The sequence below is a fragment of the Hemitrygon akajei genome, chromosome 31 (genome assembly GCF_048418815.1).
Source record: "Hemitrygon akajei chromosome 31, sHemAka1.3, whole genome shotgun sequence".
NCBI classification, from domain to species: domain Eukaryota; kingdom Metazoa; phylum Chordata; class Chondrichthyes; order Myliobatiformes; family Dasyatidae; genus Hemitrygon; species Hemitrygon akajei.
In genome coordinates, this window is record NC_133154.1 from 26,496,683 (window position 1) to 27,073,398 (window position 576,716).

The window sequence follows — 576,716 nt, forward strand, 5'->3', positions numbered from 1 at the left end:
GGGTGGACGTTACAGTGCAGAAACTCAGTGTTGGGTACATGGGGTGGTGTTACCTGCCCGGTGGGGCAGGGGCATTCTTTGATCGCTCATTCCCCGCTTCGCTGTCTGCCCGATCGGTTTTTGTGCGATTGCCACAAACGCGTTCATTCGCCTCATTTCCACTGAGCGGACAGGACTCGGTTCAGTCATCCGAAAGAAGGCCGGAGGGGGAAGTAATCACGGGGGGGATCTCCGCACCGTCCAATCTGAAGTATCCGTACTGCCCAACCTGTTGGAGCCTTACCAGCCCATCACACTGGTGTGGTCGCTTTAATCTCCCGGGACAGGGCTCCCTTCGCGTTTCCCCCGATCCTGGGAATAACCAAACCAATGGAATGTAGTCATCTTTTCCCCGGTATCAGAAGGGGCGGATTTGTGACACGTCATCGGCAACTAACAACTCGCTCTTCGGTTCCCACAAGTTCTCTTTTGCAAGGAAACGCTCCGCTTGTGTGTGTGAGTGTGTGGTTGTTTTTTTTTCGCCCCCGTTTCCAAGTTTTTTTTTTAGGTTTTTAATTCTTAATTCTGGAAAGAAGTCTGTGTAGAACTCGATGGTTTTTCTGGGGTGTTAAACATGCATTGGAGTTCAGGCTTGGAGGCTTTGGTTCAAGACAGGACAACTCCGAGCACCGCAAGGGATGGCAGTGAGGCGACCGCTCACCTGGAGTATTTCATCCCACGGGGCTGACGGGGAAACGGGGGCGACTCTCACCGGAGATTCGGGGCTCCGGGACTTCCGACACTCCGCTGTGTGTGTGAAGCTTCCCCCAGGGCCGGCCTGAAAACAAAGCAGCACCCCCTCCGCCCTGCCCCTGACGGTAAGAATCAATTAATAATTTTACTTAACATTAATAAACGGGGCTGAATCGGCGTGTGCAGCTCTGTGTGTTGTTAGACTGCAATCTGATAGACCACGTTAATAAGTGATGAGTGCATTAATTTAATTGCATTCCTTTATATTAAAAAAAAACAGACCCAGGATGGTTACAAAAGACATCAATACCTTCACCAACTGAGACTTGTTAAATATATGAGGGATATTATCGCCATTAATAATATATTTTCCCTGTCGAATGTCACAAAGAAAAAGAAACATTTCTCAGATGGACATCTTACAAACTCCCTCCTCTCTGCCTCCCCGCCAACATCTCGTTCAAATAAAATGAATTATCTCATTTTTGTCAACATTCTCTCTAGAGGAGACAAGAAGTTTTTAAAAAGAACTTTAGTGCGTTACTAGCCCCCGCGAGTTAATTGTTGGTTGGATCCAAATCCTTTGCAGACTCGATTTTTAAAAAAAGTTTGTTGAGATCGATGGATTTTTCAGTAACTATTTTAAGTTAGTGGGAGATTTCTCTTCTGCGTTGAGTTTTTAAACGTTACTTGATGCCCCTGTGTGCTTTAGGAGGTCCTGCGTGACTCTGATCTCTGTAAGAACCCACTGAGTGTAAAGATTATATAGGAAATTTGAGCCGTCCTGTCATTTTTTTTTCCCATTTTGGGTCCCTGCCCCAGTTCAAACTTCCACCTATGTGGGAACACCTCACAACATGATCCCGTCCCTTTTCGCCAGAATCTGGTCGCAGTAAACATGTCGTGAAGTCGGAGGGCTCACCATCCCGAGGAGAATCGCTTCCTATCCACAGCTACCGGCGATGTGGAGGGAAACGTAACTTCTGAGAGGAGGCGGACTAACCTCAGCTCGGTCAACGGGACATCAAACACCCGGGGTCTTGCAGGGCACGTTGATGCAGATTGTCAAAGCTAAGAGGTTAGAAGGCTTTACCCACTTTGAGCTGATTAATTTAAACTGTAAATTCGCGTGTCTGGGAGTCGCTAGCGTGAAGAATTCCCCGCAGGGTCCGTTTGTAATGATTTGTGTTTAATAGGTTGATCTTTGATCCAAATCCTCGAAGTTAAAATGTTTTTCTGTTGTCCACAGATTACTGTTTACAAGTTGTTCCGGGAATTGTGTTTTAGGGAATCAATTTGCTCGGCAATTATTTTAGGGCTTGAGGTTCACGCGTGGGCAGACTTTTTTGTCCTTTATTGTGAGTTGTGTCTCTGGCGTTCAGCACCCCTTCAGTGAGGGTCCGTGGTAAAACGTATCCCCCCGAAGCTTAAGCTGGAGTATGCGGATCGGAAACACTTCCCTGCGAAGGTTCGGGTTGTGGGGGGACTTAGAGCGGGCAGGGGGAGCGCCGGCCTGCGCAGATTCGGCCGCGCTCGCATCGTGCTCTCCGCTGAGACCGCGGCAGGTAGTCCATCTGACCTGCGGGGAGAATCGCTCTGGGGACCCATTTACACCGAGGTTACCCTCACTCTTCAGTTCTACGCGAATCTAAATTCAAAGCCTGCACCCTTTTGTAAACGTACAAAGGAATAGTTTGTATTTATATAGTGGCCTTCGCCGTCTTGCATTCAATTGAGTACTACTTTTCAACCATAGTCTTACATAGAAAATGTCGCAGGAACAGCATAACGACCAAAGGCAGGTGTGAGGTTGAGGGGTCCGGAACTCCGCCACTCCTCGCTGTTTGTGGGGTCTTTGGGAGCTGCTCACGTTGGTAGATCAGCAGCACCTCTGACCGACCACAATCCGTCGTACGGCCGTTCAGATACCGGCCGGGAAAATCGGGGTTCCCACCGCCGAGGTCCGTGGTCGAGACCTTCTGCGCTGTGTATTGCTGGCGGTGTTAGGTTTAAGCCAGTGTTTACGGTTCAGTGTCGGTGACCCGACAGTGCCAACTGTTTCTCTGACCCGTCACACTTCAAGGGGCTGGGAGTTCGGTCTGAGTCCCAACCCGCTTCGTGTCACTCCCATAAGGGAGACGGGCCCACTCTAATCCAAGTTATTAACCTCCACCAATACCCTCCGTCCACCTTCCCGAGCAGCTGTCCCAGTTACAACCTCTTCCCCCCCACCCGCTTCGTGTCACTCCCATAAGGGAGACGGGCCCACTCTAATCCAAGTTATTAACCTCCACCAATACCCTCCGTCCACCTTCCCGAGCAGCTGTCCCAGTTACAACCTCTTCCCCCCCACCCCCACTATCGTCCCACGTCCCTTCCCGAGAAGCCACCATTTGCTGGAGCTGTTTTCCGGTGAGCTTTTGTGGAGCACCCCTTGTAGAGTCTAAACTATCCCCCCCACCCGGCCCTACCTGTGTGTACTCTGTCTCCTACACTGTCCCAAGGCAGCCACGGTAAACTCCGGACACATCCCTCCACTCAGGACGGACGGTTGCGCTTTCCAAGGCATTCCTTCCACTGGGACCTTCAAACAGTTCACCCCTCCTCTCGGCTTAAATGATCCCCTTTGTCTTTTCATCACCCCCCCAATTACACACCTCCTAATAGAGACGGTCCTCCTCCAGAGCCTGCTGCCCCCCTCACATTCAAGTTGCCTCTGTATCCAACCTAATCCCATTTAGCAACATGTCTGCGTGTTGTGAGAGTCTCTGCCTCCACCATCCCCTCAGGTTTCAGCCACTCGCTGGGAGAAAATATCTCCTAGATCTCTGCTATGGGGAGAGATTTCCTGCCACCTTGGTCTTTCACCCTTTTTTCCTCACCTTCCCTTCCCCCCCTTCCTCTGCACCTTAAAGCCTATCCCACTTGTGACTGTTCCTAGTCCTGGAGAAGGATCTTCAACCGGAAGCATCAACTGTGCTTCTCTCTCCCCAGATGCTGTCTGACTGTCTGAGTACTTCCATGCTTTTGGTCCTGTTGGCCCTTTGCATGTTGTGTGTTGGAGATGGTGGGAAAGGCGTACCTGATTTACGTTTTCACAGGATGTGAGGGCAAAGAGTCTGAGCTTCTGTGCCTGGTGGAAGGTCACAGAGTCCATAAGTAGAAAGATTTTTTGGAGATGTGCTCACTTGTTCTGTGGAACAATGCGCCAGCCATTCTGACACAGACAGACACAGATGACGGCTCGGTTCACCTCGTCTGTGTGAAGACTGTGAGCCACAATCTCCTCTTGCGCTTTTCTTATTAAGCGTGTGGAGTAAGAAACTGGACTGGTGGGGGGGGGGGGGGGGGGGGTAAGTGAAAAGGAGAAAAAGGAGGCTATTCAGCCCTTGTCCTGCCCCACCATACAGTAAGATCCAGGCTGAGCTTTGACCTCAGCGCCACTCCCCTGCACCAACCCGCTTAGGTTCCTCAATTCCCTAAATATCTATAAACATGTTGCTCGCTGTCTGGTATATTCTCAGTGACACATTTTTTTCCATTTATGTACCATGTGCCACCTCCTCACCCATTCACTAAGCCCGGCACCTTTAAGCCAATCTGAATCCTTTATGCATCCCAGGTATCATTAATCAAACCCAGACACATTGCTCTCGATTGTGAATAGTGAACCCACCTTCCCAGTCGCTTGTACTCACATTAACTCATCCTCGATTCCTGACAGTACCTTACCCAAATCCCACATTCAATAACATCTTCTGTGGCATCTCCATGTTTAGTAACTTTCTCCTTTGTCGGTACACTTTAAGGTAGGCTTCTGCATATCCAGATAGCCCCCAAGTACTGCTCACTAACAGATCATTAACCTTACCGATTTGTCAAGCAATTTTTCCCTTTTGTATTGTCTCTGCCCAGTCCTATGGTTATTTCCTGAATGCCTCATCACCATTTTCTCTTGATTTTTGCGTTTTGCTTACTGCTGATATCAGGTAGTGTTTCGGTAGTCCCGACTTTCACACTCACTCATTTTCCTAGATGCTGCATTCATATTTGCCACCTTCCCAGTGGTGACAATCATTATGGAGATTTGAAAGGTGACCTCTGTCTCCATCAAACTCCTGGAACACAGGTCATCGGACGGTGCGAGTCTGTAGGCCATCAGCCCAGTGATAATTTCTTTCAGCTTCTCATTTGTTCCAAGCTGTCTGTCTTCTTCCATAAAGACAGACACTAAATATTTGTTTAATTTCTTTGCCATTTTCTTATTCTACAATGTAATAAACTGATTAGAAAGGATTGCTGATATAAAAGTCAAACTGGACACATTGGAGGCTGTGATAGAACAAAGGGCCCCATGGAAAGTCCTGGCAATTCTGAACAATGTTTCTCACCCTCTGCATGACACCTTGGCTGAACAGAGGAGCACTTTTAGTTATAGACTAAGACAACTGTGCTGTTCCAAAGAGCGCAATATGAGGTCATTCTTACCCTCAGCCATTAATTCTATAATGAGTCAACCTATAGCCGGGGAAGTGATGACCCCCTCCTGTTAGACTGTTTGAAGTAACATTTTTTATTCTTTCTTACTTCTCTTCTAACATTTATATCTGTGACACTGTAATTTCCTTTGGGACCAATAAAGTATTTATCTAATTTCTTCCATTTTGCTCTGTAATCTTTTCCTATTTATAAATCATAGGAGGGAGCTTTCATTGTTTGAACTTTGTTTCTCAGTACTTTGCCCTTGTGTTCCGTTCACACCTTCCTGATCGGGATTTGGTGTTCAATGTCCTGTTTCTTTTTGAAACTGGCTTATTATTGTCATGTGTACTAAGATGCGATGAGAATTTTTCTGTTTATGCACCATCCAGGCAAATCATTCCATACAAAAGTACAAAGAAAACAATGCAGAATATCATGTAGTAACTACAGAATAAGTTCAGTGCAGGTAGACAAATTAAGTTGAGTGATTTTAATGGGAAACACAAACTCAGGAGATCCTGCAGATGCTGGAAATCCAGAGCAACACACAAAGCACAAAGTGCAGGAGGAACTCAGCAGGGCAGGCAAAGCTGAGCTGAACTCTGCCCGGCCTGCTGCGTTCCACCAGCAGTTTGTGTGTGTTGCTTGGATTTCCAGCATCTGCAAATTTTCTGTTGTTTGTAGAGTGTGCGCACTCAAAATGCTGGGGCAGCTCAGCTGGTCAGGTAGCATCTACGGAGGGGGATAAATAGTCGACATTTTGGGCCAAGACCCCTTATCGGGATGAGGATAAGAAAGAAGCAATTTCACATTTGGCAAAGAGCTTTTGATTAATTGGGCCAAAGGGCACTCTGAGCCATAACAGTACCACATACAGTAAACGCAAGCTGTTGTCATTGTGGACCAGACAGTGGTACAGAGCTTGAATTTTTCCATCCTTTCCCGAGGTGTTCCACAATCACGAGACCAACCCCGAAGGAACAAGAGTGTGGTGGGTAGCAGAGTCAGGGTCACAGGGAGATACGGTGCTGAGGTGGCAAGCCAGGAAAGGAAGGGACTAATGTACTGCCACAGAGTGAGACAGCACGAAACAGGCCCTTCAGCCCACAGAATCCATGCTGTTGACCATCTGTTTACACTGATCCCCTTTTATTTTCTTCACATTCCCATTAATACTCCCCCACTAAATTCTAAAACACACACACACACTCACAGTGCTGGAGGAACAGAAGATCGAGCAGCAGGTACAGAGAGGAATAAACAGTCGATGCTCTGAGGAAGGTTCTCAGCCCAAAATGTCAACTATTTCTTCCGCTCCATAGATACTGCCTGAGTTCCTCCAGCATTTTGTGCGGGTTTGTGTGTTGGCGCGTGGCCAAGTGGTTAAGCCTTTGGCCTAATGATCTGAAGGGCGCTAGTTCGAGCCTCAGCTAAGGCAGTGTGTGATATCCTTGAGCAAGGCACTTAACCACACACACATTGCTCTGCAATGACACTGCCAAGGGGAGACTTGCAGCTTGGGCAACTGCCGGTCTCCCATACAACCCTGCCCAGGCCCGCGCCCTAGAAACCTTCCAAGGCACAAATCCATGGTCTCTCGAGACTACCGGATGCCCATTGTACATTTTAGTGTAAACGAGCATTAATGGCCAGTTAGGATTGTGCCTCAGGGGTCTGTTTTCTAACTCTGTCTCTGATACACTTCTCTGCTACTCTCCCAAAGTGTGGGATAAAAATACCTCCTCCTTCATGTACCTCGCCAAAGGCAATGCTCCTGCCACTTCTATTAACAGCAAACCGAGGCTGCTGTTCTGCCAGAGGGGATGTTGCAGTCAAACCCAATTCAATCCCCTCTCCTTTGTATGTACCCTGTACAATAGGTGTCATTGGATACTGATTAACAATATCATCTGACTGATTAGCAGAGGTAAAGTGAGTTTAGTCTGGAGCAGAATTTAACCATTTCACTGCCTCATTACTGTAGGGACCTGGAGTGTGAGCCCCAGGATTTGTGGCTGGATTTGAACTGTGAATCTGTTCATCAATGTAACGCCACTAAGTTGGAAGGCGGCGTGATGCCTGTGGTGAAAACCTGACATTGGCAGTGCCATCTCTCTCGTGACCAAGCTCTCGTCTTCCCTTCAGGTGCCCACGGGGCCATGTCCCAACTTTAAGGCCAGTTGAGGACATCCTGCCGGCCTCCACTCTCCCTGCCCATAAATACTTGTTTGTAAAGAGTCACACAACACAGGAACGGGCTCTCCGGCCCAGTGTCCACACCACCCACTGACCACCCAGAGTGACATGACCCAGAAACAGGCCTTCTGGCCCAGTGTCCACTTGCCACTAACTTCCCATCTACACTCCCCTACACCAATCTCATTTTATTGCCCCCTCAGATTCTACCCCTCCCCTACATACTAGGGACAACCAACAACTGTCCGTCGCCTTGTTGGCCTGGAATCCGGACCGCATCACTCAGAGGAAGCCTGTGCACACTCTGCACAGATACGGACGGAGGTCAAGATCGAACCTGGGCCGACGGTGTTTCGAGACAGTGGCCGCACCAGCTTTGCCGCCGACTGCCCGTCGTTAAAATCTGTGCATTGGTGGGATCTTGCCGTGCACTCGACTGGGCTGCGTCTGGGAAACACCGAGTCCTCCTTTCATTCAGAACCACTTCTCCCAAATGCTAGTCGGCACCGTGGCCGAGGGAGAAGGGATTTATTGTGCAGGAGCTTTGGAATGTTACAGCAGTGCGCCAGAACTCTCCGAGAACACCTGCCAGAGTCTGGTGGGAACCCAGCAGACAGCCACATCAAACACTGAGTCTCTCTTGCACAGTGTTTGTAGAACATTGCTTTTTTTTTCAAACTTTGTGGTTTCATTAATGAGGTAACCACAATAATAAGTTCCATTAGTTTGCTCTACACAAGAGGGTAATTAATCACAAAGGAACTGTACTGCAGGCTTGTGCTTCTCTTGTGCAGAGCTTTGGCCATATTATAGTACATTAGAAAGGATTTATACCTGGGAGTGTGACCATGCAGATTTATTGCAGTGGTAGAGCTTAGCTATGAAAACATTTTGTATTATCTGGACACACATAATCCCTTGGAGTATTGAAGATGGGATTGTGATCTCAAGCCGGTCTTTTTAAAGATTTACAGGCTGGATATGGAGAAATCTTTTCCTCTCAAATCCGTTCGGCAAACTCTTCAGGTTAGACAAAGTTGTGGAATCAGGAAGTATTTTGCACTGTGACAGAAATCAAGAACTTGCTCCACAGAAGGTCCGCAGAGGTTTACTCCAGTGTCAGTTAAAAGGTAACATCACCAGGGCCTAATTTAAGACCATTAAGATGTATTGTTTGATTTCCAGCCTAATGCAAAGGCAGCGTGTGTGGCCCGGCTCTTGTGTGGAACTAAGGTGTTGAGAGAGAACAGACATTCTTTACCTGAACGTCTGGGCAGGCTCCATTAGCCTGGATGTTCTTTGTCTGAATGTCTGCATTCAAGTCAAGTGCCTGGACAGTAACCAGGGATTGCACTGGTGCACTGGGGAGAGCCACTGGTTTATAAATCCATCAACCCGGGCTTGATCTTTGGGTGCTGTCTGCGTGGAGTTTGCACACTCTCCAAGTAACGGTGCGGGTTTCCCTCGGGTGCTCCGGTTTTCTCCCAAGTCTGAAAGACATGTGGCATTGATGGGTTAATTGGCTGCTGCGTATTGAAGTAAGTAAGTGTGTGTGTGTGTGTGTGTGTGTGTGTGTGTGTGTGTGTGTGTGTGTGTGTGTGTGTGTGTGTGTGTGTGTGTGTGTGTGTGTGTGTGTGTGTGTGTGTGTGTGTGTTTTAGAATTTAGTGGGGGAGTGTTAATGGGAACGTGAAGAAAATAAAAGGGGATCAGTTTAAACAGATGGTCAACAGCATGGATTCTGTGGGCTGAAGGGCCTGTTTCGTGCTGTCTCACTCTGTGGCAGTACATTAGTCCCTTCCTTTCCTGGCTTGCCACCTCAGCGCCGTATCTCCCTGTGACCCTGACTCTGCTACCCACCACACTCTTGTTCCTTCGGGGTTGGTCTCGGGATTGTGGAACACCTCGGGAAAGGATGGAAAAATTCAAGCTCTGTACCACTGTCTGGTCCACAATGACAACAGCTTGCGTTTACTGTATGTGGTACTGTTATGGCTCAGAGTGCCCTTTGGCCCAATTAATCAAAAGCTCTTTGCCAAATGTGAAATCGCATCTTTCTTATCCTCATCCCGATAAAGGGTCTTGGCCCAAAATGTCGACTATTTATCCCCCTCCGTAGATGCTACCTGACCAGCTGTGTTCCTCCAGCATTTTGAGTGTGTTGCTCTGGATTTCCAGCATCTGCAGAATCTCTTGTGTTTAGCAGTTTTCCTAAATAGCCGCAGGAGCATTAAGGGTATTGACAGTTATACAGATGTTAGGACAGATGGTATAGGAGCTTTGTTCCAGGAAGTATGGTAAAGATTGAAAGTGAAAGACTGAGGCAGGGGCTCCCAGACCTGGGGTGTTTGGTATCTGAAGGCATCAACGAGAAATGGGAGATTGCAAGGACCAACACTGGAAGATCTCACACGGATCTTAGCTGATTCTGGAACAGGCTGCAACACGAACCAGTTGGGGTGCAAGGGGGCAGTGGCAGTGGTAAGGAGAGGGCATGCAAAATAGTAAAATTATAAATTATTTAAAACTGAGAGTGAGAAGTTGGAATCAGTTGGAAACAATGAGGATCCCCATGGTGTCCCGACTGATGTTCAAGGAATGGCCTTTTGTTTCCCTGTTACTAGATGCAGTTGAGAATTATTCTCCCTCTATATTTGCCACCGACTGCCCTGCTCATTTCAGTAGGTGATTAGAATTCCAAACCAGTGAGTCTGGAGTCACATATCTACTTACTTCTATGAAGAACATAGTGGGCCAGCTGCATTTTATGACAATCGGTCTTTAATGGTTACCATCAGTGATTTTTATTCCAGATGTGGGTCATTATTTGAATCGGAATTCCCTAGCTGCTGTGGTGGGATTTGAACTCTTGGCCCCTGGATCAACACAGCTCTGGCATCTGGTTAGGCCCAGTAATTGAACCAGTTTACTATTGTACCCAGGATGAAGTACTGAGGAAATGCCTGCACCACTCATCGGGGATGGGGATCGTCGTGGGGAGTGTTAAAACATTAATGAAATTAGAAGTGAATTTAGTGTAAGTTTTCATCATCGTCCTCTCTATTAGGAACATAGAACAGTGCAGCACAATATTGTGCTAACCTTGTAACCTACTCTAAGATCAATATAGCCCTTCCCTCCTACCTAACTCCCCCTTTCCTATCATCCATGTGCCTATCTAAGAGTTTCTTATCCCTAAAGTATCTGTCTCTGCACCACCTCTGGCAGCATGTTCCATGCTCCTACCACTCTCTGATCAGAGGTAAAAAATCTTACCCCCCCCCATACGTTCCTCCAAATACCTGAAAATTGCTGCTGTATCTCCCTGTGACCCTGACTCTGCTACTGAGAGATGATTCCAACCCACCACACTCTTGTTCCCTCGGATCTTGAGGTTGTGGAACAGCTCGGGAAAGGATGGAACAATTCAAGCTCTGCGTTACTGTTTGGTCCACCACAACAGCATTTGACGTTAGACATTTGTGCCCTGGGAAAAAAAGTCTCTGACTGTCCATTCTTTTGATGACTAAACCTGTTGTATACCTTATATATCTTGTATTAAGTACATGTAGTGAGTACAACTATGGTGTCACAGAAATCTCTCCCTTCTGTGGACTCTCTCCACACTTCTCAGTAAAGTAGCCACAGAGAAAGATTACACCCACTGCAGAGTTCTCTCTTCTTCCCTCTTCCATTGGGCAGAAGTTACAAAAACCTGAAATGTGAAAATCCTTCGGACTTCTACCCTGCTGTTATATGACTATCGAAAGGCTCCCTTGCACAATAAGATGGGCGTTTGACCTCACGATTGTTCTGATCTTGCACTTTATTGTTTAGCTGCACTGCACTTTCGCAGTATGTTTACACTTTATTCTGCATTTTTATCCTTTTACCTTAATCTAGCTCTATACACTGTGCAATGATTTGATCCATGTAAACGGTATGCAAGACGAGCTTTTCACTGTGCTTGGCACAGATAACAATGATAAGCCAATACCAATAATCAAAATGCTGGGACAGCTTCCAAGTTTGCTTGGACTCCTAGAAGGGGACCCAGAACAACTGGACCCCAATGAGCCAGGCAGTGAAGCACAGGGGGTAGAAATTCTGCCCTGACTTCATCTGCCTGTGTGAAATTTGCTTGTGTTTCCTCCGGTATTGACCCCATTCCCAAAGTGGGGTAAGTACATAGGACCTGCATGAATGTCGTGAATGTTAGAATCTGGGGCAGGGGTGGGGGTGTTGGAGCTGATGGTAGTGAAGGGAGAACTAATGGGGAATAAGAGTTCTCTGTCTGTATTCCCACTGACATTAATCCAGCTCCCTCACACCACCCCTCAGTATTCCCTCTCCCCCAGCACCAGGTCACTGACTGTATCCCCACCGACATTAATCTAGATCCCTCACACCATCCCTCGGTGACATCTCTCCCCCAGCATCAGGTTACTGTCTGTATCCCCTCTAGCATTAAACCAGCTCCCTCATACCTACCCTTAGTGACTCCTCTACCCCAGTGCCCTGTGTCACTGACTGCATCTCTACAGACATTAATCTAGCTCCCCCACACTATCTCTCAGTACCTCATCTCCCCCAGCACCCTGTGTCACTGACTGCATCTCTACAGACATTAATCTAGCTCCCCCACACTATCTCTCAGTACCTCATCTCCTCCAGCACCCTGTGTCACAGACTGTATCCCCACTGATGTTAATCCAACTCCCTCACACCATCCCTCAGTACTCCATCTCCCCAGCTCCCTGTCTCACTGACTGTATCTCCATTGGCCTGGTGAATGCTTTCAATGACGGCATGACACTAGTGTTGTTTATTGAGTGTTCTGCTGGCTTCAAGAAGCATTTAGTCTCAATGTGACCATAAGACTATAAAATATAGGAGCAGAAGTAGGCCATTCAGCCCATCGAGTTTGCGCCACTATTCAATCATGGACTGATCCAATTCTTCCAGTCATCCTCACTCCCCTGCCTTCTCCCCATACCCTTTGGTGCCCCGGCTAATCAAGACCCTATCTATCTCTGCCTTAAATACAGCCAATGACTTGGCCTCCACAGCCACTCGTGGCAACAAATTCCACAGATTTACCACCCTCTGACTAAAGTAATTTCTCTGCTTCTCAGTTCTAAAAGGATCGCCTTGTGTCCTCTTGTCCTAGAGTCCCCTGCCGTGGGAAATAACTTTGCCATATCTAATCTGTTCAGACCTTTTAACATTCGGAATGTTTCTATGAGATCCCCCCTCATTCCCCTGAACTCCAGGGAATACAGCCCAAAAGCCGCCAGACATTCCTCATATGGTAATCCTTTCATTTCTGGAATTGTTCTTGTGAATCTTCTCTGAACTCTCTCCAATGCCAGTACATCCTTTCTAAAATAAGGAGACCAAAACTACACACAATACTTCAAGTGTGGTCTCATGAGAGCCTCAACATCACATCCCTGCTCTTATATTCTATATCTCTAGAAATGAATGCCAACATTGCATTCACCTTCTTCACAACAGACTCAACCTGGAGGTTAACCTTTAGGGTTTCTTGCACAAGGACTTCCATGTCCTTTTGTACCTCTGCATTTTGAATTCTCTCCCCATCTAAATAATTGTCTGCTTGTTTATTTCTTCCACCAAAGTGCATGACCATACATTTTCCAACATTGTATTTCATTTGCCACTTCTTTGCCCATTCCCCTAAACTATCTAAGACTCTCTGCAGGCTCTCTGTTTCCTTAACATTACCCGCTCCTCCACCTATCTTTGTATCATCGGCAAATTTAGCCACAAATCCATTAATACCATAGTCCAAATCATTGATATACACTGTAAAAAGCAGCAGTCCCAACACCAACCCCAGTGGAACTCTACTAATAACTGGCAACCAGCCAGAATAGGATCTCTTTATTCCCAATCTCTGTTTTTTGCCAACCAGCCAATGCTCCACCTATCCTAGTAACATCCCTGTAATTTCATGGGTTCTTATCTTGCTAAGCAGCCTCATGTGCAGCACCTTGTCAAAGGCCTTCTGAAAATCCAAGTACACCACATCTACTGTATCTCCTTTGTCTACCCTGCTTATAACTTCCTCAAAGAATTGCAGTAGGTTTGTCAGGCAAGATTTTCCTTACAGGAAACCGTGCTGGCTTTGGCCTAGCTTATCATGTGCCTCCAGGTACTCAGTAATCTCATCCCTAACGATCAATTCCAGCAACTTCCCAACCGGTGATGTCAGGCTAACAGGTCTATAGTTTCCTTTCTGCTGCCTCCCACCCTCCTTAAATAGTGGAGTAACATTTGCAGTTTTCTAGTCATCCGGTACAATGCCAGAATCTTATCGATTCTTGAACGATCATCGTTAATGCCTCCGCAATCTCTCCAGCTACTTCCTTTAGAACCCAAGAGCCCATTCCATCAGGTCCAGGAGATTTATCCACCCTCAGACCATTAAGCTTCCTGAGCACCTTCTCAGTCGGAATTTTCACTGCACACTTCCCTGACACTGTCCAGTATGCTGCAGAAGTTTATGAAATAATGCAAGGCAAAGATGGAGTAGGCAGCCCATTATCATTTCCCCAGGTTGAAATGTCTAATACCATAGGGCATCTATTAAAGGTGAGAGGGTTCCATTAGGCATAGGTGCAGAATTCAGCTATTCGACCCATTGAGTTGGCTCTGCCATTTCATCGTGGCTAACCCACTTCCCTCTCAACCCCATTCTCCAGCCTTCTTCCCGTAACCTTTCACGTCCTGACTAATCAAGAACCTAGCAACTTTCGCCTTAAATTCACCCAATGACCTGGCTTCCAGAGCCACCTGTTGCAATGAATTCGACAGATTCACCACTCTCTGGCTAAAGAAATTCATTCTCATCTCTGTTCTAAATGGATGTCCCTCTATTCTGAAGCTGTACCCTCTAGTCCTAGACTCCCCCACCATAGCAAACACCCTCTCCACAACCCCTCTATGTAGACCTTTCAACATACAATGTTTGAATAAGATCACTCCCCCACTGTTTTTCTAAATTTCAGCGAGTAAAGGCCCAGAGCCATTAATTGCTCCTGATACAGTAAGCCTTTCATTTCCAGAATCACTCTCATGAACCTCCTCTGAACTCTCTCACATGTAAGCACATCCGTTCTTAAATAAGGAGCCCAAAACTGCTCATAAAACTCCAAGTGAGGCTTCACCAGTTCCTTATAAAACCTCAGTATTACATCCTTGATTTTATATTCTAGTTCTTTTGAAATAAATGCTAACATTGTATTTGCCTTCCTCACCACTGACTCAACCTGAAAATTAAACTTCAAGGAATATTCTCCACATTTAGAAAATAGTCTATGCTTTTATTTCTTCTACCAAAGTGCATGAACACACACTTCCTGACACTGTATTCCATCTGCCACTTCTTCGCCCATTCTCCTAATCTGTCTAATCCGTCTGTAGTCTCCCTGCTTCCTCAACACTTCCTGCCCCCCCCCGCCAATCTTTGTATCATACACAAACAAAGCCATCAATTTTGTCATCCAAATCATTGGCATATAACATAAAATGACAACACAGACTCCTGCGGAACACAAGTCACCAGCAACCAATCAGAAAAGGCTCCCTTTACTCCTACTCTTTGCCTCCTGCCAATCAGCCATTGCTTAATCATGCTCATATATTTCCCGTAATACCCTGGGCTCTTGATAAGGAGCTTCACGTGAGGCACCTTATCAAAAACCTTCTGAAAATTCACGTAAACAACATCCACCGATTCTCCTTTGACTATCATGCTTGTTATTTCCTCAAAGAATTCCAACAGCTTTGTCGGGCAAGATTTCCCTTAAGGAAATCATGCTGACTATGGCCTATTTTATCATGTGCCTCCAAGTACCTTGAAATCATATCCTTAATAACCAACTCCAGTACCTTCCCAACCACTGAAGTCAGTCTAACTGGCCTTTAATTTCCTTTCCTCTGCCTCTATACCTTCTTGAAGAATGGAGTGGTATTTGCAATTTTCCAATCCTCCAGAACCATGCCAGAATCTATTGATTCCTGAAAATTCATTATTAATGCTTCCACAATCTCCTCAGTCACCTCTTTCAGAATCTTGAGGTGCAAATCATCTGGTCCAGGTCTAACTGTAGACCTTTCAGTTTCCCAAGCACCTTCTCCTTAGTAATAGCAACTATGCTTAACTCAGCACCCTAACAGTCTTGAAATTTCTGGCATTCTTTTACCGTCTTCCACAGTGAAGACTGACGCATACTACTTAATGAGTTTGTCTACTATTTTTTTTACCCCATGACTACCTCTACAGTGTCATTTCCAGCGGTTCAATATCTATCCCCGACTCTCTTTTACTCTGTGAATCTGATAAAATCTTTTATTATCCATTTTGGTAATATTGGCTAGCTTATCTTTTATCTTACCCCTCACATCTCCTTTCAAATTATCCCCTCTCACTTTAAATGAATGCCCTCTGGTATTAGACATTTCAACCCTGGGGAAGAGATACTGTCTCAAGTTTGTCCAGCCTCTCATTATAGCACACACCCTCTAAACCAGGCAACATGCTGGTAAACCTCTTCTGCACATGATCCAAATGATCTCCAAATGATCGACATCCCTCCTATAATGGGGTGACCAGAAAAATTTATGTCAGTACTCCAAATGTGGCATAACTGTAGTTTTATAAAGCTGTAACATAACTTCCTGACTTTTGAAAACTTTTAAATAAAAGCAAGCATGCTATGTGATTTATTAACCACTTTATCAACCTGTGAAGCCACTCTCAGATAGCAGTGAACTTGAACCCCAAGATCCCGCTGCTCATCAACACCGTTAAGGGTCTTGTCCTTAATAGTGTACTGTCTCCTTGCAATTACTTTACCAAGTTGCAACACTTCACATTCAGCCAGGTTAAACTCCATCTGTCATTTCTCTGCCCATATCTGCAACTGATCTATATTCCACTGTATTCTTTGCCAGTCTTCTACAATGTCCAAGGTAATCTTACTATTACCTGCAAACCTACTAACCCACCCACCTACATTTTCATCCAGGTTACATCACGAACAGCTGAGTCCCAGCACAAATGCCTACAGAACACCACGAATCACAGATCTCCAGCTAGAATAAGTCTCTTTGACCACTACCACCTGTCTTCTATGGACCAGCTAGGTCTGAATCCAAACAGCCAATTCACCATGGATTTCCAAATGCTCATAAATCCTACCCCTAAGAATTCTCTGCAGTAACTTCCCTACCAGTGACTTGAGACTGACTGGACGAAAGTTTCCAGGATTATCCCTCATTCCCTTCTTGAATAATGGGACATTAGCTACTCGTCGGTCCTCCAGGACCTTTCCGGTGACTAAAGAGGACACGAAGATATTGGTCATTCTCTCACCTCTCTCAATAATTGGGGTTATATCCCATCAATCCCTGGTGACATCCACATTCATTCTCTTGAAGAGTCCCAACACGACTTCCTCCCTTGTCTCAAACTGCCCTAGCATATCAATACACTCAGCACTGATCTCCCTATCCTCCACATCCTTCTCCTTGGTAAATACTGATGTAAAGCACTCAATAAGGGCCTCGCCCACATCCTCCACCTCTACACAAATGCTTCCCCCTTTAACTTTGGGTGGTCCTACCCTCTCTGTTATCCTTTTGCTCTCGATGTATGTACAGAATGCCTTGGGATTCTCTATAATGTGATTTGCCAAGGATATTTCATGGCCTATCCTGGCTTTCCTAATTCCATTGCTGAGCTTTTCTCCGGGGTTTTTTTTTTACACAATCCTCAAGGGCTCTGCTTGATTCTAGCTTCCTGAGCTTTGCATACTCTCCCTTTTCCTTCTTAACTAAATTAATCACCTCTCTCCACATCCCAGGTGCTCTTACTTTGCCACCCTATTCTTTCCTTCCTTCCTTCTATTGGTTGATGTCCAAGGGTAAAAAACATAATCTGGAATAACACACACAAAATGCTGGAGGAACTCAGCAGGTCAGACATTAAAGAGTTGATACTTCGGGCCAAGCCCCTTCATTTCTGGCCAGTCCTGCTGAAGAGCCTCGGCCCAAAATGCCACCTCTTTGGTCCGGTCCATTAGATAGATGCTGCCTGACCCGCTGAGATCCTCCAGCATTTTGTGTGCTGCTCTTGTTTTCCAGCATCTGCAGAACCTCTTGTGTTTATGGGTGTAATCTGGCAGGAGTGAGGTACAAAGAGGGAAAGAGGAAAGTATGGCTTTGATCTCTGGAAGCTTCCTGGTTGTGAAGCTAGTAGAAAGTGTTGGTGAACTCAGTGCAGGCATTACTGAGAGAATGTGCCCTTGAGGGGTATTTGCAGGGCCTCAGAGTGAGAATACGGGATGGACCAGATTGTTCGATCGAGGGCCCACCTTGGAGTGCTGTCCAAAATGGCCTCTGCCTGCCAACGTCAAACTGTGATTGGCCAGTCCTGATGCAATCACCCTCAATATTCCTTAACCCAGAGAGACCCATTCCTGTTGGCAGGTTTAGTGGTGATTCAGCACCATGCTCCGAACAGCTAAGTTTTAACTGAGCAGGTAAGTAGAAGTTGTCTGCTGTACCGGTGAATCACGAATGGTCAACAGAAGAGTCAGAGGTGGGGGTTAAGGGGGAGAATTTTATTCTGCACGGTGAGCTGTTGAGATCTGGTGAAAGGCTGTCGGAGAAAAATAATCCGGCAAGAACCTTCAAAGAGGGATTTGACCAATACCTGGAAGTGGTTTAGTGTGCGTGACGTTCTGAGGAGATAAAATGGTTTCTGCATTCACCACCACCACTGTCTATAAGGAGTTCGTACAATTCCCCCCGTGACTGCGTGGGTTTCTTTCAGGTGCTCCGGTTTCCACCCACAGTCCGAAGACGTACCAGTTGGAAGGTTAATTGGTCATTGTAAAATGCCCCTTGATTAACTGCCGGTTAACTGTCGGCTAACTATTACTTGGATTGCACTACCTGTATGTATAATCTATATTTTCATTTATGTTTATCAATTATTATTGTTATGAGCAGAGAGACAACAACTGCCGGAAGTAAATTCCTTGTATGTGCATAGGTACTTGGCGATTAAAGTCTGATTCTGATTCTGATTAGGCTAGGGTTAAATGGGGGGATTGCTGGGCAGCGCGGCTTGAAGGGCCAGAGGGGCCTATTACAGGTTGAAGTGTAAAACCTCTTAGTTTTTGCTGGTGTAAACAAATTCACACACAGGTACCTTGCATGCTTGATCCTTGATCACAAGGGACTGCCCTACAAGTTATAACCTGTCAACACCTCCCAGTGTGGACTGGCTGACTGACAAAAAACAGAGAATTAAGATTAAGAAGGCCTTTTGACGATGGCTACCAATGACTAATGGAGTTCCTCAGGGGTCCCTGTTGGGACCATAACCTTTCATATTATATGCTAATGATCTGGCTGCCAGAATTGATGGCTTTGTGGCCAAATTTGTGGATAATACGAAGATAATTGAAGGAGCAGGTAGTGTTGAGGAAGCAGGGAGCCTGCAGAAGGTCTTGGACAAAGAAATGGCAGATGAAATAGAATATCGGGAAATGTATGGTCATTTTTTAAATTCATTGACAGGATGTGGGTGTCGCCAGCATTTATTGCCCAACTCTAGTTGCCATTGAGAAGCTGATGATGATCTGCCTTCTCGAACTGCTTCAGTCCCTGAAATGTAGGTACACCCACAGTGTTGTTAGGGAGGGAATTCCATGATTTTGACCCAGTGACAATGAATGTTTCCAGGTCCGGATAGTGAGTGACTTGGATGGGATTTCCAAGTGGTGGTGTTTCCAGGTATCTGCTGTTCTTGTCCTTCTAGATGGTAGTGGTTGTGGGTCTGGAAGTTGCTGCCTTGGGAACTTTGATGTGTTATTGCGTGCATCTAGTAGCTAGTACACAACTGGTGCAACTATTCTTCAATGGTGGAATGATTGGATGCTTGTGGAAGGGGTACCAATCAAGTTGGCTGCCTTGCACTTTGGTGGAAGGAATAAAAGTTTAGACTATTTTGAAATGGGGAGACAATTCACAAATGGCAAGTGTAGGAAGATTTCAGAGTCCTGGTTCAAGATTCATTTAGCATTCATTACTAGACTATTAAAAGCAAGGATGAAATGCTGAGTCTTTGTGGAGCATTCATCAAACTCTATTTGGAGTATTGAGAGCAGTTTTCAAAGTTCAAAGTAAATTTATTATTACTTGCATCTCTAGAGTTCCCTGTTGAGGTAAATGTTGCCTCTGGCCAGGAGCAGATGTCGACAGGTGGTGCCCAACCTTCACAGAGTGTTTCAACCCTTAACCACCACACTCTCAGTCGGTGGGTCAGCAGTGGTGGCCAAGTCAGGAGGGAGGTTGAAAATTTGGCTGAGTGCTGCCTCACTCCCCCCATCACTGAACTGAACTCACTTTCAAGGACTCTTGATGTTTAATGCTTATCTATTTATTATTATTTTTTATTTTATCTCAACTCAAGCTGGTAGAACTTGAGGTACAAGCTTAGCCAAGCATGCTTACTTCTCAATTGTGAGGAACTTTCGGACTTTTCTAGTGGTGTTTAGTATTGTGGCTTTCTGAAGATTTACATAGATATTACTCTGAAGTCCTAATTATTTAATGCTATTGTGTGGTGTATTTGGGATGATACCATTTGCAGATATTACTATTGGGACAAATATATACCTTGTTCAGATTCCAAAGTCTTTCAATTTCCTCTTTATTATTGTTATTATTATTTCTACTTTTTGTATTTGTACAGTCTGTTGTTTTTTTTTGTACGTTGGTTGTTGTCTGCCCTGTTGGGGTGCAGATCTTCATTGGTTCTGTTGTGTTTTTTGTATTTACTCTGAATGCCCACAAAAAAATGAGTCTCAGAGTTGTATATGGTGACATATATATACTTTGGAGCAGGAGAGAGCAGTTGAGCTGGAAGCATTAAGTATCAAGAACATGTGATGAAGAGTCCTTGAAAGTGAGTTCAGTTCAGTGGGAACAGTTCAGTGATGAGGCGAGTGAAGTTAAGTGAAGTTATCCCCCGGTTCAGGAGCCTGATGGTGGAGGGGTATTAACTATTCCTGTACCTGGTGGTGTGGGTCATGAAGTTCCTGTACCTTCTTACTAATGGCAGCAGTGAGAAGAAAGCATGGCCTGGATAGTGGTGGTCCTTGTTAATGGATGCTACTTTCTTGCGACAGCTCAACAGTGGGGAGGTCTTTGCCCATAATGGACGGGACTTTATTCATTACTTATTGTAGACTTTTCCATGCAAGGGCATTGGTGTTTCCATACCAGGTTGTGATGCAACCAGTCAATATACTCTCCAGCGCACACCAACAGTATAGAAGTTAGTCAAAACTTTAGATGACATGCTGAATCTTCACAAACTTCTAAGAAAGTAAAGGTATTGACATGCTTTCTTTGCAATGTGTGATGGACCCAGAATAGGTCCTCTGAAATGTTAACACTGAAGAATTTAAAGTTGCTGATCCTTTCCACCTCTGATCCTCTGATGAGGATTGGTTCATGGACATCTGATTTCCTTATCCTGATGTCAATAATCAACTCCTTGGTCTTGCTGACATTGAGTAAGAGGTTGTTATTATGGCACCACACAGTCAGATTTTCAACCTCCCTCCTGTATGCTGATTCATCACCACCCTTGACTCAGCCTACGCCAGTGGTGTCGTCAGCAATCTTAAATGTGGCTTCGGGGCTGTGCTTAGCCACACAGTCATAAGCGTAAAGCGAGTAGAGCAGGGGGCTAAGCACACAGCCTTGTGGTGCAACTGTGCTAATGGAGATTGTGGAGCAGATGTTGTTGCCAGTCCAAACTGACTGTGATCTGCAAGTGAGGAAATCGAGGACCTAATTGCACGAGGAGGTATTGAAGCCTCGGATTTGGAATGTTGATTAGTTTTGAAGGAATGATGGTATTGAATGCTGAGCTGTAGTCGATAAAGAGCATCCTGATGTATGCACCTTCGCTGTCTAGATCTTCCAGGATTGAGCAAAGAGCCAATGAAATGACATCTGCTGTTTACCTGTGGTGGCGGTGGGAAAATTGGAATGGATCCAGGTCACTTCTCAGGCAAGAGTTTTGGGCCCCGTATCTAGGGAAAGATGTACTGACTCTGGAGAGCGAACAGATGAGATTTATAAGTATGATCCCAGGAATGAAGGGCCTTACGTCCGAAGATGTCTCTGGGCCTGAATTGATGGAGTTCAGAAGAATGAGGGGAGATCTCATTAAAACATAGCCGATATTGATATGGCTGGATAGAGAGAATGTGAAAAGGATATCTCCATTAGCGGGAGAGTCTATGATCTGCAGTCCAGGGGCACAGCCTCAGAACAAAAGGGTCTTCCCTTTAGAACAGAGAAGAGGAGGAATTTCTTCAGCCAGAGGATGGTGAATTTGTGGAATTCATTGCCACAGAGGCCTGTGGAGGGCAAGTCATTGGGTGTATTTATGGCATAGGTTTCTTGATTAGTAAAGGGGTTAAGGGTCATGGGGAGAAGGCAGGAGAATAATAATCAGCCATGATTGAATGGCTGACCAGACTTGATGGGCTGAATGGCCTAATTCTGCTTCTATGTCTTCTGGACTAAAGGGCAGAATCTCCTGTTTGAAAGAGGCAGTTGCCTGGGCAGGCTTTGTCCTTGGCATTTGTATTATGGTAAGTGCCTCACAGCATTGAACATTGTAATGAGCTCCGTACACCACACAGAACAGGTGGAGAACTGAGGGAGATTCTGGGGCCGTGCCCTGGAGATCTGTCAGTGAGGTCAAACGTTAAGCAGTGCCACAGAGGAGGAGTGGCAGAGAGACCCAAGGAGTGAATTCCAGAGGCTGCCACTCGGGTGGGCAAAGGCACGGTCTGTGATGACGGAGTGGGTTGGAACACCAGTGGGAGGCTGGAGGAGTTAGAGCAGACAAGGGTAATTGAGGGGACTGTGGGAACTCCTCCCAATGACAACCTGGTTTCCAGGGACACAGGGTGGCGCAGCAGGGAGAGCCACTTCTCCAGGTTCAACCTTGACTTCTACCACTGTTTGTGTGGAGTTTGCATGCTCCCCCTGTGACCGTGTGTGGCTTTCACCCAGCTGCTCCCACATCCCAAAGGTGTGTGGGTTTGGTGGGTCAAATGGCCGCCATAGATTGCCCCGATGTGTGGCTGAGGGGGTACAATCTAAGGCCAACCGATGGAAACATGGGGAGAATAGAACAGGATTAACATGGGGGCCAGAGTATTGATCAGCATGAACTTGATGGGCTGAAGGGCCTGCCCCTCTTTCTCTCTCTCTCTCTCTGGTGATTTAGCAGGATCCAGACTCTCAGTCAGGAATCTTGGAGCGAGAGAATTTGACCAACCAGAGATTCCTGGGAGGGACAGTGGTCCTGAAATGAAAACTGACCTGCTGGGAGTGCCTGCAAATCAAGGTTAGAAGGAGGAGCTGCCTTTGATTAGTACCCAGAGTCTGGACAGATGCTTTCCCCTTTTATCTGCCCGTTTTGTTGTTGCTGCTGCATGTATTTTTTTCCTCTGAAGTTGTTCAGCACAAGGAGAGGGTCAGCTGATGGATCAAATCAGTACACTGGGGTTGAGAGCAGCTGTAAATTTTCCAGCTCCCTGCTCCCATCAGATCTCAGGGTTCTTGTTCGGTGTGAAGCAGAGAGTATCCACGGGCACCCACCTGGTTTGTGCGGCATGCTGAGATTGTGAGGCCTTTGCGGGGGACAGAGACAGCGTGTGCCCAAGTGCGGCAGACAACAGCGGATCTGCCTTGTGGACAGGAAGGTCACCTAGTGGGGGGGGGGGACGGTTTACCTGGGCTACTGCACTCACCCCCCCCGTATGGCAAGGGTAGGGTTAATCTGGTCTGTGATGCCTCCAGTGGTGGATCAGCCCACTGAAAGTTCTTAACACTAGCACAAGAAAATAGGGGCAAGTGCTGGCCACTCTGCCTTAGCGGTCTACACCGCTGTTGGTACGTGGGTGGGGGAATCCATCGGTGAGAACGGGAATTGAATTGACTTTATTTCTTACGTCCTTCACGTACATAAGGAGTAAAGATCTTTGCGTTATGTATCCATCTGAATTTGTAACGTGCATATTATAGTAATTTGTAATAAATACTAGGTACAGAAAGATATACAACAGGACAGTCAATATAGCTTAGAAATACAATTGTGTCAGTCTGATGGCCTGGTGGAAGAAGCTGTCCCGGAGCTTATTAGTCCTGGCTTTAATGCTGCGGTATTACTTCCCAGAAATAGCAGCTGGAACCGTTTGTGGTTGGGGTGACTCGGGTCCCCAGTGATATTTCAGGCCCTTTTTATGCACCTGTCGCTGTAAGTGTCCTGAGTAGTGGGAAGTTCACATCTACAGATGTGCTGGGCTGTCCGTGCCCCTCTCTGCAGAGTCCTGCGATTGAGGGAAGTACAGCTCCCATACCAGGCAGTGAAACAGCCAGTCAGGATGCTCTCAATTGTGCCGCTGTAGAAAGTTCTTAGGGTTTGTGGACTCATGCCAAACTTCCTCAGCTGCCTGAGGTGGAAGAGGCACTGTTGTGTTTTTATTGTCACAGACCAGGTGAGATCCTTGGTGACGTTTATACTGAGGAGCTTAAAGCTGTTCACCCTCTCAAACCCAGATCCATTAATGGCAATAGGGGTGAGCCCGTCTCTGTTCCCCCGTAGTCCACAACCATTTTCTTTGTTTTTGCAACATTGAGGGAGAGGTTGTTTTGTTTAAACCACTGTGTCAGGGTGATGACTTCTTCTCTGTCGGCTGCCTCGTTACTATTTGAGATAAGGCCAATCGATGTCATATCATCTGCAAAGAAGGTGGAAATCACAGCCTCACTCACTGATCTGCTCCCAGCCTCACCTCCTCCATGTGGACTTCAGTTCCCCAATCTCCCTCCACTGCAGATACTCCACGGGGTATCTGCTAACCTCTGCGGGAGAATCCTGCCACCTCACGTTTAAATAACCAGGCATCTCATCTCCCTCTTCTTAGCGAGGGGCAGCTTTAAACATCCAAGATGGAAGGTGAAAGCCAGTTAAAGATGGTTTCATGTTAGAAATTGATTAACGTAAAACTCCAATAACCTGGCATTCAGTTGTTTGGGAATCTTGATGTGTCAGTGTGTCTCACTCTGGAAGGTGAGCTGGGAGCGGGGTGTGCAGTCAGATCAAGGGTTGGGGTCTGGAGCACAAGGGGTTAGGAATTTGGGAAGGTTTGTGATCGGAACTGGGATTGGAAATATTTACATTTTCCCCCTTTTCTCTCACCAGGATCATTTGAAATTCATTATATCACTGTACAACCTGTAAAAACAGAGAAACAAATGTGTGTTTGAGTATTAATAGGAATAACCTCCTCACGTCTGGAAAGTCTGCTTGTCTGGCACCACTACAGTCTCGTGGATGGTGGATTATAGGAGGTTTTTTAAAGGCATAGGAGCAGATTGAGGCCATTTGGCCCATTGAATCTGTTCTGCCATTCCATCATGGCTGATTCATTATCCCTCTCAACCCCATTTTCCCCTACCTTCTCCCTGTAACCTTTGACATCCTTACTAATCAAGAACCTATCAACCTCCGTTTTAAATATACCCAATGACTGCTTTAAGTAACTCGCTGGCTAAATGAATTCCTCCTCATCTCGGTTCTAAGGGGACATGCATCTATTCTGAGGTTGTGAGTTGTCCTGTACACGGCCAGTGGCTGGACCAGCACAGGAGACACTGCATTTTTGAAACACCTTTTCTAAAGGTCCCAAGCACTTTGCCACCAGGTAAAAACTTGTCGGATCACAGTCAGTGTTGTCGTGAAGGAAATGTATCCAATATGTGTGAGGCAAGCTCCCAGAGATCAGATTCACGTGTCGTGGGTAACAGAGGAGAACAAGCACCAGTACTTAAGGAGTCTCTTCCCTCTGATCCAACACCCGTTTCCTGGGTTGTCAGCTCCTCACATTGTCACTCAGCCTATCACGCTCCATGGTAAAGGGCTTCAGAAAGCTGACACTCACCTTGGCCAACTCCACATCTACTGGAGGAGTGCATAAGCCATAATAAATAGGGCTAGAGTTAGGCGGTCTGCTCCACTATTCCAGCATGGCTGATTCCAAGCCCATTCTCCTGCCTTCTCCCCATAACCTTAGACACCCTGACTAATCAAGAATCTCTCAATCTCCACCTTAAGTATTCTCAGTGACTTGGCCACCACAATGAATTCCACCGATTCACCGCTCTCTGGCTAAAGAAATTCCTCCTCATCTCTCTTCTAAAGGGATGTCCTTGTATTCTGAGTCTGTATCCTCTGGTCTTAGACTCCCCGCTATAGGAAATATCCTCTCCACGTCCACTCTATCGAGGCCTTTTAATATTTGATGAGGTTTCAACAAGATTCCCCCACAATCTTCTAAACTCCAGTGAGTACAGGTCCAAAGCCATCAAGTGCTCCTCATACGTTAACTCTTTCATTCCTGGGATTGTTTTTGTGAACCTCTCCAACGCCAGAATACCCTTTCCTAGATAAGGGGTCCAAAACTGCACTCAGTTGCTGTCAATGCAGTGATCTGACACAGAACCATGATGATGAGCAGAAGACTCATTATTTTGAAAATGTGGATTGTAGGATAAACACAGCACTACCATGGACTAGGTAGGCCCAAGGCCCCGTTTCTGTGCTGTAGTGTTCAATGACCATCTGAAGCCACTTAGCAGATCTGAGCCTTGGTATGAGTGCACGTGTTTGCTGGGAATGAAGGAAACCAAGGCCAGAGAATTAACACTTGCTCCAGTCCCACTGGACTGAACAGAGGTCCAGCATTTCCATCGTTGTCCAAGTTGGAGTTTGTCACCACTTCTGACTGCCCCTCGTTGAGCCGTTTCAGGTGGTAACTCAGAATCAGCCTCCATCAGCCGTGTGAATGGAGCCTCCCGTGGGTAAGGATGAGGGGGAATGGGACCAGTGCAGATGGTTGAGACCGGTCTGCACGGACCACACTTGGAACAGTGTGTTCAGTTCTCATTGACTCATTAGAGGAAGGATGTGGAAGCTTTAGCGAGAGTGCACAGGAGATTTACCAGGATGCTGCCTGGATTAAAGAGCACGTCTTATGAGAATAGGTTGGGAAGAAGTCTCTGACTATCCACTCAGTCTGCGCCTCTTACCATGGTGCACACCTCCATCAAGTCACCTCTAATCCTTCTTCATTTCAAAGAGAAAAGCCCTGTGGATGGTCAGAGATCTTTTCCCAGGGTTGAAATGGCTAATACAAGGGGGTATAACTTTAAAGAGGTGGGCAGAAAGTGGGGGTGGGGGGGGGGGATGTCGGAGGCAGGTTTCTTTAACTCAGAGAGTGGAACATGCTGCCGGAGAAAGTGGTAGAGGCAGATACATTAGGGAACATTAAAGAAATGTTTAGATAGGCACGTAGATGATAGAAAAATGAAGGACTACGTAGAAGGGAAGGTTGATCTTGGATGCCAGCTCGGTGTCGTAGGGCAAAGGGTCTGGAAAGTGCTGCAACGTTCTGTTTTCTATATTGAGGACTGGAAGACCAGTTTCTGTGTGGTATTACTCCGTGCTCTGTGACAGCAGATTTCCTTCCTCAGAGGACCTGGAAGGAATTTTGTGGGTTGTTATAATAATTCACCGCTGACATCAGTTTTACTCTGAATTTATTTGACTGAGCAAGTTGAAATTCCCACACCTTCACCCTGGGGATGCTGGTTCACAAACATGGCTGTTGTGGGACACACGAAGTCGAGGCAGGCCCGCGGTGTGAACCTGTTTGAGATCAAGCGCCTCCGGTCCCCGCGGAGGCAGCAGACGTGCTCTGCAAAGCCGTTGCTGGCCTGGCCTTTCATCCGGAAGAGGCGTGTCCCGGTTCAGCTGGCCGAGCCGGATCTCCTGGCAGGGAAATAAAGAGTCTGGGAAAGCTGCAGTGGCCATGCGTGGGGCAAGACTGCAGTTCCCTGCAGACGCACGATCATGATCCAGGAAATCGTAATGATTTGCCAGTGCATTTTTCAACCTCGCTACGTCCCAAAACACTTTCCGACAACAAAGTGTATGTGAAGCTGTAACGAGTGGTCCTCTGCAGTCATTGTGAGTGTAGCAAATGCCTTGTCCTATTCACCTCATTTCTGAAGCAATAAGATCTCTTCTGAAAGAGCAGGTGGGAAAATTTCACGGGATGCCACACATTCCTGGTGGCCCCCTCGTGATTAAACCGCACGGCTATGCTCCTGCATTTCAATTCCTTGGTAGCGATACAAATCAGCCTTGCGATCAGATTCTGTTCCTGACACCGTCACCGGGTCAATCACATTGTGCTCCGTGTCTACAGAGACCGGAGACAGCTGGCCTGGCTCAGATCACGAAGCTTTTGATGGGAGAGCCATTCTTGGGGTGTTTGGTTCTGGGCCTGTCGGTGTCCAATACTGAGTCACTTTATCCTGTCACAAGCAGCACATGCATGTTCTTTCATGTCACGAGCAGCACACACGTGTTCAGGACGTCTCTTCCCTCTGTCGTCTGGTTCGAGTCCCCCTTTTGTGAACTGAGCACAAAGATCTCGCATCTGGCCCTCCCAGCAAGGAAGGACGGCAACGACAGTGTTGTTAGGCTGACAGGACCCAGCCCGAACTACAAACCCACTAGCCGATCCATAGAGCAGCTGGTCACTTTTAATGCCCCTGCCTTAACCACAGTCACTGAATGTGCAGATCGTTATCACAAGAGGTACTACAGATGCTGGAAGTCTTGAGCAAAACGCAAAGTGCCAGAGGAACTCAGCAGATCAGGCAGCATCTATGGAGAGGAATAAACAGAATAAGAATCAGGTTTTTTATCACTCACATATGTCATGAAATATGCTTTGTGGCAGCAGTTCAGTGCTATTTATAAGTATACTATAAAATATACGTGGTATATATATATATATATATATATATATATATATATATACACACACACACACCACACACACACACACCACATATATTTTATACAGATACAGTGGCATGCAAAAGTTTGGGCACCCTGGTCAAAATTTCTGTTACTGTGAATAGCTAAGCGAGTAAAAGATGACCTGATTTCCAAAAGGCATAAAGTTAAAGATGACACATTTCTTTAATATTTTAAGCAAGATTACTTTTTTATTTCCATCTTTTACAGTTTCAAAATAACAAAAAAAGAAAAGGGCCCCAAGCAAACGTTTGGGCACCCTGCATGGTCAGTACTTAGTAACACCCCCTTGGCAAGTATCACAGCTTGTAATCACTTTCTGTAGCCAGCTAAGAGTCTTTCAATTCTTGTTTGGGGGATTTTCGCCCATTCTTCCTTGCAAAAGGCTTCTAGTTCTGTGAGATTCTTTGGCCATCTTGCATGCACTGCTCTTTTGAGGTCTATCCACAGATTTTCGATGATGTTTAGGTCGGAGGACTGTGAGGGCCATGGCAAAACCTTTAGCTTGCGCCTCTTGAGGTAGTCCATTGTGGATTTTGAGGTGTGTTTAGGATCACACTGTTGTAGAAGCCATCCTCTTTTTATCTTCAGCATTTTTACAGACGGTGTGATGCTTGCTTCCAGAATTTGCTGTTATTTAATTCAATTAATTCTTCCCTCTACCAGTGCAATGTTCCCCGTGCCACTGGCTGCAGCACAAGCCCAAAGCATGATCGATCCACCCCCATGCTTAACAGTTGGAGAGATGTTCTTTTCATGAAATTCTGCACCCTTTTTTCTCCAAACATACCTTTGCGCATTGCGGCCAAAAAGTTCTATTTTAACTTCATCAGTCCACAGGACTTGTTTCCGAAATGTATTAGGCTTGTTTAGATGTTCCTTTGCAAACTTCTGATGCTGAATTTTGTGGCGAGGACGCAGGAAAGGTTTTCTTCTGGTGACTCTTCCATGAAGGTCAGATTTCTGCACAGTAGAACAGTGCACCACCACTCCAGAGTCTGCTAAATCTTCCTGAAGGTCTTTTGCAGTCATACGGGCATTTTGATTTGCCTTTCTAGCAATCCTGCGAGCAGTTCTCTCGGAAAGTTTTCTTGGTCTTCCAGACCTCGACTTGACCTCCACTGTTCCTGTTCACTGTCATTTCTTAATTACATTACGAACTGAGGAAACAGCTACCTGAAAACGCTTTGCTATCTTCTTATATCCTTCTCCTGCTTTGTGGGCATCATTTATTTTAATTTTCAGAGTGCTAGGCAGCTGCTTAGAGGAGCCCATGGCCGCTAATTGTTGGGACAAGGTTTGAGGAGTCGGGGTATTTATAAAACTTTGAAATTTGCATCACCTGGCCTTTCCTAACGATGATTGTGAACAAGCCATAGCCCTAACAAGCTAATTAAGGTCTGAGACCTTGGTAAAAATTATCTGAGAGCTCAAATCTCTTGGGGTGCCCAAACTTTTGCATGGTGCTCCTTTCCTTTTTTACACTCTAAGGTTGTACAAAACAAAAATAATACACTAATCTTGCTCAAAATGTTGAAAAGAATGCTTCACCTTTAACTTTATGACATTTGGAGATCAGTTCATCTTTTACTCACTTAACTATTCACAGTAACAGAAATTTTCACCAGGGATGCCCAAACTTGTGTGTGTGTGTGTGTGTGTGTGTGTGTGTGTGTGTGTGTGTGTGTGTGTGTGTGTGTGTGTGTGTGTGTGTGTGTGTGTGTGTGTGTGTGTGTGTGTGTGTGTGTGTGTGTGTGTGTGTGTGTGTGTGTGTGTACGCACATATACATGTATATATATAGTTTAAGGATTTATGTACATATATATAAGCAGTGCAAAAAGAAAGCAAAAACATATAGTGAGGCAGTGTTCATGAGTTTATGGACTATTTAGAATCTGATGGCAAAGGGGAAGAAGCTGTTTGCAAAATATTAGTTATGTGTCTTTAATCTCCTGTCCCTCCTCTCTGATGGTAACAAAGAGTAGAGGCCCATCCTGGGTGGTGGATGGCCTTAATGATGGACGCGGTCTTTTTGAGGCACTGCCTTTTGGAGGTGTCCTCAACAGTGGGGGAGCTCGTGCCCATGTTGGAGCCGGCTGAGTCTCCAAACCCCGACCCTTCGCCAGGCCTGGAAAGGAAAGAGGGGACTGTTCATTCCTCGCCCGAGATGCTGCCTGGCCTGCTGCGTTCCTCCAGCATTTTGTGTGTGTCACGCAGATCTTTTCCTCGTTCTGGGATTTTCTGTACTGTGACACTTCAGTGCATTTTGCACTCCCAGTACACCCCGGCGCACCTAGCGGCAAAGAACTAAACGTGCGGCTGCACTTTCCGCTTGAGTCATTAACAATTCTGTCCCTGGCTGTAAAAGTCTCCTCACAAAGGGTGAACCCATACTGAAATCGCAGGACTGGAGAGATTAAGGATTGAGATAAAGGAATTAGTTATGGTTTGGATGAGTGGCAATGCGGAGTTGCATGACCTGCCCCTGATCTGAAACCTTCCTTCTGGTTATCAACACACTAATCAACATCAAATGTCCCAGTGAGGAGGGCTCACTGGTGTGGCAGCGAGGTACTTAACGTGGTGTGATGTAATGTATGCACGTGTGAGAGTGTTTAATCTGCTGAACTACAGCCGTGGAACGCCAGGAGAAACGTCAGCGCCTTCGGGAGTGCAGTGTGTAATAATCCAGAAAACGTGTGTTCGCCTCACTGATGGAGAACTTAACCAGTTTAAAGTTGAAAATCTGGTGTTGCTGAAGGGGGCCAGAAGCTGATGAACTCATTAATGCTCTTAAGGGCGAGAACCCTCTGCTATAGCCACAGGAAAATACACAATTAAATTTAATTTTTGGAGCTTTTTGTGATGACAGAAGCCCCACATTCTGACTGGCTTGTCCTGGGGGGTTCTGAGGGAGGTGGGTGAACCGCTTGTCCCCCTCAGACACTGGGTGGGCATGGGCAGTATTTGCTGGGTGTTCAGATTTCCAATGGCTGAAAAATTTTACTTTGGACTCGGGTGAGTGTGGCAGGGGTGGAGGGCAGAAGAGATGGGGAGGGTGGAGCAGGAGGGAGGAAGGGCAAGGTAGGTGGGGGAGCAGGAGAGTGGGGCAGGAGGGAAGGAAAGGAGAATTGGAGGGAGCAGGAGGGTGAAGAGTGGAGCAGATAGGAGGGACAGGAGAAATGGAGGGAGCAGGAATGGAGGACTGTGGGGCAGGTGGGAAGGGAAGGAGAAATGGAGGGAGAAAAGAATGGGGCAGAGGTTTAAGAGAGGGAGGGAGCGGGAGAGGAAAGAGAATATGGGAGGGAAGTCTCTGACCCCTTAGATGTTGATGAGGTTCTCCTACACGTGTTAAGGTCATCCTGTGACCATCCTTGACAGAGCAGCCAGATTTCACATAAATGTCGCATTCTCCCAGGGCAACATGAACACACATTTTCTGGACTGGTAGGCCACTCCCAGCACACTGGCACGTTGTGACACAGCAGACGAGCAGAAGGGAGGGACTGGGACCAGAGGGAACTCAGCTGTTGTCCGTGATTCAGCCCTGGTAGAAAGCGGGGTGAAACTTCTGCAAATCGCGAACACCTCAGCGATTCCCCCCTGAGGAACCAGGGCGTGCAACGTGCTTTCTCCAGGGCCATGCACAGAAGTTGGACTTTAGCACTGAAGAAACCAGTCGGTAAGGAAAGTGCTGTCTTTGCACTGCTGGTGTAACACCGCGCTGGGCCAGCAAGGTAGCATTTAGTACAACGTTATTAAGACCCCAGCGACCCGGGTTCAGTTCCTGCCGCTGTCTGTAAGGAGTCTGCATGTTCAACCTGTGACTGCATGGGTTTCCTCCAGGTGCTCTGGTTTCCTCCCACAGTCCAAAGACGTACGGGTTAGTCGGTTAATTGGTCACATGGGCTGGGAGGGCCTGTTCCCATGCCGTATCTCTAAATAAATTTTTTTTTAAATTCTGCACTCCAATAGAAATGCTCACAAGGGAAAGCACTATCTGGGTATTTCCCGTGTTATGGCCTCTGGGTAATGGGAATTCACAGAGCACCTCCCAAGAATTTGAGATGCAGAACAAAATTCCAGGATTTGTGTGAAAAGAAAGTAAATAAATAAGCAAAAAAAAAACTGTTTTCAGCACGTTTTTCTTAACACGTGCACAGAGGATGTGGTTTTGTGTTACGGGAAATCACGATACGGTCCATTCTGCAGGAATGCAAGCCCCTGTCACACGGGGGGGGGGGGGGTGGAATCACTTGTGACTGCTCCAGTCCAGGTACCAAAATGTCCCGAAGCACTCCAGGGTCATAATTTCAAACACAGTCAACGCACGTACAAAATGCCGGCGGAACTTAGCGACGCGCACTCTGGATTTCCAGCACCTGCAGAACCTCTTGCGTTCAAGCACGGTCGGCTGTGATGTGAGAAACATGGCGGCTCACTCGCACACCGAAAGCTCCCACGAGCGGGGGCGTTGTCGGAATGACCTGCTCTGCTCTTTGAGGTGGGCGACGGGGATCTCCAGTGTGCACCACCCACACCAGAGTCTCAGGCTCAGGCCTGTGTTCCCTCTGTGCAGTTTTGGTCACCTTGTTATGGGAAGATGCTTCTAAGCTGGAGAGAGTGCAGAGAAGATGTATGAGAATGTTGCCAGAACTCAAAGGCCTGGGTTACAGAGAGAGTTTCAGCTGACTGGGGCTTTATTCCTTGGAATGGAGGAGACTGAGTTTGTATAGATGTATAAAATCAACCCTCTAAGGTCGAGAGAAGGTTCACGAGAATGATCCAAAAAAAAAGAACAGGGTTAGCTTATGAGGAACATTTGATGTTCTGGGCCTGTACTCACTGAAGTTCAGAAGAATGAGGAGGGACCTCATTGAAACCTACCACAAATATTGAAAGGCCTAGATAGAGTGGACATTGGGAGGATGTTTCCTTCAGTGGGACAGTTTAGGACCAGAGGGCACAGCCTCAGAATAGAAGGATGTGCCTTTAGAACAGAGATGAAGAGGAATTTCTCTAGTCAGAGGGTGGTAAATCTGTGGAATTTGTTGCTGTTTGTAGCTTTGGTCATTGAGTATATTTGATCAGTAAGGGCATCAAAGTTTACAGTGAGAAGGCAAGAGAATGAGGTTGAGAGGGATAATAAATTAGCCATGATGGAATGGTAGAGCAGACTCGATGGGCCGAATAGCCTAAATCTGCTCCTTGGGTCTTAAGGTCACAAACAATTTTCTATGATCAGAAAGAGCAAGGAGCTGTGTGTAAAGAACAATAGGAGAACTGAGAGGCCTGGAGACTGGACTGACCTGTTTGAAAGTGAAGATTAGGAGAGGGAGAGATTCTGACACATCCGGTTCCGTCTCTAGTACGTCTTTCCCAGGGACCGGTGGGAATATGGACACTGGGAGTGGGTGAGCTGAAGAACAGAGAGGGGAAGCTGGATATCCAGTCACTGCCCAAAAAATCCCAAACAGCTGTTTGCTCAACGTGGATCTGGGATTCTCATGGAATATATCCCGATGGTTTTTTTTTGCCAAAACAGAGGAGTGGTTATCAGTAGTTTAATGACGTCTCTCAGCAGAGATGTGACTTGCCCCTGTTGCAAAGATTTCCCCAGGAACTCTTTCCTGCCCCCCCTCCCACCCCACTTGGTGCAAAAATCTCTGCCTCGAGCCCCCTTCAGTCGCCTCCGCCCAGACACTGCTGGGAGTGTGATCTGTGCTTCCCCTTGCAAAGAATGTCCGCTTTATTGCCACCATGGGAACTCCACAATAAAATGCTTCAGATGACTCGCAAACAAATGTTCGATCTGAGAAGCGGGAGTACCGGCAGGCACAGAATCCTGCTGTTGGTTCACACGTGGAGACTGCAATCTGTTGCTGTAATCGCTGGGGTTTCCTGCATGGTCGAAGCTAAGGACTTCCTTATGTGCGTCTCGGCGCCTCGCACCGCCCGCAGCTGCCAAGCCGAGATGGAGGCAAAGGGCCTGCATTTGTGTAGCGCCATGTTCGGGGCACCCCTGGACCACTGACCGTGGACAACAGAGCAGGCGGGATCCCAGGGTGCTCCTCCCGGGGGTGGACTGAACCTTTAAAAAAAAGAGCGTGTGAAATGCTGGGAAGACTCGGCAGAGCCACTGATCTTTTCAAACGAATTCTGCACGAGTTGATTTTACTCTTGGCCGCTGATTTCGGAGCTCTGTGTGAGAGTGAATCCCCGTAACACGGGAGGGGGGTACCCAGGTGAGGGTCCCCCCCCCCCCAGCCCCGAGGGCTTCTGTTGGACCGCAGGGCTGCGGAATGGGGAGTGGGCTGAACGGTGCTGACTGGGGAGAGAGGGGATGGCGGCGGGGTGGGGACGGAGCGGAGAGTGGGGCACCGTATAAAATAAGATTAGCTTTACTTGTCAGAAGTACATCGGATCATCAGAATCAGATTTAATATCACTGGCAGATGGGAAATTCGTTGCTTTGTGGATACGGTACATTGCAAGACGTGATTATTAAAAAAGCTGTAAATTACAACAAGAAACATATATTTTAAAAAAAGTCGTACAAAAAAAGGAAATAAAATAGCGAGGTAGTGGCCATGGGTTCATTGTCCATTCAGAAATCTGATGGCAGAGGGGAAGAAGCTGTCACTAAAATGAAGCTTGTGTGTCTTCAGGCTCCTGTACCCCCTCCCTGATGAGAAGAGGGCATGTCCTGGGTGACGGAGGTGAGGGTGGGGGTCCTTAATGATGGGTGCCGCCGTTTTGAGCATCGGCTTTGGAAGGTGTCCTCGCCGCAGGGAGCCGAGTGCCCATGATGGAGCTGGCTTTTCCCGATCCTGTGAAGTGCCTCCTCCCACCAGACCGTGATGCAACCAGTTAGATTGCTCCCGTCTGTACTCCTTTATAAATTTGCGAGAATCTTTGGTGTCATACCAAGTCACCTCAAACTCCTAATGAAATATGCTATCATTGCCTTTATTTTGTAATTGCATCATATGTTGGGTCCAGGACAGATCTTCGGAGATGATTACACCCAGGAACTTGCAACTGCTGATCTTTTCCACTGCTAATCCCTCGATGAGGACTGGTGTGTGTTCCCTTGACTTCCCCTTCCTGAAGTCTGCAATCAGTTCCTTGGTCCTATGGACACTGAGTGCAAGGTTGTTGCCGCGACACCTCTCAACCAGCAGATCCATCCCACCCCTGTACGCCCCCTCATCACCGTATGAAATTCTGCCAGCAATACTGGAGTCGCTGGCAAATTTATAGATGGCATTTGAGATGTGCCTAGCCACACAGTCATGGGTGTAGAGAGAGTAGAGCAGTGGGCGAAGCACAGGTCCTTAAGGCGCAAAACGTACGGTGAAATGCGTCATTTGCGTCAATGACGAAAAGAATCCAAGGATATGCTGCGGGCAGCCCACAACTGTCGTCATGCTTCCAATGCTGACATAGCACGTCCGCCCAGGACCGCTGATGAAGTGTGTCAGCCCGAAACGTCAAATGTTTATTCCTATCCATAGATGCTGCCTGACTTGCTGAGTCCCTCCAGCATTTTGTGTGTTGCTCTACTAAATTCCAGTTTAGCTGACGGTGACCACAGGTGTAAAGTCCTGCCTGGTTCACTAACGCTCTGGCCTCTGTCAGATTCTGGTGAGAGGGAACTTTTCCTTATTCGCTCTCTGAGACATACCACCTTTCAACTATGGTGAATGAATTCTCGACAGTCAAACCAGAATAGGACCTATACAGTGAGAGGCAGAGCATTGACAACTGTTGTGGAGCAACAGGGAGGACACGTGTACAGTTCACACAAGTAAACAGAGTGGTGAAGGAGGTGTTTAGCATGCTGGCCTTCATCAGTCAGGGCAACGAGTTTCGGAGGAGGAACATTGTGTTGCTGATCGTTGTTTAGACCATACTTGGAGGACTGTGTACATTTTTGCTCAGTTATAGGAAAGACATTGCCAAGCTGGAGACGGTGTAGAAGAGATTTACAAAGGTGCTGCCTGTACTTGAGGGCTAGAGTTATAGGCAGAGGTTGGCCACACTGGATCTTTATTCTCTAGATGCAGGAGAATGAGGATGTCCTCATCATCATCATTATGTGCCATGTTGTACGATGACATCATCATTATGTGCCATGTTGTATGACGTAGGTGATCTTGGTCTTTCCATGACCATGATTGTTCCTGCCAAATGTTTCTGCGGAAATTCTTTGTCATTGCCTTCTTCTGGGCTGTGTCATTACAAGATGGGTGACCGCGGCCATTATCTGCCTGGCGTCAGTGGTGGCCTAACCAGGACTTGTGATCCACCACCTGTTCCCATGGCTTCACGTGATCCTGATCGGGGTGGGGAGGGTTAAGCAGGGCCAAGGGTGACCTGCAGGCTAGCAGAGGGAAGGAGCTTCCTTCGGTAGAGACGCATCTCCACCCCGCCACTCTGGTGACCTCAAAGAAGTTTGTAAAATCATGAGGGATATGAATAAGGTGGATAGTCTTAGCTTTTGTTTCCCAGGGTGGGGAGCCCAAAACTAGAAGCCGCAGATAAAAGGTAAGAAGGGAGAGATTTTAAAAAAAAATCTGATAGTTAACTTCTTTACACAGATGGCAGCGAGTACCTGGAAGTATCTGGTCGAAGAGAGTACAGTTTAAGACACATTTGGATAGGAACATGGAGGGAAGAGGCTTGGAGAATCATGGGCCAAATGCAGGCAACTGGAACTAGCAGGGATAATGTTGTGTTTAGCATGGACTAGTTGGGCTGAAGGGCCTCTTTCTGTGCTGTACTCTGTGACTCTTAGTTGTGTCAGACGTTAGAGAGACCTAGTTTGGAGCATTGTGTACAGTTCTGATCACATACCTACAGGGAAGATATCAACAAGATTGAAAGAGTGCAGAGAAAGATGCTGCCAGGACTCGCGGACCTGAGTTATGGGGAAAGGTTGAATAGGTTAGGACTTTATTCTCTAGAGGTAGGAGAACGAGGGGAGATTAGATGCAGGGATACAAAATCATGAGGGGTTCGGATAGGGTGAGTGCAAGCACCCTCTTTTCCCCTGAAGTTGGGTGAGACTAGACTAGAGGTCATGGGTTAAGGATGAAAGGTGAAATGTTTAAAGGAAATACAAGGGGGAACTTCTTCACTCAGAGGGTGGTGAGAGTGTGGAACGAGCTGCCAGTCCAAGCAGTGTCAATTGCAGCATTTAAAAGAAGTTTGGGTAGGTACATGGATGGGAGGGGTATGGAGGGATATGGTCTGGGTGTGGGTGTGATGGGACTGAGCTGCATTACAGTTCATCCTACACCAGTTGGGCCATCGGGCTTGTTTCCATGCTGGATTACTCAAGAGCTCGATGACTCCATGACTCCCCCCACCACCACCATCATCTCTCCCAGAGCTGGCGCAAAAACGCCAGCATTGTCAACTAAAATAATCCTCAGCAGATCAGTCAGTATCTGTGAGGAGAGAAGTTCCAGGTGACTGGCTTTCCATCCAATGCCCACGACCTAGTTTATCCCTGCCTGCCGACCCACAGGGCTACTGAGTATTTCCAGCATTTTCTATCTTTGTTCCAGGTTTTGTGCTTCAGTTCTTTGTTAAGACAGTCCAAGTGCACAGAGTGTTGACCGGGAAAGCAGATTCCAAGGAAACCCTAGATTAGATCTGGTTTCTGATAGGCTGAGTAATCTGGTTCACCTTGCCGATCGTTCACCCTCCCAGGTTCCACCTGCACAAGGGGGCTAGTAAAGAGGCTGCTGGGATGACTCTTGCCATAGTGTCCTTTGTGAGGAGTTAGTGTGGGAAAGTGAGGCTGAGGGAGAAGAGGAACAGACAGACAGACAGACATACTCTATTGACCCCGAGGGAAGTTGGGTTTCGTTACAGTTGCACCAACCAAGAATAGAGTTAAAATATTGCAAAATAAAACCAGAAATAATTAAATGATAATAAGTAAATTGTACCAAGTGGAAATAAGTCCAGGACCAGCCTATTGGCTCAGAGTGTCTGACACTCCGAGGGAGACTCTGCTCTTCTAGAATAGTATGGCAGATATGAGAGGAACAAGGCCTCTACCTGCTTTTCTTCCCTGTGTGTTTCTGAATGTCTGCCGAAGGTGTCACACATTTTCCTGCAAAGGGAGATCTGCCTTTTGTCAGGAGTTTTTTGTCACCAGATCTAATCTAGGGTTTCCTTGGAATCTGATTTCCCGGTCAACACTCTGTGCACTTGGACTGTCTTAACAAAGAACTGAAGCACAAAACCTAGACTAGTGGGGTACCGCAAGGCTCAGTGCTGGGACCCCAGTTGTTTACAATATATATTAATAATTTAGACGAGAGAATTAAATGCAGCATCTCCAAGTTTGCGGATGACACGAAGCTGGGCGGCGGTGTTAGCTGTGAGGAGGATGCTAAGAGGATGCAGGATGACTTGGATAGGTTAGGTGAGTGGGCAAATTCATGGCAGATGCAATTTAATGTGGATAAATGTGAGGTTATCCACATTGGTTGCAAGAACAGGAAAACAGATTACTATCTGAACGGTGGCCGATTAGGAAAAGGGGAGATGCAACTGGTGTCATTGTACACCAGTCATTGAAGGTGGGCATGCAGGTACAGCAGGTGGTGAAAAAGGCAAATGGTATGTTGGCATTCATAGCAAAAGGATTTGAGTACAGGAGCAGGGAGGTTCTACTGCAGTTGTACAAGGCCTTAGTGAGACCGCACCTAGAATATTGTGTGCAGTTTTGGTCCCCTAATCTGAGGAAAGACATTCTTGCCATAGAGGGAGTACAGAGAAGGTTCACCAGATTGATTCCTGGGATGGCAGGACTTTCATATGAAGAAAGACTGGATTGTCTAGGCTTATACTCACTGGAACTTAGAAGATTGAGGGGGGATCTTATTGAAACGTATAAAATTCTAAAGGGATTGGACAGGCTAGATGCAGGAAGATTGTTTCCGATGTTGGGGAAGTCCAGAACGAGGGGTCACAGTTTAAGGATAAAGGGGAAGCCTTTTAGGACCGAGATGAGGAAAAACTTCTTCACACAGAGAGTGGTGAATCTGTGGAATTCTCTGCCACAGGAAACAGTTGAGGCTGGTTCATTGGCTATATTTAAGAGGAAGTTAGATATGGCCCTTGTGGGTAAAGGGATCGGGGGTATGGAGAGAAAGCAGGTACAGGGTTCTGAGTTGGATGATCAGCCATGATCATACTGAATGGCGGTGCAGGCTCGAAGGGCCAAATGGCCTACTCCTGCACCTATTTTCTATGTTTATGTTTCTATGTTTACAGCTCAGGGACAGGCCCATCGAGTTGGTGCTGACCACCGGCAGCTCATTTACATTCAAGACAAGTGACTCTGCGAATGCTGGAAATCCAAATCAACCCTCACAAAATGCCGCAGGGACTCAGCAGGTCAGGAGAGGAATAAACAGCCGACATTTTAGGCTGAGACCCTTCATCAGAACTGAAGGTGCTTCTTTCTACATTTTGTGTGTGAAGGCGTCATTTGGGAAAGCAATGGCTGTTTCCCCCCATCTCCATGGCAACATGTCTTATTCTACATAAAAGAATTCACTCTCCCCAAAGTGAAGCCCCCCTGGGAAACTCTTGACAACAAAAGTTTTCCAATCACCTCAGAAGGAGATAACTGATGTTATATGACAGGAATTCAAGTGCATTGTGTCCCTGAACTGACAAGGCATCTATCCTGTGTTTTGTACACATTTCAGGGTGTCAGTCACTGCTTTTCAGAGTTTCCAAGAACTGGCACATTAAAATATTTGCAACAGGGTGTGGGTTCTGTAAATAATTCTGTAACTCTCTGCCTGTATATGGTTTACATTCCAGCCGGGTACTCTGTCGTCACTTCTCTCTGCTGGGAAACCTTCAGATTTGTCTCCCCACCGTCTTTTCAGAAAGACCAACACTTCCCTAACTGGCCTTCCGAGGGTGAAGGTCCATAAGAGGTCCACTAGAATGATACCAGGGTCGAAAGGGTTAACCAGTGAGGAGTGTTTGATGCCTCTGGGCCTGTACTCACTGGAGTTCAGAAGAATGAGGGGGGGATTTCATTGAAGCCTATTGAATATTGAAAGAGCGGATGTGGAGAGGATGGTTCCTATCGTGGGGGAGTCTAGGACCAGGGGGCACAGCCTCAGAGTCGAAGACATCACTTTAGAAGGGAAATGAGGAGGAATTTCTTTAGCTAAAGGGTAATGAATCTGTTGAATTTAGTGCCATAGACAGCTCTGGAGGCCATGTCATTGAGTAAATTTAAAGTGGAGGTAAGGGCATCAAAAGTACAGGGGAAGGCAGGACAATGGCTATGAGGTAAATCAGCTCTCATCGAATGGCAGGACAGACTCGATGGGCCAAATGTCCTGGTTCTGCTCCTGTATCTTATGGGGCAGGGTGAGCCACAGTCCATGTGGCTTTGGTGCTGTTGTGGAGAGTCCCCCTGCCCAACGATGAGGGGGGGGTGCCAGTATAATTCATGGGTGAGGGCTGGAGGGAGATCTGCTGGAGGCAGTGTTCCCATGTGCCTCTGGCCCGGGTGGTAGAGGAATGGGAGGGAGGGGCATGTTGTCCGAATGGACCGGGCAAGTTGGAGGAACTCAGTGTGTCCGTGGGTGGGGGGGGGGGGGGGGAAGGGGGGAAATCTGTCGACGTTTCGGGTTGAGGATGGAGAGGGAGATGGCCGATATGGAGTAGAGCGTAGACAGCACCTTCTGATTTCCAGACCTTCCTTTGCCCCGCTTCCTCCCTGCTCCACTCTGCTGACTGGCCTTTGGAACTTAAGTCGGTGTGGTGCTCCTAACTCCCGGCCTGCTTCTCCCCTCCTGGTCTGCCTCTCCCCTCCCGGCCTGCTTCTCCCCTCCCGGTCTGCCTCTCCCCTCCCGGCCTGCTTCTCCCCTCCCGGTCTGCCTCTCCCCTCCCGGCCTGCTTCTCCCCTCCCGGTCTGCCTCTCCCCTCCCGGCCTGCCTCTCCCCTCCCGGTCTGCTTCTCCCCTCCCGGCCTGCCTCTCCCCTCCCGGCCTGCTTCTCCCCTCCCGGTCTGCCTCTCCCCTCCCGGCCTGCTTCTCCCCTCCCGGCCTGCATCTTCCCTCCCGGTCTGCTTCTCCCCTCCCGGTCTGCCTCTCCACTCCCGGTCTGCCTCTCCCCTCCCGGCCTGCTGCTCCCCTCCCGGTCTGCCTCTCCCCGCCCGGCCTGCTTCTCCCCTCCCGGCCTGCATCTTCCCTCCCGGCCTGCTTCTCCCCTCCCGGTCTGCCTCTCCACTCCCGGTCTGCCTCTCCCCTCCCGGCCTGCTGCTCCCCTCCCGGTCTGCCTCTCCCCGCCCGGCCTGCTTCTCCCCTCCCGGCCTGCATCTTCCCTCCCGGCCTGCTTCTCCCCTCCCGGTCTGCCTCTCCCCTCCCGGTCTGCTTCTCCCCTCCCGGCCTGCCTCTCCCCTCCCGGCCTGCTTCTCCCCTCCCGGCCTGCCTCTCCCCTTCCAGCCTGCCTCTCCCCTCCCGGCCTGCCTCTCCCCTCCCGGTCTGCTTCTCCCCTCCCGGCCTGCCTCTCCCCTCCCGGCCTGCTTCTCCCCTCCCGGCCTGCTTCTCCCCTCCCGGCCTGCCTCTCCCCTCCCGGCCTGCTTCTCCCCTCCCGGCCTGCCTCTCCCCTCCTGGCCTGCTTCTCCCCTCCCGGCCTGCTTCTCCCCTCCCGGTCTGCTTCTCCCCTCCCGGCCTGCCTCTCCCCTCCCGGCCGAGCTACACTCTTCCTTCATTTTCTCATTTGCTACGTCTACAGATCTCTCACGCACCTGTCCCACCGCTGCTGACCTCACCCCCTCCCACGCCTCATCCCCCCCTTTCCAATTCTCACTGTGGTGGGTGTCAGAACCAATGCGAACAGCCTGCGTTTATTGCCCTCGCACAAGTGTTGTGGCTATTAAGGGATTGTTTTACGCAGGTAACCAGGAACAGTGGAGGTCTGTGACTGATCCTCACTGAATTCCTCAGCCACACAGTGCGCCATCTGTGCTGGAATCAAACTACGGCAGAAACATCTGTGGGAGAAACAGGGAGATTGTTTCAGGTTTCAGATCAGAAACTCATCTGACAAAGGTCCTGCAGCCTGGAAAGTTAACTTACGCATCTGCTGCCTAACCTTTCAGAGTTTCCAGAATTCTCTGCTCTTACCCCTCTTATAGGGCTGACGGGCAACTGTCGGAGGCAAATGAAGGTCTCCCTTCACCGTGTCCTCACTAGTTCTGTAATTCCCATGGATGCCCCGACCGCGCCAGTGAAGACCTGTTAAATTGGGTGCATTGCACCAGCCATTACCGATATTGAGTTGGTCTTGGGGGTCGTAGATATTGAAAGCTCCGGTTTCCTCCGACTTTCCAAAGACATACGGGTTAGGGTTAGTGAGTTGTGTTGGCACCAGAAGCATAGCCATGCTTGCGGGCGGCCCAGTACGACCCCCACTGTTTTGACTTGACGCAAACAACGCGTTTCACTGTAGGTTTCGGTGTGCTAATCTCTAATCCTTAGAATTTTATTGCTAGATAATGTTTAACGCAACACTTATTTTCTGAGATGAGGTAGTTATGATGGGAGAACGAGAATTTGAGCTTGGTGGGAAAGAACCAATTGGCACTGGAAACACTGGGTGGATCGGTGGCGCATCGGGCAGAGCCGGTTCCTCACAGCTCGGGTGTTCCCGGTTCAATCCTGACCTTGGACGTTGTCGCTGTGGAGTAAGCACGTCCTCATTGTGACCATGTGGACCAGAAACGTGTGGATCGGTGGGTTAATTTGTAGATCACTCCTCGTGTGTAGGTGAGTGCCAGATCTTGGGGGGGGGGCGGTGTGGTGGGAGGAGGAGTTGCTGGAAATGCGGTGTAATCAGTGTAACTAGGCGGTCAGCACGGACTTGATGGGCGGAATGGCCTGATACCTTGTTCTATGACAATGACTGAAATAATTTGCAGGGCCCAGGGAAAGAGATGGACATGGGAATTGATGCATTGTTCTGTGAAGGAGTAGGTGTCAGAGGAGGCCATTTGGCCCCTCGCTTCTATTCCACCATCAATGAGATCATGTTGATGTTTAACCTCAGCATCACTTTCGTACAATAACCTCACATCTCTTCATTCCCTTAATATCAAACTTCCTCTCCCCTCCCCCCATACTCGGTGACTCAGCCTTTCAGATCGATGGTTCCATAGGTTCACCACCCCCTGGAGAAAGGAATTTATTACCCCCCCCCCCCCCCCCCGCCCTGACTGACCAACCCCTTATCTCGATCTCTCGTTTCAGACGCTTCAGCCAGGGGAAATGTCAGCTCTATATCTACCCAGTGAGAGTTGGTGGATCAATAGGCAAAGCCTCTATCTTATAACGATTCTGTGTCTAGTTCCTGGAAGAGAACGAAGTTCAGCCCGTTGAGCCTGTTCCAGCATTCAGTCTTAATGAATTCAATATTCCTTCTCTGACCCTGGGGGAGTGTGTGACAGGACCGTGCTGAGGGAGATTTAATCCGTGTTGTAAACAAGTTCTGGGAGGAGTCAGAGGGAAGGCCGGCCTCCTCTCACAAGACCCATCTCCACACATCCCAGTTGTTTCTGGGTGCAGTCAGACACCAGGATAAACTCCTCACGGCCCGGCAGATAGTGATGCAATTTTGTTCTGTGCAGGCTTTTGAGACCTCGGGGCTTCTGGGAATATCCGACAGCCCATGAGGTTCCCTTGGGGTGTTGGAGGAGGCCCATACGATGCACAGTAAGATCCCACCAGTCACTGGAGAGGAATCTCCTCCTCCCGAAGCCTCAGTCCGCCAGTCCTGGGTCTGGAGTCAAAGCAATGGCAGCTTCGCTTCGGGTACTCGAGCAGGGAGCACGGACTCAGAAAGTAATCTCCCGGGCTCCTCTTCCGTGCCGTCTCAATGTAGTATCCTTCGAATGAAACCCCTTCCCCGCTCACATCTGCACTGTGACCAGCAGAACGAGGTGCAGGGGCCAGACGTGTGCGGAGGGGTTGGGATTGAAGTTAAGGGATTCACGCCTGCAGTTAGATGATGAAACCTCAGGCTTTACTTCTGGGTTAAGAATGTTCAGAGTTCCCTCCAGGCCATGCTCTCTTCTCCCTACTATCATCGGGTGTGAGCTATGGAAGCCTGACCTGCATTTTACCCTACAACTATCAGGCTTCTGAACTGGCGTGGAAAACTTCACTCGCCTCAACTCTGAACTGATTCCACTACCAACAGACTCACTTTCAAGGCCTCGACAACTCATGTTCTCAGTATTGCGTACATTTGCACAATTTGCCTTCTTTTTTCATGCTGGTAATTTGTCGGTCTTTATTTATGTAGAGTTTTCCGTAGTAATAATAATAGGCATCTGTTACACTCATGAGCCCATGGATTTACTCCTTGGAAGGTTTCCAGGGCGCAGGCCTGGGCAGGGTTGTATGGGAGACTGGCAGTTGCCCAGGCTGCAGGCCTTCCCCTCTCCACGCCACCGATGTTGTCCAAGGGAAGGGCACTAGGACCCAAGCAGCTTGGCACCGGTGTCGTCGCAGAGCAATGTGTTGTTAAGTGCCTCGCTCAAGGACACAAATGACACATTTCATTGTAGGTTTGTGAGAATGGAGCTGATCTCTTCTTTCCTCAATCCAGCAGCGTTTCACCAGCCCCTGAGGGCACAGGACACCCCCACCTAGCGTGGAATAGGCTCTTCTGGCCCTTCGAGCTGTGCTACCTAATCTAACCCTAGCCTAATCACGGGACAATTTACAATGACCAATTACCCTACCAACCACCTTTGGATTGTGGGAGGAAACCGGAGCACGAGGAGGAAACCCACGCGGTCACGGGGAGAACGGGCAGCGGCGGGAACTGAACGCACTGTGAAGCGCTGGCTAGCCACTACGCTACCACGGGGTTGAGATGCTGAGGTTATCACCCGGGGATGGAGAGCAAGCTGTTTCTGGTTCGGATTTGCGGGAAGGCAGGGAGGGAGTCGGTCGGGAGGTCTCACCCCTTTTACCCGCACAGGACACGATTCAAGTCTTCAGTGCCTTTCCAACGATCTTCCTCTGCTCTGTGCAAAAGTGGGCAGGGATGTTACGTGCCCCCGGGTCTATTCATCGCTCCACCTGGAATCTCTTCTACTGACAGAACTACACTCTTTGTTTTGTTTTTCTTGTGATTATTTCTCTTACACTCTGCTCCGTTGATGCTGCTGCAAGCAAGTTTTTCATTGCACCTGTGCGTACATGTACTCGTGTGTGTGTGTGTGTGTGTGTGTGTGTGTGTGTGTGTGTGTGTGTGTGTGTGTGTGTGACAATAAACTCAAAGTTGACTTTAACCCTAAAGCTGTTTATGAGAATGGATGGAAAAGTTTCTTCCTTAACAACTCTGCAAAAGTCCCAGGCACGTCTATATACGGCAGCCAGGGTGCCTAAGACTTTTGCACAGTACTGAATTTGTCAACGTGGATCGGAGAGCGAGTCTGGTGGGAGGAAAGGATGTTGGGAGTGGTGAGGGTGGAGTGCCACGGGAGAGGTGTGGGACAGGTGGCAGAGAAGGGATGCCAGGGATAGGTGCAGACACACCCAGTCCGGAGACACCTGGCAAGGTCATCTGGTTCCAAATAATTGGTTTATTGATGACTACAGAATGTCTCTCCAGTGCTTCCTGCTCCCTTCCCTCTCCCAACCATGATTCCCCTCTCCCTGTCCCCTTCCCACTCTCAGTCCACAATAGAGACCCAGATCAGAATCAGGTTTGTCATCACTGATGTGTCATGAAATTTGCTTTTTTTAGTGGTAGCAATACAGTGCAATATGTAAAATTACTATGGTAGTGTGCAAAAGTACAGTATTGTAGATCAGCCCTTCTCATTGCATCCTACTCACCTCCAGTCCTCGCCTTCTTCAGCCTTTCCCTCTCCTATCCATGAAGCCCGGTGCTCTCACCCTCCCTTGTCAGTCCCACACCGTCCACAACCAGGCACAGATAACGAGACCCTTCCCCTCCCCCAGCTCTATCACATCCCCCGCTGGCTGGGACATCCTCCCACATAAGCAGCTCCATGCACATAACGCGTCAGAGGGGAGTGCTGGCTGAGGGCTGGTCAGCTCCTCCCGATTTAATAGACGGTGACAGAAGGAAGTCCTTTCCGCACGTTCCCCGTGGTCGTAACACCAGGAACAGCGAGGTATGATTAGGGTGTTCTGTTCCGGTGACACTGGCAGGGTAGATAAGGCAGATTACAGAGTAAATGGTGAGACCCTTAGCAGTGTGGAGCAACAGAGAGATCTCGGGCCTCACATCCATAGATCCTCAAAGTTGCAGCACAAGTTGATAGGCACATGGTGCGTTGACCTTCGTTAGTGGGGAACTGGGTTCAAGAGCAGTGAGGTAATGTTGCAACTCTATAAAACCCTGGTTGGACCCTCACTTGGAATGCTGTGTTCATTTCCGGTGGCCTCGTTACAGGAAGGATGTGGAAGCATTGGAGAGGGTGCAGGGGAGACTTACCAGGATGCTGCCTGTATTAGAGAGCACATCTGATGAGGAAAGGTTGAGTGAGCTAGGACTTCTCTCTGTGGAGCAAAGGAGGATGAGAGGTGACTTGATAGAAGTGTACAAGATGATAGCAGGCATAGTGTGGGCAGCCAGAGCCTTTTTCCCAGTGCAGAAATGGTTAGTATGACAGGGCATGATTTTAAAGTGTTGAAAAGCATGTATGGGGGGGGGGGGATATTAGAGGTTTTTTACACAGAGAGTGGGGGGTGCATGGAACACCTTGTCAGGGATGGTAAAGGCAGATAAATTAGGGGCATTTACGAGTCTCTTAGTTAGGCTCATGGATGATGGAAAACTAGAGGGCTATTGGAGTAGGTTAAACGGTTAGTAGCGCACCGTGGGCTGAAGGGCTGGTACTGTGTTCTACGCTCTATAAGTGCCCCCTCTGAGTAGTATTTACACCCTGCGGAGATGCTAATGAGACTCTTTCAGCACTTTGTGGGAAAGGCGGTGCACATCTCTCATCCTCGGACCGGTGTCCGTCAGAGAGCAGTACGGATACCGGTTCTTTGGCCCATCTAGCTCATGCCATAACCGGAGAGGGGAGGCACCCGGAGAACTCAGGGTCCAGAACATTCTGACCGTGTTGTCTATTTCTCAGTCGGAGGGAGGTCGTGTCGCTGCCTCCAGCTCCAGAGGCGTGGGCTCGATCCCGACCTCCAGCGCTGTCCGTGTGGAGTTTGCACGTCCTCTCTGTGACCACGTGGGTCTCCTCCAGATGTCCTGGTTTCCTCCCACATCCCGACTGTGGGGTCAGCGTGTTCATTGGTCAGCTGAGTGGGATTGAGGTGGCCAGAACAACAGGGTCTGCCTGTGTTGGACACTGAGCAAGGGGCTGACAATACCCACACTTCCTCCTCGGCTTTGAGTAACCTCAAAGGCAGGTTCATGCCCTGTTCCCCCCACCCACTATACACTCACCCTCTGTACAAACCCCACCCACTGAGGGTGAATCCTGTTGCCCCCACCCCCACTCCCAAGGGGAGTCCGTCGCCCAGTCACAGGGAGAGAAAGAGTGGGCGTATGTCCGTCCCCTCAACGGGGTAGGGGGTCGAGGAGGCGGCTGAAGGTTTGGATCAGGGTGTGGAGGTGGGGAGGAAAGTGTGCGATTGTGGTGGGTGGAGAGGGGCTGGGGGGGGGGTAGTTGTGAGAGGGAGGGCGGAGGAGGGTGAGGTGGGCGTGAGAGGTGAGCGGAGCCGCAGTTTTGCGGAGAGCACTGCCACCTAGTGGGCAGTACCGTCTGCTGCAGGCTAGGATCGAGTCAGAATCCGCTTTATCGTCCCCGACATACGGCATGAGGTGAAGTTTCTTGTTTCGTAGCAGCAGGACGGTACAAATACTACATGTGGCAAAAAAACCCCACAAATTAATACATTGTGCGAAAAACCAAAAACAAGGTAGTATTCATGAATTCATGGACCGTTCTGATTGCGGAGGGGAAGAAGCTGTTCCTAAAACACAGAGTGTATGGCTTCAGGCTCCTGTACCTCCTCTCTGATGGTAGGAATGAGGAAAGGGCAAGTCCCAGGAGATGAATTACTTAATGATGGATGGCTCCTTCTTGAGGCGTCTCCTTTTTGAGGATGTTCTCGATGGTGGGAAGGGTAGTGGCCTGTGATGGTGCTGGCGGAGCTTTCTCTTCCTGCAGCCCACAATCAATTCCTTGGTCTTGCTGACGCTGAGTGTAAGGTTTTTCTTGTGACACCACTCCAAGTGCCTCGTGCATCGCACTGGAGTCTGCAGACCAGGAACTTGAAGCTGCTCACCCCGCTGGCTCCTCGATGGGGACCTGGTGCGTGTTTCCCCGACTCCCCCTTCCTGAAGCAAGTCCACAATCAACCCCTTGGACTTGCTGACATTGAGTGCAAGGCTGTTGTCGTGACACCGCTCAACCAGCCAATTTGTCTCACTCCTGTAGGCAGAATCTGAGATCCTGCCAATAACACTGGTCTCACTGGCGAATTTATAGATGGTGTTTGAGCCGTGCCCAGCCACACAGTCGTAGAGAGAGTCGAGCAATAGGCTGACCCACAGCATTGGGGACCTCAGACCAGAAAGGAAACTATGACCTGTGGCAGGCGTGGAGACCAATGGAGATTGTTTGCTGTAAGATCAGATGGCTTCTGAAATACACTTTCCTTGCACTCTCTCCAACTGAGAAGGACATAGATTCAAATCTGACCTCAGGTGCAAGCAGAGAGGTCATAATGTGACACACAGTTGGAGGGGCTGTTGTCTGACGACGTGCCCTCTCCACTGTTGCCGGAACACTGCCCTGGAGAAAGGATGAGAAGGTGATTCTGGGGTTGCTCTGGTTGGTTGCGGAATCTTTTTGTCCACTTCTAACTTGTAACCGAGACTTGAGCTGGAAAAGTCGACTCGTCAAGATCTGTGTGACTAAAGGGCAATAGTGTGATCAATACAGGGTCCTCGTCTCACCTCTGGGCTTCGAGAGATCCTGCAATTAACCGCAATTTAATTTGATGTCTGAGCATTTGAGGCAGAAGTGGGCACAGTGGCTGAGTGGCTCACTTGAGGCATTATTTTCCTGTGATTCGCTGTCACTGTTGCCTCATTATTGAAGGATCTAAATCCCGGATCTCCCCACAACAGCACCACTGAGAGAGGGAATACATGGAGAGTGGACATGGAGGGAAGATACAGAAGAGAGGGGAACACAGGGAGATACAGCACAGAACCAGGCCCTTCGGCCCAACTGGATCCATACTAGCCCCCATTTACACTAATCCCACCTTAACATATTTCATTCTCCCCACATCCCCGTCAATACCCCGCAGATTCTCCCACTCACCTACACACTGGGAGCAACACACCGATCCGCTGCCCCGCCTTACCGTCTTTGGGATGTGCAAGGACTCTGGAACAGCAGGGGGAAACCCAAATGGTCAAAGGGAGAGCATACAAGCTCCACATGGACAGCACCCAAGGTCAGGATTGAATTGGGGTCTCTAGAGCTGAGCCATGCAGAGCGGCTATGGTTTGGAAACCTCGTGTCCCTGATATAAAGTGTTAATGCACGCAAGCCCAATGACTTCTTTCTTTGAGGCAGAGTTCTGTTTTCCTGGATGTCTGTGAAGAAAAAGAATTTCAGGATGTATATTGTATACATTACTCTGATACTAAATGAAATTACTGAACTATTGTCAGTCAACCTCGTTCACAAGTATGAGGGGTGGGCGCAGCAGGAGATTGATCAATTGAGAGTGCCTTGACCCTTGAACAGGAATCAGGTGCAGAGACCTCTGACTAAATAGCTGCAAACTGTTGTGACTATGATTGAAGTCACCAAAGAGACACTTAAGCTGGTGATATAGAAACCTTTATTCATCACAATAAGCAGGCTCACAAACCCAAAAGTATGCCACATCTTTACACTCTTAAGATCAAAGGGGGAGGGAGGATTCAATACAATTTCAATAGCTCCAATGACATTATTTACTTCAACAGTAGTGCGCAGGAGCTTTTGGAAAGGATCAAGTTGGATAAGTCACCGGGACCAGACGAGATGTACCCCAGGCTACTGTGGGAGGCGAGGGAGGAGATTGCTGAGCCTCTGGCGATGATCTTTGCATCATCAATAAGGAGGGGAGAGGTTCCAGAGGATTGGAGGGGTTGCAGATGTTGTTCCCTTATTCAAGAAAGGGAGTGGGGATAGCCCAGGAAATTGTAGGCCAATGAGTCTTACTTCAGTGATTGGTAAGTTAATGGAGAAGATCTTGAGAAGCAGGATTTATGAACATTTGGAGAAGCATAATATGATTAGGAATAGTCAGCATGTCTTTGTCAAAGGCAGGTTGTGCCTTACGAGCCTGATTGAATTTTTTGAGGATGTGACTAAACATATTGATGAAGGTAGAGCTGTCGATGTAGTGCATATGGATTTTAACCAGGCATTTGACGAGGTACCCCATGCAAGGCTTATTGATAAAGTAAGGAGGCATGGGATCCAACGGGACATTGCTTTGTGGATCCAGAACTGGCTTGCCCACAGAATGCAATGAGTGGTTGTAGATGGGTCATATTCTGCATGGAGGCCAGTGACCAGCGGTGTGCCTCAGGGATCTGTTCTGGGACCACTACTCTTTGTGATTTCTATAAATGACCTGGATGAGCAAGTGGAGGGATGGGTTAGTAAATTTGCTGATGACACAAAGGTTGGGGGTGTTGTGGATAGTGTGGAGGGCTGTCAGAGGTTACAACAGGACATTGATAGGATGCAAAACTGGGCTGAGAAGTGTGAGGTGGTTCATTTTGGTAGGTCAAATATGATGGCCGAATACAACATTAATGGTAAGACTCTTGGCAGTGTGGAGGATCAGAGGGACCTTGGGGTCCAAGTCCATAGGACACTCGAAGCTGCTACACAGGTTGACTCTATGGTTAAGAAGGCATACGGTGCACTGGCCTTCATTAAACATGGGACTGAGTTTAAGAGCCGAGAGGTAATGTTGCAGCTATATAGGACCCTGGTCAGACCCCACTTGGAGTACTGTGCTTGATCCTAGTCGCCGCACTACAGGAAGGACATGGAAACCATAGAAAGGGTGCAGAGGAGATTTACAAGGATGTTGCCTGGATTGGGGAGCATGTCTTATGAGAATAGGTTGAGTGAACTCGGCCTTCTCTCCTTGGAGCGACGGAAGATGAGAGTAGAAGATAGTGAGAGGCATTGATCATGTGGATAGTCAGGGGCTTTTCCGCAGGGCTGAAATGGCTAGCATGAGAGGGCATAGTTTTAAGGTGCTTGGAAGTAGGTACAGAGGAGATGTCGGGGTAAGTTTTTTTATTCAGGGAGTGGTGAGTGCGTGGAATGGGCTGCCGGCGGCGATGGTGGAGGCGGAAATGATAGGGTCTTTTAAGAGGCTCCTGGATGGCTACATGGAGCTTAGAAAAATGGAGGGCTATGGGTAAAGCCTAGGTATTTCTAAGGTAGGGACATGTTCGGCACAGCTTTGTGGGCCGAAGGGCCTGTATTGTGTTGTAGGTTTTCTATGTTTCTAACACTTTGGGTTGACAAATGGTTCCTTTGAGATTCATATTGGAAGCAGATTATAATTGATAAGACACCTCTGAAAGTCCAAACACCTTTGGGGGAGACCAATGAACACAAATATTCGAAAAGCTTCTGACGATAGAGAGCCAAATTCCCTAAATTAATGTCTGTTGATTGCATACACCCATGACCATGTTTAATATGCTGAGAAACATCATCGGTCTGGTCTGCCAGCTTGCACTCAAGTTACAAAGGTGCAAATAATTTAGCCCCTGCTGCCTGGTTTGATGCAGGCCAATTAATGCAACCCCATTGTCTTAATCTTTGGCTCATCAATATGCAATCCCTTAGTCTGTGGGGCAGTTTAATTTCAATGTACTGTTTGCAATTTTCACTGAGGGCTAATTGCAAGCTTCCTGAACTTACTTACATTTACAATGAGAACTGAAGATTGCTTCGTGCTCCAATTAATAATGGCTAAGTTCACACAACTCCAGAATACTCCCCAGCACAAACTTCTGAGGAATTTGGAGCATTTTCCTTCTCCTGTTTCTCTATGTGTTCTCATGTGGGCTGTGAGATTTCCCCCTTGCTGGTATGTGGGATAATTGTAAAGAAAGGAAGATGCTTGCTTTTACGGAGGGGACCAGAGTAAACGCCCATCAGTACAATAGGGTGGGGGCTCTCAGATACCCAGTTCAGACGCATCTTTACTTGAAGAGTTGGAAACATGATGACCTCACCCTTAAAGGGTTAATTGATGCAAGGAAATTAAATGAGGGAGAAAGGATGCAGAGATAGAGTTACAGAAATGTGTAGCACAGAAACAGGCCCTTCTGCCCATCTAGTCCTTCCCAAACCATTTAAACTGCCTAGACCTGTCAACCTGCACTGGGACCATAGCCCTCCATACCCCTCCTATCCATGTACAAATCCAAACTTTTCTCAAACATTGAAATCAAGCTCACATACACCACTTGCACTGACAGCTCATCTCACACTGTCACAACCACGAGTGAAGAAGTTTCCCCTCATTTCCACTTAAGCATTTCACATTTCACCCTTAACCCATGACCTCTAGTTGTAGTCCCAGCCAGCCATAGTGTTACACAAGCGTGGCAGTGGACAAACCCAAGTGCAGAGCACGGGCACGGAGGCAGAGTTGGGAGGCGTTATTAACATAGTGAGCGTGGAGTCAGTATCCAGGAGCGATGCTTCACCTCGAACTGGTAGTCCTAAGGACCTTGAAACAAGGTTACTCACACCCGAGTCGACCAACGAGCTGGCAGCTCCTTGTTGTGATCACAGGGCTTTTATACTGCATTTGCTGATGGAAGGCAGGTGTTTGTAGTTAGTGGAACCTGGGAATGATTGGAAACTAAACGAGGTGATCGAGGCCCAATTCCTGAGGTAAATAGCCAGGTGGGCGATTGCCAGAAGGGACCGTGACACATAGTGAAAAATGCCTGCTTGCATTTATCCTATCTATACCCTTCATAATTTAGTATACCTCTATCAAATCGCCCCTCAATCTTAGAACATAGAAAACCTACAGCACAATACAGGTCCTTCAGCCCACATTGCTGTGCTGAACATGTACTTACTTTAGAAATTACCTCGGGTTACCCATAGCCCTCTATTTTTCTAAGCTCCATGTACCTATCCCGGAGTATCTTAAAAGACCCTATAGTATCTGCCTCCACCACTGTCGCCGGAAGCCTATTCCATGCACTCACTCTCTGCGTAAAAAACTTACCCGACATCTCCTCTGTACCTACTTCCAAGCACCTTAAAACTGTGCCTTCATCTTCCACATTCTAAGGAATAAAGTCCAACCCTATTCTATTTTCCCTTTTAACTTGGGTCCTCCAGTCCTGGCAACATCCTTGTAAAGTTTCTCTTGCACTCTTTCAACTTTATTTCCATCTTTCCCGGAGGTAGGTGACCAAAACTGCACACCATGCTCCAAGTTAGGCCTAACCAATGTCTTATACAACATCAGTATATAATCCCACCTGCTGTACGCAGTACTTTGATTTATGAAGACCAATGTGCCAAAAGCTTTCTTTATGACCCTGTCTCCCCGTGGTGCATTTTCAATGAATTATGTATCTGTATTCCAAGATCCCTTTGTTCTACCACATTCCTCAGTGCCCGACTGTTTATTGTAGGAACAACTAAGAGCTACTTTAGTTGGTGCTACTGAAGTGCAACACCTCGCCTGCATTAAATTCCATCTGCCTGTTTCTCCAGCTGTTCTGGATCCCATTGCAAGCTCTGAAAGTCCTTGCGGTTCACTGCACTGCCAGTTTTGGTGTCATTTTCAAATACGCTGATCCAGTTTACCATGTTGATATAGATGACAAACAACAACGGACCCAACACTGACCCCTGCGGCACTCCACTAGTCACAGGCCTCCAGTCAGAGAGGCAACCAGTTACTACCGCTCTCTGGCTTCTCCCACAAAGCCAATGTCTAATCCAGTTTACTACCTCCTCTTGAATACTGAGTGACTGAACCTTCCCGACCAAGCTCCATGCTTGACCTTGTCAAAGGATCCGATACACTGGGAGGAAGCAGGGGGATTAGTCAGTCCTCAACACCAGAAGTTCTGCAGATGCTGGAAATCCAAAGCAACGCGCACAAAATGCTGGAGGAACTCAGCAGGTCAGGCTGCATCCCTGGAAATGAATAAACGGTCGACCCTTCTCGGGACGGGAAAGGAAGGGGGGGGGTGGGGAACGCACCAGAATAAGACGGTGGAGGGAGGGGAAGGAAGTGATAGTTGAAGCCAGGTGGATGGGAAAGGTAAAAGGCTAGAGAGGAAAGAATCTGATAGGAGAGGAGAGTGGACCAAAAGAGAAAGGGAAGAAGAAAAGGGAAAAGAGAAAGGGAAGAAGATGATAGGTAGGTGAGAAGAGGTAAGAGGCCAGCATGGGGAATAGAAGAAGAGGGCAGGGAAAGGAAAAATATTTTACTGGAAGGAGAAATTCATGCCATCAGTTGGAGGCTACCCAGACAGAATATAAGGTGTTTCTCCTCCACCCTGAGGGTGGCTTCATCACAGCACATGTTGAAACGGGAATGTGAATGGGAATTAAAATGCTTGGTCTTTGGGAAGTTCCACTTTTGGCCCACTAATTTACGATGGTACTCACCAACGCAGAGGAGGCCGCATCACATTAGTAAGTTAACTTGGTCGCATGGGTGTATTTGGGTGGTGAAAGCTCGTTGGGCCGGAAGGGCCTATCTTTAAGTAGGCCTGAGAAACCTCTTGTTCTCAGGTCTGACAGCAAACCAATTCGAGTTCCCTACCTGGTGTCTGAGGGATTAAAACTTGGCTGTAACCTTCACTGGGTAGGATGTGAACAGGGGTACTGGGAGCAGCAATGGGAAACTCGGCTACTAATTCCAATCTACCTTCAGTAACCTTCCACCCCTTCTTACCAGGAATCCCTCTGTCTTTATAACTTACAAAGATCTTCCTTCCAATCGACTCACCGCCTTCATGAAAAGTTGTTTCACCTTATCTCTACCTTAAGTGAGCGACCCCCTTTATTTTTAAACGGTGACTTCCCCAGTGTGAAATTCTCAGAAGAGGAGGGATCACTCTCTCCGCACCGGTCAATCTTGTATGTTTCAATCAAGTCAAAAACGTGCAGAAACCTTACCCACCTCTCCACACAAGACTGTCCACCAATTCCAGTTATTCAACAAGAGGAGTGTTTCTGAACTGTTTCCAATGCACTGACTTCCTGATGCTCCACACAAACCTGCTTCTTCTCAGGCTGTCAGAACCCTCTATCCTCTCTCCCTCACGTGCCTAAAATGGAGACCTTTACTGTAATCAGTACTCTATGCGTGCTGTCACCTACACACCAAATTCAGTGCCTGTACACGGCTGAGGCTTTGTTATGAGGTGATTGAAAATTTTCACTTTGGTCAGAGACACAAATTCAATCCCAGGCTGATGCAGAAGGTCTTTCCCTCAGCAGCCAAGGGCCCCATCCTCAGTTTTGGGCACCTTATCTAAGAAAATATGTGCTGGCTTAGGAGAGGGTCCAGAGGAAGTTTACAATCCTGTGAATGATAGAGTCATGGAAAAGTACAGCATAAAAACAGGCCCTTCAAGCCCATCTAGTCCATGCTGAACCATTTAAACCGCCTAGTTCCATCGACCTGCACCAGGACCATTGCCCTCCATACCCCTCCAATCCATGTATCCACCCAAACTTCTCTTAAATGTTGAAATCGAGCTCACATGCACCACTTGCGCTGGGAGCTCATTCCACACTCTCACGACTCCTCTGGGGTGAAGAAGCTCCCCCCTCGTGTTCCCCTTAAACTTCTAAGGGTTAATATATGAGGAGCGTTTGATGAGTCCACACCTGTACTCGCTGGAGTTTAGAAGAATGAGGGGGAGGTCTCATTGAAACCTACCAAATATTGAACGGCTGGGAGAGAGCGGACGTGGAGAGGATGCTTCCAGTAGTGGGAGAGTCTAGGACCAGAGGGCACAGAGTCAGAATACAAGGGCATCCCCTTTGAATAGAAATGAGGAGGAATTTCTCTAGCCAGAGGGTGGTGAATCCCTGGAATTCATTCCTGTGGAGGCTGTCATTCGGTACACTTAAAGCGGAAGTTGACAGGTTTTTGATTACTGAGGGTGTCAAAGGTTACGGGGAGAAGACAGGAGAATGGGATTGAGAGGGAAAATAAATCAGCCATGATCAAATGGCAGAGCAGACTTGATGGGCTGAATGGCCTAATTCTGCTCCTATGTCTTATGGTTTTACGGACAAAAGGTCTCTCCCTCCAAAGGCAGGAAGCCAGGAAATATCGCCAACATGGTTGTTGGAATTGTGATTCACAGCTTGTTATCCCAGTCACTGTCTGACCCGGACTCGATTCCCGAGGCTAAGCAAAGAAACCTCAATATCACAGAGTTGTGCAGCACTGAAATAGAAGACTCAGCCCATCGTGTCCATGACAACCATTGAGTACTTTCCCACACTGGTCCCTTTCACCCTTTCTCTAAATGTCCTTGTGATAGGTAGGTCCTCAGGGCCAGACAGGACATACCCCAGACTATTACGGGAAGTGAGGGAAGAGATTGCTGTGCATTTGGTGATGATATTAACTTCCTCACTGGAGTAGTGTCAGATGATTGGAAGGTGGCAAATTTGTTCAAGAAAGGCAGTAGGGATAATTCTGAGAATTTTAGACCACTGAGTGGTGGGCAAATTATTGGATTCTTACAAACAGGATTAATGAGCATTTGGAGAGGAATAGTCTGGTTAGAGAAGTCAGTGTGTCTTTGAGAGGGGAAAATCATGGCTTATGAACCTGCTTATTTTTCTTGTGACAAAACACACGGATGAAGGTAGAGCAGTTGGAGATTTATGTGGATCCTACTAAGGCGTTTGACGAGGTTCCCTGTGCTGGGCTCATTCAGAATGTCAGGAGGCAGGGGATCCAGGGAAACCTGGTTGTGTTCATTCTGAATTATCTTGCCCACAGATGGCAGAGGGTGGTTGCAGATGGAGCATATTCTGCCTGGTTGTCGGTGACCAGTGGCGTTCCTCTGGAACCCCTGAACTTTCTGATTTTTATAAACGAACGGATGAGGAAGTGGAAGAACGGATTTAGTAAATTTGAAGACGACATGAAGGTTGGAGTACGTGGATGGTGTACCAGGCTGTTGTAGGTTACAACGGGACATTGATAGGATGCAGAGATGGGCTGAGAAGTGGCAGGTGGAGTTTAGACTAGAAAAGTGTGAATTGATACACTTTGGAAGGTCAAGCTTGAAGGCAAAGTACAGGGTTAATGTCAGGATTCTCAGCAGTGTGGAGAAGCAGAGAGATCTTGGGGTCCAGCTCCATAAATCCATCAAAGTTGATAGAGTTGTTGAGAAGGCATATGGTATGTTGGCCTTTTAGTCATGAGATAATGTTTCAGCTCCTTTCTACTGTTAATTTAACTGAAGAACTTCTTGAGATTATCTTTATGCCTACTTACAAATCCATCTCATATCCTTTTTTAACCCGCCTGATTTCACTCTTAAGCCTGGTCTTAAACTTTTTACATTTGTCGAGAGATGTATTCGTACACAGCTGCCTAAACATGATGTACACTTCCTTCTTTTTCCTGACCAGTGGCTCGATAGCTCTCATCAGTCAGCATTCCCTGCATTTGATATGTCAACCCTTCACCCTAACAGAAAGATGCTGCCCTTGCACTCTTGATATGACTCTTTTAAAGCCTCCCACTTGCCAACTGTTCCATTGCCTGTAACTAGAGTCACCAGTTGACTCCAGCTAGGTGGGCTGCCTAAAGCCCCCAAAGTTAGCCCTGCTCCAGTTCGGGGCTTTAACCTGTGGATCTGCTCTATCCTTTTCCACAATTATTTTAAAACTAACAGAATTGTGGTTATTGGACCCAAAGTGCTCACCGACTGGCACCTGTTACTTGTCCCGCCTTGTTCCCTAAGATGAAGTCTGGTATTGCCTCTTCCTGAGCAGGTTCCTCTATGAATTGCGTGAGGAAACTGTCTTGGATGCACTTCACCAATTCCGCCCGTCCAGGCCTGTGTGATCCGGGTGACCAAGTCAATACTGGGAAAATTGAAACCTCGAACTATCACTACGCCACTGCTCTCACAACTCTGTGTAATTTCTCGACACATCTGCTCCTTAAGTTCCCACTGACTGTTGGAGGGTCTATAATACAAGGTGATCATCCCCTTCTTATTTCGAAGTTTTATCCAAACTTTAGACGATCCCTCAAGAATTTCCCCTCCAGGCACTGCTGTCATTCCTCTTATCAAAAAGGCAACACCCCCTTCCCCATTACCTGTTCCTCTGTCAAGCCTAAAGTTTTGGTATGCCAGAACACTGAGCCACCAGTCCTGCCCTTCTCTCATAAACACAAGAGATTCTGCAGATGCTGGAAATCTACAGCACTCACACAAAATACCGGAGGAACTCAGCAGGCCAGGCAGCATCAATGGAGTCCTAATGAAGAGTCTGACCCGAAATGTCAACTTTGATGCTGCCAGACCTGCTGAGTTCCTCCAACACCTCGAGTAGCCTGCCCTTCCCTCAGCCACAGTATCCCAGTCGGTGGAGGCAATCCACGCCTTTAGTCCGGTGATGTGCGATCACAGGAACAAAACTCCACACCGATAGCCACAGAGGTCAGGGTCGAACCCGTGTCACTGCAGCTGTATGGGTTGTTCCCACTTCCCCTCCGCGCTCTGGTCTGACCTAAACTCGTCCGTCTGCTCGCACCTCGAGCTACCAACTGGCACGCTGTAGGCTGCAGGAGTAAATGCTGAGGCGTTGGTGCAGCCATTGCAAGGGTTCAGTGGGGAAGCACCACAGTATAGGGTTCTCCCGCTACCAGACAGGAAGGAGCCAGCTTGGGTAAGGAAACCCCTCAAATACTGTGATGGTGTACCACCCTCGGGGGCCAAATGAGTGGCACCAGTCCTTTCAGTTTTAAGAAATGTAATAGAACACAACTTTACACATTGACTATGGATATACCAGTGAAAAGTTATTGCATGGTCTATTCTTGTAAAAATGTTTTTTATTATGAATAAAGTTTTTTTTGATTTTAAAAAGTTCTCGCTTCCTGTCGTGGTGTACTGCTTTGATCCTGCGCCTTGTCTGGGTCCGTGTTTAACCACAGGTCTTCTCTCTCCACAGGTCAGTGAGGGAGCAGAGTGATGGTCATCCTCCTTTACACCATGGTCATTTTGTATCTTGGCAACATCCAGGCTGCTCCCCTACAATCAAACAGCGGCTCCCAAGACCGTGGCTCTGACTGGGTCAGACAGGGGCTGCCGGCCCTGTTGACGGACGGCGAGCTGGACGGAGAGATGACCGGGGAGAGCCCACCAGACGAGGCGATGCTGGACATGCAAGGGCTTGACTCCGAGGTCTCGGGCCGGGAGTGGGACCTCTACTCCCCGAGGGTTATCCTGGCCAGCCGACCCCCCGGCGACCCGCCCTTGCTTTTCATCATGGAGGAGTCGCTGAGCCAGACGGAGATGGCCAACAGGACTTCACGGGCGAAGAGGCAGACCCCGAATGTGGGCGTGGACCCTTCCCGCCGAGGTGACCTCTCCGTCTGTGACAGCAGCAGCGAGTGGGTGACCAGCCGGAGGGTGGCGGTGGACGTCCTGGGCAAGACGGTCACCATCCTGACCGAGGTGCCCACCTCCACCGGCCCCCTAAAGCAGTACTTCTATGAGACCAAGTGTAACGCTCGCTCCTCCACCGCGCAGGGTGGGTGCAGGGGCGTCGACAAGAGGCACTGGATATCCGAGTGCAAGACCAAACAGTCATACGTGCGAGCCCTGACCATGGACGCCCAGAAGCGGATGGGCTGGCGGTGGATACGGATAGACACTTCCTGTGTTTGCACACTGATCAACCGGACAGGGAGACTGTGACCCCTCTCCTTCCCTGGGTCCAAATCCAAAACCACCCCCTCCTTTCTATTTGATGTTATCTATATTGTTGTAAATATATAAAATATATAAATTATTTCACTAAGTTTTATGGATTGCATGTAAAAAGTTATGTTTATACTTTGAACTGTTGTATTTATTCCTGAATTTACATATTGGTACTGTTTGTATTAACTTATTGTATTTTGAAATATACTATTCTTTACTTGACACTGTGTCTTGCTACAGATGAGGGGACATTCTCAGTGTCATTCTCGGCCAGAAGTTAATGGGAGTAAAGAACTGATTTTACTTTGCAGGGCTCGGTCACTTTGGGTTGGGGAAGGGTGGAGACTGTTGCCTTAACTTTACTCAGGAACTTTGGTGCACCACCACAGGCTGGGATGTATAACTGCAGCGTGACTGTTTACATGGAAAATGTGACTGTAACATGACTGGTTTCATTGCAAGTGTAGCTACCGTGTGACTGTTTACATAGCACTGTAGAAAAGGGAATAAGAAGAGAAGCGTTGGCACAGGTCAGATATTTGTGTATGACAGAGGGCCAGATGGATTTATTTTACAGGCAGGGGAAGGGGTTCTCTGCTCTAATCAGTAATCCAGCACCCTTGGGGCCTGCCAGATCCACAGGTTTTCTGGACTGTTGGATGTCAGACCCACTTATAGCCAAACACATTGCGACATTACACTTGTTACTCGCTGGTGTGAAAGATTTCCAAGTGAAACAGGTGAGATTACCAGGAGCAGGAAATATGCAAGACTCCAGTCTCAATCTTCCCGAGTTCCTGGAGTACCGTGTGCAGTTCTGGTCTCTATTCTGAAGGGTATACTGGTTTGGAGGCAGTGCAGAGGAGGTTCACCAGGTTGATTCCAGGGATGAAGGGGTTAACCTATGAGGAGCGATTGAGTCGCCTGGGACTATACTCTCTGGAATTCAGAAGAATCAGAGGGGATCTTATAGAAACATACAAAAGTTTGAAAGGGATAGATAAGATAGAAGTAGGAAAGTTGCTTTCATTGGTAGGTGAGACTAGAACTAGGGGACATTGCCTCAAGATTCAGGGGAGAAGATTTAGGATGGAGATGAGGAGAAACTGCTTTTCCCAGAGAGTGGTGAATCTGTGGAATTCTCTGCCCAGGGAAGCAGTTGAGGCTTCTTCACTAAATATATCTAAGAAACAGTTAGATAGGTTTTTACATAGTAAGGGAATTAAGGGTTATGGGGAAAAGACAAGTAGATGGAGTTGAGTTTATGGACAGATCAGCCATGATCTTATTGAATGGCAGGGCAGGCTCGATGGGCCGGATGGCCTACTCCTGCCCGTTTCTTATGTTCCACCCCTAGCACCCGGTCCACAGCCTTAGCCCCGTTTCTGGTCACGCATTCCACTTACACTCCGGAGCCCATCTGGCAAACCCAGCCCACAGAGCGACTGGCAGTCAGACAAGCGGGTTGTGTGGGTTTTACTGACAGCAGAGTGACCACAGCACACAGCCATTGGTGGGAGAGTGACCCTGCAGCAAAATACCCTCACAGACAGTTTTCACTGGAAGCACAGAGAGTTTGCCCAATACTCACTCAGCACCTCTTGATGTTGCTTTGCAGACTGGAGTGGACCTGTTGAATCAGGCCATGTGCTTTTCCAATATATATCTGTGAGGGGTGGGGAGCATCCTTTCTTTAACATTGTAAACCTCCAGGGAAAATATCTGTGTGGTGTACAGAAGGGATCACTTATTTGGGCTGTTATGATGTCACGTTTGGAGGGTAGTGATTAGCGCTGTGGAGAAACAGACTCACTGGCCAAGTGGACACACCTTCGGGGTACATTGAACACTATGGGGATAACACTCTGTTATCTGAGGAATTCTGCCTGGGGAAGGATTATCAGGGAAAAAGGGGAGGAACTGTGCTGTACAGTCCAGGCATTGAACTTACCACAAGGTGTGACTCGGAAGCATCTTGCATTGTGTTGTGAGTTAATGATCTCACTTTCTGCAGCTTCTCAAGCTGGAAACCAGCCACGACCCTCAAACAGCTGATCTGTAGTGAGATACTGTCAATTCACCTACAACCTCACCAGGTCCATGGAGAGTTACCGTCGCTTCAACCCTGCCAGGCGCTGCAGTGAGTTCCTGTCACTTCACCTTCAACCCCACCAGTTTCCGTAGCAACCTACCGTCAGTTTGACACTTCGCCTTCAACCCCGCCAGAGTGACATGCAGGTTTCTCTCTGTGGTCGATGGACTGAATGTCTGAGCATGGAAAAGTAAGCCCTCCATTTCCCTGCCATCTCTAAACCGGTCGGAATTATTCTGGTGAGCTTGTATGGAAAATTGAGGCCAGCGTCGACCCAGTCTGTTACTCAGGACTCAGCCAGATTCAAATCCAGCTTCTCAGGGTGGAAAGTTCACCTTATAATGGAGGACCTCTTGTGGTTCAGCAGAGAGCCTGGAGCTGAATCTTATGCATTCAAGGCCTTCCCCAGACTTGAGGACAACTCTCCTGAACCAACAGTCCGAAAGATATGCTCTCCTTTGGAGGTGAAGTTAATTCCCTCAGGTCAATGTGAAAATAACTCATTTTTTGAATGTGTGCAGGGAGAATTGTCTGATGTATCCTGGACAACTCTAGCCCTCAGCCAAGGTTGTTAATATGGTTTTGATCCAGATTCTGTTTACGGCACCTTGCTGTGTGTGAATTCCCCACTGCGTTCTCTCCTTCGCACCTCACTACCAGTTGTGGAGTGACCAAAGAGTAAAAATAACACTTCGTGCTTTTATTTTGTTTCATCAGATTACTTACTCATTCAAAGTTTCATGGCTGTGGCTACGGCACTAGTTCAGGAGTTAAACCTTAATGTCCTGCACACTTGGGAAAATGAATAAATCAGAAACATTAAAGCTAATCATTTTCTTTAACTATTTCTGTTTATGGGTGGTGAAAAGTGGTCAGGATGGAGACAGAGACAGTTGTTTGACCAGGTGGGAAGTTACACATGAAGCCTCCGGAACTTCTTCCACCTTCAAAAACACCCTCAGATATTCACAACGATGTTACAGGACCATTGGACCTCTCCAATCTATGCCAGAGTTTCTAGTTCTCTTTAACCCTGGCCCACTCTCTTTATCCTTTTCTTCCTCAGGCTGAATCACTGGGGGCATTTGAAGAGGAAGTAGAACTTGTTTTGAAGGATATTAAAGGACTTTGGAGGGGGTTCTGCCATGAAGCTGCTAAGCAAGATTAAAAACCCACTGTCTACAGGAAAAATGCTGGCATGGATAGAGGATTGGCTGATTGGCAGGAGGCAAAGAGTAGGAATAAAGGAGGCCTTTTCTGGTTGGCTGCCAGTGATGAGTGGTGTTCTGCAGGGGTCAGTGTTGGGATCGTTTCGTTTCATGTTATATGTCAATGACTTGGATGACAAAATTGATGGCTTCGGGGCCAAGTAGGTGGAAAGGCAGGTAGTGTTGAGGAAGCAGGGAGTCTGCAGAAGGACTTGGACAGATTAAGAGAATCAGCAAAGAAATGGCAGGTGGAAGACTGTAAAGCTATGCATTTAATAAAATAATGAAATAATAAAGGCATAGACTATTTTCTAAATGGGGAACAAAGTTTCAGAAATCAGAGATTGCATAAGGACCTGGGAGACCTTGTGCAGGATTCCCTAAAGGTGGTAAGGAAGGCATATGCCATATTAGCATTCATTTTAAGAGGACTAGAAAATAAAAGCAAAGATGTAATGCTAAGGCTGTGTTAGTCAGACTGCACTTGGAGTATTGTGACCAGATTTGGACTCTCTGCCTATGAAAGGATGCGCTGGCATTGAAGAGGGTCCAGAGGAGGTTCATGAGAATGATCTTGAGAATGAAAATGTTGTTATTTGAAGAGCATTTGGTGATTCTGGGCTTGTACTTCCTGCAGTTTAGAAGAATGAGGGGGAATCTCATTAAAACTTATTGAATATTGAAAAGCCCAGTGCATGTGGAGAGGATGTTTCCTACAGTGGGGGAGCTCAGGACCAGAGGGCACAGTCTCAGATTAGAAGATCGTTCCTTTAGAACAGAAATTAAGAGAAATTAAATGCCAGAGGGTGGTGAGGTACAGATGGATGTAGAGGCCATGTCATTTAAAGCTGAAGTTGACAGGTTCTTGATTATTATCTTTTATTTTATTTCATTTTATTTGTTCAGAAATACACGAAGGAACAGGCCTGGCCAGCCCGCTGACCTGTGCCAGTCAGCAACCCACCAGTTTAACCCTTGCCTTATCAGAGGAGAAGGGGAGCTTGCTACACGGGCAACAGCTTGCTTTCCATATCGTACTGCCCGGGCTGGCATATCTAGGCAGCTCGGATGCAATATCCACAGTCAACTCTGACTGACAGAAGCCCTCGACTTGACTCAATCAGAGGACAATTTACAAAGACCAGTCAACCTACTAACCGGTCGGGTGATCTCGAACCCCAAACTCTGACTCCCCAGGCTGTAGTATTAGCAAGGGTGTCAAAGCGTTACAAGAATCACCCCTTGTAATAATGATCAGTGAGGCACAGAGAATCTATATTTACCGACAAGTAACTTTAGTTTCAACTAAAAAGTATGTGGGTTCACAGACTACCTACCTGTGTGAACCCTATTGGCATCCCTGACCCTCCCTGAACCAGACAGTGAAGGGAAAAGGCATTCCTTGTGGTCCCGATCTCAACGTGTCCATGGAATCCTCCCTATCCACGATGGCTGGTCTCTGATTGCCGGAGAGTTGTCACCCCTGTGTATTTGGAGCTCCTGAGTCTTTTACTGTTCCTCATCAATTGAACTGCTGGATCTCCATCCCTATTGGCTCAAGGTCACCTGACCTACCTGGGTCACCTTCTTACTGGTCATTTTACAGGGCTACAACCAACATTGTTTCATGGCTCTGCCCGCTCCAGCCTTGTGTATTTGAGTCTTTCAACTCTGACTGGTCAAAACCAGTTAAACGAGGCAACCCAGACAGAGTCTAACGAGATTACAGATTGCTTCTTTGAGAGCTCTGGCATTTTGCATAATAAGTAGCTACTCCTCCGAGAATGGTCTCAAATTTACCTGAAGTTCCTTGTGTCCACATTCAATTGCTCTGATTAGATTGTCCCAGAGCAAGGATCAGTTCAGAGTCCACAAAATAGGAGAAAGCAAAGACAATTGGTCTGTCTGCCTCCCCTGTCCTTGAGTAGACTAGAGTTTCTCCTGTTGAACAAAGTTTATGGGGAGAAGACAAGAGAAGGAGGTTGAGAGGCATGATGGAATGGAGGAGCAGACTTAATAGGCCAAATGGCTTAATTCTGCTGCTATGTCTTATGATGTTCTGGTCGTATGGATTGAGGGAGATGTTCTACTGGAGGGGATGAGGTCTAGGGCTGATCAGCCATGATTATAGTAAATAGTAGGACAGGCTTTGTGAGCCAAGTTACCTCTTCTGTTTTCTTATCTTCATGGCTTTAGAACATTGAACAAGACAGAACAGAACAGGCCCTTTGGCCCACAATGTTGTGCCAACCCTTTAAACTACTCCAAGATCAACCCAACCCTCCCGTCCCACATAGCCCTCCATTTTCTGTCATTCATGTGCCTACATAAGTGTCTCTTAGAAGTCCAGAATGTATCTGTCTCTCCCACCACCCCTGACAGCATTTCATTTGATGGGTAAAAAAAACTTAACTCTGATTCCCCCTGCCCCCCCCCCAAACCGATTGGGCCAAAGGGCCTGTACTGTGTTGTACTGTTCCATTGTTAGTGACATATGTATGTACAGTACTTGGAGAATGTAGTCTTTTTGAATATCAGCATTTCCTTTTAAATATTTAATATTTCTGTTTCTTCTGAATGAAAAATGTTATATTTTTCACACTGTATTCCATCTGCCAAGCAGCAGCTACTCACTCAGACCCTGCTATCCTCTTTGTATCCATATAACTTTGATGCCTCCCTGGATATTGAGGGAGGCCGGGCAGAAGATTCCATCCCCTTCTCTCAACTCCTCCATCTCCATCACAGCTGCTCTTCATTCTAGAATGAAGGAGATGTCCTCCTTCTTCAAAGAAAGGGGCTCCCCTTCCTCCACCATCAATGCTGCCCTCAACCGCATCTCTTCCATTTCACGCACGTCTGCCCTCACCCCGTCCTCCCGCTACCGCACCAGGGATAGGGTTTCTCTTGTCCTCACCTACCACACCATCAGCCTCTGCGTCCAGCACGTATTCCTGCGGAACTTCCACCCGCCTCCAACAGGATCCCACCACCATATCCCCTCCCCCACTTTCTGCTTTCCGCATCACTCCTGACGCAACTCCCTTGTCCATTCGTCCCTCTGCTCCCTCCCGGCACTTTTTCTTGCAAGCAGAACAAGTGCTACACCTGCCCTTACACCTCCTCCCTCACTACCATTCAGGGCCCCAGACAGTCCTTCCAGGTGAGGCGACACTTCACCTGTGAGTCTGTTGTCATCACCTGTTGCATCCAGTGCTCCCGGTGCGTCCTCCTGTATATCGCTGAGACCTGACACGGATTGGGAGACCACTCCATCTGCCAGAAAAAGCGGGATCTCCCATTGGTCAGGCCACCCAATAATTCCACTTCCTATTCCAACATGTCCATCCATGGCCTCCTCTACTGTCGCAATGAGGCCACACTCAGGTTGGAGGAGTAAAACTTTTTATTCCGTCTGGGTAGCCTCTCACCTGATAGCATGAACATTCATTTCTCGAATTTCTGGTAATGCCAACCCCCCTGCTTTATTCCGCATTCCTATTTCTCTCTCTCTTTGCCTGCCCATCACCTCCCTCTGGTGCTCCTCCCCACCTTTTCTTTCTTCCATGGCCCCATGGACTCACCTATCAGATCTTCCCTTCTCCAGCCCTGTTTCTCTTTCACCAATCAACTTCCCAACTCTTAACCTCACCCTTCCCTCCCTCCCTCCCAGTTTCACCTATCAGCTTGTGTTCCTCCCACCCTCTCACTCTGACTCCTCACCTTTTTTGCTTCAGTCCCGCTGAAGGGTCTCGGCCCGAAACGTCGACTGTTTACTCTTTTCTGTAGATGTTGCCTGGCCTGCTGAGTTCCTCCAGCATTTTGTGTGTGTTGCTTGGATTTCCAGCATCTGCAGATTTTCTCTTGTTTGTGAGAAGATTGCTGGGGCTGTTGCAGAGACCTTTGAGACCTCTTTAGCCACAGAAATAGCCAACGTTGTTCTTATAAGAAGGCCAATTGGAATAATCTAGTCAATTACATTAGTAGTAGGGGAATTATTAGAGAAGATTCTTAGGGACAGGTTTGACTCACCTTTAGAAGAGATGGATTTGTTGCAGAGAGTCAGCATGTCATTGTATGGGCAGATCATGTCTCACAAATTTGACTGAGTTCTTTTAAGAAGGTGAAGATAATTAAGGGAAGAGCAATGGATGGTGTCTGCATGGATTTTAGTAAGGCATTTGACTAGATCCTTCATAGTAGAGCAATCCAAAAGTCTCCTGGGATTAGATTCAAAGTTGGCTTGGTCATGGAGGACAGATAGCAACATTTAAGAGGCATTTAAACAAACACATGCACAGGCTGAGGGAGATTCAAGAGTCTGAAGAGGTGCTGAAGGAAATCAATGGGTCAGACAGCATCCGTGGAGAGAAATGGATTGTCAGTGTTTTGGGTCAGGACCCTTCATCTGGACTGCGAAGGATCATTGCTAGGAGATAGAGGAATATGGATCATGTGCAGGCAGATGGAATTAGTTCAGATTGGCATGGTGGTCAGTGCAGACAATGTGGGTTGAAGGTCCTGTCTTTGCCATGTGTTTTATGTTCTATCACCCTTTAAGCTGGTCTGCAGACATTGTGTAATATTCTCAACCCTGGCACCAGGGGAGCTACATAGCATCCTGGAGTTACGTCCACGTCCTATCCAACTGAGCCATACATGATGCTTCTTTCCTGAGGATCCTACCCCCTCACTAATGTTCATGGGGAAAATCTGTTAATGGACCAGTGGGAGTCAGTGGGAAGTGACAATTCTTTCAATGGGAGAATAGTAGGAGGTAACAACTTATAACCAATAGAAACAGGTAATGCGTGTCGTTGGGAGGCAGTTGATTGGAGCACATGGGAAAACAGGCAAACGGAGATGGGAGCATATTGATGGGATGATAGGATCCAGTCAAAAGGAGCCAGGTTTCATAAACCAAGGGGGCACTGACAAAGTATCAATGGGAGGCAGGTATTGAAGTCAATGAGGTCCAACAGGAGGCAACAGGAGGGGGGAAAGGGTGAATGGGAGGCCAGCTCCAAGAACCAATAAGAAGTTGGCAGGAGGGGGTATTAACTGCTCCTGAACCTGGTGCTATGGGTCCTGAAGTTCCTGTACCTTCTTCCTGATGGCAGCAGCAAGAAGAGAGTATGGCCTGGCTAGTGGTAATCCTTCAAAGTTCAAAGTTCATTTATTATCAAAGTACATCTATATCAGCATACACAACCCAGAGATTAATTTTCTTGTGGGCATACTCATGAGGGATGCTGCTTTCCTCCGACAGCACCATGCAGATGTGCTCGATGGTGGGGAGGACTTTAGCTGTGACGGACTAGGCCATATCCACTACTTCTTGTAGGCTTTTCCATACAAGTGTTTCCATACCAGGCAGTGCTACTCTCCACCACATATCTGTAGAGGTTGGTCAAAGTTTCAGATGACTTGCCGAATCTTCGCAAACTTCTAAGAAAGTAGAGGCACTGCTGAGCTTTCTTCATAAAGACATTTACATGCTTGACCCAGGACAGATCCTCTAGAATGATAACACGGAATCATTTAAAGTTGCTGATCCTCTCCACCTCTAACTCCCCCAATGAGAACTGATTCTTGGACTTCCAGTTTCCTCCTCAATAATCAGCCCCTTGGTCTTGCTGACACTCTGTGAGAGGTGGTTGTTGTGGTTCCATTCAGCCAGATTTTCAATCTTCCTCCTTTATGCTGATTCATCACCACATTGATTCAGCCATGGACAATGGTGTCATCAGCGAATTTCATTATGGCATTGGAGCTGTGCTTAGCCTTACAATCATAAGTATATGAGTTGAGAGTTAGGGGGCAGAAGTTTAGGGGTAACATGAGGGGGAACTTCTTTACTCAGAGAGTGATAGCTGTGTGAAACGAGCTTCCAGTAGAAGTGGTAGAGGCAGGTTCGGCATTGTCATTTAAAGTAAAACTGGATAGGTATATGGACAGGAAAGGAATGGAGGGTTATGGGCTGAGTGCAGGTCGGTGGGACTAGGTGAGAGTAAGTGTTCGGCACGGAATAGAAGGGCCGAGATGGCCTGTTTCCGTGCTGTGATTGGTATATGGTTATAAAGTGAGTAGAGCAGGGGTTAAATGCACAGCTTTGAGGGGCATCTGTGCTGATAGAGACTGTGGAGATGTTGTTGCCAATCTGAACTGACTGGGATCTGCAAATAAGAAAATTGAGGATCCAGTTACAAAAGGAGTTATTGAGACCAAGGTCTTGAAATCTTAGTTTTGAGGGGATGACAGTATTGAATGTCAACCTGCAGTTATTGAAGAGCCAGAAGTATGCACCTTCACTATCTAGATGTTCCATGGCTGAGTGGAGAGCCAGTGAAATGACACGTACAATGCAATGACATCTGTTGTTGTACCTGTTGTAACGGTAGGCAAATTGGAGCAGTTCTAAGTCATTTCTAAGGCAGGAGTTGATATGTTTCATCACCAGCCTCTGAAGACACTTTATCTCAGAGCTACTGGATGATAGTTGAAGCTGGTCGCCGCGTTCATCTTAGGCACCGATGGGATTGAAGCCTGCCTGAAGCTGATGGGTACCTCAGAGTGCCGAAGCACCGGGTTAAAGATATCAGTAAACACTCCAGTCAGTTGACAGCGCAGATCTTTAATACCTGTCCAGGTACCCTGTCAGAGCTGTATGCTTACTGTGGGTTCACCCCCATGAAGGATGTTCTCACATCGAAGATTGAACTCATAGCGACATCGGGGGCTGTGGGAGTTTGTAAAGGTGCCTCCATGCATTTGACGATCAGCTGGGAGCAAAGCCTCATTGTCACCTCTGTCACTTGGTTTCAATTTGTAGGAGAAAATGACATTCGAGCTCCGCCACAGCTGTTGAGAATTCTTCTGGGATTCAATTTTTCCAGATTTGCCACTTTGCATGCGAGATGGCTTTCTCGACATTATACCTGAACCTCGTGTGATGAAATAGAGGCTAGATTATGAACCAATAGAAAGTTGGGAGGATGGACCAATAGGAGTCAGGCAGTGAGAGCCTATGAGAGGCCAGCAACAGACTCCGCCCTCTATGCGATGCAGCGACGCCAGCGGCTGAAGACATTCATTGCAACGCGCGGGGTAGGGGGCGGGGCCGAGTGCCCGTGAGGGGCGGTGCGTTGTCAGGGAGGGTCACGTGCCCCTACATGGTTGCTGATCAGGTGACGCCGGCTTGACGATGGCGGCGTTGGCGGAGTCTCTATCGCTGGAGAGAGGTGAGGGGACGAAGCGGGACAGAAAGGGCGACGAGAGCGGGAGACCGGGCAGCTGCGCCCGCCGCGTCCGTTCTGTCAGTACTCTGCGGGCGGACACGGGCGGCGCTCTGCGTCCTCGATGCCTATTTATTTTGTGAATGATCTGTTATTCCACTGACCAATCGTCTGTCCAGAATCTGATTGGCATTTGGGCGGACTAATCGATCGGCGCGACATGATGTCAGATTAATATGCATAAGGTGATAAAGGTGTTAAAGCCAATAGGTGCGGGAGGCGGAGCCCTAGTAGTAGTAGGTTAGGTTGCACACTGGTACTTGTTTGGAGCTGCAGGCATCATTCTAATTCCCCTATTGAGGAGGGGTTGGGCACATGTCTTTGGGTTGTTAGCACCCTTCACGTAGGTGGATCGGTGTCAGAAATGTTTCTGGGTGTTCAATGGAGTTGTCTCTTTTCTTCAAAGTATCTACTCAAGAAAGATTTTATTCCCACCACCTGTCACCACCCTGAAGCAGCTTGCCTCATCATCAGCTATCGTCAGCTTTCAACAGCCTACATCCTAAAACAATCCTGGCACCCAGTCACAGAGGAGTGGACAGTTAGTTCCAGTTAGAGATTAGGGAGATGCTAGGAAATCATTTTGTTATGTAAAAGCTATCCAAATCTGGAGAGCGTGGTTTCAAGATTGCTTAATGTCATTTCCAAGTGTAAGGAGAATTAAATAATTGTTGCTTTGGATCCTTTGCAGTTCAAAAACCAAAAGATAAAGAACACAGTAACAACAATAATAATAGTAATACACAATATATACATATATATAAGATACATAGATTGATTGTATGTCCATAAAATGACGCCAGGCTGACATAAGGTTACTGACAGGAAATAATAAAGTACGTAATGACAGAGTTGGTGGGTGGATGTGTTGATCAGCCTTACTGCTTGGGGTAAGTAAGTGTTTTGAGTCTGGGAGTCCTGTCATGGATCTGATTGGAGTGGGACAAACACTCCATGAGCAGGTTATGTGGGACCATTCATGATGTTACTGGTGTCTTTCCTTATATATGTCCTTGTTGGTGGGTAGGCTGGTGCCAGTGATGTCTTGACTGGCCATTGTAGAGCCTTCTTGATAAAGGAAGAAGTTTTAGACGGAATCTGAGATAGAATTCTTTCACACAGGAGTATTTGGAATTGGGAACATGCATGTGTAGTGGAGAAAGAAGCATTACAAGCTTGAAGTATGGAGATAAGCACTTGAATTATTGTAGTACACTACAGACCAAGTACTGATAAGTTGGATTAGCACAGGTGGGTTTTTGATGGCTGACATGCGGGTGATGGGCAGAAAGGCCTGTTTATGTGCCAGATGACTCAGTGACTGTTCTCCCTATTGGAGGATTGAAGCTGATGCTGTCATCCCATTATAAAGTGATTTTTTTCCCAATCTCTCTTCCCCTCTCGTCAACTAAAATTGAATGAGATTGTTGGACTTTATTTGTCATGGACTGTATTAAAACAGTCCTAGACGACTGTGTCCCCACAAAATCATCCAGAGTCTTCCCCAACAAGAAGCCCTGGATGAGCCATGAGACCCCCAATCTGCTGAGGGACTGATCAGAGGCATTCAAGTCTGGTAGCTAAGAAAGCTACAAGAGGTCCATGTATGATCTCTGCAAAGCCATTTCACGGGCGATGTGGCAAGTCCAGAGTAAAATAGAATTAACAAAGGATGCTCGACAGTTGTGGCAGGGCTGGAATACCATCTCCTCTATAAGAGTTAAATCAAGTGACATGGGTGACAACAGGGCTTTGCTTCCAGAGGAGCTCAATGCCTTCAATGCCTGCTTTGACCATAAAAGCATGGAGGAACCATCACAAACTCCCACAGCCCCCGATGATCCTGTGGTTTCAGTCTGTGAGGCCAATGTGGGAGCAACCTTCAGGCGGGTGGACCACAGAAAGCATCCGGCCCAGGTGGGGATACCTGGCCAGATTCTAAAGACCTGTGTAGATCAGCTGGTTGGAGTATTCACTGAGATCTTTAACCTCTCACTTCGGCAGTCTGGAGTACCTACTGGCTTCAGTCAGAATCAGGTTTAATATCACCAACATACGTTGTGAAATTTGTTAACTTAGCGGCAGCAGTACAAAGCAATACATAATGATATTGGAAAAAAGTAAATCAATTACAGTAAGTGTATATACATATATTAAATAGTTAAATTAAAAATAGTGCAAAAACAAATAATATAAAAGCAGTATTCATGGGTTCCATGTCCATTTAGGAATCGGATGCAGAGGGGACGAAGCTGTTCCTGATTGCTGAGTGTGTGCCTTCAGGCTTCTGTACCTTCTTCCTGATGGTAACAATGGGAAAAGAGTATGCTCTGGGTGATGGGGGTCCTTAATGATGGATATTGCCTTTCTGAGGCACTGCTCCTTGAAGATGTCTTGGATACTGTGGAGGATAGTACCCAAGATGGGGCTGACTAATTTTACAACTTTCTGTAGCTTCTTTCGGTCCTTTGCAGTAGCTCCCCATACCAGATATGATTCAGCCTGTCAGAATGCTCTCCACGGTACATCTATAGAAGTTTTCAAGTGCTTTGGGTAACAAACCAAATCTTTTCAAATTTCTAATGAAATATCGCTGCTGTCTTGCCCTCTTGATTGCTGCATTGATTTATTGGGGCCAGCTTAGATCCTCAGAGATCTTGACACAGAGGAACTTGAAATTGTTCACTCTTTCCACTTCTGATCCCTCTCTGAGGACTGGTGTGTTTTCCCTTGTCTTACCCGTCTAAAGTCCACAATCAGTTCTTTGGTCATACTGACATTGAGTGCAAGGTTGTTGCTGCAACACCACTCAACTAGCTGGTATATCTCACTCCTGTATGCCCTCTCGTCACCACCTGAGATTCTACCAACAATGGTTGTATCATCAGTAAATTTATAGGTGACATTTGAGCTATGCCTAGCCACACGGTCATGTGTACATGTGAGAGTAGAGCAGAGGGCTAAGCACACACCCCTGAGGCGTACCAGTATTGATCATCAGCGAGGTGGAGATATTATTACAAATCTGCACAGATTGTGGTCTGCTGGTTAAGAAGTCGAGGATCCAATTGCAGAGGGAGGTACAGAGTCCCAGGTTCTGTAGCTTATCGATCAGGACTGTAGGAGTGATGGTATTAAATGCTGAGCTATAGTCAACGAACAGCACCCTGACGTAGGTGTTTGTATTGTCCAGGTGATCTAGGGCCGTGTGAAGAGCCATTGAGATTGCGTCTGCCGTAGACCTATTGTGGCAATAGGCAAATTGCAGTGGGTCCAGGTCCTTGCTGAGACAAGGAGTCTAGCCATGACCAACCTCTGAAAGCATTTTATCACAGTAGATGTAAGTGCTACTGGATGGTAGTCATTAAGGCAGCTCCCACTAGTCTTCTTGAGCTCTGGTGTAATTGTTGCCCTTTTGAAGTAGGTGGGAATGTACTACTGTTGCAGTGAGAGGTTGAAAATGTCCTTGAGTACTCCAGCCAGTTGGTTGGAACATGTTTTCAGAGTCTTTCCAGCCTTTCGGGGCCTGCCACCTTGTGAGTGTTCACCCTCCTGAAAGACAGCCTGACATCGGCTACCGAGACAGAGATCACAGGGTCATCAGGTGCAGCAGGGACTTTCACAGCTGAAGTTATATTCTGCCTTTCAAAGCGGGTTTAGAAAGCATTGAGCTCATCTGGTAGTGAAGCATCACTGCCGTTCATGCTGTTGGGTTTCACTTCGTAGGAAGTAATGGCCTGCAAACCCACCAGAGTTGACCTGCATCCGATGTCACCTCCAATCTTGCTCAAAATTGTTTCTTTGCTGTTGAAATAGCTTTCCGCAATCATACCTAGTTTTCTTGCGCAGACCTGGGTCACCATACTTAAGTGCCACAGAATTAGTTCTCAGCAGACAACGAACCTCCTGGTTCATCCGTGGCTTTTGGTTTGGGAATGTGCAGCAAGTTTTTGTAGGCATACATTCATCCACATAGGTTTTAATAAAGTCAGTGACAACTGCAGCATACTCATCCAGATTCAGACGAATCCCTGAATATAGTCCAGACCACCGATTCAAAGCAGTCCTGTAAGCGCTCCTGTGCTTCCCTTATTCAAACCTTCTTGGTCCCCATTATTGCTGCTGCAATAGGTCAATGGCAGACGCAATCTCAATGGCTCTGCACACGGCTTTAGACTACCTGGACAACACAAACACCTACGTCAGGATGCTGTTCATCGACTATAGCTCAGCATTTAATACCATCATTCCCACAATCCTGATTGAGAAGTTGCAGAACCTGGTCCTCTGTACTTCCCTCTGTAATTGGATCCTTGACTTCCTAACCAGTGTGGATTGGTGATAACATATCCTCCTCGTTGACGATCAAAACTGGCGCACCTCAGGGGTGTGTGCTTAGCCCACTGCTCTACTCTCTGTATACACATGACTGAGTGGCTAGGCATAGCTCAAATACCTTATACAAATTTGCTGACGATACAACCATTGTTGGTAGAATCTCAGGTGGTGACAAGAGGGCATACAGGGTGAGATATGCCAATTAGTGGAATGGTGCTGCAGCAACAACCTGGCACTCAACGTCAGTAAGACGAAAGTGCAGATTGTAGACTTCAGGAAGGGTAAGACGAAAGAACACATACCAATCCTCATAAAGGGATCAGAAGTGGAGAGAGTGAGCAACTTCAAGTTCCTGGATGTCAAGATCTGTGAGGATCTAACCTGGTCCCAACATATTGATGTAGTCATAAAGACAGTAAAACAGCGGCTGTACTTTATTAGGAGTTTGAAGAGATTTGGCATGTCACAAATACACTCAAAAACTTCTATAGTTGTACCATGGAGAGCATTCTGACAGGCTGCATCACTGTCTGGTATGGAGGAGCTACTGCACAGGACTGAAAGAAGCTGCAGAAGGTTGTAAATGTAGTCAGCTCCATCTTGGGCACTAGCCTACAAAGTACCCAGGACAGCTTTAAGAGAGGGGTGTCTCAGAAAGGCAGCATCCATTATTAAGGACCTCCAGCACCCAGAGCATGCCCTTTTCTCATTTTACCATCAGGTAGGAGATACAGAAGCCTGAAGGCACACACTCAGCGATTCAGAAACAGCTTCTTCCCCTCTGCCATCTGATTCCTAAATGGACATTGAAGCTTTGGACACTGCCTCACTTTTTTTTAATATGTAGTATTTCTGTTTTTGCACATTTAAAAAACATCTATTCAATACACGTAATTGATTTACTTATTATTTTTTCTCTCTCTGCTAGATTATGTATTGCATTGAACTGCTGCTGCTAAGTTAACAAATTTCACGTCACATGCTGGTGATAATAAACCTGATTCTGATTCTTCAGTCTCTGCCTGTGCTTAGGGAGAGTAGAAGTACAGCTAGGTGATCAGACTTTCCAAAGTGTGAGTGTGCAATAGCACGGTAAGCACTCTTAATAGTGGTGTAACAGTGGTCCAGTCTGTTGTTTGCTCTGGTACTACAAATGATTTGTTGACGACAATTATTTAGTGACCTTTTCAAGCCTTCACCCCCAAAATGATGGTGAAGGCGTCAGGGTGTGCTATTTCGTGCGTGTTGATTCCATTGCTCAGATAATCTGGAACCTGTTTGACACTGGCCTGAAGTGGAATGTACACCACTACCAAAATGATCGCTGAAATCTCCCATGGCAGGTAAAATGACTGACACTTCATTGCCTGGTACTCCAGGTCTGGTGAGCAGAATTGGAACATCACTGACACACTTGCGCACCAAGAGGAATTGATCATGAGGCATACACCTCCATCTTTGCTTTTGAGAGACTCAGCAATAATTTCCACTGCCTAAAAAGAGCATGGTAACCTGCCTGAATCACTATCATCCAGCAGCACCTACATCCACAATGCTGAAGTGCTTTGAGAGGTTGGCGATGAACCATATCAACTCCTACCAGAGAAGCAATTTGTATCCACTCCAGTTTGCCTACCAACACACCAGGTCCACAGGAGATGCCATTAAGCATATCTCCACCATTAAGCACATCTACACAAAGCATTGTCGCAGGAAAGCAGCTTTCATCGTCGGGGAGCCCCTGCCACCCAGAACATGCTCTCTTCTTGCTGCCGCCATCAGGTAGAAGGTACAGGAGCCACAGGACTCACACCACCAGGTTCAGGAACAGTTATTACCCCTCAACCATCAGGCTGTTGAAACAAAGGGGATAACTTCACTCAATTTCATTTTCCCCATCATTGAGATGCTCCCACAACCAAAGGACTCTTCGTCTCATGTTCTCTATTGTTTATCTATTTATTATTATTTCTTTCATTTGTATTTGCACAGTTTGTTGTCTTTTGCACACTGGTTGAATGCCCAAGTTGGTGCGGACTTTCATTGATTCTATTATAGTTATTATTCTATTAAGGATTTATTGAATATGCCAGCAAGAAAATGAATCTCAGGGTTGTATACAGTAACATATACAGTACTGTGCAAAAGTCTTGGGCATATGGTGCCTAAGATTTTTGCACAGTTCTGTATTTGGCAATGTGGGACAGAGAATGAGTTTGAAAATCAGACGGGAGCAAAGGATGTAAGGAATGGCGAGGGTGGGGCGCGTAGGAGGGGTGCGGGATAGGTGGCAGAAACGGAGTACCAGGGGTGAGGGGTGGTGTGGGTACAGACAAACCCAGCTCTGAGACACCAGGCAAGGTTATTTGATTCCAAACAAATGCTTAATTGATCATTGGAATGGCAGGCTGTGACCAGTGGGGTACCGCAAGGTTCGGTGCTGGGACCGCAGCTGTTTACAATATACATTAATAATTTAGATGAAGAGATTAAAAGTAACATTAGCAAATTTGCCGATGACACAAAGCTGGGTGGCAGTGTGAAATGTCAGGAGGATGTTATGAGAATGCAGGGTGACTTGGACAGGCGAGGTGAGTGGGCGAATGTATAGCAGGTGCAGTTTAATGTGGATAAATGTGAGGTTATCCACTTTGGTGGCAAGAACAGGAAGGCAGATTATTATCTAAATGGAGTCAAGTTAGGAAAAGGGGAAGTACAACGAGATCTAGGTGTTCTTGTACATCAGTCAATGAAAGCAAGCTTGCAGGTACAGCAGGCAGTGAAGAAAGCTAATGGCATGCTGCCCTTTATAACAAGAGGAATTGAGTATAGGAGTAAAGAGGAGTGATCAGAACATCAAGTTAAAGATGTTAAATACAAGGTAACATCGGCTTGAGTTACGACATGGGTAGAACTTTGAATGACTTCACGATGTATTTGAGTGATGATAAACCTGATTCTGATATGGGTCTCTATTGTGGACTGAGAGTGGGACAGAGGCAGGGAGCAGGAAGTACCAGAGAGACATTCTGTAATAGACAATATAGACAATAGACAGTAGGTGCAGGAGTAGGCCATTTGGCCCTTCTAGCCAGCACCGCCATTCACTGTGATCATGGCTGATCATACACAATCAGTACCCCGTTCCTCCCCTCTCCCCATATCCCTTGACCCCGCTATCTATAAGAGCTCTATCTAACTCTCTCTTGAAAGCATCTAGAGACTTGGCCTCCACTGCCTTCTGGGGTAGAGCATTCCACATATCCACCACTCTCTGGGTGAAAAAGTTTTTCCTCAACTCTGTTCTAAATGGCTTACCCCTTATTCTTAAACTGTGGCCTCTAGTTCTGGACTCACCCAACAGGATGGACAAACAACCAATGTACAACAAAAAACAAACAGTAAATGCAAAAAGAAGAGAAAGATAATAAATAAGCAATAAATATCGAGAACATGAGATGAAGAGTTGTTCAGCGTTCAGTGGGAACAGTTCAGTGATGGGGTGAGTGAAGCTATCCCGTTTGGTTCAGAAGTTTGATGGTTCTCCCCTTTACGATAAATGGTCTGGTTTTCTTTAGTTTTCTCATAGAGTCATCTAGTATGAAAATGGACCTTCGGCCCATCATTATCCATACTAGTCATCACATACCTATCCGTAGTAGACCCATTTACCGGCATGTGGCCCATAACCTATTGTCTTGGTGATTCAAGTGTTTGTTCAGAAACTTAAGTCATGGAAGTACCTCATTCCACCACCCCCCTCAGACAGCATGTTTTAGATTTCAAACACCCTCCTCATATCCCCTCTAACCCTCTTAAGCCTTACCCTACACCTATGCCTTTATTTACAGCCACCTCCTCTCTGGGGAACAGTTTCCCATCGAAGCCCCACAGAAACATATGTGCCAGGTCTCCCCACTCTGCAGCTTCCTCCATTCCAAGGAGGAAAAACCTAGAAAACTGCCTTCTGAAGGAACTCGGACAGTGTCTACGGAGGGACACTTGACATTTCTGATTGAAACCCTTCGCCCAGACTCAATGATTGTCCATTTTGCCCCATGGACACTGCCTGACCCACTGAGTTCCTCCAGCAGTTTGTTTTATTTTCACTTTGGATTACAGCATCTGCCATTTGTAGCCCCTATTTCTCTAGTAAAACACTCCATCCCAGACATCTCCACAGCATCTTCTCCCGTAGTCATGTCTATAATCCAGCTGACTGGTTCCTTCATTTTCTGGTTTGATTACAACTGAATCTTGACATCGCTCATGTCATCTGCAGAATCTCTTGTGTGTGTGTACACGTTGCTCATTCCAATAATTTTTTTTTGCACCCTCCCTACGTGTGGTGACCGGTGACAATATGCAGTTGTCCATTTGTGGTCTTGGAGAGCAAAACAATTGTAGATGCTTTAAAAACAGAAAGTGCTAAAAATATTCAGCAGGTCAGACAGCATCTTGGACAGGGAAATGGCATAAAGAGAAATACAGAAACAAGCCAACCAAGTCTACTGATTTAGCAGCTGATTACACTAATCCTATGTTGATTCTCCTGCATTCCTGCCAACTCTATCACTCACAGTACACGAGCGGTAGCTTACAGTGGTCAGTTAACCTACCAGACACGTACCTTTGGGTCGTGGGAGAAAACCGCAGCACCTGGGGAAAAGCCGTGCAGTCACAGGGAGAACATGGAAACCCTACTCAGACAGCCCGAGGTCGGGATTGAACCTGAGTCTGGAGCCTCTACCAACTGTGTCTTCGTGTTTCAAGTGGCTAATTGTAGGGAAGGGGGAGAGATGGAGAGAAAAAGGAAAGTCGGTGTAAGACTGGAGACCAAGAGAGACGGGTTAACAAAAGCAGTGGTGAGTGGGGTGGGGGGGAGTAACTAATGAATAACTGAAAGTTCTTCGGAGGTGAATGGAATCTGAACTGTCTAGATGAGAAAGTGAGAATGCTGAATGTCCGAATTGTCGGATTAATTATTTATTCTGGAAGGTCATAGCGTGGTTTGCTGACAGATGAGGTGCTTTGTTGGTCTTCACTGGAAATGTGTAGGAGTCAAAGATAAAGAGTTGAGAATAAAAGGGAGAATTAATGAAAGAGGCATGCAAGCTGGATGAAGGGCAAAGCAGTCAGACAAACTATATTTGGTTTTCCCAAGTAGAGGAGACAGTATTGTGAGCCCTGAATGCCTTGGCAGTCTATTACCTTTCTCACTGTTTATTACATGGCTTAGTTTGGTATTATCTGCAAATTTTGAAATTTTACCCGACACAAGTCATTTAAAAAATCTTCCAATTGTGGAATCTTAGGAACTGCACCATTTATCAATCTCCTACTACCAACTGTTATCAGGTTAATATTTTGTTCATATGACATAAACCCCTTTATTTCATGGGTCACAATTATTCCCTCCAGTCCCTTTGTTGGACATTATAAGAAGAAGGTGGAATCGGTTTACTTAACAGCTTTCTTGGCCTCAGAACACACAAAGGGCAGTGCAGTGGTACAACTAGCAGACCTGCTGTTTACCGTTCCAGAGTTCTGGGTTCAATCCTCATCTTTCCTACTACCTGCGTGGAGTTTGTATGTTCTCCCTGTGACTGAATGGGGATTTCTCCAACATCCCAATGACATGTGAGGAATTGATTGGCTGCTGTAATCGTCGCTGCTGCGTTAGTGAGTGGTAAAACCTGGAGCTGTTGATGAGATGATGGGGAGAATGAAATGGGATTAGCATAAATGATTGCTTGGTGGGCTGAATAGTTTGTTCCTGTGTTGTATGATTCTATAATTTGCCTCCATATTGTCTGAGTGAAATGTCCTCTCTTCCCCTTTAATGCTTCAGCCAATGACCTAAAGTCTACATTCCCCATTTATCAATGTCCCTGCCAAGAGAAATGGTTCACCCTAAATATTTTCTTATTTATTAAGATACAGCGCAGAATACGCCCCTCCAGATCTTTGAGTCGTGCCACCCAGCAACTCCTGATATAGCCCTAGCCTGATCACGGGTCAACTTACAATGACTAATTAACCTACCAGCCCCCAATTTCTAATGCAGTGTCGAAATCCCTCACTGCCGGGGGGCCTGCCCATTCCTGACCTTTCATCGTCCTCTCCTGTTTTCCCATTTCTCGGTGCCCTGTCCTTTCCCCAGGACCTAATGCTCTGTCCTAATTGCCCATTTGCTAAGATTGAGGGAATGTTACATGCAACGTGTAGGAAAGGGATTGCTCTGAAAACTGGCACTGACTGGATGGGCTGAATGGAATATGAAAAGTGTTCTCCTCGTGACTGTGTGGATTTCCTCTGGGTGCTCCAGTTTCCTCCCTCATTCCAAAGATTAAGCCTACAAACCCATTCTATACCCTCATCTTGGCCTCTCTGACCACATCTCCAGAATGTTAATCCTAGTGTACTGACCGCTGCTGAAAACGCAGAAACCAGTCATGAGGACCATCACTGTACGGTCTAATGAGGCAATCTCTGTACCTCAGGACTGTTTTTGATAACAGTCTGTCAATTGACAGACGTCCAAGGAGCCACAACAAAACAGAGTAGACACAGAGCTTGAGGAATGTGGCCCCTCTGTCATCCGTAAGTGTATAAATGATGTTGGTACCTCAAGAACGGCCATCTCACAGCCCTACCAGAAGCCCTGGCTGGACACGGAGGTGCAAGCCCTACTAAAAGCCCAGGACACTGCTTTCAAGTCTGGTGACAGAACAGCTCTCAGAGCAACCAGAAGAAATCTCATCTTCGGCATGAAGAAGGCAAAGACTGCCTTCACACAAGAAATTCAGGAGTACCTGTCTGCTGATGATGTGGCTGGGCATCAAGGCCATTACTGACTACACACAGAAAAACGGTGTCGACTGTACCAGTGACAGCCCCTCTCCCTGATGCTCTAAACAACTTATGCACGCGTCGTGGCATGCAACGTAACACTGGCTGGAAAGCTACCCCACTCCCAGGTGAACAGCCACTGTCTGTAACAGCGGCAGGCGTGAGAAGGACTCTGCAGAGAGTCTGCCCCTGTAAGGCGACTGGGTCAGACGACATCCCAGGCCGAGTACACAAGCTCACTGACGTCTTATCGGACATCGTCAACTCTTCACTCCTTCATGCTGCTGTCCCCACATGCTTCAAATCAGTCACCAACATCCCTGTACCAAGGAACTCTACACTTGCAGAACTAAATAACTGGTGTCCAGTGACACTGATGCTAATCATCATGAAGTGCTTTGAATGGCTGATAATGGCACCTATAAAAACTTCATTCCTGCCATATTGGAAACTCACCGAAATAACTCTCTAACAGATGCCATAGCATCTTCCATGCACCTGACCCCAACAGACTCAGAAAACACGGACACGTGTGTCAGAATGCTGCTTCTGGATTTCATTTCGGCATTCAGCACTATCGTCTCACTGACTTTGGAGAACAAACTACTACTCGTCAGTCTAAATACACCATTGTGCAACGGGGTGTTGAACTTCCTAACCAATAGACCTCAGATAGTCAGGACCCACAGCTGTTCCTTCCTCTCCATCGCCCTCAACTTTGTGTCGTTTCCCCCCCCCCCACCCCCCCAGGGCTGTAGTGGGGCTCATCACCAACAACGATGTGATGGCCTACAGAGAGGAGGTAGAAGAGCCCGAGGCCCGGTTCCAGGCAAATAACCTCTTCTTTAATGTCAGTAAGGCAAAGCAGATGCTTATTGACTTCAGGAAAGCTCGCACTACTCACTCTACATTGGTGGCACAGCATTGGAAGCTGCGAGCAGCTTCAAACTCCTGGGAGAGCACATCTTATAAACCTCTCACGGTCCCAGAACACATCCTACACCGTCTAGAAAACTCAGCAATGCCTCTACTTTCTGCAGAGACAGAAGAGGTTAGACTTTGCACATCCATACTCTATGTCAATCTACATATGTGCAGTAGAGAGTGTCCTAACAAGCTGCATCACTGCATGATACAGAAACTAAACTGTGACAGACGGGAAGGCTTTACAATAAGTACCGTAGTCAAAACTGCCAACACTTCGCTGGCACCAGCCTACCCACCATCAAGGACATGTATACAGAAAGGTGCCTGAAAAGGGCCAGTAACATCATGAATAATGTGACACACCCTGGTCATGGGCTGTTTGTCCAACTCTTGTTGGGGAGAAGGCTATGTAGCATCCACACCAGGACCACCAGACTTAAAAACAGTTAACTTTCCTCAAGTAATAAGTCTGATCAACACCTCCACCCACTAACTCCTCTACTACTTTATTATTTTCCGTCAGTCACCTTGTGTGCAGCCTAGTGTCACTTTATTGACATACAATCAATCTACGTATATAAGCTATTCCATGTATATATATTTTATTATTATTGTGTTCTTGACCTTTTGTGTTTTTTTTAATGTTGCATTGGATCCAAAGTAACAATTATTTTGTGTTCAATCGTGTAAGTTGTGGCCATGCTATGTTTGAGCTGGAAGCACTTAGATTACCCAGCTGATTTGATTTGTTTGACACAAAAAGATGTACTTTGCTGAGTGTTTCGATGTGCATCATGTGCAGCTAATCTTTATCTTTAAGAGTTTCACCACCAGTGTACTAACTGTGTAGTTATGTTTGTCATATAGAAATCTCTGCAACCAGGAATCTCCCACAAGCAGCAACGTGTAATGAGCTGAAGATTTAATGCTCTTCATTCAGGAATTAATAGTTTGACCAGGCTGCCTCTTGTGCTAATTTTCAAACTAGTTTGTGAGACCTAGTGCAGTTCTATGAAGACGGGTGTTGTGTGGTACACTGAAAGCTGCTGTAGCTACCTGAGGGGCCTGGGCTGTCCTCTGGAGTTGGGAGGAAGTTGAAGGAGAGATAGTGAGGGAGGAAAGTCATGTTAATAGATGAGGGAAGAGCAAAAGATGGGCCTCATGCCGAGTGTTGAGGGAAAGAGTTGGAGCGGAAAGGAAGAACCATGGAATTTGAGGGACTTTGGGCCCGGGTGCTCTGGAGAACTGGCTGACTCTTGATGCCTCCTCTTGTGTGTTCCAGATGTTGCTAGGGCTGTCGAGCTCCTGGAGAAGTTACAGCGGAGTGGCAATGTCCCGCCTCAGAAACTGCAGACATTGCAGCGGGTTCTTCAGAGCAAGTTCTGCTCTGCTATTCGAGAGGTCAGTGTCCAGTTCCTGACTCCCCCTTCTGCGCTCGTGATGTGAATATCATCCCATAACCCTCCCCTTTTGCTGGTGCCCTCCCCCAGTTCCCATTTCCTTCCCTGAAGCTCTGCTATCTGAGAGGTCAGTTCCCAGTTGCTCCACTGTGCTCGTGACATGAATACCATCCTGTATCCCCGATTCCTGAGCGCCCTCCGCCAATTCTCCTTTCCTTTCCCGAAGCTCATTTGCAGATTTTACTTTGAGGTCCAATTAACAATGAAAATAGGTTATGAAGCTTTAAAATTTTACACAGTACATGGTTATAATGTGGAATGTTGTGCCCCAGGAATAGTTGAGAGAAGTGTGAATGTTTTTATCGAGATTAAGTTGAATTGGAAAGTTGTACTGATGATACCGGGTTGGGAAAAGAATTATAGATCTGGCACAGACAGGTTAATTGGAAATTTTTGTTGTATGGTCTGTCTAATTTATCACGTCACATTGCGGAAAATGTTAATAATCTTCCAGTTTCACTATTTATGTTTGGAGTGGAATGGTGTTGGAACTCACTCTGTCATCAGTGGTGACGCATTGAGCCTAGGTCTCTGTTTCTCCTGCTCATTTCATACCACCACAGCCTCACCATCCAAAAAACCTGATCAGTTTCCTGTTTACATTTCTGATATGAGTCCACCGTTCATAGCTTCCTCTTCTGTCTTCAAAATCCTGCATTGAGATGGGATCTGTCATGCTGCAGTGCATCCCTCCATCCAGTAGGGGCACTGCCGGGCCACCCCTCGTGCACAATGCATCTGTACGTTCATAACATCATTTATAAATGCTAGAGCTTATAATGAAAGAAACAACTCTAGATAAGGACAGGCTTTCAGTGACTATTTCTCATCCAACACTGCTTCATCTAAACTCTAAATCCAATCTTCATTCCGCGTGCACCTCCATGGGAGATCTACTAGTAATTTTTTGTTGAGTCTTGGAAGGCATTTGTGAAGCTAACTCTTGATTAGTAGTCCTGTTGTTATAATTATACCATGACGATGCCACAAGAGATATGTTGGTATTAGCTTATAACCCACTAGTGAACATCCATTGTTCTTGGGTGATTATAGTTATTAGTCTATTCCGTTAATTTCTGAAGAGCAGAGTGCAGTTCACTGATGATAGAGGGTAATATGTGATTGCTTTATTACAGAGGCATCTGGATTACTGTAGTTTCCCGTTTGCTGCTGGAATCCACAGACACTCGAACGGCATAAGGAAGGGGACTGGAGTGTCTGGTTGCATGGGTGGGCTTGAAATAGTTTTTTGACAAACCCAGGATTAGCATCAGCCCATGTGCTTGGGGAATTTTCTCTGGCTGCCGTTTCTCTTTCGTTTCTTCCTTTAGTTTTGCTTTGTCCCAGGTTTTGACATTTGGTTAGGTCCAGAGGGGCGTAAAGCCAGGGACAAGCGCAGGTAATAGGCTGCATGTTTCTCATTCCAGGTGTATGAACAGCTTTACGAGACGCTCGACATCAGTGGCAGCCCTGAGATAAGAGCTCACGCAACAGCCAAGGTAACGATTAGTTGATGAATAAGTTATAGCTGCTTGTACATATCCCAAGGGAAACGTGTATTTCTGTAGCACATTGCGGCTTCTGGTCATATCTGAGTTGCTTTTGGGATCTCTCTGTGCACAAGTTATAATTGCAAGTTTGTCTTTCTTGTCAGAGAAAAATCTTCCAGCCGTAATGATTACCTTCCTCCCCCCCTTCCCCCGAATGCAGGCAACAGTGGCGGCTTTTGCAGCCAGCGAGGGGCACGCACACCCTCGGGTTGTGGAACTTCCGAAGACAGAAGAGGGACTTGGCTTCAACATAATGGGTGGGAAGGAACAGAACTCCCCCATCTACATATCCCGAATTATTCCCGGCGGAGTGGCAGATAGACACGGAGGACTTAAACGTGGCGATCAGCTTCTCTCAGTGAACGGAGTGGTGGGTGCTAATGTCGTAGAGCTTAGACTGATATATGTGAGTGGGCGATATGTTTTGAAGCACCGGCTTTTCCACTGTTTCTCAGAAAAATGCTTGAATGTTATAGGGTGCCATGAAATTTTTTGGAGGCTGATCTGTCATTCAACAGAGACATGAGAGACCTCAGATGCTGGAGTGTGGAGCGACACACAAAATGCTGGAGCACCTCACAGCAAGTTGGGCAGCGTCGGTAGAAGGAAATAGGCAGTTCCGATGAAGGGTCTTGACATCTGTCCAGTTCCCTCCAGAGATGCTGCCTGAGTTCCTGCAGCATCTTGTGTGTTGATCCTGTAGTCCAATCAGGTGTGCATTCTCAACCCCTTCTCCCATATTCATTAACCCATTGCTAAACAGAATTCTATCAATCTGCGGTCAAAGTTTTCAGATCACCCCCAGCCTCATCAACCTTTAGCGATTGAGAGTTGTAGATTCCCACCCATCTCTATCCAACAAAGTTCTTCCTCAGCCAACTCTGAGCAATCTGGCTTTTCTATTAAACTTTGTCCTCCACTCCAGTGAAAATCATTCCTCTCAATCACCCAATTACACACCTTCAAACATCAATCAGCTTACCCTTACCCCAGAGGAAATAAAACTGTGGCTATGTAACTTGCCCGCAGAATTCTGTCTTCTTTTTAGCTTAGACACTAGTAAAGTTCTTGTGTTCACTAGATCTAGCTTAGTGAATCTACAGTGCACCTTTTCCTTTTGAGGTGAAGTGCTCAGAAGTGCACGAAGTTACTCCCAAGTGGAGCTTGTTACAGCTCGAAGACTGCCGAGGTGGTTGCCCAACCAGAGGTTAAAGATTATCTTTATTTGTCACATGTACATTGAAAAATGGAAACATTGAGAGGGAAAATGGATCAGCAGCGATGAAATGGCAGAGATGATTCGATGGGCCAAGTAGCCTAATTCTGACTCTATCTCTTATGGCCATACAGTGAAATGCATAATCTGTGCCAGTGGACAACGTGGTCCAAGGATGTGCTGGGGACATCCTGCAAGTGTCACCTAGCATGCCCATAACTTAGTAACCCTAACAATTTGTCTTGGGAATGTGAGAGAAACTGGAGCACCTGAAGGAAACCCACGCAGTCGCAGGGAAAAACTCCTTATGAACCTCCTACAGATAGTGGCCGGAATTGAACCCCAGTTGCTGGCACTGTAACACATTGTGCTAGCCATTACACTGCCGTGCCACCTGATTAGAATTAGTCGTATCACAAACGAGAAAACCTTCAGATGCTGGAAATCGAAGCAACACACACAAAATACAGGGGGAACTCAGCAGGCCAGGCAGCATCCATGGAAAAGAGTAAACAGTCAACGTTACAGGCTAAACATTGACTCTTTACTCTTTTTCATAGGGTTAGTCTTGTTTAATTGGGCTTACTCTGCCTGGTCATATGGACCCAGTTATAGACCCACACACCAGGAATGGCCGTCTCTCACCCTTTACAAAGGTTGGTATAAATCCTGTTCATATCTTTGTCTGTTGGGTTTCAGAGTGATGGGCCTCCTCTCAATTGGGAATCTGGTGGAAACAAAAGATACAGGAGCAGGACTTTACCTCAGTGAGACCCAATTCCAGCCTCCACCATCCTAGTCTCTCTCCATAGCCTTGACTGTCCACAAGTCTATCACTCTACACCCTGCATACTGTACACCCGCTGCTCCTTTGGGGAGAAGATATTGTCCCTCGTCATGAGTCTTTATGTAAACAGTCGCTTCTCTTTTGGGCACCACCAGTGTTTAATACTCTGTTGTTACGCACCAGCAGCAATAGATATGAAATTGAGTCGGGTTTTTATAAATAAGCAACAAAATTTATGAACCTCTACTCAAAAACATCGAAAAGTAACCAAACGACTAACTTAAACGGAAGTTAACAGTGCTATGTGTCTATAGTTATCAAATAGTCAAACTTAGAGACAGTTCTTAACAAATCTTGCTCAAGGACAGGTTTAAGGTGGTAGTTTAATAAGTGCATATGATTCATAAAGTAAGTGAGAGGAGAGACTTCCCGAACCAGCGATGAGCGGTTCAAAGGCAAAACTGTTAACGCAGATCCCAGCCGAGAAATGCCTTTTCCAAAGAGTTCCCAAAGAATAAGATTTCTCAAAGTAACTGACCTTTCGCTGGAGGTGGTCAGCACACACCCGAGACCATGCAGGGGTTAACCAAAAGTGTGTGCCACAATTCACATCAATCACTTCGAGACACACGGAACGCCGTTGATTTCTACCCAATTCTTTGGCTTCGCATGAAGCTGGTAATTCTTCACGTTCTCCCCTACGATTACATAATCACCGACTGTGACTCCCCAACAAAACAACGATGCAACTAACTACGGTCTCCCCTTTTATACCGACTGGAACATGCCATCACGTGACATCACATCACCCACTATCAGGAAACAATTACATCATACCAATATCATGAGACAATTATATCATGCTCACGAGAAACTCATGGGACAGGTAACACTGTGTTTAGTATTTAAATACTTGATTTGGTGACCTGAGTTGGTAATTTGGACATGCTAAGCCACAGGGTACAGGTTATGCTTACCTTTATAATTAACTTTTTAAAAGCATGCCATTTAAATATTTGTGTTTGCTATGTCCACATTTTACCATTTTAGTTATTTTTCCAACATTGAGGTCATGGCTAAAGAGCAAAACTGTGATAACACTTGTCTGCTGCCCCACTAATACCACCAGGAGGCAGACACCTTGCTCACCAATTGCATAAATGGGATGGATGGGGATCAATGGTCCCTTTTCACAGTAAATCTGCATTTTACTAACACTCTGATCTTTATTCTACTTTGCATTTTTCGTAAAATATACTGTAGATAAAGTGGTGCTGTAGATTAGCTCTGCAGAGGGTCCCGATGGAATGTTTTACTGGATCTACAGCTAAGGAATTTAACAAACTTTTAAACTTTTACTCACCCCCCCCCCCCCACACCTTTTATTCTGGCTTCACCCCCTTCCTTTCCTGTCCTGAAGAAGGGTCTTGGCCCGAAACATCGACTGATTATTCATTTCCAGAGATGCTGCCCGAGTGCTGAGTTCCTCCAGCATTTTAGTGTGTGTTACTACAGGTTAGTTTACTAGCCAGGTTTAAATGAGGGAAGTGTGGTGTATAAATGTCAGCATGAACTGAATGGCTGGTTTCGGTCAGTATACGTCATGTATTCCCTTGCCTAGTCTCACTATGTGAATGTGGACCATCAGAAGGAGTGTGGTGAAGAGAAACAATGTAGGAGTAGGGGCATTACTGTTTCATTCTGCATATTACTGACTTTGCCCAGTTGTCTAGTTGTCCCTCCATACCCAGAGCATGGAGGGGGAATGTACGTTTCATTCTGTTGTATTACTGACACTTACCTGTTACTTCTGTCTGTCTCGTTGCGTCTCTGTACCTTAGAGTGTGGAAGGGGAGCAGCATGAGAAGGCTGTGGAGTTGTTGAAAGCAGCCCAAGGCACGGTGAAGTTGGTGGTGCGGTACACGCCCAAAGTGCTGGAGGAAATGGAGGCTCGCTTTGAGAAGATGAGGACTGCCCGGCGTAGGCAGCAGCACACCAGCTACTCGTAGGTCTCAGGATGGCAGAAGGCTTTGGTCAGAAGTTCACCGGGTAATGTTGGCCTCGTGACATGTGAGGCACGATCACAAAAAAGTCGGTGTAAATCTTCGTATAAACATACAGAAACGGTGGGCAGGTAGGGAGCTGGTCCATCAACACTGCCCAACAGTGGACTGCTAGGACTAGATGCTTCCTCTCTCCTCCACCACCACCTCTCTCTCCAAACATCTCTGCACCCATGTAGTCCAGTGACAGGCAAAAAGCACAGATTGAAACCCATCCAGGCGAACCAACTAGCTCAGCACATTATGGTGGGCCAAGTGGGTTGTTCCCGTGCTGTACTGTTCTCTGTTCTGATTTGCTAATATCCGTATGGAAGTCAGTGCTCAGGTCTTGGTCTCTGACCTCTGTTCCTGCCAGGAACTCCACCGGCTCCTCCTAGCAGCCATGCTGAGAGTCACCAGTCTCAAGGCTCACGGCTCTATGGGAAACGCCCAGTGTTTGGTTCACAGTTTAATTCACATCCTCTTACAGGAGAGGAGTGGAGGTGGCGTTTCAGGTCCGAGGCCCCTCGTAAGCTCTGCTTCTCTCCTCGGAAGCTGTCTGATTTAGAACAGAGGACATAGAACTAGGCGCATAGAACATGGCAGCACAGTCCAGCCCTTCAGCCCAAGATGTTAATTTGATCATTTAACCTACTCTAAGGTCAATCTAACCCTTCCCTCTCACATAGCCCTCTATTTTTTTATCATCCGTATCCCTATCTAGGAGCATCTTAAATGTCCCTTATGTATCTGCCTCTATGACCATGCTGGTCATTCCACATACTCGCCACACTGTGTAAAAATCTTACCTTTCGCCCCCCACCATACTCCTCCTCCAGTCACCTTAAAATTATGCCCTTCGTATTAGTGATGTCTACCCTGGGAAAAACTTGCTGGCCATCCACTCTATACCTCTTATCATCTTGTATACCTCTGTCAAGTTACCTCTCATTCTCCTTTGCTCCAAAGATGAATAAAACATAGCTCACTCAGACTGTCCTCATAAGGCACGCTCTCTAATCCAGGCAGCATCCTGGTAAAGCTTCCACATCCTTCCTTTAATGAGGCAGGCGGAACTGAACACAATACTCCCAAGTGTGTTTGCTCAGTGTTTCCGGCATTTTCTTTCTTCATCTTAATTCTGCAGATGACGTGTTTGAGATTGAAACTTTGATCAAGAATAGAGGACAGGTGTTAATACTAAATAAGTCACCCTGACCTGAGAAAAGTACCTGAACCGATATCAGAAACAAATTGACAGGAAACAAAGCCGATTTGTCTAGTCTGCCCCGAGGGCTGGGGTCAGGTACCGAGCTCCGTTATGAACAATAACCACTTTTGTGATGCTTGTAAACTGGGATTGAACTCTGGTGAGAAGTACCATTCATATAATGTGTAGAATAATATTGATGTACGGGGCAGTGACTTATTTTTAAATTATAATATCCTAAATCTATAGAGTGGAATGCGTTTATACTTTTCTGGTTATAGATGTAATTTTTGAAGGGTAAAAGTGTTATCCCAAGTTACAGTGCACAGTTTTTTTTACTTTTCATTCTCTGTACCAGGTCCTTGGAGTCCAGAGGATAGCTGTTCGGATCTCCTGTTTCCAGAGGTGGGCATGGTACAAGCATGTGATACAGCTGTTGTGCGTATAGCCAAGTGCCAAGAGACCCCACACTGTAGGTCTGACCACGAAAAACAATGTGCTTAACCAAACTCTGCAAGGGTATCATCTTTTCACGATTAACCGTCAGCACGTATTGGGGGAAGCTGGTGGGATTGAGGGCACCTAGAGGTGTAATTGGCCAAACATGAAGGACAATTCTCATTGAAGGCGATACCTCTTTAAATTTCATGAGTTTATAAAGATCTAAAATCTCCCGCTGTGAAAAAATGTACCCATTAATTGACCAATATGATTTTGATCATCTCCCACTTTACCATGATGAATAGGTTCTTTCATATTGAGGCCTGAAGTATCACCCCGACTCCATAACTTATTCACCCATCTATAGGAATTCCACTAGCAAAGGTATTTAGCTGGATTAAAGATTTGTTTAGGAATAGGATTGAACGTTTACTTTTAACGTCTATATTTTAAGGACAGTTCTACTTAACAAGCAAGCGGTTCATCTATGTTTATGCAGCTTGAGGTTTCATGTTCTCAGTCTAAAACTGGCAGTGCTTACTTAGATCGTGTCAGGAAAATCTGAATGAGACCTAGTTATCCAAAATGTGTTTCCTATTGAAATTGCAGTGGCATTATTGTAATAATTAGGAATTCTGAAGGGAATTACAACTATTTGTGGAAAGCTTTAAATGCCAAGACAACTGGAGTTGATTATAAATCATGTCCTATTGGGAATGGACCGGTACATTATAGAATCCAGTCTCCCCCCCCACCCTTTCCTCGCATTCCCCATCCCCCACCACTTCCGGGAAGAAATATCTAGTGAGGAGTTGTACAATAGCACGGATTATTTTTGGCTCTGTGTGCACAATTGACTGCAGTTTACCTGAAAACGAATTGTGCTGATGAGAACCCAGCTCCTTCTGAGCAGTTGGTGACCGAAAAGTGACGCCTTCATAGCTTGTCTCAGAGCTTTGGATTTGACCTAGTTTTGCAGACAGGGTTCTGGTTACTGGTTACACATATTGAAGTCTTTAGCTAACCGTAGCTATTTTTGATGGTGTTTAGCACCCCTCCCCCACTGTATTGCTTGATTTTCTATGTTATGGCAAAGACATGAACCGCCTCGTTTTGTTTGTGCATCCTTCGGGGGTGTAGTATTTAAAGCTCCCACCAGTACTGTGTGTAAATTCCTTACTGGTACAGTCACGTCACAAAAGCAGTATTGGCCACTTTCTTACAGGCCCTTTTGACTGACTGCCATTTGAGGTGATTACTGAAAGCTCAGTAGTACTACAGCAGTAATGCCTCTCACCTGGCTGCTGACTGTAACACTCAGTGTTTCAGTTCAGTGGTTGATATCCTTATAGCCGTTGGGCCAGCTCAGGGGACGGCAACAGATTTGACCTGTAATTAGTGACAAGTTTGTTTGATTAAATGTAGGGAGTAATACCACTTAAGGTAGAAGAGGGTGATTTTTCAGCTTTTTTTTTCCAAATTTCTTCAGCTTTCTCAGGAAGTGGCTGGTGGGCCTTCTTGGCGTATACTATTCAAGTGAGAATGTGGAGCGTTACAGCAGAATACAGGCGCTTCGGCTCCCGATATTGTGCCGACTTTTAACTCACTTTAAGATCAATCTATCCCTTCTCTCCTACTTAGCCCTCTATCTTTCTATCATCCATGTGCCCGTCTAAGTTTCTTAAATGCCCTGATGTATCTGCCTCTGCCACCACCCCTGCAGAGCTTTCTACACATCCACCACTCTCTGTAAAAAAAATTACCTCTGACATTGCCCCCGATACTTCCCTCCATTTATCTTAAAATTATGCTCCCTTGTGAAAATGTGTCTGACTATTCACTCGGTCTTACCTTCTCGGTGAAGTCCCTCTTTTATTTCCTATTTGAAAACTTACGGCTTTCTGGCTTGATCAATATATAAGTTAAGCCATCATTAAAATCCTTCATAATCTTTCCTGTAATTTCCTCCTTTCGAGAGGAAGGAGCCCCAGCTGCTGAACTTTCCCACTAGGCATAATCTCCCTGTACTGATTGCATAATTTTCACTCCTGTCTCCGGTCTTGTTCACCGCCTTCATTAATTGGATTCTACTCTGTGCTAGCTAGTTGCCGTGGAATGGGAATGAGAGATTTGATCAGCATTCTTACACCCCTGCTGGTGGGAACAGTGTCCTTGTAAAAACACATGCTGACTTGTGAAACTCTAGAAATGACCCGACCAATTCTTCAACACGCCGTATTCTTAGATCAAACTACCTTTTGGATTCTAACTTCATTACTGACACTTTTAAAGAGCTGTTTAATTTAGTTCTCAATTTGAGCAGCCTGAATTAATCTTAACCTTGTTATATAAATTAATTGGATATCAAAAATCAGAAATATGTGAAACGTGGTTTTAATAGGAGCACAATTTTAACTTACCGTTCTCCATTTCCCTCCTATTCTCTTTGTCTGCCCTATTTACTATAAACTTAGTTTGTTCATTGTTCTCAGTATTTTTTCCAATGTTAAGATGTTTTTAATTGTATTTCTCTGTCATATAGCCTAGTCTTTTTTAATTTGGTCTCTGGGATATGGGTGTTGCGACCATGGTCTGCATTTATTGATTATCCCTCCGTGCCCATGGCTAGTTAGGGCTTTCACTTTACATGTTTAGTCCAAACTGGCCATGGAAGGCAGATGTCCAGTCATGGTTATGGTCATGTGATTTTAGTAGTCACTATCTTTACTTCTTTCAGATTTACAGTATTTAAATTAACTGAACTCCGATGTATGAAGTGTCATGATGGGATAATAAGTTATGTCTGTGTTGTTCGCTCGGGCCTCAAAATGACCAGTCCAGTAGCACAACCCCTAGGTACCATATTGGAGATGGGGCCAACTGATAGTGAGGTGGGCTATTTTGTAACAGAAGACTGAAAGCCTCAGATCCGCCCCCTAGTCACTCATGACATGACGTTCATATCATGTCTGAACCTCATTGTCATTACAGATCTGTGACGAGATGAGGTTAAACAAAGTTTATTGTCATCTGCAATGAGAAGCTGATTAGTAGCAACACCACAAGCACATAGCATCAAAGAAGCAGCGTTCGCAAGGAAACATAAATATAAATTATTCAGTTTTTACAAGAAAGAACACAATGAAAACAAAAAAAGTGTATTTTAGACAGGACTCTGCAATGGTTATCTTTCACTTCAAAAACACTGAAGTCTTCCATAGGTTTGCACTTGCCATGGGAGATGCCTCTTCACGTTCTCATAGGACTTTAGTTTTTGAAACTTGTGAGTTTGTATTAAGGATGGGCAGGAGATCCCACTTGATTTGTCAAGACTGTGGTCTCTTTCAAAATTCCGCCCCCCCCCCCCCCCCAGGCACTCTGCAGCCTTTCCCTCTCATCCCGAATGTGATTTAGTGCTGTCCCACTCACCCCTCCGATACTTCACCCAAGCGGTTGTTTACACAGGGCACAGCTTTTGACTGGAAGCATACTATAACTGAGCCCAATCAGTATCTTTGCATTGCACGCCTCCAGTAGATGACAGTGTCACAAGAATCCAGGGAATGCTCCCGACTGATCCATGGCTATAAGCAGTTTGCTTGGCACAGACTACTGACCACCGCCCAGAACCTTCAGCTCTCTGTGCTTCAGTGCTACACCGAGTTGTGCCTTGGCTCCATTGGCCATTAAGCAACCCTAGGAACATACATCCACAGATATTCTTTACCTGGATCTAGAAGGTGTTGAGCCAGTAACTTAAAAGTTAACAAAGAGGAAACATGTAGAACTAATTTCTGTAAAATGCTTGATGGAAAGACAACCAGAGGAGGTCCATGACTCACTGGCTGTCCAACACTTGTAGATTGCTGTTTGTGCAATTTATAACCCTAACCTTAGTTATTGGTAACCAAAACTGACAAAAGACAGGCAGCAATGGTACCAGCAGAGATGGTTCTTCACACAAGTGTACCTCCATCAGGAGGAAATAAATACAAGTATTTATATAGGGGAAAGAATTATCAAAGCATGTAGTGGGTGGAAGCCATTTGTCTCATTGCATCCCTCCGTTCTTGATGAGACTAATCCCACTCCTGGCTTTCAGACTGTAGATTATAATCTTCATGTGCTCACTTTGATACTTGGTGAATGTTGTGAGGGTGTTTGACTCCGTCACCCTTTCAGTTCTTGATCCACGTTCCACTTTGGATTGTCTGTTAGCTTCCTCAGTTATACTCTGATCCTCCCCAATACCCTAAATCTATGCCTGCTGGTTACTGACTGCTCATGTAAGTGAAATAGGTTCTTGCCGTTCCCTGTCAAAACCTCACATGATTTTATATACCTCAGTTAAATCTCCCTTCAGCATCTCCTGTTCCAAAGCACACAACCCAAGGCTACTCAGTCCTTTCTCGTAACTAAACAGAACAACGTGCTCATAAGTCTCTGAAAGCTCTCCGTTGCCCGCTGGCGTGGATCCCTGAGTGCAAGGAGCTAAACAGTATGCTTGTTGCAGAACATCTTGTTGTTTGTTCCTCTTCCCACAAGGTAAGTGGGATCAGTCATAAATAAACAAAACTCCTCGGCAGGCCAAGCATCAAGTCTGTGAAAGGTTTCATTGCTTGGTGACTTTGAGCATTAACTTTTTCTGTCTCCACTAACTGTCTGACCGGAATGTTTCAGTTTTACGGAGGGCTTTCAGCTTCTACGGTTCTTCATTTGGGATGAGTGGGATTAATTGTCAGGTACTCCTGAACATAAGTAACTTCTCAAAAAAGAGCAAATAAATGTGCTCAGCAGTGCTGGGCGATCACAGTGTCCGATCAGTGTGGAATCTTTAAATTAGCTGATATTTGGCAAACCATTTGTCTCTACTGACAATAGTCCTTGTACAGTGTGTGCAACACCTTCCCCTCCCTCCACCCCTATAGAAACACATGTTATATGTCACCAGTATTTCGGCTGAAAGCCAGCTAGATACGGGGTCATTCCTAACACAACCTTGTGGAATATTGTTGTATACCTTGAACATATCGTGTGTGCTAACTGGAAACGAGGGATGTCTGTAAATCTTAAATGTACTGTAACCTTACTACTGTACTGACATAATATGCACTGATGTATATTATACGCAGCTGAAGTCTTAAATGTTTCCATAATCGTTTCATATAGCTGCAGTCTAATTTATTGCCTAATAAAGTAATATATTATTTAAACAGTGAAAAAGGCACTAGTGTTTCTTTTGTGTAAGGCCAAGTATTGTACAGAGACAGTACATCAAATCCTGTTTAAAAGAATGCATTTTGTGACCGTACTTTAGCCTGTTAGACTGAAGATGTTTGCGTAATTTCCTGTCAATCGAACTTAGTGACACTCTGCTTTAAGTGACTGAAACTGAATTTACACATAATTTATGTGTAAATAACCTCCACTCACTGCATTTTCCAGGAGAAGTTACCATGCCTTTACCAGGAGTTGATGTGTGTTGTTTCCTCCACCTTTTAAGCAGTGTTTCCTGAGTAAGTTAGTGTGGTGTACAATAGACTGTTGGCTGTGGCCGTGCGTCCCTCCCCAGCTCATTGACCGACGCAGGGCTGCCAATGAACACTGTACTTATTTTTCAGTCCTCTTCCGTAAGTGTTTCTGGAACAGGAGTTAAAAGTTATTTCCCTCAGTGTAATCTGTCAATGACAATCGTTTGTGTGAAGTGCTGGTGAGCGCCTGCCTGTGCCTCAGACGTAGCACATCAGTGCCTCAGCTCTCCGTCCGCTCCTGCAACTGATGAGGCATTGTTCCCAGATTCTCAAGTGCAGCCACTGAAAACTGGGTGCAAGTTCCATCTAGTTGCTAATGAATGCATCATGAATCAGAACCATTGCATGCAATTGTCTGGAAGCTTGCTGCAACCTAGATTCAAACATCTTTGAGCCAATTAAACAATTAAAGAGATGCATATTTTCACTCCAAGCCAGTAGAGGGCAGTAAAGACCAAACGAAAGCCAAAAAAATTCTGTTCCATGACTAGGAAAAATAATTAGATCTATTTTTGTTTCTCTTATGCTCAATACTGTAAGTATTATGGGTCTATAGGACAGTACTGGGGCACTGCAGTGTGAAACAGCATAGTTCCAAATCTCTCAACAGGTCTTTTCTTGTGCCTGCCTGATCCAAGGACAGAGATTCTCACTTGGTGTTTCTGTCAGCTCAGGCAGGGTTTATCAGGGAAGTTAAGAGGCACCTGAGTGAGCAGGGCATTGAAGGGTATATAGTTAATGCAATCAAGTGGAATTGGTACAGAAGACACAATGATCAGCATCGATGTGATGGGCCGAAGAGCCCGTGTCTATGCTGCACAGGTCTTCGACACAGAGGAACAGGAAGTAGTCATTCAGCCTCCCAATGTGTTCCTCCATTAATTAGATCCTGACTTCACCTTCTTGCTTTGGCTCTGCAACTCTTTGTGATGTGCGAAATAAATCACCGCCATCCCAGTTTTACTGTGACCGCATCCTTGGCTTAGCTGCTGTGTGGACGGAGCCGTTTCCTCCGCCGGGTGGGATGGGGTGTGGCTGTGTTGGTGTCGTGGGGAGAACAGGCACACATTACACACGTTGACACTTCACGATTAAACATTAGCTTTTATTTGTCACCTCTACATCAAAACTGAAATGCCTCGTTTTGCCTCGACAGCCGACACAGTCCGAGGATTCTGCTGAGTGTCCCCATGTTTCCTGTCCACAACTCACTAACTCTAATCTGCAGGTCTTTTTGGAATGTGGGAGGACACAGGAGCAACGAGAGGAAACCCATGGGGCCACAGAGAAAAGATTAAAAGCTACTTGCAGGCAGTGGCAGGAATTGAACCCATTTTTCAGTCCTCACACCCACCCGTGTACAGAGCCCTGCTGGGATTCTGCCTGCTGCTGTTACCTTCTTAAAGGGCAGCTTCTAATTGTAAGCTCCACTTGTACTTCCAGGAATCTCTCCATCCATCCTGTCAAATCCAGCGATCACTTTAAACATCCCATTCACTCTTGTCACATAAGATCAGTGATGCAGTATATCTATTACCTCACCAGGTAATCTGTGCTCTTACCAGGAAGGTGGTCATGATACTTTATACTGGATCCTTCTCTGGAACATGTTCATCATGGGCAAACCTATCATTTATTGCCCTTATTTGGTGCCGAATCAACATATAGACCCACTGCAAGTCCCTCCACAGTGATACTGAGCCATGAGTTTTAAGACCAAGGGGCAACAAACGGAGCCTACAGGTGTCCTTGCATACCTACTGTCCTCGACCTTACCATCTGCAAAGTGGTATCGAAGATGTGGTGTGCACCATCTACAATGACCTTCCTGTAGACATTATTGTACACAAGTATTGTACAGCAGTAATGGGGTGAAAAGTGTTCAGACTGTCGATGGGATAGAAGCAAGCAATGATTTCCTCATGGGTTGTTCCCTTGAGGTCCCCACGTACGTTTCCTGAGCAGCAGTTGAGAGGAGATTTTGTTGTTGGAAAGGATTCTTCCTGTCTATTCCGGCCTGACATGGGAACACCAAAGGCCAGGAACGGAAAAGCGTGCAAAAAGAGGTGGACGCAGCCCAGTCCATCACAGGCAAAGTTCCTCCCACCATTGAGCACATCTACAAGGAGTGCTGTCACAAGAAAGCAGCACCCGTCGTCAAGGACCCCCACCATCCAGGCCATCCTCTCCTCTTGCAGCTGCCATCATGAAGGAGGCACGGGAGCTTTAGGTCCCACACCAGCAGGTTTAGGAATAGTTATTACCCTTCAACCATCCAGTTCCTGAAACGCACAGATAACTTCCCTCACCTCAAAGATTCTACAACTCATGTTCTCGGTATTATTTATTCATTTATTTCTCTTTTGAGCCATTTGTATCCTTTTGCACATTGCTGTTTGTCAGCCTTTGTATGTAGTTTTTTTGTATTCTATTTCTGTTCTACTGTGAACTCCGTAAGAAAGTGAATCTCAAGGAAGCGTATGGTGGTGTATTCATATTTTGATAATAGATTTACAGTACTTTGAACTTTGTAGCCATTGCCCTTTTGTGAGCGGGGACTAGAAGAAATTAATCAGAAAAGGGGCAAAGATAATGGAGACTGAAAATGATGCTATAAAACAGAGTATTTATGTATTTACTTATTGGGTTGCAATGAGGAATAGACCCATCCAACCCTTCGAGCCGCACTGCCCGGCCGTGTGTAATAGTCTAAGGAAAACCTCCAAACAATGCCAGCAAAAGCGGATCCCTTTCAAACCATTTACAATCTGAGGAATAAGCAGTGCATTAGCGTTCGATTCAAAAAGACAAGCTGCCCCTGCACTGTGATGTGTTTTGGTAAGCCACAGAAGAGAAGCTCTATTTCATCACAACCGAAGATTCTCCACTTTTGAGTATAGCCAGTTTGTTTGAAAAGCAATACCTGAATAAGCAAGTTTAGCATCCATTTATGCAATCAAGTCCCCCTCCAGTGGAGAGTCTTTATGGCAGAAATGGGACTGAGCAACCTGCATTGGAGAGAGGCAGCCTTCTTCTCTCATTGCACATGCACCTGTTCACTAAGAGAAAGACCAGAATTCTTACCAGAGTTTCATCAATTATACATTTCAATAAATTTAAAAACCCTTTGCTCAGCACTCGCTGATTTTTAGAAGTCGAACATAAAAGTCGCGTGCTTGTAAGTTGCAGCCTGGAGGCTTGATGAATACGTTCAGTCCAGAAACCACACAAACCGAAGGTTAAACACAAAATAACAAGAAAAAAACTAGCAATGCTGGAGATCTGAAATACAAATGCTGCAAACACTCTGAAGGTCAGGCAGCATCTGTGAAGGGTCTTGAAATGCTGAGGCCGTTTGTCTTTTCACAGTTGCGGAGTGTTTCTGGAAATAAACACTGCTTACCTGTAACGAAATTACTTAATGAAGAAATAATTTGCCTTGATGTGGGTGTTTTACTGTGTTACAGAAGTCTCTTCCTCTGCAGGCTTTCTCCCTTCCACCCCAGAGACCAAGTGGGACCTTGGCTTAACCCCTCACCTTCTGACTACCTTGTTCCAGTTTACATGCATGAGGAGCTGTACATCTACCATTACAAGCAGCTTGTAGAGCGAGCAAGCAGACTAGAGAGCCCTGTGACATCTTGATTCCGTCTCTCTTCAGCCCTCGCCCTGGCTGTCAATTCTCTTGTTATCCATTACCCCTCCACCTTCTTCCTAACGTTGGAATGTGCCAAAGTTTAACAGTAGGTGGAGCATGTCATTGTTGTAACACAGCAGTCCGTTTGGGCACAGCAAGCTCCCACAAGCATAATTTGGTTGGATGATGGATAAATATTGGCTAAGACATTGTGAAGAAGTCTCTTTCTCTGCAGGCTCTCTCCCTTCCACCCCAGAGAACAGGTGGGACCTTGACTTAACACCTCACCATCTGACTACCTTGTTCTAGAAATTTGCACTTCATTTTAATTAAAAATAACTTTTGTATAAGAGAACTGGAAAACAGACAAATCATTGAATTGCACATATTTTTGATCAATCTTCACAATTCACCCTACCAGGTGAGAAACTTACGAAGTCAAGCTTTCAAGTGAGAGGAGGGACATTTAAAGGGGGTCTGCAGGTTAAGTGTTCTTTTCCCACACAGAGAGTGGCTGATACCAGGACGTGTTGTCAGAGGAGGTGTTGGACACAGTTACAGCATTTAAGAGATATTTGGACAGCAGTGGGGAAGGCATATGATCCAAATCCAGACACATGGCTTTGGTGTAGATGGGTGGAAAAGGTCAGATCGATGAGGTGGGCTGTAGGGAGTGCTTTTGCACTGTATAGTAAATCCATGACTGATCCTGATGCGGGGTTTTGACAGGAAACGTTGAGTTCCTCCAGCAGGTTGTTGTTTGCTCCTGATCCCAGCATCTGCAGTCTCCTGTGTCTCCATGACTCTATAATTAAAAGCAACATGGCCGAGGCTCAGTGGGCTGATTGGCCTCATTGTCCATGATCATCCCTCTGTAGGGAATTAGCTCCACCTCATGCCCAAACTATCCTCCTAGCCCTGTGTTTATCCCCCTCGAACACCCACCCATCCCTCTGAAGTCTCCAACCACAACATCCCATTCGGGACAACCCCCTCGCCCCTACCTGTGCACAAAGCCTCACATTTCCGCCTCCTGCTCTTTGCCTTGTTTAAATGGAGTGCTGAAACAGAGATGGAGGGGCATGTCTTTGTCACCCCCTGAAAAACCGCGAAGGGTGCTATCACCAGCAACATACGTAAATCTGAACATCCCAGTTCCCCAGATCTACTTGTGGGCACAACATCATGGGCTGAAGAGCATGTGCAGTGCTGTAGTGTTCAATCTTCTATGTTCTAAACAGCAGCCGGTGGCCTTATTCTGTACGTTTCCAGAAATGGAATGTTTCCAGTGTTCCTTGGAGACCAAGCTGTTACATAATTCCACTCAGATATTCTCAGCCCTGTGCACTATTAATTTGTTAATCAAACACTCAGATTACTTTCTTGATCCCCCATAATAAGTAGACAAATTAGTGCTCGGTAATGTATCCAGACATTTCAATATATAAAAAAAAATCTTGCATTCTTATACCTCCTTTTTGTTCAGGACTTTTTAAAGTGCTTCATAGCTGATGAAGTAATTAGGCTCGTAGACACTCTTGTGAAGTTGGAAACGTGCATTTCTGAATAGCAAGCTCCTATAAACAACCGTCTGCAGGTAGCTGGTGAAGCAGTTTCCAGAGAAAGAGGCTATTAGGACCATCAGAACATTCCCGTCAGTCCCATTCCACATATTTCCCTGTAATCTCTCCCATGTCCATTGGAACATCAGGTGTCCATTTTACTTTACAAATTCTGCCTGACCTGTTGAGTTCCTCCAGCAGCCTTTTTTTTTACTCATCTATGATAACCCAGGTACTGGCATTTGGTCCCGGTCTTTCACGTCTTTATGACTCGAGTGCTTGTCTTACTTCCTAAACATTGCACTCTCTGCTCGCCCACCATACTCTCTAGGCAGCTTCCAGTCACAGAGTGAAACTGCCCTTACCCAGATCCCCTTTTGATCCTTCCTCTTCCTAAACCCCTCATCATAATTTTCGAAACATCTTCCATGAACAGAATGCTAACTAATTTCATCTACCTCCTCCTGTTGAGAATCCAGCATGCTGATGATCTTAATGAGAGGGAGCTGTGCCCACACAAGGTCCACCTGAAAGGGGCATTGAGATCTCAGACTGACTTCAGGAATGGCTATTCACATACAACAATGGTAGGCAGCTGCCTTCCCATGAGGTCCACTGTTGAAAGGGACACACAGCAGTGCAGCTAGTAAAGCCGCTGTCTCAACTCATGAAGACTAGGCTCTTGGGTGCTGTCTGTGTGGAGTTTGCATGCTCTCCCACTGACCATGCAGGTTTCCCCTGAGTGCTCCAGTTTCCTCCCACGTCCCAAAGATGTGCGGGTCGGTGAGTTAGTTGGCTGTAGTAAATGGCCCCTGTGGGTGATGGGGTGGAGATGCATCTCTACCAAAGGGAGGCATAAGGTGCTCCTTCCCTCCACTAGCCTGCAAGTGCAGCACCTGCCTAGCTCCCAATCAGGGTCATGTGAAGCCATGGGAGCAGGTGGTGGATGGTCGTACGAGCAGCCGGTGCATATCACAAGTCCTGGTTATGTGACCACTGACACCAGGCAGACAATCTCTGAAGAGTATTGATAATGGCTAGGGTCACCTGTCTTGATGGACAGAATGGAATCAGTAGCCAGAGGGGCCTGTTTCCGTCCTGTATAACTCTGACTATTTCGGCTATGAGATTCAACATATCTGGGGCAGGTCACGGTTGACTTTAGTGAAGCTTTCAGCAAAGTCCTTCACGGTCTCCTGATCCAGAAGATTGTTACATGGAATACGTAGCGACTTCAGAGGCTGGAATCAAAGCTGGCTTGGCCATGGAAGGCAGAGAGTGGTGGTGGAGGGGTGTGATTCTGTGCTGGGACCTCTGTTGTTTGTGATATCTGTAAATCATTTGCACAAAAATATAGAGGGGCTCATTAGTAAGTTTGCAGATAACACAAAAATTGGCAAAGTTATGGAAAGAGTGCAAAGTTGCCAAAGGATACACCGGGATACCAATGTTAGAAACGTTGGCAGAAAAATGGAAGATAGAATTTAATTCAGACGCATTTGAGGGGTTGCACTTCGGGATGTCAAATGAAAGAGGGAAGTTGCAGAAGCCTTTCGGAGCATTAATGTACGGAGGGATCTTGGGGTACAAGTGGCAACACAGGTAGATAATGTAAAAAAAGGCAGACAATATATGTGTCTTTATCAGTTGGGGTGTTGAGTATATAATTCGGGAAGTTGTGCTGCAGGTGTACAAAATTTTGTTTCGGACACATTTGGAATATTGTGTGTAGGTTGGATCACCACATTACAGGAACAATGTGGAGTCTTTGTAGAGGGTGCAGAAGAGGCTCATCGTGATGTTATCTGGATTAGAGAGCATTAGCTGCAAAGAGAGGCTGGATAAACTTGGATTATTTTCTCGAGCGTCAGAGACTGAGGTAGCAACCCTATGGAAATGCGTAATACTTTGAGAGGTATAGATAGGGTAGACGGTCAAAGCCGTTTACCCAGGGTGGAAATTGGAATTGCTTTATTATTGTCAAGTATCAAGATACAATGGAAAGCTTTTTTTGTTCTTGATTCTTGATCATTCCATTCATCAAGATTGTAAAAAGGAAAACAGAAGGTAGAATATAGTGTTACCGTTGCAGAGAAAGAACAGTGTGGGCAGTGCCAGGGGCACGATGAGGTAAACTGGGAGATCAACAATTTATCTTTTAGCGTATGAGAAGTGTGTTCAAGAGTCTGATAAAGGTTAGCTTTGTTCATCACATGTGCATCAAATCAAATTAGCGTGATTTGTGCTGGGCGGCTCGAAACAGTCTCCACATTTCCAGTACCGACATAGCATGCCCATAATTCACCGAACGTTCCTAACCCTGCAACCCTAATGTCTTTGGAAGGTGGGAGGAAACCGGAGCACCCGGAGAAATCAAGCCCATGTGGTCGCGGGGAGAATGTACAAACTCCTTACAGGCAGCAGCGGGGATCGGACTCCAATCTTTGAGCCGGTGCTGTAAAACGCTGTGCAACTGGACCAGGTAAGAGTGGGATAGAAGCCGTCCTTGAGCCTGAAGGTGCTCTGAAGCTTCTGTATCCTGTGCCTGACGGGAGAGGGGAGAAGCGAGAATGCCTGGAGTGGGCGGGCTCCTTGATTATGTTGGCCGCTCTCTCCAAGCAGTGGCACATGTAGACCAAATGTATAGGGGGGAGGCCAGTGTCATAAACTAGAAGAGATAATGAGTGGGGTGGGGGGGGTGGGGGCAAGTTTAAAGGGTATTTACAGTCAGGATTTTGTAGGTGCAGAACAAAAGTGGAGATGGTAGAATCAGATGCAACAGCAATGTTTAAAGCAACACACACAAAATGCTGGAAGACCTCAGCAGGCCAGATAGCATCTATGGAAAAAAGTTTCCTCCAACTCCGGGTCTGGCCTTGACCTCCAGGACAGGACTTTACACACTGCCTGCCGCTGGAACCCCTGTTGCCCTTTCGCCCGACTGCCGTTCTGCAATCCCATCTCCCTCAGGTCCCACTGCCAGCTCTTGGGTTCTTGGAGACTCCATCTTCTTCTCACCCCACCATCTCTGAGCACCCCAAACCTCCTTTCTCCTCAGACACTACCAACCTTCTTCCCCCTCCAATTCCAGCTCTCATCTGTTCTGGGTCTTCATCATTCCCTCCGACCTTCCCCTCTGTGAGGCAGGATGTTCTGTCCTCAGTAAGGGCCTAACCTTTGTCCCCCTCCACCCACACCTCAGTGAGTTCCGTGCACGCTTTTCCTTAGCTGCCTCACTGTCTGAGTTGCCTTCTTTGGCAAGGACTCCCCACCTCGCACTGATGACCCCTTCTCTCTTCTTCAACCCTCCTCCTCTTCCTGGACACCTCGCCCTGGTATTCCACCTGCTCTGGACCTTTTCATTACCAACAGCAGACAGGGAATCAACTGTCTCGACTTCAACACTCCTCTCTCCAAATGCCTTACCCCTTCCAAATGCTCTGCTCTCCACTCCCTCCACACTAATCCTAACACCCCGCACCTTCTGTTTTTACCTCCTACCCAAGATACACAAACCCGCTTGTCCAGGTAGACCCATTATTTCTGCTTGTTCCTGCCCCACTGAACTCATATCTGATACCTCGACTCTGGTTCAGTTCCCTCCTACCTACATCCATGACACCTCACACACTCTGGATCTTTTCAATGATTTCAGGTTCCCTGGACCCCATCATCTCATTTTTACTATGGATGTCCAGACTCTATACTCTAGACACCTTCCTCCCCTTTCTCGATCTCACTGTTTCTGTCTCTGAAGACAGCTTATCTACTGAGGTCTGTTATAAACCCACAGACTCTCACAACTTCCTGGGCTATACCTCTTCCACCCTGTTACTTGTAAAAATGCCGTCGCCTGCTCTCAATTTCTCCATCACCTCTGCATCTGCTCTCAAGATGGAGCTTTTCATTCTAGAATGAAAGAGATGTCCACCTTTTTCAAAGAAAGGGGTTTCCTTTCCTCCACCTTCGACACTGCCCTCAACCGCACCTCTTCCATTTCATGCACGTCTACTCTACCCCATCCTCCCGCCACCCTACCAGGCAGGGGTAGGGTACCTCTTGCCCTCACCAGCCTCCACGCCCAGTACGTAATTCTCCAGAACTTCCCCCATCTCCAACCGGATTCCACCACCAAGCATGTCTTTCCCTTCCCCCAACTTACTGCTTCCTGCCAGGATCGCTCCTGTGTCCATTCGCCCCTCCCCATTGATCCCCCTCCGGCACTTATCCTCGCAAGCGCAACAAGTGCCACACTTGCCCCTGCACCTCCTCCCTCACTACCATTCAAGGTGAGGCGACGTGCTTGTGAGTCTGTTAGAATCATATACTGTGTCCATTGCTCCCGGTGTGGTCTCCTGTATATCGGTGAGACCTGAGGTAGATTGGGAGACCGTTTCACGGAGCGCCTACGCTCCATCAGCCAGAAGAAGCAGGATCTCCCAGTGGCCACTCATTTTAATTCCACTTCCCATTCTACTGTCGCGAGGAGGCCACACGCAGGTTGGAGGAACAACACCTCATATTCCGTCTGGGTAGTCTCCAACCTGATGGCATGAACGTTGATTTCTCGAACTTCCAGTAATCCCCTCCCCCTTCACCAGTCCCATCCCCTTTTTCCCTCTCTCACCTGCCCGTCGCCTCCCTCTGGTGCTCCTCCCCCCTTACATGGCCTTCAGTTCCCTCCTATCAGACACCCCCCTTCTCCAGCCCTGTATCTCTTTCACCAATCAACTTCCCAGCTCTTTACTTCATCCCTCCCCCTCCCGGTTTCACCTATCACCTTATGCTTCTCCCTCCCCTCCCCCTCACCTTTTAAACCTACTCCTTTTTCACCAGTCCTGCTGAAGGGTCTCGGCCTGAAACGTCGACTGTCCCTTTTTACCATAGATGCTGCCTGGCCTGCTGACTTCCTCCAGCATCTTGTGTGTGCTTGGAATTCCAGCATCTGCAGATTTTCTCGTTAACTACAGTTTGTTTAAAGAGTGTTTAGACAGACATACAAGATGGACTGGCAAGGAAATGAGGGATAAGGACAAAGTACGGGAAGGTGGGATTTGTGGTTTGCACAGACAGGGTGAACTGAAGGGGCTGTTCCCCAGCCGTACTGTTCTGCGGAGAACCGACAATTGTTCTCCAGGAGTGAGGAGGAGGTTGGACAGGAAGGTTCGGTAGATAGAGTCAAGTTGTTCACATTGGACAATGGTTCAAAAGCGTAGATACAAAGAAATGGTCAAACAATTCTGTGAGAATTTTTTTAAATATATATATGCAGAATTCTCATGATTCAGTCAGGAGGGGTGGTGAAATAGAGACAGGGATTTGGTTTGGCGTTTGGAGCCTTTGGGGAAAGACATGGGAATGGGATTGCTCATTAGAAATCAGGATAAGCAGCCTCCCTCTATTATCCTCCTCTACATTTTAATTTATTTCTGCCTTTGCTTATCACGTAGATGACACGGGCGGGGAAATATAGTTCTGACCCTGAAGATTTTGACCACACTCCAAGTTGTTTCCTCTGCCCAGTTCACACATTGTTTCATCTGTGGGAGGAGCCGATTGCTATTTTAGATCCATTCTTTGGACAATCTGGTATTTTTTTTCTGTTCAGGCAACACCTAAATTTATGACATAGTGTGCACAGCATTCTGACCACCTAATCTGTCTAATCCCTTTTTCCAGAGTTTGTCACCCTCTCTGCCTTGGTGATTCAAGTGTTGGTTCAGATATTTATTAAACATTGTGAGCGTCTCTGACCCCTTCACCCCCTCAAGTTCTGTGTTCCAGATTCCAACATCCCCTCCCCAGGGGAGAAAATCCCTCTCAGAACCCCTTTAAAATCCTGACCCCAAACCTCTGCCCTCTCCTCAGTTTCTGGGTAGAAGCTAGCTGTTCTGAACCCCTCTGGCCCTTGTACCTCTGCTGTGGGGAAATGTTTCTGATGAAGACCCAATGTCTGCCCCTCATAAGATATAGGCTCAGAATTAGGCCGTTCGGCCCATCGAGACCGCTCCGCATTTCGATCACGGCTGATTTATTATCCCTCTCGAACCCCAGTCTCCAGCCTTCTCCCCATAACCTTTGACACCCTGATTAATCAAGAACTTATCAACCTCCACTTTAAATATACGCAATGACTTGGCCTCCACAGCCATCTGTGTCAATGAGTTCCACAGATACACCACCCTCTGGCGAAAGAAATTCTTCCTCGTCCCTGTTCTAAAGGGATGTCCTGTTCTAAGGCTCACACTGATGGAAACATACCCTGCATGTCTGCTCTGTGTAGGCCTTTCAATATTGAGTAGATTTCCAGGAGATTCAAGGAATGGAAGGGATGCTTCCCTCCCAGATGAGCTCAATGCCTTTTAAGCATTCACCGAAAGGAAGAGTAGAACTACAGCATCCAGACCCTGTTATCTTTCTCAGAGGCCAATGTCAGAACGTCTTTCAAGAGGGCGAACCCTCGCAAGGTGGCATGGCGTACGTGGGTAGGGCTCTGGAAACCTGTGCCAACCAACTGGCAGGTGTGTTCAAAGACAATTTCAGTTTCTCATTGCTACTGTCAGAAGTTTTCACCCGCTCCTAAAGGGCGACTATCTTTCCAGTGTCCAGGAAATGCGGGGTGAGCTGCCTTACTGACTATTGTCCGGTGGGCCTCACACCTACGGCGATGAAGTACTTTGAGAGTTTGGTTATGGCCAGAAACAACTCCTGCAAGGACCTGGACTCAGTGCAATTTGTCTATCACCAAATTAGATCTACAGTGGATGCGATCTTATTGGCTCTTCGCCTGGCCTTGGACAATACTAATACTTAGGTCAGGCTGCTGTTTATTAACTACAGCTCAGTGTTTAACACAATTATTCCTACAGTTCTGATCAAAAATCTCCAAAACCTGGGCCTCTGTACCTCCTTCTGCAACTGAATCCTTGACTTTCTCGGTGGGTGACCACAGTCTGCGTGGATTGGAGATAACATCTCCACCTTGCTGATAATGAACACTGGGGTACCTCAAGGCTGGTGTGTTTAGCTCACTGCCCTACTCTCTCCACACCCATGACTGTGTGGCCAGGGACAGCTCAAATGCCATCTATAATTTTGCTGATGACACAAGAATTGTTGGCAGAATTTCAGATGGTGACGAGAGGTTGTTCAGGAGCGAGATATACCAGTTAGTTGAGTGGTGTCACAGCAACAACCTTGCACTCAACGTCAGTAAGACCAAAGAATTGATTATGGACCAGAAAGAATAACACGAGGACGCACCCATCAGTCCTCATCGAGGGCTCTTAAGTGGAAAGGATGAGTAATTTCAAGTTCCTGGATGTCAACATCTCTGAGGCCCAGCATATTAATGCAGTTACAAAGAAGGCAGGAGAGCAGCTATATTCCAATAGGAGTTCGAAAAGATTTGGTATGTCACCAAAGATACTCGAAGATTTCTACAGATATACCTTGGACTGCATCTTGATGGCTGCATCGCTCTCTGGTATGGAGGGGCCACTGCAGAAGATCAGAAAGAGCTGCTGAAAGTTGTAAGTTCAGTCAGATCCATCATGGGCGCTAGCCTCTCCGATGGCCAGGTCATCTTCAAGGTGATGCCTCAGAGAGGTGGCATTTATCATTAAGTACCCCATCACCCAGGACATGCCCTCTTCTCATTGTTACCATCAGGAAGGAGGTACAGGAGCCTGAAGGCACACACTCAACAATTCAGGAACAGCTTCTTCCCCTCTGCCACCAGATTTCTGAATGGACATGAAACCATGAAAACTGCTTTCCTTTCCCTTTTTGCACAACTTATTAATTTAACTTTTAAAATATGCAGTCTAGATACTCCCTGTAATTTCCACATTTTTACTGTTATGTATTGCAACGTACTGCTGCCACATAACAAATTTCGCAACATACGCTGGTGATATTAAACCTGATTCCGATTCTGACCCCCCCCCCCCCCCGGTCATTCTTCTAAACTCCTCTAAATAGGCCCAGAGCCATCGAAAGCTCTTCATGCATTAACCCTTTCATTCCCAGGATCATTCTCATAAACCCCATCTGGGCTCGCTCCTGTGCCAGCACATACTTCCATAGTTAGGGGCCAAAGCTGCTCACAAAACTCCAAGTACGATCTGACCAACGCCTCAAGAAACCTCAGCGTCACATCCTTGCTTTTATATTTTAGCTCGCTCACAAAACGAATGCGTTCGCCTTCCTCACTACCGACTCAACCTGCAAGTTTACCTTCGGAGAATCCTGCACGAGGACTCTCAGGGCCATTTGCAGATCCAGTTTCTGAGTTCTGTTTAGAAAATACAGAACTTTATTCCTTCTAACAAAGTGCAAAACCTTACTCTTCCCTCCACCGTCTTCCATCTGCCACTTCTTTGCCCGTTCTCCTAACCTGTCCAAGTCTTTCTACAGACTCCCTGCTTCCTTAATACTACCTGTGCCCGCACCTGCCTTCATATCATCTGCAAAGCCAACAATTCCGTCGTCTAAACCCTTGGCATTTACTGTGAAAAGAAGTGGTCCCAACAACTACCCCTGTGGAACGCCATTAGTCACCCCGCCGGCAGCCAAACAGAAAAGGCCCCCTTTATTCCAGTTCTTTGCCTCCTGCCTGTAAGCCAACCTTCTAACCAGGCTGGCATATTTCCTGTAATACCACGGGCACTTATCTTGTTTGGCAACTTCATGTGTGGCAAAGTAAAAATCCGAGTAAACATGGCTCTATCCCGACAGCTGCTCGTCTCTTCATTGTTCGGGGTGACTTCTTGCATCACTAATTACAACAAAACAAACCGCCCAGCTTCAGTTTAAAGAAGGCTTTGTGTGAAATATGAGCCCCCCCTGCGTGAACCTGGTGACAGTGATGTTGGAGTGACAGGGGAGCCTTAGTAATATGTTTGAACATGTTTTTGTTCCTATGTTACCTCAGTGTTTTCATTCCAACAGACTCTGAGTTACACTGGGGCCTCGGGCGAGGCTGTAGCATGCGTGTGCCCCTCCCGCGAACATGCATTAACTTGTCAGACTATGTGTGCCGTGGTGACATATTCAAGGAAGTAACCTTCAAAGTTATTATAAATAATTTTTGTATTCCTGGAAATGATTAACCCTGGAGATACTGGCTCCATTTACTGTGGCTATTGTGTCGACAGGTTGACTGTAGTATGGAAGCCCATAAGGTATAGGAGCAGAATTAGGCCATTTGGCCCATTGAGTCTGCTCCACCATTTTGTCATGGCTGACGCATTTTTCCTCAGCCTCAATCTCTGCCTTCTTCCCGTATCCGTTCATGCCCTGACCAATCAAGAATCTATCAGCCTCTGCCTTAAATATACCTAAAGACTTGGGCCTCCACAGCTGCAGCATATTCCACAGACTCACCACGGGAAAGAGGCCATTTGGCCCGTTGAGTCTGAGGGCAGCGCGGTAGTGTAGTGGTTAACGCATCACCACACAGCGCCGGAGGTTCCCAATCACATTTAATTCCTGTCACTCTCTAGGAGTTAACACATTCCCCCCATGGCCGTGTGGGTTTCCTCTGGGTGCTCCAGTTTCCTCCCACATTCCTACGATGTACGGGTTAGGGTTAGTAAGCTGCGGGCATACTCTGTTGCCGCTGGAGACTTGGCGACACTGGTGGGCACATCCTCGCTAATTTGATTTGATACAAATGACGCTTTTCACTGTACGTTTCCATGTATTTGTGAGAAATAGTGTTTATGGAAAAGGATCTAGTGTTTTCCCGGCGTATATGACAAATAAGCTCTTCTTTACTTGTAATAAAGCTAATCTTTATCTCCATCTGTATCTGCTCTGGCTCCATGTGAGAGCTGCTCAGTTGATCCCCACTCCTCTGCTCTCCGTGCATTTTAATAAATTCTTGCTTTTCAGATACTTATCCGACTCTTGTTAGAATGTGCCAGATAAATCTGTCACCACACGCTTCGGCAGAAGTTCACTCCGGACGCCAAACCCTCACCGGGAAAGGCAGCTGTCCTCTGAAGAGCAGTGCTATATCGCCGCTGGCTGACAGCTCCAGAGACCCTAGTCCGATGACGGCCTTCAGCGTTCCCTCTGCAGTGTTTGGACAGTCTCCATGTCACTGGTCTCCCGGTGCACCGCTTTCCTCTCACACCCCAGCAACATGTGGGTCGGTCAATTAATGAGTCCGCTGGTAAATTGTCCCATAGGTGGAGGGATCTGAGGGGAGTTGAAGGGAATGTGTGTGTGTGTGTGTGTGTGGGGGGGGGGGGGGGGGGGAAAAATGCATTCAGCGTGGGATTGGTGTAAATGGGAATTTGATGGTCGGCGTGGATTTGTGGGGTCAAAGGGCTTGCTCTTCCCTGCAGGATTTCCATGACCTCACGTCACGTTTAGGTCAATCGGTTTTCCGTTACTTCTCCAGCTTTCTGTCCGTCTGCTACAAGCCTCCTTTATTCCATGGTCCCCCACCACAGCAATACTACAAAGGGGTGCCTTTAGGAAGTCCATATCTGGAAAGTCACTCAAACTTCTGCCAGTATCCCCTTCTGCGACTTCATCGAAAGTTAGTTTGTGCTGGTTTTCACTAATCAATCCACATTCGACATTCAGCACAACGCCGGCTACCCGCCTCCCAGCACCTCCCCCCCTCTGCGGAGAGTCACCCTCCGTAAGGCGGCAGGGCTGGGTACACAGGGTGCGTGCCCACCAGCTCGATAACGTCTTCTCGGACATCTTCAACAATTCGCCCCTCCGGCCGGCTGTCCCCGCCTGCTTCGAATCAGCCACCATCATCTCTGTACCAAAGAACCCCGCAGCTTCAGAGCTCCCGTCTGGCGGCACTGACCTCAAGTGCGAAGTGCTTTGAATTCCCAGCCACCAGGCCTCAGATAGTCAGGGGGCACGGCTGCTCCACCTCCCCATCACCCGCAACACGAGTGGGGCCCAGGGCCGTGCGCCGAGCCCACCGCTGCATACTCTGCTCACCCAGGAACGCACGGCCATGACGCCCGAGTAATCACATTGTCAAGTCACCGATGATATGACAGTGGTGGGGCTCATCACTGGCAACGATGCGATGGGGGTAGAAGAGCTCAAGGCCTGCTTCCAAGCAAATAACCCTTCCTTAATGTCAATGAGGCAAAGGAGATGTTTATCGATTTCTGGAGAACACACGTGACTCACACCCCTCTTTACATCAGAGGCGCGGCAGTGGAAATTGCAGATAGCTTGAAGCTCCTGGGAGTGCGCATCACACACGACCTCCCACGGTCCCAGAACACATCCTATCAACTCTCTGCTTTCTGAGGAGGCTGGAGAGAGCTGGTCCAGGCACATCCTTGCTCACGTCATTCTGCAGATGCACAGTACAGAGCGACCTGCCGAGTTCCTCCGGCGTGTTGCACGTGTTGATTTGACCACAGCATCCGCAGTGTACTTTGTGTTTACTATTCGTTACTCCGCTGCGAAGTCTCTTCGAGGTATGCCGGAAGTTTAAACGGGAGTTCAGCGAGACCCTTTCTCTCTGCTCACCCTCTGTGATATCCGCCTCTCTCCGACTCTTTGATCATGTCCTGACCCAGACACGGTACCACAGCCACGTATTGTTTTTGGGGACGTGTATCCGCTGCCATCTCATACCGCAGGGGTTCCAGGCCTCCGAGCTCGGGCCCAGCGAGGATCCCTGGTACCTCCATTTTATTTGCAAGCTGCATCGTTGCTTGGTATGGAAACTGTGGCGGACTGGAAGGGTCTACAATGGGCAGTCAGAACTGCCCAGCGCATCACTGGCACTAGACTACCTGCCGTCAAGGACATAAATATAGAAAGGTGCCAGAACAGGGCCGGTAACATCTTGAAGGTCCCACGTGGCCTGCTCATGGACTGTTTGCCCCACTCGCAACGAGGGGGAGGCTACACTGCATTAGCACCAGAAACACCTACTTTCCCCAAGCAGTAAGGCCGATCAATATCTGCACCCACTAACTCCACTACTGCTTTATTATCTTTTGTCAGTAACCTTGTGTCACTTTATGGACATACAATCAATCTAAAATCAGAATGCTCAGGACAAGACGTTAATATCTTTCGTGCCAGTGGGTCGTGAGCACTTGCTCGAGACTGCCTTGATATTGGGAGTGGCACAAGGTTAACATGTGGGGGTTTTCAAGTGGGCACCCTCCTTCCTCGACGTTTCATCGATTAGTCCACTACTTCCCCGGAGGGCTCGACGAAGACGTCTGGCATCCCAGAGTCACTCCCCTTGTGTCCTCCCACTCTCTTGATGCTGGCTTGGAGCCTAGGAGAGATCTTTACACTCGATCCAAAGCCAGTGACCGCTCCTTTCCGCCACCTCTGATGTGGCTCTGATGGTTTGCCATAGTGTCTGACCACAGATCTCTAGCTCCTTCAACAAATCAATGGTGGACGTGGCTATAAAGCCCCTTCCACAGGACAAACGTTGGTTCTCCAGCCCCGTTGCTGAGCTTTAGCCGCTCGATCTGCACAGTGTAGCCTCTTGTGCTCACCTGCTTCGGCCACTGAAACCTCCCACCGGACATGTTCCACGATGTAGACAACCTGTAATGAATTACACCAGAGAACCAAGTCTGGCCTAGGGCCGGTGTGGCAGCAATTTCCTGTGAAATGGTGGATTGTTTATTGACACCCACCAGCATTTTCCGGTCGTGGGTCACGTTCATCTGCCCTGTTTCTGGCTTGTGGGGGGGAGATTAGTTGGTCTTTTCCCTCCCTCCCGGATGAATGCTGCTGGTGTCAGAGCGTTGGTCGTTCCAGGGGGAAAGGAGCTGGTTGCTATCTTGGTCTCGATTGCCGCTGCCAGACTCTGCAAGACCTGGTTGGGACGCCACGTGTATCTGCCTTGTGTGAGGCTGCTTTTGCAGCTTGCCAGGATATTCCTGAGGGCTGCCAGATTTGGGCGCAGTGGACAGGCTGGGTCTTCACCAAAACACTGGTGGAAGATTTTTTTGTGAGGGAAGCACATCATTAGTAGCTCTGATGAGAAAGCTAACTCTGTTTGCTTCCATCTCTCAGATGTCCTTCCAGATGATTTTCCACCGCTTCCATTGCCCCTGCTCAGCCAGAGAGACAGCCTTTGCTCTTCCCCTTCCTGTTGCCGCCCTTCCTCGACAACCACCTTCCTTTGTCCCGGAATTGTGGCCTTGTGCCAGGTGGGCCCACCTGCTGCCAGACCAGAGCCGGCCCTGCCCTGTTGGACTTGCTCCCCGGTGTCTCTGTGCCCAAGGCCTGCCGTTGCTTGCCGCACTGCACCAGCTGGGGTCCATTTCTGCCCAGCTGATAAGGTCTGTGCAGCGTTACTGATGGTCTTGTCATGAGAGTCTTTGACTGTCACCTGTAGGTGCACCTCAGAACACTTGAATGCCTCTGTAAGGCCAGTGAAAGGTAGTTCAAGGACTCCTTTACCATAGAGACTGATGTTACTGATGCACCCTGGGACACCAAGCCACTTCTTTGTGAACCACGTGATGGTTTGCTCGAGTTGTTTATAAGTGTAATGCCCTGGTTTTAATTTTTACTGTTACGCTGTATTATTTCATTTCGTGCTGCTCTGTGAGAGCTGCCTGTTTCCAGCTCATGTTTGGGTTACCGCTGAAGGTAAGAGAGGGGAGAAACGTGCGCCATCCAACCAGGATGGTCGGATTAAGGGGAGGCTTCTGTGGTGAGGGACACTAAGGTTGGGCCTGGGGCTTTTGTTCGAGGGGAGATGAAGAGAGGAGACGCTGGGGGGAACCGGTTGTAACGTACGATCCGGTGGGAGACCCGCTTGTTCAGGATGGATTGCGAGCGACGTTCGGAGGGTGGTGTGTGTGTGCTTTCACGTTGACCGAGGGCCCAGCGGGTGAGTGACAGAGAAGCTCAAGATGAGCTCCAACTGGTGCACATTTGACTGTTTAATTAGAATGGGCCCTTTTTGTTATTCTTTACTAACCCTTTAGTTAAGATTCATAAATATAATCCCTTTGATTGTATGCAGTGTACTGTCTGTTATTTCGTGGCATTAATTTATAACAGAGTAGCAAACCCACACAAACTGGGGTTTTGGGTGGGATCGAGCGCACCTCAATCTCATGCGTTTGGCGTCCAGAGGTTGTCGTCCCTAGACTTACGTGGCCAAGGAAACCAGGGTGTTCCATAAGCTATCTCATGTGTTTATATTTATTGGGTTTTTTTAAATTATTCTTTTCTTTATCTTTGGTATTGTTTTGTGCTGCATTGGATCCGGAATAACAATTACTTCATTCTCCTTTACACTTGTGCACAGGAAATGACATTAAACAATCTTGAATGTTCAAATCGCTGAGAGTGCTTTGGAAGCATTTCAAAGAAGGTTTATTGGATTAATACCTGGAGCTGGCAGGTTGTCAACAGAGGAAGTGTTGAATGGGCTCAGCTCATAATCCAGTGGGAATGTCGACCCTGAAGGGTCTTTCCGGGGTGGAATGTGGAGGAGAGGTTTTCTCCTGCAGGAGAATCTACAAGTTCAACTTCAGCTTTCTTGTCATGTATACAAGGGGTGATTGATAAATTCGTGGCCTAAGGTGGAAGGAGTCAATTTTAGAAAACCTAGCACATTTATTTTTCAACATAGTCCCCTCCTACATTTACACACTTAGTCCAGCAGTCGTGGAGATCTTGGACCTCCAGAAAGTGTCCACAGATGGGTGATTGATAAGTTTGTGGCCTAAGGTGGAAGGAGATGAGTTATACAGCTCTCGCTACATGTGCGTGCAGGTCAACTCTTTGAGTGATTATGCAGAAAGTTTGAAGTTAATAACTCATCAGGGGTGATTCAAACAAGAATCACCATTCAAACAAGAGGACATGAGTTGAGAGTTAGGGGGCAAAAGTTTAAGGGTAACACGAGGGGGAATTTCTTTACTCAGAGAGTGGTAGCTGTGTGGAACAAGCTTCCAGTAGAAGTGGTAGAAGTAGGTTCGGTATTGTCATTTAAAGTAAAATTGGATAGGTATATGGACAGGAAAGGAATGGAGGGTTATGGGCTGAGTGCGGGTCGGTGGGACTAGGTGAGAGTAAGCGTTGGTACGGACTAGAAGGGCCGAGATGGCCTGTTTCTGTGCTGTAATTGTTATATGGTTATATAACTGATAAGTTCATGGCCTAAGGTAGAAGGAGATGAGTTATTAACTTCAAACTTTCTGCATCGTCACTCAGAGTTGAACTGCACATGCATGTAACGAGAGCTGTATAACTCAACTCCTTCTACCTTAGGCCATGAACTTATCAATCACCCCTCGTACAACCAAATGAAACGATGTCCCTCCAGACCACGGTGCACCCACAAAGTACATAAAACAAAGCATTACCACAAATAAGTTGATAAAATATAAAATATAACTCAAAGTGTATGTAGTGCACAACGCAGGTAAACAGTAACCGGCTCCTAGTGACCAGACCTCGGTTGTGCCAGGATATTCATTAGCCTCACAGCCTGGGGGTTGCCCAGTCTTGTAGTCCTGGTCTTGATGTTTCCACACAAACTTCCTGAGAGCAGTGGGTCAAAGAGACTGTGGGATGGGTGGTAGGGATCCTCAACAATGCTTTAGGCCCTTTGTGTACAACACAAATAGGGAGGAGGGAGTCCCAGATGATCTTCTTGGCTGTTTTCACTATCTTCCATAGGGTCTTGCAGTCCAACGCCCTGCAGCTTCCATCCTACACAATATTGCAGCCAGCTCTTGATGGTGCTCCTGCAGAAAGTTGTTAGAAAGGGGCCCGGGAGCCTTGCCACTCGTAGGCCACCAGCTCGATTCAGACCTGAAATACTCCCCCTCGAAGAGTCGGGGCTCTCTAAGACTCTGCTCCTCAACGGCGGCGGAAGCAAAGTCTTCGAAGAGTTGCCCCAAAGTCTCTGAATACTTTTAAAGCAGAGCTATCTCTTAATAAACGCGCAAGTGAAAGATCACAGCGGGTGGCAGGAAGGCCAAGTCAAGGTCACACTCAGGTGAAGGGTCACGGCCCTTAACGTTGACTGTCCACCTCCCTCCACTGAGTCCCTTGTAGTTGCTCCAGATTCTGCAAACTCTTGTGGTCTCCTCATTGACCTTCAAAATGACAGAGCACACCTGAGAGGTGACTCCTACTCCGAATTTTTAAGTTAATTTGCCTCTTCTGGCTCTGATTATTGTTTCTAGGTCTCTCTCCATCGTTGAGGTTAGACATCTCTGTTCTTAATGAGTTCATCTTTACTCCCTTCCTTGAAGAAAGGTGTAACATGGCTGAGAAGGCACAAAATCTGTGCTAACACCTTCCTCCAAGCCTGCCCTACATCCACCTAAAACATTACAGATGGCACTCCCATGTAATACTTTATTTCTGTCACCTTCCTACTTGACATCTGCTCCTCCTCTCCACTTGTTTGGGAGTGACTGTTCACCACAATAATTACATCTCCAAGGCATATCTGGAACATATAACACAGTGACGTGGTTGATCCCGGCCCATGGTCTGAAGACAGAACAACGTGATGTATCGTCGGCTGGAGGTGGGCCAACTTCAGTGGAATGAGAAAGATCCGGCTCAGGTAAACTGTAGTCAAAACTTGGCAGGTTGTAACAGAGCTGTTGACTGATTGGCATTTAAAGTGGAATCTCAGTCCGTTCCCTTGAGGGAGAAGGACAGGGAAATTAATGCCAGAAATCTATCCAGTGTAGAGAGCAGAGCAGAGCGGGAAGTGAAGGAGCAATTGGCGGGAGATTAGTACCGAAGAGTCAGGCAGATCAGAGAAAGTTCTTCCTGGTGGTAATGCGACCCCACATCGTCAAGAGGGGACTGGGGGAGGCATTCCTAGAAAATGGTCTGCATTGTGGATTTTCTTGGAACACAAAACCATGCCATCTGTTCATGCATGAAGAAATTCGAATTAAAGAAGGAAGATCGTGTTGCTGCATTTGCTTCAGTTTTCACACAGATTCCATGCGAGCGAATTTTATTGTGCGTCTCAGATGTTCGGGTAGTGGACGGCCGCAGTGGGGGAGTGGGCCATACAGGAGGAACTGGACGGGGTGATGAGCCGAGTATCATTGAGCCTGACCGTACAGAAACGATACACATCGGATGTCGCCCTTTGGCTACAGAACTTACGGATCAGAAGCGGGAATGGACTATTTGGAATTTAATGGGTTCACAATCAATCCAGTTGTAAGACATTGCTACATTTCTATGAGTAATGTCTCAACCTCCCCCCTCCCCAACCCTCTGCCTACTCAGCCACGTCCCTCTGCCTTAAAGACTGTATTCACTGCTTCCACCTTACAGGAGGAGGAGGAGGAGCATGACTTCTGAGAGAAGAGAATTTTACCTCTTCTCCATCTTAAGCAGGTGGCCCCTGGTTCTAGCTTCTCCCACTGGAGGAAGCATCAATCCTGCCAGGAACACTCAGGATCAATGACATCTCATGGATGCTGAACTCGCACTGTCAAACTGGCCCGATCAAAGTTCAAGGTAAACTTATTATCAAATTATGCATATTCTTCCTTGAGATTTTCTTGCGGGCATTGGCCGGAAAAGAAAGAAATAAAGTTTATGAAAAGCTGTACATAAACAAAGATTGACATACGACCAACTTGTAAGTTGTGCAAATAGAAAAATAAATAATACTGAGAACCTGAGTCCTTGGAAGTGAGACTGAAGGTTGTGGGGTCAGACCCATTCTCTCTAAAGTCAGCCCTGGAACCTCTGGAGAAGAGGGCAGAGAGGTCAACTGTGTGTCCAGTGCCAACTGGTGGCAGACACCAACAGAATCAACAAACTCATTCGTAAGGCCAGTGATGTTGTGGGGGTGGAACTGGACTCTCTGACGGTGGTGTCTGAAAAGAGGATGCCGTCCAAGTTGCATGCCATCTTGGACAATGTCTCCCATCCACTCCATAATGTACTGGTTAGGCACAGGAGTACATTCAGCCAGAGACTCATTCCACCGAGATGCAACACTGAGCATCATAGGAAGTCATTCCTGCCTGTGGCCATCAAACTTTACAACTCCTCCCTCGGAGTGTCAGACACCCTGAGCCAATAGGCTGGTCCTGGACTTATTTCCACTTGGCATGATTAACTTATTATTATTTCATCATTTATGGTTTTATATTGCTATATTTCATCACTATTCGTGGTTGGTGCGGCTGTAATGAAACCCAATTTCCCTCGGGATCAATAAAGCATGCCAGTCTGTCTGAATCTGTTCTCTGAGCACCCTGAGACAGTCTACGTGCCTGCGATAGAGGAAGTGGATGTTGTCGACAATCCAGGCCCACTGGGACCCTAATCCCAGAATTGCATCAGCAATTTGTCTTGAATTCATGCTTGACCATGAATGAATACAGACTCCACACCCCCCAGCAACTTCAGCGGCCCCGGGAAACGTGAAGGGGCAGGTTAGGAGAGGTGGAGCCAAAAAAATAACCGTGTCCCAGGAAATAATGGCGGAGAAGTTCTGTGTTGAATGGAACGCCGGACCGGGCTGATGTGTTGGTTGGAATGGCTTCAAGTTGAACGTCTTGGATAGGTCACTAGTCTGTCAGCTGATACAGAGTATTGTTTAACTGCAAGTCCCATGCCAGCTATCACACCTTGGCATCAATTAAAAAGCTGGTAACAGTGAAGTGTTCTTAACTCCATGGATTCTGTGTGGTTCCATAATGCTGTGGCCAGTGAAGTTGTAAAGTTCGAGACCCCAGCTCATTTGCCCCAATACCTTTCTGCTTGGGATGGACAAGAACAACAAGAATTCCATGAACGAATCGAGACTGCTCTTCCATATCCCATATATCCTAGCTTTTCCACCAGGAGCGAAAATTACTCAGATGAAACAGGTTATTTGTGATCCTGTCTCCTTCATTAGTAATCTATTAATTACCAATTTACACATTAGAGACCTGCTAACTTGTTCTCCTGTACCTAGGAAGGCCATTCCTGTGGATCTGACCAACTGACTTGAAAGGTGCTTCACTGTCCTTTCTCTACGTTTCCCAGCTGCGCTCCATCCCTGACCCCGCTCAGCCGTCAGAATCTCTGAGCGGACTCGCTGCCGGGTCAGCTTTCAAAAAGGCTCTCTCGGAGTGAACGGGGGTGAGTGCGGCAGTGAGCCAGGAATGAATGAGTCCATCGTTCATCCCTCAGTTCAAAAGATGCGAGAGGCACGAGTTCCTAAACCGAGCTGGAAACCCGTCCAATACATCTGTGGTTGTGGGCTTATCGTAAAGCAGCGATCTTGCACAGTCTTGCATGTGTTTACAAGTTCAACCTGTCTTCCTTTGACTTTGAAGAGCCCACAACCTCCAGCTTATTTGGATAGAGGCTTCCTTGTGAAATACATAAAACAAACTGTCACCCGGGAGTTCTGCATACTGCTTGTGATACAAGAGAGCAGCGCAGTGACTTTCTTTTACATCCCATTGTCTGAAGATCAAAGTGGCAATGAAGTTTTGATAAATGACAGTGGTGCCGATCTCCTGTCGGAATGGAGTCTCATCAACATGTAGAACAGTACAGCTCAGTACAGGCCCTTCGGCCCACAGTGTTGTGCTATTCCTTTTAACCTAATCCAAGATCAATCTAGCTCTTCCCTCCTACGTAGCCCTCCATTTTCTTTTGTCCATGTACCTAAGAGTTTCTTAAACGCTCCTGCTGCACCTGCTTCCACCACTATGCATTCCATGTACCACCACTATGTAAAAAATTTACCTTCGTTATCCCCCTTATTTTCTCCTCCAATCACCATAAAATTAAGCCCTCTCCTATAAGCCAGTTCTGCCCTGGGAAAATGTCATTAGCTGTCCACACAATTTGTGCTTCTTAACATTTTTTATACTTCTATCAATTATCTCTCATCCTCCTTCACTCCAAAGAGAAAATCTCCTGCTTGCGAAAATCTGAAAATCAATAGCATCTCCTATTGAGATGCTGCTGAGGAGGGAAACACACTCAAGCCAGAACTGTGGCTTAGTTTTAACTCCTTTAGGTTCAAATTCTGAACACCAAAACCTTTCCCGATGCAGGGCTTCGACTAAAAACGTCAACGTTTCCTTTGCCCCCAAGGTTGCTGTCCGATCTGCTGAGTTCCTCCAGCAGATTGTCCATCACTGCCACCTTTGTTCTGAACTTACCTGCACCAAACTTTATAACATCTTCCAGCCAAGCTCCACTGTGAGGGCTCAGAGCCCTTCCTTTTTCAGCTTCTTGTAGGTTTCAGACGCTAACTCACCTCTAGAAGCTATGAAACACGTTCTAACTCTCCCTTCTCCAACTATAAGATGAGCCTAAAACTGATTTCTTTAACCTAAACTTTGCCTATTTGCCCTAATGTCCCCTTCTAGCTTGCATTCCTTGAAAGCATTACCCCCGGAATGCCGGGCATCTGTTTTGTGACGTTAATAACAGCAACAATGCGTTTATGGTTGGCATCGAAGGACAGCGGGTGACCGTCCTCATCCTCACAAGCCTGGGCGGAAGGTACTGAGTTTCTGAGATACCCAGCCGTCGAGTGTGGTCCAGAGGAAAACTTATGAAGCGCCACGTTTGGCACCACGTTAATAATGCATCTTTAAATGTAGTAAATCACCCTAAGAGCTTTGTGAGAATGTTTCAAATAGAAAAAGCTAACTACAATGGGAGACATTGGGACAGCCAGCCAAAAGCCTAGTTAAGAACTTAGAACACAGAACGCTACGGCCTTTCTGCCCACAGAGTTGTACTGATCTTTTGACCGTCTGTAAAATCAATCAGTCTAACCCTTCTTCCCCTCATAGCCCTCCCTCCATTTTTCTAGCGTGCCTGTGCGTATCTATGAGTCTACTGAGTGCTCCTAGTGTATCTGTCTCTACCATCACCCCCGGCAGGGCGTTCCACACACCCAATCCTGACATCCCCCGTTGCTTTCCTCCAATCACTTTACAATTACGTTAAAGTGGTCCATTTTAAGTTGTGTCTTCAAGGAAGAAAGGGATATAAAAACACTGTTTCAGGGAGGGAAGAAGTGGGGGGGCGGGTGGGGTTTGGAATTCCAGAGCTGAGGTGAAGGCCACTGAAGTTAGACCGGTGAGATGAGTAGGTGTGTGCTGTTCTGGTCACCACACGACAAGTAGGGTGTGACAACATGAGCAAGAGTGCAAAAAAAAATTAAAGATTAACAGGGATGGAGGGCTTGAGTTACGACTGGACAGGGTGGGGTTGTTTTCCCTGGAGTGCAGGAGGCTTGAGGGATGGACGGAGGTTCGTACGATCATGAGAGACATAGATAAGGTGGATGATCACAGGGTAAAGGAGTATAAAACTAGAGGTCATAGAGGTGAGAGGGGAAACGTTTAAAATGGGCCTGAGGGGGCACATTTTTCCACACAGGGGGCAGTTGGGTATATGGAATGAGCTGCTAAAGGAAGTGGTAGAGGTGGGTACGATTACACTTAAAGAGCAGTATGTGGTTAGAAAAGGGTTAATTGATATGGTAAATGGAACTAGAATAGTCTTTGATTGGCACGGATGACCGGAGAAGCTAAATTCTTTATGTGGATGCATGGAAGGGCTGGAAACAGAGGAAGGCAGAGGTCCTGGAGCACAGACAAGCTGTGGGGATATTTAAAAACGAGTAGCTTTTTGAAATCTGTCCATAAAATCCAACTTGCAGTAACACTGAGAACATGAATACCCCTGAGATAAAGTTTGCAGAAGGAGTCACCACCAGGGTGCGGGCCGATGCAGTCAGATCACCCAGGAAATCGTTAAAGGGCGCAGCACGTGAGGGGCCGAGTGGCCTCTTTCTGTTCCTAACTTATGTGTGTGAATCCACGTTGCGGAACCTCACACTCTGGGGAGCGTGGTCACCTCCCTCAGTGCTGCTGGAAAGCTTCGAGTGATTAATATTCCATTTCAAATCTAAAATCTTGTTCAGAAAGCCTTGTTCTGTCCAGGGGAGTTTCTAGGCCAATTGCTTAAATCATTGCAAGGAACAGATTCTGTCTTTAATTAAGCTTCCTTGCACGTTAATTAATTCTGTGGTCTAATTTTTTTAAAACAAGTACCTAGAAGACAATTCAACGTAGAATTGTTCACATTTAAATTCCTTTAGAACAAATCTCTTGCAGCTTACCTTTTGCTGCTTTTCAGGAGAAGTGCACGTTTCCAACTTTCACAGATCTTCTTGTTAGGTTAAGAATTTAAGCTGTTCCTGTCCTTGAGCACGTTACCGGTAAGTCCTCCCTCTCTGTCACCTCACCAGTCGGCAGCTGTCAGTGACCCCTCACTCCCTAAACTCGCTCATCTCTGTTTCAATCTACAGACGACCTGCTATCGTCACCCCTCCTAACTTCCTTTGTTCCAGCCCTCACTTCTTGATTGGTAGCCCCCAACATTAAACGTCACATGACAGAGTCCCAGAGCTCTCCACTGGCACCAGATGGGCAGCCACATATTCACCTCAAATAATTTCATTATCCTTTGAAACATTGCACCAACAGTTCCCTTGTAAGGTGTTAAACTTGCTAAAGCTGTGAATTTTCTACATGTTTTTATGCACTGACGCATTGCGCACCCCCCTCCCCCGTTCTCTGGCAGAGATTGCGTTCCCTTTTGCCACAATAGCTGCCAGACATTCAGAGAAAGATGGGTGTGAGGTGAAGAGGCATTACAGAGGACCCAGAGGCATCTCAACAGGTTCATTGTATGGGCAAAGGGTTTTCTCACTTTGAGTGGAAAATAAAAACCCAGGTATTGTTTAAATACTGACAGACGGAGCAGATTGGTGTTCAGGTGGACTGGATGTCCTTATAGGTGAATCACTGGAAGTGAAGGAGGAATGACAGGCAGTTAGGAAGGGAACAGTACTATAGACAATAGACAATAGGAGCAGGAGTAGGCCATTTGGCCCTTCGAGCCAGCACCGCTATTCAATGTGATCACGGCTGATCGTCCACAATCAGTACCCCGTTCCTGCCTTCTCCCCATATCCCTTCACTCCGCTATCTTTAAGAGCTCTATCTAACTCTTTCTTGAAAGCATCCAGAGAATTGGCCTCCACTGCCTTCTGAGGTAGAGCATTCCACAGATCCACAACTCTCTGGGTGAAAAAGTTTTTCTTCAACTCCGTTCTAAATGGCCTACCCCTTATTCTTAAACTGCGGCCTCTGGTTCTGGACTCGCCCAACATCGGGAACATGTTTCCTGCCTCTAGCGTGTCCAATCCCTTAATAATCTTATATGTACTGTAGATGTTATTTTGCATAAGAAGCTGACTAAGAGGAGAGATGGCCTCCACTTTGTATGGGGCCCCGGCGATACCACATGTGGAATATTAAAGATGAAAGATTAGCTTTATTTGTGAAATGTACATACAGGCACAGAGTACAATGCATTGCAGCGAGGATCGTGCAAGTGTTGGCGCAGTTGCAGAATTGAACCCTGGTCATCGATTGCTAGCGCTGTTCCAAACACCACGGGGTCACGGGGGGTGTGTAAAAAATTCCTTACGGTCAATGGCAGGAATTGAACCCTGGTCATCGATTGCTAGCGCTGTTCCAAACACCACGGAGTCACGGGGGGTGTGTAAAAAATTCCTTACAGTCAATGGCAGGAATTGAACGCTGATCTTACAGCTGGCGTTGTAAAGTGTTGTGCTAACCACTTCACTATTGTGCCCCCCCCCCACTCCCCACAGGGAATTTTGTGGTCAGGTCTGGTCTCCTTGCTTGGGAAGGAAAAACTTGTGACAGAGGGAGAGGATAGCAGATCACTGATTGATGGGCGGATGGGAGGGGGGGGAGCATGGTTGTCACGTGCGCATTAAACCCTTACCGTTAAAAAAAAATGAGAGGTTATCTCATTGAAATTTACATCGGCAACATGGGGCCTGATGAGGTAAACATTATTCCCCTGGCTGGGCAGTCTGTTACCGGCAGAACACAGTAAGGAACTGGCAACTCAGGACAGAGCTGCAAATTACATTTTTTAGACGGAGGGGAGTGAGTGCTTGGAACCCTCCCCCCACCAGGGAAGCAGAGGGTTTAAAGGAGAGATAGGAGTAGATTCTTGGATGAGAAGAGAACAGAGGGAGATGTTAATCGTGCGGGGTGCTGAGGGTAAAGATCAGTCTTGGTGGAGCTGTTATCAGTGTCTGAAAGCCCACTGCTTCTGCTAACGTCCTTCTGTTCTACAGTCTGCGGGAAAAGTCGTTCAAATTTCCTTTAAATTCACCAAGAGAAGTACTCTGAGTAGAGCATGGCATTTTTATTCCTTAACCAACATTACTAAAAACTAACTACTTTTGCTTCCTCATTGTCGATGTTGGGATCTTGCTACCGCAGTTATCACAGAGTATGCTTCACGGAAGTGACCCCAGGATGTGAACAGCAACGTAGACACAAAGCTCTTTCTCTCTCCGAACTTCCCTGTCTATACTTCCAGCCTGGAGTTCCCTGGTGAATGTAGACATCTAGTTCCTACAAATTGTGCTGGTTGAAGTTTGGAACCCTTCTACCGAAGGCAACTGGGCAGGATATTTTGATCTGAGATTGCTAATAGTTTTTATTAACCGAGGAGCAAACCAAGCCAGTCCTTGTCAGTGACAGTAGCAGTGTGATTACTCAAGTTGAATATGATGTGCTTCCAAGCAGATATTCCCTTAACGGAGAATGCCTGTGCCTGACTCTATTTAAGATGGGCAGTCCTTGACAGATCAGGGTCAGAGTCTTCTTTGGAAGGAGTGCAAGATGACAAGGGAGCCTTCACTGCTGCAGCCTTCCTCCTCAGCCATTGCGATGCATCATCATCGTCCGCCATCGCCACCGTTGAGGTCTTGGTTGGATCGCTCTTTGGAACATCCCCCTTGACCCTTCCACCAAGGGGTGACCCTCCCGAGAGCTAAGCTCCAGGCCACGTTGATCTCAGGATCACAGGAACTCACAGGCTTCCCCACCACGAAAATCCGACGAGCTTCAGGGAAGTCGGAGTTAGAACCAGCTCAATGGACTGAATGGCCTCCTCCTGTTCCAATTATCCTGCGTGACACAGAGAGCAGGCAAAGTGACTGATGAGATTAGTTACTGGAATCTTAGGGAACAAGGTGGATCTTTAACTCAGTATGTTTAGCGGTGCCGCGGAGTATCAATAGGGTCCGGCATGATAGCACAGTAGCAAAACGGGAATGTGAGGATATACACTAATGTGCACATATATATAGCTAGGGTGCCTAAGACATTTGCACAGTACTGTATTTGTCAACGTGGAGCAGAGAGCCAGTTTGTAAATCTGTGCTGGAGCAAAGGATGTTGGGAATGGCGAGGGTGGAGCGCCGGGGGAGGGGTGAGGTTCAGGTGGCAGAGAAGGTATCAGGAGTGGGGGGGGGGGGGAGGCGGTGTGGGTGCAGACACATCAAACCTTGAGACACCAGGAAAGGTCATTTGGTTCCAAACGATTGATTCATTGTTCATTACAGAATGTCTCTCTGGTGCTTCCCGCTCCCTCCCCTCTCCCTTCCCCTTTTCCCAACCATGATTCCCTGCTCCCTGTCTCCTTCCCACTCTCAGTCCACAATAGAGACCCATATCAGAATCAGGTTTATCATCACTCACATATGCCATGAATTTTTTTCCTGCGGCAGCAGTACAGTGCAAAACGTAAGATCACTACAGTACTGTGCAAAAGTCTTGGGCGCGCCAGCCATATATATGTGCCTTAGACTTTGGCAGAGTACTGTAAATATTTAGAAGGGAACAGCTTTGAAGTGCCATGTCAGGGTGAAGAATAGGAGAGTGGGAATAGCTAAGGCCAGCAAAGAACTAGCATGGATCCAATTATTCCGAATAGCGGTATTCCTAACAGTGTGGAAGGATAGAACTGCTGATGATGAGGTAGCTGGTTTACAAATGTGTAGAAAGGAGAGGCTGCTGATGGGGCGGAATTGCAGACAACAGGATGAATTGCAGCGTAGAAGGGGGAACAGAAGTGAAGACAGCGAATGCTGGGCAGGAGGTGCCATATTTGAATGTGCGCAGTATACGGAATAAGGTAGATGAACTCGTACCACAGTTGCAAATTGGTATGTATGATGTTGTAGGGATCACTGTATCATGGCTGGAAGAAGATTATACCTGGGATTTTAACGTCCAAGGATACACATTGTATCGAAAGAACAGGTAGGTAGGCAGAGGGGGCAGCCTTGTTCTGTTGGTAAAAAATGAAATCATACCATAAGAAAGAGGTGACATAGTGTTGGAAGGTTTTGAATCATTGTGGATAGAGCTAAGCTTCTGCAAGGGTAAAAAAAAGCCCTGGTGGAAGTTGTATACAGACCCCCCCCCCCCAAACAGTAGTTTAGGATTTCAGGAGGGGGAGTTTCTGGAGTGCCTACGAGATGGCTTTTTACAGCAGCTTGCGGTTGAACCCACTAGGGGATCAGCTGTTCCGGATTGGGTGTCGTGCAATGAACCAGAATTGATTAGAGAGCTGAAGGTAAAAGAACTCTCAGAGGCAAGTGATCATAATATGACTGAATTCACCCTGCAATTTGAGAAGGAGAAGCTAAAGTCAGATGTATCAGTATTACAGTGGAGCAAAGGGAATTACAGAGGCATGAGAGAGGAGTTAATTTTCAGGTTGAGTCTGTGGTGAGGAAGGTAAATGCAACGTTAGCATTCACTTGAAGAGGTCTAGAATATAAAAGCAAGGAAGTAATGTTCGGGCTTTATAAAGCACTGGTGAAGCCTGACTTGAAGTACTGTGAGCAGTTTTGGGCCTCTTAACTTAGAAAGGATGTGCTGAAATCGGAGAAGGTTCAAAGGAGGTTCATAAAAATTATTCCTGGGTTGAATGACTTGTTGTATGAAGAGCATTTGATGGCTCTGGGCCTCTATTCACTGGAGTTCAGGAGTATGAAGGGTGACCTCAGTGAAACCTGTCAAATGATGGCATGGATGTGGAGAGGACGTTTCCTGTGGTGGGAGAGTCTAATACCAGAGGACATTGCGTCAGAATAGAGGGGCAACCTTTTAGAATGGAGGTGAGGAGGAACTTCTTTAGCCAGACAGTGGTGAATCTGTGGAATTCTTTGCCGCAGACAGCTGTGGAGGACAGGTCCTTACGTACATTTAAGGCTGAAGTTGATAGATTCCTGATTGGTCTGGGCACGAAGGGATACAGGGAGAAGGAAGGAGATTGGGGCTGAGAGGAAAATTGGATCAGCCATGATGCAATGGTGGAACAGACTCGATGGACCTAATGGACTAATTCTGTTCCTATATCTTATGGTCTTATGGTGAAGGGACAGAGACGTCCATGTTTATTGATCCCTGCAAATTGAAATGTAGGTTAAGAAGGTGTGTTGGCCATCGTTCGTCAGGGGATTTGAGTTCAAGAGCCATGAAGTAATGTTGCATCTCTATAAAATCCTGGTTAGACCACACTTCATTTCTGGTCACCTCATTATAGGAAGGATATGGAAGCTTTAGAGTGGATGCAGAGGAAATTTACCAGGATACTGCTGGGATTAGAGTGCATGTCTTATGATGATAAGTTGAGCAAGCTAGGGCCTTTCTCTTTGGAGCGAAGGAGGATAAACAGTGCCTTGATAGAAATGTACAAGATAATAAGAAGCATTGACCGAGTGGATAGCCGGAGTCTTTTCCCAGGGCAGGAAAGGCTAATGTCAGGAGGATCCTTTTAAGGTGATGGGAGGAAAGTATGGGGGGAGGGGGAAATGTCAGAGGTAGGTACTTTTGTACAGAGAGTGATGTGTATGTGAATGCACTGCTGGGGTGGAGGTAGAGGCAGATACATTAGAGAATTCAAGATAGGCACATGGATGATACAAAAATAGAGGGCTATGTAGGAAGGAAGCGTTAGATTGATCTTAGAGTGGGTTAAAAGGTCGGCACAACATTAGGGGCCGAAGGGCCTGTACTGTGCTGTACTGTAATTTCTATATCCTAAGGATTCTGTCAAGAGACTCCATTCGTACAGGAGACCTACGCCACTGCCTCTTGTCTGCACTTCTCTATACTGTTCCATGCTCCATAATGGACTGAATGGCTTTGCTGCACTGTGCTGATTCCAGCACAGAAAAGTCATTGTGCTACTTGACAGGAGCGGTAATTAACAGTGGCATTGTGCCAAAAGAGAGACGGTTGAGCCCTAAAGCTCGTCAAAAGCGATGCTTTCTGCAGGCCTACCTGGAAATGGTTTACACCGTGCAGAGAGGACCACAACAATGAAGGCAGTATGGGTCGCTGGACGTATGGAAGTGTCGAGGGACTGGGTTGATGTTAGAAAAACTCGCACACAGAGAGAGGATTATAAAGTGAAAGCCTCAGTTACACAACTACCTCATTACTCAATGCCATCCATGCATTATATCTTTACAAAAATATTATGGTCTAATTAATGAAAAGCATGTTAATGATAGGGAGCATGGGCCGTAATCATAGGGAAACAGTGTGGAAAGTCACCACAACAGAATGATGTGCCTTCTGATTCATGTGGAGGTAGAATAAACAAAGTAGAACACGGCTTAGACACACCGTCTCCCTCTCTCTCTCGTAAACAGAGGACCCTTTATAAAATGATACACATCACGTTATCGCTACCTGGTCGTACCTCCGTTACGTCTTACAGAAAAGGGCAACGGTGAAGAAGGAAGGAAGGGATCTTGGCTATCCTAGTTTAGTTCGTTCATGTTTTGCTAATGAGCTCACTGGGCAGCGGAGTCGGCAGGGACCGGCTGGGCCAAAGGGTCTTCTTCCGTGCCGTTTGGCTCGATGGCAGTCTGCAAACTGTAGGGAGCGACTTGCGGTCGTTCGCTGGCTCGGCGTCAGGCGGGGTGAGGGGAGCCCCTCCTCGCCAGCCGGGCAAAGTTGAGTGCGTACTCGAACGTTCTGGTGGCAAGGCTTGCCCGAATGGCCTCGCACGCCTGCTCAGGAAACGCTTGCCAATGGGATCCTTCATTCCCTTTCCCAGCAGGATTTCAATGGCATTCCGCACAGAGCACAGCCAGCTGACCAGGGGTCAAGGTGCTCTGCACAAGCCTCTTGGGGGTGGTTGAGATGTGGTCTGACCAAACGGGCGGCATGGTAGCATGGAGTAAGTGTATTACTATTACACCATTCGGCCCATCGAGTTTGCTAGACCATTCCATCATGGCTGATTTACTATCCCTCTTAACCCCTTTCTCCTGTCTTCTCCCTGTAACCTTTAATGCCCTGACTAATCAAGAACCGCTGTTTTAAATATAACCAATGACTTGGCCTCTAAGGCCATGTGTACAAATGAATTTTGCAGATTCACCACCCCACTGGCTAAAGAAATTTCTCTTCATCGCTGTTCTAAATGGATGCCCCTCTATTCTGAGGTTGTGGCCTCTGGTCCTAGACTTCCCAACTATAGGAAACATCCTCTTTACATCCACTTTATGTAGGCCTTTCAATATTCAATAGGTTTCAATGAAATCACCCCCCCCCCCTCAATTTTCAGGCCCAGAGCTATTAAACGTTAGCACTTTCATTCCCCGAATCATTGACGTGAATCTCCTCTGGACCCTCTCCAATGCCAGCATATCCTTTCTTAGATAAGGGGCCCAAAAATGCTCAGAATACTCCAAGAGCAGTCAGATCAATGCCTTATAAAGCTTCAGCATTGCAGCCTTGATTTTATATTCTAGTCCTCTCTGAAATGATTGCTATCATTGCATTTGCCTTCCTCACCAGAGGCTCAATCTGCCAGTTAACCTTTAGGGAATCCTGCACGGGGATTCCCAAGGCCCTTTGCACCTCTGACTTTTGAACTTTCTCCCCACTTAGAAAATAATCCACACCTTCATTCCTTCTATCAAACTGCACGGCCATTTACTTCCCTGCACTTTTCCATCTGCCACTTCTTTGCCCATTCTCCCAATCTGTCCAAGTCCTCCTGCAGGCTCCCTGCTTCCTCAACTCTACCAGCCCCAACGGGGTACGGGGTTAGTAGGTTAGTTGGTGACATGGGTGTAATTGGACGGCAGGGGCTCTTTGGGCTGAAGTGGCCTGTTACTATGCTGTATCTCTGAATGATGGAATAGTCTGTAACAACGTGGGCCGACCAGCACTGGGCATTGGACACAGTGAAACTTGCTGCTTGCTTACCTGGATACAGGCAAACACTCAGACAAAGGAGTGGTCAGCATTGGGGACATTTCTCCCCACTCTCACTGGAGATGTGCGCTCTTTGTGTCAGCAGACCTGACCTATTTCCAGTCTCTAGAGGAAATGGAGCACGTCTCGGATAAGCACTGTGACACGGCAAGAGGTGAGGTCCATGGGAAGGTGTGCTTGGAACATCTGCACGTGACATCCAGGTTCCTTCCCAGATCCTGCTTTTCTTGGATCACTGGAACATCAGTAAGGCAGGTGACTATCGGCCTGCTTGGGCTTTAAGGGAGGGAATTCCTGACCCTAAACTGCAGGATCACCGTTGTTGTTATACGGGGTCATTGGAAGTTTGTTTACTGCGAGAAGTCTTGTTCTTCACCCACTATTCGGCCCAGTGCTCCACCTTTCACATCTCCCACTTTCTTTCTGTCTGTGGACCAGCTGTATATTGGTGAGAGCTCACCTGGGAATCCTGAGTGCAGTGGGATAGAAAGGAGGTGAAAGGACACAGAAAAGATCTGGCTGGGGCCAGACAGCTTGAGTTATCCAAGCAGAGGCTGGAGCAAATGAGTGACCTTGTAGAGGTTTATAAAGTCATGGGGTCTTAGCCCTTTCCTGTATGTGTGTGTGACACTCAACCCACGGGTGGAGAACGTGCAAGGGAGCCAGCCAGATTCGAACTCGGGACCTCTCGCCCCAAAGTCCAACGCTGAAGCCATTACGCCACTGGTATATTCCAAAGGGCAGGGAGATTTAAAATTGGAGAGCAGAGGTTTAAAGTGAGGAGGAAAGGATTTAAAGCAAACCTGAGATGTAAGTTTTTCACACAGAGGATGGTGAATATGTGGAGCAAGCTTCCAGAGGAAATATTAGTGGGGGCTGCGGGGGGTTCCAATTACAATGTTTAAAAGATGTTTGAGTAAGTACATGGCTCGGAAACCTGGCTTCACCTATCACCTTTTAGCTAGCCTCCTTCCCCTCCGCCCACTTTTTATTCCGGTGCCTTCCCCCTTGCCTTCCAGCCCTGAAGAAAGGTTTTGACCCAAAATTTTGACTGTTTATTCATTTCCATTGATGCTGCCCGACCTGCTGAGTTCATTCAGCATTGCTTTGGATTGCCAGCGCCTGTAGAACTCCTCGTGTTTATGGATAGGAAAGGTGTAGAAGGATATGGGACACATGCAGGTAATGGGACCAGCTCAGAAAGGGAGCTGATTTGGCTTGAAAGATTTGGGATGAAGGGCTTGTTTAAGTACAGTATGAGCCAATCTTGCTGCTCTGGTTTGGTGACTGAGTCTCAATGATCTGGAGATCAAAAACCGATCACGTCTGCAGCGACAAAGTTACAAACCACCAGGGACAACAGTGCGCTCCCACTCACTCCTTGGCCCCGTTCACATCTCCTCCCCAAAGGTTCACCCCAGTTTTATATGATCAATCATCCCTCCCTTGCCTTCTCTGCACCTTAACAGTCCCTTCCTCTCATTCCACTTCTGACCGAGGTTTCCCACCTGAAATGTTCTGTTTCTCTTCCCGCAGATGCTGCCTGGCCGTAGTTTCTGTGTTTATTTTAGGTTTTCAGCATCTGCAGGTTTTTATTTTTACTCTTCTACCACACTTGACTGGATTGGCTCTTGTTTAAGCTCTCCAACATAGGCCCTGTGTCCTGCTTTCAAAATTCATTCAGTCTTCCCTTAAAAACTACACTCTTGCAAAGACTGTGCTGGTCTATATTTCAGTTACTTTCCGTGACAAACCATCCAATTATCCGACTACTATATAAAGAAATTCTTTAGTTCTCTCTCACCGTAGAATTTTGTAGGACACGGACTTGCCAACCAGCACGACTCATTGTTCCCCAAGGATTACATCAAATCCTTCAGAGTTTCCTATTCTAATCCATCTAAACCTACCATAATCTGTAATAACGCTTTATAATTCAATTATAGCTAATCCATTTTACCCGTGTTTAGTCTGTGATAACCCTAAACAACCTACTTTAGCCTATCCTACTACACTGCAAGCCATTGTGTGCATTTAGAGAGACAGCTGAGTTGTGTGGTGCCTGGGTTGTGTTTATGTCGCAGTTTATTGGGTACAACTGAATGTGGCAACACGGTCAGCCATGTACCCAGAACTACAACAGCACGGATTTAAAAAACAGATGCATCATTGGACTTGGCTGATTCTTGGTACTTTTTAAAATTTGCCTGTTACACTTTTAAGAGTTTGTAGAGGCTTGAAGGAATCTAGATTGCGGCCTTAACACAGGAATCTCAAAGCTAAGCTGAATAATAAGGAGCGTACGGCCAGGACAATGTGCCCTTGTGAACTGAGGTACTGTCCCAACCTTGTGGGCATAAGGCATGGTAAAATAACCTTTGGCCCAACATATCCATGCTGAACTTTTAACCCTTCTCCACCAAGCCCTTTAATCACATTAGGTCCATCCACTCCTCTGCCTTGTCTATTCAAGTGTCTGTCTAAATGTCTCTTAAACACAGTAACTGTACGTGATTTCACTACCTCTGGCCCCGATATTAACCCTTCTGTGTGAAAACTTTCCTCTCAAATCATCTTTAAAATAGTTTCCTCGCACTTTAAAACTATGCCCTTTCGGTATCCCTGCCACGACTATCGCCCCTATCTGTGCCTCCTATAACTTTATGTCCCCCTATCACGTCTCCCCTCAGCCTCTTTGCTGCAAGGAAAACAAGCCTATCCTCTCTGATCTCTCCCCATCACTGAAGCCCTCCAGTCCAGCCAACATCCTGGTGGATCTCCTCTACGCCCTCCCCAGTGCATCCATATTCTTCACCTTTGAGCAACAGCTACACTGGTGTCGAAAGGACGGTGTTCACGTTGGAGGCCTGTGACCTGTACTGCTTCAAAGGAATCAGCGCTGGGACCTCTGTTGTTTCTCATATATATTTGGATGAGATTTGAAGGTGGCATCGTGAGTAAATTTGTGGATGATAAACTTAGTCATTGGCGGTGTAGTAGAAGTGAAGAAAGTTATTTAGGGTTACAACAGGCCAAGAGTTGGCAGATGGAATTCAACTTGGACGGTGTAAGGTGTAGGATTTTGGTAAATTAACCTTGGGCAGGACTTGCACGTGATAGGAACAGAGACGTGTGTAGAAATAGAGTGCGCTGAAAGTGGCAGCACAGCTGGACAGGGTGATGAAGGTGGTGTTTGGCACGCTGGTCTTTACCAGTCAGGACACTGAGTATGGGAGTTGGGGTGTCATGTTACAACTGTATAAGATGTTGGTAAAGTACTGTGTGCAATTCCAGTCGCCCAGCGGTAGGAAGGATGTTATGAAGCTAGAAAGGATGAAGAAGAGAATCACGAGGATGTTATTGGGACTGGAGGGCCAGAGCCTTAGGGAGAGACTGGAGAGCACAGGGGTGACCCAGCATAAAAGTTGAAGAAATAAAAAGATGGTCACAATCTGTTTTCCGAGGGTAAGGGAGTCTGAAACTAGAGCAGATAGATTTAAGGTGAGAGGGGAAAGCTTTAAAGGGGACCAGAGGGGATATTATTTTCACAATGAGGGTGGTGTGTATATGGAATGAACTGCTGGGAAGCTACAGAGGCAGAGCCATTATAATACTGATACATCCGACTTTAGCTTCTCCCTCTCAATTTTCAGGGAGAATTGGATCATATTATAATCACTTCCCTTGAGAGTTCCTTTACCTTAAGCTCTCGAATCAATTCAAGTTCACTGCACGACACCCAGTCCAGAATAACAGATCAACCATGAGCTGCTCTAAAAAGTCATCTCATAGGCATTATAGAAATTCCCTCTCTTGGGATTCAGCACCAACCTGAATTTCCCAAACTACCTGCATTTTGAACCCCCCCCCCCCCATGACTATTGAAATATTGCCCTTTAGGCGTGCATTTTCTGTCTCCCATTGTAATTTGTATAACACACCCTTACCACTGATTGAGGGTCTGTACAAAACTCCCATCAGGGTCTTTTTATTCTTGTAGTTCCTCAGCTCTATCCACAATGAATCAACACCTCCCGACCATACCAGACTGTCTGAGCAATGATAACAATCCCAGACGGTCTGAGCAATGATAACCATCCCAGACTGTCTGAGCAATGATAACCATCCCAGACTGGGCAATGATAACAATCCCAGACTGTCTGAGCAATGATAACCATCCCAGACTGTCTGAGCAATGATAACCATCCCAGACTGAGCAATGATAACCATACCAGACTGTCTGAGAAATGATAGCCATACCAGACTGTTATAGGAATGATAGCCATACCAGACTGTTACAGGAATGATAGCCATACCAGACTGTCTGAGAAATGATAGCCATACCAGACTGTTATAGGAATGATAGCCATACCAGACTGTTACAGGAATGATAGCCATACCAGACTGTTACAGGAATGATGGACAGGCTCCCATGGTGAGACCTGAATAGATGCAATGAGCATATCGGCCTGTATGTTGTGCCATTGTCTCAGCTGAGCTTTCTTGTCACAGTGCCTCAGATGACATTATATGCAGGCAGGATTACGCCAAGCTGGGATTGCTATGGAGTAATACAACTGTTAGCGATGATGGATTATCAGTTTCCTTTGCTTTGGAGGCAAGAGTAGAAAAATTCCATCTGCCTGGCTCCATGTCAACCCTTCCGTTTGACTCAAGCGTCAATGAACAGATTAATTCTTTGGCTGCTAGCTGATAGAGTGGACCACCAGGGCTTCTATGGCACATTTCCCAACTTCCCAATATGTATAACTTCCCAATAAAGCCAATGAGGAATAGTGGATGTTATCTGTAGGAACTGCAGTGGCTAATTTGAAATGCACACCAAACTCCCACAAACAACAAGCTGATAAATTGGTAAATTGGTCCAGTGAAAAATTAGTCTTGCATACTGTCCCTGCAGATCAATTCATTACAACATTATATTGAACTGGTAAAGGAGGAAAACAATAACAGAGTGCAGAATAAGATGTTACAGTACAGAGAAAGTGCACTGCGAGTAGACAGTAAGGTGTAAGATCATAAGGAGATAGATTGTAAGGTCAAGAATACATATTATTATATTAGTGAACTGTCCAATAGACTTAGAACAACAGGGTAGAAGCTGTATTTGAGCCTGGTGGAATGTGCTTTCAGGCTTTTGTATCTTCTGCCTAATGGGAGACGATGGAAGATGATCGTGGTGAGTGGGGTCTTTGGCTGTCCTGGCTGCTTTACTGAAGCGTAGACGGAGAGTATGGAGGGGAGGCTTGCTTCTGTGAAATGCTGAAGCGCATCCACAATTCTTTGCTGCTTCTTGTAGTCATGAGCAGAGCAGTTGCCATACCAAGCCACGATGGTTTCTCTGTGCGACGGTTAAAAACTGGTGAGGGTCAAAGGAAACGTGACAGATTTCCTTAGCCTCCTGAGGAAGTAGAGGTGTTAGTGAGCTTTTTTTGGCCAGGGTGTCAATGTGATTGGACCAGGACGGGCTTTTGGTGACGTTCACACCTTGAGACTTGAAGCTTTCAACCCTGTCAACATGAACATCATTCCTGTAGACAGTAGCTTGCACAGAATCCCCACCCCCTCCTTTTTGAAGTCAGTGAACTTCACAAACAAGACAGAATCTGCGGATGCTGGAAGTCCATGCAAAATGCTGGAAGAACTCGGCACAAAGGGTCTCGGCCCAAAACGTTGACTGTACCCTTTTCCATAGCTGCTGCCTGGCCTGCTGAGGTCCTCCAACATTTTGTGTGTGTTGCTCTTTTGTTTCATTGACATTGAGGGAAAGGTTATTATCATGACAACATGTCAGTCGACTCTCTATCTCCTCCCTGTACTCTAATTTACATTTGAGATATGGCCCACTAAGACGCAAACTTCTAGACTGTGTTAGAGCAGAATATGGCCATGCAGACGTGAGTGCAGAGGGAGTAGAGTAGGGGCTAAGGATGTAACCTTGTGGACCATCAGTGTTTAGAATAATCGTAGCAGATGTGTTGCTGCCTATTGGTCCATCGGCCAGGAAGTCAAGAGTCCGATTGCAGTGACTCTCAGGATCCGGAGGTTAGAGATGAGTTTGTTTGGAAGTATAGTGTTGAAAGTGGATCTGTAGTCAATAACCAATAGTCCAAAACAGGTGTCCAGATGCTCCAGAGGTGAATGTAGGGCCAGGGAGATGGCGACCACCATAGAACTGTTTTGGCGATTGGTGAATTACAGTGGGTTGAGGTTATCAGGAAGGCCGCGGTTAATGTGCACCTTGACCATCCTTCCAATGCACTTCATGACGGCAGAAATCAGAGCCACTGGCCAGTGGTCATTAAAGCACGTTACCTAGTTTTTCTTCGGGACTGGGATGACACTGATCTTACAGCAGGTGGAACCACAGATTGAAACATGGAGAGTTTAACAATGTCTGCAAATGGCCTCACCAGCTGACTTTCACAGGAGCTAAGGACTCGGCCAGGACTCCATCTGGGACCAATGCTTTCCAGAGGTTCAATCTCATCTTACATCCATGACATTGACAGTGGGTTCTGGCGTGCTGCAGGCTGTTGGGATGGGTGGTGACATACCCATTCCATTCTGTTTAAAAGGCATTAAGCTTATTGGGAAGGGATGTACATTTGGCTATGCTACCTGACTTTTGATTTGTAGCCCGTTATAGTATAAAGCCCAGCCAAAGCTAATGGCTGATTCCCACCTTAATTTAGGACTGATGCTGTCCATGCCTTACTGATAGCTTTATGGTGTCTTTTCTTTACAATGTTTTTGTAAAGGTCAGGTCTAACTGACTTGGATGCCACGGACCTGGACTTCAGTTCATCCATGGTTCTTGGTTTGAGAACACCCAGATTGTCCTCTCCGGTACATAGTCATCAATGCCCTTGCTGATAAAGTCCATGATTGTGATGACATGTTCATCTAGGCCGAGTCCTGAGTTTTTGAACATGGACCAAATCAGCTCATCTTTAAGCTAGATTAAGTTCAAAGTAAATTTTATTTTCAAACTACATATATGTCATCATATAAACCCCAAGATTCATTTTCTTGTGGGCATATTTAACAAATCTATGTAGAATAGTAACTAACAGAATCAATGAGCAACTGCCCAACTAGAGTTCAAGTAGAGTGTAAAGTGAGTAGAGCGGGGGCTGAGCACACAGCCTTGTGCTGCACCTGTGCTGATGGAGATTGTGGAGGAGATGTTGTTGCCAATCTGAGCCGACTAGGGTCTACAAGTGAGGAAATCTAGCATCCAATTGCACAAGGAAGTATTGAGGCCAAGGACTTGGAGCTTATCAATGAGTTTTGAGGGGATGATGGTATTGAATAGTGAGCTGTAGTCCATAAAGAGCATCTTGGTGTATGCATCTTTGCTGTTCCAGGGTTGAATGAAGAGCCGGTGAGATGGCATCTGCTGTGGACCTGTGCTCTGGTTGGCGAATTGGAGCAGGTCTACATCACTTCTCAGGCAGGAGTTGATACGTTTCATCAGCAACCTCTCAAAACACTGTGGGTGTGATAGTCATTGAGGTAAGTCACCGTGCTCTTCCTGAGCTCCGGTATAATTGAAGCCTGATTGAAGCAGGTGGGTACTACCCAGAGCCAAAGCAAGAGGTTAACGATCTCAGTGAACACACCAGCCAGTTAATTAGCTCAGGTCTTTCCTACTTGACCAGGTACTCCGTCACGGCTGGTTACTTTATGTGAGTTTGCTCTCTTGCATTGGGCTTCAGAGACTGAAATCATAGGATTATCGGGAATGAGGGAGTTTGTGATGGTTCCTCCATATTTTGACAGTCAAAGCGAGCATAGAGGACATTAAGCCCATCTGGAAGCGAAGCCCTGCTGTCTCCCATGTTGTTTAAGTTAACTTTATAAGAGGTGATAGTATTCGAGCCCTGCCACAACCACAATTAATTAAAGAATAAACATTTATCTCACTCTGGGTTAAATGCCATGGTTTTCACTGAAATTGTGGAATCCTTAGCTCCACATTTTACACTGTATCTAAAAGACTGCTTTTCTGACACTGCAGAGGTACCTCTGTACCACACTGGGTGTGTTAGTCTGGATTATAGACCCAGTGTTCTGATTCAGAAGCAAGACCACCTTGAGCTGGGCTACATTCCTGGGCTGACTTTCAAAAGAGAAGTAGAAAATTGGCTTGGAAAATAATTCTTTAATACTTGATAAAAATTACAATCACACTGAAAGCAGAGTGCCAAAAATAAATTGAACGGAACTTTCATGGTGGCTGTTGAAGCCTGTCTCTCCACGGTGCCTTTTGAAGACTCCCCCCTGTGTTCTGGGAAAGTGGAACAGCAGCCAAGCATCTCTGCTTCGGTTGAGGAAGTCAGGAAGTGAACATAAGGCATATCCTTTCATAAATACACCCAGTGCTCAAAGTTGAAAGTTCAAATTTCATAGTCAATTTATTGTCAAAGTAAATACACAGTGTGCCATTCATTTTCTTGAGGGCATTCCCAGTAAATACAAGAAACACAATAGAATCAATTGAAGACCACGCTGCACATGACGGACAAGCAACCGGTGTGCAAAAGGCAACAAACTCTGCAAATACAAAAAGTAAGGAATCATAATAATAATAATAAATAAGCAATGAATATCAAGAACATGAGATGAAGAGTCCTTGAAAGCAAGTCCACAGGTTGAGGAAGCAGTTCAGAGTTGGGGTGAGTGAAGTTATCCCCTCCAGTTCAAGAGCCTCATGGTTGAGGCATAATAACTGTTCCAGAACCAGGTGGTATTGGTTCTGAGTCTCCTATAACTCCTTCCTGAAGGCAGCAGCAAGAAGAGAGTATGACCTGGATGACTGGGGGTCCTTGATGCTAGATGCAGACACCCACTACCTTTTGTAGGCTTTTCTGTTCGAGGGTATTGGAGTTTCCATCCAGGCCACAATGCAAGTAGTCAGTGTCCTCTCCGCCACACATCTATAGAAGTTAGCCAGTGTTTGAGACGACACACCGAATCTTAATAAAATTTAAGAACGCAGAGGTGCTGCCATAGAAACTCTTGGCACAACTCACTCCAACCCCTCTTTAACCAAATCAAATGACGAGCAGTGGTCAATGAAGAGCATCCTGATGTATGCATCTTCACTGCTCAGATATTCCAGGATTGAGTGAAGAGCCAATGCCATGGCATCTGCTGTGGACCTGATGTGACGTTAGGCAAATGGGAGCAGATCGGTTGTTTCTCAGGCAGGAGCTAATATGTTTCATCACTAACCTCTCAAAGCACAGTGGATGTAAGTGCTCTTGGGCAATAGTCATTGAGGCAGGTTACCTCACTCTTTTTAGGCATGGGTATAACTGAAGCCTTCTTAAGCAGGTGGGTACCTCGGACTACTTAAGCAAGAAGTTAAAGATATCGGTGAACACTGCAGCCAGTTGAACAACTCAGGTCTATAATACTTGGCCAGGTACCCTGTCTGAGCCATATGATTACCATGAGTTCACATTCCTGAAGGATGCTCTTACATCTGCCTCACAGTCTGAAATCACAGGGTCATCAAGGGCTGTGGGAGTTCATGAAGGTGCCTCCATGCTTTGACAGTCAAAGTGAGCATAAAAGGTATTGAGCTCATCTGGTAGTAATACCTGTTGCCTACGTCATTTGGATTCACTTTGTTGGTTGTTGAAAGCATTCAAGCCCTGCCACAGCTGTTGAGCATCCTAAGTGTGAGGTGGTTCATTCTGTTGGGTCAAATATGATGGCAGAATATAGTATTAATAGTAAGACTCTTGGCAGTGTGGAGGATCAGAGGGCTCTTGGGGTCCAGGTCCATAGGACACTCAAAGCTGCTGCGCAGGTTAACTCTTTGGTTAAGAAGTAATCAATTGTGGGATTGAGTTTAAGAGCTGAGCAGTAATGTTACAGCCACATTGGATCCTGGTCAGACCCCACTTGGAGTACTGTGCTCAGTTCTGGTCACCTCACTATAGGAAGGATGTGGAAACAATAGAAAGGGTGCAGACGAGATTTACAAGGATGTTGCCTGGATTGGGGAGCATGCCTTATGAGAATAGGTTGAGTGAACTCGGCCTTTTCTCCTTGGAGCAACGGAAGATGAGAGGTGTACAAGATGATGATCATGTGGATAGTCAGAGGCTTTTTCCCAGGGCTGAAATGGCTAGCATGAGAGGGCACAATTTTATGGTGCTTGGAAGTAGGTACAGAGGAGATGTCAGGGGTAAGTTTTTTATGCAGAAAGTGGTGAGTGCATGGAATGGGCTGCCGGCAACAGGTGGTGGAGGTGGATACGATAGGGTCTTTTAAGAGACTCCTGGATAGGTACATGGAGCTTAGAAAAATAGACAATAGAAAATAGACAATAGACAGTAGGTGCAGGAGTAGGCCATTCGGCCCTTAAAAATAGAGGGCTATGGGTAACCCTAGGTAATTTCTAAGGTAAGGACATGTTTGGCACAGCTTTGTGGGCCAAAGGGCCTGTATTGTGCTGTAGGTTTTCTATGTTTCAATGATTCAAACTTAATTTAGAATTACCACTTTGTATGTGAAATGGTTTTCCTGAGATTGTACCTGGAACTCTTGTATTTTACTTGGTCAGCAGACTTTAATGCCACTTATCTGGCCCTCAGCAGATTGGTTCATGCAGGGCCTCTGGTTGGGAGACACTCTAAATGATTTTTGAGGGGACACACTTGTCTACAACTGTTTTTATAAGGTCCTTGACAACTGTGGAGTATACCTTGATGAGTCCCTGAACGCGATCCAGTCCACCTACTCGAAGCAATCCCATAGCCTCTCCCCTACCTCCTGCGACCACTTCTTCACTGACCTTGCTCTTTAGCCTCTGCCTGTGTGCAGATAGGAGTAGGTTAGGCAAATGATCAAATTTCTGAAGGTGCAGTCTAGGGATTGAACAGTAGGCATTCCTTATGGTATAGCAATGGTCGAGTGTGTTGGGACCCTGGTGCTGAAAATGATATGTTGATGACAATTGATCAGAGATTTCTTTGAACAAGCCTGGTTGAAATCCCCGACAATGATTTGAAATGTGTTGGTGTAGGATGTTTCTTGTTTGCTGATGGCAGCACTCAGTACCTCGAGTGCCTACTTAACATTGGCCTTTGGCGTTATGTAAACTGTGGTCAGGATCACAGAGGAGAACTCTCTTGGCAAGTAGAACGGTCCAGGTTGGGTTCCAGACCTCTGCATCCGAGCGCCACAGAGAGTTTACGTGAAACACAAAACCCCATCTTTTGCCTTCTCCAAATCAGCAGTCCATTCCATTTGGGTCTTGCGAGACCCTCAGTTCTGATCGTTGAATCCAGTATGTCTTGAGTTAGCCATGTCTCCGTGAGACACAGAATGCAGCAATCCCTCATTTCCCTCTGATACAGCAATCTTGCCCTGAGCTTCTCAGTCTTGTACTCCAGTGACTGTATATTTGCTAACACAATACTGGGAAGAGGGTGTTTCATATCTCGCTGTTTTATTCTGGCTTAGAGATCTCCCTTCCTCCCTCTCTTCTGCTGTTCTGTAGTCAGACCCCCAGCCTGCTGCCAAATCCTATAGGAGCATGCAATGCAACACCAACTTGGATTTATAAAGTCCTTCAGATATGAGACTTCTCATCCTTCTCCAATCTGCCAATATGTGACTCCAGCCCACTGTTGATTCAGACTTATTTAGCATATGTACATATGTGAAAACTTCTCTTTGCATTAACAACCAACACAACCGAGGATGTGGAGGGGGCAGCCCACAAGTGTGGCCATTGAATTGCCCAGTGAACCTGTTGGGCTGGGGATAGCAATAAACACCAGCATTCCAGCAGCACCCTGAACCTATGACTAAGTATTTCAGAAAAGGGCTGAAGATTAAGACAAGGTTGAAGGGTGCGCGAGACAAAGAGAAGTGGAGAGGACTGAAGAACTCACAATTCAGGCCAGTTAAGCATGGTATTATAGCAACTGGTGCTGCAATAAAACTCAAAAAGGTGCAAGAGACCGGGATCAGAGGAGCAAAGAAATCGAGAAGATTGAAAGGACAGAATGACATTGGGGTGCGGAATACAGGTCTATGGAGGGACATTAGTTCGCAAGGCCACTCAGCCCCTGAAAGCTCAGCCATTCAATATCATGGCTGGTTATCACCCCTCCACTCCTTTTCTGTGCTCTCTACATACCCCCAACATGGCAATAAATGGTTGCGTTAGAGTCCAACGTTCTAACTCAGGCGCAAAATTCAACTTGCCAGTAACGAGGGGGTGCTGCCCTAAGGGAGGTCCCATCTTCCTGATAGGAGTTAAGCCCATTACTGCTGCTGTTGCGCCACCCCAAAACAGGTCGCAGTTTCTCACCGTTACTGTTCCAAAAGCAACCCCCAAATGCACATGCAAGGATAGGGATTTTAAAACTGAGGTGCCAGGAGCTCGGAGTGGCCGAATGAGACCTGGAGAGAGTTAAAACAGCAGAGTTTTGGATTAGCACAGATTTTGTAGGTAGGAGATGGGAGACTGGCCAGGCAAGCATTGTCAATACAGAAAACAGTATTTTTTTTTTCACTTTGCATTCAGTACTCTGCAGTGCGAGATAATTGTGGTAATGATGAAGGGGAGCACTTAGTAAAACGTTTGCAGAAAATGGTGAGGGGAAAAAAAACACTCCAAGAGAATAAACTGACCGATACAGTATAAATAGAAACAGGGCATCTAAGAATAAAATTAAATATGGGTGATTAATGGAAATAATAGACTGCAAAGTGTCAGGTGCCTTCACAGTAGGGTGACAGAGTCCTGACCAATCACGGGACCGGAGTGCGGAAGGAGGAAAAAAAGAGGGACAATATACCGGACCTGATTGTGTTGCGGTGTAAAGCTGGCCATCTGAAATTAAATTAATCTTGCAAGGACTGTGCACGGCAGAATCATCCTCAGGTTAAGTGCGATGTATTTTTTTTAAAGGTTGCTAATGCTTGAAATGGAAAATGCTGGAAATGCAGAGGTCTGCCAAGCCTTAAAAAGGGAAACGACCAGGTTGAAATGCCATGTATTAACCCTTAGAGGAGCACATTCAGCGGTCTTCTCTCTGTTTACACCCAGACAAAGCTGTCACTGTATTCCCATGAGATTTTTGTCCTCATTTTTAGCCGAATGTTAAGATGTTTATCTTGACACATGTTGCGTGGAATTAGCATGCCTGTTTGGCAATAAAATAAAATTTACTGAGTGGTTCCACTCCGAATTGTTAATTAAATCATTTGTTTAGAATGAAAAATTCAAGTTAGGAAAATGGTTATTATTATTAACATATTATGTCCATCCTTCAGAATATTGATAAATCCTATCATATCTGTGATTTATTTGCAAGGTATCAAGGCAATGAAAGACTGCAGGAATCTGAGTTTTAATTTACCCCAGGTTACCGCACCTGGCCCAACCCTGGAATGACATCACACACTTTAGCATGACATCATCCCTATAGAAGTCCCTTCCCCATCTTAGTTCTCAATGGCTGGAGGCGCCCGTTCCCACCCACTCCATAGGTTTACATTGTCGTCAATCAGTCTCGTCCCCGCCCTCTGGCTCTCCTGCCTCTGCAGTGCTGGCCGGGGAATAGCAGCAACTCCAGTCACGATTGGATGATTCTACCGTCAATCGGTGTGATTGACAGCCGGGTATTCGAGTCTGAGCAGAAATGGCTCCAACTAATTTTCCTTTGGAGTGAAAGTGGGCGGGAGTTGCAGGGACGGATTCTGGGAACCTTGGCTCCCTTTTTTTCAATGGGAAGTAGTGGATGAGTGAGAGGCATTTCATTCTTTTTTTGGGGAGGGGAGTTTAATTTTAGCTGCTTTTGCATCCCCCTTTCCTTTAAAGTGAAAGGACCTTTGGAGAGGAATGCAGAGGTAAAGTGAAAACGGGGGGAATCAGGAGAGGGCGAGAAGCTGGGAGCCCGGCTTGCAAATGTGAGTATGTGTTATATACAATTAAAATAAGCTTTGCGCTGTAAACGTTTACCGATTTAATTGGAATGTATTGCAAACACTATCAGCTGTGGTTATTTAGCTTGCATTCGTTTGGTACTGAGATCTCCACGGTGTGCCCATCATGAGCACGACTGCATTTCAACCCCTCTATCTGCATGAAATAAAAGAGAAACGTGTAAGAAAGTGCGAGGAGTTTCTGGAAAATGTGGGGTTGTGTATGCTTTTCAATTTGTTTCAGTGTTTCCCTCCCTCCGCCAGTCCGTTTCTGGGGTGATGCGTTCATCGTGATATGAAGGGGGGGGGGGTGTTACAGTGATTTGTGGGGCTGGGGACCGGATGCCTGCTTCTTCCATAGGAGGGCGAGGAGAGAGCATCACTATCAAACGCATTTTGTATTTTATCAAGCTCAACTATAGCCAACAGAATCTTTGTGCCTTTTAGAAATTTATTGATGGTCTTGGGTTATATATATATATTTTAAAAATGATGCGAGTCTCATTCTCTCCATCTGTGTGTTTTACACATGACGGCTACAAATAACCTAATTTTTACCCCCCCAAAAAATGTGCGGGGTGCAATAAAATGCTGTTGCATTTTTCTTTTAGAACATACACCCTGTAATTTTTCCAGCCGAATTTCTGTCATTGTGAGGATGGACTGGGCTGTGGGTTCCTGTGTGATCTGTGCACCAAAATAAAATTAGTCCAGTCCTTATAGAGGGATGCCGGGTTTCACTGACGAGGGGAGGTTTGTGGGGAAAGGTGTCTGTCTTTGCCTCTCTACTTAAAATATTTAAATGTACAGCGTTAATTCTATAATACCTGCGTTTCCTGATCCGCCTTGGCCACCTCAGTGATTTATACACGTTTCCCTGAGACGGACTTGTCTCCATTACTGGCTTGTGACACGGCTCCGTTCTCTTAAAAATGCAGCGTTTATGCAAAATAGAATCGATTCTCTATTTCCGAATACATGTCTTTGCATTCATCTCGGCGGCTGCGGCGAGCCCGTGTCAATGATCGCCGCTAATCACCGCGATTGTGGGACCGGCAGAAACCCCTGCGCTGTGCAGCGCGCTGGCTTGCCTGAATGGTGCTTCGGGAACATCTCTGCAGTGAGGAAACCGGCAGATTGTGATCGGTTAGTCTGTGGTCCGGTGGGCGGTGTGCCCCGTGTATTCCGTCGGCTGACCTATGCCAGACCTCGTGCCCCGTCACTCTCGGAGGCGAGCACTTGTAACGTAATGGAAACATGCGTTAATACATGTGCACGTATCATGTGCGCTCGGAGTTACACCCCAATGGACTGTTACTTTATGACAAATGTCATTCCGCAAAAAAAAGGATTATTTAAATTTATCAGTGGCTGCTTAATTACTTTTAATTAACATCTTGTATAGAAAACGGGAAGACTGTTTCCAGTGGGAGGGTGTTCCCGTGCATCACGACCCCAAGGCTGCTGTCTCAGCAGGAAGCTTGTTGTGCTCCCACTCGGGGACACTATAATGAGATGGATGTGGGGGAATGACCTGGCATTATTCAGCTCACTCGTGTGGACTCCAGATGACCCCCGAACCTGTAGGGGATGTCCTCCAGAGAACTTGAACGTGTCTCCTAGCCAGCAGTTCAGTACAATGCCATCATAGCTGATGGTTTGTTTCTCATCAGCACCAGAGATCCCGCAGATGCCGAAAACCCAGAGCAAAGCGCACAAAATGCCGGAGGAACTCAGCAGGTCGGGCGGCAGCTCTGGAAAGGAACAGAGCCAAAATTCCAGGTTGAGACCCTTCATCAGTACGCCTCAACCCCAAATGTCCACTCTGTTCCTTCCCAGAGATGCTGCGGGAGCTGCTGAGTTCCTCCAGGATTTTGTGTGCCTCACTCTGCCTTCTCTGTTAATGATTAATCCGTTCATCTTGAATGAAGGAATACATAGACAGTACACTCCTAGTCTTTAACTCTAGGGAGTGGTGGGGTGGTAGAACCGCCAACTCCACTTCTAGCTCTTGGCAAAGGTACATCTGTGTTACTTGTTGGAATCTGCCTATTGACCTGACTAGGTTAGATCTTGATCTGATGTTCCTCCACTGATGTGTTTACTCCCTATTAGACCTTGACCTGGCATTCCTCACAGGTTCATCATTGAGCACTAGTGATGTTAACTAGGTATTGAATTATGATTCCGACGATAACTAGCGGTGGTGCCTCCTGCAGAAGCTAAGTTGTTGCTCTGGATTGGCTGGGGTGAAATGTTAGGACTGCTGCTGCACACCTTGTACGTGGCTACCCCTGTGACTCGCGTGTCCAGGGAAGCTGGCACGTTCCGGATTTGACGCGGCTACCTCGGGCATTCATCTGACTCCTTGCGTTGGGAGGGAGGGAGCACACTAGACGCAGGAGACGGGGCAGCAGTCTCTCCTGCGGTCAACCCTTTCTCACTCCAACGAGGCGGTGCTGACGTGTCCCCGGCACCCACCCACGGAGCAGCAGGTTGCCGGTGCCGTAGTCATTCTCTTCTGAGACTTGGCCCAGCGGATGCTGGACCCAGCAGACACAAAGAGAAAAATGCTGGCCAGGCCACATGGATAGAAGATTCAATCTGAAGACTCGCCCTTGGAACTGGGTGGCCTTGAACGTGAACTCTGTTTCCCTTCCAGATGTTGCCTGACCTGCAGAGTGTTTCCAGCATCTTGATTTCTTTCCCCCCCATTAAACACAGAATCACACCCACACCCGCCCTCCACGCGACAATAGAAACAAGGTTAAACATTGCTGCACCTTCCGACGGGGCAGGAGACCAGCTCACCATGGGCAGGACTATATGTTGATGGGCCGCTTGTGAACCTCCACGCATTTGGCTGTATTACATGTGACCTACCCTGCACAGCCTCCCCACCCCCTCCATGAACTTGTCCTTCCCCCTGCAACAGGGAGTGAGGCCAGATCTGTCCTGGTAGCTCATTGGGAGAGCAGCCGGATCTTCGTGTTTCACTCTTGCGCTGTGGACAACACGTTTATTTTTATGTATAACCTCCCACTTGTATCTGCCCTCCGCTTGGATGCCAGCACTGCAATTGCTGTGGTAACAATGTTGCCTATAGACAACAATTCCTATTTATTTCCAGGGAGCGGCACCAACTTAATTTCTGCAGCCTTGCATTTGTGAAGCATGATGCAGTCCTGGGTAGCTTCATTCATCAAGTATTTCGTGTTACTTAGCTTTGGGGTAGTACTGTGGCATAGCTGGTAGAACCACTACCTCTCAGCGCTAGAGGCACAGGTTCAATGCCAAATTCGTCTGCCGAAGGTGTGGAGTTGACATGTTCTCCCTATGACCTTTTGGGTTTCCTCTGGCTGCTGTGGACTCCTCCCGCATCCCAAATGTGTGAATGTTGGTGGGTTAATTGGTGGCTGCAAACTGTCCCCAGTGTGTAGGTGAGGGGTAGGATCCAGGAGAGCTGATCGTATGTGAGCGTGGTTCACAGTCTGCACTTACTGGGTGGGGCAAAGGGCAGTTCCTGCACTGATGGCTATAATTTGGTTTAGGGCATCTTGTGACGTGTAAGTAAGACAATAATATATATGAGCAGGATATATATCGAGTCTGATCCGCTATTTCATCATGGCTGATCCTTTCTCCATCTCAGCCCCATATTCCTACCTTCTCCCTGTATCCCTTCACACCCTGACTAATCAAGAACTTTTCTACCTCTGCCTTCAGTACACCCAATGACTTGGCTGCTGCAACTGCCCGTGGCAACGAATTCCACAGATTCAGCACTCTCTGGCTAAAGGAATTCCTTCTCACCTTTGTTCTAAAAGGATGTCCCTCTATTCTGAATCTCTGTCCTCTGGTCTTAGACTCGATAGGTTTCAATGAGGTCACCGCTCATTCTTCTGAATTCCAGTGAGTACAGGGCCAGAACATCAAATGCTTCTCATATGAAAAGCCTGGAATCATTTTCCTGAACCTCCTTTGAACCCTCTCCAATATCAGCACGTCCTTTATGAAATAAGGGGCCCAACGCTGCTCACAGTACTCCGAGTGAGGCCTCGCCACTGCTTTATAAAGCCTCAGCATTACATCCTTGCTTTTATACTCTACTCTTCTCGAAACAAATGCTAACATCGCATTTGCCTTCCTCAGCACCAGCTCAACCGCAAATTAACCCTTAGGGAATCATGCATGAGGACTCCCAAGTCCCTTTGCACCTCGGATTTTTGGATTTTCTCTCCATTTAGAAAACAGTCTATGCTGTTGTTTCTGTTACCTAAGCACATGACCATGCACTTCCTGACACTTTCATCTGCTGTTTCCTTACCCATCCTCCTAATCTAAGTCCTTCTGTAGCCTCTCTGATTTCTCAACGCTACCTGCTCCTCCGCTGATCTTTATATCATCCACAAATCTGGATACAAAGCCATCAATTCTGTTGTTGAACTCATTGACGTATAACATAAAAAGCAGCAGTCCCAATACAGACCCTTGCGGAACACCACTAGTCACTGGCAGCCAACCGGAAAAGGCTCTCTTTATTCCAACTCTTTGCCTCCTGCCAATCAGCCAATGCTGTATCCATTGTGGTATCTTTCCTGTAATCCCATGGAGTCTTGTTAAGCAGCCTCATGTATGTCACACCTTTTCAAAGGCCTTCTGAGAATCCAAGTACACAACATCAACTGATTCTCCTGCTTGTTATTTCTTCAAAGAATTCCAACAGATTTGTCAGGCAAGATTTTCCTTTAAGGAAACCATGGTGACTTTGGCCTATTTTATCATGTGCCTCGAAGACCTTGCAATTTTCCAGTCCTCAGGAACCATGCCAGAATCAATTGATTCTTGAAAGATCGTTACTAATGCCTCCACAATCTTTTCAGCTACCTCTTTTAGAACCCTGAGTGTATACCATCTTGTCCAGGTAGTGTGACTATCTTTAGACATTTCAGTTTCCCAAGAACCTTCTCCCTAGTAATAGCAACTTCACACACACTTCTGCCCCTGACTTCTAGCATGTAACTAGTGTCTTCCACATTGAAGATTGATATAAAATACTTATTCAGTTCATCCGTCATTTCTACCTCTCCAGCATCATTTTCCAGTGGTCTGATACCAACACTCGCCTCCCTTTTACGCTTTGTATACCTGAAGAAATGACAGTTCATTGATAAAATAAGGGCAGCTGAAAGTATAACAGAGATGGTTTTCTCAGATGCTGGGAGATGCAGGAGTTGGAGTTGGCAGAACTGTTTCTACTGACAGGAGAAGGGACAAAGGGAGGTTACTGGTGCCTTAAAACCAGATTGAGCTCATCAGCCATGATTGCAGCTCATCTAGGGGAAGGAAAACTGTGATGTCAAACTTCCGCTGCTTTGCAACTATACCCACTCCTGGAGAAGACATCGGGAGTAAACCCTAAGGGGAAAATTTGGAGCTGAATCCCTAAGACAGTCCTACATTGAGTTCAATGCTGACTGGCAACTCCTGCGACATTGCTGGTGCCAAACTGTATCGGTATCTGCTGTTCCTTTAAATTTATCAGCTGTGTGGAGAGGGAGGAGCCTGAAAAATGGGTAACAGCTTGTTCTCAATGTCACACTGCCCAGGCTTGCGTATCACGTGGGCAGCTAGGACGCAATATCCGTGGTCCACCCTGACCAATGGAGGGTCTCAAGGAAGGTGCAAAAAGCTTGAATTCTGCCCTGCATGGGGGAGGATGGCTGAACATTCAAATGAGTTCAGGAGAATGAAGGGGGGAATCTCATAGAAACATTCTGAATGTTAAAGGGCCTGAACAAATAGGATACGGCAAAGTTATTGGTAGGGGAGTCTAGGACAAGAGAGGATTGAAGGACGTCCATTTGGAACAAGGATGCAGAGAAATTACTTTAGTCAGAGGGTGGTAAATCTGTGGAATTTGTTGCCACGAGCGGCTGTGGAGGCCAAGTCATTGGGTGTATTTAAGGCAGAGATAGATTGGTTCTTGATTAGCCAGGGCATCAAACGGTATGGGGAGAAGGCAAAGGAGTGGGGATGACTCGAAGAATTGGATCAGCCCACGATTGAATGGCTGAGCAGACTAGGTGGGCCGAATGGCCTGTATCTTATAGTCCCGGGGCAAGGGGATGTTTACCACCAGAAAGCACAGGTAAGAGGGAAAAGACTTAAAGGCTACTTTGAGAGGCAACAGTGTTACATAGAGGGTGGTGAGTATTTGCAACGAGTGGCCAGAGGAGGTGCTAAAATTACAAAGTTCAAAAGACACTAGGATAGGAAAGGCTTAGAGCAGGATTTCCCAACCTGGGTCCACAGACCCCTAAATGGTATTGGTCCATGGCCTAAAAAAGTTTGGGGACCCCTGGTTTAGAGGTGGGGGCCAAATGCAGGCAAATGGAAGTAGCTCAGATTGATGCTTTGGTTGTCATAGACCAGTTGGACCAAAGGATCTGTTTCCATGCTGTCTGACTCTGACTCAACCGAGAGTTGGAGAGAAGTTGAGGAGAAACTTCACCTACCAAGCAGCTGGGAAAGATAAATGCCCTCTGTCAGCACATCTCATGAGGCTAGCTGAAAATGGCCTGGCCAGGAGCACCGAAGGGTGTGGAAGCTTGGGATCAGTCTTTGGCATGCACATTGCTGTGTTACATTATCACTTTCCAACCAAGGTGCCAAATGAGTTTGGAACTGTTTGCTGGTGACCAGCCCTTTCTGCTCACCACTGTGTGTGCCAGGTGGTCCGTTAACATCTCCATCGCTGGTTCTCCCATCACTGGCTGCGTTTTCCCTTTCCTCCATTTCTTCTACCTTTCTGTTTCTTATTGAACTTTACTGAACCTGGTCACTGTAAAACCTGGCAGATGTTAGGATACAGTGCTGTTATCCTGCTTTTGTTCGGGTTTAGCGGGATGGGTATGAACTAGGTGCTATGAAGCTCCCTCTCCCCAGATAAGGCTGAAGAAACCTCTTGTGCCAGAGAGAGGAAAGTTAATGACTGGGTATCTGCAATGGACTTGTGTGAAGATGTCCCCTCCCCAGCTGGAGGTGCACGAACGGGGCTGTCTTCCAAGGACTCCATGAAACACCATGGTTTCCTGCTGTAGCCTTGGCCTTCCTCTCTCTTTTCCATGTTTGCCCCATATCTCCATTCCTCATTTATTTGTTCAAACACAGGTGGTCTTGGCAGGTATCTGGCCCATTATCTCTGGTGCTATTGTTCCTGTGCAGCTGTGGAGGTTCCTATGGCCCAATCATCATTACTCAGAGTTATACCCACCCTAACTTTGTGCATCATCCACACAATGCAGCAACCTGAAACCAAAGGATTGTTGTGCTCATTTGGTGGTGGAGTTGAGGAGATGGAGGGCCTGGGATGCTTGGAATCGCTGTTCCAATTCCAGAGCCTTCACACGGAATGCCCTCTGCCGAGTTCTCGCCCTCTTCCCAGTGACCAACATTAGTGCCTGCACAGAATGTACCTCCGTTCAGTCAGCTGCTCTTAACTCCATCCTGGTCCCCCAGCTTCCGTGACCAATCGATCCCTTGCACTGGTGATGGGCAGTGGGTTGGGATCTCCCCCCTCCATCGCAATTGGCCCAGTGGATGACCTTGGTGGCCCTGAGCCTCCCTCTAGAAGTGTCACAACTGCCTCCTCCCCAATTCCCAAATGTAACAGCAAATATCAAAGATGGATGCATTATACAGCTCTTTCTGAGGCAAGACCAGAGACGGGTAGGTTGAGTCCGTTTAAAAATGATTTGATATTAAATTTTGCATCCACCGATGTTTAAGTTTGTGTTTATTTTTAATGTTTTGCCTTGTCAAACTCCCAAAGGATAGATTTGTTAAAAGTTCCCAATGGGGCTAATTTGCTGAACTGCTACATAAAGGGTAAACAGCACAGGAAAGGAGAATAGCTCTTGCTTTTCTTCCACGCTCACATCACACTTGGTCTTGAGTATCTGACACGGGGGGAGAAAATTGGGCAGATTCCGAACAGCCCTCTCCTCATCCAGTACTCAAGCTGATAGCAAATTTCTCCGAGAATATTTCCCCATCCACTTTCTGTACCACAATCCTCAGGCCAGGGTTCTGTTGGCAATCTCTCCTAGCCTTGATGGTCAGTCTGCTACTCCCCCACCCCCAGGCCCAGTGACGTGATTTGTATATGTGACTTCTGCCTGATGTTGCATTTGGTCCTTGGATATGAGTAGACTGGGCCACATCAACAAATTCATAGCTGTTGGGCTAAAATCTTTCCAAACTTCACAACTCTTCTTGGTTCCACAGCACTTTGCAAACTTCATGCATCTCAGTTAGATATCCTCTTCTAAGCATGACTGAATTCAGGCTCCTTGCAACCTAAGTTCTCTTTTCTAGAGCTCAACTGTCTGAGTTTTAATTTCAAAGATAAACTTTATTCAGTAAGAGGAAAAGTGTGCAGGGCAAAATATTTTGAGTTCTTGGAGTCGTTCTGTTAATACATTTTGAAGTGAACTGTCAGCGTTACATCCAATGTCAGAACGTCGCCCCTTAAAGATACGAAACTGATGCAGAGTACTCCAGTGGTAGTCTCACCACTGCTCTGTACTGTGGTAGCAAGACTGTTCCTGAGCTTTGTAATCAAGGGGATCCTGGTGCGTGTGTGGTTGAGTCTCTGGTTGTACTGTGGCTGTTTGTGGTTGGATTGTATTAGACTGTGGGTTTTGTGTAACGAAGTATAATTCTGTGGCCTGCACATGACAGCTTTGTGGGATGTGTGTGCTTCCGGTGAACGTTGCATAACCTGGAGTTTTTTCAAAACTGTCCTCACTTGCAGGCTCACTGCAGAGGCTTGTGGAGAATTTTGCAAAGAAACCGAGCAGCGATTTGGAAAATATCTGGGCAGAAATCCCCTTCTCCCTTGCTGCCCTGTTTTAGAAGCAGGAGTTGTTAGTTTGAAAACCCTAAACTCCTCAGAACAGGGTGTCAGTCTGGAGTGGACATGAGCATCTTCTCTTCCTTGCAGGCTGTGCGTTTAGTAGGACGAGTAAGCAGGTCCCAGAATCCTAGAGAGAAAAATATTTCTCTTGAGGAAGAGGATCAAAACATTTAGGAATACAGATCCATATATCACTCAAGGGAGCTGTGCTTAATAACCCTGTTGAAAAGAACATTTAAGGAAAACACCATGGGGACTGCATGTCAATGAGAAAAAGGACATCAATTGTACCTTGCCTTCTGACTGGACCACACTGAAATGTGTCCCCCCGCCACCACCACCCTTTGATTGGACCACACTGAAATGTGTCCCCCCCCACCACCATCTGATTGGACCACACTGAAATGTGTCCCCCCCCACCACCATCTGATTGGACCACACTGAAATGTGTCCCACCCACCACCCTCTGATTAGACCACACTGAAATGTGTCCCTCCCCCACCACCCTCTGATTAGACCACACTGAAATGTGTCTCCCCCCCCACCCCCACCCTCTGACTGGACGACACTGAAATATATTGCTCTCCACCACCCTCTGATTGGACCACACTGAAATGTGTTTTCCTCCCCCCTCCACTCCCCACCACCTTGAGAGGGAGAGGGAGAGAGAGAGAGAATAGGCTTTCTTGCTGTTGATGTTTCTGTAACAGGCAATCTTGTTTTTTACGAAGTCGAGTTGCTAGCTTGAGACTCAACCCAGCATGGAAGGAAAGCATGCACGGGAGCTGGCTGGATCGAACTCGGGACCTTCCGCCCCAGAGTCCAGCACTGATGCCACTACGCCACCAGCCAGCACGCCTTCTGATTGGACCACACTAAAATATGTTCCCCTCCCACCCTCTGATTGGACGACACTGGAAAACTGTGCCCCATTCTCTGAAAGGATTGTGGGAGTACAAGATAAAACTAAGTTGATTTATAAATCAGATAACCCATTGCAAAAGAATAAACCATCTGGATCGCTCTCCTCAGCCTTGACTACTGTTGCTTTTGATGGAATCACTCGCTCTACCTCGCCGTAAACCATTTCAGTAAGTGATCAGAGAAGCAATCCCTCTGGCCCATCCCATCAATGCCAAACTGACCTTCCACCTGGTCCCATTCGCCTGCTCCTGGGACATAACCCCTCCCATCCAAACACCTTTCCAAACTTAACACTAAGCGCACTGCAGACGCTGTGGTCAAATCAAGACGTACAAAAAAAAGCTGGATGAACTCAGCAGGTCGGGCAGCATCCGTTGAAAGGAGCAGTCAACGTTTTGGGTCGAAACCCTTCGTCAGGACTAAAGGAGGAGAGGGCAGGGGCCCTATAAAGAAGGTGGGGAGAGGGTGGAAAACCAATCAGAGGAAAGATCAAGGGGTGGGGGAGGGGGACGGGAGTTCAGTGTCCATGAAGAAATCTTCTCTTCGACGGGAATTCAATGAGACCCTTTCTCACAGCTCACCCTCTGTGATCTCCGCCTCTCTTCGAATCCCCTCCCTGCTTCCCCTCCCCCACCCCTTGATCTTTCCTCTGATTGGTTTTTCACCTGGCACCTTCCACCCTCCCCCCCACCTTCTTTATAGGGCCCCTGCCCCCCTCCTTCTTCAGTCCTGACAAAGGGTCTCGGCCCGAAACGTTGACTGCTCCTTTCAGCGGATGCTGCCCGACCTGCTGAGTCTTTCCAAATTTCTCTTGAATGTTACAATCAAACTTGCATTCCACCACTTCCAGTGACGGCTCAATCTACACTCTGAGTGAAGACGATTCCCTCGTTCCTCTTAAATATTTCACCTTTCACCCTAAACCAATGACCTGTAGTTTTAGTTCCACCCAACCAGAGAGGGATAATGCCTGCTTACACTTAGCCTTTCTGTACCCCTCAAATTTGTATACCCATATAGGTTCCCCTTTATCTTTCTACACTCAATGACATAAAGTCCTAACCTATTCAACTTTTCCCTGTAAAACTCAGGTCCACTAGTCCCAGCAGCATCCTTGTATATTTTTTCCTCATGCTTTTGAGGTGGGGGGGGGGGGGGAGTGTGGAAGAGGAATAAATGCTGGTTGCACCAGTGATCCCTGCATCCTGAGGGTGATGCTTTATTCCAAGGGACATTGAGGGATTATTCCAAGGGACCCCACCAATGTAATTGGTGCCATAAACTCTTCACTCTGAACTCTAGCAGCTGAGGGAGTTGCCTCACAAACTTCTCAAAGGTAATATTAATGGCCTTGCCAATGACGGAAAGCCCCTGTGGGGGGGAAAGAAGAAATCCTGAGGACCTTCCTGGATGCTCTAGGTGTAGAGAAGCTGAAAAACAGTGGGCCTGAGTAGGAAGCACAACTGTCGGCCAGTTGCATCCAGAGCCATTTCTCTGTTTGTACGCGGCTACAGTGGTAGAACATCAGTTAGATGTTCTGAAGCTTGATGAGTTTCTTGAGCACCCTGTTAACTGAAGACTTCCTTCATCTCTTATGACAAAAGCTGAAAATGCTGGAAGCACTTAGTAGGTCAAGTGGAATCTGTGGAGAGAGAAACTCTCTTAGAACTAGATGGGGTATTGACGGGCAGAAGAAAGGCAATATCATTGATGGGGTGAAAGTGGCATCACAGGGAGACAGTGGTAGAAAAGGAGTTTAGCACACTGGCCTTCATAGTTAGTACCAAGTATACGAGTTGGGACATTATTCATTAGCATTCATTTGAAGAGGTCTTGAATACAGGAGCACGGATGTGATGCTGAGGCTTTATAAGGCACTGGTGAGGCTGCACCTCAAGTCTTGTGAACAGTTTTGGGCCCCTCATCTAAGAAAAGATGTGCTGGCATTGGAGAGGGTCCAGGAGCAGGTCACGAGGATAATTCCAGTAATGAAAGGGTTATCATACGAGGGACGTTTGATGGCTCTGGGTCTGTAGTCGCTGGAATTTAGAAGGATGAGGGGGGGATTTCATTGAAACCTTTTGAACGTTGAAAGGCCTAGACAGAGAAGATGTGGAAAGGTTGTTTCCATTGGTGGGGGAGTCTAGGACAAGAGGACCTTCAGTCCATCCAGGTTCTTGATTGGACATGACATCAAGGTTTACAGGGAGAAAGCTGGGAGTGGGGCAGAGGAGGGGTAAAAGGATCAGCCATGATTGAAAGGTGGAGCAGACTCGATGGGCCAAATAACTAATTCTGCTCTTATGTCTTACGGTCTTATTAAGCTGCCGAAAAGATTTATGATGATGTTGCCAGGACTAGAGGGCTTGAGTGATATGGAGACATTAGCCGGTCTAGGTTCTTATTCCAAGGAACATGGAGTATTGAGGGGCAACCTCGAGAAGTATTTCCAGTTATGAGGAGTATTGATAAAGTGGATGGTAACTGGGACAACACACACACAATGCTGGAGGAGATCAGCAGGCCAGGCAGCATCTATGGGGTGGGGGGGGAGAAAAAGTACAGTCGACATTTTGGGCCAAAACCCTTTTACAGGACTGGAGGAAAAAAAATGCTGAGGAGTAGATTTAAAAGGTGGAGGGAGACGAGAGGGAAAAGCAGGGTGATGGGTGAAACCTGGAGGGGGAGGGATGAAGTAACGAGCTGGGAGATTGATTGGTGAGATGAGGTGAGAGAGGGAAAAGGGGATGGGAAGTGGAGGGGGGGAGGTTGGGGGTCATTACTGGAGGTTAGAGAAATCGATGTTCATGCCGTCAGGTTGGAGGCTACCCAAACGGAATATAAGGTGTTGTCCCTCCAACCTGAGTGTGGCTTCATCATGACAGTGGAGGAGGTAATGGATGGACATATCAGAATGGGAAGTGGAATTAAGATGGGTGGCCACTGGGAGATCCAGATTTTCTCTTGTTTGTGGTAACTATCTTTTCCCCAAGGTAGGGGAATCCAAACTAGGGGTACATGTGCTTGGGGTGAGAGTGGAAAAATTGAAAAGGGGCCTGAGGTACAACTTTTTACATGCAGAGGGAGGTGAGTATATGGAAATGAGCTGCCAGAGGAAGTGGTTGGGGCAGGCACAATAGTATCATTTAAAAGTTAGACAAGTACGGTACTTGGAGGAGAGAGGCTTAGAGGGATATGGGTCAAATGTAGAAAGTTGGGACTAGCTGGGTTAACACCATAGTTAACATGGACTAGATGGGCTGAAGGGCCGATATCTATGCTGTATTGTTCTGTGACCAAGTGGGCAGTCATCTGTATTGCTCATGGCAGAGCTGTGGGTGGGCCGGTTGTGTTAACTGCAAGGCTCTAATTTCTCGTCGCCTCTGTCTGCAGCCCACCATCTTGACCTGAGGAGCTGCCCGCGAGCCTCCTGCTGCCGGTCGCCGTCCTGCTGTCTCTCGAGGTTTCCAATGGTCTAACTCGGACAAGATGATGTGCGAGGTGATGCCCACCATAAACGAGGACAATCGCCGGGGCTCCCAGTATGGGTCGGACGACGCCAACTTCGAGCAGCTGATGGTGAACATGCTGAACGAGCGTGAGCGCCTGCTGGAAAGTCTGAGAGAAACCCAGGAGAGCTTGTCCGGTGCTCAGCTCCGTCTGCGCGAGCTGGGCCACGAAAAGGAGTCTCTGCAGAGGCAGCTCAGCATCGCCTTGCCCCAGGTAGGATGCACCCATTAGCAACTTGACACAAACCTAATCAGGGCTGACCATCGTTGGCCTCAGCTCTTGCGTGCTTACTCCTCAACCATCTATTTCTCCACATTTCAAAGATTTATCCACCTCCACATTAAATAATCAGAACACCACCACTCCCACGGGCAGATAATTCAAGATTTCCTTCACTCTGAGATGAGAAGTTTCTGCACATCTCAATCTTAAATGACCAGCCCCTTATCCTGTGACCAAAGCTCCCTCTCTCTAAGATGTACGAGGGTGCATGCGCTCATGTCTTTTGTTACTGGTGCACAAAGGATCTTAGACTGTGCAGAAAAGGTTGTCACCCTCTACCTCATTGGCATGTTAAGAATATTTCACAATCGTCAACAATCACGTTTCCTTTTCCGGTTTCTGACGCAGACAGTGTTGACAACATGGAGTTTGTGACGATTTGTCTGCAGATTTTAGAGCTGGCTTATTTATTCTGCTTTTATTGGAAAAAAAATGATTGATTCACTATGTTGAATTCCAAAGAAGCAAAGGGCGTGAAGCACAAAAGAACTGCTAGTTCATTTAAAGCGGAATGGCTTAATGAAACAGTGGAAGCTCTTACACCGAAAGCTCATGAGGTCAGGAATGTGCAGCTGCGAGAAACATTTGTGCACAATGCAGAAACTGGTGTTACCTGCATATACTGTCACGATGCAAAAGTTGCTGGAGAATTTGCAGGTGGGATGAAGTGGAGTGATCACGAGGAAATCTGCAGATGCTGGAAATTCAAACAACAACACACACAAAATGCTGGTGGAACACAGCAGGTCAGGCAGCATCTACAAGGAGAAGCACCGTCGACGTTTCGGGCCGAGACCCCTGACGAAGGGTCACGGCCCGAAACGTCGACAGTGCTTCTCCTTGTAGATGCTGCCTGGCCTGCTGCGTTCCACCAGCATTTTGTGTGTGTGTTGCTTGAAGTGGAGTGATATTTGGAAACTTGACTTTTTAAAGCGTCATTTAGAAAGCAAATCACAAAAGCTCCAGTGAGAAAATCCTTCATTACCCGCTATAGGCCAGCTACGTGCATTTTATGAGAGTGCAGATAAATGAGAGCGAGAACAATCAAATCCAGAGATCAAAGTTCTGATTGACAGTGTTTTGCCAGCTGTTAAAATGAATACCTCTATCTATATGTATGTATGTATATATATATTCAGTGCACACATGTCACTGGGATAAAAATTGAACAGGACAAGATTTTTGCACACACTGGTCAGTACAAGTAAGAGGGAACATTGCCTGTAACTGCTTTTCCACAGTACTGATTCAGACACTAGTGAAAATATCACAATATCTGTAAGGTCAGTCTCCCTTCCCATCTTAGTATCTTGTACGCTTGAATAAGATCACCACTCGTTCTTCTAAACTTAAAGGAAAACAGACCCAAATGGCCTAGCCTCTCTTGACAGGACAGCCCTGTCATGCCAGGAATTAGCCTGGTGAATCTCCTTTAGACTGCCCCTGTATTACTATTCCATCCCCTCTCTCCCTCTACCCCTTTAATTTGGCTTCTTCTCCGTTATTTTCCATTCCTGATGAAGCGTCTCCCATCGTAGATACTGTCTGACCTGTTGAGTTCCTCCGGTTTTTTGTGTGTGTGTGTGTGGATAGAAGCCATCTTGGAGCCTCTTGGTGTGTGCCTTCAGGCTTCTGTATCTTCTGCCCAATGCGAGGGGGAAGAAGTGAGAATGTGGGTGGGGCCTTTGATTTTTCTGGCTGCTCTACCGAGGCAGCAGGAAGTATCCATGGAGGGGAGGCTAATTTCTGTGATGTATGGTCATGGTTACGTGCAGCACAGTTGCCATTATCAAGTTGTGATGCATCTAGGGTACATACATTTTTCAAAAAAAATTGGTAAGGGTGAACAGGGATGTGCCAGATATTTTATTTTAACCTCCTGAGGAAGTAGAGGTGTAGGGGAGCTTTCTTGGGCGTGGCATCTGCATGAATGGACCAGGACTCCCAGGAACTTGAAGCACCGAACCCTCTCAACACTGTTGACGTAGACAGGAGCCTGTACACCGTCCCCATTCCTGAAGTCAATGATCAACTCGTTTATTTTGTTAGCATCGAGGAGAGGGTTGTTGCCATGACTACCACCATTTGACTCCGTCTCCTTCCTGTACTCCGGCTCATCGTTATTTGGGATACGGCCGACTATCGCCTGTAGACGGAATTGGGTCAGAATCTGGCTGCGTAGTCAGGAGTGCAGAGTCAGCAAGTTGAGTGCTCGTCGATGAAAATTGACTGTTAAAGAATTGGGCACCAAACTGATGTCAAAGTGGAAGCAGCAACTTTCAGAGAGGAAGTTTCCCCATAAATTCCTGCAAGAAAAAGAATCTCAAGGTGGTATATGGTGACGTGCACTCAGTGGCCACTTCATAGCGGACACCTGCCCTTTAACGCAAATATCTAATCAGCCAATTGTACGACAGCAACTCAATTCATAAAGGCATGCAGATTTGGTCAAGAGATTTGGTTGTAGTTCAGACCAAACATCAGAATGGGGAAGAAACGTGAACTAAGTGACTTTGGCCGTGGAACAACTGCCAGACGGAGTATTTGGTCAGAGTATTTTGCATCTCCTGGGATTTTCACATGCACAACAGTCTCAAGAGTTTACAGAGAATGGTGCGATTAAAATAAAGGCCTCCAGTCAGCAGCCGTTCTGTGAGTGAAAGCTTCTTGTTAATGAGAGGGGTTGGAGGAGAATGACCAGACTGGTTCAAGCTGACAGGTAGGTGACAGCAATTATGGGAACAATGCAATTATGGGAACAACAGTGGTGCGCAGAAGAGCATCTCTGAGTAAGCACACCGTGTTGAGGCTTGAAGTGGACGGGCTGCAGCAGCAGAAAATCACAAACGTACACTCAGTGGCCACGTTATTAGCTGCCTCCTGTATCTAACAGAGAGGCCGTTGAGTGCAAGTACTTTGATAATCAAGTTCCTTTTGACTTTGAAAACAGAAGTTGGTAAATGCATTGAAAAGGCAAAAAATAATGTTCAAGGCTGGAAGGAAAGAAGAGAATGTGCTTTAAGGAGGATTATTGGTACAGCTTGTTTCTAAGGTGCCCGTCAAGGCAAAAAAAAAAGGCCTAATCAGAGTGGTATCACGCACAAACCACTGAAGGAACTCAAAGTCAGGCAACACCTATGGAGAGGAGCAAACATTGTTTCCACGTTCAGAAAGATAGTTCTGAAGTTTTTAAAAATTCAACATTTAAGAATCATCTGGACAAGAATTTGAATTGCCAAGGCAGAGGTGACAATTGGCCAAGGGCTGGCCAATAGTATCGTGTGGATGGTCAGCAACATTGTGCTGGGCTGAAGGGCCTGTATAACCCCCCAGGGCACGGGTTCCCAACCTGCGGTCCGCAGACCCCTCGGTTAATGGTAGGGGGCCATGGCATAAAAAAAGTTCGGGGACCCCTGCTCTCAGAGAGGGAATTGGAGGTTGGGGGTGTCGGTGGAACCAGAGGCCAGGGTGTGGGGCATCGTCTCTGGTTGGTGGAGTGGCTGAGAATCGAGGCTGAAATGAGGCAGTGACTGCAGGTTGCAGGGGCTGGAGGAGGACGAAGGTGCAAGGATTAGGAATGGATTAGCTCAGCAGATGGGTTAAGAAATGGCAGATGGATTTTAATGTAGTAACGGCTGTGAGGCTATGCATATTAAAGCAGGGATCCTGACGTGCAAGTGTTTGATTTGGCAACGACGGCTCGATCGGTTTGTCATTTGGGGGTGTCTTCTCGAAGTCTGCACAGGCTCGGCTCTGGTGTGGGCCCAGCACATCTGGATCTGGTTACAGCTGTTGCAGTTTGGTTCTTGTATCTCTTTCTCCCATCATAATCCCGCGCAGTTTGAACAAGCTTTATCTCAAAGTGGAATTGTCTTGGTGAATGGCATCCAGCCAGCTGAGAGTCTCTGCAACAAGCTGTTGCCCAGCTTCCTGCCACTTTCTCTGTCCTTGCTTTGACTTCGGGATTGTCCTGTGGAGCGATCGAGGAGAGTGGACTGTGTTCTCCCAACTGCAAGGAATGGGAGGTCAACTGGTTGACAGGGAGGCATCCTGAGAGGGTAGGAGCCTCTTCCCTGTTCAGGGGCAACGTCCCCTCGAATATGTTATTTACAGCTCTGTCGAGCAACCTTGACTCTGAGCAGGAATAATTGCGTGGCACTTTCAATTAAAATTCTACAAAAGGAAATTCCATCAGCGCGGCATAAAGGCTATTTGCACGGGAGCATTTCAGTTGCTGTGTGGCCGTGCACCAATGCAGCTTAGAAGGATCAGTGCTGGGGAGGGAGGGGTTGGTGTGATCCAGAACTAGTGATTAAGATTAAATTTTCCTCTTGGGATTGTGAAACCTTGCATTCTGTTCCAGGGAGGACTGGGTCCCCTATTGATAGGATATTCAAGGCTGCAATCATTACTTTTGGATAGAATCAGGGATAAAAGGTTCGGTTAGAAAGTTCGGAATATGGTAGAAACAGGACCTTCAGCCCTCTGAGTTGTGTTAAGTACTGAGTCCTACACTAACCCCATTTTAGCCTCTAATTACCCTGAGGAGGGTTAGAGGGCAATTCGTACGAGGATAGTTGAGGAAGGCAGAGCTTTTCTCTTTGGAGCAAAGGAGTATAAGAGGTGACTTAACAAAGGTGTAGAAGATGATAAGAGGCATAGATCGAGTGGATAGTCTGACTTTTTCCCAGGGAAGAAGTGGCTAACACAAAGGAGTATAATTTTAAGGTGATTGGAGGGGATGTCAAAGTAAGTTTTTTGTTTTTTTTTGTTGTTGCACAAGTTGGTGGGTGTGTGGAAAGCCTCACGTGTGGCACCTTGTCAAGGGTCTTCTGAAAGTCCAAATGAAGAACATCCACTGATTCTCCTTTGTCTATCCTGCTTGTTATTTCCTCAAAGAATTCCAACAGATTTGTCAGGCAAAATATGCTTACTATATTATGTGTCTCCAAGTACCCTGAAAGGTCATTCTTAATAATGGACCTCAGCATCTTTCCAACCACTGGAGTCAGGCTAACTGGCCTATAATTTCCTTTCTTCTGCCTCCTTCCCTTCTTGTAGAGTGGAGTGACATTTGCAATTATCCAGCCCTCTGGAACCACTGCAGGATCTATAATTTATTATCAAACTTCATGTGTCACCTTATACAACTCTGAGATTTGTTTTCTTATGGAAATGCTCAGTAAATCCAAGAACCATAATGGAATCAATGAAAGACGACGGCCAACAGGCCATGCAAACTCTGCAAATGCAAGAGGTGACAAACCGCAAATGCAAAAGAGGAAAAAAGTAATATCAATATTAGGAACATGAGGTGAAGAGTTCATAGGTTGTGGGGCAGTTCAAGTGAAGTTGAATGAAGTTATCCCCACTGGTTCAAGAGCCTGATGGTTGAGGGGTAATAACTGTTTATGAACCTGGTGGTGAGTCCTGAGGCTCCTCTACCTGATGAGGACTGGCTTATGGGCCACTGGTTTCTTCCTCCTGAAGTCAATAAGCAGGTCTTTGGTCTTGCTGACGTTATTCTGGCACCACTCAGCCATATTTTCAATCTCCTTCCAATATGCTGATTCGTCTCCACCTTTGGTTAGGCCAATGACCGTGGTGTCACCAACAAGCTTAGAAGATCATTCTTGAATGATTATTACTAATGTTTCCACAATTTCTTCAGCTAGCTCTTTCAAAAGCCTGGGGTGAAGTCCATTTGATCCAGGTGACTTTTCTGCCTTTAGACCTTTTCAGCGTCCCAAGCACCTTCTCCCTAGTAATAGCAACTGGACTCTCTTCTGCCCCGACACTCTCGAATTTTTGGCATACAGCTAGTGTTCTCCACAGTGAAAACTGATGCAAAATACTTATTAAGTTCATCCATCATTTCTGTGTTCTGTGACTCCTGACACCTGGAACTTCCCCCATACTGCCAGTGGACGCAAAATACTTGGTCAGTTCATCCCCCATTACTACCTCTACAGTACTGTTTTCCAGTGATCTAATATCCACTCACCTCTTTTACACTTTGTGTATCTGCAGAAACTTTTGGTCTCCTCTTTAATATTACTGGCTGGCTTACTTTTGTATTCTATCTTTAGCTCAATAACTTTTCAGTTGCTTTCTGTTGGTTTTGAAATGCTTCCCAATCCTCTAACATTCCCACTAATTTCCACTCTATTATATGCCCTCTCTTTGGCTTTTATGTTGGCTTTGACTTCTCTTGTGTCATCTTTCCTTTGGAATACTTCTTCCTCTTTGGGATGTATATATCCTGTGCCATCCAACCATTGCTGCTCTGCCATCATCCCTGCCAGTGTTCTTTTCCGAGCAATGCTGGCCAATTCCTCCCTCATGCCTCTGTAATTCCCTTTACTCCTCTGTAATACTGACACATTTAGTTTTAGCTTTTCCTTCTCAAATTTCAGGGTGAATTCATTCATATTAAGATCACTTTCCCCGAAGGTTCTTTTACCTTAAGCTCTCTAATCAATTCTGGTTCTTTGCACAACACCCAGTCCAGAATAGTAAACACAAAGTACACTGCAGATGCTGTGGTCCAATCAACATGTACAAACAAGCTGGATGAACTCAGCAGGTCGGGCAGCATCCGTTGAAATGAGCAGTCAGCATTTCGGGTCGTCAGTCCTGACGAAGGGTCTCGGCCCTAAACGTTGATCAACGGATGCTGCCCGACCTGCTGAGTTCATCCAGCTTGTCTGTACATGTTGACCCAGTTCAGAATAGTTGATCCCCTAATGGGCTCAACCACAAGATGCTCTAAAAAGCCATCTTGCAGAGAAATTGACCCTCCTGTAATCAGCACCAACCTGATTTTTTTTTCCCTATCTACCTGCATCTTGAAATCCCCCATGAGTGTTGTAACATTACCCTTATGCCATTCATTTTCTATCTCCTTGTATTCTTGGACATGAAGCTCTCACTTATAATCTTCTTTCAGCCATGATACAGTGATGCCTACAACATCATACCTGCCAATCTGCAACTGTGCTTATTCTTTATCACACAAGATCACAAGCCAAAGGAGAAGTAGGCCATTCGGCCCATCGAGTCTGCTCCGCCACTCCACCCTGAGCTAAACTATTCTCCCATCTAGTTCCAATTTCCGGCTTTTTCCCCTTATCCCTTGATACCCTGACTAATTAGATACCTATCAATCTCCTCCTTAAACCTCTCAATGATCGGGTCTCCACACCTGTATGTGGCGACGAATTCCATAAATCCACGACCCTCTGGCTAAAAAAATTTCTCTTCATCTCTGTTTTAAATGAGTACCCTCTAATTCTAAGACTGGGACATTCAGCTATAACACCTTCCTGTATTCACCCTTTTCGATTTTGCTTGCCTTTTACGTTGCAATTCATCCTGTTGACTGCAGTTTCAGCCTATCAACAGCCTCTCCTCACATCTGCCTTTGATGTAATTGAACATCCCAACCCATATCATTGTTATCTGAATGCAAACCATAGGAGGACATATGGGGACCCAGAGCCAGAGAGGTTGTGAAAGGTGTGTCTGGGAGATTTCGGGAAGGACGTTGGGAGTGTCGGGTCTTGGCTGCCAGTAGTAGAGAGTTACTTAAAGAGCCAGAATTCCAGATATTTAACTGGGGTGTGGGGGTGAGTGTTGGGAGGGATTTGAGGCACTGGTGTTGAGGGGCCAGGAGGGACTTGATTACTGAGGGTGGTGATTGGAAGGGATCTGAGGTGCGGAGTGTGGAAATGGCTATAGGAACAAGAAGATGTGAGACGGAGGTACGCGGGGATGGGGGTGGGTGTGGATGATGGGTGTCATTTTGGACAGAGAGCAGGTCTGTGGTTGAATTGAACTTTCTGGATGAACAGGCCAGCCGTTGGCTGGAGTACCTCAAAGGGCAAGCACGGGCCGTCACGCTGGAGAGCCTCATCCAGTGGCCTGAGACAACCCAAGATTTTGAAAACCGCAGCATCAGTGCCAGTCAAAGACAGACGTAATCCTGTCAATAGTAGCTGTTCACTGAAGCTGCTCACTCAGGGTGAATTTGTACACGATATCTCAATGAACTGTGGAGTACTTCACAGTACTTTGTGGCACGTTTTTGATAGTTAGAAGCCGCTAATTGAGATCCTGTGTGTAAACTGAAGCCCCTGGCTGTGTCAGGGGCTCTTGGCAGCGTTCTGATCTTGATCCTGGATGAAAGAGCAGATTTCCTTCTGCTTGTTGCTTGCCACAGCACCCACATGTTCGTGTGTAGATAACATCACACACAGGATGAAAGTGGAGGAATTTCTGCAATGAGATCGGGCCTCTTTTTGACTCCTAACTATTTTAAACCTTTTATTGACTGGCTTTTAGTGAAAATGCACAATGAATTGAGCCTCAGTGAGGTGGGAATAAAAAAATATTTAGAGCTAGGAAGTTGCTTTGAGAGTGGAAATCCTGGACTTGCTGAGATAGTGGATAACTATTATTCATGAGAACTATTTGAAATGTAGAGAGCTTCAGATATTGTCGGAGATCCAGCAGCTCTCTTGAGAGCAATGTGTGTTAGTTCTTCAGCGTTGTCAAGACCAAGCATGACCTGTGAGATCCATACTGGAACCTCTGCAGTTTGTGCTAGATACACTGTGTATAACCTGGATGAAAATGTAGATGGGTTAGTAAGCTTGCAGATGATACAAGGAGAGGTGGCGTTGTGGGTTGTTTAGAAGACTGGCAAAGGGTACCAGTGGATATAGGTCAGTTGCGGCTATGGGTGGAGTTTAACCTGGCCACAGCGAATGATCTGGCTCTTCTGACAGCAACAGGCCGGGATGTTGCGGGTAGGGGCTTTGGTAACAGAGTGGTAACCCTCTTTCCTGTGTCTGGTACAAGGAGGATGTGCCAGGGGCTCTCGGCTGCTGCGGTCAGAATCATTTTCAGCTCGTTTCCTTTGTCAGAGATGATGAGGGTGTGTGAGGTCATTAGGAGCATCTTCAAGAAGATGAACTGGATTCTGGCGACCCCAGGGGGGTCTCTGCCGCAGACTCTGTAAATGCTGGCTTGCCGTGGTCACTCACAACACTGCAGTGTGGATTCTGTGCATTTGGAAACAGACAGACGTGATCTTCACCACTGGGAGAAACCCCAGGAGAAGAACAATCCTCGTCCTCATTCTACAAAAACCTTTAACTCCACCAATTAAGAGGGAGCGTGGCATGTACTCCTCAAATATAGCTGCCTGCAGAAACTTGCCTTTGCTGCGTGAGGGCGAGAAACTGGCCTTTGCTGCGTGAGGGCGTACAAGTTGTGACCAACTTGCGAGAGCATCCGTGGCTGACTCAGTGTCCACGTAGACTGAGCGAGGCTGCACCATAAACCGAGGAATCATTCAAGACTGCTCACAGTGATGTTACAACTCTCCTCCATTGAGTTTCCTGCTGCAGTGGGGCGCACCCGGAGGACACGGGGAGACTGGTTCCTCGTCTCCACCTCCCAGAACCAGTCATCGCAGTCTCAGTTCTCTACGTGCAGTACACAGACTACACTTACCAACAAGCGTGTTCGGGGGAAGAACATCTTTTTCCCTGACGGTGATCTGTATTGGAACACACTGCCTGTGGAGGCAGGTACCCACTGCGTTTTAGCATCTGGACGAATACCTGAGCCCCAGGCTCTGGACTGAGTGCGGGTAAGTAGGATTGGGGTAGAGATGTGGTTGATGGTGGGCTGGCTACTCATCCAGGACTTGTTCCCTGAAACAGGAGTGGGTGGGCCCTGCACTCAACATCTGGAAAGTTCCTCCACTGGCATGCCTCTGCTTACTAAACCATCCTCCAGTGAGAGAGGCCCACAAGTAGGCCGGAAGCCATGGCCAATTCTCAAATCTCTGGAGCCTCCGCTGGATGAGGCAGATGTTAATGAAGTGTCTGAGGAGAAGCATCTGATGCTCTGGAGGCCATATTCTCCCTGTGATGGCCCCCAGGACTCCCCCACCCCACCCCCAGCTCCTCCGTTTTCCTCCCACATCCCAAAGACGTGCCGTTACGGGGCGTTGTTGACTGTGACTAGTGTGTAAGTGAGCCACAGCGCTCGCAGGAGTAGTTTGGTTGCAGGATTGGAGGAACATGTTACCAGGGAAATCGGGGAATGTGATTGTGAGGAAGGTTCTGAGAGCTGGCATGCACCTAATGGGCCAAATGGTTGTATGCAACTATGAGAAAGCTCTAGATCAAAGCTTCAAACATAACTAGAAAGTTTATGGTGTATCAGACATGGTTGACTCCAATTTCAGAGAACATGGACAAATATGTCTTAGGGTGTGGATGTGGTGGTAAATGTGGATTAGGTGGTATCTCCTAATCCACTGGCAGGATCTCCAAACTCACTTGCTGGGCTGACGACATAATGCTGGAGGAGCTCAGCAAGTCAGGCACCATCTATGGAGAGGAATAAACAGCTGATATTCTGGGCCATACCCTTCACTGGGACACCAGGACACTCCTCGTTGACACCGGGCTCTCAAAGTGAGCCCTCTAGTTGGAGATCCTGTCGTGGAGTTGGATCCTGTTTTGAAAGTTTCGAGGAATACCCAGAGGCTTTCAGGACATTTTCCCCCCTCAGCGGCCGAGTCCTGCTGCCCCACAACATCTCAGTGGAGAAGGAATGTTCAGGTTCCCTGGCATGGGGTTTTGGTCTGAAACGTTGACGGCTCCTCTCTTCCCGCAGAGGCTGCTTGACTCACTGAGTTCATCCGGTAGATTGTCAATGGTTCAGGTTGGTGACTGGGAGGAGAAGCTCCATTTTTGAGATGACTGGGAGGGATCCAGGCAGGAAAGGTGGTTTTTGTATAGAGAGCTCACAGGAGCCGTGGGAAGTTGGGGCAAAGGTGTGAGACAGACTTGATAGTCCATCTACCCAGTCCACACTCTGTTGCTGTGGGACCAGGCAACAAAGCATGTGTGATGTGCTTCTGAGGCTGTGGAAACGAGTGTGAAATCAATTTGGGCTAATTTATCAGCCATTGAAATTTGCAGTATATGAGGAGGTCATTTGGCCCCTCGTGTCTGGGCTAGGTGGAAGTAGAGCTGCAGCCCCAGTAGGTCACTTCTGTTCAGGTGCTTTCTGCCATATGCAGGCTGGTGCCTCTACTGCTCCTCCAGGCAGAGTTTTCCCCATCCCACTGTTGATATGGGGGAATCCCTCCATTTTCCCCCTCCAGCAGCTAACAAGCAGTATAAACCCTCGATCCAGCTGCTCCAGGCTGACCAGGATGCCCACCCAAGAGAAGTTTGGGTAGGTGCTGAATGGGAAGGGGTATGAAGGGTTTTGGTCCGGATGCAGATCATTGGGATAGCAGATAGGTTTGTGCTATGTGGGCCAAAGGGCCTTTTCTATGAATCCACTTTGCCAAGGGAGAGTGGGTCCTTGTTCAGCTCACATTTGAAGACTGCATCTAAATCTTTCCCCTTTACCATATTGAAAGTGAATCTGTCTTCTCCAATTCTCCTAGGAGAGAATGTATCGCATTGTCCCAGGAACCAATGCTGCCCACTTGGCCCTCTGCTAACCCTGCTGAAGTTACCCAGCTTGCACTGCCTATCCAAACAATTGATCACAAAATCTGTGGAATTTGAATTCCATAATTCTGAGTAATTTTAACAGAGCTCATTATGAACTCCACCCGGTTGTTCTAATTCACTGGTAAAGATTTAGATGTCTGCTTTATTGTCACTCGTACATCAAACCATACCGTGAAATGTGTCAGCAAGGATTATGCTAGGGGCCAGCCCATAACCGTTGCTGGTCTCACATCTTTTGTAACGTGGGAGGAAACTGTAACAGCACTCTAATAACTCTACTCTAGCCTTTCAACCCCTACTGTAGTGTAGGATTGAAGAAAATTTGCCACCTTCACCCGGTTTGAACTGTAATTGATTTTTTTTCCCCCACAATGCCTTCTTCAATAACCTCACCTCTTGATTCTTACTGCCTTCTCAAGGGGCAGTTGAGCCCAGGCATTAAACACCGGTCCTGTCAGCGAAGTCCACACCCTGCAAAGTAAGGAAGTAAAATGGTCAAGTTCTGTCGTTCCCTGTCCAAAATACATCCCCTTGGTTGACCCTTATCCACCTGAGCTGTGATGAGGGAGATTGAGACACTGAGGTGAATGTGTAAGGCGGCCGAGAGTTCAGCGCCGACTGTCTTCCTTTCGATCGCTGCCAGATAAGGAACCTGTGAGCGGCCTATCATTGTGAGGCTCGCTGTGGCAGGCGGGAGGGCCTCACTTTCGATGAATGTCTGTGATATCGTAGGATGGTATCATGTTTCTGCATTTATAGAATGTGGATTTTTACAGACTTGTAGTTTTTGTTTTTTTTATTGCCTGTTCCTTCAGTTTTGTTGTGTGAGGGGAGGGTGTTTGGGGGATGATATTTTGTCAATTTTTTTTTGTGCCAGCAAGGGGTTTTTTTGGGTGTTGATGGTTGGGATGTCGTTCTTTCTCTGTGCAGGGGGAGTGTGGGTTTGATGTTTCTATCTGAAAGACTTTTATGTTTTTTCTTTGTTTCGTGGCAATCTGGAGAAGACAGATTTCGGAGTTGTATGGGGATACATGCTTTGATAATAAATGAACCTTTGAGGATGCGCAGTGCCCAGGAAGGGCCACACTGCCCTGGGGAATCCTGTTCCGCTGGGACTGTGAGAGAGGGAAGAGAGCATGCCTGTAGTTGCCTGGGGAGTGTTGATGCTTCCCGATTCATTGCTCCCAGAGTTTATCCAGCTCTTTCCTTCGGAGTTGGAATTTGAATTCAGGACATTATCCTTGCAACCTTTCCCCAACACAGGTCGATAGGTCAAAGTGGGTTTGGTTCCACATTGTCCTTCAGCATAACCTCACTACTCATCTATTCAAGACGAGAACAACTTGCTTCAACTTGAAGTTGAGTTGTCGGTGTTTTTGATGAAGTCTTCATGTTGACGAACTCTCCATAATGTCAGCTATTTTCCTTCTACCTGGCAACAAACCAGGCCCCACGGCCTCTTTCAAAATTGTTGTGTCTTTCAAATTAAAATTGGTATTCGTGGACATAAGCCAACTTTCTGTCTGTTCAGGCTCGGGATTTAGGTTCCTAAAAAAAGGGTGCACTTTGTGCAAGAGTGTGAGGAGTCATTCTGAAAGAGCCACACCATACAGCAGGCCCCAGGCCTCTTTGAGCCACAGAGTTCAGCCTGCCATCGAACACCTGCTTGTAATAATCCTATATAATCATCCCTCTGATGCACCATCAATAACTCACTCTGAGACGTAAAAGCGAGGTATCGGCTTTTATTGACTGGAAGAAGGAACGAGCAGTGAGTGACCACCGTACTACATCCTGGAGACTGAGAGACCAGGCTCAGACCTCCATCACCTTTATACAGGGGTGTGTGGGAGGAGCCACAGGAGCAGTCAGCAGGGGACGTGTCCAGACAGGTATATGTAGTTCACCGCACCCTCACTCCACTCACCACAGATTCCACCACTGATCTACACGGAAGGCAACCTGCAGGATCACCATATACAAAATTATGAGGGGGTATAAGAAATGCTAGTAGGTCTTTCCACTGAGGTTGGGCCAGACCAGAATTGGAAGTTATGGGTTAAGGGTGAAAGTGGAAATGTTTCAGATGAACATTGGGGTGGGGGAGGGGGGTGGAATTCACTCAGAAGAGAGTGAGTCTGAGTGAATTTCACTCAGTGAGAGTGTGGAACAAGCTGTCAGTGGAAGTGGTGGACGTGGGTTCGATTTCAATATCTAGGAGAAATATGGATAGAATGGGAGGGGAATGGAGGTCCGTGGTCTGGGTGCAGGTCCATTGGACTAGACAGAATAATAGTTTGGCATCAACTAAGTGGGCTGAATGACCTGCTTCTGAGCTCTAGTGTTCTGTGACTTTATAAATTTACACGTATTAGGAATTTGCCACAACATGCAACAAAAACAAAATTCAGCAGTTATAAAGAATAACAAATTATATAAAAACAAGAGGTTAAAGTACAGAAATTGAATAAAATGTGCATAAATGCATTAACACCAGCATGTACTTACAATGTAAGCAGGATTGTTAAAAAATGGTCTGAAGTGTTTGCAGTGCAGTGATGGGGATGATAGAACGGTTGATCAGATTAACTGTCTGGGGGAGGAAACTTTTAACGGGGCATGGTTGTTTTCATATTTCAAAGGCTCATTTGTTACTAAAGAATACAACTGTGAAATTCTTCACCAGATAGCCGCAAAACCAAGAAAGAAAAGAACAGCAGCACGATAATCAACCCCCAAATCCCTCCCTCGCTGCGCAAAAGAAGAATGAGCAGAACAGGAATGTCGACCACCCCCCCCCCCCCCCCATCTCCCTTCCCTGCGCACAAAAGATGAGAAAGATTGGGCAAAAAATGCAGAATACAAAAAAACCATAAGACTGGGGGGGACGGGGGACTGGGTGGAATCCACAGTCTAAGTCCACATCCAAAACACAGAAAACCTGGGCAATGTTCTCCCTCTCCGAAGCGGAGCAATCTCACGACCAGTTAGAAAAGGCAGTCTCCCTTCTCCATAGCAGAGCGATCTCACCGGCGATTTTAAAATCTTTTTGCTCCCTACTGCACTTTATGTGTGGGGGGGGGGGAATTAATTTATCAACCCACGGTAGTGCAGTGGTTAGCAAGGCAATCGTAGAGCTCAGGACATCAGAATCTGTAGTGCAATTCTGTATGTTCTCCCTGTGCTCTAGCTTCCTCCCACAGTCCAAAGACCTACTGGTCAGTAGGTTAATTGGTCACTACAAATGGTCCTTCGATTAGGCTAGGGTTAAATCGGGGGTTGCTGGGCAGCACAGTTCAAGGGTGCAGAAGGTGCCAATTCTGCACTGTATCTCTACGTTTTTCAAAACAAACGTAAGTCTTTGGGATGTGGGAGGAAAGCAGAGCACTTTGGGGAAACCATAGCAATCACAGGGAGAACGTGCACAGACAGCATCAGAAGTAGGATTGAACATGGGTTGCTGGAGCCATGAGAGATGAGCCCCCACTGATGACGGACAAGCCTACTGTCAACCCCCATTCCTGTGGACCTTTGCCTGTTTGACTCTAGAGCAGTGGACGAGGTGAGGGGGTATGACAGTAGCGTCCTAGCCCGTGGCTCTAGCAGTCCCGAGACAGTTACCCATTCCTGGCAGCGGGGGGACGTTTAAATCAAATAGAGAATACTTTAGTCGGGGGGGGGGGTAAAATATGATAAAAGCACTTCTGGGTTAAGATAAAACCCATCATTTCATTGGTGGAAAGTGCTCAGAAGGGCAAGCAGCATCTGTGGAGGGAGAAACACGCAATATTGATGATGCACATGGAGACCATTCACCCCTTTGGGTACCTGCTGGTTCTGAGCTGAAATACTTTGTCCCATGTCCCGCCCTCACCTTAGTTTCCTGCATTGCTGCACCTTTCTCTCTCCTGAACGTCCAGTGACGTCTCTTTGATTATATCTGGGGTGACAGCCCCCGGGGTAATTTACAGGTTGATGGCACGTTGGAAGATGTGGAATAGAAGCCCACGTGGTCATGGAGGACAGACAAACTCCACATGGAGTTGGGGATGGATGGCCGTGAGGCAGTCGTTTCATATTAACCTGAAATGATAATTCCCTCTCCACAGATTTGTGTAATGGCTAAATATTCCAGTATTTTCTAAAATTACCTCAGACTTACATTTGTTGATTTTTATCATGAAATCTTGACTATCTTCCTTAGATAGAGGCCACGGGTGACTGAAGGAGGAGCATTAAATGCTGACTTTGTTGGCAATGTTCATGTCATTGATTCTGTGAATAACCTAGCAAAGATCTCAGAGCGGTGCAGAGATTGGCCAAGACGTGCACAGACTGTGCTGTGATGTTCCCCAGTGTGGGCTCGCTCTGGACCTCTAAAGGGGGCATTTGGCCCCATTCCATCGACGTTTCGTTCCGTGTTGGAACGGTGACGTCGCTGTCACCACCTCAAGGGCTGTTGGGAGAGGGGCTGCAGACGCTGCCGACGACGATTGCATCCCACGAGCGAACCAAACCTCCTTTTCCGCCACACTGATCGCCACCCGGTGGTGCGGGCGACTTCTGATTGGCATGGATGCTAATTACTGCTGGGAGCAGATTGTCACCCAGCCTGGGAGATCTGATTATAGCAACGGCTCCGAGTGGTTTAATCTGTCCGCACAGTCGCTCTCTTTGGCCCTGCACGCCACATGCTGCTGGAGAGAGCTGACGGTGCCAATTGTGATGGTGGATATCGGGGAAAATCCACTCTCACTGCGTCCTCGCAAATTGCAGGAGTGGGGGGAAGAGCCGTGTTATCGGGGAAGCAGGAAGGGCACTGGGGATTTTGGAGTGCGGCCGCGGGGTACAGGGGTAAGGGGTCCAGGCAGTGCGGAGGGAAAACTGAGCTGGTGACTTCCAGGCCTGATCTCGCAGGTGATCGTTTCAAAGTCACAGGTCCACAGGCATTGAGCTTGGTGATGTGGTCCGAATCTTAACCCCCACCCCCAAAGAAACTGTTGTTACTGAGGGAGGATTAGGTACATCTGGGTTCCCGTGGAACAGAGGAGTGCTGAGAGAGTTAAAGTACCAAGATCCTGGAGGGAGCGGACATTAACTGAAGGGGTCAAAAACCAAGTGAGTTTAGATTGCAAGTAGTCTGAAGAAAGATCAGAGAGGAGATGGAATTTTTTTTTAAATCTTTTAAAACGTATGCGTAATCAGATCTGAGTCTGGGTCTCTAGCGAAGGAAGTGTAAGGTGCTCCTTGCCTCCACTAGCCTGCAGGTCACCCTTGAGCAAGGTGTAGCACCTGCATAGCTCCCCACACCCCCCCTCCAACCAGGGTCACATGAAGCCATGGGAGCAGTCGGTGGGTGGTCATACGAGCAACTGGTGCACGCCACAAATCCTGGTTCGGTGACCACTGACGCCAGGCAGGCAATCTCTGAAGAGTATTGATAATGGTTGGAGTCACCCGTCCTGAAAAGACACTGCCCAGACGAGCGCAATGGCAAACCATTTCTGTAGAAAATTTTGCCAAGAACAGTCATGGCCGTGGAAAGACCATGATCGCCCACATCGTACGACATTGCATATGACTTACGAATAAAGATAACGAGAGGGCTTGGGCCTGTACCGCACTGCCTGAAGGCAAGAGGAGACAGGCTCCACACTCGAGTGGACATGCAGTGGAAGAGCCAAAGCCTGCAGAGGCACGATGGGTTGAGTGCCTTGCTCCAATGTTTTGTTCTTCAGATTTTTTTTCACATTCCATTTTGTGGGCTCTTGCTGTGCAGGAGCTGTGGGCTGGTTCCACCGTAACGACAGAACACCTGACCGGTGGTCGCACTCGTGAATGAAATGACCCCATCAGCACCGGTGCCCGTTTGCAGGCCGCTTCACGGCCCTTCGCTCCTCAGTCTGGTTCTGTCCGTCGGGAGTGTGTCTGACAGTCGTGCGTGAGCAACGTTGAATTGTTGGTTGTCCTCCAGCTCTCTCCCCTCTGCCGTCAGTACTCCGCGTCTGCAGTGTGTGCCGCCTGCACCTCCCGACAGGCTGAACAGCCATTCCCAACATTGACCGCTGAGGCAGGGGTGAAAGTAATTTAAACTCCTTACATTCCTACAGCACGGGAAGAGGCCTTTCAGCCCATCAGTTCTGTGACAACCATCAAGCAGCCATTTTATTCTCCACATACTCACTGGCTGCCCCAGGTTCTGCTATTCACCTACACATGGGTTAATTTACACTAGCCAATTAACCAGCTTGCTGGCCTTTAATCCTAACACCAACCCTGATGAGGAAGGAAACTGGATAACCCGCGTGGTCACAGGGAGAACCTGCAAACTCCGCACGGATACTGCCAGAGGTCGGGATTGAGCCTGCGTCACTCCTGCCTTGAGGCGACGGCTGTACCCACTGCACCACTGGGTGGTGGGAAGTGAGTGTGAACACTGACCGTGTGGCGGGATCAGATAGGCAAAGTCAACGTCAGGGAAAAGATCCTAGCGTGGATAAAGAAGGGGCTGATTGACAGGAGGCAAAGAGTTGGGGGTAAAGAAGGGAGGCTTTTCTGTCTGGTAGTGGTGACTAGTGGTGTTCCGCAGGGGTCTGTGTTGGGACCGATCCTTCTTGAGTCGTATGCCAGTAATTTGGATGACGGAATTGATGACAAAGTTTTTATTGCAAAGTTTGCAGACGATATGAGGATGGGTGGAGGGGCAGGTAGTTCTGAGGAAGTAAGGAGGCTACAGAAGGACTTGGCCATATTAGGAGAATGGGTAAAGAAATGGCAGATGGAATACAGTGTTGGGAAGTGTATGGCCAAGCACTTTGGTAGAAGAAATGAAAGGGTTGACTATTTTCTAAATGGAGAAAAAAAATACAAAATCTGAGGTAACAAAGGGACTTGGGAGTCCTTGTGCAAGACTCCCTAAATGTTAATTTTCAGGTCAAGTCAGTGGTGAGGAAGGCAAATGCAATGTTAGCATTCATTTTAGAGGACTGGAATATAAAAGCAAGGATGTATCGCTGGGGCTTTATAAAGGACTGGTGAGGCCTCACTTGGAGTATTGTGAACAGTTTTGGGCCCTTATCTTAGAAAGGAGGTGCTTAAACTGGAGAGAGTTTAAAGGAGGTTCACAAAAATGATTCCAGGAGTGAATGGCTTGTCATATGAGGAGAGTTTGATGGCTCTAGGCCTGTATTCACTAGAATACAGAAGAATAAGGGGTGATCTTATTAATACCCATTGAATATCGAAAGGCCTTGATAGAATGGATGTGGGTAGGATGTTTCCTATGGTGGGAGAGTCTAAGACCAGAGGACATTGCCTCAGAATAGAGGGGGTGTCCTTTTAGAACGGAGATAAGGAAGAATTTCTTTAGCCAGAAAATAGTGAATCTGTGGAATTCTTTGCCACAGGCATCTGTGGAGTCCACGTCTTTAATGTATATTTAAGGCAGAGGTTGATAGATCCTTGATTGGTCAGGGCATGAAGGGATACGGGGAGTAGGCAGGAGACTGGGGCTGAGAGGCAAAATGGATCAGCCACTCGGTGGGCCAAATGGCTTAATTCTGCTCCCATACCTCATGGAACCTGGAGGTAAAAGTGTTTACTGTCAAACGCTAGCAAAGTGAGTTCGCAGCCTGAGCAGCAGAGGTATTTTGTAAATCATCGGCATTGCACTAGGTGTAAGGGGGTGAAAAACCTCACATTTAATTACTGACTCCCCTTGAGGTGTTTTACATCCGAGCGGAGTCACTACCTCACAGCACCAGTGACCCCGGCTTGCTCTGCGGTCTGTGTGGAGTTTGCACGTTCTCCCTGTGACGGGGTTTCCCTCTGGGTGATCCTGTTTCCTTCCATATTCCAAAGATATACCAGTGGGTAGCTTAATTGCCCACTGTAAGTTGTCCCTGGCGAAGGGGTGAGGGGTAAAATGTGTGAAGAATAAAATGAGGACAATATCTGATTTAGTATATCAATGAGTGCTTAACGGTCAGCACTGACTTGATGGGCTGACTAAGCGGCCTGGGTCTAAACCCTTGCAGATGCTGCAAACATGGCAGCTAATGTGCACACAGCAAGATCCCACAAGCTGTGTCGGGTATTTGGCTGCGCTGAACGAGGATGGCCATTGGAGGGTTTGTGGGGGGGGGGGGGGGAGCTTTGGAAGAACAGCGGCTTCAGCGCTCCGACTCGGCCGTAGAGTGGTGCCTGGGGCAGGGCAGCTCTCTCTCAGCGGCGGTCCTTTGCTGCGTCTTCCTGGAGCTGGGGATTCTGACGGAGCTGCCGCTGCGCCATCTGTTAAATTGCGGGAGCCATGGGGCTCTTGTGAATGAGTCATCAAACCAAAGCCCGGTGATTTTTGCAAGTGCTCAGCACTGTTTCCTGTACCATCCTGGGAAGTGCCCGTGCGTGGAATCGGTACACAGCCTCAGCCCGCACCTTTTGCCACCTCGGGTACTGCTCAGGCTTCTGGCCTCTTCCAGGGCGCTATTCTCTTTCGAGATCCCAGCTTCTGCGGCCGCTTTTGTCTTCAGCACTCTGAAGCCAGAAGGGAAACTGCCAATAGTGAGTATTCTGCCTCGGAGAGGGGAGCAGCATTAACGTCTGCAGATGATGGACCAGCAGCCGGAACTGTTGTCTGTTCCTCTCTCCACAGCAAGAGCCCGACCTTCTCGAGAACAACGTAATCAGTTTAATCTGCACCCTGACTCTCTCTCAATCTGTCCCCGTCCTTGCTGACTGCTCACAGTCACACCTCTGTTCCTGTGGAATTGAGCCAGGCGGTTCTGACGTGCTTGCAGCCTCTCGGTCCTGCCTCCTCTTCATGCCCCAAATGCCAGCAGTGCAGAGACGCGAGTTTCTGCCTAGTTAATACTCGGATCTCCCAGCTAACTCGTACACAAGTAGGTCGGTCCCAGCCGGTGAGATCTGCTCCTTCCCGGAGCCAGTGAGTTCACCTGTAGGTTTTTGTGAGGTAACGTTTTTGGAATTGATCTTTTCCCTACAGGATTTGGTGTCGGCTCTGATTTATTGAATTCAGTTTCCTTTCATGGATTTGAATCTGGATCATGGTCTCATTGAGGCCATTTGGCCCTTTGAATGTGTGCCCTCCGATGACCATCTAACTCCTTCCTCCCTCATTTGAGACGCGGCCCTCTGGTCCCAGCTGCCCTGTATAAACCTGATGTGCCAGGCAGAGGGGTCCAGACCATCACCATCCTCTGGCCGATAAACATTTCCCTTGTCCTTCACCACTGTCTGTGTGGAGTTTGTATGTTTTCCCTGTTACTGTGTGAGCTTCCCCCCTCTACCTCCAGGCACTCCTCTATCCTCCTACATCCCAATGTCATGAGATCAGTGAGTTAATTGGCCACTTTAAATTGCCTACTCTGTGTGTGTGTGTGTGTGTGACTGGGAGAGGGTAGAATCTAGGGTGAGGTGCTGGGAATGTTGGGGGGCATGGAGGCAAAATGGGATTAGTGTAAGTTTAGTGTAAATAGGTGATCGATGGCCGGCATCATCTCATTGGCGTGACGGCTTGTTTTTGTGCTGTGTTAACAAGTGAACAGTGCTTAGTTCCAATGAAAGAGAATTATTTTTATTTTAGAGACGCAGTGTTTTTTAAAAAATTTTAAAGATACAGGCCCTTGCAAACCACAAAGCTTTGATGACCAGCAACCCACTGATTTAACACTAGCCTAATCACAGGAAAGTTTACAATGACCAATTAACCTACTAACCAGTACATCTTTGGACTTGGGAGAAAGCCCATGCGCACGCAGTAGGAACGTGCAAACTTTCTTACAGAGGACACTGGAATTGAACCCTGAACTCCAATGCCCTGAGCGGTAATAGCATCGCGCTACCTGTCACACCTAGCTTCGACCTAGTGATGCTGTAACAAGTCCAGGGAATCTCCATTAACCAGAACCTGAAGTGGACCAGCCACGTACACACCTCATCTGCAAGAGGTCGGAGGCTGGTATCCCGTCAGCTCCCACAGCCTTCAGCCATCCATTAGGCAAGGGGGTCTCGTGCGCACTCCAGGACAAAGTCTGCTTGACTGGCCCCCAGTACACCCATCCTAAATATTTCCTCTAGCATGGTCCATGCTGGCTGCAGAGTGAAATAACAACAAAAGAGACTGCAGTTACTTCAATAGCACTGCCAAAACCTGAAACCTCAACCACTAAGGACCAAAGCCCCAAATGCTTGGGGACAACTCTGCCTACAGGCTCCCTTCCAAGTTGTACACAATGATACGGAGATCTCTGGTACTTCATCACTGTGTGTATATGGGGACACCTCTGCCTGCAGGCACCTTTCCACATTGTACACAATGATACGGAGATTTATTGCCAGTAGTTCTGTATCAGTCTGGAATTCTCTGCTCAATATCACTGTGAGGGTATCTTCAACTGAAGGACTGCTGTCATTCACGATGGCAGTTCCGCCTCCCAAGGGCAATTAAAGACTGTCTGCTCCGAGGACCCCAGGCATGAATGTAACCTGGAAGAAGGCTCAGGCAGAACCCTCGACTGCCCACCACCTGGACCTCTCAATAGCCATCTTGGCCAGGCCTAGGACAAGCATACCACTAGATCTCCCATTCCACCTACCCACTCCTGACTGGGAGCCCATATCTGGTGTAGCCCCTTGTTTTCCCTACCTTGCCTGACAAAAGGAAAGTACTCCATGCTCACTGCTCCACCTAGGAAGTGCAGACAGTGTCCACCAGACTGTCGTAGGAATAATAAACAACTGTATTGCTCTGCACTGGACTTCAGAAGACTGACCTACGGTTTCATTGAAGCATCAACATTCTGCTGGGACTCAACAGTGTCTAGAAAGAGCTCAGTAACTGGGTCACAATCTCAGAATACTGGCTGCGTTATTCAGAACTCTGGTGAGAAGAATTTTTTCCGTTCAGAGTGCGGTGAATTCCTTCCCCAAGTGTACTTTATAGATTCATTTCTGGACAAGGATGGTAGCCACAGGTTCATCAAAAGATGTGAGGGGCTGAATGGCCTCCTCCTGTTATGTGGACCTGATCTTTATGGAGCTGTGCACTTACACCAGGGTGCTGCTGAGCTTTCACACCACTCAGTGCCCACCCATTTACGATATGTTCTCTTCCCTTACTGCAGCTTGCTCAGAACACCGTCAGCTGCTGGAATGACCCTCTATGTCCTGTCAATATCTGCACATCTGAAGCTCTATCAGTTCTTCGCTGAGACCGTGCTTTTGAACGGGGGTCCGAGAGCTTCACATGAATATTGGACCCGGTCTCTGGCAGTGATCTCTCACCATCTACCTTCACCTTCTGGGAATGGCAGTTGTGCCCGATTCTGAGCCTTTTGAGGTGGCTAGGTACAAGAGGCTAAACTTGTGTAGCACCTCCAATGTGGTAGCGCATCTCCATAGACAAGACTCTGCGTGATTATATGTGAGATTGTGGTGGGTCGGTTTTTGAGGAAACTGAAGGAGGAGAGGGATTTGCGGCGTTCAGCAGCTGTTGCTATTGGAGCAGTTACCAAGGCTACTCAAGCAACCAGATGAGGAAAGCAAAGATCTGGATGAACCAGAAAGAAGTATAGGTGAGGTGTTAAACACTCCAGAGGCTGGAAAACAATGGCGATATTATTTAAATATCTCACATTGTACGAGGGCTTGAGAAGGTAGATATCTAAGTATTTGGAAAGACGTGGACTAGTTAAAGAAAGTCAGCATGGCAAGCCAATCTTTTATAAGTGGTAAGTTAGTCAAACCAATCTTGTAGAGCTTTTCGAGGAAGTTACCAGGAAAGTGGGTGAAGGTAAGACAGTGGATGTTCTCTACATGGACTTCAAGGCATTTGCCAAGGTCCCTTATGGAGGTTGGTCAAGAAGGTTCAGTCGCTCAGCATTCAAGATGAGGTTGTAAATTGGATTAGACATTGGCTTTGTGGAAGAAGCCAGCGAGTGGTAGTAGAGGGTTCCCTCTCTGACTGGAGGCCTGTGACGAGTGATGTGCCACAGAGATCGGTGCTGGGTCCATAGCTGCTTGGCATCCATATCAGCAATCTGGATAATAATGTGGTTAATTGGATCAGCAAATTTGAGTATGATATCAAGATTGGGGGCGCAGTGGATGGTGAGGAAAGTTGTCATGGCTTGCAGAGGGATCTGCATCAGCTGGAAAAAGGTGCTGAAAAGTGGCAGATGGAATTTAACGCAGACAAGTGTGAGGCATTGCACTTCAGTAGGACAAACCAGAGTAGGTCTTACACAGTGAGTGGCGGAGCACTGAGGAGTGTGGTAGAACAAAGGGATCTGGGAATACAGGTCCATAAATTATTGAAAGTGGCATCACGGGTAGATAGGATCATAAAGAAAACTTTTGGCATATTGGTCTTCATGAATTAATGTATTGAGTGCAGATGATGGGATGTTATGTTGAAGTTGTATAAGATGTTGGTGAGGCCTAATTTGGAGCAGTGTGTGCAGTTTTACCTACAGGAAAGATGTAAATAAGGTTGAAAGGACGGAGGAAATTTACAAAGATGTTGCCAGCTCCAGGATCTAAGTTATAAGGAAAGACTGAATACATTAGGACTGTATTCTTTAGAACATAGAAGATTGAGAGGAGATTTGATAGAGGTGTACAAAATTATGAGGGGTATAGATGGGGTAAATGTAGGCAGGGTTTTTCTGTTGAGGTTGGGAGGGACTACAACCAGAAGTCATGACTTAAGAGTGAAAGGTGGGAAGTTAAAGGGAAACATGAGGAGAATCATCATCACTGAAGAGGGTTGGAAGATTGTGGAATAAGCTGCGAGAGCAGGTGGTGCATGCAAGCTTGATTTCAACGTTTAAGTGAAGTTTGGATCGGTACGTGGATGGTAGGGATATGGAGGGCTATGGTCCCGGTCCAGGTCAATGGGAGTCAGCAGTTTAGATGGTTTTGGCATGAACAAGATGGACCAAAAGGCCTGTTTCTGTGCTGTATTTCTCTATGATGGTAAATTAACAAAATCATCACAGCCACCTAGTGTAGGTAATGGACTATCTTCATTGACTTCCTGCTTTGGAGCAAGAAGGCTGCGAGTGAATGGCTGATTGCCGGAGCGAAAGCATTTTATTACTCGAGGTAAAAGAGAGGCAAGACTGCGCAGGTGCGTGGCGACAGCCAGTAGAGTGCGAAAGGTTTAAAAAGAAGAACGCCATAACCAGCGGGCAGCGGAGTGAGAGGCAGCAGAGTGGTAGGGCTTTGGCTCGATGGGCTTAGGCGGTAACGGGATGAGGCGAGGTAGGTTTACCTGTGTTATTTGTGGAAAGGAGGAAGTATGTGTGTGAGGCCAGTTTTCTGTGCTCGGTGTCAGATGTGGGAGGTCCTAGAGTCTCCCAGCCTCCTGGACGGCCACATCTGCAGCAGGTATGTCGAGCTGCAGCTCCTAAGGGACCAATTCAGGGAACTGGAGCTGCAGCTCGATGACCTTCGCCTGGTCAGGGAGAGCGAGGAGGTGACAGAAAGGAGTTATAGACAGGTGGTCACACAGGAGCCATGGGAGACAGACAAGTGGGTCACAGTCAGGAGAGGAAAGGGGAAAAGTCAGGTACTAGAGAATACCCCTGTGGCTGTACCCCTTGACAATAAGTACTCCTGTTTGAGTGCTGTTGGGGGGGGGGGGGGCTGAGAACAGCCTACCTGGGGGAAGCAACAGTGGCCGTGCCTCTGGCACAGAGTCCGGCCCTGTGGCTCAGAAGGGTAGGGAAAGGAAGAGGAAGGCAGTAGTGATAGGGGACTCTATAGTTAGGGGGTGAGACAAGCGATTCTGTGGACGCAAGAAAGAAACTCGGATGGTAGTTTGCCTCCCAGGTGCCAGGGTCCAGGATGGTTCTGATTGCATCACGATATCAAACAGCCAGAGGTCGTGGTACATATTGGTACCAATGACAGTGATAGGAAAAGGGAAAAGGTCCTGAAAATAGACTACAGGGAGTTAGGAAGGAAGTTGAGAAGCAGGACCGCAAAGGTAGTAATTTTGGGGTTATTACCTGTGCCACGCGACTGTGAGTATAGGAATAGAATGAGGTGGAGGATAAATGAGTGGCTGAGGGATTGGAGCAGGAGGCAGGGATTCTGATTTCTGGATCATTGGGGCCTCTTTTGGGGCAGATGTGACCCGTACAAAAAGGACGGGTTGCACTTGAATCCCAGGTGGACCAATATCCTGGCGGGGAGGTTTGCTAAGACTACTGGGGAGAGTTTAAACTAGAATTGTTGGGAGGTGGGAACCAAACTGAAGAGGCTGGGGAAGAGGAGGAAGTCTCAGAAACTCCTTACATTCCTATAACAGGGGAAGAGGCCTTTCAGCCCATCAATTCTGTGACAACCATCAAGCAGCCGTTTTATTCTCCACACACTCACTGGCTGCCCCAGGTTCTGCTATTCACCTACACCTGGGTTAATTTACACTAGCCAATTAACCAGCTTGCTGGCCTTTAATCCTAACACCAACCCTGATGAGGAAGACAACTGGATAACCTGCGTGGTCACAGGGAGAACCTGCAAACTCCGCACGGATAGCGCCAGAGGTCGGGATTGAACCTGCGTCACTTCTGCTCCGAGGCAGTGGCTGTACCCACTGCACCACTGGGTGGTGGGAAGTGGGTGTGAACACTGACCGTGTGGCGGGATCAGATAGGCAAAGTCAACGTCAGGGAAAAGACCATGGATAAAGAAGGGGCTAATTGGCAGGAGGCAAAGAGTGGGGGTAAATAGGGAGCCTTTTCTGTCTGGCAGCATTGACTAGTGGACTAGTGGATCAGAGGGATCTTGTGGTCTGAGTCCATAGGACACTCAAAGCTGCTGTGCAAGTTAACTCTTTGGTTAAGAAGGAATCAGTTGTGGGATTGAGTTTAAGAGCCGAGCGGTAATGTTACAGCTACAATGGATCCTGGTCAGACCCCACTTGGAGTACTGTGCTCAGTTCTGATCACCTCACTACAGGAAAGATGTGGAAACAAATAGAAAGGGTGCAGGGGAGATTTACAAGGATGTTGCCTGGATTGGGGAGCATGCCTTATGAGAATAGGTTGAGTGAACTTGGCCTTTTCTCCTTGGAGCGATGGCAGGTGAGAGGTGTCCTGATAGTGGTGTATAAGATGATGAGAGGCATTGATCGTGTGGGTAGCCAGAGGCTTTTTCTCAGGGCTGAAATGGTTGCCACAAGAGGACACAGGTTTAAGGTGCTGGAGAGTAGGTACAGAGGAGATGTCAGGGGTAAGTTTTTACTCAGAGAATGGTGAGTGCGTGGAATGGGCTGCCGGCAACAAAGTGGATACAATAGGGTCTTTTAAGAGACTTTTGGATAGGTACATAGAACTTAGAAAATTAGAAGGCTATAGGTAAGCCTAGTAATTTCTAAGGTAGGGGCATGTTTGGCACAACTTTGTGGGCCGAAGGGCCTGTATTGTGCTGTAGGTTTTCTACGTTTCTATATTCTTATGAAGTAGTGTCGTAATACAACAATACACTTTCTGGCATCCTGTGTGGTCACTAGGTCAGATTCAGTTGTGTCATCCTCATCACTTTCCTCATCTTCAGATTCTTCGCCTTGGTGATTTTTTGATACAATGCTTTCAATGATTTCATGCTCCAAATCTTCATTTTTATCATAACATTCAAGATGATTGTCAATACCTTCAAGTTCTCGGCCACACACACAAAATGCTGGAGGAACTCAGCAGGCCAGGCAGGATCTATGGAAAAAAAAGTAAACAGTCGACATTTCAGGCCAAGACCCTTCTTCAGTTCCTAACTTGTTGAAGTAGCGAAATTGTTTCATTTTCACTCCTGGCTCTTTACTGCATCTGCAAGCCAGAATGTTCGAAACCACAGTGATCAAAATAGTTATGAATTATCTTGCTGCTTATTCCTTGCCAGCTATCACTGCCAACTTGTGCCACCTGTAAAAGATTAACCCTTGCACTCACTCCCTTGGCTTTTGAAAATGCTAGTGGATTTTCGTCAACTGCTTTGAAAGTGTAGTTCACCAACTTTCTGTGATATAATATTTTTTAAAGATTTTTATGGTTTCCTTATCTGTTGGCTGCACCAAGGATTTTGTATTGACAGGCAAAAATTCCAGCTGGATGTCTCTCAAACATTCTCCTTTAGAGTGTACTGCACAATTGGCAACAAGCAGAGCTTTCCTTGATTTCTGCTGCAGCTCAATATCCCAACTTATCGGCCATTTCTTAAAAATTCTGGAAGTCATCCACGCATTCGATTAGCATAGTGCTCGATTGGTAAACTATCCATTTTTAGTCTCTTTGAAGCATCGAGGTTTAACACTTCCCAGTAACCAACTATTTTGTTTTATCCGTTCTTGACCTACTTGAACACAACACTGTTGTGCGATCCGTGGCTTTCTTTGAACCTGATAGTGCTGCATGTTTGTAGCAAAGGGAACTATTTGGCATGGCATGATTTTTTTTCCAAAAAAAAAGGCTTGTTTCTTCGAGGTTCTTATATCATCTGCTCAAAAGTTGGAAACATTTTTAGATTTCCATGTTTCTGCATTTCTAGCATCAGTGCTACCTTTCTTGCAATGTGCTTTCTTGAATTTAATGTGGTTTCTACATTTCCAATGAGACTTCCAACCATCTGCTGCTTTAAAATCATCATGACCAGCGTCTTAGCTAGTTCCTGATGTTTTTTTTAAAAACATTTGATCCACTGACACACACCTCGCCAGGTTACAATGGAAAGCCATTGACTGAGGGCCTCCTCAACATGAGGTGGCACGTTAACTTAGTGGGTAGCACGCACTTTACGGTCTAAGTAACCTGGGTTCAATTCCCATTGCTGCCAGTAAGGTTGCTCATTCTCCCTGTGACCATATACGTTTCCCCCTTCAGTCCAAAGACATACCGATTGCTAGCGTAACGTGCTGTAAGGTTTCACTGCTAATGTAACGGTTTTTTGTAATGTTCACTGCTTTCTTTTTACAGTATTTTTATTCAGAAGAAAAAAACAAGATTTACAGAGTGCAACACATAGATACATCTCAACGTAAATTGTGTACATTCATATATTGTAATAAAATTGATCAAAATGTTCTAGCATATCACATAAAGGTATACCACTCTGTAATCAAAAATTTAAAGACAGGTCATACATCATAAAATAAATTTTTTATATAAAAATAAGTCAACCCCCTACCAACTACCAAAGAAAAAAGCTGATGGATGATAATGGATAATTAGAGAGAAAAAAAAATTCGCTTAAGAAGAGAAGGTAGAAATATACATAAAAGTCTGTGCACTGTTAAACTTTATAAATTGGAAAAGTAATTTAGGAGAGGTCTCCAGATATCACAAAAAAGATTGAAAAGCCATCTTCAATGGCTACATGATATTATGTCTTATTTAAATTTAGAGAAGATCCGCTGCGCAATCTTAAATTCGAAACAATCTTTTTATGATATCTGGGTAATGTTCACTGCTGAAGTAATGGTGTCTCTGTAGCAGCAATGTTTGGGTTATGGCTGGAGATAACAGGACTGTGGTATGCATGTTAGCCAATCAGGATTTTGTTTCCCTGTCTTGTGAATCTGGAAGCAGTTGATTTTGTGAGCTTTTGCTGGGCGGGGGAGCTGGGGGGAGAGGGAGAGAGGGAGAGAGAGATATTTGGTAGACTGCCGGAATGGGTGGACTCGGAACAAGGGTTCAAAGGGCAGCGATAATCAAAGGAGGTCACTGAGACTGATCAGCCTATGTGTGAGCTCCAACTTTGTACAGACTGTTCACGAAGATTTGAGCCCTTTTTTTAATATATATATTTCATTTCTCCACTAACCATATAATCAAATTAAGAGTTATAAACTTTAATCGCATATTGTGTACTGTTTGTTATTTTGTGGTACTGATTTGTCACAGGACACATTGCGCAGCATCCACCCAAACAAGATTTCTTAAGTTTGGCTGGGAAGGGAGTTATCTATATCCCCGTTATATTAAGCCGCTAGGCGAAGCAAGTGTTTCACTAGGTTAATTGGTTATTGTAGATTGTCCCTGGGATTAAATTTGTGGATTGCTGGCCAGCATGGCTCAAAGGGCCAGATGGGCTTCTTCTGCATTGCATCTGAATTAAAACTCTGGATCCTTACCTTCACACTTTTGTTCCCTGCTGTCCCTTGCCTGGAGCCCAATCTTCTCTCCGTTCATCTTGCTGATGTACAAAGTGTGCAATTGTAGGTTCTTGCCACTCCTGTCATCTCTGCCAGTTGATGACGAGCGGTGTTAGGCTTTTAATTCGGTCCACTTTGGTAACTTCCAGCTAGTGTCAAATCTTTTCATGGCCTATGGGCAACGGTCAAAATAATTTATTAAAAAAAAAGAACAAAATGATCAAAAATCACTGCTTTTTGAATTGGCGTCTGTTGGCCCAAATGGATAAAATAACACAAGCACATGCAACTGTTTGCTCTAAGCATGGTGTAGTGTCTGATGCGTATATGTGACTGACGCTAGTTAGAAACTGTTCAGCAGCAGTCTCCTGATGCAATTCGGCTGCATAGTGTCCCAAACAAACAAAGGTATCCTGACTACTTTCTCAATTAGTTCTTGTTCTTCAAGAGTTGTCCCAAATAAGCAGCTGCCCCAGTTAACCAATGACCCAATTCACCAGAATCCACATTAAGTAGTGCAAAAAGGAAGTGGAAAAAATAGTAAGATAATGCGCATGGGTTCATTGTCCATTCAGAAATCTGACGCCAGAGGGGAAGAAGCTGTTCCTGAAAAGTTGAGTGTGCATCTTCAGGCTCCTGTACCACGTCCTTGACAGTAGCAATGAAAGGATGGCATGACCTGGGTGATGTGGGTCCTTAATGACGGATGCTGCCTTTTGGAGGTGTTCCCAGTGCTGGGATGTTAGTGCCCACGATGGAACTGGCTGAGTTTACAACTTTCTGCAGCTTTTATTGATCCTGTGCAGTGATCAGACGGTAATGCAATCAGTTAGAATGCGGTCCAACGTACATCTGTAGAAATTTGTAAAAGTCTTTGGTGACTTACTATATTCCTAATGAAATATAGCCACTGTTGTGCCTTATTTGTAGTTGCGTCACTATGTTGGACCCAGGATAGATCCTCAGAGATATTGACACTCAGGAACCTGAAACTGCTCACATTTTCTACTGCTGATCCCTCAATGAGGACTGGTGTGTGTCCCCTCGACTTCCCCTTCCTGAAGTTCACAATTAATTTCTTGGTCCTACTGACGTTGAGTGCAAGGTTATTGCTGTTTTACTACTCAACCAGCTGATTTATCTCGCTCCTGTATGCCTCATCACCACCTGAAATTCTGCCAACAGTACTTGTGTCATCGGCAAACTTACAGATGGTGTTTGAGCTGCGCCTAGCCACACAGTCGTGGGTGTGGAGAGAGTAGAGCACTGGGCTAAGCACGCAGCCTGGAGGTGTGCCAGTGTTGATCGTCAGCAAGGGGGGGTGGGGAAGGATGATATTTCCGATGTAGGGTCCTTGAAAGTGAGTCCATAGCTCGTGAGATCAGTTCAGTGTTGGGGTGAGTGAAGTTCTCCCCTATGATTCAAGAGCCTGATGGCTGAGGGGAAATAACTGTTCCTGAACTTGGTGGTGTGGGACTTGAGGCTCCGATACATCCTCCCTGATGGCAGCAGCAAGAAGAAAGCATGGCCTTGGGTGGGCGTCCTTGACGACGGGTGCTGCTTTCCTGTGATAGCGCTCCTTGTAGATGTGCTCAGTGGTGAGGAAGGCTTTACCCGTGATGGACTGGACTGTATCCGCTACTTTTTTTTTAACAGGCTTTTGCTTTCCAGGCCAGTGGTGTTTCCATACCAGGCAGTGATGCAACCAGTCAAAATACTTTCCACCACACATCTATAGAAGTTTGTCAAAGTTTTAAATGACTTGCTGAATCTTCACAAACTCCTAAGGAAATAGCAGCACAGCTGTGCCTTTGAAATTATGCATCCTGGACCCAGGACAGGTCCTCTCCTCTGAAGAATTTAAAGTTGCTGCCCCTCTCCACCTCTGATGCCCCGATTTGAACTGGCTCACGGACCCCTGATTTCCTCTTCCTCCGGTCAATAACCAGCTCCTTGGTTTTGCTGACATCGAGTGAGAGGTTGTTGTGGCACCATGTAGCCTGACTTTTCTTCCTTTCTTTCTTTTTTTGTAATTTATTTTTTATTGAAGCTCATCATCAAACAAACATTTCCATAAGATGTATTTCAGATACTATACATATATATCATGTAGTCATATTTGCCACAAATCTCCACTTAATATTTATCTGAGGTTTACACTTGTAGAAAGAGAGGAAAGAAAGAACAAGTGAAAGGAGAAAACTATGTACAAGTAGGGAGTGATCCTTTTTTTTTACAATGTATTCATTGACTTGTGAGATTAAAATCAGGCCTATGAGGCATTATGTAGGTAAACCATTTTCCCCAGTATGAATCAAATTTTTCCAACTTATGATTAACAGATGCTGTTATCTTCCCCGTTTTGTAAATGTCCATTGTAACTTCCATCCATGCATTTAAAGTTGGGCTCTCCTGTGATAGCCATTTCCTGGTAAGAGTCTTTTTACCAGCCACCAACAGTATATTCATTAAATATTTATCTCTTTTCAACCATCCTTGAGGTATATATCCAAAATATATGGTCTTACTTTCTAAGGGTATTTCACATTTAAAGATGTACTATCATGAAAGAAGGAACACTGTTCAGTTTTGAAATGCTTAAAGAGAAACACATTAAAAAAACAAGACTTTTATCGGTATTTACAGATGCGACAGTATGTTAATAAGAGGGTTAAAAATGTAACCAAGGCAAGTACATGTTTGATAGTTATTTAGAAAAGCATATAATTCAGATTAACGGTAGTAGAGTCATTTCAAGCGTGTATAAGGATTTGTCAAATCTTAAAACACATTCGACCATACATTAAAACAAAATGAGAGAAGGAAGGAGGGATAATTATATCTGAGGAAGAATGGACAATAATATGGAGATATCAATGGAAGAGTACCAGTTCACAGAAATGGAGGGAGTTTGGATGGAAAAACTTGATAAGATATTGTATTACACCCTCTCAGAAATCCCATTTATGATAGTATTCTCCCTGTTTGCTGGAGAAATTGTGGAAGTCAAAATGCAAACCATTATCATATTTTCCGGGAATGCCCCGTTACCAAAGACTATTGGAGAGGGATACATTAGCCTGATTTGTCAATCTCTTTCCTATATGTTGGTTATATATTGAGGGCAATGAAGAAATGATGAGGAGGGTGAGGTTCATGCTGTTTAGTCAGGCCAGGCAGCCTGCACCTGGTCCTCTTTCTCGGTATGTAAGGGTTTGAAGGCCAGAGCAGAGTCGTGATTGTCAGGATCCAGTGCTGGTTGAGTATCTGAGCTGAACAGGCAGCAGAGTTTATGAGAAGTGTGGTGTGGGAGCAGCCAGGAAAGCTGAACAAAGGGTTTCTAAATTAATGTTTCAACACAGGAGCAACATAAGCGCTAGTTAGGCAGTGCCCAGGATACCTGCCGCCTCCATCTCCCCCTCTCTGCCGGCTCCGGGCACAAAGCCTAGGCTGACAGGCTCCTGCTGTCGACTCCGGCTCCACACCAGACAGCAGCCCAGCGTGGCCAGCTCTTGCGCAGATATCCGGGCTACACCAAACGCCACCGGACCCATTCCCGGAGCTCCCGTTCGAAAGGAGTCCGAGACCATTACCAGGCAGGAAGGTCGACTCTCCCTGTGCGGCCGCAGCTTTAATCAGTACAATGCAGGCCGTCTACCTCCAGCCTTTACCTCCGCGGAGCGCTGCGTGCGGGTGCGTTCCTGTTGCCTGCCGTTAGTTCGTCATGATGCGTGGACAGCCGGCAGTCTGCATAACTCTGGAGGTTCACAGCCAGATGTTCTTCGGCACGTGTGGAGAGACCCTTTTCGGCACATCTATGGAGGTAGGCGTTTGTGGCCCGGCTTTCTCCTTGGACAGACTTGCGCCCACTTTTGTGCCCTGGTTACTTCCGCGGGACTTGTCGCGTTCAGCACTGTAGGGTGGGCACAGTCCTGGCAGCAGACTGCCCATCTCTCACAGTGGTTCAATCTGTCACGGCTCAGCTTCACTGGGGGTGGGGGAGTGGGAAGGAACTTGGCGCGCCCCCAGTGACCCTCACCAATTTTTATCGATGCACCATAGGCGGCATTCTGTCTGGATGCAAAATGTATTGCTACTGCGCTACAGAGAGCTGTGAACGCTGCTCAGCATATCGCAGAAACCAGCCTCCCCTCCGTGGACTCTGTCTGCATTTCTTGCTGCCTCAGGAAAGCAGCCAACAAAATCAAATACCCCTCCCACCCTGGACATTCTCACCTCACCCCCCCCACCCACCCACCGCCATCAGGCAGAAGATACTAAAGCACGAAGGCAGATACCAACAGGCTCAAAGACGACTTCTATCCCAACACCAAAGATGCTGGAGGAACTCAGCAGGTCAGACGGTACCTACGATGGAAGACCCTTCATCAGGAATGGAAAGGAGCAGGGTAGAAGCCAGAGTACGGTGGTAGAGGGAGGGGGAGGAACATGAGTTGTCAGATGGTAGGTGAGTGCAGGAGAAGGGGGATGAAAAGCAATGGTATGAGAGGCGGGGAGATAATAGAACAGTACAACATGGGAAACAGTACGAAAGAATACAGATTTATGATAGAGTGAATGCAAGCAGGCTTTTTCCACTGAGGTTAGGGGAGAAAAAAAACCAGAGGACATGGGTTAAGGGTGAAGGGGGAAAAGTTTAAGGGAACATTGGGGGGCGGCTTCTTCAAACAGAGAGTGGTGAGAGTGTGGAATGAGCTGCAGGATGAAGTGGTGAATGTGGACTCACTTTTAACATTTAAGAAAAACTTGGACAGGTATATGGATGAGAGGGGTTTGAAGGGCTATGGGCCAGGTGCAGGTCAGTGGGACTAGGCAGAAAAATGGTTCGGCACAGCCAAGAAGGGCCAAAAGGCCTGTTTCTGTGCTGGAATGTTCTATGGTTCTAGGAACAGGCCCTTCGGTCCACATCTAGACAGGAGAGGAGCACAGGATGCAGTAACTTGTTTTATCTAGCACCTCCCACTCCTGGTGCAGCCTCCTCTATGTCGGTGAGACCCAACGCAGAGCGGGGGGGTTGCCCTGTTGAGTACTTCACTCCATCTGCGTCAGCGTCTCCCAGTAACCACCCTTTTCACTTGCATTTCCCGTTCCCTCACTGGCGCGTTTGTCCGCAGCCTCCTCTGCTGTCACAGGCTGGAGGAGCAAGGCCTTGTATTCCATCTGAGTAGCCTCCCGTCCGACGACACCAACATCGATTTGTGGCAACCACTCTCTTCTGTTCCTCCCCCCCACCCCACACAACTATGGTTTGTCCGTATTCCTGCAGCCTCATTACTCCGTCTACTTCCCCTCCTCACCTGCCTATCGTTCCCTTTATTCCGTCGTCCACTGTCCTCTCCTATCTGATTCCGTTGTTGTTCAACCCTTTTCCTCTTCCATCTGTCGCCTCCCAGCATCTCTCATTATCCCTTAACCCAACATCCTCACCCTCACCTGGACTCACCTACCAACTCGTGCCCCTTCCCCTCCCCACCTCCCCCCCACCCCCTTCCTTTCTGGTCCCAACAAAGGGTCTCAAAGCAAAACGACAATTGTTTAGTCCCCTTCCACAGATGCTGCCTAACCTTCGGAGTTCCTCTGGTATTTTGTCGTGTTGCTCCAGATTTCCAGCATTTGCAGAATCTCTGGTGCTTCAACTTCATTCCTGCCATTATGAGACTTTTGAATGCTTCCCTGGGCTCTTGACATCACAATCTACCTTCCTGTGACCTTATTGGTACCTCATGGTTTGACTGAACTGCACCTTGTCTGTCCTGTATTCTTCGCTATTATCATTGTTTAACCCTCAGTGTATCGTTGTAATGAATTGATCAGAATGAACAGCATGCAAGATGAGCGTCTTGCTACTTCACTACATGTGATAATAACAAACCGATCATTGTGCACAGGTATTCATTCTCCAGCCTCTGCGCAGAAAGTTCCCTAAATTACAAGTGAGCTTCTGTTTTGCGAGATACAGGTTGAGAGAGGGGTTTTCCAATCCTTGCTCTAACCCCTCAGCCAGCGACGGCAACGCGGCACTAACCCTCTACTCGCACGCGAGCAGCGGCCTAGCTTTGCTCTGTTCGCCATTTCTTCCGGCTTGTAGAATGTTGTGCTCGAGCCCACAATCTTCTGAGGCCATGGCGAGTTCTTCCTGCGTTCGTTCACTGAACTTCTGGATCGTTCCTCCGGGTAGTTGGTGAAAGGTTTGGTGGGCTCGTCGGTCGGGAGGTCGCAGATCAGAGGAGAGATGCAGACGTTCCTTCTACACGCGTCTAAGGCATGTGATACAGGGCAGGTACATTTAACATGAGTAATCTCCTCATCCATTCACTCTGCTGGAGCTGGACCCACAACTGAGAGGGTGTCCTGCAACTTGTGTAGTGTCCTCCACATCCCTTTCAGGACGTCCCAGTGTGGAGCAAGTCTGTTGTAGCAGCCAGGGGTGCAGATGTGTGGGCAAGTGTGGAGCAGCAAGGTTTGTTCTCTCTGGACGACAGAAGGCTGAGGGGCGCTTTTAAAGAGGTGGACATTGTTATCAGTTGAATGGGTTAATAGGTTAGCAGATTCGACAAGGGACACAAGGGGGGATGTGGGATCTTGAATTCACTACTTGGTGGGGGCAGAGAATTCCGACTCGGATGTCTGATTTATTTATCACGTGTAAAAGTTTGTTCAGAAGTACAGACTGTATTTGTCAATGTGGAGCGGAGAGCGAGTTTGTAAATCTGGCGGGAGCAAAGGATGTTTGGAATGGTGAGGTTGGGGCACCAAGCGAGGGGCGTGGGACAGGTGTTAGCGATAAGGGGTTGGCGTGGCTGCAGGCACACCCAGCCCTGAGACACCAGGCGAGGTCATTTGAATCCAAGCAATTGGTTACTGATCACTACAGAGTGTCTGGTGCTTCCCCTCTTCCTTCACCTTTTCCCAACCATTATTACCCTCACTCTGCCCCCTTCCCACTCTCAGTCCACAATGGAGATCCATATCAGAATCAGGTTTATCATCACTGTCATGTCATTATTTTTTTTTGTGTGGCAGCAGTACATGAAATTACTATGGTACTGTACAAAGGTCTTGGGCATCCTAGCTATGTATATGTGCAAAGACTTTTGCACAGTACTGTATATGGAGGCATACTGTACAGTTAAATGTGTCATTTACATTAACAACCAGACACCTAAGGATATGCTGGGGATGGTCTTCAAATGTCACCACACATTCTGGTGCTAACATAACATGGCCAGTGTGTCCAGCAGAGCCTTGTGGGCTTAGACGGGCATGGGGGAGGGAACGATTTGCAGTGGGATTGGAGGCTTAGCGCTGTGAGTAGCTCCAGATCCGGGACTTCATTGTGGATGTTGCAGCCTCAATATTTGTGCCAGGTCTGTAGCGTGGGCCTGGAGTTCACGTTCCTGATTCCGAGGTGAGATGGCCTCTAAGCCGCAGCGGAAACCCCAGCTGCTGTCATTGCAAGTACAGAACACGGCAGGAAAATATTTCTTAAAACGTATGAACTGGCCTCTGTGAGGCCACTTTCAGAGTTGTGTGATAAGAGAATTCACAGAGTCCTGGATTTATCGGCGTTTGTGTCATGAACAGAAATGTTTCTGCTCTTTTAGAGTTTGCTAAACCTTCTCACAAAACGGGTTTCTTAAAGACACACAGTTGCAATGGCAATCAGCTGTGTTGGCTTTGACCCAAGGGTACCAAGAGGAAATATTGGAGTGGAGATGGACTGGATTGGCACCAAGGGGTTTGAGTGGACAGATCACAGAAAGTTGAGGAAAAACTGTAAGGAACTTTCTCCTTGCTTGTGGCTGGAGGCGCATTCAAGCTGCATTTTGGAAGTTTCATTCAAAGATATCTTCGTCAACTCTGGACGAGATGACGTGGTCCATTGTTTGATCTGGGTTATGCTGGTCGGGAAGAAGTTGGTTGTTTTGTGCAGAGTTTGCGGTGCTGGGTTGACAAGGTGAGGCTGGGTGGGGGGGGGGGGGGGGGCCAGAGGTTTTGAGAGAGGGCGAGGGTTGTTGATGGACCGTGGTGTGCTGATTGCCGGTGGTCAGACGTCTGTCTGTGTTGTGGCTTTGGAATGACAGCAGGAAGTAGTTTCCATTGGCTTCTATTTCAGGCTGTTGGTTTAATACGACTGGGATGGGGAGCTGCACAGAGAACGCTGCAGTCTGCAATGCGCCACATCAGTTCTGTGATGGAAGCAGTTTCAATCGTGGCTTTCAGAGAAAGAATGGGGACTAAAATGGAGGGGGGCAACCAGAGGGGAAAGTGGACTCGCGGGGCATGCTGGGGAAAGGGTGGGCAACGACGTCAGTGCGAGGGGTTTTGATCGGCAAAGATGGCAGTAAGAGACTATATCAGTAAAGTGTGAAGTGATTTTTAAATATCGCTTCTAAGGAGCTGGGCCTGCTTCGATGGGCCAAATAGCCTCCTCCCTCAATCCAGCACTGGCAGCTGTGCTGGCTGACTCGTACACTTCAGGCCCTCCTCCTGTGAGCCCGGGTTGGTGTGATCCTGGCACGGGGCCAGTGTACCAATGATTTGCCTGCAGCGCTCTGCTCTTTTGCTGTGGAATTTGACTGAGCAATATTCCGGGGCCATGACTTGTTTCATGTTTGTTCATTCCTCTAATTAATAGGCCAAATGGTTTTGTTCTTGGAGGCACTGGATCGGCGGCTCCCTTGGTCTTGGACCATTTTTCTGCAGAGTCAGTGCTGATTATTGAAGTATGGTTCTCTCTAAAATCAGATTTTTTTTCCCCCGCCAGCTCCTGAGGTAGGGGGCTGGGAGCCCCACTGTCCGTCCAGCCCCTGCGAACCGCAGTGCTCCCTCCGCCCGTCCTGCCAGGGTCTCCTACCTGGTGAAGAGCAGTGGCCAGAATTAATCCCTCATCCGTAGCCCCAGCCACCGCTGTGAAAGTTCCCGTTACCGACTTTGTTTGGACCTCTACCTGGAGGCTTTGTTATGCCTGGCGCAGTAACGCGGCGGTTAGCAGAACGCTGTTACAGCGCCAGCCACCCGGGTTCAAACCCACCGTTGTCTCGAAGGATGGATTTCCTCCGGCTGATCCGGATTCCTCTCGCATTCCAAAGATCTGCAGGTTGGTCGTAGGATTTTGTGATTGAAACATGCGAGAGCCATTTTGTCGGCTTCACAAAAAAATCGCAGCTCTTTACTTCCATTACGAGCAAACCAGAAGCGGTTGCCTTACACTGATGTCATTGCTCTTAGAGTGAACCCAGTAACTCGATGAAGGTGTTTGTGAGTCATGTAGAATAGTTTCTATTACGTTTAATTTGTTGTCTGTCATCCATTACATCACCCTACATAGTGAACACCAACTGCCCTGACCCCCACACCCCCACCATTGACCACCAACTGCCCTGACCCCCACACACCCACCATTGACCACCAACTACCCTGACCCCCACACCCCCACCATTGACCACTCGACCTGCCCTGACCCCCACACCCCCACCATTGACCACCAACTACCCTGACCCCCACACTCCCACCATTGACCACTCGACCTGCCCTGACCCCCACACTCCCACCATTGACCACTCGACCTGCCCTGACCCCCACACTCCCACCATTGACCACCAACTACCCTGACCCCCACACTCCCACCATTGACCACTCGACCTGCCCTGACCCCCACACTCCCACCATTGACCACTCGACCTGCCCTGACCCCCACACCCCCACCATTGACCACCAACTACCCTGACCTCCACACCCCCACCATTGACCACCAACTGCCCTGACCCCCACACTCCCACCATTGACCACTCGACCTGCCCTGACCCCCACACCCCCACCACCCCCACCACCCTGACCCCCACACCTCCACCATTGACCACTCGACCTGCCCTGACCCGCACACACCCACCATTGACCACCAACTACCCTGACCCCCACACTCCCACCATTGACCCCCACCACCCTGACCCCCACACCTCCACCATTGACCACTCGACCTGCCCTGACCCCCACACCCCCACCATTGACCACTCGACCTGCCCTGACCCCCACACCCCCACCATTGACCACCAACTGCCCTGACCCCCACACTCCCACCATTGACCACCAACTACCCTGACCCCCACACCCCCACCATTGACCACTCGACCTGCCCTGACCCCCACACTCCCACCATTGACCACTCGACCTGCCCTGACCCCCACACTCCCACCATTGACCACTCGACCTGCCCTGACCCCCACACCCCCACCATTGACCACCAACTACCCTGACCCCCACACTCCCATCATTGACCCCCACCACCCTGACCCCCACACTCCCACCATTGACCACCAACTACCCTGACCCCCACACTCCCACCATTGACCACCAACTACCCTGACCCCCACACTCCCACCATTGACCACCAACTACCCTGACCCCCACACTCCCACCATTGACCACTCGACCTGCCCTGACCCCCACACCCCCACCATTGACCACTCGACCTGCCCTGACCCCCACACCCCCACCATTGACCACCAACTGCCCTGACCCCCACACTCCCACCATTGACCACCAACTACCCTGACCCCCACACCCCCACCATTGACCACTCGACCTGCCCTGACCCCCACACTCCCACCATTGACCACTCGACCTGCCCTGACCCCCACACTCCCACCATTGACCACTCGACCTGCCCTGACCCCCACACCCCCACCATTGACCACCAACTACCCTGACCCCCACACTCCCATCATTGACCCCCACCACCCTGACCCCCACACTCCCACCATTGACCACTCGACCTGCCCTGACCCCCACACTCCCACCATTGACCACTCGACCTGCCCTGACCCCCACACTCCCACCATTGACCCCCACCACCCTGACCCCCACACTCCCACCATTGACCACTCGACCTGCCCTGACCCCCACACCCCCACCATTGACCACTCGACCTGCCCTGACCCCCCACACTCCCACCATTGACCACCAACTACCCTGACCCTTCACTCCCACCATTGACCCCCACACCCCCACCATTGACCACTCGACCTGCCCTGACCCCCACACCCCCACCATTGACCACTCGACCTGCCCTGACCCCCACACCCCCACCATTGACCACTCGACCTGCCCTGACACCCACACTCCCACCATTGACCACCAACTACCCTGACCCCCACACCCCCACCATTGACCACCAACTACCCTGACCCCCACACCCCCACCACCCCCACCACCCTGACCCCCACACCTCCACCATTGACCACCAACTACCCTGACCCTTCACTCCCACCATTGACCACCAACTGCCCTGACCCCCACACCCACACCACCCTGACCCCCACACCCCCACCATTGACCACTAACTACCCTGATCCCCACACCCACACCACCCTGACCCCCACACCCCCACCATTGACCACCAACTACCCTGACCCTTCACTCCCACCATTGACCACTCGACCTGCCCTGACCCCCACACCCCCACCATTGACCACCAACTACCCTGACCTCCACCCCCCACCATTGACCACCAACTGCCCTGACCCCCACACCCCCACCACCCTGACCCCCACACCCCCACCATTGACCACTCGACCTGCCCTGACCCGCACACATCCACCATTGACCACCAACTACCCTGACCTCCACACCCCCACCACCCTGAACCCCACACCTCCACCATTGACCACCAACTACCCTGACCCCCACACTCCCACCATTGACCCCCAGACCACCAACTGCCCTGACCCCCACACCCCCACCATTGACCACTCGACCTGCCCTGACACCCACACCCACACCACCCTGACCCCCACACCCCCACCATTGACCACCAACTACCCTGACCATTCACTCCCACCATTGACCCCCACACCCCCACCATTGACCACTCGACCTGCCCTGACCCCCACACCCCCACCATTGACCACCAACTGCCCTGACCCCCACACTCCCACCATTGACCACCAACTGCCTGACCCCCACACCCCTACCATTGACCACCAACTGCCCTGACCCCCACACCCCCACCATTGACCACTCGACCTGCCCTGACCCCCACACCCCCACCACCCCCACCACCCTGACCCCCACACCCCCACCATTGACCACTCGACCTGCCCTGACCCCCACACCCCCACCACCCCCACCACCCTGAACCCCACACCTCCACCATTGACCACCAACTGCCCTGACCCCCACACCCCCACCATTGACCACTCGACCTGCCCTGACCCCCACACCCCCACCATTGACCACTCAACCTGCCCTGACCCCCACACCCCCACCATTGACCACTCGACCTGCCCTGACCCCCACACCCCCACCATTGACCACTCGACCTGCCCTGACCCCCACACCCCCACCATTGACCACCAACTACCCTGACCTCCACACACCCACCATTGACCACCAACTACCCTGACCCCCACACTCCCACCATTGACCACTCGACCTGCCCTGACCCCCACACCCCCACCATTGACCACCAACTGCCCTGACCCCCACACCCCCACCATTGACCACCAACTGCCCTGACCCCCACACCCCCACCATTGACCACTCAACCTGCCCTGACCCCCACACCCCACCATTGACCACTCGACCTGCCCTGACCCCCACACCCCCACCATTGACCACCAACTACCCTGACCTCCACACACCCACCATTGACCACCAACTACCCTGACCCCCACACCCCCACCACCCTGACCTCCACACCCCCACCATTGACCACCAACTATCCTGACCCTTCACTCCCACCATTGACCCCCACACCCCCACCACCCTGACCCCCACACCCCCACCATTGACCACCAACTACCCTGACCCTTCACTCCCACCATTGACCACCAACTGCCCTGACCCCCACACCCACACCACCCTGACCCCCACACCCCCACCATTGACCACCAACTACCCTGACCCCCACACCCCCACCATTGACCACCAACTGTCCTGACCCCCACACCCCCACCATTGACCACTCGACCTGCCCTGACCCCCACACCCCCACCATTGACCACTCGACCTGCCCTGACCCGCACACACCCACCATTGACCACCAACTACCCTGACCCCCACACCCCCACCACCCCCACCACCCTGACCCCCACACCCCCACCATTGACCACCAACTACCCTGACCCTTCACTCCCACCATTGACCACCAACTGCCCTGACCCCCACACCCACACCACCCTGACCCCCACACCCCCACCATTGACCACCAACTACCCTGACCCTTCACTCCCACCATTGACCACCAACTACCCTGACCCTTCACTCCCACCATTGACCCCCACACCCCCACCACCCTGACCTCCACACCTCCACCATTGACCACCAACTACCCTGACCCTTCACTCCCACCATTGACCACCAACTGCCCTGACCCCCACACCCACACCACCCTGACCCCCACACCCCCACCATTGACCACCAACTACCCTGACCCTTCACTCCCACCATTGACCACCAACTGCCCTGACCCCCACGCTCCCACCATTGACCACTCGACCTACCCTGACCCCCACACCCCTACCATTGACCACCAACTACCCTGACCCCCACCCCCCACCATTGACCACTCGACCTGCCCTGACCCCCACGCTCCCACCATTGACCACTCGACCTGCCCTGACCCCCACACCCCCACCATTGACCACCAACTACCCTGACCTCCACACCCCCACCATTGACCACCAACTGCCCTGACCCCCACGCTCCCACCATTGACCACTCGACCTATCCTGACCCCACGCTCCCACCACCCTGACCCCCACACCCCCCACCATTGACCACTCGACCTACCCTGACCCCACGCTCCCACCACTGACCACTCGACCTGCCTATCCTTAGTGCACCAGTTACCTGACCAATTGGAAATTGATGGTGTTCCTCATTCGCAGGTTGGATGATTCTTCTTGCTCTTTCTCCACCAACTGTGACGTTTGTCGCTTTCAGCAATATGTACTTCTTTTTAATGTCCCGGGGTTTCACTTTGCTCACGAAGTATTTGTAGCAGGATTCCTTCTCTCCTTCAGTTCCTTTTCCCCCTTGTACCTGAGGGTATTGGTCAAAGTGTTTGAGGTGTGACCAGCCTCACTGGGGTCTGTGGTGCTACCGGCTTCTTAAACCTCTTGCAGTCGTGTTTGTAAGCCTGTTTCAAACCTGGATTATACTGGTGGTGGGTGGGAGAGGGTTGTGGAGGCAGGATGGGGGTGAGAGGTAGTTGTGAGGGGAAGTGGGAGATAGGTGGAGTGGGTGTTCCCTCTCAGCTGTGTTGGTGTACGACTGTGCAGTAACTGAAATGCTGATGTGCACGTAGCCTTTGTTACTGCGCAGCTGGAATTTTCTTTCATATAATGCTAATATAATTTTGAAATTATGCTAATATTGAAAAATACCCTGTAATTAGTCATGTTAATGAATATAATCCATTAATTTTTCTAAATAATAAACATATCGCAACCTTCACTTTGAAACATTTTGGAGCTTCGGTGTATTTTGACAGTGTTTCAAGTAGCAACACTGTTACAAATTGCAACAATAAACACAGAATGGAAGCCAATACCTCATTGGTCGTAAACCACCAGCCCCTTGAACACCAACTGCTTCTAAGTTTAAATGTTCGTGAAATGTGAAAGATGATGTACTGCATTTCATTATACCCTTCATTAAAAAATTCTAAAGTATATGATTCTTCAATTCTTATTCTAAATATTCATAATATACATGTTACAAAAAAAGACCATTTCTAGTGCCGTGCAGTTTTCAGGTCATGTTAAATAAATAATCAAATAAATAGATGGATAGATAGAATTTCCGGCTCAGAGAAATGGTTGGTCCACATAGATGTAAGAAAAAATTAAGAGGGAGAGTTGAGTGAGAGGTATTTGTGATGGAGGGGGTAGTTTAGGATGGAGTGGGATGGAGGGGTTAGTTGTGGGGAGGGGTGGAGGAGGTAGGAGTGAGGTGTGGGGAGGGGTGATTGTGAGAGTCATTTTGCATAGAGGTGGAGTGGGGGCAGAGTGTGGGGTCTAAGGAAGATGTGGAGTGACAGTGGTAATGGAAGTATGTTGGGGCAAGAACCACAGAATTGGAAAAGAGTACTGGAAACGAGTGGAATTAGCAGGGCTGTGGGATAAGGTGGAGGGAGGCATTGATGGGCTGAACAGCTTCCTCCTGCGCTACAGTGCTTTCAGATTCTGACAAATCCCACTTATCGCTGCCTTGGCTTTTGAGTAAATATGTTGCCAAGTACAACAACAACTGCCATTTACATAGCACCATTAATACTGCACTATCCCAAACAGCTTTTCAGGAAACACAAGGAGCTATTAGGCCAGATTAACCTGAGAGCTTGCTGTAAGAGGTGTCTACCTTTACACCAACTACTCCATTATCCCCACGGTTGCATAACACCATTATAGTTCAGGCAGATAGATTTTGACGTCAATTGCAACACCCTCCGTAAGGAGTCTCTGTGCGTCCTCCCTGTGGTATGTGTGGGTTTGCTCTGGGTCCTCCGGTTTCCTCCCACAGTCCAAAGATGTACCAGGTAGTTTAATTGGGTTTGTTGGGCTCAAGGGGCAAGAATTGCCTATTCCACGCTATATCGTGAGATAAATAATTATCTGACCTCTCACGCCAGTTCCAGTTCTGCTTCAAACCTACTTCAGACTTTTTCCGACAGCTCGATCAAATGTGTCTGCTAGGACATTGGTTCCCCCCTTCCAGTTCAGGAGCATTGCCCGATTTGGGATAGTCACCCTGGCTTTGTGAGGGGCAGCTCATGCCCCGTGAGCCTGAGACACAACATCGTGTAACACACGCAAAATGCTGGAGGAACTCGGCAGGCCAGGCAACAGCTATGGAGAGGAGTAAACAGTCGACGTTTCGGACAGAGAACCTTCGGCAGGACTGGAGAAAAAAGATGAGGAGTCGGAGTAAGAGGGTGGGGGGGAGGGGAGGGAGAAACACGAGGTGATGGGTGAAACCGGAAGGGGGAGGGGTGGAGTAAAGGGCTGGGAAGTTTTGGTGAAAGAGATACAGGGCTGGAGAAGGAGTCTATAGTAATGGACAGAATGCCATGGAAGGAAGAAAAAGGGGGTGGAGCATCGGAAGGAGGTGATTGGCGGGCAAGAAGATAAGGTGAGAGAGGGAAATGTTGAAGGAGAGGGGTGGTAGGGGGCATCACCGGAAGTTCGAGAAATCGATGTTCATGCTATCAGGTTGGAGGCTATCCAGATGGAATGCAAGGTGTTGCTCCTTCAACCCGAGTATGGGTCTCATCAACAGGAGAGGAGGCCATAAGCTGGCATGTTGGAATGGGAAGTGAAATTAAAATGGATGGCCACTGGGAGATCCTGCTTGTTCTGGCGGACAGAGCGTAGATGCTCAGCAAAGTGGTCTCCCAATCTACGTCAGGTCTCACCGGTGTACAAGAGGCCACACGCCGGGAGGAAAAGATACAATCGATGACCCCAACAGACTCACAGGTGAAGTGCTGCCTCACCTGGAAGGACTATTTGGGGCCCTGAAGAGTAGTGAGGGAGGTGGTGTAGGGGCCGGTGTAGCACTTGCTCCGCTTTCAGGGATAACTGCCAGGAAGGAAATTAAAGGAGAGGGATGAGCAGACAAGGGGGTAAAGGAGGGACAATCCCTGTGGAAAGAGGAGAGTAGGGGGGGAGGCAAAGATGTGTTTGGTGGTAGGGTCCCATTGAAGATGGCAGAAGTTGCGGAGAATGGTGTGTTGGTTGCGGAGACTCCTGGGTGGTAGAGGAAGATGAAAAGGACTCTATCGCTTGTAAGGCAGCAGGAAAATGGGGTGAGCGAATTTCTCAGGGTTGTCTGTTATATCCGGTGTTCCCGATGCAGTCTCCTCTACATTGAAGAGACCTGATTTAGACTGGGGGATTGTTTTGTTGAGCACCTCCACTCCGTCTGCAAAAGCAGGATCTCCTGCTAGCCTGTCCCTGTTCCCGTTCTGACGTGTTGTCCATCTCCTGCTCTTCTGCCTTGATGAGCCCAACACCTCATATTCCAGCTAGGTAGCATCCAACCTGATGGCATGAACATCGATTTCTCCAACTTCCAGTGATTTTCCCCTCACCCTTTCCTCTTTAATTCCCCACTCTGGCCTCTTACCTCTTTTCCCCTGCCTATCACCTCCCCCTGGTGTTCCCCCTCCTTCCCTTTCTCCCATGGTCCACTGTCCTCTCCTATTAGATTCTTGCTTCTTCAGCCCCTCATCTATCACGTCCCAACTTCTTTCTTTGTTCACACCCCACTCCTCCCCCACCCACCTGTCTTTGCCTGTCACCTTCTAACCTGCACTCCTTCCCCTTCCCCCACCACCTTATTCGGGCATCTTCCCCCTTCCTTTCCAGTCCTGATGAAGGGTCTCGGTCCAAAATGTCAACTGTTCATTCATTTCCATAGATTAGTGCTTGCCGACCCGTCGATCGTGATCGACTGGTCGGTCTTTGAGACTTTTCCAGTAGATCCTGGGAAAAAAAAGAAAAATAAATACACAAATACTGTTGAGAGATTGTTTCCGGTTTGCAGGGTTTTAGTTCCGTTCTTTCTGCCCAGCGCGCATGCGTGTAGCTTCCCCACCGCGCACTACACAGTGTACTTCAGTGGTCCCCAACCACCGGGCCACGAGGAAATGATATGAGTCAGTTGCACCTTTCCTCAATCGCTGTCACGCTCACTGTTGAACTTGAACGCACGCGAGGTCATCAGTCGCCTAAACGCAGTGATACTCTTGTGCGGCCGGCGGGAAGTGTCGTTGCTACCGGCCTGGAGCGCGGACAGACGGACGCCACCTCTGAACCTGTTTAGCGCACCGAATGTTCGTGGGGAACCCGGTGCTAAAATATTTGTGGACGACCTAATTCGGGCTCGAGGTTTCGTAAGCAGCAGAGCAGCTACCGCACTGCGATCTACTGAAACAAACTTTTGTCGGCCGATAGATCCTACAAGGGGGCGCAGGCGCGCGTCCTGTCACTCTCCTCGCTCGGTCGGTCGCTCTCTCCGGACTGTGACCGCCACGGCCCCGGCACGGGGACCTCCGGCCCTCACCTTCCTCTCACCCGACCCACGACTAGCCACACCTGGCCAGGGCGTCTGGCGGCGGGCAGGCAGGAAGCTGGAGTTCAGGCCCGGAGGCTGTCTAATGAGGCAATGAAGCCCTCAAAACTGCTTCGGCACCTTGAGTCCAAGCACCCTGCACTTAAAGACAAACCTGTTGAATTTTTTCAGCAGAAAAAACATGAGCAGCACGGGACAGCAGCTAAGTGCCGTGAAAACTAAATTGCAGAATAGACTGGACATAAGGAACCTGCTTTGAGTATCGCTGTATTCCCGTCGTGTTTAACACCTCCCCCACCCCGGGTCGACCAGTCCACAAGAATATTGTCGATATTAAACCGGTCCGCGGTGCAAAAAAGGGTGGGGACCCCTGGTGTTCATACATTATTTCTACTTCCGGGTTGCGGGGTTTTACTTCCGGTCTTTTCTGCCCCAGTGCGCATGCGTGTAACTAATCGATCTGGGGTCGATCTCGCCTTTTACTAGGGCCGAGGTAGGGGATCTTGGGCTTAAAAAGGTTGGTGAGCACTACCATAGATCCTGCCTGACCTGCTGAGTCCCACCAGCATTTTGTGTGTGTCGCTCTCAACTTCCATCATCTGCAGAATCTCTTGTGTTTAGAATGGGGAAGAAATATGATCTTGGTGACTTTGACCCTGAATGATTAGTGGGAGGGGGTGGTTGGAGTATGGCAGAAACTCTTTGGATTTTCATGCACAGCAGCCTCTGGAGTTTACAGAGAATGGTGCAAAAATGCATCCAGTGAGTGGCAGTTCTGTGGGTGAAAAGACTTTGTTGATGAGAGAGGTCAAAAGAGAATGGCCAGACTGGTTCAAGATGACAGGAAGGCGACAGTAACCCGAATAAGCACAGTGCTCTATGGGGCACTGGTGAGACCCCATTTGGAATACTGTCTGCAGTTTTGGGCCCCCTATCTTAGAAAGGATGTGCTGATGTTGGAGAGAGTTTAGAGAAGATTCACTGGGATGATTCCTGGAATGCAGGGGCTAACATATGAGGAGTGTTTATCGGCTCTTGGACTGTATTCGTTAGAGTATAGAAGAATGAGAGGGGATCTCATAGAAATATTTCGAATGTTGAAAGGACTGGACAGAGTAGATGTGGAAAGGCTGTTTCCCTTGGTAGGTGAGCCCAGGACAAGAGGTCACAGTCTTAGAATTAGAGGGTACCCATTTAAAACAGAGATGAGGAGAAATTTTTTTAGCCAGAGGGTTGTGGATTTATGGAATTCGTTGCCACATACAGCTGTGGAGGCCTGATCATCGAGGGTGTTTAAGGAGGAGATTGATAGGTATCTAATTAGTCAGGGTATCAAGGGATATGGGGAAAAAGCTGGAAATTGGAACTAGGTGGGAGAATAGTTTAGCTCATGGTGGAGTGGTGGAGCAGACTCGATGGGCCGAATGGCCTACTTCTGCTCCTTTGTCTTGTGATCTTGTGAGTTACGACAGTGGTGTGCGGAAGAGCATCTCTGAACGCTCAAGATGTTGAACCTTGAAGAGGATGGGCTACAGCAGCAGAAGTCAACGACAGTGATCACTTTACTGGCCACAGGAGGTACTTAATGAGTGGCCTCTGAGCGTAATTGAGTGAAGTGGAGGGTGGGTTCGTAAGTTTGCGGATGACATGAAGATTGGTGGCATTGTGGAAAGCTGCCATAGGTTATAATGGAACGTTGACAGGATGTAGACTGGGCTGAGAAGTGGCAGAGAGAGCTCAATCCTGGAAAGTGAGGTTGTACTTTAAAGCAGGGTACAGAGTTAATGGCAGGATTCGTAGCAGTGTGGAGGAACAAAGAGATCTTGGGGTCCAGCACCATCTGCGTTCATCTCTTTCCAACTAACATCACTAAAACAGCTTAAGTGATCACTGTCAAGTTGATAACGGTGTCAGGTAATCTGGCTGCGATCGCTGTGCTGTTTGTGAGATCTTGCTGTGCACAGATTGCTGCCCACAGTAGCGACTCTGTTTAGCGCTCGCTGTGTGAGAGGAGCCATGGTCCTTGGCGTTCCTCAGCTGCAGAACGATGTGAATTGGTGGAGGAGATGGAGGCTTACTTCCCCAAGCTGGGATTGTGCTCTGGGTCACAGCTGAGTCTTTGTAAATGTCAGAAGAGGAATTTACATACACATTGCAGCTCATCAAACCCACAGAATAATCCAAATGACTTCTGTGAACGTTTTCTGAGGTGCTGTTGCCAATGGAAATGATTTGGCATTTCTCCTTCAGCTGGAAATCTGAAGCAAGAAGTGTTTAAACCCCAGAGCCTGAGGCTGGAATGTTGGCCAGGGCTGGGATACCAGGGTCTTCTTTCCTGCTAGACCTTTGCATTCCCTGCAGGACCCTGATTCAAGCCACAGCACAGTGGGGTTAGCTCCAAGAGCCTCTGCTCACAGCTCCCGAGTCCTTGGGTTCAACGCTGACTGTGTGGAGATTCCAGAATCGGATTTACCTATCACATCTACATTGAACAATGGAGTGCAATGCATCATTTCTACAAAAAACCGACATGTCCAAAGCTGTACCGGAGGCAGCCCGCAAGCGTGGCCATGTGTTCTGGCGCCAACGGGTCCTACCCACAATGCTCGGCAGAACAAGCCCGTGCACTCTCTCTGTCTCTGGATTTCCCCTGTGCTCTGGTCCCTCCCACATCCTGGACATGGGTGGGTTAGTACGTTAGTTGGCTGCCAAATTCCCCCTCGTTTTTAGGTCAGCAATAGAATCTGGAGGGAAGTGATGGGAATATGGAGAGACTAAAATTAGATTAGTGTAGGATTAACGTGAATGGGTGGTTGATGGTCAGCAAGACCATTGGTGGCTTATAGGGCCTGACTCTTTGACCCAACGACCTGTCCAACCACTTCCAAAAGATGACACTCCCACAGTTTGGCACTTCCCACTGCTGCCTAGAGTGCCAGACTTGAATGAGTACTTTGCCTCCCACAACCTCCTGCCTGACAGGTGACAATATTATTATTCTGTACAGGGAAGGGCCAGGGTGGTTGGATATTAGAAAGCAGCAAATAAAGGAGAAATCTCTGAGCTAAGAGTGGGATCTGGTTTCCAAAGAGCCAGCATGCACACAGTGGGGCGAGTGGCTGCAGCTGTGCCATGACAATGCTAGAACAGGATTCAGAGGAAGCAGCATCAGTGACTTGTTTTTTTAAAATCCCATTCTCTGTGTGTTGGTCGAATCTGGGTTTCTCCAGGACCGTGTGTTGGTCCAACCTGGTCTTGTCCAGGGCTGTGTGTTGGGTCCAACCTGGTCTTGTCCAGGGCCGTGTGTTGGTCCAACCTGGTCTTGTCCAGGGCCGTGTGTTGGGTCCAACCTGGTCTTGTCCAGGACCGTGTGTTGGGTCCAACCTGGTCTTGTCCAGGGCCGTGTGTTGGTCCAACCTGGTCTTGTCCAGGGCCGTGTGTTGGTCCAACCTGGTCTTGTCCAGGGCCGTGTGTTGGTCCAACTTGGTCTTGTCCAGGGCCGTGTGTTGGGTCTAACCTGGTCTTGTCCAGGGCCGTGTGTTGGTCCAACCTGGTCTTGTCCAGGACCCTGTGTTGGTCCAACCTGGTCTTGTCCAGGGCCGTGTGTTGGTCCAACCTGGTCTTGTCCAGGGCCGTGTGTTGGTCCAACCTGGTCTTGTCCAGGGCCGTGTGTTGGGTCCAACCTGATCTTGTCCAGGGCCGTGTGTTGGGTCCAACCTGGTCTTGTCCAGGGCCGTGTGTTGGTCCAACCTGGTCTTGTCCAGGACCCTGTGTTGGTCCAACCTGGTCTTGTCCAGGGCCGTGTGTTGGTCCAACCTGGTCTTGTCCAGGGCCGTGTGTTGGTCCAACCTGGTCTTGTCCAGGGCCGTGTGTTGGGTCCAACCTGATCTTGTCCAGGGCCGTGTGTTGGGTCCAACCTGGTCTTGTCCAGGGCCGTGTGTTGGGTCCAACCTGGTCTTGTCCAGGGCCGTGTGTTGGTCCAACCTGGTCTTGTCCAGGACCCTGTGTTGGTCCAACCTGGTCTTGTCCAGGGCCGTGTGTTGGGTCCAACCTGATCTTGTCCAGGGCCGTGTGTTGGGTCCAACCTGGTCTTGTCCAGGGCCGTGTGTTGGGTCCAACCTGGTCTTGTCCAGGGCCGTGTGTTGGGTCCAACCTGGTCTTGTCCAGGACCCTGTGTTGGGTCCAACCTGGTCTTGTCCAGGACCCTGTGTTGGGTCCAACCTGGTCTTGTCCAGGACCCTGTGTTGGGTCCAACCTGGTCTTGTCCAGGACCCTGTGTTGGGTCCAACCTGGTCTTGTCCAGGACCCTGTGTTGGGTCCAACCTGGTCTTGTCCAGGACCCTGTGTTGGGTCCAACCTGGTCTTGTCCAGGACCCTGTGTTGGTCCAACCTGGTCTTGTCCAGGGCCGTGTGTTGGGTCCAACCTGATCTTGTCCAGGGCCGTGTGTTGGGTCCAACCTGGTCTTGTCCAGGGCCGTGTGTTGGGTCCAACCTGGTCTTGTCCAGGGCCGTGTGTTGGGTCCAACCTGGTCTTGTCCAGGACCCTGTGTTGGGTCCAACCTGGTCTTGTCCAGGACCCTGTGTTGGGTCCAACCTGGTCTTGTCCTTTCTGCTGTGAGGGTCTTGTGGTACTTTCTGCAGCCCGAGATCAGAGCCAGTGACAGATCCCCACCCCCTCACCTCTTTCCCAGAGTCCTGGAGTAAATGTTGCTACAGCCGGAGAAGTTTTTCCCTGCCCTGGTCTCACAGACACTGGGAGGGTGTATAACTATCTTAATGAATCATTGATTTAATCTCAATTGAAAAACTCCGAAGATGCGGCCCTGGGGTCCCATAATCAGCTTATCAATATTGGTGATTCTCTTCTCGCTGCTATCATCAGGAAGGAAGGTATAGGGTCCTCAGGACTCACACCAGGTTCAGGAACACATTATCACTCAACCATCAGGCTCTTGAACCAAAGGGGATAACTCCACTTGCCCCAACATGGAAACATTCCCACAACCTAGGACTCAATTTCAAGGACTCTTCATCTCATGTTCTCAATATTTATTGCTTGTTTATTTATTTATTACTATTGTTTTTTTCTTTTTGTATTTGTCGCCTTTTGCACACTGATGGAGCACCCAAGTTGAGCGGTCTTTCATTAATTCTGTTATGGTTATTATTCTATGGATTTGTTGAATATGCTCACAAGAAAGTGAATATCAGGGTTGTATACGGTGATCTTTACTTTGAACTTTGATTCCTCCTGTGTCCTGTGTCTATCGATGTGGTCCGCAGAGATTCATTCTCAGTCTTGTATCTGTGGAAAAAGCTGCCAATTTAATGCCACTGTTCATATATTTGTTGCTGGGATTGTGTGCCCAGTAGGGCTCTCATTTCATGCCATCCCTGACTATCCTCTGGACCATCTTCAGGTAGGGTGGCAGTATTGCATCATAACTCCCTTGACCTGGGTTCAGCCTTGACCTCGGGCGCTGCCTGTGAGGAGTTTTCATGTCCTCTCTGATGAAGAGTCCCAGCCTGAAGCGTTGACGGTTCATTCCACTCCAGAGGTGAGGAGTGTCCCTAGCATTTTGTGTGTGTTGCTTTGGATTTCCAACATCTGCACCATCTCTTGTATTTGCACAGGGTGTTGTCTTTTGCACACTGAATGTCTAAGTTGATGTGGTCTTTCATTGCTTCTATTATGGTTATTATTCTGCTTTTGATTGAGTATGCCCATAAGAAAATCAATCTCAGGGTAGTATACGGTGACATAGAACATTACAGCACAGAAACAGGCCTTTTGGCCCTTCTTGGCTGTGCTGAACCATTTTTCTGCCTAGTCCCACTGACCTGCACCTGGCCCATATCCCTCCATACCCCTCTCATCCATGTACCTGTCCAAGTTTTTCTTGAATGTTAAAAGTGAGCCCGCATTTACCACTTCATCTGGCAGCTCATTCCGCACTCCCACCACTCTCTGTGTGAAGAAGCCCCCCCTAATGTTCCCTTTAAACTTTCCCCCTTCACCCTTAACCCATGTCCTCCTTTTTTTTCTCCCCTAGCCTCAGTGGAAAAAGCCCATTTGCATTCACTCTATCTATACCCATCATAATTTTATACACCTCCATCAAATCTCCCCTCATTCTTCTACGCTCCAGGGAATAAAGTCCTAACCTATTCAACGTTTCTCTGTAAATCAGTTTCTCAAGTCCCGGCAACATCCTTGTGAACCTTCTCTGCACTCTTTTCAACATGAATATCCTTCCTGTAATGTACTTGGATAATAAATTTACTCTGAAGATACCCAGATGGTTAATGGTCAGCAGAGACTCAATGGGCTGAAAGGTCTGTTTCCTGTGATTCAGTGAGTTAGGAGTCAGCCACGTTGGTGGATTTGCATTTGGACAGAGTGTAGACCAGGAAGAGTTATTGTGTTTCCTTCAAAGAGGCTTTGTCAGCTGATAGATTCCGGATCAGCATTACTACCACTGACCTTTTCCCCCCAATTTATTTCAGGGTCTCTGCTGACCGGCAGCCTCCTGTTTACCTTTAAAGTTCAAAGCTCAAAGTAAATTTATTATCCAATTATATATATGTCACCGTATACAACAGCTCTGAATTTAGGTTCCATTATTGCCACAGAAGGAGGGGGTTTGCAGCACACATCTCCGGATCAATGCCTTAGGTCCCCGCAGACCTGTCTGTGATGGCACTATTCCCATTATGAGCGGTAAGAATTTGCTATTAAGTATTACTAGTCCATGCTCATCAAAGCGGATTTTATTGTGTGCACAGTGCAATGGAGAACGTGCTTTTCAGCAGCATCACAGGCACCCAGCAGCTTCACGAGGAAAACAGAAGTGGCACACATTTTTGACAAGAAATAACACAATTTTCTCATTGTGCAAAATGGCCGCAGCGTTGCTATAGCGACATGGTGTTTAGGCTGTGCCGGTTGGTTCAAGTACTGAATGGTTGAAGGGAAGAAGCTGTTTTTGAACCCGGTGGTGTGGAACTTCAGACTCCTGTACCTCCTGCAAGAAGATAGCATGGCCCAGATGATGGGGGTCTTTGGTAATGGATCTTGCCCTCTTGACGCAAAAGATACTTGCGAAGGTAGGGATGAATGTGCCATGATGTACTGGGTTGAACCCACTAGATATGTAATATTCTCATGCTTAATGGCCCACCCTCTAACTCCAAGGTCTCCTTCCCACTCACCACCTCTTTATCCTTTCCTCGCCCCCTCTGCATTGACTCTACCCTCGCAGGCAGTGGAAACCTGTCACCCGTCATTTACCCGATACCCTTTTTCCCCTGCAGGAGTTTGCCGTCCTCACGAAGGAGCTGAACTTGTGCCGGGAGCAACTTCTGGAGAGGGAGGAGGAGATCGCAGAGCTGAAGGCGGAGAGGAACAACACGCGGGTGAGTTCTGTACCCCAGCCCAAAGATGTGCTCCTATCAGCTCACCCCACCCCCCATGAGAAATTCCCAAATGCCACCCCCAAATCTTCCCCCACCCTGGACAACAGCCATGGGAAAGGAACAACAGAAATAGTTTGCCAAAGTAATTAGCAGTGAGCCGATGAAAGTAGTTCAGTGGTCTACTTCTCCATTAACTCTCATGGAGCAGGACGTGAAGATCAGATTCACATCTGGCGTCTCTTCCTCAGCTATAGCCTTGTCCTAAATGTTGACAGCAGGAACTATTACCACTGAGTTGCCAACCAATTATTCCCCGTAGATGCAGAGAAAATACTTACGAGAGCAAACTTCCCCTCCAGTTGTGCCCCTGTTCTCCTGGGCCTGCTGGCCTGGACTGTGCCCATCACCAGCACTGCTGTGACTTAAATTTTCTCTTTGTTTCCACAGCCCTCCTCCTACCTTCTTCCAATCTCCTCCATCTGCAGAACCCTCTGAGATCATTTCAGTCTATCCTTCTCTTTCACTATCCGGCTCCAAGACCGTGAGTTTCTCCCTGAGTCTCTCCCACACCTCTCCTCGTCCTTTCGGGTGCCTTTCTGGTAGTCCTGCCCTGATCCCCCTTGTGTGGCCGGCTGTGAATGTTTTAATTGATAACTCCTCCTTTGGGCCGCTTTCATCCATCACAGGTGCTATACAAATCCAGCAGCATCTGAGGTGCTGGCCAGTGGGGCAAAAGAAGATTTAGCACTGGGAGAAGCTGGAGATTTGATGAAGAGTTAAGAAAATGAGGAAAGAAGCAGATAGAATGGTGGACAAGGGAGAGTAGACAGAAGTGGGTGGGGGGGGGTGAAGTGAAGGGAGAGTCAAAGGCAAATGTGATGTTAATGGATAAAATAAACTAGATAGAACTAGAACCCTGAGAAATTGGTAGTTCTGGTAAAATTTGAGACTCTTCCGAATAAGGTGTAGCCACCGGATTGTGAAGTTGTTTCTCTCCAGGTACCAGGGTGCTGTGCTCCTCATCTCTGCCTTGCTGTGCGACGGACTGCGCTGTTGGGTTCCGGGGTGGCTGCGTTGCTCCGGGCAGGTTAGATCTGTGGCTGTGGCTCAGGATTTGTTGTCGCTCCCCGCAGCTGCTGCTGGAGCACCTGGAGTGCCTGGTGTCGCGGCACGAACGCTCCCTCAGGATGACGGTGGTGAAGCGCCAGGCCCAGTCTCCCGCCGGCGTCTCCAGCGAGGTCGAGGTGCTCAAGGCCCTGAAGTCTCTCTTCGAACATCACAAAGCTTTGGATGAGAAGGTGCCACTTCGCGTTGTGCCATCTCTGCTCGTGCTCCCGCTCGCGGGGAAAGCAGTGGGGGTGGCGGCCACTCGGCCCATCTCGTGCTGTTCCGTCTCTGCTCTTGTTCCTGTTGGCGGGGAAGCAGTGGAGGTGAAGGCCACGCTCGTCCCGCCACACCCGTGCTGGCTCCTTGCCAGAGCAGGCAGCTCCTCTCCCTGCTCGTTCCCCGTCTCGTGTATGTATCAAAACCCACAAGAACGTAGACCACAAGATATAACAGCAGAAGTTGGCCATTTGACCCTTCGAGTCTGCTCCACCGTTTCATCGTGGCTGATCTCAGCCCCAATCTCCAGCCTCCTCACCGTAACCCTTCGTGCCTTGTATATCAAATTTCTATCAACCTCTGCCTTAAATTTAGCCAATGACTTGGCCTGCACAGCCGCCTGTGACAAATTCCACAGATTCACCACTCTCTGGCTGAAATCCCTTTTCAAAGATGCTGTGAAATCTGCTTCCACAAGTGGAGCCTTTTAATTCAGTAACACGTCTGTGTAAAAATATTCCCCCTCACCACCTGTTCTTCCGTTGTTTCCTCTGGTTACCTGCCTCCCCTGCCACCAGAAATCCTTTCTTCTTCTCTAATCTACCAAACCCTTAATGCGTTCAGAAATCACGATCTACCCTCCCTTTTAAGCTCCTCTGCTCCAAGACCGATTCCGCCTTCTTCAGCTGTCAACAGAGCAAATTCCATCGCTCCAAAACTATTATGGAATCATGAAAAGATACAGAATTCATACAGGCCCTTCAGCCCATCAAATTCATGTCCGCCATCAGGCACCCACTTGTATGAATCCTACAGATCCATTCTCCCTTTCTCATATTCTCATCAATTTCACATCCCTCCCCAAGATCCTACCCCTCACCAAACGTTGGAGAAACTCACAGCCACCATCTGACACGTGACCTTTGTTTCTTTGAGATGTGGGATGTGGGAGGGAACCAAAGTACCGGGGGGAAACCTGTGTAAATCCCCACAGCGCAGAGACTGGAATGGGCCATCATGTCCTCTACACGAGTCTCCAGGTTAGAGTCGCCTGGATTACTCTTCGTGCATGCTTGCTCTCTTAGTCCTGGGGATACTGAGCATTAATCCTGTGCTGTTTTGATTGGCAGGTTCGGGAGAGACTGCGAGTGGCTCTGGAAAGGGTCTCAATTCTGGAAGAGGAGTTGGAATCGACAGCCCAGGATGTAAGTGTATGTGGTGCCTTCTGCAAAATGACAGCAGCCAGCACCGTGTGGGAGGTTATCCTGCCTTTACAGTCGCAGTCCTACGGCGCAGAGGCCCTTCAGCCCATCATGTCCATTCCAGCCATCCAACCCCATTTACCAGCACTTGGTCCATAACCCTGGTCATTCAATGGTCTTCAGTGGTGAGAATAAACTCTCCCCCCCCTCCCCTCCCCCCGCCAAGTTCAGGTTCATTTTTACAAACTCTTCATATTCTTGTAGAGACAGAGAAGAATCTGAGGTTGAGCAGCTTTCCATTCCATGTTTTCCACAATAAAACGGGCAGGAAATTGGCAATTTATCCATTCCGTCATGCAACGCTGATGCAAGATTATGTTAAAATCTCCCTTAAATTTGCTTGTTAATGAAATTTAATTTTTAATTTATTGGTAGTGAATTGGACAAGTCCTTCCTATGATCGTGAAGCATGAGAGTGAAGGTTGGTGACTCTCTGCCTTCATTACTCCCTCCCCCTGGGCACCTTGTGCCAGTGACTGATGGGAGGTTGTGGCAGCAACGGTCTGGCATCAGTGACTTCCATTGTGTAGTCCTTTTTAGTCAGGGCCAAGCAATTGCAGACAGACACCCCACCTGGGCTAAACGGGGATCAGGACCCATTCCACACAGTCTCAGGCCACCCTGGAGGTTCTAGCAGGGACTTCCCGGTATGACATGCCCACAGTTCCAATATGATTTCCTCAGAAAACGCACTCATCCTGCGCTACAGGAACACTCATAAAATGTTAGAGGAGTTCAGATGGCCGGGCAGCATCTATGGAGAAGAATAAACAGTCTACATTTTGGGCTGAGACCCTTCAGGACTCAATGCACCTACTGTGGATCACACTGCCATTGAGTACTGAGGGAAATTAGTGCAGGAGTGAGAGTGTTGGTCAGGCCCAAATCAACTGTGCTTGTGTTGTGGACCACACCTTGCTCACCTCCCTAACCAAAGAACCATGACCCCAACTTCTACACACTTCACCCACTGCCCTCCCATCATCACTTCTGCCTGACCTGCAATTTCTCACTCAAAGCCATCCCCTCTCCCCAGTTACAGCTCTAACCCCACATCCCAAAGCGCGGGAATACCCCTCCTCCACCCTCGCCCAGAGCCAGCCTCGGTGTCATGAGTAGCTGGTCATCTGCACTGAACCTTTGAACGGCCACAGGAGATGTCTGTGGATATTCCTGAGTACTCCCTGGCTTGGATACATTGTGCATCCGGTCCGAGGGCGGTTCTGCCACGTGGTGGGGGTTGTCCACACTAATGCAAGGTCCCCCTCCGTATCCCGCTCCCCAGAGGCTGGCGAACGGTACGGCGCTGTCCGGCGACGGTGACTCAGAGTGCCATGACCTGATCGAGAGGCAGAGCACAGAGCTGCTGCAGATGAGGGAGCGGCTGGCCGCCCTCTGCCGGAAAGTGGCCGAGGTGGAGGATGAGCTCAGCACCGCGCGCAAGGATCTCATCAAGTCGGAGGAGGCCAACACCAAACTCCAGCGGGATTTGAAAGAGGTACCTGCTCCCACCCATGAATGGCAAGGGGGGTTTGCCACATAGCAGTGAAGCAGTAGATGTTCTGGAGCATTGACCCAAAGACTTAAGTTCTATTCTCACCGTGGTAATGGGGGAATTTAAATTTAAACCCTAAACCTAACCCTAATGCATGGTGTAATAAAACTGTGTTAAAAATAGAGACAGTAAGATCCAATAGGCAGGCAGATGTCTGCAGAGAGAGAGAGAGAAAAGGTTAACGTTTCCACCTGATGACATTTCATCAGAACTCTGATGAAACAGTGTGAATGGCAAAATGTTGGACCTGAAATGTTAACTCTTTTTTTTCTCTCTCCATAACTTCAGCCTGTCCAGCAGACTATTCCCAGTACTTCCTGCTGTCTTTTCACATTTCCTTTGTGGTTTCTTTACTGACTGAGTTTTGGAATTAAGGTTGGTCTCATCCGTGGGATCCAGGTGGTAAAACCCCATTGCTTCGGGAAGGAGAGCTTCCATTGTTACCTTCTGTTGTCTAAATGTGACTCCATGCCATGTATGTGCCTCCTCAGATAGGGATGAGCAATAAACTCTGGCCTTCCAAGTGATATCCATGTCCTGGAAGGAGGAGAAGTCTGATCTAGCAGAGGGCTGCCCTTCCTTGGACACTCAGACTTTACACAATGGGTGATACAAAGCTCTGCCCCTCGGTGTGGGGGCACTTTATTGCCTGTGGTGCTGCTGAGTGACGGGGAGTTGAATAGATAGTTCTTGCTGATGCGGAGACTGCAGTTATTTGACAGGGAATGTTTGCATGTGCTGTGTTTGCCCCGTGCTCCCCGACACTCCCCACAGCTTTTGTCTCCTTGCACAGAATGTGCCCAGCTCCTTCCAGAACACCAAATGAATTTACCTCCACCGCAACTCCGACATCCCAGATTTCAACCTCCCCGAGGGAGGCTTGGTCACCTTGTGAGCAGAGCTGTTGACTCTCAACACCAGAGACCCTGGTTCAGTCCCGACCTCGGCTGCTGTCTGTGTGGAGTTTGCACGTTCTCCCCGTGACCACGTAAAATGTTGCACAGATTTCACAAGTGCAGGCCCACCAACGGCAACAGTAAGGCACTGAAGATCACAAAGGGATCTGCCGGGTTTTGACAGGGGGAGCCCAAGGCAGAAGGATGGAGAACTTTGAGACATAAAAGGCAGAAGAACCAAAATCGAAACATAGGAAACATATTTAGATGTTCCGCTTTGCATTCCATATTTGACAACACAGGAGGTTATTTGGGCCATTTAGTTTTTGCCAGCTGTCAGAGCAATCCCATTATCCATGGGTTCCAGGTCCAGCTCCCAGTTCTTAGTTCTCCCAGGTGAATGTCAGGAAAAACCTTGGAGACTACTCTAATGAGTGGTGGGGGATGGAGGTGTAAGGCACTCCTTCCCTCCACTAGCCTGCAGGTCACCCTTGGGCAAGGTGTAGCACCTGCTTAGACCCTGATCAGGGTCACATAAAGCCAGGGAGTAGGTGGTGGATGTTCATATGAGCAGCTGGTGCATATCACAAGTCCTGGTTATGCGACCACTGACGCCAGGCAGACAATCTCTGAAGGGTATTGATAATGGCTGGGATCACCTGTCTTGTAAAGACACTGCCCAGAAGAAGGCAATGGAAAATCACTTCTGTAGAAATATTTGTACAAAACAATCATGGTCAGATAACACGATCACTTACACCATACAAAATGGCACATAATGATGATGTCATATGACAGGACACAATGATGATATCGTATGACACAGCACATAATGATAATGATAAGTGATGTTGGATACTGTCTGTGTGGAGTTTGCATGCTCACCTTGGGGCCACGTGGTGACCTCCACATCACAAAGATGTGCTGTTATATTAGTTGACCATGTAAGCTACCACATTCATGTAGATAGTTGCAGAAAGATTTGAAGAGCAGTTGTTGAGAGAGAATAGGTTGCAGGAGGACAGCTGAGGCTTAATATGACTGAGGGTGTTACTCCTAATAATTAGTTCAGGGTGCTATATAACTGTAAGTTGTTGCTTCTTGTGAAGGTTGGTACCCCTGTGCTCAGAGACCTGTGTACCTCTGTGTTGACCCTGTGTCCCTGTCCCAGGCCTTAGCACAACGGGAGGACATGGAAGAGAGAATAACAACCCTGGAAAAACGTTACCTCAGCGCCCAGCGGGAAGCGACATCTCTGCACGATGCTAACGACAAGCTGGAGAACGAGCTAGCGAGCAAGGAGTCCCTCTACAAACAGGTAACTGTCCCACGGTCATCGAGTCACGCCTGGTCCTGATGTAGGGTCTTGACCCCAACCATCAACAATCCATTTCCTTCCGCAGATGCTGCTCGGCTACTGAGGTTCTCCAGCAAAATGTTGGTTGCTATAGGAACAGGTCCTTCGGCCCTCTGTGTTCACATCCCCATTGTACTGATCTACACTGATCCCATTTACCAATAAGTCTGTAGGCTTCTCTGCCTTTATAGTTCAAGTTATTCTCGATAGTGCATATCCTTTAGGTAGTGTGTTTTAAACTCTAAACACCTTCCCCCCCCCCCCGACTCTCTGTACAAAAACTCCCCATCAGATCCCTCCTGTTGCATAAAACCAATAAAACGCTTCACCACAACCATTTGCAACTACCTCTCCAGTTGTTTTCTGGGTCAAGACAAAAAAACCCATAAATTAACGCTTCACCAAGTATCCATAGATCACAAAGCAGTTCTAGAATTCTTTACAGGAGGAGTAATTCAGGTTCTTGTGTGCTAATTGGATCAAAGCCAGTCTATAACTGTCCCTGTGGTACCTGTATATATCTGAAGAGTGCGGTCACACCAACATTTTACTCAGCTGAGTCCAGCATAGAGAATCCACTCATATTTCTTATTATCATTTTTTAAACGTTTCACATAATTTAAGCGACCTTTTGGCCCATCGAGTCCATACTGGCTCTCAAATCATTCCCATTAGTCTCACATTCTCCCCCCCCCCCCCCCCCTCAGTTTCCCAGATTCCTCTAATGACCTTTCCCTACTCCTGCCCCTTACTTGCACTGGGGGTAACAGTGGCCAACTAACCCACCAGCCCCCATGCCTTATGGACTTGGGAGGAAACTCGCCCAGTCACGGGAGGGCCCGAGCTTGGGATCGAACCCAGCTCAGTGGAGCTGGAGGACAGCGCCATCAGCTGTGCCACCTTCACACTGTTTGTGAGTGAGTGCTCCTGCTGTCTCCCATGTAGACCCTGGCTGTTAGAAAGTGAACTGTTCACCCCCTTCTCTTATCCCAATGTGAGGTCATCCAGTTCGTGGGACACCCCCTTCCCCCTCGCCATGTGAGTGCCCTCTTATGATTCAGACAGTGCGCGGCACGGAGACTGTGCCCATGCCAACCATCGAGTACCTGCCTACACCAATCTCCTTTTGTTACTACCTGCTCTATCTATGCCCCTCAACCTCCTCCACTCCAGGGAAAGGAAACCCATCCAACGCAGCCTGTCCTACCTAAGCCCCGCTTCGCTTTACCCTTCCCCATGCCCATCTCCATTGGTACCTGTGCCCAACAACTGCATTCAGCGCCATCTTCATTACCTGCCTGACTTGGCATAACCTCAGTTACCTACCCATGGCACTTTGAACTCTGCTCTCTCCACCATATCCATCAGGGGCATCACCACTTCCTTGCCCAGCCTTCCCTTAACTCCTGGTTACTGACACTCTCCCACCCCAGTCCCTAGGGATGGCTCACAACCACCCCCCCCCACCCCACCCCTATCAGAAACATTGTTGTCAAGGCAAGGAAAGTGGACATTCCAAGTTGAGTTCATGCCAGCTCTTGCCCCTTGGCCTTTTCAGATGCTTACCGAGCTCTGTTCTGAAGATGGGCCGAAGGGCCTCTGTGCTGTACTGTTCTATGACTGTAGTTGCCTCCATCATCATCCATGTCCTAACCATAGATTATGTAAAAAGAAATCTTCCTCGTATAACTTTTGGGCCTTTTGCCAATACTTCATTCTGTTTCCTTGGTCCTTGGCCCCTGGGTGCATTTTCTCCCGTCTGTATTTCCCATATTCTTCATGACGTTAACTATCTGGTGTTCACCTCTGCACCCTCTCCAAGGTATTGGGACACCTTCCTTAAAGTATGGCCCTCATAACTGAACACACTATCTGAGTGGTGGCCAGTGTTACATTTTGGCTCCTTACTTCAGGCTGCCCGGTAACGTGGCGGCCAGCGTAACACTATTCCGGCGCCTATTCAACTCCACCGCCGTCTGAAGAATTTGTTATGTTCGCATTGTGGCCACGTGAGTTTTTGTCTCGGTGCTCTGGTTTCCTCCCATGTCCCAAAGATGTAAGGGTTAGTGAGTTGTAAGAATGCAAACTCAGTGTTAGAGGCGTGGTGATACCTGTGGGCTGTTCTGGCACATCCTCGCACTGTTGGTCGCTGATGCAAGCGACGCATCTCATTGTGCGTTTCGACGTAGACGTAACAAATAAAGCCACTTCTTTTTTATCTTGTGAGCCTGTGAGCAGACAGCCCATGAGGGAGGGGCAGCGTCCCTGGGCATGCTGGGAATTGCTGACCCTTGTCACACCCTCACTGGAGATGCGCTCACCTTTCAGAGCGAAGACAAGAACCGCCAGCTCCAGGAGTGGCTCGACTCCTCCAAGCAGAAGCTTCAGCAGACCCTGCGGAAGGCAGAGACCCTCCCCGAGGTGGAGGCAGAACTGGCTCAGCGTGTGGCCGCCCTCAACAAGGTAGGGTTCCTGCGGCGGGCTGGATGGTTGCAACCTATCGGATGTTGAAAGACCGAGATAGAGTGCATGTGGAGAGGATGTTTCCTGTGGTGGCGGAGTCCAGGACCAGAGGCCTCAGCCTCAGAACAGAGGGAGGTCCATTTAGAATGGAGGTGAGGAGGAATATCTTTAGCCAGAGAGTGGCAAATCTGTGAAACTCTTTGCTACAGGTGGCTGTGGAGGCCAAGCCATTGGGTGTATTTAAGGTAGGCCCCCCCTCTTTCTGTTTTTCGCAGGGATCGCTCCCTACGCGACTCCCTTGTCCACTCGTCGCCCCCATCCCTTCCCACCGATCTCCCTCCTGGCACTTATCCTTGTAAACGGAACAAGTGCTACACCTGCCCTTACACTTCCTCCCTCACCACCATTCAGGGCCCCAGACAGTCCTTCCAGGTGAGGCGACACTTCACCTGTGAGTCGGCTGGTGTGGTATACTGCATCCGGTGCTCCTGGTGCTGCCTTTTATATATTGGTGAGACCCGACGCAGACTGGGAGACCGTTTCACTGAACACCTACGCTCGGTCCGCCAGAAAAAGCAAGATCTCCCAGTGGCCACACATTTTAATTCCACATCCCATTCCCATTCTGATATGTCTATCCATGGCCTCCTCTACTGTCAAAATGAATCCACACTCAGGGTGGAGGAACAACACCTTATATACCAGCTGGGTACCCTCCATCCTGATGGCATGAACATTGACTTCTCTAACTTCCGTTAATGCCCCTCCTCCCCTTCTTACCCCATCCCTGATATATTTAGTTGTTTGCCTGTTCTCCATCTCCCTCTGGTGCTCCCCCCCCCCTTTCTCCCGAGGCCTCCCGTCCCATGATCCTTTCCCTTCTCCAGCTCGGTATCACTTTCACCAATCACCTTTCCAGCTCTTAGCTTCATCCCACCCCCTCCGGTCTTCTCCTATCATTTCGCATTTCCCCCTTCCCCCCCACTACTTTCAAATCTCTTACTATCTTTCCTTTCGGTTAGTCCTGACGAAGGGTCTCGGCCCGAAACGTCGACAGCGCTTCTCCTTATAGATGCTGCCTGGCCTGCTGTGTTCCACCAGCATTTTGTGTGTGTTGTTGGGTGTATTTAAGGTGCAGGTTGGTAAGTTCTTGGTTAGTCAGGGTGTGAAAGATTATGAGGAGAATGGGGTTGAGAGGGAAATTGATCAGCCATGGTGAAATGGTAGAGCAGACTCGATGGGTTGAATGGCCTAATTCTGCTCCTTCATCTTGTGGCCTTATAGGTCACTGACACTGCTGCACAGAGTAAAGTAGCATTGTGATCTCCACCGCACACTGCATGGTGAGGGACTCTAGTAGCAGCCATATCCTACACAGCAAGATCCCACAAGGTACTGGTGCTCATGAAGCCTCTTCGCTGGGTGTAATCGGGGGAATCTGTTGGCCCTGGTGCAGTGAAGGACGCGGTTATGTGGAATAAGAGATCGTTAGGTTGACTGAGAGGTGATGTCTCATTTCTGATGGCACCTCCCTTCTGTCCCTCACCGAGGTGGAGTCTAAACCTCGGGGCGAGAGTCAAGGGATTAGAATGACAAGCTGTGGGTGCTTTGGGGGCACAGAGAGATCCCATAAACCCTACCTCAACGGCTCTAAGGTGAGATTGCACTAATCCAAAGTGTTTCCTTCTTCCCAGGCCGAGGAGAGGCATGGGAACATAGAGGAGCGGCTGTGCCAACTGGAAGCAGAGCTGGAGGAGAAGAACCAGGAGCTGCAAAGGGTAAAGTCTCCAGATGAGAAAGGGTCTAGTGCTTTTGCAGCATATATAAGCTCTTCTCGGTCTTCTACCCAGGTACAGTTATAGATTATAATCGACGTTTCAATGAAAAACTGTGCCATCTTCATCAGGGACGATGCCTGGGTATGTCTAGTCCAGTGGTATTTAAAGCCCCGTCATCCATCCTTCCTGATTGGTTAGTCCTCATCCAGTCAGGTTTCCACTGTCCCACTTGTTGACTATCAAATTCCAGTTCTTAGAACGAGACCTTTGGCTTTGTTAAAATTCATTTCCTCTAGTTTTATTTCAATAGCTTCCTTCACCGGGCATTCTCGAAAGCCACTGGGGAGGCTCAGTGGTTTGTGCTATCGAAGTCAATCCTTTGGCCATTGCGAATACAATGTTCTGCTACCTTCAATTTCCTAGGTAGCCCAAACAAATACACCTCCTGTGCCCCTCGATGTGGTTTTCTGCCGTGTGCCCCTTCTGGCTGACATACGCCACTCTGCATTCACAGGGAATCCTGTAAATACCGGCCATCCTGCCCCAGGTCATCTTTGATCCGTATTAGCTGAGATTTAAGCTTCCTTATGGGTTTCCTACAGGATGGCCTCAAGGTGAAGGAAATCATTGGGGCCCTTGAGAGGGCCAACGGATAAACCACGAAACCTAATAAGGATGAGGAACCTGTCACTACCGCCTGTCTTCCCTACAGATCCACGATCAGACGTGTGGTGGAAACCCGCATCAAGGAGCTCGGGAGGTGTATCTGTTTGGGTTATCCAGAGAAATCAGCGGTAGCAGAACATTGCGTTTGAAATGGTCGTAGGATTGACTTCGGTACAAAACTACTGTGCCGCGCCAATGGCTTTTGTGACCGCCTGGTGAAGACAGCCATTGAAATACAACTAGAGGAAAAGAATTTTAACAAAGACAAAGGTCTCACTCTAAGTAAGAACTGGAATTTGATTGGGAGAGCTGAAACCTGATTGGATGAGGACTAACCAATCAGGAGGGATGGACGATGGGGGCATAAATACCACCGGACTAGACATGCTCAGGCACTGTCCCTGATGAAGATGGCGGAGTTTGTCATAAAAACATCGGTTAAATTGATACCTGTACCTGGATGGAAGCCCAGGAAGAGTTTATTCATCATATATGCCGGGAGAGCACGCAATCTTTTTTTTTGGATGTATGAAGATTGTACACTCTCCCAGTGACTGTGGGTTTCCTCCTGGTGTGTGGGTGAGGGGTAGGATCTGCGGGGATGTGACGAGAATCTGGGAAGAATAATGAAAATGGGATTAATGTCGGATGGGTAGCCAATCAGCATGGTCTCAAGGAGCCAAAGAGCCTATTTTGTACTGGCCTTTCCAGTAATGCCCACTCCCCGTGAAGAAATAAAATAAAGAAATTAACGTTCTGTTGCAGGCAACATTTGCTTTACTGAGCAAGATCATGTTTAAAAGTGGAAGTGCAGACTATTTTTGAATCTTTTCTCCTCGACATCCGGTTCAAGGTTGGTTATTGTCACTCTTCAGTGCACAAGTGTAGAGGAGATCAAGATTATTATTTCTCCAGGTCCAATGCAACATAAAAAAATACAATAAGTTAAAGAACACGATTTAAAAAAAGACACAATAAATATAAAAGCAATCATATAAAAGCACAATGTGCAAGTAACTTGTATACTTTGACTGAATGTACGCACCTAAAATGACACTAGGTGATGTGTAAGTTGTATACCTCAATCCAGCAAATAAAGCTTCATGCATTCTCCGTTTCAGATCTGTTTTTATATTTTAATGTTTCACCTTTTGAAAAGAAGATTTAAAAACAAATTTACCCATGGACAGAACTGCCGGAACGGAACACACAGGGTGACTGAGTCACGTAGCACAGAATCAGGGCCATTGGCTCAACTCATCCCTGCCAACCCTAGTGCCATCCTAATCTGGCCCACATCCCCCAATCTTTATTATCCATGTGCCAGTCCAAATGTCTTTTAAATGTTGTAATTGTTTTCCTCCCCCAATCTTGGTCCTTGTATCCACCACCCTCTGTGTGTGTGTGGGGGAGTGGGGGAAGAAAACACTTGCTCTTCAGGTCCCATTTAAATCTTTCTCCTCGTACCTTAAACCTCATCCGCTAGTTTTAGCCTTCCCTACACCACACGTCTCCAGGACCTCTTACAGAACAAATAAATCGGTCGGTCCTCAGCAAGATCAAACCAAGCCTCTCTCTAGAAGCTCAAGTGACAAGACTCCGCCTATCACTCTTTGGGCCCATCATACGAAGAAACAGCTCTCTGGAAAAGGATATCACGCTCGGCAAAGTGGGAGGACAACGGAAGAGAGGAAGGCCGCCAATCAGATGGACATAATAAGGACAGCTATGAATGCAACGTTATCTACATTGAGCCGCCTTTGCGAGGATCAAAACTTATTTAGGGCAACTATCCGTGAGTCCACCATGATTCAATGGCATTTTACAAACAAAAGACCCTGGGGGAAAAAGACAGGAACCACCCTCCTTGTCTGTATTTCTTGTGACTGCATGAATTGCTCCAGTGTCACTTCTCAGCCTCTTTCGCTACAGGGGAAACGGTCCCAGTGCGTCCAGTCTCTGCTTTTAACTCTAGCCCCCCAGTCCGAGTGACGTCCTTGTGAATCTTTTTGGTGCCCTCTCTAGTTTAATCGCACCCTTCGGCAATTCAGAATAATCTCTTTATGTCTGGGGGGGAAAAATCCAAACATTCCACGTGCATTAAATTAGGGAGGGGGGTGGTGGCGGTGTGAGGTGGTTCCTCTGCTCACTGTCACACCAGAGGGATGTTCACCCTTTCGGTGTAAGCGACAGATCAGACACTTCCTTCTCTGAAAGGCTTTGGAAAGCTAGGTAAACTTTTTCAATACTCCAGTCACAACCACTTAATAGCAGTCCTATTTAAGAAAAATATTTCAGATCATGTAATTAATTGAATGTAAGTATTCCACATGGTGTGCTGGGATTTGAATTTACACCTCCTGCTCTTCAAGCCTGAAGAATAATATCCCAGTAGCATAGCTGTAATTCATCTAATGAACTGAAGGCAGATTTAATGCGCAGATCCACTGAAAGTTTACGCTCAAGGCTGCTGATTGAGTGAGGCTTGATGGGGAGCAGGTGCCCTGGTGTGGGGGTGGGTTTTTTCAAGCTGGAGGTTGCTATTAGCCCGCTCTGGCCTGCTGTCTGCCGTCGGGCGGTGGGAGAACGTGTGGCCGCATTACTGGCGGGTGAGGTTTGCGTTTCCATTAACGGCACCTCGGTTGCCATGGAAACCGTCGGAGGTGTTTCCCAGGAGAGCTGTGAAGCAGTACGGTGTGACTGACGTACTGGGGATATTCTGGCAGACAGCTGGAAGATAGTGTCTGAAAGATCCCACGCCGTGCCCACCCTGCAACGTTCCCTCTGAGCGGGAAATTTTTTACACGGCTTGAAAACTGGGTGGCGCTTTCAATGGTGTATTTTGTAATGTACACGCTAGGAATATTTGGAATGAAAATTGGAAAAGCACAAGCTTTTGATTTTATTTATTTATTGAAAGGTATAATGAAATAAAATACAGCAAAGGAAATCTTTCACGTTTCGTAAACTTTTTCTAGCTGTGTCCGATTCCAGCTCTGCGGCTACGTGGGCAGGAGAACGCCGAGCACCTGCGCAGCTTTAAGGGAGCAGTGCCACCCCGTCCCTCCCTACTCCGGGTGTCCACCCTCTCCCTCCCCCCCACCCTGTCCCGTGCTGGTTACTCTGCCCGTCTAACACCTGTGTTTTTTTTTACCCCAGGCTCGGCAGAGGGAGAAAATGAACGACGAGCACAACAAGCGTCTGTCCGAGACGGTCGACAAGCTGCTCTCTGAGTCCAATGAGCGGCTGCAGCTGCATCTGAAGGAGAGGATGGCCGCGCTGGAGGAGAAGGTGGGACCGGGCAGCAGTGCCAGGGTGGGCAGTGATTGTTGGCGAGGGGGGGGGGTTGGGGGAGGGAAATCCCATAGAGGTTAAACTGTGTCCAATCCATACTGAACACCCTTTCTTTGATAAATGTTACCTCCCCAATCCATCAATCCCCCAGTCAGTGCATCAACCTCCCCCTTCCAATCCATCAACACCCCTTCCAATCCATCGACCCCCATTCCGATCTGTCAAACTCCTCTTTCCAATCTGTCAAGCCCCCCTTTCCAATCCGTCGACCCCCCCAATCTGTTGACCCCCCTTCCAATCTGTCAACCCCCCATTTCCGATCCGTCGACCCACCGCCTTCTGATCCATTGACCCCCTGCCTTCAGATCCGTTGGCACCCCATTCTGATCCATTGACCCCCCCCGCCTTCTGATCCGTCGACACCCCCATTCCGATCCATCAACCCCCCGCCTTCTGATCCATTGACCCCCCCGCCTTCTGATCCGTCGACCTCCCCGCCTTCTGATCCATCGACCTCCCCGCATTCCGATCCGTCGACACCCCCCTTCCAATCCATCAACACCTCTTCCAATCCATCGAGCCCCCCTTCCGATCTGTCGACCCCTCCTTTCTGATCTGTCAAACTCCTCTTTCCAATCTGTCAAACCCCCCTTTCCAATCCGTCGACCCCCCAATCTGTTGACCCCCTTCCAATCTGTCAAACCCCATTTCAGATCCATCGACCCCCCCACCTTCTGATCCGTCGACCCCCCCGCCTTCTGATCCGTCGACCCCCCCGCCTTCTGATCCGTCGACCCCCCCCGCCTTCTGATCCGTCGACCCCCCCGCCTTCTGATCCGTCAACCTCCCCGCCTTCTGATCCGTCGACCCCCCATTCCGATCCGTCGACCCCCCCGCCTTCTGATCCGTCGACCTCCCCGCCTTCTGATCCGTCAACCTCCCCTCCTTCTGATCTGTCGACCCCCCATTCCAATCCGTCGACCCCCCTTTCCGATCCGTCGACCCCCCCTTTCCGATCCGTCGACCCCCCTTTCCGATCCGTCGACCCCCCATTCTGATCCGTCGACCCCCATTCCGATCCGTCGACCCCCCCCTTCCAATCCATCAACACCCCTTCCAATCCATCGAGCCCCCCTTCCGATCTGTCGACCCCTCCTTTCCGATCTGTCAAACTCCTCTTTCCAATCTGTCAAACCCCCCTTTCCAATCCGTCGACCCCCCCAATCTGTTGACCCCCCTTCCAATCTGTCAAACCCCATTTCAGATCCATCGACCCCCCCACCTTCTGATCCGTCAACCCCCCCGCCTTCTGATCCGTCGACCCCCCCGCCTTCTGATCCGTCGACCCCCCCGCCTTCTGATCCGTCGACCCCCCCGCCTTCTGATCCGTCGACCCCCCCGCCTTCTGATCCGTCGACCCCCCCGCCTTCTGATCCGTCGACCCCCCCGCCTTCTGATCCGTCGACCCCCCCGCCTTCTGATCCGTCGACCCCCCCGCCTTCTGATCCGTCGACCCCCCCGCCTTCTGATCCATTGACCCCCCCGCCTTCTGATCCGTCGACCTCCCCGCCTTCTGATCCATCGACCTCCCCGCATTCCGATCCGTCGACACCCCCCTTCCAATCCATCGAGCCCCCCTTCCGATCTGTCGACCCCTCCTTTCTGATCTGTCAAACTCCTCTTTCCAATCTGTCAAACCCCCCTTTCCAATCCGTCGACCCCCTTCCAATCTGTCAAACCCCACTTCAGATCCATCGACCCCCCCACCTTCTGATCCGTCGACCCCCCCGCCTTCTGATCCGTCGACCCCCCCGCCTTCTGATCCGTCAACCTTCCCGCCTTCTGATCCGTCGACCCCCCATTCCGATCCGTCGACCCCCCCGCCTTCTGATCCGTCGACCTCCCCGCCTTCTGATCCGTCAACCTCCCCATCTTCTGATCTGTCGACCCCCCATTCCGATCCGTCGACACCCCATTCCGATCCGTCGACCCCCCCTTCCGATCCGTCGACCCCCATTCCGATCCGTCGATCCCCCCATTCCGATCTGTCGACCCCCCCAATCTGTTGACCCCCCTTCCAATCTGTCAAACCCCATTTCAGATCCATCGACCCCCCCCACCTTCTGATCCGTCAACCCCCCCGCCTTCTGATCCGTCGACCCCCCCCGCCTTCTGATCCGTCGACCCCCCCCGCCTTCTGATCCGTCGACCCCCCCGCCTTCTGATCCGTCGACCCCCCCCCGCCTTCTGATCCATTGACCCCCCCGCCTTCTGATCCGTCGACCTCCCCGCCTTCTGATCCATCGACCTCCCCGCATTCCGATCCGTCGACACCCCCCCTTCCAATCCATCAACACCCCTTCCAATCCATCGAGCCCCCCTTCCGATCCGTCGACCCCTCCTTTCTGATCTGTCAAACTCCTCTTTCCAATCTGTCAAACCCCCCTTTCCAATCCGTCGACCCCCTTCCAATCTGTCAAACCCCATTTCAGATCCATCGACCCCCCCACCTTCTGATCCGTCGACCCCCCCCGCCTTCTGATCCGTCGACCCCCCCCGCCTTCTGATCCGTCAACCTTCCCGCCTTCTGATCCGTCGACCCCCCATTCCGATCCGTCGACCCCCCCGCCTTCTGATCCGTCGACCTCCCCGCCTTCTGATCCGTCAACCTCCCCACCTTCTGATCTGTCGACCCCCCATTCCGATCCGTCGACCCCCCCTTCCGATCCGTCGACCCCCATTCCGATCCGTCGACCCTCCTTTCCGATCCGTCGACCCCCCTTTCCGATCCGTCGATCCCCCCATTCCGATCCGTCGACCTCCCTTTCCGATCTGTCGATCCCCCCCTTCAGCTCATCAAGCCTCCTCTTCCGATTCATCACGTCCCTGCCGCTGCGTCAATCCCCCTCACTTCCAGTCCTCCTCTCCAGTCCATCAACTGCCATTCCAATCCATCAATCCCCCCCTCCAATACATGAACCCCTCCATTTCATCAATTTCTTCCAATCCAAAGCCCCTTGCATTTCATCATTGCCCTTCCTTTCGCTCACCTCCTGCCTTCCTCTGCTCCCTACTGCCCACTTTTGCTCAGAACCCTCTCTCCTGTCTGATGCCTCGCCCTTCCGTGGGGCAGAAGAACCACTCCAGTGAAAGATAACACTGGAAATCAGAAAGCTAGTTCCAACACAGTGGGCTGAATGGCCTTCTGTGCTTTTTAAGACATTGTGACCAGCTACCCAATGGAGCCTAGGTGCCTTGCTAAAACATCCTTGACCTGGTGGGCTGTGATGGAGCAGGGCGCCCGCGGTTTCTGCATGGTGGTTGTGTACGACTGCAGCGATTCACTCAGGAAATGGCGCTCTCCTACATTGTGTATGCTGGCTGAGATGACACGCGTCTCTAGTGCTGTGTCACATCCAGCAGCCACTATATGAAGCACTGTGGCCATGTGGCCTTCAGAGAAGGCCTTCCAGCCATCAAGTCTTTGTTGGTCACAATAGCCCAGTTGTCGACTTCACTCCCTCACTACGATGGGCTTAATGCCCCAGGTCTCCCAGTGGCCAGCAGGAGATTGAGAAACAAGTCTGTGAACCTTGGATGGCGAGAGATGTTGCGAATTTAGTCTAAAAAAATAAGGAATCATATGCAAGATTTAGGAAGCTGAAATCGGACTGGGCCTTTGAGGAGTGTGTAAGAAGCAGGAAAGTACTTTAGCAAGGAATTAGGAAGTTAAAATTAACAATGAAATGTCCTTGACTGGTTGGATTATAAAGAACCCCAAAGTATTTCATACATCATTATAAACAAGAAGGTAGCTCAGGACCACTCAGGGGGAATGGAGTGAATTTCCGCCTGGAGCCGGAGTTAGTAGGGAAGATAGTAAATAAGTACTTCGCATTGGTGTTTGCTGAGGTGAAAGACGCGGAAGACGGTGGGATCCGGGAGGGGTATACTGATATTCTAGAGCAGAGGAGGTGTAGGATCTCCTGACGAACATTGCGGAGGATGTCCACAGGTCTTGATGGGGTCGATCTCAGGTTCTGGAGGAAGACAAGCAAGGAGATGTCTGGGACCTTGATAGAGATCTTTGTGTCCTCTCTAGTCACAGATCAGGTCCCAGAGGCCTAGACTGTTACAGGGACAAACCAGGAACTTGCAGACTTTGCATCTGTGGTAGGGAAATTATTGGAGAGGATCTTTAGGAAAGGCTGAAGGAAGAAGCCCAAAGGTATCATGAGCACCCGGGTCACAGGTCCAAGCAAGTCTGGAAGTCAAGGCCTGAAGGTCAAGTCTGTGAATGGCATCTTGGGGTGAAGTTCGAAGATGGAGGCTCGATGCCTCGGAGTCCGAGAATCCAGAGACAAGGACTGGGGTTAGAGGTCTCTCTGGGTGTGTGAGTCTGCTGCTCTGCTTTTGTTGCCATGTTTTGTTCTGTCATTGTTATCGTTGCTTGTGTTATTCTGCGGAACACTGTGGGCACGCTGTGTTGGCACCGGAACCTGTGGTGGCACTTGCGGGCTGCCCCTAACGCATCCTCTGGTGTGCTTGCTGTTAATGCAAGCAATGCATTTTGCTGGATGCTTTGCGATGAATAAATCTGGATCTGGTCCGTAAGCGGCGGGGTCTTTTAACAGCTCTGGTATTCAGTGCGATCTTGGGACGCAGGTCCATAGCTGCTTGAAAGTGGCACCATAAGCAGAAGGGGAAGTGGAACAAATGTACGGAATTTATCTTCATTGCTCAGGGTGCTGAGTATAAAAAATGTCAGTCGTGTTTGCAGTTGTATAACTCTTTGGCTAGGCCACACTTGGAGTAATGTCTTCACCGGGATGTTGTGAGGTGTTAGCTACAAGGAGGGGGTCAGGGTTAGGTTAGATTGTTTCTCTGCAGGGGCTGGCAAAAGTTTATAAAATTATGGGAGGCATAGTTTGAGGAGACAGTCTTTACCCCTAGGAGGAAATGTCAAATTCTAGAGAGCTTCGTTTTAAGTTTAAAGATTTTTTTTAGCAGAGAGTGGCCTGGAATGGGTTCACAGGGGTGATGGCGGGAGGAGGTTTGGTAGTGATGTTTAGGAAAGGGATTGGAGGGATATGGATCATCTGCAGGCAGATGGGATTATGATTGGGATAGTCATTGTGGGCTGAAGGGCCTGTTCCTGTCCTCTATTGTTCCAAGTTTTTGACTAAGCCTCATTCAGGTGTTCTTTAAATGCAGTGAGGGCTCAGTGTCCATCATCCTCTGGTGAGATGTGTCGCAGACACTCACAATGTTGGCTGCTTCTCTCTCTACGCAAATCCAGTGTCCGCTGAATACTCTACGTGAATTCAGGACTCAGTGAATACTGACGCTGTTGCTAATTCCCATTTTGCCTGAGGGGTTGGCATGAGGCTGGAGGCACTGAACATTTAGGACGTTGAATGCTTTGCTACCACACCTTTTCATGTACAGCCAGTAATGAGGCACAGATCTATGAGTGGGAAGGCACATTTCATCCACAAAGGTACCAGGGAGAGACCTGTTCCTTCAAGAAAGGGTAGAAGACTGGCTCTGCCGCGTGAGGGAAATGCCACTGGGTTCTGTAAGGGGAACCTTCAAGTCTTGTCATATGGGGATGAACAAGGCATGGTTGGAAGCTTACACCCAGCAGTGCTTGTGCCCGCTTTCTTCCACTGGACAGGGAGCTGAGATGATTCGGTTCAGGTCCTTGGCATGCAGCCTGCGGTGTGGGCATGGCCACAGGGGAAGCTCCTGGCTCTTTATACTAGTCCGGCTCCTGATTTCACTTCTCCACCAAAGACGGTCCAGGTCACAGCTCTCTGCCCAGTTAACCCTTCTTTTAGAAACTACCGCTGGTGGAGAAGGTACCAGCAAAGTAATATGACAACTGCTGGAGGATTGTTCAGTGAAGAGGTACCGTGGCATGAACTGGTAATTGCTGTCCACACGCTGAAAGAGACACAACGATCTGTAACTCTTCTGTTTGGCAAACTTTCAAACCCTTCTGCTATGCTGTCTGACTGGCTTGCTCTAATACCTCTCCTTCTCTCTGTCTCTCTCCTCCCCTCCTCCCCTTTCTTTCTACTCCTTGCCTGCGTAGAATACACTCAGTCAGGAGCTGTCTAACGTCAAAAAAGCCCATGAAGAGGTGCTGATGAACAAGGTATTTCCTCTCTGGTTTTCTCTACTGACAGTGACTGTGGTCAATGAGAATATTTCAAGGTGGCAGGCAAGTGGCCAGCAGAGCAGCTGTGGTTCTGGTGGGACAGACCATCCACGTTGACCCTGTTTCTAATTAGTGTCATGTAGTGGGATCTAGCTGCCTGGTACTGAGGTTGTATCTGCTCCTAATCTGGGTGAAGTATCACCACCACCAAGGGTGGGCAGGGATAGGAATTAATGCCATCACATGACCTGTAGACTTCAACCAATCCCGCCTCTCCTTTCCTGGCATTGGTCCGTCTTATAGAGCCCCACCTCCTCACAGCCTTCCAAAATGGCAGAGTTCATTACTCCATCAGTGTTGCTAGTGTGGTGAACTACATATACCTGTCTAGACACGCCCCCTGCTGACTGCTCCTGTGGCTCCTCCCACAGACCCTTGTATAAAGGCGATTGAGGTCTGAGCCCGGCCTCTCTGTCTCCAGGATGTAGTATGGTGGTCGACCACTGCTTGTTCCTTCTTCCAGTCAATAAAAGCCAATATCTCGCCTTTACGTCTCAGAGAGAGTTACTGATGGTGCATCAGCCAGGCAGGCAACACTGCCCCCACTCCTCTTCTCCACCTCCAGTACAAATGTTAGCACTCCTGAAGGACGAACTCTCCCTCCGGTTGGAACCCCTGCCTCATGCCCACTGTGGGTGCTATCACTTAGGCACTGATGTTCACGAGGGCATTAGGGGCTCTGTTCACCACCAGCCACTCTCCCACTGCACCAGTGCAAGGAGATGACCATGAGTGGTGACTATGATGGGCTGGGAAATACCCCGCTGTGCAATGCTCCTCCCCTGTACTTTTACAAATATTCCAGGGGCATTCAACGCTGACCAATGACGGCACAGCACAGAGACCCTTTGGCCCACCATGACTGGCCTAGCAACCTCTACTATCCCTTCAAGCTGCTGCTCGACTAAACACTCAGGTTGACTTACGGTCTCCAATGAGCCACCACTAATGTGGTTAGAAGCCGGAGCACACGGTCACAGGGAGAACGTGGAAACTCCACATAGACAGCACCAGAGGTCGGGATTGAACCCAAGTCTCTGGACTTGAGGCTACTGCTCCAATATCTGAGAGCCTGCTCTGTCCTCTCCTGTTCTGCAGCTGGGGAAGAGCTCGTACAAATGCTTCCACATCACAGCACGGGACCTGTCTTTTCTCATTATACAACATTACTTTATTACAAATCCGGTGCTATATATATAAAACAGTGACTAACACAATTACTTCACTACAAGCAGACAAAACACATTAAAACAAAATGTTTCCATCTCTATCAATGATGGCAATTACACACCGCGGAGCCCAACGGTCCCAGAACGCCTGTAAGGTTGCCGTGTTCCTTTTCAATGTTTACCCGGGCACGAACGTACCCCTTAAACATTGCCAGGCAGTCTACCCGTTTCCAAGACCCACCGGATGGCTGGGACCTGTCAGGTCTATCGAGTTAAACAGGAAAGAGGCGATGTGATGCGGTTAGGGTTGGACCCAGGTCTCTGGATGTGAGCAGGCAGCTCCACCAGCTGGGAGTCGACACGGCCCTCTCCTGTTCTCCGGTGGGTCAACAGCTGACACAGGCTGGTTGAGTGTTTTCACATCACCCCTGAGCTGGGCAGGAGAGTGGAGATGTGATGTGCTCGGTGCAGTTCAGGGAATGCTGGGTCTATAGCAGAGTGCCCGAAGGAGGCTCGGACTGATAACAAGTCACGCCACAGAGCCGGGCGCCGAGTCGACTGTCGGGGTTTGCCCAGGTACTCCAGCTGGACAGGAGAGTGGCGATCGATACAGCTCTGTAGCAGAGTGCCCGAAGGAGGCTCGGACTGTCACACCACAGAGCTGGGTGTGGTTGAGTGTAAGCATGGACACAATGAACCCGATGCATTGCTGTAAAAGTCTGTCCGCTTTCCTGCCGACAAGCCCCTCGCACCTTCCTCAGCAGGCCCCCACATGCACACCTCCTCACACCAATACTTCCCACAGATCCTCACCACAAACACATCTTCCCCACACACTGATACACCCTCATACAACCTCTTTAAACACGCCGCTCCATATAGCCTCCGCTCACAGCAACACCAGCCCACACCAATACCACCATCACACACCCCTCTCCCCCCCCACTCCAGCCCCTTCCCTTTCCCCTCCCCCCCTCTCCTGGGGTGGACCTCGAGCTTCTAACTCGGGCTTGGGCAGTTCTCTCAAAATTATATTGACTATTCCAAGAGTATATCACAGTAGAATTACCAAAACTGACTGCATAAGGGAATGTTAGGGCCAAAGGTTTGTTTAAAGGGAAGTATCTTAGAGAAGTAGTTAATGGAATGGCATTTCCTGGGACCCAGGGAGCATCATTACAGTCCATCTTAGGTGTTCCACAGTGGGAGGGATGCAGAGACTGGGAATGGGTGAGACCAGGCAAGAATTTGCTGTCTTCAGCCCTGCCCTAAGTGTCTGTGCCAAGACTCAGGGTCCTGGCTGAAGATTCTCTTACTGTTGGCTATGGAATTGAAGTCGTCACCGTGTGGTTGGGAAAAGAGCCGTGGTTATGGGAGTCTCGGGCTGCTGTCACTAACCCACATTCCCCCTCAGGAGCAGCTGATGACAGAGGTGGAGAGGATGCAGACGGAGCTGGAACAGCTACGGACGAAGGCTGGGGTCCGCGATGCTTATTCCAGGTAAACTGACTGTAACCCGAAAGGCAGCAAGGGGCCTCTACCCACCCCCCTCCGCTTCCCTTCTCCCTCACCTCTCTGCCTCCTTCCCCCTCTACTCCCTCCCCTCTCTTCCTCCCACTGCCCCATCCCATCTGCCTCTCTCACCCTCCGCCCTCTCTCACCCTCACCCCCTCGCCCTCACCCTCACCCCCTCTCCCTTGCCCTCACCCCCATCATCCTCCCCCTCTTTCGCCCTCAGATCCACCTCAAGACCCCTCCTCCCCTCCCTACACACACCTGCTCCTCCCTTCCTTCCCTTACACCTCCCTCCCTTCCTCCCCTCCGCCTCCTGGGGGGGGGGGGGGGTAACAGGAACACGTCCCGGTTGTGGCTGCGGGTAACACTTTAACAGCAGTTACTCATGCTGGGTTTCTGGACCAGAAACTGTGAATGATTACTCACTTTGTGAGAGATTTTTGAGCAGAGTCCACTTCCTCCTGCACGATTAGAGCTGGCGTTCCAGGGAAAGGGAATGGACGCTCCTGAACTGTAACTCGGTATTGGTTTGCAGGGGCTTTGTACTGACTTCTTACCCTTCCCTCTGATTGACAGGTCCCTCCCGGGCAGTGCGTCAGAGCTACGCTATTCCCACAGCTCTGGAGTTTCGATGAGCAGTCACGTGGACATCTATAGCACGACTGGGGTCCTTCGCAGGCCCCACAAAGGCCGCTGGGCAGCTCTGAAGGATGATCCTTCCAAGGTAGGCCGGAAGTCTGGAAGTTGATGGGATCTAGACCCTCTGGTACAAGCTGAGCACTGAGTGCAGACGTCATCTCCCCCAGTGGGCTGACTTTTGGCAGACGCTAAGGACAAACACGATTAAAACTCATAATTCTCGGGAGCTTTGATGGAATAAACAAGGGGGAGCTAACTTCAGGTACAGTACTGTGCAAACGCCTTAGGCACACATACATAGCCACGTGCCCCCAAGACTTCTGCACGGTTCTGCATTTGTCAGTGTGGAGCGGAGAGCAAGTCTGTAGATCTGGTGGGAGCAAAGGATATTAGGAATGGCAATGGTGGAGTCCTAGGGGAGGGGTGTGGGACAGGTGGCAGAGAAGGAGTGCCGGGGGTGGGGGGTGCAGCCAGCCCTGAGACACCAGGCAAGGTCACTCGATTCCAAACAACTGGCTTATTGATCATTACAGAATGTCCTCCCCCCCCACCCCCAGTGCTTCCCACTGCCTTCCCCTCTCCCTTTCCCCTTTTCCAACCACAATTCCTCTCTCCTTTCCCCTTCCCACTCTCAGTCCACAATATAGACCCCTATCAGAATCTGGTTTATCATCACCCACACACGTCATGAACTTTGTTTTCTGTGTGGCAGCAGTACAGTGCAATACATGAAATTACTGCAGAACCGTGCAAAAGTCTTAGGCACCCTGGCTATATACATGTACCTGAGTCTGTGCACAGAACCGCAAGCATTTCGGTAACCAGAAAACAGAGACCCAAAGCAGGTAACTGCAGACGGAGACTGTGATCTGGAGACCCAACATTTTAGGAACAGCTTCTTCCCCTCCGCCATCAGATTTCTGAACAGCACATGAACGCTTCCTCATCATTTTGCTCTTGTTCTACACTACTTATTTTTTTTAAATATTTCTATTGTAACTTGTATGGTACTATTTATGTATTGCAATGTACTGCCGTCACATGTATGTCAGTGATAATAAGCCTGATTCTGACTGTGTTTAAGTAAATCCATCAGTCACTTCTGCAAATATTTCAGAATCAGGCTTATCATCACTAACATGTGGCACAAAATTTGTTGTTTTATATTACAAAAATATAAAAATAGTGGAAAAAATTTGGGCTGATGCTGAACACCATTCCAGGGTGATGGGGAGCCTGTAGGGTTAGTGGGATTATTGGATCAGCCTTCCAAAGGGCAGGCACAGAAGGCTGAATGGCCTCGTCCTTCAGTGAAGGATGGCTGAGTGTCACGTGCAACACCGACATCCTCATTCTAAAGCTTTTAAGACCATAATGCATAGGAGCAGAATTAGTCCATTCAGCCCATTGTGTCTGAGTTCAATCACGGCTGATTTATTTCCCCTCTCATCCCCGTTTTCTTGCTTTCTCCCCGTAACCCTTGATGCCCTTACTAATCAAGAACCTGTCAGCCTCCTCTTTCAATATACCCGATGACTTGGCCTTCACAGTTATCTGTGGCAATGTTTTTAACAGATTCTTTGTCCTGTGGAATCTTTTGGCTAAATTATGTGTAGGCAACACGGTGTCCATTTGGTCCGCCTTTAATCTCTCAGCTAAACGTTCAAGTTATTCCTTTGCAAATCTCTATCCATTCCCCTTTACACATGCCTGTTCCAACCCCACGCCCTGCAGCCCCTTGGGGGAACGTTGTCCAGACACCATCTCACCAGAGCCCTTCCCGTCCTAGGTTTCCCTCACCTGTGCTCAAAAGCACCTAGACCAGTGCAGGAGGAGGCCATTTGACCCATCGGGTCACTTCTTGCTTACAGGAGCAATTGTGGTGACCCTACTCTCATTTTCCTGTACCGTCATCACCTCCCCTGTGTCCCTACATGAATGGCCCAGGTTAGGAATGACCTGATTGTCAGAAATCTGACTTTATTAAAGTTCAAAGTAAATACCTTATCAAAGTACTTACCTGTCACCATATATAACCCTGAGATTCGTTGTCTTTTGGACATACCTGGTAAATCAATAATAGAATAATAACCATAATAGAATCAGTGAAAGACCACACCAACTTGGGCGTTCAATCAGAGTGCAAAAGACAACAAACTGTGTAAATACAAAAAGAAAGAAATAATGACAATAAATATTGAGAACATGAGATGAAGAGGCCTTGAAAGCGAATGAATAGGTTGAGGAAGCACTTCAATGATGGGGCAAGTGAAGTTATCCCCTTTGGTTCAAGGGCCTGATGGCTGAACGGGCAGCTTGCCAATTCCCCTATATTTTCAAAACATTTTCCAAGAACGTTTTACAGGTCTTTTTACCTTAGATTCAAGATCAATCTAGCCCCTCCATCACACATGGTCTTCCAAGTCAAGAGAGTCAAAGGTTACACAAAGAAGGCAGGGGAATAGGGATGGGAGAGATAATAAATCAGCCATGATGGAGTTGCAGGGCAGACTCGATACCCTAATTCTGCTCCCATGTGTGCTGGTCTTGTGGTCCAAGCTAGGAATAATAATAAAAATAAATTGTTTCACAGTACCAGGACTGGGGAACTGATGGTAGGCCTTCCTCCTGTTGCACCATTACCACTGTGTCATTTCTTACTTGTGCTTCACTCTGGCTCTTCCGGACTTCCAAGGGTTTCCCGACAAACCGCAGGCGCCGGGACTCGGAGCTGCCCGGACCCGAGCCGGTCTCTACGTTGGTTCATCCAGTACGGCCGCTTGTGGGCAGCACGTGGTGCTTGCTGTTCCGCGACTGCCCCAGGGTCTGGCACCCGTTGAACTGAGGGAAGTGGTGGTGACTGATCAAAGTCTCTGATGTGTTAGGCACGTTGATCAGAGGAGCTTTTACCAGCCTGTCTCCTTTGGTATTGGAATTGAGAATGGGGGGTTCGGATTCAAATCAAAACTAAATGGAACTTTCTCTGCACAGGAGATCCTTTCTCCCTGTGGATATAAGACTCTACAGCTCCTTCTCCTTAAGTACAGAAGTTCATAGTTTCATTGCACATCTGTGTTTTGCACTATTACTTTTTAATTTTTTTGTACCTCAGTGCTTCCATTTTTTATTTTAAAGTATATATTTCTGACTGAACAACCTTGCAACAATAACTTCCTTCAGGATAAATAAAGTTTTATCTTATCAAGTTCTTCTGCACCCTTTCCCTGCCACGCTGTCTGTTGGGTGAGTGTTGGCCCCTTTAAGAATTTCTGCAGGTGCTGAAAATCCAAATTAACACTCAGAACATGCCGGAGGATTTCAGCAGGTCATGAGACATCTATGGAAGGGAATAAAGAGTCCATGTTTCGGGCCGGGACTTTAACTCTTTGTTGCTTTCCTTAGATGCTGCCTCCAGCATTTTGTGTGTGTTGCCCTTTAAGAGAGAGATGCACAGTTTTTGTTGAGAAACAAGACTGAGGGATGTGGAGCCAAGGTTTGAATCGGGGTTTATCGAGTAGAAAAACAGGGCAGGAGCACCCTCGTCCTGCTCACCGTGTATATACCCCGCTAAACGTCGTGCTTGCCTCTCACTCTCACTCTCTCAACCCTCTTTCCTGCTTCCATTCGGACTCTGCAGCACGTAAGTAGTTTCTGTGTAAGCCTGTTAATGAGAAGCAGACTGCTGTCGGGGAATGCAAGTAACCTCCAGCATAGTACAATGGGGCAGTTTGCAATCACCTGGAGTGGAGCAGTGAGATTCTGGCGCAGTTACCCATCCAGAGTCTGGATTTTAAACCTTCCCCCCCCCCCCCCCTTAAAGATATTCTGAGCCTTCTCTGGCTTTACAACCTGTGCACCACAAACTATGTTTGCAAATTAAAAACTCCTTTCTCACTTTCAACGTTTTTATTTGTCGGTTTTGTCGAGCTCCGGGTCCTGCAGCTTTTATTGTTCCTGAAGTTTGTGGCTTGCTGGGCCATGTCAGAAGTAACTGAAAGCAGATGTAGGTAATGGGCTGTGTGCTCTACCCGGAGCTCCCTGCCTTCCTGACCACCGTCTTTGGCAGCCCATGGCAGTTCAGCTCTCGGCCCAGAACCCCGACTTCCCCTCTGCCTCCACGGACGCTGCCTGACCCACCGAGTTCCTCCGGGTTCCAGGATCAGCAGACTCGCGTGTTGCACGTCACTATCTCCCCCCCCCCCTACCCCGCCACATTCCTGTTCACTCCCCCACCACCCCGCACACGTACACATACACTCTCCGTCTCATTATTAGTTGGCCACCACAAGGGAACTTTGCAGGGGCCAATTAACCTACTGACCCAATGTGGGAATAAACCTGAGCTTCCAGGGAAACCTACGCGGTCACAGGGAGAACGTGAAAACTCCACAAAGACAGTGCGGAGATCGGGATTGACGCCAGGTCTCTACCCACTGCGTCACTGCCTCACGGAGCTCTTTTGCCAAAAGGTGCTGATGCTCCGTATCCTCTGAAAGAGCTTTGTGCACTGTCTCTTGCTGCCTCAGTAAAGGGCAAGACCATAGAACAGTACAGGCCCTTAGGCCCAGGGTGTCGTGCTGACCTTTTAACCTGTTCTAACCCTATCCTCAACGCAGCCCTCCATTTTTCTTTCATTCACATGCCTGTCTGAGAGTCTCTGAAATGTCCCTAATGTAACTACATCTGCCCTTGGAAGGGCATTCCACGCACCCACTGCTCTCTGTGTGTAAACAAAAACTTAACTCTGATATCCCCTTCCCCCACACTCTCGTCCAATCACCTCAGACGGATATCCTCTGGTGTTGGCCATTGCTGCCCTGGGAGAACGTTACTGACTGTCCACTCTATCTAGATATACACCTCTGTCGAGTTACCTCACACCCTCCTTCTCTCCAAAGACAAAAGCCCTAGCTCGGTCAACCTATCCTCGTAAGACAAGTATGAGACACGACTGGATGGTTGGTAGGTTCACATCAGACTCTGTCCTCCTCGTGCTCCATCCTCTATGTGACTCCAGCCCACTTCGCTGTGGTGAGTGTGACTCCCTCTGAACTGGCGCAGAAAGCCATGTGCCCTTTGGCGTGGGCGTGGGGCGGACTGTGTGGCATCACAGCTCTGTGTTTGCTGGCTAAATCATCGCCTCTGTTTGTGGAGGGTACGGTTTCTGTGGAGGCAGGCCTGATGATGTGCAGTTCCCCCCCCCACAACCCCCTTCCACTCACTGGGCAAATTCAACGGCAATCACTCTCCTGGCTCCCGCCGTTCCTGTTACACCTGCGGCTGCTCTCATTTCAGGGCTGCGCGTGAGTCACGGCCCAGCCCGGCCCACTGAGGCCCAGCTGGGCCCTGGTTGTGTTCTGTACAGCTTAGCCCTGGGCCGAGATTTACCTGCAAACCAGGTGGCAGAGAGCGGGGCAAATGCAGTTCATCATGGGGTGCCTGTGGGGATGGGTATCGCCTTGGGGGTTAATGTCTGTGAGGCGATTGGAGGGTGTTCAAGGGTGTGTCAGATGTGGCAGTGTTGGGGGTTTAAATGGGGGGTGGTGTGAGTTGGTAAAATACGAGTGTGGTGTGAAGCCAGTGTGGGCCTGGGGAGAGTGTTTGGGGCAGATGTGGGGGGGGTGGTGGAGGGGAGAGGGGAATGTGATGTTGGAAGATGTAGGGACTGTGGAGGTTGGGTGAGGTGGGTTTAATTGTGTGAGGAGGGTTGGGGTTATGAGTAAATGGGTGAGTTTGTTGAATTGTGAGGGTTGAAGGATTGCATTGGGGTGAGGGAGGTGCGATTAGGGGTGTGGAAACCGGGCTGAGGCGGTTATGTATGGGGACTGGGAGTGTGAGGGGTTAGGGTAAGAGGACTGTGTTTGTGGGGTGAGTGAGATGGGTTTAGGGGTCCCAGGGGATGTGATCTGAGTGGGGTGAGTGGTGTTGGTTTGGGAGGTGTGACGGGGTTGAGTTTTGGGGGGTGTGCGGTGTCAGGATGGGGGAGTTTGGGGTCTATGGGGGGTATGTGAGGGCTGTGGGGACAGGGGAATCATGTTCCTTCTCTGACCGCTCACCCTGACCGGACAGGTGCAGACTCTGAACGAACAGGAGTGGGAACGAGCCCAACAGGCCAACGTCCTGGCAAACGTGACCCAGGCCTTTGAGAGCGACGTTGATGGTTCGGACATCGACGATGACGATAGGGAGACGATATTCAGCTCTGCTGACATCCTGTCTCCCAGTGGCCAGACAGATGTTCAGACACTCGCTCTGATGCTCCAGGAACAGCTGGAAGCCATCAACAAGGAAATCCGGTGAGGAGAAGGGGAGAGGGATGTGTTGGTGGGGAGTTTCCCTCAGTTACCAGTTGAAAGTTACACTGCAAATGGTGGGGAACGAGGGGGGAGGGGGCGGCAGGTTACACCCAGAAAAGGAGGCCAAGTTACACCAGGAATGGGGACAGAATTGAACTGCGGACAGTGGCTGGGTTACACTGAGAACAGGAGGGGGTATTCTGCTCCCATGTAGTGTCCCTCACTCACTGTCCTTATCACCGTTCTCCTTACCCCTCCCACTACTCCCTCTCCCTTCTCCCCCTCTGCCCCTCCTCGATTTCTCCCCTTCCCTATACTCTCCACCCTTCCCCACACGCCCTCCACCCTTCCCCACACGCCCTCCACCCTTCCCCACACACCCTCCACCCTTCCCCACGCACCCTCCACCCTTCCACACACACCCTCCACCCTTCCCCACACACCCTACACCCTTCCACACACCCTCCACCCTTCCCCACACACCCTCTACCCTTTTCCACACACACCCTCCACCCTTCCACACACCCTTTACCCTACCCCACGCCCTCCACCCTTCCACACACACCCTACACCCTTCCACACACGCCCTCCACCCTTCCACACACACACCCTCCACCCTTCCCCACACACCCTCCAACCTTCCCCACACACCCTCCACCCTTCCCCACACACCCTCCACCCTTCCACACATACCCTCCACCCTTCCACACACACCCCAACCCTTCCACACACACCCTCCACCCTTCCACACACACCCTCCACCCTTCCACACACCATCCACCCTTCCACACACACCCTCCACCCTTCCACACACCCTCCACCCTTCCCCACGCCCTCCACCCTTCCACACACATCCTCCACCCTTCCACACACACCCTCCACCCTCCCCCACACGCCCTCCACCCTTCCACACACACACCCTCCACCTTCCACACACACCCCTCCACCCTTCCCCACATACCCTCCAACCTTCCCCACATACCCTCCAACCTTCCCCACACACCCTCCACCCTTCCCCACACACCCTCTACCCTTCCACACACACCCTCCACCCTTCCACACACACCCCAACCCTTCCACACACACCCTCCACCCTTCCACACACACCCTCCACCCTTCCACACACACCCTCCACCCTTCCACACACCCTCCACCCTTCCACACACACACTCCACCCTTCCACACACCCTCCACCCTTCCACACACACCCTCCACCCTTCCACACACCCTCCACCCTTCCACACGCACCCTCCACCCTTCCACACGCACCCTCCACCCTTCCACACACACGATCCATCATTCTACACACCATCCACCCTTCCACACCCACCCTCCACCTTCCACACATACCCTCCACCCTTCCACACACACCCTCCACCCTTCCCCACACACCCTCTACCCTTCCACACATACCCTCCACCCTTCCACACACCCCCCACCCTTCCACACACACCCTCCACCCTTCCACACGCACCCTCCACCCTTCCACACACACGATCCACCATTCTACACACCATCCACCCTTCCACACGCACCCTCCACCCTTCCACACACACCCCGCACCCGTCCCCACACACCCCACACCCTTACCCACACAACCCCACCCTTCCCCACACACCCTCGACCCTTCCACACACCCTCCACCCTTCACACACACGCCCTCCACCCTTCCCCACACCCTCCACCCTTCCACACACGCCCTCCACCCTTCCACACAGCCTCCACCCTTCCACACACACCCTCCACCCTTCCACATACGCCCTCCACCCTTCCACACACCCTCCACCCTTCCCCACACCCTCCACCCTTCCACACACACCCCTCCACCCTTCCACACACCCTCCACCCTTCCACACACACACTCCACCCTTCCACACACCCTCCACCCTTCCACACACACCCTCCACCCTTCCACACACCCTCCACCCTTCCACACACACCCTCCACCCTTCCACACGCACCCTCCACCCTTCCACACACACGATCCATCATTCTACACACCATCCACCCTTCCACACCCACCCTCCACCTTCCACACATACCCTCCACCCTTCCACACACACCCTCCACCCTTCCCCACACACCCTCCACCCTTCCACACACAGGATCCACCATTCTACACACCATCCACCCTTCCACACGCACCCTCCACCCTTCCACACACACCCCGCACCCGTCCCCACACACCCCACACCCTTACCCACACAACCCCACCCTTCCCCACACACCCTCGACCCTTCCACACACCCTCCACCCTTCACACACACGCCCTCCACCCTTCCCCACACCCTCCACCCTTCCACACACGCCCCTCCACCCTTCCACACAGCCTCCACCCTTCCACACACACCCTCCACCCTTCCACATACGCCCTCCACCCTTCCACACACCCTCCACCCTTCCCCACACCCTCCACCCTTCCACACACACCCTCCACCCTTCCACACACACACCCCACCCTTCCACACACACACCCCACCCTTCCACACACACTCCACCCTTCCACACATCCTCCACCCTTCCACACACGCCCTCCACCCTTCCACACACCGCCCACCCTTCCACACACACCCTCCACCCTTCCACACACACCCTCCACCCTTCCCCACACACACTCCACCCTTCCACACACGCCCTCCACCCTTCCCCACACGCCCTCCACCCTTCCACACACACCCTCCACCCTTCCACACACACCCTCCACCCTTCCACACGCACCCTCCACCCTTCCACGTGCACGCTCCACCCTTCCACACGCACCCACACCCTTCCACACACCCCCCACCCTTACCCACGCACCCTCCAACCTTCCACACACGCCCTCCACCCTTCCCCACACGCCCTCCACCCATCCCCACACGCACCCCAACCCTTCCACGCGCACCCTCCACCCTTCCACACACCCTCCACCCTTCCCCACGCACCCTCCAACCTTCCACACACGCCCACCACTCTTCCCCACACGCCCACCACTCTTCCCCACACGCCCTCCACTCTTCCCCACATGCCCTCCACCCATCCCCACACACACCCCACCCTTCCGCACACACACCACACCCTTCCGCACACACACCACACCCTTCCCCACACACCCTCCACCCTTCCCCACACACCCTCCACCCTTCCACACACACCCTCCACCCTTCCACGCGCACCCTCCACCCTTCCATACCCACCCCCACCCTTCCACACACCACCCACCCTTCCCCACGCACCCTCCAACCTTCCACAGACACCCTCCACCCTTCCACACACACCCCACGCTTCCCCACACACCCTCCACCCTTCCATACACACCACCACCCTTCCACACACCACCCACCCTTCCCCACGCACCCTCCAACCTTCCACAGACACCCTCCACCCTTCCCCACACGCCCTCCACCCATCCCCACACACACCCCACCCTTCCCAACACACACCCCACCCTTCCCCACACGCCCTCCACCCTTCCATACGCCCTCCAACCTTCCACACTTCCCCACACACGCCCTCCAACCTTCCACACACGCCCTCCATCTTTCCACACACACCCTCCACCCTTATACACGCTCTCCACCCTTCCCCACACGCACTCCACCCTTCCACACGCGCCCTCCACCCTTCCACACGCGCCCTCCACCCTTCCACACGCGCCCTCCACCCTTCCACACGCGCCCTCCACCCTTCCACACGCGCCCTCCACCCTTCCACACGCGCCCTGCACACTTCCACACGCCCCCTCCACCTTTCCACACACACCCTCCACCCTTCCACACGCCCTCCACCCTTCCACATGCGCCCTCCACCCTTCCACACACACCCTCCACACTTCCACACGGTCTACACCCTTCCACACGCTCTCCACCCTTCCACACACACACTCCACCCTTCCACACGCTCTCCACCCTTCCACACACCCTCCACCCTTCCCCACACACCCTCCACCCTTCCACACCCCCTCCACACTTCCAAACACACCCTCCACCCTTCCACACACACCGTCCACCCTTCCACACACAACCTCCACACTTCCCCACACACACCCTCCACCCTTCCACACACCCTCCACCCTTCCACACACACCCTCCACCCTTCCACACGCTCTCCACCGTTCCACACGCTCTCCACCGTTCCACACGCTCTCCACCGTTCCACACACCCTCCATCCTTCCCCACATACCCTCCAAACTTCCACACGCCCTCCACCCTTCCACACACCCTCCACCCTTCCACACGCCCTCCACCCTTCCACACACGCTCTCCACCCTTCCACCCACACCCTCCACCCTTCCACACGCTCTCCACCCTTCCACACACCACCCACCCTTCCCCACGCACCCTCCAACCTTCCACAGACACCCTCCACCCTTCCACACACACACCCCCACCCTTCCCCACACATCCTCCACCCTTCCATACACACCCCCACCCTTCCACACACCACCCACCCTTCCCCACGCAGCCTCCAACCTTCCACAGACACCCTCCACCCTTCCCCACACGCCCTCCACCCATCCCCACACACACCCCACCCTTCCCAACACACACCCCACACTTCCCCACACGCCCTCCACCCTTCCATACACCCTCCACCCTTCCACACTTCCCCACACACACCCTCCACAGTTCCACACGCTCTCCACCCTTCCACACACACCCTCCACCCTTCCACACGCTCTCCACCGTTCCACACACCCTCCACCCTTCCACACGCCCTCCACCCTTCCACACGCCCTCCACCCTTCCACACACACCCTCCACCCACACGCCCTCCACCCTTCCACACGCCCTCCACCCTTCCACACACACACCCTCCACCTTCCACACACACCCTCCACCCTTCCCCACATACCCTCCAACCTTCCCCACACACCCTCCACCCTTCCCCACACACCCTCTACCCTTCCACACACACCCTCCACCCTTCCACACACACCCTCCACCCTTCCACACACACCCTCCACCCTTCCACACACCCTCCACCCTTCCACACACACACTCCACCCTTCCACACACCCTCCACCCTTCCACACACACCCTCCACCCTTCCACACACCCTCCACCCTTCCACACACCCCCTCCACCCTTCCACACGCACCCTCCACCCTTCCACACACACGATCCATCATTCTACACACCATCCACCCTTCCACACCCACCCTCCACCTTCCACACACACCCTCCACCCTCCTCCCCACATACCCTCCAACCTTCCCCACGCACCCTCCACCCTTCCCCACACACCCTCTACCCTTCCACACACCCCCCACCCTTCCACACACACCCTCCACCCTTCCACACGCACCCTCCACCCTTCCACACACACGATCCACCATTCTACACACCATCCACCCTTCCACACCCACCCTCCACCCTTCCACACACACCCCGCACCCGTCCCCACACACCCCCCACCCTTCCCCACACAACCCCACCCTTCCCCACACAACCCCACCCTTCCCCACACACCCTCGACCCTTCCACACACCCTCCACCCTTCACACACACGCCCTCCACCCTTCCCCACACCCTCCACCCTTCCACACACGCCCTCCACCCTTCCACACACCCTCCACCCTTCCACACACACCCTCCACCCTTCCACATACGCCCTCCACCCTTCCACACACCCTCCACACTTCCCCACACCCTCCACCCTTCCACACACACCCTCCACCCTTCCACACACACACCCCCACCCTTCCACACACACACCCCACCCTTCCACACACACTCCACCCTTCCACACATCCTCCACCCTTCCACACACGCCCTCCACCCTTCCACACACCGCCCACCCTTCCACTCACACCCTCCACCCTTCCACACACACCCTCCACCCTTCCCCACACGCCCTCCACCCTTCCACACACACCCTCCACCCTTCCACACACACCCTCCACCCTTCCACACGCACCCTCCACCCTTCCACGTGCACGCTCCACCCTTCCACACGCACCCACACCCTTCCACACACCCCCCACCCTTACCCACGCACCCTCCAACCTTCCACACACGCCCTCCACCCTTCCCCACACGCCCTCCACCCATCCCCACACGCACCCCAACCCTTCCACGCGCACCCTCCACCCTTCCACACACCCTCCACCCTTCCCCACGCACCCTCCAACCTTCCACACACGCCCACCACTCTTCCGCACACGCCCACCACTCTTCCCCACACGCCCTCCACTCTTCCCCACACGCCCTCCACCCATCCCCACACACACCCCACCCTTCCGCACACACACCACACCCTTCCGCACACACACCACACCCTTCCCCACACACCCTCCACCCTTCCCCACACACCCTCCACCCTTCCACACACACCCTCCACCCTTCCACGCGCACCCTCCACCCTTCCATACCCACCCCCACCCTTCCACACACCACCCACCCTTCCACACACCACCCACCCTTCCCCACGCACCCTCCAACCTTCCACAGACACCCTCCACCCTTCCACACACACCCCACCCTTCCCCACACACCCTCCACCCTTCCATACACACCACCACCCTTCCACACACCACCCACCCTTCCCCACGCACCCTCCAACCTTCCACAGACACCCTCCACCCTTCCCCACACGCCCTCCACCCATCCCCACACACACCCCACCCTTCCCAACACACACCCCACCCTTCCCCACACGCCCTCCACCCTTCCCCACACCCTCCACCCTTCCCCACACCCTCCACCCTTCCACACACGCCCTCCACCCTTCCACACACCCTCCACCCTTCCACACACACCCTCCACCATTCCACATACACCCTCCACCCTTCCACACACCCTCCACCCTTCCCCACACCCTCCACCCTTCCACACACACCCTCCACCCTTCCACACACACACCCCACCCTTCCACACACACACCCCACCCTTCCACACACACTCCACCCTTCCACACATCCTCCACCCTTCCACACACGCCCTCCACCCTTCCACACACCGCCCACCCTTCCACTCACACCCTCCACCCTTCCACACACACCCTCCACCCTTCCCCACACGCCCTCCACCCTTCCCCACACGCCCTCCACCCTTCCACACACACCCTCCACCCTTCCACACACACCCTCCACCCTTCCACACGCACCCTCCACCCTTCCACGTGCACGCTCCACCCTTCCACACGCACCCACACCCTTCCACACACCCCCCACCCTTACCCACGCACCCTCCAACCTTCCACACACGCCCTCCACCCTTCCCCACACGCCCTCCACCCATCCCCACACGCACCCCAACCCTTCCACGCGCACCCTCCACCCTTCCACACACCCTCCACCCTTCCCCACGCACCCTCCAACCTTCCACACACGCCCACCACTCTTCCCCACACGCCCACCACTCTTCCCCACACGCCCTCCACTCTTCCCCACATGCCCTCCACCCTTCCACACACACACCCCACCCTTCCCCACACACACCCCACCCTTCCGCACACACACCACACCCTTCCGCACACACACCACACCCTTCCCCACACACCCTCCACCCTTCCCCACACACCCTCCACCCTTCCACACACACCCTCCACCCTTCCACGCGCACCCTCCACCCTTCCATACCCACCCCCACCCTTCCACACACCACCCACCCTTCCCCACGCACCCTCCAACCTTCCACAGACACCCTCCACCCTTCCACACACACCCCACCCTTCCCCCACACACCCTCCACCCTTCCATACACACCACCACCCTTCCACACACCACCCACCCTTCCCCACGCACCCTCCAACCTTCCACAGACACCCTCCACCCTTCCCCACACGCCCTCCACCCATCCCCACACACACCCCACCCTTCCCAACACACACCCCACCCTTCCCCACACGCCCTCCACCCTTCCATACGCCCTCCAACCTTCCACACTTCCCCACACACGCCCTCCAACCTTCCACACACGCCCTCCATCTTTCCACACACACCCTCCACCCTTATACACGCTCTCCACCCTTCCCCACACGCACTCCACCCTTCCACACGCGCCCTCCACCCTTCCACACGCGCCCTCCACCCTTCCACACGCGCCCTCCACCCTTCCACACGCGCCCTGCACACTTCCACACGCCCCCTCCACCTTTCCACACACACCCTCCACCCTTCCACACGCCCTCCACCCTTCCACATGCGCCCTCCACCCTTCCACACACACCCTCCACACTTCCACACGCTCTACACCCTTCCACACGCTCTCCACCCTTCCCCACACACCCTCCACCCTTCCACACCCCCTCCACACTTCCAAACACACCCTCCACCCTTCCACACACACCCTCCACCCTTCCACACACAACCTCCACACTTCCCCACACACACCCTCCACCCTTCCACACACCCTCCACCCTTCCACACACACCCTCCACCCTTCCACACGCTCTCCACCGTTCCACACGCTCTCCACCGTTCCACACGCCCTCCACCGTTGCACACACCCTCCATCCTTCCCCACATACCCTCCAACCTTCCACATGCCCTCCACCCTTCCACACACCCTCCACCCTTCCACACGCCCTCCACCCTTCCACACGCCCTCCACCCTTCCACACACGCTCTCCACCCTTCCACCCACACCCTCCACCCTTCCACACACCACCCACCCTTCCCCACGCACCCTCCAACCTTCCACAGACACCCTCCACCCTTCCACACACACACCCCACCCTTCCCCACACATCCTCCACCCTTCCATACACACCCCCACCCTTCCACACACCACCCACCCTTCCCCACGCACCCTCCAACCTTCCACAGACACCCTCCACCCTTCCCCACACGCCCTCCACCCATCCCCACACACACCCCACCCTTCCCAACACACACCCCACACTTCCCCACACGCCCTCCACCCTTCCATACACCCTCCACCCTTCCACACTTCCCCACACACACCCTCCACAGTTCCACACGCTCTCCACCCTTCCACACACACCCTCCACCCTTCCACACGCTCTCCACCGTTCCACACACCCTCCACCCTTCCACACGCCCTCCACCCTTCCACACGCACCCTCCACCCTTCCACACACCCTCCACCCTTCCACACGCACCCTCCACCCTTCCACGTGCACCCTCCGCCCTTCCACACACACCCCCACCCTTCCCCACACACACCCTCCACCCTTCCACACACCCTCCACCCTTCCACACGCACCCTCCACCCTTCCACGTGCACCCTCCGCCCTTCCACACACCCCCTCCACCCTTCCGCACACACCCTCCGCACTTCCCACACACCCTCCACCCGCTCCACCCTTCCACACACCCTCCACCCTTCCACACGCACCCTCCACCCTTCCACACACCCTCCACCCTTCCACACGCACCCTCCACCCTTCCACGTGCACCCTCCGCCCTTCCACACACACCCCCACCCTTCCCCACACACACCCTCCACCCTTCCACACACATCCTCCACCCATCCACACACCCTCCACACTTCCCCACCCATCCTCCACCCATCCACACACATCCTCCACCCATCCACACACATCCTCCACACTTCCCCACACCCTCCACCCTTCCCCACACACACCCTCCACCCTTCCCCACACACACCGTCCACCCTTCCACACACATCCTCCACCCATCCACACACATCCTCCACACTTCCCCACACCCTCCACCCTTCCCCACACACACCCTCCACCCTTCCCCACACATCCTCCACCCATCCACACACATCCTCCACACTTCCCCACACCCTCCACCCTTCCCCACACACACCCTCCACCCTTCCCCACACACACCGTCCACCCTTCCCCACACACACCCTCCACCCTTCCACACGCCCTCCACCCTTCCACACGCCCTCCACCCTTCCACACGCCCTCCACACTTCCACACGCCCTCCACCCTTGAACACCCACCCTCCACCCTTCCACACACCCCCCACCCTTCCACACGCACCCTCCACCCTTCCACACGCACCCTCCACCCTTCCACACACACGATCCACCATTCTACACACCATCCACCCTTCCACACCCACCCTCCACCCTTCCACACACACCCCGCACCCGTCCCCACACACCCCCCACCCTTCCCCACACAACCCCACCCTTCCCCACACACCCTCGACCCTTCCACACACCCTCCACCCTTCACACACACGCCCTCCACCCTTCCCCACAACCCTCCACCCTTCCACACACGCCCTCCACCCTTCCACACACCCTCCACCCTTCCACACACACCCTCCACCCTTCCACATACGCCCTCCACCCTTCCACACGCCCTCCACCCTTCCACACACCCTCCACCCTTCCCCACACCCTCCACCCTTCCACACACACCCTCCACCCTTCCACACACACACCCCACCCTTCCACACACACACCCCACCCTTCCACACACACTCCACCCTTCCACACATCCTCCACCCATCCACACACCCTCCACACTTCCCCACCCATCCTCCACCCATCCACACACATCCTCCACCCATCCACACACATCCTCCACACTTCCCCACACCCTCCACCCTTCCCCACACACACCCTCCACCCTTCCCCACACACACCGTCCACCCTTCCACACACATCCTCCACCCATCCACACACATCCTCCACACTTCCCCACACCCTCCACCCTTCCCCACACACACCCTCCACCCTTCCCCACACATCCTCCACCCATCCACACACATCCTCCACACTTCCCCACACCCTCCACCCTTCCCCACACACACCCTCCACCCTTCCCCACACACACCGTCCACCCTTCCCCACACACACCCTCCACCCTTCCACACGCCCTCCACCCTCCACACGCCCTCCACCCTTCCACACGCCCTCCACACTTCCACACGCCCTCCACCCTTGAACACCCACCCTCCACCCTTCCACACACCCCCACCCTTCCACACGCACCCTCCACCCTTCCACACGCACCCTCCACCCTTCCACACACACGATCCACCATTCTACACACCATCCACCCTTCCACACCCACCCTCCACCCTTCCACACACACCCCGCACCCGTCCCCACACACCCCCCACCCTTCCCCACACAACCCCACCCTTCCCCACACACCCTCGACCCTTCCACACACCCTCCACCCTTCACACACACGCCCTCCACCCTTCCACACACATCCTCCACACTTCCCCACACCCTCCACCCTTCCCCACACACACCCTCCACCCTTCCCCACACACACCGTCCACCCTTCCCCACACACACCCTCCACCCTTCCACACGCCCTCCACCCTTCCACACGCCCTCCACCCTTCCACACGCCCTCCACACTTCCACACGCCCTCCACCCTTGAACACCCACCCTCCACCCTTCCACACACCCCCCACCCTTCCACACGCACCCTCCACCCTTCCACACGCACCCTCCACCCTTCCACACACACGATCCACCATTCTACACACCATCCACCCTTCCACACCCACCCTCCACCCTTCCACACACACCCCGCACCCGTCCCCACACACCCCCCACCCTTCCCCACACAACCCCACCCTTCCCCACACACCCTCGACCCTTCCACACACCCTCCACCCTTCACACACACGCCCTCCACCCTTCCACACACATCCTCCACACTTCCCCACACCCTCCACCCTTCCCCACACACACCCTCCACCCTTCCCCACACACACCGTCCACCCTTCCCCACACACACCCTCCACCCTTCCACACGCCCTCCACCCTTCCACACGCCCTCCACCCTTCCACACGCCCTCCACACTTCCACACGCCCTCCACCCTTGAACACCCACCCTCCACCCTTCCACACACCCCCCACCCTTCCACACGCACCCTCCACCCTTCCACACGCACCCTCCACCCTTCCACACACACGATCCACCATTCTACACACCATCCACCCTTCCACACCCACCCTCCACCCTTCCACACACACCCCGCACCCGTCCCCACACACCCCCCACCCTTCCCCACACAACCCCACCCTTCCCCACACACCCTCGACCCTTCCACACACCCTCCACCCTTCACACACACGCCCTCCACCCTTCCCCACACCCTCCACCCTTCCACACACGCCCTCCACCCTTCCACACACCCTCCACCCTTCCACACACACCCTCCACCCTTCCACATACGCCCTCCACCCTTCCACACGCCCTCCACCCTTCCACACACCCTCCACCCTTCCCCACACCCTCCACCCTTCCACACACACCCTCCACCCTTCCACACACACACCCCACCCTTCCACACACACACCCCACCCTTCCACACACACTCCACCCTTCCACACATCCTCCACCCTTCCACACACGCCCTCCACCCTTCCACACACCGCCCACCTTTCCACTCACACCCTCCACCCCTTCCACACACACCCTCCACCCTTCCCCACACACACTCCACCCTTCCACACACGCCCTCCACCCTTCCCCACACGCCCTCCACCCTTCCACACACACCCTCCACCCTTCCACACACACCCTCCACCCTTCCACACGCACCCTCCACCCTTCCACGTGCACGCTCCACCCTTCCACACGCACCCACACCCTTCCACACACCCCCCACCCTTACCCACGCACCCTCCAACCTTCCACACACGCCCTCCACCCTTCCCCACACACACTCCACCCTTCCACACACGCCCTCCACCCTTCCCCACACGCCCTCCACCCTTCCACACACACCCTCCACCCTTCCACACACACCCTCCACCCTTCCACACGCACCCTCCACCCTTCCACGTGCACGCTCCACCCTTCCACACGCACCCACACCCTTCCACACACCCCCCACCCTTACCCACGCACCCTCCACCCTTCCACACACCCTCCACCCTTCACACACACGCCCTCCACCCTTCCCCACACCCTCCACCCTTCCACACACGCCCTCCACCCTTCCACACACCCTCCACCCTTCCACACACACCCTCCACCCTTCCACATACGCCCTCCACCCTTCCACACGCCCTCCACCCTTCCACACACCCTCCACCCTTCCCCACACCCTCCACCCTTCCACACACACCCTCCACCCTTCCACACACACACCCCACCCTTCCACACACACACCCCACCCTTCCACACACACTCCACCCTTCCACACATCCTCCACCCATCCACACACCCTCCACACTTCCCCACCCATCCTCCACCCATCCACACACATCCTCCACCCATCCACACACATCCTCCACACTTCCCCACACCCTCCACCCTTCCCCACACACACCCTCCACCCTTCCCCACACACACCGTCCACCCTTCCACACACATCCTCCACCCATCCACACACATCCTCCACACTTCCCCACACCCTCCACCCTTCCCCACACACACCCTCCACCCTTCCCCACACATCCTCCACCCATCCACACACATCCTCCACACTTCCCCACACCCTCCACCCTTCCCCACACACACCCTCCACCCTTCCCCACACACACCGTCCACCCTTCCCCACACACACCCTCCACCCTTCCACACGCCCTCCACCCTTCCACACGCCCTCCACCCTTCCACACGCCCCTCCACACTTCCACACGCCCTCCACCCTTGAACACCCACCCTCCACCCTTCCACACACCCCCCACCCTTCCACACGCACCCTCCACCCTTCCACACGCACCCTCCACCCTTCCACACACACGATCCACCATTCTACACACCATCCACCCTTCCACACCCACCCTCCACCCTTCCACACACACCCCGCACCCGTCCCCACACACCCCCCACCCTTCCCCACACAACCCCACCCTTCCCCACACACCCTCGACCCTTCCACACACCCTCCACCCTTCACACACACGCCCTCCACCCTTCCCCACACCCTCCACCCTTCCACACACGCCCTCCACCCTTCCACACACCCTCCACCCTTCCACACACACCCTCCACCCTTCCACATACGCCCTCCACCCTTCCACACGCCCTCCACCCTTCCACACACCCTCCACCCTTCCCCACACCCTCCACCCTTCCACACACACCCCTCCACCCTTCCACACACACACCCCACCCTTCCACACACACACCCCACCCTTCCACACACACTCCACCCTTCCACACATCCTCCACCCTTCCACACACGCCCTCCACCCTTCCACACACCGCCCACCTTTCCACTCACACCCTCCACCCTTCCACACACACCCTCCACCCTTCCCCACACACACTCCACCCTTCCACACACGCCCTCCACCCTTCCCCACACGCCCTCCACCCTTCCACACACACCCTCCACCCTTCCACACACACCCTCCACCCTTCCACACGCACCCTCCACCCTTCCACGTGCACGCTCCACCCTTCCACACGCACCCACACCCTTCCACACACCCCCCACCCTTACCCACGCACCCTCCAACCTTCCACACACGCCCTCCACCCTTCCCCACACGCCCTCCACCCATCCCCACACGCACCCCAACCCTTCCACGCGCACCCTCCACCCTTCCACACACCCTCCACCCTTCCCCACGCACCCTCCAACCTTCCACACACGCCCACCACTCTTCCCCACACGCCCACCACTCTTCCCCACACGCCCTCCACTCTTCCCCACATGCCCTCCACCCATCCCCACACACACCCCACCCTTCCGCACACACACCACACCCTTCCGCACACACACCACACCCTTCCCCACACACCCTCCACCCTTCCCCACACACCCTCCACCCTTCCACACACACCCTCCACCCTTCCACGCGCACCCTCCACCCTTCCATACCCACCCCCACCCTTCCACACACCACCCACCCTTCCCCACGCACCCTCCAACCTTCCACAGACACCCTCCACCCTTCCACACACACCCCACGCTTCCCCACACACCCTCCACCCTTCCATACACACCACCACCCTTCCACACACAACCCACCCTTCCCCACGCACCCTCCAACCTTCCACAGACACCCTCCACCCTTCCCCACACGCCCTCCACCCATCCCCACACACACCCCACCCTTCCCAACACACACCCCACCCTTCCCCACACGCCCTCCACCCTTCCATACGCCCTCCAACCTTCCACACTTCCCCACACACGCCCTCCAACCTTCCACACACGCCCTCCATCTTTCCACACACACCCTCCACCCTTATACACGCTCTCCACCCTTCCCCACACGCACTCCACCCTTCCACACCCCCTCCACACTTCCAAACACACCCTCCACCCTTCCACACACACCCTCCACCCTTCCACACACAACCTCCACACTTCCCCACACACACCCTCCACCCTTCCACACACCCTCCACCCTTCCACACACACCCTCCACCCTTCCACACGCTCTCCACCCTTCCACACGCTCTCCACCGTTCCACACGCCCTCCACCGTTCCACACACCCTCCATCCTTCCCCACATACCCTCCAACCTTCCACACGCCCTCCACCCTTCCACACACCCTCCACCCTTCCACACGCCCTCCACCCTTCCACACGCCCTCCACCCTTCCACACACGCTCTCCACCCTTCCACCCACACCCTCCACCCTTCCACACACCACCCACCCTTCCCCACGCACCCTCCAACCTTCCACAGACACCCTCCACCCTTCCACACACACACCCCACCCTTCCCCACACATCCTCCACCCTTCCATACACACCCCCACCCTTCCACACACCACCCACCCTTCCCCACGCACCCTCCAACCTTCCACAGACACCCTCCACCCTTCCCCACACGCCCTCCACCCATCCCCACACACACCCCACCCTTCCCAACACACACCCCACACTTCCCCACACGCCCTCCACCCTTCCATACACCCTCCACCCTTCCACACTTCCCCACACACACCCTCCACAGTTCCACACGCTCTCCACCCTTCCACACACACCCTCCACCCTTCCACACGCTCTCCACCGTTCCACACACCCTCCACCCTTCCACACGCCCTCCACCCTTCCACACGCCCTCCACCCTTCCACACACGCTCTCCACCCTTCCACCCACACCCTCCACCCTTCCACACACCACCCACCCTTCCCCACGCACCCTCCAACCTTCCACAGACACCCTCCACCCTTCCACACACACACCCCACCCTTCCCCACACATCCTCCACCCTTCCATACACACCCCCACCCTTCCACACACCACCCACCCTTCCCCACGCACCCTCCAACCTTCCACAGACACCCTCCACCCTTCCCCACACGCCCTCCACCCATCCCCACACACACCCCACCCTTCCCAACACACACCCCACACTTCCCCACACGCCCTCCACCCTTCCATACACCCTCCACCCTTCCACACTTCCCCACACACACCCTCCACAGTTCCACACGCTCTCCACCCTTCCACACACACCCTCCACCCTTCCACACGCTCTCCACCGTTCCACACACCCTCCACCCTTCCACACGCCCTCCACCCTTCCACACGCCCTCCACCCTTCCACACACACCCTCCACCCTTCCACACGCCCTCCACCCTTCCACACGCCCTCCACCCTTCCACACACGCTCTCCACCCTTCCACCCAAACCCTCCACCCTTCCACCCACACCCTCCACCCTTCCACACACCCCCTCCACCCTTCCGCACACACCCTCCGCACTTCCCACACACCCTCCACCCGCTCCACCCTTCCACACACCCCTCCACCCTTCCACACACCCTCCACCCTTCCACACGCACCCTCCACCCTTCCACGTGCACCCTCCGCCCTTCCACACACACCCCCACCCTTCCCCACACACACCCTCCACCCTTCCACACACGCTCCACACTTCCCCACACCCTCCACCCTTCCCCACACACACCCTCCACCCTTCCCCACACACACCGTCCACCCTTCCCCACACACACCCTCCACCCTTCCACACGCCCTCCACCCTTCCACACGCCCTCCACCCTTCCACACGCCCTCCACACTTCCACACGCCCTCCACCCTTGAACACCCACCCTCCACCCTTCCACACACTCTCCACACTTCCCCACACACCCTCCACCCTTCCCCACACACCCTCCACCCTTCCACACACACCCTCCACCCTTCCCCACACACCCTCCACCCTTCCCCACACACCCTCCACCCTTCCACACACACGCTCCACCCTTCACCCACACGTTCTCCACCCTTCCCCACACGCTCTCCACCCTTCCACACACACCCTACACCCTTCCACACGCCCTCCACCCTTCCCCACGCACCCTCCAACCTTCCACACACGCCCACCACTCTTCCCCACACGCCCTCCACTCTTCCCCACATGCCCTCCACCCATCCCCACACACACCCCACCCTTCCGCACACACACCACACCCTTCCCCACACACACTCCACCCTTCCCCACACACCCTCCACCCTTCCACACACACCCTCCACCCTTCCACGCGCACCCTCCACCCTTCCGTACCCACCCCCACCCTTCCACACACCACCCACCCTTCCCCACGCACCCTCCAACATTCCACAGACACCCTCCACCGTTCCACACACCCTCCACCCTTCCACACACACCCTCCACCCTTCCACACACACCATCCACCCTTCCACACACACTCTCCACCCTTCCACACACGCTCCACACTTCCCCACACACCCTCCACCCTTCCCCACACACCCTCCACCCTTCCCCACACACACCCTCCACCCTTCCCCACACACACCCTCCACCCTTCCACACACCCTCCACCCTTCCCCACACACACCCTCCACCCGTCCACACGCTCCTCACCCGTCCACACACACCCTCCACCCTTTTACACACACAACCTCCACCCTTCCTCACACGCTCTCCACCCTTCCACACACCCCCTCTACCCTTCCACACACCCTCCACCGTTCCACACACCCTCCACCCTTCCACACACACCCTCCACCCTTCCACACACACCCTCCACCCTTCCACACACACACCCTCCACCCTTCCCCACACACCCTCCACCCTTCCAAACACCCTCCACCCTTCCCCACACACACCCTCCACCCATCCACACGCTCTCCACCCGTCCACACACACCCTCCACCCTTCCACACACACCCTCCACCCTTTTCCACACACATCCTCCACCCTTCCTCACACGCTCTCCACCCTTCCCCACACGCTCTCCAACCTTCCCCACACGCTCTCCACCCTTGCCCACACGCTCTCCACCCTTCCACACGCCCTCCACCCTTCCACACACGCCCTCCACCCTTCCACACGCTCTCCACCCTTCCACACGCTCTCCACCCTTCCACACACACCCCACCCCTTCTACACACTCCCCCCACCTTCTACGCACACCCTCCACCTTTCCACACACCCTCCACACTTCCCACACTCCCTCCACCCGCTCCACCCTTCCACACACCCTCCACCCTTCCACACGCCATCCACCCTTCCTCACACACCCTCCACCCTTCCACATGCACCCCAACCCTTCCACGCGTACCCTCCACCCTTCCACACACGTTCCACCCTTTTCCACACACACCCTCCACCCTTCCACACACACCGTCCACCCTTCCCCACACGCTCTCCACCCTTCCACACACTCCCTCTACCCTTCCACACACCCTCCACCTTTCCACACACCCTCCACCCTTCCACACACACACCCTCCACCCTTCCACACACACATCCCACCCTTCCCCACATGCCCTCCACCCTTCCCCGCATGCTCTCCACCCTTCCACACAGACCGTCCACCCTTCCCCACACACCCTCCACCCTTCCACACACACCCTCCACCCTTCCCCACACCCTCCACCCTTCCACACAAACACCCTCCACCCTTCCCCACACACATCCCACCCTTCCCCACACACCCTCCACCCTTCCACACACACCATCCACCCTTCCACACAAACACCCTCCACCCTTCCCCACACACATCCCACCCTTCCCCACACACCCTCCACCTTTCCCCACACGCTCTCCACCCTTCCCCACACGCTCTCCACCCTTCCACACGCTCTCCACCCTTCCCCACACGCTCTCCACCCTTCCCCACACGCTCTCCACCCTTCCCCACACGCTCTCCACCCTTCCACACGCTCTCCACCCTTCCACACACCCCCACCCCTTCGACACACTCCCCCCACCTTCTATACACACCCTCCACCTTTCCACACACCCTCCACACTTCCCACACTCCCTCCACCCGCTCCACCCTTCCACACACCCTCCACCCTTCCACACGCCATCCACCCTTCCTCACACACCCTCCACCCTTCCACATGCACCCCAAACCTTCCACGCGTACCCTCCACCCTTCCACACACGCTCCACCCTTTTCCACACACACCCTCCACACTTCCACACACACCGTCCACCCTTCCCCACACGCTCTCCACCCTTCCACACACACCCTCCACCTTTCCACACACCCTCCACCTTTCCACACACCCTCCACCTTTCCACACACCCTCCACCCTTCCACACACACACCCTCCACCCTTCCACACACACCCTCCACACTTCCCCACACACCCGCCACCCTTCCACACACACCGTCCACCCTTCCCCACACACACCCTCCACACTTCCCCACACACACCCTCCACCTTTCCCCACACACCCTCCACCCTTCCACACACACCCTCCACCCTTCCACACACATCCTCCACCCTTCCACACACCCCCCACCCTTCCACACCCCCTCCAACCTTCCGCACACGCCCTCCACTCTTCCACACGCCCTCCACCCTTCCATACACACCCCCCACCCGCTCCACCATTCCACACACACCCTCCACCCTTCCACGTGCACCCTCCACCCTTCCATGTGCACCCTCCACCCTTCCACGTGCACCCTCCACCCTTCCACACACACCCCCACCCTTCCACACACACCCCCACCCTTCCACACACATCCTCCACCCTTCCACACACATCCTCCACCTTTCCACACACCCTCCACACTTCCCACACTCCCTCCACCCGCTCCACCCTTCCACACACCCTCCACCCTTCCACACGCCATCCACCCTTCCTCACACACCCTCCACCCTTCCACACTCCCTCCACCCGCTCCACCCTTCCACACACCCTCCACCCTTTTCCACACACACCCTCCACTCTTCCACACACACCGTCCACCCTTCCCCACACGCTCTCCATCCTTCCACACACTCCCTCTGCCCTTCCACACACCCTCCACCTTTCCACACACCCTCCACACTTCCCACACTCCCTCCACCCGCTCCACCCTTCCACACACCCTCCACCCTTCCACACGCCATCCACCTTTCCACACACCCTCCACACTTCCCACACTCCCTCCACCCGCTCCACCCTTCCACACACCCTCCACCCTTCCACACGCCATCCACCCTTCCACACACACCCTCCACCCTTCCACACACACCGTCCACCCTTCCCCACACGCTCTCCATCCTTCCACACACTCCCTCTGCCCTTCCACACACCCTCCACCCTTCCACACACTCTCCACCCTTCCACACACACTCCACCCTTCCACACACACCCTCCACCCTTCCACATGCCCTCCACCCTTCCAGACACACACTCCACCCTTCCACACACCCTCCACCCTTCCACACACACCCTCCACCCTTCCACACACACCCTCCAACCTTCCACACACATCCTCCACCCTTCCACACACCCTCCACCCTTCCACACACAACCTCCACACTTCCCCACACACACACTCCACCCTTCCTCACGCCCTCCACCCTTCCACACACACCCTCCACCCTTCCACACACCCTCCACCCTTCCACACACGCCCTCCACCCTTCCACACACAACCTCCACCCTTCCACACGCTCTCCACACTTCCACGCACACCCTCCACCCTTCCACACGCCCTCCACCCTTCCCCACACACCCTCCACCCTTTTCCACACACCCTCCACCCTTCCCCACACGCTCTCCACCCTTCCCCACACGCTCTCCACACTTCCCCACACACCCTTCACCCTTCCACACACCCTCCACCCTTCCACACTCCCTCCACCCTTCCACATGCTCTCCACCCTTCCACACAAACACCCTCCACCCTTCCCCACACACACCATCCACCCTTCCACACAAACACCCTCCACCCTTCCCCACACACATCCCACCCTTCCCCACACACCCTCCACCCTTCCACACACACCCTCCACCCTTCCCCACACACATCCCACCCTTCCCCACACACCCTCCACCCTTCCCCACACACCCTCCACCCTTCCGCACACGCCCTCCACTCTTCCACACGCCCTCCACCCTTCCATACACACCCCCCACCCGCTCCACCATTCCACACACACCCTCCACCCTTCCACGTGCACCCTCCACCCTTCCACGTGCACCCTCCACCCTTCCACACACACCCCCACCCTTCCACACACACCCCCACCCTTCCACACACACCCCCACCCTTCCACACACATCCTCCACCCTTCCACACACCCTCCACCCGCTCCACCCTTCCACACACCCTCCACCCTTCCACACACCCTCCACCCTTCCACACGCACCCTCCACCCTTCCACGTGCACCCTCCGCCCTTCCACACACACCCCCACCCTTCCCCACACACACCCTCCACCCTTCCACACGCCCTCCACCCTTCCACACGCCCTCCACACTTCCACGCACACCCTCCACCCTTCCACACGCCCTCCACCCTTCCCCACACACCCTCCACCCTTTTCCACACACCCCCACCCTTCCACACGCCCTCCACCCTTCCCCACACACCCTCCACCCTTTTCCACACACACCCCCACCCTTCCACACACATCCTCCACCCTTCCACACACACCCCCACCCTTCCCCACACACACCCTCCACCCTTCCACACGCCCTCCACCCTTCCACACGCCCTCCACCCTTCCACACGCCCTCCACCCTTCCACACGCCCTCCACCCTTGAACACCCACCCTCCACCCTTCCACACACTCTCCACACTTCCCCACACACCCTCCACCCTTCCCCACGCACCCTCCACCCTTCCACACACACCCTCCACCCTTCCCCACACACCCTCCACCCTTCCCCACACACCCTCCACCCTTCCCCACACACCCTCCACCCTTCCACACACACCCTCCACCCTTCCCCACACACCCTCCACCCTTCCACACAAACACCCTCCACCCTTCCACACACACCCTCCACCCTTCCCCACACGTTCTCCACCCTTCCCCACACGCTCTCCACCCTTCCACACACACCCTACACCCTTCCACACGCCCTCCACCCTTCCCCACGCACCCTCCAACCTTCCACACACGCCCACCACTCTTCCCCACACGCCCTCCACTCTTCCCCACATGCCCTCCACCCATCCCCACACACACCCCACCCTTCCGCACACACACCACACCCTTCCGCACACACACCACACCCTTCCCCACACACCCTCCACCCTTCCCCACACACCCTCCACCCTTCCACACACACCCTCCACCCTTCCACGCGCACCCTCCACCCTTCCATACCCACCCCCACCCTTCCACACACCACCCACCCTTCCCCACGCACCCTCCAACATTCCACAGACACCCTCCACCGTTCCACACACCCTCCACCCTTCCACACACACCCTCCACCCTTCCACACACACCATCCACCCTTCCACACACACTCTCCACCCTTCCACACACGCTCCACACTTCCCCACACACCCTCCACCCTTCCCCACACACCCTCCACCCTTCCCCACACACACCCTCCACCCTTCCCCACACACACCCTCCACCCTTCCACACACCCTCCACCCTTCCCCACACACACCCTCCACCCGTCCACACGCTCCTCACCCGTCCACACACACCCTCCACCCTTTTACACACACAACCTCCACCCTTCCTCACACGCTCTCCACCCTTCCACACACCCCCTCTACCCTTCCACACACCCTCCACCCTTCCACACACACCCTCCACCCTTCCACACACACCATCCACCCTTCCACACACACTCTCCACCCTTCCACACACGCTCCACACTTCCCCACACACCCTCCACCCTTCCCCACACACCCTCCACCCTTCCCCACACACACCCTCCACCCTTCCCCACACACACCCTCCACCCTTCCACACACCCTCCACCCTTCCCCACACACACCCTCCACCCGTCCACACGCTCCTCACCCGTCCACACACACCCTCCACCCTTTTACACACACAACCTCCACCCTTCCTCACACGCTCTCCACCCTTCCACACACCCCCTCTACCCTTCCACACACCCTCCACCGTTCCACACACCCTCCACCCTTCCACACACACCCTCCACCCTTCCACACACACCCTCCACCCTTCCACACACACACCCTCCACCCTTCCCCACACACCCTCCACCCTTCCAAACACCCTCCACCCTTCCCCACACACACCCTCCACCCTTCCTCACACGCTCTCCACCCGTCCACACGCTCTCCACCCGTCCACACGCTCTCCACCCGTCCACACACACCCTCCACCCTTCCACACACACCCTCCACCCTTTTCCACACACATCCTCCACCCTTCCTCACACGCTCTCCACCCTTCCCCACACGCTCTCCACCCTTCCCCACACGCTCTCCACCCTTCCCCACACGCTCTCCACCCTTCCACACGCCCTCCACCCTTCCACACACCCTCCACCCTTCCACACACATCCTCCACCCTTTTCCACACACATCCTCCACCCTTCCTCACACGGTCTCCACCCTTCCCCACACGCTCTCCACCCTTCCCCACACGCTCTCCACCCTTCCCCACACGCTCTCCACCCTTCCACACGCTCTCCACCCTTCCACACGCTCTCCACCCTTCCACACGCCCTCCACCCTTCCACACACACCCTCCACCCTTCCACACACACCCTCCACCCTTTTCCACACACATCCTCCACCCTTCCTCACACGCTCTCCACCCTTCCCCACATGCTCTACACCCTTCCCCACACGCTCTCCACCCTTCCCCACACGCTCTCCACCCTTCCACACGCCCTCCACCCTTCCACACGCCCTCCACCCTTCCACACACACCCTCCACCCTTTTCCACACACATCCTCTACCCTTCCTCACACGCTCTCCACCCTTCCCCACACGCTCTCCACCCTTCCCCACACGCTCTCCACCCTTCCCCACACGCTCTCCACCCTTCCACACGCTCTCCACCCTTCCACACGCTCTCCACCCTTCCACACGCCCTCCACCCTTCCACACACGCCCTCCACCCTTCCACACGCTCTCCACCCTTCCACACACGCCCTCCACCCTTCCACACGCCCTCCACCCTTCCACACACGCCCTCCTCCCTTCCACACGCTCTCCACCCTTCCACACACACCCCACCCCTTCTACACACTCCCCCCACCTTCTACGCACACCCTCCACCTTTCCACACACCCTCCACACTTCCCACACTCCCTCCACCCGCTCCACCCTTCCACACACCCTCCACCCTTCCACACGCCATCCACCCTTCCTCACACACCCTCCACCCTTCCACACATGCTCCACCCTTTTCCACACACATCCTCCACCCTTCCACACACCCTCCACCCTTCCCCACACACACCCTCCACCCTTCCACACACCCTCCACCCTTCCCCACACACACCCTCCACCCTTCCCCACACACACCCTCCACCCTTCCACACACACCGTCCACCCTTCCACACACACACCCTCCACCCTTCCACACACGCTCCACCCTTTTCCACACACACCCTCCACCCTTCCACACACACCGTCCACCCTTCCACACACACACCCTCCACCCTTCCACACACACACCCTCCACCCTTCCACACACACATCCCACCCTTCCCCACATGCCCTCCACCCTTCCACACACACCGTCCACCCTTCCCCACACACCCTCCACCCTTCCACACACACCCTCCACCCTTCCCCACACCCTCCACCCTTCCACACAAACACCCTCCACCCTTCCCCACGCCATCCACCCTTCCACACACACCCTCCACCCTTCCACACACACCGTCCACCCTTCCCCACACGCTCTCCATCCTTCCACACACTCCCTCTGCCCTTCCACACACCCTCCACCCTTCCACACACTCTCCACCCTTCCACACACACTCCACCCTTCCACACACACCCTCCACCCTTCCACATGCCCTCCACCCTTCCAGACACACACTCCACCCTTCCACACACCCTCCACCCTTCCACACACACCCTCCACCCTTCCACACACACCCTCCACCCTTCCACACACACCCTCCAACCTTCCACACACATCCTCCACCCTTCCACACACCCTCCACCCTTCCACACACAACCTCCACACTTCCCCACACACACACTCCACCCTTCCTCACGCCCTCCACCCTTCCACACACACCCTCCACCCTTCCACACACCCTCCACCCTTCCACACACGCCCTCCACCCTTCCACACACAACCTCCACCCTTCCACACGCTCTCCACACTTCCACACACACCCTCCACCCTTCCACACGCCCTCCACCCTTCCCCACACACCCTCCACCCTTTTCCACACACCCTCCACCCTTCCCCACACGCTCTCCACCCTTCCCCACACGCTCTCCACACTTCCCCACACACCCTTCACCCTTCCACACACCCTCCACCCTTCCACACTCCCTCCACCCTTCCACATGCTCTCCACCCTTCCACACAAACACCCTCCACCCTTCCCCACACACACCATCCACCCTTCCACACAAACACCCTCCACCCTTCCCCACACACATCCCACCCTTCCCCACACACCCTCCACCCTTCCACACACACCCTCCACCCTTCCCCACACACATCCCACCCTTCCCCACACACCCTCCACCCTTCCCCACACACCCTCCACCCTTCCGCACACGCCCTCCACTCTTCCACACGCCCTCCACCCTTCCATACACACCCCCCACCCGCTCCACCATTCCACACACACCCTCCACCCTTCCACGTGCACCCTCCACCCTTCCACGTGCACCCTCCACCCTTCCACACACACCCCCACCCTTCCACACACACCCCCACCCTTCCACACACACCCCCACCCTTCCACACACATCCTCCACCCTTCCACACACCCTCCACCCGCTCCACCCTTCCACACACCCTCCACCCTTCCACACACCCTCCACCCTTCCACACACCCTCCACCCTTCCACACGCACCCTCCACCCTTCCACGTGCACCCTCCGCCCTTCCACACACACCCCCACCCTTCCCCACACACACCCTCCACCCTTCCACACACGCTCCACACTTCCCCACACCCTCCACCCTTCCCCACACACACCCTCCACCCTTCCCCACACACACCGTCCACCCTTCCCCACACACACCCTCCACCCTTCCACACGCCCTCCACCCTTCCACACGCCCTCCACCCTTCCACACGCCCTCCACACTTCCACACGCCCTCCACCCTTGAACACCCACCCTCCACCCTTCCACACACTCTCCACACTTCCCCACACACCCTCCACCCTTCCCCACACACTCTCCACCCTTCCACACACACCCTCCACCCTTCCCCACACACCCTCCACCCTTCCCCACACACCCTCCACCCTTCCACACACACCCTCCACCCTTCCCCACACACCCTCCACCCTTCCACACAAACACCCTCCACCCTTCCACACACACCCTCCACCCTTCCCCACACGTTCTCCACCCTTCCCCACACGCTCTCCACCCTTCCACACACACCCTACACCCTTCCACACGCCCTCCACCCTTCCCCACGCACCCTCCAACCTTCCACACACGCCCACCACTCTTCCCCACACGCCCTCCACTCTTCCCCACATGCCCTCCACCCATCCCCACACACACCCCACCCTTCCGCACACACACCACACCCTTCCGCACACACACCACACCCTTCCCCACACACCCTCCACCCTTCCCCACACACCCTCCACCCTTCCACACACACCCTCCACCCTTCCACGCGCACCCTCCACCCTTCCATACCCACCCCCACCCTTCCACACACCACCCACCCTTCCCCACGCACCCTCCAACATTCCACAGACACCCTCCACCGTTCCACACACCCTCCACCCTTCCACACACACCCTCCACCCTTCCACACACACCATCCACCCTTCCACACACACTCTCCACCCTTCCACACACGCTCCACACTTCCCCACACACCCTCCACCCTTCCCCACACACCCTCCACCCTTCCCCACACACACCCTCCACCCTTCCCCACACACACCCTCCACCCTTCCACACACCCTCCACCCTTCCCCACACACACCCTCCACCCGTCCACACGCTCCTCACCCGTCCACACACACCCTCCACCCTTTTACACACACAACCTCCACCCTTCCTCACACGCTCTCCACCCTTCCACACACCCCCTCTACCCTTCCACACACCCTCCACCCTTCCACACACACCCTCCACCCTTCCACACACACCATCCACCCTTCCACACACACTCTCCACCCTTCCACACACGCTCCACACTTCCCCACACACCCTCCACCCTTCCCCACACACCCTCCACCCTTCCCCACACACACCCTCCACCCTTCCCCACACACACCCTCCACCCTTCCACACACCCTCCACCCTTCCCCACACACACCCTCCACCCGTCCACACGCTCCTCACCCGTCCACACACACCCTCCACCCTTTTACACACACAACCTCCACCCTTCCTCACACGCTCTCCACCCTTCCACACACCCCCTCTACCCTTCCACACACCCTCCACCGTTCCACACACCCTCCACCCTTCCACACACACCCTCCACCCTTCCACACACACCCTCCACCCTTCCACACACACACCCTCCACCCTTCCCCACACACCCTCCACCCTTCCAAACACCCTCCACCCTTCCCCACACACACCCTCCACCCTTCCTCACACGCTCTCCACCCGTCCACACGCTCTCCACCCGTCCACACGCTCTCCACCCGTCCACACACACCCTCCACCCTTCCACACACACCCTCCACCCTTTTCCACACACATCCTCCACCCTTCCTCACACGCTCTCCACCCTTCCCCACACGCTCTCCACCCTTCCCCACACGCTCTCCACCCTTCCCCACACGCTCTCCACCCTTCCACACGCCCTCCACCCTTCCACACACGCCCTCCACCCTTCCACACACACCCTCCACCCTTCCACACACACCCTCCACCCTTCCACACACATCCTCCACCCTTTTCCACACACATCCTCCACCCTTCCTCACACGCTCTCCACCCTTCCCCACACGCTCTCCACCCTTCCCCACACGCTCTCCACCCTTCCCCACACGCTCTCCACCCTTCCACACGCCCTCCACCCTTCCACACACGCCCTCCACCCTTCCACACACACCCTCCACCCTTCCACACACACCCTCCACCCTTCCACACACATCCTCCACCCTTTTCCACACACATCCTCCACCCTTCCTCACACGGTCTCCACCCTTCCCCACACGCTCTCCACCCTTCCCCACACGCTCTCCACCCTTCCCCACACGCTCTCCACCCTTCCACACGCCCTCCACCCTTCCCCACACGCTCTCCACCCTTCCACACGCCCTCCACCCTTCCACACACACCCTCCACCCTTCCACACACACCCTCCACCCTTCCACACACACCCTCCACCCTTTTCCACACACATCCTCCACCCTTCCTCACACGCTCTCCACCCTTCCCCACATGCTCTACACCCTTCCCCACACGCTCTCCACCCTTCCCCACACGCTCTCCACCCTTCCACACGCCCTCCACCCTTCCACACGCCCTCCACCCTTCCACACACACCCTCCACCCTTCCTCACACGGTCTCCACCCTTCCCCACACGCTCTCCACCCTTCCCCACACGCTCTCCACCCTTCCCCACACGCTCTCCACCCTTCCACACGCCCTCCACCCTTCCCCACACGCTCTCCACCCTTCCACACGCCCTCCACCCTTCCACACACACCCTCCACCCTTCCACACACACCCTCCACCCTTTTCCACACACATCCTCCACCCTTCCTCACACGCTCTCCACCCTTCCCCACACGCTCTCCACCCTTCCCCACACGCTCTCCACCCTTCCCCACACGCTCTCCACCCTTCCACACGCTCTCCACCCTTCCACACGCCCTCCACCCTTCCACACACGCCCTCCACCCTTCCACACGCTCTCCACCCTTCCACACACGCCCTCCACCCTTCCACACGCCCTCCACCCTTCCACACACGCCCTCCTCCCTTCCACACGCTCTCCACCCTTCCACACACACCCCACCCCTTCTACACACTCCCCCCACCTTCTACGCACACCCTCCACCTTTCCACACACCCTCCACACTTCCCACACTCCCTCCACCCGCTCCACCCTTCCACACACCCTCCACCCTTCCACACGCCATCCACCCTTCCTCACACACCCTCCACCCTTCCACACACGCTCCACCCTTTTCCACACACACCCTCCACCCTTCCACACACACCGTCCACCCTTCCACACACACACCCTCCACCCTTCCCCACACGCTCTCCACCCTTCCACACACTCCCTCTACCCTTCCACACACCCTCCACCTTTCCACACACCCTCCACCCTTCCACACACACACCCTCCACCCTTCCACACACACATCCCACCCTTCCCCACATGCCCTCCACCCTTCCACACACACCGTCCACCCTTCCCCACACACCCTCCACCCTTCCACACACACCCTCCACCCTTCCCCACACCCTCCACCCTTCCACACAAACACCCTCCACCCTTCCCCACACACATCCCACCCTTCCCCACACACCCTCCACCCTTCCACACACACCATCCACCCTTCCACACAAACACCCTCCACCCTTCCCCACACACATCCCACCCTTCCCCACACACCCTCCACCTTTCCCCACACGCTCTCCACCCTTCCCCACACGCTCTCCACCCTTCCCCACACGCTCTCCACCCTTCCACATGCCCTCCACCCTTCCACACACACCCTCCACCCTTCCAGACACACCCTCCACCCTTCCACACACGCCCTCCACCCTTCCACACGCTCTCCACCCTTCCACACACCCCCACCCCTTCGACACACTCCCCCCACCTTCTACACACCCTCCACACTTCCCACACTCCCTCCACCCGCTCCACCCTTCCACACACCCTCCACCCTTCCACACGCCATCCACCCTTCCTCACAGACCCTCCACCCTTCCACATGCACCCCAAACCTTCCACGCGTACCCTCCACCCTTCCACACACGCTCCACCCTTTTCCACACACACCCTCCACACTTGCACACACACCGTCCACACTTCCCCACACGCTCTCCATCCTTCCACACACTCCCTCTGCCCTTCCACACACCCTCCACCCTTCCACACACTCTCCACCCTTCCACACACACTCCACCCTTCCACACACACCCTCCACCCTTCCACATGCCCTCCACCCTTCCAGACACACACTCCACCCTTCCACACACCCTCCACCCTTCCACACACACCCTCCACCCTTCCACACACACCCTCCAACCTTCCACACACATCCTCCACCCTTCCACACACCCTCCACCCTTCCACACACACCCTCCACCCTTCCACACAGACCGTCCACCCTTGCCCACACGCTCTCCACCCTTCCCCACACCCTCCACCCTTCCACACACACCCTACACCCTTTTCCACACACACGCTCCACTCTTCCACACACACCGTCCACCCTTCCACACACGCTCTCCATCCTTCCACACACTCCCTCTGCCCTTCCACACACCCTCCACCCTTCCACACACCCTCCACCCTTCCACATGCACCCCAAACCTTCCACGCGTACCCTCCACCCTTCCACACACGCTCCACCCTTTTCCACACACACCCTCCACACTTCCACACACACCGTCCACACTTCCCCACACGCTCTCCACCCTTCCACACACACCCTCCACCTTTCCACACACCCTCCACCTTTCCACACACCCTCCACCTTTCCACACACCCTCCACCCTTCCACACACACACCCTCCACCCTTCCACACACACCCTCCACACTTCCCCACACACCCGCCACCCTTCCACACACACCGTCCACCCTTCCCCACACACACCCTCCACACTTCCCCACACACACCCTCCACCTTTCCCCACACACCCTCCACCCTTCCACACACGCCCTCCACCCTTCCACACACACCCTCCACCCTTCCACACACATCCTCCACCCTTCCACACACATCCTCCACCCTTCCACACACCCCCCACCCTTCCACACCCCCTCCAACCTTCTGCACACGCCCTCCACTCTTCCACACGCCCTCCACCCTTCCATACACACCCCCCACCCACTCCACCATTCCACACACACCCTCCACCCTTCCACGTGCACCCTCCACCCTTCCACGTGCACCCTCCACCCTTCCACACACACCCCCACCCTTCCACACACACCCCCACCCTTCCACACACATCCTCCACCCTTCCACACACATCCTCCACCTTTCCACACACCCTCCACACTTCCCACACTCCCTCCACCCGCTCCACCCTTCCACACACCCTCCACCCTTCCACACGCCATCCACCCTTCCTCACACACCCTCCACCCTTCCACACAGACCGTCCACCCTTCCCCACACGCTCTCCACCCTTCCCCACACCCTCCACCCTTCCCCACACACCCTCCACCCTTCCACACACCCTCCACCCTTTTCCACACACACCCTCCACTCTTCCACACACACCGTCCACCCTTCCCCACACGCTCTCCATCCTTCCACACACTCCCTCTGCCCTTCCACACACCCTCCACCTTTCCACACACCCTCCACACTTCCCACACTCCCTCCACCCGCTCCACCCTTCCACACACCCTCCACCCTTCCACACGCCATCCACCCTTCCACACACCCTCCACCCTTCCACACACCCTCCACCCTTCCACACACACCCTCCACCCTTCCACACACGCCCTCCACCCTTCCACACACCCTGCACCCTTCCACACACCCTGCACCCTTCCACACACCCTCCACCCTTCCACACACGCCCTCCACCCTTCCACACACCCTGCACCCTTCCACACACCCTCCACCCTTCCACACACCCTCCACCCTTCCACACACACTCCACCCTTCCATACACACCCCCCACCCGCTCCACCATTCCACACACACCCTCCACCCTTCCACGTGCACCCTCCACCCTTCCACGTGCACCCTCCACCCTTCCACACACACCCCCACCCTTCCACACACACCCCCACCCTTCCACACACATCCTCCACCCTTCCACACACATCCTCCACCTTTCCACACACCCTCCACACTTCCCACACTCCCTCCACCCGCTCCACCCTTCCACACACCCTCCACCCTTCCACACGCCATCCACCCTTCCTCACACACCCTCCACCCTTCCACACAGACCGTCCACCCTTCCCCACACGCTCTCCACCCTTCCACACACTCCCTCCACCCTTCCACACACACCCTCCACCCTTTTCCACACACACCCTCCACTCTTCCACACACACCGTCCACCCTTCCCCACACGCTCTCCATCCTTCCACACACTCCCTCTGCCCTTCCACACACCCTCCACCTTTCCACACACCCTCCACACTTCCCACACTCCCTCCACCCGCTCCACCCTTCCACACACCCTCCACCCTTCCACACGCCATCCACCCTTCCACACACATCCTCCACCCTTCCACACAGACCGTCCACCCTTGCCCACACGCTCTCCACCCTTCCCCACTCCCTCCACCCTTCCACACACACCCTACACCCTTTTCCACACACACGCTCCACTCTTCCACACACACGCTCCACTCTTCCACACACACCGTCCACCCTTCCCCACACGCTCTCCATCCTTCCACACACTCCCTCTGCCCTTCCACACACCCTCCACCCTTCCACACACTCTCCACCCTTCCACACACACTCCACCCTTCCACACACACCCTCCACCCTTCCACATGCCCTCCACCCTTCCAGACACACACTCCACCCTTCCACACACCCTCCACCCTTCCACACACACCCTCCACCCTTCCAAACACACCCTCCAACCTTCCACACACATCCTCCACCCTTCCACACACCCTCCACCCTTCCACACACAACCTCCACACTTCCCCACACACACACTCCACCCTTCCTCACGCCCTCCACCCTTCCACACACACCCTCCACCCTTCCACACACCCTCCACCCTTCCACACACGCCCTCCGCCCTTCCACACACAACCTCCACCCTTCCACACACCCTCCACCCTTCCACACACGCCCTCCACCCTTCCACACACGCCCTCCACCCTTCCCCACACACCCTCCACCCTTCCACACACGCCCTCCACCCTTCCACACACACCCTCCACCCTTCCACACGCTCTCCACACTTCCACGCACACCCTCCACCCTTCCACACGCCCTCCACCCTTCCCCACACACCCTCCACCCTTTACCACACACCCTCCACCCTTCCCCACACGCTCTCCACCCTTCCCCACACGCTCTCCACACTTCCCCACACACCCTTCACCCTTCCACACACCCTCCACCCTTCCACACTCCCTCCACCCTTCCACATGCTCTCCACCCTTCCACATAAACACCCTCCACCCTTCCCCACACACACCATCCACCCTTCCACACAAACACCCTCCACCCTTCCCCACACACATCCCACCCTTCCCCACACACCCTCCACCCTTCCACACACACCCTCCACCCTTCCCCACACACATCCCACCCTTCCCCACACACCCTCCACCCTTCCCCACACACCCTCCACCCTTCCGCACACGCCCTCCACTCTTCCACACGCCCTCCACCCTTCCATACACACCCCCCACCCGCTCCACCATTCCACACACACCCTCCACCCTTCCACGTGCACCCTCCACCCTTCCACGTGCACCCTCCACCCTTCCACACACACCCCCACCCTTCCACACACACCCCCACCCTTCCACACACATCCTCCACCCTTCCACACACATCCTCCACTTTTCCACACACCCTCCACACTTCCCACACTCCCTCCACCCGCTCCACCCTTCCACACGCCATCCACCCTTCCTCACACACCCTCCACCCTTCCACATGCACCCCAACCCTTCCACGCGCACCCTCCACCCTTCCTCACACACCCTCCACCCTTCCACATGCACCCCAACCCTTCCACGCGTACCCTCCACCCTTCCACACAGGCTCCACCCTTCCACGCGTACCCTCCACCCTTCCACACAGGCTCCACCCTTCCACACACCCTCCACCCTTTTCCACACACACCCTCCACCCTTCCACGCACACCGTCCACCCTTCCCCACACGCTCTCCATCCTTCCACACACTCCCTCTGCCCTTCCACACACCCTCCACCTTTCCACACACCCTCCACCTTTCCACACACCCTCCACCCTTCCACACACTCTCCACCCTTCCACACACACTCCACCCTTCCACACACACCCTCCACCCTTCCACATGCCCTCCACCCTTCCAGACACACACTCCACCCTTCCACACACACCCTCCACCCTTCCACACACATCCTCCACCCTTCCACACACCCTCCACCCTTCCACACACAACCTCCACACTTCCCCACACACACCCTCCACCCTTCCTCACGCCCTCCACCCTTCCACACACACCCTCCACCCTTCCACACACCCTCCACCCTTCCACACACGCCCTCCACCCTTCCACACACAACCTCCATCCTTCCACACACTCCCTCTGCCCTTCCACACACCCTCCACCTTTCCACACACCCTCCACCTTTCCACACACCCTCCACCCTTCCACACACTCTCCACCCTTCCACACACACTCCACCCTTCCACACAGGCTCCACCCTTCCACACACCCTCCACCCTTTTCCACACACACCCTCCACCCTTCCACGCACACCGTCCACCCTTCCCCACACGCTCTCCATCCTTCCACACACTCCCTCTGCCCTTCCACACACCCTCCACCTTTCCACACACCCTCCACCTTTCCACACACCCTCCACCCTTCCACACACTCTCCACCCTTCCACACACACTCCACCCTTCCACACACACCCTCCACCCTTCCACATGCCCTCCACCCTTCCAGACACACACTCCACCCTTCCACACACACCCTCCACCCTTCCACACACATCCTCCACCCTTCCACACACCCTCCACCCTTCCACACACAACCTCCACACTTCCCCACACACACCCTCCACCCTTCCTCACGCCCTCCACCCTTCCACACACACCCTCCACCCTTCCACACACCCTCCACCCTTCCACACACGCCCTCCACCCTTCCACACACAACCTCCACCCTTCCACACACCCTCCACCCTTCCAGACACGCCCTCCACCCTTCCACACACGCCCTCCACCCTTCCCCACACACCCTCCACCCTTCCACACACGCCCTCCACCCTTCCACACACACCCTCCACCCTTCCAAACGCTCTCCACACTTCCACGCACACCCTCCACCCTTCCACACGCCCTCCACCCTTCCACACACACCCCGAACCCTTCCACACACCATCCACCGTTCTACACACCCTCAACCCTTCCACACACACCATCCACCCTTCCACACACGCTCCGCACTTCCCCACACACACTCCAACCTTCCCCACACACCCTCCACCCTTTTCCACACACCCTCCACCCTTTTCCACACACCCTCCACCCTTCCCCACACGCTCTCCACCCTTCCCCACACACCCTTCACCCTTCCACACACCCTCCACCCTTCCACACTCCCTCCACCCTTCCACAGGCTCTCCACCCTTCCACACAAACACCCTCCACCCTTCCCCACACACACCATCCACCCTTCCACACACGCTCCACACTTCCCCACACACCCTCCACCCTTCCCCACACGCTCTCCACCCTTCCCCACACGCTCTCCACCCTTCCCCACACACCCTCCACCTTTCCACACACCCTCCACCTTTCCACACACCCTCCACCTTTCCACACACCCTCCACCCTTCCACACACACTCCACACTTCCACACACACCCTCCACCCTTCTACACAAACACCCTCCACCCTTCCCCACACACATCCCACCCTTCCCCACACACCCTCCACACTTCCACACACACCCTCCACCCTTCCCCACACACATCCCACCCTTCCCCACACACCCTCCACCCTTCCCCACACACCCTCCACCCTTCCCCACACGCTCTCCACCCTTCCCCACAAGCTCTCCACCCTTCCACACGCCCTCCAACCTTCCACACACACCCTCCGCCCTTCCACACACACCTTCCACCCTTCCACACACACCCTCCACCCTTCCAGACACACCCTCCACCCTTCCACACGCCCTCCACCCTTCCACACACCCTCCACCCTTCCACAAGCCCTCCACCCTTCCACACGCCTTCCACCCTTCCACACGCCTTCCACCCTTCCACACGCCCTCCACCCTTCCCCACAAACCCTCCACCGTTCCACACATACCCTCCACCCTTCCACACGCTCTCCACCCTTCCACACCCCCTCCACCCTTCCACACATGCCCTCCACTCTTCCACACGCCCTCCACCCTTCCATACACACCCCCCACCTTCTACACACACCCTCCACCCTTCCCCACACTCCCTCCACCCGCTCCACCATTCCACACACACCCTCCACCCTTCCCCACACTCCCTCCACCCGCTCCACCATTCCACGTGCACCCTCCACCCCTCCACGTGCACCCTCCACCCTTCCACGTGCACCCTCCACCCTTCCACGTGCACCCTCCACCCTTCCACACTCACCCCCACCCTTCCACACACCCCCCACCCTTCCGCACGCACCCTCCAACCTTCCACACACACCCTCCACCCTTCCCCACACGCCCTCCACCCTTCCGCACACACACCACACCCTTCCCCACACACCCTCCACACTTCCCCACACACCCTCCACCCTTTTCCACACACGCCCTCCACCCTTCCCCACACGCCCTCCACCCTTCCCCACACGCCCTCCACCCTTCCCCACACGCCCTCCATACTTCCACACACATACTCCACCCTTCCACACGCCCTCCACCCTTCCACACGCCATCCACCCTTCCACACACACCCTCCACCCTTCCACACACACCGTCCACCCTTCTCCACACACACCCTCCACACTTCCCCACACACACCCTCCACCGTTCCACACACCCTCCACCGTTCCACACACACCCTCCACCGTTCCACACGCTCTCCACCCTTCCACACACACCCTCCACATTTCCACACACCCTCCACCCTTCCACACACATCCTCCACCCTTCCACACACATCCTCCACCATTCCACACACGCCCCACCCTTCCACACCCCCTCCACCCTTCCGCACACACCCTCCACTCTTCCACACGCCCTCCACCCTTCCATACACACCCCCCACCCGCTCCACCATTCCACACACACCCTCCACCCTTCCACGTGCACCCTCCACCCTTCCACACACACCCCCACCCTTCCACACACCCCCCACCCTTCCACGTGCACCCTCCACCCTTCCACGTGCACACTCCACCCTTCCACACACCCTCCAACCTTCCACACACACCCTCCACCCTTCCACACACACCCTCCACCCATCCCCACACACGCCCCACCCTTCCGCACACACACCCCACCCTTCCCCACACAACCTCCACACTTCCCCACACACCCCCCACCTTCTACACACACCCTCCACCCTTCCCCACACGCCCTCCACCCTTCCCCACACACACCACACCCTTCCCCACACACCCTCCACCCTTCCACACACACCCTCCACCCTTCCACACACGCCCTCCACCCTTCCCCACACACCCTCCACCTTTCCACACACCCTCCACCTTTCCACACACCCTCCACCTTTCCACACACCCTCCACCCTTCCACACACACTCCACCCTTCCATACACACCCCCCACCCGCTCCACCATTCCACACACACCCTCCACCCTTCCACGTGCACCCTCCACCCTTCCACGTGCACCCTCCACCCTTCCACACACACCCCCACCCTTCCACACACACCCCCACCCTTCCACACACATCCTCCACCCTTCCACACACATCCTCCACCTTTCCACACACCCTCCACACTTCCCACACTCCCTCCACCCGCTCCACCCTTCCACACACCCTCCACCCTTCCACACGCCATCCACCCTTCCTCACACACCCTCCACCCTTCCACACAGACCGTCCACCCTTCCCCACACGCTCTCCACCCTTCCACACACTCCCTCCACCCTTCCACACACCCTCCACCCTTTTCCACACACACCCTCCACTCTTCCACACACACCGTCCACCCTTCCCCACACGCTCTCCACCCTTCCCCACACCCTCCACCCTTCCACACACACCCTACACCCTTTTCCACACACACGCTCCACTCTTCCACACACACGCTCCACTCTTCCACACACACCGTCCACCCTTCCCCACACGCTCTCCATCCTTCCACACACTCCCTCTGCCCTTCCACACTCCCTCTGCCCTTCCACACACCCTCCACCCTTCCACACACTCTCCACCCTTCCACACACACTCCACCCTTCCACACACACCCTCCACCCTTCCACATGCCCTCCACCCTTCCAGACACACACTCCACCCTTCCACACACCCTCCACCCTTCCACACACACCCTCCACCCTTCCACACACACCCTCCAACCTTCCACACACATCCTCCACCCTTCCACACACCCTCCACCCTTCCACACACAACCTCCACACTTCCCCACACACACACTCCACCCTTCCTCACGCCCTCCACCCTTCCACACACACCCTCCACCCTTCCACACACCCTCCACCCTTCCACACACGCCCTCCGCCCTTCCACACACAACCTCCACCCTTCCACACACCCTCCACCCTTCCACACACGCCCTCCACCCTTCCACACACGCCCTCCACCCTTCCCCACACACCCTCCACCCTTCCACACACGCCCTCCACCCTTCCACACACACCCTCCACCCTTCCACACGCTCTCCACACTTCCACGCACACCCTCCACCCTTCCACACGCCCTCCACCCTTCCCCACACACCCTCCACCCTTTACCACACACCCTCCACCCTTCCCCACACGCTCTCCACCCTTCCCCACACGCTCTCCACACTTCCCCACACACCCTTCACCCTTCCACACACCCTCCACCCTTCCACACTCCCTCCACCCTTCCACATGCTCTCCACCCTTCCACACAAACACCCTCCACCCTTCCCCACACACACCATCCACCCTTCCACACAAACACCCTCCACCCTTCCCCACACACATCCCACCCTTCCCCACACACCCTCCACCCTTCCACACACACCCTCCACCCTTCCCCACACACATCCCACCCTTCCCCACACACCCTCCACCCTTCCCCACACACCCTCCACCCTTCCGCACACGCCCTCCACTCTTCCACACGCCCTCCACCCTTCCATACACACCCCCCACCCGCTCCACCATTCCACACACACCCTCCACCCTTCCACGTGCACCCTCCACCCTTCCACGTGCACCCTCCACCCTTCCACACACACCCCCACCCTTCCACACACACCCCCACCCTTCCACACACATCCTCCACCCTTCCACACACATCCTCCACTTTTCCACACACCCTCCACACTTCCCACACTCCCTCCACCCGCTCCACCCTTCCACACGCCATCCACCCTTCCTCACACACCCTCCACCCTTCCACATGCACCCCAACCCTTCCACGCGCACCCTCCACCCTTCCTCACACACCCTCCACCCTTCCACATGCACCCCAACCCTTCCACGCGTACCCTCCACCCTTCCACACAGGCTCCACCCTTCCACGCGTACCCTCCACCCTTCCACACAGGCTCCACCCTTCCACACACCCTCCACCCTTTTCCACACACACCCTCCACCCTTCCACGCACACCGTCCACCCTTCCCCACACGCTCTCCATCCTTCCACACACTCCCTCTGCTCTTCCACACACCCTCCACCTTTCCACACACCCTCCACCTTTCCACACACCCTCCACCCTTCCACACACTCTCCACCCTTCCACACACACTCCACCCTTCCACACACACCCTCCACCCTTCCACATGCCCTCCACCCTTCCAGACACACACTCCACCCTTCCACACACACCCTCCACCCTTCCACACACATCCTCCACCCTTCCACACACCCTCCACCCTTCCACACACAACCTCCACACTTCCCCACACACACCCTCCACCCTTCCTCACGCCCTCCACCCTTCCACACACACCCTCCACCCTTCCACACACCCTCCACCCTTCCACACACGCCCTCCACCCTTCCACACACAACCTCCATCCTTCCACACACTCCCTCTGCCCTTCCACACACCCTCCACCTTTCCACACACCCTCCACCTTTCCACACACCCTCCACCCTTCCACACACTCTCCACCCTTCCACACACACTCCACCCTTCCACACAGGCTCCACCCTTCCACACACCCTCCACCCTTTTCCACACACACCCTCCACCCTTCCACGCACACCGTCCACCCTTCCCCACACGCTCTCCATCCTTCCACACACTCCCTCTGCCCTTCCACACACCCTCCACCTTTCCACACACCCTCCACCTTTCCACACACCCTCCACCCTTCCACACACTCTCCACCCTTCCACACACACTCCACCCTTCCACACACACCCTCCACCCTTCCACATGCCCTCCACCCTTCCAGACACACACTCCACCCTTCCACACACACCCTCCACCCTTCCACACACATCCTCCACCCTTCCACACACCCTCCACCCTTCCACACACAACCTCCACACTTCCCCACACACACCCTCCACCCTTCCTCACGCCCTCCACCCTTCCACACACACCCTCCACCCTTCCACACACCCTCCACCCTTCCACACACGCCCTCCACCCTTCCACACACAACCTCCACCCTTCCACACACCCTCCACCCTTCCAGACACGCCCTCCACCCTTCCACACACGCCCTCCACCCTTCCCCACACACCCTCCACCCTTCCACACACGCCCTCCACCCTTCCACACACACCCTCCACCCTTCCACACGCTCTCCACACTTCCACGCACACCCTCCACCCTTCCACACGCCCTCCACCCTTCCACACACACCCCGAACCCTTCCACACACCATCCACCGTTCTACACACCCTCAACCCTTCCACACACACCATCCACCCTTCCACACACGCTCCGCACTTCCCCACACACACTCCAACCTTCCCCACACACCCTCCACCCTTTTCCACACACCCTCCACCCTTTTCCACACACCCTCCACCCTTCCCCATACGCTCTCCACCCTTCCCCACACACCCTTCACCCTTCCACACACCCTCCACCCTTCCACACTCCCTCCACCCTTCCACAGGCTCTCCACCCTTCCACACAAACACCCTCCACCCTTCCCCACACACACCATCCACCCTTCCACACACGCTCCACACTTCCCCACACACCCTCCACCCTTCCCCACACGCTCTCCACCCTTCCCCACACGCTCTCCACCCTTCCCCACACACCCTCCACCTTTCCACACACCCTCCACCTTTCCACACACCCTCCACCCTTCCACACACACTCCACACTTCCACACACACCCTCCACCCTTCTACACAAACACCCTCCACCCTTCCCCACACACATCCCACCCTTCCCCACACACCCTCCACACTTCCACACACACCCTCCACCCTTCCCCACACACATCCCACCCTTCCCCACACACCCTCCACCCTTCCCCACACACCCTCCACCCTTCCCCACACGCTCTCCACCCTTCCCCACAAGCTCTCCACCCTTCCACACGCCCTCCAACCTTCCACACACACCCTCCGCCCTTCCACACACACCTTCCACCCTTCCACACACACCCTCCACCCTTCCAGACACACCCTCCACCCTTCCACACGCCCTCCACCCTTCCACACACCCTCCACCCTTCCACAAGCCCTCCACCCTTCCACACGCCTTCCACCCTTCCACACGCCTTCCACCCTTCCACACGCCCTCCACCCTTCCCCACAAACCCTCCACCGTTCCACACATACCCTCCACCCTTCCACACGCTCTCCACCCTTCCACACCCCCTCCACCCTTCCACACATGCCCTCCACTCTTCCACACGCCCTCCACCCTTCCATACACACCCCCCACCTTCTACACACACCCTCCACCCTTCCCCACACTCCCTCCACCCGCTCCACCATTCCACACACACCCTCCACCCTTCCCCTCACTCCCTCCACCCGCTCCACCATTCCACGTGCACCCTCCACCCCTCCACGTGCACCCTCCACCCTTCCACGTGCACCCTCCACCCTTCCACGTGCACCCTCCACCCTTCCACACTCACCCCCACCCTTCCACACACCCCCCACCCTTCCGCACGCACCCTCCAACCTTCCACACACACCCTCCACCCTTCCCCACACGCCCTCCACCCTTCCGCACACACACCACACCCTTCCCCACACACCCTCCACACTTCCCCACACACCCTCCACCCTTTTCCACACACGCCCTCCACCCTTCCCCACACGCCCTCCACCCTTCCCCACACGCCCTCCACCCTTCCCCACACGCCCTCCATACTTCCACACACATACTCCACCCTTCCACACGCCCTCCACCCTTCCACACGCCATCCACCCTTCCACACACACCCTCCACCCTTCCACACACACCGTCCACCCTTCTCCACACACACCCTCCACACTTCCCCACACACACCCTCCACCGTTCCACACACCCTCCACCGTTCCACACACACCCTCCACCGTTCCACACGCTCTCCACCCTTCCACACACACCCTCCACATTTCCACACACCCTCCACCCTTCCACACACATCCTCCACCCTTCCACACACATCCTCCACCCTTCCACACACGCCCCACCCTTCCACACCCCCTCCACCCTTCCGCACACACCCTCCACTCTTCCACACGCCCTCCACCCTTCCATACACACCCCCCACCCGCTCCACCATTCCACACACACCCTCCACCCTTCCACGTGCACCCTCCACCCTTCCACACACACCCCCACCCTTCCACACACCCCCCACCCTTCCACGTGCACCCTCCACCCTTCCACGTGCACACTCCACCCTTCCACACACCCTCCAACCTTCCACACACACCCTCCACCCTTCCACACACTACCTCCACCCATCCCCACACACGCCCCACCCTTCCGCACACACACCCCACCCTTCCCCACACAACCTCCACACTTCCCCACACACCCCCCACCTTCTACACACACCCTCCACCCTTCCCCACACGCCCTCCACCCTTCCCCACACACACCACACCCTTCCCCACACACCCTCCACCCTTCCACACACACCCTCCAACCTTCCACACACATTCTCCACCCTTCCACACACATTCTCCACCCTTCCACACGCCCTCCACCCTTCCACACACAACCTCCACACTTCCCCACACACACCCTCCACCCTTCCTCACGCCCTCCACCCTTCCCCACACACCCTCCACCTTTCCCCACACACCCTCCACCCTTCCACACACGCCCTACACCCTTCCACACACACCCTCCACCCTTCCACTCGCTCTCCACCCTTCCACACGCTCTCCACACTTCCACACACACCCTCCACCCTTCCACACGCCCTCCACCCTTCCACACACACCCTCCACCCTTCCACACACACCCCGAACCCTTCCACACACCCTCCACCGTTCCACACACCCTCAACCCTTCCACACACACCATCCACCTTTCCACACACACACCACACTTCCCCACACACACCCTCCACCCTTCCCCACACACCCTCCACCCTTTTCCACACACCCTCCACCCTTCCCCACACGCTCTCCACCCTTCCCCACACACACAACACCCTTTTCCACACACCCTCCACCCTTCCCCACACGCTCTCCACCCTTCCCCACACGCTCTCCACCCTTCCCCACACGCTCTCCACCCTTCTCCACACGCTCTTCACCCTTCCCCACACACCCTTCACCCTTCCACACACCCTCCACGCTTCCACACTCCCTCCACCCTTCCACACTCCCTCCACCCTTCCACACGCCCTCCACCCTTCCACACGCCCTCCACCCTTCCACACGCACCCTCCACCCTTCCACACACCCTCCACCCTTCCCCACACACACCCCACCCTTCCCGACACACCCTCCACCCTTCCGCACGCCCTCCACCCTTCCGCACGCTCTCCACCCTTCCACACACGACCTCCACCCTTCCACACAAACACCCTCCACCCTTCCCCACACACATCCCACCCTTCCCCACACACCCTCCACCCTTCCACACACACCCTCCACCCTTCCCCACACACATCCCACCCTTCCCCACACACCCTCCACCCTTCCCCACACACCCTCCACCCTTCCGCACACGCCCTACACTCTTCCACACGCCCTCCACCCTTCCATACACACCCCCCACCCGCTCCACCATTCCACACACACCCTCCACCCTTCCATGTGCACCCTCCACCCTTCCACGTGCACCCTCCACCCTTCCACACACACCCCCACCCTTCCACACACACCCCCACCCTTCCACACACATCCTCCACCCTTCCACACACATCCTCCACCTTTCCACACACCCTCCACACTTCCCACACTCCCTCCACCCGCTCCACCCATCCACACACCCTCCACCCTTCCACACGCCATCCACCCTTCCTCACACACCCTCCACCCTTCCACATGCACCCCAACCCTTCCACGCGTACCCTCCACCCTTCCACACACGCTCCACCCTTTTCCACACACACCCTCCACCCTTCCACACACACCGTCCACCCTTCCCCACACGCTCTCCACCCTTCCACACACTCCCTCTACCCTTCCACACACCCTCCACCTTTCCACACACCCTCCACCCTTCCACACACACACCCTCCACCTTTCCCCTCACACCCTCCACCCTTCCACACACGCCCTCCACCCTTCCACACACGCCCTCCACCCTTCCACACACACCCTCCACCCTTCCACAAGCTCTCCACACTTCCACACACACCCTCCACCCTTCCACACGCCCTCCACCCTTCCACACACACCCTCCACCCTTCCACACACACCCCGAACCCTTCCACACACCCTCCACCGTTCTACACACCCTCAACCCTTCCACACACACCATCCACCTTTCCACACACACACCACACTTCCCCACACACACTCCACCCTTCCCCACACACCCTCCACCCTTTTCCACACACCCTCCACCCTTCCCCACACGCTCTCCACCCTTCCCCACACGCTCTCCACCCTTCTCCACACGCTCTTCACCCTTCCCCACACACCCTTCACCCTTCCACACACCCTCCACCCTTCCACACTCCCTCCACCCTTACACACTCCCTCCACCCTTCCACACGCCCTCCACCCTTCCACACGCACCCTCCACCCTTCCACACACCCTCCACCCTTCCCCACACACACCCCACCCTTCCCGACACACCCTCCACCCTTCCGCACACCCTCCACCCTTCCGCACGCTCTCCACCCTTCCACACACGACCTCCACCCTTCCACACAAACACCCTCCACCCTTCCCCACACACATCCCACCCTTCCCCACACACCCTCCACCCTTCCACACACACCCTCCACCCTTCCCCACACACATCCCACCATTCCCCACACACCCTCCACCCTTCCCCACACACCCTCCACCCTTCCGCACACGCCCTACACTCTTCCACACGCCCTCCACCCTTCCATACACACCCCCCACCCGCTCCACCATTCCACACACACCCTCCACCCTTCCACGTGCACCCTCCACACTTCCACGTGCACCCTCCACCCTTCCACACACACACCCACCCTTTTCCACACACGCTCTCCACCCTTCCACACACTCCCTCTACCCTTCCACACACCCTCCACCTTTCCACACACCCTCCACCCTTCCACACACACACCCTCCACCTTTCCCCTCACACCCTCCACCCTTCCACACACGCCCTCCACCCTTCCACACACGCCCTCCACCCTTCCACACACACCCTCCACCCTTCCACAAGCTCTCCACACTTCCACACACACCCTCCACCCTTCCACACGCCCTCCACCCTTCCACACACACCCTCCACCCTTCCACACACACCCCGAACCCTTCCACACACCCTCCACCGTTCTACACACCCTCAACCCTTCCACACACACCATCCAGCTTTCCACACACACACCACACTTCCCCACACACACTCCACCCTTCCCCACACACACTCCACCCTTTTCCACACACCCTCCACCCTTCCCCACACGCTCTCCACCCTTCCCCACACGCTCTCCACCCTTCTCCACACGCTCTCCACCCTTCCCCACACACCCTTCACCCTTCCACACACCCTCCACCCTTCCACACTCCCTCCACCCTTCCACACGCCCTCCACCCTTCCACACGCACCCTCCACCCTTCCACACACCCTCCACCCTTCCCCACACACACCCCACCCTTCGCGACACACCCTCCACCCTTCCGCACGCCCTCCACCCTTCCGCACGCTCTCCACCCTTCCACACACGACCTCCACCCTTCCACACAAACACCCTCCACCCTTCCCCACACACATCCCACCCTTCCCCACACACCCTCCACCCTTCCACACACACCCTCCACCCTTCCCCACACACATCCCACCCTTCCCCACACACCCTCCACCCTTCCCCACACACCCTCCACCCTTCCACACGCCATCCACCCTTCCTCACACACCCTCCACCCTTCCACATGCACCCCAACCCTTCCACGCGTACCCTCCACCCTTCCACACACGCTCCACCCTTTTCCACACACACCGTCCACCCTTCCCCACATGCTCTCCACCCTTCCACACACTCCCTCTACCCTTCCACACACCCTCCACCTTTCCACACACCCTCCACCCTTCCACACACACACCCTCCACCTTTCCCCACACACCCTCCACCCTTCCACACACGCCCTCCACCCTTCCACACACACCCTCCACCCTTCCACAAGCTCTCCACACTTCCACACACACCCTCCACCCTTCCACACGCCCTCCACCCTTCCACACACACCCTCCACCCTTCCACACACACCCCGAACCCTTCCACACACCCTCCACCGTTCTACACACCCTCAACCCTTCCACACACACCATCCACCTTTCCACACACACACCACACTTCCCCACACACACTCCACCCTTCCCCGCACACCCTCCACCCTTTTCCACACACCCTCCACCCTTCCCCACACGCTCTCCACCCTTCCCCACACGCTCTCCACCCTTCTCCACACGCTCTTCACCCTTCCCCACACACCCTTCACCCTTCCACACACCCTCCACCCTTCCACACTCCCTCCACCCTTCCACACGCCCTCCACCCTTCCACACGCACCCTCCACCCTTCCACACACCCTCCACCCTTCCCCACACACACCCCACCCTTCCCGACACACCCTCCACCCTTCCGCACGCCCTCCACCCTTCCGCACGCTCTCCACCCTTCCACACACGACCTCCACCCTTCCACACAAACACCCTCCACCCTTCCCCACACACATCCCACCCTTCCCCACACACCCTCCACCCTTCCACACACACCCTCCAACCTTCCCCACACACATCCCACCCTTCCCCACACACCCTCCACCCTTCCCCACACACCCTCCACCCTTCCGCACACGCCCTACACTCTTCCACACGCACTCCACCCTTCCATACACACCCCCCACCCGCTCCACCATTCCACACACACTCTCCACCCTTCCACGTGCACCCTCCACCCTTCCACGTGCACCCTCCACCCTTCCACACACACCCCCACCCTTCCACACACACCCCCACCCTTCCACACACATCCTCCACCCTTCCACACACATCCTCCACCTTTCCACACACCCTCCACACTTCCCACACTCCCTCCACCCGCTCCACCCTTCCACACACCCTCCACCCTTCCACACGCCATCCACCCTTCCTCACACACCCTCCACCCTTCCACATGCACCCCAACCCTTCCACGCGCACCCTCCACCCTTCCTCACACACCCTCCACCCTTCCACACAGGCTCCACCCTTTTCCACACACACCCTCCACCCTTCCACGCACACGGTCCACCCTTCCCCACACACTCTCCATCCTTCCACACACTCCCTCTGCCCTTCCACACACCCTCCACCTTTCCACACACCCTCCACCTTTCCACACACCCTCCACCCTTCCACACACTCTCCACCCTTCCACACACACTCCACCCTTCCACACACACCCTCCACCCTTCCACATGCCCTCCACCCTTCCAGACACACACTCCACCCTTCCACACATGCCCTCCACCCTTCCACACACACCCTCCACCCTTTCACACACACCCTCCAACCTTCCACACACATCCTCCACCCTTCCACACACCCTCCACCCTTCCACACACAACCTCCACACTTCCCCACACACACCCTCCACCCTTCCTCACGCCCTCCACCCTTCCACACACACCCTCCACCCTTCCACACACCCTCCACCCTTCCACACACGCCCTCCACCCTTCCACACACAACCTCCACCCATCCACACACCCTCCACCCTTCCAGACACGCCCTCCACCCTTCCACACACGCCCTCCACCCTTCCCCACAGACCCTCCACCCTTCCACACACGCCCTCCACCCTTCCACACACACCCTCCACCCTTCCACACGCTCTCCACACTTCCACGCACACCCTCCACCCTTCCACACGCCCTCCACCCTTCCACACACCATCCACCGTTCTACACACCCTCAACCGTTCCACACACACCCTCCACCCTTCCCCACACTCCCTCCACCCGCTCCACCATTCCACACACACCCTCCACCCTTCCCCACACTCCCTCCACCCGCTCCACCATTCCACGTGCACCCTCCACCCCTCCACGTGCACCCTCCACCCTTCCACATGCACCCTCCACCCTTCCACGTGCACCCTCCACCCTTCCACACTCACCCCCACCCTTCCACACACCCCCCACCCGTCCGCACGCACCCTCCAACCTTCCACACACACCCTCCACCCTTCCCCACACGCCCTCCACCCATCCCCACACGCCCTCCACCCATCCCCACACACACTCCACCCTTCCCCACACACCCTCCACCCTTCCCCACACACCCTCCACCCTTTTCCACACACGCCCTCCACCCTTCCCCACACGCCCTCCACCCTTCCCCACACGCCCTCCACCCTTCCCCACACGCCCTCCATACTTCCACACACATACTCCACCCTTCCACACGCCCTCCTCCCTTCCACACGCCATCCACCCTTCCACACACACCCTCAACCCTTCCACACACACCCTCCACCCTTCCACACACACCGTCCACCCTTCTCCACACACACCCTCCACACTTCCCCACACACACCCTCCACCGTTCCACACACCCTCCACCGTTCCACACACACCCTCCACCGTTCCACACGCTCTCCACCCTTCCACACACACCCTCCACCTTTCCACACACCCTCTACCCTTCCACAGACATCCTCCACCCTTCCACACACATCCTCCACCCTTCCACACACGCCCCACCCTTCCACACCCCCTCCACCCTTCCGCACACACCCTCCACTCTTCCACACACCCTCCACCCTTCCACGTGCACCCTCCACCCTTCCACACACACCCCCACCCTTCCACGTGCACCCCCCACCCTTCCACGTGCACCCTCCACCCTTCCACGTGCACACTCCACCCTTCCACACACCCTCCAACCTTCCACACACACCCTCCACCCTTCCACACACCCTCCGCCCTTCCACACACACCCTCCACCCATCCCCACACACGCCCCACCCTTCCGCACACACACCCCACCCTTCCCCACACACCCTCCACACTTCCCCACACACCCTCCACCCTTCCCCACACGCCCTCCACCCTTCCCCACACACCCTCCACCCTTCCACACACACCCTCCAACCTTCCACACACACCCTCCACCCTTCCACACACACCCTCCACCCATCCCCACACACGCCCCACCCTTCCGCACACACACCCCACCCTTCCCCACACACCCTCCACACTTCCCCACACACCCTCCACCCTTCCCCACACACCCTCCACCCTTCCACACACACCCTCCAACCTTCCACACACATTCTCCACCCTTCCACACACATTCTCCACCCTTCCACACGCCCTCCACCCTTCCACACACAACCTCCACACTTCCCCACACACACCCTCCACCCTTCCTCACGCCCTCCACCCTTCCCCACACACCCTCCACACTTCCCCACACACCCTCCACCCTTCCACTCGCTCTCCACCCTTCCACACGCTCTCCACACTTCCACACACACCCTCCACCCTTCCACACGCCCTCCACCCTTCCACACACCCTCCACCCTTCCACACACACCTCGAACCCTTCCACACACCCTCCACCGTTCTACACACCCTCAACCCTTCCACACACACCATCCACCTTTCCACACACACACCACACTTCCCCACACACACTCCACCCTTCCCCACACACCCTCCACCCTTTTCCACACACCCTCCACCCTTCCCCACACGCTCTCCACCCTTCCCCACACGCTCTCCACCCTTCCCCACACACCCTCCACCCTTCTCCACACGCTCTTCACCCTTCCCCACACACCCTTCACCCTTCCACACACCCTCCACCCTTCCACACTCCCTCCACCCTTCCACACTCCCTCCACCCTTCCACACGCCCTCCACCCTTCCACACGCACCCTCCACCCTTCCACACACCCTCCACCCTTCCCCACACACACCCCACCCTTCCCGACACACCCTCCACCCTTCCGCACGCCCTCCACCCTTCCGCACGCTCTCCACCCTTCCACACACGACCTCCACCCTTCCACAGGCACACACCACCCTTCCACACACCCTCCACCCTTCCACACACACCCTCCACCCTTCCGCACGCCCTCCACCCTTCCGCACGCTCTCCACCCTTCCACACACGACCACCACCCTTCCACAGGCACACACCACCCTTCCACACACCCTCCACCCTTCCACACACCCTCCACCCTTCCACACACCCTCCACCCTTACACACTCCCTCCACCCTTCCACACTCCCTCCACCCTTCCACACACCCTCCACCCTTCCACACTCCCTCCACCCTTCCACACTCCCTCCACCCTTCCACACGCCCTCCACCCTTCCACACGCACCCTCCACCCTTCCACACACCCTCCACCCTTCCCCACACACACCCCACCCTTCCCGACACACCCTCCACCCTTCCGCACGCCCTCCACCCTTCCGCACGCTCTCCACCCTTCCACACACGACCTCCACCCTTCCACAGGCACACACCACCCTTCCACACACCCTCCACCCTTCCACACACACCCTCCACCCTTCCGCACGCCCTCCACCCTTCCGCACGCTCTCCACCCTTCCACACACGACCACCACCCTTCCACAGGCACACACCACCCTTCCACACACCCTCCACCCTTCCACACACCCTCCACCCTTCCACACACAACCTCCACACTTCCCCACACACACCCTCCACCCTTCCTCACGCCCTCCACACTTCCCCACACACCCTCCACACTTCCCCACACGCCCTCCACCCTTCCACACACGCCCTCCACCCTTCCACACACACCCTCCACCCTTCCACTCGCTCTCCACCCTTCCACACGCTCTCCACACTTCCACACACACCCTCCACCCTTCCACACGCCCTCCACCCTTCCACACACACCCTCCACCCTTCCACACACACCCCGAACCCTTCCACACACCCTCCACCGTTCTACACACCCTCAACCCTTCCACACACACCATCCACCTTTCCACACACACACCACACTTCCCCACACACACTCCACGCTTCCCCACACACCCTCCACCCTTTTCCACACACCCTCCACCCTTCCCCACACGCTCTCCACCCTTCCCCACACGCTCTCCACCCTTCTCCACACGCTCTTCACCCTTCCCCACACACCCTTCACCCTTCCACACACCCTCCACCCTTCCACACTCCCTCCACCCTTCCACACTCCCTCCACCCTTCCACACACCCTCCACCCTTCCACACCCACCCTCCACCCTTCCACACGCCCTCCACCCTTCCACACGCACCCTCCACCCTTCCACACGCCCTCCACCCTTCCACACGCCCTCCACCCTTCCACACACCCTCCACCCTTCCCCACACACACCCCACCCTTCCCGACACACCCTCCACCCTTCCGCACGCCCTCCACCCTTCCGCACGCTCTCCACCCTTCCACACACCCTCCACCCTACCACACACACCCTCCACCCTTCCACACACCCTCCACCCTTCCCCACACACCCCCCACCTTCTACACACACCCCCCACCTTCTACACACACGCTCCACCCTTCCACACACGCTCCACCCTTCCACACACACCATCCACCCTTCCACACAGCCCCCACCCTTCCACACAGCCCCCACCCTTCCACACAGCCCACACCCTTCCAAACACACCCTCCACCCTTCCGCACGCCCTCCACCCTTCCGCACGCCCTCCACCATTCCACACGCCCTCCACCCTTCCCCACACGCCCTCCACCGTTCCACACACCCTCCACCGTTCCACACACACCCTCCACCCTTCCACACACACCCTCCACCCTTCCACACACAGCCCCCACCCTTCCACACAACCCCCACCCTTACACACACACCCTCCACCCTTCCACACACACCCTCCACCCTTCCACACACCCTCCCCCCTTCCACACACCCCCCACCCTTCCGCACGCCCTCCACCCTTCCGCACGCCCTCCACCCTTCCGCACGCCCTCCACCGTTCCACACACCCTCCACCGTTCCACACACACCCTCCACCCTTCCACACACACCCTCCACCCTTCCACACACCCTCCCCCTTCCACACACACCCTCCACCTTTCCACACACCCTCCACCCTTCCACACACACTCCACCCTTCCACACAAACACCCTCCGCCCTTCCCCACACACATCCCACCATTCCCCACACTCCCTCTACCCTTCCACACACCCTCCACCTTTCCACACACACTCCACCCTTCCACACACACTCCACCCTTCCACACACACACTCCACCCTTCCACACACACCCTCCACCCTTCCACAGACGCTCCACACTTCCACACACCCTCCACCCTTCCACACACACCCTCCACCCTTCCACACACACCCTCCACCCTTCCACACAAACACCCTCCACCCTTCCCCACACACATCCCACCCTTCCCCACATGCCCCCCACCCTTCCCCACATGCCCTCCACCCTTCCACACGCCCTCCACCCTTCCACACGCCCTCCACCCTTCCACACACAAACTCCACCCTTCCCCACACACGCTCTCCACCCTTCCACACACCCTCCACCCTTCCACACACACCCTCCAGCCTTCCACACGCTCTCCACCCTTCCACACGCTCTCCACCCTTCCACACGCTCTCCATCCTTCCACACACACCCTCCACCCTTCCACACACACCCTCCACCCTTCCACACGCTCTACACCCTTCCACACGCTCTACACCCTTCCACACATACCCTCCACCCTTCGACACGCCCTCCACCCTTCCACACACGCCCTCCACCCTTCCACCCACACGCTCTCCACCCTTCCACACGCTCTCCACCCTTCCACACGCTCTCCACCCTTCCACACACACCCCACCCCTTCTACACACTCCCCCCACCTTCTACACACACCCTCCACCTTTCCACACTCCCTCCACCCTTCCACACACCCTCCACCCTTCCACACGCCATCCACCCTTTTCCACACACACCCTCCACCCTTTTCCACACACACCCTCCACCCTTCCACACAGACCGTCCACCCTTCCCCACACGCTCTCCACCCTTCCACACACTCCCTCTGCCCTTCCACACACCCTCCACCTTTCCACACACCCTCCACCTTTCCACACACCCTCCACCCTTCCACACACCCTCCACCCTTCCACACACACCCTCCACCCTTCCACATGCCCTCCACCCTTCCAGACACACACTCCACCCTTCCACACACGCCCTCCACCCTTCCACACACACCCTCCACCCTTCCACACACACCCTCCAACCTTCCACACACATCCTCCACCCTTCCACACACCCTCCACCCTTCCACACACAACCTCCACACTTCCCCACACACACCCTCCACCCTTCCTCACGCCCTCCACCCTTCCACACCCACCCTCCACCCTTCCACACACCCTCCACCCTTCCACACACGCCCTCCACCCTTCCACACACGCCCTCCACCCATCCACACACAACCTCCACCCTTCCACACACCCTCCACCCTTCCACACACGCCCTCCACCCTTCCACACACGCCCTGCACCCTTCCCCACACACCCTCCACCCTTCCACACACGCCCTCCACCCTTCCACACGCTCTCCACACTTCCACGCACACCCTCCACCCTTCCACACGCCCTCCACCCTTCCACACACACCCTCCACCCTTCCACACACACCCTCCACCCTTCCACACACACACTCCACCCTTTCCCACACACCCTCCACCCTTTTCCACACACCCTCCACCCTTCCCCACACGCTCTCCACCCTTCCCCACACGCTCTCCACCCTTCCCCACACACCCTTCACCCTTCCACACACCCTCCACTCTTCCACACTCCCTCCACCCTTCCACACGCTCTCCACCCTTCCCCACACACCCTTCACCCTTCCACACGCTCTCCACCCTTCCACACGCTCTCCACCCTTCCACACGCTCTCCACCCTTCCACACACCCTCCACCCTTCCACACGCCATCCACCCTTCCTCACACACCCTCCACCCTTCCACATGCACCTTAACCCTTCCACACACACCCTCCACCCTTCCACACACGCTCCACCCTTTTCCACACACCCTCCACCCTTCCACACAGACCGTCCACCCTTCCCCACACGCTCTCCACCCTTCCACACACTCCCTCTGCCCTTCCACACACCCTCCACCTTTCCACACACCCTCCACCTTTCCACACACCCTCCACCCTTCCACACACCCTCCACCCTTCCACACACACTCCACCCTTCCACACACACCCTCCACCTTTCCACATGCCCTCCACCCTTCCAGACACACACTCCACCCTTCCACACAGCCCCCACCCTTCCACACAGCCCACACCCTTCCACACACCCCCCACACTTCCAAACACACCCTCCACCCTTCCGCACGCCCTCCACCATTCCACACGTCCTCCACCCTTCCACACACACCCTCCACCCTTCCACACGCTCTCCACCCTTCCACACACACCCTCCATCCTTCCACACACAGCCCCCACCCTTCCACACAACCCTCACCCTTCCACACACACCCTCCACCCTTCCACACACCCTCCCCCCTTCCACACACCCGCACCCTTCCACACGCCCTCCACCCTTCCGCACGCCCTCCACCCTTCCGCACGCCCTCCACCCTTCCGCACGCCCTCCACCCTTCCCAACACGCCCTCCACCCTTCCCAACACGCCCTCCACCCTTCCACACACCCTACACCGTTCCACACACCCTCCACCGTTCCACAAACACCCTCCACCCTTCCACACGCTCTCCACCCTTCCATACACACCCTCCACCTTTCCACACACCCTCCACCTTTCCACACACCCTCCACCCTTCCACACACACTCCACCCTTCCACACAAACACCCTCCACCCTTCCCCACACACATCCCACCATTCCCCACACTCCCTCTACCCTTCCACACACCCTCCACCTTTCCCCACAACCTCCACCTTTCCACACACCCTCCACCCTTCCACACACACTCCACCCTTCCACACACACCCTCCACCCTTCCACACAAACACCCTCCACCCTTCCCCACACACATCCCACCCTTCCCCACATGCCCCCCACCCTTCCCCACATGCCCTCCACCCTTCCACACGCCCTCCACCCTTCCACACGCCCTCCACCCTTCCACACACAAACTCCACCCTTCCCCACACACGCTCTCCACCCTTCCACACACCCTCCATCCTTCCACACACACCCTCCAGCCTTCCACACGCTCTCCATCCTTCCACACGCTCTCCACCCTTCCACACGCTCTCCACCCTTCCACACACACCCTCCACACTTCCACACACACCCTCCACCCTTCCACACGGTCTACACCCTTCCACACGCTCTACACCCTTCCACACGGCCTCCACCCTTCCACACACGCCCTCCACCCTTCCACCCACACGCTCTCCACCCTTCCACACACATCCCACCCTTCCCCACATGCCCCCCACCCTTCCCCACATGCCCTCCACCCTTTCACACGCCCTCCACCCTTCCACACGCCCTCCACCCTTCCACACGCCCTCCACCCTTCCACACACACCCTCCAGCCTTCCACACGCTCTCCACCCTTCCACACGCTCTCCACCCTTCCACACACACCCTCCACCCTTCCACACACACCCTCCACCCTTCCACACACTCTACACCCTTCCACACGCTCTCCACCCTTCCACACGCTCTCCACCCTTCCACACACACCCCACCCCTTCTACACACACCCTCCACCCTTCCACATGCCCTCCACCCTTCCAGACACACACTCCACCCTTCCACACACCCTCCACCCTTCCACACACACCCTCCACCCTTCCACACACACCCTCCAACCTTCCACACACATCCTCCACCCTTCCACACACCCTCCACCCTTCCACACACAACCTCCACACTTCCCCACACACACACTCCACCCTTCCTCACGCCCTCCACCCTTCCACACACACCCTCCACCCTTCCACACACCCTCCACCCTTCCACACACGCCCTCCACCCTTCCACACACAACCTCCACCCTTCCACACACCCTCCACCCTTCCACACACGCTCTCCACCCTTCCACACACGACCTCCACCCTTCCCCACACACCCTCCACCCTTCCACACACGCCCTCCACCCTTCCACACACACCCTCCACCCTTCCACACGCTCTCCACACTTCCACGCACACCCTCCACCCTTCCACACGCCCTCCACCCTTCCCCACACACCCTCCACCCTTTACCACACACCCTCCACCCTTCCCCACACGCTCTCCACCCTTCCCCACACGCTCTCCACACTTCCCCACACACCCTTCACCCTTCCACACACCCTCCACCCTTCCACACTCCCTCCACCCTTCCACATGCTCTCCACCCTTCCACACAAACACCCTCCACCCTTCCCCACACACACCATCCACCCTTCCACACAAACACCCTCCACCCTTCCCCACACACATCCCACCCTTCCCCACACACCCTCCACCCTTCCACACACACCCTCCACCCTTCCCCACACACATCCCACCCTTCCCCACACACCCTCCACCCTTCCCCACACACCCTCCACCCTTCCGCACACGCCCTCCACTCTTCCTCACGCCCTCCACCCTTCCATACACACCCCCCACCCGCTCCACCATTCCACACACACCCTCCACCCTTCCATGTGCACCCTCCACCCTTCCACGTGCACCCTCCACCCTTCCACACACACCCCCACCCTTCCACACACACCCCCACCCTTCCACACACATCCTCCACCCTTCCACACACATCCTCCACTTTTCCACACACCCTCCACACTTCCCACACTCCCTCCACCCGCTCCACCCTTCCACACGCCATCCACCCTTCCTCACACACCCTCCACCCTTCCACATGCACCCCAACCCTTCCACGCGCACCCTCCACCCTTCCTCACACACCCTCCACCCTTCCACATGCACCCCAACCCTTCCACGCGTACCCTCCACCCTTCCACACAGGCTCCACCCTTCCACGCGTACCCTCCACCCTTCCACACAGGCTCCACCCTTCCACACACCCTCCACCCTTTTCCACACACACCCTCCACCCTTCCACGCACACCGTCCACCCTTCCCCACACGCTCTCCATCCTTCCACACACTCCCTCTGCCCTTCCACACACCCTCCACCTTTCCACACACCCTCCACCTTTCCACACACCCTCCACCCTTCCACACACTCTCCACCCTTCCACACACACTCCACCCTTCCACACACACCCTCCACCCTTCCACATGCCCTCCACCCTTCCAGACACACACTCCACCCTTCCACACACACCCTCCACCCTTCCACACACATCCTCCACCCTTCCACACACCCTCCACCCTTCCACACACCCTCCACCCTTCCACACACAACCTCCACACTTCCCCACACACACCCTCCACCCTTCCTCACGCCCTCCACCCTTCCACACACACCCTCCACCCTTCCACACACCCTCCACCCTTCCACACACGCCCTCCACCCTTCCACACACAACCTCCATCCTTCCACACACTCCCTCTGCCCTTCCACACACCCTCCACCTTTCCACACACCCTCCACCTTTCCACACACCCTCCACCCTTCCACACACTCTCCACCCTTCCACACACACTCCACCCTTCCACACAGGCTCCACCCTTCCACACACCCTCCACCCTTTTCCACACACACCCTCCACCCTTCCACGCACACCGTCCACCCTTCCCCACACGCTCTCCATCCTTCCACACACTCCCTCTGCCTTTCCACACACCCTCCACCTTTCCACACACCCTCCACCTTTCCACACACCCTCCACCCTTCCACACACTCTCCACCCTTCCACACACTCTCCACCCTTCCACACACACTCCACCCTTCCACACACACCCTCCACCCTTCCACATGCCCTCCACCCTTCCAGACACACACTCCACCCTTCCACACACACCCTCCACCCTTCCACACACATCCTCCACCCTTCCACACACCCTCCACCCTTCCACACACAACCTCCACACTTCCCCACACACACCCTCCACCCTTCCTCACGCCCTCCACCCTTCCACACACACCCTCCACCCTTCCACACACCCTCCACCCTTCCACACACGCCCTCCACCCTTCCACACACAACCTCCACCCTTCCACACACCCTCCACCCTTCCAGACACGCCCTCCACCCTTCCACACACGCCCTCCACCCTTCCCCACACACCCTCCACCCTTCCACACACGCCCTCCACCCTTCCACACACACCCTCCACCCTTCCACACGCTCTCCACACTTCCACGCACACCCTCCACCCTTCCACACGCCCTCCACCCTTCCACACACACCCCGAACCCTTCCACACACCATCCACCGTTCTACACACCCTCAACCCTTCCACACACACCATCCACCCTTCCACACACGCTCCGCACTTCCCCACACACACTCCAACCTTCCCCACACACCCTCCACCCTTTTCCACACACCCTCCACCCTTTTCCACACACCCTCCACCCTTCCCCACACGCTCTCCACCCTTCCCCACACACCCTTCACCCTTCCACACACCCTCCACCCTTCCACACTCCCTCCACCCTTCCACAGGCTCTCCACCCTTCCACACAAACACCCTCCACCCTTCCCCACACACACCATCCACCCTTCCACACACGCTCCACACTTCCCCACACACCCTCCACCCTTCCCCACACGCTCTCCACCCTTCCCCACACGCTCTCCACCCTTCCCCACACACCCTCCACCTTTCCACACACCCTCCACCTTTCCACACACCCTCCACCCTTCCACACACACTCCACACTTCCACACACACCCTCCACCCTTCTACACAAACACCCTCCACCCTTCCCCACACACATCCCACCCTTCCCCACACACCCTCCACACTTCCACACACACCCTCCACCCTTCCCCACACACATCCCACCCTTCCCCACACACCCTCCACCCTTCCCCACACACCCACCACCCTTCCCCACACGCTCTCCACCCTTCCCCACAAGCTCTCCACCCTTCCACACGCCCTCCAACCTTCCACACACACCCTCTGCCCTTCCACACACACCTTCCACCCTTCCACACACACCCTCCACCCTTCCAGACACACCCTCCACCCTTCCACACGCCCTCCACCCTTCCACACACCCTCCACCCTTCCACACGCCCTCCACCCTTCCACACGCCTTCCACCCTTCCACACGCCTTCCACCCTTCCACACGCCCTCCACCCTTCCCCACAAACCCTCCACCGTTCCACACATACCCTCCACCCTTCCACACGCTCTCCACCCTTCCACACCCCCTCCATCCTTCCACACATGCCCTCCACTCTTCCACACGCCCTCCACCCTTCCATACACACCCCCCACCTTCTACACACACCCTCCACCCTTCCCCACACTCCCTCCACCCGCTCCACCATTCCACACACACCCTCCACCCTTCCCCACACTCCCTCCACCCGCTCCACCATTCCACGTGCACCCTCCACCCCTCCACGTGCACCCTCCACCCTTCCACGTGCACCCTCCACCCTTCCACGTGCACCCTCCACCCTTCCACACTCACCCCCACCCTTCCACACACCCCCCACCCTTCCGCACGCACCCTCCAACCTTCCACACACACCCTCCACCCTTCCCCACACGCCCTCCACCCTTCCGCACACACACCACACCCTTCCCCACACACCCTCCACACTTCCCCACACACCCTCCACCCTTTTCCACACACGCCCTCCACCCTTCCTCACACGCCCTCCACCCTTCCCCACACGCCCTCCACCCTTCCCCACACGCCCTCCATACTTCCACACACATACTCCACCCTTCCACACGCCCTCCACCCTTCCACACGCCATCCACCCTTCCACACACACCCTCCACCCTTCCACACACACCGTCCACCCTTCTCCACACACACCCTCCACACTTCCCCACACACACCCTCCACCGTTCCACACACCCTCCACCGTTCCACACACACCCTCCACCGTTCCACACGCTCTCCACCCTTCCACACACACCCTCCACATTTCCACACACACTCCACCCTTCCACACACATCCTCCACCCTTCCACACACATCCTCCACCCTTCCACACACGCCCCACCCTTCCACACCCCCTCCACCCTTCCGCACACACCCTCCACTCTTCCACACGCCCTCCACCCTTCCATACACACCCCCCACCCGCTCCACCATTCCACACACACCCTCCACCCTTCCACGTGCACCCTCCACCCTTCCACACACACCCCCACCCTTCCACACACCCCCCACCCTTCCACGTGCACCCTCCACCCTTCCACATGCACACTCCACCCTTCCACACACCCTCCAACCTTCCACACACACCCTCCACCCTTCCACACACACCCTCCACCCATCCCCACACACGCCCCACCCTTCCGCACACACGCCCCACCCTTCCCCACACAACCTCCACACTTCCCCACACACCCCCCACCTTCTACACACACCCTCCACCCTTCCCCACACGCCCTCCACCCTTCCCCACACACACCACACCCTTCCCCACACACCCTCCACCCTTCCACACACACCCTCCAACCTTCCACACACATTCTCCACCCTTCCACACACATTCTCCACCCTTCCACACGGCCTCCACCCTTCCACACACAACCTCCACACTTCCCCACACACACCCTCCACCCTTCCTCACGCCCTCCACCCTTCCCCACACACCCTCCACCTTTCCCCACACACCCTCCACCCTTCCACACACGCCCTCCACCCTTCCACACACACCCTCCACCCTTCCACTCGCTCTCCACCCTTCCACACGCTCTCCACACTTCCACACACACCCTCCACCCTTCCACACGCCCTCCACCCTTCCACACACACCCTCCACCCTTCCACACACACCCCGAACCCTTCCACACACCCTCCACCGTTCTACACACCCTCAACCCTTCCACACACACCATCCACCTTTCCACACACACACCACACTTCCCCACACACACTCCACCCTTCCCCACACACACAACACCCTTTTCCACACACCCTCCACCCTTCCCCACACGCTCTCCACCCTTCCCCACACGCTCTTCACCCTTCCCCACACCCCCTTCACCCTTCCACACACCCTCCACGCTTCCACACTCCCTCCACCCTTCCACACTCCCTCCACCCTTCCACACGCCCTCCACCCTTCCACACGCACCCTCCACCCTTCCACACACCCTCCACCCTTCCCCACACACACCCCACCCTTCCCGACACACCCTCCACCCTTCCGCACGCCCTCCACCCTTCCGCACGCTCTCCACCCTTCCACACACGACCTCCACCCTTCCACACAAACACCCTCCACCCTTCCCCACACACATCCCACCCTTCCCCACACACCCTCCACCCTTCCACACACACCCTCCACCCTTCCCCACACACATCTCACCCTTCCCCACACACCCTCCACCCTTCCCCACACACCCTCCACCCTTCCGCACACGCCCTACACTCTTCCACACGCCCTCCACCCTTCCATACACACCCCCCACCCGCTCCACCATTCCACACACACCCTCCACCCTTCCACGTGCACCCTCCACCCTTCCACGTGCACCCTCCACCCTTCCACACACACCCCCACTCTTCCACACACACCCCCACCCTTCCACACACATCCTCCACCCTTCCACACACATCCTCCACCTTTCCACACACCCTCCACACTTCCCACACTCCCTCCACCCGCTCCACCCTTCCACACACCCTCCACCCTTCCACACGCCATCCACCCTTCCTCACACACCCTCCACCCTTCCACATGCACCCCAACCCTTCCACGCGTACCCTCCACCCTTCCACACACGCTCCACCCTTTTCCACACACACCCTCCACCCTTCCACACACACCGTCCACCCTTCCCCACACGCTCTCCACCCTTCCACACACTCCCTCTACCCTTCCACACACCCTCCACCTTTCCACACACCCTCCACCCTTCCACACACACACCCTCCACCTTTCCCCACACACCCTCCACCCTTCCACACACGCCCTCCACCCTTCCACACACACCCTCCACCCTTCCACAAGCTCTCCACACTTCCACACACACCCTCCACCCTTCCACACGCCCTCCACCCTTCCACACACACCCTCCACCCTTCCACACACACCCCGAACCCTTCCACACACCCTCCACCGTTCTACACACCCTCAACCCTTCCACACACACCATCCACCTTTCCACACACACACCACACTTCCCCACACACACTCCACCCTTCCCCACACACCCTCCACCCTTTTCCACACACCCTCCACCCTTCCCCACACGCTCTCCACCCTTCCCCACACGCTCTCCACCCTTCTCCACACGCTCTTCACCCTTCCCCACACGCTCTTCACCCTTCCCCACACACCCTTCACCCTTCCACACACCCTCCACCCTTCCACACTCCCTCCACCCTTACACACTCCCTCCACCCTTCCACACGCCCTCCACCCTTCCACACGCACCCTCCACCCTTCCACACACCCTCCACCCTTCCCCACACACACCCCACCCTTCCCGACACACCCTCCACCCTTCCGCACGCCCTCCACCCTTCCGCACGCTCTCCACCCTTCCACACACGACCTCCACCCTTCCACACACAACCTCCACACTTCCCCACACACACCCTCCACCCTTCCTCACGCCCTCCACCCTTCCCCACACACCCTCCACCTTTCCCCACACACCCTCCACCCTTCCACACACGCCCTCCACCCTTCCACACACACCCTCCACCCTTCCACTCGCTCTCCACCCTTCCACACGCTCTCCACACTTCCACACACACCCTCCACCCTTCCACACGCCCTCCACCCTTCCACACACACCCTCCACCCTTCCACACACACCCCGAACCCTTCCACACACCCTCCACCGTTCTACACACCCTCAACCCTTCCACACACACCATCCACCTTTCCACACACACACCACACTTCCCCACACACACTCCACCCTTCCCCACACACACAACACCCTTTTCCACACACCCTCCACCCTTCCCCACACGCTCTCCACCCTTCCCCACACGCTCTTCACCCTTCCCCACACACCCTTCACCCTTCCACACACCCTCCACGCTTCCACACTCCCTCCACCCTTCCACACTCCCTCCACCCTTCCACACGCCCTCCACCCTTCCACACGCACCCTCCACCCTTCCACACACCCTCCACCCTTCCCCACACACACCCCACCCTTCCCGACACACCCTCCACCCTTCCGCACGCCCTCCACCCTTCCGCACGCTCTCCACCCTTCCACACACGACCTCCACCCTTCCACACAAACACCCTCCACCCTTCCCCACACACATCCCACCCTTCCCCACACACCCTCCACCCTTCCACACACACCCTCCACCCTTCCCCACACACATCCCACCCTTCCCCACACACCCTCCACCCTTCCCCACACACCCTCCACCCTTCCGCACACGCCCTACACTCTTCCACACGCCCTCCACCCTTCCATACACACCCCCCACCCGCTCCACCATTCCACACACACCCTCCACCCTTCCACGTGCACCCTCCACCCTTCCACGTGCACCCTCCACCCTTCCACACACACCCCCACTCTTCCACACACACCCCCACCCTTCCACACACATCCTCCACCCTTCCACACACATCCTCCACCTTTCCACACACCCTCCACACTTCCCACACTCCCTCCACCCGCTCCACCCTTCCACACACCCTCCACCCTTCCACACGCCATCCACCCTTCCTCACACACCCTCCACCCTTCCACATGCACCCCAACCCTTCCACGCGTACCCTCCACCCTTCCACACACGCTCCACCCTTTTCCACACACACCCTCCACCCTTCCACACACACCGTCCACCCTTCCCCACACGCTCTCCACCCTTCCACACACTCCCTCTACCCTTCCACACACCCTCCACCTTTCCACACACCCTCCACCCTTCCACACACACACCCTCCACCTTTCCCCACACACCCTCCACCCTTCCACACACGCCCTCCACCCTTCCACACACACCCTCCACCCTTCCACAAGCTCTCCACACTTCCACACACACCCTCCACCCTTCCACACGCCCTCCACCCTTCCACACACACCCTCCACCCTTCCACACACACCCCGAACCCTTCCACACACCCTCCACCGTTCTACACACCCTCAACCCTTCCACACACACCATCCACCTTTCCACACACACACCACACTTCCCCACACACACTCCACCCTTCCCCACACACCCTCCACCCTTTTCCACACACCCTCCACCCTTCCCCACACGCTCTCCACCCTTCCCCACACGCTCTCCACCCTTCTCCACACGCTCTTCACCCTTCCCCACACACCCTTCACCCTTCCACACACCCTCCACCCTTCCACACTCCCTCCACCCTTACACACTCCCTCCACCCTTCCACACGCCCTCCACCCTTCCACACACACCCTCCACCCTTCCACACGCTCTCCACACTTCCACGCACACCCTCCACCCTTCCACACGCCCTCCACCCTTCCACACACCATCCACCGTTCTACACACCCTCAACCGTTCCACACACACCATCCACCCTTCCACACACGCTCCGCACTTCCCCACACACACTCCACCCTTCCCCACACACCCTCCACCCTTTTCCACACACCCTCCACCCTTCCCCACACGCTCTCCACCCTTCCCCACACGCTCTCCACCCTTCCCCACACACCCTTCACCCTTCCACACACCCTCCACCCTTCCACACTCCCTCCACCCTTCCACACGCTCTCCACCCTTCCACACAAACACCCTCCACCCTTCCCCACACACACCATCCACCCTTCCACACACGCTCCACACTTCCCCACACACCCTCCACCCTTCCCCACACGCTCTCCACCCTTCCCCACACGCTCTCCACCCTTCCCCACACACCCTCCACCTTTCCACACACCCTCCACCTTTCCACACACCCTCCACCTTTCCACACACCCTCCACCCTTCCACACACACTCCACACTTCCACACACACCCTCCACCCTTCTACACAAACACCCTCCACCCTTCCCCACACACATCCCACCCTTCCCCACACACCCTCCACCCTTCCACACACACCCTCCACCCTTCCCCACACACATCCCACCCTTCCCCACACACCCTCCACCCTTCCCCACACACCCTCCACCCTTCCCCACACGCTCTCCACCCTTCCCCACAAGCTCTCCACCCTTCCCCACAAGCTCTCCACCCTTCCACACGCCCTCCACCCTTCCACACACACCCTCCGCCCTTCCACACACACCTTCCACCCTTCCACACACACCCTCCACCCTTCCAGACACACCCTCCACCCTTCCACACGCCCTCCACCCTTCCACACACCCTCCACCCTTCCACACGCCCTCCACCCTTCCACACGCCTTCCACCCTTCCACACGCCTTCCACCCTTCCACACGCCTTCCACCCTTCCACACGCCCTCTACCCTTCCCCACACACCATCCACCGTTCCACACATACCCTCCACCCTTCCACACGCTCTCCACCCTTCCACACCCCCTCCACCCTTCCACACATGCCCTCCACTCTTCCACACGCCCTCCACCCTTCCATACACACCCCCCACCTTCTACACACACCCTCCACCCTTCCCCACACTCCCTCCACCCGCTCCACCATTCCACACACACCCTCCACCCTTCCCCACACTCCCTCCACCCGCTCCACCATTCCACGTGCACCCTCCACCCCTCCACGTGCACCCTCCACCCTTCCACGTGCACCCTCCACCCTTCCACGTGCACCCTCCACCCTTCCACACTCACCCCCACCCTTCCACACACCCCCCACCCGTCCGCACGCACCCTCCAACCTTCCACACACACCCTCCACCCTTCCCCACACGCCCTCCACCCATCCCCACACGCCCTCCACCCATCCCCACACACACTCCACCCTTCCCCACACACCCTCCACCCTTTTCCACACACGCCCTCCACCCTTCCCCACACGCCCTCCACCCTTCCCCACACGCCCTCCACCCTTCCCCACACGCCCTCCATACTTCCACACACATACTCCACCCTTCCACACGCCCTCCTCCCTTCCACACGCCATCCACCCTTCCACACACACCCTCCACCCTTCCACACACACCGTCCACCCTTCTCCACACACACCCTCCACACTTCCCCACACACACCCTCCACCGTTCCACACACCCTCCACCGTTCCACACACACCCTCCACCGTTCCACACGCTCTCCACCCTTCCACACACACCCTCCACCTTTCCACACACCCTCTACCCTTCCACAGACATCCTCCACCCTTCCACACACATCCTCCACCCTTCCACACACGCCCCACCCTTCCACACCCCCTCCACCCTTCCGCACACACCCTCCACTCTTCCACACGCCCTCCACCCTTCCATACACACCCCCCACCCGCTCCACCATTCCACACACACCCTCCACCCTTCCACGTGCACCCTCCACCCTTCCACACACACCCCCACCCTTCCACACACCCCCCACCCTTCCACACACCCCCCACCCCTCCACGTGCACCCCCCACCCTTCCACGTGCACCCTCCACCTTTCCACACACCCTCCACCCTTCCACACACACACCCTCCACCTTTCCCCACACACCCTCCACCCTTCCACACACGCCCTCCACCCTTCCACACACACCCTCCACCCTTCCACAAGCTCTCCACACTTCCACACACACCCTCCACCCTTCCACACGCCCTCCACCCTTCCACACACACCCTCCACCCTTCCACACACACCCCGAACCCTTCCACACACCCTCCACCGTTCTACACACCCTCAACCCTTCCACACACACCATCCACCTTTCCACACACACACCACACTTCCCCACACACACTCCACCCTTCCCCACACACCCTCCACCCTTTTCCACACACCCTCCACCCTTCCCCACACGCTCTCCACCCTTCCCCACACGCTCTCCACCCTTCTCCACACGCTCTTCACCCTTCCCCACACACCCTTCACCCTTCCACACACCCTCCACCCTTCCACACTCCCTCCACCCTTACACACTCCCTCCACCCTTCCACACGCCCTCCACCCTTCCACACGCACCCTCCACCCTTCCACACACCCTCCACCCTTCCCCACACACACCCCACCCTTCCCGACACACCCTCCACCCTTCCGCACGCCCTCCACCCTTCCGCACGCTCTCCACCCTTCCACACACGACCTCCACCCTTCCACACAAACACCCTCCACCCTTCCCCACACACATCCCACCCTTCCCCACACACCCTCCACCCTTCCACACACACCCTCCACCCTTCCCCACACACATCCCACCATTCCCCACACGCCCTCCACCCTTCCCCACACACCCTCCACCCTTCCGCACACGCTCTACACTCTTCCACACGCCCTCCACCCTTCCATACACACCCCCCACCCGCTCCACCATTCCACACACACCCTCCACCCTTCCACGTGCACCCTCCACACTTCCACGTGCACCCTCCACCCTTCCACACACACCCCCACCCTTCCACACACACCCCCACCCTTCCACACACATCCTCCACCCTTCCACACACATCCTCCACCTTTCCACACACCCTCCACACTTCCCACACTCCCTCCACCCGCTCCACCCTTCCACACACCCTCCACCCTTCCACACGCCATCCACCCTTCCTCACACACCCTCCACCCTTCCACATGCACCCCAACCCTTCCACGCGTACCCTCCACCCTTCCACACACGCTCCACCCTTTTCCACACACACCCTCCACCCTTCCACACACACCGTCCACCCTTCCCCACACGCTCTCCACCCTTCCACACACTCCCTCTACCCTTCCACACACCCTCCACCTTTCCACACACCCTCCACCCTTCCACACACACACCCTCCACCTTTCCCCTCACACCCTCCACCCTTCCACACACGCCCTCCACCCTTCCACACACGCCCTCCACCCTTCCACACACACCCTCCACCCTTCCACAAGCTCTCCACACTTCCACACACACCCTCCACCCTTCCACACGCCCTCCACCCTTCCACACACACCCTCCACCCTTCCACACACACCCCGAACCCTTCCACACACCCTCCACCGTTCTACACACCCTCAACCCTTCCACACACACCATCCACCTTTCCACACACACACCACACTTCCCCACACACACTCCACCCTTCCCCACACACCCTCCACCCTTTTCCACACACCCTCCACCCTTCCCCACACGCTCTCCACCCATCCCCACACGCTCTCCACCCTTCTCCACACGCTCTCCACCCTTCCCCACACACCCTTCACCCTTCCACACACCCTCCACCCTTCCACACTCCCTCCACCCTTCCACACGCCCTCCACCCTTCCACACGCACCCTCCACCCTTCCACACACCCTCCACACTTCCCCACACACACCCCACCCTTCCCGACACACCCTCCACCCTTCCGCACGCCCTCCACCCTTCCGCACGCTCTCCACCCTTCCACACAAACACCCTCCACCCTTCCCCACAAACATCCCACCCTTCCCCACACACCCTCCACCCTTCCACACACACCCTCCACCCTTCCCCACACACATCCCACCCTTCCCCACACACCCTCCACCCTTCCCCACACACCCTCCACCCTTCCACACGCCATCCACCCTTCCTCACACACCCTCCACCCTTCCACATGCACCCCAACCCTTCCACGCGTACCCTCCACCCTTCCACACACGCTCCACCCTTTTCCACACACACCGTCCACCCTTCCCCACATGCTCTCCACCCTTCCACACACTCCCTCTACCCTTCCACACACCCTCCACCTTTCCACACACCCTCCACCCTTCCACACACACACCCTCCACCTTTCCCCACACACCCTCCACCCTTCCACACACGCCCTCCACCCTTCCACACACACCCTCCACCCTTCCACAAGCTCTCCACACTTCCACACACACCCTCCACCCTTCCACACGCCCTCCACCCTTCCACACACACCCTCCACCCTTCCACACACACCCCGAACCCTTCCACACACCCTCCACCGTTCTACACACCCTCAACCCTTCCACACACACCATCCACCTTTCCACACACACACCACACTTCCCCACACACACTCCACCCTTCCCCGCACACCCTCCACCCTTTTCCACACACCCTCCACCCTTCCCCACACGCTCTCCACCCTTCCCCACACGCTCTCCACCCTTCTCCACACGCTCTTCACCCTTCCCCACACACCCTTCACCCTTCCACACACCCTCCACCCTTCCACACTCCCTCCACCCTTCCACACGCCCTCCACCCTTCCACACGCACCCTCCACCCTTCCACACACCCTCCACCCTTCCCCACACACACCCCACCCTTCCCGACACACCCTCCACCCTTCCGCACGCCCTCCACCCTTCCGCACGCTCTCCACCCTTCCACACACGACCTCCACCCTTCCACACAAACTCCCTCCACCCTTCCCCACACACATCCCACCCTTCCCCACACACCCTCCACCCTTCCACACACACCCTCCAACCTTCCCCACACACATCCCACCCTTCCCCACACACCCTCCACCCTTCCCCACACACCCTCCACCCTTCCGCACACGCCCTACACTCTTCCACACGCACTCCACCCTTCCATACACACCCCCCACCCGCTCCACCATTCCACACACACCCTCCACCCTTCCACGTGCACCCTCCACCCTTCCACGTGCACCCTCCACCCTTCCACACACACCCCCACCCTTCCACACACACCCCCACCCTTCCACACACATCCTCCACCCTTCCACACACATCCTCCACCTTTCCACACACCCTCCACACTTCCCACACTCCCTCCACCCGCTCCACCCTTCCACACACCCTCCACCCTTCCACACGCCATCCACCCTTCCTCACACACCCTCCACCCTTCCACATGCACCCCAACCCTTCCACGCGCACCCTCCACCCTTCCTCACACACCCTCCACCCTTCCACACAGGCTCCACCCTGTTCCACACACACCCTCCACCCTTCCACGCACACCGTCCACCCTTCCCCACACACTCTCCATCCTTCCACACACTCCCTCTGCCCTTCCACACACCCTCCACCTTTCCACACACCCTCCACCTTTCCACACACCCTCCACCCTTCCACACACTCTCCACCCTTCCACACACACTCCACCCTTCCACACACACCCTCCACCCTTCCACATGCCCTCCACCCTTCCAGACACACACTCCACCCTTCCACACACGCCCTCCACCCTTCCACACACACCCTCCACCCTTTCACACACACCCTCCAACCTTCCACACACATCCTCCACCCTTCCACACACCCTCCACCCTTCCACACACAACCTCCACACTTCCCCACACACACCCTCCACCCTTCCTCACGCCCTCCACCCTTCCACACACACCCTCCACCCTTCCACACACCCTCCACCCTTCCACACACGCCCTCCACCCTTCCACACACAACCTCCACCCTTCCACACACCCTCCACCCTTCCAGACACGCCCTCCACCCTTCCACACACGCCCTCCACCCTTCCCCACAGACCCTCCACCCTTCCACACACGCCCTCCACCCTTCCACACACACCCTCCACCCTTCCACACGCTCTCCACACTTCCACGCACACCCTCCACCCTTCCACACGCCCTCCACCCTTCCACACACCATCCACCGTTCTACACACCCTCAACCGTTCCACACACACCATCCACCCTTCCACACACAGTCCGCACTTCCCAACACACACTCCACCCTTCCCCACACACCCTCCACCCTTTTCCACACACCCTCCACCCTTCCCCACACGCTCTCCACCCTTCCCCACACGCTCTCCACCCTTCCCCACACACCCTTCACCCTTCCACACACCCTCCACCCTTCCACACTCCCTCCACCCTTCCACACGCTCTCCACCCTTCCACACAAACACCCTCCACCCTTCCCCACACACACCATCCACCCTTCCACACACGCTCCACACTTCCCCACACACCCTCCACCCTTCCCCACACGCTCTCCACCCTTCCCCACACGCTCTCCACCCTTCCCCACACACCCTCCACCTTTCCACACACCCTCCACCTTTCCACACACCCTCCACCTTTCCACACACCCTCCACCCTTCCACACACACTCCACCCTTCCACACACACCCTCCACCCTTCTACACAAACACCCTCCACCCTTCCCCACACACATCCCACCCTTCCCCACACACCCTCCACCCTTCCACACACACCCTCCACCCTTCCCCACACACATCCCACCCTTCCCCACACACCCTCCACCCTTCCCCACACACCCTCCACCCTTCCCCACACGCTCTCCACCCTTCCCCACAAGCTCTCCACCCTTCCCCACAAGCTCTCCACCCTTCCACACGCCCTCCACCCTTCCACACACACCCTCCGCCCTTCCAACACACACCTTCCACCCTTCCACACACACCCTCCACCCTTCCAGACACACCCTCCACCCTTCCACACGCCCTCCACCCTTCCACACACCCTCCACCCTTCCACACGCCCTCCACCCTTCCACACGCCTTCCACCCTTCCACACGCCTTCCACCCTTCCACACGCCTTCCACCCTTCCACACGCCCTCTACCCTTCCCCACACACCATCCACCGTTCCACACATACCCTCCACCCTTCCACACGCTCTCCACCCTTCCACACCCCCTCCACCCTTCCACACATGCCCTCCACTCTTCCACACGCCCTCCACCCTTCCATACACACCCCCCACCTTCTACACACACCCTCCACCCTTCCCCACACTCCCTCCACCCGCTCCACCATTCCACACACACCCTCCACCCTTCCCCACACTCCCTCCACCCGCTCCACCATTCCACGTGCACCCTCCACCCCTCCACGTGCACCCTCCACCCTTCCACATGCACCCTCCACCCTTCCACGTGCACCCTCCACCCTTCCACACTCACCCCCACCCTTCCACACACCCCCCACCCGTCCGCACGCACCCTCCAACCTTCCACACACACCCTCCACCCTTCCCCACACGCCCTCCACCCATCCCCACACGCCCTCCACCCATCCCCACACACACTCCACCCTTCCCCACACACCCTCCACCCTTTTCCACACACGCCCTCCACCCTTCCCCACACGCCCTCCACCCTTCCCCACACGCCCTCCACCCTTCCCCACACGCCCTCCATACTTCCACACACATACTCCACCCTTCCACACGCCCTCCTCCCTTCCACACGCCATCCACCCTTCCACACACACCCTCCACCCTTCCACACACACCGTCCACCCTTCTCCACACACACCCTCCACACTTCCCCACACACACCCTCCACCGTTCCACACACCCTCCACCGTTCCACACACACCCTCCACCGTTCCACACGCTCTCCACCCTTCCACACACACCCTCCACCTTTCCACACACCCTCTACCCTTCCACAGACATCCTCCACCCTTCCACACACATCCTCCACCCTTCCACACACGCCCCACCCTTCCACACCCCCTCCACCCTTCCGCACACACCCTCCACTCTTCCACACGCCCTCCACCCTTCCATACACACCCCCCACCCGCTCCACCATTCCACACACACCCTCCACCCTTCCACGTGCACCCTCCACCCTTCCACACACACCCCCACCCTTCCACACACCCCCCACCCTTCCACACACCCCCCACCCCTCCACGTGCACCCCCCACCCTTCCACGTGCACCCTCCACCCTTCCACGTGCACATTCCACCCTTCCACACACCCTCCGCCCTTCCACACACACCCTCCACCCATCCCCACACACGCCCCACCCTTCCGCACACACACCCCACCCTTCCCCACACACCCTCCACACTTCCCCACACACCCTCCACCCTTCCCCACACGCCCTCCACCCTTCCCCACACACCCTCCACCCTTCCACACACACCCTCCAACCTTCCACACACACCCTCCACCCTTCCACACACACCCTCCACCCATCCCCACACACGCCCCACCCTTCCGCACACACACCCCACCCTTCCCCACACACCCTCCACACTTCCCCACACACCCTCCACCCTTCCCCACACGCCCTCCACCCTTCCCCACACCCTCCACCCTTCCACACACACCCTCCAACCTTCCACACACATTCTCCACCCTTCCACACACATTCTCCACCCTTCCACACGCCCTCCACCCTTCCACACACAACCTCCACACTTCCCCACACACACCCTCCACCCTTCCTCACGCCCTCCACCCTTCCCCACACACCCTCCACACTTCCCCACACACCCTCCACCCTTCCACACACACCCTCCACCCTTCCACTCGCTCTCCACCCTTCCACACGCTCTCCACACTTCCACACACACCCTCCACCCTTCCACACGCCCTCCACCCTTCCACACACCCTCCACCCTTCCACACACACCTCGAACCCTTCCACACACCCTCCACCGTTCTACACACCCTCAACCCTTCCACACACACCATCCACCTTTCCACACACACACCACACTTCCCCACACACACTCCACCCTTCCCCACACACCCTCCACCCTTTTCCACACACCCTCCACCCTTCCCCACACGCTCTCCACCCTTCCCCACACGCTCTCCACCCTTCCCCACACACCCTCCACCCTTCTCCACACGCTCTTCAACCTTCCCCACACACCCTTCACCCTTCCACACTCCCTCCACCCTTCCACACTCCCTCCACCCTTCCACACGCCCTCCACCCTTCCACACGCACCCTCCACCCTTCCACACACCCTCCACCCTTCCCCACACACACCCCACCCTTCCCGACACACCCTCCACCCTTCCGCACGCCCTCCACCCTTCCGCACGCTCTCCACCCTTCCACACACGACCTCCACCCTTCCACAGGCACACACCACCCTTCCACACACCCTCCACCCTTCCACACACACCCTCCACCCTTCCGCACGCCCTCCACCCTTCCGCACGCTCTCCACCCTTCCACACACGACCACCACCCTTCCACAGGCACACACCACCCTTCCACACACCCTCCACCCTTCCACACACCCTCCACCCTTCCACACACCCTCCACCCTTCCACACTCCCTCCACCCTTCCACACACCCTCCACCCTTCCACACTCCCTCCACCCTTCCACACGCCCTCCACCCTTCCACACGCACCCTCCACCCTTCCACACACCCTCCACCCTTCCCCACACACACCCCACCCTTCCCGACACACCCTCCACCCTTCCGCACGCCCTCCACCCTTCCGCACGCTCTCCACCCTTCCACACACGACCTCCACCCTTCCACAGGCACACACCACCCTTCCACACACCCTCCACCCTTCCACACACACCCTCCACCCTTCCGCACGCCCTCCACCCTTCCGCACGCTCTCCACCCTTCCACACACGACCACCACCCTTCCACAGGCACACACCACCCTTCCGCACACCCTCCACCCTTCCGCACACCCTCCACCCTTCCTCACACCCTCCACCCTTCCACACACAACCTCCACACTTCCCCACACACACCCTCCACCCTTCCTCACGCCCTCCACCCTTCCCCACACACCCTCCACACTTCCCCACACACCCTCCACCCTTCCACACACGCCCTCCACCCTTCCACACACACCCTCCACCCTTCCACTCGCTCTCCACCCTTCCACACGCTCTCCACACTTCCACACACACCCTCCACCCTTCCACACGCCCTCCACCCTTCCACACACACCCTCCACCCTTCCACACACACCCCGAACCCTTCCACACACCCTCCACCGTTCTACACACCCTCAACCCTTCCACACACACCATCCACCTTTCCACACACACACCACACTTCCCCACACACACTCCACGCTTCCCCACACACCCTCCATCCTTTTCCACACACCCTCCACCCTTCCCCACACGCTCTCCACCCTTCCCCACACGCTCTCCACCCTTCTCCACACGCTCTTCACCCTTCCCCACACACCCTTCACCCTTCCACACACCCTCCACCCTTCCACACTCCCTCCACCCTTCCACACTCCCTCCACCCTTCCACACACCCTCCACCCTTCCACACCCACCCTCCACCCTTCCACACGCCCTCCACCCTTCCACACGCACCCTCCACCCTTCCACACGCCCTCCACCCTTCCACACACCCTCCACCCTTCCCCACACACACCCCACCCTTCCCGACACACCCTCCACCCTTCCGCACGCCCTCCACCCTTCCGCACGCTCTCCACCCTTCCACACACCCTCCACCCTACCACACACACCCTCCACCCTTCCACACACCCTCCACCCTTCCCCACACACCCCCCACCTTCTACACACACCCCCCACCTTCTACACACACGCTCCACCCTTCCACACACACCATCCACCCTTCCACACAGCCCCCACCCTTCCACACACACCCTCCACCCTTCCACACAGCCCCCACACTTCCACACAGCCCACACCCTTCCAAACACACCCTCCACCCTTCCGCACGCCCTCCACCCTTCCGCACGCCCTCCACCATTCCACACGCCCTCCACCCTTCCCCACACGCCCTCCACCGTTCCACACACCCTCCACCGTTCCACACACACCCTCCACCCTTCCACACACACCCTCCACCCTTCCACACACAGCCCCCACCCTTCCACACAACCCCCACCCTTCCACACACACCCTCCACCCTTCCACACACCCTCCCCCCTTCCACACACCCCCCACCCTTCCGCACGCCCTCCACCCTTCCGCACGCCCTCCACCCTTCCGCACGCCCTCCACCCTTCCCAACACGCCCTCCACCCTTCCACACACCCTCCACCGTTCCACACACCCTCCACCGTTCCACACACACCCTCCACCCTTCCACACGCTCTCCACCCTTCCACACACACCCTCCACCTTTCCACACACCCTCCACCCTTCCACACACACTCCACCCTTCCACACAAACACCCTCCGCCCTTCCCCACACACATCCCACCATTCCCCACACTCCCTCTACCCTTCCACACACCCTCCACCTTTCCACACACACTCCACCCTTCCACACACACTCCACCCTTCCACACACACACTCCACCCTTCCACACACACCCTCCACCCTTCCACAGACGCTCCACACTTCCACACACCCTCCACCCTTCCACACACACCCTCCACCCTTCCACACACACCCTCCACCCTTCCACACAAACACCCTCCACCCTTCCCCACACACATCCCACCCTTCCCCACATGCCCCCCACCCTTCCCCACATGCCCTCCACCCTTCCACACGCCCTCCACCCTTCCACACGCCCTCCACCCTTCCACACGCCCTCCACCCTTCCACACACAAACTCCACCCTTCCCCACACACGCTCTCCACCCTTCCACACACCCTCCACCCTTCCACACACACCCTCCAGCCTTCCACACGCTCTCCACCCTTCCACACGCTCTCCACCCTTCCACACGCTCTACACCCTTCCACACAGCCTCCACCCTTCCACACGCTCTACACCCTTCCACACATACCCTCCACCCTTCCACACGCCCTCCACCCTTCCACACACGCCCTCCACCCTTCCACACGCTCTCCACCCTTCCACACACTCTCCACCCTTCCACACACACCCCACCCCTTCTACACACTCCCCCCACCTTCTACACACACCCTCCACCTTTCCACACTCCCTCCACCCTTCCACACACCCTCCACCCTTCCACACGCCATCCACCCTTTTCCACACACACCCTCCACCCTTTTCCACACACACCCTCCACCCTTCCACACAGACCGTCCACCCTTCCCCACACGCTCTCCACCCTTCCACACACTCCCTCTGCCCTTCCACACACCCTCCACCTTTCCACACACCCTCCACCTTTCCACACACCCTCCACCCTTCCACACACCCTCCACCCTTCCACACACACCCTCCACCCTTCCACATGCCCTCCACCCTTCCAGACACACACTCCACCCTTCCACACACGCCCTCCACCCTTCCACACACACCCTCCACCCTTCCACACACACCCTCCAACCTTCCACACACATCCTCCACCCTTCCACACACCCTCCACCCTTCCACACACAACCTCCACACTTCCCCACACACACCCTCCACCCTTCCTCACGCCCTCCACCCTTCCACACCCACCCTCCACCCTTCCACACACCCTCCACCCTTCCACACACGCCCTCCACCCTTCCACACACGCCCTCCACCCATCCACACACAACCTCCACCCTTCCACACACCCTCCACCCTTCCACACACGCCCTCCACCCTTCCACACACGCCCTGCACCCTTCCCCACACACCCTCCACCCTTCCACACACGCCCTCCACCCTTCCACACGCTCTCCACACTTCCACGCACACCCTCCACCCTTCCACACGCCCTCCACCCTTCCACACACACCCTCCACCCTTCCACACACACCCTCCACCCTTCCACACACACACTCCACCCTTCCCCACACACCCTCCACCCTTTTCCACACACCCTCCACCCTTCCCCACACGCTCTCCACCCTTCCCCACACGCTCTCCACCCTTCCCCACACACCCTTCACCCTTCCACACACCCTCCACTCTTCCACACTCCCTCCACCCTTCCACACGCTCTCCACCCTTCCACACGCACCCTCCACCCTTCCACACGCTCTCCACCCTTCCACACGCTCTCCACCCTTCCACACGCACCCTCCACCCTTCCCCACACACCCTTCACCCTTCCACACGCTCTCCACCCTTCCACACGCTCTCCACCCTTCCACACGCTCGCCACCCTTCCACACACACCCCACCCCTTCTACACACTCCCCCCACCTTCTACACACACCCTCCACCTTTCCACACACCCTCCACACTTCCCACACTCCCTCCACCCTTCCACACACCCTCCACCCTTCCACACGCCATCCACCCTTCCTCACACACCCTCCACCCTTCCACATGCACCTTAACCCTTCCACACACACCCTCCACCCTTCCACACACGCTCCACCCTTTTCCACACACCCTCCACCCTTCCACACAGACCGTCCACCCTTCCCCACACGCTCTCCACCCTTCCACACACTCCCTCTGCCCTTCCACACACCCTCCACCTTTCCACACACCCTCCACCTTTCCACACACCCTCCACCCTTCCACACACACTCCACCGTTCTACACACCCTCAACCCTTCCACACACACCATCCACCTTTCCACACACACACCACACTTCCCCACACACACTCCACCCTTCCCCACACACCCTCCACCCTTTTCCACACACCCTCCACCCTTCCCCACACGCTCTCCACCCTTCCCCACACGCTCTCCACCCTTCCCCACACACCCTCCACCCTTCTCCACACGCTCTTCACCCTTCCCCACACACCCTTCACCCTTCCACACACCCTCCACCCTTCCACACTCCCTCCACCCTTCCACACTCCCTCCACCCTTCCACACGCCCTCCACCCTTCCACACGCACCCTCCACCCTTCCACACACCCTCCACCCTTCCCCACACACCCTCCACCCTTCTCCACACGCTCTTCACCCTTCCCCACACACCCTTCACCCTTCCACACACCCTCCACCCTTCCACACTCCCTCCACCCTTCCACACGCCCTCCACCCTTCCACACACGACCTCCACCCTTCCACAGGCACACACCACCCTTCCACACACCCTCCACCCTTCCACACACACCCTCCACCCTTCCGCACGCCCTCCACCCTTCCGCACGCTCTCCACCCTTCCACACACGACCACCACCGTTCCACAGGCACACACCACCCTTCCACACACCCTCCACCCTTCCACACACCCTCCACCCTTCCACACACCCTCCACCCTTCCACACGCCCTCCACCCTTCCACACACGACCTCCACCCTTCCACAGGCACACACCACCCTTCCACACACCCTCCACCCTTCCACACACACCCTCCACCCTTCCGCACGCCCTCCACCCTTCCGCACGCTCTCCACCCTTCCACACACGACCACCACCGTTCCACAGGCACACACCACCCTTCCACACACCCTCCACCCTTCCACACACCCTCCACCCTTCCACACACCCTCCACCCTTCCACACTCCCTCCACCCTTCCACACTCCCTCCACCCTTCCACACACCCTCCACCCTTCCACACTCCCTCCACCCTTCCACACGCCCTCCACCCTTCCACACGCACCCTCCACCCTTCCACACACCCTCCACGCTTCCCCACACACACCCCACCCTTCCCGACACACCCTCCACCCTTCCGCACGCCCTCCAACCTTCCGCACGCTCTCCACCCTTCCACAAGCGACCTCCACCCTTCCACAGGCACACACCACCCTTCCACACACCCTCCACCCTTCCACACACACCCTCCACCCTTCCGCACGCCCTCCACCCTTCCGCACGCTCTCCACCCTTCCACACACGACCACCACCCTTCCACAGGCACACACCACCCTTCCGCACACCCTCCACCCTTCCGCACACCCTCCACCCTTCCACACACCCTCCACCCTTCCACACACAACCTCCACACTTCCCCACACACACCCTCCACCCTTCCTCACGCCCTCCACCCTTCCCCACACACCCTCCACACTTCCCCACACACCCTCCACCCTTCCACACACGCCCTCCACCCTTCCACACACACCCTCCACCCTTCCGCACACCCTCCACCCTTCCACACACCCTCCACCCTTCCACACACAACCTCCACACTTCCCCACACACACCCTCCACCCTTCCTCACGCCCTCCACCCTTCCCCACACACCCTCCACACTTCCCCACACACCCTCCACCCTTCCACACACGCCCTCCACCCTTCCACACACACCCCTCCACCCTTCCACTCGCTCTCCACCCTTCCACACGCTCTCCACACTTCCACACACACCCTCCACCCTTCCACACGCCCTCCACCCTTCCACACACACCCCCCACCCTTCCACACACACCCCGAACCCTTCCACACACCCTCCACCGTTCTACACACCCTCAACCCTTCCACACACACCATCCACCTTTCCACACACACACCACACTTCCCCACACACACTCCACGCTTCCCCACACACCCTCCACCCTTTTCCACACACCCTCCACCCTTCCCCACACGCTCTCCACCCTTCCCCACACGCTCTCCACCCTTCTCCACACGCTCTTCACCCTTCCCCACACACCCTTCACCCTTCCACACACCCTCCACCCTTCCACACACGCTCTCCACCCTTCTCCACACGCTCTTCACCCTTCCCCACACACCCTTCACCCTTCCACACACCCTCCACCCTTCCCCACACGCTCTCCACCCTTCTCCACACGCTCTTCACCCTTCCCCACACACCCTTCACCCTTCCACACACCCTCCACCCTTCCCCACACGCTCTCCACCCTTCTCCACACGCTCTTCACCCTTCCCCACACACCCTTCACCCTTCCACACACCCTCCACCCTTCCCACACGCTCTCCACCCTTCCCCACACGCTCTCCACCCTTCTCCACACGCTCTTCACCCTTCCCCACACACCCTTCACCCTTCCACACACCCTCCACCCTTCCACACTCCCTCCACCCTTCCACACTCCCTCCACCCTTCCACACTCCCTCCACCCTTCCACACACCCTCCACCCTTCCACACTCCCTCCACCCTTCCACACACCCTCCACCCTTCCACACCCACCCTCCACCCTTCCACACGCCCTCCACCCTTCCACACGCACCCTCCACCCTTCCACACGCCCTCCACCCTTCCACACACCCTCCACCCTTCCCCACACACACCCCACCCTTCCCGACACACCCTCCACCCTTCCGCACGCCCTCCACCCTTCCGCACGCTCTCCACCCTTCCACACACCCTCCACCCTACCACACACACCCTCCACCCTTCCACACACCCTCCACCCTTCCCCACACACCCCCCACCTTCTACACACACCCCCCACCTTCTACACACACGCTCCACCCTTCCACACACGCTCCACCCTTCCACACACACCATCCACCCTTCCACACAGCCCCCACCCTTCCACACACACCCTCCACCCTTCCACACAGCCCCCACACTTCCACACAGCCCACACCCTTCCAAACACACCCTCCACCCTTCCGCACGCCCTCCACCCTTCCGCACGCCCTCCACCATTCCACACGCCCTCCACCCTTCCCCACACGCCCTCCACCGTTCCACAAACCCTCCACCGTTCCACACACACCCTCCACCCTTCCACACACACCCTCCACCCTTCCACACACAGCCCCCACCCTTCCACACAACCCCCACCCTTCCACACACACCCTCCACCCTTCCACACACCCTCCCCCCTTCCACACACCCCCCACCCTTCCGCACGCCCTCCACCCTTCCGCACGCCCTCCACCCTTCCGCACGCCCTCCACCCTTCCCAACACGCCCTCCACCCTTCCACACACCCTCCACCGTTCCACACACCCTCCACCGTTCCACACACACCCTCCACCCTTCCACACGCTCTCCACCCTTCCACACACACCCTCCACCTTTCCACACACCCTCCACCCTTCCACACACACTCCACCCTTCCACACAAACACCCTCCGCCCTTCCCCACACACATCCCACCATTCCCCACACTCCCTCTACCCTTCCACACACCCTCCACCTTTCCACACACACTCCACCCTTCCACACACACTCCACCCTTCCACACACACACTCCACCCTTCCACACACACCCTCCACCCTTCCACAGACGCTCCACACTTCCACACACCCTCCACCCTTCCACACACACCCTCCACCCTTCCACACACACCCTCCACCCTTCCACACAAACACCCTCCACCCTTCCCCACACACATCCCACCCTTCCCCACATGCCCCCCACCCTTCCCCACATGCCCTCCACCCTTCCACACGCCCTCCACCCTTCCACACGCCCTCCACCCTTCCACACACAAACTCCACCCTTCCCCACACACGCTCTCCACCCTTCCACACACCCTCCAGCCTTCCACACGCTCTCCACCCTTCCACACGCTCTCCACCCTTCCACACGCTCTCCACCCTTCCACACACACCCTCCACCCTTCCACACGCTCTACACCCTTCCACACATCCTCCACCCTTCCCCGCACACACCTTCCACCCGTCCACACGCTCTCCACCCTTCCACACGCTCTCCACCCTTCCCCACGCACCCTCCACCCTTCCCCACACACCTTCCACCCTTCACCACAGACCCCCCACCCTTCCCCACACACCCTCCACCCTTCCACACACATCCTCCACCCTTCCACACACACCCCCACCCCTTCTACACACTCCCCCCACCTTCTACACACACGCTCCACCTTTCCACACACCCTCCACACTTCCCACACACACCATCCACCCTTCCACACGCCCTCCACACTTCCACACACAACGTCCACCCTTCCACACACACCCTCCACCCTTCCCCACACACCCTCCACCCTTCCTCACACCCTCCACCCTTCCTCACACCCTCCACCCTTCCACACACACCCTCCACCCTTCCACACGCCCTCCACCCTTCCACACACACACCCTCCACCCTTCCACACACCCTCCACCCTTCCCCACACGCTCTCCACCCTTCCACACAGACCGTCCACCCTTCCCCACACGCTCTCCACCCTTCCACACACTCCCTCTGCCCTTCCACACAACCTCCACCCTTCCACACACCCTCCACCCTTCCACACACGCCCTCCACCCTTCCACACACGCCCTGCACCCTTCCCCACACACCCTCCACCCTTCCACACACGCCCTCCACCCTTCCACACGCTCTCCACCCTTCCACACGCTCTCCACCCTTCCACACACACCCTCCACCCTTCCACACACACCCTCCACCCTTCCACACGCTCTACACCCTTCCACACGCTCTACACCCTTCCACAGGCTCTACACCCTTCCACACATACCCTCCACCCTTCCACACGCCCTCCACCCTTCCACACACGCCCTCTACCCTTCCACCCACACGCTCTCCACCCTTCCACACGCTCTCCACCCTTCCACACACTCTCCACCCTTCCACAAACACCCCACCCCTTCTACACACTCCCCCCACCTTCTACACACACGCTCCACCTTTCCACACTCCCTCCACCCTTCCACACACCCTCCACCCTTCCACACGCCATCCACCCTTTTCCACACACACCCTCCACCCTTTTCCACACACACCCTCCACCCTTCCACACAGACCGTCCACCCTTCCCCACACGCTCTCCACCCTTCCACACACTCCCTCTGCCCTTCCACACACCCTCCACCTTTCCACACACCCTCCACCTTTCCACACACCCTCCACCCTTCCACACACCCTCCACCCTTCCACACACACCCTCCACCCTTCCACATGCCCTCCACCCTTCCAGACACACACTCCACCCTTCCACACACGCCCTCCACCCTTCCACACACACCCTCCACCCTTCCACACACACCCTCCAACCTTCCACACACATCCTCCACCCTTCCACACACCCTCCACCCTTCCACACACAACCTCCACACTTCCCCACACACACCCTCCACCCTTCCTCACGCCCTCCACCCTTCCACACCCACCCTCCACCCTTCCACACACCCTCCACCCTTCCACACACGCCCTCCACCCTTCCACACACGCCCTCCACCCATCCACACACAACCTCCACCCTTCCACACACCCTCCACCCTTCCACACACGCCCTCCACCCTTCCACACACGCCCTGCACCCTTCCCCACACACCCTCCACCCTTCCACACACGCCCTCCACCCTTCCACACGCTCTCCACACTTCCACGCACACCCTCCACCCTTCCACACACGCCCTCCACCCTTCCACACACGCCCTCCACCCATCCACACACAACCTCCACCCTTCCACACACCCTCCACCCTTCCACACACGCCCTCCACCCTTCCACACACGCCCTGCACCCTTCCCCACACACCCTCCACCCTTCCACACACGCCCTCCACCCTTCCACACGCTCTCCACCCTTCCACACACGCCCTCCACCCTTCCACCCACACGCTCTCCACCCTTCCACACGCTCTCCACCCTTCCACACACTCTCCACCCTTCCACACACACCCCACCCCTTCTACACACTCCCCCCACCTTCTACACACACCCTCCACCTTTCCACACTCCCTCCACCCTTCCACACACCCTCCACCCTTCCACACGCCATCCACCCTTTTCCACACACACCCTCCACCCTTTTCCACACACACCCTCCACCCTTCCACAGACGCTCCACACTTCCACACACCCTCCACCCTTCCACACACACCCTCCACCCTTCCACACGCTCTCCACACTTCCACGCACACCCTCCACCCTTCCACACGCCCTCCACCCTTCCCCACACACCCTCCACCCTTTTCCACACACCCTCCACCCTTCCCCACACGCTCTCCACCCTTCCACACACACCCTCCACCCTTCCACACAAACACCCTCCACCCTTCCCCACACACATCCCACCCTTCCCCACATGCCCCCCACCCTTCCCCACATGCCCTCCACCCTTCCACACGCCCTCCACCCTTCCACACGCCCTCCACCCTTCCACACACAAACTCCACCCTTCCCCACACACGCTCTCCACCCTTCCACACACCCTCCACCCTTCCACACACACCCTCCAGCCTTCCACACGCTCTCCACCCTTCCACACGCTCTCCACCCTTCCACACGCTCTCCACCCTTCCACACACACCCTCCACCCTTCCACACACACCCTCCACCCTTCCACACGCTCTACACCCTTCCACACGCTCTACACCCTTCCACAGGCTCTACACCCTTCCACACATACCCTCCACCCTTCCACACGCCCTCCACCCTTCCACACACGCCCTCTACCCTTCCACCCACACGCTCTCCACCCTTCCACACGCTCTCCACCCTTCCACACACTCTCCACCCTTCCACAAACACCCCACCCCTTCTACACACTCCCCCCACCTTCTACACACACTCTCCACCTTTCCACACTCCCTCCACCCTTCCACACACCCTCCACCCTTCCACACGCCATCCACCCTTTTCCACACACACCCTCCACCCTTTTCCACACACACCCTCCACCCTTCCACACAGACCGTCCACCCTTCCCCACACGCTCTCCACCCTTCCACACACTCCCTCTGCCCTTCCACACACCCTCCACCTTTCCACACACCCTCCACCTTTCCACACACCCTCCACCCTTCCACACACCCTCCACCCTTCCACACACACCCTCCACCCTTCCACATGCCCTCCACCCTTCCAGACACACACTCCACCCTTCCACACACGCCCTCCACCCTTCCACACACACCCTCCACCCTTCCACACACACCCTCCAACCTTCCACACACATCCTCCACCCTTCCACACACCCTCCACCCTTCCACACACAACCTCCACACTTCCCCACACACACCCTCCACCCTTCCTCACGCCCTCCACCCTTCCACACCCACCCTCCACCCTTCCACACACCCTCCACCCTTCCACACACGCCCTCCACCCTTCCACACACGCCCTCCACCCATCCACACACAACCTCCACCCTTCCACACACCCTCCACCCTTCCACACACGCCCTCCACCCTTCCACACACGCCCTGCACCCTTCCCCACACACCCTCCACCCTTCCACACACGCCCTCCACCCTTCCACACGCTCTCCACACTTCCACGCACACCCTCCACCCTTCCACACGCCCTCCACCCTTCCACACACACCCTCCACCCTTCCACACACACCCTCCACCCTTCCACACACACACTCCACCCTTCCCCACACACCCTCCACCCTTTTCCACACACCCTCCACCCTTCCCCACACGCTCTCCACCCTTCCCCACACACCCTTCACCCTTCCACACACCCTCCACTCTTCCACACTCCCTCCACCCTTCCACACGCTCTCCACCCTTCCCCACACACCCTTCACCCTTCCACACGCTCTCCACCCTTCCACACGCTCTCCACCCTTCCACACACACCCCACCCCTTCTACACACTCCCCCCACCTTCTACACACACCCTCCACCTTTCCACACACCCTCCACACTTCCCACACTCCCTCCACCCTTCCACACACCCTCCACCCTTCCACACGCCATCCACCCTTCCTCACACACCCTCCACCCTTCCACATGCACCTTAACCCTTCCACACACACCCTCCACCCTTCCACACACGCTCCACCCTTTTCCACACACCCTCCACCCTTCCACACAGACCGTCCACCCTTCCCCACACGCTCTCCACCCTTCCACACACTCCCTCTGCCCTTCCACACACCCTCCACCTTTCCACACACCCTCCACCTTTCCACACACCCTCCACCCTTCCACACACCCTCCACCCTTCCACACACACTCCACCCTTCCACACACACCCTCCACCTTTCCACATGCCCTCCACCCTTCCAGACACACACTCCACCCTTCCACACAGCCCCCACCCTTCCACACAGCCCACACCCTTCCACACACCCCCCACACTTCCAAACACACCCTCCACCCTTCCGCACGCCCTCCACCATTCCACACGTCCTCCACCCTTCCCCACACGCCCTCCACCCTTCCACACACTCTCCACCGTTCTACACACCCTCCACCGTTCCACACACACCCTCCACCCTTCCACACGCTCTCCACCCTTCCACCCACACCCTCCACCCTTCCACACACAGCCCCCACCCTTCCACACAACCCCCACCCTTCCACACACACCCTCCACCCTTCCACACACCCTCCCCCCTTCCACACACCCCCCACCCTTCCACACGCCCTCCACCCTTCCGCACGCCCTCCACCCTTCCGCACGCCCTCCACCCTTCCCAACACGCCCTCCACCCTTCCCAACACGCCCTCCACCCTTCCACACACCCTACACCGTTCCACACACCCTCCACCGTTCCACAAACACCCTCCACCCTTCCACACGCTCTCCACCCTTCCACACACACCCTCCACCTTTCCACACACCCTCCACCTTTCCACACACCCTCCACCCTTCCACACACACTCCACCCTTCCACACAAACACCCTCCACCCTTCCCCACACACATCCCACCATTCCCCACACTCCCTCTACCCTTCCACACACCCTCCACCTTTCCACACACCCTCCACCTTTCCACACACCCTCCACCCTTCCACACACACTCCACCCTTCCACACACACCCTCCACCCTTCCACACAAACACCCTCCACCCTTCCCCACACACATCCCACCCTTCCCCACATGCCCCCCACCCTTCCCCACATGCCCTCCACCCTTCCACACGCCCTCCACCCTTCCACACGCCCTCCACCCTTCCACACGCCCTCCACCCTTCCACACACAAACTCCACCCTTCCCCACACACGCTCTCCACCCTTCCACACACCCTCCACCCTTCCACACACACCCTCCAGCCTTCCACACGCTCTCCACCCTTCCACACGCTCTCCACCCTTCCACACGCTCTCCACCCTTCCACACACACCCTCCACACTTCCACACACCCTCCACCCTTCCACACACACCCTCCACACTTCCACACACCCTCCACCCTTCCACACACCCTCCACCCTTCCACACACACCCTCCAGCCTTCCACACGCTCTCCACCCTTCCACACGCTCTCCACCCTTCCACACACACCCTCCACACTTCCACACACCCTCCACCCTTCCACACACACGCTCTCCACCCTTCCACACGGTCTACACCCTTCCACACGCTCTACACCCTTCCACACGCCCTCCACCCTTCCACACACGCCCTCCACCCTTCCACCCACACGCTCTCCACCCTTCCACACACATCCCACCCTTCCCCACATGCCCCCCACCCTTCCCCACATGCCCTCCACCCTTTCACACGCCCTCCACCCTTCCACACGCCCTCCACCCTTCCACACGCCCTCCACCCTTCCACACACACCCTCCACCCTTCCACATAAACACCCTCCACCCTTCCCCACACACATCCCACCCTTCCACACACACCCTCCACCCTTCCACACACACCCTCCACCCTTCCACACACACCCTCCACCCTTCCACACACACCCTCCACCCTTCCACACGCTCTCCACCGTTCCACACGCTCTCCACCCTTCCACACGCCCTCCACCCTTGAACACCCACCCTCCACCCTTCCACACGCTCTCCACCCTTCCACACACTCTACACCCTTCCACACGCTCTCCACCCTTCCACACACTCTACACCCTTCCACACACACCCTCCACCCTTCCACACACCCTCCACCCTTTTCCACACACACCCTCCACCCTTCCACACACATCCTCCACCCTTCCACCCACACGCTCTCCACCCTTCCACCCACACGCTCTCCACCCTTCCACACGCTCTCCACCCTTCCACACGCTCTCCACCCTTCCACTCGCTCTCCACCCTTCCACACACACCCCACCCCTTCTACACACTCCCCCCACCTTCTACACACACCCTCCACCTTTCCACACACCCTCCACACTTCCCACACTCCCTCCACCCTTCCACACACCCTCCACCCTTCCACACGCCATCCACCCTTCCTCACACACCCTCCACCCTTCCACATGCACCTTAACCCTTCCACGCGTACCCTCCACCCTTCCACACACGCTCCACCCTTTTCCACACACCCTCCACCCTTTTCCACACACACCCTCCACCCTTCCACACAGACCGTCCACCCTTCCCCACACGCTCTCCACCCTTCCACACACTCCCTCTGCCCTTCCACACACCCTCCACCTTTCCACACACACTCCACCTTTCCACACACCCTCCACCCTTCCACACACCCTCCACCCTTCCACACACCCTCCACCCTTCCAGACACACACTCCACCCTTCCACACACGCCCTCCACCCTTCCACACACACCCTCCACCCTTCCACACACACCCTCCAACCTTCCACACACATCCTCCACCCTTCCACACACCCTCCACCCTTCCACACACAACCTCCACACTTCCCCACACACACCCTCCACCCTTCCTCTCGCCCTCCACCCTTCCACACCCACCCTCCACCCTTCCACACACCCTTCACCCTTCCACACACGCCCTCCACCCTTCCACACACGCCCTCCACCCATCCACACACAACCTCCACCCTTCCACACACCCTCCACCCTTCCACACACGCCCTCCACCCTTCCACACACGCCCTCCACCCTTCCCCACACACCCTCCACCCTTCCACACACGCCCTCCACCCATCCACACGCTCTCCACACTTCCACGCACACCCTCCACCCTTCCACACGCCCTCCACCCTTCCACACACACCCTCCACCCTTCCACACACACCCTCCACCCTTCCACACACACCCCGAACGCTTCCACACACCATCCACCGTTCTACACACCCTCAACCCTTCCACACACACCATCCACCCTTCCACACACGCTCCGCACTTCCCCACACACACTCCACCCTTCCCCACACACCCTCCACCCTTTTCCACACACCCTCCACCCTTCCCCACACGCTCTCCACCCTTCCCCACACGCTCTCCACCCTTCCCCACACACCCTTCACCCTTACACACACCCTCCACCCTTCCACACTCCCTCCACCCTTCCACACTCCCTCCACCCTTCCACACGCTCTCCACCCTTCCCCACACACCCTTCACCCTTCCACACGCCCTCCACCCTTCCACACACGCTCTCCACCCTTCCACCCACACGCTCTCCACCCTTCCACACGCTCTCCACCCTTCCACACACACCCTCCACCCTTCCTCACACACCCTCCACCCTTTTCCACACACACCCTCCACCCTTCCACACAGACCGTCCACCCTTCCCCACACGCTCTCCACCCTTCCACACACTCCCTCTGCCCTTCCACACACCCTCCACCTTTCCACACACCCTCCACCTTTCCACACACCCTCCACCCTTCTACACACCCTCCACCCTTCCACATGCCCTCCACCCTTCCAGACACACACTCCACCCTTCCACACACGCCCTCCACCCTTCCACACACACCCTCCACCCTTCCACACACACCCTCCAACCTTCCACACACATCCTCCACCCTTCCACACACCCTCCACCCTTCCACACACAACCTCCACCCTTCCACACACACCCTCCACCCTTCCACACACACACTCCACCCTTCCCCACACACCCTCCACCCTTTTCCACACACCCTCCACCCTTCCCCACACGCTCTCCACCCTTCCCCACACGCTCTCCACCCTTCCCCACACACCCTTCACCCTTCCACACAGCCTCCACTCTTCCACACTCCCTCCACCCTTCCACACGCTCTCCACCCTTCCCCACACACCCTTCACCCTTCCACACGCTCTCCACCCTTCCACACGCTCTCCACCCTTCCACACGCTCTCCACCCTTCCACACACACCCCACCCCTTCTACACACTCCCCCCACCTTCTACACACACCCTCCACCTTTCCACACACCCTCCACACTTCCCACACTCCCTCCACCCTTCCACACACCCTCCACCCTTCCACACGCCATCCACCCTTCCTCACACACCCTCCACCCTTCCACATGCACCTTAACCCTTCCACACACACCCTCCACCCTTCCACACACGCTCCACCCTTTTCCACACACCCTCCACCCTTCCACACAGACCGTCCACCCTTCCCCACACGCTCTCCACCCTTCCACACACTCCCTCTGCCCTTCCACACACCCTCCACCTTTCCACACACCCTCCACCTTTCCACACACCCTCCACCCTTCCACACACCCTCCACCCTTCCACACACACTCCACCCTTCCACACACACCCTCCACCTTTCCACATGCCCTCCACCCTTCCAGACACACTCTCCACCCTTCCACACAGCCCCCACCCTTCCACACAGCCCACACCCTTCCACACACCCCCCACACTTCCAAACACACCCTCCACCCTTCCGCACGCCCTCCACCATTCTACACGTCCTCCACCCTTCCCCACACGCCCTCCACCCTTCCACACACTCTCCACCGTTCCACACACCCTCCACCGTTCCACACACACCCTCCACCCTTCCACACGCTCTCCACCCTTCCACACACACCCTCCACCCTTCCACACACAGCCCCCACCCTTCCACACAACCCCCACCCTTCCACACACACCCTCCACCCTTCCACACACCCTCCACCCTTCCACACACCCTCCCCCCTTCCACACACCCCCCACCCTTCCACACGCCCTCCACCCTTCCGCACGCCCTCCACCCTTCCGCACGCCCTCCACCCTTCCCAACACGCCCTCCACCCTTCCACACACCCTACACCGTTCCACACACCCTCCACCGTTCCACAAACACCCTCCACCCTTCCACACGCTCTCCACCCTTCCACACACACCCTCCACCTTTCCACACACCCTCCACCTTTCCACACACCCTCCACCCTTCCACACACACTCCACCCTTCCACACAAACACCCTCCACCCTTCCCCACACACATCCCACCATTCCCCACACTCCCTCTACCCTTCCACACACCCTCCACCTTTCCACACACCCTCCACCTTTCCACACACCCTCCACCCTTCCACACACACTCCACCCTTCCACACACACCCTCCACCCTTCCACACAAACACCCTCCACCCTTCCCCACACACATCCCACCCTTCCCCACATGCCCCCCACCCTTCCCCACATGCCCTCCACCCTTCCACACGCCCTCCACCCTTCCACACGCCCTCCACCCTTCCACACGCCCTCCACCCTTCCACACACAAACTCCACCCTTCCCCACACACGCTCTCCACCCTTCCACACACCCTCCACCCTTCCACACACACCCTCCAGCCTTCCACACGCTCTCCACCCTTCCACACGCTCTCCACCCTTCCACAAGCTCTCCACCCTTCCACACGCTCTCCACCCTTCCACACACACCCTCCACACTTCCACACACACCCTCCACCCTTCCACACGCCCTCCTCCCTTCCACACGCCCTCCACCCTTCCACACACACCCTCCAGCCTTCCACACGCTCTCCACCCTTCCACACGCTCTCCACCCTTCCACACGCTCTCCACCCTTCCACACGCCCTCCACCCTTCCACACGCCCTCCACCCTTCCACACACACCCTCCAGCCTTCCACACGCTCTCCACCCTTCCACACGCTCTCCACCCTTCCACACGCTCTCCACCCTTCCACACGCCCTCCACCCTTCCACACGCTCTCCACACTTCCACACACACCCTCCACCCTTCCACACACACCCTCCACCCTTCCACACGCTCTACACACTTCCACACGCTCTACACCCTTCCACACTCCCTCCACCCTTCCACACACACCCTCCACCTTTCCACACACACCCTCCACCCTTCCACACGCCCTCCACCCTTCCACACGCTCTCCACACTTCCACACACACCCTCCACCCTTCCACACACACCCTCCACCCTTCCCCACACACCCTCCACCCTTCCACACGCTCTACACACTTCCACACGCTCTACACCCTTCCACACTCCCTCCACCCTTCCACCCACACGCTCTCCACCCTTCCACACGCTCTCCACCCTTCCACACGCTCTCCACCCTTCCACACACACCCCACCCCTTCTACACACTCCCCCCACCTTCTACACACACCCTCCACCTTTCCACACACCCTCCACACTTCCCACACTCCCTCCACCCTTCCACACACCCTCCACCCTTCCACACGCCATCCACCCTTCCTCACACACCCTCCACCCTTCCACATGCACCTTAACCCTTCCACGCGTACCCTCCACCCTTCCACACACGCTCCACCCTTTTCCACACACCCTCCACCCTTTTCCACACACACCCTCCACCCTTCCACACAGACCGTCCTCCCTTCCCCACACGCTCTCCAACCTTCCATACACTCCCTCTGCCCTTCCACACACCCTCCACCTTTCCACACACCCTCCACCTTTCCACACACCCTCCACCCTTCCACACACACCCTCCAACCTTCCACACACATCCTCCACCCTTCCACACATCCTCCACCCTTCCACACACACCCTCCACCCTTCCACACACACCCTCCAACCTTCCACACACATCCTCCACCCTTCCACACATCCTCCACCCTTCCACACACCCTCCACCCTTCCACACACAACCTCCACACTTCCCCACACACACCCTCCACCCTTCCTCTCGCCCTCCACCCTTCCACACACAACCTCCACCCTTCCACACACCCTCCACCCTTCCACACACGCCCTCCACCCTTCCACACACGCCCTCCACCCTTCCCCACACACCCTCCACCCTTCCACACACGCCCTCCACCCATCCACACGCTCTCCACACTTCCACGCACACCCTCCACCCTTCCACACGCCCTCCACCCTTCCACACACACCCTCCACCCTTCCACACACACCCTCCACCCTTCCACACACACCCCGAACGCTTCCACACACCATCCACCGTTCTACACACCCTCAACCCTTCCACACACACCATCCACCCTTCCCCACACGCTCTCCACCCTTCCCCACACGCTCTCCACCCTTCCCCACACACCCTTCACCCTTACACACACCCTCCACCCTTCCACACTCCCTCCACCCTTCCACACGCTCTCCACCCTTCCCCACACACCCTTCACCCTTCCACACGCCCTCCACCCTTCCACACACGCTCTCCACCCTTCCACCCACACGCTCTCCACCCTTCCACACGCTCTCCACCCTTCCACACACACCCTCCACCCTTCCTCACACACCCTCCACCCTTTTCCACACACACCCTCCACCCTTCCACACAGACCGTCCACCCTTCCCCACACGCTCTCCACCCTTCCACACACTCCCTCTGCCCTTCCACACACCCTCCACCTTTCCACACACCCTCCACCTTTCCACACACCCTCCACCCTTCTACACACCCTCCACCCTTCCACATGCCCTCCACCCTTCCAGACACACACTCCACCCTTCCAAACACGCCCTCCACCCTTCCACACACACCCTCCACCCTTCCACACACACCCTCCAACCTTCCACACACATCCTCCACCCTTCCACACACCCTCCACCCTTCCACACACAACCTCCACACTTCCCCACACACACCCTCCACCCTTCCTCACGCCCTCCACCCTTCCACACCCACCCTCCACCCTTCCACACACCCTCCACCCTTCCACACACGCCCTCCACCCATCCACACACAACCTCCACCCTTCCACACACCCTCCACCCTTCCACACACGCCCTCCACCCTTCCACACACGCCCTCCACCCTTCCCCACACACCCTCCACCCTTCCACACACGCCCTCCACCCTTCCACACGCTCTCCACACTTCCACGCACACCCTCCACCCTTCCACACGCCCTCCACCCTTCCACACACACCCTCCACCCTTCCACACACACCCTCCACCCTTCCACACACACCCCGAACCCTTCCACACACCATCCAACGTTCTACACACCCTCAACCCTTCCACACACACCATCCACCCTTCCACACACGCTCCGCACTTCCCCACACACACTCCACCCTTCCCCACACACCCTCCACCCTTCCCCACACACCCTCCACCCTTCCCCACACGCTCTCCACCCTTCCCCACACGCTCTCCACCCTTCCCCACACACCCTTCACCCTTCCACACTCCCTCCACCCTTCCACACGCTCTCCACCCTTCCCCACACACCCTTCACCCTTCCACACGCCCTCCACCATTCCACACACGCTCTCCACCCTTCCACCCACACGCTCTCCACCCTTCCACACGCTCTCCACCCTTCCACACGCTCTCCACCCTTCCACACGCTCTCCACCCTTCCCCACACACCCTTCACCCTTCCACACGCCCTCCACCATTCCACACACGCTCTCCACCCTTCCACCCACACGCTCTCCACCCTTCCACACGCTCTCCACCCTTCCACACGCTCTCCACCCTTCCACACACACCCCACCCCTTCTACACACTCCCCCTCCTTCTACACACACCCTCCACCTTTCCACACACCCTCCACACTTCCCACACTCCCTCCACCCTTCCACACACCCTCCACCCTTCCACATGCCATCCACCCTTCCTCACACACCCTCCACCCTTCCACATGCACCTTAACCCTTCCACACACGCTCCACCCTTTTCCACACACCCTCCACCCTTTTCCACACACACCCTCCACCCTTCCACACACACCCTCCACCCTTCCCCACACGCTCTCCACCCTTCCACACACTCCCTCTGCCCTTCCACACACCCTCCACCTTTCCACACACCCTCCACCTTTCCACACACCCTCCACCTTTCCACACACCCTCCACCCTTCCACACACCCTCCACCCTTCCACACACACTCCACCCTTCCACACACCCTCCACCCTTCCACACACACCCTCCACCCTTCCACATGCCCTCCACCCTTCCAGACACACACTCCACCCTTCCACACACGCCCTCCACCCTTCCACACACACCCTCCACCCTTCCACACACACCCTCCAACCTTCCACACACATCCTCCACCCTTCCACACACCCTCCACCCTTCCACACACAACCTCCACACTTCCCCACACACACCCTCCACCCTTCCTCACGCCCTCCACCATTCCCCACACACCCTCCACCTTTCCCCACACACCCTCCACCATTCCACACACGCCCTCCACCCTTCCACACACACCCTCCACCCTTCCACTCGCTCTCCACACTTCCACACACACCCTCCACCCTTCCACACGCCCTCCACCCTTCCACACACATCCTCCACCCTTCCACACACACCCCGAACCCTTCCACACACCCTCCACCGTTCTACACACCCTCCACCCTTCCACACACCCTCCACCCTTCCACACACGCCCTCCACCCTTCCACACACGCCCTCCACCCTTCCACACGCTCTCCACACTTCCACGCACACCCTCCACCCTTCCACACGCCCTCCACCCTTCCACACACACCCTCCACCCTTCCACACACACCCCGAACCCTTCCACACACCATCCAACGTTCTACACACCCTCAACCCTTCCACACACACCATCCACCCTTCCACACACGCTCCGCACTTCCCCACACACACTCCACCCTTCCCCACACACCCTCCACCCTTCCCCACACACCCTCCACCCTTCCCCACACGCTCTCCACCCTTCCCCACACGCTCTCCACCCTTCCCCACACACCCTTCACCCTTCCACACACCCTCCACCCTTCCACACTCCCTCCACCCTTCCCCACACACCCTCCACCCTTCCACACTCCCTCCACCCTTCCACACGCTCTCCACCCTTCCCCACACACCCTTCACCCTTCCACACGCCCTCCACCATTCCACACACGCTCTCCACCCTTCCACCCACACGCTCTCCACCCTTCCACACGCTCTCCACCCTTCCACACGCTCTCCACCCTTCCACACACACCCCACCCCTTCTACACACTCCCCCTCCTTCTACACACACCCTCCACCTTTCCACACACCCTCCACACTTCCCACACTCCCTCCACCCTTCCACACACCCTCCACCCTTCCACATGCCATCCACCCTTCCTCACACACCCTCCACCCTTCCACATGCACCTTAACCCTTCCACACACGCTCCACCCTTTTCCACACACCCTCCACCCTTTTCCACACACACCCTCCACCCTTCCACACACACCCTCCACCCTTCCCCACACGCTCTCCACCCTTCCACACACTCCCTCTGCCCTTCCACACACCCTCCACCTTTCCACACACCCTCCACCTTTCCACACACCCTCCACCTTTCCACACACCCTCCACCCTTCCACACACCCTCCACCCTTCCACACACACTCCACCCTTCCACACACCCTCCACCCTTCCACACACACCCTCCACCCTTCCACATGCCCTCCACCCTTCCAGACACACACTCCACCCTTCCACACACGCCCTCCACCCTTCCACACACACCCTCCACCCTTCCACACACACCCTCCAACCTTCCACACACATCCTCCACCCTTCCACACACCCTCCACCCTTCCACACACAACCTCCACACTTCCCCACACACACCCTCCACCCTTCCTCACGCCCTCCACCATTCCCCACACACCCTCCACCTTTCCCCACACACCCTCCACCATTCCACACACGCCCTCCACCCTTCCACACACACCCTCCACCCTTCCACTCGCTCTCCACACTTCCACACACACCCTCCACCCTTCCACACGCCCTCCACCCTTCCACACACATCCTCCACCCTTCCACACACACCCCGAACCCTTCCACACACCCTCCACCGTTCTACACACCCTCCACCCTTCCACACACCCTCCACCCTTCCACACACGCCCTCCACCCTTCCACACACGCCCTCCACCCATCCACACACAACCTCCACCCTTCCACACACCCTCCACCCTTCCACACACGCCCTCCACCCTTCCACACACGCCCTCCACCCTTCCCCACACACCCTCCACCATTCCACACACGCCCTCCACCCTTCCACACGCTCTCCACACTTCCACACACACCCTCCACCCTTCCACACGCCCTCCACCCTTCCACACACACCCTCCACCCTTCCACACACACCCCGAACCCTTCCACACACCATCCACCGTTCTACACACCCTCAACCCTTCCACACACACCATCCACCCTTCCACACACGCTCCGCACTTCCCCACACACACTCCACCCTTCCCCACACATCCTCCACCCTTTTCCACACACCCTCCACCCTTCCCCACACGCTCTCCACCCTTCACCACACGCTCTCCACCCTTCCCCACACACCCTTCACCCTTCCACACACCCTCCACCCTTCCACACTCCCTCCACCCTTCTACACGCTCTCCACCCTTCCACACAAACACCCTCCACCCTTCCCCACACACACCATCCACCCTTCCACACACGCTCCATACTTCCCCACACACCCTCCACCCTTCCCCACACGGTCTCCACCCTTCCCCACACGCTCTCCACCCTTCCCCACACGGTCTCCACCCTTCCCCACACACCCTCCACCTTTCCACACACCCTCCACCTTTCCACACACCCTCCACCTTTCAACACACCCTCCACCCTTCCCCACACACATCCCACCCTTCCCCACACACCCTCCACCCTTCCCCACACCCTCCACCCTTCCACACACACCCTCCACCCTTCCCCACACACATCCCACCCTTCCCCACACACCCTCCACCCTTCCACACACACCCTCCATCCTTCCCCACACACCCTACACCCTTCCACACGCCCTCCACCCTTCCACACGCCCTCCACCCTTCCACACGCCCTCCACCCTTCCACACACACCCTCCACCCTTCCACACACACCTGCCACCCTTCCACACACACCCTCCACCCTTCCACACGCCCTCCACCCTTCCACACGCCCTCCACCCTTCCACACGCCTTCCACCCTTCCACACGCCCTCCACCCTTCCCCACACACCCTCCACCCTTCCACACACGCCTCCACCATTACACACACATCCTCCACCCTTCCACACACCCCCCACCCTTCCACACCCCCTCCACCCTTCCGCACATGCCCTCCACTCTTCCACACGCCCTCCACCCTTCCATACACAACCCCCACCTTCTACACACACCCTCCACCCTTCCCCACACTCCCTCCACCCGCTCCACCATTCCACACACACCCTCCACCCTTCCCCACACACCCTCCACCCGCTCCACCATTCCACACACACCCTCCACCCTTCCCCACTCTCCCTCCACCCGCTCCACCATTCCACGTGCACCCTCCACCCTTCCACGTGCACCCTCCACCCTTCCACGCGCACCCTCCACCCTTCCACACTCACCCCCACCCTTCCACACACCCCCCACCCTTCCGCACGCACCCTCCAACCTTCCACACACACCCTCCACCCTTCCCCACACGCCCTCCACCCATCCCCACACACACCCCACCCTTCCGCACACACACCACACCCTTCCCCACACACACCCTCCACACTTCCCCACACACACCCTCCACCTTTCCCCACACACCCTCCACCCTTCCACACACGCCCTCCACCCTTCCACACACGCCCTCCACTCTTACACACGCCCTCCACCCTTCCATACACACCCCCCACCCGCTCCACCATTCCATACACACCCTCCACTCTTCCACGTGCACCCTCCACCCTTCCACGTGCACCCTCCACCCTTCCACACACACCCCCACCCTTCCACACACATCCTCCACCCTTCCACACACATCCTCCACCCTTCCGCACACGCCCTCCACTCTTCCACACGCCCTCCACCCTTCCATACACACCCCCCACCCGCTCCACCATTCCACACACACCCTCCACCCTTCCACGTGCACCCTCCACCCTTCCACACACACCCCCACCCTTCCACACACCCCCCACCCTTCCGCACACACCCCCCACCCTTCCACGTGCACCCTCCACCCTTCCACGTGCACCCTCCACCCTTCCACGTGCACCCTCCACCCTTCCACACACACCCCCACCCTTCCACACACCCTCCAACCTTCCACACACACCCTCCACCCTTTCCCACACGCCCCTCCACCCATCCCCACACACACCCCACCCTTCCGCACACACACCCACACCCTTCCCCACACACCCTCCACACTTCCCCACACACCCCCCACCTTCTACACACACCCTCCACCCTTCCCCACACACACCACACCCTTCCCCACACACCCTCCACCCTTCCACACACACCCTCCAACCTTCCACACACATTCTCCACCCTTCCACACACATTCTCCACCCTTCCACACGCCCTCCACCCTTCCACACACAACCTCCACACTTCCCCACACACACCCTCCACCCTTCCTCACGCCCTCCACCCTTCCCCACACACCCTCCACCTTTCCCCACACACACACCCTCCACCCTTCCACTCGCTCTCCACACTTCCACACACACCCTCCACCCTTCCACACGCCCTCCACCCTTCCACACACATCCTCCACCCTTCCACACACACCCCGAAACCTTCCACACACCCTCCACCGTTCTACACACCCTCAACCCTTCCACACACACCATCCACCTTTCCACACACACACCACCCTTCCTCACACACCCTCCACCCTTCCACACGCCATCCACCCTTCCTCACACACCCTCCACCCTTCCACACACACCCTCCACCCTTCCCCACACACACCCCACCCTTTTCCACACACCCTCCACCCTTTTCCACACACACCCTCCACCCTTCCACACAGACCGTCCACCCTTCCCCACACGCTCTCCACCCTTCCACACACTCCCTCTACCCTTCCACACACCCTCCACCTTTCCACACACCCTCCACCCTTCCACACGCTCTCCACCCTTCTCCACACGCTCTCCACCCTTCCACACACCCTCCACCCTTCCACACACACTCCACCCTTCCACACACCCTCCACCCTTCCACACACACCCTCCACCCTTCCACATGCCCTCCACCCTTCCAGACACAAACTCCACCCTTCCACACACGCCCTCCACCCTTCCACACACACCCTCCAACCTTCCACACACATCCTCCACCCTTCCACACACCCTCCACCCTTCCACACACGCCCTCCACCCTTCCACACACGCCCTCCACCCTTCCACACACACCCTCCACCCTTCCACACACACCCCGAACCCTTCCACACACCATCCACCGTTCTACACACCCTCAACCCTTCCACACACGCCCTCCACCCTTCCACACACGCCCTCCACCCTTCCACACGCTCTCCACACTTCCACGCACACCCTCCACCCTTCCACACGCCCTCCACCCTTCCACACACACCCTCCACCCTTCCACACACACCCTCCACCCTTCCACACACACCCCGATCCCTTCCACACACCATCCACCGTTCTACACACCCTCAACCCTTCCACACACACCATCCACCCTTCCACACACGCTCCGCACTTCCCCACACACACTCCACCCTTCCCCACACACCCTCCACCCTTTTCCACACACCCTCCACCCTTCCCCACACACCCTCCACCCTTTTCCACACACCCTCCACCCTTCCCCACACGCTCTCCACCCTTCCCCACACACCCTTCACCCTTCCACACACCCTCCACCCTTCCACACAAACACCCTCCACCCTTCCCCACACACACCATCCACCCATCCACACAAGCTCCATACTTCCCCACACACCCTCCACCCTTCCCCACACGGTCTCCACCCTTCCCCACACGCTCTCCACCCTTCCCCACACACCCTCTACCTTTCCACACACCCTCCACCTTTCCACACACCCTCCACTCTTCCACACACCCCCACACCTTCCCCACACACCCTCCACCCTTCCACACACTCTCCACCCTTCCCCACACACCCCCCACCTTCTACACACACCCCCCCACCTTCTACACACACGCTCCACCCTTCCACACCCGCTCGACCCTTCCACACACGCTCCACCCTTCCACACACACCATCCACCCTTCCACACAGCCCCCACCCTTCCACACAGCCCACACCCTTCCACACAACCCCCACCCTTCCAAACACACCCTCCACCCTTCCGCACGCCCTCCACCCTTCCGCACGCCCTCCACCATTCCACACGCCCTCCACCCTTCCCCACACGCCCTCCACCCTTCCACACACTCTCCACCGTTCCACACACACCCTCCACCCTTCCACACGCTCTCCACCCTTCCACACACACCCTCCCCCCTTCCACACACAGCCCCCACCCTTCCACACAACCCCCACCCTTCCACACACACCCTCCACCCTTCCACACACCCTCCCCCCCTTCCACACACCCCCCACCCTTCCACACGCCCTCCACCCTTCCACACGCCCTCCACCCTTCCGCACGCCCTCCACCCTTCCGCAAGCTCTCCACCCTTCCCAACACGCCCTCCACCCTTCCACACACCCTCCACCGTTCCACACACCCTCCACCGTTCCACACACACCCTCCACCCTTCCACACGCTCTCCACCCTTCCACACACACCCTCCACCTTTCCACACACCCTCCACCTTTCCACACACCCTCCACCCTTCCACACACACTCCACCCTTCCACACAAACACCCTCCACCCTTCCCCACACACATCCCACCATTCCCCACACTCCCTCTACCCTTCCACACACCCTCCACCTTTCCACACACCCTCCACCTTTCCACACACCCTCCACCTTTCCACACACACTCCACCCTTCCACACACACCCTCCACCCTTCCACACAAACACCGTCCACCCTTCCCCACACACATCCCACCCTTCCCCACATGCCCCCCACCCTTCCCCACATGCCCTCCACCCTTCCACACGCCCTCCACCCTTCCACACGCCCTCCACCCTTCCACACGCCCTCCACCATTCCACACACAAACTCCACCCTTCCCCACACACGATCTCCACCCTTCCACACACCCTACACCCTTCCACACACACCCTCCAGCCTTCCACACGCTCTCCACCCTTCCACACGCTCTCCACCCTTCCACACGCTCTCCACCCTTCCACACACCCTCCACCCTTCCACACGCCCTCCACCCTTCCACACACACCCTCCACCCTTCCACACACACCCTCCACCCTTCCACACACACCCTCCACCCTTCCACACGCCCTCCACCCTTCCACACACACCCTCCACCCTTCCACACACACCCTCCACCCTTCCACACGCTCTACACCCTTCCACACGCTCTACACCCTTCCACACATACCCTCCACCCTTCCACACGCCCTCCACCCTTCCACACACGATCTCCACCCTTCCACCCACACGCTCTCCACCCTTCCACATGCTCTCCACCCTTCCACACGCTCTCCACCCTTCCACACACACCCCACCCCTTCTACACACTCCCCCCACCTTCTACACACACCCTCCACCTTTCCACACACCCTCCACACTTCCCACACTCCCTCCACCCTTCCACACACACCCTCCACCCTTCCACACAGACCGTCCACCCTTCCCCACACGCTCTCCACCCTTCCACACACTCCCTCCGCCCTTCCACACACCCTCCACCTTTCCACACACCCTCCACCTTTCCACACACCCTCCACACTTCCCCACACACACCCTCCACCCTTCCACACGCACTCCACCCGTCCACACCCACACTCCACACTTCCCCACACACGCCCTCCACCCTTCCACACACCCTCCACCCTTCCACACACGCCCTCCACCCTTCCACACACGCCCTCCACCCTTCCCCACACGCCCTCCACCCTTCCACACACGCCCTCCACCCTTCCACACACGCCCTCCACCCTTCCACACGCCCTCCACCCTTCCACACACGCCCTCCACCCTTCCACACACACCCTCCACCCTTCCACACACACCCCGAACCCTTCCACACACCATCCACCGTTCTACACACCCTCAACCCTTCCACACACACCATCCACCCTTCCACACACGCTCCGCACTTCCCCACACACACTCCACCCTTCCCCACACACCCTCCACCCTTTTCCACACACCCTCCACCCTTCCCCACACGCTCTCCACCCTTCCCCACACGCTCTCCACCCTTCCCCACACACCCTTCACCCTTCTACACACCCTCCACCCTTCCACACTCCCTCCACCCTTCCACACGCTCTCCACCCTTCCCCACACACACCATCCACCCTTCCACACACGCTCCATACTTCCCCACACACCCTCCACCCTTCCCCACACGGTCTCCACCCTTCCCCCACACGCTCTCCACCCTTCCCCACACACCCTCCACCCTTCCCCACACACCCTCCACCTTTCCACACACCCTCCACCTTTCCACACACCCTCCACCCTTCCACACACAACCTCCACACTTCCCCACACACACCCTCCACCCTTCCACACGCACTCCACCCGTCCACACCCACACTCCACACTTCCCCACACACGCCCTCCACCCTTCCACACACCCTCCACCCTTCCACACACGCCCTCCACCCTTCCACACACGCCCTCCACCCTTCCCCACACGCCCTCCACCCTTCCACACACGCCCTCCACCCTTCCACACACGCCCTCCACCCTTCCCCACACGCCCTCCACCCTTCCACACACGCCCTCCACCCTTCCACACGCTCTCCACCCTTCCACACACACCCTCCACCCTTCCACACACACCCCGAACCCTTCCACACACCATCCACCGTTCTACACACCCTCAACCCTTCCACACACACCATCCACCCTTCCACACACGCTCCGCACTTCCCCACACACACTCCACCCTTCCCCACACACCCTCCACCCTTTTCCACACACCCTCCACCCTTCCCCACACACCCTCCACCCTTTTCCACACACCCTCCACCCTTCCCCACACGCTCTCCACCCTTCCCCACACGCTCTCCACCCTTCCCCACACACCCTTCACCCTTCCACACACCCTCCACCCTTCCACACTCCCTCCACCCTTCCACACGCTCTCCACCCTTCCACACAAACACCCTCCACCCTTCCCCACACACACCATCCACCCTTCCACACAAGCTCCATACTTCCCCACACACCCTCCACCCTTCCCCACACGGTCTCCACCCTTCCCCACACGCTCTCCACCCTTCCCCACACACCCTCTACCTTTCCACACACCCTCCACCCTTCCACACACCCCCCACCTTTCCACACACCCTCCACCCTTCCACACACCCCCCACCCTTCCACACACCCTCCACCCTTCCACACACTCTCCACCCTTCCCCACACACCCCCCACCTTCTACACACACCCCCCACCTTCTACACACACGCTCCACCCTTCCACACCCGCTCGACCCTTCCACACACGCTCCACCCTTCCACACACACCATCCACCCTTCCACACAGCCCCCACCCTTCCACACAGCCCACACCCTTCCACACACCCCCCACCCTTCCAAACACACCCCCCACCCTTCCAAACACACCCTCCACCCTTCCGCACGCCCTCCACCCTTCCGCACGCCCTCCACCATTCCACACGCCCTCCACCCTTCCCCACACGCCCTCCACCCTTCCACACACTCTCCACCGTTCCACACACACCCTCCACCCTTCCACACGCTCTCCACCCTTCCACACACACCCTCCACCCTTCCACACACAGCCCCCACCCTTCCACACAACCCCCACCCTTCCACACACACCCTCCACCCTTCCACACACCCCCCACCCTTCCACACGCCCTCCACCCTTCCGCACGCCCCCCACCCTTCCACACGCCCTCCACCCTTCCGCACGCCCTCCACCCTTCCGCACGCCCTCCACCCTTCCGCAAGCTCTCCACCCTTCCCAACACGCCCTCCACCCTTCCACACACCCTCCACCGTTCCACACACCCTCCACCGTTCCACACACACCCTCCACCCTTCCACACGCTCTCCACCCTTCCACACACACCCTCCACCTTTCCACACACCCTCCACCTTTCCACACACCCTCCACCCTTCCACACACACTCCACCCTTCCACACAAACACCCTCCACCCTTCCCCACACACATCCCACCATTCCCCACACTCCCTCTACCCTTCCACACACCCTCCACCTTTCCACACACCCTCCACCTTTCCACACACCCTCCACCTTTCCACACACACTCCACCCTTCCACACACACCCTCCACCCTTCCACACAAACACCGTCCACCCTTCCCCACTCACATCCCACCCTTCCCCACATGCCCCCCACCCTTCCCCACATGCCCTCCACCCTTCCACATGCCCTCCACCCTTCCACACGCCCTCCACCCTTCCACACACAAACTCCACCCTTCCCCACACACGATCTCCACCCTTCCACACACCCTACACCCTTCCACACACACCCTCCAGCCTTCCACACGCTCTCCACCCTTCCACACGCTCTCCACCCTTCCACACACACCCTCCACCCTTCCACACACACCCTCCACCCTTCCACACACACCCTCCACCCTTCCACACGCTCTAATCCCTTCCACACGCTCTACACCCTTCCACACATACCCTCCACCCTTCCACACGCCCTCCACCCTTCCACACACGCTCTCCACCCTTCCACCCACACGCTCTCCACCCTTCCACACGCTCTCCACCCTTCCACACGCTCTCCACCCTTCCACACACACCCCACCCCTTCTACACACTCCCCCCACCTTCTACACACACCCTCCACCTTTCCACACACCCTCCACACTTCCCACACTCCCTCCACCCTTCCACACACACCCTCCACCCTTCCACACAGACCGTCCACCCTTCCCCACACGCTCTCCACCCTTCCACACACAGCCCCCACCCTTCCACACACCCTCCCCCCCTTCCACACACCCCCCACCCTTCCACACGCCCTCCACCCTTCCACACGCCCTCCACCCTTCCGCACGCCCTCCACCCTTCCGCAAGCTCTCCACCCTTCCCAACACGCCCTCCACCCTTCCACACACCCTCCACCGTTCCACACACCCTCCACCGTTCCACACACACCCTCCACCCTTCCACACGCTCTCCACCCTTCCACACACACCCTCCACCTTTCCACACACCCTCCACCTTTCCACACACCCTCCACCCTTCCACACACACTCCACCCTTCCACACAAACACCCTCCACCCTTCCCCACACACATCCCACCATTCCCCACACTCCCTCTACCCTTCCACACACCCTCCACCTTTCCACACACCCTCCACCTTTCCACACACCCTCCACCTTTCCACACACACTCCACCCTTCCACACACACCCTCCACCCTTCCACACAAACACCGTCCACCCTTCCCCACACACATCCCACCCTTCCCCACATGCCCCCCACCCTTCCCCACATGCCCCCCACCCTTCCCCACATGCCCTCCACCCTTCCACACGCCCTCCACCCTTCCACACGCCCTCCACCCTTCCACACGCCCTCCACCATTCCACACACAAACTCCACCCTTCCCCACACACGATCTCCACCCTTCCACACACCCTACACCCTTCCACACACACCCTCCAGCCTTCCACACGCTCTCCACCCTTCCACACGCTCTCCACCCTTCCACACGCTCTCCACCCTTCCACACACCCTCCACCCTTCCACACGCCCTCCACCCTTCCACACACACCCTCCACCCTTCCACACACACCCTCCACCATTCCACACACAAACTCCACCCTTCCCCACACACGATCTCCACCCTTCCACACACCCTACACCCTTCCACACACACCCTCCAGCCTTCCACACGCTCTCCACCCTTCCACACGCTCTCCACCCTTCCACACGCTCTCCACCCTTCCACACACCCTCCACCCTTCCACACGCCCTCCACCCTTCCACACACACCCTCCACCCTTCCACACACACCCTCCACCCTTCCACACACACCCTCCACCCTTCCACACGCCCTCCACCCTTCCACACACACCCTCCACCCTTCCACACACACCCTCCACCCTTCCACACGCTCTACACCCTTCCACACGCTCTACACCCTTCCACACATACCCTCCACCCTTCCACACGCCCTCCACCCTTCCACACACGATCTCCACCCTTCCACCCACACGCTCTCCACCCTTCCACATGCTCTCCACCCTTCCACACGCTCTCCACCCTTCCACACACACCCCACCCCTTCTACACACTCCCCCCACCTTCTACACACACCCTCCACCTTTCCACACACCCTCCACACTTCCCACACTCCCTCCACCCTTCCACACACACCCTCCACCCTTCCACACAGACCGTCCACCCTTCCCCACACGCTCTCCACCCTTCCACACACTCCCTCCGCCCTTCCACACACCCTCCACCTTTCCACACACCCTCCACCTTTCCACACACCCTCCACACTTCCCCACACACACCCTCCACCCTTCCACACGCACTCCACCCGTCCACACCCACACTCCACACTTCCCCACACACGCCCTCCACCCTTCCACACACCCTCCACCCTTCCACACACGCCCTCCACCCTTCCACACACGCCCTCCACCCTTCCCCACACGCCCTCCACCCTTCCACACACGCCCTCCACCCTTCCACACACGCCCTCCACCCTTCCACACGCCCTCCACCCTTCCACACACGCCCTCCACCCTTCCACACACACCCTCCACCCTTCCACACACACCCCGAACCCTTCCACACACCATCCACCGTTCTACACACCCTCAACCCTTCCCCACACACCCTCCACCCTTTTCCACACACCCTCCACCCTTCCCCACACGCTCTCCACCCTTCCCCACACGCTCTCCACCCTTCCCCACACACCCTTCACCCTTCTACACACCCTCCACCCTTCCACACTCCCTCCACCCTTCCACACGCTCTCCACCCTTCCCCACACACACCATCCACCCTTCCACACACGCTCCATACTTCCCCACACACCCTCCACCCTTCCCCACACGGTCTCCACCCTTCCCCACACGCTCTCCACCCTTCCCCACACACCCTCCACCCTTCCCCACACACCCTCCACCTTTCCACACACCCTCCACCTTTCCACACACCCTCCACCCTTCCACACACAACCTCCACACTTCCCCACACACACCCTCCACCCTTCCACACGCACTCCACCCGTCCACACCCACACTCCACACTTCCCCACACACGCCCTCCACCCTTCCACACACCCTCCACCCTTCCACACACGCCCTCCACCCTTCCACACACGCCCTCCACCCTTCCCCACACGCCCTCCACCCTTCCACACACGCCCTCCACCCTTCCACACACGCCCTCCACCCTTCCCCACACGCCCTCCACCCTTCCACACACGCCCTCCACCCTTCCACACGCTCTCCACCCTTCCACACACACCCTCCACCCTTCCACACACACCCCGAACCCTTCCACACACCATCCACCGTTCTACACACCCTCAACCCTTCCACACACACCATCCACCCTTCCACACACGCTCCGCACTTCCCCACACACACTCCACCCTTCCCCACACACCCTCCACCCTTTTCCACACACCCTCCACCCTTCCCCACACACCCTCCACCCTTTTCCACACACCCTCCACCCTTCCCCACACGCTCTCCACCCTTCCCCACACGCTCTCCACCCTTCCCCACACACCCTTCACCCTTCCACACACCCTCCACCCTTCCACACTCCCTCCACCCTTCCACACGCTCTCCACCCTTCCACACAAACACCCTCCACCCTTCCCCACACACACCATCCACCCTTCCACACAAGCTCCATACTTCCCCACACACCCTCCACCCTTCCCCACACGGTCTCCACCCTTCCCCACACGCTCTCCACCCTTCCCCACACACCCTCTACCTTTCCACACACCCTCCACCCTTCCACACACCCCCCCACCTTTCCACACACCCTCCACCCTTCCACACACCCCCCACCCTTCCACACACCCTCCACCCTTCCACACACTCTCCACCCTTCCCCACACACCCCCCACCTTCTACACACACCCCCCACCTTCTACACACACGCTCCACCCTTCCACACCCGCTCGACCCTTCCACACACGCTCCACCCTTCCACACACACCATCCACCCTTCCACACAGCCCCCACCCTTCCACACAGCCCACACCCTTCCACACACCCCCCACCCTTCCAAACACACCCCCCACCCTTCCAAACACACCCTCCACCCTTCCGCACGCCCTCCACCCTTCCGCACGCCCTCCACTATTCCACACGCCCTCCACCCTTCCCCACACGCCCTCCACCCTTCCACACACTCTCCACCGTTCCACACACACCCTCCACCCTTCCACACGCTCTCCACCCTTCCACACACACCCTCCACCCTTCCACACACAGCCCCCACCCTTCCACACAACCCCCACCCTTCCACACACACCCTCCACCCTTCCACACACCCCCCACCCTTCCACACGCCCTCCACCCTTCCGCACGCCCTCCACCCTTCCGCACGCCCTCCACCCTTCCGCAAGCTCTCCACCCTTCCCAACACGCCCTCCACCCTTCCACACACCCTCCACCGTTCCACACACCCTCCACCGTTCCACACACACCCTCCACCCTTCCACACGCTCTCCACCCTTCCACACACACCCTCCACCTTTCCACACACCCTCCACCTTTCCACACACCCTCCACCCTTCCACACACACTCCACCCTTCCACACAAACACCCTCCACCCTTCCCCACACACATCCCACCATTCCCCACACTCCCTCTACCCTTCCACACACCCTCCACCTTTCCACACACCCTCCACCTTTCCACACACCCTCCACCTTTCCACACACACTCCACCCTTCCACACACACCCTCCACCCTTCCACACAAACACCGTCCACCCTTCCCCACTCACATCCCACCCTTCCCCACATGCCCCCCACCCTTCCCCACATGCCCTCCACCCTTCCACACGCCCTCCACCCTTCCACACGCCCTCCACCCTTCCACACACAAACTCCACCCTTCCCCACACACGATCTCCACCCTTCCACACACCCTACACCCTTCCACACACACCCTCCAGCCTTCCACACGCTCTCCACCCTTCCACACGCTCTCCACCCTTCCACACACACCCTCCACCCTTCCACACACACCCTCCACCCTTCCACACACACCCTCCACCCTTCCACACGCTCTAATCCCTTCCACACGCTCTACACCCTTCCACACATACCCTCCACCCTTCCACACGCCCTCCACCCTTCCACACACGCTCTCCACCCTTCCACCCACACGCTCTCCACCCTTCCACACGCTCTCCACCCTTCCACACGCTCTCCACCCTTCCACACACACCCCACCCCTTCTACACACTCCCCCCACCTTCTACACACACCCTCCACCTTTCCACACACCCTCCACACTTCCCACACTCCCTCCACCCTTCCACACACACCCTCCACCCTTCCACACAGACCGTCCACCCTTCCCCACACGCTCTCCACCCTTCCACACACAGCCCCCACCCTTCCACACACCCTCCCCCCCTTCCACACACCCCCCACCCTTCCACACGCCCTCCACCCTTCCACACGCCCTCCACCCTTCCGCACGCCCTCCACCCTTCCGCAAGCTCTCCACCCTTCCCAACACGCCCTCCACCCTTCCACACACACCCTCCAACCTTCCACACACATCCTCCACCCTTCCACACACCCTCCACCCTTCCACACACAACCTCCACACTTCCCCACACACACCCTCCACCCTTCCACACGCACTCCACCCGTCCACACCCACACTCCACACTTCCCCACACACGCCCTCCACCCTTCCACACACCCTCCACCCTTCCACACACGCCCTCCACCCTTCCACACACGCCCTCCACCCTTCCCCACACGCCCTCCACCCTTCCACACACGCCCTCCACCCTTCCACACACGCCCTCCACCCTTCCACACGCTCTCCACCCTTCCACACACGCCCTCCACCCTTCCACACACACCCTCCACCCTTCCACACACACCCCGAACCCTTCCACACACCATCCACCGTTCTACACACCCTCAACCCTTCCACACACACCATCCACCCTTCCACACACGCTCCGCACTTCCCCACACACACTCCACCCTTCCCCACACACCCTCCACCCTTTTCCACACACCCTCCACCCTTCCCCACACGCTCTCCACCCTTCCCCACACGCTCTCCACCCTTCCCCACACACCCTTCACCCTTCCACACACCCTCCACCCTTCCACACTCCCTCCACCCTTCCACACGCTCTCCACCCTTCCCCACACACACCATCCACCCTTCCACACACGCTCCATACTTCCCCACACACCCTCCACCCTTCCCCACACGGTCTCCACCCTTCCCCACACGCTCTCCACCCTTCCCCACACACCCTCCACCCTTCCCCACACACCCTCCACCTTTCCACACACCCTCCACCTTTCCACACACCCTCCACCTTTCCACACACCCCCCACCCTTCCGCACGCCCTCCCACGCTCTCCACCCTTCCCCACACACCCTCCACCCTTCCCCACACACCCTCCACACTTCCACCACCCTTCCGCACGCCCTCCACCCTTCCGCACGCCCTCCACCCTTCCGCACGCCCTCCACCCTTCCGCAAGCTCTCCACCCTTCCCAACACGCCCTCCACCCTTCCACACACCCTCCACCGTTCCACACACACCCTCCACCCTTCCACACACGCCCTCCACCCTTCCACACACACCCTCCACCCTTCCACACACACCCCGAACCCTTCCACACACCATCCACCGTTCTACACACCCTCAACCCTTCCACACACACCATCCACCCTTCCACACACTCTCCGCACTTCCCCACACACACTCCACCCTTCCCCACACACCCTCCACCCTTTTCCACACACCCTCCACCCTTCCCCACACGCTCTCCACCCTTCCCCACACGCTCTCCACCCTTCCCCACACACCCTTCACCCTTCCACACACCCTCCACCCTTCCACACTCCCTCCACCCTTCCACACGCTCTCCACCCTTCCCCACACACACCATCCACCCTTCCACACACGCTCCATACTTCCCCACACACCCTCCACCCTTCCCCACACGGTCTCCACCCTTCCCCACACGCTCTCCACCCTTCCCCACACACCCTCCACCCTTCCCCACACACCCTCCACCTTTCCACACACCCTCCACCTTTCCACACACCCTCCACCTTTCCACACACCCTCCACCCTTCCACACACACCCTCCACCTTTCCACACACCCTCCACCTTTCCACACACCCTCCACCCTTCCACAAACCCCCACCCTTCCCCACACACCCTCCACCTTTCCACACACCCTCCACCTTTCCACACACCCTCCACCTTTCCACACACCCTCCACCTTTCAACACACCCTCCACCCTTCCCCACACACATCCCACCCTTCCCCACACACCCTCCACCCTTCCCCACACCCTCCACCCTTCCACACACACCCTCCACCCTTCCCCACACACATCCCACCCTTCCCCACACACTCTCCACCCTTCCCCACACGCTCTCCACCCTTCCCCACACGGTCTCCACCCTTCCCCACACACCCTCCACCTTTCCACACACCCTCCACCTTTCAACACACCCTCCACCCTTCCCCACACACATCCCACCCTTCCCCACACCCTCCACCCTTCCCCACACCCTCCACCCTTCCCCACACCCTCCACCCTTCCACACACACCCTCCACCCTTCCCCACACACATCCCACCCTTCCCCACACACCCTCCACCCTTCCACACACACCCTCCACCCTTCCCCACACACCCTACACCCTTCCCCACACGCTCTCCACCCTTCCCCACAAGCTCTCCACCCTTCCACACGCCCTCCACCCTTCCACACACACCCTCAACCCTTCCACACACACCATCCACCCTTCCACACACGCTCCGCACTTCCCCACACACACTCCACCCTTCCCCACACACCCTCCACCCTTTTCCACACACCCTCCACCCTTCCCCACACACCCTCCACCCTTTTCCACACACCCTCCACCCTTCCCCACACGCTCTCCACCCTTCCCCACACACCCTTCACCCTTCCACACACCCTCCACCCTTCCACACAAACACCCTCCACCCTTCCCCACACACACCATCCACCCATCCACACAAGCTCCATACTTCCCCACACACCCTCCACCCTTCCCCACACGGTCTCCACCCTTCCCCACACGCTCTCCACCCTTCCCCACACACCCTCTACCTTTCCACACACCCTCCACCTTTCCACACACCCTCCACCCTTCCACACACCCCCACACCTTCCCCACACACCCTCCACCCTTCCACACACTCTCCACCCTTCCCCACACACCCCCCACCTTCTACACACACCCCCCACCTTCTACACACACGCTCCACCCTTCCACACCCGCTCGACCCTTCCACACACGCTCCACCCTTCCACACACACCATCCACCCTTCCACACAGCCCCCACCCTTCCACACAGCCCACACCCTTCCACACAACCCCCACCCTTCCAAACACACCCTCCACCCTTCCGCACGCCCTCCACCCTTCCGCACGCCCTCCACCATTCCACACGCCCTCCACCCTTCCCCACACGCCCTCCACCCTTCCACACACTCTCCACCGTTCCACACACACCCTCCACCCTTCCACACGCTCTCCACCCTTCCACACACACCCTCCCCCCTTCCACACACAGCCCCCACCCTTCCACACAACCCCCACCCTTCCACACACACCCTCCACCCTTCCACACACCCTCCCCCCCTTCCACACACCCCCCACCCTTCCACACGCCCTCCACCCTTCCACACGCCCTCCACCCTTCCGCACGCCCTCCACCCTTCCGCACGCCCTCCACCCTTCCGCAAGCTCTCCACCCTTCCCAACACGCCCTCCACCCTTCCACACACCCTCCACCGTTCCACACACCCTCCACCGTTCCACACACACCCTCCACCCTTCCACACGCTCTCCACCCTTCCACACACACCCTCCACCTTTCCACACACCCTCCACCTTTCCACACACCCTCCACCCTTCCACACACACTCCACCCTTCCACACAAACACCCTCCACCCTTCCCCACACACATCCCACCATTCCCCACACTCCCTCTACCCTTCCACACACCCTCCACCTTTCCACACACCCTCCACCTTTCCACACACCCTCCACCTTTCCACACACACTCCACCCTTCCACACACACCCTCCACCCTTCCACACAAACACCGTCCACCCTTCCCCACACACATCCCACCCTTCCCCACATGCCCCCCACCCTTCCCCACATGCCCTCCACCCTTCCACACGCCCTCCACCCTTCCACACGCCCTCCACCCTTCCACACGCCCTCCACCATTCCACACACAAACTCCACCCTTCCCCACACACGATCTCCACCCTTCCACACACCCTACACCCTTCCACACACACCCTCCAGCCTTCCACACGCTCTCCACCCTTCCACACGCTCTCCACCCTTCCACACGCTCTCCACCCTTCCACACACCCTCCACCCTTCCACACGCCCTCCACCCTTCCACACACACCCTCCACCCTTCCACACACACCCTCCACCCTTCCACACACACCCTCCACCCTTCCACACGCCCTCCACCCTTCCACACACACCCTCCACCCTTCCACACACACCCTCCACCCTTCCACACGCTCTACACCCTTCCACACGCTCTACACCCTTCCACACATACCCTCCACCCTTCCACACGCCCTCCACCCTTCCACACACGATCTCCACCCTTCCACCCACACGCTCTCCACCCTTCCACATGCTCTCCACCCTTCCACACGCTCTCCACCCTTCCACACACACCCCACCCCTTCTACACACTCCCCCCACCTTCTACACACACCCTCCACCTTTCCACACACCCTCCACACTTCCCACACTCCCTCCACCCTTCCACACACACCCTCCACCCTTCCACACAGACCGTCCACCCTTCCCCACACGCTCTCCACCCTTCCACACACTCCCTCCGCCCTTCCACACACCCTCCACCTTTCCACACACCCTCCACCTTTCCACACACCCTCCACACTTCCCCACACACACCCTCCACCCTTCCACACGCACTCCACCCGTCCACACCCACACTCCACACTTCCCCACACACGCCCTCCACCCTTCCACACACCCTCCACCCTTCCACACACGCCCTCCACCCTTCCACACACGCCCTCCACCCTTCCCCACACGCCCTCCACCCTTCCACACACGCCCTCCACCCTTCCACACACGCCCTCCACCCTTCCACACGCCCTCCACCCTTCCACACACGCCCTCCACCCTTCCACACACACCCTCCACCCTTCCACACACACCCCGAACCCTTCCACACACCATCCACCGTTCTACACACCCTCAACCCTTCCACACACACCATCCACCCTTCCACACACGCTCCGCACTTCCCCACACACACTCCACCCTTCCCCACACACCCTCCACCCTTTTCCACACACCCTCCACCCTTCCCCACACGCTCTCCACCCTTCCCCACACGCTCTCCACCCTTCCCCACACACCCTTCACCCTTCTACACACCCTCCACCCTTCCACACTCCCTCCACCCTTCCACACGCTCTCCACCCTTCCCCACACACACCATCCACCCTTCCACACACGCTCCATACTTCCCCACACACCCTCCACCCTTCCCCACACGGTCTCCACCCTTCCCCACACGCTCTCCACCCTTCCCCACACACCCTCCACCCTTCCCCACACACCCTCCACCTTTCCACACACCCTCCACCTTTCCACACACCCTCCACCCTTCCACACACAACCTCCACACTTCCCCACACACACCCTCCACCCTTCCACACGCACTCCACCCGTCCACACCCACACTCCACACTTCCCCACACACGCCCTCCACCCTTCCACACACCCTCCACCCTTCCACACACGCCCTCCACCCTTCCACACACGCCCTCCACCCTTCCCCACACGCCCTCCACCCTTCCACACACGCCCTCCACCCTTCCACACACGCCCTCCACCCTTCCCCACACGCCCTCCACCCTTCCACACACGCCCTCCACCCTTCCACACGCTCTCCACCCTTCCACACACACCCTCCACCCTTCCACACACACCCCGAACCCTTCCACACACCATCCACCGTTCTACACACCCTCAACCCTTCCACACACACCATCCACCCTTCCACACACGCTCCGCACTTCCCCACACACACTCCACCCTTCCCCACACACCCTCCACCCTTTTCCACACACCCTCCACCCTTCCCCACACACCCTCCACCCTTTTCCACACACCCTCCACCCTTCCCCACACGCTCTCCACCCTTCCCCACACGCTCTCCACCCTTCCCCACACACCCTTCACCCTTCCACACACCCTCCACCCTTCCACACTCCCTCCACCCTTCCACACGCTCTCCACCCTTCCACACAAACACCCTCCACCCTTCCCCACACACACCATCCACCCTTCCACACAAGCTCCATACTTCCCCACACACCCTCCACCCTTCCCCACACGGTCTCCACCCTTCCCCACACGCTCTCCACCCTTCCCCACACACCCTCTACCTTTCCACACACCCTCCACCCTTCCACACACCCCCCACCTTTCCACACACCCTCCACCCTTCCACACACCCCCCACCCTTCCACACACCCTCCACCCTTCCACACACTCTCCACCCTTCCCCACACACCCCCCACCTTCTACACACACCCCCCACCTTCTACACACACGCTCCACCCTTCCACACCCGCTCGACCCTTCCACACACGCTCCACCCTTCCACACACACCATCCACCCTTCCACACAGCCCCCACCCTTCCACACAGCCCACACCCTTCCACACACCCCCCACCCTTCCAAACACACCCCCCACCCTTCCAAACACACCCTCCACCCTTCCGCACGCCCTCCACCCTTCCGCACGCCCTCCACCATTCCACACGCCCTCCACCCTTCCCCACACGCCCTCCACCCTTCCACACACTCTCCACCGTTCCACACACACCCTCCACCCTTCCACACGCTCTCCACCCTTCCACACACACCCTCCACCCTTCCACACACAGCCCCCACCCTTCCACACAACCCCCACCCTTCCACACACACCCTCCACCCTTCCACACACCCCCCACCCTTCCACACGCCCTCCACCCTTCCGCACGCCCTCCACCCTTCCGCACGCCCTCCACCCTTCCGCAAGCTCTCCACCCTTCCCAACACGCCCTCCACCCTTCCACACACCCTCCACCGTTCCACACACCCTCCACCGTTCCACACACACCCTCCACCCTTCCACACGCTCTCCACCCTTCCACACACACCCTCCACCTTTCCACACACCCTCCACCTTTCCACACACCCTCCACCCTTCCACACACACTCCACCCTTCCACACAAACACCCTCCACCCTTCCCCACACACATCCCACCATTCCCCACACTCCCTCTACCCTTCCACACACCCTCCACCTTTCCACACACCCTCCACCTTTCCACACACCCTCCACCTTTCCACACACACTCCACCCTTCCACACACACCCTCCACCCTTCCACACAAACACCGTCCACCCTTCCCCACTCACATCCCACCCTTCCCCACATGCCCCCCACCCTTCCCCACATGCCCTCCACCCTTCCACACGCCCTCCACCCTTCCACACGCCCTCCACCCTTCCACACACAAACTCCACCCTTCCCCACACACGATCTCCACCCTTCCACACACCCTACACCCTTCCACACACACCCTCCAGCCTTCCACACGCTCTCCACCCTTCCACACGCTCTCCACCCTTCCACACACACCCTCCACCCTTCCACACACACCCTCCACCCTTCCACACACACCCTCCACCCTTCCACACGCTCTAATCCCTTCCACACGCTCTACACCCTTCCACACATACCCTCCACCCTTCCCACCCTTCCACACACGCTCTCCACCCTTCCACCCACACGCTCTCCACCCTTCCACACGCTCTCCACCCTTCCACACGCTCTCCACCCTTCCACACACACCCCACCCCTTCTACACACTCCCCCCACCTTCTACACACACCCTCCACCTTTCCACACACCCTCCACACTTCCCACACTCCCTCCACCCTTCCACACACACCCTCCACCCTTCCACACAGACCGTCCACCCTTCCCCACACGCTCTCCACCCTTCCACACACTCCCTCCGCCCTTCACACACCCTCCACCTTTCCACACACCCTCCACCTTTCCACACACCCTCCACCCTTCCACACACCCTCCACCCTTCCACACCACCCTCCACCCTTCCACACACACTCCACCCTTCCACACACCCTCCACCCTTCCACACACACCCTCCAACCTTCCACACACATCCCCCCTCCCCCCCCACCCTTCCACACACCCTCCACCCTTCCACACACGCCCTCCACCCTTCCACACACGCCCTCCACCCTTCCACACGCTCTCCACCCTTCCACACACGCCCTCCACCCTTCCACACACACCCTCCACCCTTCCACACACACCCTCCACCCTTCCACACAGACCGTCCACCCTTCCCCACACGCTCTCCACCCTTCCACACACTCCCTCCGCCCTTCCACACACCCTCCACCCTTCCACACACAACCTCCACACTTCCCCACACACACCCTCCACCCTTCCACACGCACTCCACCCGTCCACACCCACACTCCACACTTCCCCACACACGCCCTCCACCCTTCCACACACCCTCCACCCTTCCACACACGCCCTCCACCCTTCCACACACGCCCTCCACCCTTCCCCACACGCCCTCCACCCTTCCACACACGCCCTCCACCCTTCCACACACGCCCTCCACCCTTCCACACGCTCTCCACCCTTCCACACACGCCCTCCACCCTTCCACACACACCCTCCACCCTTCCACACACACCCCGAACCCTTCCACACACCATCCACCGTTCTACACACCCTCAACCCTTCCACACACACCATCCACCCTTCCACACACGCTCCGCACTTCCCCACACACACTCCACCCTTCCCCACACACCCTCCACCCTTTTCCACACACCCTCCACCCTTCCCCACACGCTCTCCACCCTTCCCCACACGCTCTCCACCCTTCCCCACACACCCTTCACCCTTCCACACACCCTCCACCCTTCCACACTCCCTCCACCCTTCCACACGCTCTCCACCCTTCCCCACACACACCATCCACCCTTCCACACACGCTCCATACTTCCCCACACACCCTCCACCCTTCCCCACACGGTCTCCACCCTTCCCCACACGCTCTCCACCCTTCCCCACACACCCTCCACCCTTCCCCACACACCCTCCACCTTTCCACACACCCTCCACCTTTCCACACACCCTCCACCTTTCCACACACCCCCCACCCTTCCGCACGCCCTCCACCCTTCCGCACGCCCTCCACCCTTCCGCACGCCCTCCACCCTTCCGCAAGCTCTCCACCCTTCCCAACACGCCCTCCACCCTTCCACACACCCTCCACCGTTCCACACACACCCTCCACCCTTCCACACACGCCCTCCACCCTTCCACACACGCCCTCCACCCTTCCACACACGCCCTCCACCCTTCCACACGCTCTCCACCCTTCCACACACGCCCTCCACCCTTCCACACACACCCTCCACCCTTCCACACACACCCCGAACCCTTCCACACACCATCCACCGTTCTACACACCCTCAACCCTTCCACACACACCATCCACCCTTCCACACACTCTCCGCACTTCCCCACACACACTCCACCCTTCCCCACACACCCTCCACCCTTTTCCACACACCCTCCACCCTTCCCCACACGCTCTCCACCCTTCCCCACACGCTCTCCACCCTTCCCCACACGCTCTCCACCCTTCCCCACACACCCTTCACCCTTCCACACACCCTCCACCCTTCCACACTCCCTCCACCCTTCCACACGCTCTCCACCCTTCCCCACACACACCATCCACCCTTCCACACACGCTCCATACTTCCCCACACACCCTCCACCCTTCCCCACACGGTCTCCACCCTTCCCCACACGCTCTCCACCCCTTCCCCACACACCCTCCACCCTTCCCCACACACCCTCCACCTTTCCACACACCCTCCACCTTTCCACACACCCTCCACCTTTCCACACACCCTCCACCCTTCCACACACACCCTCCACCTTTCCACACACCCTCCACCTTTCCACACACCCTCCACCCTTCCACACACCCCCACCCTTCCCCACACACCCTCCACCTTTCCACACACCCTCCACCTTTCCACACACCCTCCACCTTTCAACACACCCTCCACCCTTCCCCACACACATCCCACCCTTCCCCACACACCCTCCACCCTTCCCCACACCCTCCACCCTTCCACACACACCCTCCACCCTTCCCCACACACATCCCACCCTTCCCCACACACTCTCCACCCTTCCCCACACGCTCTCCACCCTTCCCCACACGGTCTCCACCCTTCCCCACACACCCTCCACCTTTCCACACACCCTCCACCTTTCAACACACCCTCCACCCTTCCCCACACACATCCCACCCTTCCCCACACACCCTCCACCCTTCCACACACACCCTCCACCCTTCCCCCACACACCCTACACCCTTCCCCACACGCTCTCCACCCTTCCCCACAAGCTCTCCACCCTTCCACACGCCCTCCACCCTTCCACACACACCCTCCACCCTTCCACACACACCTGCCACCCTTCCACACACACCCTCCACCCTTCCAGACACACCCTCCACCCTTCCACACGCCCTCCACCCTTCCACACGCCCTCCACCCTTCCACACGCCTTCCACCCTTCCCCACACACACCATCCACCCTTCCACACACGCTCCATACTTCCCCACACACCCTCCACCCTTCCCCACAAGCTCTCCACCCTTCCCCACACACCCTCCACCCTTCCACACGCTCTCCACCCTTCCCCACACACCCTCCACTCTTCCACACACCCTCCACCCTTCCACACACCCTCCACCCTTCCACACACTCTCCACCCTTCCCCACACACCCCCCACCTTCTACACACACCCCCCCACCTTCTACACACACGCTCCACCCTTCCACACACGCTCGACCCTTCCACACACGCTCCACCCTTCCACACACACCATCCACCCTTCCACACAGCCCCCACCCTTCCACACAGCCCCCACCCTTCCACACACCCCCCACCCTTCCAAACACACCCTCCACCCTTCCGCACACCCTCCACCCTTCCGCACGCCCTCCACCATTCCACACGCCCTCCACCCTTCCCCACACGCCCTCCACCCTTCCACACACTCTCCACCGTTCCACACACCCTCCACCGTTCCACACACACCCTCCACCCTTCCACACGCTCTCCACCCTTCCACACACACCCTCCACCCTTCCACACACAGCCCCCACCCTTCCACACAACCCCCAACCTTCCACACACACCCTCCACCCTTCCACACACCCTCCCCCCTTCCACACACCCCCCACCCTTCCGCACGCCCTCCACCCTTCCGCACGCCCTCCACCCTTCCGCACGCCCTCCACCCTTCCCAACACGCCCTCCACCCTTCCACACACCCTCCACCGTTCCACACACCCTCCACCCTTCCACACACACCCTCCACCCTTCCACACGCTCTCCACCCTTCCACACACACCCTCCACCTTTCCACACACCCTCCACCTTTCAACACACCCTCCACCCTTCCCCACACACATCCCACCCTTCCCCACACCCTCCACCCTTCCCCACACCCTCCACCCTTCCCCACACACCTCCACCCTTCCACACACACCCTCCACCCTTCCCCACACACATCCCACCCTTCCCCACACACCCTCCACCCTTCCACACACACCCTCCACCCTTCCCCACACACCCTACACCCTTCCCCACACGCTCTCCACCCTTCCCCACAAGCTCTCCACCCTTCCACACGCCCTCCACCCTTCCACACACACCCTCCACCCTTCCACACACACCTGCCACCCTTCCACACACACCCTCCACCCTTCCAGACACACCCTCCACCCTTCCACACGCCCTCCACCCTTCCACACGCCCTCCACCCTTCCACACGCCTTCCACCCTTCCCCACACACACCATCCACCCTTCCACACACGCTCCATACTTCCCCACACACCCTCCACCCTTCCCCACAAGCTCTCCACCCTTCCCCACACACCCTCCACCCTTCCACACGCTCTCCACCCTTCCCCACACACCCTCCACTCTTCCACACACCCGTCCACCCTTCCACACACCCTCCACCCTTCCACACACTCTCCACGCTTCCCCACACACCCCCCACCTTCTACACACACCACCCCCCACCTTCTACACACACGCTCCACCCTTCCACACACGCTCGACCCTTCCACACACGCTCCACCCTTCCACACACACCATCCACCCTTCCACACAGCCCCCACCCTTCCACACAGCCCCCACCCTTCCACACACCCCCCCACCCTTCCAAACACACCCTCCACCCTTCCGCACACCCTCCACCCTTCCGCACGCCCTCCACCATTCCACACGCCCTCCACCCTTCCCCACACGCCCTCCACCCTTCCACACACTCTCCACCGTTCCACACACCGTCCACCGTTCCACACACACCCTCCACCCTTCCACACGCTCTCCACCCTTCCACACACACCCTCCACCCTTCCACACACAGCCCCCACCCTTCCACACAACCCCCAACCTTCCACACACACCCTCCACCCTTCCACACACCCTCCCCCCTTCCACACACCCCCCACCCTTCCGCACGCCCTCCACCCTTCCGCACGCCCTCCACCCTTCCGCACGCCCTCCACCCTTCCCAACACGCCCTCCACCCTTCCACACACCCTCCACCGTTCCACACACCCTCCACCCTTCCACACACACCCTCCACCCTTCCACACGCTCTCCACCCTTCCACACACACCCTCCACCTTTCCACACACCCTCCACCTTTCCACACACCCTCCACCCTTCCACACACACTCCACCCTTCCACACAAACACCCTCCACCCTTCCCCACACACATCCCACCATTCCCCACACTCCCTCTACCCTTCCACACACCCTCCACCTTTCCACACACCCTCCACCTTTCCACACACCCTCCACCCTTCCACACACACTCCACCCTTCCACACACACCCTCCACCCTTCCACACAAACACCCTCCACCCTTCCCCACACACATCCCACCCTTCCCCACATGCCCCCCACCCTTCCCCACATGCCCTCCACCCTTCCACACGCCCTCCACCCTTCCACACGCCCTCCACCCTTCCACACACAAACTCCACCCTTCCCCACACACGCTCTCCACCCTTCCACACACCCTCCACCCTTCCACACACACCCTCCACCCTTCCACACGCTCTACACCCTTCCACACGCTCTACAACCTTCCACACACCCTCCACCCTTCCACACGCCCTCCACCCTTCCACACACGCTCTCCACCCTTCCACCCACACGCTCTCCACCCTTCCACACGCTCTCCACCCTTCCACACGCTCTCCACCCTTCCACACACACCCCACCCCTTCTACACACTCCCCCCACCTTCTACACACACCCTCCACCTTTCCACACACCCTCCACACTTCCCACAATCCCTCCACCCTTCCACACACCCTCCACCCTTTTCCACACACCCTCCACCCTTTTCCACACACACCCTCCACCCTTCCCCACACGCTCTCCACCCTTCCACACACTCCCTCTGCCCTTCCACACACCCTCCACCTTTCCACACACCCTCCACCTTTCCACACACCCTCCACCCTTCCACACACCCTCCACCCTTCCACACACACTCCACCCTTCCACACACCCTCCACCTTTCCACACACCCTCCACCTTTCCACACACCCTCCACCCTTCCACACACACTCCACCCTTCCACACACACTCCACCCTTCCACACACCCTCCACCCTTCCACACACACCCTCCACCCTTCCACATGCCCTCCACCCTTCCAGACACACACTCCACCCTTCCACACACGCCCTCCACCCTTCCACACACACCCTCCACCCTTCCACACACACCCTCCAACCTTCCACACACACCCTCCACCCTTCCACATGCCCTCCACCCTTCCAGACACACACTCCACCCTTCCACACACGCCCTCCACCCTTCCACACACGCCCTCCACCCTTCCACACACACCCTCCACCCTTCCACACACACCCTCCAACCTTCCACACACATCCTCCACCCTTCCACACACCCTCCACCCTTCCACACACAACCTCCACACTTCCCCACACACACCCTCCACCCTTCCTCACGCCCTCTACCCTTCCACACCCACCCTCCACCCTTCCACACACCCTCCACCCTTCCACACACACCCTCCACCCTTCCACACACGCCCTCCACCCTTCCACACACGCCCTCCACCCATCCACACACAACCTCCACTCTTCCACACACCCTCCACCCTTCCACACACCCTCCACCCTTCCACACACCCTCCACCCTTCCACACACGCCCTCCACCCTTCCACACACGCCCTCCACCCTTCCCCACACACCCTCCACCCTTCCACACACGCCCTCCACCCTTCCACACACGCCCTCCACCCTTCCACACGCTCTCCACACTTCCACGCACACCCTCCACCCTTCCACACGCCCTCCACCCTTCCACGCACACCCTCCACCCTTCCACACGCCCTCCACCCTTCCACACACACTCCACACTTCCACACACACCCTCCACCCTTCCACACAAACACCCTCCACCCTTCCCCACACACATCCCACCCTTCCCCACACACCCTCCACCCTTCCCCACACCCTCAACCCTTCCACACACACCCTCCACCCTTCCCCACACACATCCCACCCTTCCCCACACACCCTCCACCCTTCCACACACACCCTCCACCCTTCCCCACACACCCTCCACCCTTCCCCACACGCTCTCCACCCTTCCCCACAAGCTCTCCACCCTTCCACACACCCTCCACCCTTCCACACACACCTTCCACCCTTCCACACACACCCTCCACCCTTCCTCACGCCCTCCACCCTTCCACACCCACCCTCCACCCTTCCACACACCCTCCACCCTTCCACACACACCCTCCACCCTTCCACACACGCCCGCCACCCTTCCACACACGCCCTCCACCCATCCACACACAACCTCCACCCTTCCACACACCCTCCACCCTTCCACACACGCCCTCCACCCTTCCACACACGCCCTCCACCCTTCCCCACACACCCTCCACTCTTCCACACACGCCCTCCACCCTTCCACACACGCCCTCCACCCTTCCACACGCTCTCCACACTTCCACGCACACCCTCCACCCTTCCACACGCCCTCCACCCTTCCACGCACACCCTCCACCCTTCCACACGCCCTCCACCCTTCCACACACACTCCACACTTCCACACACACCCTCCACCCTTCCACACAAACACCCTCCACCCTTCCCCACACACATCCCACCCTTCCCCACACACCCTCCACCCTTCCCCACACCCTCAACCCTTCCACACACACCCTCCACCCTTCCCCACACACATCCCACCCTTCCCCACACACCCTCCACCCTTCCACACACACCCTCCACCCTTCCCCACACACCCTCCACCCTTCCCCACACACCCTCCACCCTTCCCCACACGCTCTCCACCCTTCCCCACAAGCTCTCCACCCTTCCACACACCCTCCACCCTTCCACACACACCTTCCACCCTTCCACACACACCCTCCACCCTTCCAGACACACCCTCCACCCTTCCACACGCCCTCCACCCTTCCACACGCCTTCCACCCTTCCACACGCCTTCTACCCTTCCACACGCCCTCCACCCTTCCACACACACCCCACCCCTTCTACACACTCCCCCCACCTTCTACACACACCCTCCACCTTTCCACACACCCTCCACACTTCCCACAATCCCTCCACCCTTCCACACACCCTCCACCCTTCCACACGCCATCCACCCTTCCTCACACACCCTCCACCCTTCCACATGCACCTTAACCCTTCCACGCGTACCCTCCACCCTTCCACATGCACCTTAACCCTTCCACACACGCTCCACCCTTTTCCACACACCCTCCACCCTTTTCCACACACACCCTCCACCCTTCCCCACACGCTCTCCACCCTTCCACACACTCCCTCTGCCCTTCCACACACCCTCCACCTTTCCACACACCCTCCACCTTTCCACACACCCTCCACCCTTCCACACACCCTCCACCCTTCCACACACACTCCACCCTTCCACACACCCTCCACCTTTCCACACACCCTCCACCTTTCCACACACCCTCCACCCTTCCACACACCCTCCACCCTTCCACACACACTCCACCCTTCCACACACCCTCCACCCTTCCACACACACCCTCCACCCTTCCACATGCCCTCCACCCTTCCAGACACACACTCCACCCTTCCACACACGCCCTCCACCCTTCCACACACACCCTCCACCCTTCCACACACACCCTCCAACCTTCCACACACACCCTCCACCCTTCCACATGCCCTCCACCCTTCCAGACACACACTCCACCCTTCCACACACGCCCTCCACCCTTCCACACACGCCCTCCACCCTTCCACACACACCCTCCACCCTTCCACACACACCCTCCAACCTTCCACACACATCCTCCACCCTTCCACACACCCTCCACCCTTCCACACACAACCTCCACACTTCCCCACACACACCCTCCACCCTTCCTCACGCCCTCTACCCTTCCACACCCACCCTCCACCCTTCCACACACCCTCCACCCTTCCACACACACCCTCCACCCTTCCACACACGCCCTCCACCCTTCCACACACGCCCTCCACCCATCCACACACAACCTCCACCCTTCCACACACCCTCCACCCTTCCACACACCCTCCACCCTTCCACACACCCTCCACCCTTCCACACACGCCCTCCACCCTTCCACACACGCCCTCCACCCTTCCCCACACACCCTCCACCCTTCCACACACGCCCTCCACCCTTCCACACACGCCCTCCACCCTTCCACACGCTCTCCACACTTCCACGCACACCCTCCACCCTTCCACACGCCCTCCACCCTTCCACGCACACCCTCCACCCTTCCACACGCCCTCCACCCTTCCACACACACTCCACACTTCCACACACACCCTCCACCCTTCCACACAAACACCCTCCACCCTTCCCCACACACATCCCACCCTTCCCCACACACCCTCCACCCTTCCCCACACCCTCAACCCTTCCACACACACCCTCCACCCTTCCCCACACACATCCCACCCTTCCCCACACACCCTCCACCCTTCCACACACACCCTCCACCCTTCCCCACACACCCTCCACCCTTCCCCACACGCTCTCCACCCTTCCCCACAAGCTCTCCACCCTTCCACACACCCTCCACCCTTCCACACACACCTTCCACCCTTCCACACACACCCTCCACCCTTCCTCACGCCCTCCACCCTTCCACACCCACCCTCCACCCTTCCACACACCCTCCACACTTCCACACACACCCTCCACCCTTCCACACAAACACCCTCCACCCTTCCCCACACACATCCCACCCTTCCCCACACACCCTCCACCCTTCCCCACACCCTCAACCCTTCCACACACACCCTCCACCCTTCCCCACACACATCCCACCCTTCCCCACACACCCTCCACCCTTCCACACACACCCTCCACCCTTCCCCACACACCCTCCACCCTTCCCCACACACCCTCCACCCTTCCCCACACGCTCTCCACCCTTCCCCACAAGCTCTCCACCCTTCCACACACCCTCCACCCTTCCAGACACACCTTCCACCCTTCCACACACACCCTCCACCCTTCCAGACACACCCTCCACCCTTCCACACGCCCTCCACCCTTCCACACGCCTTCCACCCTTCCACACGCCTTCTACCCTTCCACACGCCCTCCACCCTTCCCCACACACCCTCCACCCTTCCACACACGCCTCCACCATTACACACACATCCTCCACCCTTCCACACACCCCCCACTCTTCCACACGCCCTCCACCCTTCCATACACACCCCCCACCTTCTACACACACCCTCCACCCTTCCCCACACTCCCTCCACCCGCTCCACCATTCCACACACACCCTCCACCCTTCCCCACACACCCTCCACCCGCTCCACCATTCCACACACACCCTCCACCCTTCCCCACACTCCCTCCACCCGCTCCACCATTCCACGTGCACCCTCCACCCTTCCTCACGCCCTCCACCCTTCCACGCGCACCCTCCACCCTTCCACACTCACCCTCCACCCTTCCACACACGCCTCCACCATTACACACACATCCTCCACCCTTCCACTCGCTCTCCACACTTCCACACACACCCTCCACCCTTCCACACGCCCTCCACCCTTCCACACACACCCTCCACCCTTCCACACACACCCCGAACCCTTCCACACACCCTCCACCGTTCTACACACCCTCAACCCTTCCACACACACCATCCACCTTTCCACACACACACAACACTTCCCCACACACTCTCCACCCTTCCCCACACACCCTCCACCCTTTTCCACACACCCTCCACCCTTCCCCACACGCTCTCCACCCTTCCCCACACGCTCTCCACCCTTCTCCAAACGCTCTTCACCCTTCCCCACACTCCCTCCACCCTTCCACACACCCTCCACCCTTCCACACCCACCCTCCACCCTTCCACACACCATCCACCCTTCCACACAGCCCCCACCCTTCCACACAGCCCCCACCCTTCCACACACCCCCCACCCTTCTAAACACACCCTCCACCCTTCCACACGCCCTCCACCCTTCCGCACGCCCTCCACCCTTCCACATGCCCTCCACCCTTCCACACACCCTCCACCCGTCCACACACGCACTCCACCCTTCCACACACGCCCTCCACCCTTCCACACACACCCTCCACCCTTCCCCACACACACCCCACCCTTCCCCACACGCCCCCCACCCTTCCACACACACCCTCCACCCGTCCACACACCCTCCACCCTTCCCCACACACCCTCCATCCTTCCACACCCCCTCCACACTTCCAAACACACCGTCCATCCTTCCACACACCCTCCACCCTTCCACACACACCCCCCACCCTTCCCCACACCCTCCACCCTTCCCCACACACCCTCCATCCTTCCACACCCCCTCCACACTTCCAAACACACCGTCCATCCTTCCACACACGCCCTCCACCCTTCCACACACGCCTTCCACCCTTCCACACGCAACCTCCACACTTCCCCACAAACGCCCTCCACCCTTCCACACACCCTCCACCCTTCCCCACACACCCCCCACCTTCTACACACACCCCCACCCTTCCACACACCCTCCACCCTTCCACACACCCTCCACCCTTCCACACACACCCCCCACCTTCTACACACACGCTCCACCCTTCCACACACGCTCCACCCTTCCACACACACCCTCCACCCTTCCACACACCATTCACCCTTCCACACAGCCCCCACCCTTCCACACAGCCCCCACCCTTCCACACACCCCCCACCCTTCCAAACACACCCTCCACCCTTCCACACGCCCTCCACCCTTCCGCACGCCCTCCACCCTTCCACACGCCCTCCACCCTTCCCCACACGCCCTCCACCCTTCCACACACCCTCCACCCGTCCACACGCTCTCCACCCTTCCACACACACCCTCCACCCTTCCACACACAGCCCCCACCCTTCCACACAACCCCCACCCTTCCACACACACCCTCCACCCTTCCACACACCCTCCCCCCTTCCACACACCACCCACCCTTCCGCACGCCCTCCACCCTTCCGCACGCCCTCCACCCTTCCGCACGCCCTCCACCCTTCCCCACACGCCCTCCACCCTTCCCCACACGCCCTCCACCCTTCCACACACCCTCCACCGTTCCACACACCCTCCACCGTTCCACACACACCCTCAACCCTTCCACACGCTCTCCACCCTTCCACACACACCCTCCACCCTTTTCCACACACATCCTCTACCCTTCCACACACCCTCCACCCTTCCACACACCCTCCACCCTTCCACACACGCACTCCACCCTTCCACACACGCCCTCCACCCTTCCACACACATCCTCCACAATTCCCCACACACACCCTCCACCCTTCCCCACACACCCTCCACCCTTCCACACGCCCTCCACCCTTCCACACACACCCTCCACCCTTCCACACGCCCTCCACCCTTCCGCACAAACCCTCCACCCTTCCACACAAAATCCACCCTTCCACACAAACACCCTCCACCCTTCCCCACACACACCCCACCCTTCCCCACACGCCCCCCACCCTTCCACACACACCCTCCACCCGTCCACACACCCTCCACCCTTCCCCACACACCCTCCATCCTTCCACACCCCCTCCACACTTCCAAACACACCGTCCATCCTTCCACACACCCTCCACCCTTCCACACACACCCCCCACCCTTCCCCACACCCTCCACCCTTCCCCACACACCCTCCATCCTTCCACACCCCCTCCACACTTCCAAACACACCGTCCATCCTTCCACACACCCTCCACCCTTCCACACACACCCCCCACCCTTCCCCACACCCTCCACCCTTCCCCACACACCCTCCATCCTTCCACACCCCCTCCACACTTCCAAACACACCGTCCATCCTTCCACACACGCCCTCCACCCTTCCACACACGCCTTCCACCCTTCCACACGCAACCTCCACACTTCCCCACAAACGCCCTCCACCCTTCCACACACCCTCCACCCTTCCCCACACACCCCCCACCTTCTACACACACCCCCACCCTTCCACACACCCTCCACCCTTCCACACACCCTCCACCCTTCCACACACACCCCCCACCTTCTACACACACGCTCCACCCTTCCACACACGCTCCACCCTTCCACACACACCCTCCACCCTTCCACACACCATTCACCCTTCCACACAGCCCCCACCCTTCCACACAGCCCCCACCCTTCCACACACCCCCCACCCTTCCAAACACACCCTCCACCCTTCCACACGCCCTCCACCCTTCCGCACGCCCTCCACCCTTCCACACGCCCTCCACCCTTCCCCACACGCCCTCCACCCTTCCACACACCCTCCACCCGTCCACACGCTCTCCACCCTTCCACACACACCCTCCACCCTTCCACACACAGCCCCCACCCTTCCACACAACCCCCACCCTTCCACACACACCCTCCACCCTTCCACACACCCTCCCCCCTTCCACACACCACCCACCCTTCCGCACGCCCTCCACCCTTCCGCACGCCCTCCACCCTTCCGCACGCCCTCCACCCTTCCCCACACGCCCTCCACCCTTCCCCACACGCCCTCCACCCTTCCACACACCCTCCACCGTTCCACACACCCTCCACCGTTCCACACACACCCTCAACCCTTCCACACGCTCTCCACCCTTCCACACACACCCTCCACCCTTTTCCACACACATCCTCTACCCTTCCACACACCCTCCACCCTTCCACACACCCTCCACCCTTCCACACACGCACTCCACCCTTCCACACACGCCCTCCACCCTTCCACACACATCCTCCACAATTCCCCACACACACCCTCCACCCTTCCCCACACACCCTCCACCCTTCCACACGCCCTCCACCCTTCCACACACACCCTCCACCCTTCCACACGCCCTCCACCCTTCCGCACAAACCCTCCACCCTTCCACACAAAATCCACCCTTCCACACAAACACCCTCCACCCTTCCCCACACACACCCCACCCTTCCCCACACGCCCCCCACCCTTCCACACACACCCTCCACCCGTCCACACACCCTCCACCCTTCCCCACACACCCTCCATCCTTCCACACCCCCTCCACACTTCCAAACACACCGTCCATCCTTCCACACACCCTCCACCCTTCCACACACACCCCCCACCCTTCCCCACACCCTCCACCCTTCCCCACACACCCTCCATCCTTCCACACCCCCTCCACACTTCCAAACACACCGTCCATCCTTCCACACACGCCCTCCACCCTTCCACACACGCCTTCCACCCTTCCACACGCAACCTCCACACTTCCCCACAAACGCCCTCCACCCTTCCCCACACACCCTCCACCCATCCACACACACCCTCCACCCTTCCACACGCCCTCCACCCTTCCACACACACCCTCCACCCTTCCACACGCCCTCCACCCTTCCACACAAACACCCTCCACCCTTCCCCACACACACCCCACCCTTCCCCACACGCCCCTCACCCTTCCACACACACCCTCCACCCGTCCACACAAACACTCCACCCTTCCACACGCCCTCCACCCTTCCCCACACACCCCCCACCTTCTACAAACAGCCTCCACCCATCGCCACACGCCCTCCACCCTTCCCCACACACACCCCACCCGTCCACACACACCCTCCACCCTTCCACACACCCCCTCCACCCTTCCACACACAACCTCCACCCTGCCACACGCCCTCGCCCCTTCCTCACGCCCTCCTCCCTTCCCCACACGCCCTCCACCCTTCCCCACACACCCTCCACCATTCCCCACACACCCTCCACAGTTCCACACGGTCTCCACCCTTCCACACAACCTCCACCCTTCCACACGCCCTCCACACTTCCCCACACACACCCTTCACCCTTCCTCACGCCCTCCACCCTTCCTCACGCCCTCCACCCTTCCCCACGCCCTCCACCCTTCCCCACGCCCTCCACCCTTCCCCACACAACCTCCACCCTTCCCCACACACACCCTCCACCCTTCCATACACGCACTCCACCTTTCCACACACACCCTCCACCATTCCCCACACACACCCTCTACCCTTCCACACACCCTCCACCCTTCCACACACCCTCCACCCTTCCACACACCCTCCACCCTTCCACACACGCCCTCCACCCTTCCACACACGCCTTCCACACACACCCTCCACCCTTCCACACGCCCTCCACCCTTCCACACACAACCTCCACACTTCCCCACACACACCCTCCACCCTTCCACATGCCCTCCACCCTTCCAGACACACACTCCACCCTTCCACACACCCTCCACCCTTCCACACACACCCTCCACCCTTCCACACACACCCTCCAACCTTCCACACACATCCTCCACCCTTCCACACACCCTCCACCCTTCCACACACAACCTCCACACTTCCCCACACACACACTCCACCCTTCCTCACGCCCTCCACCCTTCCACACACACCCTCCACCCTTCCACACACCCTCCACCCTTCCACACACGCCCTCCACCCTTCCACACACAACCTCCACCCTTCCACACACCCTCCACCCTTCCACACACGCCCTCCAACCTTCCACACACGCCCTCCACCCTTCCACACACGCCCTCCACCCTTCCACACACACCCTCCACCCTTCCACACGCTCTCCACACTTCCACGCACACCCTCCACCCTTCCACACGCCCTCCACCCTTCCCCACACACCCTCCACCCTTTTCCACACACCCTCCACCCTTCCCCACACGCTCTCCACCCTTCCCCACACGCTCTCCACACTTCCCCACACACCCTTCACCCTTCCACACACCCTCCACCCTTCCACACTCCCTCCACCCTTCCACATGCTCTCCACCCTTCCACACAAACACCCTCCACCCTTCCCCACACACATCCCACCCTTCCCCACACACCCTCCACCCTTCCACACACACCATCCACCCTTCCACACACGCTCCACACTTCCCCACACGCTCTCCACCCTTCCCCACACACCCTCCACCTTTCCACACACCCTCCACCTTTCCACACACCCTCCACCCTTCCACACACACTCCACACTTCCACACACACCCTCCACCCTTCCACACAAACACCCTCCACCCTTCCCCACACACATCCCACCCTTCCCCACACACCCTCCACCCTTCCACACACACCCTCCACCCTTCCCCACACACATCCCACCCTTCCCCACACACCCTCCACCCTTCCCCACACACCCTCCACCCTTCCGCACACGCCCTCCACTCATCCACACGCCCTCCACCCTTCCATACACACCCCCCCACCCGCTCCACCATTCCACACACACCCTCCACCCTTCCACGTGCACCCTCCACCCTTCCACGTGCACCCTCCACCCTTCCACACACACCCCCACCCTTCCACACACACCCCCACCCTTCCACACACATCCTCCACCCTTCCACACACATCCTCCACCTTTCCACACACCCTCCACACTTCCCACACTCCCTCCACCCGCTCCACCCTTCCACACACCCTCCACCCTTCCACACGCCATCCACCCTTCCTCACACACCCTCCACCCTTCCACATGCACCCCAACCCTTCCACGCGCACCCTCCACCCTTCCTCACACACCCTCCACCCTTCCACATGCACCCCAACCCTTCCACGCGTACCCTCCACCCTTCCACACAGGCTCCACCCTTCCACGCGTACCCTCCACCCTTCCACACAGGCTCCACCCTTCCACACACCCTCCACCCTTTTCCACACACACCCTCCACCCTTCCACGCACACCGTCCACCCTTCCCCACACGCTCTCCATCCTTCCACACACTCCCTCTGCCCTTCCACACACCCTCCACCTTTCCACACACCCTCCACCTTTCCACACACCCTCCACCCTTCCACACACCCTCCACCCTTCCACACACTCTCCACCCTTCCACACACACTCCACCCTTCCACACACACCCTCCACCCTTCCACACACACCCTCCACCCTTCCACATGCCCTCCACCCTTCCAGACACACACTCCACCCTTCCCCACACACCCTCCACCCTTCCACACACACCCTCCACCCTTCCACACGCCCTCCACCCTTCCACACACAACCTCCACACTTCCCCACACACACCCTCCACCCTTCCACACGCCCTCCACCCTTCCGCACAAACCCTCCACCCTTCCACACGCCCTCCACCCTTCCACACACACTCCACCCTTCCACACAAACACCCTCCACCCTTCCCCACACACACCCCACCCTTCCCCACACGCCCCCCACCCTTCCACACAAACACCCTCCACCCTTCCCCACACACACCCCACCCTTCCCCACACGCCCCCACCCTTCCACGCACACCGTCCACCCTTCCCCACACGCTCTCCATCCTTCCACACACTCCCTCTGCCCTTCCACACACCCTCCACCTTTCCACACACCCTCCACCTTTCCACACACCCTCCACCCTTCCACACACTCTCCACCCTTCCACACACACTCCACCCTTCCACACACACCCTCCACCCTTCCACATGCCCTCCACCCTTCCAGACACACACTCCACCCTTCCCCACACACCCTCCACCCGTCCACACACAGCCTCCACCCTTTTCCACACACCCTCCACCCTTCCACACACACACTCCACCCTTCCACACACCCTCCACCCTTCCACACACACCCTCAACCCTTCCACACGCCCTCCACCCTTCCACACACAACCTCCACCCTTCCACACGCCCTCCACCCTTCCACACACACCCTCCACCCTTCCACACGCCCTCCACCCTTCCAGACACACACTCCACCCTTCCCCACACACCCTCCACCCTTCCACACGCCCTCCACCCTTCCACACACAACCTCCACACTTCCCCACACACACCCTCCACCCTTCCCCACACACCCTCCACCCTCCCACACACACCCTCCACCCTTCCACACACAGCCCCCACCCTTCCACACAACCCCCACCCTTCCACACACACCCTCCACCCTTCCACACACCCTCCCCCCCTTCCACACACCACCCACCCTTCCGCACGCCCTCCACCCTTCCGCACGCCCTCCACCCTTCCGCACGCCCTCCACCCTTCCCCACACGCCCTCCACCCTTCCCCACACGCCCTCCACCCTTCCACACACCCTCCACCGTTCCACACACCCTCCACCGTTCCACACACACCCTCAACCCTTCCACACGCTCTCCACCCTTCCACACACACCCTCCACCCTTTTCCACACACATCCTCTACCCTTCCACACACCCTCCACCCTTCCACACACCCTCCACCCTTCCACACACGCCCTCCACCCTTCCACACACATCCTCCACAATTCCCCACACACACCCTCCACCCTTCCCCACACACCCTCCACCCTTCCACACGCCCTCCACCCTTCCACACACACCCTCCACCCTTCCACACGCCCTCCACCCTTCCGCACAAACCCTCCACCCTTCCACACAAAATCCACCCTTCCACACAAACACCCTCCACCCTTCCCCACACACACCCCACCCTTCCCCACACGCCCCCCACCCTTCCACACACACCCTCCACCCGTCCACACACCCTCCACCCTTCCCCACACACCCTCCATCCTTCCACACCCCCTCCACACTTCCAAACACACCGTCCATCCTTCCACACACCCTCCACCCTTCCACACACACCCCCCACCCTTCCCCACACCCTCCACCCTTCCCCACACACCCTCCATCCTTCCACACCCCCTCCACACTTCCAAACACACCGTCCATCCTTCCACACACGCCCTCCACCCTTCCACACACGCCTTCCACCCTTCCACACGCAACCTCCACACTTCCCCACAAACGCCCTCCACCCTTCCCCACACACCCTCCACCCATCCACACACACCCTCCACCCTTCCACACGCCCTCCACCCTTCCACACACACCCTCCACCCTTCCACACGCCCTCCACCCTTCCACACAAACACCCTCCACCCTTCCCCACACACACCCCACCCTTCCCCACACGCCCCTCACCCTTCCACACACACCCTCCACCCGTCCACACAAACACTCCACCCTTCCACACGCCCTCCACCCTTCCCCACACACCCCCCACCTTCTACACACAGCCTCCACCCATCGCCACACGCCCTCCACCCTTCCCCACACACACCCCACCCGTCCACACACACCCTCCACCCTTCCACACACCCCCTCCACCCTTCCACACACAACCTCCACCCTGCCACACGCCCTCGCCCCTTCCTCACGCCCTCCTCCCTTCCCCACACGCCCTCCACCCTTCCCCACACACCCTCCACCATTCCCCACACACCCTCCACAGTTCCACACGGTCTCCACCCTTCCACACAACCTCCACCCTTCCACACGCCCTCCACACTTCCCCACACACACCCTTCACCCTTCCTCACGCCCTCCACCCTTCCTCACGCCCTCCACCCTTCCCCACGCCCTCCACCCTTCCCCACACAACCTCCACCCTTCCCCACACACACCCTCCACCCTTCCATACACGCACTCCACCTTTCCACACACACCCTCCACCATTCCCCACACACCCTCTACCCTTCCACACACCCTCCACCCTTCCACACACCCTCCACCCTTCCACACACGCCCTCCACCCTTCCACACACGCCTTCCACACACACCCTCCACCCTTCCACACGCCCTCCACCCTTCCACACACAACTTCCACACTTCCCCACACACACCCTCCACCCTTCCACATGCCCTCCACCCTTCCAGACACACACTCCACCCTTCCACACACCCTCCACCCTTCCACACACACCCTCCACCCTTCCACACACACCCTCCAACCTTCCACACACATCCTCCACCCTTCCACACACCCTCCACCCTTCCACACACAACCTCCACACTTCCCCACACACACACTCCACCCTTCCTCACGCCCTCCACCCTTCCACACACACCCTCCACCCTTCCACACACCCTCCACCCTTCCACACACGCCCTCCACCCTTCCACACACAACCTCCACCCTTCCACACACCCTCCACCCTTCCACACACGCCCTCCAACCTTCCACACACGCCCTCCACCCTTCCACACACGCCCTCCACCCTTCCACACACACCCTCCACCCTTCCACACGCTCTCCACACTTCCACGCACACCCTCCACCCTTCCACACGCCCTCCACCCTTCCCCACACACCCTCCACCCTTTTCCACACACCCTCCACCCTTCCCCACACGCTCTCCACCCTTCCCCACACGCTCTCCACACTTCCCCACACACCCTTCACCCTTCCACACACCCTCCACCCTTCCACACTCCCTCCACCCTTCCACATGCTCTCCACCCTTCCACACAAACACCCTCCACCCTTCCCCACACACATCCCACCCTTCCCCACACACCCTCCACCCTTCCACACACACCATCCACCCTTCCACACACGCTCCACACTTCCCCACACGCTCTCCACCCTTCCCCACACACCCTCCACCTTTCCACACACCCTCCACCTTTCCACACACCCTCCACCCTTCCACACACACTCCACACTTCCACACACACCCTCCACCCTTCCACACAAACACCCTCCACCCTTCCCCACACACATCCCACCCTTCCCCACACACCCTCCACCCTTCCACACACACCCTCCACCCTTCCCCACACACATCCCACCCTTCCCCACACACCCTCCACCCTTCCCCACACACCCTCCACCCTTCCGCACACGCCCTCCACTCTTCCACACGCCCTCCACCCTTCCATACACACCCCCCCACCCCGCTCCACCATTCCACACACACCCTCCACCCTTCCACGTGCACCCTCCACCCTTCCACGTGCACCCTCCACCCTTCCACACACACCCCCACCCTTCCACACACACCCCCACCCTTCCACACACATCCTCCACCCTTCCACACACATCCTCCACCTTTCCACACACCCTCCACACTTCCCACACTCCCTCCACCCGCTCCACCCTTCCACACACCCTCCACCCTTCCACACGCCATCCACCCTTCCTCACACACCCTCCACCCTTCCACATGCACCCCAACCCTTCCACGCGCACCCTCCACCCTTCCTCACACACCCTCCACCCTTCCACATGCACCCCAACCCTTCCACGCGTACCCTCCACCCTTCCACACAGGCTCCACCCTTCCACGCGTACCCTCCACCCTTCCACACAGGCTCCACCCTTCCACACACCCTCCACCCTTTTCCACACACACCCTCCACCCTTCCACGCACACCGTCCACCCCTTCCCCACACGCTCTCCATCCTTCCACACACTCCCTCTGCCCTTCCACACACCCTCCACCTTTCCACACACCCTCCACCTTTCCACACACCCTCCACCCTTCCACACACCCTCCACCCTTCCACACACTCTCCACCCTTCCACACACACTCCACCCTTCCACACACACCCTCCACCCTTCCACACACACCCTCCACCCTTCCACATGCCCTCCACCCTTCCAGACACACACTCCACCCTTCCCCACACACCCTCCACCCTTCCACACACACCCTCCACCCTTCCACACGCCCTCCACCCTTCCACACACAACCTCCACACTTCCCCACACACACCCTCCACCCTTCCCCACACACCCTCCACCCTCCCACACACACCTTCCACCCTTCCACACGCCCTCCACCCTTCCGCACAAACCCTCCACCCTTCCACACGCCCTCCACCCTTCCACACACACTCCACCCTTCCACACAAACACCCTCCACCCTTCCCCACACACACCCCACCCTTCCACACACGCCCCCCACCCTTCCACACAAACACCCTCCACCCTTCCCCACACACACCCCACCCTTCCCCACACGCCCCCACCCTTCCACGCACACCGTCCACCCTTCCCCACACGCTCTCCATCCTTCCACACACTCCCTCTGCCCTTCCACACACCCTCCACCTTTCCACACACCCTCCACCTTTCCACACACCCTCCACCCTTCCACACACTCTCCACCCTTCCACACACACTCCACCCTTCCACACACACCCTCCACCCTTCCACATGCCCTCCACCCTTCCAGACACACACTCCACCCTTCCCCACACACCCTCCACCCGTCCACACACAGCCTCCACCCTTTTCCACACACCCTCCACCCTTCCACACACACACTCCACCCTTCCACACACCCTCCACCCTTCCACACACACCCTCAACCCTTCCACACGCCCTCCACCCTTCCACACACAACCTCCACCCTTCCACACGCCCTCCACCCTTCCACACACACCCTCCACCCTTCCACACGCCCTCCACCCTTCCAGACACACACTCCACCCTTCCCCACACACCCTCCACCCTTCCACACGCCCTCCACCCTTCCACACACAACCTCCACACTTCCCCACACACACCCTGCACCCTTCCCCACACACCCTCCACCCTCCCACACACACCCTCCACCCTTCCACACGCCCTCAACCCTTCCGCACAAACCCTCCACCCTTCCACACGCCCTCCACCCTTCCACACGCCCTCCACCCTTCCACACAAACACCCTCCACCCTTCCCCACACACACCCCACCCTTCCCCACACGCCCCCCACCCTTCCACACACACCCTCCACCCTTCCCCACACAGCCTCCACCCTTCCCCACACGCTCTCCACCCTTCCACACACCCTCCACCCTTCCACACACACCCTCCAACCTTCCACACACATCCTCCACCCTTCCACACACCCTCCACCCTTCCACACACAACCTCCACCCTTCCCCACACGCTCTCCACCCTTCTCCACACACCCTCCACCCTTCCACACACACCCTCCACCCTTCCACACACACCCTCCAACCTTCCACACACATCCTCCACCCTTCCACACACCCTCCACCCTTCCACACACAACCTCCACCCTTCCCCACACACACACTCCACCCTTCCTCACGCCCTCCACCCTTCCACACACACCCTCCACCCTTCCACACACCCTCCACCCTTCCACACACGCCCTCCACCCTTCCACACACAACCTCCACCCTTCCACACACCCTCCACCCTTCCACACACGCCCTCCAACCTTCCACACACAACCTCCACACTTCCCCACACACACACTCCACCCTTCCTCACGCCCTCCACCCTTCCACACACACCCTCCACCCTTCCACACACCCTCCACCCTTCCACACACGCCCTCCACCCTTCCACACACAACCTCCACCCTTCCACACACCCTCCACCCTTCCACACACGACCTCCAACCTTCCACACACGCCCTCCACCCTTCCCCACACACCCTCCACCCTTCCACACACGCCCTCCACCCTTCCACACACACCCTCCACCCTTCCACACGCTCTCCACACTTCCACGCACACCCTCCACCCTTCCACACGCCCTCCACCCTTCCCCACACACCCTCCACCCTTTTCCACACACCCTCCACCCTTCCCCACACGCTCTCCACCCTTCCCCACACGCTCTCCACACTTCCCCACACACCCTTCACCCTTCCACACACCCTCCACCCTTCCACACTCCCTCCACCCTTCCACATGCTCTCCACCCTTCCACACAAACACCCTCCACCCTTCCCCACACACACCATCCACCCTTCCACACACATCCTCCACCCTTCCACACACATCCTCCACCCTTCCACACACACCCTCCACCCTTCCCCTCACACATCCCACCCTTCCCCACACACCCTCCACCCTTCCACACACACCCTCCACCCTTCCCCACACACATCCCACCCTTCCCCACACGCCCTCCACCCTTCCACACACACCCTCCACCCTTCCACACGCTCTCCACACTTCCACGCACGCCCTCCACCCTTCCCCACACGCCCTCCACCCTTCCCCACACACCCTCCACCCTTTTCCACACACCCTTCACCCTTCCCCACACGCTCTCCACCCTTCCCCACACGCTCTCCACACTTCCCCACACACCCTTCACCCTTCCACACACCCTCCACCCTTCCACACTCCCTCCACCCTTCCACATGCTCTCCACCCTTCCACACAAACACCCTCCACCCTTCCCCACACACACCATCCACCCTTCCACACACGCTCCACACTTCCCCACACGCTCTCCACCCTTCCCCACACACCCTCCACCTTTCCACACACCCTCCACCTTTCCACACACCCTCCACCCTTCCACACACACTCCACACTTCCACACACACCCTCCACCCTTCCACACAAACACCCTCCACCCTTCCCCACACACATCCCACCCTTCCCCACACACCCTCCACCCTTCCACACACACCCTCCACCCTTCCCCACACACATCCCACCCTTCCCCACACACCCTCCACCCTTCCCCACACACCCTCCACCCTTCCGCACACGCCCTCCACTCTTCCACACGCCCTCCACCCTTCCATACACAACCCCCACCCGCTCCACCATTCCACACACACCCTCCACCCTTCCACGTGCACCCTCCACCCTTCCACGTGCACCCTCCACCCTTCCACACACACCCCCACCCTTCCACACACACCCCCACCCTTCCACACACATCCTCCACCTTTCCACACACCCTCCACACTTCCCACACTCCCTCCACCCGCTCCACCCTTCCACACACCCTCCACCCTTCCACACGCCATCCACCCTTCCTCACACACCCTCCACCCTTCCACACGCCATCCACACTTCCCCACACACACCATCCACCCTTCCACACACGCTCCACACTTCCCCACACGCTCTCCACCCTTCCCCACACACCCTCCACCTTTCCACACACCCTCCACCTTTCCACACACCCTCCACCCTTCCACACACACTCCACACTTCCACACACACCCTCCACCCTTCCACACAAACACCCTCCACCCTTCCCCACACACATCCCACCCTTCCCCACACACCCTCCACCCTTCCACACACACCCTCCACCCTTCCCCACACACATCCCACCCTTCCCCACACACCCTCCACCCTTCCCCACACACCCTCCACCCTTCCGCACACGCCCTCCACTCTTCCACACGCCCTCCACCCTTCCATACACACCCCCCACCCGCTCCACCATTCCACACACACCCTCCACCCTTCCACGTGCACCCTCCACCCTTCCACGTGCACCCTCCACCCTTCCACACACACCCCCACCCTTCCACACACACCCCCACCCTTCCACACACATCCTCCACCCTTCCACACACATCCTCCACCTTTCCACACACCCTCCACACTTCCCACACTCCCTCCACCCGCTCCACCCTTCCACACACCCTCCACCCTTCCACACGCCATCCACCCTTCCTCACACACCCTCCACCCTTCCACATGCACCCCAACCCTTCCACGCGCACCCTCCACCCTTCCTCACACACCCTCCACCCTTCCACATGCACCCCAACCCTTCCACGCGTACCCTCCACCCTTCCACACAGGCTCCACCCTTCCACGCGTACCCTCCACCCTTCCACACAGGCTCCACCCTTCCACACACCCTCCACCCTTTTCCACACACACCCTCCACCCTTCCACGCACACCGTCCACCCTTCCCCACACGCTCTCCATCCTTCCACACACTCCCTCTGCCCTTCCACACACCCTCCACCTTTCCACACACCCTCCACCTTTCCACACACCCTCCACCCTTCCACACACCCTCCACCCTTCCACACACTCTCCACCCTTCCACACACACTCCACCCTTCCACACACACCCTCCACCCTTCCACATGCCCTCCACCCTTCCAGACACACACTCCACCCTTCCCCACACACCCTCCACCCTTCCACACACACCCTCCACCCTTCCACACGCCCTCCACCCTTCCACACACAACCTCCACACTTCCCCACACACACCCTCCACCCTTCCCCACACACCCTCCACCCTCCCACACACACCTTCCACCCTTCCACACGCCCTCCACCCTTCCGCACAAACCCTCCACCCTTCCACACGCCCTCCACCCTTCCACACACACTCCACCCTTCCACACAAACACCCTCCACCCTTCCCCACACACACCCCACCCTTCCCCACACGCCCCCCACCCTTCCACACAAACACCCTCCACCCTTCCCCACACACACCCCACCCTTCCCCACACACCCTCCACCCTTCCACACGCCCTCCACCCTTCCACACAAACACCCTCCACCCTTCCCCACACACACCCCACCCTTCCCCACACGCCCCTCACCCTTCCACACACACCCTCCACCCGTCCACACAAACACTCCACCCTTCCACACGCCCTCCACCCTTCCCCACACACCCCCCACCTTCTACACACAGCCTCCACCCATCGCCACACGCCCTCCACCCTTCCCCACACACACCCCACCCGTCCACACACACCCTCCACCCTTCCACACACCCCCTCCACCCTTCCACACACAACCTCCACCCTGCCACACGCCCTCGCCCCTTCCTCACGCCCTCCTCCCTTCCCCACACGCCCTCCACCCTTCCCCACACACCCTCCACCATTCCCCACACACCCTCCACAGTTCCACACGGTCTCCACCCTTCCACACAACCTCCACCCTTCCACACGCCCTCCACACTTCCCCACACACACCCTTCACCCTTCCTCACGCCCTCCACCCTTCCTCACGCCCTCCACCCTTCCCCACGCCCTCCACCCTTCCCCACACAACCTCCACCCTTCCCCACACACACCCTCCACCCTTCCATACACGCACTCCACCTTTCCACACACACCCTCCACCATTCCCCACACACACCCTCTACCCTTCCACACACCCTCCACCCTTCCACACACCCTCCACCCTTCCACACACGCCCTCCACCCTTCCACACACGCCTTCCACACACACCCTCCACCCTTCCACACGCCCTCCACCCTTCCACACACAACTTCCACACTTCCCCACACACACCCTCCACCCTTCCACATGCCCTCCACCCTTCCAGACACACACTCCACCCTTCCACACACCCTCCACCCTTCCACACACACCCTCCACCCTTCCACACACACCCTCCAACCTTCCACACACATCCTCCACCCTTCCACACACCCTCCACCCTTCCACACACAACCTCCACACTTCCCCACACACACACTCCACCCTTCCTCACGCCCTCCACCCTTCCACACACACCCTCCACCCTTCCACACACCCTCCACCCTTCCACACACGCCCTCCACCCTTCCACACACAACCTCCACCCTTCCACACACCCTCCACCCTTCCACACACGCCCTCCAACCTTCCACACACGCCCTCCACCCTTCCACACACGCCCTCCACCCTTCCACACACACCCTCCACCCTTCCACACGCTCTCCACACTTCCACGCACACCCTCCACCCTTCCACACGCCCTCCACCCTTCCCCACACACCCTCCACCCTTTTCCACACACCCTCCACCCTTCCCCACACGCTCTCCACCCTTCCCCACACGCTCTCCACACTTCCCCACACACCCTTCACCCTTCCACACACCCTCCACCCTTCCACACTCCCTCCACCCTTCCACATGCTCTCCACCCTTCCACACAAACACCCTCCACCCTTCCCCACACACATCCCACCCTTCCCCACACACCCTCCACCCTTCCACACACACCATCCACCCTTCCACACACGCTCCACACTTCCCCACACGCTCTCCACCCTTCCCCACACACCCTCCACCTTTCCACACACCCTCCACCTTTCCACACACCCTCCACCCTTCCACACACACTCCACACTTCCACACACACCCTCCACCCTTCCACACAAACACCCTCCACCCTTCCCCACACACATCCCACCCTTCCCCACACACCCTCCACCCTTCCACACACACCCTCCACCCTTCCCCACACACATCCCACCCTTCCCCACACACCCTCCACCCTTCCCCACACACCCTCCACCCTTCCGCACACGCCCTCCACTCTTCCACACGCCCTCCACCCTTCCATACACACCCCCCACCCGCTCCACCATTCCACACACACCCTCCACCCTTCCACGTGCACCCTCCACCCTTCCACGTGCACCCTCCACCCTTCCACACACACCCCCACCCTTCCACACACACCCCCACCCTTCCACACACATCCTCCACCCTTCCACACACATCCTCCACCTTTCCACACACCCTCCACACTTCCCACACTCCCTCCACCCGCTCCACCCTTCCACACACCCTCCACCCTTCCACACGCCATCCACCCTTCCTCACACACCCTCCACCCTTCCACATGCACCCCAACCCTTCCACGCGCACCCTCCACCCTTCCTCACACACCCTCCACCCTTCCACATGCACCCCAACCCTTCCACGCGTACCCTCCACCCTTCCACACAGGCTCCACCCTTCCACGCGTACCCTCCACCCTTCCACACAGGCTCCACCCTTCCACACACCCTCCACCCTTTTCCACACACACCCTCCACCCTTCCACGCACACCGTCCACCCTTCCCCACACGCTCTCCATCCTTCCACACACTCCCTCTGCCCTTCCACACACCCTCCACCTTTCCACACACCCTCCACCTTTCCACACACCCTCCACCCTTCCACACACCCTCCACCCTTCCACACACTCTCCACCCTTCCACACACACTCCACCCTTCCACACACACCCTCCACCCTTCCACACACACCCTCCACCCTTCCACATGCCCTCCACCCTTCCAGACACACACTCCACCCTTCCCCACACACCCTCCACCCTTCCACACACACCCTCCACCCTTCCACACGCCCTCCACCCTTCCACACACAACCTCCACACTTCCCCACACACACCCTCCACCCTTCCCCACACACCCTCCACCCTCCCACACACACCTTCCACCCTTCCACACGCCCTCCACCCTTCCGCACAAACCCTCCACCCTTCCACACGCCCTCCACCCTTCCACACACACTCCACCCTTCCACACAAACACCCTCCACCCTTCCACACGCCCTCCACCCTTCCCCACACACACCCCACCCTTCCACACACGCCCCCCACCCTTCCACACAAACACCCTCCACCCTTCCCCACACACACCCCACCCTTCCCCACACGCCCCCACCCTTCCACGCACACCGTCCACCCTTCCCCACACGCTCTCCATCCTTCCACACACTCCCTCTGCCCTTCCACACACCCTCCACCTTTCCACACACCCTCCACCTTTCCACACACCCTCCACCCTTCCACACACTCTCCACCCTTCCACACACACTCCACCCTTCCACACACACCCTCCACCCTTCCACATGCCCTCCACCCTTCCAGACACACACTCCACCCTTCCCCACACACCCTCCACCCGTCCACACACAGCCTCCACCCTTTTCCACACACCCTCCACCCTTCCACACACACACTCCACCCTTCCACACACCCTCCACCCTTCCACACACACCCTCAACCCTTCCACACGCCCTCCACCCTTCCACACACAACCTCCACCCTTCCACACGCCCTCCACCCTTCCACACACACCCTCCACCCTTCCACACGCCCTCCACCCTTCCAGACACACACTCCACCCTTCCCCACACACCCTCCACCCTTCCACACGCCCTCCACCCTTCCACACACAACCTCCACACTTCCCCACACACACCCTGCACCCTTCCCCACACACCCTCCACCCTCCCACACACACCCTCCACCCTTCCACACGCCCTCAACCCTTCCGCACAAACCCTCCACCCTTCCACACGCCCTCCACCCTTCCACACGCCCTCCACCCTTCCACACAAACACCCTCCACCCTTCCCCACACACACCCCACCCTTCCCCACACGCCCCCCACCCTTCCACACACACCCTCCACCCTTCCCCACACAGCCTCCACCCTTCCCCACACGCTCTCCACCCTTCCACACACCCTCCACCCTTCCACACACACCCTCCAACCTTCCACACACATCCTCCACCCTTCCACACACCCTCCACCCTTCCACACACAACCTCCACCCTTCCCCACACGCTCTCCACCCTTCTCCACACACCCTCCACCCTTCCACACACACCCTCCACCCTTCCACACACACCCTCCAACCTTCCACACACATCCTCCACCCTTCCACACACCCTCCACCCTTCCACACACAACCTCCACCCTTCCCCACACACACACTCCACCCTTCCTCACGCCCTCCACCCTTCCACACACACCCTCCACCCTTCCACACACCCTCCACCCTTCCACACACGCCCTCCACCCTTCCACACACAACCTCCACCCTTCCACACACCCTCCACCCTTCCACACACGCCCTCCAACCTTCCACACACAACCTCCACACTTCCCCACACACACACTCCACCCTTCCTCACGCCCTCCACCCTTCCACACACACCCTCCACCCTTCCACACACCCTCCACCCTTCCACACACGCCCTCCACCCTTCCACACACAACCTCCACCCTTCCACACACCCTCCACCCTTCCACACACGACCTCCAACCTTCCACACACGCCCTCCACCCTTCCCCACACACCCTCCACCCTTCCACACACGCCCTCCACCCTTCCACACACACCCTCCACCCTTCCACACGCTCTCCACACTTCCACGCACACCCTCCACCCTTCCACACGCCCTCCACCCTTCCCCACACACCCTCCACCCTTTTCCACACACCCTCCACCCTTCCCCACACGCTCTCCACCCTTCCCCACACGCTCTCCACACTTCCCCACACACCCTTCACCCTTCCACACACCCTCCACCCTTCCACACTCCCTCCACCCTTCCACATGCTCTCCACCCTTCCACACAAACACCCTCCACCCTTCCCCACACACACCATCCACCCTTCCACACACATCCTCCACCCTTCCACACACATCCTCCACCCTTCCACACACACCCTCCACCCTTCCCCTCACACATCCCACCCTTCCCCACACACCCTCCACCCTTCCACACACACCCTCCACCCTTCCCCACACACATCCCACCCTTCCCCACACGCCCTCCACCCTTCCACACACACCCTCCACCCTTCCACACGCTCTCCACACTTCCACGCACGCCCTCCACCCTTCCCCACACGCCCTCCACCCTTCCCCACACACCCTCCACCCTTTTCCACACACCCTTCACCCTTCCCCACACGCTCTCCACCCTTCCCCACACGCTCTCCACACTTCCCCACACACCCTTCACCCTTCCACACACCCTCCACCCTTCCACACTCCCTCCACCCTTCCACATGCTCTCCACCCTTCCACACAAACACCCTCCACCCTTCCCCACACACACCATCCACCCTTCCACACACGCTCCACACTTCCCCACACGCTCTCCACCCTTCCCCACACACCCTCCACCTTTCCACACACCCTCCACCTTTCCACACACCCTCCACCCTTCCACACACACTCCACACTTCCACACACACCCTCCACCCTTCCACACAAACACCCTCCACCCTTCCCCACACACATCCCACCCTTCCCCACACACCCTCCACCCTTCCACACACACCCTCCACCCTTCCCCACACACATCCCACCCTTCCCCACACACCCTCCACCCTTCCCCACACACCCTCCACCCTTCCGCACACGCCCTCCACTCTTCCACACGCCCTCCACCCTTCCATACACAACCCCCACCCGCTCCACCATTCCACACACACCCTCCACCCTTCCACGTGCACCCTCCACCCTTCCACGTGCACCCTCCACCCTTCCACACACACCCCCCACCCTTCCACACACACCCCCACCCTTCCACACACATCCTCCACCTTTCCACACACCCTCCACACTTCCCACACTCCCTCCACCCGCTCCACCCTTCCACACACCCTCCACCCTTCCACACGCCATCCACCCTTCCTCACACACCCTCCACCCTTCCACACGCCATCCACACTTCCCCACACACACCATCCACCCTTCCACACACGCTCCACACTTCCCCACACGCTCTCCACCCTTCCCCACACACCCTCCACCTTTCCACACACCCTCCACCTTTCCACACACCCTCCACCCTTCCACACACACTCCACACTTCCACACACACCCTCCACCCTTCCACACAAACACCCTCCACCCTTCCCCACACACATCCCACCCTTCCCCACACACCCTCCACCCTTCCACACACACCCTCCACCCTTCCCCACACACATCCCACCCTTCCCCACACACCCTCCACCCTTCCCCACACACCCTCCACCCTTCCGCACACGCCCTCCACTCTTCCACACGCCCTCCACCCTTCCATACACACCCCCCACCCGCTCCACCATTCCACACACACCCTCCACCCTTCCACGTGCACCCTCCACCCTTCCACGTGCACCCTCCACCCTTCCACACACACCCCCACCCTTCCACACACACCCCCACCCTTCCACACACATCCTCCACCCTTCCACACACATCCTCCACCTTTCCACACACCCTCCACACTTCCCACACTCCCTCCACCCGCTCCACCCTTCCACACACCCTCCACCCTTCCACACGCCATCCACCCTTCCTCACACACCCTCCACCCTTCCACATGCACCCCAACCCTTCCACGCGCACCCTCCACCCTTCCTCACACACCCTCCACCCTTCCACATGCACCCCAACCCTTCCACGCGTACCCTCCACCCTTCCACACAGGCTCCACCCTTCCACGCGTACCCTCCACCCTTCCACACAGGCTCCACCCTTCCACACACCCTCCACCCTTTTCCACACACACCCTCCACCCTTCCACGCACACCGTCCACCCTTCCCCACACGCTCTCCATCCTTCCACACACTCCCTCTGCCCTTCCACACACCCTCCACCTTTCCACACACCCTCCACCTTTCCACACACCCTCCACCCTTCCACACACCCTCCACCCTTCCACACACTCTCCACCCTTCCACACACACTCCACCCTTCCACACACACCCTCCACCCTTCCACATGCCCTCCACCCTTCCAGACACACACTCCACCCTTCCCCACACACCCTCCACCCTTCCACACACACCCTCCACCCTTCCACACGCCCTCCACCCTTCCACACACAACCTCCACACTTCCCCACACACACCCTCCACCCTTCCCCACACACCCTCCACCCTCCCACACACACCTTCCACCCTTCCACACGCCCTCCACCCTTCCGCACAAACCCTCCACCCTTCCACACGCCCTCCACCCTTCCACACACACTCCACCCTTCCACACAAACACCCTCCACCCTTCCCCACACACACCCCACCCTTCCCCACACGCCCCCCACCCTTCCACACAAACACCCTCCACCCTTCCCCACACACACCCCACCCTTCCCCACACGCCCCCCACCCTTCCACGCACACCGTCCACCCTTCCCCACACGCTCTCCATCCTTCCACACACTCCCTCTGCCCTTCCACACACCCTCCACCTTTCCACACACCCTCCACCTTTCCACACACCCTCCACCCTTCCACACACTCTCCACCCTTCCACACACACTCCACCCTTCCACACACACCCTCCACCCTTCCACATGCCCTCCACCCTTCCAGACACACACTCCACCCTTCCCCACACACCCTCCACCCGTCCACACACAGCCTCCACCCTTTTCCACACACCCTCCACCCTTCCACACACACACTCCACCCTTCCACACACCCTCCACCCTTCCACACACACCCTCAACCCTTCCACACGCCCTCCACCCTTCCACACACAACCTCCACCCTTCCACACGCCCTCCACCCTTCCACACACACCCTCCACCCTTCCACACGCCCTCCACCCTTCCACACGCCCTCCACCCTTCCAGACACACACTCCACCCTTCCCCACACACCCTCCACCCTTCCACACGCCCACCACCCTTCCACACACAACCTCCACACTTCCCCACACACACCCTCCACCCTTCCCCACACACCCTCCACCCTCCCACACACACCCTCCACCCTTCCACACGCCCTCAACCCTTCCGCACAAACCCTCCACCCTTCCACACGCCCCCCACCCTTCCACACGCCCTCCACCCTTCCACACAAACACCCTCCACCCTTCCCCACACACACCCCACCCTTCCCCACACGCCCCCCACCCTTCCACACACACCCTCCACCCTTCCCCACACAGCCTCCACCCTTCCCCACACGCTCTCCACCCTTCCACACACCCTCCACCCTTCCACACACACCCTCCAACCTTCCACACACATCCTCCACCCTTCCACACACCATCCACCCTTCCACACACAACCTCCACCCTTCCCCACACGCTCTCCACCCTTCTCCACACACCCTCCACCCTTCCACACACACCCTCCACCCTTCCACACACACCCTCCAACCTTCCACACACATCCTCCACCCTTCCACACACCCTCCACCCTTCCACACACAACCTCCACCCTTCCCCACACACACACTCCACCCTTCCTCACGCCCTCCACCCTTCCACACACACCCTCCACCCTTCCACACACCCTCCACCCTTCCACACACGCCCTCCACCCTTCCACACACAACCTCCACCCTTCCACACACCCTCCACCCTTCCACACACGCCCTCCAACCTTCCACACACGCCCTCCACCCTTCCCCACACACCCTCCACCCTTCCACACAAACACCCTCCACCCTTCCCCACACACATCCCACCCTTCCCCACACACCCTCCACCCTTCCACACACACCCTCCACCCTTCCCCACACACATCCCACCCTTCCCCACACACCCTCCACCCTTCCACACACACCCTCCACCCTTCCCCACACACATCCCACCCTTCCCCACACGCCCTCCACCCTTCCACACACACCCTCCACCCTTCCACACGCTCTCCACACTTCCACGCACGCCCTCCACCCTTCCCCACACGCCCTCCACCCTTCCCCACACACCCTCCACCCTTTTCCACACACCCTCCACCCTTCCCCACACGCTCTCCACCCTTCCCCACACGCTCTCCCACACTTCCCCACACACCCTTCACCCTTCCACACACCCTCCACCCTTCCACACTCCCTCCACCCTTCCACATGCTCTCCACCCTTCCACACAAACACCCTCCACCCTTCCCCACACACACCATCCACCCTTCCACACACGCTCCACACTTCCCCACACGCTCTCCACCCTTCCCCACACACCCTCCACCTTTCCACACACCCTCCACCTTTCCACACACCCTCCACCCTTCCACACACACTCCACACTTCCACACACACCCTCCACCCTTCCACACAAACACCCTCCACCCTTCCCCACACACATCCCACCCTTCCCCACACACCCTCCACCCTTCCACACACACCGTCCACCCTTCCCCACACACATCCCACCCTTCCCCACACACCCTCCACCCTTCCCCACACACCCTCCACCCTTCCGCACACGCACTCCACTCTTCCACACGCCCTCCACCCTTCCATACACAACCCCCACCCGCTCCACCATTCCACACACACCCTCCACCCTTCCACGTCCACCCTCCACCCTTCCACGTGCACCCTCCACCCTTCCACACACACCCCCACCCTTCCACACACACCCCCACCCTTCCACACACACCCCCACCCTTCCACACACATCCTCCACCCTTCCACACACATCCTCCACCTTTCCACACACCCTCCACACTTCCCACACTCCCTCCACCCGCTCCACCCTTCCACACACCCTCCACCCTTCCACACGCCATCCACCCTTCCTCACACACCCTCCACCCTTCCACATGCACCCCAACCCTTCCACGCGCACCCTCCACCCTTCCTCACACACCCTCCACCCTTCCACATGCACCCCAACCCTTCCACGCGTACCCTCCACCCTTCCACACACACCCTCCACCCTTCAACACACACACCCCACCCGTCCACACACACCCCCACCCGTCCACACACACCATCCACCCTTCCCCACACACCCTCCACCCTTCCACACACACCCTCCACCCTTCCCCACACACCCTCCACCCTTCCACACACCCCCTCCACCCTTCCACACACAACCTCCACCCTTCCACACGCCCTCCTCCCTTCCTCACACCCTCCTCCCTTCCCCACACGCCCTCCACCCTTCCCGACACACCCCTCCACCATTCCCCACACACCCTCCACCCTTCCACACGGTCTCCACCCTTCCACACAACCTCCACCCTTCCACACGCCCTCCACACTTCCCCACACACACCCTCCACCCTTCCTCACGCCTTCCACCCTTCCCCACGCCCTCCACCCTTCCCCACACAACCTCCACCCTTCCCCTCACACACTCTACCCTTCCCCACACACCCTCCACCCTTCGACACACACCCTCCACCCTTCGACACACACCCTCCACCCTTCCCCACACACCCTCCACCCTTCCCCACACACCCTCCACCCTTCCACACACCCTCCACCCTTCCACACACCCTCCACCCTTCCACACACCCTCCACCCTTCCACACACACCCTCCACCCTTCCCCACACGTTCTCCACCAGTCCACACGCTCTCCACCCGTCCACACGCTCTCCACCCTTCCACACACACCCTCCACCCTCCACACACCCCCCACCTTCTACACACCCCCCCACCTTCTACACACACCCCCCCACCTTCTACACACACCCCCAACCTTCCCCACGCCCTCCACCCTTCCCCACACACCCTCCACCTTTCCCCACACACCCTCCACCTTTCCCCACACACCCTCCACCCTTCCACACACATCCTCCACCCTTCCACACGGTCTCCACCCTTCCACACGCTCTCCACCCGTCCACACGCTCTCCACCCTTCCACACACACCCTCCACCCTTCCACACACCCCCCACCTTCTACACACCCCCCCACCTTCTACACACACCCCCCACCTTCTACACACACCCCCAACCTTCCCAACGCCCTCCACCCTTCCCCACACACCCTCCACCTTTCCCCACACACCCTCCACCCTTCCACACACACCCTCCACCCTTCCACGCGCATCCCAACCCTTCCACGCGCATCCTCCACCCTTCCATACACACTCCCACCCTTCCGCACACCACCCACCCTTCCCCACGCACCCTCCACCCTTCCATACACACTCCCACCCTTCCGCACACCACCCACCCTTCCCCACGCACCCTCCACCCTTCCCCACACGCCCTCCACCCTTCCCCACACACACCCCACCCGTCCACACACACCCTCCACCCTTCCACACACCCCCTGCACCCTTCCACACACACCCTCCACCCTTCCACACGCTCTCCACCCTTCCACACGCTCTCCACCCTTCCACACACACCCTCCACCCTTTCGCACACTCTCCACCGTTCTACACACCCTCCACCCTTCCACACACACCATCCACCCTTCCACACACGCTCCACACTTCCCCACACACCCTCCACCCTTCCCCACACACCCTCCACCCTTCCACACGCCCTCCACCCTTCCACACACCCCCTCCACCCTTCCACACGCCCTCCACCCTTCCACACGCCCTCCACCCTTCCACACACACACCTTCCACCCGTCCACACGCTCTCCACACTTCCACACGCTCTCCACCCTTCCCCACACACCCTCCACCCTTCCCCACACACCCTCCACCCTTCACCACAGACCCCCCACCCTTCCCCACACACCCTCCACACTTCCCCACACAGCCTCCACCTTTCCACACACACCCCCCACCTTCTACACACACCCTCCACCTTTCCACACACACCCTCCACACTTCCCACACTCCCTCTACCCGCTCCACCCTTCCACACTCCCTCCACCCTTCCACACGCCATCCACCCTTCCACACACACCCTCCACCCTTCCACACACAGACTCCACTCTTTTCCACACACACCCTCCACCCTTCCCCACACGCCCTCCACCCTTCCACACGCCCTCCACCCTTCCACACACCCTCCAGCCTTCCACATGCCCTCCACCCTTCCACACGCCCTCCACCCTTCCACACACACCCTCCACCCTTCCACACGCCCTCCGCCCTTCCACACACACCCTCCACCCTTCCACACACACCCTCCACTCTTCCACACACACCCTCCACCCTTCCACACGCTCTCCACCCTTCCACACACACAATCCACCCTTCCACACACACCCTCCACCCTTCCACACACACCCTCCACCCTTCCGCACGCTCTCCACCCTTCCGCACGCCCTCCACCCTTCCACACGCTCTCCACCCTTCCACACGCTCTCCACCCTTCCACACGCCCTCCACCCTTCCCCACACACCCTCCACCCTTCCACACGCTCCCCACCATTCCACATGCCCTCCACCCTTCCACACACACCCTCCACCCTTCCACACACAACCTCCACACTTCCCCACACACACCCTCCACCCTTCCACACGCTCTCCACCCTTCCACACGCTCTCCACCCTTCCACACGCTCTCCTCCCTTCCACACACACCCTCCACTCTTCCCCACACACCTTCCACCCTTCCACTCACCCTCCACCCTTCCACACACCCTCCACCCTTCCACACACCCTCCACCCTTCCACACACACCCTCCACCCGTCCACACGCTCTCCACCCTTCCACACGCTCTCCACCCTTCCACACGCCCTCCACCCTTCCCCACACACCCTCCACCCTTCCCCACGCTCCCCACCATTCCACATGCCCTCCACCCTTCCAAACACACCCTCCACCCTTCCAAACACACCCTCCACCCTTCCACACACACCCTCCACCCTTCCACACACAACCTCCACACTTCCCCACACACACCCTCCACCCTTCCACACGCTCTCCACCCTTCCACACGCTCTCCACCCTTCCACACACGCCCTCCACCCTTCCACACACTCTCCACCCTTCCACACACCCTCCACCCTTCCACACACAACCTCCACACTTCCCCACACACACCCTCCACCCTTCCACACGCTCTCCACCCTTCCACACACCCTCCACCCTTCCACCCACACCCTCCACCCTTCCACACGCCCTCCCCCCTTCCACACAGCCTCCACCCTTCCCCACACACACCTTCCACCTGTCCACACGTTCTCCACCCTTCCACACGCTCTCCACCCTTCCCCCACGCTCTCCACCCGTCCCCACACACCCTCCACCCTTCCCCACATACCCTCCACCCTTCACCACAGACCCCCCACCCTTCCCCACACACCCTCCACCCTTCCACACACATCCTCCACCCTTCCACACACACCCCACCCCTTCTACACACTCCCCCCACCTTCTACACACACCCCCCACCTTCTACACACACCCTCCACCTTTCCACACACCCTCCACACTTCCCACACTCCCTCCACCCGCTCCACCCTTCCACACACCCTCCATTCTTCCACTCGCCATCCACCCTTCCTCACACCCTCCACCCTTCTACACACACCATCCACCCTTCCACACACCCTCCACCCTTCCACACACACCCTCCACCCTTCCCCACACACCCTCCACCCTTCCACACACACCCTCTACCCTTCCTCACGCCCTCCACCCTTCCACACACACACCCTCCACCCTTCCACACACACCCTCCACTCTTCCCCACACACCTTCCACCCTTCCACTCACCCTCCACCCTTCCACACACCCTCCACCCTTCCACACACACCCTCCACCCTTCCACACACACCCTCTACCCTTCCACACAAACCCTCCACCCTTCCACACACCCTCCACCCTTCCACACACACCCTCCACCCTTCCACACACGCCCTCCACCCTTCCACACGCCCTCCACCCTTCCACACGCCCTCCACCCTTCCACACACGCCCTCCACCCTTCCACACACGCCCTCCACCCTTCCACACACACCCTCCACCCTTCCACACACAGCCTCCACCCTTCCACACCCCCCACCCTTCCACACACCCCCCCACCCTTCCACACACACCCTCCACCCTTCCACACACACCCTCTACCCTTCCACACGCCCTCCACCCTTCCACACACACACCCTCCACCCTTCCACACACACCCTCCACTCTTCCCCACACACCTTCCACCCTTCCATTCACCCTCCACCCTTCCACACACCCTCCACCCTTCCACACACCCTCCACCCTTCCACACACACCCTCCACCCTTCCACACACACCCTCTACCCTTCCACACAAACCCTCCACCCTTCCACACACCCTCCACCCTTCCAAACACACCCTCCACCCTTCCACACACACCCTCCACCCTTCCACACACAGACTCCACTCTTTTCCACACACACCCTCCACCCTTCCCCACACGCCCTCCACCCTTCCACACGCCCTCCACCCTTCCACACACCCTCCAGCCTTCCACATGCCCTCCACCCTTCCACACGCCCTCCACCCTTCCACACACACCCTCCACCCTTCCACACGCCCCTCCGCCCTTCCACACACACCCTCCACCCTTCCACACACACCCTCCACTCTTCCACACACACCCTCCACCCTTCCACACGCTCTCCACCCTTCCACACACACAATCCACCCTTCCACACACACCCTCCACCCTTCCACACACACCCTCCACCCTTCCGCACGCTCTCCACCCTTCCGCACGCCCTCCACCCTTCCACACGCCCTCCACCCTTCCACACACACACCTTCCACCCGTCCACACGCTCTCCACACTTCCACACGCTCTCCACCCTTCCCCACACACCCTCCACCCTTCCCCACACACCCTCCACCCTTCACCACAGACCCCCCACCCTTCCCCACACACCCTCCACACTTCCCCACACACCCTCCACCTTTCCACACACACCCCCCACCTTCTACACACACCCTCCACCTTTCCACACACACCCTCCACACTTCCCACACTCCCTCTACCCGCTCCACCCTTCCACACTCCCTCCACCCTTCCACACGCCATCCACCCTTCCACACACACCCTCCACCCTTCCACACACAGACTCCACTCTTTTCCACACACACCCTCCACCCTTCCCCACACGCCCTCCACCCTTCCACACGCCCTCCACCCTTCCACACACCCTCCAGCCTTCCACATGCCCTCCACCCTTCCACACGCCCTCCACCCTTCCACACACACCCTCCACCCTTCCACACGCCCTCCGCCCTTCCACACACACCCTCCACCCTTCCACACACACCCTCCACTCTTCCACACACACCCTCCACCCTTCCACACGCTCTCCACCCTTCCACACACACAATCCACCCTTCCACACACACCCTCCACCCTTCCACACACACCCTCCACCCTTCCGCACGCTCTCCACCCTTCCGCACGCCCTCCACCCTTCCACACGCTCACCACCCTTCCACACGCTCTCCACCCTTCCACACGCCCTCCACCCTTCCCCACACACCCTCCACCCTTCCACACGCTCCCCACCATTCCACATGCCCTCCACCCTTCCACACACACCCTCCACCCTTCCACACACAACCTCCACACTTCCCCACACACCCTCCACCCTTCCACACACAACCTCCACACTTCCCCACACACCCTCCACCCTTCCACACGCTCTCCACCCTTCCACACGCTCTCCACCCTTCCACACGCTCTCCACCCTTCCACACACACCCTCCACTCTTCCCCACACACCTTCCACCCTTCCACTCACCCTCCACCCTTCCACACACCCTCCACCCTTCCACACACCCTCCACCCTTCCACACACACCCTCCACCCGTCCACACGCTCTCCACCCTTCCACACGCTCTCCACCCTTCCACACGCTCTCCACCCTTCCACACGCCCTCCACCCTTCCCCACACACCCTCCACCCTTCCCCACGCTCCCCACCATTCCACATGCCCTCCACCCTTCCAAACACACCCTCCACCCTTCCAAACACACCCTCCACCCTTCCACACACACCCTCCACCCTTCCACACACAACCTCCACACTTCCCCACACACACCCTCCACCCTTCCACACGCTCTCCACCCTTCCACACGCTCTCCACCCTTCCACACGCTCTCCACCCTTCCACACACACCCTCCACTCTTCCCCACACACCTTCCACCCTTCCACTCACCCTCCACCCTTCCACACACCCTCCACCCGTCCACACACACCCTCCACCCGTCCACACGCTCTCCACCCTTCCACACGCTCTCCACCCTTCCACACGCCCTCCACCCTTCCCCACACACCCTCCACCCTTCCCCACCCTCTCCACCATTCCACACGCCCTCCACCCTTCCAAACACACCCTCCACCCTTCCAAACACACCCTCCACCCTTCCACACACACCCTCCACCCTTCCACACACAACCTCCACACTTCCCCACACACACCCTCCACCCTTCCACACGCTCTCCACCCTTCCACACGCTCTCCACCCTTCCACACGCTCTCCACCCTTCCACACACACCCTCCACTCTTCCCCACACACCTTCCACCCTTCCACTCACCCTCCACCCTTCCACACACCCTCCACCCTTCCACACACACCCTCCACCCGTCCACACGCTCTCCACCCTTCCACACGCTCTCCACCCTTCCACACACTCCCCACCTTCTACACACACCCCCCACCTTCTACACACACCCCCAACCTTCCCCACACATCCCACCCTTCCCCACACACCCTCCACCCTTCCCCACACACCCTCCACCCTTCCACACACACCCTCCACCCTTCCACGCGCATCCCAACCCTTCCACGCGCATCCTCCACCCTTCCACACGCTCTCCACCCTTCCACACGCTCTCCATCCTTCCACACACACCCTCCACCCTTCCACACACACCCCGAACCCTTTCACACACCCTCCACCGTTCTACACACCCTCCACCCTTCCACACACGCTCCACACTTCCCCACACACCCTCCACCCTTCCCCACACACCCTCCACCCTTTTCCACACATCCTCCATCCTTCCACACACGCACTCCACCTTTCCACACACGCCCTCCACCCTTCCCCACACGCTCTCCACCCTTCCCCACACCCCCTCCACCCTTCCACATGCCCTCCACCCTTCCACACGCCCTCCACCCTTCCACACACACACTCCACCCTTCCACACACACCCTCCACCCTTCCGCACGCTCTCCACCCTTCCGCACGCTCTCCACCCTTCCACTCACCCTCCACCCTTCCACACGCTCTCCAACCTTCCACACGCCCTCCACCCTTCCCTACACACCCTCCACCCTTCCACACGCTCTCCACCCTTCCACACGCCCTCCACCCTTCCAAACACACCCTCCACCCTTCCACACACTCCCTCCACCCTTCCACACACAACCTCCACACTTCCCCACACACACCCTCCACCCTTCCACACGCTCTCCACCCTTCCACACACCCTCCACCCTTCCACCCACACCCTCCACCCTTCCACACGCCCTCCCCCCTTCCACACAGCCTCCACCCTTCCCCACACACACCTTCCACCTGTCCACACGCTCTCCACCCTTCCACACGCTCTCCACCCTTCCCCACGCTCTCCACCCTTCCCCACACACCCTCCACCCTTCCCCACATACCCTCCACCCTTCACCACAGACCCCCCACCCTTCCCCACACACCCTCCACCCTTCCACACACATCCTCCACCCTTCCACACACACCCCACCCCTTCTACACACTCCCCCCACCTTCTACACACACCCCCCACCTTCTACACACACCCTCCACCTTTCCACACACCCTCCACACTTCCCACACTCCCTCCACCCGCTCCACCCTTCCACACACCCTCCATCCTTCCACTCGCCATCCACCCTTCCTCACACCCTCCACCCTTCCACACACACCATCCACCCTTCCACACACCCTCCACCCTTCCACACACACCCTCCACCCTTCCCCACACACCCTCCACCCTTCCACACACACCCTCTACCCTTCCACACGCCCTCCACCCTTCCACACACACACCCTCCACCCTTCCACACACACCCTCCACTCTTCCCCACACACCTTCCACCCTTCCACTCACCCTCCACCCTTCCACACACCCTCCACCCTTCCACACACACCCTCCACCCTTCCACACACACCCTCTACCCTTCCACACAAACCCTCCACCCTTCCACACACCCTCCACCCTTCCACACACACCCTCCACCCTTCCACACACGCCCTCCACCCTTCCACACGCCCTCCACCCTTCCACACGCCCTCCACCCTTCCACACACGCCCTCCACCCTTCCACACACGCCCTCCACCCTTCCACACACACCCTCCACCCTTCCACACACAGCCTCCACCCTTCCACACCCCCCACCCTTCCACACACCCCCCCCACCCTTCCACACACACCCTCCACCCTTCCACACACACCCTCTACCCTTCCACACGCCCTCCACCCTTCCACACACACACCCTCCACCCTTCCACACACACCCTCCACTCTTCCCCACACACCTTCCACCCTTCCATTCACCCTCCACCCTTCCACACACCCTCCACCCTTCCACACACCCTCCACCCTTCCACACACACCCTCCACCCTTCCACACACACCCTCTACCCTTCCACACAAACCCTCCACCCTTCCACACACCCTCCACCCTTCCACACACGCCCTCCACCCTTCCACACACCCTCCACCCTTCCACACACGCCCTCCACCCTTCCACACACGCCCTCCACCCTTCCACACGCCCTCCACCCTTCCACACGCCCTCCACCCTTCCACACACGCCCTCCACCCTTCCACACACGCCCTCCACCCTTCCACACACACCCTCCACCCTTCCACACACAGCCTCCACCCTTCCACACCCCCCACCCTTCCACACACACCCCCCACCCTTCCACACACACCCTCCACCCTTCCACACACAGCCTCCACCCTTCCACACCCCTCACCCTTCCACACACGCCCTCCACCCTTCCACACACCCTCCACCCTTCCACACACATCCTCCACACATCCCCTTATACACAACCACTCCACACACACATGCACCTCCCCTCCCCATCCCCCCTCCTTCCCCACCTTCACCCTCACCACTCTCCATGTTCTCCGTGAGAGGAGCCGTTCCCTCGATGACCGTGTACTCCGTGGCAGGAGCCGTTCCCTCGATGACCGTGTACTCCGTGACAGGAGCCATTCCCTCGATGACCGTGTGCTCCGTGAGTGGAGCCGTTTTCTCGATGACCGTGTACTCCGTGACAGGAGCCGTTCCCTCGCTGACCGTGTACTCCGTGACAGGAGGTGTTCCCTCGCTGACCGTGTACTCCGTGAGAGGAGCCGTTCCCTCGATGACCGTGTACTCCGTGAGAGGAGCTGTTCCCTTTGCACTCAGATCCATCGTTTGTTTGCAGGATGATTCAGGAGGAGAAGGAGACCACGGAACTGCGGGCAGAAGAGATCGAGAGTCGGGTGGGCAGCGGGACCCTGGAGGGACAGCAGTCTAGCCGCTATCGCACAGCCACTACCCCTCCCGCACTCGGTCACTGCCTCCACCCTCGCCAGCCCCTCGCCGCCCAACAGTGGACACTCCACCCCCAGGATGACTCCGCACAGCCCAGCCCGAGAGTGTGACCGGCTCAGTATCGGGAACGCGGTAAGTGCCGCAGTCAGCCCGGCTCCCCGAGGGAGGGGGTTCAAACCCAACAGTCGATCAAATCCAGTGCCAGTGGGGGAAGCTGTGGGGTGGGGGGGGGTGGGTGTGTGATTGCAAGATACGAGGCAGCTCATCACCATCTTCCCAGGGGTAGTTAGTGATGTCTGCATTCACTGAAAGGAATTTTGCAGGAAAAGGCAGGACTTTGCTTAGCTGACCCTTTCCTTGACCTTGACTACTCAGGCGGACAGTTGTAGGGACCAATCCTGCGCACTCCAGACCCCACAATGAGCCTCTGTGGGCTGTGCCTTCCTGTTGTCTCTGTGTTCAGGTATCGGTTGAAAACAAACTCTATTTCCATCAGTGGTAGAATCACAGTGAATGACTTCTGGAATTCCTGGTGCCCCACCCAGTAGAGTGGCATTTCATCTGTTTGTTTGAAATTGTGAGAAGGTAAATGTATGGGCAACAATTTGAGGCCCCACAGCCAGGTCCTTCCATCTTTTCCCCATTCAGTAAGGTGGCTGAACCCATGGGCCACCTCACCCTCCTAACAATTCCCCAAACTCTCTCCTTGCCTTACTCAGAAACTGTTTGGCTTTGAGCGCGCGGAGAGCTCTGGGGAGAACTGTCGGGGTTCCCAGCTCCGTGTGGAGAAAGGCCACCCTTTCAGATTCCCTTCTCAATGCGTCTGAGCAGCCGCCCACGTCCCGCAACTCGTTGCTGAGGTGGGGAAGCTTCGCCCGGTGCTAACTGCTACGCTGTTCAGCAAAAGCTGAACTCGGGAGGAATCCTGCAGATCGGGGTGGGTGACGTCGCTTGTTGAGACCTTGCATCGGGATTGGGGTTTGATGTAAATCATTGACCATCTCCTTTCTCCCCACGGATGCTGCCTGACCCACTGAGTATTCCTTCCTCCAGCACCTGTAGTCTTGTGTGTGCCCACGCCCCGTTCACAAACTTGATCTCGCGGTATTACAGATACTCCCCCTGTTCTGCCCATCCCTTTCCCACTTTCGGTGCTACAGACCTAACTTGCTTTTCTCTCTTTCTCAGGTCAGGCGAAGGGTAGAGACCTGAAGCATTCACTGCTTCTCTCTCTGCAGATGCTGCGTGACCTGTTGAGTCTTTTCCGTGTTTCCAGCTCTTGGTTCAATGGGCTGAACGCAACCCCCCCCCCCCCCCCCACACTGCCATCGTTCTATAGACCTGGACGTACCAACCCCATTGATCAGCCTTTCAAATGTGGTGTTTCTGCATTGTAGCAGATCAGGTGATCCATTGACAGACTGAGGTCGTTCGGTAGCGTAGTGGCTACAACAATACAGGTGACGTGGGTTCAAATCCCACTGCTGCCTGTAAGGAGTTTATACGTTCTCCCCATGACCACATGGGTTTCCTCACAGTGCAGTCTTACCGATTGGTAGGGTTATTAGTCATTGTAAATTCTCCCATGATCAGTCTATGATCAAATAGTGGAATTGCTGGCTCGAAGGCCGGAAGGACCTCTATTCCACGCTGTATCTCATTAAAATACAATAAAATGAAATCTTTGTCCCTTTGCCAGAACTCCCTGAGTCGGGAAGACTCCCGTGAAGACAAGACCACCATCCAGTGCGAGACGTCCCCTCCGCCGACCCCTCGTGCCGTGCGACTGGAGCGGGTCACCCAGGCTCTGCAGGCCAGCGCCCTGGACGACGGCCGCGAGCCTCGCGGGTGAGTGAGGGGCCGGAGGGCCGGGATGGCGGCGAGGGGCAGCGCTTCGACTGGGGATGAGCCCGCGGGGGAGGGGGGGGGGGGTCACTCGGTTTCAGCGGCGGGTTCTGGACAAGGTTCTCGCCCGGGTGAGGGGGGAGCTCATTCTCATGGGGAACAAGGGAGGATGCTGGGACAGGGGACGAGGTTGCGGTAGTTCATTAGCCAGAGCTCTACACTCTTGTCCTGGAGACGTACTTCGAAATCCCACCAAGAACTGAGAGATGCATCTGTGTGTGTGTGAGGGTGGTTGGGTCCAGAGGAAGGAAGTTGCCGTTGCCCAGTCGGATCTGTGGAGCCACCCCCTCAGCTCTTTGGAATCGGGGTAAATAATATTTGACAGCGTTTTGTGCAACGTCTGTAGACTGTAGATGACATTGGAAGAAAGGGAAAGGGGCAGGAGGCTTGCGTGGAGAGCACTGTCCAGCACCAGCCTGTCGGGCCCAATGGCCTGTTTCCCAGTGAGCAGTGGTCACGTCCGGTAGAGAGACGTGACGGCTTTAAAAGCTGTGGCTGTTGTCATGGAGGAATCTGAGATCATGGAGATGTGTCTCCACATGATGCAAACTGTGCAGGTGAGAGAACTGACGGGAGGTCTGGTGGGACTGGCGGACTTGACAGCGTAAGGCTTAGTGTGACAGTGCGTCAGACTGTACCGCCTTTGAACTGTGTTAATTTAACAATGTACCGCAGCCAAGACGGAGGGAGTGTTTACCCTGTGGGGAGGGGATTAGACTGTGGCGTTCCCTTCCTCCGCCCGTCTGGGTGGGTGTTGTGGTGGTACTGAGGGTGCACCAAATCCCTAGGGTGGGTGACCCGCGTCTCCCAATGGCGCAGAACCTCCAGGGTCCAGAGGTTCCTCCGTGGTGAAATGTGACCCTTGAAAGGAACTCTGACGTACGCCCTGTGTTTCAGAGCCGAAGTCTCGCCAGGGTCACCCCTCTTCGACCGGCACAAGGATGGGAAGGGAAGTGGAGGGCTAGGTGGGAGGGAGGGGTTAGAATGATCTTGGAGCAGGTTAGAGGGTCGGCACAGCGTTGTGGGCCGAAGGGCCTCTGCTGCGCTCTAGTGTTCGACGTTCCTTGCGTGAGACAGACCAGAACCCCTCCCGGTGAGGGTGAGCGTAAATCCCACGTGCCCGGTTGATGGCGGATGGGGCGTACCTGAGCTCACAATGTCCCTTCATGGCTCTCAGTCTGTCAGGTTTCCACGATGGCCTGGGCAGCAGTAGCAGCAACAGCAGTCAGGACTCCCTGCACAAGGTGCCCAAGAAGAAGAGCATCAAGTCATCGATTGGCCGGCTGTTTGGAAAGAAGGAGAAAGGTCGGCTGGGGCACGGTGTCAGGGACTCTCCGTCACAAGGTAGGTAGGAGGTGGGTTAACGTTTGAGCTGATGATGCCCGTCGGAGGGGCGCGAGTGTCTCCGGCTCGTACATCTCCTAACAGCGCCAAACTCCAGCAGTCCGTCTGGCGAGCCCTGTCCCGTTTGTCGCAGCGTCGGCGTGACCTGAGGGGGCTCAATCGCTGAATGAGATGATCCTCCGGGATGCGGAGCAGGGATTGAGTGGGACTGCAGCGCCAGAGACCCTGGTTCAATCCGGGCTTCGGCACTGTCTGTGTGGAGTTTGCACGTTCTCCTTGTGACCGCTTGGGTTTCCACCAGGTGCTCTGGTTTCCTCCCACATCCTTGTAAAATAAGGCATTGGTGAGGCCAAATTTGGAGTATTGTGTACAGTTCTGGTCACCAAATTATAGGAAAGATGTCAACAAAATAGAGAGAGTGCAGAGGAGATTTACTAGAATATTACCTGGGTTTCAGCACCTAAGTTACAGAAAGAGGTTGAACAAGTTAGGTCTTTATTCTTTGGAGCGTAGAAGGTTGAGGGGGGGGACTTGATAGAGGTATTTAAAATTATGAGGGGGATAGATAGAGTTGATGTGGATAGGCTTTTTCCATTGAGAGTAGGGGAGATTCAAACAAGAGGACATGAGTTGAGAGTTAAGGGGCAAAAGTTTAGGGGTAACACGAGGGGGAACTTCTTTACTCAGAGAGTGGTAGCTGTGTGGAACGAGCTTCCAGTAGAAGTGGTAGAGGCAGGTTCGATATTGTCATTTAAAAAAAAATTGGATAGGTATATGGACAGGAAAGGAATGGAAGGTTATGGGCTGAGTGCAGATTGGTGAGACTAGGTGAGAGTAAGCGTTCAGCACGGACTAGAAGGGCAGAGATGGCCTGTTTCCGTGCTGTAATTGTTATATGGTTATAATCCCAGGCACACCCTGATTGGTAAGGTAATAGTGTGCTGGAAATTAGCACGGTGAGTGAGCAAGGGGTAAAGTCTGAGTGGATTAATGTCGGACCGTGCGTCTGAAGATCTTGGGAGACGTTGAGTCTGAAGAACCAGCTCTCTGACTTTAACGGGGAGTTTTTGGGGACTTCAATACTACCAGTAGCTGAAGCTGCTTCACTTCAGAAAAGGTTAGATTGGATATTTCCAGCATGGTGGTTAGGGTTGTGGTCGCCCGCGTAGGTTGTAAGTAATCCTCAACAGGGGCTTGAGAAGCTTTACTAAAATCTGACACTGATACCCGTCAGACAAAGGAGGAAGGAATCTGTCTGAAAGAACATTGAACGAGTGTTTAGCGGAGGAACGAGTGGATCTAGTTGCGAATCGCGATGGAGCAAAGCCAGTAACACTCAGGGCAGCTGGGATCGCTGGCACTCACAGGTTGTTGGGCCAGAGAGGGTTACTAAGACATCAGAGAGCCCCGAGGCATAGGGTTAGCAATAAAGAGCGAAAAATGACTAGAGGGTTCGCAAGGGGTTAGTGGATTAGCCCACGTGATGGGATGAATTTTCTTCTGTGTTTAACCTTCGGGAGGTGCAGACGCTCCCTGGAAATATGGCAGACTGCTTTTGGAGGTGGGGGGGGTGCATCTCCCTCACTGCGCTCCGGGAACAGGATGTTAACACTCGGTCGTCTGTCTCTTCCTCAGCAGGGACACCGGACGCGGAGGTCTCTCCACAAGACACCCTGGGGCTCTCGAAACTGGGAGGACCGGTGGACAAAGACCGAAGGAATAAGAAAAAGTACGTCTGCCCATTCCCCTTACTGGACACAGATCAGAATCCTTCGAAGTGCTGAGCACGCATTCTGACCCTGACTCCGACCCCGACTGGAATTCCAACCCCCTAACCCAAACCCCAATGCGGTGACTACACGATTATCCAGTGCGTTTGCAACATCAGAGGTGCTGGCTCAACAGATTATCTGGTCAATGGATGTTATTAATATCCAACAAAATTTTAATTCCTGTGTAGATTATGTGAATGAGCGAAGGTCTCCGTCGATCAGGGTTGACCATGGATATTGTGTCCTAGCTGTCTAGATACCAAGTCTAGGCGGTACGATATGGAGAGCGAGCTGTTGCCCATGTAGCGGGCTCCCCCTCTCCACGCATCTGATAAACCCGAAGGAACGGCAGAGACCGATACAGTTCGGCACCAGCGGCGTCGCCGGAGTCGCCAGCCAGCGTTGAACTCAATGTCGGACTGCCTCAGGGACTCCAGCTCCAGATTTTTTCCCTCGGGATTTACTCCCCGAAGCCATTCCCTTGAGCGGGTGCGGCCGCAAGGCAGCGGAGGTTTGAGATCAGAGTTTTCCTTCTCCTAGATGAGCTGCCAACCCCATCTGCCTGGAGCACCAGTGACCCACCTTCACCCCATCCCCTGTCAGCAGAAACGGTTCTGCTGGGCTTAGTAGCTAAGACACATGAGAAGACCAGGAGTCGGACTTGGACGTCAGAAGCTATTTAAGGTGCACGCCATTGGCAGCATTTAATAGGTAGTGAGAGTTTGTCCCCAATACCACCCCTGGCTATAACTGCCCCAGTGAACCCAGTAGGTTTAAGGACAGCAGTGGAATTAGAGCCCCAGAGAGTCTGAACAAAGAGCAGGAAACATTACCCAGTGATGTAACCAGGACTGGTGGGATTTCTGAATGGTTGAAGGCAGAACACTGGAGTTGGTCTGTAACTGAAACAAATGTCCTGACACAGAAAATTTTACACTGATAAACACGGGCTGAAACCTCTCCACCGGTGGAGGAAGGTTCCCATGTACAAAATTAAGTGGGGTGGGGTGCCGCGTGTAAAACACAATCATCTCTCGACCCCATAATGTGGCAGGAAAAGTAACTCAAAATGAAACGGTGATCTGTTGTGGGTAAATTACGTTGATGACTGGGTTCTGGTACAGTACAGAATGTTGGGCCAAATGGCCTGTTCCAGTGCCTGCATTGTTTGTTAACCTTGACTCTCCAAGGCTGTTCTCACTGAAGAAATGCCCTCTTGCTTTGCAGACATGAGCTGTTGGAAGAAGCCTGTCGTCAGGGTCTCCCGTTTGCCTCCTGGGATGGACCCACCGTCGTGGCGTGGCTGGAGGTGACAGCATCTTGTGCCTGATCTGGAGGCAGGGCGCTCGGTGGTGTCCTGACAGAGGCGCCACCCCACGAGTTACTTGGCTGCTAGGGAGCGTGGGAGTGGTGGGATCTGTGTAGGATTTGTGTAGATGAGTGGTTGATGGTTAGTATAGAGGTGATGGGCCAAAGGGCCTTGCTCTCTCTCTCTCTCTCTCTCTCTCTCACACACACTCTGTCACTCACTCTCACTTTCTCACTCTGTCACTCTCACACTCTCACATTCTCTCCACTCTCACACTCTCTCACTCTCACACACTCTCTCAGTCTCACACCATCTCTCTCACTCTCACACTCACTTTCACTCTCTCAGTCTCACACCGTCTCTCTCTCACTCACACTCACTCTCACTCTCTCTCTCACTCTCTCTCTCACTCTCACTCTCTCTCTCACTCTCTGACTCTCACTCTCTCTCTCACTCTCACTCACTCTCTCACTCTCTGACTCACTCTCTCTCACACTCACTCTCTCACTCTCTCTCACACTCACTCTCTCACTCTCTCTCACACTCACTCTCTCTCACACTCTCTCACACTCACTCTCTCTCACACTCTCTCACACTCACTCTCTGACTCTCACTCTCTCTCTCTCTCTCTGTCTCTCACTCTCTCTCTCTCTCTCACTCTCACTCTCTCTCTCTCACTCTCTCTCTCACACTCACTCTCTGACTCTCACTCTCTGTCTCTCACTCTATCTCTCTCTCACACTCTCTCTCTCTCTCTCTCTCTCTCTCTCTCTCTCTCTCTCTCTCTCTCTCTCTCTCTCTCTCTCTCTCTCTCTCTCTCTCTCTCTCTCTCTCTCTCTCTCTCTCTCTCTCTCTCTCTCTCTCTCTCTCTCTCTCTCTCTCTCTCTCTCTCTCTCTCACTCTCTCACTCTCTCACTCTCTCACTCTCTCACTCTCTCACTCTCTCACTCTCACTCTCACTCTCACTCTCACTCTCACTCTGAAGAGCCAAAGTCCCGGGCACTCAGTCCCTGGCCCAAGAGGCAGACTGCAGGTTTATATCTGGTAATATTTTTAAATGAATGGGCTTTTCATTTATTCTTTCGTGGTCTCTGGGTGCATGCCCATCCCTAATGCCCCTGTGAATTGGGCCATCTCAGAGAGCAGGCAGATACAGTCACCTATGGCCCAGACCGGGTGATTGAAGAATGTTAGTGAACCAGCTGGCCTTCCCTGCAGGCCAATCTTTACACGAATTAATAAAGGAACTTCACTTCGTCGGGACTCGGACCAGTAGCTTGTGATCAGTACTCCATGCCAGTGGGTCTTCACCTTGAGCGGACCGACAGTGTGTGTGTGTGTTCATGGTGCCTTTGTTCTCTCCCGCCAGCTGTGGGTTGGAATGCCGGCCTGGTACGTGGCTGCCTGCAGAGCCAACGTCAAGAGCGAGCCATCATGTCAGCCTTGTCCGACACGGAGATCCAGCGGGAGATCGGGATCAGTAACCCCCTGCACAGGCTTAAGCTCCGCCTGGCCATCCAGGAGATGGTGTCTCTCACCAGCCCCCTCGGCCCCCCACCACATCGCGAATGGTACGGACACGGTACGGGCAGAGGCCTGGGAGAGCCCTGTCCCCCATCTGTCACTGTGATCTTCCCCCCCTTTCCCCGCTCCCCCTCCCCATATTCCTTTCTCTGTATCCTTTTCTCCCTCTCTTGCTCCTCCTGTCCCCTCCCTCACACATTCTTCTCCCTCTCCCACCTTTATTATCCCCTCCCTCTCTCTTCTCCATCACTCTTTCTCCCTGTCCCGCCTTCCCTTTCTCCCTGTCCCCTCCCCTCGCTCCTCCTGTCAACTCTCTCTGCTTCCCCTCCCCCTTCCCCTCCCCTTTTCCCCCTCCCCTTTTTCCCTCTCTCCTTTTGTCCCACATGGCAAGTCAGTGTAAACATGGTGACAGTGTATAATGTCTGTGCAGTTCCTTGCTGGGATGAAGATTCTGAACCCATGTCTCCCTCTCTCTCTTGGCTGCTCTCTGCTTGTCCTTTGACCTGCCTGAACCGTCCTGGGCCACGTGAGCAGAACACGGGCAATGTGTGGGTGACCCACGAGAGATGGAGTCCTTGGCCGCAGCCACAAAGACGGTGAGTGTGTGGGCCCTTAGCTGCTCAGCAGGACTCTGCTCTCATGTTAATGACCACTTGCTTGGGTAGTTGTTATTGTAGTGAGGACATTCAGCCCATCGAGATTGTGCCATCTCCTGGTGCAGCAAACCCACCATTCCCATTCTTTACTCTTTTCCAGCAGTTTATTTCCCAGTGGGATATCGCCAATTCCCTGTTTAAGATCCAGAATAGTTCTGTTCCCATCACCTTAATGGCAGTAAGTTCAAATAAAAGCTCTTTCCTCTCTCCCTCCTCCTTCAGTCCTAATGTCCCTGGGAACATCTCTGCCCTGTGACCTTGCCTTTATCCCGTTCACCTCTCGTCTCTCTCCATCTTCTCCACTTTAAGGACAACATCAGCTCTTCCAGTACAAGCTTGCAGCCAAATTCCCCTTTGTCCTGAGGCATCCGCACTTTGCTGGGGTCCTCACCATTTTATACTAAGGCTGGCATAGTTTTAGCAACACACACCACAAAATGCTGGAGGAACTCAGCAGGCCAGGCAGCATCTATGGAAAAGAGTACAGTCGATGTTTCGGGCCGAGACTGGAGAAAAAAGATGAGTTAGAGTAAGAAGGTGGGTGGGGAGAGGGGAGAAACACAAGGTGAGAGGTGAAACCAGGGGGTGGTGAAGTAAAGAGCTGGGAAGTTGATTTGTGAAAGAAATGCAGGGCTAGAGAAGGGGAGACTCTGATAGGAGAGGAGAGAAGACCATGGAAGTAAGAAAAGGGGGAGGAGCACCAGAGGGATGTGATAGACAGGTAAGGAGATAAGGTGAGAGAGGAAAATGGGAATGGGGAAGGAGAGGAGGGCATTACCAGTACTTTGAGAAATCGATGTTCATGCCATCAGGTTGGAAGCTACCAGACGGAATATAAAGTGTTGTTCCTCAAACCTAACTGTGGCCTCATTGTGACGGCAGAGGAGGCCATGGACTGACATGTCAGAATGGGAATGGGAAATGGCTTTAAAATGGGTGGCCATTGGGAGATTCCGCTTGTTCTGGTGGACAGACCGTAGGTGCTCGGCGAAGCGGTCTCCCAATCTACGTCGGGTCTCACCGTATACAGGAGGCCACACCGAGAGCACCGGACACAGTGTACGACCCCAAAGACTCACGGGTGAAATGTCGCCTCACATCTCCGAATGTTTGGGGCCTGAATGGCCGTGAGGGAGGAGGTGTAGGGGGCAGTGAAGCGCTTGCTGGGATAAGTGCCAGGAAGGGGATCAGTGGGGAAGGACGAATGGACAAGGGAGTCACATAGGGAATGATCCCTGTGGAAAGATGGAAGTGAGGGAGGGGAGGGATAGTTTGAAACTAGTTTTATCTAACAGGATGATTTCCATGTTGGTTAAAGTTGGGTGTTCCTTTTGTCAGCTCTTTCTCCTGGTGCCTCCAGAGTAGTTCCCACCCCCAGACCCCACACCACTGCCCCTGGCATCAGACATCATTTAACACCTTGTACTGGATGAGCAGAAACTTCCTCCCTTCCCAAAACCCAACGAGACCCTTGCAAACTTGGTGATGACATTGAGCCTGTGGGGAGTTTCGGACATCTCTCTGTCACTCAACCTGCACGGTTCCACCTGAATCTAACCTGCCCCTCTTCCTTACCTGGTCCAAAACTCCCAGCCACGCCGTTCTTACTCCTGATCTAGCCCTCCCAGCGCACTCGCGCCGGCTCCCGTTAACGCCCGTAACGTCAGGTCATCCAAACCCCGATGCCCCAGCGCACGCACTCGGCCTCTGCGTTCGCTCGTCTGTACGGGTTCCCAGTCACGTCGTGCCTCGTGGAAACACATTGCTCTCACTCTCACACCCCTCTGTGATCCCACGCTCTCTGACTCGGTGAAATCTCAGCCCCGCTGCAGTTCTCTGGAACAAACCTAACTTGATTTGACCTAGCTCGGCTCAAAGCTCTGGAATTTGCTCCTTATGGGCGTGATCGATGGTCGACATGAACTAGATGGGCCAAAGGGCCTGTTTCTGGGCTGTGACTCTGTCACCCAATGCCATTTCTCCTCTTCGCTCTCCTTAAAGCCATTGAAAGAGCTGTCGATGATCTGCCCAAACTTGTTATTTTCTTGATAGCTGGGTGTTTCACTGTGGTAAAGGCTCAGCTTGAGTGGATACTGTGATATGAGATTTAATGTCCCTGGCTCTCTATTGCTAGCTGGAATACACTTGGTACCTTGTTTAAAACACCCTGCAATTGTTGCTCTGTTGTTTTTGTTATTTTGTGTTCTCTGCTCCCCTCTTACCAAAAATATGAATCTCTGAGTCAACGTCCACCACCTCCTGAATGTTCTGTTGAAGAATTCGTAGACTTAGAATGTTCCTCTTAGATGCCAGCACGATTCAGATGATCCAGCCTCTGGCTGTTTGGAGATCCTGACGTTCCTGCAACAGGCTCGCCCATTAGTCTGGGTTGTGGCCGGAGCCGATACTGGAGCCGGGGATCCAGGGGCGTGACTGGAGCGAGGCTCAGTGTCCAGGAGGCCAGGGCTCTGAGATGTGGGTGGGATTGGGCCTGGAAACGTGGGTCCGGACCGTGAGCCGGCGTCTGACCAGAGCTGGAGCCGGGGGCCCGGACCTGGACTCAGAAACGTGGGAGTGTTTGTATATTTCTTGAGCTTTTTTAAGTTCACTGTTTATTGTAAATGGAGAACAGAAAGTGTATTGAAATATTTTGTTATGTTAATGGGAGTCACAACCTGTGGGTGCCAGATTGTCGGAATTATCCTCTCCCTCTACTCCTATGTTTATTGGTTAGTGTCAGGGCTGTTGGTTATTAGGTGGTGAGGGTAATTGCTTTATTTATTGTTTATTTATTTATTATTATTTATTTTTTTCATTCTTTTTGTTTTTGCACAGTTTGTTGTCTTTTGCACACTGGTTGTCTGCCCCATTGGTGCGGTCTTTCATTGATTCTAACTTGGTTATTGAATTTATTGAGTATGCCTGCAAGAAAATTAATCTCGGTTCTATACGGTGACATCTGTGTACTCTGATAATAAATTTAGGTTAAAGGTGTTGCTGCTTTGACCGTGGTTAGTCCACATTACAGACAAACATTTAGTCCCTGTTTTGATAAAAATTTTCCTAAAAATTCCTATGGTGTGATTGACAAAGATGACTGCACCTAAACAAAGAGTCATAGTTGGGTTAAATCATGGCTAAAGCTCTGGAAAATGGAAAATGTGAAATTGACCATGGCAGCAATTTAAAGAAACACGGCTTGCGAATGGCTGGAGATTGTAGAGCGAGCATGCAGAGAATTTACAAAACACTAGTTTGCAGACACAGGGAGAAATGAGAAAATTGTTGCAAGAATTAAAAGCACAACCAGGGAGGTTACCTTTCAGTTGCATTGGGCATTGATGGGGCCACAGTGTTTTGCAACAAGTTCGGGTAAGGTTCACCCAACCAGTGCCTGGAAGGGGAATGTTGTCTCTTAAGAGGGAGGACAGGCTAAGTTTGTACTCAAATATGTACTAGAGAGGGAGAGGGGAGTTGGTTGAAAAATTGTGAACGGTTTGATAGAGTGGGTGTGGAGACAGGTCTAGTGCTAGGTGTTGCTCTCTAATGTAAGGGTCCACCTATTTAAGGCAAAGATGAGGTGAATTTCTTTTCATGATGGCTGAGAGTCTTTGGAATTCTGCTTACTGGGCAGTGGTAGCAGTCTGAATGCCTTTAAGAGGTGTTTGATAAGTGAGGGTTGCAAGGTTACCATGAGTAGTCGAGTGCAGTGTCGAGGTTACAGTCAGATCAGCCATGAAATAGTGGGATAGGGTTGAGGGGCCGAGAGGTTGCCTGCAGTTTTCAGATAGAAATGCTCATAAATTTACATATGGTACTTGCTGCTGTAGCCAGATGTGGAGCTTTACTGTCTCCTACTGGTGGGAGGCTGGTGTTACACCCAGGGGCCAAACTAATTGTAGCCAGTCATTTATCATCATTTAAGTCCAAAGTTAAACAGCACAGAAACAGGCCCTTTAGCCCAACTCATCCATGCTGACCCCTTCCCCTTTTTCCTGCCCCCTTTTCCCCTCCCCTTTCCCCCCTCCCCCTTTTCCCCCTCCCCTTTTCCCCCTCCCCTTTTTCCCCTCCCCTTTCCCCCTCCCCTTTCCCCCCTCCCCCTTTCCCCCTCCCCCTTTCCCCTCCCCCTTTCCCCCTCCCCCTTTCCCCCTCCCCCTTTCCCCCCATCTTTGTCAATCATACCATAGGGATTTCTAGGGGAATTATATTGAAATAGGGACTGAATGTTTGTCAGTAATGTCCTCCTTTCCCCCCTCCCCTTCCCCCTCCCCCTCCCCCTTTACCCCTCCCCTTTCCCCCTTCCCCCCTCCCCCTTTACCCCTCCCCTTTCCCCCTTCCCCCCTCCCCCACTAATCTCATTTGCCCTCAATAGGACTGTATCCTTCTATACCTCGCCGATTTAAGTGTCTGTCTAAACGCCTCTTGAACACAGTGACTAATCCGAATCAGGTCTATTATCACTGACAGATATTGTGAAAAGTGTTGCTTTGTAACAGCAAGATATGAAAGCTGTACCTGACTCCACCACCTCCTTCCACACATCAGCCACTCGCTGTGTAAAATCTCGTTCCCCGCAAATCCCTCTGAAACACTAAAGTCAATAAGGAGTTGGTACGTTCTCCCCGTGACGGTGTGTGTTTCCTCCGGGTGCTCTGCTTTCCCCCCACAGTCCAAAGACGTACCAGACGGTAGGTTAATTGGTCTTTGTAATTGTCCTGTGATTAGGCTAGGATTAAATCAGGAGGTTTCTAGGCTCAAAGGGTCAGAAGGGCCTATTCTGTGCTTTCTCAATAAAAAAATAAATAAAAAGCTATCCTACTACACTGCAGGCCATTGTCTCCACTTAGAGCATATATGTCAAACTCAAGGCCCGCAGTGGAATTATCTTTGGCCCGCGAGATAATATCTAATTACTATTACAGCTGGCCCCAGTAATCGAAGCGCCTATGGTGTATGATATGGCTAATGCTGAGTTTATTCAGGTACCAGGTTTTCAGGGTTTTTAGTGTTTATTCGGCAGTCTTCTTCATAAGAAACGGAATTTGTAAAGTGAAACACTTTGTAGTTATAGCAGAGACTGAGACACATGAGAGCAGGCTGAAAAAACGGAGGCAACGAAAGCTGCGTTCGCACGCGTCCGACTGATCCGGCCCGCATGAAGCTGCATTTTGCTCAATCCGGCCCGTGACCTAAAATGAGTTTGACACCCCTGACTTAGAGAGACAGCTGATCTGTGTCCTGGCTTGTGTTTATGCTGCAGTTTATTTGACAGTATTGAATATAGGAACAGAATCAGTGATGTGCTCCAAACTACAACAGCATGGATTTAAAAGTTCAAAATACATTTATTATCAACATATGTATTCCTTATACAACCCTGAGTTTCGTCCCCTTACAGGCAGCCACAAAGCAAAGAACCCCGATAGAACCCATTTAAAAACAAAAGATTGTGAGCACCCGGTGTGCAGAAAGAACTAGATCATGCAAACAATGAAAGTAAGCAAGTAACATTCCAAACTGAAGTTCACGAAGAAAAGGTGTCATTGGTTTTGTTCATTGCTTGGGAGCTTTAAAGTTTACCTGTCACACTTTGAAGTGTTTTAAGAGGAATTCCGGTGGGTACGTTGAAGGACAGTGTAGGTTCAACAAGGAGATCTCATGAAGTGACGCCCTGCCGTGGGGAAGAGTCTCCAGCTTCAGAAATACTTCATGAAGAGAAAAGCTCATGGTCTTTAACTCGTGGTAAGGGTGGCACTTCCCATGTCATCCGCAACACCCTGCAGTCAACGACATAATCAGACATTTCCTAGCAAATGCAGCCAGGTCACACACAGCAGCTCTCTTTACATACTCTGTTTAGTTGGGGCCTACATCCATGGGGGGTAGATCTGCCTTGACTAAGGACTGTGAGATGGTTCTGTCCACCTGAGGGAACAGGCAGACTCTGGCCTGAAGAAAATTGGAAATAGGGACAGCAGGAGGCCATTCAACCCTTCGCATTCTTTAATAAGACATAGGAGCAGAATTAGGCCATTCAGCCCATCAAGTTTGCTCTGCCATTCCATCATGTCTGATTTATTGTCCCTCTTAACCACATTCTCCTGCTTTCTCCCTCTAATCTCTAACAACATCGATTAAGAATCTATCAGCCTGCATTTTACATATACCCAATGACTTGGCTTCCACAGCTGTCTGTGGCAATGAATTTCATAGATTCATCGGCCTCAGGCTAAAGAAGTTTGAAACAGGTGTCCTTTGATTCTGAGGCTGATCACAGCTAATCTAATAGTGTGTTTCCTCACTCTTCCCATCACCCTCAATATCCAGAAACCCCTCGATGGCTGTTTGGAATGAACTCAATTATTGAACATGCACATCTCCAGGAAAGAACATCCCAAAGATTTTTCTTATCCCAGCCCTCCTTATCCTTTTCCTGATCTGTTGAGGCCAGTGTCCTCCCTGCATCCTGTCTCTTGGGCATGGGGAGAATTTCATAAGATTAAGTGTGATCATTGAAGAACACCGAAGAGAGACCTAGTCCCAAGACCTAGCTGTAGAAACTACCACCCTTGGGTCATACACTCCTGAGTGTGTGAGGAGCTGTATGTGTACTCAGCTCGGGAAATAAACGGGTACAGTCCGTGTGCAGGCAACTGGGATGGGTTAGGTTGGCACTGTGGTCAGTTAAAGATGTCCTGGGCAAGTTATTCAAGTTGACACCACCAGCCTGTTAAATAAAGGAGGGAGCAGAACAGGAGGAGAGGAAGGCTTTCAAGAGGAGGAACAGGATGTGATGAGCTCAACGGGCCTGTGAGAGGTGCTGGAGAACGTTGGGCTCTGAGGTTTTTATAGCACCTGAAATTGGCTTATTGTGGTTTAACAAGAGTAATTAGTTGTTTAGAGTTCCTTATGTTTTTTACCCCCAGTTGAATTGCTCTTTGTAATGCGTTTTCTTGGTGCTTTCTATTTATTAAGTTTATTTTGACTGGGCTCAGGGATTCTGTGTTACTAGTGGACGCCCGATTAGCAGGGTCCTAGTTTTGTGGATGTTACTTCTCATGGTGTCGCTCGGCTGAGTTGCCAGTGTTCTTTCGGAATTATGATGAATAAATTCTCATCACTGTCTCTACATCGGAGACTGTTTTTCCTCCGCACTTGGATTCTGATAGTGACACGGGAAGAGGAGCTGGGGATGGAGTCAGCGGTGGGAATGGGGAAGTGAGGAGCTTCATGAAGAGGAATAGGGAAAGGAGGAGGAGGAAGGGAGGTGATTCAGGAGGAGGAACAGAGAGGAGGAGGAGGAGGATTGGAGAAGGGGAAGAGTGGTGGTTTAGGAGGAGGCGCAGGGATGGAGTCGGAGGATGGGAAGAGGGCAGGAGAAGGAGAGGATCAGGGGAAGTGTTTGACTCCTCGAGCCTTCTCTGCCACTCTTCATGGCCAATCATCTTGCCCAGTTCCTCCTTCCCTTCACCCCCGGTACCTGTGGTCTACACAAAATGGCACATACTTCGCACTAACCCTGTACTAACTTTTTTCTTGCATCCTTTCACCCTCTGCCTCACTAACCTCTAACCTGTCCGGTGGTAGGAAGCCAAGGAAATCAGCTGGGACCAGGTGGGTTTTGTGTTCCTGTTTTCCGTTCACGTCTTGCTTTAGGATGTTGTAGTTGGGCCGGGGGTCGCGGACAACAAACAGGCAAGAAGCTGGTAGCTGTGCCCTGATTCTCCGGGAGCCAATGACAAACCTATCAGCAGGGCGGTCCTGGAGCCCCATGGAATGGAGCACGATTCTAGGAAACCACTGGGAACATTCCCAGGACATTAATCACTGAAACCTTCTCTTTCATGGTCAAAAGCGTCAACATGGTGGTGTGTGGGGGCGGGGCTTAATCTGTTTGATTGACAGACCATTGGAGGATGGGTAAGTGAGGATTCGTGAGGTGGATACGAGTGGCCAAACAATGGTGGGGGTGGTGTTTGTGGTGCAGGTATTGGGGATTCTGCAACACACACACACACAAAATGCTGGCGGAAACGCAACAGGTCGGGCAGCATCTACAGAGGGGAATAAGCAGTCGATGCCTTGGGCCAAGACTTGGTGATGAAAGTGATGTTTATGACGAGACACAGCCCGATGATGGGCCTCGGCCCAAAACGTCGACTTCTTATTCCCCTCCATAGATGCTGCCTGACCACCTGCTGAGTTCCTCCAGCACTTTGTGGATGAGGAGGGTCATACATTGGGACGTCCAGGGCCAAATTCAAACAGAGGTGGTGACCCGTGGTAGCAGTCAGTGACCCTGGGAAGCTCGGAACACTGCCCGGCGAAATCCAGAGGCTGCCTGAAGCTTGAACATTGTTCCACTGGAGATATTTGGAAACCAAATTCCTCACATTTATTCTGGGCAATTTTTTGTTTCTCCATTTTGCTTTTAATCTAATAGGGCTTTAAAATTATTTACTGGATTCCAGCTGCAAGTGGTGTTACAGTGTTTGACCAATGAAATGCTTGAAACAAGGCCAATACCTTTAGTCCCCAGCTGCTATGGAAACACCGGTCGCTGGCATTAGTCACTGTGAGAAGTAGGTTAGAGTGGCTGTTCAGTACGGAAAAGACTTACTGAATCAGTGCCCATCTCTAGCCTCACAGTCTCTGCCCAGTTCCGCCTTGCTTGTGCCGGATTTCCCCCAGTTTGCTGTCCATAGCTCCTTCAGCTGGCAACTTGCCAAACTCTGGACTTCTTTCCCCGAAGCTGTTTCCCTTTTTTGTAAAATCATCTTAAAACCCGCTGACTTGCTCTTTCCCAATATCTCCTGGTAGTTCCGGTTCCGGATGTTTGACGCCGTCCCTGTTGATGTTTCTCCGCGTTGTGTTTGTGCGGTTGGTATTCCATCATCGTCTGGTCCTTGGCATGCTGTTGATCATTAGAGTCGGGGTAGACGCTTGGGCCTTGCGAGCTGCCCACTTCACGTGAGACCTTGTTTATTTTGAACCCCTCAGATCTTGGCCCATGGAGACATGAACCACGAGTGGGTGGGGAACGACTGGCTTCCCAGCCTTGGCTTGCCGCAGTACCGCAGTTACTTCATGGAGTCTCTGGTCGATGCCCGCATGCTGGACCACCTCACCAAGAAGGAGCTTCGCGGCCAGCTGAAGATGGTGGACAGTTTCCACAGGTGTGAGGGCGGGGTGGGGGTGGAACTCTCAGCCACACCGTCCCGGTGCTGCCCCCCTCAACGTCCTTCACCCAGACAACTGCCCCACCCTACTGACGCGTGGGCGGAACGCTCACTGACTACGCTCTAGCCAGTGATCCAGGGGCTCTTGTGGGATCTTGCTGTGCACAGCCCCCCCTCCCCCCTGGATACAAATCCTGGGGCTTCCCCGTGACCTTCCAGTGGGATCATGTGAACGTTTGGCCGTGTCTTTGATGGAGTGCGGCTGTAAATCTTTGACGTTCCTATATCCCGATGCTTGGCACGTGGCCTGCTAGTTAGCGCATTGACCTCATTGTACGTGAGCTGAGCTCCTCTGACCCACGTCGGAGATCTGCCACGCACACGGGGTCCAGGGTGACCGAGAGCTGGCTTCTGGGCTGGGGGTGGGGGGTGGGGGGTCCAGGGTGGTGGTGGGGATCGGGCATCAGGGTGGGTTGGGGCCCCTTGGTGTTCCAGCCCGTCAACGGTTAGCTTCGTCTGTCCGTGAGTGCATCACATAATTTATGTCACGTGCGTCGACAACCAACACAGTCCGGGGGGGGGGGGGGGGGGGGGGTGTGCTGGGGGCAGCCCACAAGTGTTGCCACGCACGTCCGCATCTCATTCACCCTAACCCGGACATCTTTGGGTCGTGGGAAGAAACAAAAGCACCCCGAGGGAACCCCACATCGTCCCACAGAGAACTTACGGACTCATTAGAGGCAGAGGCAGTGATTGAGCCTTAACCGCTGGCCTTGTGAAGCACAACACTAACCACTACACGGCCGTGCCCCTAATTTGTCAGTGTGAGCTCCCAAGTGGGTCCGATGCAGATATTCCCACAATCAGGTACCAGTACGCACCAGGACGTTATGGATTACACTGCAAGATCCCACAGCAGCCCTACGATGGTTGGCTGGAGTGACATTAGTCGGTGAGGACGGTGTTGCCCCACCCCTTGAACTCGCTGAGGGATTTACCACCAATCTGCTCAGGAAAAGACCATAAAACCATAAGATATAGGAGCAGAATTAGGCTATTTGGGTCATTGGGTCTGCCCTGCCATTCCATCATGGCTGATTTATTATCCCTCTCAACCCCGTTCTCCTGCCTTCTCCCTGTAACCTTTGTCACCCTGACTAATCAAGAACCTATCAACCTCTGCTTTAAATACACCCAATGACTTGGCCTCCCCAGCTGCCTGTGGCAATGAATTCCACAGATTCGCCACCCTCTGGCGAAAGTAATCCCTCCTCATCTCTGTCTAAAGGGACATCCTTCTATTCTGAGGCTGTGCCCTCTGGGTCCTCAACTCCCCCACTATAGGAAACATCCTCTCCATATCCACTCTCTCTAGGCCTTTCAATATTCAATAAGATCCCCCCTTATTCTACTCAACCCCAGCGAGTACAAGCCCAGAGCCATCAAAAGCTCATCATGTGTTAACCCTTTCATTCTCGTAATGAATCATTCTCGTAAACCTCCTCTTGACCCTCTCCAATACCAGCACATCTTGTCTTAGATAAGGGGCCCCAAAACTGCTCACAATACTCCAAATGATGCCTCACCAGTGCTTTATAAAACCTCAACATTATATCCCTGCTCTTATATTCTAGTCCTCTTGAAATGAATGCTAACGTTGCATTTGCTTTCCTTACCACTGACCCAACCTGCAAGTTAACCATTATGGAATCTTGTACAAGGACTTCCAAGTCCTTGCACCTCTGATTTTTTTTTAAATTTTCTCCCTGTTTAGAAAATCGTCTACGCCTTTATTTCTTCTACCAAAGTGCATGACCAGACACTTCCCTACACTATATTCCATCTGCCACTAACTTGCCCATTCCCAATCCAAATCCTTCCTCGAAACTACCTGTCCCTCCACCTATATTCATATCGTTTGCAATCCTGACCACAAAGCCGTCAGTTCCGCCATCTAAGTTACGGTTTCTCCGTAACTTCCTCCATCTCCAGCGGGATCCCACCACCAAGCATATCTTTCCCTCCCCCGCACCCCCCCCCCCCCACTTTCTGCAGGGATCGCTCACAATGAGACTCCCTTGTCCATTCGTCCCTCCCCACCGATCTCCTTCCTGGCACTTACCCTCGCAAGCGCAACAGGTGCGGCAGCTGCCCCTGCACCTCCTCCCTCACCACCATTCAGGGCCCCGAACAGTCCTTCCAGGTGAGGCAACACTTCGCCTGTGGATCTGTTTTGGTCGTCTACTGTATCCGGTGCTCCCAGTGTGGCCTCCTGTATATCGGTGAGACGCAACACAGATCGGGAGACGCTTCGCCGAGCACCTACGCTCCGTTCGCCGGGAAAGCGAGATCTCCCAGTGGCGACCCACTTTAATTCCACTTCCCATTTCCAATCCGACATTTCTGTCCACGGCCCCCTCTACTGCCGTGATGAGGCCACACTCAGGTTGGAGGAGCGACACCTTATATGGCCTCCAACCTGATGGAATGAGACTCCCACCATGTCCCATTCTGATTTCCCTCTCTCACCTTCCCTGCCCATCTCCTCCCTCTGGTACTCCTCTCCCTTTTTGCTTCTTCCATGGTCCTCTGTCCTCGCCAATCAGATTCCTCCTTCTCTAGTCCTGTATCTCTTCCACCAACCAACTTCCCAGCTCTTCACCCCTCCCAGTTTCCCCTCTCACCTTGTGTTTCTTCCTCCCCTCCCGTCACTTTCTTACCCCGTCTCCTCATCTTTCTCTTCCCAGTCCTGGTGAAGGGTCCTGGTCTGAAACGCTGACTACTTACTCTTTTACATAGATGCTGCCTGGCCTGCTGAGTTCCTCCACAATTTCATGCGTGTTGCTTGAATTCCATCATCTAATTCATTGATATAGAATGTGAAAAGAAGCAGTCCCAGGACCGACTCCGGTGAAACACTACCAGTCACCAGCAGCCAAGCAGAAGAGGCCCCATTATTCCCACTCTTTGCCTTCTGCCAATCATGTAATCTTAAATCTATGCGAGTATCGTTCCTATAATACCATGGGCTCTTATCTTGTTAAGCAGTTTCATATGTGGCACCTTGTCAAAGGCCTCTGAAAATCCAAGCAAACAACATCCACTGACTTTCCTTTGTCTATCCTGCCTGTTATTTACTAAACAATTATCAACAGATTTGTCAGGCAAGATTTTCCCTTATATTTAGTTGTTTGTTTTTTTCTCTCGCTCTCCCCATCACTCTGCCTGTTCTCCATCTCCCTCTGGTGCTCCCCCCTCCCCCTTTCTTTCTCCCGAGGCCTCCCGTCCCATGATCCTTTCCCTTCTCCAGCTCTGTATCACTTTCACCAATCACCTATCCGGCTCTTAGCTTCATCCCACCCCCTCCGGTCTTCTCCTATCATTTTGCATTTCCCCCTCCCCCCACTACTTTCAAATCTCTTACTATCTTTCCTTTCAGTTAGTCCTGATGAAGGGTCTTGGCCTGAAACGTCCTTATAGATGCTGCCTGGCCTGCTGCGTTCCACCAGCATTTTGTGTGTGTTGTTTGAATTTCCAGCATCTGCAGATTTCCTCCTGTTTGACCAATCCAGAATTGCTTTTCCTTTAGTGGACTCAACCACAAGCTGCCCTAAAAAAACAGCTTAATAGGTGCTCTACAAATTCCCTGTCCTGGGATCCAGCACCAACCTGATTTTCCCAGTCTATTTGCATACTGAAATCCCCCATGACTATTGTAACATTGCCTTATTACCTGCCTTTTCCATCTTCCTTTGTAATATATACCCCACAACCTGGCTACTGACGGAGGCATATATGTGACTCCCATCGGGGTCTTTTTACCCTTGCAGTTTCTTAACTCTACCCAGAAGGATTCTACATCTCCAATCCAGTGCCATCTCATTCTAAGGATTTGATTTCATTTGTTACCACCAGAGCCGTTCCACCCCCTCTGCCTACCTACCTGTTCTTTCGATACAAGGTGTATCCATGGCTGCCAACTCTCAACAATGATCTCCTTTCAGCCGCGACTCATTGATGCCCAGAACGTCACACTTGCCGATCTCACACTGCTCCAAGATAATCTTCCTTATTTCTTCAGTCCTGTATTCATCACCCTTTTCGATTTTGCCCCCATGTTACACTCCAACTCACCCCACTGACTGCAATTTTGCCCTATATCTGCCTGCCCTTTCTCACAGCCTCACTACGCACTGCATCAACCTGTATACCAACTGCCCCATCCTCAGCCCTATCATTCCAGTTCACGTCCCCCCCCCCACCCCCGCCAAATTACAAAGTGTAGTTTAAGCCCCCTTCAACATCTCTGGCGTACCTGCCTGCAAGGATGCTGGTCCCCCTTGGGTTCAGGTGTAACCTGTCCTTTTTGTACAGGTCATGCCTTCCTAAGAAGAGACCCCAGTGATCCAGAAATCTGAAACTCTGCCCCTGCACCAGCTCCTCAGCCACTCATTCATCTGTACTATCATCCTATTCCTCTCCTGACAAGCACATGCAGGAATATTGCCGGGTACGAAGAGAAGCAACATCAGAAAGCTTGCCACTCCGACACCCATGTCTTCGCCAAGCCGATTATGGGAGTTTCGCTGCACAGGGGTCACCACCATATCCCAGCTCTCGGTGGGATGGGACCACAGCAGACCAGGTGTTCTCCCGCAAGGCAAATATCAGCTCCCAAACCCCACCCTGGCGTGCGGTCCAGTTACCCAGCTGTGAGATCCGGTCACCCAGAACATTCCCCCTCAGTGATCACAGTCGGTACCCCAAGACACTCCCCACCCTCAGTGACCAGAGTCCATTCTCCAGGACACACCTTCCCTGAGCAACCACCGGCTGTAACTCGAGGTCTCTTTCCTCTCAGTCCACTCCGTGCCATTCTGATCGTGGAGTTTCTGTGTTGCAGGATCAGTCTCCACTACGGCATCATGTGTCTGAAGCGGCTAAACTACGACAAGAAGGAACTGGAGAGCAAACGAGAGGAGAGCTTGTCACAGGTGAAGGGTGAGTGCCGTGCAGGTCGCTAAAGAGACTGGCCATCTCCCGCCGGGGCAGTGGGGCCGAGCTTGGTCTCGCGTCGTGGATTCCGTGCTGATGCTTGTTCCGTTACCAGGATCTGTCTTCCCCAACACCTGGAAACGTCCCCGTGAGATGAGGAAACAAAATAATCTGTCTACACTGTATAAATCTCAGAATCGGAGCCTCATCCAGCATGGAAACTAGCCCTTCAAATCCGGCTGAATACTGAGCACACATTTTCACTGACTGGACGCTAATCCTGTGCGTTAGTCTCCCAGCATCCCTCCAACTTCAGCCAGTTTCCACACGCTCAAGGCGACTTCCGGCTATCAACTATCCCAGCAGACACGCTCACACCCCCATGCCGACCGTAACAGGGAGATTTACCCCACTTTAGTCCCCTTCTACATTTGACCTTGGTCCCCTGACCCCGTGCGGTGTATTGGAACATCGAAGGCATCGCTCAGACCTTTCCTGTCCTCCGCAGACGTGATGGTGTGGACAAACGACCGGATGATGGCGTGGGTCCAGGCGATCGGGCTGAAGGAATACAGCAATAACCTGCAGGAGAGCGGGGTGCACGGGGCCCTCATTGCCCTGGACGACACCTTCGACCACAACGACATTGCACTGTTGCTGCAGATCCCGATGCAGAACACGCAGGTACACGGTGTGCTGAAAGCTTGCTGTGGTGCGACTGTGCTCGGGAGCAGGCTGTAGAAGGCCGCGGTGGGGCAGGAGGGCAAGGGCCAGGTGACGTAGGAGAGACAGCCAGCTGCAGACCTCCCCCAGTAGACAGACAGCCCCCGACAGGGGTCATGGGAGGTGGGGATGGGAGTAATGTCAAACTTGGGTGGTGGACGACCTGGCCCATTCCCAGCAATGGCAATGGCAAAGCCCAGTGTAGATCTTTTCCAACATTTTGATTGGTTAAAAAGCTGTTGGAGATTTTGGGAGGTGTTGACGGTGGGTGATGGGGGGAGAAAGGGAAGTGGAATGTACAAGGGACCTCAGCGTGAATGGGGGAATATTGGCAGTGGTGCCCGAGAGATCACAGGTTGCTCCTATATGTCCTCACACTGCAGTTTGTTCACAGTCCCGTCCAGGGAACAGGCAGTGGAATGGGACCACGTGCACGGACATAGTTCACCTTTTGCATACCTGCCAAGTCCAGGCAAGGTTTGGTGAGCTGGGAGAGCTCTCAACTAGTGACAACTTAGCAGCGGACTGAAAGGAACCTGGTGGAACCCTTGGGGAGAAGGCCGGGGGGGGGCTCAATGGCACAGCAGGAGTGAACTACCTCTCAGACCGCCCCCCCCCCCGGTTCGATCCCGACTTCGGGAACTGTCTGCATGCAGTTTCACATGTTCACTCCATGAACTCGTGGGATTATCCGGCTGCTCCACTTGCCCCTCACATCCCAAAGTTGCGCTGTTAATCAGTTAGTATAGATTGCCCTGGGGTAGGTGTGACAGGAGAATCAGGCGAGAAAGACATTCTCATGAAATCAGTGGATTGTTGGGATTGCATTGAAAACTCAAAAATTAGATGGGCTGAGTGGTCAGGTGTTATATGAGAAGAATCGGGTTGGAGAATTGAGAGTCAGTAAAATGAATTTAGTTCGTGCATGCAGTAGATCAAAAAATTTCCTTCTAAACATGGAAGACTAACTCAGCTAGAGCTATGAGTTGATTTTCAGGAACAGTTGCGGGGACTCACATCGCTAGGACCCAAGTGGCTGAAGGCAGGTTAGCCAAGGGCGCAGGAATCTAACGTGTCCCTGAACTTGTTCGCATCTTGAAAGAGTTGTATCCTTTCACAAACAGCAAAATTCCCTTTGATTCAAGATCGATTGTTCAAGTCTCATAGAACTGAAAACAGAAGTAGCATTCCGGAAATGAGAAGTAAGGACAAGAGGTGTCAGAAATGGGATTGGGTTGGATTCTCGAAGAGAGAAATAGGGTTGATGCTTTGAGTTAATGATCTTTCACCTGATGATCCTGTCTGTACCTTTCCCTCCCGATGCAACGTCGTAGAGTACTGCAGCGTAGAAATAGGCCCTTCAGCCCATCTAGTCTGTGATGAAATGTTATTGTCTAGCCCCATTGACCTGTATCTGGCCCTCCAAAACCCTCCCATTCATGTACTTGTCCAAACTTCTCTTAATAATTGAAATCGAGGCTGGATCCACCATTTCCACTGGCAGCTCGTTCCCCATTCTCACCACCTCTGAGTTAAGAAGCTTTCACTCCCAGGTTTTCACCTTTCACCTCTAGTTCCAGTCATTTCAGTGAAGTCTGGGAGCTGCCCTTTACGGCCGCCTGAAGCTGAAGATGGGGGGTGGGGCGGTGGTGATGAGTTCTTGGAGCCCTCCTATGGGGCTGCAGCATCTTACTTACATGCTCCTAAAACTGTCCTCTGCCCCCACAGGCTCGCCAGATATTGGAAAATGAGTTCAACAACCTCTTGCTTCAAGGAACGGATAGACGACATGAAGAGGTCAGTGCATACCCAGCTGAGTGCTCAGTCATTGAGCTGGTGGGTTGGAGAGTGGGAGCAGGACCAGGAGGGGGGTGAAATCACAAAGTCGTGGGTCTTGAGGCCCAGACTGGGGTTAGGATTTGGTTTTGGTTTTGCACTCGTTCTGATGGCCACCTTATGACGCTGCATCAAACACTGCGCGGGACTGCAATACGCAAACACCAAGGTGCTCCCTGACCCCGTTCCGCCCAGCACCACCTGCCCTCCATTCAAACATCTGAGCAGAAAAATACTTATGACTATTTGTCAATCGGGCAGTGGTCAGCACAGAAAGTCCAGAGATCTGTGGGATGAGTTCCCAGGAAGACTGATAGATAGATAGATAGATACTTTATTCATCCCCATGGGGAAATTCAACTTTTTTCCAATGTCCCAAACACTTGATGTAGCAAAACTAATTACATACAATACTTAACTCAGTAAAAAATATGATATGCATCTAAATCACTATCTCAAAAAGCATTAATAATAGCTTTTAAAAAGTTCTTAAGTCCTGGCGGTAGAATTGTAAAGCCTAATGGCATTGGGGAGTATTGACCTCTTCATCCTGTCTGAGGAGCATTGCATCGATAGTAACCTGTCGCTGAAACTGCTTCTCTGTCTCTGGATGGTGCTATGTAGAGGATGTTCAGCGTTTTCCATAATTGACCGTAGCCTACTCAGCACCCTTCGCTCAGCTACCGATGTTAAACTCTGTCTATGTAAATGACTGTCAGTCATTTGGCAGGATGCCTCATTCCCAGGATCCACAGATGAGATCTTTCCTGGCTGACCATGAGAGACTCCCAGTGAGATCTCTTATGCATGATCAAGAACTCAGTCCAACCACGCACTGGTTTTGGGAAAGATGAGACAGTTGTGCACTTCCTCGTGGATGTGCATTTTGCCAAAGAGGTCTGGAAAGGGATGAGGTGGTCATTGTCAAGGTTCACTCCAAGAAGCTGTATAACACTGATCTTATGGGCTGTCTCAGTGACAACATCGAGACCAGCATTGATTGCTGCTGGAAAGTCATTAGCTTAGTGAAAAGCACACTGTCGTCTCTCTGAAAGATGATGGCCTTCCTGTAGAGCGATATCCTTGACATTCTCGTCTTTCTGAAACATGTTAGTCATCCTTTAAGGAGATCTTCTTAACTCTGTGGTCTGTCTGAAAGGTCTTGGTCTTCCTGTGAGATGTCTATGACACTGTGCTCCATCTGAAAGGTCTTGGTCTTCCTGTGAGGAGACATCCGTGAGGGAAATCTGCCCACCAACACGTTCCAGGGAGCAAAACTGCTGCGATTCAATGCAGCCAACACAAAGATTGTGTGGGAAGGACCACAGTCCAGAGTCACTAGGTGCTGGGCCCTGGGTAACAGACCCTCAAACACCTCATGGATAGGAGGAAATAGGAATGGTGTTGATGCTTTGTAAGGGTATGGAGAATGTAGGGAAAGACATGTACTCATTGTATTTATTGTATAAAGTAGATTTTTGGAGATCAAAGTAGGCGGCACAGCTGTGTAGCTGGTAGAGCATCACAATTTCAGCAACCCCAGTTCAATCCCGACCTCTGGTGCTGTGTGAAGTTTGCACGTACTCCCTGTGACCACGTGGTTTCCTCCAGGTGCTCCAGTTCACTCCCACGTCCCATAGGTGTGCCTGTTGGTAGGTTAATTGGTCACTGTAAGTTGTCGCGGGTAGAATGTGGGAGGAGGCAATGAGGAGAAAATACAATGGGATTAGTGTAGATGGTTGTGGTGGACTCAGTGTGTGAAGGCATGGTGTAAGACGCTGGAAATTCCTTAAAAAGATACTTTAAGTGGATGATTTAATAATGGAGATGAGGGGCAAGGCTTGGTTTTGACAGAGAAACATCACAAATTATCTTGGGGAAAGGGTTTTTTGTTCCGATGTCATGACCTCAGATGCAGTAGAAAGTTCCTGGTCTACTGACCAACAGTAGATTCCAGTCATCCGTCTGGAAGCTGCATGACCCAGACTATTAACATCAGCCGCCTCACAATACTAGGGAGGCCCACAAACACTCAGCTAAACAGACCCCCCCCCCAACCCAACTCAGGAGCGGGATTAGTACCGTCCTGTCCAAACTGAGGCACTCATTGCGCTCATGATCACAAGGGCAACGTGCAAACTCCACATGGACAGCAGCAAGGTCAGACTGAGTGGGTCTACTAGGACTGTGAGGCATCAGCTCTTCCTGCTGCTCCAGTGTGTCACCAGTGACGCAGTCTCTCCTCCTTCCCCTCCCCTCATTTCCAGGGCGACGCCAAGAACTTCAGCCGAGCCCCGTCATGGCGCAAGCGGTTCCGGGCAAAGGAGATGCGTGATATGACATCGGACACGTCGGAAACGCTCCCCGCCAACTTCCGGGTGACGGCAGCAGCCATTGCTTCACAGAGCGTCCAGCTGCGGAAGGTGCAGGCAGACAGTAAGTGGGGCAGCCATCGAAGCCCGCTTCTCTCTGTAGATACAATGGAGACTGGCCAACCAGGGGAATGCTGGGGGCGCTGCAGGAGTGTAGCGGAGGAGAGCGGCCAGTGAGATTGTGACTGACGTTCTACCTCAGTGCCGCTTTCGTGCGCTAACTCCTCAGTCCCTAAGCACTTAAATCAAAGTGCGATACTGTCCGAGTCAGCGGCCCCACAGCAGAACGTCACTCGGTAAGTGACACTGGCTGAGGGCTTCGTACTGGCAGGAGTCGGGGAATTTTCCACGTCAACCTGAGAAGAAATGAACAACACATCCCCCCTCCGAGGTTTCAGCGCTGGGTGGGCTTGTTATGTTTATCTGTTAACAGCAGGAAAGGGGCTCGAACCCACTTCTGGCTACTCTCACTGATCTGGGTCTGTGGGGGAAGGCACAAGCAGCAGAGAAGGGCATTAAGAGGATTGCGGGTGAAGGAGAGGCACACATCCCAAACAGTGGCAGCGCACAGATAAGGCAATGAAGATTGGATACGGGATGCTGGCCTTCTTTGGGAAATAAGCGCAGAGTGGTGGTGATACAGCTTTCTGAAGCATTGTTCCAGCCTCAGCTGGAGTACTTATACAACCCGGTTGCCACACCGTAGGAAGATTGTGATCCACTGGAGAGCGTGCAGAGGAGAGTCGCCAGATCGACTCTCACAATAGAAGTATTTGAATTGTGGAAGGCCACAGACCAAGAGCTGGTAAATGGGATTAGTGTAGATGGGTCTTTGATCAGTGGGCCCAGGACAACCTGCTTCTGTGTTCAGTGACTCCAGGTACATCGCGACAAAGTGGAGCAAAAACAGATTGCACTGGGAGTTAACGCCGCCCCTCTTGTTGGTACAGGTGCCGCCTCAGGGACTCCGCGGGCTGACACCCCATCAATCCGGACGTATTCATGCTAACAGCACTCAGCAGGTGAGACCGCGGGGGACGGGGGCGTGTGAGGGGTCACGGGCGCTGGATCGCCTGTGAGGGGAAGTTATGTGGAGCGTTTCAGCAGTCGCGTCTGAGGGTTTGTCCCAGGGCGTCTGTGAGGGAAGTTTTCACCGACTGACACGGGTTGAACGGGGAGATGGCGGGAGCCGCATGTGAGGGTCCCTCCCAGGGCGTGTGTGAGGGAAGATTGACACAGGTTGAATGTCTGTTGCTTTGATCCCGCATGTTACTTTCTCTTGGGCACTGGGGGCTCCGGTTTCCTCCCGTATCAGGAGCAGTGGGTTGACTGTAACTTAGCCCTAGTGAGTGTTGGGTTAAGCAGCTGTCGGGGTGCGTGCACCGCGACGACGGGCCGAAGGGTCTGCTCCCAGCCCTGACCCAGTGGGACTTGTTCCTCCGCAGATTCTGAGTGTTGGGTTGAGCAGCTGTCGGGGTGCGTGCACCGCGACGACGGGCCGAAGGGTCTGCTCCCAGCCCTGACCCAGTGGGACTTGTTCCTCCGCAGATTCTGAGTGTTGGGTTGAGCAGCTGTCGGGGTGCGTGCACCATCACAGGAAGGAGCAACGGGCAAGCAAACCTCATCCGATTGCTGAGAGCAAAAGACTTTCTTCGTGTCGAGGAAGAGCAGGCGAGAGCCCAGAGAGACTGTCTCCGAGATCACGATTGCGACGCTGCCTTGTTTTTTGTTCTCCTGTTACTCTGTGGGTTCCAGATCAGAGCTCGGAGCCCCTACAGTGCAAGAGCCTGTCTGGTTTGTTCAGGTGGCTGGCAGGGTGCACGCTGATGGGGAAGGTCCACACCAGTTTAAAGCGTCATTCGGTTCGCGATGTAAATAGAACGACCCTGCTCCCGTACTCCCTCGCCGAGGCTGGGGTTTTATTTGTGTGAGTGTGAGTATGTGTGTGTGTGAATTTCAAAGGCATCCGTGCTGAAGACCTTGAACCTTATTTTTCAATCCCGTTGCCTGCCCTAATAAGCATTCAGAGTTGGACATCTCCCACCCTCCGTACCCGGACAGCAGTCTTTGAACAACGGGCTTGAGAGGGGCACGAGTTTAGGGCAACCCAGGAACACCGACTAGCTCTTCGAAATTGTCAGCTCGCCTGTCCGCAGACCGGCGGGAGCTTTTTCTCCCGGCCTGACTCCTGCTCTCCCTGACCCGAGAGCGTGCGACGGGACGGCGTGGCGGGAGCTTTACCCTGTCTTTAGCCCTGCTCTGGGATCGCTCGGTGGGACGGCGTAGAGGGAGCGTTACTCGGTACCTAACCATTACTGTGCTGGTGGTTGGGTCCCTGGGCGCTGCAGGTTCAGGAGCGATGGGGCGGGAGAGAGCGCGGTGCCAAACCCAGCCCGAGTCTGGACCAAGGCGTAGGTGTCAGCTTCTGCCCGGGGCTTGGCGCAGCCTCACCCACTCTCGTCGCTCCCCCTTCTGTGGCCACTGAGGGCTGCCTTAACCCCCGCAGCTCAGGCTGTGCTGCCCCAGGTACAAATTCAATTGGCCATGGAGTATTGTCGAGGTGCTGTCACTGACTGGTTACATTTAATACCTCTCCCACTCCTCACCAGTGCCGTGCGGAGCGGAACCTTGGTTTTAATTTATATCGATATTGAGCATGCGTGTATCTCAAGGACTCTCCTGCTTAAGGAAGTTTCGTCGCCGGAGCACGGGGTCTTGTTGTCCGAGGGGGTGGAGTGGGTTCCCGCAGGGAAGCAGAGACGGCAGCCGGGTCAGCTGTCCCCAGTCCCCGGGATTGCCTTATGCATTACACCGGGACCAGGAGAACAGCACAACTCCTCTGGCTGATAAAACAGGGTAACTGCAGAGGAAATCGTCCCACTCCCTATTAGAGATCATCCCCCGCCCCACCCTCGGCAACTTTCTAATGCCCCTGCTCTCCCCTCCCTCTACCCCCAGCACATCTCATGCTGAAACCACAATAGCCTGAGGGAGTCCTTGTGTGAAGTATGGCCAGTTTAATTCTTGTTGTACATGTAAATCAGGCTTTGCTGTTAACGCATTGAATGGTTTCAAACCTTTCAGTGTTTCTTTTGTAAATGGACAATTACTGTATTTATTTAACTTGTGCAATGTTCTGTCATTGTTCTGGAACATTTTTTGACTTTTTTTGTTCATTTTTACTCTTTACTTGGAACGAGGAAAAGACTCTCCCTTTTTATATGTCAGCCCGACGCACTTCATCGTCACGTCTATTTTTTATTTAATTTATTAGTGCCACGCGCGTTTCCAGGTGAGTGAAATTGTATTTAATGTATTTACATAAAGGTCTGTGTCAAAACTTCTACCTGCTAGCTTTACTGACAGTCCTGGATGCCAATGTTCCAGAGCTGTCCGAACATGGCGGCTGTTCCAGAGCTGTCCGAACATGGCGGCTGTTCCAGAGGCATCAGAACTCACTCACTGCTCACCCAACATTCACTCATCCAATCACCCAGCCGCTAAACCCCTCACCCGCCGACCCACCTTCTCACCGCCGCCCATCGCCCACTCATCCGTCAACCGGTGGACAACATTCTGGTGTTCCAGTCTCTGGCTTCAATACCAGGTATCACAGTGGCCCGTGAGGTGAGCGCCCTGGATATGGCGTCCTAGCTGCCTAGGCGGTACAAGCTGTTGCCCATGTAGAAAGCGCCCCCTCTCCACGCAGCTGATGAACGGTAGACACTAGTACATTTTGGTACCGGCAGTGCTGCAGAAGTTGTCGGTCAGCATTGAACTCGATGTAGGATTACCTCGGGGACACGAACTCGAACTCTGGGTTTTATTCACTGGGAAGCCTTCCCCAGGAGTGGGTACAGCCACATGGCAGTGTAGGCTTGAGATCAGAGTTTTCCTCCTCCTGGATGAGCTGACAAGCCCCATCTGCCCGAAGCGACCGGTTTAAAGGCACAAATAACCTACCTTTGCCCCTTCTCCTGTCAGTATAAACGTTTCTGCCAGTCTTTGTAGCTCAGCCACACATGAAGGCCAGGAGCTGGACTTGGTTGTCAGAGGCTATTTGAGGTGCACACCACTGGGACCATTTAATAGATAGTGGGAGCCAGTCCCCATTACCACCCCCAGGTATAACAACCTTAAGTGGTCGGTATCCCAGGGGTAATTCCCAATATCCCAATGCTCAATGTTCAGTGTCTCAGCAGTCTCCCAATCTGCTCTCTTCCCAGATAATGCAACTGATGTCAGCTCAGTCTTCCAACATTCCCAACTTTCCTTGGATGCTGACAAGACACATTGTCAATTTGACTCCCCATCAATTCTCCCTGCCTCCATATGTAATCCTGTGGCAAGATACAGAAACCTAAAGCTGCTGAATATTTTTCTTTCAGTGGAGATAGCCCGTCTGAACTGTTTCACCTCTCACAGGCAGGTGAACTGCATGAACTACATGTCCAGAGACAACCAACCCAACTGGGTCTGGCCGATGCCCCCTCCACTGTTCAGGACAGTTAATCATTGATTCTTTGTACATTAACAAGCATTCATGACCTTCACTGAGAAGGTGTTCCTTGTTGGGCCTGTGTAGCTATAGAGCTGTCACCAGAAGAACCAACTATGGTTCGGAGATGGACTCACCACCCCTTTCTCAGGGAATGGACACTAAATACCGACCTCATTGATGGTGCCCAGCCTGGTCATTGTAGGGGGAATGTAGAGGGTTCAGAGGAGATTTACCAGGATGCTGCCTGGATTAGAGAGCATGTCTTCTGAGGAAAGAGGGAGTGAGTTGGAGCTTTTATCGTTGAGGAGGAGAATGAGAGAAGACTTGACGGAGGCATATAAGATCATAGGTGGATAGAGTGGACAGCCAGTGCCTTTTTCTCAGTGTGGCATTGGCTAATACTTCGAAGGTGATTGAGAAAAGGTATGGGGGGATGTCAGAGGTGGGTTTTTTACACAGTGGTGGGTGCATGCTATGCATCTTCAGGGGTGGTGGTACATTAGGAACATTTAAGAGACTCAGGCACATGAATGAAAGAAAAATGGGGGGCTGTGTAGAAGGGAAGGGTGAGATTGATCTTGGAGTAGGTTAAAAAGTCAGCATGTCATGGGCTGAAGAGTCCTGAACTGTGATCTGTGGTTGTATATGTGTGTCTCACAGTCCCACAGCTGGTCCTGAATGTCTGTTAGATACGTAGAGGCTATCGGTGAGATCAGACCTGAAGATTAATGTTGATCTCTCAGTAGGACCCTTGGGAAGATGCAACAAAGATCATCTCACAGACTCCTAGGATGAGGTCTGTCCTAGCAGACGTTTTGTGTAATAAGCTCATATTGTTTGAAAATCATCTTCTTTAAGTGTACGACAGTTTTAGAGGGCTTATCCAGTCAAGCGAGAGGCTGGAGACACAAGAGACTGCAGATGCTGGGAAAGCTGAAGTTTATTGACCAATTTGTAGTTGTCCTTTGAACTTGCTGCTGGGGCATTGTGAAGGAAGACAACTGACAGGTGTGAGGGAATCCCTTCTGGTCATGACCTTCTGATCCTGCGCTCAGGATTGCACAGCAGGAGAAGAAACGGGGCTCTGCTGTGATGTCTCCAGAGTGAAATAATCATATTGGATGTGAGAAACCAGACTTTGAAGTCTCTTCAGGCTGCCTTGGTTAATGCACATGAGATCATGAATCTGACAAGCATAGTCAGTATGAACTTTATTTTAACCTTAACATTACTTTAAACATTAACTTAAATACAGACTTTATTTTAATTAAAATAAAGTTAAAATAAATAGTTAAATAATGATACAATTAAGAGAGCCAATGAATGGTGAGCATTTTGGATGATTGATGGCTAAAGGCATGAATCGTCGCCTTGGCTTCCTTCTCCAAGGCCAACCCACTTCAGCCAGTCCCAGGGTCAGAGGAGTAATGTGGCCACTGGGATTGGCGCACGACCTGGCCAATGGGAAGTGTGGAGTAGATGAGTGAAGGGGTGAGTAGGAGGTTTGCGAAGGAAGGTCTCCTCCAGGGAGCTTTCCTATTAAATGACCTCCATGTTGGAGACTCGGGATCCTGTGGTTTTCGCTTCCCCTTCCAGAGGGTCCAACACCAGGATGAAAACTGGCCTGCTGCCCTGAGGTTGTAGTCCCCTCTCCCTCCAGTTCATCCCCATCCTGGGATCAACAGCCAGGCCCTGTAGACACTGGGTTCTACACCTCAGGCAGATCAAGTCCCAGAGGTGGGGGGGGGGGGGGGGGGGAAGAGGTGGATCCCAGTGGGAACAGAGGCAGGACAGGCCTTACAGGAGAAACGTGGCATGTTCACCGATTTAAAAGATTGAAGATTAAACGCAAGATAGAAACAGCTACTCAGCTCATCGAGCCCATTCTATTATGACAACTGATCCAATGGTACAAGGCTATTTCCCCATATCCCCAGACATGATGATGAAGGGCATCTCATCAAAATGATTCGAGAATTTTTGGAGGAAGAGCAAGGGCATTTGGGAGGATCTGCAGAATTGGGAACTGGGACCATGTTGTCACAAGGTGGGGAGTCCGGGACTGGATAGCAGGGTACGGGGACAATTCCATAGACAAACAGTGCAGGACTCAAGTGCTGGGCAATAGTGTGTTCCGTCCTCACAAGTTCACGTCCTGGATGTCTGTGGGTGTCCTGGAACGTTCCAGTTCTTCCGGCTTTGGCGGGGGGAGAGTTTGTGGGGCTGCTTGTCTCAGGCGGGTGTGTAGGGAGACCTCGAGCTGCTCCTGACATGTCCTCACGCACTCCTGCACAAGAGGGAAGAACACACAGGTTGGGGAGAACTGTGCTGGATTCCATCCTGACAATGAACAACAGGGCACTTGCCCTGCATTTTCAAAATGCCTTGCATTTCTTGTTTACAGCAAACAAGAAACACAGTGAAGTCACCATAGACACGGAAGTGCAAGAGGAGCCAATATGTGCACAGCAAGATCCCACTCATTTCTCTGATTCCGTTGCAACAGTGAAGCAGGTCATTTGGCCCTACGAATCTATGCTAGCCCTCAACCACCCTGTGCATCCCATCCCCCTCATCTCTCACCAGCCTGGGGGCAGATTGCAGAATCAGTCAAATCTATAAGTGCTTCATTTGTCCACCAGGTACAATCCCAGCCTCCAATAAACCCCCCCCCCCAACCCCCCAGTATTCCAAACTGCTTCCAGAGACGAGCACCCTTTCTTTCCTGATACTGCCAAAGAACTCTCGCCTGTTTCCCCCATAACCGAAGCAAACCCCGTCTGTTTCAATAAACTCTTCATGGAAATCAGAGAAACTTCAATGCTGGGAATCTGAAATCGAATCAGAAAACAATGAGACACTTGGTAGTTGGGTAGAGGAAAGATTCCCCCCACCCACCAATGTTCCAGTTCTGATGAAGGGGCTCCAAGCTGAAACATTGAATCTGTTCTTCCCTCTACAGACGCTGCCTGACTTGCCCCTCATCCCCTGAACTCGCCCTTTGATGAAGCACACCATGAGGGTAACGGTGCTGTAGCGGGTGAATTGGGAGCAGGGACAGCCCCAGGAGCTCCCTTACCCTCACTTGGACAGGCTGGCCTTGGTATCTTCACCATCCCAGATCTGTATCCCATTTGAAAGATGCCAGTGATGATCCCATATGTGCCTGTCCTGAGTGCAGGGTGAGGGAGGGTTGGGGGTGTATTGGACTGGGAAGTGGGTACGGATGGAGGTGGGAGGTGATAGAATTGGAATAGGAGGGTGTGAGTAGGTAAAAATGTTCTTTGGAGGGAAGTTGTTAATCAGTTAGTAGGCAGAGAGGTGGATAGAAGTATAGAATTAATACAATGTGAAAAACAGGCCCTTCGGCCTAACCAATTCAAGCTCACCACAGGCCCTTTGGCCTAACTGACCCACGCTCACCACAGGCCCTTTGGCCTAACTGATCAAGCTCACCACAGGCCCTTTGGCCTAACTGATCAAGCTCACCACAGGCCCTTTGGCCTAACCGATTCAAGCTCACTACAGGCCCTTTGGCCTAACTGATCAAGCTCACCACAGGCCCTTTGGCCTAACTGATCAAGCTCACCACAGGCCCTTTGGCCTAACCGATTCAAGCTCACCACAGGCCCTTTGGCCTAACCGATTCAAGCTCACCACAGGCCCTTTGCCCTAACCGATTCAAGCTCACCACAGGCCCTTTGGCCTAACTGATCAAGCTCACCACAGGCCCTTTGGCCTAACTGATCAAGCTCACCACAGGCCCTTTGGCCTAACCGATTCAAGCTCACCACAGGCCCTTTGGCCTAACCGATTCAAGCTCACCACAGGCCCTTTGCCCTAACCGATCAAGCTCACCACAGGCCCTTTGGCCTAACTGACCCACGCTCACCACAGGCCCTTTGGCCTAACTAACCCACGCCCACCACAGGCCCTTTGGCCTAACTGATCAAGCTCACCACAGGCCCTTTGGCCTAACTGATCAAGCTCACCACAGGCCCTTTGGCCTAACCGATTCAAGCTCACCACAGGCCCTTTGCCCTAACCGATCAAGCTCACCACAGGCCCTTTGGCCTAACTGACCCACGCTCACCACAGGCCCTTTGGCCTAACTGATCAAGCTCACCACAGGCCCTTTGGCCTAACTAACCCACGCCCACCACAGGCCCTTTGGCCTAAGTGATCCATGCACACCACAGTCCCTTTAAGGCATTGGTCAGAACACACTTGGAATGTTGTGAGCAGTTTTGGGCCCCTTATCTCATTGGAGAGGGTCCAGTGGAGGGAATCTGGGAATGAAACAGTTAATATGTGAGAAGTATATGATGGCTCTGGGCCTGTACTCACTGGAGTTTAGAAAAATGGGGGGGGGGGGGGGGTGGGGTTATATTGTAACCTATTGAATATTGAAAGGCCTTGTCAGTGGCTGTGGATAGGATAGTGGGGGAGCCTAGGAGCGGAGGCCACAGCCTCAGAATAGAGAAATTTACATTTAGAACAGAGATTGCGGAGGGATTTCTTTAGTCAAGAGGGTGGGGAATCTGTGGAATTCTTCAACTCAGGCGGCTGTAAGGCCAAGTCATTGGGTATATTTAAAACAGGTTGATATATTCTTGATTAGTGGGGGCTTCAAAGGATAGGGGAGAAGGCAGGAGAATGGGGTTGAGTCAGTCGCAATGGAAGCTGGAGCAGACTCGACGGGCTGAATTACTTAGTTCTTCTCCTCTGTCTTATGGTCACCGACAAGCCGGCAGGGAAGCAGAGGCATTGACCCCGACCGGGAAAGATTTCATCCCTGCTCCAGAGCTGGTCAGAACGCAGCAACAGCAAATGGGCTGGGAGAGTTGGGGAGTTAGGGACCAAGGGGGCGCAGACTGGGAACGGAAACCCGCCTGGGTGGTGGAGGAGACCGGACGATGGGGGAAGGGCGTGGAGGTGAGGTGAGTTGGGTTGGGACTGGGAGGCAAGGGTCATAGCACCAACTTACCGGATCGCAGCGGATGCAGCGGGCGAGGTGGTCGGTGAGCACCCGGGTTCCCGGAGGAATCCCCGGCAGACACAGGCGAAGGCCGCAGACAGCGGCGGCGAGACTGGCAGCACCGATCACCGACGGCGGCAACGACACGAACTCAGCATCTGGAACGATGCGGGAATTAGTGTCGGCGGTTCGGGTCCCGGGATCGTCCGCCTCCATCAAACACTGGAGGAAACTCACCCGCCTATCCCCATCCCTACCGACGTTTCGCCGGCCAACCCCAACCCCCGTGCTCCACCAACCGCACATACCCATCCCCATTAACTCTGTACCACCAACACAAATGTCCCGTCCCCTCCCCTACCACCACCATCATCATCACCACACCGACCCCTCCTCAGACGGGCGGACGCGAGACCCCCTCTGACTCCCCGCACCTGTGTTGGATAGCGCGATGAAGGTGTCGGTGTGCTTGCGGATCAGCCGCTCCCCGGCCGCCTGCGCTCCGAGTAACTGCTCCACGAACTCCTGCGGCGTGGGCGCGCCGAGGCGCCAGTGCAGCGTGTCCAGGAGCAGCAATTCCATCGCCTGCCGAGTGAGAGAGGCCGTCAGACAAAGCCCGGCTCACGGGGAGCCACCCCCTCCCGCAGCGGCCCCCAACCCTCGGGAGCACCTCCCAGAGCCCGTCGCTGTCCGTGACTTCCGAACGTGGGAGAGTGAGAGTTAAAAAGACACACAACTGTGTTCAGTTCCAGTCTCCGAGGTTCTGCGCGAACGAAACGGGATTTCCTGGAAAAATTCCAGAGTCGGAAAGCACTTTAGAAGTCGGGTTGGATATTTTAGAAAGACGTTTAAGACAATTTTGACGATAGCTGAAGGACGACGGTAACTGAGAGACCAGGAGAAGGAGCGGGACCCTCGATACAATATCTTCACTCAGCACAGCAGATTGGGAGCTAGGGGGGTGGGGACGCCACAGAGCGACGGGACCTTTCAGAGGAGTGTTCCGGACCCAACAGCGCTCCCAGTCCTTAGCCCAATGGAAAGGGAATACCCCTTCCTATTCCACACCTCCCCGCCCCTTACAGTGACCTACCCCGGTTTATTTTTGAGACGGGCGACCGAGCAGATCGGGTTTGCGTTTCTGCGGCCCTGAACGCTTCGAGTCGTAGATTCGCAGTCACCCAGCACAGAAACCGGCCCTTCGGCCTATCTTGTCCAGACTGACCACCTCCCCGCGTCAGGTCTATCGGATATGCGATCGCGGGAACCTGTCGGGTATGATGGGCACGCCCAGTGGATCTGGGAAAACTGCCAAAGAAAAGGGTCGCTCGGTCAGTGGACGGAGAGAGCCCGGGGTCTCTCTGGACAGCGGGCGCTGGTCGGTACAGACCGACACCGGTGCCGAAACTCAGCTGATCAGCGACGTCCGCGCTGAAAATGGGCAATGAGGGGCTCGGGGTCACGGTGAATGCAGTCTGTCCGGAACCCCGCGATTCAAGTACTGCAGGGGATCTCTACACAGCAAGCTCCCGCAGAATGGGTGGCATCAGTCGACTGAAATGCTTGCTTCCGCATTCTATGACAAACAGCGATGAGGTAACTGAACATAGCCTGATAGAACGATGTGAATAGATATCGGCGCAGGACACGACCCCTCCTCCCCCACTGTCCCCCCAGAGGCTGCCTGGGATAAAACACCGGAGCAGAATCAGGCCATTCAGCCCATCCAGTGTGCTCTGCCTTTCCATCATGGCTGATCCCAGATCCCACACCTTACACCTGCCTTCTCGCCATATCCTTTGATGACCTGACTGATCAGGAAACGATCAACTTCCGCTTAAAATATACCCCCGGGCGGCCTCCACCTCAGCTTGTGGCAGAGCACTCCACAGATTCACTACCCTCTGGGTAAAAAAAAAATTCTTCCTTGCCCCTGCTCTAAAAGGTCGCCCCTCAATTTTAAGGCTGTGCCCTCTAGTTCTGGATATCCCCACCACAGAAAACATCCTCTCCATATCCACCCTACCTAGTCCTTTCAACATTCGGTAGGTTTCAATGAGATCCTCACACATTCTTCTAAATTCCAGTGAGTACAGACCCAAAGCTGCCAAACGGGCCTCATTCCCAGAATCATTCTCGTGAACCTCCTCTGGACTCTCTCTAATGACAACACATCCTTTCTGAGATACGGGGCCCAAAACCTTTGACAATACTCTTCAAGTACACCCTGACTAGTGTCTTATAAAGCCTCGGCATTATCTCCTTGCTTTTATATTCCATTCCCCTTGAAATAAATGCCAACATTGCATTTGCCTTCTTAACCTGCATGAGGCGTCTTGCATAAGTCCCTCTGCACCTCCAATGTTTGACCTTCTCCCCATTTAGATGATAGCGCACACTATTGTTCTTTTTACCAAAATGTATTATCATACATTTCCCGACACTCTTCCATCCGCCAATTTTTTGCCCATTCTTCCAATTTGTCTGAGTCCTGCTGTGATTGCATTGCTTCCTCAGCACTACATACCCCTCCACCTGTCTTTGTATCATCTGCAAACTTTGCCACAAAGCCATGAATTCCATTATCCAAATGACTGACAAAGTGAAAAGTAGTGGTCCCAATACTGACCCCAGAGGAACTAGTCACCAGCAGTCAACCCACAAAGGCCCCCTCTATTCCTGCTCACTGCCTCCTGCCTGTCAGCCATTCCACTATCCAGGCCAGTATCTTTCCTGTAACGCCACAGGATCTTATCTTGTTAAGTAGCCTCATGTGTGGCACTTATCAAACGCCTTCTGAAAATCCAAGTAAATAACATCCACAACCTTCCCTTTGTCCACCTTGCTTGTTACTTTCTCGAAGAACTCTAACGGATTTGTCAGGCAAGATGTCCCTTTCCAGAAACCATACTGGCTTTGACTTACTTTATCATTAGTCTCCAAGTACCCAACATCTCCTTCTTAATAATAGATTCCAATACTTTCCCAACCACTGAAGTTAGACTGACTGGGCTATAATTTCCTTTCTTTTGTCTTCCTTCCTTCTTAAACAGTGGAGTGACATTTGCAACCTTCCAGTCCTCCAGGACCACGGCAGAATCAAGTGATTCTTGAAAGATTGTAACAATGCATCTGCTATCTCTTCAGCAACCTCTTTCAGAACCCTTGAATACAGTCCATCCGGTCAGGTGACTAATCTACCTTAAGACTTTTGAGTTTGCTGAGCACTTTTTCCTTTGTAATAGCAATGGCTCTCACTCCTGTGCCCTGACATTCACAGACCTCTGGCACACTGCTAGTGTCTTCTACAGCAAATGCAAAGTACCCATTAAGTTCATCCACAATTTTTGTCCTCCATTTCTGCATCATTTTCCAATGGTCCAACATCAACTCTCACCTCCCTTTTACTCTTTATATAACTGGGGAAAAAAAAGCTTCTAGTATCCTGCTTCATATTATTGGGTAATCTGTCCTCTTATTTCATCTTTCCCTTTCTTATAGTCTTTTTAATTGCCTTTTGTTGGATTTTAAAAACTTCCCAATTATCCAACTTCCCACTCACTTTTGCTACTTTATATGCCTTTTTCCTTGGCTTTTATGCAGTCCTTAACTGCCTTTTGGAATTCAGCAGAATGAGAGGAGATTCTATAGAAACATATAAAATTATGAAAGGGATAGATAAGATAGAGGCAGGAAAGTTGTTTCCACTGATACTGATAGGTGAAACTAGAACTAGGGGACATAGCCTCAAGATTTGGGGGAGTAGAGTTAGGACAGAGATGAGGAGGAACTGCTTTTCCCAGAGAGTGGTGAATTTGTGGAACTCTCTGCCCATTGAAGTAGTGGATACTACCTCAGTAAATATACTTAAGACAAGGTTAGATACATTTTTGCATAGTAGGGGAATTAAGGGTTATGGAGAAAAGGCAGGTAGGTGGAGATGAGTCCATGGCCAGATCAGCGATGATTTTACTGAGTGACGGAGCAGGCTCATTAGGCCAGATGAGCGACTCCTGCTCCTATTTCTTATGTTCTTAAGTTCCTTTGTCAGCCATGGTTGTCCACACCTGCCATTTGAGAACTCCTTCCTCTGTGCGACATATCTGTCCTGCGCCTTGTAAACTATTCCCAGAAACTTCAACCATCTCTGCTCTGTTGTCATCCCCGCCAGTATCCTCCTTCAGTCCACCTGGGCAAGCTCCTCTCTCATGCCTCTCATTATTCCATTGCAATACTGATACATGTGAGTTATGCTTCTCCCTCCCAAATTACAGTATAAATTCAATATTATGTTCACTGACTCCTAAGGGTTCCTTTGCATCACGCTTCCTAATAAGATTTGGGTTATTATACAACACCCAATCTAAGATAGCCTTTCCCAGAGTAGGCTCAAGCACAGGCTACTCTAGAAAGCCATCTGGTAGGCATTCAACAAATTCCCTCTTGCGATCCAACACCAACCTGATTTTCCCAATCTTCTTGCATATTGAAGTTCCGCATTACAATTGTGACATTACCCTTACTGCATGCCCTTTCCAGCTCCTTTGATTCCCACAATGTTTTTTTCACCTTCGCAGTTTCTTTACTCCACCCATGAAGATTCAACATTCTCTGGCCCTATGTCACCTCTTTCTGAAGATGTAACTCCATCTCTTACCAAAGGACCCTACGCCTTCCTGCCTGTCCTTTCGATACAAAGTTTGATGTAAAGTTCCCAACTACGGCCTCCTTTCACTTACGGACTCAGTGATACGTCATACCGACCAATCTCTAATTGCGCCACGAGTTCGTCCACTTTATTCCGAATGCTACTCACGTTTAAAAACAGCATTTTCAGTCTTGCATTCTTCGCCTATTTTACTCATTGTCTCTCTCTGGTCCACTTTAACTCCGTAAACACCTCACCCCCGGAAACGGTAAAGACAGTTTTCTCGGTACCACACCAGGCCCTGAGGGCTGTGCTTAAGCGACCAGCCGGAGGACACGAGGTTGCAGGCGTCGTGGGAAGCCCAGCCAGTCCCGACTACCCCAAGGAGCAGCGCGAACAGCAGGATCTGCCTCTGGCGGGGATCCCCTGGGGTGGGTACTCTCGGGCCAGATTCGTGGTTTTGACTCTAGGAAACTGAGCTCCACGCCCGTGGAATCAAACTTGATGGGGGGAGAGAGAGAGTTTGTGTCCCCGTACCCGTCCCCCCGGCAACTTACCCTCAGATCCTCCGGCCGGGACGAGTGCGCCGTATAGGCGCACAAGGTTTCCACGGGCAGCGGGTTGGTCTGACGGACTTTCGACGCCAGGAGTAAGCAGGCGGCCCCTAACAGCTGGAACCTGGACTTTTCCAGTGACATCGCAGTCAGGAAGCGGTCCAAGTAGTTCATGGACAGAGGGAACACCTCCTTCTCACAGGTCTCCTGCTCACAAACCTATCGTTAAAGAAACGCAAGCACGTTAGGCAGTGAGTACAGCTCGGGACTCCCGACTGGATCAAGGTTTGACAGCAAGCCGCCCGTTGAGACTGAACGCTGATGACAGAGTTCAGTTTCAAGAAGGGCACTGAGGAGGAGAGAGTGGCGGGTGTTAATTGGAGAACGTGCCGCCAATGAAGGATCATTCGAAACTGGGGGATGTTTGAGAACTGGAGGACGGCTGGAGCGGCTGTGGGACTGAATACGATGGGAAGCTCTCCGCGAAAACTGAGAAACAGCCCTTTTCAATATCTGCATGAAATGCCCGACCCCGCGTGTAAAGCATTTGACAGAAGAATATGCAGGTCTCTGGTGTGGGGTAATGATGCAGAAAGAAGGGCGACATTTGCATTAAAATACCAAATGCAGACGCTGGAAATCTGACATTCCATAACACTATAGGATATAGGCGTAGCCCATGGAGCCCCGCTCCTCTATCGATCGTGGTTCATTTATTATCCGTCTCAATCCCATTTAATCCCGACTGGCAGCCCGCCAGCAGAAAGCGTTAACCGACGCTTCAGCTCCGCGGTGTTTCCCGCCAGTGCCGCCTGGTCAGGAAACATTTCTTCAAGGGAATCTGGACTCCCTCTCTCAAAGCACTTTCTTAAGGTTTGAAACCGGGAAGACCAGAGAACTACGTTCAATCCTGATTTTGGGTTTCCCCCAGTTTACCGCCACGTGCTCCGGCTTTTCCCCAAGGACGTGCGGCTTGGTAGGTTAATTAGCCACTGTAAATTGCCCCGAGTGAGTCGATGGGTGGTAAAATTCGGGGTAAATTGACGGTAATGTGATCTTATTGCAAATGGATGTGTGATGCTAGGTACGAGTCTGAAAAATCGAAAGGACTGTCATCATGCTCTTTGCCTATGGCCAGCAGGGGGCAGCATTGACCGACATTGGAGGCAGATTTCACCAAATTCCCAGACTTCGACCTGGCATGTTCCCGAAGGTGGTTGTTATTGATTGCCACATCTTTGTCTACTAAAGCCTCCTTTATGGCTTACGTTCCTCCAACGCTTGTGAAATTGATCCGCACAGATCAATTTGCACGGCTCAGCAAATTTTCTTAGATCAATGTTGTGGAGTTGACTCCTTCGTACTGTACAAATTCTGACTGCCGCTGGTAAACTACATCAACGACTACAATTCTAAAAGGGGAACGAGAACGACGAGCTGTGGCAGAACCGATTGAGAAAATAGTTGACGCGGAAACTGAACACGAAAGTTAGGAAATGATGGGCTAACTTGATAAAATACCGTTGTGGACACAGTTGGAGTATGGTGTCCCCGTTCTGGGAACCAGGATTTAAGACAATTGTGAGGGTCTAAGTCCTAATTCACTGATACAGAACTTCTGGTCAGTTGGATAAGAACATTAAAAAGGAGGTGGAGTAGACTTAATTTCTTTTGCAATGTGTGATAGGACTAACACCCTAAACAATAGTAACAATACTCCAAAACTGTCCCGATAAAGGCCACTCTAGCCCCCATTAGAGACATGGAGGGGGCAGCTACTGCACAGGACCGAAAGAAGCTGCAGAGGGTCATAAATTTAGTCGGCTCCATCTTAGCTACTAGCCCACAAAGTACCCAGGACATCTTCACTCAGAAAGACGGCGTCCATTATTAAGGACATCCAACAAACACCCAGGGCATGCCCTTTTCTCACTGTTACCATCAGGTAGGAGGCACACACTCAGCAATTCAGGAACAATTTCTTCCCCTCTGCCATCTGATTCCTAAATGGACATTGAACCCATGAATCTCACTCTTTTAATATATATTATTTCTGTTTTGCACAGTTTTAATCTTACCAATATACATATATTGTAATTGATTTACTTATTTATTATTATTATTTTTCTTCTATACTATGTATTGCATTGAACTGCTGCTGCTAAGTTAACACATTTCATGACACCTGCCGGTGATGATAAACCTGATTCTGATTCTACCCAATGTCTTCCTAATCACTTGCTACACCAGTTCAGCTAACTTTGAGTGATCCATATGTAGGAACACCCAAATCCCTCCCCACTTTGCTCATCTGTAACCCTTCTTAGACAAAGGAATGGGGTTGAGAAGAATAACAGATCAGCCATGATGGAATGGATGTGTAGACTCGATGGGCCAAATGGCCCAATTCTCCTCCTATGCCTTATGGCCTTCTCCATTCAGATAATAGCTTGCCTTTAGAATTTTCCGACTAAAGTGTGTGATTTCACAGTTTTGCTCATTAACTCTGTCAAGTTTTCAACACTCACTCAAAATACCTGCAGTCCGTTACAGATCCCATTATCCTCATTACAAGATAACCTTCCAGCGATTTTCATACCTTTGGCAGAATTGGATATCTTGCACCCTAACCAATCTCCAGGCCATTCATCTAAACTACAAATAATTGAGAGCCAAAATCTCATCCCCGGAGTATCCAGTAACTCCATGCTTCTAGGCTGGAAAAGGAACATTTATTTCAAATGGCCCCTCTGCTGTAATCAGTCTTTAATCCATGCAAACCCACCACCATGAGCTTTTATTTTCTGCACCAACTTTTTATGTGTCACCTTATTAAACTCTACATGTACTACATCTACAGGTCCCCCCAATCAATGCCACTACTTCCTATCCTGAAGAACTCCAGCAAATTTATTGTCAAGGATTTATCTTCCATAATCTTGCGGATAGTAAAAAGCTTTTTCCCAGGGCTGAAATGGGAACAGTTCATGAGGGGGCACAGTTTTAAGGTGCTGGGGAGTAGGTAAAGAGGAGATGTCAGGGGTAAGTTTTTATGCAGAGAGAGGTGAGCGCGTGGAATGGACTGCCAGCGTTGGTGGTGGAGGCAGATATGATAGGGTCTTTTAGGAGACTCCTGGATAGGTACATGGAGCTTAGAGAAATAGAGGGCTATGGGTAACCCTAAGTAATTTCTGAAGTAACTGCATGTTTGGCACAGCATTGTGGGCCGAATGGCCTGTATTGTGCTGTAGTTTTTCTATGTTTCTAAAACCATACTACTATTAATTAGATTAAGATTATCTAAATGATTATCTATTGTTACTTTGAGTAGTTAAACCAGGGCAGGACCTACACTGTAAATGGCAGGTCCTGTTGGGTGTTGTAGAACAGAGGGGACCTAGGGGTCCAGGTACAGTACATGGTTCCCTGAAAGTAGTGTCACAGGCAGACAGGGTGGTGAAGAATCCATTTGGTACATTGGTCTTCATCAGTCCGAGTGAAGGCAGTGCTTGGTACGCTGTCCTTCATCAGTCAGGGCACTGAATACTGAGTTTGGATGTTACATTGCAGCTTTACGAGACACTGGTGCGACCTCCCTAGAATATTGTATATTGTTCTGATCACCCAGCTACATGAAGGATATCATTTAGCTGAAAAGGTGCAAGAAAGATTCACAAGGACTTGGAAGGCTTGAGTCGTTAGCAGAGACTGGATAGACTGGGACTGTTTTTAAAGGAGTGTAGGAGGCTGAGGAGTGGCCTCATAGAGGTACACAGAATCAGGAGGGGCACGGACAAGGAGGTCACAACCTTTCTCCCAAAGTAGGGGAGTCGAAAACTAGAGGATGTGGATTTAACATGAGAGGGAAATAATTTAAAAGGGACCGCATGGGCAACCTTTACACCCAGGGTGGAATGAGCTGCCAGAGGAAGTGGTAGAGGTGGGTAACATTGCAATGTTTAAAAGTAATTTGGACAGGTCCAAGGATAAAAGTCAAATAGGCAAACGGGACTAGTTGGTCAGCATCGCCAAGATGGGCCACATGGCCTGTTTCCATGCTGTGCTATTCTATGACCTTCAGTGTTTGGTGAAAATTCCTCCTTTTCAGATGCCATGCTAAAAGACTAAGCCTCGCCCTGTCCAGCATAAGAAAAGCAAAAGACCATTTACCTCTTCAGACTGTTAATTACATTGTAGCTTGTGATCTATTCTTTTTGGTTCAATAACCCAAATAAAACGCAGAGCAGTCAGATTCGAAATATTCAATCAAACTCTTTCTCCAGCCTCAAGAGGAGGGTGAGAGGCTTCCAGATGTCCACACCCCTCTGCACTGTTCCCTTTAAACTGTGTGGATGCGTGGCTGCCCGGCAACTGAGATGCTCCCACCCACATAGCCTTTGTTGCCTCACAGGTGGAATTTGATTTTATATGATGTTAATTTAATTCTGAAGTTATGTTAACATAACTTTGAAATCTATGTTAATATACTTGTGAAATGCACTGTAACTAACTGTGTGTTATTGAATATAATCCATACATTTTCTAAACAATAAATGTACCACAAATGTTTTCTTTAAAATATTTTAGAGTTTCAACGTATTTACATTGTCAGTGTTTCAGGCTACAAAACTGACACAGAATGGAAGTCGGTAGCTCATTGTTCATAAACTGTCGGTCCACTAAACGCCAACTCCATCTAGTCAAAATATTTTATTTTTACCATTGTGCCTGTCAGTTGCTTTGACTGCCTGACATTGTTTTGTTGTGCTTTTGTCTTTGCTTAATGTGCATTTTACAAGAGAAAAACATTTCCAGTTTCACGCAGTTTTCAGGCCATATAAAAACTTCCTGCTCAAAACAATGGTTGGTTTGCACAGCTGTAAATAAAAAGAGGGAATGTTGCCCCTCAGTGTGTAAAGTCCTTCCTGGGATCACCCTTGAGCAGTCTGAACTTACTCTTGAAGTCTGGTGTCCTTACTCCGACTCCTCTCCCGAGTGCAGTGCGCCACACTCCCACTCTAGTGCAGCCAGGAACAGTGGGTCGTGAGGCTTGAGTGCCACAGCCCTGAGTGACCTTTAACCCCACAACAACACGGCAGAAATATGCCATCATGTTGCCGTTTTGTGGGAGCTTGCAGTGCGTACACTGACTGCCCCATTGTTACAGACAGTGAGCTTTGAAGACGTACCACTGGAAGTAAAATGCTTTAGAATGAGATGGAAAATGTTATTTATAAAGAACATCTTCCTCACTTTAAACGTAGTAATGTTGTTGATTATCTTCCCTTTGGTGCCCGTGCTCCCTGACTGAACCCATTTGTCTGCATTCAGGCCCTGCTCAGGATCAGTGAACACATTACCTCCAGCATCCACACAGCCAGCCTGCTCCGCATGTGAGGCCGAATCTCCTTCTGCACTTTCGCCATGGTCCTCCGGCACGGCAGATACCTCAGCTCCGTCTCCAGTAGCGTGAGCAGCACGCGGCCTTGCAGCAGGCTGGGGTCCGGCCGAGCCTGGCAGAGCCTTCCTGAGCCACAACGGCCCCACGCGTTCCCCACCTTTTCCATGTCCCCGAAACTCCAGCTTCTAAACTTCCGAGCCCCTGCCTGACTTAAATACCCTGAGACCTAACTCCTCCCTCTGTGCAGTGAAATAACTCAACACATGCCTTGTGTCCCTGTGAATAGCCCAGTGTCAGTCACTTCACTGGGCACAGCCCCCTGGCTCCTCCCCTGTTGTTCAGTTCCTCAGTCATTTCACTCAACTCTCTTCTGACAGAAGGCTCTCCTCTTTCCAAAAACACTTCCCTCTCCTGAAAGTAATGTCTCCCTGGGGGACTCCCTTTGGCTGGGACTGGCAGCCTCCTGCCTCAGTGTCCATAGCCAAAACTGGGTCTATGCATCCGTCATGGGAGATGTTCCATAAACCCCCGAATGTTCATACGGCACACACTATCACACTCACACACCGTGTACACACGATCACACTCACACACAGTGTACACACCATCACACTCACACACCGTGTACATACTATCACACTCACACACCGTGTACAGACCATCACACTCACACACCGTGTACACACCATCACACTCACACACCGTGTACACACTATCACACTCACACACCGTGTACATACTATCACACTCACACACCGTGTACACACCATCACACTCACACACAGTGTACACACCATCACACTCACACACCGTGTGCACACTATCACACTCACGCACCGTGTACATACTATCACACTCACACACAGTGTACATACTATCACACTCACACACAGTGTACATACTATCACACTCACGCACCGTGTACATACTATCACACTCACACACAGTGTACATACTATCACACTCACGCACCGTGTACACACTATCACACTCACACACTATGTACATACTATCATACTCACACACAGTGTACACACCATCACACTCACGCACCGTGTACACACTATCACACTCACACACAGTGTACATACTATCATACTCACACACAGTGTACACACCATCACACTCACGCACCGTGTACACACTATCACACTCACACACTATGTACATACTATCACACTCACGCACCGTGTACATACTATCACACTCACGCACCGTGTACACACTATCACACTCACACACTATGTACATACTATCATACTCACACACAGTGTACACACCATCACACTCACGCACCGTGTACACACTATCACACTCACACACTATGTACATACTATCATACTCACACACAGTGTACACACCATCACACTCACGCACCGTGTACACACTATCACACTCACACACTATGTACATACTATCATACTCACACACAGTGTACACACCATCACACTCACGCACCGTGTACATACTATCACACTCACACACCGTGTACACACCATCACACTCACACACCGTGTACACACTATCACACTCACACACCGTGTACATACTATCACACTCACACACCGTGTACACACCATCACACTCACACACAGTGTACACACCATCACACTCACACACCGTGTGCACACTATCACACTCACGCACCGTGTACATACTATCACACTCACACACAGTGTACATACTATCACACTTACACACAGTGTACATACTATCACACTCACACACAGTGTACACACTATCACACTCACGCACCGTGTACACACTATCACACACACACACTATGTACATACTATCATACTCACACACAGTGTACACACCATCACACTCACGCACCGTGTACACACTATCACACTCACACACTATGTACATACTATCATACTCACACACAGTGTACACACCATCACACTCACACACCGTGTACATACTATCACACTCACACACCGTGTACACACCATCACACTCACACACCATCACACTCACACACCGTGTACATACTATCACACTCACACACAGTGTACATACTATCACACTTACACACAGTGTACATACTATCACACTCACACACAGCGTACATACTATCACACTCACACACAGTGTACACACTATCACACTCACGCACCGTGTACACACTATCACACTCACACACTATGTACATACTATCATACTCACACACAGTGTACACACCATCACACTCACGCACCGTGTACACACGATCACACTCACACACCGTGTACACACTATCACACTCACGCACAGTGTACATACTATCACACTCACACACAGTGTACATACTATCACACTCACACACAGTGTACACACTATCACACTCACACACAGTGTACATACTATCATACTCACACACAGTGTACACACCATCACACTCACGCACCGTGTACACACTATCACACTCACACACTATGTACATACTATCACACTCACGCACCGTGTACATACTATCACACTCACGCACCGTGTACACACTATCACACTCACACACTATGTACATACTATCATACTCACACACAGTGTACACACCATCACACTCACGCACCGTGTACACACTATCACACTCACGCACCGTGTACATACTATCATAGTCACACACAGTGTACACACCATCACACTCACACACCGTGTACACACCATCACACTCACGCACCGTGTACACACTATCACACTCACACACTATGTACATACTATCATACTCACACACAGTGTACACACCATCACACTCACGCACCGTGTACATACTATCACACTCACACACCGTGTACACACCATCACACTCACACACCGTGTACACACCATCACACTCACACACCGTGTACACACGATCACACTCACACACAGTGTACACACTATCACACTCACACACCGTGTACATACTATCACACTCAAACACAGTGTACATACTATCACACTCACACACCGTGTACATACTATCACACTCACACACAGTGTACATACTATCACACTCACGCACCGTGTACACACAATCACACTCACACGCCATGTACACACCATCACACTCACGCACTGTGTACACACGATCACACTCACACACCGTGTACACACTAACACACTCACACACCATGTACACACTATCACACTCACACACAGTGTACATACTATCACACTCACACACAGTGTACATACTATCACACTTACGCACTGTGTACACACAATCACACTCACACACAGTGTACACACTATCACACTCACACACAGTGTACATACTATCACACTCACACACCGTGTACACACTATCACACTCACGCACCGTGTACACACTATCACACTCACGCACAGTGTACATACTATCACACTCACACACAGTGTACACACTATCACACTCACACACTATGTACATACTATCACACTCACGCACCGTGTACACACTATCACACTCACACACTATGTACATACTATCATACTCACACACAGTGTACACACCATCACACTCACGCACCATGTACACACTATCACACTCACGCACAGTGTACATACTATCACACTCACACACAGTGTACACACTATCACACTCACACACTATTTACATACTATCACACTCACGCACTGTGTACACACTATCACACTCACACACTATGTACATACTATCATACTCACACACAGTGTACACACCATCACACTCACGCACCGTGTACACACTATCACACTCACACACAGTGTACATACTATCACACTCACGCACCGTGTACACACCATCACACTCATGCACCGTGTACACACGATCACACTCACACACAGTGTACACACTATCACACTCACACACCGTGTACATACTATCACACTCAAACACAGTGTACATACTATCACACTCACACACCGTGTACATACTATCACACTCACACACCGTGTACACACTATCACACTCACACACTATGTACATACTATCATACTCACACACAGTGTACACACCATCACACTCACGCACCGTGTACACACTATCACACTCACACACTATGTACATACTATCACACTCACACACAGTGTACATACTATCACACTCACGCACCGTGTACATACTATCACACTCACACACTATGTACATACTATCACACTCACGCACCGTGTACATACTATCACACTCACGCACCATGTACATACTATCACACTCACACACTATGTACATACTATCACACTCACGTACCGTGTACACACCATCACACTCACGCACAGTGTACACACTATCACACTCACACACCGTGTACACACTATCACACTCACGCACTGTGTACACACGATCACACTCACACACCGTGTACACACTATCACACTCACACACAGTGTACATACTATCACACTCACACACAGTGTACACACTATCACACTCACACACAGTGTACATACTATCACACTCACACACCGTATACATACTATCACACTCAAACACAGTGTACATACTATCACACTCACACACCATGTACATACTATCACACTCACACACAGTGTACATACTATCACACTCACGCACCGTGTACACACAATCACACTCACACGCCATGTACACACCATCACACTCACGCACTGTGTACACACGATCACACTCACACACCGTGAACACACTAACACACTCACACACCATGTACACACTATCACACTCACACACAGTGTACATACTATCACACTTACGCACTGTGTACACACAATCACACTCACGCACAGTGTACACACTATCACACTCACACACAGTGTACATACTATCACACTCACACACCGTGTACACACTATCACACTCACACACAGTGTACATACTATCACACTCACGCACCGTGTACACACTATCACACTCACACACAGTGTACATACTATCACACTCACACACAGTGTACACACTATCACACTCACACACAGTGTACATACTATCACACTCACGCACCGTGTACACACTATCACACTCACACACAGTGTACACACTATCACACTCACACACAGTGTACATACTATCACACTCACACACCGTGTACACACTATCACACTCACACACAGTGTACATACTATCACACTCACGCACCGTGTACACACTATCACACTCACACACTATGTACATACTATCACACTCACACACAGTGTACACACCATCACACTCACGCACCGTGTACACACTATCACACTCACACACTATGTACATACTATCACACTCACGCACCGTGTACACACCATCACACTCACGCACAGTGTACACACTATCACACTCACACACCGTGTACACACTATCACACTCACGCACCGTGTACACACGATCACACTCACACACCGTGTACACACTATCACACTCACACACAGTGCACATACTATCACACTCACGCACCGTGTACACACTATCACACTCACACACAGTGCACATACTATCACACTCACGCACTGTGTACACACGATCACACTCACACACAGTGTACATACTAAAAAAATTACGCACTGTGTACACACAATCACACTCACACACAGTGTACATACTATCACACTCATGCACCGTGTACACACCATCACACTCACGCACCGTGTACACACGATCACACTCACACACAGTGTACACACTATCACACTCACAGTGTACATACTATCACACTCACACACCGTGTACACACACAGCAAATAGTCCCTCTCTCTCTCTATCTATCATGTCATCCAGACACACACACACATCAGCACACAATGTTTCTCTCCTTTTCTCTTCCTCCCTCTCCCTCCCCCTCCCTTTCTCTCCACTCTCTTTCTCCCTCTCTTCCTCACACTCTCTCCCTCCCCTCTCTCAATCCATCTCTTTCCATCCTTTTCCCTTCCTCTCTCCTTTCCTCTCTCTCCCTCCTCTCAATCTCTCTACCTCCCTCCCCCTCTTCTTCCCTCCCCTCCCTCCCCTCTCTCCCTCTCTCATGCCCCTTGTCATGGTACATTAGTGCCATTTCCCCACAGGAGGTCTGCAACCAGTCTGTCTCAACAAATTAAGTATTTGTCTCTGCCTCTGGAAAGTGCATTCCAGATTCCAGACATCCTGGGTGGAAAAGCATTCCCCCTCGTTTGCATTCTAAACCTCTCCTCTCTAATATGAACGGGCAAAATGCTGATATAAAGGGGTAAGTGCTAACACAAGAGGGCTTAATTTTAATAACATTCAAGGAAAGTGTAGGGGGGAATGTCAGAGGTAAGTATTTTTTTTTGCACAGAGAGCGGTGGGTGCATGGAACACACTGCCAGGGGTGGTGGTAGAGGTAGATATATTAGGGATATTTAAGAAACTCTTAGATAGGTACATGGTTGATAGAAAAATGGAGGTCTGTGCAGGAGGGAAGGGTTAGCTTGATCTTAGAGTAGGTAAAAGTTCGGCACAACATTGTGGCCCTCCAGCAAAGATAAAAGATTATTTACTCTCTATCCTATCTAGCCCTTCGATAAGTGTCTACACAGCTGACAGCGTCTTCACCCCGTAACAGAAACATTCCACCCCAGGCAACATGCTTGTGAATGTCATCTGCAGCCTCTATAGCACTGCCACATCTTCCCATACTGCTAAACAGAACAGCACTCAGAACTCCAGCTGTGGCCTAGCCGGTCCTTTATACAGTTCTAACAGGACCCCCCCACCCACCACCCCACCAAACTCTTACTTTATGTCCCGACCTCAGAATGCTAGAATGCCATATTCCTGTGTGGCCACTTCCAGTGATCTCTGTGCTTGAATCTAAGATCCATGTGACCATCAGCACTCCTGAGGGCCCCACCATTTACTGTGCACACCCTCCCTTGGTGTAGCCTCCCGAAATGCACGAGCTCACACTCTTCCAGATTTAGTTCCATTTACCATTGCTTCACTCGGCTTTCCTGCTGACCCCTGTCACGTTGTTGCTTGGACAACCTTGCTCGCCGCCCACCAAACCACCAAGTGCAGGTAGTTGCTGATTGGGTGTGGTGGTTGGTGGTGTCCAGATCATCATTGTTGGGAGATATTGTCACCTTGGCTTTTGCTCCTTCTCAACAGCCTACAAACATTTGCAATTCATTAAATTAATCCCTAAGAGATAAACATCATTGTCCATCCTCCAATGGCTCCTTGAGAAGTTTGTTGGTGGCACCTTCTAAAAGCACTGAAGTCCGTACCATGACTTGCTCCCCAGTGTTGTTGGGGAGTGAATTCAGGATTTAGACCATACGATGATGAAGGAACAAGCATGCTGAATGGAATGTGACCTGCAGAGGGTCTTTGAGATGGTGGTTTCCCAAAGCATCTTCTGCACTGGTCCATCTCAGTGGGAGCTGCAAGCTCAGGAAGAGTTGTTGAAGAGGTCCCGCTCAGTTTTGACAGTGCTGAAGTTTCGTGGCACCATTGTTGGACTGAGTGAAACTTTGAACTGCGGCAGTGATCAGCGCAAGGATTTCCAACATTGCTATTTTACAGTACGAAGAATTCCATTCTGAGATTATGGAACTGGGCTGGCCACCAAGTTTCTGCACATACTTCATTCGATTGTTGTCCGGTTTGACTCAGTCATTCTGACTCACCGTAAATTCAGGTTGCTCAGAATAGTAACCCTGCGTGGATGGGTGGGGTAGGGGAGGACGTGACAAAATTGGCTGTGGTCATGAACCCAACATCCTTCAGTGCCAAGCCTGGCTACAAACCAAAATAGGATAGGGGAACAGAGTCATTCTTGGACATCAAAGATACAAAAGAGAGTTCAGTTCCTGTAGTAGTCACAAGAATCCATGAAGCTTGTTGCTGAGCTGGGTCAGGTGCTGAGAAGGGATGGTTCTGTTCTGAAGAAGAAGGCAGAGGTTTGGGGAAGGAATTCAGCAGCTGAAGGTGTGGTGCATCAACTAAATCCGGAGATGGGCACAGACACTATCAGAAATCTCAGAGGTCAGGAGAGGTTACAGAGATAATGGAGGAGCAAGAAGTTAAAGTTGTGTTACAGTTAAATCAAGAGAGAGAGCATCTTAACAAGGACAGGGTAGGGATTGTGGGGGGAGGTTGAGAGATGTGGTAGCAGAGATTTAGCTCAGCTTGTTTAGCAAAAGTCAAATGAACAGAGTTGAGAAATTGGACGGTCTGCCTGATCATAGGAATTGGTGAAAAAGATATAAAAACAATTTGTTTTGCCTGAAATGTTGACTGTTTCTCTCCACAGACGCTGCCTGACCTGCTGAAAGTTCCCAGCATTTTCTGTTTGCTTTCAGATTTTCAGCATCTGCAGTTTTTTTTCCACTTCAATTAAACTGAGATTGGATTGAGGTTAGAGATGGGGACCCCCGAACCATCCCCTACATCTGTTCCTCCCCAGACCTTCGTCTCCAAAAAAAACCGCTTCAAACCAAGTGCTTCAAACCAAATCTGTTTATAGTTTGGTATCAAAGGATGCTCCTGTGAGGCCCTCCAGGTCTGTGGGTTAATACTCTGCAAGAATTTACCCCTCGTTTGTAGAATTTGGTGGGCAGTTAACGAAAGTGAAATGATGTCCCTGTAGGCCAGCGGAGATGGAAGGTTGATCTCAGCAGTGGGCTGAAGAGTTTGTCTGCCTGCTGTGTGACCTGGCGTTCCATCCTCGGTCACTCATGAATAAATGAGTATTGTTCTGTATTGAAGGGTAACTCGGATGGGGAAGGGGAGGATGCAGGTGCTTTTCACAATGTCTCTGTGCCTTGCAGCCGTCTGTTAAATGTTGTCATCTCCCTGGGGAGCAGGACGACATCCTGACGTGGTTTTGCACTTGTTAAATGGACAATTTCTTTCTCCCCTTCTATCCCACTTTCTCTCTCCCCCCTTTCTCTCTCCTCTCTCTTCCCTCCCTGCTCTCTCCCCACTCTCCCCCTCTCTCTTCCCCACTCTCTCTTACCCCCTCTCTTCCCCCCACTCTTTCACCCCTTCTCTCTCTCCCTCTCTCTGTCCCCATCTCTCTTTCTCTCCCTCGCTCTGTGTAGACTGGCTGAGAACAGCTGGTTTTCTCGGCGCTCCTCACTGTAATTTCTGCTACAAAACCCATTCTGTGGAAATCCGAGCCCCACTTGCCAGGCCAGATACTGCCGAGGCCTCGCGGCTGCACCTTTTCATCACATTCATGATGTTGCCAGGGCTTTCATGTTAACATCTCAGCAGAGCCTCTCTGTAAGGAGTAGGTTTGTAAAGAGGCTTTTTACACATTCAAAACTCTGTTGACAGCTTGTTCAAGGGGTGGGGTTCACACTCTCGGGACAGCTGGGTCCCAACATAGAAGGCAGAAATATGGTGTGTACACACACACACACACACACACACACACACACACACACACACACACACACACACACACACACACACACACACACACACACACACACACACACACACACACACACACACACACACACACACACACACACACCCCCGTGCAAAAATCTTTGGCTCATCTATTTAGCTAAGGTACCTAATATTTCTACACAGTACTAAATATTATGTTTTTCCACTTACCAAATAACACTTGATACTACTGAGCTAAACACATATATTTCTGTTTCTCAACTGCCTTCCTATGTTAACCAATATACAGTACTGTGCAAAAAGTCTTAGGCATCCTAGCTTAGGCATATATATATGCCCAAGACCTTTACAGAGTATTGTATGGACACACACACTCACGCACGCACGCACACATACACACACGCACAGAGGGGCACACTAACTCCCACACCTACAGTATTCACACTGACACTGTCACATCCACACATTGTACGACCATCAAACTGGACAGTGGGGAAACAGGCCATTTGGCCCATCTTGGCCATACCTGCCAATGGGCATCCGTCAGATCAGTCTCATCCCCCAGCACGTGGTCGGTCGCTCCCTAGACTTTCCTTAAATTCTTAAATATGAGCAGTGACCCAGCTTCAACCACTCTCTGCTGCAGCGTGCTGCTGGTACTCACCACTCTCTGGGTGAAGGAAGTTCCCTTCAGATCCTCTCTGAATCGCTATTCCCCCCCCCCCCCACCACTCTAAATCCAGGGGTAGTTTGATCTACCCCTGCATGAGGAAAAGTTTCCTTCAGTCTGCCCTTTATGTAGCTCATTGAATATGCTTTTGATCAATCACATCCCCTCTTAACCTCCTCCATGGAGAACAGACCCGGTGTCTCCAGTCTCTCCTCGTGATAGAGAATATAAGGGGTTGGGTAGAAAGCTGAAAAGCAGGACCTTCAGGGTAGTAACCTGTGGGTGGCTACTCGTGCCACATGCCAGGAGGGTAAGAATAGAATGATCTCAGAGAGGAATGTGTAGCTGATGAATTGGTGCAGGAGGCAGGATTTCAGATTCCCTGGTCATTAGGATCTCTTCTGGGGGGGTGTGACGTGTACAAAAATGGCAGGTCACACCTAAGCACGAGGGAGACTGATACCCTTTTGGGCAGGCTTGCTAGAGCTGTTGGGGAGGAGTTTACACTAATTTGGCGGGGGGGGGGGGGGTGTGAACCAGAGTGACAGGTCAGTCGGTATACAAGTAGATGCAGTGTGTACTGAGACTGTGAGGAAGAACAGGCAGAAAATGGGGTCAGTGGGGTGAGTTGAAGTGTAACATGGGGGCAAAATTGAAAAGAGTGTTGAATACAGGACTGACTCCTGAGGAAAGGTCTCGGCCCGAAACGGTGACTATTTATTCATTTCCGTAGATGCTACCTGACCTACTGAGTTCCTCCACATTTTGCGTGTGATGCTGAAGGTGCTATGTTTGAATGCACACAGTAGACAGATTAAGGTAAATGAGTTGTAGCACCTGTGGAAATTGGCAGGAATGATGTTGTGGACATCAACTGAGTCAGGGCTGAAAGAAGGACATAGTTAAGACCTTAACATCCAAGTATGCACATTGTATTGAAAAAAACAGGCAGAGGGGGGTGGGGTGTCTCTGTTGGCAAAAAATGAAATTAAATCCTTAGAAAGAGGTGACATGGGATCGGTTGGTGTAGAATCCTAATGGATAGAGTTAAGAACTGCAAGGGTAAAAATACCCTGATGGGAGTTATATACAGCCCCCTAAACAGACACCAGGGTGTGAGATATCAAATTACAATGAGAAATAGAAAAGGCACCATTTTATACTGACAGCAGAAGGGCAAAAGCAGGTTACTGGTGCCTTAAAACCAGTCACATGTGGGTGGCAGCTTCTCAGGGAGAAGGTAAACTCAAATCTCAACCCTTTGCTGCCATGCAGGGATATCCACTCATGAGGAAGGCTTTGGGAGTAAACCCTCCAGGAAAATTCCAGAGCTAGAGTACCTAAGGCAGTCCCGTGTTAATTTTAACGCTAACAATCCCTGCAGCACCTCTGGTGCCAAACCATATTGATCTCTGCCATACCTTCGGATCCATCAGCTATATGGAGAGGGGACGCCTGCTGCATAGGCAAAAACTTGCTCTCCATATCATACTGATCTGGCTTGCATATCAAATAGACACCTAGGATGCAATATCCGTGGCCTACCCTGACCAAAGGAGGGATTTAGATAAGACAGGCATTGCCAGCATGGTTCTCTTAAGGGGAAAACTTGCTTGACAAACCTGTTAGAATTCTTTGAGAAAATAAGAAGCAGGATAGAGAAATGAGAGTCAATGGATGTTGTTTACTTGGATTTTCAGAAGGCCTTTGTTAAATTGCCACATGTGAGGCTACTTAACAAGATAAGAGCCCATGGTATTACTGGAAAGATACTAACATGGAAACATGGATAAAAGTTTGGCTGACTGGAAAGAAGCAAAGAGTGGGCATAAAGTGGGCTTTTTTTCTAGCTGACTGCTGGTGACTAGTGGTGTTCAATAAGGGTTGTAATCAGGACTTTCTTTTCATGTTATTTGTCAATGATTTGGATTACAGAATTGATGGCTTTGTGGCTAAGTTTGTGAACAATACAAAGGTAAGTGGATATGTGTTGGATATTTTCTTCTTGTCTCACATTTACTAAGCTTGCTTTACAAACACAGCAGCTGCCAATTGTAAGATCACAAACATGTGTCAGTAAACTTGCAACTAGCAGTTTATTTAGTTTCTGGTCATAAAAGGAAGTCGGTCTTCAGTTCTTAAAATGTAAATGGAGGCAGTAATCAGCCTGAAGTTAAAAGCACAGCTTTACAAACAAGCTCTGTATTTTGCAGATGGTTTATCTGTAAAAGTAGATGCTGGCTCACTATCCCTTGCAGAACAGTTGGATAATATCATTTAGTATATCAATAAATAAATGTATATTAACAAATAAAGGTTTATGTACTCTGAAGGTGGCTAGCTAACATCTATGTCTCCAAAGAAAGCTTTTAGACCATTTGTGTTAGAAGGATATCTGAACAAATATAATTCGAGTGTGAAGTCACCCAAGGAGAAAAGGAGTATAAATGTAGAGAGCTGTTCAGGTTTATTAGGCAAGGGTAAAAGAAAATAAAGAAAAAATTGGAAGTATCATGGGGTTAGCTAGAATCTATTCTTCCAGCTTCAGTTTCTGTGATGGTCTACTTGTTCATCTGCAATTTGATTGAATGTTTTTCGGTTCATAAGAATTATACCTGTGTTTTGGAAATCCTATGTGAGAAACCCTTATGCTTAGAAATGATTTGTGCTTTATTTTTAGGAAATGTTTTGTGTATTAGAAATAGTCTGTAATTCGAAAATGTTCAAGATAGAGATCCTCTGTGAGTTTTAAGTTTTTTTTAAGAGTGTTGTGTGCATTTAAATGTTTATCACTGTAAATAAATGAACTGTGTTTTAAACTACTTTGTTAGCTGGAAGTGTCTTTTCATTGGTGGGGGAGGGGACTCACCAATCAAATAGTGGGTATTGGCAGCTAAACTCACTAAAGAGGATAAAGAAGGAAGTAAAATAGTTTTTGAAGATCAGATAGTTACAGTATAATCTCCCTTTAGTGGGAGTACTAGCGGCTATTTATATCTGAGAAGGTTTAAAGTCTTCATTTGAGTTTAAAACTTTGTGGTCAGCAAACTAAATACCATCAAACGTGGTCATGTTACAACAGAAGTATTACTTTAGATAGGATTATTATCTAGCAGTAGTCCAACCTAGAGAGCTCTTGGCAGGTGGTATGACCTGCTGGATTCGGACCATCACAATTTGTACCAGATCCCAACAATGTAGCAATAATTTGTGCCTAGAGACAACAAATTGTCCCCTTTTTAGATAGAAACCAAACATCTGGGTGGAGACCACATGCTTATGTGATCTATTTCTCATAGGGATATTGCGTACTCCTTCCAGACACACATGAGGCAGTGCCCACATGAGTAAACCCCAGAGGTACAAATGAAGCCTGGGGAACAGATACTTGGGAGCAGATACTAGATTTACTAGAAAGATTGACTCTAGCTAGTAAAAGAAGAATACAGGAACATCTGTACAGAGAGCCATTGCAGCTTCCCCAGTATAAACATCCCATCAAGTTGTTGGATCTTTGACCATTCAGAGTTTGCAGGCAGTATGCACCACACCCCCAGCTGATGCTGAAGGAATTTCTGAAATAGCTACTTCTGAATTCTGGGAGGTTACAGGTTCATCTCGGCAGCTTCTTTTACTTGTTCACTATCTAATTTACTACCATAGCTGTGTAGTATGTCTTGGGATGTGTAACACCTGTACTGATGGTCTAGTCCAGGGGTTCCCAACCTGGGGTCCACAGATCCCTTGTTTAATGGTGTTGGTTCATGGCATAACAATGGTCTAGTCAATAATAATTCATAAATATTCTTCACTGTGGACAAAGGTGGGAGCAGTTTACCTCTGTGTTCTCCATTTGGCAGTTGATCAGATGGGAAGATCTATTTCTACCGCTTTCAGTACAGACCAAGCTTGGTTCTATTGTCCTTACTTGTTTTAGTCATAGTTCTAGGGCTTGAGCCTTTGCAAATTGAGTTGTGTGACTCACTAAAGGTTGCATTCATGTGGTTCAAATTAAGTTTCTGATGAACAGTTTCTTTTTAAAGTTGTGCACAGGGCTCATATGTCCAAGGATAAATTGGCTTGTTTTTATTCCCATATAAATCCTATATGTGACAGATGTCATTCTGAGATAGCTTCTTTAACTCATATGTTTTGGTCATGTCCGCTTTTGAAAAAATATTGGAAAGACATTTTCAATATTATTTCCACGGTATTGAACATTGATTTACAACCTCATCCTATTACTGCAATCTTTGGTTTACCAATGATGGAGTCAATCCATTTATCTTCTTCTGCTTGTCGGACGATTGCATTTCTTACATTAATGGCTAGAAGATCTATTTTGTTGAATTGGAAAGAAATTAATCCCCCTACCGTATTTCATTGGTTTTCTCAAACTATATTATGTCTAAATTTGGAGAAAATTAGAAGTGTCGTATATGACCCTTCTATTAAATTTGAAAAGATTTGGAGGCCATTTATTCAATATTTTCACATGATGTAATTTGACCCTGTTCCAATCCTATTTGTTTTTCCGGTTTTGATTATATATATATATATATATATATATATATATGTTGAGAGGATCGGAGTTGGGGACACTGATGATTTTGTAATTTTTTTTATAGATACTATAAACAGCCCATTTTTTTTCTTCTTTCTTTTTTTTCTTTAATAGTTAGTGGTTAGTTTGTTAGTTTAGTTTTTCTTAGGGTATTAATATATTTTTTTCTTTTTCTCTTTTCTGTTTTTTTTCCAACATGATTTACCTAGTTTTTTTTTTGTTTCGTTTATATGACATTTGTATCATTCATGATTTGGGAAGACTTAACTATATTGTACTTATTGCTTGTGTATCCTTTTATGTTCATTTTAGTTTTGTAAGTTTGTAATCCTATTATCTATGTATTAATCTTATCATGTTGATATTAATAAAAAGTTTGAAAAAGAGATGAACCTTAAGGGAGGCCAGGGATTTTTGTAGTAATTAAGTAACAAATAAAAATAACCAGGATGATTTTTTAAGAATTCTCTGAGATACTACCAATCCCAATTCCAAAGGATTTCTGACACTGTACAAATATCAACCTGATAGTGAAGGTAAGGTTTAGATGAGAAGCAAATCCCTCCTGCCCAAAAGCGGGAAGAGCTGATTTGCGAAGTCCGCCAAGGACTGTGATAATCGAGACCAGGAGGGGAAACAAGACTGTAAGCAAAACTTGTCTCCGATGATAACATCAAAACTGCCCCAGAATGAGTGGAACCCTTATAGCACATGGGTCCACCACCGAACCCCTACAGCCCCCTGGTGGAGGGGATGAGATGTACTGAAGATTTAAAACAGATGTCTGGATCTGAAAAGTAATGAAATAATCCCTGTTCACGCAAGGAAGATCTCATAGACTCATTGCCCAGGGATAATTCATCCAGACTATCTTGTTGTTTTCAGAGTAGGATGGACTCAAACTCCAGGAAGAAATATTGCTTTTGATGCATTTTAATTTTAGTATTTGTGTAGTATTGTTCAGTGCTGCCTTACTTACCATTTGCCTATTCATAAATGAACTCACATTTTCTACAAGAATTGTCTCGTCTGGCTCGGATACCCCTAAAACTTAATTACACAGAGGATAATAGATTAAGGGGATCTGCGAACAATGATGATTCCATTTTAAATCTCAGGAAATGGCCTTTACCTCTTGGTCATATGTGAACTCTTAATCCTTGCCTCTGGCAAAATGGTTGTTCCCATCCATTTAAACTTTTACTCAACTGCCTTGCAGATGAAATAAATGTAGATACATGGGAAGGTAAAGAATCACCGGTGGAAATTATTAATAACACCCATATCAAAACTGAAAGATCCCAGCCTGGATATTGAAAGTAAACTAATACCTTCAATTTTGGGGGCATCATGGTAGCATAGCTATTGGTGCGACACTATTACAGCTCGGGGCTTTGGAGTTCAGCGTCTCTGCAAGGAGTTTGTCCCTGTGGAATGTATGGGTTTTCTCCAAGAGTTCTGGTTTCCTCCCACAGTCCAAGGGCGGTTGGTAGGTTAATTGGTCATTGTAAGTTGTCCCGTGGTTAGGTTAGGGTTAAATCAGAGATTGTTGGGGGTTTTGGGGCAGTGTGGTTTGAAGGGCCGGAAATGTCTATTCCACACTGTATCTCTGAATAATAGAGGAATCTCTTGACATGGATCTGTCTACACTTGAAGAAAAAACATAGACACTGTTATGGCATTGAATGGTCCCACTCATGGGAACATGCATTGAAACCATTAGACTAGAACACTGTGAAAACCCACTTTTTTAATGAAGACCTCCATTGGTCATATACCTTATTGCACTTATATACCTTTATGGCCAATAAGTATATGAATATATTTGAATATATATATTAGATGTTTCCCTTTCTCCAGTTATGGCCACGACCCCACTCCATTGTTAAGTGTCCCAGCGACACAACAATTTTTTTGCAGTTCTAAATGGTTCAGCAAAGCTCTTGACCCATGTTCTCGCATGGGGAGATGAAGTGGAAAGATGCACTGACGCTGAAGTTTCTCCGCGTTGTGTTTGTGCGGTTGGTATTCCATCATCGTCTGGTCCTTGGCATGCTGTTGATCTTTAGAGTCGGGGTAGACGCTTGGGCCTTGCGAGCTGCCCACTTCACGTGAGACTTTGTTTATTTCGAACCCCTCAGATCTTGGCCCACGGAGACATGAACCACGAGTGGGTGGGGAACGACTGGCTTCCCAGCCTTGGCTTGCCGCAGTACCGCAGTTACTTCATGGAGTCTCTGGTCGACGCCCGCATGCTGGACCACCTCACCAAGAAGGAGCTTCGCGGCCAGCTGAAGATGGTGGACAGTTTCCACAGGTGTGAGGGCGGGGTGGGGGTGGAACTCTCAGCCACACCGTCCCGGTGCTGCCCCCCTCAACGTCCTTCACCCAGACAACTGCCCCACCCTACTGACGCGTGGGCAGAACGCTCACTGACTACGCTCTAGCCAGTGATCCAGGGGCTCTTGTGGGATCTTGCTGTGCACAGCCCCCCCTCCCCCCTGGATACAAATCCTGGGGCTTCCCCGTGACCTTCCAGTGGGATCATGTGAACGTTTGGCCGTGTCTTTGATGGAGTGCGGCTGTAAATCTTTGACGTTCCTATATCCCGATGCTTGGCACGTGGCCTGCTAGTTAGCGCATTGACCTCATTGTACATGAGCTGAGCTCCTCTGACCCACGTCGGAGATCTGCCACGCACACGGGGTCCAGGGTGACCGAGAGCTGGCTTCTGGGCTGGGGGTGGGGGGTCCAGGGTGGTGGTGGGGATCGGGCATCAGGGTGGGTTGGGGCCCCTTGGTGTTCCAGCCCGTCAACGGTTAGCTTCGTCTGTCCGTGAGTGCATCACATAATTTATGTCACGTGCGTCGACAACCAACACAGTCCGGGGGGGGAGGGGGTGTGCTGGGGGCAGCCCACAAGTGTCGCCACGCACGTCTGCATCTCACTCACCCTAACCCGGACATCTTTGGGTCGTGGGAAGAAACAAAAGCACCCCGAGGGAACCCCACATCGTCCCACAGAGAACTTACGGACTCATTAGAGGCAGAGGCAGTGATTGAGCCTTAACCGCTGGCCTTGTGAAGCACAACACTAACCACTACACGGCCGTGCCCCTAATTTGTCAGTGTGAGCTCCCAAGTGGGTCCGATGCAGATATTCCCACAATCAGGTACCAGCACGCACCAGGACGTTATGGATTACACTGCAAGATCCCACAGCAGCCCTACGATGGTTGGCTGGAGTGACATTAGTCGGTGAGGACGGTGTTGCCCCACCCCTTGAACTCGCTGAGGGATTTACCACCAATCTGCTCAGGAAAAGACCATAAAACCATAAGATATAGGAGCAGAATTAGGCTATTTGGCTCATTGGGTCTGCCCTGCCATTCCATCGTGGCTGATTTATTATCCCTCTCAACCCCGTCTCCTGCCTTCTCCCTGTGACCTTTGTCACCCTGACTAATCAAGAACCTATCAACCTCTGCTTTAAATATGTCCAATGACTTGGCCTCCCCAGCTGCCTGTGGCAATGAATTCCACAGATTCGCCACCCTCTGGCTAAAGTAATCCCTCCTCATCTCTGTCTAAAGGGACATCCTTCTATTCTGAGGCTGTGCCCTCTGGTCTTCAACTCCCCACTATAGGAAACATCTTCTCCATTTCCACTCTCTCTAGGCCTTTCAATATTCAATAAGATCCCCCCTCATTCTACTCAACCCCAGCGAGTACAAGCCCAGAGCCATCAAAAGCTCATCATGTGTTAACCCTTTCATTCTCGTAATGAATCATTCTCGTAAACCTCCTCTTGACCCTCTCCAATACCAGCACATCTTGTCTTAGATAAGGGGCCCCAAAACTGTTCACAATACTCCAAATGATGCCTCACCAGTGCTTTATAAAACCTGAACATTATATCCCTGCTCTTATATTCTAGTCCTCTTGAAATGAATGCTAACGTTGCATTTGCTTTCCTTACCACTGACTCAACCTGCAAGTTAACCATTATGGAATCTTCCACAAGGACTTCCAAGTCCTTGCACCTCTGATTTTTTTTTAAATTTTCTCCCTGTTTAGAAAATCGTCTACGCCTTTATTTCTTCTACCAAAGTGCATGACCAGACACTTCCCTACACTATATTCCATCTGCCACTAACTTGCCCATTCCCAATCCAAATCCTTCCTCGAAACTACCTGCCCCTCCACCTATATTCATATCGTTTGCAATCCTGACCACAAAGCCGTCAGTTCCGCCATCTAAGTTATGGTTTCTCCGTAACTTCCTCCATCTCCAGCGGGATCCCACCACCAAGCATATCTTTCCCTCCCCCGCACCCCCCCCCCCCAACTTTCTGCAGGGATCGCTCCCAATGAGACTCCCTTGTCCATTCGCCCCTCCCCACTGATCCCCTTCCTGGCACTTACCCTCGCAAGCGCAACAAGTGCGACAGCTGCCCCTGCACCTCCTCCCTCACCACCATTCAGGGCCCCGAACAGTCCTTCCAGGTGAGGCAACACTTCGCCTGTGGATCTGTTTTGGTCGTCTACTGTATCCGGTGCTCCCAGTGTGGCCTCCTGTATATCGGTGAGACGCAACACAGATCGGGAGACGCTTCGCCGAGCACCTACGCTCCGTTCGCCAGGAAAAGCGAGATCTCCCAGTGGCCACCCACTTTAATTCCACTTCCCATTTCCAATCCGACATTTCTGTCCACGGCCCCCTCTACTGCCGTGATGAGGCCACACTCGGGTTGGAGGAGCGACACCTTATATGGCCTCCAACCTGATGGAATGAGACTCCCACCATGTCCCATTCTGATTTCCCTCTCTCACCTTCCCTGCCCATCTCCTCTCCCTTTTTGCTTCTTCCATGGTCCTCTGTCCTCGCCAATCAGATTCCTCCTTCTCTAGTCCTGTATCTCTTCCACCAATCAACTTCCCAGCTCTTCACCCCTCCCAGTTTCCCCTCTCACGTTGTGTTTCTTCCTCCCCTCCCGTCACTTTCTTACCCCATCTCCTCATCTTTCTCTTCCCAGTCCTGGTGAAGGGTCCTGGTCTGAAACGCTGACTACTTACTCTTTTACATAGATGCTGCCTGGCCTGCTGAGTTCCTCCACAATTTCATGCGTGTTGCTTGAATTCCATCATCTAAATCATTGATATAGAATGTGAAAAGAAGCAGTCCCAGGACCGACTCCGGTGAAACACTACCAGTCACCAGCAGCCAAGCAGAAGAGGCCTCATTATTCCCACTCTTTGCCTTCTGCCAATCATGTAATCTTAAATCTATGCGAGTATCGTTCCTATAATACCATGGGCTCTTATCTTGTTAAGCAGTTTCATATGTGGCACCTTGTCAAAGGCCTCTGAAAATCCAAGCAAACAACATCCACTGACTTTCCTTTGTCTATCCTGCCTGTTATTTACTAAACAATTATCAACAGATTTGTCAGGCAAGATTTTCCCTTATATTTAGTTGTTTGTTTTTTTCTCTCGCTCTGCCCATCACTCTGCCTGTTCTCCATCTCCCTCTGGTGCTCCCCCCTCCCCCTTTCTTTCTTCCTAGGCCTCCCGTCCCATGATCCTTTCCCTTCTCCAGCTCTGTATCACTTTCACCAATCACCTATCCGGCTCTTAGCTTCATCCCACCCCCTCTGGTCTTCTCCTATCATTTTGCATTTCCCCCTCCCCCCACTACTTTCAAATCTCTTACTATCTTTCCTTTCAGTTAGTCCTGATGAAGGGTCTTGGCCTGAAACGTCCTTATAGATGCTGCCTGGCCTGCTGCGTTCCACCAGCATTTTGTGTGTGTTGTTTGAATCTCCAGCATCTGCAGATTTCCTCCTGTTTGACCAATCCAGAATTGCTTTTCCTTTAGTGGACTCAACCACAAGCTGCCCTAAAAAAACAGCTTAATAGGTGCTCTACAAATTCCCTGTCCTGGGATCCAGCACCAACCTGATTTTCCCAGTCTATTTGCATACTGAAATCCCCCATGACTATTGTAACATTGCCTTATTACCTGCCTTTTCCATCTTCCTTTGTAATATATACCCCACAACCTGGCTACTGACGGAGGCATATATGTGACTCCCATCGGGGTCTTTTTACCCTTGCAGTTTCTTAACTCTACCCAGAAGGATTCTACATCTCCAATCCAGTGCCATCTCGTTCTAAGGATTTGATTTCATTTGTTACCACCAGAGCCGTTCCACCCCCTCTGCCTACCTGCCTGTTCTTTCGATACAAGGTGTATCCATGGCTGCCAACTCTCAACAATGATCTCCTTTCAGCCGCGACTCATTGATGCCCAGAACATCACACTTGCCGATCTCACACTGCTCCAAGATAATCTTCCTTATTCCTTCAGTCCTGTATTCATCACCCTTTTCGATTTTGCCCCCATGTTACACTCCAACTCACCCCACTGACTGCAATTTTGCCCTATATCTGCCTGCCCTTTCTCACAGCCTCACTACGCACTGCATCAACCTGTATACCAACTGCCCCATCCTCAGCCCTATCATTCCAGTTCACGTCCCCCCCCCACCCCCGCCAAATTACAAAGTGTAGTTTAAGCCCCCTTCAACATCTCTGGCGTACCTGCCTGCAAGGATGCTGGTCCCCCTTGGGTTCAGGTGTAACCTGTCCTTTTTGTACAGGTCATGCCTTCCTAAGAAGAGACCCCAGTGATCCAGAAATCTGAAACTCTGCCCCTGCACCAGCTCCTCAGCCACTCATTCATCTGTACTATCATCCTATTCCTCTCCTGACAAGCACATGCAGGAATATTGCCGGGTACGAAGAGAAGCAACATCAGAAAGCTTGCCACTCCGACACCCATGTCTTCGCCAAGCCGATTATGGGAGTTTCGCTGCACTGGGGTCACCACCATATCCCAGCTCTCGGTGGGATGGGACCACGGCAGACCAGGTGTTTTCCCGCAAGGCAAATATCAGCTCCCAAACCCCACCCTGGCGTGTGGTCCAGTTACCCAGCTGTGAGATCCGGTCACCCAGAACATTCCCCCTCAGTGATCACAGTCGGTACCCCAAGACACATCCCCACCCTCAGTGACCAGAGTCCATTCTCCAGGACACACCTTCCCTGAGTGACCACCGGCTGTAACTCGAGGTCTCTTTCCTCTCAGTCCACTCCGTGCCATTCTGATCGTGGAGTTTCTGTGTTGCAGGATCAGTCTCCACTACGGCATCATGTGTCTGAAGCGGCTAAACTACGACAAGAAGGAACTGGAGAGCAAACGAGAGGAGAGCTTGTCACAGGTGAAGGGTGAGTGCCGTGCAGGTCGCTAAAGAGATTGGCCATCTCCCGCCGGGGCAATGGGGCCGAGCTTGGTCTCGTGTCGTGGATTCCGTGCTGATGCTTGTTCCGTTACCAGGATCTGTCTTCCCCAACACCTGGAAACGTCCCCGTGAGATGAGGAAACAAAATAATCTGTCTACACTGTATAAATCTCAGAATCGGAACCTCATCCAGCATGGAAACTAGCCCTTCAAATCCGGCTGAATACTGAGCACACATTTTCACTGACTGGACGCTAATCCTGTGCGTTAGTCTCCCAGCATCCCTCCAACTTCAGCCAGTTTCCACACGCTCATGACGACTTCCGGCTATCAACTATCCCAGCAGACACGCTCACACCCCCATGCCGACCGTAACAGGGAGATTTACCCCACTTTAGTCCCCTTCTACATTTGACCTTGGTCCCCTGACCCCGTGCGGTGTATCGGAACATCGAAGGCATCGCTCAGACCTTTCCTGTCCTCCGCAGACGTGATGGTGTGGACAAACGACCGGATGATGGCGTGGGTCCAGGCGATCGGGCTGAAGGAATACAGCAATAACCTGCAGGAGAGCGGGGTGCACGGGGCCCTCATTGCCCTGGACGACACCTTCGACCACAACGACATTGCACTGTTGCTGCAGATCCCGATGCAGAACACGCAGGTACACGGTGTGCTGAAAGCTTGCTGTGGTGCGACTGTGCTCGGGAGCAGGCTGTAGAAGGCCGCGGTGGGGCAGGAGGGCAAGGGCCAGGTGACGTAGGAGAGACAGCCAGCTGCAGACCTCCCCCAGTGGACAGACAGCCCCCGACAGGGGTCATGGGAGGTGGGGATGGGAGTAATGTCAAACTTGGGTGGTGGACGACCTGGCCCATTCCCAGCAATGGCAATGGCAAAGCCCAGTGTAGATCTTTTCCAACATTTTGATTGGTTAAAAAGCTGTTGGAGATTTTGGGAGGTGTTGACGGTGGGTGATGGGGGGAGAAAGGGAAGTGGAATGTACAAGGGACCTCAGCGTGAATGGGGGAATATTGGCAGTGGTGCCCGAGAGATCACAGGTTGCTCCTATATGTCCTCACACTGCAGTTTGTTCACAGTCCCGTCCAGGGAACAGGCAGTGGAATGGGACCACGTGCACGGACATAGTTCACCTTTTGCATACCTGCCAAGTCCAGGCAAGGTTTGGTGAGCTGGGAGAGCTCTCAAATGGTGACAACTTAGCAGCGGACTCAAAGGAACCTGGTGGAACCCTTGGGGAGAAGGCCGGGGCGGGGGGCTCAATGGCACAGCAGGAGTGAACTACCTCTCAGACCGGCCCCCCCGGTTCGATCCCGACTTCGGGAACTGTCTGCATGCAGTTTCACATGTTCACTCCGTGAACTCGTGGGATTACCCGGCTGCTCCACTTGCCCCTCACATCCCAAAGTTGCGCTGTTAATCAGTTAGTATAGATTGCCCTGGGGTAGGTGTGACAGGAGAATCAGGCGAGAAAGACATTCTCATGAAATCAGTGGATTGTTGGGATTGCATTGAAAACTCAAAAATTAGATGGGCTGAGTGGTCAGGTGTTATATGAGAAGAATCGGGTTGGAGAATTGAGAGTCAGTAAAATGAATTTAGTTCGTACATGCAGTAGATCAAAAAATTTCCTTCTATACGTGGAAGGCTAACTCAGCTAGAGCTATGAGTTGATTTTCAGGAACAGTTGCAGGGACTCACATCGCTAGGACCCAAGTGGCTGAAGGCAGGTTAGCCAAGGGCGCAGGAATCTAACGTGTCCCTGAACTTGTTCGCATCTTGAAAGAGTTGTATCCTTTCACAAACAGCAAAATTCCCTTTGATTCAAGATCGATTGTTCAAGTCTCATAGAACTGAAAACAGAAGTAGCATTCCGGAAATGAGAAGTAAGGACAAGAGGTGTCAGAAATGGGATTGGGTTGGATTCTCAAAGAGAGAAATAGGGTTGATGATCTTTCACCTGATGATCCTGTCTGTACCTTTCCCTCCCGATGCAACGTCATAGAGTACTGCAGCATAGAAATAGGCCCTTCAGCCCATCTAGTCTGTGATGAACTGTTATTGTCTAGCCCCATTGACCTGTATCTGGCCCTCCAAAACCCTCCCATTCATGTACTTGTCCAAACTTCTCTTAATAATTGAAATCGAGGCTGGATCCACCATTTCCACTGGCAGCTCGTTCCCCATTCTCACCACCTCTGAGTTAAGAAGCTTTCACTCCCAGGTTTTCACCTTTCACCTCTAGTTCCAGTCATTTCAGTGAAGTCTGGGAGCTGCCCTTTACGGCCGCCTGAAGCTGAAGATGGGGGGTGGGGCGGTGGTGATGAGTTCTTGGAGCCTCCTATGGGGCTGCAGCATCTTACTTACATGCTCCTAAAACTGTCCTCTGCCCCCACAGGCTCGCCAGATATTGGAAAATGAGTTCAACAACCTCTTGCTTCAAGGAACGGATAGACGACATGAAGAGGTCAGTGCATACCCAGCTGAGTGCTCAGTCATTGAGCTGGTGGGTTGGAGAGTGGGAGCAGGACCAGGAGGGGGGTGAAATCACAAAGTCGTGGGTCTTGAGGCCCAGACTGGGGTTAGGATTTGGTTTTGGTTTTGCACTCGTTCTGATGGCCACCTTATGACGCTGCACCAAACACTGCATGGAACTGCAATACGCAAACACCAAGGTGCTCCCTGACCCCGTTCCGCCCAGCACCACCTGCCCTCCATTCAAACATCTGAGCAGAAAAATACTTATGACTATTTGTCAATCGGGCAGTGGTCAGCACAGAAAGTCCGGAGATCTGTGGGATGAGTTCCCAGGAAGACTGTCAGTCATTTGGCAGGATGCCTCATTCCCAGGATCCACAGATGAGATCTTTCCTGGCTGACCATGAGAGACTCCCAGTGAGATCTCTTATGCATGATCAAGAACTATGAGACAGTTGTGCACTTCCTCGTGGATGTGCATTTTGCCAAAGAGGTCTGGAAAGGGATGAGGTGGTCATTGTCAAGGTTCACTCCAAGAAGCTGTATAACACTGATCTTATGGGCTGTCTCAGTGACAGCATCGAGACCAGCATTGATTGCTGCTGGAAGGTCATTAGCTTAGTGAAAAGCACACTGTCGTCTCTCTGAAAGATGATGGCCTTCCTGTAGAGCGATATCCTTGACATTCTCGTCTTTCTGAAACATGTTAGTCATCCTTTAAGGAGATCTTCTTAACTCTGTGGTCTGTCTGAAAGGTTTAGGTCTTCCTGTGAGATGTCTATGACACTCTGGTCTGTCTGAAAGGTCTTGGTCTTCCTGTGAGATGTCTATGACACTGTGCTCCATCTGAAAGGTCTTGGTCTTCCTGTGAGGAGACGTCCGTGAGGGAAATCTGCCCACCAACACGTTCCAGGGAGCAAAACTGCTGTGATTCAATGCAGCCAACACAAAGATTGTGTGGGAAGGACCACAGTCCTGAGTCACTGAGGGCTGGGCCCTGGGTAACAGACCCTCAAACACCTCGCGGATAGGAGGAAATAGGAATAGCGTTGATGCTTTGTAAGGGAATGGAGAATGTAGAGAAAGACATGTACTCATTGTATTTATTGTATAAAGTAGATTTTTGGAGATCAAAGTAGGCGGCACAGCTGTGTAGCTGGTAGAGCATCACAATTTCAGCAACCCCAGTTCAATCCCGACCTCTGGTGCTGTGTGAAGTTTGCACGTACTCCCTGTGACCACGTGGTTTCCTCCAGGTGCTCCAGTTCACTCCCACGTCCCATAGGTGTGCCTGTTGGTAGGTTAATTGGTCACTGTAAGTTGTCGCGGGTAGAATCTGGGAGGAGGCAATGAGGAGAAAATACAATGGGATTAGTGTAGATGGTTGTGGTGGACTCAGTGTGTGAAGGCACCATGGTGTAAGACGCTGGAAATTCCTTAAAAAGATACTTTAAGTGGATGATTTAATAATGGAGATGGGGGCAAGGCTTGGTTTTGACAGAGAAACATCACAAATTATCTTGGGGAAAGGGTTTTTTGTTCCAATGTCATGACCTCAGATGCAGTAGAAAGTTCCTGGTCTACTGACCAACAGTAGATTCCAGTCATCCGTCTGGAAGCTGCATGACCCGGACTATTAACATCAGCCACCTCACAATACTAGAGAGGCCCACAAACACTCAGCTAAACAGACCCCCCCCCCCCCCAACCCAACTCAGGAGCGGGATTAGTACCGTCCTGTCCAAACTGAGGCACTCATTGCGCTCATGATCACAAGGGCAACGTGCAAACTCCACATAGACAGCAGCAAGGTCAGACTGAGTGGGTCTACTAGGACTGTGAGCCATCAGCTCTTCCTGCTGCTCCAGTGTGTCACCAGTGACGCAGTCTCTCCTCCTTCCCCTCCCCTCATTTCCAGGGCGACGCCAAGAACTTCAGCCGAGCCCCGTCATGGCGCAAGCGGTTCCGGGCAAAGGAGATGCGTGATATGACATCGGACACGTCGGAAACGCTCCCCGCCAACTTCCGGGTGACGGCAGCAGCCATTGCTTCACAGAGCGTCCAGCTGCGGAAGGTGCAGGCAGACAGTAAGTGGGGCAGCCATCGACCGGACCCTTTAAGCCCGCTTCTCTCTGTATATACAATGGAGACTGGCCAACCAGGGGAATGCTGGGGGCGCTGCAGGAGTGTAGCGGAGGAGAGCGGCCAGTGAGATTGTGACTGACGTTCTACCTCAGTGCCGCTTTCGTGCGCTAACTCCTCAGCCCCTAAACACTTAAATCAAAGTGCGATACTGTCCGAGTCAGTGGCCCCACAGCAGAACGTCACTCGGTAGTGACACTGGCTGAGGGCTTCGTACTGGCAGGAGTCGGGGAATTTTCCACGTCAACCTGAGAAGAAATGAACAGCACATCCCCCTCCCTGGAGGTTTCAGCGCTGGGTGGGCTTGTTATGTTTTTCTGTTAACAGCAGGAAAGGGGCTCGAACCCACTTCTGGCTACTCTCACTGATCTGGGTCTGTGGGGGAAGGCACTAGCAGCAGAGAAGGGCATTGAGAGGATTGCTGGTGAAGGAGAGGCACACATCCCAAACAGTGGCAGCGCACAGATAAGGCAATGAAGATTGGATACGGGATGCTGGCCTTCTTTGGGAAATAAGCGCAGAGTGGTGGTGATACAGCTTTCTGAAGCATTGTTCCAGCCTCAGCTGGAGTACTTATACAACCCGGTTGCCACACCGTAGGAAGATTGTGATCCACTGGAGAGCGTGCAGAGGAGAGTCGCCAGATCGACTCTCACAATAGAAGTATTTGAATTGTGGAAGGCCACAGACCAAGAGCTGGTAAATGGGATTAGTGTAGATGGATCTTTGATCAGTGGGCCCAGGACAACCTGCTTCTGTGTTCAGTGACTCCAGGTACATCGCCGACAAAGTGGAGCAAAAACAGATTGCACTGGGAGTTAACGCCGCCCCTCTTGTTGGTACAGGTGCCGCCTCAGGGACTCCGCGGGCTGACACCCCATCAATCCGGACGTATTCATGCTAACAGCACTCAGCAGGTGAGACCGCGGGGGACGGGGGCGTGTGAGGGGTCACGGGCGCTGGATCGCCTGTGAGGGGAAGTTATGTGGAGCGTTTCAGCAGTCGCGTCTGAGGGTTTGTCCCAGGGCGTCTGTGAGGGAAGTTTTCACCGACTGACACGGGTTGAACGGGGAGATGGCGGGAGCCGCATGTGAGGGTCCCTCCCAGGGCGTGTGTGAGGGAAGATTGACACAGGTTGAATGTCTGTTGCTTTGATCCCGCATGTTACTTTCTCTTGGGCACTGGGTGCTCCGGTTTCCTCCCGTATCAGGAGCAGTGGGTTGACTGTAACTTAGCCCTAGTGAGTGTTGGGTTAAGCAGCTGTCGGGGTGCGTGCACCGCGACGACGGGCCGAAGGGTCTGCTCCCAGCCCTGACCCAGTGGGACTTGTTCCTCCGCAGATTCTGAGTGTTGGGTTGAGCAGCTGTCGGGGTGCGTGCACCGCGACGACGGGCCGAAGGGTCTGCTCCCAGCCCTGACCCAGTGGGACTTGTTCCTCCGCAGATTCTGAGTGTTGGGTTGAGCAGCTGTCGGGGTGCGTGCACCATCACAGGAAGGAGCAACGGGCAAGCAAACCTCATCCGATTGCTGAGAGCAAAAGACTTTCTTCGTGTCGAGGAAGAGCAGGCGAGAGCCCAGAGAGACACTCTCCGAGATCACGATTGCGACGCTGCCTTGTTTTTTGTTCTCCTGTTACTCTGTGGGTTCCAGATCAGAGCTCGGAGCCCCTACAGTGCAAGAGCCTGTCTGGTTTGTTCAGGTGGCTGGCAGGGTGCACGCTGATGGGGAAGGTCCACACCAGTTTAAAGCGTCATTCGGTTCGCGATGTAAATAGAACGACCCTGCTCCCGTACTCCCTCGCCGAGGCTGGGGTTTTATTTGTGTGAGTGTGAGTATGTGTGTGTGTGAATTTCAAAGGCATCCGTGCTGAAGACCTTGAACCTTATTTTTCAATCCCGTTGCCTGCCCTAAGCATTTAGAGTTGGACATCTCCCACCCCCACCCGCTCCCACCCTCCGTACCCGGACAGCAGTCTTTGAACAACGGGCTTGAGAGGGGCACGAGTTTAGGGCAACCCAGGAACACCGACTAGCTCTTCGAAATTGTCAGCTCGCCTGTCCGCAGACCGGCGGGAGCTTTTTCTCCCGGCCTGACTCCTGCTCTCCCTGACCCGAGAGCGTGCGACGGGACGGCGTGGCGGGAGCTTTACCCTGTCTTTAGCCCTGCTCTGGGATCGCTCGGTGGGACGGCGTAGAGGGAGCGTTACTCGGTACCTAACCATTACTGTGCTGGTGGTTGGGTCCCTGGGCGCTGCAGGTTCAGGAGCGATGGGGCGGGAGAGAGCGCGGTGCTAAACCCAGCCCGAGTCTGGACCAAGGCGTAGGTGTCAGCTTCTGCCCGGGGCTTGGCGCAGCCTCACCCACTCTCGTCGCTCCCCCTTCTGTGGCCACTGAGGGCTGCCTTAACCCCCGCAGCTCAGGCTGTGCTGCCCCAGGTACAAATTCAATTGGCCATGGAGTATTGTCGAGGTGCTGTCACTGACTGGTTACATTTAATACCTCTCCCACTCCTCACCAGTGCCGTGCGGAGCGGAACCTTGGTTTTAATTTATATCGATATTGAGCATGCGTGTATCTCAAGGACTCTCCTGCTTAAGGAAGTTTCGTCGCCGGAGCACGGGGTCCTGTTGTCCGAGGGGGTGGAGTGGGTTCCCGCAGGGAAGCAGAGACGGCAGCCGGGTCAGCTGTCCCCAGTCCCCGGGATTGCCTTATGCATTACACCGGGACCAGGAGAACAGCACAACTCCTCTGGCTGATAAAACAGGGTAACTGCAGAGGAAATCGTCCCACTCCCTATTAGAGATCATCCCCCGCCCCACCCTCGGCAACTTTCTAATGCCCCTGCTCTCCCCTCCCTCTACCCCCAGCACATCTCATGCTGAAACCACAATAGCCTGAGGGAGTCCTTGTGTGAAGTATGGCCAGTTTAATTCTTGTTGTACATGTAAATCAGGCTTTGCTGTTAACGCATTGAATGGTTTCAAACCTTTCAGTGTTTCTTTTGTAAATGGACAATTACTGTATTTATTTAACTTGTGCAATGTTCTGTCATTGTTCTGGAACATTTTTTGACTTTTTTTGTTCATTTTTACTCTTTACTTGGAACGAGGAAAAGACTCTCCCTTTTTATATGTCAGCCCGACGCACTTCATCGTCACGTCTATTTTTTATTTAATTTATTAGTGCCACGCGCGTTTCCAGGTGAGTGAAATTGTATTTAATGTATTTACATAAAGGTCTGTGTCAAAACTTCTACCTGCTAGCTTTACTGACAGTCCTGGATGCCAATGTTCCAGAGCTGTCCGAACATGGCGGCTGTTCCAGAGGCATCAGAACTCACTCCCTGCTCACCCAACAATCACCCAGCCGCTAAACCCCTCACCCGCCGGCCCACCTTCTCACCGCCGCCCATCGCCCACTCATCCGTCAACCGGTGGACAACATTCTGGTGTTCCAGTCTCTGGCTTCAATACCAGGTATCACAGTGGCCCGTGAGGTGAGCGCCCTGGATATGGCGTCCTAGCTGCCTAGGCGGTACAAGCTGTTGCCCATGTAGAAAGCGCCCCCTCTCCACGCAGCTGATGAACGGTAGACACTAGTACATTTTGGTACCGGCAGTGCTGCAGAAGTTGTCGGTCAGCATTGAACTCGATGTAGGATTACCTCGGGGACACGAACTCGAACTCTGGGTTTTATTCACTGGGAAGCCTTCCCCAGGAGTGGGTACAGCCACATGGCAGCGTAGGCTTGAGATCAGAGTTTTCCTCCTCCTGGATGAGCTGCCAACCATGGCTGACAAGCCCCATCTGCCCGAAGCGACTGGTTTAAAGGCACAAATAACCTACCTTTGCCCCTTCTCTTGTCAGTATAAACGTTTCTGCCAGTCTTTGTAGCTCAGCCACACATGAAGGCCAGGAGCTGGACTTGGTTGTCAGAGGCTATTTGAGGTGCACACCACTGGGAGCATTTAATAGATAGCGGGAGCCAGTCCCCATTACCACCCCCAGGTATAACAACCTTAAGTGGTCGGTATCCCAGAGGTAATTCCCAATATCCCAATGCTCAATGTTCAGTGTCTCAGCAGTCTCCCAATCTGCTCTCTTCCCAGATAATGCAACTGATGTCAGCTCAGTCTTCCAACATTCCCAACTTTCCTTGGATGCTGACAAGACACATTGTCAATTTGACTCCCCATCAATTCTCCCTGCCTCCATATGTAATCCTGTGGCAAGATACAGAAACCTAAAGCTGCTGAATATTTTTCTTTCAGTGGAGATAGCCCGTCTGAACTGTTTCACCTCTCACAGGCAGGTGAACTGCATGAACTACATGTCCAGAGACAACCAACCCAACTGGGTCTGGCCGATGCCCCCTCCACTGTTCAGGACAGTTAATCATTGATTCTTTGTACATTAACAAGCATTCATGACCTTCACTGAGAAGGTGTTCCTTGTTGGGCCTGTGTAGCTATAGAGCTGTCACCAGAAGAACCAACTATGGTTCGGAGATGGACTCACCACCCCTTTCTCAGGGAATGGACACTAAATACCGACCTCATTGATGGTGCCCAGCCTGGTCATTGTAGGGGGAATGTAGAGGGTTCAGAGGAGATTTACCAGGATGCTGCCTGGATTAGAGAGCATGTCTTCTGAGGAAAGAGGGAGTGAGTTGGAGCTTTTATCGTTGAGGAGGAGAATGAGAGAAGACTTGACGGAGGCATATAAGATCATAGGTGGATAGAGTGGACAGCCAGTGCCTTTTTCTCAGTGTGGCATTGGCTAATACTTCGAAGGTGATTGAGAAAAGGTATGGGGGGATGTCAGAGGTGGGTTTTTTACACAGTGGTGGGTGCATGCTATGCATCTTCAGGGGTGGTGGTACATTAGGAACATTTAAGAGACTCAGGCACATGAATGAAAGAAAAATGGGGGGCTGTGTAGAAGGGAAGGGTGAGATTGATCTTGGAGTAGGTTAAAAAGTCAGCACGTCATGGGCTGAAGAGTCCTGAACTGTGATCTGTGGTTGTATATGTGTGTCTCACAGTCCCACAGCTGGTCCTGAATGTCTGTTAGATACGTAGAGGCTATCGGTGAGATCAGACCTGAAGATTAATGTTGATCTCTCAGTAGGACCCTTGGGAAGATGCAACAAAGATCATCTCACAGACTCCTAAGATGAGGTCTGTCCTAGCAGACGTTTTGTGTAATAAGCTCATATTGTTTGAAAATCATCTTCTTTAAGTGTACGACAGTTTTAGAGGGCTTATCCAGTCAAGCGAGAGGCTGGAGACACAAGAGACTGCAGATGCTGGGAAAGCTGAAGTTTATTGACCAATTTGTAGTTGTCCTTTGAACTTGCTGCTGGGGCATTGTGAAGGAAGACAACTGACAGGTGTGAGGGAATCCCTTCTGGTCATGACCTTCTGATCCTGCGCTCAGGATTGCACAGCAGGAGAAGAAACGGGGCTCTGCTGTGATGTCTCCAGAGTGAAATAATCATATTGGATGTGAGAAACCAGACTTTGAAGTCTCTTCAGGCTGCCTTGGTTAATGCACATGAGATCATGAATCTGACAAGCATAGTCAGTATGAACTTTATTTTAACCTTAACATTACTTTAAACATTAACTTAAATACAGACTTTATTTTAATTAAAATAAAGTTAAAATAAATAGTTAAATAATGATACAATTAAGAGAGCCAATGAATGGTGAGCATTTTGGATGATTGATGGCTAAAGGCATGAATCGTCGCCTTGGCTTCCTTCTCCAAGGCCAACCCACTTCAGCCAGTCCCAGGGTCAGAGGAGTAATGTGGCCACTGGGATTGGCCCACGACCTGGCCAATGGGAAGTGTGGAGTAGATGAGTGAAGGGGTGAGTGGGAGGTTTGCGAAGGAAGGTCTCCTCCAGGGAGCTTTCCTATTAAATGACCTCCATGTTGGAGACTCGGGATCCTGTGGTTTTCGCTTCCCCTTCCAGAGGGTCCAACACCAGGATGAAAACTGGCCTGCTGCCCTGAGGTTGTAGTCCTCTCTCCCTCCAGTTCATCCCTATCCTGGGATCAACAGCCAGGCCCTGTAGACACTGGATTCTACACCTCAGGCAGATCAAGTCCCAGAGGTGGGGGGGGGGGGGGGGGAAGAGGTGGATCCCAGTGGGAACAGAGGCAGGACAGGCCTTACAGGAGAAACGTGGCATGTTCACCGATTTAAAAGATTGAAGATTAAACGCAAGATAGAAACAGCTACTCAGCTCATCGAGCCCATTCTATTATGACAACTGATCCAATGGTACAAGGCTATTTCCCCATATCCCCAGACATGATGATGAAGGGCATCTCATCAAAATGATTCGAGAATTTTTGGAGGAAGAGCAAGGGCATTTGGGAGGATCTGCAGAATTGGGAACTGGGACCATGTTGTCACAAGGTGGGGAGTCCGGGACTGGATAGCAGGGTATGGGGGCAATTCCATAGACAAACAGTGCAGGACTCGAGTGCTGGGCAATAGTGTGTTCTGTCCTTACAAGTTCACGTCCTGGATGTCTGTGGGTGTCCTGGAACGTTCCAGTTCTTCCGGCTTTGGCGGGGGGAGAGTTTGTGGGGCTGCTTGTCTCAGGCGGGTGTGTAGGGAGACTTCGAGCTGCTCCTGACATGTCCTCACGCACTCCTGCATAAGAGGGAAGAACACACAGGTTGGGGAGAACTGTGCTGGATTCCATCCTGACAATGAACAACAGGGCACTTGCCCTGCATTTTCAAAATGCCTTGCATTTCTTGTTTACAGCAAACAAGAAACACAGTGAAGTCACCATAGACACGGAAGTGCAGGAGGAGCCAATATGTGCACAGCAAGATCCCACTCATTTCTCTGATTCTGTTGCAACAGTGAAGCAGGTCGTTCAGCCCTACGAATCTATGCCAGCCCTCAACCACCCCGTGCATCCCATCCCCCTCATCTCATACCAGCCTGGGGGCAGATTGCAGAATCAGTCAAATCTATAAGCGCTTCATTTGTCCACCAGGTACAATCCCAGCCTCCAATAAAACCCCCCCAACCCCCCAGTATTCCAAACTGCTTCCAGAGACGAGCACCCTTTCTTTCCTGATACTGCCAAAGAACTCTCGCCTGTTTCCCCCATAACCGAAGCAAACCCCGTCTGTTTCAATAAACTCTTCATGGAAATCAGAGAAACTTCAACGCTGGGAATCTGAAATCGAATCAGAAAACAATGAGACACTTGGTAGTTGGGTAGAGGAAAGATTCCCCCCACCCACCAATGTTCCAGTTCTGATGAAGGGGCTCCAAGCTGAAACATTGAATCTGTTCTTCCCTCTACAGACGCTGCCTGACTTGCCCCTCATCCCCTGAACTCGCCCTTTGATGAAGCACACCATGAGGGTAACGGTGCTGTAGCGGGTGAATTGGGAGCAGGGACAGCCCCAGGAGCTCCCTTACCCTCACTTGGACAGGCTGGCCTTGGTATCTTCACCATCCCAGATCTGTATCCCATTTGAAAGATGCCAGTGATGATCCCATATGTGCCTGTCCTGAGTGCAGGGTGAGGGAGGGCTGGGGGTGTATTGGACTGGGAAGTGGGTACGGATGGAGGTGGGAGGTGATAGAATTGGAATAGGAGGGTGTGAGTAGGTAAAAATGTTCTTTGGAGGGAAGTTGTTAATCAGTTAGTAGGTAGAGAGGTGGATAGAAGTATAGAATTAATACAATGTGGAAAACAGGCCCTTCGGCCTAACCAATTCAAGCTCACCACAGGCCCTTTAGCCTAACTGACCCACGCTCACCACAGGCCCTTCGGCCTAACCAATTCAAGCTCACCACAGGCCCTTTAGCCTAACTGACCCACGCTCACCACAGGCCCTTCGGCCTAACCGATTCAAGCTCACCACAGGCCCTTTGCCCTAACCAATCAAGCTCACCACAGGCCCTTCGGCCTAACCGATTCAAGCTCACCACAGGCCCTTTGCCCTAACCAATCAAGCTCACCACAGGCCCTTCGGCCTAACCGATTCAAGCTCACCACAGGCCCTTCGGCCTAACCGATTCAAGCTCACCACAGGCCCTTCGGCCTAACCGATTCAAGCTCACCACAGGCCCTTCGGCCTAACCGATTCAAGCTCACCACAGGCCCTTTGGCCTAACCGATTCAAGCTCACCACAGGCCCTTTGGCCTAACCGATTCAAGCTCACCACAGGCCCTTTGGCCTAACCAATCAAGCTCACCACAGGCCCTTTGGCCTAACCGATTCAAGCTCACCACAGGCCCTTTGGCCTAACTGATCAAGCTCACCACAGGCCCTTTGGCCTAACCGATTCAAGCTCACCACAGGCCCTTTGGCCTAACTAACCCACGCTCACCACAGGCCCTTTGGCCTAAGTGATCCATGCGCACCACAGTCCCTTTAAGGCATTGGTCAGAACACACTTGGAATGTTGTGAGCAGTTTTGGGCCCCTTATCTCATTGGAGAGGGTCCGGTGGAGGGAATCTGGGAATGAAACAGTTAACATGTGAGAAGTATATGATGGCTCTGGGCCTGTACTGGGGGGGGGGGGGGGGGAATCTCATTGTAACCTATTGAATATTGAAAGGCCTTGTCAGTGGCTGTGGATAGGATAGTGGGGGAGCCTAGGAGTGGAGGCCACAGCCTCAGAATAGAGAAATTTACATTTAGAACAGAGATTGCGGAGGGATTTCTTTAGTCAAGAGGGTGGGGAATCTGTGGAATTCTTCAACTCAGGCTGCTGTAAGGCCAAGTCATTGGGTATATTTAAAACGGGTTAATATATTCTTGATTAGTCGGGGCTTCAAAGGATAGGGGAGAAGGCAGGAGAATGGGGTTGAGTCAGTCGCAATGGAAGCTGGAGCAGACTCGACGGGCTGAATTACTTAGTTCTTCTCCTCTGTCTTATGGTCACCGACAAGCCGGCAGGGAAGCAGAGGCATTGACCCCGACCGGGAAAGATTTCATCCCTGCTCCAGAGCTGGTCAGAACGCACCAACAGCAAATGGGCTGGGAGAGTTGGGGAGTCAGGGACCGAGGGGGCGCAGACTGGGAACGGAAACCCGCCTGGGTGGTGGAGGAGACCGGACGATGGGGGAAGGGCGTGGAGGTGAGGTGAGGTGAGTTGGGTTGGGACTGGGAGGCAAGGGTCATAGCACCAACTTACCGGATCGCAGCGGATGCAGCGGGCGAGGTGGTCGGTGAGCACCCGGGTTCCCGGAGGAATCCCCGGCAGACACAGGCGAAGGCCGCAGACAGCGGCGGCGAGACTGGCGGCACCGATCACCGACGGCGGCAACGACACGAACTCAGCATCTGGAACGATGCGGGAATTAGCGTCGGCGGTTCGGGTCCCGGGATCGTCCGCCTCCATCAAACACTGGAGAAAACTCACCCGCCTATCCCCACCCCTACCGACGTTTCGCCAGCCAACCCCAACCCCACATACCCATCCCCATTAACTCTGTACCACCAACACAAATGTCCCGTCCCCTCCCCTACCACCACCATCATCATCACCACACCGACCCCTCCTCAGACGGGCGGACGCGAGACCCCCTCTGACTCCCCGCACCTGTGTTGGATAGCGCGATGAAGGTGTCGGTGTGCTTGCGGATCAGCCGCTCCCCGGCCGCCTGCGCTCCGAGTAACTGCTCCACGAACTCCTGCGGCGTGGGCGCGCCGAGGCGCCAGTGCAGCGTGTCCAGGAGCAGCAATTCCATCGCCTGCCGAGTGAGAGAGGCCGTCAGACAAAGCCCGGCTCACGGGGAGCCACCCCCTCCCGCAGCGGCCCCCAACCCTCGGGAGCACCTCCCAGAGCCCGTCGCTGTCCGTGACTTCCGAACGTGGGAGAGTGAGAGTTAAAAAGACACACAACTGTGTTCAGTTCCAGTCTCCGAGGTTCTGCGCGAACGAAACGGGATTTCCTGGAAAAATTCCAGAGTCGGAAAGCACTTTAGAAGTCGGGTTGGATATTTTAGAAAGACGTTTAAGACAATTTTGACGATAGCTGAAGGACGACGGTAACTGAGAGACCCTCAGGAGAAGGAGCGGGACCCTCGATACAATATCTTCACTCAGCACAGCAGATTGGGAGCTAGGGGGGTGGGGACGCCACAGAGCGACGGGACCTTTCAGAGGAGTGTTCCGGACCCAACAGCGCTCCCAGTCCTTAGCCCAATGGAAAGGGAATACCCCTTCCTATTCCACACCTCCCCGCCCCTTACAGTGACCTACCCCGGTTTATTTTTGAGACGGGCGACCGAGCAGATCGGGTTTGCGTTTCTGCGGCCCTGAACGCTTCGAGTCGTAGATTCGCAGTCACCCAGCACAGAAACCGGCCCTTCGGCCTATCTTGTCCAGACTGACCACCTCCCCGCGTCAGGTCTATCGGATATGCGATCGCGGGAACCTGTCGGGTATGATGGGCACGCCCAGTGGATCTGGGAAAACTGCCAAAGAAAAGGGTCGCTCGGTCAGTGGACGGAGAGAGCCCGGGGTCTCTCTGGACAGCGGGCGCTGGTCGGTACAGACCGACACCGGTGCCGAAACTCAGCTGATCAGCGACGTCCGCGCTGAAAATGGGCAATGAGGGGCTCGGGGTCACGGTGAATGCAGTCTGTCCGGAACCCCGCGATTCAAGTACTGCAGGGGATCTCTACACAGCAAGCTCCCGCAGAATGGGTGGCATCAGTCGACTGAAATGCTTGCTTCCGCATTCTATGACAAACAGCGATGAGGTAACTGAACATAGCCTGATAGAACGATGTGAATAGATATCGGCGCAGGACACGACCCCTCCTCCCCCACTGTCCCCCCAGAGGCTGCCTGGGATAAAACACCGGAGCAGAATCAGGCCATTCAGCCCATCCAGTGTGCTCTGCCTTTCCATCATGGCTGATCCCAGATCCCACACCTTACACCTGCCTTCTCGCCATATCCTTTGATGACCTGACTGATCAGGAAACGATCAACTTCCGCTTAAAATATACCCCCGGGCGGCCTCCACCTCAGCTTGTGGCAGAGCACTCCACAGATTCACTACCCTCTGGGTAAAAAAAAAATTCTTCCTTGCCCCTGCTCTAAAAGGTCGCCCCTCAATTTTAAGGCTGTGCCCTCTAGTTCTGGATATCCCCACCACAGAAAACATCCTCTCCATATCCACCCTACCTAGTCCTTTCAACATTCGGTAGGTTTCAATGAGATCCTCACACATTCTTCTAAATTCCAGTGAGTACAGACCCAAAGCTGCCAAACGGGCCTCATTCCCAGAATCATTCTCGTGAACCTCCTCTGGACTCTCTCTAATGACAACACATCCTTTCTGAGATACGGGGCCCAAAACCTTTGACAATACTCTTCAAGTACACCCTGACTAGTGTCTTATAAAGCCTCGGCATTATCTCCTTGCTTTTATATTCCATTCCCCTTGAAATAAATGCCAACATTGCATTTGCCTTCTTAACCTGCATGAGGCGTCTTGCATAAGTCCCTAACCACCTCCACTGTTTGACCTTCTCCCCATTTAGATGATAGCGCACACTATTGTTCTTTTTACCAAAATGTATTATCATACATTTCCCGACACTATCTTCCATCCGCCAATTTTTTGCCCATTCTTCCAATTTGTCTGAGTCCTGCTGTGATCGCATTGCTTCCTCAGCACTACATACCCCTCCACCTGTCTTTGTATCATCTGCAAACTTTGCCACAAAGCCATGAATTCCATTATCCAAATGACTGACAAAGTGAAAAGTAGTGGTCCCAATACTGACCCCAGAGGAACTAGTCACCAGCAGTCAACCCGCAAAGGCCCCCTCTATTCCTGCTCACTGCCTCCTGCCTGTCAGCCATTCCACTATCCAGGCCAGTATCTTTCCTGTAACGCCACAGGATCTTATCTTGTTAAGTAGCCTCATGTGTGGCACTTATCAAACGCCTTCTGAAAATCCAAGTAAATAACATCCACAACCTTCCCTTTGTCCGCCTTGCTTGTTACTTTCTCGAAGAACTCTAACGGATTTGTCAGGCAAGATGTCCCTTTCCAGAAACCATACTGGCTTTGACTTACTTTATCATTAGTCTCCAAGTACCCAACATCTCCTTCTTAATAATAGATTCCAATACTTTCCCAACCACTGAAGTTAGACTGACTGGGCTATAATTTCCTTTCTTTTGTCTTCCTTCCTTCTTAAACAGTGGAGTGACATTTGCAACCTTCCAGTCCTCCAGGACCACGGCAGAATCAAGTGATTCTTGAAAGATTGTAACAATGCATCTGCTATCTCTTCAGCAACCTCTCTCAGAACCCTTGAATACAGTCCATCCGGTCCAGGTGACTAATCTACCTTAAGACTTTTGAGTTTGCTGAGCACTTTTTCCTTTGTAATAGCAATGGCTCTCACTCCTGCTCCCTGACATTCACAGACCTCTGGCACACTGCTAGTGTCTTCTACAGCAAATGCAAAGTACCCATTAAGTTCATCCACAATTTTTGTCCTCCATTTCTGCATCATTTTCCAATGGTCCAACATCAACTCTCACCTCCCTTTTACTCTTTATATAACTGGGGGAAAAAAGCTTCTAGTATCCTGCTTCATATTATTGGGTAATCTGTCCTCTTATTTCATCTTTCCCTTTCTTATAGTCTTTTTAATTGCCTTTTGTTGGATTTTAAAAACTTCCCAATTATCCAACTTCCCACTCACTTTTGCTACTTTATATGCCTTTTTCCTTGGCTTTTATGCAGTCCTTAACTGCCTTTTGGAATTCAGAAGAATGAGAGGAGATTCTATAGAAATATATAAAATTATGAAAGGGATAGATAAGATAGAGGCAGGAAAGTTGTTTCCACTGATACTGATAGGTGAAACTAGAACTAGGGGACATAGCCTCAAGATTCGGGGGAGTAGAGTTAGGACAGAGATGAGGAGGAACTGCTTTTCCCAGAGAGTGGTGAATTTGTGGAACTCTCTGCCCATTGAAGTAGTAGATACTACCTCAGTAAATATACTTAAGACAAGGTTAGATATATTTTTGCATAGTAGGGGAATTAAGGGTTATGGAGAAAAGGCAGGTAGGTGGAGATGAGTCCATGGTCAGATCAGCGATGATTTTACTGAGTGACGGAGCAGGCTCATTAGGCCAGATGAGTGACTCGTGCTCCTATTTCTTATGTTCTTAAGTTCCTTTGTCAGCCATGGTTGTCCACACCTGCCATTTGAGAACTCCTTCCTCTGTGCGACATATCTGTCCTGCGCCTTGTAAACTATTCCCAGAAACTTCAACCATCTCTGCTCTGTTGTCATCCCCGCCAGTATCCTCCTTCAGTCCACCTGGGCAAGCTCCTCTCTCGTGCCTCTGTAATTCCCTTTATTCCATTGCAATACTGATACATGTGAGTTATGCTTCTCCCTCTCAAATTACAGTATAAATTCAATATTATGTTCACTGACTCCTAAGGGTTCCTTTGCGTCACGCTTCCTAATAAGATTTGGGTTATTATACAACACCCAATCTAAGATGGCCTTTCCCAGAGTAGGCTCAAGCACAGGCTACTCTAGAAAGCCATCTGGTAGGCATTCAACAAATTCCCTCTTGCCATCCAACACCAACCTGATTTTCCCAATCTTCTTGCATATTGAAGTTCCGCATTACAATTGTGACATTACCCTTACTGCATGCCCTTTCCAGCTCCTTTGATTCCCACAATGTTTTTTTCACCTTCGCAGTTTCTTTACTCCACCCATGAAGATTCAACATTCTCTGGCCCATTCTGAAGATGTAACTCCATCTCTTACCAAAGGAGCCTACGCCTTCCTGCCTGTCCTTTCGATACAAAGTTCCCAACTACGGTCTCCTTTCAGCCACGACTCAGTGATACGTCATACCGACCAATCTCTAATTGCGCCACGATTCGTCCACTTTATTCCGAATGCTACTCACGTTTAAAAACAGCATTTTCAGTCTTGCATTCTTCGCCTATTTTACTCATTGTCTCTCTCTGGTCCACTTTAACTCCATAAACACCTCACCCCCGGAAACGGTAAAGACAGCTTTCTCGGTACCACACCAGGCCCTGAGGGCCGTGCTTAAGCGACCAGACGGAGGACACTTGAAGTTGCAGGCGTCATGGGAAGCCCAGCCTGTCCCGACTACCCCAAGGAGCAGCTCGAACAGCAGGATCTGCCTCTGGCGGGGATCCCCTGGGGTGGGTACTCTCGGGCCAGATTCGTGGTTTTGACTCTAGGAAACTGAGCTCCACGCGTGGAATCAAACTTGATGGGGGGAGAGAGAGAGTTTGTGTCCCCGTACCCGTCCCCCCGGCAACTTACCCTCAGATCCTCCGGCCGGGACGAGTGCGCCGTATAGGCGCACAAGGTTTCCACGGGCAGCGGGTTGGTCTGACGGACTTTCGACGCCAGGAGCAAGCAGGCGGCCCCTAACAGCTGGAACCTGGACTTTTCCAGTGACATCGCAGTCAGGAAGCGGTCCAAGTAGTTCATGGACAGAGGGAACACCTCCTTCTCACAGGTCTCCTGCTCACAAACCTATCGTTAAAGAAACGCAAGCACGTTAGGCAGTGAGTACAGCTCGGGACTCCCGACTGGATCAAGGTTTGACAGCAAGCCGCCCGTTGAGACTGAAAGCTGATGACAGAGTTCAGTTTCAAGAAGGGCACTGAGGAGGAGAGAGTGGCGGGTGTTAATTGGAGAACGTGCCGCCAATGAAGGATCATTCGAAACTGGGGGATGTTTGAGAACTGGAGGACGGCTGGAGCGGCTGTGGGACTGAATACGATGGGAAGCTCTCCGCGAAAACTGAGAAACAGCCCTTTTCAATATCTGCATGAAATGCCCGACCCCGCGTGTAAAGCATTTGACAGAAGAATATGCAGGTCTCTGGTGTGGGGTAATGATGCAGAAAGAAGGGCGACATTTGCATTAAAATACCAAATGCAGACGCTGGAAATCTGACATTCCATAACACTATAGGATATAGGCGTAGCCCATGGAGCCCCGCTCCTCTATCGATCGTGGTTCATTTATTATCCGTCTCAATCCCATTTAATCCCGACTGGCAGCCCGCCAGCAGAAAGCGTTAACCGACGCTTCAGCTCTGCGGTGTTTCCCGTCAGTGCCGCCTGGTCAGGAAACATTTCTTCAAGGGAATCTGGACTCCCTCTCTCAAAGCACTTTCTTAAGGTTTGAAACCGGGAAGACCAGAGAACTACGTTCAATCCTGATTTTGGGTTTCCCCCAGTTTACCGCCACGTGCTCCGGCTTTTCCCCAAGGACGTGCGGCTTGGTAGGTTAATTAGCCACTGTAAATTGCCCCGAGTGAGTCGATGGGTGGTAAAATTCGGGGTAAATTGACGGTAATGTGATCTTATTGCAAATGGATGTGTGATGCTAGGTACGAGTCTGAAAAATCGAAAGGACTGTCATCGTGCTCTTTGCCTATGGCCAGCAGGGGGCAGCATTGACCGACATTGGAGGCAGATTTCACCAAATTCCCAGACTTCGACCTGGCATGTTCCCGAAGGTGGTTGTTATTGATTGCCATATCTTTGTCTACTAAAGCCTCCTTTATGGCTTACGTTCCTCCAACGCTTGTGAAATTGATCCGCACAGATCAATTTGCACGGCTCAGCATATTTTCTTAGATCAATGTTGTGGAGTTGACTCCTTCGTACTGTACAAATTCTGACTGTCGCTGGTAAACTACATCAACGACTACAATTCTAAAAGGGGAACGAGAACGACGAGCTGTGGCAGAACCGATTGAGAAAATAGTTGACGCGGAAACTGAACACGAGAGTTAGGAAATGATGGGCTAACTTGATAAGATACCGTTGTGGACAGAGTTGGAGTATGGGGTCCCCGTTCTGGGAACCAGGATTTAAGACAATTGTGAGGGTCTAAATCCTAATTCACTGATACGGAACTTCTGTTCAGTTGGATAAGAACATTAAAAAGGAGGTGGAGTAGACTTAATTTCTTTTGCCATGTGTGATAGGACAAGCCTCTCTGCCTTGCGAATTTCTCGTGGGCTCTCTCCAATGTCAGTCTATCAAGAGAACCAAAACCGTACACAATACTCAGGGCGTCTCACTAACACCCTAAACAATAGTAACAATACTCCAAAACTGTCCCGATAAAGGCCACTCTAGCCCCCATTAGAGACATGGAGGGGGCAGCTACTGCACAGGACCGAAAGAAACTGCAGAGGGTCATAAATTTAGTCGGCTCCATCTTAGCTACTAGCCCACAAAGTACCCAGGACATCTTCACTCAGACAGACGGCGTCCATTATTAAGGACATCCAACAAACACCCAGGGCATGCCCTTTTCTCACTGTTACCATCAGGTAGGAGGCACACACTCAGCAATTCAGGAACAATTTCTTCCCCTCTGCCATCTGATTCCTAAATGGACATTGAACCCATGAATCTCACTCTTTTAATATATATTATTTCTGTTTTGCACAGTTTTAATCTTACCAATATATATATTGTAATTGATTTACTTATTTATTATTATTATTTTTCTTCTATACTATGTATTGCATTGAACTGCTGCTGCTAAGTTAACACATTTCATGACACCTGCCGGTGATGATAAACCTGATTCTGATTCTACCCAATGTCTTCCTAATCACTTGCTACACCAGTTCAGCTAACTTTGAGTGATCCATATGTAGGAACACCCAAATTCCTCCCCACTTTGCTCATCTGTAACCCTTCTTAGACAAAGGAATGGGGTTGAGAAGAATAACAGATCAGCCATGATGGAATGGATGTGTAGACTCGATGGGCCAAATGGCCCAATTCTCCTCCTATGCCTTATGGCCTTCTCCATTCAGATAATAACTTGCCTTTAGAATTTTCCGACTAAAGTGTGTGATTTCACAGTTTTGCTCATTAACTCTGTCAAGTTTTCAACACTCACTCAAAATACCTGCAGTCCGTTACAGATCCCATTATCCTCATTACAAGATAACCTTCCAGCGATTTTCATACCTTTGGCAGAATTGGATATCTTGCACCCTAACCAATCTCCAGGCCATTCATCTAAACTACAAATAATTGAGAGCCAAAATCTCATCCCCGGAGTATCCAGTAACTCCATGCTTCTAGGCTGGAAAAGGAACATTTATTTCAAATGGCCCCTCTGCTGTAATCAGTCTTTAATCCATGCAAACCCACCACCATGAGCTTTTATTTTCTGCACCAACTTTTTATGTGTCACCTTATTAAACTCTACATATACTACATCTACAGGTCCCCCCAATCAATGCCACTACTTCCTATCCTGAAGAACTCCAGCAAATTTATTGTCAAGGATTTATCTTCCATAATCTTGCGGATAGTAAAAAGCTTTTTCCCAGGGCTGAAATGGGAACAGTTCATGAGGGGGCACAGTTTTAAGGTGCTGGGGAGTAGGTAAAGAGGAGATGTCAGGGGTAAGTTTTTATGCAGAGAGAGGTGAGCGCGTGGAATGGACTGCCAGCGTTGGTGGTGGAGGCAGATATGATAGGGTCTTTTAGGAGACTCCTGGATAGGTACATGGAGCTTAGAGAAATAGAGGGCTATGGGTAACCCTAAGTAATTTCTGAAGTAACTGCATGTTTGGCACAGCATTGTGGGCCGAATGGCCTGTATTGTGCTGTAGTTTTTCTATGTTTCTAAAACCATACTACTATTAATTAGATTAAGATTATCTAAATGATTATCTATTGTTACTTTGAGTAGTTAAACCAGGGCAGGACCTACACTGTAAATGGCAGGTCCTGTTGGGTGTTGTAGAACAGAGGGGACCTAGGGGTCCAGGTACAGTACATGGTTCCCTGAAAGTAGTGTCACAGGCAGACAGGGTGGTGAAGAATCCATTTGGTACATTGGTCTTCATCAGTCCGAGTGAAGGCAGTGCTTGGTACGCTGCCCTTCATCAGTCAGGGCACTGAATACTGAGTTTGGATGTTACATTGCAGCTTTACGAGACACTGGTGCGACCTCCCTAGAATATTGTATATTGTTCTGATCACCCAGCTACATGAAGGATATCATTTAGCTGAAAAGGTGCAAGAAAGATTCACAAGGACTTGGAAGGCTTGAGTCGTTAGCAGAGACTGGATAGACTGGGACTGTTTTTAAAGGAGTGTAGGAGGCTGAGGAGTGGCCTCATAGAGGTACACAGAATCAGGAGGGGCACGGACAAGGAGGTCACAACCTTTCTCCCAAAGTAGGGGAGTCGAAAACTAGAGGATGTGGATTTAACATGAGAGGGAAATAATTTAAAAGGGACCGCATGGGCAACCTTTACACCCAGGGTGGAATGAGCTGCCAGAGGAAGTGGTAGAGGTGGGTAACATTGCAATGTTTAAAAGTAATTTGGACAGGTCCAAGGATAAAGGTCAAATAGGCAAACGGGACTAGTTGGTCAGCATCGCCAAGATGGGCCACATGGCCTGTTTCCATGCTGTGCTATTCTATGACCTTCAGTGTTTGGTGAAAATTCCTCCTTTTCAGATGCCATGCTAAAAGACTAAGCCTCGCCCTGTCCAGCATAAGAAAAGCAAAAGACCATTTACCTCTTCAGACTGTTAATTACATTGTAGCTTGTGATCTATTCTTTTTGGTTCAATAACCCAAATAAAACGCAGAGCAGTCAGATTCGAAATATTCAATCAAACTCTTTCTCCAGCCTCAAGAGGAGGGTGAGAGGCTTCCAGATGTCCACACCCCTCTGCACTGTTCCCTTTAAACTGTGTGGATGCGTGGCTGCCCGGCAACTGAGATGCTCCCACACACATAGCCTTTGTTGCCTCACAGGTGGAATTTGATTTTATATGATGTTAATTTAATTCTGAAGTTATGTTAACATAACTTTGAAATCTATGTTAATATACTTGTGAAATGCACTGTAACTAACTGTGTGTTATTGAATATAATCCATACATTTTCTAAACAATAAATGTACCACAAATGTTTTCTTTAAAATATTTTAGAGTTTCAACGTATTTACATTGTCAGTGTTTCAGGCTACAAAACTGACACAGAATGGAAGTCGGTAGCTCATTGTTCATAAACTGTCGGTCCACTAAACGCCAACTCCATCTAGTCAAAATATTTTATTTTTACCATTGTGCCTGTCAGTTGCTTTGACTGCCTGACATTGTTTTGTTGTGCTTTTGTCTTTGCTTAATGTGCATTTTACAAGAGAAAAACATTTCCAGTTTCACGCAGTTTTCAGGCCATATAAAAACTTCCTGCTCAAAACAATGGTTGGTTTGCACAGCTGTAAATAAAAAGAGGGAATGTTGCCCCTCAGTGTGTAAAGTCCTTCCTGGGATCACCCTTGAGCGGTCTGAACTTACTCTTGAAGTCTGGTGTCCTTACTCCGACTCCTCTCCCGAGTGCAGTGCGCCACACTCCCACTCTAGTGCAGCCAGGAACAGTGGGTCGTGAGGCTTGAGTGCCACAGCCCTGAGTGACCTTTAACCCCACAACAACACGGCAGAAATATGCCATCATGTTGCCGTTTAGTGGGAGCTTGCAGTGCGTACACTGACTGCCCCATTGTTACAGACAGTGAGCTTTGAAGACGTACCACTGGAAGTAAAATGCTTTAGAATGAGATGGAAAATGTTATTTATAAAGAACATCTTCCTCACTTTAAACGTAGTAATGTTGTTGATTATCTTCCCTTTGGTGCCCGTGCTCCCTGACTGAACCCATTTGTCTGCATTCAGGCCCTGCTCAGGATCAGTGAACACATTACCTCCAGCATCCACACAGCCAGCCTGCCCCGCATGTGAGGCCGAATCTCCTTCTGCACTTTCGCCATGGTCCTCCGGCACGGCAGATACCTCAGCTCCGTCTCCAGTAGCGTGAGCAGCACGCGGCCTTGCAGCAGGCTGGGGTCCGGCCGAGCCTGGCAGAGCCTTCCTGAGCCACAACGGCCCCACGCGTTCCCCACCTTTTCCATGTCCCCGAAACTCCAGCTTCTAAACTTCTGAGCCCCTGCCTGACTTAAATACCCTGAGACCTAACTCCTCCCTCTGTGCAGTGAAATAACTCAACATATGCCTTGTGTCCCTGTGAATAGCCCAGTGTCAGTCACTTCACTGGGCACAGCCCCCTGGCTCCTCCCCTGTTGTTCAGTTCCTCAGTCATTTCACTCAACTCTCTTCTGACAGAAGGCTCTCCTCTTTCCAAAAACACCTCCCTCTCCTGAAAGTAATGTCTCCCTGGGGGATCCCCTTTGGCTGGGACTGGCAGCCTCCTGCCTCAGTGTCCATAGCCAAAACTGGGTCTATGCATCCGTCATGGGAGATGTTCCATAAACCCCCGAATGTTCATACGGCACACACTATCACACTCACACACCGTGTACACACGATCACACTCACACACAGTGTACACACCATCACACTCACACACCGTGTGCACACTATCACACTCACACACTGTGTACATACTATCACACTCACACACCGTGTGCACACTATCACACTCACACACTGTGTACATACTATCACACTCACACACCGTGTACACACGATCACACTCACACACAGTGTACACACCATCACACTCACACACCGTGTGCACAATATCACACTCACACACTGTGTACATACTATCACACTCACACACAGTGTACATACTATCACACTTACACACAGTGTACATACTATCACACTCACACACAGTGTACACACTATCACACTCACACACAGTGTACATACTATCACACTCACACACAGTGTACACACTATCACACTCACACACCATGTACACACTATCACACTCACACACAGTGTACATACTATCACACTCACGCACCGTGTACACACGATCACACTCACACACCGTGTACACACTATCACACACACAGTGTACATACTATCACACTCACGCACCGTGTACACACTATCACACTCACACACCATGTACATACTATCACACTCACACACAGTGTACACACCATCACACTCACGCACCGTGTACACACTATCACACTCACACACCATGTACATACTATCACACTCACACACAGTGTACATACTATCACACTTACACACAGTGTACACACTATCACACTCACACACAGTGTACACACTATCACACTCACACACAGTGTACACACTATCACACTTACACACAGTGTACACACTATCACACTCACACACAGTGTACATACTATCACACTCACACACCGTGTACATACTATCACACTCAAACACAGTGTACATACTATCACACTCACGCACCGTGTACACACTATCACACTCACGCACCGTGTACACACTATCACACTCACACACCATGTACATACTATCACACTCACACACAGTGTACATACTATCACACTTACACACAGTGTACACACTATCACACTCACACACAGTGTACACACTATCACACTTACACACAGTGTACACACTATCACACTCACACACAGTGTACATACTATCACACTCACACACCGTGTACATACTATCACACTCAAACACAGTGTACATACTATCACACTCACGCACCGTGTACACACTATCACACTCACACACCGTGTACACACTATCACACTCACACACAGTGTACATACTATCACACTCACACACCGTGTACATACTATCACACTTACACACAGTGTACACACTATCACACTCACACACAGTGTACACACTATCACACTCACACACAGTGTACATACTATCACACTCACACACCGTGTACATACTATCACACTCAAACACAGTGTACATACTATCACACTCACACACAGTGTACATACTATCACACTCACGCACCGTGTACACACTATCACACTCACACACCGTGTACATACTATCACACTCACACACAGTGTACATACTATCACACTCACGCACCGTGTACATACTATCACACTCACGCACCGTGTACACACTATCACACTCACACACAGTGTACATACTATCACACTCACACACCGTGCACATACTATCACACTCACGCACCGTGTACACACTATCACACTCACACACAGTGTACATACTATCACACTCACACACCGTGTACATACTATCACACTCAAACACAGTGTACACACGATCACACTCACACACAGTGTACACACTATCACACTCACACACCGTGTACATACTATCACACTCACACACAGTGTACACACTATCACACTCACACACCGTGTACATACTATCACACTCACGCACCGTGTACACACTATCACACTCACACACCGTGTACATACTATCACACTCACACACAGTGTACATACTATCACACTCACGCACCGTGTACACACTATCACACTCACACACAGTGCACATACTATCACACTCACGCACTGTGTACACACAATCACACTCACACGCCATGTACACACTATCACACTCACGCACTGTGTACACACGATCACACTCACACACTGTGTACACACTAACACACTCACACACAGTGTACACACTATCACACTCACACACCATGTACACACTATCACACTCACACACAGTGTACATACTATCACACTCACACACAGTGTACATACTATCACACTTACACACTGTGTACACACAATCACACTCACACACAGTGTACACACTATCACACTCACACACCGTGTACACACTATCACACTCACACACAGTGTACATACTATCACACTCACGCACCGTGTACATACTATCACACTTACGCACTGTGTACACACAATCACACTCACACACAGTGTACATACTATCACACTCACGCACCGTGTACACACTATCACACTCACACACAGTGTACACACTATCACACTCACACACAGTGTACATACTATCACACTCACACACCGTGTACACACTATCACACTCACACACTATGTACATACTATCACACTCACGCACCGTGTACACACTATCACACTCACACACTATGTACATACTATCACACTCATGCACCGTGTACACACCATTACACTCACGCACAGTGTACACACTATCACACTCACACACCGTGTACACACTATCACACTCACGCACCATGTACACACGATCACACTCACACACCGTGTACACACTATCACACTCAAACACAGTGTACATACTATCACACTCACACACCGTGTACATACTATCACACTCACACACAGTGTACATACTATCACACTCACACACCGTGTACACACTATCACACTCACACACAGTGTACACACTATCACACTCACACACCGTGTACACACTATCACACTCACACACAGTGCACATACTATCACACTCACGCACTGTGTACACACAATCACACTCACACGCCATGTACACACTATCACACTCACGCACTGTACACACGATCACACTCACACACCGTGTACACACTATCACACTCACACACCATGTACACACTATCACACTCACACACAGTGTACATACTATCACACTCACACACAGTGTACATACTATCACACTTACGCACTGTGTACACACATTCACACTCACACACAGTGTACATACTATCACACTCATGCACCGTGTACACACCATCACACTCACGCACCGTGTACACACGATCACACTCACACACAGTGTACACACTATCACACTCACAGTGTACATACTATCACACTCACACACCGTGTACACACACAGCAAATAGTCCCTCTCTCTCTCTATCTATCATGTCATCCAGACACACACACACATCAGCACACCATGTTTCTCTCCTTTTCTCTTCCTCTCTCTCCCTCCCCTCCCTTTCTCTCCACTCTCTTTCTCCCTCTCTTCCTCACACTCTCTCCCTCCCCTCTCTCAATCCATCTCTTTCCATCCTTTTCCCTTCCTCTCTCCTTTCCTCTCTCTCCCTCCTCTCTATCTCTCTACCTCCCTCCCCCTCTCCTTCCCTCCCCTCCCTCCCCTCTCTCCCTCTCTCATGCCCCTTGTCATGGTACATTAGTGCCATTTCCCCACAGGAGGTCTGCAACCAGTCTGTCTCAACAAATTAAGTATTTGTCTCTGCCTCTGGAAAGTGCATTCCAGATTCCAGACATCCTGGGTGGAAAAGCATTCCCCCTCGTTTGCATTCTAAACCTCTCCTCTCTAATATGAACGGGCAAAATGCTGATATAAAGGGGTAAGTGCTAACACAAGAGGGCTTAATTTTAATAACATTCAAGGAAAGTGTAGGGGGGAATGTCAGAGGTAAGTATTTTTTTTTGCACAGAGAGCGGTGGGTGCATGGAACACACTGCCAGGGGTGGTGGTAGAGGTAGATATATTAGGGATATTTAAGAAACTCTTAGATAGGTACATGGTTGATAGAAAAATGGAGGTCTGTGCAGGAGGGAAGGGTTAGCTTGATCTTAGAGTAGGTAAAAGTTCGGCACAACATTGTGGCCCTCCAGCAAAGATAAAAGATTATTTACTCTCTATCCTATCTAGCCCTTCAATAAGTGTCTACACAGCTGACAGTGTCTTCACCCCGTAACAGAAACATTCCACCCCAGGCAACATGCTTGTGAATGTCATCTGCAGCCTCTATAGCACTGCCACATCTTCCCATACTGCTAAACAGAACAGCACTCAGAACTCCAGCTGTGGCCTAGCTGGTCCTTTATACAGTTCTAAAAGGACCCCCCCACCCACCACCCCACCAAACTCTTACTTTATGTCCCGACCTTGGAATGCTAGAATGTCATATGCCTGTGTGGCCACTTCCAGTGATCTCTGTGCTTGAATCTAAGGTCCATGTGACCATCAGCACTCCTGAGGGCCCCACCATTTACTGTGCACACCCTCCCTTGGTGTAGCCTCCCGAAATGCACGAGCTCACACTCTTCCAGATTTAGTTCCATTTACCATTGCTTCACTCGGCTTTCCTGCTGACCCCTGTCACGTTGTTGCTTGGACAACCTCGCTCGCCGCCCACCAAACCACCAGCCTTGGGCAAGTGCAGGTAGTTGCTGATTGGGTGTGGTGGTTGGTGGTGTCCAGATCATCATTGTTGGGAGATATTGTCACCTTGGCTTTTGTTCCTTCTCAACAGCCTACAAACATTTGCAATTCATTAAATTAATCCCTAAGAGATAAACATCATTGTCCATCCTCCAATGGCTCCTTGAGAAGTTTGTTGGTGGCACCTTCTAAAAGCACTGAAGTCCGTACCATGACTTGCTCCCCAGTGTTGTTGGGGAGTGAATTTAGGATTTAGACCATACGATGATGAAGGAACAAGCATGCTGAATGGAATGTGACCTGCAGAGGGTCTTTGAGATGGTGGTTTCCCAAAGCATCTTCTGCACTGGTCCATCTCAGTGGGAGCTGCAAGCTCAGGAAGAGTTGTTGAAGAGGTCCCGCTCAGTTTTGACAGTGCTGAAGTTTCGTGGCACCATTGTTGGACTGAGTGAACCTTTGAACTGCGGCAGTGATCAGCGCAAGGATTTCCAACATTGCTATTTTACAGTACGAAGAATTCCATTCTGAGATTATGGAACTGGGCTGGCCACCAAGTTTCTGCACATACTTCATTCGATTGTTGTCTGGTTTGACTCAGTCATTCTGACTCACCGTAAATTCAGGTTGCTCAGAATGGTAACCGTGCGTGGATGGGTGGGGTAGGGGAGGACGTGACAAAATTGGCTGTGGTCATGAACCCAACATCCTTCAGTGCCAAGCCTGGCTACAAACCAAAATAGGATAGGGGAACAGAGTCATTCTTGGACATCAAAGATACAAAAGAGAGTTCAGTTCCTGTAGTAGTCACAAGAATCCATGTTGCTGAGCTGGGTCAGGTGCTGAGAAGGGATGGTTCTGTTCTGAAGAAGAAGGCAGAGGTTTGGGGAAGGAATTCAGCAGCTGAAGGTGTGGTGCATCAACTAAATCCAGAGATGGGCACAGACACTATCAGAAATCTCAGAGGTCAGGAGAGGTTACGGAGATAATGGAGGAGCAAGAAGTTAAAGTTGTGTTACAGTTAAATCAAGAGAGAGAGCATCTTAACAAGGACAGGGTAGGGATTGTGGGGGGAGGTTGAGAGATGTGGTAACAGAGATTTAGCTCAGCTTGTTTAGCAAAAGTCAAATGAACAGAGTTGAGAAATTGGACGGTCTGCCTGATCATAGGAGTTGGTGAAAAAGATATAAAAACAATTTGTTTTGCCTGAAATGTTGACTGTTTCTCTCCACAGACGCTGCCTGACCTGCTGAAAGTTCCCAGCATTTTCTGTTTGCTTTCAGATTTTCAGCATCTGCAGTTTTTTTTCCACTTCAATTAAACTGAGATTGGATTGAGGTTAGAGATGGGGACCCCCGAACCATCCCCTACATCTGTTCCTCCCCAGACCTTCGTCTCCAAAAAAAACCGCTTCAAACCAAGTGCTTCAAACCAAATCTGTTTATAGTTTGGTATCAAAGGATGCTCCTGTGAGGCCCTCCAGGTCTGTGGGTTAATACTCTGCAAGAATTTACCCCTTGTTTGTAGAATTTGGTGGGCAGTTAACGAAAGTGAAATGATGTCCCTGTAGGCCAGCGGAGATGGAAGGTTGATCTCAGCAGTGGGCTGAAGAGTTTGTCTGCCTGCTGTGTGACCTGGCGTTCCATCCTCGGTCACTCATGAATAAATGAGTATTGTTCTGTATTGAAGGGTAACTCGGATGGGGAAGGGGAGGATGCAGGTGCTTTTCACAATGTCTCTGTGCCTTGCAGCCGTCTGTTAAATGTTGTCATCTCCCTGGGGAGCAGGACGACATCCTGACGTGGTTTTGCACTTGTTAAATGGACAATTTCTTTCTCCCCTTCTATCCCACTTTCTCTCTCCCCCCTTTCTCTCTCCTCTCTCTTCCCTCCCTGCTCTCTCCCCACTCTCCCCCTCTCTCTTCCCCACTCTCTCTTACCCCCTCTCTTCCCCCCACTCTTTCACCCCTTCTCTCTCTCCCTCTCTCTGTCCCCATCTCTCTTTCTCTCCCTCGCTCTGTGTAGACTGGCTGAGAACAGCTGGTTTTCTCGGCGCTCCTCACTGTAATTTCTGCTACAAAACCCATTCTGTGGAAATCCGAGCCCCACTTGCCAGGCCAGATACTGCCGAGGCCTCGCGGCTGCACCTTTTCATCACATTCATGATGTTGCCAGGGCTTTCATGTTAACATCTCAGCAGAGCCTCTCTGTAAGGAGTAGGTTTGTAAAGAGGCTTTTTACACATTCAAAACTCTGTTGACAGCTTGTTCAAGGGGTGGGGTTCACACTCTCAGGACAGCTGGGTCCCAACATAGAAGGCAGAAATATGGTGTGTACACACACACACACACACACACACCACACACACACACACACACACACACACACACACACACACACACACACACACACACACACACACACACACACACACACACACACACACACACACACACACACACACACACACACACACACACACACACACACACACACCCCCGTGCAAAAATCTTTGGCTCATCTATTTAGCTAAGGTACCTAATATTTCTACACAGTACTAAATATTATGTTTTTCCACTTACCAAATAACACTTGATACTACTGAGCTAAACACATATATTTCTGTTTCTCAACTGCCTTCCTATGTTAACCAATATACAGTACTGTGCAAAAAGTCTTAGGCATCCTAGCTTAGGCATATATATATGCCCAAGACCTTTACAGAGTATTGTATGGACACACACACTCACGCACGCACGCACACATACACACACGCACAGAGGGGCACACTAACTCCCACACCTACAGTATTCACACTGACACTGTCACATCCACACATTGTACGACCATCAAACTGGACAGTGGGGAAACAGGCCATTTGGCCCATCTTGGCCATACCTGCCAATGGGCATCCGTCAGATCAGTCTCATCCCCCAGCACGTGGTCGGTCGCTCCCTAGACTTTCCTTAAATTCTTAAATATGAGCAGTGACCCAGCTTCAACCACTCTCTGCTGCAGCGTGCTGCTGGTACTCACCACTCTCTGGGTGAAGGAAGTTCCCTTCAGATCCTCTCTGAATCGCTATTCCCCCCCCCCCCCCAGCACTCTAAATCCAGGGGTAGTTTGATCTACCCCTGCATGAGGAAAAGTTTCCTTCAGTCTGCCCTTTATGTAGCTCATTGAATATGCTTTTGATCAATCACATCCCCTGTTAACCTCCTCCATGGAGAACAGACCCGGTGTCTCCAGTCTCTCTTCGTGATAGAGAATATAAAGAGTGGGGTAGAAAGCTGAAAAGCAGGACCTTCAGGGTAGTAACCTGTGGGTGGCTACTCGTGCCACATGCCAGGAGGGTAAGAATAGAATGATCTCAGAGAGGAATGTGTAGCTGATGAATTGGTGCAGGAGGCAGGATTTCAGATTCCCTGGTCATTAGGATCTCTTCTGGGGGGGTGTGACGTGTACAAAAATGGCAGGTCACACCTAAGCACGAGGGAGACTGATACCCTTTTGGGCAGGCTTGCTAGAGCTGTTGGGGAGGAGTTTACACTAATTTGGCGGGGGGGGGGGGGGTGGGTGTGAACCAGAGTGACAGGTCAGTCGGTATACAAGTAGATGCAGTGTGTACTGAGACTGTGAGGAAGAACAGGCAGAAAATGGGGTCAGTGGGGTGAGTTGAAGTGTAACGTGGGGGCAAAATTGAAAAGAGTGTTGAATACAGGACTGACTCCTGAGGAAAGGTCTCGGCCCGAAACGGTGACTATTTATTCATTTCCGTAGATGCTACCTGACCTACTGAGTTCCTCCACATTTTGCGTGTGATGCTGAAGGTGCTATGTTTGAATGCACACAGTAGACAGATTAAGGTAAATGAGTTGTAGCACCTGTGGAAATTGGCAGGAATGATGTTGTGGACATCAACTGAGTCAGGGCTGAAAGAAGGACATAGTTAAGACCTTAACATCCAAGTATGCACATTGTATTGAAAAAAACAGGCAGAGGGGGGTGGGGTGTCTCTGTTGGCAAAAAATGAAATTAAATCCTTAGAAAGAGGTGACATGGGATCGGTTGGTGTAGAATCCTAATGGATAGAGTTAAGAACTGCAAGGGTAAAAATACCCTGATGGGAGTTATATACAGCCCCCTAAACAGACACCAGGGTGTGAGATATCAAATTACAATGAGAAATAGAAAAGGCACCATTTTATACTGACAGCAGAAGGGCAAAAGCAGGTTACTGGTGCCTTAAAACCAGTCACATGTGGGTGGCAGCTTCTCAGGGAGAAGGTAAACTCAAATCTCAACCCTTTGCTGCCATGCAGGGATATCCACTCATGAGGAAGGCTTTGGGAGTAAACCCTCCAGGAAAAATCCAGAGCTAGAGTACCTAAGGCAGTCCCGTGTTAATTTTAACGCTAACAATCCCTGCAGCACCTCTGGTGCCAAACCATATTGGTCTCTGCCATACCTTCGGATCCATCAGCTATATGGAGAGGGGAAGCCTGCTGCATAGGCAAAAACTTGCTCTCCATATCATACTGATCTGGCTTGCATATCAAATAGACACCTAGGATGCAATATCCGTGGCCTACCCTGACCAAAGGAGGGATTTAGATAAGACAGGCATTGCCAGCATGGTGCTCTTAAGGGGAAAACTTGCTTGACAAACCCGTTAGAATTCTTTGAGAAAATAAGAAGCAGGATAGAGAAATGAGAGTCAATGGATGTTGTTTACTTGGATTTTCAGAAGGCCTTTGTTAAATTGCCACATGTGAGGCTACTTAACGAGATAAGAGCCCATGGTATTACTGGAAAGATACTAACATGGAAACATGGATAAAAGTTTGGCTGACTGGAAAGAAGCAAAGAGTGGGCATAAAGTGGGCTTTTTTTCTAGCTGACTGCTGGTGACTTGTGGTTTTCAATAAGGGTTGTAATCAGGACTGTTTCTTTTCATGTTATTTGTCAATGATTTGGATTACAGAATTGATGGCTTTGTGGCTAAGTTTGTGAACAATACAAAGGTAAGTAGATATGTGTTGGATATTTTCTTCTTGTCTCACATTTACTAAGCTTGCTTTACAAACACAGCAGCTGCCACTTGTAAGATCACAAACATGTGTCAGTAAACTTGCAACTAGCAGTTTATTTAGTTTCTGGTCATAAAAGGAAGTCGGTCTTCAGTTCTTAAAATGTAAATGGAGGCAGTAATCAGCCTGAAGTTAAAAGCACAGCTTTACAAACAAGCTCTGTATTTTGCAGATGGTTTATCTGTAAAAGTAGATGCTGGCTCACTATCCCTTGCAGAACAGTTGGATAATATCATTTAGTATATCAATAAATAAATGTATATTAATAAATAAAGGTTTATGTACTCTGAAGGTGGCTAGCTAACATCTTTGTCTCCAAAGAAAGCTTTTAGACCATTTGTGTTAGAAGGATATCTGAACAAATATAATTCGAGTGTGAAGTCACCCAAGGAGAAAAGGAGTATAAATATAGAGAGCTGTTCAGGTTTATTAGGAAAGGGTAAAAGAAAATAAAGAAAAAATTGGAAGTATCATGGGGTTAGCTAGAATCTATTCTTCCAGCTTCAGTTTCTGTGATGGTCTACTTGTTCATCTGCAATTTGATTGAATGTTTTTCGGTTCATAAGAATTATACCTGTGTTTTGGAAATCCTATGTGAGAAACCCTTATGCTTAGAAATGATTTGTGCTTTATTTTTAGGAAATGTTTTGTGTATTAGAAATAGTCTGTAATTCGAAAATGTTCAAGATAAAGATCCTCTGTGAGTTTTAAATTTTTTTTAAGAGTGTTGTGTGCATTTAAATGTTTATCACTGTAAATAAATGAACTGTGTTTTAAACTACTTTGTTAGCTGGAAGTGTCTTTTCATTGGTGGGGGAGGGGACTCACCATTCAAATAGTGGGTATTGGCAGCTAAACTCACTAAAGAGGATAAAGAAGGAAGTAAAATAGTTTTTGAAGATCAGATAGTTACAGTATAATCTCCCTTTAGTGGGAGTACTAGCGGCTATTTATATCTGAGAAGGTTTAAAGTCTTCATTTGAGTTTAAAACTTTGTGGTCAGCAAACTAAATACCATCAAACGTGGTCATGTTACAACAGAAGTATTACTTTAGATAGGATTATTATCTAGCAGTAGTCCAACCTAGAGAGCTCTTGGCAGGTGGTATGACCTGCTGGATTCGGACCATCACAATTTGTACCAGATCCCAACAATGTAGCAATAATTTGTGCCTAGAGACAACAAATTGACCCCTTTTTAGATAGAAACCAAACATCTGGGTGGAGACCACATGCTTATGTGATCTATTTCTCATAGGGATATTGCGTACTCCTTCCAGACACACATGAGGCAGTGCCCACATGAGTAAACCCCAGAGGTACAAATGAAGCCTGGGGAACAGATACTTGGGAGCAGGTACTAGATTTACTAGAAAGATTGACTCTAGCTAGTAAAAGAAGAATACAGGAACATCTGTACAGAGAGCCATTGCAGCTTCCCCAGTATAAACATCCCATCAAGTTGTTGGATCTTTGACTATTCAGAGTTTGCAGGCAGTATGCACCACACCCCCAGCTGATGCTGAAGGAATTTCTGAAATAGCTACTTCTGAATTCTGGGAGGTTACAGGTTCATCTCGGCAGCTTCTTTTACTTGTTCACTATCTAATTTACTACCATAGCTGTGTAGTATGTCTTGGGATGTGTAACACCTGTACTGATGGTCTAGTCCAGGGGTTCCCAACCTGGGGTCCACAGATCCCTTGTTTAATGGTGTTGGTTCATGGCATAACAATGGTCTAGTCAATAATAATTCATAAATATTCTTCACTGTGGACAAAGGTGGGAGCAGTTTACCTCTGTGTTCTCCATTTGGCAGTTGATCAGATGGGAAGATCTCTTTCTACCGCTTTCAGTACAGACCAAGCTTGGTTCTATTGTCCTTACTTGTTTTAGTCATAGTTCTAGTGCTTGAGCCTTTGCAAATTGAGTTGTGTGACTCACTAAAGGTTGCATTCATGTGGTTCAAATTAAGTTTCTGATGAACAGTTTCTTTTTAAAGTTGTGCACAGGGCTCATATGTCCAAGGATAAATTGGCTCGTTTTTATTCCCATATAAATCCTATATGTGACAGATATCATTCTGAGATAGCTTCTTTAACTCATATGTTTTGGTCATGTCCGCTTTTGAAAAAATATTGGAAAGACATTATCAATATTATTTCCACGGTATTGAACATTGATTTACAACCTCATCCTATTACTGCAATCTTTGGTTTACCAATGATGGAGTCAATCCATTTATCTTCTTCTGCTTGTCGGATGATTGCATTTCTTACATTAATGGCTAGAAGATCTATTTTGTTGAATTGGAAAGAAATTAATCCCCCTACCGTACTTCATTGGTTTTCTCAAACTATGTTATGTCTAAATTTGGAGAAAATTAGAAGTGTCGTATATGACCCTTCTATTAAATTTGAAAAGATTTGGAGGCCATTTATTCAATATTTTCACATGATGTAATTTGACCCTGTTCCAATCCTATTTGTTTTTCCGGTTTTGATTATATATATATATATATATATATATGTTGAGAGGATCAGAGTTGGGGACACTGATGATTTTGTAATTTTTTTTATAGATACTATAAACAGCCCATTTTTTTTTCTTCTTTCTTTTTTTTCTTTAATAGTTAGTGGTTAGTTTGTTAGTTTAGTTTTTCTTAGGGTATTAATATATTTTTTTCTTTTTCTCTTTTCTGTTTTTTTTCCAACATGATTTACCTAGTTTTTTTTTGTTTCGTTTATATGACATTTGTATCATTCATGATTTGGGAAGACTTAACTATATTGTACTTATTGCTTGTGTATCCTTTTATGTTCATTTTAATTTTGTAAGTTTGTAATCCTATTATCTATGTACTAATCTTATCATGTTGATATTAATAAAAAGTTTGAAAAAGAGATGAACCTTAAGGGAGGCCAGGGATTTTTGTAGTAATTAAGTAACAAATAAAAATAACCAGGATGATTTTTTAAGAATTCTCTGAGATACTACCAATCCCAATTCCAAAGGATTTCTGACACTGTACAAATATCAACCTGATAGTGAAGGTAAGGTTTAGATGAGAAGCAAATCCCTCCTGCCCAAAAGCGGGAAGAGCTGATTTGCGAAGTCCGCCAAGGACTGTGATAATCGAGACCAGGAGGGGAAACAAGACTGTAAGCAAAACTTGTCTCCGATGATAACATCAAAACTGCCCCAGAATGAGTGGAACCCTTATAGCACATGGGTCCACCACCGAACCCCTACAGCCCCCTGGTGGAGGGGATGAGATGTACTGAAGATTTAAAACAGATGTCTGGATCTGAAAAGTAATGAAATAATCCCTGTTCACGCGAGGAAGATCTCATAGACTCATTGCCCAGGGATAATTCATCCAGACTATCTTGTTGTTTTCAGAGTAGGATGGACTCAAACTCCAGGAAGAAATGTTTGCTTTTGATGCATTTTAATTTTAGTATTTGTGTAGTATTGTTCAGTGCTGCCTTACTTACCATTTGCCTATTCATAAATGAACTCACATTTTCTACAAGAATTGTCTTGTCTGGCTCGGATACCCCTAAAACTTAATTACACAGAGGATAATAGATTAAGGGGATCTGCGAACAATGATGATTCCATTTTAAATCTCAGGAAATGGCCTTTACCTCTTGGTCATATGTGAACTCTTAATCCTTGCCTCTGGCAAAGTGGTTGTTCCCATCCATTTAAACTTTTACTCAACTGCCTTGCAGATGAAATAAATGTAGATACATGGGAAGGTAAAGAATCACCGGTGGAAATTATTAATAACACCCATATCAAAACTGAAAGATCCCAGCCTGGATATTGAAAGTAAACTAATACCTTCAATTTTGGGGGCATCATGGTAGCATAGCTATTGGTGCGACACTATTACAGCCCGGGGCTTTGGGGTTCAGCATCTCTGCAAGGAGTTTGTCCCTGTGGAATGTATGGGTTTTCTCCAAGAGTTCTGGTTTCCTCCCACAGTCCAAGGGCGGTTGGTAGGTTAATTGGTCATTGTAAGTTGTCCCGTGGCTAGGTTAGGGTTAAATCAGAGATTGTTGGGGGTTTTGGGGCAGTGTGGTTTGAAGGGTCGGAAATGTCTATTCCACACTGTATCTCTAAATAAATGAATAATAGAGGAATCTCTTGACATGGATCTGTCTACACTTGAAGAAAAAATACAGACACTGTTATGGCATTGAATGGTCCCACTCATGGGAACATGCATTGAAACCATTAGACTAGAACACTGTGAAAACCCACTTTTTTAATGAAGACCTCCATTGGTCATATACCTTATTGCACTTATATACCTTTATGGCCAATAAGTATATGAATATATTTGAATATATATATTAGATGTTTCCCTTTCTCCAGTTATGGCCACGACCCCACTCCATTGTTAAGTGTCCCAACGACACAACAATTTTTTTGCAGTTCTAAATGGTTCAGCAAAGCTCTTGACCCATGTTCTCGCATGGGGAGATGAAGTGGAAAGATGCACTGACGCTGAAGCTACGATGAAATGAAATGTCTTCCTCCCTGGTGGACTGAAACTGACAGGTCCAAGAAGCATTCTAGACATTTAGTCCCATAGACTATTGTATCTACCCAGATTTCCTATTTGCCCTGTTATGACCTCAGCCCCCTCCTTTGTGAGAATCGCAAGAGCCCTAGTCAAGGGGGGGTCAACTGACCCAAGAGGGGGAGAGACGTGCTGAATAGACACAGGAAATGGGAGAGAGAGAGGGAGACGTACGGAAGACCACGTTCTCCCGAGAAGCAGAATAAAGTGACTCTGACTATTGTCTCATGAAGACCACGTGTAAATCCCTAGGGCAACGTGGGCTGGGTGATGGGGGAAAGATTGCCTCACCCCCCACCCTGATTGACATCTACAACCCTGCCAGTCCAGATAAAAGGTGGGCTGCTGAGGCGGGGCCACAGACGCACCAGAAGACACGCTAGAAATCCTGCGACAGCGTTTTGATAGCGACAGCCGGTGGTGGGGTTCGTGTGCGTCTTTTCCTTGCCTGGGATTGGCGACCCCACAACGGAAGAATGGCTTAGCTACAGGGGAGGCCACAGATGAGCGTTCATTCCCCCAACGAGGCTCCGACAAACCGAACTCCTCCAGGTTGGAAAACCGGTCGGGTAACTGTTTCATCCCATCTCTCTCTCTCTTTCTAACAAAAGTGCACCAACGCGACACCACAACCGACGGCAACTGGTGGAACTGCAGTGACCGTAAAAGACTTTTAGATATCCAGCAAACAATATATATCTACATTACCCCTAGACAACGATAGAGCTTATTTCTGATTGATTATTACTATACCTGTGCTTTAGATTGAGTTGTGACGACGTATACGATCTGAATGTTTTGTATTAACCATACGTTTGTGCCCCTTTATAAATAAAAACGTTTGAAAATAGTAGCACCAGGCTTCAGCAGACCTATCTATCTTTGCTGGTAAGTCACCTGGTTACTGGGGAACGTAACAGCCCTTAATCCAACAGTCCAGAATAGTTCATGTTGTGGTGTGAATACTACTTTAGAACTATTGGTATTCTTGCAAATACATTTATATTTCAAATAGACTTCGACTACGAGTTGGAAACAGAGAAACAAGCTTATGACAAATTTTACTGGTGGAGACCAATTGATAATGAAAAATTTTGGGTTACACTTATAATATCACTTCCTAAATAAATAATATATAGACAAGGCTTCAGTTGATGCTGTGTATTCAGTTGCATGGTGTTATCATCAGCAAGCAGAGAGAGAAAAAACTATTTAGCCCTAAACAATTTTCATGAATTTAAAAGCATGTATTAGTCTAAAGCTGCCTGTGTAGCTATGCTTTGACAGTGCTCGCTCTCATTATAGCACTGATTGATCCTTCGGTTCATTCAGCAGGTGCAAATTTTCGATGACAGAAGTTGTTCTGACGTACTGCTTTCAGAGGATCATCACTTTTTAAGGTTTATAAAGGAAATAACTCTTGGAATAATTTGACTTTTGTAATCTATGTTGTGTATCTTTACTTCCTGAGAAAGCTGAAGAAATTTGGCCTGTCCCCTAAAACCCTCACTAATTTTTATAGATGCACCGTAGAAAGCATTCTTCTAGGATGCATCACAACCTGGTATGGAAGTTGTCCTGTCCAAGACCGGAAGAAGCTGCAGAAGATCAAATATCGCTGTGATGATTGTACACTCTAGTATCAATTGTTTGGTGACAATAAAGTAAAGTATCTCAAACTAGAAATGCAGGTTCAGTTTTAAGGAATGATTTATAATGGATGCAACAGAGAATGTTCTAGGACTTGATATTCGTCAACAATGGCTGGAAGTAACTCAGTCAAATTAAAAGAATATTTTTCTATACATTACGAGAGTCGCTGAACTGACACAATCACACATGTGTGGTACCTTCTTTTACAACAGAGGTTCCCAACCTTTTTTATGCCATGGACCAATACCATTAAGCAAGGGGTCTGTGGATCTCAGGTTGGGAAACCCTGTTTTACAAGTTTCCTTCGTGGACTCATACTAATCCCCACAACACACACAAAATGCTGGAGGAACTCAGCTGGCCAGGCAGCATCTACGGAAAAAAAGTACAGTCAACATTTTGGGCCGAAACGCTTTGGCAAGACTAATCCCCGATGGGCTTAACACTCTACCTTAAACTATAGCTAAGACTTTTCTAGCCTTTGCAAAATTTGCAAAACTTCTGCTTTTTGTATAATGGCTCCACTTCTACAACTCAGTTAACCCCCATATCTGACCTGTATCACTGTGGGTTATATTTGGTATGGCTATGACTGTTTTGCTATCCCTGGTCCCTTATGTGCTTTTTACCTATTCCTCCAGTTCATCCTTAACCCCAAAAGAATGAAGAGCATGAACTGCCTGAATCTTGCTCCTCTCCTTGTCCTAGTTCTGATCATTTACATTACATCACTTACATATGCATGTCTCTCACCTCATCTTAAGGGGGATTGGGGTGACACAATCCCACAGAGAAAAAAGAAGAAGAATTTGTATATTTGATTGATAAAATCCCATGGTTTGACAGAACAAACTGAGTAGCCTTGCTCAGTTAAATTTTTCTGGAAAATCACAGAAGCTGTCTGTTCTTCTCAGTTGGGTCCAACCCTTAACAAGTAAAGAGGGAAGATCTGAGCATTTATACACTGAGCCCAGAATCACTACAGTAGGAAGAAACTCATGCAGATGGTATAGTCGGTGTCAGAATGTTTAAGTTAAAGCATAACCAATCCCTATGTTGTGACTTTTTTTGGGAGCTCAGAATTAAAGGTATAGACAGAATTCTTAATAGGAGAACTGTACTCTTCCTTACTTGTGTAAATGTTTCATTTTTATGTATGTTATTAAAATGTGGTTATATAGCTAACAGAGATAATTTTCTAAAGTTAAGACGTGAGATTACTAATCCTTAGGTCAAAGAAGACAGCAATACACAATTAGTAAGTACTGTAGTTTACTAGCCAGCCGATGGTGTAGTGGCACCAGCACCGGACTTTGAGACAAGTAATCCCAGGCACAAATCCTGCTGGGTCCTTGCACATTTTCCATCTGTGCTGGGTTGAGTGTTGAGCTAGCAACTCCGCCTTGTAAAAAGCAGTCAAATGCTACAGAGAGGTGTACCCAAAGAGAAAGCAACAACTAGTTTACAAAACTTGTTCTCAGAAAACCTGTGTCAAATCTTGCACCACAGCAGAAGCAATGCAAACACCCCTGTGAAATCTTTGCTTAATGAGAGACATCACCAGCTGATTTGATGAACTATGGTGACTGGGCAGTGATTCAAACTTGCAACAAGGAAATGGCAAGACCAATTTGTGAGAAAGAATATCTTAAAGATGGACTAATATGGACATAGATACATCGTTGTCATGTGTTTAGGGAAAATTATAATGGTGACATTCCTTTTAGGTTTGGGAAATATGTGCAGCTAAGATGAAGGAAATGAATACTCTAAAGAGAAAGACAGATAGAAGTGTCTACTTTGGAAGGTACCCAATGAATGCTTTGAGTATCAGAGCAAAGAGAGCCATTGCTAGCAATGGTAACCTACTGCAATGGATGGAGGAGTGATAGTCTGTTCTCAAGAGGAGTCTTGATCTCAAAACTGATATCAGTAGGAAGAAACTGGGTTAGAAATCTTCGCTTAGCAGAGGGAGGGGTGTGATGAACATTTGCTTGTCACGAGGTGGGGACAAGGGTGTTGGGAGAGGACCCACACGCAGGACACAAACACGTCTTCCTTAGGTTCAATAAAATAGCATTTATTACTTGCTACATAGAAAATCGGGAAATCAAGGAGGACAAAGAGGAAGACAAACCTCGGACTAGGGGACTAGGGACTTTGATCGCCGCAGACCTGGGACTTGGAAACAGGGAACTGGGATCACCGCGGCCATGACTTGGACAGGGGGAACATGGACAGCTGCGGACCTTGGACTTGGACAGGGGGAACATGGACAGCCACAGACCTTGGACTTGGACAGGGGGAACATGGACAGCCACAGACCTTGGACTTGGACAGGGGAAACATGGACAGCCACGGACCTTGGACTTGGACAGTGGGAACATGGACAGCCTCGGCCGTGACTGGGACCCTGGGGACTGGGACCACCACGGCCCTTGGACTTGGAGACTGGGATCCATGGATCGCCGCAGCCGGGAACGTGGAACCTGGATCGTCACGGACCCTGGACTAGGAAACTAGGATCTTGATTCACCGCAGCCTGAAATGTGGACACCAAAACACAGGACAAGGAATCTTGAACCAGGACTCCTCCTTCAGAACAGGCATCAAGCCGGGACTCTTCGAGGGGTAGACACAGACAATGGGCAGGAACGTTCAGCCAGGAATCCACCTCCAGATCAGGCATCGAGCCAGGACTCTTCTTCGGGGGGTAGACACAGACACTGGGCATGACATCGAGCCGGAACTCCACCTTCAACTCAGGCACCAAGCCGGGATTCTTCTTCGGGGGGTAGACACAGACACTGGGCATGACATCGAGCTGGAACTCCACCTTCAACTCAGGCACCAAGCCGGGATTCTTCTTCGGGGGGTAGACACAGACACTGGGCATGACATCGAGCCAGGACCCTGCCTTCAACTCAGGCACCGAGCCGGGGCTCTTCGAGGGGTAGACACGGACAAGGGGCATGAACATCGAGTCAGGACTCCACCTTCCACTCAGGCACCGAGCCGGGACTCTTCGAGGGGTAGACATGGACAAGGGGCATGAACGTCGAGTCAGGACTCCACCTGTCTTGTATGAAACCACACCTGATGTGGTAACCGCAGGAAGGTTAAATATCTCAGTCCCAGGTTGAGCATTAACAATGTCAGACTCCCCGCCACCAGAGGAATTCAACTTACGAAATATCTCCTGTTTCTTTGACTTCACCATTGGGGAAGTATTTTCCAGTTTAGTGAAGAACGCTGGTGAATAGCTTATGTTTCCTGGTGATCTCAAGTCACTCCTTGCAGCAGAATCTGGGGCACAACCTCTTTGCACAAGCAATGGCATCGGAAGCCATTCATTACTTGGGGGCAGCCTCTGTTCAATAGGCTCTGCTTCCCTTTCCCTTTGCTGAGGAGCCTGGACCACACTCTGGCGACGGAAGGTGAATGGCTGGTACTCCAATGTGGGCTGGATCACTCTGGTGACGGAAGGTGAATTGCTGGTACTCCGATGCGGGCTGGATAACTCTGGTGACGGAAGGTGAATTGCTGATACTCTGATGCGGGCTGGATCACTCTGGTGACGGAAGGTGAATTGCTGGTACTCCGATGCGGGCTGGATCACTCTGGCTTGTCGTAGCGGCGGCGACTTGCGAAGGCTTCTTAACTCTCTTGTCCCGAACGGCTAAAGCCAGGGGCTAAGAAGCTGCCGGTTCGGGTCGAGGGTAGATCACCTTGATTACCAAGCTCAAGGGATGCATGAAACGGAATTAGAAGGGAACAAGGAGTCAATGGTCCGGATCGAACCTAACTAAATTTAAAGGGGAACCGATCTGGACCATAACATTGCTTCTTGTCTGATGTTTGCTAAGCTTGTTTTCTTAACACACAGCAGCTGCCACCAGTTTGTTTAGTTTCTGGTGTAAAAGGAAATTGGTCTTCAGTTCTTAAAATGTAAATGGAAAATAATAATCAGTTTGAAGTTAAAAGCTTTTCAAACAAGCTGTATTTTGCAAACTCTCTGTCTTAAAGCAGCCGGGAGATCACTATATCTGCTTTATTACTGTGAAAGTGCAGTATAAAACAAATAGGTGTTTAATTTGGGTTGTTACAAATAGATAATCTGACTCATAAGTTGCTTAGTTCAAAGAAGCTTGCAGAACAGGTGGATAATATCATTTAATATCAATAACTGATGCATTTATATTTCAAAGGTTTAGGTACTTGGAAGTTTGCTTTACAGCATTAATGTAGCTAGCTAAGATCCTTGTTACCAAAAAAGCTTTTAGACCATTTGTGTTAAGACCATAAGATATAGGAGCAGAATTAGGCCATTTAGCCCATTGAGTCTGTTCTGATATTTCATTATGGCTGATCGAATTTTCCTCCCAGCCCCAGTCTCATGACTTTCCCCCCTATCTCTTTATGCCCTGTCCAATCATGAATCTATCATCCTCTGCCTTAAATTTACATAAAGGCTTGGTCTCCACAGCTGCCTGTGGCAAAGAATTCCACAGATTCACCATTCTCTGGCTAAAGAAATTCTTCCTCAACTCCATTCTAACTATTCTTTGACTACTCTTGTTGGCCACAGTTGTGTCATCATGCCTTTAGAATACTCCTTCCTCTTTGGGATATATATATATATATATATCCTGTGCTTTCCACATTGCTTCCAGAAATTCCAGCCATTGCCGCTGTGCCATCATCCCTGCCAGTGTTCTTTTCTAATCAAATCAGAATCAGTATCAGGATTATTATAACTGGCATGTGTTGTGAAATTTGTTAACTTAGCAGCAGCAGTTCAATGCAATACAAAATATAGAAGAAAAAAACACAAACTAAAATAATAATAAATATGTTAATCAATTACAGTATATGTATATTGGATAGATTAAAAATTGTACAAAAAACAGAAATAATTTATATTAAAAATGTGAGGTAGTGTCCAAGGGTTCAATGTCCATTTAGGAATCAGATGGCAGAGGGAAAGAAGCTGTTCCTGAATCGCTGAGTGTGTGCCTTCAGGCTTCTGTACCTCCTTCTTGATGGTAACAGTGAGAAAGGGGCATCCCATGTACACTGGAGGTCCTTAATAATGGACACCGCTCCTTGAAGATGTCCTGGGTACTTTGTAGGCTAGCACCCAAGATGGAGTCCACTAAATTTATAACCATCTGCAGGTTCTTTCAATCCTGTGCAGTAGGCCCCCCCCCCCCATTCCAGAAAGTGATGCAGCCTTTCAGAATGCTCCCCATGGTACATCTATAGAAGTTTTTGACTGTATTTGTTGACATACCAAATCTCTTCAGACTCCTAATGAAGTATAGCTGCTGTCTTGCCTTCTTTATAACTACATCGATATGTTGGGACCAGGTTAGATCTTCAGAGATCTTGACACCCAGGGACTTGAAGCTGCTCACCCTCTCCACTTCTGATCCCTTTATGAGGATTGGTATGTGTTCCTTCATCTTATCCTTCCTGAAATCTGGCCAATTACTCTCTCATGCCTCTGTAATTCTCTTTACTCCATTGTAATACTAACATTTCTGTCTTTAGCTTCTCCTTCTCAAATTTCAGGGTGAATCAATCTGATCACTTGCCTCTAAGGGTTCTTTCACCTTAAGCTCACTAAGCAATTCCAGTTCATTGCACAACCCCAAGCCAGAATAGATGATCTCCTGGTGGGTTCAACCACAAGCGGCTCTAAAAAGCCGTCTCATTGGTATTATAGAAATTCTCCCTCTTGGGATCCAGCACCAACCTGATTTTCCCCAATCTACCTGCATATTGAAATCTCCTATGACTTATAATATTGCCCTTTTCTATATGCATTTTCTATCTCCCACTGTAATTTGTAGACTGCGTCCTGGCTACTGTTTAGGGGTCTATATACAACTCCCATCAGGTTCATTCTACCCTTGCAGTTCCTTAGTTCTATCCACAATGATTCAACACCTTCTGACCCTACGTCACCTCTTACTAATGGTTTGATTTCCATTCTTTACCAACAGAGCAACACCACCCCTTCTGTCTTCCTGCCTGTCCGTTCGATACAATGTGTATCCTTGGACGTTAAGCTCCTTTCTATAATTTCTTTCAGCCATGATTCAATAATGCCTACAACAACATACATGCCAATCTGTAACTGTGCTACAAATTCATCTACCTTATTCTGTATACTGTGCACGTTCAAATATAACTCTCTCTCTCGCTCGCTCACACACACACATCCAGACATGGACACACAGTCACGTACACAGACAGTCTCACCTACACACACCGTCTCACCCCCATCATCATCAGCGATCACTCGTAGTCGAGTATGATTCTTATCCTGGAGGTAGATCTGGCCACTTGTGGGTCTTGCGAAGACTGAAGAGGCCGATCCTATAGCAGTGTTGGCAGGTGCAGCTCATTGAGGTGGCGGTGGATGTGGCTGGTTGTGTTTCCCAGTCTCTCCTTATGTTGAAGCCCTTTAGTCTCAGTGGAACAGTGGAGGTATTCTTTGAGCTGCGCAGTCCCCTCACAGACAGTCCTTCTCCAGCTTTTCCTATCCTGTGCTAATCTCTCCCACCTGTTCAGGTTGATGTGGTACTTCCTCAGGTAAGTTTTGACATTGTCCCTGAACCGCTTTTTCTGCCCTCCAGGAGTGCGCTTTGCACTCTGTTGGTGAACAGGAGTTGTCTAGGGAGGCGGGAGGCAGACATATGGATGATGTGGCCGACCCATTGTGATTGGTGTTGAGTCATGATTGTGGAGTTAATGCTAGCTTCCTCCAAGATGCTGGAGTTAGTAACCTGTTCTTCCATCTAACTCTCAGAATCTTTCAGAGGCAGCTTTGATGGTAAGTTTCCAGGTATTTTGTATGCCTGCTGAATGTTGTCCATATAGCAAGGAGGGGAGAAATGTACCTTTATAAACCAGAAGCTTAGTGTTGGTCTTGCTATCCCAATCTTCAAAAAAAGGTATCAAGACCAACATTAAGCTGTCTCACCACCTGCAGAGAGAGAGAGAGAGAGAGAGGCACACACACACACACACACACACACACACACACACACACACACACACACACACACACACACACACACACACACACACACACACACACACACACACACACACACACACACACACACACGTGGGAGTGTCAGGTTAACCAGGCAGTCAGTAACTCAGGGCTCTGGACAGACTCTTGAATCTCAGTAACAATTGATCTCCTGCCAATGATTAATTAATTAGTGAAACAGCCGCTGTGGGCTCCTGCCGGACCGCCCACTTCACACAGACCTGGGTGAGCGTGTAGTCCGAAGGCAATTGTGTCCAACAATGCAGCCACCTGTTGTCAGAGTGCTGTGACTCCCTGCGCCGCTCCCAGCCACCCTCCCGCCCAGCTCCCCTCTGCCCAGCCACCCGCCCGCCCCTCCCTGTCAGGACCACACAGTGGGGGAGTGAACCAAATCTGTTTGCCAGCTTGTTCTGGTCACTGTCCCGAGCAGGCTCGCTCTCCCTGGGGACAGTCAGTCCGTCTGGGATGCAGTTGGAGGGGACGTCTCCCCGGGGGAAGACCGTGCCTGGCGTCTGTCTGCAAGTTCACTGGCCTGAAATAATGATTGAATGGGAAGAGCAGCGAGGGGCTGGTCCTGATTAACATTCATCAGGGCCTCTATCCTGAAGCATCTGTGACCATAGACGTGAGAATAACTGGAGCGTGTCCTGCCATCATCTCTTCTCATACCAAGCAGGACCTGTGTCAACTTTGACCTCCCAGGGATTGAGGTCAAGCTTATGTCAGTCATAGGGTCAAACAGAACAGAAACAGGCCCTTCAACCCACTGAGTCTGTACTGACCATTAAACACCTAATTTCAGTGTGTTCTCCCCACTCTCTCCCATCAGTTTACCCCATAAATGGGGCTGTTTACAGAGACCAGTTAGCAGGCATGTCATTCAGGTGAAGTAGGGTCGGGCAGTGAATTGGGCGCTGATCTCTGGACTGAGCACAGACTGCATGAGTAGACTCTGATTTTGCCATGAGAAGCAAACAGTGATCCAATTCACTGCCCTTCCCTCTCCCCAAACATTCAACTCCTGGTCGATTACGTGTCTACAGTCTCCACTTTACATCTTTCTAGGGCAGAGAGTCCCAGACAGCAGAGTTTCCTACTTACAATCATATGATCATTTAGTCTGAAATAAACCCCCCCAGTTCCAGTTACCCCACTGGATGGAATCATCCATCACTGAGGAACCCCACCATTACCACCATCAAGCAGGAGGTACATTTCAGAAACCACTTCTTCCTGTCGTTTCTGAACGGCTAATGAACACTACATTGCTTTACATTTCTTTACAACACTCATTTATTTTAGTAATTTATAGATGTTCAAGTCGAGGACTGAACTGCTGCAGCACAGCATCAGGGTCCTCATGGCAAAGGCCAATGGTAGTAAAGCTGATTTTGATCCAATTGTCATATCCAATTCCATCTTCTCACAGGGAGGGCTGAACCTATTTAACTCTTGACCCCAGAGGCTTGAGGGGGGGAAGCATATTGGAGGTTCAATAGTTCCATTTAATGTCTGAAAATGTGTACTGTATACAACCTGAAATTCTTACTCTCCGTAGACATCCACAAGTACAGAAGAGTGCCCCAAAGAATGGGTGACTGAGAACGTTAGAACCCCAAAGCACCCCCTACTCCCCCTCCCACACACAAACAGCAGCAAAGCAATGACTGTCTCCTCCCCAGCAATTAAACAACAGCACCCTCCACCCACCAAGCCAGCCATAGCAAAGCCCCCAAGAAGGACCATGATCCACAGTACAGCAAAAACTCTTTCACCCAACAATTCGACATCCCACAGGCTCTATTTCTCTTCCTAATAAAGGGGCAGAGAAGTGTCCCCCTTTCACAGGGAGAGGGGAGATCAACAAAAACAAACAACTCGCTGATTTACGGTGTTAAAGTCTGCCACATCGATTTTTTTTTTCCAAGTTCTCTGACGCACGACTTGGCAACAAATGAGAGAAGGAGAGAGAGAGTTTGATCAGAGCACAGAGCCTCTGACAGCTGATCCTCAGTTCCCTATGTTCGCAAAACCTCGGAAGCGCTTGTCTTCCAGGCCACGTCCTCAGGATGGCGAAAAGTGGCCGGTCAGTGAGCGCTGGGAGTGGGTCCCATCACTGCAAAGGATCGAAGTTTGAGTGGAGCTGTATAGGTCAGGGTTTTTGACAGAACCTCATCCACCTTAAAAAGGAAGAAGAGAGATGTTAAAGGTAGGAATTAAACTGTTCTCACAGATGAGCTCAAAGAAGTCACTGTCGAGAGTGATCGTAGCTCTGGAGGCAGAGACATGTTTGGAGTATCAGAATCGAGGGCACTGGGGAACTGGCACACAAGCAGAGATGTTGTCTGGGTTAAATCCATTATGATCAGAAGACCATAGACATAGGAGCAGAATTGGGCCGATCAGCCCAGTTCCATCTCCTCCATTCCATCATGGCCGATTTATTATCAGAATCCGGTTTAATATCTTTGACATTTGCCATAAAATTTGTTGCTATGCGGCAGCAGTACATTGCAATACATAATAATAAAAACAAAAAATACACTCAGAAAAATAGAAAAAGTAGTAAGGTAGTGTTCATGGGTTCATTGTCCGTTCAGAAATCGGATGGCAGAGGGGAAGAAGCTATTCCTGAATCATTGAGTGTGTGCCTTCAGGCTCCTGTACCTCCTCCCTGATGGTAGCAATGACAAGAGGGCATGCCTGGGTTACAGCGGTCATCAATGATGGGTGGCGCCCTCCAAACCCCATTCTGATTCTTTAAGGTTGTTATAGTTGGGAGAACTGGGGGGAATGAGCTCAAACTACTTATTAAATGCTCCCAAAGTCATGCATCTCAAATAGCCTCTGACAACCCAGTCCGGCTCCTGGCCTTCACGTTGGGCTTGGCTACTAAGGCTGGCAGAACCATTTCTACTGACAGGGGAAGGGGCAAAGTGGCTTACTGATGCCATAAAACCAGTTGCTTCGAGTAGATGGGGCTCATCAGCCGTGGTCGGCAGCACATCCAGAAGAAGGAACACTGATCTCTGCTTCCTTACAGCTTTACCCACTCAAGGGAAAGGCTTAAGGAGTAAACACCAAGGAAAAATCCAGAGCTGGAGTCCCTAAGGCAGGTCCACATTGTATTCAACACTGACAGGTAACTCCTGGCACTAAACTGTACCTGTCTCTGCCATTCCTTTGGATTCATCAGCTGCGTACTGCCCTGGCTTCCATATCATGTAGAGAGCTGGGATAGAAAATCCATTGTCAACCCTAACCCTATTCTTCTGCCTTCTCCCCATAACCTTTGAATCCATGACTAACCACAAACCTATCTGCCTCCACTTTAAAATAATCAATCTCTTGGCCTCCACAGCCATCCGTGGCAATTAATTCTAAAGATTCACCACCCTCTGCTTAAAGAACTGTGGTGGTTCAGTCCGAAGTCCGTGGTTGGTCCGCGGACTCTGGACTCCGGGTTTTCCGGCGGTCCCTTGCTGTGGTTGGACTTAACTAGAAACACCTAAGGCTCATATTGGAACAGGGAATATAAGTGGCCCTGGTATTGAGTGTGGTTGGGGATTGTTTTGGCAAGATATTCATGGCACAGATGGCTGGTGGAAGGCTAGAATGGGCTCTTGCCATCCTTGGAGCTGTGTTGGAGAACCATGGCTTCTGGGAGTATTGCTGGTAGTAGTTGGAGTGGTCATTGTGGTATGGATTCAGCTGTTTCCTGGGCCAGCTGGGTGACTGTCAGCCTCTCTGAGCTAGGTAGGGATCTGGTTGCTTCTGTACCCAGTCAAGGCTGCTGGCTGTAATGGCTACTTGGAGCTACTCTGAGGCAGAGATGGAACTGTCTGTTGTTCCTTGGTGTTTGTCTCTTCCTGTCCTTGCCCCTGTGGGGTAAGTCAGGCTGTTCTGCTGTTGCCCTGTGGGGGGATCTGTCTTGTCTTGTCTTTGCCTCTGTTGGGTAGGTCAGGCTGTTCTGCTGTTAACTGATGGATGGTCCTGCCCCACCTTGGTGTGGATTTAAAGATGAGTCCTGGGTTGATGGAGGATAAGTCCTGGCTCCATGTTGATGTACAGTTCCTAGTCTGCCCCTAGCTTCGGCCTCAAGCCCCGAGACAAGCCTGCGGCCTCTAGCCTCAAGCCCCCAAGTCCCTAGCCAAGCCTTGTCACATCCTTGCCTGGGCTTTGGGGTTCCAAGCCTGAGGCAAGACCCAGTTTCTGAGTCCCTGTCCAGTCTTGGGCCCAGAGTCCACCCCAGGCTCCTTGTTCCCAGTCCCTCATCCTGGTCCTGCTTCCCCTGCCTAGACTACATCCTGTCCTGTCCTTGGGTTCTGTCTCATCCTGTTTCTGGGACTCCAGTGTCTGTGTCCTGCAGTTGTGTCTTAATTCAACACCTAATTTATGACCAGAACTTCCTTTTAATCTCTGTTCTAAATGGATTTCCCTCTATTCTGAGGTTGTGTCCTCTGGTCCTAGACTCTCCCATTAACTCTATCTAGGCCCTTCAATATTTGATAGTTTTCAGTGTGATTTCCCCCTTCATTCTTCTAAACTCCAGTGAGTACAGGCTCAGGGACATCAAATGCTCCTCGTATGTTAAGCTTTTCATTTCCACAACCTCCTCTGGACCCTCTCTAATACAAGCTCATCTTTTCTTAGATAAGGGTCCCAGAACTGCTCACTATAACGAAGGGTCTCAGCCCAAAACATTGACTGTTTACTCCTTACCATAGACGCTGCCTGACCTGCTGAGTTCTCCGCCATTTTGCGTGTGTTGACCAATATTCCAAGTGTGGTGTGGTCTGACCATAAAGTCTCAGCATTGCATCTCTTGTATTCTAGTTCTCTTGAAATTAATCCTAACATTGCATTTGCATTCCTTACCTCTGACTCATTCTACAAATTAACCTTTAGGGAATCCTGCACAAGGACTCCCAATCCCTTTGCACCTGTTTTTGAATTTTCTCCCTATTTAGAAAATAGTCTATGCCTTTATTCCTTCTACCAAAATGCATGAACATACACTTCATTACACTATATCCCATCTGCTACTTCTATGACCATTCTCCTAATCTGTCAAATTCCTTCTGCAACCTCAATGCTTCTTCAGCACTACTTGCCCCTCCACCTATCATCTGCAAACTTGGTTTAAAAAAACCCATCAATTCCATCATCCAGCTCATTGACATTTAACATAAAAAGAAACAGTCCCAATACCAATTCCTGCAAACTCATCTAGTCACCAGCAGCCAATCAGAACCATGCTGACATTGGCCTATTCTATCATGTACCTCCAAGTACCCTGAAACTTCATCCTTAATGTATTTGAACATCTTCCAACCACCAAAGTCAGGCTAACTGGCCTACAATTTCCTTTCTTCTGCCTTGCTCCTTTGGTTGGAGTGACATTTGCAATTTCCCAGTCTTCCAAAACCATTCCAGACTCTAGTGATTCTTGAAAGTCCATAATCTCTTCAGCTACCTCTTTCAGAACCCTGGTGTGTAATCCATTTGGTCCATCTGACTTGTCTACCTTCAGCTTCCAAAGCACCACCTCCTTAGTAATCAGAACTACACTCATATCTGCCTCCTGACACTCTCAAATTTCTGGCATACTGCTAGTGTCTTCCACAGTGAAGACTGATGCAAAATACTTAGTAAGTTCACCTGCCATTTCCTTGTTTCCCCATTACTACCTCTTCAGCATCTTTTTCCAGTGGTCTGATGCCCATTCTCAACTCTCTTTTACTCTTTGATATTATTGTCTAGCTTACTTTCACATTTCATATTTTCTCTCTTTTTTTAGTTACCTTCTGTTAATTCCTAAAAAGCTTCCCAATCTTCTAACTACCCACAGTTTTTTTGCTATATCATATGCCCTCTCTTTTGCTTTCATGCTGTCTTTGACTTCCCTTTTCAGCCAGGGTTGCATCATCCTCCCTTTAGAATACTACTTCATCTTTGGGATATATCTATCCTGCACCTTCCAGGTTGCCCCCAGAAACTCCAGCCATTGCTGTTCTGCCATCATCCCTGCTAGTGTCCCCTTCTAATAAACTTTGGACAGCTCCTCTCTCATGCCTCTGTAATTCCCTTTACTACACTGTAATACTGACACATCTGTCTTTACCTTCTCCCTCTCAAACTGCAGGGTGAATTCCATCATATTATGATCACTGTCCTTTATTTTAAGCTCCCTAAGCAAATCTGGCTCATTATACAACATCCTGTCCAGAATTGCCCTTCCCCTAGTGGGCTCAACAAAAAGCTGTTCCAAAAATCCATCTGATAGGCATTCTTCAAATTCCCTCTTTTAGGAACCGGCACCTACCTGATTTTCCCAATCTGCCATCACATTGAATGGTTGGGGGGGCGGGAGGCATGGAAATCAAGGGGCCATATATCCTTTCCCTGTTCCTGTGTTGTTGTGCTCAGTGAGGCCATCTCTCATTCTCATACAAGTGTGGGCCCAATCTGTATTTGTGCATCTTTCGCTTCTTCCTGGGCAAGCTACCAAGTGCAAGACTGTGGACTGCCTCCAACTGACTCCCCTTGTCCTTTCCCAAGCATGGAGACTTGGGCGTGAGTTACGTATTGCAAGACTGTGGACTGCCTCCAACTGACTCCCCTTGTCCTTTCCCAAGCATGGAGACTTGGGCGTGAGTTACGTATTGCAAGACTGTGGACTGCCTCCAACCGACTCCCCTTGTCCTTTCCCAAGCATGGAGACTTGGGCGTGAGTTACATATTGCACACACCTTCCATGAAGGCCAACATTGCTCCAGCCTTCTTGATTATTTGTTGTTTCTGCAAGCTCATCTTTGCGTTTCATTTACTAGAACCACCCTTTGATCAATGCAACGTTTTGAAGAAAGGATTTATCTTGAAAGTGTAGACCGGTGAAATCGAGGCTGTGCCCGTCCTACCCGACATGCACAAGCAGTCCACGACGGGAAAAAGCGGGGTCCCGGGGCCAGGACTTGTCCTTCAGCAAACTTCACGATATGCTCATTGTCACTGTGCCGTTTTGTGGGAGCTTTCTCACTGAATAAACAAGCGACAGCTACAGCACTGAAATTTCAGCTCACGGAGATCACACCAACATCTACACCGTGATCCCCATAGATCTCCCCAGGTTCCACCGCACACTAGAGGCAATTTACAACGTCCAACTGGTTGGCCACCTCGCATGTCTTTGTGATGTGGGGTGGGGGAGGGGGGACTGGAGCCCCCAGGGAAACCGCATGCGGTTAATTGCGAAATACTGACATTGTGACACAAAAGGCCTTTAATGCCAGGTCGCCTCAGGCTCCGGCCATTCCCCATTCTCTCTCCCATTCCCACTCTCCCTCCCATCCCGACAGTCCGCTCCTGTTCCTGCTGCCCCCATTCCCAGTAGAATTTGGGGCCCCGACATCCCAGTGTTTCTGGCTGTGCTTCAGAAGCAGTTAACTTCCCCTGGGCTCCTTCATAACACGGGGGTCAATGAGACCTCTAAAACACTCCTGACAGGGTTCTAACCTCTTCGCTATCCCAGCGGAAACCCAGCTCACAAAATGGAGAGGCGGGATTCTAGGGGGCCCTGAGAAGTCCACTCAACAGGAGCATAGACTCCCAACATAAACAGCGGAATTGTCCACCCATTCCCCCACCCCTCCCACTACCCGCCTATCGCAGATTCTGCGGGCCGCTTATTGTGTTGTGGTCTGGTCCAGAGCCTGCATTCCGGGTCTTGATCCGGTCCGCAGACTCTGGACTCCGGGTCTTGTAGCCGTCCCTCCTTTCACCCTTAAGCCCAAATAGGATCAACTTGGCTTAAGGAGGCACATCTGATGCCTATCGGCTGGGAGGTGTATATAAGGGGCTCTGGGACTGAGTCTAGTGGGTGGTTGTCTTGTTCAGTCTGGTTTGTGCTGGCTATCCTGTCTCGACCCTGGCTTGTAGTACCCACTGTTAATCATCTACTTCTGTAAGTCTGTTCCTGTAGTCACCCTGGACCGAGCTCCCTTCTGATCCCTTGCCTCTGTTGGGTAAGCAGGCTGGACTGCTGTTGCCTGGTGGGGGACTCCGACCCTTTCCTACCCCTCTCTTCTGATGGGTTGTGCCTTGCATCCTGCCCAGGTGACCTGTGACCTGCCCAGGCCCCTGTGTTCCTGCCTGAGAGTCTGGGCCCTGCCCAGAAGTAATGTGGCCTGCCCAGGGGGCTATTCTCCCAGCATTCCTTGTCCCATAGACCCATCCTTTAGCCTAACCAGGGCCCTGCCTTTGCCATGAACTCTGAACCCCAGGATCACTGTTGCATGCCATGGTCTCCCCATCTTGTTCTATCCTTTAGTTGCTCCTGTCCTGCCCCTAGTACTTCAGTGCCTGCATCCTGCATTTGGGTCCAGTCTCCACGTCCCCTTGTGAAACATTGGACTTGTATGTCCGCTCCTGATCTACAGACCCGAGGCGTTAGTCACACATTAACTGTATTGCAGCGATTAATCTGGTGCCCATGGGTTGCCAATGTAAGTGTGGCTCATGGGGAGAGGTTAATGCCTAGGAACAAAACAGGCAAAAGAGTTAAATTTGTGAGTTAATCACTTTGAGCAGCTTTGCTGCCACTTGCTGGTTCCTTCAGGAATTGCAGTTGTACAGGTGGTTTGGAATTGGAATTTTTCAAAATCAGAATCGGGTTCAATATCACTGACGTATGTCATGAAATTTGTTGTTTTGCGGCAGTAGTGCAATGCAATACATGATCATAAAAACGATAAATTAAGTATATGAAAAGTAAATTACGTTGTTCAGAAAGAGAGGGAAAAATAGAAAAAGTTCACTCTCCATTCAGAAATCTGACAGCAGAGGGGAAGGAACGGTTCCTGAAATGTTGAGTGTCTCTCTTCAAGCTCCTGTATCTCTGACTTGATGGTAGCAATGAGAGGACGGCATGTACTGGGTGATGTGGGTCATAGAAACCTGCAGCACGGAAACAGGCCCATCAGTCTATCTAGTCCGTGCTGAACCATTAAACTGCCTAGTCCCATTGACCTGCAACCAGATTACACCCATCAATACCCCTGCCATTCATGTACCTATCCAAATTTATCTGAAATGTTGAAATTGATCCTGCATGTGTCGTGGTTTCTCGTGCTCCACAAACGACTAGGAGACGCAGAAGATTCTTCAAGAAGGGTTAAACTTTAATTTGCAAATCAAAGCTGAGACAGTCATTGAGCTAGTCGCTGATTGCCCACCGATCCCCGGACACAGCATTTTTTATAGCAATCTCCTGGTTTAGTTGTATTAGCATATGCAATCGGTCTATAGTTGCGTATCACAAGTACATCCGCCACTATTGTTTCTACCCATTGACTTAATCATGTTCTAATCTACATCTCTTAGCTACCTCTCATTAACACACCATTGTCTTCTACATTCTTAAGATTTCATTCTCCTACTAAATTGGATACATGCATAGCAAATAGCAAGTTTCAAAGCTGACTGCATAGTTTTGGTTACACAGCAAACAATTTCAACTTTTATACTCCAATATATCCCCCCCTTTGAGACCCAGAGGGTCTCACACAGAGAAAAGACTAAGAGTCTGCGCACAAAAGCCCCAATAAACTCAAGCACTTATTCCCAAATCTCGGGTTAAACTATGATTTACTGCGCCAAGACCTCAAAGTATTCTCTCCCTGTTACCCTGGGCCGCTGAGCCAAAAACCTGTCCCTTTGTACCTGAGACAGGGAAAAAGAGTCAGAAGCCCTTACAATCTACTCCCACACTGTCGTTTTGCTCTTGTTCATCCTGCAGGTGTTGTAGGCTGTAACGATACATTTTCAGTGTTTCTTTCTCCACTAAGCTTGCTTCAGTAATTGCCACGAACATCGGAAATTGTTTGGTTGCAGCACGCACTACAAGAGATTTGAGACAAGGAAGAAAACAGCACAGCACAAGCGCACAGCTCAACAATATAATACTGACAGTTATTGCCTTTTTAGTCAGCCATGCTCCCCATTCTCCAAGTCTACTTTCTAACCCTGTCCGAACCCTGCATTCTGTGCACATACCTCGCACTGTGACAAGACAAAGTCCACTGAAGCCTGTAAATAAGGTGACCAAAAACCATCCTTCTTTATTTTCTTTATCACTTCCCCCCTTGCACAATGGTCAATCCCATGCGCTTCTGAAATCAGAATCGTCAGTAGAGGGGTGGGCGCTACCAACAAACCGTCTTCCGTGCTCCACAAGCCTTCCGGGTTCTGCTTGGCCCCCCTTCATCTCCACATTGTCTGTTCTGCCAAAGTTGCCTTACCTTGTATTTCAATTAGGTCCTCTACGTCAGGTTCTGGAGTTAGGCTTACCTGGGGGGCAATGACAGCTGATGTACATCCGGACGCTTTTCTGGCTGCCTCGTCCGCAGCTTGATTTCCCTTTGTTATTACATCCTTTCCCTTTTTATATGCCTGGCATTTTACTATAGCCAATGCTTTAGGTTTCATTATGGCTTTTATTAAGTCTAGAATTTGCTGACAATGTTGTATGGGATCTCCATTACTTTTTTAAAAACCTCTCTGCTTCCACACTGCCCCGAACAAATAGCATACTCCATGAGCATATGCCGAATCAGTATAGATGTCTACTTTCTCCCCTTCCATCATTTCACATGCAGCTGTCAGGGCTTTGATTTCCGCTAGTTGGGCGGAACACGGTTGGGGACAGGATTCCATCCTAATAATCTTATAGCTCGACTGATCCTGCTGCACTACTGAGAACCCTGCGTGATTTCCATCATAATCCCTATAACAAGAGCCATCTACGAACAGAACCTTTTTATCTGCATCCTCTAGTGGTTCTGACCGTAAATCGGCTCTCAATTTGGCAAATGCCATCGTCTTCCCTACACAATCATGGGGTTCTCCTTCATAGCCCAAAGGGACAAAATCGGCTATATTACTGGTAGTGTATCAAACCAACGGAGATGGGAGTAGACTCTCACATGATGGATTGGATAGTGGACTACTTGACAGATAGACCTCAGTATGTGCGGTTGGGAGACTGTAGGTCTGACACGGTGGTCAGCAGCACAGGAGCGCCGCAGGGAACCGTACTCTCTCCGGTCCTGTTCACCCTGTACACATCAGACTTCCAATATAACTCGGAGTCCTGCCATGTGCAGAAGTTCGCTGATGACACGGCCATAGTGGGGTGTGTCAGGAATGGACAGGAGGAGGAGTATAGGAAACTGATACAGGACTTTGTGATATGGTGCAACTCAAACTACCTGCGTCTCAGTATCACCAAGACCAAGGAGATGGTGGTGGACTTTAGGAGATCTAGGCATCATATGGAGCCAGTGATCATTAATGGAGAATGTGTGGAGCAGGTTAAGACCTACAAGTATCTGGGAATACAGTTAGACGAGAAGCTAGACTGGACTGCCAACACAGATGCCTTGTGCAGGAAGGCACAGAGTCGACTGTACTTCCTTAGAAGGTTGGCGTCATTCAATGTCTGTAGTGAGATGCTGAAGATGTTCTATAGGTCAGTTGTGGAGAGCGCCCTCTTCTTTGTGGTGGCGTGTTGGGGAGGAAGCATTAAGAAGAGGGACGCCTCACGTCTTAATAAGCTGGTAAGGAAGGCGGGCTCTGTCGTGGGCAAAGTACTGGAGAGTTTAACATCGGTAGCTGAGCGAAGGGCGCTGAGTAGGCTACGGTCAATTATGGAAAATTCTGAACATCCTCTACATAGCACCATCCAGAGACAGAGAAGCAGTTTCAGCGACAGGTTACTATCGATGCAATGCTCCTCAGACAGGATGAAGAGGTCAATACTCCCCAATGCCATTAGGCTTTACAATTCAACCGCCAGGACTTAAGAACTTTTTAAAAGCTATTATTAATGCTTTTTGAGATAGTGATTTAGATGCATATCATATTTTTTACTGAGTTAAGTATTGTATGTTATTAGTTTTGCTACAACAAGTGTATGGGACATTGGAAAAAAAGTTGAATTTCCCCATGGGGATGAATAAAGTATCTATCTATCTATCTATCTCTGTATAGTTATGTCTGGAAATGTCAATAGCATCTGATACGCTGCTATCCTGGCTGGCGTCAGCACAGATTTCCCTCTTTCCAGCAATTCTGCTACTTTGTGGTGTGTGTACAGAGTCACAGGATAGCCCAGGGTTACAGATGATGCCTTTCCATATGCATAGTACAGCGCCGCCAATCCCTGATAACAGGGTGGATACCCCTGAGCCACCTCATCTAGTCTCGTACTGTAGTATGTTATCGGCTGCTTTGCTTTTCCTGTGCCTGTCTCCTGTGTTAGAACCGCTGTGACGTAACCCTCCTGTCAGTTGGATACATACAAATGAAAAACCTTCTCATAGTCAGGCAAAGCTAACGCTGGTGCTGACTGCAATTCCTGCTTAATAGTATTGAAAGCTATCTCCGCCTCTCCATTCCACTGTAAGCCGTTCTTCAAATTTGTATGTCCTGCTTCTTTCATTATCTTTCCCAAAGGTGCCACAATCTCAGCATATTCTCCTATCCAATCTGAGCTGTACCCTGCCATTCCCAAAAACGTCATCATCTGCCCTACAGTCTGGGGTTTTGGGGCCTTAGTTATTGCCTCAATCTGATCTGGTGCTATCGCCTTCACTCCCTTGGATATTACCCTGCCTAAGTATTCCACTTGCTGCGTGCAAAATCGCAGTTTCTTTTTGGATACTTTATGTCCTCCGTGCGCCAGCTTCTCTAACAGAGTTATAGTGTCCTGCTCACACTGTTCCTTCCTGTGGGAGCAAATCAACAGGTCATCCACATACTGTAACAATGTACTTTCCAATGGTATGCCCTCTAGGTCTGCCTTCAACACCTGATTAAAAACGTGTGGTGAATGTTTAAATCCTTCCAGCATTCTGGTATAGGTATACTGGGCACCTCTGTAAGTAAATGCAAACAGATACTGACACCGGTCGGCTAGAGGAATGCTGAAGAAAGCCGAACACAAATCAATCACTGAAAAGTAACTTGCTTCTGGTGGAACATTAGTCAAAAGCGTGTGTGGGTTGGGGACTACCGCTGGCCAGTCCTCTACCACATCATTTACCGCTCGCAAATCATGCACCAATCTCCACTTAGATTTATCTGCTTTTAAGACCGGCAGCAACGGGGTATTGCATGGACTGTTTGTTCTTTTAAGCACTCCTATTTCAAGCAACCCCTGCACTGTCAATGCTATTCCCTCTTCTGCTTCTGGTCTTAAAGGGTATTGTGGTCTCCTGGGTGGAATTGCTCCTGTTTTCAGCCTTATTTCCACTGGACTAGCTGTTTTTATTTTCCCTACGTCCGTGTCATGCTGTGACCACAGAATAGACGGCAACTCATCTAACCTTTTATCTTTCTGCTGGCCTCTTTCCTTTCCCAGCAAGGTCAGGTTTTAATGCAATTGTTGTCTTCTGATATCCACACCTCTGGCGTGATTTTCCTCCACACTGTTACGGTTTCAGCACTCTTAACTAGGGGTCCTAAGTCTTTAGACTGATATCCCTTGTTTACCAACAATGTTGTTTCTAAAAAGGTGATCCACTTAACTTGTAAAGCTGCCCCTTGCTTTCCAATTATCACAACCTCCCCTTCCAGGTGCTGCTGGGTACATGCCTCCAGGTGCCATTTCTCCTCTAACTCCCTGTTCTGAGTCTCGTCAAAAATCACTGTACAGTGTAGCTCAGATTTGGGCATTACAGCCCTGGGTAATATAGCCTGCACGCCCTTTTTCCATTTTCCCAGGTTTCCTGAATCTGATCTGCGATGTCTCCTATCCAAAAGACATTAGCCTTCTTGTCTTCTCGCACTATCAATTGAGCCCCTGCTCTTTTCACACTCAGCCCATTTCTGGTGCATTCTAATTTTAATTCCAGTTTCAATAAGGCATCTCTGCCTAACAAATTAATTGGAGTTCCTTTAAATACTAGCACCGGCAAAACAATTCCTTTATTTCCCATTCTCAACCGCACTGGAGCCATGCACTGTGTCAACTGTGTTTTCCCCAAGAACCCTACCGTCTTAATAAACTTTCCTGACATGGGAAGGTGAAGGGCATACTGTGGCTGTACACAAGTGTACGTGGCTCCAGTATCTATCATCATTGGTGTCAGTTGCCCTTCTAACATAACCTGAACAATGGGTTCCTCATTTGCCTCCCTTTTTATCATTGGGTAATGTCCCTTCCCACTCAAGTTCTCGGGGCACCCCTAATACCTCGCATAGGGGTTCACAGGTCTGCTTGGGCCTGTGGGGGCTGGTCCTTAGCTAAACTTTAGTTCCCTTCTTATCGGTTCCTGCTGGTGTGTGACAGGCCATGGTGTAAACAGACAATCTCTTCTCATGTGACCTGGCTGATTACATCCCCAGCACAATCTTTCTACCTCTCTTCCCCCTGTTTCCTCACTGGTCCCCTTTGCCCATAGCTCCTCTGTCCCCCTCCTTGGGACTTCCAGTCCTGTCTGGGCTGTTTGAATTTAGTCTGTTCCTGATAGGGCATTTGTGGGAATGTTCCTCCAAAGACGTTGATTATTGGCATGGGGTTTTCCGGCCCTTGTCTTACAGTATGATCGGTTCCTCCATATAGCAGTGTTTTGTCCAGCTCGATGGCTGTACTCGAACCGGTGGTTGTTGGCAGCATCTTTTTGTTTTTCTCTTTTTCCTTCTTTTGAGTTCTTCAAGCTGCATTTGTATTAACTTTCTTTGCACCTCTTCCTGCTGCTCAGCCAACCTTCGTTTGTCTTTCCGGTATTTCTCAAACGCATGGACTACGTGGTCTCTAAATTCTTGTGGGGTCATTGACATCAGCCCAACCACTTCCTCCAGTTTGGATTTTACTTGTGGAGGCATTGCATCCAAAATGCTATGTCGGAACAGAGAGGTCATAAATAAGCTATTCTCCACCTCTTGCTCAGTCTCCAGTCTCCACCTTTTCAACTGGTTTTCTACGTAGGCTGCTGGGTTTTCATTGTCTCCCAGTGGATCCCCTTTTAAGGCTTTGGGGTCCACTTTGGGTGGGTAAAGCTTCCTGAGGGCCTGCCATACCCTCTGCCTCACTCTGTCAAACCCGTCTCCATCAGTTCTTGGGTTGTTCGAGTTTACTATGCCAGCCATTTCCATTAGTTCGTTAAATTTGGAGGTTCCCATCAGCCTTATCAATAATGCCTTCAAATCTCCCATAGCCAATAATCATCCCGCCATTTCTTCTTCAAAGGTTCTAATCCATTCCCCTGCTCCTTCATGTAGAGTGGGCAGTTTTTTTTTCAGCCCTGCTAGGTCCTGGGATCCCCAAGGGATGTACTGCACTTGTCCTGATCCTTTAACTAACAATGGCATCATTCTTCCTCCTTCTTCCCACCTGCTCTGGCTCTCCTCCTCACCTGACTCCCCATCTGTCTGAGGGTATGTCTTTACTGCCTCCCACACAAATGTCTCCGGGGTCCTCTTCTTCCCTCGGTCTCCCTGTGGGGTCCTTCCTTTCTGTCTTGATTCAATACTTGGTTTGCTCCTGGAGTATTTTTCGCATCTCCTCTGGCAATCCCCTCTCAGTAACTTATCTGGCTCTCTCTCTATTTCCGCAAGTCGCTCCCCAACCGCCTCCTTCTGCTCTTCTAGGCTTCTGCCTCATACCTCTTCCCCACAAATTCTCACATCCTCTCTCTCTCTCCACTTAACTCTTGCTCCTCCAATGAGTCACCTTCTCTTTCTTCCTGTACGTGTCTGTACACCTGTGGCAGGGACTCCTCAGATCCTTACTCATGCTTGATTCCCTTCTCTCTTGTGTTTCTCCAAGACTCTCATCTCCTATCTTTCTTCCACTTCTTCTTGAATGCCTGATCTCTTCCTGCCCTGATGAGCCACTTTCTTTTCTAGTCTGTTTATTTCTATAGTATAACCGATACTCCTCATACTTTTCCTCTCTCAAGTATTTCATCCGTTCAATCCCTTCTTCCATTTCTCTCTTTACCTGTTCCATCTTTATCCTTTCTGCCTGTATCTCCTTCCATATCGCCGCTTTTTCCTTCTCGTATTGTTTTTTTTCCTCCTCATTATCCCAAACTTGTACTTCTCCCTGCATGTTTACTGTTCCCACCAGCAGGGGGCACTGCTTAGGGGTTCCTTCCTCATTATAGGGAGGGGGTTTTTCTGTTTCTTTCACATCCGGGTACGGATCTGAAGCCAGCTTCTCACTGTACCTCCCTCTCTCTCTCTAACAGGCTGTTTCTCCAGCCCCTTAGTGTCTTCCTCGCTTGTAATCAATATTCTACCTGTCCTCCTCAGCCTTTCTCCCTCCGTTCTGAAGAGTTTTAGCACTTCCATTTCTCGTTCTCTTCTTTGCCCTCTTTTCTTAGATTTATCTTTTGGTTTGTAATTTTTAATTAGTCCTTCCATTTCTTCGCACAAACTTACATCAAACGTTCCTTCTCTTGGCCACTTTGTGACCAGGTTTTTGGTTCTTTTTTCCCATTTTTCTGAAGTTTTTGTGATCTCATATTTATTTATCGGGAATTTTTTGCTCAGAATCTCTACTGCCGTTCCTTTACCTGTCATGTTATTCTCTCTTTGTAAGGTATTTCAGAGATTCACAGTTCGTTTACTGGATAATATTATTTACTCTAATTCTATGCCTAGTCTATCGTCTATCCACCAGCGCTTTAAACTATATATTGGACTGTCCTTGTTTCCTATTCTGTTCTGCCCGTACAGACCTCTATTCAGAGCGGTACCCACAGAACTTGCTCTTTGCACCTCGTCTATTCAGACCCTTATCTCTTAAGGCGGTATTCACGAGGATTTTCTCTATTTTCCTTTCCCTGCCCATTCAGACCTTCGTTTCATACAAAGCGGTATCCACAGGGATTTTCTCTATTTTCCCTTTCGCTGCCCATTCAGACCTTCGTTTCATACGAAGCGGTATCCACAGGGATTTACCAACACCACATGGAATTTTTCTTAACTTAACTTATTAACTTATTTGTACTTACCCTCACTGCAGTGTTCTTGATCAATTCTCTGAGCCTCCTGTTAACCCCCAATTCTGCCAGATTCTTTGGACCGGAGAGACCCTTCGGCAGTGGTTCCACACTTCTGAGACTCCAAGACCTCCCCAAAGCCAACAGAATTCTTAGTCCAAATTGTCGCAAAAAGCGCTTACCTTTTGTTTGGGTGCACCCTTAATTCTGTTAGCCTTGTGGGGTCCCTGGAGGACTGGGAAGCGTCCCCAATCTGCCGTTTCCTTTCTGCGGGTCTCTTCCCGGTCCTGCCGCAGTCGCCAATTTTGTCGTGGTTTCTCGTGCCCCACAAACGACCAGGAGACGCAGAAGATTCTTCAAGAAGGGTTAAACTTTAATTTGCAAATCAAAGCTGAGACAGTCATTGAGCTAGTCGCTGATTGCCCACCGACCCTTGTACATAGCATTTTTTATAGCAATCTCCTGGTTTAGTTGCATTAGCATATCCAATCGGTCTGCAGTTGCGTATCACAAGTACATCCGCCACTATTGTTTCTACCCATTGACTTAATCATGCTCTAATCTACATCTCTTAGCTACCTCTCATTAACACACCATTATAATCTACATCTCTTAGCTACCTCTCATTAACACACCATTGTCTTCTACATTCTTAAGATTTCATTCTCCTACTAAATTGGATACATGCATAGCAAATAGCAAGTTTCAAAGCTGACCACATAGTTTTGGTTACACAGCAAACAATTTCAACTTTTATACTCCAATACATGCACCACTTGTGCTGGCAGCTCGTTTCACACTCTCACCCCCTCTGAGTAAAGAATGTTCCCCTTAAACTTTTCACCTTTCACCCTTAACCCATGACCTCGGTTGTAATCCCACCAAACCTCAGTGGGAAAAGCCTGTTTGTACTTACCCTATCTATACCCCTCATAATCTCGTATACCTCTATCTAATTTCCCCTCAGTTTTTGGTGTTCCTAACCTATTCAACCTTTCCTTATAACTCAGGTCCTCAAGTCCTGGCAACGTCCTTGAAAATTTTATCTTCACTTTCAGTCTTGTTTACATCTTTGCTGTAGGTAGGTGACCCAAACTGCACACCCAGTACTCCAAGTTAAGCCTCACCAAACTTTCCCGAACACGTTTGACAAACTCATTCCCATCCTTTTACAGTTTGGGGGTTCCAATCAATATGTGGAAGGTTAAAATCACCTACTATCACAACCTTAAGTTTCTTGCAACAGTCTGCGAGCTCTACAAATTTGCTCGGCTAAAATCCCGCAGATGGTTGGGCTGTCTATAACCTAAACCTATTAACATAGTCATAACTTTCTTATTCCTCAGTCCTAACCATAAAGCCTCACAAGGCAACCTCTCTAATTTGTCCTGTCTGAGGATGACTGTGACATTTCCCCTGACTAGTATTGCTACCCATCCCTCTTTAATCTCTCCCACTCCATTACATCTAAAACAACGGAACCCCCCCGGAACATTGAGCTGCCAGTCCTGCCCCTCCTACAAGCAAGTCTCACTAATGGCTACAATGTCATAATTCCACATGCTGATCCGTGCCCTAAGCTCATCAGAATCATTTTATTGCCAGCGTGTGAGACGTACCTGAATCGACTGTCGTTTGGTGCCAAGCACAAAACGCAGGACAATACCGTAACAGACAACACAGTAGCAACCGACAGTTTACAAGACAATAGTGCAAACAGCCATGAGAAATCAGCAATGAGCAGAATGGTCACATCTGCAAATGTTAATAATCAAACTTAAATAAATCTGAACATATGAACAGACTCAGTAACTATCAATGGAACAAGAAGAACGGAAAAGGCCATTTAACGGATGCTGTGCAGGGACAGTCAGGGTATTGCAGCTGAGTGGATTTTGTTGAGGAGCTGGATAGCTACAGGAAAGAAGCTTTGGAGATGGTGTGTAGTCTGGTGGTGATGGACTTGTAGCATCTCCCTGGTGGCAATTTGGCTGAATAGATGACTGCTAGGGTGGGTGGGTTCAGCAGCAATTTTTTTTTTCAGCTCTTTTCTTCACTCTGGTGATGAACAGGTCGTTTAATGTCAGTAGCTGACGGCCAATGATCTTCTCCAAAGAGGGGACCACTCACTACAACCTGGTCTTGGCGAGGGAGGAGGCACAGGAAACAAATGGTGATAGAGGTGGCCACCGCACTCTCAATGAGTAAAAATTCATCACGACACGCCCTGAGATGTTGCTGGTGTGGGAAGAATAATCGCAGTTGGGCTTTCCTGGTGATGAGCGAAACATGCTTGTCCCACTTCAACATACTGGTATTAGTGAGGGCCTCCATCGGTCAGAGTTGACCTTGGACGTTGCATCCTAGCTGTCCAGATACGCAAGCCTGGGCAGTATAATATGGAGAGCGAGCAGTTGCCTAAGTAGCAAGCTCCCCTTCTCCACGTATCCGATGAACCCAAAGGAACGGCAAAGACCAATACAGTTTAACACCAGCAACTTTGCAGGAGTTGCCAGTCAGCATTGAACTCAATGTTGGACTGACTTAGAGGCTCCAGCTCTGTATTTTTCCCTTGGCCTTCCCCATGAGTGGGTAGAGCAGCAAGGCAGCGTAGGTTTGAGATCAGAGTTGTCCTTCCAGATGAGCTGCCAAACACAGCTGACGAGACCCATCTGCCTGAAACGACTGGTTTTAAGGCGCCAGTTAACCCACCTTCAACACTTCTCCTGTCAGTAGAAACAGCTCTGCCAGGCTTAGTAGCTAAGCCACACGTGAAGGCCAGCAACTGGACTTGGTTATCAGAGTGCACACCATTGGGAGCATGTAATAGGTAGTGGGAACTTATCCCCATTACCACCCACCCCCCAGCTATAGCAACCTTAAGGAACCTGGTAATAGTGGTCACTAGGAATTTGACACAGCCTGAGCATTGATTTCAGGGCGGGGGGCAGGTAAAAGGTTGTTGGTAGAAGTCGATCATCATTTCCTCAGTCATAATCACATTAATTTCTGAGTCGTTACAAGCACACCATGCTGTGAGATGGACTACCTCTCTTTGACAGCAGGTTACATCAAGCTTAGAGATGAGACCAATTACAGTTGTGTCATCTGCCAACTAGGATTTTAAAGGGTTTGTCTGTGGAGGTACAATAATTTGTGTAAATTGAAAACAGGGAGGTTAAAAAACCAGCCCTGGGAAGAGCCAGTGCCAATAGACATTGGATCAGGCAAGCAGGAACTCAGCCGTCCTTCCTGTTAGGAAGTTTGTAATCCACTGACGGATACTGCAGGGTACAGCTAGCTGGTTTAGCTTGCTGTGGAGCAACTCTGGAGCGATAGTGTTGAAGGTGGAGCTGAAACCCACAGACACGTCCTGCCAAAGGGTCCCGGCCCGAAACGTCGACTGTACTCTTTCCCATAGATGCTGCCTGGCCTGCTGAGCCCCTCCAGCATTTTGTGTGTGTCACTTGGATTTCCATCACTGGCAGATTTTCTTTTGCTTGACCCATGATCCTCACATATTGTAGGTGTTGAGGGAGTAAAAATGTTGAGGAATGTGGTCAGCCTTTCTGCCTTTCCTACAATAGTCTTTGCATTGAAGTATACATAGCTCAGAATCTTAGTCCTACAATGTTGAAACTTTTGATTCCTGACTTTGTATGAAGCTTTAACAACACCTTTCTCCACAAGTACTCCACTATCTGTTCTGGTGCTCTGGTTCCCATCCCCCTGTAACTCTCGTTTAAACCACTCTTCCCCCCACCACCCCCACCATTGTGCAGTTTAGTGATGAATGCCACCATTTTGAGGCGTTGCCTTTTGAAGATGTCTTCAACGCCGTGGAAGCTGGCTGAGTTTACAACTTTCTGCAGCTTTTTCCGATCCCATACAGTGGTCCCTTCATACTGGATGGTGTCATTGGTAATATATCAAGTCTCCCCAAACTCCTAATGTAATATGCTATCATGCCTTCTTTTAATTACATCAATATATAAGGCCTAGGATAGATCTTCAGAGATGTTTACAACCAGGAATTTGAAACTGCTCGCCTTTCCCACTCCTGATCCTTCGATGAGGACTGGTGTGTGTACCCTCAACTTCCTCTTCCTGATGTCGACACGCAGTTCCTTGGTCTTACTGACTTTGAGAGCAAGGTCATTATCGTGACACCAGCTGATCTACCTTGTTCCTGTATGCCTCCTCATCACCACCTGAAATTCTGTCAACAATAACTGTGTTGTCAGCAAGTTTATAGATGGCATTTGAGCTGTGCCTAGCCACAGAATCGTCGGTGTAGAGAGAGTAGAGCTGTAAGCTAAGCACACGTCCTTGATGTGCACCAGTGCTGATTGTCAGAAAAGAAGAGATTTTGGTTCCGAATGGCACTGACTGTGGTCTCCTGGCGAGGAGCCCATCACAGAAGGAGTTTTGGGGCTTGTTCATTAGTACTGAGGGTGTGATGGTGTGGAACACAGAGCTATAATCAATAAACATAGGTAATACTTTTGTCCAGGTGATCCAAGGCTGAGTGGAGAGACAAAGCATGCACTGTAGACCTATTGTGGTGATAGACAAATTGCAGTGGGTCCAGGTCTCCGCTGAGCTATGACCAAAGCACTTCATCACAGAGATGTGAATGTTATTGGATGATAGTCGTTGAGGCAACCCACCCTGCTCTTCTTGGGCACTGCTATAATTGTTGTCCTTTTGAAGAAGGTGGCAACTTCTGACTGTAACAGTGAGAGATTGAAGATGTCCTTAAACTCTCCCACCAGTTGGTTTGCACAGGTTTTCAGTGACCTACTGGGTAGATTAGGGCCCAGTGCCTCGAGCAGGCTCACCCACTTGAAAGATGTTCCGACATTAGCTTCCGGGACAGAGGGCACAGGGTCATCAGATGCTGCAGGGATTCACACAGGGGTAGTTTTATTCCCCCTTTCAAAGCGTGCTTAAAGCTCATCTGGGAGTGAAGCATCACAGCCATTCATGATGTTAGGTTTTGCTTTGTAGGAAAGTAATTGCCAGAGCTGACGTGCATCGAATTCCAACTCAGACCTCAGTCAGAGTTGTTTTTTCTCCCCCTCTTAAAATAACCTTGTGTAGGTCGTACCTGGACTTCTTGTATAGTTCTGGATCGCCAGTCTTGAATGCCACAGATGTAGTCCGCAGCAGACTACGAATCTCCTGATTCATCCACTTCTTTTGATTTGGGTATGTCCGGTGTGTTCTCAAAGGCACACACTCATCCATACTGGTCTTGAAGTCATTGAAAACTGTGGCATATTCCTTCAAATTCAAAGGTGAATCCCTGAATTTTGACCTGTCCACTGACTCAAAGTAAGTGCTCCTCTGCCTCTCTCGACCATGTCTTCTTGGTCCTCACCACTGGTGTTGCGGTCTCTAGTCTCTGCGTATACGCTGGGAGTAGAAGCCAGGTGACTGGAGTTTCCGAAGTGCAGGTGTGGGATGGCATGGTAAGTGTTAGCGATGGTGGTATGACAGTGGTCAAGTGAGTTGACTCCTTTGGATTTCACAGGTGATATGTTGGTGGTAGTTGTTCAGAGACGTCTTCAAGCTGGCCTGGTTGAAATCCCCCGCAGTGACCGGGAAGGCATCAGGGATCGCTTTTATCGTGCCTGCTGATTGCGATGCCCAGCTCCTCCAGTGCTCCTGATGTTGCTCTGAGGGGGAATGTACACTGCTACCGGGAAGATGGTGGAAATCTCCCTTCGGCAGATAAAAGAAAAGGCGTCATTTGACCACTAGCTGTTCCAGGTTGGGTGAGCAGGCCTGAGGCAGAGCTGCCATGTCTGATTAACATGATGAGTTAATCATAAAGCACACTCAACATTCTCTGCCTTTAAAAGACTGCGATAGCCTGCCTTTGTGCAGAATGGTGAAGCCATCGAGCTGAAGTGCTGCATCTGCAATAATGGCATAGCCGTGTTTCCGTGAAGCAAAGTGCACAGCAGTCCCTGATGTCTCTCTGATACAGCAACCTTGCTCTGAGGTCCAATTTTATTTTCTCCCGACGTTTTCATCTCATATTATAATCACCTTCCTCCAGTTACTGTATTCTCCTACACACCAGAGGTAATTTACCGACTATCTTACATTTCTTTGAGCTGTAAACTAGAGCACACTGTAGAAAAGTTATACAGAACAGGAGCAGGCCCTTCAGCCCAAATGGTCCATGCTGACTAAGATCTATTTGCCTACATCTCGTCTAAATCGCTCAAAACCCTTCCTATCCATGTGCCTGTCTAAGTAACTTCTGAATAATGTTAAGGTGCCTGCCTCAACCATTTCCTCTGGCAGCTTATTCCATCTGGGTGAAAAAGTTGCCCCTCAGATCCCTATTAAATCTCTTCCCCTCACCTTAAACCCCTGCCCTCTGATCCTTGATTCTCCAGCCCTCGGATGAAGACTGTGTCCATTCATCCTATCTATGCCCCTGTTGGTTTTATACACCCCTTCATTCTCCTACACTCCAATGCAAGAAGTCCCAACCTGTGCAACCCCCTCTCCATAACTCAGTCCTGGCAATATAAATCTCTTTTGCAATCCTTCCAGATTAATGGTACCTTTCGTGCACCCAAACTGAACACAATACTCCCATCGCAATCTCACCAGTGTCTTGTACAACTGCAATATAACAACCCAACTCCTGTACTCACTGCTCTGAATGATGAAGGGTTAAGGTGAGAGGAATGAGAGGGGTAGGCTTTTTACAGAGTAGATGGGATGTAGGATGATGATGTTGAAGTAGGCACATGGCACAGAAGAATATGGTCCTAATGCAGAAATTTCTAAATAAGTTTAGTGGAGATAGACAAAAAGGACAGCATGCTCATGGTGATCAAGAAGATCTGATAGAGACATACAAAATTATGAGAGGTATAGTTTGGGCAAATGCAAGCAGGCTTTTCCGCTGAGGTTGGGTGAGACTAGTCCATAGGTTAAGGGTGAAAGGTGAAATATTTAAGGGGAAGCTGAGAAGAAATTTCTTCCCTCAGGGTGTGGAACGAGCTGCCAGTGGAAGAGATAGATGTGGGTTTGATTGCGACATTTATGTTTGTAGTAGTAGGCCCCCATTAGACTCGATAGACCATGGATTTGCACCTTGGGAAGTTCCCAGGGCGCAAGCCTGGGCAAGGTTTTTTTTTATGGAAGACCAGCAGTTGCCCATGCTGCAAGTCTCCCCTCTCCACGCCACCGATGTTGTCCAAGGGAAGGGCATTAGGACCCATACAGTTTGGCACCGGTGTCGTCGCAGAGCAATGTGTGGTTAAGTGCCTTGCTCAAGGACACACACAAGCCTCAGCCAAGGCTCGAACTAGCGACCTTCAGATCACTAGACGAACACTTTAACCACTTGTGCTAACATGTTTGTTTGTATGGGTGCATGGATGGGATGGTTATGGAGGGCTGTGGTCCAGGTATGGGTTGGTAATCAGCTCAGCATGGACTGAATGTTATAGTGCTTAGTGACTCAATAATCCATACCACTCATAATTTTGTATACTCTATAAGGTCTCCCCATTCTCTTGCACTCCGGGAAATAAAGTCCTAACCTATTCAAACTTTCCCTGTAACTCAGCTCCTCAAGTCCCAGCAACATCCTTGTAAATTTCCTCTGTTCCCTTTCAATCTTATTGATATCTTCACTGAAGAAGATGAACAGAACTGTATGTAGTACTCCAAATTCGGCCTCACCGTCTTACACAAGTCCAACATAATATCCTAACTCCTGCACTCAATACTCAGATTAATGAAGCCAGTGTGCCAAAAGCTCTCTTTGTGACCTTATCTACCTTTGACGCCGGATAGGTGAGATTGGGAGGGGGAAGGGGTGAAATATAGAGCTGGGCAATTGATAGGTAAAGGGGATACAGGACTGGAAAAGGGGTATCTAATAGGAGAGGACAGAAGGCCATGGAAGAAAGAAAAAGGGGAGGAGGGAGGTGATGGGCAGGCAAGGAAATAAGGTGAGAGAGGGAAAAGGGGATGGGAAATGGTGAAGGATCTGTTTCCACAAGTTGTGTGTTGATTCAATCAACTGCCAGCAGAGGGAGACGATGAGTAGAGTACTGGTTTTGCTGCCAGTTCACAAATGCACAGTTATTTCACTCCACCCAACACTACCGCCCACCCTTGTTTTCAAACAGAATATAAGAGGGCAGAGCATTATTGAATTATATTTATAGGTGGACTCAGCCCAATACTTCATGTCCCATTCCTCCCAGCATCAGTAGTACCTACAGGAGTTATTGCTTCAAGAGGGCAATAGCCATCACCAAAGATCCCCACCATCTGGGCCATGCCAGAAGCCTGAAGTCCCACACCACCAGGTTCCATAACAGCTTCTTGTCTTCAACCATTATGCCTTTCAGACCAGTGCCGCAGAAGAGCTGGGTGAACTGTCTCAAAGACCATCGCCCAATGGCACTCACATCTACTGTGATGAAGTATTTTGAGAGGCTAGAATCAACTCCTGCCTCAGCAAGGACCTTGACCCACTGCAACTTGCCTTTCATCACAATAGTTCTACATCAGATGTAATCTCACTGGCTCTTCACTCAGCCTTGGATCACCAGGACAATAATATTACTTAAGAGCGCGAAGAGGCAATATCGAGCCAAGTTGGAAGCCCAGGCTAACCAGAGGGATGCCAGTAGACTATGGCAGGGTCTAATGGAGATCACTGGGTGCAAATAAAAGGCTGGGAATATCAATAACTGTAGCGCTTCTCTTCCTGATGAACTTAACGTATTCTACACAAGATTCAAACAGAAGAGGAGCGTCCCACCCCTTCTGGATGAACTGGACCTGGTGGCATCGAGATTCATCGTCACTGAAGAGGACATTAGAAGGGCCTTCCTGAAGATAAATCCAAGGAAGGCGATGGACCCAGATGGCGTCCCGGGACGGGTTCTCCGGGCCTGTGCAAGCGAGCTAGCTGGAGTGTTTGCTGACATCTTCAACTGCTCCCTGCTTCAGTCTAAGATCCCCTTGTGTTTTAAGAAGGCAATGATAATCCTGGTGGTGAAGAAGAGTAAGGTGGCATGCCTGAATGACTGTCAACCTGTGGCTCTGACATCAATTGCTATGAAGTGTTTCGAGCGATTGGTTATGGCACACATCAACCATAACCTACCAGTCAACCTCAATGCTTTGCAATTCACCTACTGGAGCAACAGGTATACGGCAGATGCCATCTCTCTGGCACTACATTCCTCCTTAGAACACCTGGAGAATAAATATGTAAGGCTCCTTTTCATTGACTACAGCTCTGCCTTTAATACCATGATTCCAAATAAACTGATTCCTAAGCTCCGGAACCTGGGTCTTAGCACTCAGATCTGCAGCTGGATCTTCAACTTCCTCACAGACAGGTCCAAGGCTGTTAAAAATAGGGGACAAGCTCTCCTCTACAATCACTCTGAGCACCGGTGCCCCACAAGGCTGTATACTCAGCCCCCTGCTGTACTCACTGTACATGCATAATTGTGTAGCCAAGTTTCCATCAAACTCAATATATGTTTGCTGATGACACCACAATTGTAGGCCGTATCTCGAGTAATGATAAGTTTGAGTACAGAGAGGAAATTAAGGACCTGGTGGCATTGTGTGAAGACAATAACTTATCCCTCAACGTCAGCGAGACGAAGGAATTGGTTGTTGACTTCAGAAGGAGTAGCGGACCGCACGACCCCATCTACATCGGTGGTGCGCAGGTGGAACAGGTCAAAAGCTTTAAGTTCCTCGGGGTCAATATCACAAATGACCTGACTTGGTCTAACCAAGCAGAGTCCACTGCCAAGAAGGCCCACCAGCGCTTTTACTTCTGAGAAAGCTGAAGAAATTTGGCCTGTCCCCTAAAACCCTCACTAATTTTTATAGATGTACCATAGAAAGCATTCTTCTAGGGTGCATCACAACCTGGTATGGAAGTTGTCCTATCCAAGACCGGAAGAAGCTGCAGAAGATCGTGAACACAGCCCAGCACATCACACAAACCAATCTTCCATCCTTGGACTCACTTTACACCGCACGCTGTCTGAGCAGTGCTGCCAGGATAATCAAGGACACAACCCACTCAGCCAACACACTTTTTGTCCCTCTTCCCTCCGGGAGAAGGTTCAGGAGCTTGAAGATTCGTACGGCCAGATTTAGAAACAGCTTCTTTCCAACTGTGATAAGACTGCTGAATGGATCCTGACCCAGATCTGGGCCGTACCTTCCAAATATCCGGACCTGACTCTTGGGTTTTTTTTGCACTACCTTACTTCTTTTCTATTTTCTACTTATAATTTATAATTTAAATTTTTATTACATTTCCTATTGATTTGTACTCCAGGGAGTGTGAAGCGCAGAATCAAAACGCTTAGCGTTCAACACAATCATACCCTCAATTCTAATCAAAAAGCTGAAAAACATGGGCCTCTGTCCTGATGAAGGGTCTCGGCCCAAAACGTCAACAGTGCTTCTCCTTATAGATGCTGGCTGGTCTGCTGTGTTCCACCAGCATTTTGTGTGTGTTGCTTGGATTTCCAGCATCTGCAGATTTCCTCGTGTTGGCCTTTGTATCTCCCTCTGCAACTGGATCTTTGACTTCCTGATCAGGAGACTACTGTCTGTTAAGACCAAAAATAATATCTCCTGTGCTAACAATCAACACTGGCACACCTCAGGGGTGTGTGCTTAGCCCACTGCTCTACTATCTCTATACCCACAGCTGTGTGGCTAGGCACAACCCAATTCCATCTATAAATTTGCTGTTGACACAACTATTGTTGGCAGAATTTCAGATGGTGATGAGGAGGCGTACAGGAGCGAGATAGATCAGCTGGTTGAGTGGTGTCACAGCAACAACCTTGCACTCAACATCAGCAAGACCAAGAATTTGATTGTGGACTTCAGGAATGGTAAGTTGAGGGAAAACACAGCAGTCCTCATTAAGGGATCAGAGTGGAAAGGGTGAGCGGTTTCAAGTTCTTGGGTGTCAGCATCTCTGAGGATCTAACCTGGGCCCAACACATTGATGCAATTACAAAGAAGGCGTGACAGCGGCTATATTTCATTAGGAAGTTGAGGAATGGTGCGTCGCCAACAACATTTGCAAATCCCTACTGATGCGCTTTGGAGAGCAGTCTAACTGTTTGCATTGCTGTCTGTTATGGAGGGGCCTCTGCACAGGATTGGAAAGAGCTGCAGAAAGTTGTAAGTTCAGCCAGCTCCATCATGGGCCCTAGCCTCCCCAGCATTGAGGGCACCTTCAAAAGCTGATGCCTCAAAAAGGCAACATCTGTTATTAAGGACCCACCATCACCCAGAACATACCCTCTTCTCATTGCTACCATCAAGGAGGAGGCACAGGAGCCTGAAGACATACACTCTACATTTCAGGAACTGCTCCTTCCCCTCCGCCAATGGATTTCTGAACGGACAATAAATCTATAAACGCTACCTCAGTATTTTGGTTCCCTCTCTTTTTGCACTACGTATTTATTGTTTTATATATACACGTTACAATTTATCGTCTTTATTGTTATGTATTTCAATGTATTGTTGCTGCAAAACAACAAATTTCATGACTTATGCCAGTGATATTAAACCTGACTTTGATTCTGATTCCTTGATCTAACATGCATGACCCTAATCACTATGCCCCTGTAGCACCTCTGTGAACTCTTTGCACAGCACGGACCAATTGTGTTCTTTCTTATAAAGAAAACTTAACATAATTTATGTTTATGTCATTTCCTGTGAATGCTGCTTATCTGATATTGTGCCTGTGATACTTAAGGTAAGATGGATTCTTGCCCTCATAATTTATCTTGTCATGTCCTTGCACCTTATTACCTGCCTGCAATGCACCTTCCCCGCAATGCTTTACACTGTACTACTTTGAAGTACTGATGTGACGAATGTTCCCTATGGATAACCTACAAAACGAGTTTTTACTGTTGTAAGAAGAGAAAGGGTTAAGGTTAGACTGTGCTAAGATCTAAGCTTACAAAACATATGCTGACACATTGCTAAATAAGGATATAAGATTCTTGCAAAACTGTATAGGTACAATCTGTACCTTGTGGTAATCATGAAGAACTAAAAAGGAGTCATTAAGCTAGGAGCTGAGAGCGGAGGTGGATGAAACAGATGGAGATAAGCTGTACTCTTGTGGCTAACTCCAAGGCCGATAAGTGTTTGAAAACTTGGCAGACATGGCTCTGCGGATGGCTAACTCCAAGGACAGAGGATATGAGAAAATGTGTATGTGACCCCCGAAATGTACAAGCCTGTGGGGAGGGGGAGAGTGGAGCTGACTATGAATAATTGTAGGAATGATACAGCAACTGAGGGACACGTGATAACCTACTTGAAACTGTATAAAAGGAAGTGAAATGTAATGCTCTGGGCTCAATACTGCTGGAGCAGTTTTGGGTCCGACTCTGCAGACTCGTGAAAAATAAAGCTTTGCCGCTTTGCAGTTTGCTGAGACTCAGAGTGTAGAATTATTTCTGACAACTGTGTTTTGGAAAATGTGATTAATACACTAATAGGCCTTTTTTCTCTGTCCTCATTTGTGCCTTGGATTCTGGTTTATTAGGAGGCAAGACCTTCTCTGCAGATTTTCCAGCCTCTTACTGCTGCATGAGAGAGTGAGTTAGTTGTTAGTGACACTCCCTAACTTGGCAATGAATGTCACTTTCTTGTTGGAACTGCCCATTGCCAGGAACTAATGTGATGCAATGTCAGAGTTGAGGAATTGTGGATGGAACTGAGCATTATGCTGTCATCAGACACTATGTATGTGATTTGAGCAAGGATATGTTCTTCAACTGTGACCTCAACAGCTAGTGATTTCATTAAAATTCCAGATCACCACGGAGACAAAGGTCTGGCTGTAATGAATCAGGAGATATTGTTGCCTCTTCATAAACTACTGTGACAGTTGCTGGACAAAGTACTTCTCACTGTAAACTGGGATTTTCATACTTTAGGGAGCCTGAGGTGAGATAGAATGTGAGATGGATCAAACTTATGGGCTTATTGCTGCTGACTCTGAACTTTGACCGCAGGCCCAACAAAAGGCACAGTTCAGCAAAGGTCTCATTCATTCATAGTCAGTGTGTGGAAGGTTGAGCCTTTATGTTCCCAAAGACAAAGAGGAAAGCTTTGGTACACAAGGCAATGTGATGGGTGACTTTTCATGAAGTGCACACGCCCAGCTCTGATGTTCGATGACAGCACAGTGCACAGATCCATCATGAAGTGTGAGAGAAAATGGGTGATGGGAAAGGGAAGTTCTGTGGTTGGAGCAGCCAAGTGTAAGCGATGTGCAGTCACTGTGGATTGTGCCTTTGTTACTTCCTGCATTCTATGTCCTGTAAACCTGAGGTCATCTGAAACTCTGCTACCAGAGTTTTTAGTGCAGCCATCTGCATTCACCTGTCACTCTATCCTCTGACCTACACTAAAGCACAACTCAGATTAGAATTTCACCACTTTGTTTGTGATTTGCATCATGCCTTCATCCTCTCTCCTCTCCCCAACCCTGCACTATAAAACCTCAGACACTTCCAGTTCCAACATCATTTCCCCTGATAGTGATTTCTCCACCGTCAACAGACTGGGACTAAAGCTTTGGAACATCCCCTTTCCTTCCCCACTCTAAACTGGTGTCTCAGTTTCTTGTTCTTCATTTAAAATGAGTAAACATAGGATGTTTTCCCATTAGAATCTGCTTGTGTGGTAAAGTTTAAATTCTCTTGATTTGATAACATCCCCAAGGCCAAGTCTTCAAATTGTTTTAGTTATTTCTCCAAATTGTTGCAGCTCAATGAAACTCCACTCAAATCACACTGGGAGCATTATGGTCATTTCTGGTTGTGGAAGATTTAGAGAGGGAACAGAGGAGATTTACCAGGATACTGCCTGGACTAGAGAGCATGTCTTATGAGGATAGTGTTATGTACCATTGAGCTAGGTCTGCTAATATTCAGTAAAAAACTGTACAACAAATTCAGATTGGGTCAATTTATAGATGCATTTATTCTTCTGCAAGGGAAGCTACTCTACACACATTACACCTAGAAATAGTTTACATCTTATAGCTTAAAACAAACCACTTTTATACTTTTTACAGAGAACATTACTTAATTCTATTCCATACCATTCCTCTGCTACCTGCATCTTTATCTGGTTCTGACATTTTTTCTTTAGAAGCTGTGGCCTATTTACCTCTACCACCCCCCTCCCAACATAAAACACACATCTCCTGTCATAAAACACAAACAGCTTCCTATAAGCCTCCATCCAAACCAGCAAAGCACTCTGGGATTTCATGGGTTCCATTTTGTTACATTGCATTTTACAGAAGTTACAAATTCATAAAGACTGCAGGATTATATTTCCACAATAGATTAAGCGAGTTAAGGCTTCTCTCTTTGGAGTGAAGGAGGATGAGAGGAGACTTGATAGAGGATATAAGATGATAAGAGGCATAGATAGAGTGGACACCCAACATCCTTCTTCCAGGGTGACAATGGCTAATGCCAGAGGATATCCTTTTAAGGTGAGTGGAGAAAGGTTTAGTGGAGAAGGGTGACGTACTCTGCAACTGGGTTAACAGACCAGCAGAAATGGAATGATACGTTGAAGCCTGGTGGTACTGAAACTAATGGTGTTTATTAGTAAACTAAGCAATACAGTATCAAAAATGCCAATATACATATAAAACAGGTTAGCAATAATAAAAACAGAAGTGTAGGAATAAGAATCAAAACCAAGTCTATCAAAGTCTAGGGGTAAATGAATTGTCATAGGAGAATATAGAGTTCAGTTCAGTTTGTGTTGAGGTAGTTGTTGTTGTGTTGCAATGTTGGAGAAAGAGAGAGAGAGAGAGAGAGAGAGATGAGCAGCTGCAGCAGGCAAACCTTCCGTCATCTTCTCGTTCCGTTGTACCATTGGGGTCACCGATTATGACCCTTCCATTCCAGGCTAGACCGTTCTTCAGTGATGGACTCATCACCCAGGCAAGGGCGGACACACACACGTCCCCACCGGTCTGCCTTCATCCACTGTACACCGGACCAATTCTCCTGAACCGATCCTCCAGGCCCCCACCTTCCTGTGGGTGCACAACACTCTTTCAGTGTCCACTGGTGTGTCTGAGGGTATCCCCCAGACCTGCCTTTCATCCCCACTGACGGGGTATCAGCCATCCATCAACTCCACATGTCCATGTCCATCAAACTAGTCCACTCCCTGCTGTCTCCTCAGGAATGTTAACGAGCAAAGAAGTGTCCTTGTAGCAAAAGGTAAATAATCAGTGAAGAAGCCATAATACATAAATCATTCATCTCTCTCTCTCTCTCTTCTGTAGCAGATACCTCTACCTCTGTTCTTCATCTCTCTCACTCATTAGCAGCAAAGTTCCCGGGGGGGGGGGGGGGGGTCAGCCCTGGAACCCATTTCCATTTGGTTTGTTCAGCACTCATAACACTCCCACCCTTCAAAGGATTTTCACCAGGTGAAAATTAACTAGTAAGGCAACTACCAGGGTAACACAGATATACTTTTAAATCTAACACCTGGATAAGCAATCAGCAATTACATTGTCAGTCCTCTTTACATGTTGTATTTTAATATCAAATTCTTGTAACAACAGACTCCAACTTAATAACTGCCTATTTTTATTCTTCATGTTAGTCAGAAATACCAAGGGGTTATGATCAGTATAAACTATCAATGGTTTCTGTGCCGGACAAATGTAGACCTCAAAATGCTGTAACGCCAGGATAAGTGCCAGTGATTCTTTTTCTACAGTGGAATTAATTCTTAGCTTAGGTGTATATTACAAAGTGTGAACCAATACATATGTGATTATAATGTAGTACATTACAGAAGTTTGTGCAAATACTAATCTCTATTTTACTTTTAAACTTAACATTCAGTCAATCTACTATGATATTGTCTTTATCTTTCACAAGCTTCATTACAAACAAAAAGTCAAATTCCTGCAAAACCAGATCCTGTTATTCAAAGTGGCATTTGGTCAACCCTTGCCTCTTTTCCACTTAACTCTCACGTGGTTAGCTGGCTCACCAGCCCAGATTAGGCCTTCACAGACACTAGTTTATCATTAATGTTTTCCAGACTAAGCCCATTTGCTGAACTTCCAAACAACTCATTAATTTTAAGCAGGTCATTAATTTTATCTTCAGGAACTTTAATTCTATCAGTTTCCAGTTTAACACCTGCAGGTGATCCCTCTTGGTCAAAACAACACTTCAAATTCTGCCTCTCCAAATCACATACTTGAACAACATCACCAAGTTGTTTATCCTTAAATTTCAAAACAAACTGTAACTGACTAGCAGGCATCTTGTTAACAAACCATTGTCCAGCTAACGGTCCCTTCACTTTGATCAACAGTCCTGGAACCAAACCCGACTTTAAATTTTCTTTATTCAAAAGTCCAATAACGCTTTTCCCCTCAATATCTTCAATAATATCCATCTCACCAGCTTTCATCTCATCACTAACTTTTAGAACACCGTCTAACACAAGTGACTGAGAATTCTCACTTTCCACTGGTGCCAGGGTTAACCCTTTCTTCACTGAACCAAGTCCATCTGACCCAAAAGGATTGCATTCCTTTTTAACCAAGTCAGACACCTCAGACCTTTCCTGAGTCTCCACACAAGGTTCAGTACCTGTGACTCCACAGGTACCTTCACAACCTGAACACAGGCAAATGGGACATCTACCTCTTCTAGGCTTTCAATACCAGTCTCAGTTTCAAATTCTAAGTTCTCCTGATCCTCCCAGTTACTCTCTGGGCAACTCCCATCCGGAGTAAACTCAGCCTTGCGGGTTAAAACAACTTCGTCTGCTAACCCAGCAGACTCCCTCAAGGTAGCAGCATCCTTTTCCTCTCGGAAAGCTCTTACATCATTGGGAATGCACTTCTCAAATTCCTCAACAACAACCAGCTCCTTCAAGCTACATAAATCATCAGTGTCCAACACCGGACCTTCCTGCTGCCACATCTTCCTCTCGAATTGTCTCTGTCTTTCCCTTTCTGCAGCTTCTAACTAAATTCTTTCCAGCTTCATCCCTTCCAGACGCAACTGGATCTTCAGAGGAAACATTTCTACTTCCTTCTCACTAAAATGCTTCGTAGAAATATAGTGCTCCACTATTATCATTTGGAGTTCCACCTTTGTCATACCTGTCTGTGCCTTAAGTTGCAATGCATTAACAACTTCCCACAACTCAGACTTTTTAGCTTTCCATAAGCCCGCAGGTCTGGTCTTAACAGAAACTCGCCAACATCCATTTCTGCATTTCTCCTTTTTGTCTTTCCACACAACCAGATCAGATAAGGGAATTTACCCCAATCAAATCAGCAACCTCCCGATTTGAAATTCAAATCCCAAGACGAGGCCCGAATTTGTTACATACCCCGTAACTGGGTTAACAGACCAGCAGAAATAGAATGATACGTTGGAGTCTTGTGGTACTGAAACTAAAGGTGATTATTAGTAAACTAAGCAATACAGTATCAAAAATACCAATATACATATAAAACAGGTTAGCAATAATAAAAACAGAAGTGTAGGAATAAGAATCAAAACCAAGCTCTATCAAAGTCTAGGGGTAAATGAATTGTCATAGGAGAATATAGAGTTCAGTTCAGTTCGTGTTGAGGTAGTTGTTGTTGTGTTGCAATGTTGGAGAGAGAGAGAGCGAGCAAGAGATGAGCAGCTGCAGCAGGCAAACCTTCCGTCATCTTCTTGTTCCGTTGTACCGTTGGGGTCACCGGTTATGACCCTTCTATTCCAGGCTAGATCGTTCTTCAGGGATGGACTCATCACCCAGGCAAGGGTGGACACACACACAAGTCCCCATCGGTCTGCCTTCATCCACCATGCTCCGGACCGATTCTCCTGAACCAATCCTCCAGGCCCCCACCTTCCTGTGGGTGCACAACACTCCTGCAGTGTCCACTGGGATGTCTGAGGGTGTCACCCCAGACCCGTCTTTTATCCCCACCGACGGGGTATCAGCCATCCATCAACTCCGCATGTCCATGTCCATCAAACTAGTCCGCTCCCTGCTGTCTCCTCAGGAATGTTAACGAGCAAAGAAGTGTCCTTGTAGCAAAAGGTAAATAATCAGTGAAGAAGCCATAATACATAAATCATTCATCTCTCTCTCCCTCTCTTATCTGTAGCAGATACCTCTACCTCTGTTCTTCATCTCTCTCATTCATTAGCAGCATAGTTCCCGGGGGTGGGGGGGGGGTCAGCCCTGGAACCCGTTTCCATCTGGTTTGTTCAGCACACATAACAGAAGTCAAAGGTAGTTTTTTTTTTTTACACAGTGTGGTAAGTGTCTAGAATGCATTGTAGAGACAGGTATATTTAAGACACACTTAGAGGCACTTGGATGTAGGAAAAATGGAAGTCTGGGCTGTGGAGGAGGCAATGGTTAGATTGATTTTGGAGGAGGTTTATATAGCTCAGCATAACTATATGGGCTAAAGAGGCTGTACTGAGTATGTTCTGAGTTCAATCATTAATGGTATTTAGTTTTCTAGAATCCAACTGAAAATGAAGACATTGGAAGAATTGTTGGAAGGATTTGGGAATGGTTGAGGATACAATTGAGAATGCAGGAAAGTAGAAGCTGAAGGAGGCCATTCAGCCTCTCATGTTGGTCTGTAGGGTGTGGGTGAAGGGAGGAATGGTTGCGTTCAACCTGACACCCAGAAAAAAGCAGCACAGTATCAACAAACCATGCATTTGTATCTATCAAGATCATCCAAATATGAGAACATCACTGAGCAAAGACTGATGTGACCCAGAGTTAGTAACAGTGGTAGCTGTTGAAGTGGGTTCTTAAGAGGTTTAATGTCATTTCTTTCTCCTCAGTAACTGCCTTTTGCATGTTGATGTAGAGGCAGCAATGGACCTACTGCAGCCATACCTGGAGCTGATCATCTTCTTTTATCTGCCAATGATAATCTTTGACAAGGAAATCACTGATGCTTTACATTGGATGACTGGGATCTTCTCCTGTGGAATCAGGCAGCTCTACACCATGACAAACAAAAGAACTGAAATTCCCCAACGACAAGTCCATGGATCAACTGCCTGCAGGTTCAAAGGTGAAGGGTCAGCATTTTCCCAGAGACTGATGTTTGTAGCGCTTTCTACAGGAGCCATGGCGGACCTGCCTTCAGTGCAGGGCTGGGCAGTGTGGATACTCTACTCATTCACTAAAAAGCATAGGTTCCCATCATACATTGAGAGAACTAATCTTCTAGAAGGTTCTGAATGACGCTGTGGGCTGTCCTGTTGAATGACAATAAGGATACAAGAGGCCTGGCTACCTGGGGCATTTGTATAATCCCAAGAACAAGCCTTTGTAATTGAGTAGCACAGGGACACCATTTATAGAACCACTGCCTCATAGATCCAGAGACCAGGTTCAATCCTACCCTCAGGTGCTGCCTATGTGGAGTTTGCATGCTTTCCCTGTATGGGTTCCATGCAGGTGCACATCCATGTGGATTGGTAGATAGTATGTTGCTCTAAATCACCACCGGTCACAAATTCATGGAATCAAATTCCCTTCAGCCCTCCCCCACCATCTATACTCATTTCATTCACTACATCTGTTCCCTTCTATCCATTGGGAGGTTGAGTACTTGCCCAGATATTTTTGAACTCCTGTGGAAGTCGCTTCCCTCCAGAGTTCCCTCCTTGCCATCCCTCCAGAGTTTGCTTCACATATCAGCATGAGGTGCCACACCAGCCACTGCCCATTCCACACAGGAATGTGGCAAAGAGATTCAAGGGGAGTTGTTGGTCATGTGAGAAATAATTAAGTAGCAAGGCTACAGGGGAAGAAGTGGGGCGCACGGTTGAATCTTATTGGGAGAAGGCAAGGACCCAATGGGCTGAATGGCCTTCCTCTATAGTGGCAGTAATTAATTTCTTTTCCAAACAGATGTAAAGATAAAATCCCAAAGGACCTTAATGAAGCTCATTGAGTCTCCAACCCAAATCCCTTACTTCACGCTTATCCTTGTCTACTGGTTCCTCCTGGTCATCTCTAATTTCGTGCCCAAGTGGTTGTACATTCCCTGGGTCCTGCACTGCTCGCTGGACCAGCTGGTGGTGCTCTTTCGCTGGTGGAGGTGCTACAGGAACTTCCATCAAGAGGGTCTACAAGATGTCGACACCTTCCAACAGACTGGCAACTACCTGGTGAGTGAAGACTTTGAGTTACCATTGTTTATACACTGTGTTGCTGCTGACAAGGACAGAATGTAATACCCAGGATGTGATGGTAATAGTATCCCTCTTCTCTGTGAGGCCTGAAATGGAAATGCTTATTACCTCAGTCTTTTGAATGTTATCATTAACCAGGAGTGAATCCAGTTAGTAATCTTCTTGTGGTAGTTGGCAATCATTGTTAGTAATAGGTAGATATTTTATTGATCACAAAGGAAATTACAGTGTGACAGTAGCATTACAAGTGCACAGATATAAATATTAGAAGTAGAAAGAATAAAAAATAAGTTGCCTCAAACAGTTGAACTGGAGGGGGTCACCACTTCCCTGGCTATTATAGAGCCTAATGGCCGAGGGTAAGAATGACCTCATATAGCACTCTTTGGTGCAACGTAGTTGTCTTAGTCTATTACTAAAAGTGCTCCTCTGTTCAGCCAAGGTGGCATGCAGAGGGTGAGAAACATTGTCCAGAATTGCCAGGATTTTCCGTAGGGTCCTTTGTTCTACCACAGTCTCCAGTGTGCCCAGTTTGACTCCTATAACAGAGCCAGCCTTTCTAATCACATGGCAGTCACAGCCAATGGGAGATGGAACCACCTACTGTAGCTCTGGTGCACTTGGATCTTTTCCAGCATCTGATCAGTTTAATTTTTCAAAAAATAAACTTCATTGATATAAGTATGTACAGGAAATCCAAAACAATTGATGTGTTCTATTGTTACATTCACAGTGCCACGTTCTATGCACAAAACACCATTGCCACTTGCGGCCCCTTTGAACAGTGCGCTCACCCAGTGTCAGTGCCCAATGACAGCCAGGTCTTGGCTCGCGATCCATTCGAGCATATCACTTTTGAATTTCTGGTGTACTGGTGGTCTCGTCCACCGTGAAGACCGACACAAAATACTTATTGTTTGTCTGCCATTTCTTTGTCCCCCCCATTACTACCTCTCCTGCCTCATTTTCCAGCAGTCCAATATCCACTCTTACCTCTGCTGTCCTTGTTATGTATCTGAAAACATTTTTGGGATCTTTTTTAATATTATTGGCTAGCTTACCTTCATATTTTTTTCTCTCTTCTTATTGCTTTTTTTAGTTGCCTTCTGTTGGTTCATGGGGCTGTCAAACAGAGTAGTTATCCAACCACAGCTGGCTCTGGGCTCACAGACGTCCCTCTCAGTCTTTTAAGTGTCTGCACCAAGTTTCAGTGCACCCCTCATTTGGCAGCATTCCCTGACGGACACCTCGCTGTACTGGAACACCAAGTTTGGGGCAGACCAACTGATGCACCATCAATAACTCACTCTGAGACGTAAAAATGAGGTATCGGCTTTTATTGACTGGAAGAAGGAACGAGCAGTGAGTGACCACCATACTACATCCTGGAGACAGAGAGGCCGGGCTCAGACCTCCATCACCTTTATACAGGGGTCTGTGGGAGGAGCCACAGGAGCAGTCATCAGGGGGCGTGCCCAGACAGGTATATGTAGTTCACCACACCAACGTGTGTTTTTCCTCAAGCTGAGGATCTTACAGCAGCTCTTGTTTGTGTTTGGTGTGTATCCCTGGGAACAGCCCGTAGATCACGGAGTCCTGCGTTGCACGGCTGTTTGAAATGAACAGGGCCTTTGCATCATTTTCTATGACTCGAGGGCATTGAGGGTGTGACTCCAACTCGGCTGGAGGAATTTGACAGGCATGACCAGTCTCACCGTCAGCCAAGCGAGGTCTTGGTGCTTGATAGTGAGATCCTATCAGTTAATGAAGTCGTCACTTACCCGGTGCCCATTTCTGCCTGTTTCAACATGAAGTACAGCCAAAAGTTCCACATCACAGTCTGGGGAACAGTCTCATCTGTGGACCAGGACAGGAACTTATCACTTCTCGTGTTGGCTGAGAAGTGAGAAACTGATGTCAGGGACTTCACTGGGCAGATTCAAGACTAACTGCACATGACTGAAGCCTGCAAAGCCTACAAGATGACCTCAAATACTGATGCAGCTGACGTGTGAGAGGTGAAACCAGGCTTTGGGTTCCATTACTACAAGCATCAGTGTGCCTGTAGCTGATGATTCAGGGTCAGTCAGGTCCAAGGGTAACTAGTGGAAGCCTGGCCCATCAGTAAAGAACCTACTTCCCTCCCACCTGTAGCCAAATTGACCACTTCTGCAGTTATTCATTTGGATTTTTTTTTCATTTGCACAGTCTGACCCCCTGGGCATATCCCACAGCTTGCTTTTAGCAGCACAACACAAAGCGCCATCATCCCCAAGTGACCCTATTTGACTCATCTTCATCCAGTCAAAGATGGTTGACCCGTCACTCTCCTCCCCACACAGGGTATGATCTCTGGATTCTCTCTGCGGGCTGTGGAAGCTCGATCACTGGGGTGTTGGACAGTTCAGGGAGTTCAGCACTGTGGGCTGTGGAAGGTCAATCACTGGGAATTTCAACAGTTGAGGTTGATGAGCAAGATACAGTAAAGCCCATGGTATTAAAGGGAAGATTCTAGTATGGATAGAAGATGGCAGACTGCCGGGGGCAAAGAGTAGGAATAAAGGGGGTCTTTTCTAGTTTGCTGCCGGTGACTAGTGGTGCTCAGCAGGGGGTCGGTGTTGGGACCGTTTCTTTTCATGTTATATCTCAATGATTTGCATGACAGAATTGATGGCTTTGTGGTCAAGTTTGCACCTGATACGAAGATAGGTGAAGGGGCAGGTAGTGTTGAGCAAACAGAAGGACAGATTAGGAGAATGGACAAAGAGTGGTAGATGAAATATAGTGTTGGGAAGTGTATGGTCCTGCACTTTTGTAGGAGGAATAAAGGCCCGTTTTCTCAATGGCGAGAAAAGTCAAAAATCAGAGGTGCAAGGGACTTTGGAGTCCTCATGCAGGATTCCCTAAAGGTTAACTTGTCGTTTGAGCCGGTGGGAAGAAGGCAAATGCAATGTTAACATTCATTTCGAGGGGACGAGAATATTAAAGCAAGGATGTCATGCTGAGGCTTTATAAGGTCTTTGTCAGATCGCCCTTGGAGTATTGAGAGCGGTTTTGGGCTCCGTGTCTAAGGAAATAGTCCAGAGAAGTTCATAAGAATTATTCCGGGAGTGAAAGGGTTAACGTGCCAGGAGCATTTGATGGTTCTGGGCCTGTACTCACAGGAATTTAGAAGCATGAGGGGAGGATCTTCTTGAAGCCTATTGAAATTTGAAAGACCTAGATAGGGTGGATGTGGAGAGGATGTTTCCTATAGTGGGGGAGTCTAAAACCAGAGGGCGCAGGCTCAGAATAGATAGAGGGCCATTTAGAATAGAGAAGAGGAAGAGTTTTTTTAGCCACAGGATGATGAATCTGTGCAATTCATTACCACAGGTGGCTGTGGAGTCCAAGTCATTGGGTATATTTAAAGCGGAGGGTGATCAGTTCTTGATTCATAAGGGCGTCAAAGGTTACAGGGAGGAGGCAGGAGAACAGCGTTGAGAAGGATAATAAATGAGCCATGATGGAGCAGACTCGATGGCCTAACGCTGCTCCTATGTCTGATGGGTCGTGAAGACGCGGTAGAGAGAGTGAGCATGTGTGACATTGGCATGGGGGCAGCTCACTACTGACGTGCTGTGCCTTTGCTTTGTTTCCAGTTGGCTGAAGACTTTCAGTGGAAGCAGCACCTTGAGAATGACTGCCTCAGCATCAAGAAGATAATAGAAAAGGAACAAATGGTATGGATGAATGGAGCTGCTGAGGGAGGGATGTTTGGAGGACTGGGGCTGCTGAGGGAGGGATGTTTGGAGGACTGGGGCTGCTGAGGGAGGGATGTGCTACACACCCAATCACAGCTGAATGTGACTTAACACACATTCCTGGGCCAATACAGCTGTTCCCCACTGTGGCTTGCCTGTAGTACTGTGGTTGATTATCTGCAATGTTTTAATTTAAATCTGAATACCAGAGCTGGAATTGTGAGTGGGATTGGAACGGTGGTGGGGGGGGGGGGGGTGAAGTGACGGTATGTGGATGTTCATAACTTCAAAGGTTCATTATTAAAGTATGTATGCAGGAGACAACTCTGAGATTCTTCTTCTCCAGATAGCCACAAACCATGGAAGTCAGTTCAAAGCGAAACAGCAAGCACACCCCCCTGCACAATAATAGAACAGCAATATGATCACCAACCCCCCTCCCCCACACAAAACGCAACAAGAACGGCGGCCCCCAAACCCCCCCAAACATGAGACGCAACAAGAACATTGGCCTCCTAATACCCGCTCCTCGCACAAAAACTAACAGAAACACAACGAGAACATCAGCCCCCAGTCCGCACCTCCCACATACAGAATGCCACAAGATCACTGACCCTCCCCTGCACAAAAAAAACAACAAGAAAGGACGAGCAAAAACACAGATTATAAAAGCAATTAAAAAATCCATAAACCAAATCCATAAATACAGAAATCTCAGTAACATCCTCCAAGATCATTGAAAGAGAGAGACGCAGCGATAGGCCACAAAGGTTCTGTCTCCAGCAGCACAGAGATCCCACCAGCAATCAGAAGGCAGGCAGTTGGCTCTGCATTCACCTCAATGTTTCAATCTTCCTCGTCACTTTAATCGGCAAATGATTGGAGCTTTAATCAGTGAAATGGAGTCAAACATCGGCTCATGCACAGAAGAGAGACGAAATAGAGGTGACCTGTAGAGTTTGAGAGGTATATGTATATATGTCAAGTAACATCTCGTAATTTCTTCACCTCGAGGCTCACGCTCACTGTTTTCTGGAATCTTCCCTCAGACAGCAAAGTGGTGGATCACTCCATTGTAAATCTCCAAACTGTAAATCGCAGGCTTAGAGCCTGCATTCAAGATGAAAAGCAGACGTAATTGAAATAAAGTAAATAGTTTTGTGGTCTCTTCAGAAGATGGCGACTGAGGGAGCGTTGTACGCAGGTTCATGGAGTCACGGAGAGATACAGCGCGAAACAGGCTCTTTGGGCCACTGTGTACACCGCTCACCGAGCATCCACTTACACTTGTCCCATCTTTTCTTCTTGCCATGTTCTCATTAACTTCCCCAGACTGTACCCCTCGGCACACATGGTGTGTCGGGGGGTGGGTTTGGGAGGGAGAGATAATTTACAGAGGCCAATTGACCCACCAACCTGCATGTCTTTGGGATGTGGGAAGAAATCAGAACCCCTGGGGCTCTGTATGCCTGTACACCCAGGCGGACTCCGCATAGTCAGCACTTGAGGTCAGCACTGAAGCTGGGTCACCGGTGCTGTGAGGCAATGGCTCTACAAATGTGCCAGCGCACTGTCCCAGTGCTGTGTAACAGAAATCAATATCATCATGATGGAACGCAAGTCCTTTCTCCATGGTGATCTGCAAGTCAAGTCAATTCATTATATTTTTCCCTGTTGTTGGGTGGCAGTTTTACAGCATCGAATCCCCGCTCGTCATGCAGAGTTACATGGGCGTTGAGGAAGACGCCAGGAGTTTAATCAGAATCCGCAAGGCAGCTATTCTACAGGAACTGAAGAAGAAGTTGACCCAACAGATGGCCAAGATACAGGCAAGCATATAGCTCATACTAAAAGGTAGACTTGCATCTCCGCAGTGCCTTTTAAATCCCCTTTGGGACGTTCAAAATGCCTTACACCCACAGACTCGGGTGGAGATACATTCACTGTTGTGATATGGGAATTTGCACAGCTCGTTCCCACAGACAATATGATGACATCATTGCTAGTGATGCTCAGTGACTGATAAGCATCAAGCAGGTCATGCTTGGTCATCAGTTAAACAGAGGAATCGTATCCCTTCAACTGGGCAATCATGAGTAGTTCTACTTTAACCTCTTTGGCCCTGTAACATTCTCTCCAATGCCCTGTGCTCTTAATCCGGCATTTTCTCTAGTCAGAAAAATATCTGATAATTTAGCACACTCACCTTTGATGCCAGATCGGCAGATATTCTGGACTATTGATAAATGGCCCAACACACAAATTTTTTTTGGTTAGTCTATTAAGAAGTATTATCATAAATTTGTCGGTGAACCTGCCAGATTTAAAGGGAACATGGGAATGGGAGCTCTGCTGTGTGAAAAGGGAAGCCAACTTTTACCTGGTGATCGGATGCTGAAACTTGGGATTTCATAGAACATAGAACATAGAATAGTACAGCACATTACAGGCCCTTCGGCCCACAGTGTTGTGCCGACCCTCAAACCCTGCCTCCCACATAACCCCCCACCTTAAATTCCTCCATATACCTGTCTAGTACTGTCTTAAACTTCACTAGTGTATCTGCCTCCACCACTGACTCAGGCAGTGCATTCCACGCACCAACCACTCTCTGAGTGAAAAACATTCCTCTAATATCCCCCTTGAACTTTCCTCCCCTTACCTTAAAGCCATGTCCTCTTGTATTGAGCAGTGGTGCCCTGGGGAAGAGGCGCTGGCTGTCCACTCTGTCTATTCCTCTTAATACTTTGTACACCTCTATCATGTCTCCTCTCATCCTCACAGCCGGTTTTCCAAACAGCCGGTTAGCAGATTCGTAGAATTTAACTGGGATTATCATATAACCTGAAGAGACAAAATTACTTTTCTGCACAGATTGAAAAGTCTAGATTTGGACAAGCTCATCGTCCCCCCATCAGAGGTTTCCATGCCTATGAGGACCCAGTAGAATCCAGCATCACATTGCCTCTTTATCTGTTTCAGCACTAATGCTATCATTCTAGAAATCCTGCTCCAAACCCTTCTCAGAACTTATTCAGCAATCTCTGCTAAGCACAATTCTAGAATCTTTTATTTCCAAAGTCCTGACAACGAATCTGAGAGGTTCACAGAAATGGACCCAGGAATGAAAGGGTTAACATTTGAGAAGCATTTGATTGCTCTAGGCATGTACTCACTGGAGTTTAGAAGAATGAGGGGAGGAATCTCATTAGAACCTATCGAATGTTGAAAGGTCTGAATAAAGTGGATGTGGAGAGGACATGTCCCATAGTGGGGGAGTCTAGGCCCAGAGGGCACAGCCTCATAATTGAGGGATGTCCATCTAGAACAGAGATGAGGAGAAATTTCTTTAGCCAGAGGGTGGTGAATCGTTAGGATTCATTGCCACAGACGGCTGTGCAGGCCAAGTCATTGGGTAGATTTAAAGCAGATTAATCAGCTTTTAATCAGTTCTTGATTAATCAGAGAGTCAAAAGTTGCGGGGAGAAGGCAGGAGAATGGGGTTGAGAGGGGTAATAATGAAGCAGACTTGATGGGCTGAATGGCCTAATTTAGCTCCTATGCCTAATGGTCTAAGACAGGAAACGATATGGCCAATATAATTTTTCAACACTCACTATTCCTCCCAACAGCTCCAACTTAGTGGTCCTTTGAGATCTGCTTGGGTATCAGATTAAAACCCAAACCCATCATGTCCAAAACCAAACTGACCCGGACCTAAGGACTTCCAATTTCCACATGTTCCTAAGAATATAGCAATCTCAGACATGCTCTTCATCTGCTTGAGGTCAAAACACCAAATAACAGAGTAACTGTGCCGTTAGACCACAACTCTGCAAGGCCAGGTCTATTTGCCTGACTCTTCTCTCGGGATGTACACCCTACTGAACTCATTGCATGCATTCAGGGCCCTAGAGGCCTGGGTCAGATGAATTATATTATTTGGACGTTAACAGAATAAAGTGAACCCAAGGTGATGTGGGTCAAGCAAACGTAATGCTTTGGTTTTGGTTGCAGGAACTAATGAAACAATGTGAGCAAGCTGAAGGTCAGAAACACCAATCAAGCCTTAACAGATGTTGATATTGTCAATAAAGACAAGATTATCTTGATGTCTGTGGCTGCCTCAATCTGTCTTCCACCCTTTTCCCTCTCAAGCTTTCTGGCCCCCTCTCTTCCATGCTCCCTCACTCAGAGGTATTTAAATAATTGCCCCGAGTTACACAAGGCAAATGAGCAAAAAGTTGCCCTAGTTTTTAGGAGGGAGGATGATCAGAGGGTTTAAGGAATTAATTCCAAACCACTGTCTAGGCTGCTGAAGATATACCTTAACTTGTACTCTCTGTACAGCGACAGGAAATATCAGGTGATTATATAGCTCCGGGCAAAAGTCTTAGCTAAGGAACTTAAGACTTTTGCACAGCACTGTATTTATCAAAGTGGAGCAGAGAGTGTGTTTATAAATCTGGTGGGAGCAAAGGATGGTGAGAATAGTGAGGGCGGAACGCTGCAGGAGGGCTGCAGGACAGATAGAAGAGAAGGAATGCCAGGGGCGACTGGTGGCATAGGTGCAGACGTACCCAGCCCTGAGACTCCAAGCAGGGTTATTTGTTTCCAAACAACTAGTTTATTGATCATTACAGCATGCCTTTCTGGTGTTTCCCTCTCCCTTCTCCTTTTCTCAACCATTATTCCCCTCTTCCTGCCCCCTTTCCACTGTCAGTCCACAATAGAGACCCATATCAGAATCAGGCTTATCAGCACTCACATATGTCATGAAATTTGTTTCCTGCAGCAGCAGCAACAGTAGTGCAATACATAAAATTACTCCAGTACTGTGCAAAACTCTTACCCTATCTGTGCCTAAGAGCTTTGCACAGTACTGCAGTGAAAGGATGCGGGGAACTCAGGAAGACTATTGGTTTCGAAACCAATGTGAAAAGAACATGAGTGTCAATGTGGTCAAGTCAAAAGAGATGACTGTGGCCATCAGGAAGACACAGGTCAACCACTCTCCATTGCACATCAATGGCTCTGCTATGGAGAGCGTGAAGAACACAAAGTTCTTTGGTGTGCACATAATGGACAATCTAACATGGACCCACAGCACCTCCTCTGTATTGAGAAGGGATGGCAATATCTATACTTTTTGAGGTGATTGGGGTGTGCAAGGCTCCATGCCCCCATTCTAACAACTTTCTACAGGAGATCTATCAACAGTGTCCTGTCTGGCTCTACCATTGTGTGGTAAGGAAGTTGCATGGCATTGGATTGCAAGACCCTACAGAGGATAGTAAAAACCTCCAAGAGGATCACTAAGGTCTCTTTTGCCCCTATTTTGTGACATTTACTGGGGGTATTGTATAAAAAGGGCCCAAAGTATTGCTGAAGATCCCTACCACCCATCCCACAATTTCTTTGGACCCACCACCATCAGGAAGAAGGTCATAAGGACCAGAACTGCCAGACTGGGTAACAGCTTCTTCTCTCAGGCTGTGAAGACTAATGAATATCCTGGCACCACTGAGGTCTTGTCACTAGGACAGCGAGCTATTTACTACTTAGAGTACTGCTTACTCTTCACCTGTGCTGTACAGTTACATGCATTTTGAATTACATTTTATTGACTTATTGGTGGTACATTTTGTTTTATATGCTGCGCATGATATAAGTTTTGTAGCCACACCATGGTCCAGAGGAATGTTGTTTTATTTTGTTGTATATGATGTACGGTCAGATGACAATAAACTGGAAGTTGAACTTGGAGGAGCTAGGAGGGATTCAGAAAGAAGGCTGTGAAATTGAAAAGTGAGCTTTGTTAATCAGGGACTTAATAAGGACTCGGGGAGATGGATGAATGGAAGAATGTTGATTTAGAATTTATGATGGGAGGCCAAACATGAGAATAGACTCATTCTAAATATATTTTTTTCCTTTTCTTGGTGGACCTATACTGCCATCTCACTATATCCTAGCCCAGGTGATGTGACCTACTAATTCTTAATGTTGGGGACAAAGACTGCCCAAGTTCTTGCGAAAACAGCTAATGGGAACAAGGATATCCATAGTCTGTTGATTCGACACAATAGACCGTTACAGTGCCTGGAGTTGTTATTGTTTGATCCCAGGTCAGTGGGATGATGTAATGGTCTTGTGATAGTGGGGTGATGCGATGTCACATGATGGTATGGTATAAAAGAAAAGCCCGTGACTGTGACACAGTTCTTACTTGTATTTTACATTGCAACCCTGTTGATGCTGGTAGGCTGATTTGGTAAGATGCCACCGGCTTTGTTTGGTGCACAAACTGTATTTTCCCATACAGTTTAATATCAGAGAGTGAAGACATTACCAGCATTATCCAAACCCAAAGGATTGGCTAAAGTTAATGATGTTTGGTGTTTTGGAAGTGATCTGACCTTTTAAATCTTTGTTTGGGAAATTGTGGCATGCACATTTGAGTTAAACCCCTGAAAGGTCAGGAAGGTTTGTGCAGTGACCACGCTCCAGCCAAAAGGTCAGTTATTTCTTTGTGATTTCTTCAGATAAGGCACCTCTCAGCTGTGATTGGCAGATTAATCATTTCTTCAAAGGAATCATTGTTTCGGGAAAGACTCTCCTTAATAACTGTATAAATCATATGACTTTTGAATTTACCGCTTTAAGTCTGTGCTTGAATGGGAACTCGTTAAGAACTATTTCCGAGTTTGAGTGTTTGTTAGATATAGCTACATAACTGTTTACCTCCAGTTAAGTTAGTTGTTTGTTTACTTTTCTATGTTTTTGAGCAGAGGTTAATAAATTTTGTTGTTTGTTTATAAATCTGGACTCAATTTCATATCTATTGCTGCTGGTTCATAACATTCTTCTACACGAGATATTATGTCTGTGAAAATAGGAAGTGGGATTTTGGGTAAAGAATGTCTCAGCTGATGACTCCTTATAGTTACCCAGAATGTGTGGGTTGATTTCTGTTGATCTTAGATCTCTTGGGTTCCTGTGATCAATTGGTAAGATGGAAACTAAAATTTACAAATTAATAAATTTGGATAATAAATTTTGTTTGTTTATAAATCTGGACTCGATTTCATATCTATTGCTGCTGGTTCATAACAAAAATTGGGGGCTCGTCCGGGATTTTGAACAAACTTAGAGCTTATTGATTGTTAACTTAGCGATCTGATTGAGAAAAGGGAAATACCCGATTCTTCTGTTTGATTGGTTTGTGTGTGGTAATCAGCAGCAATGAATGCTGGGAACTTTCTGGAATCACCAACCCCTGTGGCATTAGTGAAAGCGAGAAAGGGTAAAGTGATGGAAATTGCTAAAGCACTAAAACTTACAGGGATATTGATGGCTGTGACATAGTCAATGATTCAGAGAAAAGTAGCTGAGCACTATGTTGTTGCAAAGTTGTTTGATGTAGAGGTATTAGATAAGTTTCCAGTAAGTAAACTTGAGATGCAGCTACAAATGGAACAAATAAAGTTAGAGAAACTTAAAATGGAGGTGAAGCTAGAGAAGCAGATAGACAGAGGGAATTTGAGCTAGCAATAGTGAAGTTAAGGTCCGAGATCAGTCCTCTGGTTCCAGGAAACTGTTTGTTGTTAGTCAGGAAATTAAATTGGTTCCTCCATTTAATGAGATGGAGGTTGATAAATACTTCCAGCATTTTGAGACAGTTGCTCTGATTTCAGAGTGGCCAAAAGAGAAATGGCCAATCCTTATACATTGTTTAATTAAAGGAAAACCACAAGTTTATATAGCTTTAACTGCTGATCAGGCACTTGATTATGATACTGTGAAGCAGTGTATACTTAAGGCTATGAACTGGTTCCGGAACCTTATAGAGAAAGAGTTAGAAATTTGAAGAAATC

General features: G+C 51.9%; 5 protein-coding genes across 7 annotated transcripts; 3 read left to right on the top strand and 2 right to left on the bottom strand.

Annotated features, from left to right (window-relative positions):
- Positions 1-332: 332 nt before the first annotated feature.
- LOC140719386 (neurotrophin-4-like) lies at positions 333-60,703 on the top strand. Of its 2 annotated transcripts, none has more exons than XM_073033994.1 (2): positions 333-857; positions 59,737-60,703. In XM_073033994.1, the coding sequence occupies exon 2, from the start codon at positions 59,757-59,759 to the stop codon at positions 60,483-60,485; it is 729 nt and encodes a 242-aa protein (XP_072890095.1). In that variant the 5' UTR covers positions 333-857; positions 59,737-59,756; the 3' UTR covers positions 60,486-60,703. The 2 variants fall into 2 exon arrangements, with proteins under 2 accessions (XP_072890095.1, XP_072890096.1); XM_073033995.1 differs by lacking the exon at positions 333-857 and adding an exon at positions 1,625-1,810.
- Positions 60,704-70,931: 10,228 nt separating this feature from the next.
- Positions 70,932-97,132, top strand: lin7b (lin-7 homolog B (C. elegans)). Of its 2 annotated transcripts, none has more exons than XM_073033888.1 (6): positions 70,932-71,032; positions 84,486-84,604; positions 86,091-86,162; positions 86,374-86,583; positions 90,058-90,265; positions 91,827-97,132. In XM_073033888.1, exons 1-5 carry the CDS (start codon positions 70,996-70,998, stop codon positions 90,223-90,225), a joined length of 606 nt encoding a protein of 201 aa, XP_072889989.1. In that variant the 5' UTR covers positions 70,932-70,995; the 3' UTR covers positions 90,226-90,265; positions 91,827-97,132. The 2 variants fall into 2 exon arrangements, with proteins under 2 accessions (XP_072889989.1, XP_072889988.1); XM_073033887.1 differs by having other exon boundaries at positions 90,058-90,221.
- A 49,417-nt stretch (positions 97,133-146,549) lies between these two features.
- LOC140719344 (liprin-alpha-3-like) lies at positions 146,550-441,257 on the top strand. Its single transcript, XM_073033919.1, is given in 32 exon segments — positions 146,550-146,756; positions 160,009-160,338; positions 215,539-215,640; positions 216,774-216,938; positions 218,094-218,168; positions 219,511-219,723; positions 221,848-221,994; positions 224,362-224,496; positions 226,191-226,274; positions 230,100-230,231; positions 236,332-236,394; positions 239,041-239,126; positions 239,718-239,865; positions 245,850-246,076; positions 410,187-410,301; positions 410,303-410,428; positions 411,996-412,144; positions 413,379-413,545; positions 415,181-415,274; positions 416,545-416,626; positions 417,996-418,050; positions 418,053-418,187; positions 418,677-418,709; positions 418,712-418,746; positions 426,394-426,420; positions 427,807-427,982; positions 432,889-432,986; positions 433,489-433,664; positions 435,432-435,500; positions 437,807-437,975; positions 438,862-438,933; positions 439,460-441,257. Coding segments are annotated over 30 exon segments (3,576 nt in total). The 5' UTR covers positions 146,550-146,756; positions 160,009-160,104; the 3' UTR covers positions 438,921-438,933; positions 439,460-441,257.
- A 3,174-nt stretch (positions 441,258-444,431) lies between these two features.
- Positions 444,432-458,159, bottom strand: LOC140719194 (G1/S-specific cyclin-D1-like). Its single transcript, XM_073033632.1, has 5 exons — positions 457,953-458,159; positions 452,596-452,811; positions 447,825-447,975; positions 447,400-447,548; positions 444,432-444,699 (listed from the first exon to the last, which is right to left on the bottom strand). Exons 1-5 carry the CDS (start codon positions 458,157-458,159, stop codon positions 444,553-444,555), a joined length of 870 nt encoding a protein of 289 aa, XP_072889733.1. The 3' UTR covers positions 444,432-444,552.
- Positions 458,160-489,785: 31,626 nt separating this feature from the next.
- On the bottom strand, positions 489,786-504,428 carry LOC140719195 (G1/S-specific cyclin-D1-like). Its single transcript, XM_073033633.1, has 5 exons — positions 504,222-504,428; positions 498,774-498,989; positions 494,015-494,165; positions 493,607-493,755; positions 489,786-491,088 (listed from the first exon to the last, which is right to left on the bottom strand). Exons 1-5 carry the CDS (start codon positions 504,426-504,428, stop codon positions 490,942-490,944), a joined length of 870 nt encoding a protein of 289 aa, XP_072889734.1. The 3' UTR covers positions 489,786-490,941.
- Positions 504,429-576,716: the final 72,288 nt, after the last annotated feature.

What these genes read in the sequence shown, in the direction of transcription:
- lin7b (XM_073033887.1), top strand. Translation starts at nt 70,996, where the DNA reads ATGGCGGCGTTGGCGGAGTCTCTATCGCTGGAGAGAG. An exon ending in TCTGCTCTGCTATTCGAGAG is followed by an intron (nt 84,605 to 86,090) that starts GTCAGTGTCCAG and finishes TTCTCATTCCAG; the next exon opens with GTGTATGAACAGCTTTACGA. An exon ending in CAGCAGCACACCAGCTACTC is followed by an intron (nt 90,222 to 91,826) that starts GTAGGTCTCAGG and finishes TCTCTGTACCAG; the next exon opens with GTCCTTGGAGTCCAGAGGAT.
- LOC140719194 (XM_073033632.1), bottom strand. Translation starts at nt 458,159, where the DNA reads ATGGAAAAGGTGGGGAACGCGTGGGGCCGTTGTGGCTCAGGAAGGCTC. An exon ending in CCCGGCCGGAGGATCTGAGG is followed by an intron (nt 447,976 to 452,595) that starts GTAAGTTGCCGG and finishes CTCACTCGGCAG; the next exon opens with GCGATGGAATTGCTGCTCCT. An exon ending in GCTGCATCCGCTGCGATCCG is followed by an intron (nt 444,700 to 447,399) that starts GTAAGTTGGTGC and finishes CCTCTTGTGCAG; the next exon opens with GAGTGCGTGAGGACATGTCA.
- LOC140719386 (XM_073033994.1), top strand. Translation starts at nt 59,757, where the DNA reads ATGGTCATCCTCCTTTACACCATGGTCATTTTGTATCTTGGCAACATC.
- LOC140719195 (XM_073033633.1), bottom strand. Translation starts at nt 504,428, where the DNA reads ATGGAAAAGGTGGGGAACGCGTGGGGCCGTTGTGGCTCAGGAAGGCTC. An exon ending in CCCGGCCGGAGGATCTGAGG is followed by an intron (nt 494,166 to 498,773) that starts GTAAGTTGCCGG and finishes CTCACTCGGCAG; the next exon opens with GCGATGGAATTGCTGCTCCT. An exon ending in CATCGCGCTATCCAACACAG is followed by an intron (nt 493,756 to 494,014) that starts GTGCGGGGAGTC and finishes GCATCGTTCCAG; the next exon opens with ATGCTGAGTTCGTGTCGTTG.